Raw genomic sequence first — 576,716 nt, forward strand, 5'->3', positions numbered from 1 at the left:
CATCATTCTATTAGTCCATCTATACTGACCTCCATCAGGTTGCAAATTAAAACTAATTTTTATCTGCATCTACAGTACCTCTGAAAAAATATTTGGGCTTCTACCTGTGTGTGGGACTTGTTGTATTAGTCCATCTATACTGACCTCCATCAGGTTGCAAACTGAATATATTTTTTTCCTGCATCTACCTCTGAAAAAATATTGGGCTTCTAGCTGTGTGTGGGTCTTGTTCTATTAATCCATCTATACTGACCTCCATCAGGTTGCAAACTGAATATAATTTTTTTCTGCATCTAGCTCTGAAAAAATATTTGGCCTTCTAGTAGTGTGTCGGACTTTCTCTATTAGTCCATCTATACTGACCTCCATCAGGTTGCAAATTAAAACTAATTTTTATCTGCATCTACAGTACCTCTGAAAAAATATTTGGGCTTCTAGCTGTGTGTGGGACTTGTTGTATTAGTCCATCTATACTGACCTCCATCAGGTTGCAAACTGAATATATTTTTTTCTGCATCTACCTCTGAAAAAATATTGGGCTTCTAGCTGTGTGTGGGACTTGTTGTATTAGTCCATCTATACTGACCTCCATCAGGTTGCAAACTGAACATATTTTTTTCTGCATCTACCTCTGAAAAAATATTGGGCTTCTAGCTGTGTGTGGGTCTTGTTCTATTAATCCATCTATACTGACCTCCATCAGGTTGCAAACTGAATATAATTTTTTTCTGCATCTAGCTCTGAAAAAATATTTGGCCTTCTAGTAGTGTGTCGGACTTTCTCTATTAGTCCATCTATACTGACCTCCATCAGGTTGCAAATTAAAACTAATTTTTATCTGCATCTACAGTACCTCTGAAAAAATATTTGGGCTTCTAGCTGTGTGTGGGACTTGTTGTATTAGTCCATCTATACTGACCTCCATTAGGTTGCAAACTGAATATATTTTTTTCTGCATCTACCTCTGAAAAAATATTGGGCTTCTAGCTTTGTGTGGGACTTGTTGTATTAGTCCATCTATACTGACCTCCATCAGGTTGCAAACTGAATATATTTTTTTCTGCATCTACCTCTGAAAAAATATTGGGCTTCTAGCTGTGTGTGGGTCTTGTTCTATTAATCCATCTATACTGACCTCCATCAGGTTGCAAACTGAATATATTTTTTTCTGCATCTACCTCTGAAAAAATATTTGGCCTTCTAGTAGTGTGTCGGACTTTCTCTATTAGTCCATCTACACTGACCTCCATCAGGTTGCAAATTAAAACTAATTTTTATCTGCATCTACAGTACCTCTGAAAAAATATTTGGGCTTCTAGCTGTGTGTGGGACTTGTTGTATTAGTCCATCTATACTGACCTCCATCAGGTTGCAAACTGAATATATTTTTTTCCTGCATCTACCTCTGAAAAAATATTGGGCTTCTAGCTGTGTGTGGGTCTTGTTCTATTAATCCATCTATACTGACCTCCATCAGGTTGCAAATTGAATATAATTTTTTTCTGCATCTAACCCAGCCAATAGTTTTGGCCTAATACCACAGTTTGGCCACTCAGCTCTGCTCGGTTACCATCCATTGTTTTTTTGTGCACACAACTCCAGAGTTGTGAATTAGTTAACCACCAAAATGAGTGGAAAAAGGCCTGCTGCTGGTGGAAAGGGGAATAGGCGTGTTGGGAAGGGGAAAAAAGGTTGTGTCCGTGGGGTAGGTGTTAAAGCAACAGTAACATCTGCAGAAGAAAGACCATCTTCCAGCCAAACTAAAATGTCTACTTCTTTTAGCGGACAATGTGATAAGATCCCTTTCTTACGGCCACGCCAATCGCTACAAATTCCAGATGAGGCACAAAAACAGCAGGTGCTTCAACGGATATCAAGTGCTCCTTTAAGTGGGCTCTCCTCCACATCAACTTCAACATCACAAATACTCCAGTCCTCAAAGGTGTCACCCAAATCGCACTTGCTTCCTCACAGCTCCCAAATCTCCAGCTGCCCGTCTGAGTATGAGGTAGAACAGATGGTTGAGTCTGCAGAGCTGTTTACTCATACTATAGCCTGGGAATCAGAGGTCGACTCCAGCGCTTCTGTGAATCCAGACGAGGAAATGATCTGCACTGATGCCCAGAATCTTTATGAGTCGGATCCAGGACCAGACGCAGAAGGTTCTGACCATAATGTAGACCCTCATTCCCAAACTGTAACTCCTGTTGGTGGAGACAATGAGGAAGACGATGATAAGACTCAAATACCTGATTGGAGCGACAACTTTAGTTTTTTGTTAGGGCAGGAACAGGTTGGCTCTGAGGACGACGGGTGTGATAACGCACAGGGTGATGATGATGAGGTCGGAGATCCCACTTACTGTCAACCCACAGTCAGCCAAGAGATGAGGTCAGCAGAGGAGGTGGAGGAAGATGCTAGTGACGACGAGGTCAGGTTGCGCCTTCCTGGACAGAGACGTAGTACTGGAAGCACGTCAACAACTGCATCCTCAAACACAACTCTGCCTCTCACCACAAGTCGTGGTGGCTCTTCAGGTCGCATGGGTGCTAAGCCTTGCATAGCCTGGGCATTTTTTCAGATCGATAAAGATGACCCAACTCGTGTTATCTGTAACATTTGTCAGCAAAAGCTAAGTAGAGGCCAAAAAATACATAGTTTGAGTACTTCATGCATGAACCGGCACATGGACATGAAGCATAAGTTGCAGTGGGAAGCTCAGTGTGCTACAATGCGGCCTAGCCGGCCGTGCCAACCACCGTCTGCCATATCTTGTACATCCGTGGCCTCTTCATCCTCTGTGACTGGGGGGACAGCAGTCACACCTGTTTTGGGGCGCAGACCTGCCACCTCTTTACCCGCAACAGCCAGTGTGATTGGCAGGTCATCATTTTCTTTGGAGGTGGTAACACCAGCTGGTGTTGAGCGCTGTCCGACATCGATAGCACCACCTTTGGATCAAGGCAACCTAACATGTCCGCCTGCATCTTCCTCACATACCGGCAGTTTGCCGGGGACACCCTTATCAACCCCGTCTAAGCACAATAGCCAGCCCTCGGTCCCTCAGATGTGGACAAGTAAAAGACCATTTCCTCCTAGCCATGAGAAAGCTAAGAGGTTGAATTTCACCATCTGCAAGCTCTTGGCTACAGAAATGCTGCCTTTCCGCCTGGTGGACACAGAGGATTTTCGAGACCTTATGTCCGTCGCAGTGCCCCAGTACCAGATGCCCAGTCGGCACTACTTCTCAAAGAAAGGTGTGCCTGTGCTCCACCAGCATGTCGCACATAACATCACCGCTTCTTTGAGAAACTCTGTGTGTGACAGGGTGCATTCCACCACAGACACTTGGACGAGTAGGCATGGACAGGGTCGTTACATGTCGCTGACTGGGCACTGGGTAACTATGGTGACAGCAGGACAAGGGGCTGCTGTCCAAGTCTTGCCGTCCCCACGAGTTGTGCGTAAATCCTCTTTATGTCAAAGTTCCTCCACTGCTTCTGCCTCCTCAACCTCCTCTCGGTCTTCCACCTGCACCCAAAGCCTGTCTGGTCATGCCACAAGCTTTCTAACTGCGCAGAAGGGATCCTGCACACCTCCTTACTATGCTGGCAGTAGGGCTCAACGTCATCAGGCGGTTTTTACATTGAAATGTCTGGGAAATGTGAGTCACACAGCTGAGGAGTTGTGGTCAGCTCTGGAGAACCAATTTCATGAATGGTTGTCTCCACTGGACCTGAAACCAGGGAAGGCCGTGTGCGACAATGCTGCAAACCTGGGTGCGGCCCTTCGCCGGGGCAATGTCACACACGTGCCTTGTATGGCTCACGTGTTGAACCTGGTTGTCCAGCAATTTTTAGCCCACTATCCCAGACTAGATGGCCTTCTGCAGAGGGCACGGTCGCTGTGTGCTCACTTCCGCCGTTCGCATCCCGCAGCTCAGCGACTTACATCTCTACAGAAGTCGTTGGGCCTGCCACTTCACTGGCTAAAATGCGATGTGCCTACCCGGTGGAATTCAACTCTGCACATGTTGCAGCGACTGTGGCAGCACCGACAAGCCCTGGTGCAATACGTTCTGACGTATAGCCTGGGCCAACGAGATTCAGAGGTGGGGCAAATCACGCTGGAGGAGTGGTCTCAGATCAGGGACCTATGCACCCTTCTGCACAGTTTTGAAATGGCGACGAAGATGTTTAGTGCTGACGATGCCATTATCAGCATGACTATTCCGGTGATTTACATGCTGGAGCACATGTTAAACAGAATTCGGAGTCAGGTGGTGGCACAAGAGGAGGTGGAGGAAGTAGAGGAGGAGGAGTTGTATGCGGAAGGGCTAACATCTGCAAGGTCCAGACGGTCGGCAGCACCAAGGCGGCAGGCATGTGAGGGTGGGGGAGATGGTTTTACCAGGGCGCATGGTAGCAGCCAAACTAGTGAGGAAGGTGCAGGAGCCCAGGAAGAAGTGGAGGACGAACTGATGGAAGACTCATCAGATGAGGGAGACCTTGATCACATTTCTGTTGTGCGAGGTTGGGGGGAGAGGACAGAGGAAGGAAGCATGATTGTTACCTCGCCACCAACACAACAGGGACTTGGTGCTCCTGGATGCGCAACACACATGAGTGCCTTCTTGCTGCACTACCTGTAACATGACCCTCGAATTGTGAGAATTAGAAATAATCCTGACTACTGGGTTGCCACACTGTTAGATCCCCGGTACAAAAGTAAATTTGCAGAAATTATTCCTGCCATAGAAAGGGATGCACGCATGCAGGAGTATCAGCAGAGACTGTTGCAGAATCTTACATGTGCTTTTCCACAAAATACCAGTGGTGCACGTAGTGAATCTCACAGTTCCAACTTGCCAACCGTGGGACCGTCAAGTGTTCAGCACTCAAACCGTAACAGAACCACAGTATCTGCTGGTAACATCAATTTTGCGGAATCATTTCACCACTTTTTAGCCCATCCTTTGCAAGGCCACAGGAGACAAGAAGTCTGACACATAGTCAACGCCTAGAGACGATGGTACAGGAGTATCTCCAAGTAAACATTGAAGCCACGACTGTGTCACTGGACCCTTGCTCTTTTTGGGCTTCCAATCTGGATAAATGGCCGGAGCTAGCCACTTACGCCTTGGAGATCTTGTCATGCCCCGCAGCCAGCGTTCTGTCTGAACGTGTGTTCAGCGCTGCTGGTGGTGTGCTGACAGATAAGCGCACGCGGCTCTCCACTGATAATGTAGACAGACTCACGTTCATAAAGATGAACAAATCATGGATCCGAAACGACTTTTCTACCCCTGTGTCATCCTGGGGAGAGTAAAAGCTTGATGATTGGTTAAAATCACCCTACCAACCGTTTTAAGCTTTCAAATTACTAATCATGTTTATCTGTATTTTGACTGGAAAATAATTTGGGCTTTGTAGCAGTGTGCAGCACTGATCCTATTAGGCCATCTATACTAAAGCTTCACCAGATTTAAAATTAAAAATAATTTTTAGCTGCATCTAGCCCGGAAAATAATTTTGGGGCTCCGAGATGCGCAAGGCACATAAGTGCCTTCTTGCTGCACTACCTGCAGCATGACCCTCATATTGTCAGAATTCGAAGTAATCATGACTACTGGGTTGCCACACTCTTAGATCCCCCAAACTTTTCGATCAACCTTTTCATTTTAATAAAGACCAAAAAAATGGTCATTTTTGAAATTATAAGCATTAGCAGGTTGTTAGAAACTGAAATCAAACAGTTTTCAACTCAAAACTTTATTCTAGGTGATGTTACATTTTCACATAGGACCCCTTGTTCGAAAGGAGCTTCTGAACTCTCTCGTCCATTGAATTTGTCAGGTTTTGGATGGTTTCTGCTTCAATTGTTTTGCATGAGGACAGAATACCCTCCCAGAGCTGTTGCTTAGATGTGAACTGCCTCCCGCCATCATAGACACTCCTTTTAATGATGCTCCAAAGGTTCTGAATGGGGTAGAGGTCAGGGGAGCATGGGGGTCACACCATAAGTTTGTCCCCTTTTATGCCCATATCAGCCAGAGATGCAGATGTTTTATGTGCAGCATGAGATGGTGCATTATCATGCAGAAAAATGATCTTGCTGTGAAATACATGGTTCTTCTTCTTGAACCATGGCAGGAAGTGCTGTTTGAGAAAATCCACATACATTATGGAGTTCATCTTTAGCGCCTTCAGGGATCCTAAAGGGGCCGACAATCTCTCTCCCCATGATTCCAGCCCAAAACATTACTCCACCTCCTCCTTGTTGGCGCTGTAGCCGTGTTTGCGTGGGGTGTCCATCAACCAGCCATCCTCCACTCCATCCATCTGGAGCATCGAGCGCTGCACGGCACTCATCCGTGAACAAAACAGTTTTGAAATCAGTCTTCATGTAATGTTTGGCCCACTGGAGCCGTTTCTGCTTGTGTGAAGTGGATAGAGGAGGTCGACAGGATGGCGCATGCACAGCTGCAAACCTCTGAAGGACCCTGCATCTTGTTGTTCGGGGGACGTTGGAGGCACAAGCAGCTTCAAAAACTTGTCTGCTGCTATGACAAGGCTTTTTTGCCGCTGCTCTTTCAACGTGACGTAATTGCCTGTAGGAAAGAGTCCTCAATTTGCCCTTATCAGCACGCACACGTGTGTACTGTGAATCAGCTACATACTTCTTGATTGCCAAGACACTTCATCCTGATCATCGCACAATGTTGATTGTAGTCATGCCTTGACCTAAACACTCCACAATTTGTTGCTTCTCAGCAGCCGACACATCCTTTTTCTTTCCCATTTTGGCAGAAAATGTAGGCTGCTTAATAATGTGAGAGAGCCTTCTTAAGTAGTCTTGCCTTTCATTGGACACACCTGCCAAACTAATTAGCACAGGTGTCTGCAATTGCTTACAGTGATATAAAGAGCCCTGACACACATCACCATCAATGAGTTTAACTGACAAACAAACAAATTCTTCCCTTATCACTCCTAAACACTTTTTGCATAATAATTTGGAACGCAGTGTACATGTGCTTTTCCACAAAACACCAGTGGTTCACGTAGTGAATCTTACAGTTCTAACTTGCCAACCGTGGTCTGTATGGAGTTGTTCAATAAAGGGCCCAAAATTAAGATAACATAGATGGGAGAGGTCTCTATGAATAGGAATTCCTAAGTATTTGATACCCTGTGAGGGCCAGGCAAAGGGAAAGTTGGACTGGATGGAATCCTATATGGATTTGGGGAGGGAGACATCGAGGGCCTCAGACTTCGCTGCATTGATTTTAAAATTTTACCATGTAACAAAGTGATCTATTTCAGCCATAACAGCATGGATGGATATATGTGATTGAGTGATATATACTAGGACATCATCAGCAAATAGAGAGCAGTTGTACTCGGTGCCTCCCACCTCAATCCACCTAATATTGGGGTTATGGCGAATTGATGAGAGCAGGTGCTCCGTCACTAGGATGTATAAGAGAGGGGACAGAGGACATCACTGCCTTGTCCCATTGGTGATTGTGAAAGGTGATGAAAATGTTCTGACGCACCCCCTGGGCCTTGGGACACCCGGAGCCGGACCCTTTTTGGTGGATGCTGGTGGTTGTAGTCTTCGTGGCGGCGACCCGGTTCCGTGGCTCAGGGCAGTCAAACCAGTGGCGGAACTATTTATGTGGTTTTGATGTTTAAATGTCCGACTACGCCACCCGTGGATTGCGGTCAGAGTGAACCGCCGCTACAGGGCAGACCGCTGAGGCTGGTGTTGTGGGTGCAGCAGAGCGTAGCATAACTCCCCACGGGAGGAGTATAGCCTCAGGGCAGTGTATGCGGAGGATGGGGGTGATGGTGCAGGGCAGCAGCAGTAACGACACGGAGTCAGTGATGCAGTTCAGGGCCTTTACTCACAGTTCTTATTATCCAGACCACGTCTGCAGGTAACGGCTGCCCACGTCGTACTGTGCTCACCAGGTGAGGGGCTCAGACAACTCCCAGATAACTTTGGAGCACTTCACAGAACCCCCTTTGTGTGTCCTTTGTCTGGCCTTTCTTACCAACACTTCTGTCCGGCTGCCTCGGGCCTCCTCTTGGTAAACTTGGCGCCAGTTTCCCTGACCCTATGTGGTGCCTTCCTAGCGGGTGTAGCGAGGGGCTGCGCCACAAAAAATGTCAGAGCCTCCGGTTTCTAGCTGAGGGTCGTTTCCTGCCTCCACTAGTTCGGGGACCGGTCTCCCCCTTTGGCCTGACCCCTCCACGCAGGTGGATTCGGGCGTGCGGTGGCGACTCCCCGTCCGCACCCCTGGGATCCCTTCATTCCTCGTTCCTGGAGCCTTCTCCGCTCCTCTTCCTTCCTTCTCCCTCTTCCAGGCCTGGGCCTCTGTTACTAGGCCCGCCTCCGGAGCAGAGCTCATGCAGAGCCCCTGCTCCCTGCCACTTCTGCTCAGACTTCTCTGCACTGAACTAAGATGGTGCCCACCTTTTATACTCCCTTCTCAATGCACCCAGGAACTGCTTCCTCCCTGCTCCTGCACTACAGGGTTCCCCTTCCTCAGTGTTCCCTCCCCCCACTCCAGCCAGGGACAGGGACTGTCGTGCCCATCTCAGGGGCATATTGGTCGCCCTGCCCCACGGCAATGTGGTGTAATGCATGCAGGTGTCGGGTCCTGATCCACACTCCATCCTTACCTGAGAGTGAGATATCACACCTCTGGGTGAGGTGCAATACGTCTGTAGCAACCGAGCCCTCAGGGTGCTACAGTTCCATTTATCTTCAGCCTAGGTGACGTATTGCGATACAGGGCCGTGATTTTGACTATAAAAGGGTCCCCTAGACCCCTACCCCAAGCTTTTTAAGAGAATCATATATGGCGTGCCAGGAGACTCTATGGAATGCTTTCTCAGCATCCAACGAGAGTATCTAATTACAAATTTTTAACTGCATCTAGCCCAGGAAATACTTTGTGCCTAGTAGCAGTGTCTGCTAGTCAGCGGATTATCCCGGCTGTTAAGCAAGCTGCACCACCTGTAGTTTAGACACTTAATTTTTTCAAAGGAAATGCTTCGGGACCATGGGATACTTAGTGAAGAGCATCAGGAGGCACCCCAAGGCATAGGGGCTGGGACTGGCAGTAGGATGCCTTGCGGTGGACAGCCGAGCTCGATCCTTATAAAAGCTTTTTAACTGCAGCAGCTTTAGTGGACGCTACTGGAGCTGGAATTACCGCGGCTGCTGGCATGAGACTTGCCCTCCAATAGATCCTTGTAAATGGATTTAAAGTGTATTCATTCAAATTAGAGAGACAATTTAAATTAAAAAGCTTAGAGCTGCCTCCACCACAGGGGGGCTCGCGCGACCCACCAGCGGACAGGCACCAGTATTGGGAGAGGGGGGCTGGCCGTCAGGGTTCACCGCGGCTCTGGCACAAACCCGGCGACACGGAGGTGGCACGGGCAGGAGCGGACTGGCCGTGTCGGCTTCTCACTTTTTGGATTTTAGAAGGGCATGACATGCCTATATCTGTGTCTCCCCCTCCTTTTACTCCTCCACCTCTTTTATTTTCGCATGACTATATGTACTTGTCACTTTTCCATGTGTTAGTTATGTCTTCTGAGCAGTTTGTCAGCTTTTGGACACCTTTGAAGGTGTTTTCTATGTGTTTCTATGTGTTTTTGTTTGCCTGCCATTGGTTTTAACGGTGTTCGAAGGTGTTCGACGAACAGTTCGACGAACAGTTCGGCGAACACACGGGTGTTCGACGAACCGAACCGAACGCGAACACTACGGGGGTGGCTCAACACTAGTAAGCAGTCCCCGTCATCATCAGGACTGGATACCAGACGAAGACGGCATGGTGTCCTTCTCCGCTGTAGGAACAGAAGAAAGCCTAGAATATATACACATGCTGATTGAGTACCGAGTGACCTACCTGCAGGAGGTAGAACAATTAAATCTCGCTAGACTGCGAGTAGATAGACAACATCATCTGAGCAGCAGAAGATGGAAGCCCTCTAGAAATAGTGAGACCCGACAGAGAAAGGGCCCCCTAAATAACAGAACTGCTACAGCTGGAGTTAGGGACCTTTCAATATGTCCTGAGAGTAGTGGGCGTGGGTTTAGAGGTAGTGAGACCTCCAGTAACTCAGGTTTGAACAGCCCATACAAACGACCCCATAGAGGACGGGACAGTACGGAGTCGAACCAGACCTTAGATACCAGAGCATGTGAGTCACACCGCTGTATGACTGACCGCTGGGAGCGGGGGAGGTCTGACAAGATTATGACTGACCGCTGTGAGCGGTGGAGACCTGGCAAGGTCACGACCCGGAAAGGTGACCTGACGAAGTCAGTGACAGTGACAAATGGTAGGTCCCTAAGGAATGGGCTAATGTCGCTGACTAAGGTTCCAGGGGCTGAGTAGCACAATTGTAAAGTACATGGTCTCTATGTGAGCTGGGGGTTATAATGTTATTGTGTATATTATGTGTTCAACCCCACAAGTTTGAACAGAGGGGGGGGGATATGTAATGCAGCAGCTTGCTAGCATTACTGTAAATGGTCCAGGATGTGTTTACCGGACCATGTACCTTCCCCTTTAACTGACTGGTCACATGACTGTGACATCACACAGGTCCTGTATGCACAGTAAAGTATGTGGCTGTCTGTGCACAGCATATATAAACCCTGCTTAATTTGAGACAGGTGCGTTCGGTGTGAGGCGTGAGGCCTGTGCTCCATGTGTGTGGGACACGTTTGTGAGAGGCCTAGTGAGGCCGAGAGTGAAGCCTGGCAGCCTGAAAGGCCGGGCCCCTGATCCTGTGCGTGGATGCCAGTGGCCTTTGAGGGAGAGCCGGCTTGTTGAGGAACCCTGAAAGGCGCAGGCTGGATGTCAAGTGTGGAAGACATACCAGTAGCCTACGAGGGGACGACGGCTAGAGACCCCTACCTGGGAAGCCACAAAGCCACAGTGGTGGCAAGCGTAATGGACTGCAGCAGCTAAACCCGGCAAAGGTAATACCCTGTGCTATATGGACATTGTGATATGAACATTGCTATTTTTACCTTGCCGTAAGCTGTAACCTGGAGCAAGTGGGCCTGTGTGCCACTTGGGTCATGAACATTGTGTTAATGTGTGTCGGCGTGCCACAGAGTTGGACCCGGCGAACTGTGGCTTATGAAGTAATAAACTGCAGCATTGTGAGAAAATACGTAAAGACATTGCACGTGTGCATTGATTGACGCAGCGAAGCGAGTAACCCCAGTATGATGACTAGCGCTGCCTTACACAACCTATAGCATTTCAAATCCTCATGCAGATTAGAAGGGAAAATCCTCAGCAACTCATCAACTTCATTGAGGAAATATTCAATGAAACTTTAATGCTCCTTGAAGATCAGTGCATAGCAATGTCAGAAGAAGCTTTACAGTTGCTTGGTATGCCTGCTCCAATAAGAAATCCTGAAGGGATCCAAATGTGTAGGGAGATTTTCCTAGAAACAAACTACAATATTGATGAACTGACAGCATTTGTGTCTCAGAACAAGCCAATATTGGTACCAGATAAAAAGGATGCCTATAACTACATTTTGTCTTCCTTGATGCTCCAGGTGGGACAGGAAAGACATTTGTAATCAACTTGCTCCTGGCAAAATTTTGACAACAAAAAAAGATTGCACTTGCAGTGCCATCTTCTAGAATTGCAGCTACGCTATTAAAAGGTGGCAGGACAGCACATTCGACATTCAAACTACCACTTAACCTGTCTCATAGTGACAGCCCCTTTTGTAATATGGCCAAGGGATCAGGACTGGCCAAATTGCTTCAAAAATGCTGTGCCATCATTTGGGATGAATGCACCATGTCACACAAAAGGGCTATGGAAGCAGTGGACAGACTGCTGCAAGACCTGCATAGCAACAAATATATCATGGGAGCAGTAGTTGTTGTTTTGGCAGGTGACTTCCGCCAAACACTACCTGTTATTCCAAGATCAACCCCTGCAGACAAATTGAATGCCTGTCTCAAAGCATCGTACCTTTGGAGAAAAGTAAAGAAAATGTCACTGAACACAAACATGAGGGTCTACATGACAGGCGATGTTTCTGCTGGACTGTTTTCGAGCCAGCTGTTGACTATTGGAGATGACAAGGAACCAGTAAACTCAACCACTGGACAGATCACCTTCCCAAGCAACTTTTGTTGCATTGTGACTTCCATTGAGGAGTTGAAAGCAAAGTTTTTTTCAAACATTCAACTCCACTTCAAAAATTCTGGCAGGCTGTGTGAAAGGGCTATTCTAGCTCCCAAAAATGACAGTGTCAACAAGATCAATCTTCAAATTCTAAATCTCCTTCTAGGTGTGTGCACAACCTACAAGTCAGTGGACACAGTAATAGACCCTGCTCAAGCATTATTTTATCCAACTGAGTTCCTCAATTCCTTGGAGCCACAAGGACTTCCTCCTCACAACCTCTTTCTAAAACCTGGAGCACCTATTCTGCTATTGAGAAATTTGGATCCACCAAAGCTGTGTAATGGAACAAGACTCTTGATTAAGAACCTGTTTCCACATGTAATTGAGGCAACTATTTTGACAGGATATGCCACTGTGGCGCCTCTGAGGGTTCGACCTCAACAGGGATGCTGCACCTCTTCAATGGGGTGTGGTGTTCCTCCTTCGAGGTAAGAAAGGTGCAATGGTCAGGACCCCACATCCACATCCAACACCACACTTCTCCCACCAGAGAGGGCTAGTAGGCACTAGTGTGCTGCCCCTACTGGAAAATGGGAGACTGGGGAACCAAGAGATAGGGGGAACCATTTAGTGGGTGAGGGTGGAGGACGCACATTTAGTTACACTTAATATTTCATATTTAATAAACAGCCATATTGGGCTCAGGGTTCTTTGATTGTGATCTCCATCCCTGAACGTGGCTTCTGGTGAACCTGCAGCGGATGGAGACATGACCCTCGTACTCCGGCCTTGAGTCGAGGGGCAGGTTGGAGTTAACGAATGTCTCAACCCAGTCAAGGACCATACCCAAGAAGGCCTGGAGCTTAGGAGTGTAGCTCCACCACAAAAGGATCCCAGGGGGATGCAGATGGAGCAGTATACGCCACCTGTCCTTGCTAATCTGGCCTAGTCAGAGGGATTCCGGCTGCAAGAGGGGTACCGGCCCCCGACACCTGACTTTGCTACTCCACGTCCTAGTCAGGGAAGCCCGGCAGGCCCAGAGGATCCCACCGGGTAACGGAAGGAGCGGAGCTGCCACCCGTACCCTTTTTCTGAGCGTAGTCCAGAGGGAGACCCGGACAATCTACACACACAGACAGGAAAGGACTCGGTCTGAAGTCTAGGAACACTCTGGTGTGGGGTCCTGATTAAGCACTTGAATTACTCGCAGGTTGTCGGTGACTGCAGAACTCCGCGAGGAGCAGGGAGAAGCCTTTCAGCTGCACTCTCCACCGTGAGTAAAAAACCCTGGAAGTCAACCCCTATGGCCTCCGGACTTTTTATTTCTGCACCGCACCGCGCACCACCAGACCTCCTATACTACCACTCCCTCCATCCTCGTCAACTACGGCTGCCACAGCATCACGCCTCAGAGGACTGCAGCAGCGCTGGTGGCCTTCACCAGGTACCACAGGTGGCGTAGTCGTTAGAAACCACTCAACCCTGAGAGCCCATTACACCTTTTTTTAATGTGACGCCCTGGGCACGGACCAGGTCCAGGCCATGGCTGCAACCCCACAAAACATCTGACCCGGTTCCGAGTAAACCCCTTCATCTTCCCAGGGAAGGGCTGCGAGCGGCACACACCACAGTAGAAGATGTTTTCATTCCAACAATTCCTATCATTCCATCGGATTTGCCTTTTGATTTTAAACGCCTCCAGTTTCCTGCTCGACTGGCATTTGCTATGTCCATCAACAAGGCTCAGGGACAGTCCTTGAAAGTAGTTGAAATCGATTTACAATCTCCATGCTTTTCTCATGGTCAACTTTATGTGGCCTGTTCAAGAGTTGGAACAGCCAAAAATCTGTTCGTGTTTGCACCTGAAGGAAGAACTAAGAATGTTGTTTATCAAAAGGCTCTCGAATAAGGAGTAGAAGATTACTTCACATTACTTCGCCAATTTAGTTACATCTGTGTGGAATATCTCTGGTGTTGAAATATATGTTGTGAAATGCTTATATTAGCTTAGTTTTTGCCTTTTAATAATTACATTTCAATCTATTTTTTATAAATTTGGAATTTTTAATTTAAATAAAATCATTTTCATTGTTTGCCACAGTACTCAAGTGTCATCCTATCCTTATATGTATTCATTGGAGTAGGCAATATGGACTTGGTGCCTGACACTAGGTTTTGGTACTATGGTCTGCCCAGTATTGAACATTTGGCCTTTTTTCTTCTCATATATATATATTATATTACAACTTTTCTTTAACTTTTTTACTTAGTCCCACTATCGAACTTTCACTTTTTAAATTCTGATCACAGTTATAAAGTATAGCAATGCAGGAGCATTACTATGCTTTATAACCTGTCAGCGCTGCAGACACAAGTTGGTTAAATCATGCACTGCGCATAATCTGTGCATAATCTAACTAACTTGCTAGTGCCTGGTGACCCGGATGTCGTCATGACAACATCAGGTCACCATGGCAACGATCGGGCCCCTCGCGATCACTTCGCTGGGTGCCGATTGTAGGGCAGAGAGGGTTCGTTCCTTATGCCTGCCTTCTAAATGCTGCAATCAATATTGGCTTGGCTGGCTGGCCGCACAGCGTCACCTCAAGTATTTAAAACTGGGCGCCGCCATCTTGGACACAGTCGCTCTGGATCAGACAGTGTAGGGAGAGTGCTGCTGAGCTAGGGAGAGATTTATACTGTAGGGCCTCTAATGCCTGCCAAATCAAACAAAAAGTCCTTCTCAGGACTAATATCCATCCCAGATAACAGGCAGGCAGGCAGGCAGGCAGTATAGGAGACACAGTGGTTATATGAACAAACACTGCATTACAGTCCTGTGTGCTGCTGATCAAATTGCTAGACTTAGCCCCACGTCTCAGGGGCCAGGAAAAATCCATTTTTTTTTAATCTAAATCCTCTTTTTTTTTTTTTTTCCTCAGTCAGACTGTACAAATACCCATCTTATTAAGTTATCTGTGAGTGTTCAGACACAAATACAGCTGTTTAAAAGAGTCTGGTTTCGGCCAGATAACTAGAAATGTGGTTTTGCAGTTCCACGCTTCAAATCTCTGTATTATCCACTTTTTTGCCTTTTTTCCATAAAAAAAAAATAGTTTCAGTGTCTCGCTGACTATTCAGACACAAATATATCTGTTAAAAGATTCTGGTGTAGGCGAGAGAATTAGAACTGTGGTTTTCCTCTTCCACGGTTCAAATCTGGGTGTAATCCACCTTTTTGCATAAAAAAAACAGTTTCAGTGTCTCGCTGACTGTTCAGACACAAATACATCTGTTTAAAAGATTCTGGTGTAGGCCAGAGAACTAGAACTGTGGTTTTCCTCTTCCTTTCCTTTTTATTACCCTTTTGTCATTGATAGTGCGAGTGTAAGCTATTTTACTTCATTTACAATGGGCAAGGCGCATGGCAAGGGACGTGGAACTGGACGTTCTGGTGATGGTGTGTGCAGAAGACGGGGCCGTGTTCAAGGTGAAAATGTGCCACAACCAAAAGCCACATCTTCTCGCTTCCAGTTCTTGACCGAATTACTAGGGAAGCACACAACAACACCACTCTTGCCAACTGATCAGTGGGAACAGGTTATTAATTGGATAGCAGATAATACTTCCAGTCACCGGTATGTCTTCCACATGGTCAAGTCTTAGTAGCCGTGAGTCTCGACTGCATACTCCTCCTCACCCTGATGCTCCTTCCTCCCACCATGCCGAGTGTCATCAGACAGCAACTGATCCCACAGTTGGACACTCTGAAGAGCTGTTCACTGGTCCATTTCCATATTTGGGCCCCTCGCCTGCTCAGCTTGAAGTGGTGGAAGAGGAGATCCCATGTAGTGATGGCCAAATATTTGAACAGCCACGGCCACAGGAAGGCGACACTGGCAATTTGTCACAAGAGGTGGACGATGACGAGACACAATTACCACGAAGTGAGGAGGAAGACCGTGGTGCAGAAGTGGAAGAGGAGGAGGTGGTGGATGATCTAGTAACTGACCCAATGTGGGAGGAGGACACGCAGAGCAAGGCCAGCAGCACACAAGGGGAGGGAGGCAGAGTACCCCAACAGGCAGGAAGAAGCAGTGTGGTGGCCACAGACAGAAGGCGGGCAACCGTTCCCCGCAACACCAACACAAGGGACAATGCCAGTACAACCGGTAGGTCTTCCAGAGTGTCGAATATTTTTAAAGACTCTGCTGATAACCCCAAAAAAGCCATTTGTACCACCTGCCAGGCAAGCATCAGCAGGGGTGACAAAACTACCAGCCTGACCACCACCAGCATGATCAGGCACATGTCCGCAAAGCACCTGACTTCGTGGGGCGAACCCCATGATCCACGACCAGTGTCAGCGGGTGTCACCACTGCTTCTTGCGCTGTTGTGCGTGTACGAGAACCCCCTGTTGTGCGTGCAAGGCAATCCCCTGTCCATACTGCATGCAAAGATGCCCCCTCCTCTCAGTCTTCACTTGTTATGGCAGTTTCTCAAGAAACAGCATTAACGTCCACGTCCATGTCCCACCGCAGCGTTCAATTGTCCATATCCCAGACCTTTGAATGAAAGCGCAAATTCGCAGCCAACGCCCCACAGGCCACAGTCCTCAATTCACACATTTCATGACTTCTTGCTTTGGAAATGCTGCCTTTTAGGCTGGTGGAGACGGAATCCTTCCGCAACCTTATGGCGGTGGCCGTCCCTCTGTACTCGGTCCCCAGCCGAAACTATTTTGCCCGGTGTGCAATCCCCGCACTACACAATCACATGTCCCAAAACATCTGCCGTGCCCTCAAAAATGCGGTTACTGGGAGAGTCCACCTGACAACGGACACGTGGACAAGTGCTTCTGACCAGGGACGGTACATCTCCCTGACGGCACACTGGGTAAACATAGTGGAAGCTGGGACCCAGTCAGACCTTGGGAAGGAACACATCCTCCCCACACCGAGCATTGCGGGCCCTATGTCAGTCAGAGTTGCCCCCACAGTGTACAGCTCCTGCGCATCCTCCTCCTCCTCCTCCTCATGTTCAGCCTCCATCTCAGATATCACCACATCAGTTTCAAGCTGGAAGCACTGCAGTACTGCCTCAGCCAAGCGGCAACAGGCTGTGCTGAAACTCATAAGCTTAGGTGATAAACCTCATACTGCTTGTGAGTTGTGGACAGCTGTGAAAGAGCAGGCAGATCAGTGGCTGAGACCACTGAACCTACATCCAGACATGGTCGTGTGTGACAATGGCCATAACCTGGTGGCGGCTCTGAGACGAGGCGAGATCACACACGTACCATGCCTGGCTCATGTGCTTAACCTCGTGGTTCAGCGGTTTCTTAAATCGTACTCCGAGTTGCCAGATCTGCTCGTCAAAGTATGCCGCCTGTCAGCTCATTTTCGGAAGTCGGCTACAGCTTCCGCCGCCCTTGCTGTGTTGCAGCAGCATTTGCAGCTTCGGGCACACCGACTGGTGTGTGATGTCCCCACATGTTGGAACTCTACCCTCCACATGTTGCAAAGGATTTGTGAGCAGAAGAGAGCAGTTGTGGAGTACAAGCTGCAACAAGGCCGTCCATATTCAGGTCAGACTCCACACATAAGACCTCAGGAGTGGACCAGGATGTCTGACATATGTAGCATCCTGACAAACTTTGAGGAGTCCACCAAGATGGTGAGTGGCGATGCCGCCATCATTAGCGTCAGCATCCCACTTGTCTGTCTTTTGCAACGCTCTCTGCAGAGAATTAAAGAGGAGGCATTGCCGCCAGAGTATGATGAGATGAATCAAGAAGCCGTAGCGTGCGATTACACACAGACCAGCCTCATCTCATCCCAACGTGCATTGGGGGACAATGAGGGAGAGGAGGAGGAGGAGGAGGAGGAAGAACAGGAGCTGGTATTATGTGCTGTAGACGGTAGTACCTGTACAACTGTCATACTGTCGGTTCAGCGTGGGTGGCATGAGGACAGGGGGGAGGAGGAGGAGGAGGAGGAGAGAATGGTCAGTCATCATCTTGGTGAGGACATGGAAGTCTTGCCCGTTACCAGTCTGGCATGCATGGCTGACTTTATGCTACGCTGCCTTAACCGTGACCCTCGCGTTGTCAAAATGTTGAGTGACAGTCATTACTGGTTGGTGACACTTTTAGACCCCCGCTACAAGGAGAACTTTCAATCTCTTATTCCTGACGTGGAGAAGTCTACAAAAATGTAGCAGTACCAGAAGGCCCTTGCTGCAGAACTGTTAAAAAAATTCCCATCTGAACACGCTAGCGGCAGAGGTCACAGTTCGTTGCCCAACCATGGCGTACAAGTGAGAGAGATGCAGCTCCAATCCAGCAGAGGCAGGGGAACACTGTCAATGTTCTGGGAGAGTTTTCTGAGACCCACCCAGCTTACAGGCCGTGAGGCACGGGGTACTCTCACAAGGAGTGGAAAGCTTCAAAAGATGGTGAGGGAGTACCTTGCCGACCGTACCAGCGTCCTCCGTGATTCCTCTGTGCCTTTTAATTATTGGATATCCAAGCTGGACACTTGGAAAGAACTCGCTCTGTACGCCTTGGAGGTCCTGGCCTGCCCTGCCACTAGCATGTTATCGGAGCGTGTTTTAGTGCCGCTGGGGGAATTAAAACTGATAAGCGCTCTCGCCTGTTAACTGACAATGCTGACAAGCTGACCCTTATCAAAATGAATAAGGGCTGGATTGGGCCAGACTTATCATCACCACCAAATGACAGCAGAGTAACATAAAGTCAAATCTACTGTGTTATTTCGGGAGGTGTATTCCCATGCACCGCTTCACACCCACATATGGGTATACAGATTTCCTCATTTCGGCTGTTTTTTGCTCTTCTCCTTATCCTCAGTCTCTACCACCACTATACCACCAGGGTGACCGTGGACCGTGTTGCCAGCATTGCAAGTTCCTCTGTCCTAATCTCTGGCAGCTTTTGCCAGGAAGGCATAGGCAAAGACTATGGGAGACCCACTCCCGAATAACGGGAATAATGTTTTTAATATGTTCTACTGCATGGCTCTTGTAAGGAGCATTACAAGTTCCTCCGTCCTAATTTTTGGCAGCTTTTGCATGGAAGGCATAGGCAAAGACTATGGGAGACCCACTCGCCAATAATGAGAATAATGTTTTTAATATGCTGTACTGCATGGCTCTTGTAAGGGGCATTGTAAGTTCCTCCATCCTAATTTTTGGCAGCTTTTGCTTGGAAGGCATAGGCAAAGACTGTGGGAGACCCACTCCCTAATAATGGGAATAATGTTTTTAAAATACTGTACTGCATGGCTCTTGTAAGGGGCATTGCAAGTTCCTCTGTCCTAATTTTTGGCAGCTTTTGCTTGGAAGGCATAGGCAAAGACTATGGGAGACCGACTCACCAATAATGGGAATAATGTTTTTAATATGCTGTACTGCATGGCTCTTTTAAGATGCATTAAAATCGTCTTGTTAAACTACTGTGACCTCCACGTCTCTTCCAAGGGTTATTGATATTGTCTTTTTATTCCACTGGGACCTCCACGTTTCTTCCAAGGGGCATTGATATTGTCTTTTTATTCCACTGTGACCTCCACGTCTCTTCCAAGGGGCATTAAAACTGTCTTGTTAAGCTACTGTGACCTCCACGTCTCTTCCAAGGGGCATTAAAACCGTCTGGTTAAACCACTCTGACCTCCACGTCTCTTCCAAGGGGCATTAAAATCGTCTTGTTAAACTACTGTGACCTACATGTCTCTTCCAAGGGGCATTAAAACCATCTTGTTAAGCTACTGTGACCGTGACGTCACTTCCAAGGAGCATTAAAACTGTCTTGTTAAGCTACTGTGACCTCCACGTCTCTTCCAAGGGGCATTAAAAGCGTCTTGTTAAACCACACTGAACTCCACAGCTCTTCCAAGGGGCATTGAAATGTTGTTTTTAATTACCTCTAACCTCCACGACTCTTCCAACGGGCATTGCATTTCCTCCTAATTTTATTCAGCTTTTGATTTTCAATGCATAGGCAAATGACGCCGTGGGGTACCCGGTGCCGGGCCGGTGGATGCCGGGGAATGTCACAATGGCGGTGACCCCGTCCGTGACCCAGAGTGATCAATAAAAGGGGTTATGAATAGGGGGTTTATAGTGTTTTTATAGAGTTCGTGACGTCACCTGTGGAATGCGGCGAAAGGGAGCCGCCGCTGCAAAGGAGGTCCTCTAAAGCCAATGCTACTGCAGCAGGGATGGTGTGGCTCTCAACAGGAAGAGCTAGCTGCAGGGCAGTGTAGATGTTGCAGGTTGTGCTGGGCGTTGTAGTGCAGGGTTTGATGGCGCAGCAATAATCAGTCCACAACTTAATTGCAGTTTACTCTTGTCTTTACTGGTGGTGATTAGACAAGCCGGGACTAGGGTACTGGCTAGAAGTGGAAGCCCGGGCAGAGTGGAAGCAAGTAAAGAATCCTCCTTGCCAGGTGAAGTTGGAGGCCTTCCCTTTCCACTAAACTCTTTGGCCCTGCTGCTTGTAGCTGTTTGGTGGCCCGCGTCCCTGAGTGCAATGTTTCTGTACTCACCCGTATGGCAGGAAGCTCGGGCCTTGCTGGTGCGTCGCTCCCACGTGGCGGTTCTGGACCCTGCGGTTTTGCTGAGCCACCGGGCGTCTGATGGGGCCAGGAGACCTGCAGTTTCCTGCCCTCCGGTTTCTGCGGCTGGGCCTTCAGTGCCCCACAGCCTCTGACTCCGGTGTCCGGTTCTTCTGTGCTGATGCTTCTGGGGTGAGCTGCCGCGCAGCTCCAGTCCCCAGCTCCTCTCTCCTCGACGTCCCCACTTCAACTCCTCACACTAAGTCTAACTAACTCCGCCCCCAGATCCCAGTTGCCAAGGGGAGTGGCTCCCTTTGCTGGTCTGGAGCCAGGAAAGTGTTGCATGTTTAGTATACCTGACTAGGGGATCCCTGCCTGCTTCCAGGCATGGCACTACCTCTTTTGAGGGAGGCAATGCCACTGTGGCAACCGGAACCCTGGGGTGCCCCATTCCCCCCTAGTTAACTTCAGTACTCCCGGACTGAGGATACTTTTCAAAATAACAAATAATAATTCACATTACAAACAGTGTAACAAAGTCAAAAATTACAAAAACCCAACAAAAATAGAAAGCAGTCACTGCCGCACTTAGTCCTTACGCCACAATCCTGGTATCTGTAATTTGGCTGGTGGGAACTGCATCAACCCACTTTGTGAACCGTCCCTGGGCGTGGCGTCAGGGCACTCTTTCGTTGGGCCTGGTCTTCAGCCACGCCAGCGGTTTATTTTCTAGGCCGATTAGCAACTATTTTTAATATTGTCCACAACTAGTCCTGTGGTCCAATTGTCCATACATTCAACAAATATACTTTTCCAAGACTATTTAATGCGTACAATTATAAACAACATACACTTTAGTACTCTTATACTTTAATTCTATACATTTTGGTTTCTCCAACGGGCAGGGAGCTGACCTTTAGTACTCATGGTCGATCTACGTAGTACGTTAGTTGTCACTGCCCTACCCTGGTCCCTAGTGTCTACCCCTGGTGTGGTGGATTCAGTGTGAATTACACAACGGGTAGTTTGAGGTAACACTGGTAAGCTGGATAATTTCCTACGAATTCTTTGGCTCATCATGGGTACGACAGGTTCACTGCTAGCAGAGGGTAGATTCTCCTGGTCTGCTGATGATGAAACCTCTGTCTCTGGGGCCGACTGGTCTTCCAGCTGTTCTGGGACTTCTGCAGCTTCCGGTGAGGCCGCTTGTAGAAAGGTAAGGACCGGTAGCACAATCTCACTGTTCACCTGTGTCCAAGACCGGGGAAATTCTCTGAGTACTGTTTGGACCACTTCCTCCACTCCTTCTGTGGGCTGAGAGTTGTCTTGATCTTCTTCTGTGTGTTTCAACTGTTCAGGACAGATCTTCAAGTGGTCTCTTGAGACTGCCACTGAAGTTTCCCCTCCAACTTTACTGATGAGGCACACTTTGGTGTTATCATAATTTGAGGGTAGGACGGTGTATGGCTCAACCTCTCACTGGTCATCTAACTTGTGGACTCGTCTTTTCCTCTTAAATACCTGTTCTCCAGGTGATAAGGGAATGACAGGTGCGTGCTGATTATAAGTTTTCTCTTGCTTCTGTCTTGCCTGGGACAAACTTCTCTCAACACATTCTTGCACCTTGCGGTATTGTTGCTGCCGCTCGGTATCCCAATCCGCATCTGGTGAAGTCGTCTCTGGTGTTAGGACTCCCATGTCCAAGTCAATGGGTAGCTTACCAGGTCTTGCTCTCATCAGGTAAGCGGGTGCACTGTTGGTGGAGTTCACCGGGATGTGATTATATAGGTCCACCAAATCTGGTAACTTCTATCGCCACAGGCTAGGCTCTTCAAGGGGCAATGTCTTCAACAGGTCTATCACCACCTGGTTCATCTTTTCACACAACCTGTTGGTCTGGGGATGATACGGCGTTGTCCTGATTTTCTTGCAGCCGTACAAGTTACAGAATTCCTGGAACACTTCTACTTCAAAGGCTGGACCTTGGTCGGTAAGCACCCGTTCAGGATAATCGTGCGGGCGACAAAAGTGCTGTTGGAATGCTTTGGCTGCCATCTGAGCCGTCTGGTCTTTTACTGGCACTACTACCAGGAACCGGGAGTAGTGGTCTACTATGGTTCGAGCGTAGACATAGCCTGACCTGCTTGGGGCTAGCTTCACGTGGTCCAAGGCTACCAGTTCTAGTGGCTGTTTGGTGATTATGGTCTGCAGGGGAGCCCTCTGGCTGTCTTGGTCTTTTCATCTCAGGTTGCATGGACCACATTCTTGACACCATCTCTCGATTGCTTTCCTCATGCCAACCCAGTAGAATCGCTCACGTAGCAGGACTTCGAACTTCTTCCACCCGAAGTGTCCTGCTCCAACGTGGTACGCTTCTAAGACCATAGACGCATCCCGCCTCGGGACTACCACCTGCCAGACCAGTTCATGTGTCCGGGAGTTGATGTTTCTTCGACACAGCTTTCCTTCGTAGATGAAAAGTTTGCCCTTCTCCTTCCACAACTGTTGGGTCTCCTGTGGAGCATCAGGGTGCGAGTGCGCTTGTGTCAGCAACTCCATTACTAGGCGGACAGACGGGTCAATATCCTGCGTTTCTGCCCATCCATGGTGGGGCAATGGGTTGAATGTAGCCTCCCTGTTGGCGGAGCGCTTGTCCCTCACACAGTGGGAGCACTGGGTCACCCCATGACGATGGAAAGCGGGCATCTCTATCTCCTTCCGCTCTTCTGGGTCTTCTCCCCCATCTGGCAAGTTGGGCATCCTGGAAAGCGCATCAGCATTTGCATTTTTATGCCCCGCCCAATACTTGATGGTGAACTCGTAGTTAGACAGTCGGGCCATCCGTCTTTGCTCTAGGGCACCAAGCTTCGCAGTCTCCAGGTGCATCAGAGGGTTATTGTCCGTGAAGACTGTAAATTTGGAGGAGGCGAGATAGTGCTTGAAGTGCTCTGTCACAGCCCAGACTATGGCGAGAAACTCCAACTTGAAGAAATTGAAGTTGTTGGGGTTCCTTTCCGTGGGCCAGAGCTTCCTGCTGGCGTAGGCAATCACTCTCTCTCTGCCTTGCTGCACCTGGGACAGCACCGCTCCCAATCCCACGTTGCTGGCATCTGTATGGAGTATAAAGGGTTGGCCATAGTCGGGGTAGGCCAGGACTTCGTCTCCAGTCAGAGCCATCTTGAGTCGGGTGAAGGATTCGTCTTCTGGTTTCCCCCTCTTGAACGGAGGTTTCGGGTTCTTGTCCTTCTTGGACTGGCCTACCAGGAGGTCCTGCATGGGTGCTGCTATCTTGGTGAAACCCTTGATAAATCTCCTGTAGTAGCCTACCAGCCCGAGGAACTGCCGCACTTCCTTGATAGTGGAGGGTCTTGGCCAGTCCTTGATCACGGTGACTTTTTCAGGGTCCGGCGCTACACCTTCGGTGCTTACCACATGACCTAGGTACTGCACCTTGGGCTTCAACAGGTGGCATTTGGACGGCTTTACCTTCAGGCCAAAACCAGATAGGGCTTCAAACACCTCGGCCAGGTGCTCCAGGTGGTCTTCATATGTCTTTGAGTAGACAATTACGTCATCCAGGTACAGCAGGACAGTTTCAAAGTTCTTGTGTCCTAGGCAGCACTCCATTAACCGCTGGAAGGTTCTTGAGGCGTTGCAGAGCCCGAATGGCATGCAGTTGAACTCGCTGAGGCCCATTGGTGTTGTAAACGCGGTATTTTCTTTGTCCGCCTCTGCCACAGGAACCTGCCAATACCCACTGGTGAGATCCAAAGTGGAGAAATAATTAGCAGATCTTAATGCAGCTAGTGACTCCTCAATCCTGGGTAATGGGTAGGCATCCTTATGTGTTATGCGGTTAATCAACCTGTAGTCAACACACATCTTCATTGTACCATCCTTCTTTCTCACGAGATCTAATACAGATGCCCAGGGGCTACAACTATCTCTGATCACTCCAGCCTCCTTCATCTCCCATAACATTCCCTTGGCACATTGATAGTGAGCTGGGGGTACAGGCCGGTACCTCTCTTTAATGGATGGATGATCTCCCGTGGGGATATGATGTTGGATCCCTTTTACCTGCCCAAAGTCTAATGGGTGTTTACTGAAGACCTGCTCATACTCTTGGACTACCCGGTTTACTCCATGCTTTTGGTGCAAAGGGGTGGAGTCAGTGCCCACTTGTAGCTTCTGACACCAATTCTCCATCTGCCCCTTAGAGCCATTATCCTCCGCCGGTTTGGATGGAGGCAAGGGTTCCACTGTCTTTATTGAGTTGTTACTGAAGTAAATAACTTAGCAAGGGTAGCATGCCAGGGTAAATGGACCTCTTTCTCCCCACAATTCAGGATGCGTATCGGTAATCTCCCCTTGCGGACATCGACCACCCCCTGGCTGTCAACATGGTGGGCCTACTGTCAGAGTACACGGGTTCTACCAGGGCCTGATAATCTGGACCCCTGAGACCAATTGCTGCTCGACACCATATCAACATTTCACTCCTAGGGGGCATTGCAATGGGGAACGGATCACTCATCCTTACACTGCCAATTTCTCCACCAGACAGTTCTACCTGTTGTCTTTTCATCAGGGCTCTGATTTCTTTCTGTAGAATCCGCTGCTGACTGGAACTGGCAGTCTCTGCGACCTGTTGTAACAAAACAATAATTTCTCCAAGAACATTTTCTATCACATTAGTGCCTAAGGTTATCATGGGATGACTTTCTCGGCGATCAATATCAACAATAATCATTCCTTGTGATGGCAATTCTACTTTGCCAACTTTTATGGTTAACTCTTTATACCCCACCTGAGGCAAGGGCTGACCATTGCTGGCATAGATGTTAAGATGTTCATCTGGACTGTGGGTAATGTCTGAATCAGACCAGTATTGTTTATAAAGGATATATGGCATCGTGGTCACCTGGGACCCAGTGTCCAGCAACGCGTTCATTGGGATGCCATCAAGCACGACAGGTAGGACCGGGCGTCCTCCCACGAACTTGTCTCGCCAGCTTTGTGGGCCTGGTCGTCTTACTCCTGGGGGTTGTCCCTCTGCCCCAGGTGTTGCTCGTTTAAATTACAGAACCTTGCGTAGTGCCCCGCCTTTTGACAGCGGCGGCAGATGGGTTGTCCATCCTGGTTGTAGCGATCGCTGTTCCTCCCTCTGATTGGTGGGACGTCATCTGGACTGGAAGCCAACTGGATATTTTCCTTTGGAGACACTTGATTGACCTTCACGGTTTTAGTTAGTGTAGCCACACTTTTGGTCAGCTCATGGACCTGAAGGCGTAGGTCTGCAGATGGATCATTATCTAGTGTCTGCGCGTCAGCCTCCACAGGTGCTGGGGGAAAGGACGCCACCTCCTGGTGATATGTAATAGCTGGACGCCGGAGGGATGCAGTGCCACTTGGGATTGATTCTCACAGCACCCAGATGGCTCTATCTTTAAATTGAGCAAAGTCCAGATCAGGGTTTTGCAGAGCCATAGTGCGCAGCTGTGTCCTGTGAGCGCTGGACAGGAGCCCCTCAATATACTGCTCAGTTAGCGATCTGTCCTCATCATGCACATTGTCGGGGTCTACCTGTTTTATGGCCCGCAGCGCCTCCTGCAGGTTTAGAGCATAGTCCCGTACACTGTCCTGTATTCTTTGTTTGCACCCGTAAAACTTCATTTTAATTTCTGCTGCAGTGCGGGTGTCAAAGGTGTCCTTTAACCGGGCCAGTATTTCTTTTACAGTGCCTTTGTCTCTGCCCAGCCAGGACTTCACTTCTCTCTGGGCTGCACCGATTAGCTGTCCTATGAGGATGCTGACTTTTTGCTCCTCAGACAGGGGGTACACTTTAAACAATCTGAGCAGTCTCTCCTCAAAGTCGTTCAGGGTGTGTGACTCCCCTGAGTAATGAGGCAACCACGCCACCCCCGGTATATATGGCATTGATAATGGCATCACAGTGGCAGCGGCCGCGCCTGAACCCTCCTCCATGTTGGGCATATTCCTCCCCCCCTAGTGTACCTCAACCAGGTCCTGGGCGTCTGCTGACGTACCAGTATGCTGCTCCGCAGGCGGAGGGATCTCTTACCGGGGGTTCCGGATCGGGGCTTCTTTCTTCCCCCTCGGCGGGCGGCAAACCACGTGATAATACAGTTCAATAAAGGCTATGGCACACAGGACCCGGTTATACCGGGCTTCGTGAATCCTGTTCGTGACGCCCCTGGGCCTTCAGTGCCTCACAGACTCAGACTCCGGTGTCCGGTTCTTCTGTGCTGATGCTTCTGGGGTGAGCTGCCGCGCAGCTCCAGTCCCCAGCTCCTCTCTCCGCGAAGTCCCCACTTCAACTCCTCACACTAAGTCTAACTAACCCCTCCCCCAGATCCCAGTTGCCAAGGGGAGTGGCTCCCCTTGCTGGTCTGGAGCCAGGAAAGTGTTGCATGTTTAGTATACCTGACCAGGGGATCCCTGCTTGCTTCCAGGCATGGCACTACCTCTTTTGAGGGAGGCAATGCCACTGTGGCAAAAGGACCCCTGGGGTGCCACACGAACACTAAGGGAGACCCACTCCCCAATAATGGGTAGAAGGTTTTTAGTACGCTGTAATCCACGTCTGTTTCAAGGGGCATTGCAGTTCCTCATAATTTTTGGAAAGACTTCCATTCCAGGCCAACAGTGTACAGGAGACCCAGTTGCTATAAATGGAAAAAACGGTTTAGTTAAGGCCCTCTGACCTCCATGTCTCTTCCAAGGTGCATTGGAGTGCCTCGAAATTTTTGGTAGGCATTGCACTCACTATATGCCCTATAACTGTGTAGCCGAATTGCTCCTTTTGGTACAGAAACATATCCCACAAGACATGTGTGGTTGACTGGCCTGATATTGATGTGAATAGTCCCTGTTCCTCCTGCTCTTTCTCCTTTGCCACCACCTCATCCATCATTCATCACCTGAAGCTTTATTTTAACGGGAGTCATAGAACTGGGATAGTAGCAGGAAAACATCCAGCAATCCTCGGAGGAGGTAGGATATGCGCCAAAACGCTGACCACCTCAGGCCTAGCCGCTACAACATACATGCGCTTGTGACTCGTCCCCTGGGCCGTGGGTTACCCAGAACCAGGCCTTCTGGTGTACGGTCCTGATGGGGGTAGTAGTGGCAACCCGATCCCGTGGCTCAGGGTGGTCAGACCAAATTGTGGCAGTCTATTTATCAGTGTTTTGAATGTCCGACTACGCCACCCGTCGATTGCGGTCAGGGATAACCGCCGCTGAAAGGCAGACCGCTGAGGCTGGTGTTGGTGTGCAGCACAGGGGTAGGATAACTCCCCACGGGAAGAGTGTAGCCAATGGTGCAGTCCAGGGTTTTTACTCACAGTTGTTATCCATGTCACTTCTGTCAGCAATGACTGCCCAAGCCGTGCTGCGTCCACCAGGTGAGGAGCTCGGTCAACCCCCAGGCAATTCAGGAGTATGGCACAGGACCCCCTTCTGTCCTTTCTCTGGCCTCTCGTGCCCCACCAGTAACCAAACTTCTGTCCAGCTACCGCGGACCGTGTCGGGTAAGCGTTGGCCTCCGCTTCCCGCTATCCTATATGGTGCCTTCCTAGCAGGTTTGGCAGGGGGTTGCACCAATAAATGATCAAGACCTCCGGTTCTTGGCTGAGGGATCATTTACCTCCACCAACTTGGGAATCCGGTACCCTTCCACAGCCTGACCCTTCACCCGATATAACGCGGGTTTGCAACGGTTGCTGTCCATTCTGCTGTCTTAGGGTCCCTTCTGCCTTCTTGTTTCTGGAGCCTTTCTACTCCTCTGTCTCTTCTCCTTCCTTCCTTCTCCTTCTCCTCTTCTCCTCTCTGGCCCCAGCCTTCTCTCTAGGCCTGCCTCGTGGAGCTGAGCTCAGGCTGAGCCTCGGCTCCCTATCAGCTCTCTCCCTTCTGAACCCCTGACTGGACTTCTCCCTTGACTAAGATGGCTCCCACCTTTTATCTGCCTCTCTGTGTCTGAGCTCAGGTGACCTGCACCCAATGAGCTCCTTACTATGCTCCAGAAACCGTCCCCTTCTGCTCCTACATCTCCTTCTCTCCCCCCTCCCTACTCCAGCCAGGGACATGGTCAGTTGTGCCTGCATAAAATGGGAGCACCGTCGAGCTGTCCCCCGAAATGGGGTGAGTGTGTGTGTGCAGCTAACTGAGCCCTGGTCCACACTCCATCCTTACCTGGGAGTGGAATATCACACCTCTGGTTGAGGTGCAATACCCCTGTAGCAACCGAACCCTCGGGGCTCTACACTTGCATTCCAAGGAACAGAAAGCTAAGGAGATGGATGGCCTCATGATCATGAATAATTTACTTGTTGTGTAGGAGGCCGACCACTGCTGCTGTCTACCTTCTGAACTTTGTGTGGAAGCCTGATTGACCCAGGACCCGCAATCCTCTATGTCTGGAGGACGTGTTGCATCCCAGTGTTCAACTGTGTCCCAGCTTCCACAGTATTAACCCAGTGTGAAGTCGTCAGTGAGATGGACCATCCCTGGCCACATTCACTTGTCCACGTGTTTGTGGTTAGGCTGTACTTCCCATTAAATGCACTGGGGAGGGCACAGGTTATGTTTTGGTATGCGCGCTTGTGTATAATGCGCACCGGGACAAATAGGGGCGGATGGGGACCGTGTGTGGGCACCCGGCCACGAGGTGGCTGGGGACCGAGTATGGACACCCGGCCGCCCCCTGGCGCCTGGGGACCAAGCGTGGACACCAGGCCGCCAGGCGGCTGGGGACTGAGTATGGATACAAGGCCGCCGACGTAGCCATTACATGGTGGCCAGATTCCGCCTCCACCTGCCTAAAAGGCCCAATTTCAAGTGCAAGCAAGCAAGCAGTATGGTATTGCAGCCTGGGGGTGGTTGGGTGGCAGGCTGCATACTTGCGCTTGCATTGCAAGGAATGGGGGAGGTACAATTGAACACTGCCCTGGGACAAGGACTTGAACGGGGATAGTTGCAAGTCTGCAACGACAGGTGCAGGGCGGGAGGCATCTTCGCATGTGCCATGAACAGGGGGTTGGCGTGCACACACTACAGAGGAATGGGCTGTCCTTCCCTCTAAATGCACTGGGGAGGACATAGGTAATGTTTTTGTATGCGCGCTTGTGTATAAGGCGCACCAGGACAAATAGGGGCGGCTGGGGACCGAGTATGGACACTCAGCCGCCCCCTGACGGCTGGGGACTGAGTATGGATACCAGGCCGCTGACACAGCCATGACATGGTGGCCGGCGTCTGCCTCCAGAAGCCTAAAAGGCCCATTTCAAGTGCAAGCAAGCTAGCAGTATGGTATTGCAGCCTGGGGTTGGGTGGGTGGCAGGCTGCACACTTACGCTTACATTGCAAGAAAACAAAGCAGATGCTAACTTCTATCATCATTATCATGCTCCTCACCTTGGCACTTTCAACTCCCCTGATGGAGAAGCCAGGGCCCACCGGAGGAGTCTGGTTGTCTGGTGGGCTCGTCCAATGCTGCCCTAAAGCAGGCCAGGCTAAGAAAAGTGTGGGGAAGGTTACCGGGACAAATAGTGGTGGCTGGGGACAGAGTATGGAGACCTCGCTGCCGAAGCAGCCATGAGGTAGTGGCCAGCTTCGACCTCCTCCAAACTAAAAGGCCCCATTTCAAGTGCAAGCTAGCAGTATAATATTGAAGCCTGGGGGTGGGTGGGTGGCAGGCTGCACACTTACGCTTGCATTCCAAGAAAACAAAGCAAATGCTAACTTCTATCATCATCATCATGTTCCTCACCTTGGCACTCTCAACTCCCCTGATGGAGAAGGCAGGGCCCACCTGAGGAGTCTCTGGTTGTCTGGTGGGCTTGTCCAATGCTGCCCTAAAGCAGGCCAGGCTAAGGTGTGGGGAAGTTTCCTGGGACAAATAGTGGCGGCTGGGGACTGTGTATGGAGACCTCGCAGCCGACGCAGCCGTGAGGTAGTGGCCAGCTTCGGCCTCCTCCAAACTAAAAGGCCCCATTTCAAGTGCAAGCTAGCAGTATAGTATTGCAGCCTGCGCGTGGGTGGGTGGTTGGCTGCATATTTGCGCTTGTGTAGCACCCTGAGGATTCGGCTGCTACAGGGGTATTGCACCTCAACCCAGAGGTGTGATATTCCACTCCCGGGTAAAGATGGAGTGTGGAACTGAGCTCGGTAGGCTGCATGCACTACACACATCCCATTTCCGAGGAGCAGACCGACGGTACTCCCACTTAGAAATGTGCAGGTACGACCGAGTCTGTTCCTGGCTGGAGTGGGAGGGGGGTGGTACATCCCAAGTAGTGTAGGGGCAGATAGGGGGAGCAGCCTGGGTAAAGATAGGAGCTCATTGGGTGCTGGTCACCTGAGCTCACACATAGAGGGTGTATATAAGGTGGGCACCAACTAAGAACAGGGTCAGATGCAGAGAACAAGTCAGATGCAGAGAACAAGTCAGATGCAGAGAACAAGTCAGCAAGCAGAGGAGAAGAGAGACCCAGAGTGAGAGAGGAGAAGAGAGACCCAGAGGGGGAAACAGAAAAGAGGACTCCAAGATCCCAACTTAAATCCCCGGGTGAAGAGTCGGCACAGGGTACCGGATCCCAAACTGGCGGGGGCAGAAAACACACCCTAGCCAGAGACCGGAGGCCGTGGGCAGCATCTGCCACGGCCACCCATCACATCCACCCCGAAGGCACACCACATGAAGGGTCAGGGAACCCAAGGCCAAGGGTGTCCCAACAGAAGGCCCGAGGGAGCTGGACCTAGGTGGATCACTGGTGGGGACGGCCAGAGAACGGGACAGAAGGAGAGCTCAGGGCCACGCTCCGGACTTGTTTGGGGGTTGGCTGGATCCAGGACCTGGTGGACGCAGCACGGCTCGGGTGGTCACTCGAAGCTGGAGTGACCAGTACAACATCTGCAGTAAGTAAACACCCTTAACTGCACAACCCGACTCTGTCTTCATTGCCGGCTGCACTGCACCACCACAACCCCCATCCTCTGCACCTGTCCCCCCTGAGGCTATACCCCTCCCGTTGGGGGTTATCCCACCAAGCTGCGCACCCACCATCAGCCTCAGCGGACCCTGCAGCAGCGGCGGCCACAGTGACCGCATCACAACGGGTGGCGTAGTCGACACAAAAGAACTCTTAATAACATCTGTAGGACTGCCACATAACACTGAGCTTGACGCCCTGGGCACGGGCCGGGTCACAGCCGCTCGGAGACTACAACCCCCCATCTGATCCGGTGCCGGGTATTCCCCTCAAAAAGGAATATGTCCCAGGGGGCGCGTCAACTTTGGCGTAGTCGGCAGGATTACGTGCCCACAACAACCGGGTACTGCGTGCCTGAAGAAAAGTGCAAGTTTACCTCAGAAAGAAGTCTCCCGCCGGTTCCGGAGGGTCCACGCCATCGGACCCCATCACAGGTCGTTTCCCGCCGATTGTCCGCCATTTCCAGCTTGTTCCCGCCATCTGCAGAGTTTCCCGCCACTGGGCGACGCTTCCCGCCAAATCCGAAGATTTCCCGCCTTGGAAGAGCAGCGGACGCCATTATGGGCGTGCCAAAGGAGGGCAAGAGGCCGCCTCCCATCGTGGGCCAGGACAGAAAATGGCGCCAAAAGTGGAAACCGCCCCCACCAACAGAGACTGTGATGCTGGAGGTGTCTGTCAGCGTGAAAGAACTACCCCTGGAGCTGACAGTCACCGAGTTGCCCCGGGACCGCCCTCGAAGTGGGAGGAGACGAAAGAAAAGAACGAAGATGGGTGCCGCCTGGAGCAGTCTGGAGCGAGCGCACCCGGAGACAAGAAGTCTAACGAGGAGTCTGGAGCGAGCGCACCCGGAGGCAAGAAGCCTGGAGAGGAGTGGCGGAGGAGCTTGCCCGGAGATGGAGAGAAAGCAGAACAGCACCGGCCCGCTGGCCAGGAGTCTGCTAGAGACCGAGGAAGGAGAGCAGAGCAGCACCGGCCCGCTGGCCAGGAGCCTGCTGGAAGAAGAGCAGAGCAGCACCGACCCGTTGGTCAGGAGCCTGCTAGAAACCACGACCCCACTAGGCCTAGTGGAGGTCCTTGCACAGCTCCCCCGAGACCGGGAGTGTGCACAGACTGCCCTGGAGGGCCTCGCACGGAGGATGGCCCGGGTACAGCGAGAGACATTGGCGGAGTGGAGCCGAGAGATGGCCCAGCAAATCAAGACCCGGAGCACGCCAGCCAAGATGAGGAGACAGACCGCCTCTGAGGATGGCGCGGGAGGACCCAAGGCCGGAGACGGCGCCGAGAAGGGAGCCGAACGCATGGAGGCAGGTAAAGGGGACGCCTATACCCCAAGCCGGGAAACCGCCCACCTGCCCCAGCTCCCCGTCGCAGAGCCCGAAAGTCCCCCTGCTGTGCCCGTAGCCGCCATGTCACCGCTATGGACTAAGCCCCGACCGGAAGCCGCCGCAGCGACCCCTGTGACGTCACGCGCCTCGACCCGGAGCGTGACAAAGCAGGAAATACCACCAGCCTGGTCGCAAGGCCTAGTACCCCCGGGCGCCGCATCACCAACAGCGCCCCCTACCTCCGCGGAGCCTCCGGCCTGGCCGCAAGGCCAGGTAGCCCAGGGCGCCGCCGTCCTAACGGTGCCCTTCACCTTCCAGGTGCCCCAGGCCTGGCCGCAAGGCCTGGGCAACCCGGGCGCCACCACCACCGCACCCGCGCCCGTAAAACCAAGGGTGCCACACCTGGGGGAGGACTTGTTCAGCCAGCTCACATGGCCGGACGGGCGGCCCTTCATCTGGCCCGAAGAATTCCATGAGCTGGAACGGCAGCAGAGACTAGGGCCCTTGTGTGAGCCCCTGATTCCGGCTCCGACGCCCGTGGCACGGATCTCGCCCCCACTTGAAGAGGCCCAATTTGAGTGGGACCCCACCGGAGAAGACCTAATGGGGTTCACTCAGGAAACCAGGGCAGCTGCAGCGGAGCGTGCTGAGTGTTGCCGACAGCAGCTCGAAGAGTTTGCGAGGGAGCGGAGAGAGAGGCGGGTCCGGGAACAGCAGGCCCAAGTACGGAGTGCCGAGCAGAAGAGCCGGACCAGGAGGGACCCCCGTGCAGCGCATTGTCCCCGCACCATCGGGACAGTGATCAAGTTCAACCAGCAGCATGGGTGGGGCTTCATCCGAGACAACAACACCCCCGGCGACGTCTTTGTCACGCGCAGAGACGTGGAGTCCCATCTGCCGGAGGGGCACAGAGGTCGTGACCTCTACATCGGAGACGAGGTCACCTTCACCCGGCACAAGTGTGCCAAAGGACCTTACGCCCTCCACGTACACCGCCTGACGGAGGAGGAGTTGCGGTGCGAGGAGGAGGAGCAAGAGGACCCGGACGGGTCTGAAGTTACAACCAGCTACAAGCAAAGAGCAGGAGGAAGACGCCGTTGAGTGCGGCAGAGCAGTAGATGTAAATAGTTACCCGACCGGGTACCAAAGAAACTGTTGCTACATATATATAGTCCCCGTTGGGACCAGCATGAGTGAACTGTTTACCCGTTATTCCGTATCCATACCAGGCTGAGGACTGTGAGCAGCCATTCCCTTCCCTTTACCTGGCCGAGGACTGAGAGCGGCCAACTTCCCCTGTAAATAGTTGCGCTTCCTAAAGCGCCCCCTACTGGTTTTATAGGAAAACCAGTTTTCCAGAGAGACTGTCGCACTTTACCCGGTCACACGTTGCATAGTGACCGGAGGAGGAGCCAGAGGCGACGAGAATGTTTTATATATATATAATGTTTTATATGTTTTATATGTTTATGAAAAAAAAAAAAAATGTATGTTTTTGGTGTTATGTCTTACAGCCCGAGGACGTGCTGTGATTTACCAGGGGGGAATGTAGCACCCTGAGGATTCGGCTGCTACAGGGGTATTGCACCTCAACCCAGAGGTGTGATATTCCACTCCCGGGTAAGGATGGAGTGTGGAACTGAGCTCGGTAGGCTGCATGCACTACACACATCCCATTTCCGAGGAGCAGACCGACGGTACTCCCACTTAGAAATGTGCAGGTACGACCGAGTCTGTTCCTGGCTGGAGTGGGAGGGGGGTGGTACATCCCAAGTAGTGTAGGGGCAGATAGGGGGAGCAGCCTGGGTAAAGATAGGAGCTCATTGGGTGCTGGTCACCTGAGCTCACACATAGAGGGTGTATATAAGGTGGGCACCAACTAAGAACAGGGTCAGATGCAGAGAACAAGTCAGATGCAGAGAACAAGTCAGATGCAGAGAACAAGTCAGCAAGCAGAGGAGAAGAGAGACCCAGAGTGAGAGAGGAGAAGAGAAACCCAGAGGGGGAAACAGAAAAGAGGACTCCAAGATCCCAACTTAAATCCCCGGGTGAAGAGTCGGCACAGGGTACCGGATCCCAAACTGGCGGGGGCAGAAAACACACCCTAGCCAGAGACCGGAGGCCGTGGGCAGCATCTGCCACGGCCACCCATCACATCCACCCCGAAGGCACACCACATGAAGGGTCAGGGAACCCAAGGCCAAGGGTGTCCCAACAGAAGGCCCGAGGGAGCTGGACCTAGGTGGATCACTGGTGGGGACGGCCAGAGAACGGGACAGAAGGAGAGCTCAGGGCCACGCTCCGGACTTGTTTGGGGGTTGGCTGGATCCAGGACCTGGTGGACGCAGCACGGCTCGGGTGGTCACTCGAAGCTGGAGTGACCAGTACAACATCTGCAGTAAGTAAACACCCTTAACTGCACAACCCGACTCTGTCTTCATTGCCGGCTGCACTGCACCACCACAACCCCCATCCTCTGCACCTGTCCCCCCTGAGGCTATACCCCTCCCGTTGGGGGTTATCCCACCAAGCTGCGCACCCACCATCAGCCTCAGCGGACCCTGCAGCAGCGGCGGCCACAGTGACCGCATCACAACGGGTGGCGTAGTCGACACAAAAGAACTCTTAATAACATCTGTAGGACTGCCACATAACACTGAGCTTGACGCCCTGGGCACGGGCCGGGTCACAGCCGCTCGGAGACTACAACCCCCCATCTGATCCGGTGCCGGGTATTCCCCTCAAAAAGGAATATGTCCCAGGGGGCGCGTCACTTGCATTGCAAGGAATAGGGGAGGTACAAATGAACACTGCCCTGGGACAAGTACTTGCACGGGGATAGTTGCAAGTCTGCATCTTCTGATGCGGCAAGGATCACTTCTGATGGGCACACTTTTAGGCATTGACCTGGGTGTCAGAGATGCTTCCAGGGATCTTCCCCATGCTGTTCCCATGTTTTTTCAGCACTGTATGCATGTGTCACACAGCACATGGCCAGATAAGGTTGTAAAATGTTCAAATTACATTTCCTGGTGAATGCATTTGTCACGGTTGAAAGCAATACAAAAGTGCAAAAACGCATAAAAATTGCTACTTGTGAACATAGCCCAAGGTGTGGAGGAGTATTTTTGTTTTTGGTTATTTATTTTACCTTATACACAAGTCTTTACCCTGGAAAGGATGTTCCTTAACATATTTCACAGCAAAGCAGTTTCAGTTTCGTTTTTGAACGTTTTATTGTGTGCCGGTAAAAGTGGTTTAAGGCTGAGTTCACACGATGCGTTTTTCATGCGTTTTCCGCGGCGTTTTTGCAGTTGCGTAAACGCCGCGGAAACTCATGAAAAACGCATGGTCGAAGGGCAGCAATGTTCCCCAATTGAAATCCGCATGTGCTGTGCCCATGATGCAGATTTTTCCGCAGCGTAAACGCTGCGGTCAAAGGTCCGCAGCATGTCAATTAATTTTGCGGAAACGCTGCTCTTTTGCCGCCATTGACTTGCATTAGACCGCATGGAATCCGCATCACTGTATATGTTGATGCGCTTTTCATGCGGTCTAATGTGCGGATGGTACCCGGGTGTGGATGAGAGGACTCGCATCCAGACCCAGGTACCATTAAAAAAAAAAGAATAAAATAAAAAATACATATATTCTCACCTTCTGACGGCCCGCGCTGCGTCCTGCTGGCTTCCCGGGCACTTCGCGGTTGAATGAAGGACCTTCGCTGACGTCAGAGTCATGTGACGGGTCATGTGACGCTGACGTCGGAAGGTCCTAAAGTCTTCACTGCCGGCAGCCGGAACCGATGAAGCAGGAAACCGGGGGCCATCAGAGGGTAAAGTATATATTTATTTTTTATTTTTTGACATTCACAAACTATATAAATCCATGCCGGTTGCATGGATTTATATAGTGTAAAGTTGACAAGCACTTTCCAAGTGATGCTAAAATCGCTTGGGAAGCGCTTGTCAACCCGCATGCGGAAATGAAAGTGAAGACCGCTTCATTTCCGCATGTCCCTGGCAGGAAACCGCATGTACAATCCGCATGTACAATCCGCAAGCGTTTTTTCCCGCCAGAGAGATGCAGAAACGCTCAGGAAAAAATCCTGAGCATTTCTGCATCGTGTGCACATACCCTAATACCTCTGACCACGTTGTTGACAGCAGTGACCTGGGGGTCAGAAATGCTTCCTGGGGCATTCCCCATGCTGTCCCCATGTCATTTGAGCACTGTCACTATCGTTTTGGGCACTTTTTAGGCTTTCTACAGACTGACGGGGGTGCCGCCGCAAAAATGCTCGGGTCTCCCATAGACTAACATTGGGCTCGTTGCTCGGGTCGAGCACCCAAGTATCACGGTGAGCTCGGCCCGAGCTTTGAGCACCCGAGCATTTTAGTGCTCGCTCAACACTAATCTCTACCAAATAAAGACATTTCAGAAGATGTAGGATATGAATCCAATAAGTTACAGGAGAATAATGTGTAGAGCTATGTATCAATTAGCAGATACTGGAAGCAGCATGTACAGCCAGCAGAAGTAGGTATGGGTGGAGTCACTGTGAGCAGTCATCATGCAGCAGATCACTTACTTCTAATAGTGTATGAGAAAGGAAGGAAGCTTTTACTAAGAGGAACAAGATCTAAAAACAAATTGCTTGCTGTTATCAGTTATATACGAGGCATTGAAACCACCTTGTAAGCTGTAACAGGTAAAACAAGTTTATTATTAAATTTCTTTAAGCCGATTTATAATCCATATTTGATCTATAAATTTAGATTAACTATATTTATACAGCATTTACAACATTTGTTACAAACATTTAACGGTATTCCTATCACAGACATAGGGTTTCACTGTATTCATAACTACAATAGAAGTTATTTAAAGGAGTCACGCACTTGTGCATTCACTTATCCAGCTAACCATTGTTTTTACCGCATTTTATACTTAACTTTTTATTTTTGATTAAAGTACTTGTGTGAGGGCTTGTTTTTTATCAGGATGATATGTATTTGTCAGTGTGATTGTTTTTGCGGTACATGTACTGTGTCTTGAAAAAGTATTCATACCCTGTGAACTTTTCCACCTTTTTTCAAGTTACACCCACAATTATATTTGATTTTGATTTAATTTGATATACCAACACAAAGTATTATAAAGTATATAGGAAACTATACATGGTTTTCTAAATATGTAAAAAAAATATAAATCTGAAAATTGTGACGTAAATACTTTATAGGATTCCCTTTCATTGCAATTACTGCTGCAAGTCTTTTGGTGGTCTGTCTCTACCAGCTTTGCACATCTAGAGGCTGAAATTTTTGCCCATTCTTCTTTGCACACTAGCTCTAGCTCAGAGAAATTGGATGGAGGAGTCTGTGAATAGCAATTTTCAAGTGTTGTCACAGATTCTCTATGGGATTTTAGTCTACACCAGGGGCCTCAAAGGCGCGGCCCGTGGGCCGCATGCGGCCTCTCCGTCTGCTTCTTGCGGCCCGCAGGCACAGACCCCGTAACGATTGCGGCTCTCTCCAGCAGCCGCCGACATCAGCGTTGTAGTGCAGTGTACTGCCGCTCAGAGACCGGCTCTCTGCACAGCAATACCAATGCCATCCGCTGGCCTATCAGTGTATTGCTGCGCAGATGTCAGCTGCTGGCCTCTGATAGGCCGGCGGCTGGCACTGGTATTGCGGTGAAGAGAGCCGGTCTCTGCGCGGCAATACACTGCATTACAACGCTGATGTCGGCGGCTGCTGGAGAGAGCCGCGATCGTTACAGGGTCTGTGCCTGCGGGCCACAGGTGCAGAGAGGACGCCGAGGGAACAGAGGACAGGTGAGAATCTTTTTTTTTTCTCTGTCATGTGAAATACAGCACAGGGGACCTGTGCGCAGTATGGGGGGGAGCCACTGTGCGCAGTATGGGGGGGACCCTGAGTGCTGTATGGGTGGACAGGGACCCTGAGCGCTGTATGGGGGGGGACGGGGACCCTGAGCGCTGTATGGAGGGAAGGGGACCCTGAGCACTGAATGGGGGGACGGGGACTCTGAGCACAGTATGGGGGGGGCAGGGACCCTGAGCGCAGCATGGGGGGGAACCGGGACCCTGAGCGCAGTATGGGGGGAGGATGGGGACCCTGAGCGCAGTATGGGGGAGGACGGGGACCCTGAGTGCTGTATGGAGGGAAGGGGACCCTGAGCACTGAATGGGGGGACGGGGACTCTGAGCACAGTATGGGGGGGGCAGGGACCCTGAGCGCAGCATGGGGGGGGACCGGGACCCTGAGCGCAGTATGGGGGGAGGACGGGGACCCTGAGCGCAGTATGGGGGAGGACGGGGACCCTGAGCGCTGTATGGGGTGGACGGGGACCCTGAGCGCTGTATGGGGGGACGGGAACCCTGAGCGCTGTATGGCGGGACAGGGACCCTGAGCACTGTATGTGGGGACGGGGACTCTGAGCGCAGTATGGGGGGGGGACAGGGACCCTGAGCGCAGTATGGGGGGGAACTGGGAACCTTAGCGCAGTATGGGGGGGACAGGGACCCTGAGTGCAGTATGGGGGAGAATAGGAACCCTGAGCGCAGTATGGGGGATGGGGACCCTGAGCGCTGTAAGGGGGGACGGGGACCCTGAGCGCAGTATGGGGGCAGGGACCCTGAGTACAGTATGGGGGGGGTGGCCCTGTGCGCAGTATGGGGGGGACCATGTCTGCAATATGGGGGACCTGGATGGGGGACCATGTCTGCAATATGGGGGACGTAGATGGGAGACCATGTCTGCAATATGGGGGACCTGGAGGGGAGACCATGTCTGCAATATGGGGGACCTAGAGGGGAGACCATGTCTGCAATATGGGGGACCTGGAGGGGAGACCATGTCTGAAATATGGGGGACCTGGAGGGGAGACCATGTCTGCAGTATGGGGGACCTGGAGGGGCGACCATGTCTGCATTATGGGGGACCTGGAGGGGAGACCATGTTTGCAATATGGGGGACCTGGAGGGGCGACCATGTCTGCAATATGGGGGACCTGCATGGGTGACCATGTGTGCAATATGGGGGACCTGGAGGAGCGACCATGTCTGCAATATGGGAGACCTGGAGGAGAGACCATGTCTGCAATATGGGGGACCTGGAGGGGCGACCATGTCTGAAATATGGGGGACCTGGAGGGGAGACCATGTCTGCAATATGGGGGACCTGGAGGGGAGACCATGTCTGCAATATGGGGGAGCTGGAGGGGAGACCATGTCTGCAATATGGGGGACCTGGCGGGGAGACCATGTCTGCAATATGAGGACCAGTTCAAATGGTGTATAGAAAATAAAATGGTATCACTAAAAATGTCACTTTGTCATGCAAATAATGCGGCCCCCCAAAATTAAATGTTTTTCCGTGTGTGGCCCCATATGTCCAGCTAAGTTTGAGACCCCTGGTCTACACTGTGACTAGACCATTTATACACATGAATATGCTTTGATGTAAACCATTTCATTGCAACTCTAGCACTATGTCAAGGGTCGATGCCCCCCTGGAAGGTGAATTTAGCTTTATTTAGCTCCATCCATCTTCCCATCAACTCTGGCCAACTTCCCTGTCCTTGCTGAAGAAAAGCATCCCCACAGCATGATGCTGCCACCACCCTGTTTGACAGTTGCAGTGGTGTTTTGAGAGTGATGTGCAGTGTTAGTTTTGCGCCACACCTAGCATTTTTCATTTAGCCCAAAATGTTCTACTTTGGACTAATCTGACCAGAGCATCATCTTTCAGTTGCTAGCTGTGTCCCCTACATGGCTTTTTACAAACTGCAAATGGGACTTCTTATGGGTTGATTTAAAAAATAGCTTCTTCTTGCCACTCCTCCATATAGGCCATGTTTGTGGAGTATACAAATAATATCCTCTGGACGCATTCTTCCACCTGAGCTGTGGATCTCTGCAGCTCTTCCAAAATGACCATGGGCTTCTTGGCTTCTACTCTAATTAGAGCTCTCCTTGCTTGGAATGTCCGTGTTGGTGGACGGCCATGTCTTGGTGGGTTAGCAACTGTGCCATACTCCTTCCATTTTTGGATGATGAATTGAGCTGTGGTCCGTGAGATGTTCAGAACTTGGGCAATTTTTTGCCACTTTAACATATTAACAAAGTTTTATTAACTCTCTATAGATAGGAATATATTAAGAAAACAGCAATTCTGACACTATTTTTTTACTGTAATTTTTCACATTATCAACCATGCTGCACAAATTGTTAGGTTTATTCTGTGGTTCAGCACGTTTGAAAAGAACCTATCCTGAAGATTTTTATCTTTATTAAATTAAGTAAAAAATACTTTTTAAGCTATGTGCCCACGATGCAGAAATGCTCCGGATTTTTCCTGAGCGTTTCTGCATCTCCCCTGGCAGAAAAAACGCATGCAGATTGTACATGCTTTTTTCCTACCAGGGACATGCAGATGTGAAGCGTTCTTCACATGCATTTCCGCATGCGGGTTGAAAAGCGCTTTCCAAGCGATTTTAGCATCACTTGGAAAGTGCTTGTCAACTTGGTCACACTATATAAATCCATGCAAACGGCATGGATTTATGTAGTATGACCCGAGAGAATGTATAAAAATAAATCTATACTTACCTTCCGATGGCCCCCGCAGTCTTGCTTCACTCGGTGCTGACTGCCGGCAGATCGCGATACACTGCACTGAAGGACCTGCCGACATCAGCGTCGCGTGACCCGTCACATGACTATGACGTCAGCGCAGGTCCTTCAGTCCATCGCAATTTGCCGGCATGAGAGGAGGAGCGCAGCGGGGGCCGTCAGAAGGTAAGTATAACATTTATTTTTTATTTTATTCTTTTTTTCACAGTTTCTATTGTGGCACCCTGCTGTGCACAGGTACCACAGGACCCAGGGTGCATGGACGGACTTCTCCACAAGAGGCCCTCACTACATACAAACACTTCCACCCTTCCTCCTCACACCACCAGAAGGAGCCCGTTAGGGATATATACATGGAGGGTGGAGCCAGGCAGTTCAGGTCAATCAGACAGAGTCAGAGAGTCTGAGAGCGTGCTGACGCTGAGAGCAGCGAAGACGCAGCGCGTCTGCTGCTGCCTTATTGAGGGCCCTAATTGTGGCCGAAGGCAAGAGGAGAAAGGAGAGAGGAGTTGAGGGGGCAGAGGAGCATCATAGGCTCACACCGATATACAAACCGGACACCGGGTCCGCGCCTACAGGGTCCTTTATACCCAGTAGGGACCACCGGCATTCCAGGAGGACAACAAGTCCCTGGCAAACCTGAAGCTAGACCCATTACAGGACCAAGAACCACGAAGGCCCCAGCGTTACCTTGGATAGTGGTAGCCAGCAGAAGGTCCTACTACCGAGCGACAGGTGAAGGAACAGCACGACACATAAGCTAGGCCCAGTTGCAGGCTGGCCAGGAGCATACAGAGAGGCAGACACGAACCAGGAGGCCTTATACCCGCTCACTGGGGAGAAGTCCTGAAGTGCACCCATCCTACTGAGTACCCTGGACCGTACCTGACATCCGCACCAGTAAAGGTATTGAAGCGAATCCCCCTGCCTCTGTCAGTTACTCCTGCTGCGCCATCCTGCCTGCACTACAAGCCCAGCATCACCACCCACCATCAAACTCCACACTGCCCCGGGGGTCCGCTCCACCTGTGGGGAGCAGAAACACCTCAGCTGCCATCCCAACACCCCCGGACGTCTGAAGCAGCGCTGGTAATCATTACCAGGTACCACAGGTGACGTCACAAACTATTTACTTTATTTTTATTTTTCCTATCCAAGTTACTATCCCCTTTTTTGGTTGACCGCCCTGGGCCACGGACCGGGCCAGCCACTGTGACCTATCCCCCACCAGCATCCATAGGCCTGGCTGCCGAGTACTCCATTGCCCCGGGGGCGCGTCACTATGGTACCCGGGTCCGAAGGAGAGTCTCCTCTCCTCCACACCCGGGTACCATCCGCACATTGGAACATGTGGATTGCGCATCTACATATACAGTGATGCGTAATCCATGCGTTCTAATGCAAGTCAATGGCGGCGAAAACGCATAATAATTGGTAGTGCTGCGTTCTTTTCCGCAATGATAATCCGCAGCGGAAATTTTCACAGCATGTGCACAGCACATGCGGATTATCATTGGGGGACATGGCTGGCCTTCTACCATGCGTTTTTAAGCGTTTCTGCAGCGTTTTTGCCGCTGCGGAAATGCTTAAAAAACGCATCGTGGGCACACAGCCTTACTGTCGCTCTACAAGGATTCACTGCTTTGCCGTCCCCATCCCCCTGCTCCTTACAGTGTGTTATCACATTGAAGAGAGTAGATCACTGGGGAGTATCTCTCAAGACAGACACTGATAAAGTGAAAGTAATCCCCTTCCCTCCATCAGCCCTGCATTAGTCACTTATCTCTGATAGCTTGCAGTTTAGCACAGACATTTGTGCGTAGTTGTGAATGTGAGCACAGATGTGTGGGAGTTATCTCTATCGGTGCATGTCTCACAGACCTCTCTGCAGCATTTCCTTCCACCTGTCTGTCTCACTGTTCTAACCAGCGTGTTCTCACACATAGAGCAGAGCGACATGCAGGCGGAGCACAGTTTTCTCTCTGCTGTAAGCAGTGTGATCACACTGTTCAGAGGAGAGAGATCAACTACTTGATAGCCATGTAGAGATATAGTGGCGTTAGCAATGTTGAACACAGGCGACAACTTTCACTAGAAAGTCGTATTAGCATATCATTTGCATACCACTTTACACGGTATTATTATTATTTGTTTTTAGAGCACTATTAATTCCATGGTGCTGTACATGTGAAAAGTGTGAAACAGAAAAGAGATAAAAACCTTGTAAAACATGCTGTTTTATTAGTAATCCATTAAAAAATCATCAAGGACTGTGGAACTTGGTAACGCGTTTTCGACTTAGCAGTCTTAGACTGTGTGCCTACAATGCGTTTTTTAAGCGTTTCCGCAGCAGCAAAAACGCTGCAGAAACGCTTAAAAAACGCATGGTAGAAGGCCTGCCATGCTCCCCAATGATAATCCGCATGTGCTGTACACATGCTGCGGAAATTTCCGCTGCGGATTATCATTGCGGAAAAAAACGCAGCACTACCAATTATTTTGTGGAAGCGCTGCATTTTCGCCGCCATTGACTTGCATTAGAACGCATGGATTACGCATCGCTGTATATGTAGATGTGCATTCCATGCGTTCCAATGTGCGGATGGTACCCGAGTGTGGAGGACAGGAGATTCTCCTCCGGACCCGGGTACCATAGTACCTGTAAAAAAAAGAATAAAATAAAAAAAAAATATTATACTTACCATTCTTTGGGGTCACACTATATAAATCCATGCCGTTTGCATGGATTTATATAGTGTGACCAAGTTGACAAGCACTTTCCAAGTGATGCTAAAATCGCTTGGAAAGCGCTTATCAACCCGCATGTGGAAATGCAAGTGAAGAACGCTTCACATCCGCTTGTCCCTGGCAGGAAAAACGCATGTACAATCCGCATGTACAATCTGCAAGTACAATCCGCATGTACAATCCGCATGTACAATCCGCATGCATTTTTTCTGCCAGGGGAGATGTAGAAACGCTCAGGAAAAATCTGGAGCATTTCTGCATCGTGGGCACATAGCCTTAATCGTAACATACCCTGATATGATTCTCGATTCTTTTAAGATCCATTAGACACCCCCCCCCCCCCTCAATAACATCTTCAAATTGGATATATACAACAAGTGAATCATATATATAAACATAAGAAAAAAAAGATAAAGAACAACATAATTATGCTTATGTTAACATTAAGATCATTCCAGTAATGTAGACCAAACAACATCATGGTGTTTAAATTCATGATTAGGAATGAGCAAATGTGCTCTGTGATACTTGGATATTACTCGAGTATCTGGATGCTCGGATGTGCTTGTTACTCGGCAAGCATTGAGCAGTGCTTGATTTCAAACTCAAATCCTTGCTCCGCATGTTTGGCGTTTGTTACACAGCCAATAAGCATGAGGGCAGGGTCGGACTAGCCTGGCGGGGTACTGGTGAAATGCCTGGTGGGGCCCAGAGAGAGTATAGAAGAGAGAAAAAAAAAAACTTTTAGGGGCACAGGTCCTTTAATACCGCAGGCAGGGGCGCATGCACGCAGGATTCTTATCTGATCCACCGCAATGATGCACTACACACATCAAGATGAATTCTGGCTGCAGCTGTGGCAGGGCGCTCTGCTCTGTGACAAGCCGCGAGTCGATGTCACATAGCAGTTCCGCTAAATTGTCGATGGCCTATCAGAGGCCGCACTCGTTAGCATGCGGCTTCTGATAGGTTGCCGGCCTTTCAATGTTACTGCTATGTGACGTCAGTGCATGTCTTGTCACAGAGCAGAGCGCCCTTTCACAGCTACAGTCGGTGGCCATTTTAACGACCTCGGCGAATATGAAGCCGCAAGAGGACGCCGGGGGAGTGCAGGAAGGTAAGAAGAATTTTTTTCATTCCCCCCTCTGTGATTGGGCAGGGGAGAGGACAAAGGGGCTTAGAATGGGGGCATTAAAGGGAATCTGTCACCATAAATAACGCTATTAACCTGCAGCTATGTGGTTAATTTGCAGATTAACAGCATTATTATACTGCCCGGCACCTGCACACAGCCGAATGCAGCGGGGAGAAAATGAACTTTATTATTCCCGCCAGCATTCAGTTTCAGTCATGGAGCGGGGGCGCCTCCGGTTCAGTCACTATAGCGACTGTTGTAACCGCACCGCCGACCTTGACAGACACTTGCTCTACATTGAGGCTCAGTTGTCAGTCAGTGCCGGGGCTGCAGTTACAGCGTTTTGCTTCATCGCTCTCTTCTGTGTGGCAGGGGGTTCAGTGTAATTTGAAAATCATGGGAGATAGATACAAACGTATGGTTAACAGGAAACACTCGCCAGGTCCGGACCTAAGTGTGAATGATTTTGTGTGGTTGTCTACCAGGAATATCAAGTTCCTTCCTAGAAGCTGGGACCTAGATTTATTGGTCCCTATAAAATAACCACCGTCATTAACCCAGCAGCATTTCATCTGGAGTTGCCTCAGGCTCTTAGGATCCACAATGTGTTTTACAGGTCTCTGCTCAAGAAGTATGTGGTACCTCCTGAGTTCTCCACTTTGCCACCGCCCCCAATCATGGTTGATAGCAATTTAGAGTACCAAATATTGAAGATTGTGGATTCTTGTCTTCAGTGTTGTTTCCTTCAGTACTTGGTGCACTGGAGGGGTTACGGTCCTGAGGAAAGAATGTGGGTTTCAGCATCAAAGGTGAATGCCCTTAGGTTAGTTTGTTCATTTCATGCCTCTCATCCAGAGAAACCTGGTCCTGAGTGACAATCATATGGGGTCCGGTTGTAGAAGGTCACTGCATTTGGCCTTGCAAACATCTTCCTGATCCTTTCATTATCCCTCTCTCTCTAGGACCCAGCGGTGATTCTCACCTTGCTTGGGGATTATACCTTTAGGACCCACCGGTGATGCTTACCTTCTGCTGCTATATACTACACCCTTGCTGTATCCTTAAATACGCTCAGAGTTGCAGGTCATAGAGAGTTTCTCATGTATTCAGGCTTGGAATTCTAGTAGGAATTTTCTTGGAGTTCCTTTGTGGATTGTTGCCTTGTTTCCCCCGGTGTCATCTTTAAGCTAAGTTTATTACCTTGTCTTTTTCCCTTGTGTGTACTTTAGTTTGCAGTGGGGCTGACTAGTGTTCACCCCTCCCCTTCCCTACCTATGGCCTAGCTTTATGGTCAGCTAGGGCCATGTTTCCTGCTCGGCGATAGGTGCAGAACCTATATAGGGTCCATAGGGGAGTCATGGTTTGCCATTTGAGCTGTTTTGGGGTCTCCACTTCCCCTTTCCCCACTTGCAGGGCACCCGTCCCTTTTCCTGTCATTATACGCTGGATTCTCCCCAGACCCAGCGTGATACCAGGATCTGGGACCTTATTAAATAAAGGGGTGACATAATTAGTGTATGGGGGTCAGGATGAGGAACATGAATTATTCGTTTATGGTGGCAATTGGGGGACATAATTACTGTAGAGGCCACTCAGGGGATATTATTATTGCTGTAATTTAATTTAGTTTGGAGGATACTATCTTCCATGGTGGGGAACAAAATGGAGGTCTTGTTACTGTGCAAGGTCGCACTATGCTTCTTTATTAGTGATGAGCGAGCACTAAAATGCTCGGGTACTCGTTGCTCGGGTCAAGCAAATTGGAATACTCTGGTGCTCGACCCGAGCAACGAGTCCAATGTAAGTCTATGGGAAACTCGAGTATTTTTGAGACGGCTCACCCCGGCGGTCTGCAGAGGGCATAAAAATTGCCCAAATCGACGAGAACAGTGCTCAAATGACATGGGAACAGCGTGTGTAAGACCCCTCGAAGCATTTCTGACTCCCAGGTCACTGCTGTCAACAACGTTGTCAGAGTATTACGCCACTTTTACAGACTCACAATAAAACATTCAAAAACTAAAACAAAATGGATTTTCCTGGGAAATATGTTAAGGAACATCCTTTCCATGGTAATAACTTGTATATAAGGCAAAATAAATAACCAAAAACAAAAATACTCCTCCACACCTTGGGCTATGTTCACGCGTAGCGTTTTTGATGCGTTTTTGCACTTTTGCATTGCTTTCAACAAAGACAAATGCATTCACTGGGAAATGTCATTTTAAAATTTTACAACCTTATCTGGCCATGTGGTGTGTGACACATCATCAGACACATGCATTCTGTGCTGAAAAGACATGGGAACAGCATGAGGAAGACCTCTGGAAGCATCTCTGACTCCCAGGTCACTGCTTAAAAGTGTGCCCATCATAAGTGATCCTTGACGCATGCGAAGATGCCTCCCGCCATGCACCTGTCATTGCAGACTTGCAACAATCACCATCCACGTCCTTGTCCCAGTGCAGCGTTCAGTTGTCCCTACCCCATTCCTTGGAATGCAAGAGCAAGTATGCAGCCAGCCACCCACCCACCCACAGGCCGCAACACTAAACTGTCAGATTTCTGGGCAGCTGCTTGCACTTGAAATATGGCCTTTTAAGCTCATAGAGGCGGTAGCTTTTCACAACCTCATGCCGGCGGGTGTCCATATTCAGTCCCCAGCTGCCACTATTTCTCCCGGTATCTTCTCCGCCTTCCACAAACACAGGTCCCACAACATTACCCGTGCCCTCCCCAGTGCACTTACTGGGAAGGACTGCCTAACCACTAACACGTGGACAGGTGAATGTGGCCAGGGACGGTACGGAGCCAGTCCATAACTTTTTTTGCTGAGAGTTGTATTTAGCTCGGTGAAAGAACTGGCATAGAGGGAAACCGTATCTACCCTGGGTGTCATTTCTCCCAGGAAGTCCTCTAATGCAGCTTGTTGCAGAAGCAATGGCAGCCCCTCCAACATCAACTCGCACTTGTCGGTGGTGCTTTGACACACACATCTTTCTTTGCGCGTCTTATTTCTTGAATACAGAGTTGGACAATGGCCTGATCTGTAATGCGGTTTAAGAAATCACATGCATAAGCATGGCCGATGCACATTAAAAAAGCGCACATAGAGTGTCCGGGAACCTTCTGCCAAACTTTTCTTAGCCTGGGCTGCTTCTCGGCAGGGTTAAAAGGACCCACCAGAGAACCGGAGACTCCTCCGGCGGGCAATGGCTTCTCCTTCAGGAGAGTTCATAGTGCCGAGGTGAGGCCATGATGATGATAGAGGCCACCATCTGCTTAGTTTTCTATTACTTGGAACGCAAGTGCAAGTATGCAGCCAGCCACCCACCCACATGCCGCAACACTAAACTGCCAGATTTCTGGGCAGCTGCTTGCTCTTGAAATATGGCCTTTTAAGCTCATGGAGGCGGAAGCTTTTCACAACCTCATGCCGGCGGCGGCCGGGTCTCCATACTCGGTCCCCAGCCGCCACTCTTTCTCCTGGTATCGTCTCCGCCATCCACAAGTACGGGTCCCACAACATTACCCGTGCCCTCCCCAGTGCACTTACTGGGAAGGACCGCCTAACCACAAACACGTGGACAGGTGAATGTGGCCAGGGACGGTACGGAGCCAGTCCACAACTTTTTTTGCTGAGAGTTGTATTTAGCTCGGTGAAAGGACTGACATAGAGGGAAACCGCATCTACTCCAGCTGTCATTTCTCCGTCACCAGGTTCTGCCCATTGTCACACACCACCATGCCTGGCTGTATGTTCAGCAGTGAGAGCCACAGATCAGGCTGCTGTGTTACAGCTTTCAACAACTCTGCAGCGCTGGGTGGTTTGTCAATTAAGTATTAAGCATGTTATCTTCAGCATAGCCTGTTGCCGCTTGGCCAAGGCAGTGCTGCAGTTCTGTCAGCTTGTGACTGATGTGGTCATTTCGGAGATGGAGGAGGAGGTGCATGACCTGATCAATGTGATTACATTGAGGTTAAATTGGTGACGCTGTTTTTTATACCAAAGAAAGAGCCTATTGTTTTGTTTCATTTACATTATTTTTTAAGACAAATGCATTCACCGGGAAATGTCATTTTAATATTTTACAACCATTTCTGGCAATGTGGTGTGTGACACATCATCAGACACATCTTGTTTTATTTATGATGGAGGGACTCTGAAAGTCATAAAGCCTTTTTTTATAGGGACATCAGATGGCCCTTACTATTCTTAAATGGCCAGCAGTCGGCCCTCGCTATTGTTAGAGAGTCATCAGCCGGCTATGCTTTGTTGTTCCAATTATTAACAAGTGGGTCTCCTATACTGTTATTGCGTATCCAGTGACTGCAAGGGCTGACAAAAATTTGGACGCAACCCAATACCCCTTTGAAGAGACATAGAGGAGGGTCTCAGTAAAAAAAATGTTCCCATTATAAAGGAGCGGGTCTCCTATAGTGGAAATGCCCATGCTGTGACTGCAAGGGCTGCCAAAATTTTGGAAAAACCTCACTAAGAATTTAAAGACACATAGAGCAGGGCCACAGTAACAACATGTTGCCATTAGAAAGGAGCAGGTCTGCTATACAGTTATAGGGTATGAAGCGAGTCCAACGGCTGACCAATTTTAGTAAAAACCGCACTAAGAATTTAAAGACACACAGGGCAGGGTCACAGTAACAAGTACGACATGTTCCCATTAGAAAGGAGAGAGTCAGCTATACAGTTATAGGGTATGCAGTGAGTCTAACGGCTGACCAATTTTAGGAAAAACTCCACTAAGAATTTAAAGACATACTGGGCAGGGCCACAGTAACAAGTACGATATGTTCCCATTAGAAAGGAGAGAGTCTGCTATACAATTATAGGCTATGCAGTGAGTCCAACGGCTGACCAATATTAGGAAAAACCCCACTAAGAATTTAAAGACACATAAAGCAGGGCCAAAGTAATGACAAATTCCCATTAGAAAGCAGAGAGTCTCCCATAGTGTTTGCCTATGCAGTGAATGCAAGGGCTGCCAAAAATTTGGAGGTACTTCAATGCTCCATGGAAGAGACGTGGAGGAGGGCCACATAAAAAAATGTTCCCATTAGAAAGGAGCGGGCCTCCTAAACTAGTAATGACCATGCACTAAGTGTATGGGCTGACAAACATTTACCCCTGGGGGTATACATGAACATACTGTCTAAAAAATTTTTTTGACGGGCATCATAAACACCCTTTAAAAAAGTTATGTGGGTGTTGCATCATGGACCACAGTCACCCTGGTGATATGGTGGTGGAGGATGAGGAGAAGGAGGAGGACATGAGCAAATAGACAAAATCAGGAAGCGTATACCCATGTGTGTGTGTGAAAAGGTGCATGGGAATACACCTCCCAAGAAAAGACACTGGATTTGAGTTTATGTTACGCTGTTGAGAAATCTGGCCCAATCCAGCCCTTTTTCATTTTTATAGGAGTCAGCCTGTCAGCATTTTCAGTTGACAGGCGGATACGCTAATCCGTTATAATTCTACGAGCGGCACTAAAAACCCGCTCTGATAAAACGCTGGTGGCAGGGCAAGCCAGGACCTCCAAGGCATAGAGAGCCAGTTCATTCCACGTATCCAGCTTGGATACCCAATAAATATAAGGTGCAGCGGAATCACGGAGGACGTTGGTACAGTCGGCAAGGTACTCCCTCAGCATCTTCCCAAACTTTGCACTCCTTGTGACAGTACCCCATGCCTCAGGGCCTGTGCGATGGGAGGGTCTGAGAAAACTTTCCCAGAACTTTGACAGTGTTCCCCTGCCTCTGCTGGATTGAAGTTGTGTCTCTCTCGCCTGTACTCCTTGGTTGTCCAACAAAGTGTGCCCTCTGCCGCCAGCGTTTTCAGATGGAAATTTTTTTAATAGTTCTGCAACAAGGGCCTTCTGGTACAGCCCCATTTTTGTAGACCTGTCCGCCTCAGGAATAAGAGATATAACGTTCTCCTTGTAGCTTGTGTCTAAAAGTGTCACCCACCAGTAATGACTGTCATCCAAAATTTTGAGAATGCGAGGGTCATGGGAAAGGCAGCGTAACATAAACTCAGCCATGCGTGCCAGACTACTAACAGGCAAGACTTCGGTGTCCTCACCAAGAGGATGATTGACCATGCTCTCCTCCTCCTCCTCCTCTCTGTCCTCTGGCCATCCTCGCTGAACAGACGGTATGACAGCTGTGCAGGCAGTACCGTCTATAGTGCATGAAACTAGCTCCTGTCCTTCCTCCTCCTCCTCCTCTTCCTCATTGTCACCCAATCCATGTTGGGATGAGATGAGGCTTGGCTGTGTGTAATCACCCTGTATGGTTCCTTGCTCCATCTCATCGTGCTCCGCCTGCAATGCATCCTCTTTGATTGTGAGCAGAGAGCATTTCAGAAGACAGAGAAGCGGCATGGTGATGCTAATTATGGCGTCATCGCCGCTCACCATCTTGGTGGAGTCCTCAAAGTTTTGGACGATGGTACATATGTTTGAAATCCATGTCCACTCCAGAGGTCTTATGTGTGGAGTCTGAACTGAATACCGATGGCCTTGTTGATGCTGGTACTCAACAAGTGCCCTCTTCTGCTCACAAATCCTTCCCAACATCAGCAGTGTAGAGTTCCAATGCGTGGGGACATCACACACCAGTCTATGAGCCGGAAGCTGCAAACCCTGCGGAAACACTGCAAGGGCGGCGGAAGCTGTAGCTGACTTTCTAAAATGGGCACAAAGGCGGCGTACTTTAACAAGCAGATCCGGCATCTCTGGGTAGAATTTGAAAAACCGCTGAACCACGAGGTTAAGCACATGGGCCAGGCATGGTACTTGTGTGAGCTTGCCTCAGAGCCGCCACCAGGTTCCGGCCATAGTCACACACAACCATGCCTGGCTGTAGGTTCAGCGGTGTGTGCCACAGATCTGCCTGCTGTTTCAGAGCTGTCCACAACTCTTCAGCATTGTGCGGCTTTTCACCTAAGCATATTAGCTTCAGCACAGCCTGTTGCCGCTTGTCCGAGGCAGTGCTGCAGTGCTTCCAGCTTGTGTCTGATGTGGTCATTTCGGAGATGGAGGCTGAAGAGGAGGAGGCTGAGGAGGATGAGGTGCAGGAGCTGTAGACTGTGGGGGCAACCCTGATTGACCTAGGGCCCGCAATCCTTAGCGTCGGGAGGACGTGTTCCGTTTCAAGGTCCGACTGGGTCTCGGCTTCCACTATGTTAACCCAGTGTGCCGTCAGCGAGATGTACCATCCCTGCCCACAAGCACTTGTCCACGTATCCATGGTTAGGTGGACTTTACCGGTAAATGCTTTGTTAAGGGCACGGCTAAAGTTTTGGGAAACGTGCTTGTGTAATGCGGGGACGGCACACCGGGAGAAATAGTGGCAGCTGGGGACCGAGTACCGAGGGACTGCCGCCGCCATCAGACTGCGGCATACTTCCGTCTCAATGAGCCAAAAAGGCAACATTTCGAGCGCAAGCAGTCGTGAAATGTGAGAATTTAGTAGCGTGGCCTGTGGGGCGTTGGCTGCATATTTATGCTTGCGTTCCAAGGACTGGGGTATGGACAACTGAACGCTGCGCTGGGAGAAGGACATGGACCTGCTTCCTGATGCTGCTACTTTAGAGTGTGCAATGAGAGGTGCAGGGCAGGAGGCATCTTCACATGCACCATGGACAGAGGATTGGCTTGCATGCACAACAGCGGAAGAAGCAATGATGCCACCCACAGACACTGTTCATGGACCCTGGGTTTCGGCCCACAAAGTCAGGTGCTTTGCTGCCATTGGCCTGATCATGCTGGTGGTGGTCAGGCTGATTGTTTTGCCACCCCTCCTGATGCTGGCCTGGCAAGTAGTGCAAATGGCCTTTTTGGGGTTATCAGCAGAGTCTTTAAAAAACAACCAGACTCGGGAAGACCTAACAGTTGTACTGGCAACTTCCTTCGTGTTGGTGTTACGGGGAACGGTTGCCTGCCTTCTTTCTGGGGCCACCACACTGCTTCTTCCTGCCTATTGGGTTGCTCTGCCTCCCTCCCCCTGTGTGCTGCTGTCCTCGCTCTGCATGTCCTCCTGCCAGGTTGGGTCATTTACTATATCATCCATCTCCTCATCTTCCACTTTCTCACCCTGGTCCTCCTCCTGACTTTCTGGCAATTGTGTCTCATCATCGTCCACCTCTTTTTCTTGTGACACTTTCCCACCATCGCCTTTGTGTGACTGTGCCTGTTCAAATATTTGTGCATCGCTACATGCGATCTCCTCTTGCCCCACTTCAAGTGGACCGGGCGAGAGGCCGGAATCTATAAATGGAAAAGTGAACAGCTCTACAGAGTGTCCAAGTGTGGGATCAGTCGTCTCTGGGTACTCGGCATGGTGGGAGGAAGGAGGATCAGGGTGAGGAATATGCGGTCCAGACTCACGGCTACTGAGACTTGACCGCGTGGAAGACAGGGTGGTGGTGGTGGTGGCTAAGTGACTGGAAGCATTATCCGCTATCCAACCAACAACCTTTTGACACTGCTCTGGGTTCAATAGTGGTGTGCTGCGGTCCTCTATAAATTGGGACAGGAAGGTCGGGCAAGAAGATGTGGGTGTTTGTTGTGGCACAATTTCAGCTTGCCCACGGCCTTGTCCTTGGCCTCTGCATGCACCTTTACCATCACGTCCAGTTCCCCGTCCCTTGCCACGTGCCTTGCCTCTTTTAAATAGAGGACATTATCTTCCACGCTCACTACAAATGACTGAGTTTGGAGCGAACTTATATGTGATCTGTGTGACGGAGAAAACAGAGTTTTAAATACCTGGCTTGTAGGTAAGTAGTTTGAACAGTAAACTGATGTGAATTGCTTCACTGACACACTAAAGGAAATTTTTAATGGAGGCCAGAAATGGCAGTATTTCCTGACAACGTATATGTGATCCGTGTCACAGAGAAAACAGAGTTTTAAATACCTGGCCTGTAGGTGAGTAGTTTGAACAGCAAACTGCTGTGAATTGCTTCACTGACACACTGAAAGAAATTTTTAATGGAGGCCAGAAATGGCAGTATTTTCTGACAACGTATATGTGATCCGTGTGATGGAGAAAACAGCGTTTTAAATACCTGGCCTGTAGGTAAGTAGTTTGAACAGCAAACTGCTGTGAATTGCTTCACTGACACACTGAAAGAAATTTTTAGTGGAGGCCAGAAATGGCAGTATTTTCTGACAATGTATATGTGATCCGTGTGACTGTGAAAACACGGTTTTAAATAGCTGGATTTCTAGGTCTGTAATATGGAAAGGACCTGGCTGTATTCTGCAGTGCCAACAAGCAAATGGCGCAGAAAAACGGTGTTCTCTGGATTGCTTTTTAAGCAAATAATGATTGAGATCCAAAGAAAAGTATTCCTGGCCCCTGAGACCTGGGCCTTTGTATAGAAATATCTAACAGCAGCAGAAGGCAGAATTGGAATGGAGCCTCTTGTGCTATATGCACTGCAGTCTGCTATATACCCTGCCTGCCTGTCTATATACACTGCCTGCCTGATATCTCTGCAGATGGATTAGTTAGTCCTCAAAAGGACTGTTTGTTAAGATGGATATGTGTAATGTACGTTTTTTCTCCCAACACTACCTAATACACAAGCAAACCTCTCCCTGACGCAGCATCAGCTCTCACTACACAAGCAAATGGTGCAGAAAAACGGTGTTCTCTGGATTGCTTTTTAAGCAAATAATGAGGATTAAGATCCAAAGAAAAGTATTCCTGGCCCCTGAGACCTGGGCCTTTGTATAGAAATATCTAATAGCAGCAGAAGGCAGAATTGGAATGGAGCCTCTTGTGCTAAATGCACTGCAGTGTGCTATATACACTGCCTGCCTATACACCCTGCCTGCCTGATATCTCTGCAGATGGATTAGTCCTCAGAAGGACTGTTTGTTAAGATGGATATGTGTAATATACGGTTTTTCTCCATACACTACCTAATACACAAGCAAATCTCTCCCTGACGCAGCAGCACTTCTCCCTACACTGTCTGATTCCGGAGTGACTGTGACGAGCATGGCGGCGCCAGGTCTGATATAGACCTGATGACGCTGTGCGGCAAGCCAATCACTGTAATGGCCACAACCAACATGGCTACGGCATTACAGTGCATAGCAGGCAATCCCTGCATGTCATTGGCTCTCTAAAGAGCGCCAAACATGCAGGGAGTGGACCCGAGTTCAGCCCGAGCAACCCGGAAATACTTGGCGAGTGCCGTGCATCTTGAGCAATGAGATAATTGGGCGAGCACCGAGCAGTAGCGAGCATGCTCGCTCATCACCACTCTTTTTTTTTCATATAACGTAGTGTAGAAGTCCGAGTGAAAAAGTGAGTAATGTGCTCTAAAAGCAATCAGCTATTGATAACTGTGTTCTTTTATGGAGAAATGAGTCCTTGCTGGAAGAAGTGATGGCAGTCTGTGCAAGATGAAGAGGAAAAGAGAAGATGAAGGACTTCAACTACAGATGTCACTGGTGAGTCAGTGTGTTACTTGTACACTGACACTATACACTATATACAGAGCTCCTGTGTATAATGTCTCTGGTGATAACTGTATTACCTTTACACTATACACAGAGCTCCTGTGTATAATGTCACTGGTCATCACTATATCACCTGTACACTTGACACTCAATATAGAGCTCCTGTGTATAATGTCACTGGTCATCACTATATCACCTGTACACTTGACACTAAATATAGAGCTCCTGTGTATAATGTCACTGGTCATCACTATATCACCTGTACACTTGACACTAAATATAGAGCTCCTGTGTATAATGTCACTGGTCATCACTATATTACCTGTACACTTGACACTAAATATAGAGCTCCTGTGTATAATGTCACTGGTCATCACTATATCACCTGTACACTTGACACTAAATATAGAGCTCCTGTGTATAATGTCACCAGTCATCACTATATCACCTGTACACAGAATGTCACCGGTGATCAGTATATCACCTGTACACTGACTCGATATACAGAGCTCCTATGTATAATGTCACTGGTGATCACTGTATTTCCTGTACGCTATATACAGAGCTCCTGTGTATAATGTCACCAGTCATCACTATATCACCTGTACACTTGACACTAAATATAGAGCTCCTGTGTATAATGTCACCAGTCATCACTATATCACCTGTACACATAATGTCACCTAATATCACCTGTACACTGACACGATATACAGAGCTTCTACGTACAGTACAGACCAAAAGTTTGGACACACCTCATTTAAAGATTTTTCTGTATTTTCATGACTATGAAAATTGTACATTTACACTGAAGGCATCAAAACTATGAATTAACACATGTGGAATTATATAGTTAACAAAAAAGTGTGAAACAACTGAAAATATGTCTTATATTCTAGGTTCTTCAAAGTAGCCACCTTTTGCTTTGATGACTGCTTTGCACACTCTTGGCATTCTCTTGATGAGCTTCAAGATGTAGTCACCGGAAATGGATTTCACTTCACAGGTGTGCCCTGTCAGGTTTAATAAGTGGGATTTCTTGCCTTATAAATGGGGTTGGGACCATCAGTTGTGTTGTGCAGAAGTCTGGTGGATACACAGCTGATAGTCCTACTGAATAGATTGTTAGAATTTGTATTATGGCAAGAAAAAAGCAGCTAAGTAAAGAAAAACGAGTGGCCAATCATTACTTTAAGAAATGAAGGTCAGTCAGTGCGAAAAATTGGGCAAACTTTGATAGTGTCCCCAAGTGCAGCTGCAAAAACCATCAAGCGCTACAAAGAAACTGGCTCACATGAGGACCGCCCCTGGAAAGGAAGACCAAGAGTCACCTCTGCTTCTGAGGATAAGTTTATCCGAGTCACCAGCCTCAGAAATCGCAGGTTAACAGCAGCTCAGATTAGAGACCAAGTCAATGCCACACAGAGTTCAAGCAGCAGACACATCTCTTCAACAACTGTTAAGAGGAGACTTTGTGCAGCAGGCCTTCATGGTAAAATAGCTGCTAGGAAACCACTGTTAAGAACAGGCAACAAGGAGAAGAGACTTGTTTGGGCTAAAGAACACAAAGAATGAACATTAGACTAGTGGAAATCTGTGCTTTGGTCTGATGAGTCCAAATTTGAGATCTTTTTTTCCAACCACCATTTCTTTGTGCGACGCAGAAATGGTGAACGGATGGACTCTACATGCCTGGCTCCCACCGTGAAGCATGGTGGAGGAGGTGTGATGGTGTGGGGGTGCTTTGCTCGTGACACTGTTGGGGATTTATTCAAAATTGAAGGCATACTGAACCAGCATGGCTACCACAGCATCTTGCAGCGGCATGCTATTCCATCCGGTTTGCGTTTAGTTGGACCATCATTTATTTTTCAACAGGACAATGACCCCAAACACACCTCCAGGCTGTGTAAGGGCTATTTGACCAAGAGGGAGAGTTATGGGGTGCTACGCCAGATGACCTGGCCTCCACAGTCACCAGACCTGAACCCAATGGAGATGGTTTGGGGTGAGCAGGACCGCAGAGTGAAGGCAAAAGGGCCAACAAGTGCTAAGCATCTCTGGGAACTCCTTCAAGATTGTTGGAAGACCATTTCCGGTGACTACCTCTTGAAGCTCATCAAGAGAATGCCAAGAGTGTGCAAAGCAGTCATCAAAGCAAAAGGTAGCTACTTTGAAGAACCTAGAATATAAGACATATTTTCAGTTATTTCACACTTTTTGGTTAAGTATATAATTCCATATGTGTTAATTCATAGTTTTGGTGCCTTCAGTGTGAATGTACAATTTTCATAATCATGAAAATACAGAAAAATCTTTAAATGAGAAGGTGTGTCCAAACTTTTGGTCTGTACTGTATAATGTCACTGGTGATCACTATATTACCTATGCACTATATACAGAGCTCCTTTGTATAATGTCACTGGTGATCACTTTATTACCTATGCACTATATACTATATACAGAGATCTTGTGTATATCACTGGTGATCACTCTATTACCCTTACACTGACACTATATACAGAACTCTTGTGTATGTCACTGGTGATCACTTTATTATTTATACACTATATACAGAGCTCCTGTGTATAATGTCACTGATGATCACTGTATTACCTGTGCACTATATACTATACACAGAGCTCCTGTGTATATTGTCCCTTGTGATCCCTGTATTACCTGTACACTGATACTATATACAAAGCTCCTGTGTATAATGTCACTGGTGATTACTGTATTACCTGTACACTGACACAATATACAGAGCTCCTGTGTATATAATCACCTGTGATCACTGTATTATCTGTACATTAACACTATATACAGACCTCCTGTGTATAATGTGACTGGTGATCCTTGTATTACCTGTACACTGACACCTTATAAAGAGCTCCTGTGTATAATGTCACTGGTGATCACTATATTGCCTGTACACTGACACTATATACAGAGCTCCTGTGTATAATGTGACTGATAATCCCTGTATTACCTGTACACTGACACGATATACAGAGCTTCTGCGTATAATGTCACTGGTGATCACTGTATTACCTATGCACTATATACAGAGCTCCTTTGTATAATGTCACTGGTGATCACTCTATTACCTATGCACTATATACTATATACCGAGATCCTGTGTATATCACTGGTGATCACTCTATTACCCTTACACTGACACTATATACAGAACTCTTGTGTATGTCACTGGTGATCACTTTATTATTTATACACTATATACAGAGCTTCTATGTATAATGTCACTGATGATCACTGTATTACCTGTGCACTATATACTATACACAGAGCTCCTGTGTATAATGTCCCTGGTGATTCCTGTATTACTTGTACACTGATACTATATACAGAGCTCCTGTGTATAATGTCACTGATGATCAGTATATTGCCTGTACACTGACACTATATACAAAGCTCCTGTGTATAATTTCACTGGTGATTACTGTATTACCTGTACACTGACACAATATAGAGAGCTCCTGTGTATATAATCACCTGTGATCACTGTATTATCTGTACATTAACACTATATACAGACATCCTGTGTATAATGTGACTGGTGATCCTTGTATTACCTGTACACTAACACCTTATAAAGAGCTCCTGTGTATAATGTCACTGGTGATCACTATATTGCCTGTACACTGATACTATATACAGAGCTCCTGTCTAGAATATCACTGGTGTTCATTGTATTACCTGTACACTGACACTATATACAGAGCTCCTATGTATAATGTGACTGATAATCCCTGTATTACCTGTACACTGACACTATATACAGAGCTTCTGTGTATAATGTCACTGGTGATCTCTGTGTTGTCTGTACACTGACAATATATACAGAGCTCCTGTGTATAATGTCACCAGTGATAATATTAGAGAGGAAAATTTTGCCCAGAGGCGCTCCAGTTTGGATGGAATATCCTGGTAGTATAAGGAGATTGTTTGTCTTACATGTGATCCATATAAAATAGATGGCCACAATGTTTAATGTCACTTTATGATGCAATAACTCTGGAACACTTCAAAGGATCCTCCTGATTCTGAGATTGTTTTTTTCCTGACATATTGTATTTCATGATAGTGGTAAAATTTCTTTGATAAGACTTTCATTTACTTGTGAAAAAAGTGGAAATTTGGCAAAAATTTAGAAAATTTTGCAATTTTAAAACTTTGACTTTTCATGCCCTTAAATCAGAGACATATGTCACACAAAATAGTTAATAAACAACATTTCCCACATGTCTACTTTACTTCAGAACAATTTTGGAAACAATTTTTTTTTTTGTATAAGGTATAAGGGTTAAAAGTTGACCAGCGATTTCTCATTTTTCCAACAAAATTTACAAAAACATTTTTTAGGGACCACATCACATTTGAAGTGACTTTGAGGGGCCTTTATGACAGAAAATACCCAAAAGTGGCAGCATTCTAAAAACTGCACCCCTCAGTGTGCTTAAAACCATATTTAAGAAGTTTATTAACCCTTCACGTGGTTCACAAGAACTGAAACAACGTGGAAGGAAAAAACTAACATTTAACTTTTTTTCACAAAATGTTTACTTCAGACCCAATTTTTTTATTTTCATAGGAGTAATGAGAGAAAATGGACCACGAAATTTGTTGTGTAATTCCAACTGATGCCCCATATATGGGGGAAAACCACTGATTGGGCGCACGGCATGGTTTGGAAGTGAAGGAGCGCCATTTGACTTTTTGAATGTAAAATTTGCTTGAATAATTAGCGGACACCATGTCGTGTTTGGGGAGCCCCTGATTTGCCTAAACAGTGGAAAACCCCCAAAAGTGACACCATTTTGTAAGCTAGACCCCTCAGGGAACTTGTCCAGATGTGTGGTGAATACATTGAACCCCCAAGTGCTTCAAAGAAGTTTATAACATTGAGCTGTAAAAATTAAATTTTCACATTTTTCCCACAAAAATGCTTTTCAGCCCCAAATTTTGCATTTTTATAAGGGTAACTAGAGAAATTGCCCCATACCATTTGTTGTGTGATTCCTCCTGAGTAAGCCGATACCCCATATGTGGGGAAAAAAACACTGTAAGGGCGCAGGGCAGGGTTCGGAAAGGAAGGAGCACCATTTGACTTTTTGAATGTAAAATTTGCTTAAATAGTTAGTGTAAGCCATGTCGTGTTTGGGGAGCCCCTGATGTGCCTAAACAGTGGCACCCCCCCACAAGTGACCCCATTTTGGAAACTAGACCCCTCAGAGAACTTATTTAGATGTGTGGTGAGCACCTTGAACTGCCAGTTGCTTCACAGAAGTTTATAACGTAGAGGCGTGAAATTAAGAAATCAATTTTTTTTCCACAAAAATGTACTTTTAGCCCTAATTTTTTTATTTTCACAAGAGTCACAGGAGAAAATAGACCCCAAAACTTGTTGTGTAATTGCTCCTGAGTACGGACATACCCTATATATGGGGAAAACTATTGTTTGGGTGGGGGTTGGAAAAGGAAGGAGTGACGTTTGGTACGTAGACTTTGATGGAATGGTCTGCGGGTGTGCCTAAACAGTGGAAAACCATGTTGCGCCAACAAGTTGCCCCATTTTGGAAACTACACCCCTCAAGGATTTTATCCAGGGGTATAGTGGGCATTTTGAACCCACAGGTACTACACAGAATTTGATAACATTAGGTGGTCATACTGAAAATTTTCATTTTTTTCACGAAAATGTAGATTTAGACCCAAATTTGTAATTTTTGCAATAAATAATAGAAGAAAACGGACCCCATAATTTGTTATGCTATTTCTCTCGAATGCAATGATGCCCCATGTGTCATTAGAAATTACTGTTAGACCACATGTCATGGCTGAGAAGGAAGGAGCACTATTTGTCTTTTAGAGCATAGATTTTGGTAGATTAGTTTGTCGGTGACATTTGCGGAGCCCCTAAGGTGACAGAAAAGCAGAAAACCCCCAAAAGTGACCCCATTGTAGAAATTGCACATCTCAATGAATTCATCTACTGCTGCAGTGACTATTATGTAACATCAACACCAGGCTTTATTCTTATACCAGTTTAGTGACCATACATTGTGCCCCCATAAAGTGTAGCGCCCTCATACAATTCTCCTGGTGACACACACCCCGTAAATTAAGTGCTCTCCCAGCTACAATAATCCCAAACATGTGGCTGCTTACCACGGTTTAGACAGTAGGACTCAGAAGGAGAGGCATGGGATTTGGGAGCATTTCCAGAGTTTTTGTTCTACCAGTAATGTGGGACCCCCTATAGTCCCAGTGACAGATGATGGACCCGATAGGGGGCTGGCTTTGTGTGGGATAAATTAGGGGTTTTATTGGTAACTGTAGCGTCGGCGTCCCTGCCCCCTGCTAGGCAGGGACGCTGTTCCCCTCACCTCTCCGCTCCGAGCCCGGCGTCCTCCTCCCGCTCTGCTGGCAGCACGCGCTCCTTCCCGGCCACGGTGCTTAGGGAGCGAGCGCGCGCGCTCCCCCCCTCTTTAAGGGGCCGCGCGCGCCGTCCTAAGGAGTCCCCGGCCAATGGCCGGAGGACTTCACCATATATAAGGCACCTCCTCCAAAATGGAGGTGCCCGAGCAATGTTGTTGCACTGTTCACTACTCTGCTTCAGCCCTCAGGTCCCGTTGCCAGTTACCTGCCAGTTACCTGCCAGTTTCCTGCCAGTTTGCTGCCTGATTCCTGCCTGTCATCTGCTTTCCTGCTTGCTAGCCTGAGGTCCGACGGTCTGCCTTCCGACACCTGTCAGTCTGTCTATGGACCAGCTTGCCCGCTCACCTGGGAGCGCTCACCTGCTACCTGTCTGTTAGCCTACCTGGAGGCTCCGCCGTCACGTGCTGTGACCATCTGCCAGTCCAGAGACTCTTGCCTGCTCACCTGGGAGCGCTCATCTGCTACCTGCCAGTTAGCCTGCCTGGAGGCTCCGCCGTCACATGCTGTGACCACCTGCTTATCCAGAGACTCTCGCCTGCTCACCTGGGAGCACTCATCTGCATCCGCCTGTTAGCCTACCTGGAGGCTCCGCCGTCACATGCTGTGACCACCTGCTTATCCAGAGACTCTCGCCTGCTCACCTGGGAGCACACACCTGCCATCCGCCTGTTAGCCTACCTGGAGGCTCCGCCGTCACATGCTGTGACCACCTGCTTATCCAGAGACTCTCGTCTGCTCACCTGGGAGCACACACCTGCCATCTGCCTGTTAGCCGTCACAGGTCGTACCAACCCTATACCCAGAGACTGTCCCGGTCACTTGCTGTGACCTCCTGCCCGTTCACCCAGAGACTGCCCCGGTCACTTGCTGTGACCTCCTGCCCGTTTACCCAGAGACTGTCCCGGTCACTTGCTGTGACCTCCTGCCCGTTTACCCAGAGACTGTCCCGGTCACTTGCCGTGACCTCCTGCCTGTTTACCCAGAGACTGTCCCGGTCACCTGCTGTGAATACCTGCCCGTCTTCCCTGGTCACCACCCGCTTCCTTACAAGGATCGCCCCCTTGTATAGTTGCTCAGAGGTTCCGTCTCCCAGACCCGTTACAGTAACATTTTGGGGTACATCTTTTTCGATCGCTTCCAGAATAAGGCTGGATCACATTCTTGTGTTCTACGCTGAGCACTTACGTCGGGGTTTCCGTGTAAATCCCACAAAAATGTGATTCAGATGAAACCTCCAACGGAAGCACCCACTACAAAGAGGCAGATGGAGACACTTTGGAGTCCGTTTGACGTCTGCTCCAGTGGTCTCCATCTTTTTAGGCGTACACAGATCTGTGGTCGTCCACACTTGTGTGCTAAAAATGATGGAACGCCGCCGGAACAGAGACCAGTCCAAAGGTACTCTATCAGCCTCATAAGTGAGTGGCTCCATCTGGGGTTTTTGTCTGAATTGGTTTTGTCTGAGTGGTTTTGGTGAATTTACACGGAAAACCCAATGTAAGCGTTCAGCGGAAAGCGCAGGATTAATGTGAACCAAGCCTTATTCCGATTTTTTTGGAGGCAGAGTGAAGAAATAGACAGAAGTATCAAAATAGTTCTTATTTATATTTGTTCGCGGTTCACCGTGCGGTGTAAGTGATATATTCTTCGGGTCGCTGCGATTACAGCGATACCAGATTTATATGGATTTTTTAGGTTTCGCTGCTGTCACACAGTAAAAATTTTTTTTTTTTAAAAAGTAGATCTGAGAGCTGTAACTTTTTTATTTTTTGGTGAACAGCGCTGTATGAGGGCTTATTTTTGCGGGACGAGTTGCAGATTTTTTTGGTACTATTTTGAGGCAAATAGTAATTTTTGATCGCTGTTTATTCATATTTTTCAAACACAGAATGAACAAAAAACAGCAATTCAGTTATTATTTTTATTTTTTATTTTTTGTGCCGTTCACCGTGCGGCAAAAGTGATAAGACCGATTTGTTCTTCAGGTTGGTACGACTACAGCAATACCAGATTTATATATATTTTTTTGCTTTGAAATTTTTACACACTAAAAAGAGTGTGTTACAAAAAAGAACTTGATTTTGCATCATCACATTCTGAGAGCTGTAACTTTTTTTTTTTTGCTGAATGAGCCATATTATGGCTTGTTTTTTGCGGGATGGTTTGGCGTTTTTATTTATATATTTTTTTTTACGTGCAACTTTTTGGTTGCTTTTTATTCACTTTTTTGTGAGTCAGTATGATGAAAAAGTTTCATTTTCGGCATGTTTTTTATTTGTATTTTTTACCGCGTCCGCTTAACGGACTAAATAACGTGACAGCTTTATAGAGCCAGTCGTTGCGGACGCGGCAATGCCATTTATGTGTACCCCTGGGCCATGGGGTACTCGGTGCCGGGCCGGTCGATACTGGGAGATGTCACAGACAGAGACACGACCTGCTGGAAGTGTGGAAGCGCAGGACATTACGCCAGGGGCTGTGCTAGCCGAGGGCGGCCCCTGTCGCGGCAGCCATTAAACTAGCGGGCTCCGTGTTTGGGGGACACAGTCCGGAGCCTGAGGAAGGGGAAAGTAAAAGAGGAAGTCCCAAGGACCTAGTTTCCACCAGCCCGACTGTCTGGGCTGAAATAAGCGGTCGGGCTGTTCACTGCCTGATTGACACGGGATCCCAGGTGACTACGATGACAGAAGCCTACTTTCAACAGCGATTTCCAGAGATAGCGCGGCCTGAATGGGGACCAGTAATTAGACTCACGGCAGCCAATTAAATACCCATCCCGGTCGCAGGGGTGGTGTGGATGAAGATCCGAGTGTGTCGAAAAGGAAAAAAAGGAGTCGTCCTGGTCGCAGGGGGAACCGGAAGTAGACCCCCGGTGACCCTCGGAATGAATGTGCTGAAAGAGATCGGGCAAATCCTGCTTAGTGAGCCGAAGGAGATTCCTCTAGACCAGTGGGACCCGCGAACTCCCCAAAGGAGGGTCTTTCAATAACTAATCTGAGCTGCCCAGGCTCAGGAGACGTCGAGTGAAGGGAAGATCCTGGGGAAAATAATAGTGCCAGCAGCTACGGCGCTCACCTTACCGCCCGGACAAATTGTACTCACGTTACCCGCACGGGCCTGCACACCTCTTGAGGGGGTCAAACTTCAGATAGAACCAACATCGATGGACAAAGTACCCCCCCGGACTCTCCAGGGTGGCAATGTTATAGTGTTAATCTGGGTGAAGATGATCTCACACTCCCTCCCAGGGTGGAAATAGCCCAGATTCTGGGAATGCCAGAGAAGTTGGTGCGACCTGATGTGGTACAGCTGTCCACTGTACGAAGAGACCCCTGAACTCTGGTGGTCACCGTGCCGCCGGAATCCCACCGGGCTAGTGCGAAGGGGGGACGAAGAATCCTAGAACGAATGCAGGCTGAATTGACGGGACTTACACCTCGGCAGGTGCAGCAAGTTAAGGAGGTGCTGAAGAGGTACCAGGAAGTCTTTGCTCGCCATGAGGATGATTTTGGTTGCATCAAAGCCATTACCCACGAGATTCCCACGGGGAGCACTGCCCCAGTGCGGGAGAGATACCGGCAGATACCTCCCCAGATGTATAAAGAGGTTAAGGAGATGCTAGCCCATATGGTACAGAATGGTGTGATACGGGAGAGTCAGAGTCCGTGGGCAGCCCCGATTGTCCTGGTCTGGAAGAAATATGGGACCCTGCGGTTCTGTGTGGACTATAAACTGAATGCCTGTACAGTATGGGACTCTTACCCACTACCCCAAATCGAAGAGTCCCCGTCGGCCTTAGGGAAGGCAAGATACTTCTCCTCCTTGGATCTGGCCAGTGGGTACTGGCAGGTGCCCGTGGCCGAACATGACCGTGCGAAGACGGTGTTCATATTACCCATAGGACTGTTCGAGTTCACTCGGATGCCCTTCGGCTTGACTAATGCCCCCGGGACGTTCCAGCATCTGATGGAGAGGTGCCTAGGCGATTTAAACTTCGAGGCGACACTAATTTACCTTGACGACATAATTGTCTATGCTGCCACCTTCGAGGAGCACCTCCAGTGACTGGAGCAAGTACTGAGTCACCTACAGAGTCATGGCCTAAAGGTGAAGCCCCAGAAGTGCCACCTGTTCCGCAAACAGATTGAATATCTCGGTCATACTGTGTCCGGTGAAGGAGTCAGGCCCACCCAGGAAAAGGTGGCCGCCGTACAGGAGTGGCCTACCCCGAAGACAGTGAAGGGCGTTCGTGCCTTCCTGGGACTTGCCGGGTACTACCGAAGATTCGTGAAGAACTTCACCCGCATAGCCAACCCATTGCTTGAGCTACTCAAGGGAGTGCCGGCGGGCTCCAAGAATCAATTGATTCGGTGGGGAAGCAGCCAGGAAGAGGCCTTCTGTGCCCTAAAAATGGCCCTGACTGAGGCCCCAATACTTGCCTATGCGGATTTCTCCCAACCCTTCATACTCCACACTGATGGGAGCCTACATGGTCTGGGAGCCATGTTATCCCAAGTACAGGAGGGGAAAGCACGCATGATTGCGTACGCCAGCCGCTCCCTTCACGACTCCGAGAGAAACCCGGATAATTATAGCTCTTTCAAATTAGAGTTGCTGGCTCTGGTTTGGGCAATGACCGAGAAGTTTGCAGAGTATTTGTCCGGGTCCGAAGTACTGGTGAGAACAGATAACAACCCGCTGGCCCACCTGGAGAATGCAAAATTGGGGGCCCTGGAGCAGCGGTGGGTGGCCCGCATGGCCAGGTACCTAAGGCAGAGAATACTCACGCCGACAACCTCTCCAGAGTGACATATGAACGGCCTGATCATGACCGCGATGAAGATTTGGAGGCAGATGAGATCCTAGCTTCCAAAGTTTCGTGGGACCGCTGGCCGCGGCGCAGGGACAGATCGGAGAGACATCGGAAGAACAAGTGCTGGGGGGGCCAAGAGATGACTGAAACCGACTTCAACAGACTGACAGAGAAGTTGCTCAATTACGTCAATGGGTGGCTTTGCGGCAAGTCCCCAGTCGAGAAGAGAGGAGTACCCTGTCCCCGGGTGCACTGAAGATGCTGAGACAATGGGAGAGACTGTGTTTGTGAGATGGGCTGCTGTACCGACGGGTGCAGCTACTGCGAGAGTTCGGGACCACCTGGCAAGTGGTGATCCCAGAGAAGTTGGTCGGAGTAGTGGCTAAGGAGGCTCATGAATGAAGGGCTCACTTCGGACCAGAAAAGACGTTTCAGTGGTTGCAGAGCCAGGTGTATCATCCCCGACTGCGAGCAACAATAGAAGACACTTGTCGAAGATGTTGGAGCTGTGAGCTGGTTAAGCCCCCGGAGCAGCGGGTCCCCATACAAACTATTGTGACTTCTGCCCCCTTGGAGGTGCTGATGATCGACTATTTGACTGTTGGACCGGCGCATCTCGGGTATGAACATTGCCTGGTAATGACAGACCACTTCACAAAGTTTTGCGGTAGTGACCCCGACCAGAGACCAGACCGCTGAGTCAGCTACGCAGGCCATCTGCCGAGACTTCATTCGGGTGTACGGCTGCCCAAAGAGGATTCATTCCGATCAAGGAGCCTGCTTCCAAGGCCGGGTGATGGAAGAGCTGCACCGGTTGTACAAGATTGAGAAGTCACGGACTACTCTTTACCACCCTCAAGGAAATGGGGCCTGTGAACGCTTTAATCGGACACTGATCCAAATGCTCCGCACGTTGGATAAAGATCGGAAGGTACGGTGACCTGAGTTTGTGGCCGAGCTGGTGTGGGTCTACAAAAACCGAGTGAATAGTACGACAGGGTTCACTCCTTATACCTTGCTTTTCGGGCGAAAGGGGTGAGAGATTACCGAGTTAGAGCTGGACCCCGAGGAGGACTACCCACGGACGGGGGTGTCTTCCTGGGTCCGGGAACATCGGCATCGACTGCAGACCCTCCGACGGTTGGTACAACAAAAGTTTCAGGAGCTCAAACATCATGAGACATTGCCTTTTTGAGGGACAGCTCTGAGGCCCGGGGAGCGAGTGTTGGTTCGGGACAGGCGGCCCCGAGGCAAATTGAGTAGGCGGTGGGAACGGACCCCGCACTGAGTGAAGCACAGGATAAGCGCTGAAGGACCTGTGTATGAAGTTCAACCCGAGGGGGCTGAAGTAGCCCCTACCAGAGTGGTTAATCGTAGTATGCTGCGACCCTGTCTGTTTAAAGATGACGAGGATGGAGAAGAATCACCTGCTTCTTGAGAGGGTCCTGTCACAGTTGCCCCAAGCCACGATGTGGACGAAGAAGAGTTGTTGATTCTACCTCCGAGCCCCAGCACTCGATTACCTGCAGTCCCCAGTGCAGGCGGCTAGGGAACAACATCGGTTGAAGCCACTGGGCAGGCGGAGATTGGAAATCCGAGTGACCCTGCACCCCCCATCGGTCAATCTGAGTTACGCCGGTCAGAACGAACAACAGCAGGAGTGCCTCCTCACCATTACGAACAAGATCAATTCATATGGTACCGCATCGTCCAGGAAGTCCAAGAATGTGAACGTTTGATGAAGGAACTCTCGCCTGTGCAATGGTGAGTTAAAGGAGAGCGGGAGTGTAAGGGGGAAGACCGGGGTGTAAGTACTTTCAGAGCAGGGGATCCGGGACAGCCTCTGGTTGCAGGGGGAAGACAGACTGCGAGCACAGGAGTCAGGTGACTGGGAAGCTGGGGGCATGTCCAGAGTGAGAGCTGGGAGGTCAGGTGACCGGAAAACTGGTGGCGTGGGTAGAGAGAGGAAGAGACGAGGACGTTTGCGCGGGAAAGCAGAGCTGGGTCCTGCTCAGCAGAGCAGTGTGAGAGGGTCCAGGCTCCAGTACTGGGAGCAAGAGCCGAGTGCAGTGGACCGGAGGAGTCAAGCCGACTAGAGAAGAGACGTAGGGTCTGTGGAGCCGAGCTCATGAGGTGCCGTGTTATGGACTAGGGGCTCAGCGGGTAAAACCGGAGACCGCCTGCTGCCGCCAGAAGACGGAGCATTGTTTGGGCAGGGAAGCCTGAAGAAATCTACACCGGCCTCAGCTGGCAACTGCCTTGTGGAGGAAAAGAGTCAGCTAAGTTTAAAAACTGTCGTTTACAACCGGTTCTACTCTGCTATATCTAGTTAAACTGTGAACTGTCAAGTTATAGACTTTTACTCGCTACTTCCTCATATTTTCCCCTGTTACTCCCTGCGTGGAGATTGACCCTGCTATTATAAACTTCCCCTGTTTATTAACCCTGTATTAGCTGCTCTGTGTTTCTGTGTCGATGCATCTAAAGTACCCGTGTTACACATATAGTAGGATATCGTGTGTATAAATAATTCATAAATTTTCCTGCAGAGAACATTTATGTTATAATGCATATTCTTGATAAAGGAAGTTGGTGAACTCACTTCATTAGTGATCTCAAAATATGATTGTATAAAAATAACTGTTGGTTCCGTGTTCAGAAATGTTTGATGGGGACAAGCATAAATACTCAGTGTAAATTTTAATGGAACACAGCAATCACTACAGAGATTGCTGTTATTTATATTAAATCATTTTGTTTTTTAAACATTGTGGCCATGCATTTTATATGGATCACACGTAAGACGAATAATCTCCTTGCACTACCGGGATCTCTACCATCCAAATGGAAGCGCCTCCGGGTAAAATACTCCTCTCTATATCCACATGGAGGCAACTGTTGGGCTAGGACTGGTGCGCCAACACTGCCCGTCGACGAGTTGCAAACAACGGATTGAGAATCCCATCTCCTCTAAGTTCTATACTAGTGTTGTGCCTATCCTGCACAACCTGCTCAGGTGAGCACATTTAAATTATATGTATTTTATCAATCCTTATCTAATATACTACGCTCAGGTAGCGCTTTCTTTTTCTCTTTCCTCCCATTTCTATCTACCCATGATTATTGATCAGTGATAATATTAGTGTTATTAGTATTGTGTTTTTTTACTAATGATCAGTATTATAGTATTTGGTCACTATGTGGTGGTAATATATGATCTGGTCATGGTATGGTGGTATTTATCCCCTGTATGTGGTATTATTCAGTCACTATGTGGGGGTAATACATGATCTGGTCATGGTGTGACGATATTTATCCCCTTTATGTGGTAATATTTGGTCACTGTGTGGTGGTAATATGTGATACAGTCATAATGTCGTGGTATTTATCCCATGTATATGGTATTATTCGGTCACTATGTGGTGGTAATATGTGGTCAGGTCATGGTGTAGCAGTATTTGTTCCTTGTAAGTGATATTATTCGGTCACTATGTGGTGGAAATATGTAATCTTGTCATGATGTGGTGGTATTTATAGCCTTGTATGTGGTATTATTATTATTATCATCATCATTATTATTATTATTATTGTGGATTGTGTTATGTATGGTGGACATTTGTTCTCTCTGATATCAAAAGGGGAATATTCTTTATTTTTAATAGAGATTAATTACTTGGACATTTAACCCCTCCCTGTCCTGTGGCTATTACACAGTCGGAAATATGCATTTACCGGGGTTCTACAGTGAAAACAAGTAATCACCTATCCTAAGGCCACGTTCACACGTTCAGTATTTGGTCAGTATTTTCCATCAGTATTTGTAAAACAATACCAGGAGTGGGTGAGAAATGTGTTTCTATTCTACTTTTCCTCTGATTGCTTCACTTCTGGTTTTGGCTTACAAATACGGATGTAAAATACTTAACGTGTGAATGTGGCCAAAAGATAAATGATAATTTATTGATTGATGGGGGACAACTGCTGGGACCCGCACAGATCTGCAGAATGTGCAATTTTTATCCTCATTAGTATAGAGCAGTATATACGACCACTTATCCATTCATTCCCTATGTAGCTGCACTTGGATTTTTCTGGAAGCCCAACAAAGAATGAGTGGAGCTGCGGTCAGACATCCCGCCTATCGCTGCATTTTAAAATGGGAATAAAAGTGGCCTATAAGGGATAAAAGTTCGACCAATCAAAAAATGATCACCTACCGAACCTGTGGATTGGTGATAACGTGTTTTCATCAAAGAACTCTTTAATGCAAACTACCGTAATTGTACATCTCAGTTATGGTGGTGCACAGTAGATGAGCTCTAGCCGCCTGTGTTTTACAATCAATGCTCCACTATAACAGGGATAACGGCTTATGGACAATTGCATATAGCTGTATGGTGGGCATCTAGAGTCAATTCCCTCTGTGATACCCAGACACCCCAGTCTGACGCTGCATGCAAGGATTGCCTGCGAGTCACTGTCATGCCAAGCTCGGCACACTGATGTCATTGCACAGCTCTGTCACAGTAATTATTGGAGGGAGAGAGTGCTTGTCCATTTTGCATTTAGTCTAGGGAGGGAGAGAGAGTTGTGTGGCGCCCAGCTGCGCATTGTGCCACAGATCCTCGAGGGGTGCATGGACGGATTCCTCCACAAGAGGCCCTCACAGCATACACACACCTCCACCTTCCACCTCAGACCACCAGAGGGAGCCTGTTAGGGATATAAATAGGGAAGGTGGAGCTAGGCAGTTCAGTCTAGTCTGGAGTAAGTCTGAAGTCTGTAAGGAGTCCAGTTACAGTCTAAGTGTGGAATCTACAGCATAAGTCTACAGTCTGCTGCACCCAGAGAGGTTGTCAGCCCAGCCCAGACTCAGGAGCTCAGGTTAGTGAGCCTAAGGCGTGCCGACGCCATAAGAGCGGTGAAGAGTAGCGAGGCCTACTGCCAGTGTGAAGCCTAGTCAGGGCCCTGAGCGGCCGAAGGCAAGTGGAGTAAGCGAGCTACATAGGGGGGCAGAGGAGCTTAGCCAGCTCACCCCAAGACCATTTACCGGACACCGGGTCATTGTCTGCAAGGATCTATAGGACCAGCAGAAACAACCGGAACCCCTGGCGAACTACATGTCCCAGGAACACCAAAAGCTGACCGTTATCCCAGGGTCTGGAATCACAGAGGCCCAAGAGACCAAGGAGTGTGATCTCAAACAGAAGGCCCTACCACCAGGTCAGCAGGTGCAAGACAGAGACCAAGTTAGGCCTAGCTTCAGGCAGGTCATAAACTTATCAGGAAAAGGCAAGAAACAGGAGGCCCCACACCCGCTCACTGGGGAGAGTCCTGAAATGCACCCTTCACCCTACAGTGCCCTGGATCGTGCCTGAAGCACCTCCAGTAAAGGTACTGAAGTGAACTATTGCGAATGTGCCTATTCTTCTTCCGACCCGGCTGGGTCCCCTCTGTCCTGCATCCCTTCTCCTATGCTGCCCTGAGGCCCCACTCCACCTGTGGGGAGCCGCACCAACTAAGCTGCCAGACCACTGGCCTCAGAGGACTGTAGCAGCGCTGGTGATCCTCACCAGACACAACGGGTGGCGTCACAAACTTTTCCTATCCCATACACTTTTCCCCCATTATCCCTTGTTTTTAAGAGTGACCCCAGGGAACGGGCCCAGGAGCCGGCCACCGGGAGATCCCCCAAAACCAACAACAAGGCCGAGCGCTGAGTAGTCATCCCCATCCCCTGGGCGCGTCAGTTGCAGGAACAGGGAGAGTGACAGAATACAGTATGTAGGCAGGGATTGGGCTTTGCAAAATGTATAGATGCGGCAGTTTTTTTTGTGTGTGTGAAAAAATGGAATATATTGTGATTCATCATGTATTATGTGCTTTGTGGAACATTTTGGTGTTATACAGCACTCTAAAAAAGTGTTGAACTGTTTTGGGGGGTTAAATTACTCTCCCATAGAGTATTCCATGGTCCGGGTTACAATTCTGTGCCATATAACACTACAAAAAAGCGTTGAAAATTTTTTATGGATTAAATTAATCACCCATAGAGTATTCCGTGCTCTGGGGTACATATCAGTGATATATAACACTCTGAATAAGCATTAAAAATTTTGTTAGGTTAAATTACTCACCCATACAGTATTCCGTGGTCTGGGGAACATTTGTGTGATATTTAACACTCCAAAAAAGCATTAAAAAAATGTTGCCTTGTTAAATTACTCACCCATACAGTATTCTGTGGTCTGAAGTACATTTCTGGGATATATAACACTCCAAAAAAGTGTTCAAAATTATTCTAGGCTAAATTACCCACCCATACAGTATTCCGTTGTCAGAGGTACATTTCTGTTATATATAACACTTAGTTTTGGGCGAGCAGGCTCATTTAACCCTTTGTATGAGCACACTCGGGTACTTGCCGAGTAGTTTCGTCGTGCTCGGCATCTTGGTGTCAGCTGCCGCGGCTGCATGTGTCGCGGTTGTTAGACATGCTGTGACACATACAGGGATTGCCTGTTTACTAAATTACTCACTCATACAGTATTCCGTGGTCTGGGGTACGTTTCTGCGATATACTGTATAACACTCCAAAAAAACGTTACATATTTTGCTGGGTTAAATTACTTACCCATATAGTATTCCATGGTCTGGGGTACATTTCTGTGAAATGTACTGTATATAGCGAGTGGAATAAGTATTGAACACGTCACTCATTTCCTAAGTAAATATACACACGTGGTCAAAATTGTTAGTACCCCTCGTTTAATGAAAGAAAAACCCACAATGGTCAGAGAAATAACTTGAATCTGACAAAAGTAATATTAAATTAAAAATCTATGAAAATGAACAAATGAAAGTCAGTCATTGCTTTTCAACCCAGCTTCCACAGAATTAAAAAAAAATAAACTCATGAAATAGGCCTGGACAGAAATGATGGTACTCTTAGCTTAATATTTTGTTGAACAACCTTTTCAGGCAATCACTGCAATCAAACGATTCCTGTAACTGTCAATGAGACTTCTACACCTCTCGACTAGTATTTTGGCCCACTCCTCATGAGCAAACTGCTCCAGTTGTTTCCTGTTTGAAGATTGCATTTCCAGACGGCATGTTTCAGCTCTTTCTAAAGATGCTCAATAGGATTTAGGTCAAGGCTCATAGAAGGCCACTTCAGAATAGTCCAATGTTTTCCTCTTAGCCATTCTTGGGTATTTTTAGCTGTGTGTTTTGGGTCATTATCCTGTTGTAAGACCCATGACCTGCGACTGAGACCAAGCTTTCCGACACTGGGCAGCACATTTCTCTCTAGAATCCCTTGATAGTCTTGAGATTTCATTGTACCCTGCACAGATTCAAGACACCCTGTGCCAGATGCAGTAAAGCAGCCCCAGAACAAAACAGAGCCTCCACCATGTTTCACAGTAGGGACAGTGTTCTTTTCTTGATATGCTTCATTTTTCCGTCTGTAAACATAGAGCTGATGTGCCTTGCCAAAAACTTCCATTTTTGTCTCATCTGTCCATAGGACATTCTCCCAGAGGCTTTGTGGCTTATCAACATGTAGCTTGGCAAATTCCAGTCTGGCTTTTTTATGATTTTTTTCAACAATGGTGTACTCCTTGGTCGTCTCCCATGAAGTCTACTTTGGTTCAAGCAATGATGGATGGTGTGATCTGACACTGATGTTCTTTGAGTTTGAAGTTCACCTTTAATCTCTTTAGAAGTTTTCCTGGGCTCTTTTGTTACTATTCGTATTATCCGTCTCTTTGATTTGTCATCAATTTTCCTCCTGCGGCCACGTCCAGGGAGGTTGCCTACAGTCCCATGGTTCTTAAATTTCTGAATAATATGTGCAACTGTAGTCACAGGAACATCAAGCTGCTTGGAGATGGTCTTATAACCTTTACCTTTAACATGCTTGTCTATAATTTTCTTTCTAATCTCCAGAGACAACTCTTTCCTTTGCTTCCTCTGTTGAGCGTGGTACACACCATGTCACCAAACACCAGCACAGTGAGTATCTGTAGCCTATATACAGGCCCACTGACTGATTACAAGATTGTAGACACCTGCATGCTAATTAGTCGACACAACTCGATTTAACATGTCCCTTTTGTCACATTATATTCAGGGGTACCATCATTTCTGTCCAGGCCTATTTCATGAGTTTAATTTTTTTTTAAATTCTGTAGAAGCAGGGTTGAAAAGCAATGTCTGACTTTCATTTGTTCATTTTCATAGATTTTTAATTTATTATTACTTTTGTCAGATTCAAGTTATTTCTGTGACCATTGTGGGTTTTTCTTTCATTAAACGAGGGGTACCAACAATTTTGCCCACGTGTGTATTTCTAAAGGAGCTATTCACATTAAATCCTCAACAGATGTCGATAACAGCCCATACAATCCACACAGCCAAATAGATCAAACAATAGATGTCCATAAATTAAGTTATGTGTAACTATGTGAAATGACACAGGGAAAAATTATTGAACATGCTTACAGAAATATATTTAATACTTCGTACAAAAGCCTTTGCTGGTGACTACAGCTTCAAGATGCCACCTGTATGGAGAAACTAGTCTAATGCATTGCCCAGATGTGAATTTGGCACATTCTTCCACACAAACACTCTTCATTCCTGAAGCTTCTGTGGGCTCATTCTGAGCTTTAGTTCCTGCCAGAAATTTACTATTGGATTCAAGTCAGGTGATCGGCTTGGCCATTCTAGCAGCTTTTTTTTACTTTCTTTGAACCCAATTGATAGTTTCCTAGGCTGTATGTTTGGGATCTTTGTCTTGCTGAAAAGTCATCTTCTTCATCCTGGCAGATCCCGTTTCATCTTCATCGTCCTGGCAGATGACAGCAGATTGTTATCAAGAATGTTTAAGTACATTTGTCCATTCATCCTTCCTTGAATAACATAAAGTTTGCCAGTGGTGTATGCTGAAAAATAGCCCCCCACTATGGTTTATGTTGAAATTATGTTCTTTCCACTTCCAGACTATGGCCCCAACAGTGCTCACTGGAACCTTCAGAAGTTTAGAAATACTTCTGTAACCAATGCCATCAGTATGCTTTGCAACAATAAGGTTGTGAAAGTCTTAAGACAGCTTAATGGTTTTACCCATCATGAGATGTGTCATGCCTGTGACTTGCACAGTTTATAACCGCTGTCCTACTCATTGCTTGCACTGCTCTGCTCCTCCTAGTGTCAAACCATCGCGCCGAACTGCCTCAACACTGCTAAATCCGCCTGTTGCAAGAAAGTCTTCACCCAGCATGGCCAGACTCTGCAGGAATTTAAAACCACTGTGTCCTTCAGATCTTTGCTTCCCTGGCCTTTCCCCTGCCAGCAGTGGATATATTAGGAAGCTTCTGTCTCCACATTTTGCCTGAGCTTAGGTTTTAGCTGCATTTTGTCTCTAGTTGCCTGACTAGGTGCATTCTTGTTTTGACTCTCCTATTACTGACTCGGCTTGTTTACTCGTTATGTCTGATCTCTCTGTTGCTAATGTTCCTAACCCTGGCTTCATATTTTCAACCTGTGCCTCTCACACTGCCCTGGAGTGGCACCTTGCTACTACCCTAATGGCCCAAGCCTATCCTCAACATCAGAGGCTCTAGTGAAGACCAGGTAGCCACTTAATTACGCCCCTCCAGGGTAAGCCCGGCTAGTGGCGCAGTGGGTCCATACCCAACGCCGTCACAAGATGTTTCTTGTGTGGCACCTTAGTAATGAGACACTTTTTTTTATAAGCTATCAGTTGAACCAGCTGATATTATTTTTCACTAAGTGGCATGATTGCTCTCTAATTACTGATAGATTTCAGATGGTGTCATGACTCTCTATTGCTTTTTGCTCCTCTCTTTCTTCATGTGTTCAATATTTTTTCCTTGTGTCATTTCACCTTTTTACACATAACTTAATTTATAGACATCTGTGGCTTCATTCCTTTTCCTGTGTGGATTGCATGTGTTGTTACTGACATCTGGTGAGAATTTCATGTCAATATCACCTTTAGAATTTCATATCACCTGCTGTATATAATTGTATATCACATAGTGGGTATTTCTTGAGCACCTTTTCGTCCAGGGTAATATAATAAGAAAACAGTAGGCAGCAATTCAATAGATTGTGCAAAATGGTGGACTTTTGTATGGCCATGTGGCAAGCAACAGGTGGGTGTATCATGTAAGTACATAAATGGATATCAATCAATCAATCAATCAATCACATAATTAAGAAACTATTAACATTATTCATACAAAAAATTAGTAAAACAATCCCATCATTTGAATATATAATTAAGTAAAATTCTACATGTGCACCTTTCAATAATATGCAAAAGGATTCAATCCACAAACAGTACACTGTGTTGTAAGTGCAAAGTGCATAAGTAGTTCATAATTAATCACATAATAATAATAATAATAATAATAATTTTTATTTTTATAGCGCCAACATATTCCGCAGCACTTTACAAATTTTAGGGGGGACTTATACAAACAATACAGAATAAACATAACTCATATCGAAAGGAGTGAGGGCCCTGCTCGCAAGCTTACAGTCTATGAGGAAATGGGGGAGACACAAACGGTAGAATGTACATATTTTGTATAATGCAGCCTTGATATACTATATAGGATAAATAATACATGGACTGGTCGCCTGCCAGTATGTGTGCAGTCCTGACCGAGGCTATTATATGCATGGTTGGTATGAACCTGAAATTGAAGAAGATTTTAATATGAGGGAAAACTGGGACGGACAACTGGGATGGACAGATAGTGTGTGGAGGCGATATGCCAGTCTAAAGAAATGGGTTTTTAGGGTCCGCTTGAAACTGTGGGTATTGGGGATTAATCGAACTGTCCTAGGTAATGCATTCCAAAGAATTGGCGCAGCACGCGAGAAATCTTGGAGATGGGACTGGGAAGTTCAGATTATGGAGGATTTAAGCTTTAAGTCACTGGCAGAACGGAGGGCATGTGTAGGGTGGTAGACTGAGACAAGGGAGGAGATGTAGGGGGGTACTGAAGCATGGAGCGCTTTGTGGGTAAGCGTGATAAGTTTAAATTGAACTCTATATTGGATGGGTAACCAATGCAATGACTGGCACAGGGAAGAGGCATCGGTGTAGCGGTTGGCGAATCACATGTGCAAACATAATGAGAAAAATTACTTACCCCTCAGTAAAGCAGTATATAAGTCCATATTCGGTGCTATTGAGCGCCCAGATTTTTTTTACCAACAGTGTTTTCTGAAAAAAAAAACATTTTTAATTTTTATTTATCAATCTTGTGGCTGGCATTGTATATTATAATGAAAAAAATCTCAAATAATGTTCTATAGTATTATCATAATATGCAGTGTCATGTAAAATTTTGGGCTCCCCTTGTCAAAATTACTGTCATTGTGAACAGTTAATCAAATTAAAGATGAAATGATCTCTAAAAGATGACACTTTTTTTTGTATTTTAGGCAAATGTATATATATATATATACAGGGTGGGCCATTTATATGGATACACCTAAATTAAATGGGAATGGTTGGTGATATCAACTACCTGTTTGTGGCACATTAGTATATGGGAGGGGGAAAACTTTTCCAGATGGGTGGTGACCATGGCGGCCATTTTGAAGTTGGCCATTTTTGATCCAACTTTAACTCCCTGCGATCATGTTGCAGGGAGTTATGGGTGCCAGAGTGATCACCTCACTCAATCTCTGGCAGCAACATTTAAGTGGTTAAACAGCAATGATCAGAGCTAGCACTGGTCGCTGCTGTTATAGGTATACCCTGTATGAAACCTTCTCCATAGGCATCTGGAAGTGGTTAAAATCCACATTTATTTATATTGAATATTCATAAAAAAAAGATGAAACTTTTTTTACTTTAAATATTAGATCTGTTGCAAGGTTCAAGATTTGCAGAGAACTGTTTGTGCCATTTTGTGAATGCAGAACATTTTCATTCACCTTTAAGCAGACTAACAACTTATCTGTGTTGTAATAAATCAAGTGACGTGTTACTGAATCATCCTATATAAACCAGTACATTACCATATATGTGCCATTTTAAGGGGGTGTAATATAAGTAGTGCGGTTAGCTCAACCATTAAAGGAGTTGTACCAAGATAGCAAATTAGTTATCACATATCCATAGGTTTGGTGATACATTTCTGATTACTAATAGTTCTATACTCGGCTATCTCTAGCAGTCCCACAGGCTATGCTTGTTCCATTCAGATAGGGCACTGCAGATAATATTTCTAAAACTATTTCTAATCACCTAATTTCTTTTAACAGCTCCGAATTATCTTGGGTAGGTAATCAAAACCTATATACTCCCTGAAATCTTCTATATCTTTTGGACTCTCCCCATTATCATTCCTATGTTCTTTCTCTCCAAGCTGCAGAAATTACTAAACGACTTGATTTGCAATCATAAAAAAATTTGAGTAGCTTCTAAGGTTCTGTATAAAAACAAACTTCATGGTGGATTGAGTCTACCAAACCTTTACGCATACTACCTCGCTAATTTAGTTAAACAAAGTAATGGGTGGTTTAACCTTAAATTCACTCCTGCTTGGCCAGACCTAGAATTAGCTCATAACAATTACCAACCCTTGAGAAACCTTCTATTTAAACATTTCCTTAATCCAAAGTCTCACGAACCAACCCACCCCACTCTACAAGCTACCATCTTCGCTTGGAAAACATTGGCCAAATCTAGAAAAAAAAAAAAAAAATCAGACCAAATCAAAAACCTCTCCTTCCTGTCTGTCAATTTAATTCTTGATCAAAATTCACTCCCTTTGTGGAATTCAGCTGGCCTACAAAAATAGAAGATATTTATAATGACTCCAGTTTTACTCCCTTCAAAGATTTAAAAAAGAAACATAATCTCTCTCTGACTGATTTTTTATATTATACATCTCGGAAGGATAATATAAACACTATCTTATCTAACAAAGCTCCTCTATCTGAGGTTACATGTAACCTAATTAATGATGGGGATCACAAGGTCTTCTGGAGCACTAAATATATTTTCAATTCTTTTAATGACGACCCTTCTTTTTTTAAGCTTTCCAACATGCACAAGTGCGAAACAGATCTAAACAAAATATTCACCCCTGAGCAATGAGAGAATGCAATAGATTACTCCTATTCTTCAAATATCTCTATGCTCCTTCATAAGTCTTTCGTCAAAATTTTATCCAGATAGTACCTCACCCCTGTTAGACTCACTGATTTTCTAATGATGGTTCCTCTCTTTGTTGGAGAAACTGCGGCTAACCAGACACACTTTTTCACATTTTTTGGAGCTGCCCCAAAATTAAGTCGCTTTGGAGCCAGGTTTTTTCTCTGATAACAAATTTATTCAATATTAATTTCCCAATTACTCCTCAAATGGCCCTCCTCTCTCTAGATTTAGAAAATTTCGAACCTTTTCAAAGACATCTTCTGATACACATCTTTCTCGTAACCAAGAATTCTATTGCCGCCCATTGGAAGGATTCTCAACCTTCTAAACTTTGTGACATCATTGAAAAAATCTCTCTCCATAGTTCATTAGAATCTAGATATGCCCTAATCAATAACTATCTTCCTAAATATCACAAAAAATGGCATTGCTGGACCTCAAAATTCATGTGATTCTCTTCTCTTTGACAATCTTATTTGAATAATTCTCTTTTTTCAATTTGTACTCTCGTGGGCAATTTAATAATAATAATAATAATAATAATAGTTTTTATTTTTATAGCGCCAACATATTCCGCACCACTTTACAAATTTTAGGGGGGACATATACAGACAATACAGAATAAGCATATCAGATATCGAAAGGAGTGAGGGCCCTGCTCGAAAGCTTACAGTCTATGAGGAAATGGGGTAGACACAAAAGGTAAAGTGTACATATATTGTATAATGCAGCCTTGATATACTGAATAGGATAAATAATAATACATGGACTGGTGTCCTGCCAGTATGAGTACTGTCCTGACAGAGGCTATTAAGTGCATGGTTGGTGTGAACGTGAAGTTGAAGAAGATTTTATTATGGGGGAAAACTGGGATGGACAGAGTGTGTTTAGGCGATAAGCCAGTCTAAAGAAATGTGTTTTTAGGGTTCGCTTGAAACTGTGGGTATTGGGAATTTATTGATATTTAATTATTGATTATATATAGTATAAGCCTAATGATAATTCTCAAACATTTTTTTAGCTCTAATTTGTTCACTGCAATACTGCTCTTGTTACAATTGACTTTGTAAAAAATTAAATTCTCCCTTTTCCCTACTCTTCCCCCTCCTTTTTCCTTGTCCCCTGGAAAAGTAAATACATTTCTCAGCTATAGAATCATATAATCATAGAATGGTAGCGTTAGAGGGGACCTCCTGGGTCATCTAGTCCAACCCCCTGCTCAAAGCATCATTCACTAAATCATCTCAGACAGATGTCTGTCCAGCCTCTGTTTGAAGACCCTCCCTCCCCCTACCTTTTCCTCCCCTCTTTATCATTCCCTTCCCTTTGTTAAATCTAAATTTAATAAAAATTATTGTAAAAGATAGGTCAGAGCTGAGCCATGATTTCTAGACTGGTGCGGTACCTAGCGATATGGCCCACAATGATCAGAAAGTTATCACCTGTCACATATCAGCAAGTTATCTGGATAGATGGATAGGTGATAAGTTGCTGCTGAGTTACAAGTACGCATTTGTACATTGGCAGGGTTCTACTCATGGATACTCAGATTGGCCAGATATTAATCTTCGTGTCCCTCTGTGTAAAATAGGAGATGCACAAAGGTACAGTATAGGCTAAAAGGAGGAATGCGTTAAGAATGTTGTTTTGATTGCGAATTTTAAATTGAAATATATTTGATTAAAATGAACCACATTTCTTAAAAGGAGTCTTCTTGGGAAAGAAATGTTCTCCACCGATATAGTTGAATTCGGCTGGGTTCCCTGATCTTCCTGTGGTTTCCTGGCTTCCGGCCTGTACTTCACACAGGATAGCATTCTTATTATTGGCATGTGACTAGAGCAGTGTATTAAGAGGCTGACTGACTTTTCATTTCCTTTTCCTGTGCATACATCAAAGAGGGGGGCTGCAATTTGTTCTATCTTTAAACCAGAAAATTAAATCTACACCCACTATAAATCAACATAATTTTGAATGACATTTTTAGTAAACCTAATTTTAATCTTTATTTAAGAAATAAATCTTACACATAAATAAGAAACTTTGTAATTTATCTTAGTGAAATCTGCTTCTTTCTCTGCCAGGACTGATCTTTCATTTTTAAAATTGTCATTTCCCAGCTAAAATGTGTCTTCAGTGGATACAGAATCTTATAAAAAAATCTGCTATCTCCTAAGTCGAAGGGAGGGAAGAGGAGGTGCGGCTCACATGTTTTATGGGGGATTTTGGCATACTAAATTCTGCTCAATATTAAGTCATGCAATTAATATTAATCTAAAATAATTATAATTAAGATGTTAATATTTATATTGAGCAAAATTAACTTTAGCCTATTAGTTCGGCACTCCACAACAGTCATGAAAATTATTTGCCTACCCCTGACCTAGTGGCAAGTCATCTTTAATTGCATTATAATCCTTCTTGTTATCAAATTGAATACAGAACACACCTTTTACACAGCGGATATAAAAAGTAGTGTTGAGCCACCCCCGTAGTGTTCGAGTTCGGTTCGGTTCGTCGAACACCCGTGTGTTCGCAGAACTGTTCGTCGAACTGTTCGTCGAACACCTTCGAACACCGTTAAAACCAATGGCAGGCAAACAAAAACACATAGAAACACATAGAAAACACCTTCAAAGGTGTCCAAAAGCTGACAAACTGCTCAGAAGACACAACTAACACATGGAAAAGTGACAAGTACATATAGTCATGCGAAAAGAAAAGAGGTGGAGGAGTAAAAGGAGGGGGAGACACAGATATAGGCATGTCATGCCCTTCTAAAATCCAAAAAGTGAGAAGCCGAGACGGCCAGTCCGCTCCTGCCCGTGCCACCTCCGTGTCGCCGGGTTTGTGCCAGAGCCGCGGTGAACCCTGACGGCCAGCCCCCCTCTCCCAATACTGGTGCCTGTCCGCTGGTGGGTCAAGAGAGCCCCCCTGTGGTGGAGGCAGCTCTAAGCTTTTTAATTTAAATTGTCCCTCTAATTTGAATGAATACACTTTAAATCCATTTACAAGGATCTATTGGAGGGCAAGTCTCATGCCAGCAGCCGCGTAATTCCAGCTCCAGTAGCGTCCACTAAAGCTGCTGCAGTTAAAAAGCTTTTATAAGGATCGAGCTCGGCTGTCCACCGCAAGGCATCCTAGTGCCAGTCCCAGCCCCTATGCCTTGGGGTGCCTCCTGATGCTCTTCACTAAGTATCCCGTGGTCCCGAAGCATTTCCTTTGAAAAAATTAAGTGTCCAAACTACAGGTGGTGTAGCTTGCTTAACAGCCGGGATAATCCGCTGACTAGCAGACACTGCTACTAGGCACAAAGTATTTCCTGGGCTAGATGCAGTTAAAAATTTGTAAGTAGATACTCTCGTTGGATGCTGAGAAAGCATTCCATAGAGTCTCCTGGCACGCCATATATGATTCTCTTAAAAAGCTTGGGGTAGGGGTCTAGGGGACCCTTTTATAGCCAAAATCACGGCCCTGTATCACAATACGTCACCTAGGCTGAAGATAAATGGAACTGTAGCACCGAGGGCTCGGTTGCTACAGACGTATTGCACCTCACCCAGAGGTGTGATATCTCACTCTCAGATAAGGATGGAGTGTGGATCAGGACCCGACACCTGCATGCATTACACCACATTGCCGTGGGGCAGGGCGACCAATATGCCCCTGAGATGGGCACGACAGTCCCTGTCCCTGGCTGGAGTGGGGGGAGGGAACACTGAGGAAGGGGAACCCTGCAGTGCAGGAGCAGGGAGGAAGCAGTTCCTGGGTGCATTGAGAAGGGAGTATAAAAGGTGGGCACCATCTTAGTTCAGTGCAGAGAAGTCTGAGCAGAAGTGGCAGGGAGCAGTGGCTCTGCATGAGCTCTGCTCCGGAGGCGGGCCTAGTAACAGAGGCCCAGGCCTGCAAGAGGGAGAAGGAAGGAAGAGGAGCGGAGAAGGCTCCAGGAACGAGGAATGAAGGGATCCCAGGGGTGCGGACGGGCGAGTCGCCACCGCACGCCCGAATCCACCTGCGTGGAGGGGTCAGGCCAAAGGGGGAGACCGGTCCCCGAACTAGTGGAGGCAGGAAACGACCCTCAGCTAGAAACCGGAGGCTCTGACATTTTATGTGGCGCAGCCCCTTGCTCCACCCGCTAGGAAGGCACCACATAGGGTCAGGGAAACTGGCGCCAAGTTTACCAAGAGGAGGCCCGAGGCAGCCGGACAGAAGTGTTGGTAAGAAAGGCCAGACAAAGGACACACAAAGGGGGTCCTGTGAAGCGCTCCAAAGTTATCTGGGAGTTGTCTGAGCCCCTCACCTGGTGAGCACAGTACGACGTGGGCAGCCGTTACCTGCAGACGTGGTCTGGATAATAAGAACTGTGAGTAAAGGCCCTGAACTGCATCACTGACTCCGTGTCGTTACTGCTGCTGCCCTGCACCATCACCCCCATCCTCCGCATACACTGCCCTGAGGCTATACTCCTCCCGTGGGGAGTTATGCTACGCTCTGCTGCACCCACAACACCAGCCTTAGCGGTCTGCCCTGTAGCGGCGGTTCACTCTGACCGCAATCCACGGGTGGCGTAGTCGGACATTTAAACATCAAAACCACATAAATAGTTCCGCCACTGGTTTGACCGCCCTGAGCCACGGAACCGGATCGCCGCCACGAAGACTACAACCACCAGCATCCACCAAAACGGGTCCGGCTCCGGGTGTCCCAAGGCCCAGGGGGTGCGTCAGAACATTTTCATCACCTTTCACAATCACCAATGGGACAAGGCAGGGATGTCCTCTGTCCCCTCTCTTATACATCCTAGTGACGGAGCACCTGCTCTCATCAATTCGCCATAACCCCAATATTAGGTGGATTGAGGTGGGAGGCACCGAGTACAAGTGCTCTCTATTTGCTGATGATGTCCTAGTATATATCACTCAATCACATATATCCATCCCTGCTGTTATGGCTGAAATAGATCACTTTGTTACATGGTAAAATTTTAAAATCAATGCAGCGAAGTCTGAGGCCCTCGATGTCTCCCTCCCTAAATCCATATAGGATTCCATCCAGTCCAACTTTCCCTTTGCCTGGCCCTCACAGGGTATCAAATACTTAGGAAATCCTATTCATAGAGACCTCTCCCATCTATGTTATCTTAATTTTGGGCCCTTTATTGAACAATTCCATACAGACCACGGTTGGCAAGTTAGAACTGTAAGATTCACTACGTGAACCACTGGTGTTTTGTGGAAAAGCACATGTACACCGCGTTCCAAATTATTATGCAAAAAGTGTTTAGGAGTGATAAGGGAAGAATTTGTTTGTTTGTCAGTTAAACTCATTGATGGTGATGTGTGTCAGGGCTCTTTATATCACTGTAAGCAATTGCAGACACCTGTGCTAATTAGTTTGGCAGGTGTGTCCAATGAAAGGCAAGACTACTTAAGAAGGCTCTCTCACATTATTAAGCAGCCTACATTTTCTGCCAAAATGGGAAAGAAAAAGGATGTGTCGGCTGCTGAGAAGCAACAAATTGTGGAGTGTTTAGGTCAAGGCATGACTACAATCAACATTGTGCGATGATCAGGATGAAGTGTCTTGGCAATCAAGAAGTATGTAGCTGATTCACAGTACACACGTGTGCGTGCTGATAAGGGCAAATTGAGGACTCTTTCCTACAGGCAATTACGTCAGGTTGAAAGAGCAGCGGCAAAAAAGCCTTGTCATAGCAGCAGACAAGTTTTTGAAGCTGCTTGTGCCTCCAACGTCCCCCGAACAACAAGATGCAGGGTCCTTCAGAGGTTTGCAGCTGTGCATACGCCATCCTGTCGACCTCCTCTATCCACTTCACACAAGCAGAAACGGCTCCAGTGGGCCAAACATTACATGAAGACTGATTTCAAAACTGTTTTGTTCACGGATGAGTGCCGTGCAGCGCTCGATGGTCCAGATGAATGGAGTGGAGGATGGCTGGTTGATGGACACCCCACGCAAACACGGCTACAGCGCCAACAAGGAGGAGGTGGAGTAATGTTTTGGGCTGGAATCATGGGGAGAGAGATTGTCGGCCCCTTTAGGATCCCTGAAGGCGCTAAAGATGAACTCCATAATGTATGTGGATTTTCTCAAACAGCACTTCCTGCCATGGTTCAAGAAGAAGAACCGTGTATTTCACAGCAAGATCATTTTTCTGCATGATAATGCACCATCTCATGCTGCACATAAAACATCTGCATCTCTGGCTGATATGGGCATAAAAGGGGACAAACTTATGGTGTGACCCCCATGCTCCCCTGACCTCTACCCCATTCAGAACCTTTGGAGCATCATTAAAAGGAGTGTCTATGATGGCGGGAGGCAGTTCACATCTAAGCAACAGCTCTGGGAGGGTATTCTGTCCTCATGCAAAACAATTGAAGCAGAAACCATCCAAAACCTGACAAATTCAATGGACGAGAGAGTTCAGAAGCTCCTTTCGAACAAGGGGTCCTATGTGAAAATGTAACATCACCTAGAATAAAGTTTTGAGTTGAAAACTGTTTGATTTCAGTTTCTAACAACCTGCTAATGCTTATAATTTCAAAAATGACCATTTTTTTGGTCTTTATTAAAATGAAAAGGTTGATCGAAAAGTTTGGGGGATCTAAGAGTGTGGCAACCCAGTAGTCATGATTACTTCGAATTCTGACAATATGAGGGTCATGCTGCAGGTAGTGCAGCAAGAAGGCACTTATGTGTCTTGCGCATCTCGGAGCCCCAAAATTATTTTCCGGGCTAGATGCAGCTAAAAATTATTTTTAATTTTAAATCTGGTGAAGCTTATTATAGATGGCCTAATAGGATCAGTGCTGCACACTGCTACAAAACCCAAATTATTTTCCAGTCAAGATACAGATAAACATGATTAGTAATTTGAAAGCTTAAAACGGTTGGTAGGGTGATTTTAACCAATCATCAAGCTTTTACTCTCCCCAGGATGACACAGGGGTAGAAAAGTCGTTTCGGATCCATGATTTGTTCATCTTTATGAACGTGAGTCTGTCTACATTATCAGTGGAGAGCCGCGTGCGCTTATCTGTCAGCACACCACCAGCAGCGCTGAACACACGTTCAGACAGAACGCTGGCTGCGGGGCATGACAAGATCTCCAAGGCGTAAGTGGCTAGCTCCAGCCATTTATCCAGATTGGAAGCCCAAAAAGAGCAAGGGTCCAGTGACACAGTCGTGGCTTCAATGTTTACTTGGAGATACTCCTGTACCATCGTCTCTAGGCGTTGACTATGTGTCAGACTTCTTGTCTCCTGTGGCCTTGCAAAGGATGGGCTAAAAAAGTGGTGAAATGATTCCGCAAAATTGATGTTACCAGCAGATACTGTGGTTCTGTTACGGTTTGAGTGCTGAACACTTGACGGTCCCACGGTTGGCAAGTTGGAACTGTGAGATTCACTACGTGCACCACTGGTATTTTGTGGAAAAGCACATGTAAGATTCTGCAACAGTCTCTGCTGATACTCCTGCATGCGTGCATCCCTTTCTATGGCAGGAATAATTTCTGCAAATTTACTTTTGTACCGGGGATCTAACAGTGTGGCAACCCAGTAGTCAGGATTATTTCTAATTCTCACAATTCGAGGGTCATGTTGCAGGTAGTGCAGCAAGAAGGCACTCATGTGTGTTGCGCATCCAGGAGCACCAAGTCCCTGTTGTGTTGGTGGCGAGGTAACAATCATGCTTCCTTCCTCTGTCCTCTCCCCCCAACCTCGCACAACAGAAATGTGATCAAGGTCTCCCTCATCTGATGAGTCTTCCATCAGTTCGTCCTCCACTTCTTCCTGGGCTCCTGCACCTTCCTCACTAGTTTGGCTGCTACCATGCGCCCTGGTAATATCATCTCCCCCACCCTCACATGCCTGCCGCCCTGGTGCTGCCGACCGTCTGGACCTTGCAGATGTTAGCCCTTCCGCATACAACTCCTCCTCCTCTACTTCCTCCACCTCCTCTTGTGCCACCACCTGACTCCGAATTCTGTTTAACATGTGCTCCAGCATGTAAATCACCGGAATAGTCATGCTGATAATGGCATCGTCAGCACTAAACATCTTCGTCGCCATTTCAAAACTGTGCAGAAGGGTGCATAGGTCCCTGATCTGAGACCACTCCTCCAGCGTGATTTGCCCCACCTCTGAATCTCGTTGGCCCAGGCTATACGTCAGAACGTATTGCACCAGGGCTTGTCGGTGCTGCCACAGTCGCTGCAACATGTGCAGAGTTGAATTCCACCGGGTAGGCACATCGCATTTTAGCCGGTGAAGTGGCAGGCCCAACGACTTCTGTAGAGATGTAAGTCGCTGAGCTGCGGGATGCGAACGGCGGAAGTGAGCACACAGCGACCATGCCCTCTGCAGAAGGCCATCTAGTCTGGGATAGTGGGCTAAAAATTGCTGGACAACCAGGTTCAACACGTGAGCCATACAAGGCACATGTGTGACATTGCCCCGGCGAAGGGCCGCACCCAGGTTTGCAGCATTGTCGCACATGGCCTTCCCTGGTTTCAGGTCCAGTGGAGACAACCATTCATGAAATTGGTTCTCCAGAGCTGACCACAACTCCTCAGCTGTGTGACTCACATTTCCCAGACATTTCAATGTAAAAACCGCCTGATGACGTTGAGCCCTACTGCCAGCATAGTAAGGAGGTGTGCAGGATCCCTTCTGCGCAGTTAGAAAGCTTGTGGCATGACCAGACAGGCTTTGGGTGCAGGTGGAAGACCGAGAGGAGGTTGAGGAGGCAGAAGCAGTGGAGGAAAAATGACATAAAGAGGATTGACGCACAACTCGTGGGGACGGCAAGACTTGGACAGCAGCCCCTTGTCCTGCTGTCACCATAGTTACCCAGTGCCCAGTCAATGACATGTAACGCCCCTGTCCATGCCTACTCGTCCAAGTGTCTGTGGTGAAATGCACCCTGTCACACACAGAGTTTCTCAAAGAAGCGGTGATGTTGTGTGCGACATGCTGGTGGAGCGCAGGCACACCTTTCTTTGAGAAGTAGTGCCGACTGGGCATCTGGTACTGGGGCACTGCGACGGACATAAGGTCTCGAAAATCCTCTGTGTCCACCAGGCGGAAAGGCAGCATTTCTGTAGCCAAGAGCTTGCAGATGGTGAAATTCAACCTCTTAGCTTTCTCATGGCTAGGAGGAAATGGTCTTTTACTTGTCCACATCTGAGGGACCGAGGGCTGGCTATTGTGCTTAGACGGGGTTGATAAGGGTGTCCCCGGCAAACTGCCGGTCTGTGAGGAAGATGCAGGCGGACATGTTAGGTTGCCTTGATCCAAAGGTGGTGCTATCGATGTCGGACAGCGCTCAAGACCAGCTGGTGTTACCACCTCCAAAGAAAATGATGACCTGCCAATCACGCTGGCTGTTGCGGGTAAAGAGGTGGCAGGTCTGCGCCCCAAAACAGGTGTGACTGCTGTCCCCCCAGTCACAGAGGATGAAGAGGCCGCGGATGCACAAGATATGGCAGACGGTGGTTGGCCCGGCCGGCTAGACCGCATTGTAGCACACTGAGCTTCCCACTGCAACTTATGCTTCATGTCCATGTGCCGGTTCATGCATGAAGTACTCAAACTATGTATTTTTTGGCCTCTACTTAGCTTTTGCTGACAAATGTTACAGATAACACGAGTTGGGTCATCTTTATCGATCTGAAAAAATGCCCAGGCTATGCAAGGCTTAGCACCCATGCGACCTGAAGAGCCACCACGACTTGTGGTGAGAGGCAGAGTTGTGTTTGAGGATGCAGTTGTTGACGTGCTTCCAGTACTACGTCTCTGTCCAGGAAGGCGCAACCTGACCTCATCGTCACTAGCATCTTCCTCCACCTCCTCTGCTGACCTCATCTCTTGGCTGACTGTGGGTTGACAGTAAGTGGGATCTCCGACCTCATCATCATCACCCTGTGCGTTATCACACCCGTCGTCCTCAGAGCCAACCTGTTCCTGCCCTGACAAAAAACTAAAGTTGTCGCTCCAATCAGGTATTTGAGTCTTATCATCGTCTTCCTCATTGTCTCCACCAACAGGAGTTACAGTTTGGGAATGAGGGTCTACATTATGGTCAGAACCTTCTGCGTCTGGTCCTGGATCCGACTCATAAAGATTCTGGGCATCAGTGCAGATCATTTCCTCGTCTGGATTCACAGAAGCGCTGGAGTCGACCTCTGATTCCCAGGCTATAGTATGAGTAAACAGCTCTGCAGACTCAACCATCTGTTCTACCTCATACTCAGACGGGCAGCTGGAGATTTGGGAGCTGTGAGGAAGCAAGTGCGATTTGGGTGACACCTTTGAGGACTGAAGTATTTGTGATGTTGAAGTTGATGTGGAGGAGAGCCCACTTAAAGGAGCACTTGATATCCGTTGAAGCACCTGCTGTTTTTGTGCCTCATCTGGAATTTGTAGCGATTGGCGTGGCCGTAAGAAAGGGATCTTATCACATTGTCCGCTAAAAGAAGTAGACATTTTAGTTTGGCTGGAAGATGGTCTTTCTTCTGCACCTACCCCACGGACACAACCTTTTTTCCCCTTCCCAACACGCCTATTCCCCTTTCCACCAGCAGCAGGCCTTTTTCCACTCATTTTGGTGGTTAACTAATTCACAACTCTGGAGTTGTTTGCACAAAAAAACAATGGATGGTAACCGAGCAGAGCTGAGTGGCCAAACTGTGGTATTAGGCCAAAACTATTGGCTGGGTTAGATGCAGAAAAAAATTATTTTTAATTTGCAACCTGATGGAGGTCAGTATAGATGGACTAATAGACCAAGTCCACACACCGCTAGAAGCCCAAATATTTTTTCAGAGCTAGATGCAGAAATTTTTTTTATTCAATTTGCAACCTGATGGAGGTCAGTATAGATGGACTAATAGACCAAGTCCCACACACTGCTAGAAGCCCAAATATTTTTTCAGAGCTAGATGCAGAAAAAAATTATTTTTAATTTGCAACCTGATGGAGGTCAGTATAGATGGACTAATAGACCAAGTCCCACACACCGCTAGAAGCCCAAATATTTTTTCAGAGCTAGATGCAGAAAAAAATTATTTTTAATTTGCAACCTGATGGAGGTCAGTATAGATGGACTAATAGACCAAGTCCCACACACCGCTAGAAGCCCAAATATTTTTTCAGAGCTAGATGCAGAAAAAAATTATATTCAATTTGCAACCTGCTGGAGGTCAGTATAGATGGACTAATAGAACAAGTCCCACACACTGCTAGAAGCCCAAATATTTTTTCAGAGCTAAATGAAGAAAAAAATTATTTTTAATTTGCAACCTGATGGAGGTCAGTATAGATAGACTAATAGACCAAGTCCCACACACTGCTAGAAGCCCAAATATTTTTTCAGAGCTAGATGCAGAAAAAAAATATTTTTAATTTGCAACCTGATGGAGGTCAGTATAGATGGACTAATAGACCAAGTCCCACACACTGCTAGAAGCCCAAATATTTTTTCAGAGCTAGATGCAGAAAAAAATTATTTTTAATTTGCAACCTGATGGAGGTCAGTATAGATGGACTAATAGACCAAGTCCCACACACCGCTAGAAGCCCAAATATTTTTTCAGAGCTAGATGCAGAAAAAAATTATATTCAATTTGCAACCTGCTGGACGTCAGTATAGAAGGACTAATAGAACAAGTCCCACACACTGCTAAAAGCCCAAATATTTTTTCAGAGCTAAATGAAGAAAAAAATTATTTTTAATTTGCAACCTGATGGAGGTCAGTATAGATGGACTAATAGACCAAGTCCCACACACTGCTAGAAGCCCAAATATTTTTTCAGAGCTAGATGCAGAAAAAAAATATTTTTAATTTGCAACCTGATGGAGGTCAGTATAGATGGACTAATAGACCAAGTCCCACACACCGCTAGAAGCCCAAATATTTTTTCAGAGCTAGATGCAGAAAATTTTTTTATTCAATTTGCAACCTGATGGAGGTCAGTATAGATGGACTAATAGACCAAGTCCCACACACTGCTAGAAGCCGAAATATTTTTTCAGAGCTAGATGCAGAAAAAAATTATTTTTAATTTGCAACCTGATGGAGGTCAGTATAGATGGACTAATAGAACAAGTCCCACACGCTGCTAGAAGCCCAAATATTTTTTCAGAGATAAATGAAGAAAAAAATTATTTTTAATTTGCAACCTGATGGAGGTCAGTATAGATGGACTAATAGACCAAGTCCCACACACTGCTAGAAGCCCAAATATTTTTTCAGAGCTAGATGCAGAAAAAAATTATTTTTAATTTGCAACCTGATGGAGGTCAGTATAGATGGACTAATAGACCAAGTCCCACACACCGCTAGAAGCCCAAATATTTTTTCAGAGCTAGATGCAGAAAAAAATTATATTCAATTTGCAACCTGCTGGAGATCAGTATAGAAGGACTAATAGAACAAGTCCCACACACTGCTAGAAGCCCAAATATTTTTTCAGAGCTAAATGAAGAAAAAAATTATTTTTAATTTGCAACCTGATGGAGGTCAGTATAGATGGACTAATAGACCAAGTCCCACACACTGCTAGAAGCCCAAATATTTTTTCAGAGCTAGATGCAGAAAAAAATTATATTCAATTTGCAACCTGATGGAGGTCAGTATAGATGGACTAATAGAATGATGCTATGCCCAAAAGATTTTACTTCACTAGGTGCAGTAAAAAAATTGGTATTCTATACACAGGTGGTATATCTTGCAACACAGATAGGCTACTCCACTGACTAACACACTCTGCAATAGGCCAAAAAGGATTAGCTTTGCTAGATTCAGCCAAATGCTGTGAAAAAAACTTGCACAGCACTGGCACAGACCTGCCTGGCAAAAACTGATAGGAACTGATGTAACCTAGTCCTGAAAAGGACTCCAATTACAATTAGTCTTTACTCCCACAATCTATCTATTTAAGAGCACAGACCTGCCTGATAAAAGTCGTAGGAAATGCTGTAACCTAGTCCTTAAAAGGACTGCAATCACAACTATTCCCTACTCCCAAGCTATCTGTATATTTGTGCGAAAATTGGCTTGAAATTAACAAGGTATAGCGCACACAGCAACAGCGGTGCCGTCTAACACGCAGCTGCAGCAGTGAGAAAATGGTGGCGACGGGGAAAATGGCTTGGTCTTATAGGGCAAGGACATGTGACATACACTGCCAATCACACATGCCCTTGCTTGTGTGAAAAAAAGCACTTCGCTCCGTGTGTGCGCTGCTGATAGGCTGACAGATTGCACCTCCCCACTGCAAATGCGGGAAAGAGAAAAAAAAATGGAGATCTTCATTGTTCCTGCAGAGATCCATCCCCTGCCCCTCCCCCCGCCCCGCTGTACACTCAAACTGCGTATTAACATTAATTTTCATCATTACTGAGAAAAAATCCAGTTATGATTTTGGTGCACGAACAGTTATCGAACATAACCTCGAACAGCCGAATTTTTCTCAAATTGTTCGTGTTCGCCGACCGGCTCGAACACCGCCCAAAACAGCTCGAATTTGAGATTGGCGAACAGTTCGAGTAGAACAACGCTCATCTCTAATGAAAAGTCCATAAACCCCTGTTAAAATGCCAGGTTTTTGTCATGAAGAAAAAAAAATCATACAAAGAAGAATCATTTCAGAAAATTTTCCACCTTTAGTGTCACCCATAAGCTGTACAATTCAATAAAAAAATAGAATCTTTACGGTTGGAAAAGAAAAATAAGGAACTAAAACAAAGTGGTTGAATAAATTTACTCACTTTACAGAAGGTTAGTATGTCAGTGTTGGGAATACAATTTGAGGAGAAAGGTTGAACTGGATGGACCTAGGTCTTTATTCAACCTACATTATTATGTTACTTTACTCATACGTCTCAGTTATGGTGGTGCACAGTAGATGAGCTGGAGGCGCCTGTGTTTTACAATCAACGCTCCACTATAACAGGGATAACGGCTTATGAATAATTGCATATAGCTGTATGGTGGGTATCTAGTCAATTCCCTCTGTGATACCCAGACACCCCAGTCTGACCCTGCATGTGGGGATTGCCTGCGAGTCACTGTCATGCCGTAGCCATCTTGGTAGTGGCATTGCTGTGATTGGCTGGCTGTATGACATCATCAGGAAGTATGAAAGGACAGGCATAGCCAAGCTCGGCACACTGATGCCATTGCACAGCTCTGTCACAGTAATCATTGGAGGGAGAGAGTGCTTGTCCATTTTGCGTTTAGTCTAGGGAGGGAGAGAGAGTTGTAGGAACAGGGAGAGTGACAGAATACAGTATGTAGGCAAGGATTGGGTTTTGCAAAATATATAGATGTGGCAGTTTTTGTTGTGTGTGTGAAAAAATGGAATATTTTGTGATTCATCAAGTATTACGTGCTTTGTGGAACATTTTGGTGTTAAACAGCACTCTAAAAAAGTGTTGAACTTTTTTTATTGGTTAAATTACTCCCCCATAGAGTATTCCATGGTCCGGGTTACAATTCTGTGCCATATAACACTACAAAAAAGCTTTGAAAATTTTTTATGGATTAAATTAATCACCCATAGAGTATTCCGTGCTCTGGAGTACATTTCAGTGATATATAACACTCCCAAAAAGCATTAAAAAATGTTTCTGGTTTAAATTACTCTCTAATATAGCATTCCATGGTCTGGGGTACATATTAGTGATATATAACACTCTGAATAAGCATTAAACATTTTTGTTAGGCTAAATTACTCACCCATACAGTATTCCGTGGTCTGGGGTACATTTGTGTGATATTTAACACCTCTGAAAAACATAAAAAAAATGTTGCTGGATTAAATTACTCACCCGTACAGTATTCTGTGATCTGGGGTCCGTTTCTGTGATATACAACACTCCAAGAAAGCATTAAAATATTTTGCTGGGTTAAATTACTCACCCATAGAGTATACCGTGGACAGTGATACATTTGTGATATATAACACTCCAAAAAAGTGTTAAAAATCTTGCTGGGTTAAATTACTCACCCATACAGTATTCCGTGGTCTGGAGTACATTTTTGGGATATATAACACTCCAAAAAAGTGTTAAAAAATTATGCTAGGCTTAATTATCCACACACAGTATTCCTTCGTCAGGGGTACATTTCTATTATGTATAACAATTAGTGTTGAGCGAGCGTGCTAGTTTAACCCTTTAAATGAGCACCCTTGGGTACTCGCCGAGCAATTTCATCATGCTCGGTATCTAGGTTACATTCGCCGCGGCTGCATGTGTTCGGGTGTTAGACAGCTGTGACACATACAGGGATTGCCTGTTTGCTAAATTACTCACTCATACAGTATTCCGTGGTCTGGGGTACGTTTCTGTGATATATAAAACTCCAAAAAGCGTTACATTTTTTTGCTGGGTTAAATTACTTACCCATACAGTATTCCATGGTCTGGGGTACATTTCTGTGATATGTACGGTATATAGCGAGTGAAATAAGTATTGAACATGTCACTTATTTTCTAAGTAAATATATTTCTAAAGGAGCTATTCGCATGAAATTCTCACCAGATGCCGATAACAGCCCATACAATGCACACAGCCAAAGAAATCAAACAATAGTTGTCCATAAATTAAGTTATGTGTAATTATGTGAAATGACACAGGGAAAAATTATTGAACATGCTTACAGAAATTTAATACTTCATACAAAAGCCTTTGTTGTTGATTGCAGCTTTAAGATGCCACCTGTATGGAGAACCTAGTCTAATGCATTGCCCAGGTGTGAATTTGACACATTCTTCCACACAAACACTCTTCATTCTGAAGCTTCTGTGGGCTCATTCTCTAAGCTCTGAGCTTTAGTTCCTTCCAGAAATTTACTATTGGATTCAAGTCAGATGATCGACTCCGCCATTCTAGCAGCTTTTGCTACTTTCTTTGAAACCAATTGATAGTTTCCTAGGCTGTATGTTTGGGATCATTGTCTTGCTGAAAAGTCATCTTCATCATCCTGGCAGATGGCAGCAGATTGTTATCAAGAATGTCTAAGTACATTTGTCCATTTATCCCTCCTTAAATAACATGAAGTTTGCCAGTGCTGTATGCTAAAAAACAATCCCTCACTATGGTTTATCCTGAAATCATGTTCTTTCCACTTCCAGATTATGGCACCAACAGTGCTCACTGGAACCTTCAGTAGTTTAGAAATACTTCTGTAACCAATGACATCAGTATGTTTTGCAACAATAAGGTTGTGAAAGTCTTAAGACAGCTTAATGGTTTTACCCATCATGAGATGGGTCATGCCAGTGACTCGCACAGTTTATAACCACTGTCTTCCTCATTGCATGCACTGCTCTGCTCCTCCCAGTGTCAAACCATCGCGCTGAACTGCCTCAACACTGCTAAATCCGCCTGTTGCGGGAAAGTCTTCACCCAGCATGGCCAGACTCTGCAGGAATTTAAAACCACTGTGTCTTTGCTTCCCTGGCCTATCCCCTGCCAGCAGTGGATATATTAGGAAGCTTCTGCCTCCACATTTTGCTTGAGCTTAGGTTTTAGATGCATTTTGTCTCTAGTTGCCTGACAAGGTGCATTTTTGTTTCGACTCTCCTATTACTGACTTGGCTTCTTTACTCGTTATGTCTGATCACTCTGTTCCTAATGTTCCTAACCCTGGCTTCATATTTTCAACCTGTGCTGCCCACATTGCCCTGTAGTGGCACCTTGCTACTACCCTAATGGCCCAAGCCTATCCTCAACATCAGAGGCTCTAGTGAAGACTAGGTAGCCACTTAATTACGCCCCTCCAGGGTAAGCCTGGCTAGTGGCGCAGTGGGTCCATACCCAACGCCGTCACAAGATGTTTCTTGTGTGGCACCTTGGTAATGAGACACTTTTTTTATAAGCTATCAGTTGAACCAGCTGATATTATTTTTCACTAAGTGGCATGATTGCTCTCTAATTACTGATAGATTTCAGATGGTGTCATGACTTTCTATTTCTATTTGCTTCACTCTTTCTTCATGTGTTCAATATTTTTTCCTTATGTCATTTCACCTTATTACACATAACTTAATTTAGGGACATATATGGCTTGATTCCTTTGCCTGTGTGGATTGGATGTGTTGTTACCAACATCTGGTGAGAATTTCATGTCAATATCACCTGCTGTCTATAATTCTATATTGCATAGTGGGTATTTCTTGGGCACCTATTGGTCAAGGGTAATATAATAAGAAAACAGTAGGCAGCAATTTAATAGATTGTGCAAAAAGGTTGACTTTTGTATGCCCATGTGGCAAGCAACAAGTGGGTGTATCATGTAAGTAAATAAATAGATATCAATCAAGCACATAATTAAGAAACTATTAACATTATTCATACAAAAAAATAGTAAAACAATCCTATCATTTGAATATATAATTGATAAGTAAAATTCTACAAGTGTACCGTTCAATAATATGCAAAACTATTCAATCAACAAACAGTACACTGTATTCATACTAGACAGACCAGGAATTTACAGGAACTGGAGGCTTTTTGCCAAGAAGAATGGGTAGCTTTACCATCTGAGAAAATAAAGAACCCCATCCACAACTACCACAAAAGACTTCAAGCTGTCATTAATGTTAGAGGGGGCAATAAGTGGTATTAAGAACTGGAGTATGTGAATTTTTGATCAGGGTCATTTGGATGTTTTTGGTTGTCATTAAGATTTAAAAAGAGAAAACACAGTAGTTTGGCAATAAACGGATTCACCCAACCAATAACCATCAGTGGAGAAAAAGTTTTTTTTGTTATCATTCATATTGTCTGAAACAAGGCCAAGAAAGGAAAAATTCTGCTGGGGTATATAAACTTTTGAGCCCAACCGTATATTGAAGGGGACTGTGAGGGCCATTGTAAAACCTTCAGCTTTCGCCTTATGAGGTAGTCTATTGTGGATCTTGATGTGTGTTTAGGATCATTATCCACTTATAGAAGCCATCCTCATTTCAGCTTCAGCTTTTTTACGGATGGTGTTATGTTTGCATCAAGAATTTGTTGAAATTTCAACAATTGACCAGGGGTGCCCAAACTTTTACATGCCACTGTATAACCTTCAATTATATATACTAGAAGAAATTATGATTTCCTATGAGATCCAGCCTATGACTGGGCTTCATGACAATGTAAAGATGATGATAAAGGGTGCCTTTAGTAGACCCTAGCAGCCCTGGCCACCCATCTGCGATCATGGTGCAGGGAGTCATGGGTGCCAGAGTGATCACCTCACTCAGTCTCTGGCAGCAACATTTAAGTGGTTAAACAGCAGTGATCAGAGCTAGAACTGGTCGCTGCTTTTCTAGGTATGCCCTGTATGAAACCTTTTCCATAGACATCTGGAATTGGTTAAAATCCGCATTTTTTATATTAAATATTCATAAAAAATATTAGATCTGTTGCAAGGTTCAAGATTTGCAGAGAACTGTTTGTGACCTTTTGTGAATGCAGAACATTTTCATCCACCTTTAAGCAGACTAACAACTTATCTGTGTTGTATTAAATCAAGTGACTGAATCATCCTATATAAACCAGTACATTACCATATCTGTACCATTTTAAAGAGGTGTAATATAACTAATGTGGTTAGCTCAACCATTAAAGGAGTTATCTGGATAGATGGTTAGGTGATAAGTTGCTGCTGAGGTACAAGTACGCATTTGAACATTGACAGGGTTTTACTCATGGATACTCAGATTGGCCAGAGATTAATCTTTGTGTCCCTCTGTGTAAAATAGGAGATGCACAAAGGTACAGTATAGGCTAAAAGGAGGAATGCGTTAAGAATGTTGTTTTGATTGCGAATTTTAAATTGAAATATATTTGATTAAAATTAACCAAATTTCTTAAAAGGAGTCTTCTTGGGAAAGAAATATTCTCCACCAATATAGTTGAACTAGCTATGAACCTGTTCTACGCCCGGGTGGCGAGCATTTATATTGGTCTATGGTCTCCATCCTGGTATGTGCTGTTTCCATCCTGCGCCCCCATCCTGTCATGTGCTGCTCCCATCCTGCGCCCCCATCCTGTCATGTGCTGCTCCCATCCTGCGCCCTCATCCTGTCATGTGCTGCTCCCATCCTTCGCCCTCATCCTGTCATGTGCTGCTCCCATCCTGTGCCCTCATCCTGTCATGTGTTGCTCCCATCCTGCGCCCTCATCCTGTCATTTGCTGCTCCCATCCTGCACCCTCATCCTGTCATGTGCTGCTCTCATCCTGCGCCCTCTTCCTGTCATGTGCTGCTCCCATCCTGCGCCCTCATCCTGTCATGTGCTGCTCCCATCCAGCACCCTCATCCTGTTTTGTATGCCTCCATCTTGTCATGTGCTACACTCTTCCTGCACCTTCATCATGTCATTTGGTGCTCCCATCCTGCGCCCCCATCCAGGTATGTGCTGACCCCATCCTGTGAAATGCTGCTCTCATCCTGCACCTCAATCCTGTCATGCGGTGCCCCCATCCTGCGCCCCTATTAGTAAAAAGTGGCTGGATTGCTGTGCTGACTAGAGATGAGCGTTGTTCTACTCGAACTGTTCGCCAATCTCAAATTCGAGCTGTTTTGGGCGGTGTTCGAGCCGGTCGGCGAACACGAACAATTTGAGAAAAATTCGGCTGTTCGAGGTTATGTTCGATAACTGTTCGTGCACCAAAATCATAACTGGATTTTTTCTCAGTAATGATGAAAATTAATGTTAATACGCAGTTTGAGTGTACAGCGGGGCGGGGGGAGGGGCAGGGGATGGATCTCTGCAGGAACAATGAAGATCTCCATTTTTTTTTCTCTTTCCCGCATTTGCAGTGGGGAGGTGCAATCTGTCAGCCTATCAGCAGCGCACACACGGAGCGAAGTGCTTTTTTTCACACAAGCAAGGGCATGTGTGATTGGCAGTGTATGTCACATGTCCTTGCCCTATAAGACCAAGCCATTTTCCCCGTCGCCACCATTTTCTCACTGCTGCAGCTGCGTGTTAGACGGCACCGCTGTTGCTGTGTGCGCTATACCTTGTTAATTTCAAGCCAATTTTCGCACAAATATACAGATAGCTTGGGAGTAGGGAATAGTTGTGATTGCAGTCCTTTTAAGGACTAGGTTACAGCATTTCCTACGACTTTTATCAGGCAGGTCTGTGCTCTTAAATAGATAGATTGTGGGAGTAAAGACTAATTGTAATTGGAGTCCTTTTCAGGACTAGGTTACATCAGTTCCTATCAGTTTTTGCCAGGCAGGTCTGTGCCAGTGCTGTGCAAGTTTTTTTCACAGCATTTGGCTGAATCTAGCAAAGCTAATCCTTTTTGGCCTATTGCAGAGTGTGTTAGTCAGTGGAGTAGCCTATCTGTGTTGCAAGATATACCACCTGTGTATAGAATACCAATTTTTTTACTGCACCTAGTGAAGTAAAATCTTTTGGGCATAGCATCATTCTATTAGTCCATCTATACTGACCTCCATCAGGTTGCAAACTGAATATAATTTTTTTCTGCATCTAGCTCTGAAAAAATATTTGGGCTTCTAGCAGTGTGTGGGACTTGGTCTATTAGTCCATCTATACTGACCTCCATCAGGTTGCAAATTAAAAATAATTTTTTTCTTCATTTAGCTCTGAAAAAATATTTGGGCTTCTAGCAGTGTGTGGGACTTGTTCTATTAGTCCTTCTATACTGACCTCCAGCAGGTTGCAAATTGAATATAATTTTTTTCTGCATCTAGCTCTGAAAAAATATTTGGGCTTCTAGCGGTGTGTGGGACTTGGTCTATTAGTCCATCTATACTGACCTCCATCAGGTTGCAAATTAAAAATAATTTTTTTCTGCATCTAGCTCTGAAAAAATATTTGGGCTTCTAGCAGTGTGTGGGACTAGGTCTATTAGTCCATCTATACTGACCTCCATCAGGTTGCAAATTAAAAATAATTTTTTTCTGCATCTAGCTCTGAAAAAATATTTGGGCTTCTAGCAGTGTGTGGGACTTGGTCTATTAGTCCATCTATACTGACCTCCATCAGGTTGCAAATTAAAAATAATTTTTTTCTTCATTTAGCTCTGAAAAAATATTTGGGCTTCTAGCAGTGTGTGGGACTTGTTCTATTAGTCCTTCTATACTGACCTCCAGCAGGTTGCAAATTGAATATAATTTATTTCTGCATCTAGCTCTGAAAAAATATTTGGGCTTCTAGCGGTGTGTGGGACTTGGTCTATTAGTCCATCTATACTGACCTCCATCAGGTTGCAAATTAAAAATAATTTTTTTCTGCATCTAGCTCTGAAAAAATATTTGGGCTTCTAGTGGTGTGTGGGACTTGGTCTATTAGTCCATCTATACTGACCTCCATCAGGTTGCAAATTAAAAATAATTTTTTTCTGCATCTAGCTCTGAAAAAATATTTGGGCTTCTAGCAGTGTGTGGGACTTGGTCTATTAGTCCATCTATACTGACCTCCATCAGGTTGCCAATTGAATAAAAAAATTTTCTGCATCTAGCTCTGAAAAAATATTTGGGCTTCTAGCGGTGTGTGGGACTTGGTCTATTAGTCCATCTATACTGACCTCCATCAGGTTGCAAATTAAAAATAATTTTTTTCTGCATCTAACCCAGCCAATAGTTTTGGCCTAATACCACAGTTTGGCCACTCAGCTCTGCTCGGTTACCATCCATTGTTTTTTTGTGCAAACAACTCCAGAGTTGTGAATTAGTTAACCACCAAAATGAGTGGAAAAAGGCCTGCTGCTGGTGGAAAGGGGAATAGGCGTGTTGGGAAGGGGAAAAAAGGTTGTGTCCGTGGGGTAGGTGCAGAAGAAAGACCATCTTCCAGCCAAACTAAAATGTCTACTTCTTTTAGCGGACAATGTGATAAGATCCCTTTCTTACGGCCACGCCAATCGCTACAAATTCCAGATGAGGCACAAAAACAGCAGGTGCTTCAACGGATATCAAGTGCTCCTTTAAGTGGGCTCTCCTCCACATCAACTTCAACATCACAAATACTCCAGTCCTCAAAGGTGTCACCCAAATCGCACTTGCTTCCTCACAGCTCCCAAATCTCCAGCTGCCCGTCTGAGTATGAGGTAGAACAGATGGTTGAGTCTGTTTACTCATACTATAGCCTGGGAATCAGAGGTCGACTCCAGCGCTTCTGTGAATCCAGATGAGGAAATGATCTGCACTGATGCCCAGAATCTTTATGAGTCGGATCCAGGACCAGACGCAGAAGGTTCTGACCATAATGTAGACCCTCATTCCCAAACTGTAACTCCTGTTGGTGGAGACAATGAGGAAGACGATGATAAGACTCAAATACCTGATTGGAGCGACAACTTTAGTTTTTTGTCAGGGCAGGAACAGGTTGGCTCTGAGGACGACGGGTGTGATAACGCACAGGGTGATGATGATGAGGTCGGAGATCCCACTTACTGTCAACCCACAGTCAGCCAAGAGATGAGGTCAGCAGAGGAGGTGGAGGAAGATGCTAGTGACGACGAGGTCAGGTTGCGCCTTCCTGGACAGAGACGTAGTACTGGAAGCACGTCAACAACTGCATCCTCAAACACAACTCTGCCTCTCACCACAAGTCGTGGTGGCTCTTCAGGTCGCATGGGTGCTAAGCCTTGCATAGCCTGGGCATTTTTTCAGATCGATAAAGATGACCCAACTCGTGTTATCTGTAACATTTGTCAGCAAAAGCTAAGTAGAGGCCAAAAAATACATAGTTTGAGTACTTCATGCATGAACCGGCACATGGACATGAAGCATAAGTTGCAGTGGGAAGCTCAGTGTGCTACAATGCGGTCTAGCCGGCCGGGCCAACCACCGTCTGCCATATCTTGTGCATCCGCGGCCTCTTCATCCTCTGTGACTGGGGGGACAGCAGTCACACCTGTTTTGGGGCGCAGACCTGCCACCTCTTTACCCGCAACAGCCAGCGTGATTGGCAGGTCATCATTTTCTTTGGAGGTGGTAACACCAGCTGGTCTTGAGCGCTGTCCGACATCGATAGCACCACCTTTGGATCAAGGCAACCTAACATGTCCGCCTGCATCTTCCTCACAGACCGGCAGTTTGCCGGGGACACCCTTATCAACCCCGTCTAAGCACAATAGCCAGCCCTCGGTCCCTCAGATGTGGACAAGTAAAAGACCATTTCCTCCTAGCCATGAGAAAGCTAAGAGGTTGAATTTCACCATCTGCAAGCTCTTGGCTACAGAAATGCTGCCTTTCCGCCTGGTGGACACAGAGGATTTTCGAGACCTTATGTCCGTCGCAGTGCCCCAGTACCAGATGCCCAGTCGGCACTACTTCTCAAAGAAAGGTGTGCCTGCGCTCCACCAGCATGTCGCACACAACATCACCGCTTCTTTGAGAAACTCTGTGTGTGACAGGGTGCATTTCACCACAGACACTTGGACGAGTAGGCATGGACAGGGGCGTTACATGTCGCTGACTGGGCACTGGGTAACTATGGTGACAGCAGGACAAGGGGCTGCTGTCCAAGTCTTGCCGTCCCCACGAGTTGTGCGTCAATCCTCTTTATGTCATTTTTCCTCCACTGCTTCTGCCTCCTCAACCTCCTCTCGGTCTTCCACCTGCACCCAAAGCCTGTCTGGTCATGCCACAAGCTTTCTAACTGCGCAGAAGGGATCCTGCACACCTCCTTACTATGCTGGCAGTAGGGCTCAACGTCATCAGGCGGTTTTTACATTGAAATGTCTGGGAAATGTGAGTCACACAGCTGAGGAGTTGTGGTCAGCTCTGGAGAACCAATTTCATGAATGGTTGTCTCCACTGGACCTGAAACCAGGGAAGGCCGTGTGCGACAATGCTGCAAACCTGGGTGCGGCCCTTCGCCGGGGCAATGTCACACACGTGCCTTGTATGGCTCACGTGTTGAACCTGGTTGTCCAGCAATTTTTAGCCCACTATCCCAGACTAGATGGCCTTCTGCAGAGGGCATGGTCGCTGTGTGCTCACTTCCGCCGTTCGCATCCCGCAGCTCAGCGACTTACATCTCTACAGAAGTCGTTGGGCCTGCCACTTCACCGGCTAAAATGCGATGTGCCTACCCGGTGGAATTCAACTCTGCACATGTTGCAGCGACTGTGGCAGCACCGACAAGCCCTGGTGCAATACGTTCTGACGTATAGCCTGGGCCAACGAGATTCAGAGGTGGGGCAAATCACGCTGGAGGAGTGGTCTCAGATCAGGGACCTATGCACCCTTCTGCACAGTTTTGAAATGGCGACGAAGATGTTTAGTGCTGACGATGCCATTATCAGCATGACTATTCCGGTGATTTACATGCTGGAGCACATGTTAAACAGAATTCGGAGTCAGGTGGTGGCACAAGAGGAGGTGGAGGAAGCAGAGGAGGAGGAGTTGTATGCGGAAGGGCTAACATCTGCAAAGTCCAGACGGTCGGCAGCACCAGGGCGGCAGGCATGTGAGGGTGGGGGAGATGATTTTACCAGGGCGCATGGTAGCAGCCAAACTAGTGAGGAAGGTGCAGGAGCCCAGGAAGAAGTGGAGGACGAACTGATGGAAGACTCATCAGATGAGGGAGACCTTGATCACATTTCTGTTGTGCGAGGTTGGGGGGAGAGGACAGAGGAAGGAAGCATGATTGTTACCTCGCCACCAACACAACAGGGACTTGGTGCTCCTGGATGCGCAACACACATGAGTGCCTTCTTGCTGCACTACCTGCAACATGACCCTCGAATTGTGAGAATTAGAAATAATCCTGACTACTGGGTTGCCACACTGTTAGATCCCCGGTACAAAAGTAAATTTGCAGAAATTATTCCTGCCATAGAAAGGGATGCACGCATGCAGGAGTATCAGCAGAGACTGTTGCAGAATCTTACATGTGCTTTTCCACAAAATACCAGTGGTGCACGTAGTGAATCTCACAGTTCCAACTTGCCAACCGTGGGACCGTCAAGTGTTCAGCACTCAAACCGTAACAGAACCACAGTATCTGCTGGTAACATCAATTTTGCGGAATCATTTCACCACTTTTTTAGCCCATCCTTTGCAAGGCCACAGGAGACAAGAAGTCTGACACATAGTCAACGCCTAGAGACGATGGTACAGGAGTATCTCCAAGTAAACATTGAAGCCACGACTGTGTCACTGGACCCTTGCTCTTTTTGGGCTTCCAATCTGGATAAATGGCCGGAGCTAGCCACTTACGCCTTGGAGATCTTGTCATGCCCCGCAGCCAGCGTTCTGTCTGAACGTGTGTTCAGCGCTGCTGGTGGTGTGCTGACAGATAAGCGCACGCGGCTCTCCACTGATAATGTAGACAGACTCACGTTCATAAAGATGAACAAATCATGGATCCGAAACGACTTTTCTACCCCTGTGTCATCCTGGGGAGAGTAAAAGCTTGATAATTGGTTAAAATCACCCTACCAACCGTTTTAAGCTTTCAAATTACTAATCATGTTTATCTGTATCTTGACTGGAAAATAATTTGGGCTTTGTAGCAGTGTGCAGCACTGATCCTATTAGGCCATCTATAATAAGCTTCACCAGATTTAAAATTAAAAATAATTTTTAGCTGCATCTAGCCCGGAAAATAATTTTGGGGCTCCGAGATGCGCAAGACACATAAGTGCCTTCTTGCTGCACTACCTGCAGCATGACCCTCATATTGTCAGAATTCGAAGTAATCATGACTACTGGGTTGCCACACTCTTAGATCCCCCAAACTTTTCGATCAACCTTTTCATTTTAATAAAGACCAAAAAAATGGTCATTTTTGAAATTATAAGCATTAGCAGGTTGTTAGAAACTGAAATCAAACAGTTTTCAACTCAAAACTTTATTCTAGGTGATGTTACATTTTCACATAGGACCCCTTGTTCGAAAGGAGCTTCTGAACTCTCTCGTCCATTGAATTTGTCAGGTTTTGGATGGTTTCTGCTTCAATTGTTTTGCATGAGGACAGAATACCCTCCCAGAGCTGTTGCTTAGATGTGAACTGCCTCCCGCCATCATAGACACTCCTTTTAATGATGCTCCAAAGGTTCTGAATGGGGTAGAGGTCAGGGGAGCATGGGGGTCACACCATAAGTTTGTCCCCTTTTATGCCCATATCAGCCAGAGATGCAGATGTTTTATGTGCAGCATGAGATGGTGCATTATCATGCAGAAAAATGATCTTGCTGTGAAATACACGGTTCTTCTTCTTGAACCATGGCAGGAAGTGCTGTTTGAGAAAATCCACATACATTATGGAGTTCATCTTTAGCGCCTTCAGGGATCCTAAAGGGGCCGACAATCTCTCTCCCCATGATTCCAGCCCAAAACATTACTCCACCTCCTCCTTGTTGGCGCTGTAGCCGTGTTTGCGTGGGGTGTCCATCAACCAGCCATCCTCCACTCCATCCATCTGGACCATCGAGCGCTGCACGGCACTCATCCGTGAACAAAACAGTTTTGAAATCAGTCTTCATGTAATGTTTGGCCCACTGGAGCCATTTCTGCTTGTGTGAAGTGGATAGAGGAGGTCGACAGGATGGCGTATGCACAGCTGCAAACCTCTGAAGGACCCTGCATCTTGTTGTTCGGGGGACGTTGGAGGCACAAGCAGCTTCAAAAACTTGTCTGCTGCTATGACAAGGCTTTTTTGCCGCTGCTCTTTCAACCTGACGTAATTGCCTGTAGGAAAGAGTCCTCAATTTGCCCTTATCAGCACGCACACGTGTGTACTGTGAATCAGCTACATACTTCTTGATTGCCAAGACACTTCATCCTGATCATCGCACAATGTTGATTGTAGTCATGCCTTGACCTAAACACTCCACAATTTGTTGCTTCTCAGCAGCCGACACATCCTTTTTCTTTCCCATTTTGGCAGAAAATGTAGGCTGCTTAATAATGTGAGAGAGCCTTCTTAAGTAGTCTTGCCTTTCATTGGACACACCTGCCAAACTAATTAGCACAGGTGTCTGCAATTGCTTACAGTGATATAAAGAGCCCTGACACACATCACCATCAATGAGTTTAACTGACAAACAAACAAATTCTTCCCTTATCACTCCTAAACACTTTTTGCATAATAATTTGGAACGCGGTGTACATGTGCTTTTCCACAAAACACCAGTGGTTCACGTAGTGAATCTTACAGTTCTAACTTGCCAACCGTGGTCTGTATGGAATTGTTCAATAAAGGGCCCAAAATTAAGATAACATAGATGGGAGAGGTCTCTATGAATAGGAATTCCTAAGTATTTGATACCCTGTGAGGGCCAGGCAAAGGGAAAGTTGGACTGGATGGAATCCTATATGGATTTAGGGAGGGAGACATCGAGGGCCTCAGACTTCGCTGCATTGATTTTAAAATTTTACCATGTAACAAAGTGATCTATTTCAGCCATAACAGCAGGGATGGATATATGTGATTGAGTGATATATACTAGGACATCATCAGCAAATAGAGAGCACTTGTACTCGGTGCCTCCCACCTCAATCCACCTAATATTGGGGTTATGGCGAATTGATGAGAGCAGGTGCTCCGTCACTAGGATGTATAAGAGAGGGGACAGAGGACATCCCTGCCTTGTCCCATTGGTGATTGTGAAAGGTGATGAAAATGTTCTGACGCACCCCCTGGGCCTTGGGACACCCGGAGCCGGACCCTTTTTGGTGGATGCTGGTGGTTGTAGTCTTCGTGGCGGCGATCCGGTTCCGTGGCTCAGGGCGGTCAAACCAGTGGCGGAACTATTTATGTGGTTTTGATGTTTAAATGTCCGACTACGCCACCCGTGGATTGCGGTCAGAGTGAACCGCCGCTACAGGGCAGACCGCTAAGGCTGGTGTTGTGGGTGCAGCAGAGCGTAGCATAACTCCCCACGGGAGGAGTATAGCCTCAGGGCAGTGTATGCGGAGGATGGGGGTGATGGTGCAGGGCAGCAGCAGTAACGACACGGAGTCAGTGATGCAGTTCAGGGCCTTTACTCACAGTTCTTATTATCCAGACCACGTCTGCAGGTAACGGCTGCCCACGTCGTACTGTGCTCACCAGGTGAGGGGCTCAGACAACTCCCAGATAACTTTGGAGCGCTTCACAGGACCCCCTTTGTGTGTCCTTTGTCTGGCCTTTCTTACCAACACTTCTGTCCGGCTGCCTCGGGCCTCCTCTTGGTAAACTTGGCGCCAGTTTCCCTGACCCTATGTGGTGCCTTCCTAGCGGGTGGAGCAAGGGGCTGCGCCACATAAAATGTCAGAGCCTCCGGTTTCTAGCTGAGGGTCGTTTCCTGCCTCCACTAGTTCGGGGACCGGTCTCCCCCTTTGGCCTGACCCCTCCACGCAGGTGGATTCGGGTGTGCGGTGGCGACTCGCCCGTCCGCACCCCTGGGATCCCTTCATTCCTCGTTCCTGGAGCCTTCTCCGCTCCTCTTCCTTCCTTCTCCCTCTTGCAGGCCTGGGCCTCTGTTACTAGGCCCGCCTCCGGAGCAGAGCTCATGCAGAGCCCCTGCTCCCTGACACTTCTGCTCAGACTTCTCTGCACTGAACTAAGATGGTGCCCACCTTTTATACTCCCTTCTCAATGCACCCAGGAACTGCTTCCTCCCTGCTCCTGCACTGCAGGGTTCCCCTTCCTCAGTGTTCCCTCCCCCCACTCCAGCCAGGGACAGGGACTGTCGTGCCCATCTCAGGGGCATATTGGTCGCCCTGCCCCACGGCAATGTGGTGTAATGCATGCAGGTGTCGGGTCCTGATCCACACTCCATCCTTATCTGAGAGTGAGATATCACACCTCTGGGTGAGGTGCAATACGTCTGTAGCAACCGAGCCCTCGGTGCTACAGTTCCATTTATCTTCAGCCTAGGTGACGTATTGTGATACAGGGCCGTGATTTTGGCTATAAAAGGGTCCCCTAGACCCCTACCCCAAGCTTTTTAAGAGAATCATATATGGCGTGCCAGGAGACTCTATGGAATGCTTTCTCAGCATCCAACGAGAGTATCTACTTACAAATTTTTAACTGCATCTAGCCCAGGAAATACTTTGTGCCTAGTAGCAGTGTCTGCTAGTCAGCGGATTATCCCGGCTGTTAAGCAAGCTACACCACCTGTAGTTTGGACACTTAATTTTTTCAAAGGAAATGCTTCGGGACCACGGGATACTTAGTGAAGAGCATCAGGAGGCACCCCAAGGCATAGGGGCTGGGACTGGCACTAGGATGCCTTGCGGTGGACAGCCGAGCTCGATCCTTATAAAAGCTTTTTAACTGCAGCAGCTTTAGTGGACGCTACTGGAGCTGGAATTACGCGGCTGCTGGCATGAGACTTGCCCTCCAATAGATCCTTGTAAATGGATTTAAAGTGTATTCATTCAAATTAGAGGGACAATTTAAATTAAAAAGCTTAGAGCTGCCTCCACCACAGGGGGGCTCTCTCGACCCACCAGCGGACAGGCACCAGTATTGGGAGAGGGGGGCTGGCCGTCAGGGTTCACCGCGGCTCTGGCACAAACCCGGCGACACGGAGGTGGCACGGGCAGGAGCGGACTGGCCGTCTCGGCTTCTCACTTTTTGGATTTTAGAAGGGCATGACATGCCTATATCTGTGTCTCCCCCTCCTTTTACTCCTCCACCTCTTTTCTTTTCGCATGACTATATGTACTTGTCACTTTTCCATGTGTTAGTTGTGTCTTCTGAGCAGTTTGTCAGCTTTTGGACACCTTTGAAGGTGTTTTCTATGTGTTTCTATGTGTTTTTGTTTGCCTGCCATTGGTTTTAATGGTGTTCGAAGGTGTTCGACGAACAGTTCGACGAACAGTTCGGCGAACACACGGGTGTTCGACGAACCGAACCGAACTCGAACACTACGGGGGTGGCTCAACACTAGTGCTGACGTATTTTATATATATACAGTACAGACCAAAAGTTTGGACACACCTTCTCATTTAAAGATTTTTTTGTATTTTCATGACTATGAAAATTGTACATTCACACTGAATGCATCAAAACTATGAATTAACACGTGGAATTATATACTTAACAAAAAAGTGTGAAACAACTGAAAATATGTCTTATATTCTAGGTTCTTCAAAGTAGCCACCTTTTGCTTTGATGACTGCTTTGCACACTCTTGGCATTCTCTTGATGAGCTTCAAGAGGTAGTCACCGGAAATGGTCTTCCAACAATCTTGAAGGAGTTCCCAGAGATGCTTAGCACTTGTTGGCCCTTTTGCCTTCACTCCGCGGTCCAGCTCACCCCAAACCATCTCGATTGGGTTCAGGTCTGGTGACTGTGGAGGCCAGGTCATCTGGTGTTGCACCCCATCACTCTCCTTCTTGGTCAAATAGCCCTTACACAGCCTGGAGGTGTGTTTGGGGTCATTGTCCTGTTGAAAAATAATAAATGATGGTCCAGCAAACCGGATGGAATAGCATGCCGCTGCAAGATGCTGTGGTAGCCATGCTGGTTCAGTATGCCTTCAATTTTGAATAAATCCCCAACAGTGTCACCAGCTAAGCACCCCCATACCATCACACCTCCTCCTCCATGCTTCACGGTGGGAACCAGGCATGTAGAGTCTATCCGTTCACCTTTTCTGCGTCGTACAAAGACATGGTGGTTGGAACCAAAGATCTCAAATTTGGACTCATCAGACCAAAGCACAGATTTCCACTGGTCTAATGTCCGTTCCTTGTGTTCTTTAGCCCAAACAAGTCTCTTCTGCTTGTTGCCTGTCCTTAGCAGTGGTTTCCTAGCAGCTATTTTACCATGAAGGCCTGCTGCACAAAGTCTCCTCTTAACAGTTGTTCCAGAGATGTGTCTGCTGCTAGAAATCTGTGTGGCATTCACCTGGTCTCTAATCTGAGCTGCTGTTACCCTGCAATTTCTGAGGCTGGTGACTCGGATAATCTTATCCTTAGAAGCAGAGGTGACTCTTGGTCTTCCTTTCCTGGGGCGGTCCTCATGTGAGCCAGTTTCTTTGTAGCGCTTGATGGTTTTTGCAACTGCACTTGGGGACACTTTCAAAGTTTGCCCAATTTTTCAGACTGACTGACCTTCATTTCTTAAAGTAATGATGGCCACTCGTTTTTCTTTACTTAGCTACTTTTTTCTTGCCATAATACAAATTCTAACAGTCTATTCAGTAGGACTATCAGCTGTGTATCCACCTGACTACTGCACAACACAACTGATGGTCCCAAATCCATTTATAAGCCAAGAAATCCCTCTTATTAAACCTGACAGGGCACACCTGTGAAGTGAAAACCATTTCCGGTGACTACCTCTTGAAGCTGATCAAGAGAATGCCAAGACTGTGCAAAGCAGTCATCAAAGCAAAAGGTGGCTACTTTGAAGAACCAAGAATATAAGACATATTTTCAGTTGTTTCACACTTTTTTTGTTAAGTATATAATTCCACATGTGTTAATTCATAGTTTTGATGCCTTCAGTGTGAATGTACAATTTTCATAGTAATGAAAATACAGAACAATCTTTAAATGAGAAGGTGTGTCCAAACTTTTGGTCTGTACTGTATATTCAGTAGAAAGTGGCTGGATTGCTGTACTGACGTATTTTCTTAATATATACTTACTGTAACATACCTGGTGGGGGGCTTGCATAGTGCACCATCTCTCACTATGCAAGATCGCAAACTTGATCATTGGTCCAGTCTGCTAGCCTGGCTTCTTTCCATGCTCTCTGTTTGTCTCTGTTCTGACTGCTTAGGGCGGCGGCCCGGTTACTTCCTGATTCTTGTAGCTGCTTGGGCACACCCCTAATGCATCCTCAGCCTATTGCTGTCAGTCACTGGATATTTAAACCAGCTTCACTTGGAAGCTGATGCCTGAGCAACTTTAACATTCAGTGTGCTTCTAGACTCTGAATGTGGCAGGTCCCGTTCTGTTTTTCCCTGCTTGTCTGCCTTCCTGGAGGCTGTATTTCCAGGCCTGTCTGAACACGCTCCTAGCCTGTTCGTTGCTGCCTCTGGGGGCCATATACCCAGGCTTGTTCCTGCATTTCGCTGCAGTAACAGTTCCTGTCTGAGCTGTCTCCTAACCTGTTACTTGTTTTGTCTCTATGTCCGTTTCCTCCCTTTATCTGCAGTGTCTGAACCAGCGCTTGGCTATACCTAGGCTCGTTCCTGTATTCTGTTGCAGTAACAGTTCCTGTCTGAACTGTCTCCTAACCTGTTACTTGTTTTGTCTCTATGTCCGTTTCTTCCCTTTTGCTGCAGTGTCTGAACCAGCACTTGGCTTTACCTAGGCTCGTTCCTGTATTTCGTTGCAGTAACAGTTCCTGTCTGAACTGTCTCCTAACCTGTTACTTGTTTTGTCTCTATGTCCGTTTCCTCCTTTTTTTCTGCAGAGTCTGAACCTGCACCTAACTCCTACTCGTTGTCGCTGTACTTCTGTTTGTGAGTTTGGAGTCCACTCGCTACTTCTTTGCAAGTACCTTGTGTGTATCTGGTTCTGCTTTTCCCTTCCAGTCTGTTCCGTGTGAACAGATCCCTGTCCCCTCTGCTCTGTCTTTGCTCACCGCTTTGGCAGTTTATCTCTGTTCTGCCTTTCTTACCGCTCTTGCGATTTCTGCCCGCTCTGCTCAGCCTTGTCCACCGCACTTGCAGTTTTGCTCTGCTGAGCCCTGTCCACCGCACTTGCGGTTTCGCTCTGCTCAGCCCTGTCCACCGCACTTGCGGTTTCACTCAGCCCTGTCCACCGCACTTGCGGTTTCGCTCTGCTCAGCCCTGTCCACCGGACTTGCGGTTTCGCTCTGCTCAGCCTTGTCCACCGCACTTGCGGTTTCGCTCTGCTCTGACTTGTCCACCGCATCTGCGGTTTCGCTCTGCTCTGCCTTGTCCACCGCACTTGCGGTTTCGCTCTGCTCTGCCTTGTCCACCGCATCTGCGGTTTCACTCTGCTCAGCCTTGTCCACCGCACTTGCAGTTTCGCTCTGCTCAGCCTTGTCCACCGCACTTGCGGTTTCGCTCTGCTTTGCCTTGTCCACCGCATCTGTGGTTTCGCTCTGCTCAGCCCTGTCCACCGCACCTGCGGTTTCGCTTTACTCTGCTTGATTACTGCATCTGCGGCTCTGAACCCGTCTCCTAGTCTGTACTGGATGCTACCCAGCCTGTGCTCTAACCTGCCTGTTCCTGTATTCCCCGGTGTGGGTCAACAGCCATGTCCGGGGTCTGACCTGGAGTCGCACCTGGTCCCTCTGCTCGGTTCCTCCCTGGTGCACAGGCATCGTATGCCGTCGTGCGACCTTGGTCGGATCGCGTAGATACTTAGTTACGCCCCTCCAGGCACTCTCCGGTTCATGGTCCAGTGGGATCACTAAACACGCACACGCCAGTCAGTCCGGGCGTGTGCATAACACTTACTTTGTAACGTCTTCACATCCTGTTCCATCCTGATGTGTCCGGATCCCAGAATTCCAAGCGGCGGAAGTTCGTCGACTGCCATATTGGGACACCCAAGTGATGGGTGTCTCAATATGAAAACCGCTGGTGGTACCAGTCTCTTGCACGGTACCACCAGCGGAACACCATCGCGAACACGGCGTACATGCCGCTGCCGGGATCAGCCGAATGAATCACTGAGTGCCGTATCTAATGTCAGGGATTCCTCAGGCAGAATTGCAGCAGACAACCTTTGTACTATAAGATCTATGAGACAGTAAGATTCCCTGTAGTACCAAATGACGAACTCAGCTCTGCACCTGTACAATTCAGAGCTTACTACCGCACTAGATCCTGATACAACATAGTCTCATTATACTGAATGATTGGTCTGAGAAGACGTGATACAGGCGTGAGCAGGCAGAGCACAGTGGTATGAGCAGGCAGAGCAGAGCAGCATGAGCAGGCAGAGCAGAGCGACATGATCAGGCAGAGCGCGGCATGAGCAGGCAGAGTGCAGCATGAGCAGGCCGAGCGCGGCAGTGTGAGGCATGAGAAGGCAGAGCGCAGCAGAGCGCGGCGTGAGCAGGCAGAGCGCGGCGTGAGCTGGCAGAGCGCGGCAGCGCGGCATGACTTTACCGCCCTCCTGTTGCGATAGCATCGGGTCTCCATCTAGTATATATATTTGCAGTAGAAAGTGTCTGGATTGCTCCAGTGACATGTTTTATATATTTATTCAGTAAAAAGTGGCTGCATTGATGTGCTGATATATTTTATATATATATATATATATATATATATATATATATATATTCAGTTGAAAGTGGCTGGATTGCTGTGCTGATGTATTATATATATATATATATATATATATATATATATATATATATATATATATACTGTATATATATATATATATATATATATATATATATATGCATATACAGGTGCATCTCACTAAATTAAAATATCATCAAAAAGTATATTTATTTCAGTTCTTCAATACAAATAGTGAAGCTCTTATATTATATAGAGTCATTACAAACAGTGATCTGTTTCAAGTGTTTATTTCTGTCAGTGTTGATGATTATGACTTACAGCCAATGAAAACACAAAAGTCATTATCTCAGGAAATTAAAATAATTAACAAAAAACACCTGCAAAGGCTTCCTAAGCGTTTAAAAATGTCCCTTATTCGGTTTCAGTAGGCTCCACAATCATGTGGAAGACTGCTGACTTGACAGATGTCCAGAAGGCAGTCACTGACACACTTCACAAGGTCCCAGAGTTCCAATTTTCATTTGGAAATCAAGGTCCCACAGTCTGGAGGAAGAGTAGAGAGGCCACAATCCAAGCTGCTTGAGGTCTAGTGTGAAGTTTCTACAATCAGTGATGGTTTGGGGAGCCATGTCATCTGCTGGTGTAGGGCCACTGTGTTTTATCAAGACCAAAGTCAGCGCAGCAGTCTACCAGGAAATTTTAGAGCACTTCCTGCTTCCCTCTGCTGACAAGCTTTTTGGAGATGGAAATTTCATTCTCCAGCAGGACTTGGCAAATGTCCACACTGCCAAAGTACCAATACCTGGTGTAAAAACAACAGTATAACTGTGCTTGATTGGCCAGCAAACTCGCCTGACCTTAACCCCATAGAGAATCTATGGGGTATTGTCAAGAGGAAGATGAGAGACACCAGTCCCAACAATGCAGACAAGCTGAAGGCTGCTATCAAAGCAACCTGGGCTTCCATAACACCTCAGCAGTGCCACAGGCTGATCGTCTCCATGCCACTCCGCATTGATGCAGTAATTGATGCAAAAGGAGCCCCGACCAAGTGTTGAGTGCATTTACTGTACATACATTTAAGTAGGCCAACATTTCGGATTTTAAAAACATTTTTCAAGCTGTTGTTATAAAGTATTCTAATTTACTGAGATAATTACTTTTGTGTTTTCATTGGCTGTAAGCCATAATCATCAACATTAACAGAAATAAACACTTGAAATAGATCACTCTGTTTGTAATGACTCTATATTACATAGGAGTTCCACTTTCTGTATTGAAGAACTGAAATAAATTAAATTTTTGATGATATTCTAATTTAGTGAGATGCACCTGTATATTCAGTAGAAAGTGACTAGATTGCTGTGATGATGTATTTATATATATATATATATATATATATATATATATATATATATATATATATATATATTCAGTAAAAAGAGGCTGGATTGCTGTACTGCTGTATTTTATATATATATTCAGTAAAAAGTGGCTGGATTGCTGTGCTGACGTATTTTATATATATATTCAGTAAAAAGTGGCTGGATTGATGTGATGATGTATTTTATATATATATATTCAGTTGAAAGTGGCTGGATTGCTTTGCTGACGTATTTTATATATACAGGGTGGTCCAAAAGTAGATGGACAGAAAGTGTAATAAGGTTATGAAGGGGGAGATTTATCAAACATGGTGTAAAGTGAAACTGGCTCAGTTGCCCTTAGCAATCAATCAGATTCCACTCTTCATTTCTCACAGACTCTTTGGAAAATGAAAGGTGGAATCTGATTGGTTGATAAGGGCAACTGAGCCAGTTTCACAGATCTAGTTTTCACAGATAAATCTCCCCCAAATCTGTTTTCTTTTCAGATAATTCAGATAACACATAATGGCAAATAATTTAAATACTGATCAAAGAAAATGGATTTTAACAAAGTATTGGAAATCTCAAAATACTGAAACCGTTAGAGCAAATTGGGTTGAAACATTTGGTACTCAAGCCCCAAAGAGACAAACCATTTACCGCATTTGTGACAAATTCAATGCCACTGGCTTAATCCTTAATGCTCCAAAAACTGGTCGACCCAAAACAGTCTGTACAGAAGATAATAAACAACTTGTTGCTGAAACATTTGTTCAGAGTCCAAATAAGTCCACCAGAAGAGCCTCTTTGGAATTGGGAATTTCACGAGCTTCTATCATGCGAATCCTGAAATGTATTGGGTGGAAAGCTTATCGTCCACGTCTAATTCAAGGTTTATTGGAGGATGATCCAGACAGGCGGCTGCAATTTAGTGTTTGATAAATCTTCCCATTCATAACCTTATTACACTTTCGTCCACCTACTTTTGGACCACCGTGTATATATAAAATACGTCAGCAAAGCAATTTAAGGACATTACATCAAAGTTGGATCAGCCTGTAGTGTGTTGTTCCACTTTCATTTTGGGGGTGACTCCAAATCCAGGCCTCCATTGGTTAATAAATTTGATTTCCATTGATGATTTTTGTGTGATTTTGTTTTGTGTGGCCTCCACGTGCCTAAATGACCTCCTTACAACGCCTGGGCATGCTCCTGATGAGGTTGCGGATGGTCTCCTGTGGGATCTACTCCCAGACCTGGACTAAAGCATTCGCCAACTCCTGGACAGTCTGTGGTGCAATGTGACGTTGCTGGATGGAACAAGACATGATGTCTCAGATGTGCTCAATCGGATTCAGGTCTGGGGAACAGACGGGCCAGTCCATAGCTTCAATGCCTTCATCTTGCAGGAACTGCTGACACCCTCCAGCCACATGAGGTCTGGCATTGTCCTGCATTAGGAGGAACCCAGGGCAAACCGCACCATATCGTCTCACAAGGGGTCTGAGGATCTCATCTCGGTTACTAATGGCAGTCGGGTTACCTCTACCGAGCACATGGAGGGCTGTGCGGCCCTCCAAAGAAATGCCACCCCACACCATTACTGACCCACTGCTAAACCGGTCATGCTGAAGGATGTTGCAGCAGATCGCTCTCCACGGCGTCTCCAGACTCTGTCACGTCTGTCACATTCTGGGATGTATTAACAGAAGCATACAGTCTAGATCACGTGAAGTCATTATTGGTCTTTACTCCTCTTTGGTCAGACCTCATCTGGAATACTGTGTACAGTTTTGGGCACCACATTTTAAAAAAGACATAGACAAACTGGAGCAAGTTCAGAGAAGAGCGACCAGAATGGTGACTGGTCTGCAAACCATGTCCTATGAGGAACGGTTGCAGGATTTGGGAATGTTTAGCTTGCAAAAAAGAAGACTGAGAGGAGACTTAATAGCTGTCTACAAATATGTCAAGGGCTGTCACATTGTAGAAGGATCATCTTTATTCTCATTTGCACAAGGAAAGACTAGAAGCAATGGGATGAAACTAAATGGGAGGAGACACAGATTAGATATTAGAAAAAACTTTTTGACAGTTAGGGTGATTAATGAGTGGAACAGGCTGCCACGAGAGGTGGTGAGTTCCCCTTCAATGGACGTCTTCAAACAGAGGCTGGACAGACATCTGTCTGAGATGATTTAGTGAATCCTGCTTTGAGCAGGGGGTTGGACCAGATGACCCAGGAGGTCCCTTCCAACTCTACCATTCTATGATTCTATGATTCTATGATTCTATGTGCTCAGTGTGAACCTGCTTTCATATGTGAAGAGCACAGGGCGCCAGTGGCGACTTTGCCAATCCTGGTGTTCTGTGGCAAATGCAAAGCGTCCTGCACGATGTTGGGCTGTGATCACAATCCCCATCTGTGGACATCGGGCCCTCATAGCACCCTCATGGAGTCAGTTTCTAACCATTTGTGCAGACACATGCACATTTGTGGCCTGCTGGAGGTCATTTTGCAGGGCTCTGGTAGTGCTCCTCCTGTTCCTCCTTGCACAAAGGCGAAGGTAGCTGTCCTGCTGCTGGGTTGTTGCCCTCCTACGGCCCCCTCCATGTCTCCTGGTGTACTGGCTTTTCTCCTGGTAGCGCCTCCAGCCTCTGGACACTACGCTGACAGACACAGCAAACCTTCTTGCCACAGCTCACACTGATGTGCCATCCTGGATGAACTGCACTATCTGAGCAACTTCTGTGGGTTATAGAGTCCGTCTCATGCTATCACAAGTGTAAAAGCACAACCAACATTCAATAGTGACCAAAACATCAGCCAGAAAGCATTGGTACTGAGATGTGGTCTGTGGTCCTCACCTGCAGAAACACTCCTTTATTGAGTATGTCCTGATAATTGGCAATAATTTCCATCTATTGTCTATTCCATTTGCACAACAGCATGTGAAATTGATTATCAATCAGTGTTGCTTCTAAGTGGACAGTTTGATTTCACAGAAGTTTGATTTACTTGAAGTTATATTCTGTTGTTTAAGTGTTCCCTTTATTTTTTTGAGCAGTGTATATTTTTTTAATACAGAGACCGGAGGCTTTAACGTGACGCAGGAAAAGGCTTGAAAATGATGGCAAAATTTGGGCGTACGTTATTTTTTATTTAAATAATCAATAATGTTATGAGAGAGCAGGGAGGACTGTGGTGCCTGTGCCGTCTGCGCTTTACAGCGACAATTTTGCAAGTGTGTCTTCAATAAAATGGCGTGGGAAGCGCTCTATGCGCATGCGCCCATTCCGACGGCGCGTTCATCTCCTGGCTACTGGCCCGAAGACACAGCACGGTCTCCCGGATAGGTGAGTTGTTAGGGGCCCGCGGATTGCCGTATGAGTTCAGTGGTTACGCATACCGCAATCTCCGGGACCACAATTCTCATCTTAAACTCCTTGTTTAGGATATAGTTGTGTTCCTCTGTGGGGTCCAGACAGCGCAGGCGCGTCACGCTTGCTCAGTCTATAGAGACTTCAGACAGAGGGACTCTTGTACGACTATATTATAGACTAGCTATTGAACCCGTTCTTTGCCCGGGTGGCGAGCATTTTTATTGGTATATGGTCTCCCATGCTGGTATGTGCTGCCCCCCTCCTGGTATTTCTGCTGCCCCTATCCTGGTATTTGTGCTGACCCCATCCTGTCTCCACCATCCTATCCTGGTATGCATGGCACCCTTCACCCCCAATCCTGGTATGCATGGCACCCCTCACCCCCAATCCTGGTATGCATGGCACCCCTCACCCCCAATCCTGATATGCATTGCTCCCTAATACCCAATCCTGGTATGCATAGCACCCCTCACTCCCAATCCTGGTATGCATGGCACTCCTTATACCTATCCTGGTATGCATGGTACCCCTCATCCTGGTATGAATGGTACCCCTCATCCCTATCCTGGTATGCATGGCACCCTTCCTGGTATGCATGGCACCCCTCATCCCCATCCTGATATGCATGGCACCACTCATCCCCAATCCTGTTATGCATGCCACCCCTCATCCCCAATCATGGTATGCATGGCACCCCTCATCCCCAATCCTGGTATGCATGGTACCCAGCATTACTATCCTGGAATGTATGGTACCCCTCATCCCTAGCCTGGTATGCCTGGTCCCCTCACCTCCCCAATCCTGGTATGTGTGGTAACCCTCATCCTGGTATGTATGGCACCCCTCATCCCCCAATCCTGGTATGTATGGTACCCCTCATCCCCCAATCCTCGTATGTATGGCACCCCTCATCCCAATCCTGGTATGTGTGGTACCCCCTCATCCCCCAATCCTGGTGTGTATGGTACCCCTCATCCCCCAATCCAGGTATGCTTGGTACCCCTCATCCCCCAATCCTAGTATGTGTGGCCCCCTCACCCCCCAATCCTGGTATGTATGGCACGCCTCATCCTTATCATGCTGCACACATACAAAAAAATAAACACTAATACTCACCTTTCTTCCCTGTGCTCCAGTGCTGCTGTGTCCTGTTCTGCCGGAGGTCGGGGGAGGAGTGCGGCGCCGGAGTACGCGCTTGCCCATACCGCGCTGTCCGGCGCCATTTTGCTGAAGACACACTGCAAATGTGTCTTCAGTAAAATGGTGCCGGTTAGCGCTATGCGCATGCGCCGATCGATTCCGACTCCTCACTCCTGCCCTGGTCTCCGGCGAAGAGAGGTGCCGCAGCAACGCTCCTCCCGGTCGGGTAAGTATGTAAGTATGGCGCCGGAGATCACGGTATGCGTTCAGTGTCTACGCATACCGTGATCTCCGGCGCCATACACTCCTCTTACCAGTAGTGGTTCCATGCGTGCTTCTATCTGGAGCCAGACTGTGCAAGCATGTCGTTGCTTGCGCAGTCTATAAAGGCTTCAGACTGAGACACGCATATCCCATTATATTATAGATTAGGCTGGGTTCCCTGATCTTCCTGGGTAGAGTTGAGCCACCCCCGTAGTGTTCGGGTTCGGTTCGTCGAACACCGGTGTGTTCGCCGAACTGTTCGTCGAGCTGTTCATCGAACACCATCGAACACCGTTAAAACCAATGGCAGGCAAACAAAAGCACATAGAAACACATAGAAAACACCTTCAAAGGTGTCCAAAAGCTGACAAACTGCTCAGAAGACACAACTAACACATGGAAAAGTGACAAGTACATATAGTCATGCGAAAAGAAAAGAGGTGGAGGAGTAAAAGGAGGGGGAGAAACAGATATTGGCATGTCATGCCCTTCTAAAATCAAGAAAGGCTGGAGTAAAAATCTAAAATCAGCCTACCAACACCCAGACGTCATGACAAGAAAATTAAAAAAATAAATATCTTTAGGTAGAATGGCGGTTCCATTCAGAACACTTTCCTTACAAGACGTAGTGGTATCCCCGTTGTGAGTTGTGCCAAAAACGGAACCCAATACATTCGGACTAATCCACCATTTGTTATATCCAAGGGGCAGGTCAGTAAACGACAACATCGACGCGGAAGTAGTATATACTGTACATCCTTTGACAAGGCAATCAGGCGGATCAAGAAGTTGGGAAGGGTCACCCTAATGGCCAAAACAGACATTGATGCGGCGTTCCAGTTACTTGCTACCTGTGCCTCCGAATAGTGTCCACCTATTGGGCTGTTTCTGGAAAGGAGCATACCATATAGATCGCTGTTTGCCCATGGGGTGGTCCAGATCCTGCTCACTATTTGAGGCGTTTAGTTGCTTCCTCGAATGGGTTGCAATGGACGTTCCTAAGGGGGCACATATTATCCATTATCTCGACAACTTCTTATGCCTGGGCCCAAAAGATTCGCCACAGTGTGAATACACGCGGTAGTCCACCTGTGAGAAGGAGAGAGCTGGAGGGAGAGCGGACACCACAGAGCCGAGGGGTTAGATGGAGAACGGAAGAAGGAAAGAGGGCGAGGGAGGTAAGGGAGTACAGTGGAAGGCTGACCTGAGCTCCCCCACATTCCTGCTGGGCAGGAAACAGCCTTGGGAAGAAAAGCCACTTGCGCATCCCTTTGAGGTTACGGGCACGAGCGGGCAGAGGTACTACGCTGGAGTGCGAAGCCGACACGGCCAGTCCGTTCCTGCCTTTGCGACCACCGTGTTGCCGGGTTTGTGCCAGAGCCGCGGTGGACCCTGATGGCCAGCCCCCCTCTCCCAATACTGTTGCCTGTCCGCTGGTGGGTCGAGCCCCCCCACGGTGGAGGCTGGTCTATGCTCTGTAATTTAAATTGGCTCTGTAATTTGAATGAGTACACTTTAAATCCTTTTACAAGGATCTATTGGAGGGCAAGTCTGATGCCAGCAGCTGCGGTAATTCCAGCTCCAGTAGCGTCCACTAAAGCTACTGCAGTTAAAAAGCTTTTATAAGGATCGAGATTTGCGGTCCACCGCAAGGCGTGCTGCCACCAGTTCCAGCCCCCTTACCTTGGGACGCCTCCCCGATGCTCTTCACTGAGTGTCCCGTGGGCCCGAAGCATTTCCTTTGAAAAAATTAAGTGTCCAAATCACAAGTGGTGTAGCTTGCTTAACAGCTGGGATACTCTGCTGACTAGCAGACACTGCTACTAGGCCCAAAGTATTGCCTGGGCTAGATGCAGTTAAAAACTTGTAATTAGATCTACATGCGGTGGCTACTCCTCTGACTAGCACACACTGAAGCTTTGGAGCAGACCTCTGATTCCCAGGCTATAGTATGAGTAAACAGCTCTTCAGACTCAACCATCTGTGTTACCCCAAGCCATAGTGTAAGTAGTTTCTTACGGTTAAAAGGGGGGGGGGAGACCCGACCCACCTGGAATTGACGATGCCAACGTCATGTAAAACACAGCAAGGGGACTCCAAAAAGAGTCTCCATTTTTTCCAAAAATTGTGGCACAGACACCACTTAAGTGGCATCAATTGTCCCTGAGTTGCTTAAAATGGTTGGTGAGGTGATTTTCCAAAATCCTCAAGCTTTTAGTTTCCCCAGGATGACACAGGTGGGGCAGATGATGGTTGGCCCGGCCCGCTAGGCCGCATTGTAGCACAGTGAGCTTCCCACTGCAACTTATGCTTCACATCCATGTGACGGTTCATGCATGAAGTACTCAAACTATGGATTTTTTGGCCTCTACTTAGCTTTTGGTGACAAATATTACAGATAACACGAGTTGGGTCATCCTTATCGATCTGAAAAAATGCCCAGGCTATGCAAGGCTTAGAGCCCATGCGACCTGAAGAGCCGCCACGACTTGTGGTCAGAGGCAGAGTTGTGGTTGAGGATGCTGTTGTTGACGTGCTTCCAGTACTCCGTCTCTGTCCAGGAAGGCGCAACCCTACCTCGTCGTCAATAGCATCCTCCTCCACCTCCTCTTCTGACCTCATCGACTGGCTGACTGTGGGTTGACAGTAAGTGGGATCTCCAACCTCGTCATCATCACCCTGTGTGTTCTCACACCCGTCGTCCTCAGAGCCAACCTCTTCCTGCCCTGACCGAAAAGTCAAGTTGTCGCTCCAATCAGGTATTTGAGTCTCATCATCATCTTCATCATTGTCTCCACCAACAGGAGTTACAGTTTGGGAGTGAGGGTCTACATTATGCTCAGAACCTTCTTCATCTGGTCCTGGATCCGACTCATAAAGATTCTGGGCGACAGTGCAGATCATTTCCTCGTCTGGATTAACAGAAGCTCTGGAGCAGACCTCCGTTTCCCAGGCTATAGTATGAGTAAACAGCTGTGCAGACTCAACCATCTGTGTTACCCCATACTCAGGGGGGCAGCTGGAGACTTGGGAGCTGTGAGGAAGCAAGTGCGATTGGGGTGACACCTCTGAGGACTGGAGTATTTGTGATGTTGAAGTTGAGGTGGAGGAGAGCCCACTTGAAGGAGCACTTGATATCCGTTGAAGCACCTGCTGTTTTTGTGCCGCAACTGGAATTTGTAGCGTTGGGCATGTCCGTAAGAAAGGGATCGTATCACATTGTCCACGAAAAGAAGTAGACATCTTAGTTTGGTTGGAAGATGGTCTTTCTTCTGCAGATGATAATGTTGCTTTAACACCTACCCCACGGACACATCCTTTTTTTCCCTTTCCACCACCAGCAGGCCTTTTGCCACTCATTTTGGTGGCTAACTAATTGACAACTCTGTAGTTGTTTGCACAAAAAACAATGGATGGAAACCGAGCAGAGCTGAGTGGCCAAACTGTGGTTCTAGACCAAAAGGATTGGCTGGGTTAGATGCAGTAAAACAATTTTATTAGATAGACAGGTGGTGTAGCTTGGTACAGATGGACTACTCCAATGAGTAACAGACACTGCTACAGGCTGAAAAGGTTTTACTTGGCTAGATGCAGTTAAAAATTGTTATTAAATACAAAGGTGGTGTAGCTTGGTACTGATGGGATACTATAATGAGTAACAGACACTGCTACAGGCCCAAAAGGATTGGCTGAGTTAGATGCAGTAAAACAATTTTATTAGATACACAGGTGGTGTTGCTTGGTACAGATGGACTACTCCAATGAGTAACAGACACTGCTACAGGCTCAAAAGGTTTTACTTGGCTAGATGCAGTAAAAAATTGTTATTAAATACAAAGGTGGTGTAGCTTGGTACAGATGGGCTACTACAATGAGTAACAGACACTGCTACAGGCTCAAAAGTATTTACTGGGCTAGATGCAGTAAATTTTTTTTATTAAATACAAAGGGGGTGTAGCTTGGTTCAGATGGGCTACTACAATGAGTAACAGACACTGCTACAGGCCCAAAAGGTTTTACTTGGCTAGATGCAGTAAAAAATTGTTATTAAATACAAAGGTGGTGTAGCTTGGTACAGATGGCTACTCCAGTGAGTAACAGACACTGCTACTATGCCCAAAAGGTTTTACTTTGCTAGGTGCAGTAAAAAATTGTTATTAAATACAAAGGTGGTGTAACTTGGTACAGATGGGCTACTACAATGAGTAACAGACACTGCTACAGGCCCAAAAGTATTTACTGGGCTAGATGCAGTAAAAAATTGTTATTAAATACAAAGGTAGTGTAGCTTGGTACAGATGGGCTACTCCAATGAGTAACAGACACTGCTACAGGCCCAAAAGTATTTACTGGGCTAGATGCAGTAAAAAATTGTTATTAAATACAAAGGTGGTGTAGCTTGATACAGATGGGCTACTACAATGAGTAACAGACACTGTTACAGGCCCAAAAGTATTTACTGGGCTAGATGCAGTAAAACATTGTTATTAAATACAAAGATGGTGTAGCTTGGTACAGATGGGCTACTCCAATGAGTAACAGACACTGCTACTATGCCCAAAAGGTTTTACTTGGCTAGGTGCAGTAAAAAATTGGTATTAGATACACAGGTGGTGCAGCTTGCAACACAGATAGGCTACTCCACTGACTAACACACACTGCTAGAGGCCCAAAAGGATTCACTTAGCTAGATTTAGCCAATTGCTGTGAAAAACACTTGCACAGCACTGGCACAGACCTCCCTGGCAAAAAGTGCTAGGAACTGCTGTAACCTAGCCCTCAAAAGGACTGCAATTACAACTAGTCCCTACTCCCTAAACCTATCTGTCTATTTAAGAGCAAATTCGCTTGCAATTCACACAGTTACAAAGTATAGTGCCCATAGCAGCAGCAGTGCCCTTTAACACTCAGCTGCAGCAGTGAGAAAATGGTGGCAATGGGGAAAATGGCTGGGTCTTATAGGGCAAGGACATGTGACATACACAGCCAATGACACATGCCCTTGCTTGTGTGAAAAAAAAGCACTTTGCTGCGTGCGTGCGCTGCTGATAGGCTGACAGACTGCACCTCCCCACTGTAAATGTGGGAACGAGAAAAAAAAATGGAGATCGGCATTATTTCTGCAGAGATCCATCCCCTGCCCCTCCCCCCACCCACTCTACACTGAAACTGTCTATTAACACTGATTAACAGTATTACTGTGAAAAAATCCAGTTACGATTTTGGTGCACGAACAGTTATCGAACATAACCTCGAACAGCCGGATTTTTTGCAAATCGTTCGGGTTTGTCGAACGGCTCGAACACCGCCCAAAACAGCTCGAATTTGAGATTGGTGAACAGTTCGAGTAGAACAACGCTCATCTCTATTCCTGTGGTTTCCTGGCTTCCGGCCTGTACTTCACACGGGATAGCATTCTTATTATTGGCATGTGACTAGAGCAGTGTATTAAGAGGCAGACTGACTTTTCATTTCCTTTTCCTGTGCATACATCAAAGATGGGGGCTGCAACTTGTTCTATCTTGAAACCAGAAAATTAAATCTACACCCACTATAAATCAACATAATTTTGAATGACATTTTTAGTAAACCTAATTTTAATTTTTATTTTAGAAATAAATCTTGCACATAAATAAGAAACTTTATAATTTATCTTATTAGTGAAATCTGTTTCTTTCTCTGCCAGGACTGATCTTTCATTTTTAAAATTGTCATTTCCCAGCTAAAATGTGTCTTCAGTGGATACAGAATCTTATAAAAAAATATGCTATCTCCTAAGTCGAAGAGAGGGAAGAGACGATGCGGCTCACATGTTTTACAGGGGATTTTGGCATACTAAATTCTGCTCAATATTAAGTCATACAATTAATATTAATCTAAAATAATTATAATTAAGATGTTAATATTTATATTGACCAAAATTAATTTTAGCCTATTAGTTCGGCACTCCACAACAGTCATGAAAATTATTTGCCTACCCCTGACCTAGTGGCAAGTCATCTTTAATTGCATTATAATCTTTCTTGTTATCAAATTGAATACCGAACAGACCTTTTACACAGCGGATATAAAAAGTCCATAAACCCCTGTTAAAATGCCAGGTTTTTGTCATGAAGAAAAAAAATCATACAAAGAAGAATCATTTCAGAAAATTTTCCACCTTTAGTGTCACCCATAAGCTGTACAATTCAATAAAAAAATAGAATCTTTTCGATTGGAAAAAAATAAAGTGGTTGAATAAATTTGCTCACTTTACAGTAAGTTAGTATGTCAGTGTAGGGAATACAATTGGAGGAGAAAGATTGAACTGGATGGACCTATGTCTTTATTCAGGGCCGGCTCAAGGTTTTTGTGGGCCCTGGGCGAAAGAGTCTCAGTGGGCCCCTTTAGCACATACCACAATTCATGATGCACAGATACGGTGGAGAAATATAGGTATACAACACAGAGCCCAGCCTGCCCCCTCATCCTTCACATATGCAAACATGCACGCACACACAGTACACAGACATGCACGCACACACACACACACACACACAGTATGCAGACATGAATGCACCCTCACACAGTATGCAGACATGCACGCTCACACACACAGTATGCAGACATGCACGCACCCACACACAGTATGCAGACATGCACGCACACACACACACACAGTATGCAGACATGCACGCACCCTCACACAGTATGCAGACATGCATGCTCACACACACAGTATGCAGACATGCACGCTCACACACACAGTACGCAGACATGCACGCATACACACAGTACGCAGACACGCACACAGTACGCAGACACGCACACACACACACAGTATGCAGACACGCACACACACACAATACGCAGACACACACACACAATACGCAGACACGTACACAATACGCAGACACGCACACACACAATACGCAGACACGCACACAATACACAGACATGCACACAATACGCAGACACGCACACACAATACGCACACAATACGCAGACTCATGCACACAATACGCAGACACGCACACAATATGCAGACATGCACTCAATACGCAGACACGCACACAATACGCAGATACGCACACAATACGCAGACACGCACACACACAATACGCAGACATGCACACAATACGCAGACACTCACACACAATACCCAGCCTGCCCCCTCATCCTTCACATGCATGCACACACATAGTATGCAGACATGCACGCACACACACAGTACGCAGACATGCACTCACGCACACACAGTATGCAGACACAGATGCACACACACAGTACGCAGACATGCACGCACACACACAGTTCGCAGACATGCACGTGTAGCACCCTGAGGACTCGGCTGCTACAGGGGTATTGCACCTCACCCAGAGGTGTGGTATTCCACTCCCGGGTAAGGATGGAGTGTGGGACTGAGCTCAGACAGCTGCATGCACTACACTCATCCCATTTCCGGGGGACAGAACTACGGTACTCCCACCAGTTAGATGTGCAGGTACGACAGCGTCTGTCCCTGGCTGGAGTGGGAGGGGGGGAGGAACATCCCAGTAGTGTAGGGGCAGATAGGGCAGGGGCTCTGGGCATAGAGGTAGGAGCCCATTGGGTGCTAGTCACCTGGGCTCACACATAGAGGGAGTATATATGGTGGGCACCATCTAGAGACAGGGTCAGTCAGTCTGAGGAGGAGCAGAGCAGAGGAGTTCAGCCAGGAGGGCTGACAGGGAGCTGTGGCTCCGGCTGGGCCCAGCTCCAGGGCCATGCCTGAAGCAGAGAGGAAGAGGAAGAAAGGCCCAGAGACATGAAGGAAGAGGGAACCCGAACACGCTAGGAGTCAGCGGGTGAAGGGTTGGCAGATCAGGGTACCGGATCCCGAACTGGTGGAGGCCACTTATCCTCAGCCAGGAACCGGAGGTCGTGGCCACGTCTTGGCGCGACCACTCACTACACTCACCACGAAGGCACGCCACATAGGGTCAGGGAAACCGGAGATAGGTTTCGCCACCAGAAGGCCCGAGGAAGCTGGACATGGGTGGGTCCCTAGTGGGGACGGCCAGAGAAAGGAACGGAGAAAGGAGTTCAAGGTCACACTCTGGAACTGCCTGGGGGTTGGTCGAGCCCCGTACCTGGTGGACGCAGCACGGCTCGGGTCGTCATCACCTGCAGGACTGACACTGATAACATCTGTGAGTAAAGCATTGAAAACTGCAATCAGTCTCTGTGTTCCATCGCACTACCAGCACTAAAGGTACCGGGACGCCCTTTCTTTCACTCCCTTCACCCGCACCAGCTGCCCTGAGGCCATACCTCTCCCGTTGGGGGTTATACCACCATTGCTGCACACATACCACCGGCCTCAGCGGACTGTTCTGCAGCGGCGGCCTTGCGACCGCAAATCAACGGGTGGCGTAGTCGACACTTAAACAACATCTACAAAGACTGCCACACACTTAGTTTGACCACCCTGGGCACGGACCGGGTCCCCGCCACTCGGAGACTACTACCCCCATCCAGATCCGGCTCCGGGTATTCCCCCGCGCACACGTGCGCCGCACTACAGCACTGGCCCAGGGGGCGCGTCAACTTTGGCGTAGTCGGCAGGATTTCGTGCCCGCAACCACCGGGTACTGCGTGCCTGAAAAAGACTGTTCAAACTTACCAGTGGTGAAGATTCCCGACATCCGTGGAGGTTTCCCGCCATCCGGCGCCATCTGCAGCCTTTTCCCGCCATCCACGGAGTTTCCCGCCATTAGGAGACGATTCCCGCCATCTGAGATGATTTCCCGCCCTGGCAGAGCGGACGCCATTATGGGCGTGCCAGAGGGTGGCAAGAGACTACCTCCCATCGTGGGCCTGGTCCCAGAAGAGCGCCAAAAGCAAAGACCGCCCCCACCAGCAGAGACTGCAATGATAGAGATGTCCATCAGAGTGGGGGGTCTGCCCCTGGAACTGACAATCACCAAGTTGCCCCAGGACCGCCCTCAGTATGGGCGGATCAAGAACAAAAGAGAGAGGATGGGTGCAGCCTGGAGGAGTCTGGAGAGAACGCACCCGGAGATGGAGGGAGAGTCAGGCAGCACCGACCCGATGGTCAGGAGCCTGCTGCAGGCCGCCACCCCAGAAGGCCTGGTGGAGATCCTGGCACAGCTCCCCAAAGATCGGGAGCATGCACAGACCGCACTGGAGGGCTTGGCTCGGAAGATGGCCCGAGTGCAGCAAGAAGTACTGGCCGAGTGGAGCAGAGAAATGGCCCTGCAGGCTGGAACCCGCCAGCATAGGACGCCACCCGCAACGAGGAGCACGCCTGCCTCTGAGGATGGTGCAGGAGGGACGAAGGCCGGAGACGACGCCGTGGAAGGAGCTGAAGAGATGGAAGCAGGTAAAGGGGACGTCATCACCCCGAGCCCAGAAGCCGTAAGCCTGCCCCAGCTCCCCGTCGCAGAGCCCGAAGTCCCACTGATCGTTCCTGTTGCTACACCGCCACCGCTCCAAACTAGGCCTCAAGCGGCAGGAGCCGCGGCCACGCCCCCTGTGACGTCACACGCCTTGACCCTGAGCGCGGCCAAGCAGGAAACGCCACCGGCCTGGTCGCAAGGCCGAGTACCCCCGGGCGCCGCCGTCTCCACAGTTCCCTTCACCTTTAAAGTGCCACCGGCCTGGTCGCAAGGCCTGGTGAATCCGGGCACCGCTACCACCACCGCGCCCTCAACCTCCACTGTGCTACCCTTGGGTGAAGACCTGTTCACGCAACATACTTGCCCGGATGGGCAGCCCTTTGAGTGGCCACCGGAGTACCTCAATCTCCGACTCCGGAAGGAAAGACCCCTATGTGAGCCCCTGATCCCGGCTCCGGCGCCCGCCAAGATCACCCCACTCCCGTTGGAGGAGGCGCAGTTCGAATGGGACCCCACCGGCGAAAACCTCATGGGGTTCACCCAAGAGACCCGGGCGGCCGCAGCCCAGCGTGCGGAGTGCTGCCGACAACAACTGGAGGTCTTTCAGAGGGAACGGCGAGAGAGGCGGATCCGCGAGGAGCGGCTGCAGGTCCAGAGCGCGGAGCAGAAAAGCCGGACCCGGCGAGACCGCCGTGCGGCCCACGGTCCCCGCGCCACCGGGACTGTCATTAAGTTCCAACTGGAGCACGGTTGGGGCTTTATTAGGGATCACAGAACCCCCGGCGACGTCTTTGTCACCCGCAGGGATGTCGAGTCTCATCTGCCGGAGGGACACCGTGGTCGTGACCTTTACCTGGGTGACGAGGTCACCTTCACCCGGCATCAGTGTGCCAAAGGACCGTGCGCCCTTCATGTGCACCGATTGACGGAAGAAGAGCTGCGGTATGGAGGAGAACAAGAGGACCCGGACGGGTCTGAAAATTACCTTCAGGAAGGAGCAGGAGGACGCCGTTACTGAAGTACGGTAAAGTGGAACTGTAAATAATTACCCGTAAGGGTACAAGAACTGCTGCTAATTAAAATATGGTCCCCGTTGGGACTAGTAAATTGTTCCCGTGTGTCCCTATCCCTAACCAGGCTGAGGACTGTGAGCAGCCATCCCTTTATCCCCACTGACCGAGGACTGAGAGCGGTCGTTCTTTCCCTCTACCTGGCCGAGGACTGAGAGCGGCCATAACCTGTACATAGTTGCGCTTCCCAAGGCGCCCCCTACCGGTTTTATAGGAAAACTGCTGTTTTCTTCTAGTGACTGTGGCCCTTTACCTGGTCACAATTTGCACAGTGGCCAGAAGCTTAAGAACATTTAATATGAAAAGTTTTATATCAAAAGTTATATTGCTAAAATAATATATGAGAAGTTACCTGTCATATTCTATGTGTTTATAATGTTTTATATGTTAGTGTATGTTTTAAAAAGTTTGTATGTTTTGGTATGTTTTTATTCTTTTACAGCCCGAGGACGTGCTGTGATTTACCAGGGGGGAATGTAGCACCCTGAGGACTCGGCTGCTACAGGGGTATTGCACCTCACCCAGAGGTGTGGTATTCCACTCCCGGGTAAGGATGGAGTGTGGGACTGAGCTCAGACAGCTGCATGCACTACACTCATCCCATTTCCGGGGGACAGAACTACGGTACTCCCACCAGTTAGATGTGCAGGTACGACAGCGTCTGTCCCTGGCTGGAGTGGGAGGGGGGGAGGAACATCCCAGTAGTGTAGGGGCAGATAGGGGAGGGGCTCTGGGCATAGAGGTAGGAGCCCATTGGGTGCTAGTCACCTGGGCTCACACATAGAGGGAGTATATATGGTGGGCACCATCTAGAGACAGGGTCAGTCAGTCTGAGGAGGAGCAGAGCAGAGGAGTTCAGCCAGGAGGGCTGACAGGGAGCTGTGGCTCCGGCTGGGCCCAGCTCCAGGGCCAGGCCTGAAGCAGAGAGGAAGAGGAAGAAAGGCCCAGAGGCATAAGACCAAGAGGGAACCCTGAGATCCCACGAGTGAGCTAAAAAGGGTGAAGGGTTGGCAGAAGAGGGCACCGGATCCCAAACTGACGGAGGCAAAAACATCCTTAATCAGGAACCGGAGGTCGTGGTCAAGTTTTGCCACGACCCTCACCACATTCACCAGGAAGGTACACCACGAGTAGGGTCAGGAAAGCCTTAAAAGGTTTTACCATATAGAGGCCCAAGGGAACCGGACTAAGGTGGATCCCTGGTGGGGATGGCCGGAGAGAGAGAGAGAGAAGGGAGCTCAGGACCACGTTCCGGAATTGCCTGGGGGTTAGCCGAGTCCCACACCTGGTGGACGCAGCACGGCTCGGGTGGTCACTCAAGGCCGGAGTGACCGAAGCAACACCAGTGAGTAAAAACCCTGAAACTGCATCCCACGTCTCTGTGCCTCCTTACCGCACCATCACCATCACAACCCCCATCATCTACACCTGCTGCCCTGAGGCCATACCCCTCCCGTTGGGGGTTATACCATCCCCGCTGCATCATCCTTCCACCGGCCTCAGCGGTCTGCTCTGCAGCGGCAGCTCCAAAGCTGCATTCAACGAGTGGCGTAGTCATCCAACATCTACTGCTAACAGACTCGCCACTTAGTTTGACTCCCTGGGCACGGACCGGGTCACCGCCACGAGACTACTACCCCCATCTGATCCGGCTCCGGGTAAGCCCCCGTGCGCGCGATGCCGCACGACACAGAAGGCCCAGGGGCGCGTCACACGCACACACACAGTACGCAGACACGCACGCACACACAGTACGCAGACACGCACACACACACACAGTACGCAGAAACGCACACACACAATACGCAGACATGCACACACACAATACACAGACATGCACGCACGCACACAGTACGCAGACACGCACACACACAGTACCCTGACACGCACACACACACTACGCAGAAACGCACACACACAATACGCAGACACGCACACACACAATATGCAGACACGCACACACACACACAATACGCAGACACTCACACACACACACAATACGCAGACACGCACACACACACAATACGCAGATACGCACACAATACACAGACGCACGCACAATACGCAGACACGCACACAATACGCAGACATGTACACAATACGCAGACACACACAATACGCAGACACACACACAATATGCAGACACACACACAATACGCAGACACGCACACACAATACGCAGACACGCACACACAATACGCAGACACGCACACAGTACGCAGACACACACTCAATACGTAGACACGCACACAATACGCAGACACGCACGCAATACGCAGACACGCACACACAGTACACAGACATGCGCATGCACACGGTACGCAGGCATGCACACACATACACACATGAACATGGTACACAGATATACACACACATGGCGTGCGGCCATGTCTGGAAAGTGACAGCACTGGGCCTGATTGGTGGAGAAGCAGCACACTGACCGCACACTGCTGCTGCTGCATGTACAGAGCAGGGCTTGAACAGCATCGGCAGCCCTGCACAGATGCCGGGGAAGCGGCCCGGGCCCTGATAACGAGTGGGCCCCCCTGATGGTCCAGGGCCCCGGCACTTGCCCAGGTACGCCAGGTGCTGACGCTGGCCCTTTCTTTATTCAACCTACATTATTATGTTTCTTTAGTCATACTTCAAGTAATCCTTTGTTGAAGTACCCTTTGAATTAATAACAACATTCAGTTTGTTCTTTTTTAGGTAGGAGTCTATCCGCATGACATGTCTAGAATTGTCAATTTTTGCCCAGTTTTCTTTGCAGTACCACTCCAAATCTGTCATATTGTAATGGCATCTCCTGTATACACTGTCCTCTTCAGGTCAACCAACAGCTTTCCAAATGGATTCAGGTCTGGGCTCTAGCTGGTCCATTTGATGTGGGGCACATGCTGTATATAAGAAGCTATGTGGGGACTCATGATGTATATAGCAGGCTATGTGGGGCACATGCTGTATTTCAGTGATTATGTGGGGCACATGCTGTATATCAGAGGCTACATGGGGCACATGCTGTATACTAGAGGCTATGTGGGGTACATGCTGTACATGGGAGGCTATGTGGGGCTCATACTGTACATGGGAGCCTATGTATGCACTCATATTGTAAATAGGAGGCTATATAGGGGCTCATACTGTAAATACGAGGCTATGTTTGGGCTCATACTAAATATAGGAGGCTACATGTGAGCTCGTACTGTATATAGGATGCTATGTGGGGGCTCATACTAAATATAGGAGGCTATGTGTGGGCTCTTACAGTATATAGGGGGCTGTGTGTGAACTCAAATGGTATATAGGGGCTGTGTCTAGACTCATAAGGTATATACTGTATGGCTAATAATATTGAGCAGAATTAATTTTAGACTATTGGTTCGGCTCTCCACAACAGTCACGGTCTCTCATGTGGACCTCTGGAACATTAATTTCACACCCATGACTTTGTGGCAAGTCCTCTTTAGTTACATTGTATTCATTCTTGTTATCAAAGTGTATACAGGACACGCCTTATATACAGCAGATATAAAAAGTCTATAAACCCCTTTAAAAATGCCAGTTTTTTGTCATATAGAAAAAAAATCACACTAAGAAGATTATTTCAGAATTTTTTCCACCTTCTGTGTCACCCACAATCTGTAAAATTCAATAAAAAATCTGAAATCTTTTCCGTTGGAAAAGATAACTAAAGGAACTAAAATAAAGTAATTGCATAAATTTAGCCACCCTTTCACTAATCCTTTGTTAAAGTACCCTTTGAATTAATGACAACATTCAGTTTGTTCTTCTTTAGGTAGGAGTCTATCAGCATGGCATATCTAGAATTGTCAATCTTTGCTCAATCTTCTTTGCAGTACCACTCCAAATCTGTCCAGATTGTAATTGTATCTACTGTATACAGTGCACTCACTAGGTCAACCAACAGATTTTCAAATGGATTCAGGTCTGGGCTGAAGCTGGTCCATTTTATCTTCTTCTGGTGAAGCCATTCTTTTTGTTTATTTGGAAGTATGTTTAAAGTTGTTGTCGTGCTGTAAAGCAAAAATCCTATTTATCAGCTTTTTAGCAGAGGCCTGAAAGTTTTGTTACACAATTGACTGTTATTGTAACCTGCTAATAATTCCCTCCACCTTTACAAAAAATCCAGTTCCAGCTACCGAATAACATCCCCAAAGCATAATACTGCCTCCACCCTGCTATACTGTAGGTATGGTGTTCTTTTGGTGATGCACAGTGAGGGCTGTGACGGAGTCAATGGTTTGATATATGAGGGGAGGTATGTGTCATGCAGGTTGCTGGCCTGTGTGAACTGAAATCAATAAACTTTCTGCCAGCATGTTATATGTTGGGGGTTAACTATTTTAAAGTGTCTGGTTATAATAAGGGAATGACATAGAGACAGAAGGGAAGTCATTCCCCATACCTCCACCTCAGGGTGTGGCTGAGCAAGTTTTAAATGCTCAGTGACCTTTTTTTTTTCTGTTTTTGAGTTTGAATGGCAAATACTCCAGACTGGAAGGCCACAGCTCAGAGAGGAGCTGAAGGCTGGGACTGCAACCTGTGTGGTAAATCTCACACTGTTATGGACTGTGCTATTGTTTTGCCAGTAAGGCTGTTTTGTTTTGTTGTTTTGCCAGTAAGGCTGTGTTTATTTTTTGATTGAGCTGCAAGGCTTTATGCCACATAATAAAGCCTGCAGAGAAAACATGGTTCCTGAGTCTACTTCCGGAAGCAGCCGAGTGAGGTGGCGTACCACAGTTGGTGTGAAAGTGCATGTAAAATTTCAAGAACATGTGTATCTGCCACAGAGACTGGTGGATTTCCTGGGTGAAGGCCTCCAGCCAGCCAGAGAAGTCTGGCAACCAGCCAGAGAAGTCCGGTAACATGGAGCTCATCAAGCATCTGGTGCAGAACCAACAACAGATGCACCAGCAGCACTTGGAAAGCCAGCAGCAGCACCAGGAGATGACCAAACTGTTGCTTCAACAGATCCAGATCCATGTGCTGCACCAGCAGGAGCTGCAACAGCAGATACTGATTCTGGCGAACGCCATTCAGGGCAGAGCGACAAACCCACCCCCAGAGCCGAATGATGACTCCCACGTCAGGAAGGCGGTAAGACGGGCCATGCAAAAAATGACCCCCGGGGATGATGTAGAAGCATTTCTGACTGTCTTTGAGAGGGTGGCTGATCGGGAGAGGCTTCCACCAGAACCATGGGCAGAGGTTCTGGCGCCATATTTGTCGGGTGTACCCCATAAGGCATATTATGACTTGGCACTACAAGATGCCAAAGAATACATCAAGCTAAATACAGAGATCTTGGCACGCCTGGGAGTGAATATGGCGGTGAGAGACCAACGAGTCCACCACTGGGCGTATGCCAGCGACAAACCCCCTCGCTCACAGATGTTTGACCTACTACATCTCGTTCAGAAGTGGTTGCAGCCAGAGTCCTCCACTCTGGCCCAGATGGTTGAGTGGGTGGTGATTAATAGATATGTGCACCCCCTTCCCAAAACAATACAGACTTGGGTTGCCCAGGGCGATCCCCAGAACACTGATGACTTCAACAGCCTGGTAGAGAGGTACCAGCTGGTTGAGAAATCCCTCGGAAAACTGGATATAGTCACTTCTCCGTACTGGGATACCCAAAAGGGGGTGGTTTTGATACGGAATAACTTCTCAGTCTCCCAAAGGATGAGATCCCACGCTTTCTCTATTGATTAAAGAAAGTTTTATTGTAGCCACAAGAGCTCTGAACAATGTTAGAACAGAACTGCCTCCATTGTATCGGGGCACAATTCTTATAGTAAATTACAATGGGTTGTTCAAGGTAGGAGGGACATAGGGAGGTTATAACATAACCAATCATTTTACAGTACAAACAACTAACAACCAATCATGACTAATAAAGCGGTTATATAAAAATGCTTACCTATGTACTTATAAAATTACTTGATGCAATGTTCCTGTTTTGTTGGTCAATGTGCTTACCCTAGATCAAACTGACCTAAGGGCATTTTGACTAAGACAAACAGCCCCCGCAAATACCACAGTGACTTGGGTAAACTTTGCATCTTTGCTTAGTGATTATTTATTAATCTTGTTATGATCTAGTTGCTTGAGCAGCATATTTTACTAAATTGGTCCTTACAGGAGTTAAAGAGATGAGGTATATATGGATTAAAAGGGGTTTAGATTAATATATATTGAATTTCCTATCATTTTCCTCTCTCTGATAATTCATATTATCACTTACACCTCCACATCAAAGTAATAATATCTACGGCCATCCCTACGGAAAGGAGGGGGAGAAGCGAGGAGAGGTACGTCAGAGTCCTTAGTGGCTGGAAGAAGATGAACGTTTAAGATGTTCTTGGGTCTTCAGATCTTACTTATGGCCAACTTGCATAGTTTTATTAGAACTATTGATGATGACAGCAGTCAGGCAAATTTGTAGGAACATGTGACCTATACAGGAAATCCAGCCTCCTATACCTTTAAACCAGTCAGCAGGATTTAACCATTGTAACCAACCGCTTAAAGTGTATTCATCATCATGGGAAAAATTTTCTCTGAATTATTCCTTTAATTCCATGGCTTTGGCTATATGTTTATCAACTCTGACTGAAAAATTAGCATCTACTTAGTTACAGCAGGCAGGTCCAATTATTTGACACATACTTCCTTGACTGGTCGTTAAGTAGTCCAGTAGTATTGTGTGTTGATTTAGTACTTTTGCATGAAACTTAGTTTGATTGTTTAGTATTAGGATGGCATCAAATACTTTGTCTGTAACATTATCAAATAATTCTGCTAACTGTTCAATGTTATGAGAATTGTGAATGGCCAAACCTGTAATCATGAGAGTGAGACCAAACTTTGTGTACCAGGGAGTGTGTATCAAAGGCTCTTCTCTTCTGCATCATATGTCTTGGTATCTGATCAAGGTCTATCTCATCATGGGAGATGGTCCATGTAGCTAGGGTCAATCTTGCTAGGGTACATGTACCAACTCCATCATAAGGTAGAAATTTGCAAGCAAAAGATGCACAGACAAAGTACATATTTTCTGGAAGAATTATATGTTCTCCACCTAGATGTGATAGTAACCTGTGAGAAATTTCATATGCATGCCATATGAGGGGTTGTAACCTTGGAGACGGACACAAGGGGTGTCTTAGTATACCTCTTACTGTCTCATTGCATGTATTCTAATGTTCGTTATTGTTGGCATATGCAACAGATTAGGACTTATTATAAGTGAAAGGAGGACTTTATACTAACCAGACAGCAGATGGCGATAGTGTGTAAAGTTATATGCTTGCTGTAATGGTGGGAGAAAAGCTCTCAATTGTTGTTTGTTTCTTACTTCCTGTGTTTCTTTCTTTCCTGAATGTGTTATGTCAGCAGCACACGGACTGTGTGACACTGAATTGTATCTCATGTTTATCCAGTATGAAGTAAATACTGTTTACTCAAGATATCTTGCTGATTGAAGCTCTCGTAAGTACAATGGTGACTGTAAGAAGATGCACTCTGCGACAGGTTATGGGCCCAGACACTAAAGCCCAGACACTACAAGCCCGCACTACAAGCGCAAGCAGCAGGATCCCGGTTTATAACCCCAGATAACGGAGCACACAGATAAGCTCTGTAAACAGAAGGAAATAAATCCAGATACAGAGTGACAGAGGAATTCATGATCCCAGGAGCTAGATATAATTACAGAGAATTCAACACAGGCAGGACATACAGGAACTGTCAGCAAGAAAAAACAGGAGAATACCTTCAGTACAACTCTCTAAACAAGTAAGACTATATACAGAGGATGAGTTACACAGAACTGAAATTCACAGTAGCTAAACTGAATAGTGAAAATTATCAGTTATGGAAATTCAAAGTAGAGATGTTGTTATCTAAGGATGATTTATGGGAAGTAATTGTTACAGAAAGACCAGATCAAGATAATCAGACATGGGATAAGAAGAATAGACAAGCGAGAGCCACCATTAGCTTATTAGTGGATGATGCTCAATTAATACTATAATATAAGAAATGAAGAAACAGCTAAAGGAATGTGGGAAGAATTAAGAAAACTGTATGAAAGACCTAGCTTGAATCACAAGTTATTTTTATTAAGAAAGCTTTACAGTATGAGATTGAGTGCAAATGACGAAATGCAGAAGCACATATTCTCAATGATGGAAGTGATATCACAGCTAAGATCTATTGGTGAAGACATTAAAGAAAGTCATGCAGCAGCTATATTATTGTGCAGTTTACCAGATTCATAAACAGCCTTGATAAATGCCCTTGAGACGAGACAAGAAACTGACGTTACATTAGATTTTGTGAAAACAAGACTAATAGATTAATATCAGAGAAGAAAAGAACAAAGAAATGATTCTTCTACTGAAAAGGACAGTGAAAACGCTCTTAAAGCTACAGAATTTAAATAACCCTATAATAAAGAGACAAGAGAATGCTTCAGATGTAAGAAAAAAGGTAATTTAAAGTAAGACTGTACCATATGGAAAGCAGAACAACAAAAATTACAACATAAAAAGCATACACAGAAAGTAAAAAACGCAATTGCCGATTCATGTGAGAATAATTTGAATGGCACATCTAAAGTAACAGACAAGAAATCATCACTTGGTTGGTTTATTGATTCAGGAGCAACGAGTCATTTGACAAGTGACAAGAATTTCTTTACTGATCTTGATTTAGATAAGAAAGAAGCCATTTATCTTGCAGATGGAAGCAAAATAACCACAGAAGGTATCGGACAAGGTATGCTAAATTGTTCAAGCAAGTTCGGACAAGATTCAAAGATACTTGTACAGGATGTGTTGTTAGTTCCAAAATTGGAAGGTGGATTATTATCTGTGAAACGTTTAACAGCAAAAGGACTTACAGTAAAATTCAAAGACAATGAGTGTGCAATTATTGCAGGAAACAAGGTGATCACCAAAGTCAAGGCAGATGAACAATTATATCATTTTGACACACCAAAGGAACAGATGAAGGTATGTACACATGATCACAAAAACTGTATTCACATGTGGCATAGACGTCTAGGACATAGACACCCTGACAGTATAAGGGAACTACAGAGAAAAGAATTGACAAAAGATTTAAAGATATCAGATTGCTCAATTACCATAAGATGTGAATGTTATATAAAATCCAAAACCACAAGGATATCTATTCCAAAAGAAAGTGAGACGAAAAGCAAAAGACTACTTGATTTGGTGCATACTGACGTATGTGGACCCATGAAAGTGACTACATCAGGAGGCAATAGATACATGTTGACTTTTATAGATGACTACTCAAGATACACAGTCACATACTTAATTAAGAACAAAAGTGAAGTTTTTGATAAACTTATAGCCTATGTAATAAGATCAAGTAACAAATTTCAAAGGAAGCCAATTGTCATCAGAAGTGATAATGGAGGTGAATTTACAGGTCACAGAATAGAAGACTACTTAAGACAAAATAGAACAGAACACCTGAAAACTGTTCCATACACACCTGAACAAAATGGAGTAGCAGAAAGGAAAAACAGAACTCTAACAGAAATGATAAGATGTATGCTGACGGATTCCAAACTACCAGAGAAATATTGGGGTGAGGCAGCAATGACAGCTACATATCTACAGAACCGACTTTTTTCCAGAAAACTGACGAAAACTCCATATGAACTATGGCAAGGTATGAAACCAAGTGTCAATCATTTAAAAGTTTTTGGATGTAAAGTTTTTATATTCATTCCAACAGAAAAACGTTCCAAACTTCAAAACAGATCTATGGAAGGAATATTTGTTGGATATAGTGAAAATTGCAAAGGATATAGAATCCTAGATCCCAAAACAGACAGAGTTACGGTGAGTAACAGTGTGACATTCATTGAAGATTTAAATGAAGACATTATGATTTCAGTTGAAACAAAAAATGAGAAAAACAATAGTGACATAACTGAAGAAATATCTGATGAGAAAGAAGTAGAAATTAATGAAGAACAAAATACTGAAAGTGAAGAATCACAACTACAAACAGACACAGAACCAAGACGTTCAATGAGAGAGAACAAAGGAAAACCACCAAAACGTCTCTCATACAATACTAGCATAAGAAAAATCTATGAGCCTACCTCTTGGGAAGACATATCTAAACTTCCTGAAGAAGAAGCTAATAAATGGATAGAAGCAACAGAAACAGAAATTAAATCCATGCATGATTCAAATACATGGACACTAATAGATTTACCAGAAGGAAGAAAAGCCATAGGATGTAAATGGATTTTTAAAGTAAAATGCCAAACAGATGGCACAGCTGAAAGATACCGAGCAAGACTCGTAGCTAAAGGGTATTCTCAAAAATATGGAGAAGACTATGATGAGACATTTGCTCCAGTTGTCAAACACACTACAATAAGAACTTTACTTACAGTTTCAGCAATGAAACGGAACTGAGACAGCTGGATGTAAAGACAGCTTTTTTGAATGGAGATTTAACAGAAGACATTTACATGGAACAACCTCCAGGATTCAAAGATGAAAGAAATCCAAACAAAGTTTGCAAACTACAGAAAAGCATATATGGTTTAAAGCAAGCAGCTAAAGCGTGGAATGACAAAATCACGGAAGTACTTACAAATGAAAAATTTCAAAGAAGCAAAGCTGATCCATGCTTGTACACAAAAAGGCTGATTAATAGATGGATTTATGTACTCATATATGTAGACGACATTTTGATTTGTTTTAAACAAGAAAGGGATAAAGAAAACATTCTAAAAATCTTGAAGCAACATTTCGAAATCAAAGACTTGGGAAATGTGAAACAGTACCTAGGAATACAGGTAGAAAGAGAAGAAGACGGAAATTTCCTACTGAATCAAAATCACATGATTCAAGACATAACAGAAAAATTTGGATTAAAGGATGCAAAATCAGTAAAGTCTCCAATTATCTCAAAGAGATGAACAGTGAAAAAAATATGCTACCAAATAATGAAGAATACAGAACAGCAATAGGAAAACTACTGTATCTAGCCACCGTTACAAGACCAGACATCGCAGCAGCAGTAGGAATCCTGAGTAGAAAGGTATCAAAACCAAATAAAGCTGATTGGAATGCCGTGAAGAGAGTAATGCGTTATTTGAAAGGAACTAGCAATGTTAAGCTGAAATTACCCACAAGTGATAATTGCATTTTAACAGGATATGTTGATGCAGATTGGGCTGGAGATCCAACTGACAGAAGATCTACCAGGACATATTTTTTTTCTCTCAGGTGGACCAATAAGTTGGACAAGTAAGAAACAGTCAATTGTGACACTGTCTTCAATAGAAGCAAAATATGTTGCCGCAGCACATGCAAGTCAAGAAGTACTGTGGTTAAGACAATTGTTGACAGAATTAGGACAACCACAGTTGGAACCAACAAAACTGAAAGAGGACAATCAAGGATGTCTTGTTCTTGCTCAGATGGAAAGAGTCAATCCAAGAACCAAGCATATTGATGTAAAATATCATTTCTTGAGAGATCATCAGGAACAAGGAGTCTTGAAGTTAGAGTATTGTCTTACTGAAGAAATGACAGCAGACATCTTCACGAAGGCGTTGAATGCTGATAAACACCAGAGACTAATAAAAAAGTTGGGTTTGATTGAATAAGTCCTTACTGTTGAGAAAGGGTGTTGGCATATGCAACAGATTAGGACTTATTATAAGTGAAAGGAGGACTTTATACTAACCAGACAGCAGATGGCGATAGTGTGTAAAGTTATATGCTTGCTGTAATGGAGGAAGAAAAGCTCTCAATTGTTGGTTATTTCTTACTTCCTGTGTTTCTTTCTTTCCTCAATGTGTTATGTCAGCAGCACACGGACTGTGTGACACTGAATTGTATCTCATGTTTATCCAGTATGAAGTAAATACTGTTTACTCAAGATATCTTGCTGATTGAAGCTCTCGTAAGTACAGTGGTGATTGTAAGATGCACTCTGCGACAGTTATATCCGGAACTATTTATCAAATCATGCAACAACCCTGAGGTTCCTTCTGTTAGCTCATACACTAGGCCCCCAAATATAGTGGATTCCTCATTATTATCAAGTGTGTAAGGAACATGACTAGGTAGGAATATTACTTGTAATGACTCCAAATCTACAGGTATGGACCCCAAATCATTATTTGTGATATTAACTCTATTACATCATATGCTAGTACATCCCGGGCCACATACAGCTTTGTTGTGTGGTGTAGTGAGGGATAGATCTCGGATTGCTACCCACCATGGTGGAGCTGTCCATCCTGCTATTGGAAGGGACACCCGCGTATTGTTGTATCGTGAAGCACTTAGATTTGTACGGAACATAAAAGTCTCTTCAAGTTCCTCCATTGGCACAGGAGTAGCTAAGAAAAGCATAGATTTGGAGGATATTGGTGAATGAGTGCATATCCAACAATCTTTGACTCCTGTGCGCTTGGCTATGGTGTCATGTATATTTAACAACTTATTGTCGCAGGGCTCTTGTAGGTGTTCATGTAAATCCCTTTTACCTCTGAGGAATTCTCTTTCATCAAAACACCAAACTATACACCTGGCTTCATAACCATTTGGTTTACAATAGTGTTCTATACAGTCATGAACATCTGGTACACCTCTTTTCATTCTGCCTCCCAAGAATGGATCTAGTGGTATTACTGGAAAATCAGTATCTGTGGAAGTAAAACATTCACTCATACTGTGTAGACACCAAGAGACTACATAGGCCTATCACCGCTCCCCATAGTCTTTTGCTCGCATGTGGTCCATACAACTGCTAATACAGTGACATCTTCTTCTTTGTATTATCCTCTTCACGCGATGGAAGAACAGCTCTGGAATTATCTTCAGCTGTTACAGTAGCGACTTAGGTGGTATTCTGAGGAAAGCGTATTTCTGCCTTGTCCCAGAGCATGAAAAATCACTTACGGGTGCAGCTCAGGGTGTGTGGTACTGATGATGTAGGCTGGCTCTTCTTTGTCTGGCGTAGTCAGTGACATCGTCTCAGCTGTAGGTTGCACTCATTTGCAGTGAGATGCGTCGATCCACGTCCCTCTTCCTTCTACCTTAACGCTGGTAGGGGTTGTCAACAGGACGTGGTATGGACCTTCCCACCGTTCTGTAAGAGAACCAGACCTCAAGAATTTACGTACCAGCACGTAGTCTCCTGGCTGCACCTCGTGACAGGACAAAGTGACTTGTGGTTGTTGTAGATGAACACTCTGGGCAATGTCTTTTAGTCGTCGTTGCAAACGTAAGACGTAGTCCACATTTAAGGTGTTCTGAGCAGCATGAGCAGTTTCTGGGGGTGAAAGCGGGTGATTAGGTTTCTTGCCATACAGAATCTCAAATGGTGACAGCTGTAAAAGACCTCGGGTTGTATTCTGATATCCATCAATACCAAAGGTAGGGCATCAGGCCATTCCATACCTGTTTCTTTGCAACATTTTGCTAGTTTTTCTTTTATGGTTCGGTTGTACCTTTCTACTTTCCCACTAGCTTGTGGGTGATAGGGAGTATGCAATTGTTGTTTTACCCCTATCATTGAGTATACCTTTTGGAACACTCTATCTGTAAATACAGGGCCTTGATCACTAGATATTATCTGAGGAATACCATACCTACGCACAAATTCCTTACATAACTTGGAAGCTGTCACTTCTGCTGTCTGTGAGGCAGTTGGATATGCCTCTACCCATCCTGAGAATTGATCAACACTAGTGTTGAGCCACCCCCGTAGTGTTCGGGTTCGGTTCGTCGAACACCGGGATGTTTGAGGAACTGTTCGTCGAACTGTTCGTCGAACACCTTAGAACACCGTCGAACACCGTTAAAACCAATGGCAGGCAAACAAAAACACATAGAAACACATAGAAAACACCTTCAAATGTGTCCAAAAGCTGACAGACTGCTCAGAAGACGCTCTCTTTAAAAAAGCCAGCCGGCAATTCAGCAGCGGTACCCGACAATTTAGAACAGAAAGAATAGAGCTTCACACATAGATAGATAGATATAAACATGTCAGTCACATATATAATAAGTACAGTGACAGTGTTGGTTACTGTACTTGTCATTTAGTGTAAAGGATTTATTTAAAAAAATAATAGTGTTTTCATGCACTATCTCTTTAAAAAAGCCGGCCGGCAATTCAGCATCTGTACCCGCCAATTTAGAACAGAAAGATAGAGCATCACACATAGATTAGATAGATAGAAACATGTCAGTCACATATATATGAAGTACTGTGACAGTGTTGGTTACTGTACTTGTCATTTAGTGTTAAAATAAAGGATTTATAAAAAAATAAATTGGCGTGGGGTTCCCCGTAATTTTAGTCTCTAGCGGAGGTTAAGCAGACGGCTGGGGCAGATGTTTGAAGCCTTGGAAGAGGGTAATACCCACGGAGCTTCCCAGGCTACTAATATCAGCCCCCAGCTGAATACCTAGCCTTTACTAGCTATTAAAATGGGGGACCACCCCAAAAAAAATGACGTGGGGTCCCCCCTATTTTATTAGCTAGCAAAGGCTAGGCAGACAGCTGGGGGCTGATATTAATAGCCCAGGAAGGGTGCCATGAATATTGGCCCCCTCCCAGGCTAGAAACACCAGCCCTCAGCCGCCCCAGAAATGGCGCGTCCTTAGGATGCGCCAATTCTGGCACTTAGCCTCGCTCTTCCCACTGCCCTGTAGCTTGGCAGTGGGGTAATAGGGCTGGGGTTGATGTCAGCTTATAATGCCAGCTGACATCAAGCCCAGGTTAGTAATGGAGAGGCGTCTATAAGACACCCCCATTACTAACCCCATAGTCAAAGTTAAAAGAAAACACAAACACCCAGAATAAAGTCCTTTAATTGAAATAAAGACACAATTCTTTATTGTTCTAAATTAAACCATACTTACCATCACGCCCATTCCAGCTGAAGCCAATGATCTCCTGCAATAAAAGAAAAATAATAAAGCAACCTCATCCTTACCTTTCCATGGTTCCCACGACAGCTTCAGCTCTGCTACATCGAGATGACAGGCTGGACCGCAGCAGAACGCTGCCATCCAGCCTGTCATCCCGTGGACACTGAGAAGCCAGGCATGCTTGTGCTCCTCAGTGTCTGGCTGTGACGGCATAAAGATGAGCCGAGGTCATGTCTAATGATCTCGGCTCACCTCATGCACGTCACTGACAGCGTGGGAAAATTCTCCTGCACTCAGCGCTTCAGCGTGAGAATTTTCCCACGCTGTCAGTGACGTGCATGAGTAGCACAGTAGTGTTTAACTTTGGCGGCAAGATCAGTGATTGGTCGCGGGTCAATCACCATGGTGTTACAAAGGTCCGGACATTTGTGTTAAAAATCGCTGATTGGTCGCAGGCGCCAAAATCGGTGATTGGTCGCGCCCGGCGTCGGCGACCAATCAGCACAGCGGTGTTTAAATGTGGAGCCAAGATCGGTGATTGGTCGCGGCCGATATTTAAATTTGGCGCACAAATCGGTGATTGGTCGCGGGCAGCACCTGCGACCAATCAGCGATTTTTAACACAAATGTCCGGATCTTTGTAACACCATGCGGATACTGTGGGGACATCAGCGGCTAGGGTGTCAAGGGAGGACCGGGGAGCGGCGCTGCGCGTCGGGATACTTCTGCTGCGAGCAGTCGCTCATCTCCCGGCTTCTCGCAGCGGAAGTATCCGACCAGGCATCGGCGCTCCCCGGTCCTCACCAATACGATTCGCTGATTTGTCGCGCTCTCAGCACGCAACCAATCAGTGATCTTGGCGCTAAAGTTAACCACCGCTCTGCTGATTGGTCGCGGACGCTGCCCGCGACCAATCACCGATTTGGGCGCCACATTTAAATAGCGACCGCGACCAATCAGCGAGCTGGGCGCCAAATTTAAACAACGCTCTGCTGATTGGTTGCGGATTCCAGCCGCGACCAATCAGCGAGATTGGCGCCAAATTTAAACCCCGCTCTGCTAATTGGTCGCGGATGCCGGCCGCGACTAATCAGCATTATTGGCACCAAATTTAAACACCGCTCTGCTGATTGATCGCGGTCGCTGGCCGAGATCAATCAACAATATTGCCGCACAATTGAAACACCGCTCTGCTGATTAGTCGTGGTCGCCGTCCGCGACCAATCAGCAGTATTGGCGCCAAATTTAAACCCTGCTCGGCTGATTGGTCGCGGTTGCCGGCCGTGACCAATCAGCAGTATTGGTGCCAAATTTAAACCCCGCTCTGCTGATTGGTCACGGTTGCCAGCCGCGACCAATTAGCGATTTTGGCGCCAAATTTAAACACCGCTCTGCTGATTGGTCGCGGCCGGCAATTGCGACCAATCAGCATTATTGGCGCCAAATTTAAACACCGCTCTGCTGAATGGTCGCGGTCGTGACCAATCACCATTATTGGCGCCAAATTTAAACACCGCTTTGCTGATTGGTCGCGACCGCAACCAATCAGCAATATTGGTGCAAAATTTAAACCCCGCTCTGCGGATTGGTCACGTTCGCTGGCCGCGACCAATCAGCATTATTGGCGCAAAATTTAAACCCCGCTCTGCTGATTAGTCGCGACCGCCGGCTGTGACCAATCAGCGATATAGTCGCCAAATTTCAACACCGCTTTGCTGATTGGTCGCGGTTGCTGGCCACGACCAGTCAGCGATTTTGGCGCCAAATTTAAACACCGCTCTGCTGATTGCGCCGGGTCTGCCGCATACATATTCTAGAATACCCGATGCGTTAGAATCGGGCCACCATCTAGTTTCATGAAATAATTAAAAAAAAAATTGACTATATTTGTGTCCAGCCAGGTACAGCAGACAGGAACGGGCTGCCCCCAACCACCAGCTGCCTATTTGTACCTGGCAGGACACAACAATATAGGGAAGCCCTTTTTTCTTAATTATTTCATGAATTTCATGAAATAATTAAAAAAAAAAATACGTGGGGCTTCGCCCTATTTTTGGGTCCAGCCAGGTACAACTAGGCAGCATACTTGTTGTATTAGTCCATCTATACTGACCTCCATCAGGTTGCAAACTGAATATATTTTTTTCTGCATCTACCTCTGAAAAAATATTGGGCTTCTAGCTGTGTGTGGGACTTGTTCTATTAATCCATCTATACAGACCTCCATCAGGTTGCAAACTGAATATATTTTTTTCTGCATCTACCTCTGAAAAAATATTGGGCTTCTAGCTGTGTGTGGGACTTGTTGTATTAGTCCATCTATACTGACCTCCATCAGGTTGCAAATTAAAAATAATTTTTATCTGCATCTACAGTACCTCTGAAAAAATATTTGGGCTTCTAGCTGTGTGTGGGACTTGTTCTATTAGTCCATCTATACTGACCTCCATCAGGTTGCAAATTGAATATAATTTTTATCTGCATCTAGCTCTGAAAAAATATTTGGCCTTCTAGCAGTGTGTGGGACTTTCTCTATTAGTCCATCTATACTGACCTCCATCAGGTTGCAAATTAAAAATAATTTTTATCTGCATCTACCTCTGAAAAAATATTTGGGCTTCTAGCTGTGTGTGGGACTTGTTCTATTAATCCATCTATACAGACCTCCATCAGGTTGCAAACTGAATATATTTTTTTCTGTATCTACCTCTGAAAAAATATTTGGGCTTCTAGCTGTGTGTGGGACTTGTTGTATTAGTCCATCTATACTGACCTCCATCAGGTTGCAAACTGAATATATTTTTTACTGCATCTACCTCTGAAAAAATATTGGGCTTCTAGCTGTGTGTGGGACTTGTTCTATTAATCCATCTATACAGACTTCCATCAGGTTGCAAACTGAATATATTTTTTTCTGCATCTACCTCTGAAAAAATATGTGGCCTTCTAGCAGTGTGTGGGACTTTCTCTATTAGTCCATCTATACTGACCTCCATCAGGTTGCAAACTGAATATAATTTTTTTCTGCATCTAGCTCTGAAAAAATATTTGGCCTTCTAGCAGTGTGTGGGACTTTCTCTATTAGTCCATCTATACTGACCTCCATCAGGTTGCAAATTCAAAATAATTTTTTGTCTGCATCTAGCTCTGAAAAAATATTGGGCTTCTAGCTGTGTGTGGGACTTGTTGTATTAGTCCATCTATACTGACCTCCATCTGGTTGCAAATTAAAAATAATTTTTATCTGCATCTACAGTACCTCTGAAAAAATATTTGGGCTTCTAGCTGTGTGTGGGACTTGTTCTATTAGTCCATCTATACTGACCTCCATCAGGTTGCAAATTGAATATAATTTTTATCTGCATCTAGCTCTGAAAAAATATTTGGCCTTCTAGCAGTGTGTGGGACTTTCTCTATTAGTCCATCTATACTGACCTCCATCAGGTTGCAAATTAAAAATAATTTTTATCTGCATCTACCTCTGAAAAAATATTTGGGCTTCTAGTTGTGTGTGGGACTTGTTCTATTAGTCCATCTATACTGACCTCCATCAGGTTGCAAATTGAATATCATTTTTATCTGCATCTAGCTCTGAAAAAATATTTTTCCTTCTAGCAGTGTGTGGGACTTTCTCTATTAGTCCATCTATACTGACCTCCATCAGGTTGCAAATTGAATATAATTTTTATCTGCATCTAGCTCTGAAAAAATATTTGGCCTTCTAGCAGTGTGTGGGACTTTCTCTATTAGTCCATCTATACTGACCTCCATCAGGTTGCAAATTAAAAATAATTTTTATCTGCATCTATCTCTGAAAAAATATTTGGGCTTCTAGCAGTGAGTGGGACTCATTGTATTAGGCCATCTATACCAAGCTCCACCAGCTTTGAAATTAATAATAATTTTTAGCTGCATCTAGCCCTGAAAATAATTTTTCCCAATAGTGGTAGCAATATAAATATGGGGCGCGCGCCTGGCTAACAAAAATATACGCTTCATAACACAAAACACCAGCCTAGCGCACTGCATTAATAAGATGGCATCATCGTCTCTCCCAGTGCTAGGCCTACTACGCAGGCTAGTATTCCTGTGCCTAAAACACAATGTATGGGTCCGCGCTAGCCACTATGCTGAGGGGTATAAAGCTGCTGCTAACGCTTTATAACAATTCAATTGGCAGATTTTCACAGAGCTCTTCCACAACGCCCACCCATCGGGCAACAGTTGCCCACCCTCCCTATGGGATCTAGTGGCGAATAGTTGATGCCATTAATCAGAGCGTCAGTTGCCCCGTCAACGTGGCAAGCATACGGTAAGGCATGGGAAGAGTGGACACGACTAGTAGCAGGCAGACGGGTTGACCAATGTGAACAAGCCAGATCACAAGTCACCATAGAATTTCTCCACCAGCTAATGATGAGGGGCATATCAGGGGCGTCAGCGCAGCGGTGTCTGACCGGAGTAGCATTTCACTTCCAACTACTGAATTGGGGAGATGTGACAAAGATTCATCATCAGACAATCCATAAAAGGGTGGAAAAGGGGTCAGCCAAGTCAGGAATGTAGACATCCCGTCCCGTGTCACTAAAACTGATTTCTCACATCTTATCCCTAACACCATTAACATGACACTCACAATTTGAAGCAACACTAATGTCTACTGCATTTGTGATCGCCTTCTTCGGGGCGCTATGTATAAGCGAATTAGTCCCTCAATCCAAAATTACCACCAGTGGACGCTTATTACACCAGGAAATAGTCATAGCCAATAATGCATTACGTGTACGCATACACCAATCGAAAACGGTTCCAGCGGGCAGGGGTACTTGGGTACTTCTACAACCCACAAACGGTACACTGAGTCGGGTAACAATAGTAAAAACATATCTAACCATCAGATCACAAAGTAATTTCTTCGTATCACACATTGATGGAACGCCATTATCAAGATACCTGTTCCAAGCTATATTTAATAAATGCATAACATCGGCAGGGAACCACCCCAAAGATTACGGGACACACTCATTCCGCATAGGTGCGGCCACGGAAGCAGCAAGAGCAGGACTGTCAGAAACGGAAGTTCAGAGGATAGGGAGATGGCGATCCACGTGTTTGGCGAGATACATAAGACCAGACTTGTTATCCTAACATGGTTTGTTTCTTTTACAGGTGACGCTAAGCCAACAGTGTGAGTGATAGGCCACTCGTATATATATTGGGCACAAAAAAGGGCGAAAGTCCACCCAGGCGGGAGGAAATTAGAGTTTCATAACACATATTTCAACTGGAGAGGTATTAGAGGCCTGCTATGGCCACAGGTACTAATGGAGGTAATCAAGGTAGGGAGAGAGGCAAGAGGTCCGGTCATCTTAGTTATACAGGCCGGGGGAAACAACCTAGGTCATCACAAGAGTGCATAACTAATGGCAATAATGAAACTAGACTCTGAGCGCTTCAGAGAATTTTTCACAAAATTAGCTATAGTATGGTCAGAGATTGTGCCGATAGCGGTATGGCAAGGTGCGCGAGACATCACGGCCATCGAATGGACAAGGCGGGTAATAAATATTCGGATGGCAAAATTTAGAAGAGACAGAGGCGGTGTAGTGATACGACACCGACAACTGGAAGGAGATAAAGCAGGCCTCATACGGCCCGACGGTGTTCACTTAATAGATATTGGACTGGACATATTCCTGTCAGGACTCCAGGACGGAGTGGAACAAGCGTTAAGAGTGATGGGTGGGGGTCAGAGTCCTGCATACGAGTACGCTGGATCCTCCGTGGCCTGGAAATAGAAAGGACATGTTGGAGAGTTACACTTGTTGGCCAACTTGCCGGAGTGGGGACCCAGGGCATGCTGCAACAAGCTGAATTATTTTAGAAATAAAATGCCTTTCTAATGGAATGAGTATAAAGAGTTAATAAAGCTGTGACCGATCCTCACCCATCCAGTTGTAAGAGTTACATTATTGGGTTGTCCATGAAAGGGGGGCAGTAGGGGGGCTGAGCATCTGGGTTTGGTTGGGGGTCCCCACAGTCTGCCTAGGCTAGATTAATTTAAAAATTCTTATTAGATACACAGGCGGTGCAGCTTGCTTCGCAGCTGGGCTACTACGCCCAAAGTATTGCCTAGGCTAGATGCAGTTAAAAATTCTACGCTGACTAGCAGACACTGAAGATTTGGAGCAGACCTCTGAGTAAACAGCTCTTCAGACTCAACCATCTGTGTTACCCCAAGCCATAGTGTATGTAGTTTCTTACAGTTAAAAGGGGGGGGTGCGACCCAACCCACCTGGAATTGACGATGCCAACGTCACGTAAGACACAGCAAGGGGACTCCCAAAATTGTGGCACAGACACCACTTAACCCTAGAACGCATACCTGTGCCCTTGCAGGCCCGCCCAGTTAATTGTTTTCTATTTTCTGCAAGATTGCTTTAGTTAGAATTTTGAAACTCTAGGTATTCTTCATGTATATAGTTGTTTGTCATTTGAGTTTGAGTTATTCCATGTTATTTGCACACGGGCCTAAAGGGCCCCAGGTATGTGAAAGTGTAGATTTTTATGGTCATGCGTTCTAGGGTTAAGTGGCATCAATTGCCCCACTGTTGCTTAAAACGGTTGGTGAGGTGATTTTACCAAATCCCCAAGCTTTTAGTCTCCCAAGGATGACACAGGGGTAGAAATGTCCTTGCGAATCCATGATTTGATCATCTTTATGAACGTGAGTCTGTCTACATTCTCAGTGGACAGCCGCGTGCGCTTATCTGTCAGCACACCACCAGCAGCGCTGAACACACGTTCAGAGAGAACGCTGGCTGCATGGCATGACAAGATCTCCAAGGCGTGAGTGGCGAGCTCCGGGGATTTTTCAAGATTGGAATACCAAAATGAGCAAGGGTCCAGTGACACAGTCATGGCTTCGATGTTCACTTGGAGATTCTCCTGTACCATCCTCTCTAGGCATTGATTATATGTCAGACTTCTTGTCTCCTGTGGCCTTGCAAAGGATGGTCTAAAAAAGTGGTGAAACGATTCCACAAAATTGCTGTTACCAGCAGATACTGTGTTACTGTTACTGTTTGAGTGATGAAGACTCGACAGTCCCACCGTTGGCAAGTTAGAACTGAGAGATTCACTACGTGCACCACTGGTGTTTTGTGGAAAAGCACATGTAAGATTCTGCAACAGATACTCCTGCATTCGTCAATACCTTTTTATGGCAGGAATTATTTCGGCAAATATACTTTTGTACCGGGGATCTAAGAGTGTGGCAACCCAGTAGTCGGGATTACTTCGAATTCTGACAATCCGGGGGTCATGTTGCAGGTAGTGCAGCAAGAAGGCACTCATGTGTCTTGCGCATCCAGAAGGACCAAGTCCTTGTTGTGTTGGTAGCGAGGTAAGAATCATGCTTCCTTCCTCTGCCCTCTCCCTCCAACCTCGCACAACAGAAATGTGATCAAGGTCTCCCTCATCTGATGAGTCTTCCATGCCCATTGCCAGTTCGTCCTCCACTTCTTCCTCGGCTCCTGCACCTTCCTCAACAGTTTGGCTGCTACCATGCGCCCTGGTTAATCCCTCTCCCCCACCCTCCCATGCCTGCCGCCTTGGTGCTGCCAACCGTCTGGACCTTGGAGATGTTATCCCTTCTGCATACGACTCCTCCTCTACTTCCTCCACCTCCTCTTGTCCCATCACCTGACTCCGAATTCTGTTTAACATGTGCTCCAGCATGTAAATCACCGTAATAGTCATGCTGATAATGGCATCGTCAGCACTAAACATCTTCGTCGCCATTTCAAGACTGTGCAGAAGGGTGCATAGGTCCCTGATCTGAGACCACTCCTCCAGCGTGATTTGCTCCACCTCTGGATCTCGTTGGCCCAGGCTATACGTCAGAACGTATTGCACCAGGGCTTGTCGGTGCTGCCACAGTCGCTGCAACATGTGCAGAGTTGAATTCCACCGTGTCGGCACATCGCATTTCAGCCGGTGAACTGGCAGGCCCAACGACTTCTGTAGAGATGTAAGTCTTTGAACTGCGGGATGCGAACGGCGGAAGTGAGCACACAGCGACCGTGCACTCTGCAGAAGGCCATCTAGTCCGGGATAGTGGGCTAAAAATTGCTGGACAACCAGGTTCAACACGTGAGCCATACAAGGCACGTGTGTGACATTGCCCCGGCGAAGTGCCGCACCCAGGTTTGCAGCATTGTCGCACATGGCCTTCCCTGGTTGTAGGTCCAGCGGAGACAACCTTTCATGAAACTGGGTCCTCAGAGCTGACCAAAACTCCTCAGCTGTGTGACTCACATTTCCCAGACATTTCAAAGTAAACACTGATGCGTTGAGCCCTGCTGCCAGCATAGTAAGGAGGTGTGCAGGATTCCTTCTGCGCAGTTAGAAAGCAGGTGGCATTACCAGACAGGCTTTGGGTGCAGGTGGAGGACCGAGAGGAGGTTGAGGAGGCAGAAGCAGTGGAGGAAGTTCGAGATAAAGAGGATTAACACACAACTCGTGGGGACGGTAAGACTTGGACAGCAGCCCCTTGTCCTGCTGTCACCATAGTTTCCCAGTGCCCAGTCAGCGACATGTAACGCCCCTGTCCATGCCTTCTCGTCCAAGTGTCTGTGGTGAAGTGCACCCTGTCACACACAGAGTTTCTCAAAGAAGCGGTGATGTTGTGTGCGACATGCTAGTGGAGCGCAGGCACACCTTTCTTTGAGAAGTAGTGCCGACTGGGCATCTGGTACTGGGGCACTGTGACGGACATAAGGTCTTGAAAATTCTCTGTGTCCTCCAGGTGGAAAGGCAGCATTTCTGTAGCCAACAGCTTGCAGATGGTGAAATTCAACCTCTTAGCTTTCTCATGGCTAGGAGGAAATGGTCTTTTACTTTTCCACATCTGAGGGACCGAGGGCTGGCTGTTGTGCTTAGACGGTGTTGAGTAGGGTGTCCCCGGCAACGGCCGGTCTGTGAGGAAGATGCAGGCGGACATGTTAGGTTGCCTTGATCCAAAGGTGGTGCTCTCGATGTCGGAGAGCGCTCAACACTAGCAGGTGTTTCCACTTCCCAATGAACTGACGACCTGCCAATCACACTGGCTGTTGCGGGTAAAGAGGTGGCAGGTCTGCATCCAAAAACATGTGTGACTGCTGTCCCCCCAGTCACAGAGGATGAAGAGGCTGCGGATGCACAAGATGGGGCAGACGGTGGTTGGCCCAGCCGGCTAGGCCGCATTGTAGCACAGTGAGCTTCCCACTGCAACTTATGCTTCATATCCATGTGACGGTACATGCATGAAGTACTCAAACTATGTATTTTTTGGCCTCTACTTAGCTTTTGCTGACAAATATTACAGATAACACGAGTTGGGTCATCCTTATCGATCTGAATAAATGCCCAGGCTATGCAAGGCTTAGAGCCCATGTGACCTGAAGAGCCACTACGACTTGTGGTCAGAGGCAGAGTTGTGGTTGAGGATGCAGTTGTTGACGTGCTTCCAGTACTCCGTCTCTGTTCAGGAAGGCGCAACCTAACCTCATCGTCAATAGCATCTGTGATGCCCCGCTGCGCTTGGTATCACAGATCCTACAAGAGTGCATTGATGGAATCCTCCACAAGAGGCCCCCATAAACATTCACACATCTCCACCTTCCACCTCAGACCAGCAGAGGGAGCCCGTTAGGGATTTAAATAGGGAAGGTGGAGCTAGGCAGTTCAGTTCCTCTGAAGAGTTCCTGCAGTAGAGAAGCCTAAGAGAGGTCAGTCTGCAGTGGAGCTCAGTCTAGTCTAGAGAACGCAGTTAATAGTTCAGCAGTGGAACACGAGGCTCCTGCTTGCTAGATTCAGGGAGCCCAGATAGAGCTTAAGGTGTGCCGGTGCCGTAAGATCAGTGAAGCGCGGCAAGCTGCCGTTAGTGTGTATAGCCTAGTGAGGGCCCGAGTAGGCCGAAGGCGAGTGGCGAGTTAGTACATAAGGGGCAGAGGAGCTTAACCAGCTCACCCCGAAGCATTTACCGGACACAGGATCCGAGCTTACCGGTATCTCTATGACCCAGTAAGGCATAACCGGAATCCCTGGAGAACTACAAGTCCCAGGATCGCTAAGGTGCTGATATGTAACAGAGCCAGGAGACGCTTAGGCCCCGCATACTGGGAGCGTGAACTCCAAGAGAAGGCCCTACCACAAGGTCAGCCAGCGCAGGACAGAGACAAAGTTAGGCCTAGCTCCAGGCAGGTCAGAAACTTACTACGCAGAGGCAAGAAACAGGAGGCCCTATACCCGCTCATTGGGGAGGATCCTGATATGCACCCTTCACCCTACAGTGCTCTGGGATGTGCCTGAATTTCCACCAGTAAAAGGTACTGAAGTGACTACCGTGTCCGTTCCCGTTCTTGCTCTGACCCAGCTGGGTCTCGCCTGTCCTGCTTTCCCCCTGCATACGCTGCCCTGAGACCTAGCTCCACCTGTGGGGAGCTATACCATCGAGCTGCCTTATCACCGGCCTCAGTGGACTGCTGCAGCGCTGGTGCTTGTCACCAGATACCACAGGTGGCGTCATGAACTCTTATAAAATTAACAATTATCCACCCTTTTAAAGAGAGACCCCAGGGTACGGGCCAGGGAGCCGACCACCGCGACATCCCCAAGGCCAGGCAAATGCCCGGGTACCGAGTCATCCCCATCCCCAGGGCAAGTCACATCCTCCTCCACCTCCTCTGCTGACCTCATCGACTGTCTGACTGTGGGTTGACAGTAAGTGGGATCTCCAACCTCGTCATCATCACCCTGTGTGTTATCACACCCGTCGCCCTCAGAGCCAACCTCTTCCTGCCCTGACCAAAAAGTCAAGTTGTCGCTCCAATCAGGTATTTGAGTCTCATCATCGTCTTCATCATTGTCTCCACCAACAGGAGTTACAGTTTGGGAACAAGGGTCTACATTATGCTCAGAACCTTCTTCATCTGGTCCTGGATCCAACTTATAAAGATTCTGGGCATCGGATCAGATCATTTCCTCATCTGGATTAACAGAAGCTCTGGAGCAGACCTCCGTTTCCCAGGCTATAGTATGAGTAGACTCAGCCATCTGTGTTACCCCATACTCAGACGGGCAGCTGGAGACTTGGGAGCTGTGAGGAAGCAATTGCGATTGGGGTGACACCTCTGAGGACTGGAGTATTTGTGATGTTGAAATTGAGGTGATGGAGAGCCCACTTGAAGGAGCACTTGATATCCATTGAAGCACCTGCTGTTTTTGTGCCTCATCTAGAATTTGTAGCGATGGGCGTGTCCGTAAGAATGGGATCGTATCACATTGTCCACAAAAAGAAGTCGACATCTTAGTTTGGCTGGAAGATGGTCTTTCTTCTGCAGATGTTACTCCCTCCCCCACCGTGGGGGGCCTCGACCCACCGGCGGACAGGCACCAGTATTGGGATAGGGGGGCTGGCCGTCAGGGTCCAACGCGGCTCTGGCACAAACCCGGCGACACAGAGGTGGCACAGGCAGGAACGGACTGGCCGTGTCGGCTTCTCACTTTTTGGATTTTAGAAGGGCATGACATGCCTATATCTGTGTCTCCCCCTCCTTTTACTCCTCCACCTCTTTTCTTTTCGCATGACTATATGTACTTGTCACTTTTCCATGTGTTAGTTGTGTCTTCTGAGCAGTTTGTCAGCTTTTGGACACCTTTGAAGGTGTTTTCTATGTGTTTCTATGTGTTTTTGTTTGCCTGCCATTGGTTTTAACGGTGTTCGAAGGTGTTCGACGAACAGTTCGACGAACAGTTCGGCGAACACACGGGTGTTCGACGAACCGAACCGAACTCGAACACTACGGGGGTGGCTCAACACTACTTCTCAGTGTCTGCGGGATGAGAGGCTGGATGGCAGTGTTCTGCTGCGGTCCAGCCTGTCATCTCGATGTAGCAGAGCTGAAGCTGTCCTGGGAACCATGGAAAGGTAAGGATGATGTTGCTTTATTATTTTTCTTTTATTGCAGGAGATCATTGGCTTCAGCTGGAATGGGCGTGACGGTAAGTATGGTTTAATTTAGAACAATAAAGAATTGTGTGTTTATTTCAATTAAAGGACTTTATTCTGGGTGTTTGTGTTTTCTTTTAACTTTGACTATGGGGTTAGTAATGGGGGTGTCTTATAGACGCCTCTCCATTACTAATCTGGGCTTGATATCAGCTGGCATTATAAGCTGACATCAACCCCAGCCCTATTACCCCACTGCCACCACTACAGGGCAGTGGGAAGAGCGAGGCTAAGTGCCAGAATGGGCGCATCCTATGGATGCGCCATTTCTGGGGCGGCTGACGGCTGGTGTTTCTAGCCTGGGAGGGGGCCAATATTCATGGTACCCTTCCTGGGCTATTAATATCAGTCCCCAGCTGTATGCCTAGCCTTTGCTAGCTATTAAAAAAGGGGGGACCCCACGTCATTTTTTGGGTCGGGTCCCCCATTTTAATAGCTAGTAAAGGCTAGGTATTCAGCTGGGGGCTGATATTAGTAGCCTGGGAAGCACCGTGGGTATTACCCTCTTCCCAGGCTTCAAACATTTGCCCCAGCCGTCTGCTTAACCTCCGCTAGAGACTAAAATTACGGGGAACCCCACGCCAATTTTTTTTTTTATAAATCCTTTATTTTAACACTAAATGACAACTACAATAACCAACACTGTCACTGTACTTCATATATATGTGACTGACATGTTTCTATCTATCTAATCTATGTGTGAAGCTCTATTCCTTCTATTCTAAATTGTCGGGTACAGATGCTGAATTGCCGGCCGGCATTTTTTAAAGAGACAGTGCATGAAAACACTATTATTTTTTTTAATAAATCCTTTACACTAAATGACAAGTACAGTAAGCAACACTGTCACTGTACTTCATATATATGTGACTGACATGTTTCTATCTATCTAATCCATGTGTGATTCTCTATTTCTTATATTCTAAATTGTCGGGTACCGCTGCTGAATTGCCGGCCGGCTTTTTTAAAGAGACAGTGCATGAAAACACTATTATTTTTTTTAATAAATCCTTTACACTAAATGACAAGTACAGTAAGCAACACTGTCACTGTACTTCATATATATGTGACTGACATGTTTCTATCTATCTAATCTATGTGTGATTCTCTATTCTTTCTGTTCTAAATTGTCGGGTACCGGTGTATGTCGCTGCTGAATTGCCGGCTTTTCATGTTTCACTGTGGGCACTGTTCCCATCGATTTGGGCAATCACTGTAATGCCACAACCACCATGGCTGTGGCACTACAGTGAGTGGCAGGCAATCCCTGCATGATTGGTGCTCAAAATAGCGCCAGACATGCAGGACACGCTTTTGGTGCACGAACAGTTATCGAACATAACCTCGAACAGCCGAATTTTTTGCAAATCGTTCGGGTTCGTCGAACAACTCGAACACCGCCCAAAACAGCTCGAATTTGAGATTGGCGAACAGTTCTAGTCGAACACCGCTTATCTCTAATCAACACATACCAAGACATATTGCAATCTACCAACTTTAGGTAGTTGAATGTAATCGATCTGCAGAATTTGAAAAGGACCCATGGTTGATGGAAGGTGAGAAGGTGGAGCTTTCTCAGCTCCTCCAGCATTTTGCTGGAGGCATGTTTGACAAGACAAACATTTTCTTTTCGCAATTGCTGTGAAACCTGGTGCACACCAGTAACTATATACCAAATTTCGCATTGCAGTTTTACCTCCATGGGTTAAACCATGTGCAGCATCTGCTAGCGCTGTCATAAGAGATTTTGGGACAATTGGTTTGCCTTCACTGTCTCTCAAGAGGCCTTCTGAATCCTGGGTGCAACCTATATCCTTCCATCAGGCCTTTTCTTGAGAAGAACAATTATTTTGCATTGTTTGCAGTTTTTCCCAATTTGGGATTTCAATCAGGCTCCTTATGGATGTACTTACAATCTTGCTTGCTGCAGTTTTTGCAGCTGCATCAGCTCTGTTGTTTGCCTTTGCCACTGGATCTTGTCCAGTGGAATGAGCGTGATACTTGATAACATCAATCTCTTTTGGGAGATACACTGCATCAAGTAACTGAGTAATTTCTCCTGAGTGGCTTATTGGAGAACCACTAGCAGTGAGAAAGTTTCTCATTTTCCAGATAGTACCAAAATCATGTATTACACCAAATGTGTATCTTGAGTCTGAATAAATGTTAACACGCTGTCCAACTGACATGCTTTTGTGAGTGCAATGAGTTCTGCTCTTTGTGTTTAATGTGGTGTCCCTAGTGCTTTGGCATGCACCACATTGTGGTCATCCACTACTGAGAACCCAGAATTAAATTCTCCTGTGTCTGTCTGCCTGTGGTAACTACCATCAACATAAAACACCAAATGTTCCTCTTGCAAGTCTGCTCAAGGCAGTGTCAATGTTTGCATGTGAAGTACACAATCGTGTTCATCGGGGCGCATCATTCTATCAAATTCTCCATCTATGTTGAACTCACCAGTTCTACCATACCTTCCCTCTCTCTGAGACGATCCTGTCCCATAGGGCAGTAAAGTAGCGGGGTTCAGCTGTGAACACCTGCGTAAAGTGTTGTGGCTCGGTTGTAAAAGTGTCACTTCCCATCTGGTGAGTCTTGCTTGGGGGACATGCTTAGTCCTCTGGCAGTTGAGCAGCGCATACACGGAGTGGGGAACCCACACAATCAATGAGTGCATCAGAACCAAGTCTGCGCATTTCTCCACAGAGAATGCTGCTGCTGCAACAGCCTTAAGACAAGCCTGCATTCCTAATGCAACTGGTTCCAGTTCAGTGCTGTAGTAGGCAATTGGTCTGTTGGTATCGTTATGTTATGCCCCTGTACTTCATGACAAAAAAGATGAAAAGGGAGAGCGTAATTGGGTAAACCAAGTGCAGGGGCAGACACTAAGGAATCTTTCAGTTCGACAAAAGCAGTTAGAACTTCCTCTGTATGCTCAAAAGGTTCTGAAACAGTGTCTTTGGTAAGAGCATACAGTGGGGTGGCATACAAAGAAAAACAAGGAATCCACTGTCTACAGTATCCGACCATCCCTAAAAACTGTCTCATCTGTTTTTTGTTATAGGGAAAGGTCAGACGTCTAATGGCTGTAAATCTTTCTGTCAAAAGATGTCTTAGTCCTCTTGACAAACAATGTCGAATGTAAATCACCCTAGTCTGACACAGTTGCAACTTGGCTTTGTGTCCGATTTCCGCCAGAAAGCACAGAAGGGCTTCTGTATCTTTCAGACTCTTTTCTTTAGAAATGGAACACAGCAACAGGTCATCTACATACTGAATGAAGATGGATCCGCATGGGAGCAAAAAGATCAGCCAGGTTGTTACTGAGTGCTTGACTGAAGATGGTGGGCGAGTTTAGAAAACTCTATGGTAACCGAGTCCATGTATACTGCTGTCCTCTGTAAGTAAAGGCAAAAAGGTATTGTGAGTCAGGGTGAATAGGAATGGAGAAAAAGGCAGAACACAGAGAACAGAACAGAGAAATAAGAACTGTTTGATGAGCTCTGCATTAAAATAGTGGCTGGATTTGGAACAACTGGGTGTAATGGTACAACCACTTAATTTATAGTCCTTACATCTTGGACCATTCTCCACTGTCCTTTACTTCCAGGTTTCTTGATTTGAAAAATAGGACTGTTACATGGACTGTGAATTTTCTTTAACACACCTTGCTTCAAGAGTGACTCAAGAGTTGGGGTCTATGCCAACTTCAGTCTCAGGTTTTAATGGGTACTGAGGTTTACAGGGGAAGATACAGTGGAGTTTTAGGTCAATTTGTACAGGTTGGACATGATTCATGTTACCAACCTCAGTAGAATCAGTATTCCACAGTTTGTGGGGGATTTTTGTCAACATTGATTCTACTGCCAGATCCATTGTTTTGGATACAAGTATGGTATCTGGACGACTCATATACAGCAAATTCACTGCATCCTCTGTATTGCCCTTTGGTACCTGTAAATGCACCCCATCCGGAGTACAGAATATGGTGCAATTTAGTTTACATAGCAGGTCCTGTCCTAGGAGGCTTATAGGGGCATCTGCTGACAACAAAAAAGAATGTTCAGTTGTGATGGGAACCATTGTTGGATCTGATATAGAAAGAAAGTTAGGTTTTCCAGTGACTCCAACCATTTTCAATTTCTCTCCTGTTTTGGGAAGAAATGTGTTGTTATTAATTAGGGACACTGATGCACCTGTGTCAATGAGAAAATGCATATTCACAGTATAAAACGGGTTCTCTGGAGGAAAAGGAAGAAGTGTTCAAAGGCATTAAAGGGTTAATCACCCATTGCACAGTTGCACTATCATCTAGTCAATCCTGCTTATCTTATACCTGTTTTTGTTGCTTCTTTGGTTTCTTTCAATACCTAGCAATGTGACCTTTGCCATTGAAATTAAAGCACATAAAATCCTTTCCTTTAGAGTTTTCATTCTTATCAGTAGTACCCGTGGTCTGTAGAGTCCGTTCTGTAGCAGATATTTGTAAAACTGCATTAGGCTCTGTGCCCATGATGCGTTTTTTAAGCGTTTCCGCAGCGGCAAAAATGCTGCAGAAATGCTTAAAAAACGCATGGTAGAAGGCCTGCCATGTTCCCCAATGATAATCTGTATGTGCTGCGCACATGCTGCGGTGATTTCCGCTGCGGATTATCATTGCGGAAAAAAACGCAGCACTACCAATTATTTTGCGGAAGCGTTTCCTTTCTCGCCGCCATTGACTTGCATTAGAATGCATGTATTCCACTTCACTAGATAACCACATGCAGAATACATGCGTTCAATGTGCGGATGGTACCCAGGTGTGGAGGAGAGGAGTCTCTCCTCCGGACCCGGGTACCATAGAAAACTGTAAAAAAAAAAGAATAAAATAAAAAATAAATGTTATATTTACCTTCTGATGGCCCACGGTGCGCTCATCCTCGCATGCCAGTAGATTGCAATGGATTGGAGGACCTGCGCTGACGTCATAGTCATGTGACTGGTCACGCGACGCTGACGTCGGCAGGTCCTTCAGTATACCGCGAACTGCCGGCAGCCAGGACTGAGTGAAGCAAGACACCGGGGGCCATCAGAAGGTAAGTATAAATGTATTTTTTATTTTTAAACATTCTTTCCGTCACAGTATATAAATCCATGCCGTTTGCATGGATTTATATAGTGTAACCAAGATGACAAGCACTTTCCAAGTGATGCTAAAATCGCTTGGAAAGTGCTTGTCAACCCGCATGCGGAAATGCAAGTGAAGAACGCTTCACATCCGCATGTCCCTGGCAGGAAAAACGCATGTACAATCCGCATGTACAATCCGCATGTACAATCCGCATGTACATAACGCATGCGTTTTTTTCTGCCAGGGAGATGCAGAAACGCTCAGGAAAAATCCGAAGCATTTCTGCGTCGTGGGCACATAGCCTTAATCTTTCCTCCTTTTTCTTTTGTGCCCCCTCTAGATTTTTCTCATGGGGAAACAAATCAGCTAACACACTATCCATCATTAACGTTTTCCAATTGGGCTGCCTAGTGGTGAGTCTGCTTTTTTACACCTTAGTTAACCCATCAACAAAAGTTTGGACAAGAATTAAAGCTACCTCGGGAACCTCAAATAAGCTCTTTTCACCACTCTGATCTTTTACCAATTTTCAGAATCTGTGATGTACTCTCTTACAGATTTATTTGCCCCTCGTTGGATATTGCTTATGGTATTCCAGTCAGGGGTTTGCTTAAATATTTCCTTATAATTTTGATGGATTCTATCCCACTGAATTGGTACCTCATCAACATTAAACATTAAACTCTGGAGTAGATCTAGCATACCTAGTATCTTTAAGTAATTCCACAACCTCTGCAGGTGTAAAAACAGTATGTAAAATTTGTAAAATATCTTGACCATATAGTTGATGTGTATGAAAAATCTTATCTAACATTTCCCACGATTTTCTGGGATTCTTCTTATATTCCTCCACTTGTTTATTTATTTCAAATAAATCAGTGCAAGTGTAAGGCTTTCTCATCTTCCATGACTGATTACCAGGGCCTGTGATTTCTTGCATGGGGTGCATTTGTATCGGGGGATTTTCTTTTGCATGCCTTCTGCCTTCAGTCATAATATTAGCAATGCTTATGTTGGTATAATTCTCATCTATTAAATACTTCCCCAATTCCCCATTTGGATATAGTTCTTTTCTTGCTGTAGTAGCACTAGCAAGCGTGTCCGCATGCACTTCTTCATCTGTAATAGCTACAGATGGAGATGGGCTTGTTTTTGTAATATCTATAGTAGTTGATACTGGTGCAGGGGTTATTGTTGGGCAAGAGGCTTGCAATGGGGAAGTTACGGATGCAGAAGGCTGAGCTACTTGTGCAGCTCTGGCAGCACAGGCTTGATCTAACAAGCTCTGGGCCACACAGGCTATCATCTGTTCATCATCACAATCCATCATATTCAATAATTTTGGTTTACTAGAATAATATGACGGTGGGGCGTTGGGCATAAAGGGGGTTACAGGTGCTGGAGTAGTGGTAGATGCTGCCACTTCTAACCAGGCACAATACATTTTCTGTTCTTCCTCACTGATACAGCAAGGTGATATAGTCTTTAAAAGGGTAATGTCTAATGTGCCCTCAACTGGTAGATCAGATAAAACAGATCTCCATCTAGTCCATATATTGTATGCTGGTTGCCCATATGTATCAATCATATAAATCATCAGACTCCCTTCTGAGTATTGTACACATTTAGTTTCCTTCTGCGGGGTCTTGCAGGGTTTAGCACAATTGCTATTGACATTCCCCATTTCTCTTTGGAGTAATTATTCTAGGAAATAAATGTGGGTCTCGTCAGACCAGCTTATGAGCTAACAATATTCAGCTTAACTGTCTATATGACTGAGACAGGGTTTCTTATTTTACTGCAAATACTACTTTACTATAGTATGTTATCAGTTAGACAAATAGTGAATAACTTTACTATTTACTTTAAGTCTTATCTCATCTGCTTATTCCAGTATGTTTACTCAGAGCGCTGTCTGATTTTAATATCACATTCCCATCTCACTAGCTTGTGCAGGTGAAAGGTCCACGGAGTAAACTGTCAGTGAGTGATTTCTTGATTATTTAAACAATATTACGGGTGTATTCACACAGCTTTCCCAGGGAACAAACCAGAAAGTAAAATTAACAATACAGTAACACTTAAATCACTCTATTTTTAAAACTTAACCACTTTAAACCTTCAACCTGTTATACGTAATACGTAAATAATAAAACAATGTGACAGTTTGACAGATTAATCTTACTTATTCTAACCCTTTGGGAGAGTGGATAAAAAATAAAGGCAGAAATAAATACCTCAGATGCTACCGGACAGGAGCAAGTAGTTACTGGCAGGCAAAAGGGGATGACCACCCAAAAAACAGGAAATCTCACCTGCAGCACGCTTTGTAGTAGTGATCCACCTTTTCAGTCAGCATGCAACTTGTACAGTAGTTCTCCCGTCAAGGGCAACGGCTGAAGTCCCGGGTTTCGGCACCATATGATACGGAATAACTTCTCAGTCTCCCAAAGGATAAGTTTCCACGCTTTCACTATTGATTAAAGAAAGTTTTATTGTAGCCACAAGAGCTCTGATCAATGTTAGAACAGAACTGCCTCCATTGTATCGGGGCACAATTCTTATAGTAAATTACAATGGGTTGTTCAAGGTAGGAGGGACATAGGGAGATAATAACATAACCAGTCATTTTACAGTACAAACAACTAACAACCAATCATGACTAATCAGGTGGTCATATTTAAATGCTTACCTATGTACTTAAATAATTACTTGATGCAATGTTCCTGTTTTGTTGGTCAATATGCTTACCCTAGATCAAACTGAGCTAAAAGAGCATTTTGACTAAGATAAACAGCCCCTGCAAATACCACAGTGGCTTGGGTAAACTTTGCATCTTTGCTTAGTGATTATGTATTAATCTAGTTATGATCTAGTTGCTTGAGCAGCATATTTTACTAAATTGGTCCTTACAGGAGTGTTAAAGGGATGAGATATATATGGATTAAAAGGGATTTAGATTAATATATATTGAATTTCTTATCAGTTTCACGACGGAAGAGGTCTAGAGCGTCCCACTCCCACTGAAGGTGCCACAAGGATCGTTGTTAAAAATGTAGTCTGTTGGTGTTGTCACAACCCTGGACACGTGGCCGCCAGGTCTCAATTGTCCCCCAAGCCCATGGACTGCAGCCTAGACAGACGGGTCTCCTATTATGCTTATACAGCCTGCAGTGTGGACTGTCGACCCGATGAGAGGCCGCAGGCATGTGCCGTGTCCGTTAATGGGGTGATGGTGCTTGGACTGTTGGATTCAGGGAGTCTAGTGACCCTAATCAGTGCAAACCTCGCTGCATACATGGAGATGCCAAGGACTATCCTGTGGCCAGAATGACAGTAGGAACAGACTGTGGTGCCCAATCCCACAAGGTCGGGGCCTTTGAGGACCTGATATATCCCGTCATATTGGGGTGTGATTTCCAATTGTTCTGGGACTTGTGGGGGAAAGGAACCAGACTGAGTCGCGTGGACAAATTCCAGGTCCCTAGGGAAATACCCCCCGTCAACATTTGAAGGGGATGAGATCTCATTGTGTGTCCTTGCTGGCAACGAGGACGAGACTGTGACCGAGGAGGCCGACCTCCCTGAGGTTGAGGTGACAGTAAAGAACTTTGGGTCTGCTCAAGTTCAGAACTTGACCTTGAAGGGGGCATGGGACAATATTACTGTCTGTAATGTGGTTGCTCAAGAGCCGGGGGCATACACACACTTCGCAATTCAGGGGGAATTATTGTATCGGGTGGTCAAACCAAGGGGTGATGAGATAGTGGAGCATCTATACGTTCCAGGGCCATACCGACAGAGCGTATTAGATATGGCCCATTCACATGTTCTGGGGACACACCTGGGGGTTGAGAAGACTCAGGAGAAGATATTGAGGAGGTTTCATTGGCCAGGGTGTTACTGGGAGATCCTGAACTATTGTAGGTCCTGCCCCACCTGCCAGATAACTGCCTCCTCTTCCCACTTCCGTAGTCCTATAATCTCCCTACTTGTGATAGAAATCTCCTTTGAGAGGATTGCCATGGACGTAGTGGGGCCCTTAGTCAAATCAGCCCGGGGTCACCAATACATCCTAGTGGTCATGGACTATGCGACCCGGTACCCGGAAGCGGTACCACTGGGGAATTCGTCGAGTAGGAGTATAGCCCGGGAACTTGTCTATATATTTGTCAAGACTGGACTGCCGAAGGAGATCTTAACGGACCAAGGAACCCCGTTCATGAGCAAAGTAATGAAGGAGCTATGTAAAGTCCTTCAGATTACCCAGCTGGGAACCTCCGTCTAATAAAACCTTAAAAGCAATGCTCAAAAAGGACGGTCGTGACTGGGACTACCTGCTACCATTCCTGCTTTTCTCAGTAAGAGAGGTTCTACAAGCCTCTACAGGTTTCTGCCCGTTTGAGCAACTGTATGGACGACATCCGTGAATATTGCCAAGGAAACCTGGGAAGCTGAGGGTACGCCTCACCGGAGCATCATAGAACCTGTCGCCGAGATGCAGGAGAGAATGGCGAAAGTGATGCCTATCGTGAAGGCTCATCTCATCCAGGCACAAGAGGCCCAGGCAGGGGGCTATAACTGGTCAGCGAGGCTGAGGCAGTTCCAGCCTGGGGAACGTGTTCTGGTACTTATTTCCACCGTCGAGAGCAAGATCCTGGCCAAGTGGCAAGGCCCGTATGAGGTGGTGGAGAAAGCTGCACCAACCAACCTGGCCAAAGATAGCTGCACTAAGTGTACCATGTGAACTTGTTCAAACCATGGCGAGATCGGGAAACATTGGGGGATTCTTGTTTGGGAGCCAGTCCGAAAACCAAAGTCGAGGACGTCACAATAGCAGAGACTCTGTCGTCGGCACAGAAGCAACAATGTAGAGAGCTACTGCAATGGAACTGTGACCTGTTCTCGGAGTTGCCGGGGCGTACGCAGGTGGTCAAGCATGACGTGCTGATGGAAGCGCATGTTAGGGTAAACCTCAAACCCTATAGGATTCCTGAATAGAGATGAGCGGTGTTCGACTCGAACTGTTCGCCAATCTCAAATTCGAGCTGTTTTGGGTGGTGTTCGAGCCGTTCGGCGAACATGAACGATTTGAAAAAAATTCAGCTGTTCGAGGTTATGTTCGATAACTGTTAGTGCACCAAAATCATAACTGGATTTTTTCTCAGTAATGCTGAAAATTAATGTTAATACGCAGTTTGAGTGTACAGCGGGGCGGGGGGAGGGGCAGGGGATGGATCTCTGCAGGAATAATGAAGATCTCCCTTTTTTTTTCTCTTTCCCGCATTTACAGTGGGGAGGTGCAGTCTGTCAGCCTATCAGCAGCGCACACATGGAGCGAAGTGCTTTTTTTCACACAAGCAAGGGCATGTGTAATTGGCAGTGTATGTCACATGTCCTTGCCCTATAAGACCCAGCCATTTTCCCCGTCGCCACCAATTTTCTCACTGCTGCAGCTGCGTGTTAGACGGCATCGCTGTTGCTATGTGCGCTATACTTTGTTAATTTCAAGCCAATTTTCGCACAAATCTTCAGATAGCTTGGGAGTAGGGAAGAGTTGTGATTGCAGTCCTTTTAAGGACTAGGTTACATCACTTCATACGACTTTTATCAGCCAGGTCTGTGCTCTTAAATAGAGAGGTTGGGAGTAAAGACTAATTGTAATTGCAGTCCTTTTCAGGGCTAGGTTACATCAGTTCCTATCACTTTTTGCCAGGCAGGTCTGTGCCAGTGCTGTGCAAGTTTTTTTCACAGCATTTGGGTAAATCTAGCAAAGCAAATCCTTTTTGGCCTATTGCAGAGTGTGTTAGTCAGTGGAGTAGCCTATCTGTGTTGCAAGCTATACCACCTGTGTATAGAATACAAATTTTTTTAATGCACCTAGTGAAGTAAAACCTTTTGGGCATAGCATCATTCTATTAGTCCATGTATACTAACCTCCACCAGGGTGCAAATTAAAAATAATTTTTTTCTGCATCTAGCTCTGAAAAAATATTTCAGCTTCTGGCAGTGTGTGGGACTTGGTCTATTAGTCCATCTATACTGACCTACATCAGGTTGCAAATTCAATATAATTTTTTTCTTCATCTAGCGCTGAAAAAATATTTAGGCTTCTAGCAGTGTGTGGGACTTGGTCTATTAGTCCATCTATACTGACCTCCATCAGGTTGCAAATTCAATATAATTTTTTTCTGCATCTTGCTCTGAAAAAATATTTCGGCTTGTAGCAGTGTGTGGGACTTGGTCTATTAGTCCATCTATACTGACCTACATCAGGTTGCAAATTCAATATAATTTTTTTCTTCATCTAGCGCTGAAAAAATATTTAGGCTTCTAGCAGTGTGTGGGACTTGGTCTATTAGTCCATCTATACTGACCTCCATCAGGTTGCAAATTCAATATAATTTTTTTCTGCATCTTGCTCTGAAAAAATATTTCGGCTTGTAGCAGTGTGTGAGACTTGTTCTATTAGTCCATCTATACTAACCTCCACCAGGTTGCAAATTCAATATAATTTTTATCTGCATCTAGCTCTGAAAAAATATTTGGGCTTCTAGCAGTGTGTGGGACTTGTTCTATTAGTCCATCTATAATAACCTCCACCAGGTTGCAAATTAAAGATAATTTTTTTCTGCATCTAGCTCTGAAAAAATATTTAGGCTTCTAGCAGTGTGTGGGACTTGTTCTATTAGTCCATCTATACTAACCTCCACCAGGTTGCAAATTAAAAATATTTTTTTTCTGCATCGAGCTCTGAAAAAATATTTAGGCTTCTAGCAGTGTGTGGGACTTGGTCTATTAGTCCATCTATACTAACCTCTACCAGGTTGCAAATTTAAAATAATTTTTTTCTGCATCTAGCTCTGAAAAAATATTTAGGCTTCTTGCAGTGTGTGGGACTTAGTCTATTAGTCCAACTATACTGACCTCCATCAGGTTGCAAATTCAATATAATTTTTTTCTGCATCTAGCTCTGAAAAAATATTTAGGCTTCTAGCAGTGTGTGGGACTTGTTCTATTAGTCCATCTATACTAACCTCCACCAGGTTGCAAATTAAAAATAATTTTTTTCTGCATCTAGCTCTGAAAAAATATTTAGGATTCTAGCAGTGTGTGGGACTTGGTCTATTAGTCCATCTATACTGACCTCCATCAGGTTGCAAATTCAATATAATTTTTTTCTGCATTTAGCTCTGAAAAAATATTTAGGCTTCTAGCAGTGTGTGGGACTTGTTCTATTAGTCCATCTATACTAACCTCCACCAGGTTGCAAATTAAAATAATTATTTTCTGCATCGAGCTCTGAAAAAATGTTTAGGCTTCTAGCAGTGTGTGGGTCTTGTTCTATTAGTCCATCTATACTGACCTCTATCAGGTTGCAAGTTCAATATAATTTTTTTCTGCATCTAGCTCTGAAAAAATATTTGGGCTTGTAGCAGTGTGTGGTACTCATTGTATTAGGCCGTCTATACCAAGCTCCACCAGCTTTGAAATTAATAATAATTTTTAGCTGCATCTAGCCCTGAAAATAATTTTTCTTCCGAATAGTGGTAGCAATAGAAATATGGGGCGCGCGCCTGGCTAACAAAAATATACACTTCATAACAAAAAACACCAGCCTAGTGCACTGCATTAATAAGATGGCATCATCGTCTCTCCCAGTGCTAGGCCTACTACACCGGCTAGCATTCCTGTGCCTAAAAAACAATGTATGGGTCCGCGCTAGCCACAATGCTGAGGGGTCTAAAGCTGCTGCTAACGCTTTATCACAATTCAATTGGCAGATTTTCACAGAGCTCTTCCCCAATGCCCACCCATCGGACAACAGTTGCCCACCCTCCCTATGGGATCTAGTGGCGAATAGTTGATGCCACTAATCAGAGCGTCAGTTGCCCCGTCGACACGGTAAGCATACGGTAAGGCATGGGAAGAGTGGACTCGACTAGTAGCAGGCAGACGGGTGTACCAATGTGAACAAGCCAGATCACAAGTCACCATAGAATTTCTCCACCAGCTAATGATGAGGGGCATATCAGGGGCGTCAGCGCAGCGGTGTCTGACCGGAGTGGCATTTCACTTCCAACTACTGAATTGGGGAGATGTGACAAAGATCCATCATAAGACAATCCATAAAGGGTGGAAAAGGGGTCAGCCAAGTCAGGAGTGTAGACGTCCCGTCCCGTGTCACTAAAACTTACTTCTCACATCATATCCCTAACACCATTAACATGACACTCACAATTTGAAGCAACACTACTGTCTACTGCATTTGCGATCGCCTTCTTCGGGGCGCTATGCATAAGCGAATTAGTCCCTCAATCCAAAATTACCACGAGTGGAGGCTTATTACACCAGGACGAAGTCATAGCCATTAATGCAATACGTCTACGCATACGCCAATCGAAAACGGTTCCAGCTGGCAGGGGTACTTGGGTACTTCTACAACCCACAAACGGTACACTGAGTCGGGTAACAATAGTAAAAACATATATAACCATCAGATCACAAAGTAATTTCTTCCTATCACACATTGATGGAACGCCATTATCAAGATACCAGTTCCAAGCTATATTTAATAAATGCATAACATCGGCAGGGAACCACCCCAAAGATTACGGGACACACTCTTTCCGCATAGGCACGGCCACGGAAGCAGCAAGAGCAGGACTGTCAGAAACGGAAGTTCAGAGGATAGGGAGATGGCGATCCACATGTTTGGCGTGATACATAAGACCGGACTTGTTATCCTAACGTAGTTTGTTTCTTTTACAGGTGACGCTAAACCAACAGTGTGGGTGATAGGCCACTCGTATATATATTGGGCAGAAAAAAAGGCGAAAGTCCGCCCAGGTGGGAGGAAATTAGAGTTTCATAACACATATTTCAACTGGAGAGGTATAAGAGGCCTGCTATGGCCACAGGTACTAATGGAGGTAATCAAGGGAGAGAGGCAAGAGGTCTGGTCATCCTAGTTATACAGGCCGGGGGAAACAACCTAGGTCATCACAAGAGCGCATAACTAATGGCAATAATGAAACTAGACACAGAGCGCTTCAGAGAATTTTTCAAAAAACTAACTATAGTATGGTCAAAGATTGTGCCGATAGCGGTATGGCAAGGTGCGCGAGACATCACAGCCTTTGAACGGACAAGGCGGGTAATAAATATTCGGATGGCAAAATTTAGAAGAGACAGAGGCAGTGTAGTGATATGACACCGACAACTGGAAGGAGATAAAGCAGGCCTCATACGGCCCGACGGTGTTCACTTAATGAATATTGGACTGGACATATTCCTGTCAGGACTCCAGGACGGAGTGGAACAAGCGTTAAGAGTGATGGGTGGAGGTCAGAGTCGTGCATACGAGTTCGCAGGATCCTCCGTGGCCTGGAAATAGAAAGGACATGTTGGAGAGTTACACTTGTTGGCCAACTTGCCGGAGTGGAGACCCAGGGCATGCTGCAACAAGCTGAATTATTTTAGAAATAAATTGCCTTTCTAATGGAATGAGTATAAAGAGTTAATAAAGCTGTGACCGATCCTCACCCATCTAGTTGTAAGAGTTACATTATTGTATTGTCAAGGAAAGGGGGGCAGTAGGGGGGCTGAGCGTCTGGGTTTGGTTGTGGGTCCCCACAGTCTGCCTAGGCTAGATGCATTTAAAAATTCTTATTAGATACACAGGTGGTGCAGCCTGCTTCGCAGCTGGGCTACTACGCCCAAAGTATTGCCTAGGCTAGATGCAGTTAAAAATTCTACGCTGACTAGCAGACACTGAAGCTTTGGAGCAGACCTCTGAGTAAACAACTCTTCAGACTCAACCATCTGTGTTACCCCAAGCCATAGTGTATGTAGTTTCTTACAGTTAAAAGGGGGGGAGCGACCCAACCCACCTGAAATTGACGATGCCAACGTCACGTAAGACACAGCAAGGGGACTCCAAAAAGAGTCTCCATTTCTTCCCAAAATTGTGGCACAGACACCTCTTAACCCTCCGTCAGGGGCAACTGATCTGACAGGCGCAGCTCACTTAGTTTCATTTCTCTATTTTCAGTTGTTTGTCTGGGAAACACCCTCCTCCCAGTACCTTCCTAACTTTAAAGGCTGTGTGATTATGTGTATTCTCATTTATTACATTCCTATTAAGGTAACTGATCACTTTTAGAGCATTGAAATTTTAAAAAAAGGAAAATATAGCCAATTTTCTAGCCTGTGCCTGTCATGCGCAATGCCCCTAAACTCGTTATGAAACATATTGCCCCTGACCGAAGGTTAAGTGGCATCAATTGCCCCACAGTTGCTTAAAATGGTTGGTGAGGTGATTTTAACAAATCCTCAAGCTTTTAGTCTCCCCTGGATGAGACAGGGGTAGAAAAGTCCTTGCGAATCCATGATTTGTTCATCTTTATGAACGTGAACGTGAGTCTGTCTATATACTCAGTGGACAGCCGCGTGCGCTTATATGTCAGCACACCACCAGCAGCGCTGAACACACGTTCAGAGAGAACGCTGGCTGCAGGGCATGACAAGATCTCCAAGGCGTGAGTGGCGAGCTCCGGCCATTTATCCAGATTGGAATCCCAAAATGAGCAAGGGTCCAGTGACACAGTCATGGCTTCGATGTTCACTTGGAGATACTCCTGTACCATCCTCTCTAGGCGTTGACTATGTGTCAGACTTCTTGTCTCCTGTGGCCTTGCAAAGGATAGTCTAAAAAAGTGGTGAAACGATTCCACAAAATTGCTGTTACCAGCAGATACTGTGTTACTGTTACGGTTTGAGTGATGAAGACTCGACAGTCCCACGGTTGGCAAGTTAGAACTGTGAGATTCACTACGTGCACCACTGGTGTTTTGTGGAAAAGCACATGTAAGATTCTGCAACAGCGTCTGCAGGTACTCCTGCATGCATAAATCCCTTTCTATCGCAGGAATTATTTCGGCAAATTTACTTTTGTACCGGGGATCTAAGAGTGTGGCAACCCAGTAGTCGGGATTACTTCGAATTCTGACAATCCGAGGGTCATGTTGCAGGTAGTGCAGCAAGAAGGCACTCATGTGTCTTGCGCATCCAGGAGGACCAAGTCCTTGTTGTGTTGGTAGCGAGGTAAGAATCATGCTTCCTTCCTCTGCCCTCTCCCCCCAACCTTGCACAACAGAAATGTGATCAAGGTCTCCCTCATCTGATGAGTCTTCCATGCCCATCGCCAGTTCGTCCTCCACTTCTTCCTCGGCTCCTGAACCTTCCTCAACAGTTTGGCTGCTACCATGCGCCCTGGTTAATCCCTCTCCCCCACCCTCCCATGCCTGCCGCCTTGGTGTTGCCGACCATCTGGACCTTGGAGATGTTATCCCTTCCGCATACGACTCCTCCTCTACTTCCTCCACCTCCTCTTGTCCCACCACCTGACTCTGAATTCTGTTTAATGTGTGCTCCAGCACGTAAATCACCGGAATAGTCATGCTGATAATGGCATCGTCGTCAGCACTAAACATCTTCGTCGCCATTTCAAAACTGTGCGGAAGGGTATGTGGCGCCCCTGAGGGTTCAGTCGCCACAGAGTTACTGCATCTCACCCAGAGGTGTTGTATCTCACCCTCAGGTAAAGAAGGAGTATGGCTCGGGACCCTAACACCTGCATCCAACACATACCCGCAGTGGGGGTAGGGCGAGATTGCTTCTAAGGGAGAGCACAGTCCCAGGTCCCTAGCTGGTGGGAGGGTCCTATGTAGTGGGTGCTTAGGGGAGCAGCTTAGGGGAGCACATGACAGGGAGAGTATAAATAGGAAGCCATCTTAGAAAGAGCAAGCCAGTCAGAGGAGGAGAAGTGACAGGAGCAGAGGCTCTGCATGAGCTCTGCTCCAGAGGCGGGCCTAGCCTGGGAGGCCCAGGACTGAAGGAGAGAAGAGAGGAGTGGGAGCAGGAAGGCTCCAGGAACCGAAGGGACCCTAAGGGTACGGGCCGTGCAGAAGGCCACCCGTACGCCCGCTGCTACCAGGAGGTAGAGGGGTCAGGCCAGATAAGGGGAACCGGTCCCTCAACTAGCGGAGAAACAGCAAGGCTCAACTAGAAACCGGAGGCTGCAGCATTTCATGTACTGCAGGCCAAAGTCCACACCAGTCTCACCAAGAAGGTAGCCACATAGGACCCAGGGGACGGAACACACGTCGCCCGCCAAGGCCCTAGGATACCGGATAGAAGTGTCACTGGGTGTGAGGTGCAAGTAGAAGGCCAGAGAAAGGACACACAGAAGGGGGCCCTGCTAAGTACTCCGGAGCTATCTGGGGGTGGACTGAGCCCCTCACTGAGTACGCACAGCACGACGGGGGAGATTGCTCTGGTACCTGTAATCTGTACTGCAACAACTGTGAGTAAAGATCTTGGGACTGCATCACATGGACTCTGTGTTCATTACTGACTCCCTGCACTACAACCACCATCATCCACCGACACTGCCCTGAAGCTACACTCTTCCTGTGGGAAGTAATAATACCATTGGCCGCACTCCACAGGTGGCGTAGTCGGACATTATGAAACCCATATATACAAATTACCCTTGGATTGACCGCCCTGGGTCACCGACCGGGTCACCGCCATAGTGACTACAACCCCCAGCGTCTATCGGCCCGGGTCTGGGTACCCCACGGCCCAGGGGGCGCATCAACTTCATAGGTCCCTGATCTGAGACCACTCCTGCAGTGTGTTTTGCCCCACCTCTGGATCTCGTTGGCCCAGGCTATACGTCAGAAAGTATTGCACCAGGGCTTGTCGGTGCTGCCACAGTCGCTGCAACATGTGCAGAGTTTAATTCCACCATGTCGGCACATCGCATTTCAGCCGGTGAACTGGCAGGCCCAACGACTTCTGTAGAGATGTAAGTCGTTGAGCTGCGGGATTTGAACGGCGGTAGTGAGCACACAGCGACCGTGCCCTCTGCAGAAGGCCATCTAGTCCGGGATAGTGGGCTAAAAATTGATGGACAACCAGGTTCAACACGTGAGCCATACAAGGCACGTGTGTGACATTGTCCCGGCGAAGGGCCGCACCCAGGTTTGCAGCATTGTCGCACACGGCCTTCCCTGGTTGCAGGTCAAGTGGAGACAACCATTCATGAAACTGGGTCACCAGAGCTAACCACAACTCCTCAGCTGTGTCACTCACATTTCCCAGACATTTCAAAGTAAACACTGATGCCGTTGAGCCCTGCTGCCAGCATAGTAAGGAGGTGTGCAGGATTCCTTCTGCGCAGTTAGAAAGCTTGTGGCATTACCAGACAGGCTTTGGGTGCAGGTGGAGGACCGAGAGGAGGTTGAGGAGGCAGAAGCAGTGGAGGAACTTCGAGATAAAGAATATTGACGCACAACTCGTGGGGACGGTAAGACTTGGACAGTAGCCCCTTGTCCTGCTGTCACCATAGTTACCCAGTGCCCAGTCAGTGACATGTAACGCCCCTGTCCATGCCTACTCGTCCAAGTGTCTGTGGTGAAATGCACCCTGTCACACACAGAGTTTCTCAAAGAAGTGGTGATGTTGTGTGCGACATGCTGGTGGAGCGCAGGCACACCTTTCTTTGAGAAGTAGTGCCGACTGGGCATCTGGTACTGGGGCACTGCGACGGACATAAGGTCTCGAAAATCCTCTGTGTCCACCAGGCGGAAAGGCAAAATTTCTGTAGCCAACAGCTTGCAGATGGTGAAATTCAACCTCTTAGCTTTGTCATGGCTGGGAGGAAATGGTCTTTTACTTGTCCACATCTGAGGGACCGAGGGCTGACTGTTGTGCTTAGACGGGGTTGAGTAGGGTGTCCCCAGCAAACTGCCGGTCTGTGAGGAAGATGCAGGTGGACATGTTAGGTTGCCTTGATCCAAAGGTGGTGCTCTCGATGTCGGAGAGCGCTCAACACCAGTAGGTGTTTCCACTTTCAAATGAACTGACGACCTGCTAATCAAACTGGCTGTTGTGGGTAAAGAGATGGCAGGTCTGCGTCCAAAAACATGTGTGACTGCTGTCCCCCCAGTCACAGAGGATGAAGAGGCCGCGGATGCACAAGATGGGGCAGACGGTGGTTGGCCCGGCCCGCTAGGCCGCATTGTAGCACAGTGAGCTTCCCACTGCAACTTATGCTTCATATCCATGTGACGGTTCATGCATGAAGTACTCAAACTATAGATTTTTTGGCCTCTACTTAGCTTTTCGTGACAAATATTACAGATAACACGAGTTGGGTCATCCTTATCGATCTGAAAAAATGCCCAGGCTATGCAAGGCTTAGAGCCCATGCGACCTGAAGAGCCACTACAACTTGTGGTGAGAGGCAGAGTTGTGGTTGAGGATGCAGTTGTTGATGTGCTTCAAGTACTCCGTCTCTGTCCAGGAAGGCGCAACCTAACCTCGTCGTCAATAGCATCTGTGATGCCCGGCTGCGCTTGGTATCACAGATCCTAGAAGAGTGCATTGATGGAATCCTCCACAAGAGGCCCCCATAAACATTCACACATCTCCACCTTCCACCTCAGACCAGCAGAGGGAGCCCGTTAGGGATATAAATAGGGAAGGTGGAGCTAGGCAGTTCAGTTCCTCTGAAGAGTTCCTGCAGTAGAGAAGCCTAAGAGAGGTCAGTCTGCAGTGGAGCTCAGTCTAGTCTAGAGAACTCAGTTAATAGTTCAGCAGTGGAGCACGAGGCTCCTGCTAGCTAGATTCAGGAAGCCCAGTTAGAGCTTAAGGTGTGCCGGCACCATAAGATCGGTGAAGCGCGGCAAGGTGCCGTTAGTGTGTATAGCCTAGTGAGGGCCCGAGTAGGCCGAAGGCGAGTGGCGAGATAGTACATAAGGGGCAGAGGAGCTTAACCAGCTCACCCCGAAGCATTTACCGGACACCAGATCCGAGCTTTCCGGGATCTCTATGACCCAGTAAGGCATAACCAGAAGCCCTGGAGAACTACAAGTCCCAGGATCGCTAAGGTGCTGATACGTAACAGAGCCAGGAGACGCTTAGGCCCCGCATACTGGGAGCGTGAACTCCAAGACAATGCCCTACCATAAGGTCAGCCAGCGCAGGACAGATACAAAGTTAGGCCTATCTCCAGGCAGGTCAGAAACTTAATACGCAGAGGCAAGAAACAGGAGGCCTTACACCCGCTCATTGGGGAGCATCCTGATATGCACCCTTCACCCTACAGTGCTCTGGGATGTGCCTGAATTTCCACCAGTAAAAGGTACTGAAGTGACTACCGTGTCAGTTCCCGTTCTTTCTCTGACCCAGCTGGGTCTCGCCTGTCCTGCATTCCCCCTGCATACGCTTTTCTGAGGCCTAGCTCCACCTGTGGGAGCTATTCCATCGAGCTCCCTTATCACCGGCCTCAGTGGACTGCTGCAGAGCTGGTGCTTCTCACCAGATACCACAGGTCGCGTCACGAACTCTTATAAAATTAACAATTGTCCACCCTTTTAAAGAGTGACCCCAGGGTACGGGCCTGGGAGCCGACCACCGCGACATCCCCAAGACCAGGCAAAGGCCCGGTTACCTAGTCATCCATATCCCCTGGGCTAGTCACATCCTCCTCCACCTCCTCTGCTGACCTCATCGACTGGCTGACTGTGGGTTGACAGTAAGTGGGATCTCCAACCTCGTCATCATCACCCTGTGTGTTCTCACACCCGTCGTCCTCAGAGCCAACCTCTTCCTGCCCTGACCGAAAAGTCAAGTTGTCGCTCCAATCAGGTATTTGAGTCTCATCATCGTCTTTATCATTGTCTCCACCAACAGGAGTTACAGTTTGGGAACGAGGGTCTACATTATGCTCAGAACCTTCATCTGGTCCTGGATCTGACTTATAAAGATTCTGGGCATCAGGGCAGATCATTTCCTCGTCTGGATTAACAGAAGCTCTGGAGAAGACCTCCGTTTCCCAGGCTATAGTATGAGTAAACAGCTGTGCAGACTCAACCATCTGTGTTACCCCATACTCAGAAGGGCAGCTGGAGACTTGGGAGCTGTGAGGAAGCAAGTGCGATTGGGGTGACACCTCTGAGGACTGGAGTATTTGTGATGTTGAAGTTGAGGTGGAGGAGAGCCCACTTGAAGGAGCACTTGATATCCGTTGAAGCACCTGCTGTTTTTGTGCCTCATCTGGAATTTGTAGCGATGGGCGTGTCCGTAAGAAACTGATCGTATCACATTGTCCACGAAAAGTAGACATATTAGTTTGGCTGGAAGATGGTCTTTCTTCTGCAGATGTTACTCCTCCCCACCGCGGGGGGAGCTCGACCCACCAGCGGACAGGCACCAGTATTGGGAGAGGGGGGCTGGCCATCAGGGTCCACCGCGGCTCTGGCATAAACCCGACGACACGGAGGTGGCACGGGCAGGAACGGACTGGCCGTGTCAGCATCACACTTTCTTGGTTTTAGAAGGGCATGACATGCCTATATCTGTGTCTCCCCCTCCTTTTACTCCTCCACCTCTTTTCTTTTCGCATGACTATATGTACTTGTCACTTTTCCATCTGTTAGTTGTGTCTTCTGAGCAGTTTGTCAGCTTTTGGACACCTTTGAAGGTGTTTTCTATGTGTTTCTATGTGTTTTTGTTTGCCTGCCATTGGTTTTAATGGTGTTCGAAGGTGTTCGATCAACAGTTCGACGAACAATACGACGAACATACGGGTGTTCGACGAACCGAACTCGAACACTACGGGGGTGGCTCAACACTATTCCTGAAGCACGCCATGAGGTAATCTCAGCCAAGGTGAAGAGGATGCTGGACCTCGGCTTGATAGAGTAATCAAAGCTCGGATGGTCGAGTCCCATCGTTCTCGAGCCTAAGCCCGACGGGGAGTGGAGATTTTGTAATGACTACCACAGGCTGAATGAGGTATGACACATACCCAATACCCCGCATCAATGAACTCATCGAGAGGCTTAGACCTGCGATATATATTACCACCCTCAACTTGACGAAGGGCTACTGGCAGATCCCCATGTCCCAGAGGGCCAAGGAGAAAACAGCCACCCGAATTCCTTTCAGACTGCAGGGGGCACCAGCCACTCTCCAGAGGGCCATGGATCAGATCCTCGGCCCACATAAGAAGTATGCCGCAGCCTTCCTTGATAAAATTGCCATCTTTAGCCTAGGCTAGTCATCTTCCAAAGCTACAGGTGATTCTGGATGCTCTAAGGAAGGCAGGATTTACAATAAATCTGAGATAATGTGCCATTGAGAAGGAGGAGGCCAAGTACTTAGGTTTCGTCGTCGGGAGAGGCAAAATTAAACCACTGGTCAAAAAGATCGAGGCAATTCCGAACTGGCCTCAACCGCTCTCTAAGAAGCAGGTGAGACCGTTTCTTGGAATTGTGGGATATTACCGGCGGTTTATCTCAAATTTTGCCATGGTTGCCGCACCACTGATGGACCTCCTGAACGGCACAAAAACAATGATGAGATGGCGTTCCAACAGCTGAAGCTGACACTCTGTAAGCAGCCGGTCCTGGTCACACCAGACTTTACTAAAGAGTTTGTGCTCCAGACAAATGCCTCAGAAATTGTCCTAGGAGCTGTGCTGTCACAGGAGATAAATGGGGAAGAGCATCCCATTCTGTATATGAGCCAGAAGCTCTCTTCTTGAGAGAAAAATTATGCCATTGTGGAGAAAGAATGCTTGGCCATAAAATGGGTCATAGACACGCTAAGATATTACCTACTTGGCCGAAAGTTTAAATTGGTGTCAGACCATGCCCCTTTGAGATGGTTGAGGGAAAAGAAGGGTAAGAATGCTCAAGTAACTAGGTGGTTCTTAGGTCTCCAAGACTTTAATTTTCACGTGGAGCATAGACCCGGGAAATTACATGCTAAGGCTGATGCCCTCTCCAGAATTCACTGCATGGTGTCTGAAGGTGCCCAAACCCCCGGCTTTGGGCAGGGGGGGGATATGTGACAGAGTCACTGGTATGATATATGAGGGGAGGTATGTGTCACGCAGATTGCTGGCCTGTGTGAACTGAAACCAATAGACTTTCTGACAACTTTCTGCCAGCATGTTATATGCTGGGGGTTAAATCTTTTAAAGGATGTAGTTTTATAGGAATGACATAGAGATGGGAGGAAAGTCATTCCCCATACCTCTGCCCCAGGATGTGGCTGAGCAAGGATTAAATGCTTAGTCACCATTTTTTTTTCTGTTGTTGAGTTTGGAGTGGCAAATACTCCAGACTGGAAGGCCACAGCTCAGAGAGGAGCTGAAGGCTGGTACTGCAATCTGTGTGGTGAATCCCATACTGCTATCAACTGTGCTATTGTTAGTGGCATACCTCCAATGGCAGAAGGCCACGCCACTGCTATTGGACTCATGATCGGAGGGGGGCCCGTCAGCTGGGAGGGCCCCAAGCAGCATGGGAACCAGGAGGATAGGTGAGTATTGAGGGGAGGGAGGTTGCGGCCGGGGAGGAGCGGGTTGCGGAGGAACGGTGCACATGCAGTAGCCACTGCTGCAGCTACTGCATGTGCCCGCTGCTAAAGGGACACGAATATTCCATCTTCTCCACTCTCATGGGTGTGGAGAAGAGGGAATATTCATTCTCTTAAGTAGCGAGCACGGAGGAGCGCTGAGCCGCGGCTCCTGCTGTCAATGCCCGCTGCTAAAAAGAAAGAATATTCACGCTTCTCCACGCCCATAGTCCCGGCATGGGGAAGAGTGAATGTGCCGGCGATGGAAGTGGCAGCAGCAGCAGAAGTAGGACACCTCGGCATCTGAGATCACGCGCTGCTCAGATGCCGACATGAACTGCAGCAAAGAGGACGCAGTGCTAGAGCAGAGGAGAGGAAGGAAGGTAAGTATACAGTGGGTACGGAAAGTATTCAGACCCCTTTAAATTTTTCACTCATTTTTTCATTGTAGCCATTTGGTAAATTCTAAAAAGTTCATTTTTGTTCTCATTAAAGTACACTCTGCACCCCATTTTGACTGAAAAAAAACAGAAATGTAGAAATTTTTGCAAATTTATTAAAGAAGAAAAACTGAAATATCACATGGTCATAAGTATTCAGACCCTTTGCTCAGTATTGAATAGAAGCACCCTTTTGAGCTAGTACAGCCATGAGTCTTCTTGGGATTGATGCAACAAGTTTTTCACACTTGGATTTGGGGATCCTCTGACATTCTTCCTTGCAGATCCTCTCCAGTTCCATCAGGTTGGATGGTGAGCGTTGGTAGACAGCCATGTTCAAGTCTATCCAGAGATGATCAATTGGGTTTAGGTCAGGGCTCTGGCTGGGCCAGTCAAGAATGGTCAGAGAGTTGTTCAAAAGCCACTCCTTTGTTATTTTAGCTGTGTGCTTAGGGTCATTGTCTTGTTGGAAGGTGAACCTTCAGCCAAGTCTGAGGTCCAGAGCAATCTGGAAGAGGTTTTAATTAGTGTTGAGCCACCCCCGTAGTGTTCGAGTTCGGTTCGGTTCGTCGAACACCCGTGTGTTCGCCGAACTGTTCGTCGAACTGTTCGTCGAACACCTTCGAACACCGTTAAAACCAATGGCAGGCAAACAAAAACACATAGAAACACATAGAAAACACCTTCAAAGGTGTCCAAAAGCTGACAAACTGCTCAGAAGACACAACTAACACATGGAAAAGTGACAAGTACATATAGTCATGCGAAAAGAAAAGAGGTGAAGGAGTAAAAGGAGGGGGAGACACAGATATAGGCATGTCATGCCCTTCTAAAATCCAAAAAGTGAGAAGCCGAGACGGCCAGTCCGCTCCTGCCCGTGCCACCTCCGTGTCGCCGGGTTTGTGCCAGAGCCGCGGTGAACCCTGACGGCCAGCCCCCCTCTCCCAATACTGGTGCCTGTCCGCTGGTGGGTCGAGAGAGCCCCCCTGTGGTGGAGGCAGCTCTAAGCTTTTTAATTTAAATTGTCCCTCTAATTTGAATGAATACACTTTAAATCCATTTACAAGGATCTATTGGAGGGCAAGTCTCATGCCAGCAGCCGCGTAATTCCAGCTCCAGTAGCATCCACTAAAGCTGCTGCAGTTAAAAAGCTTTTATAAGGATCGAGCTCGGCTGTCCACCGCAAGGCATCCTAATGCCAGTCCCAGCCCCTATGCCTTGGGGTGCCTCCTGATGCTCTTCACTAAGTATCCCGTGGTCCCGAAGCATTTCCTTTGAAAAAATTAAGTGTCCAAACTACAGGTGGTGTAGCTTGCTTAACAGCCGGGATAATCCGCTGACTAGCAGACACTGCTACTAGGCACAAAGTATTTCCTGGGCTAGATGCAGTTAAAAATTTGTAAGTAGATACTCTCGTTGGATGCTGAGAAAGCATTCCATAGAGTCTCCTGGCACGCCATATATGATTCTCTTAAAAAGCTTGGGGTAGGGGTCTAGGGGACCCTTTTATAGCCAAAATCACGGCCCTGTATCACAATACGTCACCTAGGCTGAAGATAAATGGAACTGTAGCACCGAGGGCTCGGTTGCTACAGACGTATTGCACCTCACCCAGAGGTGTGATATCTCACTCTCAGATAAGGATGGAGTGTGGATCAGGACCCGACACCTGCATGCATTACACCACATTGCCGTGGGGCAGGGCGACCAATATGCCCCTGAGATGGGCACGACAGTCCCTGTCCCTGGCTGGAGTGGGGGGAGGGAACACTGAGGAAGGGGAACCCTGCAGTGCAGGAGCAGGGAGGAAGCAGTTCCTGGGTGCATTGAGAAGGGAGTATAAAAGGTGGGCACCATCTTAGTTCAGTGCAGAGAAGTCTGAGCAGAAGTGGCAGGGAGCAGGGGCTCTGCATGAGCTCTGCTCCGGAGGCGGGCCTAGTAACAGAGGCCCAGGCCTGCAAGAGGGAGAAGGAAGGAAGAGGAGCGGAGAAGGCTCCAGGAACGAGGAATGAAGGGATCCCAGGGGTGCGGACGGGCGAGTCGCCACCGCACGCCCGAATCCACCTGCGTGGAGGGGTCAGGCCAAAGGGGGAGACCGGTCCCCGAACTAGTGGAGGCAGGAAACGACCCTCAGCTAGAAACCGGAGGCTCTGACATTTTATGTGGCGCAGCCCCTTGCTCCACCCGCTAGGAAGGCACCACATAGGGTCAGGGAAACTGGCGCCAAGTTTACCAAGAGGAGGCCCGAGGCAGCCGGACAGAAGTGTTGGTAAGAAAGGCCAGACAAAGGACACACAAAGGGGGTCCTGTGAAGCGCTCCAAAGTTATCTGGGAGTTGTCTGAGCCCCTCACCTGGTGAGCACAGTACGACGTGGGCAGCCGTTACCTGCAGACGTGGTCTGGATAATAAGAACTGTGAGTAAAGGCCCTGAACTGCATCACTGACTCCGTGTCGTTACTGCTGCTGCCCTGCACCATCACCCCCATCCTCCGCATACACTGCCCTGAGGCTATACTCCTCCCGTGGGGAGTTATGCTACACTCTGCTGCACCCACAACACCAGCCTTAGCGGTCTGCCCTGTAGCGGCGGTTCACTCTGACCGCAATCCACGGGTGGCGTAGTCGGACATTTAAACATCAAAACCACATAAATAGTTCCGCCACTGGTTTGACCGCCCTGAGCCACGGAACCGGATCGCCGCCACGAAGACTACAACCACCAGCATCAACCAAAAAGGGTCCGGCTCCGGGTGTCCCAAGGCCCAGGGGGTGCGTCAGAACATTTTCATCACCTTTCACAATCACCAATGGGACAAGGCAGGGATGTCCTCTGTCCCCTCTCTTATACATCCTAGTGACGGAGCACCTGCTCTCATCAATTCGCCATAACCCCAATATTAGGTGTATTGAGGTGGGAGGCACCGAGTACAAGTGCTCTCTATTTGCTGATGATGTCCTAGTATATATCACTCAATCACATATATCCATCCCTGCTGTTATGGCTGAAATAGATCACTTTGTTACATGGTAAAATTTTAAAATCAATGCAGCGAAGTCTGAGGCCCTCGATGTCTCCCTCCCTAAATCCATATAGGATTCCATCCAGTCCAACTTTCCCTTTGCCTGGCCCTCACAGGGTATCAAATACTTAGGAATTCCTATTCATAGAGACCTCTCCCATCTATGTTATCTTAATTTTGGGCCCTTTATTGAACAATTCCATACAGACCACGGTTGGCAAGTTAGAACTGTAAGATTCACTACGTGAACCACTGGTGTTTTGTGGAAAAGCACATGTACACCGCGTTCCAAATTATTATGCAAAAAGTGTTTAGGAGTGATAAGGGAAGAATTTGTTTGTTTGTCAGTTAAACTCATTGATGGTGATGTGTGTCAGGGCTCTTTATATCACTGTAAGCAATTGCAGACACCTGTGCTAATTAGTTTGGCAGGTGTGTCCAATGAAAGGCAAGACTACTTAAGAAGGCTCTCTCACATTATTAAGCAGCCTACATTTTCTGCCAAAATGGGAAAGAAAAAGGATGTGTCGGCTGCTGAGAAGCAACAAATTGTGGAGTGTTTAGGTCAAGGCATGACTACAATCAACATTGTGCGATGATCAGGATGAAGTGTCTTGGCAATCAAGAAGTATGTAGCTGATTCACAGTACACACGTGTGCGTGCTGATAAGGGCAAATTGAGGACTCTTTCCTACAGGCAATTACGTCAGGTTGAAAGAGCAGCGGCAAAAAAGCCTTGTCATAGCAGCAGACAAGTTTTTGAAGCTGCTTGTGCCTCCAACGTCCCCCGAACAACAAGATGCAGGGTCCTTCAGAGGTTTGCAGCTGTGCATACGCCATCCTGTCGACCTCCTCTATCCACTTCACACAAGCAGAAACGGCTCCAGTGGGCCAAACATTACATGAACACTGATTTCAAAACTGTTTTGTTCACGGATGAGTGCCGTGCAGCGCTCGATGGTCCAGATGAATGGAGTGGAGGATGGCTGGTTGATGGACACCCCACGCAAACACGGCTACAGCGCCAACAAGGAGGAGGTGGAGTAATGTTTTGGGCTGGAATCATGGGGAGAGAGATTGTCGGCCCCTTTAGGATCCCTGAAGGCGCTAAAGATGAACTCCATAATGTATGTGGATTTTCTCAAACAGCACTTCCTGCCATGGTTCAAGAAGAAGAACCGTGTATTTCACAGCAAGATCATTTTTCTGCATGATAATGCACCATCTCATGCTGCACATAAAACATCTGCATCTCTGGCTGATATGGGCATAAAAGGGGACAAACTTATGGTGTGACCCCCATGCTCCCCTGACCTCTACCCCATTCAGAACCTTTGGAGCATCATTAAAAGGAGTGTCTATGATGGCGGGAGGCAGTTCACATCTAAGCAACAGCTCTGGGAGGGTATTCTGTCCTCATGCAAAACAATTGAAGCAGAAACCATCCAAAACCTGACAAATTCAATGGACGAGAGAGTTCAGAAGCTCCTTTCGAACAAGGGGTCCTATGTGAAAATGTAACATCACCTAGAATAAAGTTTTGAGTTGAAAACTGTTTGATTTCAGTTTCTAACAACCTGCTAATGCTTATAATTTCAAAAATGACCATTTTTTTGGTCTTTATTAAAATGAAAAGGTTGATCGAAAAGTTTGGGGGATCTAAGAGTGTGGCAACCCAGTAGTCATGATTACTTCGAATTCTGACAATATGAGGGTCATGCTGCAGGTAGTGCAGCAAGAAGGCACTTATGTGTCTTGCGCATCTCGGAGCCCCAAAATTATTTTCCGGGCTAGATGCAGCTAAAAATTATTTTTTATTTTTAAATCTGGTGAAGCTTATTATAGATGGCCTAATAGGATCAGTGCTGCACACTGCTACAAAGCCCAAATTATTTTCCAGTCAAGATACAGATAAACATGATTAGTAATTTGAAAGCTTAAAACGGTTGCTAGGGTGATTTTAACCAATCATCAAGCTTTTACTCTCCCCAGGATGACACAGGGGTAGAAAAGTCGTTTCGGATCCATGATTTGTTCATCTTTATGAACGTGAGTCTGTCTACATTATCAGTGGAGAGCCGCGTGCGCTTATCTGTCAGCACACCACCAGCAGCGCTGAACACACGTTCAGACAGAACGCTGGCTGCGGGGCATGACAAGATCTCCAAGGCGTAAGTGGCTAGCTCCGGCCATTTATCCAGATTGGAAGCCCAAAAAGAGCAAGGGTCCAGTGACACAGTCGTGGCTTCAATGTTTACTTGGAGATACTCCTGTACCATCGTCTCTAGGCGTTGACTATGTGTCAGACTTCTTGTCTCCTGTGGCCTTGCAAAGGATGGGCTAAAAAAGTGGTGAAATGATTCCGCAAAATTGATGTTACCAGCAGATACTGTGGTTCTGTTACGGTTTGAGTGCTGAACACTTGACGGTCCCACGGTTGGCAAGTTGGAACTGTGAGATTCACTACGTGCACCACTGGTATTTTGTGGAAAAGCACATGTAAGATTCTGCAACAGTCTCTGCTGATACTCCTGCATGCGTGCATCCCTTTCTATGGCAGGAATAATTTCTGCAAATTTACTTTTGTACCGGGGATCTAACAGTGTGGCAACCCAGTAGTCAGGATTATTTCTAATTCTCACAATTCGAGGGTCATGTTGCAGGTAGTGCAGCAAGAAGGCACTCATGTGTGTTGCGCATCCAGGAGCACCAAGTCCCTGTTGTGTTGGTGGCGAGGTAACAATCATGCTTCCTTCCTCTGTCCTCTCCCCCCAACCTCGCACAACAGAAATGTGATCAAGGTCTCCCTCATCTGATGAGTCTTCCATCAGTTCGTCCTCCACTTCTTCCTGGGCTCCTGCACCTTCCTCACTAGTTTGGCTGCTACCATGCGCCCTGGTAAAACCATCTCCCCCACCCTCACATGCCTGCCGCCTTGGTGCTGCCGACCTTCTGGACCTTGCAGATGTTAGCCCTTCTGCATACAACTCCTCCTCCTCTACTTCCTCCACCTCCTCTTGTGCCACCACCTGACTCCGAATTCTGTTTAACATGTGCTCCAGCATGTAAATCACCGGAATAGTCATGCTGATAATGGCATCGTCAGCACTAAACATCTTCGTCGCCATTTCAAAACTGTGCAGAAGGGTGCATAGGTCCCTGATCTGAGACCACTCCTCCAGCGTGATTTGCCCCACCTCTGAATCTCGTTGGCCCAGGCTATACGTCAGAACGTATTGCACCAGGGCTTGTCGGTGCTGCCACAGTCGCTGCAACATGTGCAGAGTTGAATTCCACCGGGTAGGCACATCGCATTTTAGCCGGTGAAGTGGCAGGCCCAACGACTTCTGTAGAGATGTAAGTCGCTGAGCTGCGGGATGCGAACGGCGGAAGTGAGCACACAGCGACCGTGCCCTCTGCAGAAGGCCATCTAGTCTGGGATAGTGGGCTAAAAATTGCTGGACAACCAGGTTCAACACGTGAGCCATACAAGGCACGTGTGTGACATTGCCCCGGCGAAGGGCCGCACCCAGGTTTGCAGCATTGTCGCACACGGCCTTCCCTGGTTTCAGGTCCAGTGGAGACAACCATTCATGAAATTGGTTCTCCAGAGCTGACCACAACTCCTCAGCTGTGTGACTCACATTTCCCAGACATTTCAATGTAAAAACCGCCTGATGACGTTGAGCCCTACTGCCAGCATAGTAAGGAGGTGTGCAGGATCCCTTCTGCGCAGTTAGAAAGCTTGTGGCATGACCAGACAGGCTTTGGGTGCAGGTGGAAGACCGAGAGGAGGTTGAGGAGGCAGAAGCAGTGGAGGAAAAATGACATAAAGAGGATTGACGCACAACTCGTGGGGACGGCAAGACTTGGACAGCAGCCCCTTGTCCTGCTGTCACCATAGTTACCCAGTGCCCAGTCAGCGACATGTAACGCCCCTGTCCATGCCTACTCGTCCAAGTGTCTGTGGTGAAATGCACCCTGTCACACACAGAGTTTCTCAAAGAAGTGGTGATGTTGTGTGCGACATGCTGGTGGAGCGCAGGCACACCTTTCTTTGAGAAGTAGTGCCGACTGGGCATCTGGTACTGGGGCACTGCGACGGACATAAGGTCTCGAAAATCCTCTGTGTCCACCAGGCGGAAAGGCAGCATTTCTGTAGCCAAGAGCTTGCAGATGGTGAAATTCAACCTCTTAGCTTTCTCATGGCTAGGAGGAAATGGTCTTTTACTTGTCCACATCTGAGGGACCGAGGGCTGGCTATTGTGCTTAGACGGGGTTGATAAGGGTGTCCCCGGCAAACTGCCGGTCTGTGAGGAAGATGCAGGCGGACATGTTAGGTTGCCTTGATCCAAAGGTGGTGCTATCGATGTCGGACAGCGCTCAAGACCAGCTGGTGTTACCACCTCCAAAGAAAATGATGACCTGCCAATCACGCTGGCTGTTGCGGGTAAAGAGGTGGCAGGTCTGCGCCCCAAAACAGGTGTGACTGCTGTCCCCCCAGTCACAGAGGATGAAGAGGCCGCGGATGCACAAGATATGGCAGACGGTGGTTGGCCCGGCCGGCTAGACCGCATTGTAGCACACTGAGCTTCCCACTGCAACTTATGCTTCATGTCCATGTGCCGGTTCATGCATGAAGTACTCAAACTATGTATTTTTTGGCCTCTACTTAGCTTTTGCTGACAAATGTTACAGATAACACGAGTTGGGTCATCTTTATCGATCTGAAAAAATGCCCAGGCTATGCAAGGCTTAGCACCCATGCGACCTGAAGAGCCACCACGACTTGTGGTGAGAGGCAGAGTTGTGTTTGAGGATGCAGTTGTTGACGTGCTTCCAGTACTACGTCTCTGTCCAGGAAGGCGCAACCTGACCTCGTCGTCACTAGCATCTTCCTCCACCTCCTCTGCTGACCTCATCTCTTGGCTGACTGTGGGTTGACAGTAAGTGGGATCTCCGACCTCATCATCATCACCCTGTGCGTTATCACACCCGTCGTCCTCAGAGCCAACCTGTTCCTGCCCTGACAAAAAACTAAAGTTGTCGCTCCAATCAGGTATTTGAGTCTTATCATCGTCTTCCTCATTGTCTCCACCAACAGGAGTTACAGTTTGGGAATGAGGGTCTACATTATGGTCAGAACCTTCTGCGTCTGGTCCTGGATCCGACTCATAAAGATTCTGGGCATCAGTGCAGATCATTTCCTCGTCTGGATTCACAGAAGCGCTGGAGTCGACCTCTGATTCCCAGGCTATAGTATGAGTAAACAGCTCTGCAGACTCAACCATCTGTTCTACCTCATACTCAGACGGGCAGCTGGAGATTTGGGAGCTGTGAGGAAGCAAGTGCGATTTGGGTGACACCTTTGAGGACTGGAGTATTTGTGATGTTGAAGTTGATGTGGAGGAGAGCCCACTTAAAGGAGCACTTGATATCCATTGAAGCACCTGCTGTTTTTGTGCCTCATCTGGAATTTGTAGCGATTGGCGTGGCCGTAAGAAAGGGATCTTATCACATTGTCCGCTAAAAGAAGTAGACATTTTAGTTTGGCTGGAAGATGGTCTTTCTTCTGCACCTACCCCACGGACACAACCTTTTTTCCCCTTCCCAACACGCCTATTCCCCTTTCCACCAGCAGCAGGCCTTTTTCCACTCATTTTGGTGGTTAAATAATTCACAACTCTGGAGTTGTTTGCACAAAAAAACAATGGATGGTAACCGAGCAGAGCTGAGTGGCCAAACTGTGGTATTAGGCCAAAACTATTGGCTGGGTTAGATGCAGAAAAAAAATATTTTTAATTTGCAAGCTGATGGAGGTCAGTATAGATGGACTAATAGACCAAGTCCCACACACCGCTAGAAGCCCAAATATTTTTTCAGAGCTAGATGCAGAAAATTTTTTTATTCAATTTGCAACCTGATGGAGGTCAGTATAGATGGACTAATAGACCAAGTCCCACACACTGCTAGAAGCCCAAATATTTTTTCAGAGCTAGATGCAGAAAAAAATTATTTTTAATTTGCAACCTGATGGAGGTCAGTATAGATGGACTAATAGACCAAGTCCCACACACCGCTAGAAGCCCAAATATTTTTTCAGAGCTAGATGCAGAAAAAAATTATTTTTAATTTGCAACCTGATGGACGTCAGTATAGATGGACTAATAGACCAAGTCCCACACACCGCTAGAAGCCCAAATATTTTTTCAGAGCTAGATGCAGAAAAAAATTATATTCAATTTGCAACCTGCTGGAGGTCAGTATAGAAGGACTAATAGAACAAGTCCCACACACTGCTAGAAGCCCAAATATTTTTTCAGAGCTAAATGAAGAAAAAAATTATTTTTAATTTGCAACCTGATGGAGGTCAGTATAGATAGACTAATAGACCAAGTCCCACACACTGCTAGAAGCCCAAATATTTTTTCAGAGCTAGATGCAGAAAAAAAATATTTTTAATTTGCAACCTGATGGAGGTCAGTATAGATGGACTAATAGACCAAGTCCCACACACTGCTAGAAGCCCAAATATTTTTTCAGAGCTAGATGCAGAAAAAAATTATTTTTAATTTGCAACCTGATGGAGGTCAGTATAGATGGACTAATAGACCAAGTCCCACACACCGCTAGAAGCCCAAATATTTTTTCAGAGCTAGATGCAGAAAAAAATTATATTCAATTTGCAACCTGCTGGACGTCAGTATAGAAGGACTAATAGAACAAGTCCCACACACTGCTATAAGCCCAAATATTTTTTCAGAGCTAAATGAAGAAAAAAATTATTTTTAATTTGCAACCTGATGGAGGTCAGTATAGATGGACTAATAGACCAAGTCCCACACACCGCTAGAAGCCCAAATATTTTTTCAGAGCTAGATGCAGAAATTTTTTTTATTCAATTTGCAACCTGATGGAGGTCAGTATAGATGGACTAATAGACCAAGTCCCACACACTGCTAGAAGCCCAAATATTTTTTCAGAGCTAGATGCAGAAAAAAATTATTTTTAATTTGCAACCTGATGGAGGTCAGTATAGATGGACTAATAGACCAAGTCCCACACACTGCTAGAAGACCAAATATTTTTTCAGAGCTAGATGCAGAAAAAAATTATTTTTAATTTGCAACCTGATGGAGGTCAGTATAGATGGACTAATAGAACAAGTCCCACACGCTGCTAGAAGCCCAAATATTTTTTCAGAGATAAAAGAAGAAAAAAATTATTTTTAATTTGCAACCTGATGGAGGTCAGTATAGATGGACTAATAGACCAAGTCCCACACACCGCTAGAAGCCCAAATATTTTTTCAGAGCTAGATGCAGAAAAAAATTATTTTTAATTTGCAACCTGATGGAGGTCAGTATAGATGGACTAATAGACCAAGTCAGACACACCGCTAGAAGCCCAAATATTTTTTCAGAGCTAGATGCAGAAAAAAATTATATTCAATTTGCAACCTGCTGGAGGCCAGTATAGAAGGACTAATAGAACAAGTCCCACACACTGCTAGAAGCCCAAATATTTTTTCAGAGCTAAATGAAGAAAAAAATTATTTTTAATTTGCAACCTGATGGAGGTCAGTATAGATAGACTAATAGACCAAGTCCCACACACTGCTAGAAGCCCAAATATTTTTTCAGAGCTAGATGCAGAAAAAAATTATTTTTAATTTGCAACCTGATGGAGGTCAGTATAGATGGACTAATAGACCAAGTCCCACACACTGCTAGAAGCCCAAATATTTTTTCAGAGCTAGATGCAGAAAAAAATTATTTTTAATTTGCAACCTGATGGAGGTCAGTATAGATGGACTAATAGACCAAGTCCCACACACCGCTAGAAGCCCAAATATTTTTTCAGAGCTAGATGCAGAAAAAAATTATATTCAATTTGCAACCTGCTGGACGTCAGTATAGAAGGACTAATAGAACAAGTCCCACACACTGCTAGAAGCCCAAATATTTTTTCAGAGCTAAATGAAGAAAAAAATTATTTTTAATTTGCAACCTGATGGAGGTCAGTATAGATGGACTAATAGACCAAGTCCCACACACTGCTAGAAGCCCAAATATTTTTTCAGAGCTAGATGCAGAAAAAAATTATTTTTAATTTGCAACCTGATGGAGGTCAGTATAGATGGACTAATAGACCAAGTCCCACACACCGCTAGAAGCCCAAATATTTTTTCAGAGCTAGATGCAGAAAATTTTTTTATTCAATTTGCAACCTGATGGAGGTCAGTATAGATGGACTAATAGACCAAGTCCCACACACTGCTAGAAGCCCAAATATTTTTTCAGAGCTAGATGCAGAAAAAAATTATTTTTAATTTGCAACCTGATGGAGGTCAGTATAGATGGACTAGTAGACCAAGTCCCACACACTGCTAGAAGCCCAAATATTTTTTCAGAGCTAGATGCAGAAAAAAATTATTTTTAATTTGCAACCTGATGGAGGTCAGTATAGATGGACTAATAGAACAAGTCCCACACGCTGCTAGAAGCCCAAATATTTTTTCAGAGATAAATGAAGAAAAAAAATATTTTTAATTTGCAACCTGATGGAGGTCAGTATAGATGGACTAATAGACCAAGTCCCACACACTGCTAGAAGCACAAATATTTTTTCAGAGCTAGATGCAGAAAAAAATTATTTTTAATTTGCAACCTGATGGAGGTCAGTATAGATGGACTAATAGACCAAGTCCCACACACCGCTAGAAGCCCAAATATTTTTTCAGAGCTAGATGCAGAAAAAAATTATATTCAGTTTGCAACCTGATGGAGGTCAGTATAGATGGACTAATAGAATGATGCTATGCCCAAAAGATTTTACTTCACTAGGTGCAGTAAAAAAATTGGTATTCTATACACAGGTGGTATATCTTGCAACACAGATAGGCTACTCCACTGACTAACACACTCTGCAATAGGCCAAAAAGGATTAGCTTTGCTAGATTCAGCCAAATGCTGTGAAAAAAACTTGCACAGCACTGGCACAGACCTGCCTGGCAAAAACTGATAGGAACTGATGTAACCTAGTCCTGAAAAGGACTCCAATTACAATTAGTCTTTACTCCCACAATCTATCTATTTAAGAGCACAGACCTGCCTGATAAAAGTCGTAGGAAATGCTGTAACCTAGTCCTTAAAAGGACTGCAATCACAACTATTCCCTACTCCCAAGCTATCTGTATATTTGTGCGAAAATTGGCTTGAAATTAACAAGGTATAGCGCACACAGCAACAGCGGTGCCGTCTAACACGCAGCTGCAGCAGTGAGAAAATGGTGGCGACGGGGAAAATGGCTTGGTCTTATAGGGCAAGGACATGTGACATACACTGCTAATCACACATGCCCTTGCTTGTGTGAAAAAAAGCACTTCGCTCCGTGTGTGCGCTGCTGATAGGCTGACAGATTGCACCTCCCCACTGCAAATGCGGGAAAGAGAAAAAAAAATGGAGATCTTCATTGTTCCTGCAGAGATCCATCCCCTGCCCCTCCCCCCGCCCCGCTGTACACTCAAACTGCGTATTAACATTAATTTTCATCATTACTGAGAAAAAATCCAGTTATGATTTTGGTGCACGAACAGTTATCGAACATAGCCTCGAACAGCCGAATTTTTCTCAAATTGTTCGTGTTCGCCGACCGGCTCGAACACCGCCCAAAACAGCTCGAATTTGAGATTGGCGAACAGTTCGAGTAGAACAACGCTCATCTCTAGTTTTAATCCAGGATATCTCTGTACTTGGCCGCATTCATGTTTCCTTCAATTGCAATCAGTTGTCCTGTCCCTGCAGCTGAAAAACACTACCATAACATAATGCTGCCACCACCATGTTTTACTGTTGGGATTCTATTGGGCAGGTGATGAGCAGTGACTGGTTTACTCCACACATACCGCTTAGAATTATCACCAAAAAGTTCTATCTTCGACTCATCAGACCAGAGAATCTTATTTCTCATAGTCTGGCAGTCCTTCATGTGTTTTTGAGCAAACTTTATGCACTGAGGAGAGGCTTCCATCGGGCTACTCTGCTATAAAGGCCCGACTGGTGGAGGGCTGCAGTGATAGTTGACTTTGTGGAACTTTCTCCCATCTCCCTACTGCATCTCTGGAGCTCAGCCACAGTGATCTTGGGGTTCTTCTTTTACTCTCTCACTAAGGCTCTTCTCCCATGATTTCTCAGTTTGGCTGGATGGCCAGGTCTAGGAAGACTTCTGGTGGTCCCAAACTTCTTCCATTTAAGGATTATGAAGGCCAATGTGCTCTTAGGAAACTTGAGTAATGCAGAAATTCTTTTGTAACTGTGGCCAGATCTGTGCCTTGCCACAATTCTGTCTCTGAGCTCCTTGGGCAGTTCCTTTGAGCTCACGATACTCATTTGGTCTGACATGCACTGTGAGCTGTGAGGTCTTATATAGACAGGTGTGTGTGACGCGCCCCTGGGCCTGTGTCGCGCTGCGTTGCGCACGCGGGAGCCTACCCGGAGCCGGATCAGTGGAGGGTTGTAGTCTCGTGGCGGTGACCCGGTCCGTGCCCAGGGAGTCAAACTAGACGGCAGTCTATTAGTAGTAAATAGTTGATGACTACGCCACCCGTTGAGTGCAGCCAGGAAGCTGCTGCTGCAGGGCAGACCGCTGAGGCCGGTGGTAGGATTGTGCAGCGTGATAGTATAACCCCCAACGGGAGGGGTATGGCCTCAGGGCAGCCGACGTGGATGATGGGGGTAGCAGGAACCACTCAGAGACGGTACGGTGTAGTTCAGGGTCTTTACTGGTAACAACGACAGACCCTCCCGGAGTACTTGCTAGCAAACGGGGCCTGGTCAGTCTTTGAGCAGATGGGATCTCCCCTGGCCAGGCGTAGTTGTAGGCCTCCCAAACTGACTGTACTCTTCTGGCTACCTTGCTAGAAGCTGATGTAAGTAGCCCACGTCCCTGAGTGTACCGTGTGGTGCTCACCCGTATGGCCGGTGACTCGGGGCCTTCTAATGGCTTCCGCTCCACGATGGCGGTGCTGGTCCCACGCGTGTGACCGTGCCTTCGGGCTTCTGGGCCAGAGGACCTGAAATCCCCTGCCTGACGGATTCTGCTGCTGGGTAGGAGTTAGTCCCCACAGCCTCGGACTCCGGGTCCGGTAAAGAATCTTCTTAGTCAGGGCGAGCTCTGCAGCTGCCAGCCCCTGACTCCTTGTAACTCTGCGGTTTCCTATGCTGCTTCTTGTCTCCACTCTCCTTGTCTGACTCACCCTGCCTCAGCCCCGGGTTTATACAGGGGAAGTCCTTCCCCTCCCAAGACTGGGCAGGAGGTGTGGCATGCACAGGATCCCTGACCAAAGGACCTCCCACCTGCTCTCAGACATAACATTACATTACTGTGGAAAACCAGACCCCTGGGGTGCCACATTCCCCCCTAGTGAAATTTAGTACTCCGGGACTAAACACATTTAGAAAAACATAACAAAGTATAACAATAACAATACTATAAGAAAACACATAAGATGGTTACGGCGTGTCCGCAACCGGATGCAGTCTTTGAAGAAAAGCAAAGGTGTCCATTTCACCAACACAGGGAGACGTAACCAGGTAGGGGTCTGTCCTACCCCGAGTCCTTAACAGTCTCTAGTCCATCCTGGGTTACGCTCCAACTATATACAAGGATTCCCGGTAAATCCACCAAGGTTTCCTAAAAACAACTGGAAACACAAAATTATACACAAGCAACAATACACAGATAAACATAAATAAAACTATTTTTACACTTCAAATTCTCCAGCGTGCGGGTAACTGGCCTCTAGTGGCCCTAGTGGACCTACGGAGCTGACTGTCTGGCCCTGAACTACAGGGTGTAGGAGCTGTCAAGGGTAAACTGGGCAGCTGTCTACCGGCTCTTTGTCTCACTAGGGGTACGGCAGGCTCACTATAAGCAGAGGGTTGATTCTCCTGTTCTACTCGTGTGGAGTCTTCTGCCTCCTGGACCGGCTGTTCTTCCAGCTCTACCCGTTGCTCCGTAGGTTCTTGGGATGATGGTTGGAGGAAGGTGAGTACGGGTACCACAACTGCACCATTGACTTGAGTCCAAGACCGAGGGAAGTCCCCGAGCACGGTACTAACCATATCTTCCCTTTCCTCTACGGGTCGATGGTCTTCTTGTTCTTCTTCAGGGTTCCTCAGTTGTTCGGGACACTTCTTCAGGTGGTCCCGGGATACAATGGCTGTGGTTTCCCCTCCGTCTTTACTGATGGTACAGACCTTCGGGTTCTCGTGGCTTGAGGGCAGTACGGTGTACGGGTCCTTCTCCCACTGGTCATCCAACTTGTGGAGCCGTCTTTTCCTCTTCAAGACCTGCTCTCCGGGTACCAGGGGAACAGCGGGAGCATACTGGTTGTAAGTCTTCTCTTGTCTTTCCCTAGCCTGACAGAGACTTCGCTCCACGCTCTCTTGTACTCTCCGGTACTGCTGCTGCCTCTCTGTGTCCCAGTCTGTTTCTGGTGAAGTGTCCTCAGGTGTCAGGACTCCCATTTCCAGGTCAACAGGTAACTTACCAGGTCTCGCCCTCATTAGGTAAGCCGGGGTACAGTTGGTGGAACCTACCGGGATGTGGTTGTATAGGTCCACCAGATCGGGCAACTTCTCAGGCCACAGACTGCGTTCTTCCAGGGGCAATGTTTTTAGAAGATCCATTACCACCTGGTTCATTTTTTCACAAAGTCCATTAGTTTGCGGATGGTAGGGTGTCGTCCTTATCTTCCGGCAGCCATACAGATTGCAGAATTCCTGGAAGACCTCCGCTTCAAAGGCAGGTCCCTGGTCCGTCAGCACTTGGTCCGGGTACCCGTGTGGACGGCAGAAGTGCTGCTGGAAGGCTCTAGCTGCTGTTTGAGCCGTTAAGTCCTTGACGGGGACGACAACCAAGAACCGGGAGTAATGATCCACGATGGTTAACGCGTAGACGTAGCCACTTCTGCTTGGGGTCAGTTTTACATGATCCAAGGCTACCAGTTCCAACGGTTGCCGGGTGACGATGGACTGCAGGGGAGTCTTCTGGCTGGCCCGGTCCTTCCTTCTCAGATTGCACGGGCCACAGTCTCTGCACCACTTCTCGATGGTTCCCCTCATGCCTACCCAGTGGAACCGCTCGCGCAGCAGGAACTCCAGCTTTTTCCACCCGAAGTGTCCAGCTCCGTCGTGGTATGCCTCCATCACCATGGCTGCGTCCCTTCGTGGCACCACTACTTGCCAGAGTAGTTCATGCGTCCGGGAGTTGACCATTCTGCGGCACAACTTCCCCTTGTAAAGGAATAGTCGACTCTTCTCCGCCCATAGTTGTTTGGCTTCCTCCGGAGCGTCTGGTTCAAGGCGAGCCTCCGGCCGAGTCAGCATCTCCTTCACCAGTCGGACGGCAGGGTCGCTGTCTTGCGTTTCCGCCCAGTTGTAGTGGGGTAAGGGGTTCAACGTAGCAGCCTGCTTACCCCTTACCCGGTGGGAATACTGGATAGTCCCATGACGGTGGAACGCAGGGAGTTCAATTTCTTCCAGTCCCTCCGGATCTTCTCCTTCGTCCGGCAGGTTGGGCATCCTGGACAGGGCATCCGCGTTAGTATTGGAGCGTCCTGCCCGGTATTTGATTGTGAACTCGTAGTTGGACAGACGGGCCATCCACCTCTGCTCCAGGGCACCGAGTCTTGCCGTGTCCAGGTGTGTCAACGGGTTGTTATCCGTGTATACGGTGAACCGGGAAGAAGCGAGGTAATGCCTAAAGCGCTCGGTGACTGCCCATACCACGGCCAGGAACTCTAGCTTAAATGAGCTGTAATTCTCGGGGTTCCTTTCGGTGGGTCGCAGTTTTCGGCTGGCATAGGAGATTACTCGTTCTCTCCCCTGCTGAATCTGGGACAGTACGGCTCCTAGCCCGATGTTACTGGCGTCGGTGTAGAGGATGAAGGGCTGGCTATAGTCCGGGTACGCCAAGATTTCATCCCCCGTGAGGGCCATCTTCAGCTGGCGGAAGGACTCTTCTTCTAGCTCTTCCCATTTGAAGGGCGGCTTCTGGTTCTTGGCCTTTCGGGACTGGCCTATCAGGAGGTCCTGCATAGGCGCTGCCTTTTTGGTGAAACCGGGAATAAACCTTCGGTAGTAGCCTACCAACCCTAGGAACTGCCGCACTTCTTTTACGCTGGAGGGGCTTGGCCATCCCTTAATTGCGGTGATCTTATCGGGGTCGGGAGCCACTCCGTCAGCGCTCACCACGTGTCCCAGGTATTGCACCTTTGGTTTCAGGAGGTGACACTTGGAGGGTTTCACCTTTAGGCCGTAACTCGCCAGAGCTTCGAACACCTCCGCCAGGTGTTTCAGGTGGTCCTCATAAGTTTTGGAGTATACGATGACATCGTCCAGGTACAACAGGACCGTCTCGAAGTTTCTGTGGCCCAGACAGCACTCCATTAATCGTTGGAAGGTTCCTGGGGCGTTGCAGAGTCCGAACGGCATGCAGGTGAACTCGCTAAGTCCCATCGGGGTGGTGAATGCGGTCTTCTCCCGGTCCGCCTCTGCTACAGGAACCTGCCAGTACCCGCTAGTGAGATCCAAGGTAGAGAAGAAGTTAGCAGATCTTAAAGCAGCCAATGACTCCTCTATCCTTGGTAAGGGGTACGCATCCTTGTGTGTGATACGGTTGATTTTCCGGTAATCTACACACATCCTCATGGTGTTGTCTTTCTTTTTGACTAAAACTAGTGGGGCTGCCCAGGGGCTACAGCTATCCCGGATTACCCCAGCCTCCTTCATGTCTCTAAGCATCCCCTTGGCGTGTTGGTAATGTGCAGGGGGTACGGGTCGATACCTCTCTTTTATGGGAGGATGATCTCCCGTGGGGATGCGGTGTTCTACCCCCTTGACTCGCCCGAAGTCTAACGGGTGTTTACTAAACACTCTCTCATACTCTTGAACCACCCGATAGACTCCTTGTTTCTGATGTGAGGGAGTGGAATCAGTACCCAAATGTAGTTGCTGACACCAGTCCTTCATGTCTTTCTTAGAGCCGTTACCTTCCTCCGGGTGAGATGGAGGCAAGGGTTCCACAGATTGTATAGAATTTTGATTAGTGGTATATAATTTGGCTAGCGTGGCATACCGGGGCAGGTACACTTCCCTCTCCCCGATATTTATTATGCGAATGGGCACCCTCCCATGGCGTACATTGACCACCCCCCGTGCTGTCAAAATGATGGGCCTACTGTCTGAGTAAACTGGTTCTACCATTGCCTGGTAATCTCTACCTCTCAGACCAATAGCTGCCCGGCACCAAATCATCATTTCACTTTTTGGGGGCATGGCAATAGGAAAAGGGTCACACATTCTTACGCTACCAATCTCACCGCCGGAGAGTTCCACTTGTTGCCGTTGCATCAGTGCCCGGATCTCTTTCTGGAGCACCCGCTGCTCGCCGGAGCTGGCGTTCTTGGCAACCTGCTGTAAAAGGAAAATCACCTCTGCAAGACAATTTTCAATTACGTTAGTTCCTAGAGTTATTTTTGGGTGACTCTCATGTTTATCAATATCTACAATGATCAGTCCCTGTGCGGCCAGTTCGACTCTACCGATTTTGAGGGTCACCTCTTTAAATCCGATCTGTGGCACGGGCTGGCCATTGCTGGCGATGATACTCAAGTCGTCGTCAGGGTAGCGGGTAATATCCGAGTCATTCCAGTACTGCTTGAAGAGCACGTACGGGATGGTGGTGACCTGTGACCCGGTATCCAGTAGGGCACTCATGGGAATGCCATCCAGTACCACAGGCAAGACTGGACGTCCTCCCACATATCTGTCGCGCCAGTTCGATGGGCCTGGTGATCTTTTTCCTGGGGGTTGGCCCTCTACCCCAGGTTGTGCCCGTTTAAAGAACAGTACCGTTCCATATGTCCGGGTTGATTGCAGCGGCGGCAGATGGGTCGTCCGTCCTCGCTGTATCGGTCACTGGGTCTTCCTCTGGCCGGTGGGGTCCTCCTTGGTCGACGCCACGGGATGTCCTCCGGTCCGGATGCCAGCTGGATCTTCCCTGGGGTGGAAACCTGTAAAGACTGCACAGTTCGGGTTAGCGCAGCAACGCTCTTAGCTAGCTCTTGGACCTGATGGTGTAGGTCTGGAGCCGGGTCATTGTCCAAAGCCTGCGCATCAGCTCCCACAGGCCCTGCCGACAAGGGCGCCGCCTCCTGGTGGTAAGTGATAGCTGGGCGCCTGTGGGTAACAACGCCACCCGGTGCTGGTTCTCGGAGCACCCGGATAGCTCTATCCTTGAACTGTGCAAAGTCCAGATGGGGATCCTGTAAGGCCATTGCCCGCAACTGGGTTCGGTGGGCATTGCAATATAAACCCTCTATAAATTGTTCAGTCAATAGCCTGTCCTCGTTTCCCACCCCATCAGGGTCGGTCTGCTTTATGGCCCTCAGGGCCTCTTGTAGGTTTAGTGCATAGTCCCTTATACTCTCATGCGCTCGCTGCTTGCACCCGTAGAATCTAAGCTTAATCTCGGCTGAGGTGCGGGTATCAAAGGTGTACTTCAGCCGGGTTAGTATCCCTGCGACAGTCTTCCTCCCAGGTGGCCAGGATTTTACTTCCCTTTTGGCTGCCCCGGTTAGTTGGGCCACCAGGATGCTCACTTTTTGCTCTTCTGTGAGGGGGTACACCTGGAAGAGGCTATCCAGCTTTTCTCTAAAGTCATGCAGGGTATGTGACTCCCCTGAGTACTGGGGTAGCCAAGCTGCTCCCGGGATATAGGGCATGGTGAAGGGCATAACTGCAGCAGCGGTAGCGCTGGCGGGGGTTGAGGCAGTGAAGCTCTCCTCCGTATCCGACATCTTCCTCCCCCCCTAGTGGACCGTGGCCTACCTTGCGATGATCCTGTTCCGTAGGCCGCGGCTCCGCAGTGGATCGTCAGGGTTGAGGACCTTCCGTCGCGCTCCGGTGACGTCGGCGTCTGCTGGGCTCCTTCCAGGACCTTACGCAACGTCCGGACGTGAGGCGGGGCTTCAGTTCTCGCGCGCTTTCGGAGTCCACGCCCCTCTTCTTCCCGCGCGGCGTCCTCAAGATGGCGTCCAATGGCGGGAAAACTCCACGGATGGCGGGAAGAAGGTCGAAGATGGCGCCGGATGGTGGGAAAACTTCGCGGATGGCGGGAAGAAGGTAGAAGATGGCGCCGGATGGCGGGAAACCTCCACGGATAGCGGGAATCTTCACCACTGGTAAGTTTGAACAGTCTTTGCTTTTCAGGCACGCAGTACCCGGTGGTTGCGGGCACGAGATCCTGCCGACTACGCCAAAGTTGACGCGCCCCTGGGCCTGTGTCGCGCTGCGTTGCGCACGCGGGAGCCTACCCGGAGCCGGATCAGTGGAGGGTTGTAGTCTCGTGGCGGTGACCCGGTCCGTGCCCAGGGAGTCAAACTAGACGGCAGTCTATTAGTAGTAAATAGTTGATGACTACGCCACCCGTTGAGTGCAGCCAGGAAGCTGCTGCTGCAGGGCAGACCGCTGAGGCCGGTGGTAGGATTGTGCAGCGTGATAGTATAACCCCCAACGGGAGGGGTATGGCCTCAGGGCAGCCGACGTGGATGATGGGGGTAGCAGGAACCACTCAGAGACGGTACGGTGTAGTTCAGGGTCTTTACTGGTAACAACGACAGACCCTCCCGGAGTACTTGCTAGCAAACGGGGCCTGGTCAGTCTTTGAGCAGATGGGATCTCCCCTGGCCAGGCGTAGTTGTAGGCTTCCCAAACTGACTGTACTCTTCTGGCTACCTTGCTAGAAGCTGATGTAAGTAGCCCACGTCCCTGAGTGTACCGTGTGGTGCTCACCCGTATGGCCGGTGACTCGGGGCCTTCTAATGGCTTCCGCTCCACGATGGCGGTGCTGGTCCCACGCGTGTGACCGTGCCTTCGGGCTTCTGGGCCAGAGGACCTGAAATCCCCTGCCTGACGGATTCTGCTGCTGGGTAGGAGTTAGTCCCCACAGCCTCGGACTCCGGGTCCGGTAAAGAATCTTCTTAGTCAGGGCGAGCTCTGCAGCTGCCAGCCCCTGACTCCTTGTAACTCTGCGGTTTCCTATGCTGCTTCTTGTCTCCACTCTCCTTGTCTGACTCACCCTGCCTCAGCCCCGGGTTTATACAGGGGAAGTCCTTCCCCTCCCAAGACTGGGCAGGAGGTGTGGCATGCACAGGATCCCTGACCAAAGGACCTCCCACCTGCTCTCAGACATAACATTACATTACTGTGGAAAACCAGACCCCTGGGGTGCCACATGTGCCTTTCCAAATCAAGTCCTATCAGTTTAAACACAGCTGGATTCCAATGAAGGAGTAGAACCATCTCAAGTAGGATCACAAGGAAATGGACATCATGTAAGTTAAATATGAGTGTCTGAGCAAAGTGTCTGAATACTTATGACCATGTGATATTTCAGTTTTTCGTTTTTAATAAATTTGCAAAAATTTCTACATTTCTGTTTTTTTCAGTCAAGATGGGGTGCAGAGTGTACTTTAATGAGAAAAAAAAATTACTTTATAGAATTTACCAAATGGCTGTAATGAAACAAACAGTGAAAAATTTAAAGGTGTCTGAATTAGTGTTGAGCGAGCACCAAAATGCTCGGGTGCTCGAAGCTCAGGCCGAGCTCACCATGATACTCGGGTGCTCGACCCGAGCAACGAGCCCAATGTTACAATATGTGAGACCTGAGCATTTTTGCGGCGGCACACCCGGCAGTCAGTAGAAAGCCTATAAAGTGCCCAGAACAATAGTGACAGTGTTCAAATGACATGGGGACAGCATTGGGATCGCCCAAGGAAGCATTTCTGACCCCCAGGTCACTGCTGTCAACAACGTGTTCAGAGGTATTAAGCCACTTTTACGGGCTCACAAGAAAAACGTTCAAAAATGAAACTGAAAGTGCTTTCCTGTGAAATATGTTAAGGAACTTCCTTTCCAGGGTAAAGATTTGTGTATAAGGTAAAATAAATAACCAAACACAAAAATACTCCTCCACACCTTGGGCTATGTACACAAGTAGCATTTTTTATGCGTTTTTGCACTTTTGTATTGCTTTCAACCGTGACCAATGCATTCACCGGGAAATGTAATTTTAACATTTTACAACCTTATCTGGCCATGTGCTGTGTGACACATGCATACAGTGTTGAAAAGACATGGGAACAGCATGGGGAAGACCCCTGGAAGCATCTCTGACACCCAGGTCACTGCCTAAAAGTGTGCCCATCAGAAAGGATACTTGCCGCATCAGAAGATGCCGACTTGCAACTATCCCTGTGCAAGTCCATGTCCCAATGCAGTGTTCAATTGTACCTCCCCCATTCCTTGCAATGCAAGCGCAAGTATGCAGCCTGCCACCCACCCACCCCCAGGCTGCAATACCAAACTGCTTCAAATTGGGCCTTTTAGGCATGTAGAGGTGGAATCTGGCCGCCACGTCATGGCTGCGTCGGCGGCCTGGTATCCATACTCTGTCCCCAGCTGCCCGGTGGCCGGGTGTCCATACTCGGTTCCCAGCCGTCCCGCGGCCGGGTGTCACACACGGTCCCCAGCCGCCTGGGGGTGGCCGGTGTCAATTAACGATCCCCAGCTACACCTATTTGTCCCGGTGCGCCTTATACACAAGCGCGCATACCAAAACATTACCTGTGCCCTCCCCAGTGCATTTAGTGGGAAGGACAGCCTAACCACAAACACGTGGACAAGTGAATGTGGCCAGGGATGGTCCATCTCACTGACGCCTTCACACTGGGTTAATATTGTGGAAGCCAGGACACAGTTGGACACTGGGATGCAACACATCCTCCAGACATAGAGGATTGTGGGTCCTGAGTCAATCAGTCTTCAACACAAAGTTCAGAAGGTAGACAGCAGCAGTGGTTGGTCTCCTACACAACGATTAAATTATTCATGATCATGAGGCCATCCATCTCTCTTAGCTTTCTGTTCCTTGGAATGCAAGCACATGTATGTAGTAGAGGATAAGCCTTAGGTGGTCAGCGTTTTGGCGCATATCCTACCTCCACCGAGGATTGCTGGATGTTTTCCTGCTACTATCCCAGTTCTATGACTCCCGTTAAAACAAAGCTTCAGGTGATGAATGAGGGATGAGGTGGTGGCAAAGGAGAAAGAGCAGGAGGAAAAGGGACCATTCATATCAATATCAGGCCAGTCAACCACACACGTCTTGTAGGATATGTTTCTGTACCAAAAGGAGTGGTTCGGCTACACAGTTATAGGGCATACAGTGAGTGCAATGCCTACCAAAAATTTTGTGGCACTCCAATGCCCCTTGGAAGTGACATGGAGGTCAGAGGGCCTTAACTTAACCTTTTTTTCCATTTATAGCAACTGGGTCTCCTGTACACTGTTGGCCTAAGCAGTGAATGGAAGGCTTTCCAAAAATTATGAGGAACTGCAATGCCCCTTGAAACAGACATGGATTACAGCGTACTAAAAACCTTCTACCCATTATTGGGGAGTGGGTCTCCCTTAGTGTTCGCCTATGCGTTGAAAAGCAAAAGCTGACTAAAATTAGGAGGAAATGCAATGCCTGTTGGAAGAGTCGTGGAGGTTAGAGGTAATTAAAAACAACATTTCAATGCCCATTGGAAGAGCTGTGGAGTTCTGAGTAGTTTAACAAGATGTTTTTAACGCCCCTTTGAAGAGACGTGGAGGTCACAGTAGCTTAACAAGACGGTTTTAATGCCCCTTGGATGAGTATTGGAGGTCGCAGTGGAATAAAAAAACAATATCAATGCCCCTTGGAAGAGTGGTGGAGGTTACAGTGGAATAAAAAGACAATATCAATGACCCTTGGAAGAGTGGTGGAGGTCCCAGTGGAATAAAAAGACAATATCAATGCCCCTTGGAAGAGTGGTGGAGGTCCCAGTGGAATAAAAAGACATAATCAATGACCCTTGGAAGAGACATGGAGGTCACAGTAGCTTAACAAGACGGTTTTAATGCCCCTTGGAAGAGACGTGGAGGTCACAGAAGCTTAACAAGACGGTTTTCATGCCCCTTGGAAGAGACGTGGAGGTCCCAGTGGAATAAAAAGACAATATCAATGCCCCTTGGAGAGTGCTGGAGGTCCCAGTGGAAAAGAAAGACAATATCAGTGACCCTTGGAAGAGACGTGGAGGTCACAGTAGCTTAACAAGACGATTTTAATGCCCCTTGGAAGAGACGTGGAGTTCACAGTGGTTTAACAAGAATGTTTTAATGCCCCTTGGAAGAGACGTGGAGGTCACAGTAGCTTAACAAGATGGTTTTAATGCCCCTTGGAAGAAACGTGGAGGTCACAGTGGAATAAAAAGACAATATCAATGACCCTTGGAAGAGACGTGGAGGTCACAGTAGCTTAACAACACGATTTTAATGCCCCTTACAAAAGCCATGCAGTACAGTATATTAAGAACATTATTCCCATTATTGGGGAGTAGGTCTCCCATAGTCTTTGCTTATGCCTTCCAAGCAAAAGCTGCCAAAAATTAGGACGGAGGAATTTGCCATGCCCCTTACAAGAGCCATGCAGTACAACATATTAAAAACATTATTCCTTTTATTGGGGAGTGGGTCTCCCATAGTCTTTGCCTATGCCTTCTAAGCAAAAGCTGCCAAAAATTAGGACGGAGGAACTTGCAATACTGGCAATAAGGACCACGGTCACCCTGGTGGTATAGTGGTGGTAGAAGCTGAGGATAAGGAGAAGATCAAAAAAGAGCCGAAATGAGAAAGCGTATACCCATGTGTGGTTGTGAAAAGGTGCATGGGAATACACCTCCCGAAATAACACAGTGGATTTGACTTTATGTTACTCTGCTGTCATTTGGTGGTGATGAGAAGTCTGGCCCAATCCAGCCCTTGTTCATTTTGATAAGGGTCAGCTTGTCAGCATTGTCAGTTGACAGACAAGTGCGCTTATCAGTTATAATTCCCCCAGCGGCACTAAAAACTTGCTCCAATAACATGCTAGCGGCAGGGCTGGCCAGTACCTCCAAGGAGTATAGAGCGAGTTCATTCCAAGTGTCCAGCTTGGATACAAAATAATTAAAAGGCACAGAGGAATCACGGAGGACACTGGTACGGTCGGCAAGGTACTCCCTCACCATCTTTTGAAACTTTCCACTCCTTGTGAGAGTACCCCGTGCATCAGGGACTGTAAGCTGGGCGGGTCTCAGAAAACTGTCCCAGAATATTGACAGTGTTCCCGTGCCTCTGCTGGATTGGAGTTGCGTCTCTCTCGCCTGTACGCCTTGGTTAGGCAACGAACTTTGATCTCTGCCGCTAGCGTGTTCAGATGGGAATTTTTTTAACAGTTCTGCAGCAAGGGCCTTCTGGTACTGCCCCATTTTTGTAGACCTCTCCACCTCAGGAATAAGAGAGTGAAAGTTCTCCTTGTAGCGGGGGTCTAAAAGTGTCACCAACCAGTAATGACTGTCACACATTTTGACAACGCGAGGGTCACAGTTAAGGCAGGGTAACATAAAGTCAGCCATGCATGCTAGACTGGTAATAGGCAAGAATTCCGTGTCCTCACCAAGATGACGACTGACAATGCTCTCCTCCTCCTCCCACCTGTCCTCACGCCACGCTGAACCGACGGTATGACAGTTGTACAGGTACTACCGTCTAAAGCGCATGATACCAGCTTCCGTTCTTCCTCCTCCTCCTCTCCCTCATTGTCGCCCAATGCACTTTGGGATGAGATGAGGCTGGGCTGTGTGTAATCGCCCGCTATGACTTCTTCATCCATCTCATCATGCTCTGGCTGCAATGCCTCCTCTTTAAATCTCTGCAGAGAGCGTTGCAAAAGACAGACAAGTGGGATGCTGATGCCATCTAGGTGGACTCCTTAAAGTTTGTCAGAATGGTAGATATGTCAGACATCCAGGTCCACTCCTGAGGTCTTATGTGTGGAGTCTGACCCGAATATCGATGGCCTTGTTGCAGCTGGTACACCACAACTGCTCCCTTCTGCTCACAAATCCTTTGCAACATGTGGAGGGTAGAGTTCCAATGTGTGGGGACATCACACACCAGTCGGTGTGCCGGAAGCTGCAAACGCTGCTGCAGCACAGCAAGGGCGGCGGAAGCTGTAGCCGACTTCCGAAAATGAGCTGACGTACTTTGACAAGCAGATCTGGCAACTCGGGGTACGATTTAAGAAACCGCTGAACCACGAGGTTAAGCACATGAGCCAGGCATGGTACGTGTGTGATCTCGCCTCTCCTCAGAGCCGCCACCAGGTTACGGCCATTGTCACACACAACCATGCCTGGATGTAGGTTTAGCGGTCTCAGCTACAGATCTGCCTGCTCTTTCACAGCTGTCCACAGCTCACAAGCAGTGTGAGGTTTATCACCTAAGCTTATGAGTTTCAGCACAGCCTGTTGCCGCTTGGCTGAGGCAGTACTGCAGTGCTTCCAGCTTGTAACTGATGTGGTGATATCTGAGATGGAGGCTGAACATTAGGAGGAGAAGGAGGATGATGCGTAGAAGCTGCACACTGTGGGGGCAACTCTGACTGACATAGGGCCCGCAATCCTCGGTGTGGGGAGGATGTGTTCCGTTCCAAGGTCCGACTGGGTCCCAGCTTCCACTATGTTTAACCAGTGTGCCGTCAGGGAGATGTACCGTCCCTGGCCACAAGCACTTGTCCACGTGTCCGTTGTCAGGTGGACTCTCCCAGTAACTGTGTTGCTGAGGGCACGGCAGATGTATTGGGACACGAGCTTGTGTAGTGCGGGGATGGTACACGGGGCAAAATAGTGTCGGCTGGGAACCGAGTACCGAGGGATGGCCACTGCCATAAGGTTGCGGAAGGATTCCATCTCAACCAGCCTAAAAGGCAGCATTTACAATGCAAGCAGTTGTGAAATGTGCGAATTTAGGACTGTGGCCTGTGGGGCGTTGGCTGTGAATTTGTGCTTTCGTTCAAAGGTCTGGGATATGGACAATTGAACGCTGCGGTGGGACGTGGACGTTGATGCTCTTTCTTGTGAAACTGCCATAACAAGTGAAGACTGAGAGGAGGGGGCATCTTTGCATGCAGTATGGACAGGCGATTGCCTTGCACGCACAACAGGGGGTTCTCTTACACGCACAACAGCGGAAGAAGCAGTGGTGACACCCTCTGACACTGGTCGTGGACCCTGTGGTTCACCCCACAAAGTCAGGTGCTTTGCTGACATGTGCCTGATCATGCTGGTGGTGGTCAGGCTGTTGGTTTTGTCACCCCTGCTGATGCTGGCATGGCAGGTGGTACAATTGGCCTTTTTGGGGTTATCAGCACAGTCTTTAAAAATATTCCAGACTCTGGAACACCTACCGATTGTACTGGCAACGACCCTCGTGTTGGTGTTACGGGGAACGGTTGCCTGCCTTCTGTGTGCGGCCACCACACTGCTTCTTTTTGCCTGTTGGGGTACTCTGCCTCCCTCCCCCTGTGTGCTGCTGGCCTTGCTCTGCGTGTCCTCCTGCCACGTTGGGTCAGTTACTAGATCATCCACCACCTCCTCCTCTTCCTATTCCACACCACGGTCCTCCTCCTCACTTAGTGGCAATTGTGTCTCGTCATCGTCCACCTCTTGTGACAAATTGCCAGCGTCGCCTTCCTGTGGCCGTGGCTGTTCAAATATTTGGCCATCACTACATGGGATCTCCTCTTCCACCACTTCAAGCGGAGCAGGTGAGGGGCCCAAATATGGAAATGGACCAGTGAACAGCTGTTCAGAGTGTCCAACTGTGGGATCAGTTAATGTCTGATGACACTCGGCATGGTGGGAGGAAGGATCATCAGGGTGAGGAGGAGTATGCGGTCGAGACTCACGGCTACTAAGACTTGACCGTGTGGAAGACAGACAGGAGGTGGTGGTGCCCAGGTGACTGGAAGTATTATCTGCTATCCAATTAATAACCTATTCACCCTGATCAGTTGGCAATAGTGGTGTTGTGTGCTTCCCTAGAAATTCGGTCAAGAACTGGAAGCGAGAAGATGTGGCTGTTGGTTGTGGCACATTTTCACCTTGGCCACGGCCCCGTCCTCTGCTTGTACCATCACCAGAATGTCCAGTTCTACGTCCCTTGCCACGAGCCTTGCCCATTGTAAATGAAGTAAAATAGCTTACACTCGCACTATCAATGGCGAAAGGGTAATTAAAAGGAGATTAGAACCGTGGAAGAGGAAAACCACAGTTCTAATTCTCTGGCCTACGCCAGAATCTTTTAAACAGATATATTTGTGTCTGAACAGTCAGCGAGACACTCAAACTGTTTTTTTTATGTAAAAAGGCAAAAAGGTGGATTACACCAAGATTTGAACCGTGGAAGAGGAAAACCACAGTTCTAGTTCTTTGGCCTACACCAGAATTTTTTAAACAGATATATTTGTGTCTGAACAGTCAGCGAGACACTCAAACTGTTCTTTTTATGGAAAAAAGGCAAAAAGGTGGATAACACCCAGATTTGAACCGTGGAAGAGGAAAACCACAGTTCTAATTTCCTGGCGTATACCAGACTTTTTTAAATAGATATATTTGTGTCTGAACAGTCAGCGAGACACTCAAACTGTTTTTTTTTATGGAAAAAAGGCAAAAAAGAGGATAATATAGAGATTTGAACCGTGGAACTGCAAAACCACAGTTCTAGTTATCTGGCCGAAACCAGACTCTTTTAAACAGATATATTTGTGTCTGAACACTCACAGACACACTAATTTTTTTTTTTTTGGATAAAAAATACCAAAAAGTTAACAAGACGGGTATTTGTACAGTCTGACTGAGGTGAAAAAAAAGGAGGATTTAGATGAAAAAAAAAAGGATTTCTCCTGGCCCCTGAGACCTGGGGCTAAGTCTAGCAATTTGATCAGCAGCAGCACACAGGACTGGAATGCAGTGTTTGCTGGTATAACCACTGCGTCTCCTATACAGCCTGCCTGCCTACCTGCCTGATATCTGGGATGGATATTAGTCCTCAGAGCCTGTTTGATTTTGCAGGCTTTAGAGATCCTACACTACATATTTAGCAGTATAAATCTCTCCCTAGCTCAGCAGCACTTTCCCTACACTGTCTGATCCGGAGCGACTGTGTCCAAGATGGCGGCGCCCGGTTTTAAATACTCGAGGTGACGCTGTGCGGCCAGCCAATCACTGTAATGCCCACAACCAACATGGCTGCGGCATTACAATGACTGGCTGGCAATCCCTGCATGTTCATTGGCTCTGCTCCCGCTCGAGTAACCCGAAAATGCTCGGTTCTCCCCGAACATCCCGAGTAGTGAGATGTTCGGGCGAGTACCGAGCAGTGTTGAGCATGGTCGCTCAACACTAGTCTGTATATTTTCCGTATGCACTGTAAGTGTTTATTATTTTATGTGTGCAGTGATATATACTAGGATTGGGGGATTGAGGAGGCCACACATATCAGAATTGAGGGATTGAGGAGGCCACACATATCAGGATTGGGGGATTGAGGAGGCCACACATACCAAAATTTGGGGGGTTGATTAGACCACACATACCAGAATTGGGGGATTGAAAAGGCCACACATACCAGGATTGAGGGATTGAGGAGGTCACACTTACCAGGATTGGGGGATTGAGGGGGCCACACATACCAGGATTGGGAGATTGAGGAGGCCACACATACCAGGATTGGGGGATTGAGGAGGTCACACATGCCAGTATTGGGGGATTGAGAAGGCCACACTTACTAGGATTGGGGGATTGAGGAGGCCACACGTACCAGGATTGGGGGATTGAAGAGGCCACACGTACCAGGATTGTGGGATTGAGTAGGCCACATGTACCAGGATTGAGAGATTGAGGAGGCCACACGTACCAGGATTGGGGGATTGAGGAGTTCACACATGTCAGGATTGGGGGATTGAGGAGGCCACACATACCAGGATTGGGGGATTGAGGAGGCCACACATACCAGGATTGGGGGATTGAGGAGGCCACACATACCAGGATTGGGTAATTGAAGAGGCCACACATACCAGGATTGGGGGATTGAGGAGGCCACACGTACCAGGATTGGGAGATTGAGGAGGCCACACATACCAGGATTGGGGGATTGAGGAGGTCACACATGCCAGTATTGGGGGATTGAGAAGGCCACACTTACTAGGATTGGGGGATTGAGGAGGCCACACGTACCAGGATTGGGGGATTGAAGAGGTCACACATGCCAAGATTGGGGGATTGAGGAGGCCACACATTTCAGAATTGGGGGATTGAGGAGGCCACACATATCAGGATTGGGGGATTGAGGAGGCCACACATACCAAAATTTGGGGGGTTGATTAGACCACACATAACAGAAATGGGGGATTGAAAAGGCCACACATACCAGGATTGAGGGATTGAGGAGGTCACACATACCAGGAATGGGGGATTGAGGGGGCCACACATACCAGGATTGGGGGATTGAGGAGGCCACTTGTACCAGGATTGAGGGATTGAAGAGGCCACACGTACCAGGATTTGGGGATTGAGGAGGCCACACGCACCAGGATTGTGGGATTGAGTAGGCCACATGTACCAGGATTGGGAGATTGAGGAGGCCACACGTACCAGGATTGGGGGATTGAGGAGTTCACACATGTCAGGATTGGGCAATTGAGGAGGCCACACATACCAGGATTGGGGGATTGAGGAGGCCACACATACCAGGATTGGGGGATTGAGGAGGCCACACATACCAGGATTGGGTAATTGAAGAGGCCACACATACCAGGATTGGGGGATTGAGGAGGCCACACGTACCAGGATTGGGAGATTGAGGAGGCCACACATACCAGGATTGGGGGATTGAGGAGGTCACACATGCCAGTATTGGGGGACTGAGAAGGCCACACGTACCAGGATTGGGGGATTGAAGAGGCCACACGTACCAGGATTGGGGGATTGAAGAGGTCACACATGCCAGGATTGGGGGATTGAGGAGGCCACACATACCAGCTTTGGGGGATTGAGGAAGCCACACATACCAGGATTGGGGGATTGAGGAGGCCACACGTACCAGGATTGGGGGACTGAAGAGGTCACACATGCCAGGATTGGGGGATTGAGGAGGCCACACATACCAGGATTGGGGGATGGAGGAGGCCACATATACCAGGATTGGAAGATTGAGGAGGCCACATATACCAGGATTGGGGGATTGAGGAGGCCACACATGCCAGGATTGGGGGATTGAGGAGGCCACACATATCAGGATTGGGGGATTGAAGAGACCTCACATATCAGGATTGGGGGATTGAGAAGGCCACATATACCCGGATTGGGAGATTGAGGAGGCCACACATACCAGGATTGGGGGATTGAGGAGGCCACACATACAAGGATTGGGGGATTGAGGAGGCCACACATACCAGGATTGGGGAATTGAAGGGGCCACACATACCAGGATTGGGGGATTGATGAGGCCACACATACAAGGATTGCGGGATTGAAGAGGCCACATATACCAGTGTTGGGAGATTGAGGAGGCCACACATACCAGGATTGGGGGATTGGAGAGGTCACTCGTGCCAGGATTGGGGGATTGAGGAGGCCACACATACCAGGATTAGGGGATTGAGGAGGCCACACGTACCAGGATTGGGGGATTGAAGAGGTCACACATGCCAGGATTGGGCGATTGAGGAGGCCACACCTACCTGGATTGGGGGATTGAAAAGGTCACACATGCCAGGATTGGGGGATTGAGGAGGCCACACATACCAGGAATGTGGGATTGAGGATGCAACACGTTCAAGGATTGGGGGATTGAAGAGGTCACACATGCCAGGATTGGGGGATTGAGGATGCCACACATACCTGGATTGGCGGATTGAGGAGGCCACACATACCAGGATTGGGGGATTGAGGAGGCCACACGTACCAAGATTGGTGGATTGAAGAGGTCACACATGCCAGGATTGGGGGATTGAGGAGGCCACACATACCAGGATTGGTGGATTGAGAAGGCCACACATACCAGGATTGGGGGATTGAGGAGGCCACACGTACCAGGATTGGGGATTGAAGAGGTCACACATGCCATGATTGGGGGATTGAGGAGGCCACACATGCCAGGATTTGGGGATTGAGGAGGTCACACATGCCAGGATTGGAGGAATGAGGAGGCCACACATACCAGGATTGGGGGATTGAGGAGGCCACAAGAACCAGCATTGGGTGATTGAAGAGGTTACACAAGCCAGGATTGGGGGACTGAGGAGGCCACACATACCAGGATTGGGGGATTGAGGAAGCCTCACATACCAGGATTGGGGGATTGAGGAGGCCACATATACCAGGATTTTGTAATTGAAGAGGCCACACATACCAGGATTTGGGGGATTGAGGAGGCCACACGTACAAGGATTGGGGGATTGAGGAGGCCACACATACAAGGATTGGGGGATTGAAGAGGCCACATATACCAGGATTGGGAGATTGAGGAGGCCACACATACCAGGATTGGGGGATTGGAGAGGTCACTCGTGCCAGGATTGGGGGATTGAGGAGGCCACACATGCCAGGATTGGGGGATTGAGGAGGCCACACGTACCAGGATTGGGGGATTCAGGAGGCCACACATACCTGGATTGGGGGATTGAGGAGGCCACACGTACCAGGATTGGGGGATTGAAGAGGTCACACATGCCAGGATTGGGGGATTGAGGAGGCCACACATACCAGGAATGGGGGATTGAGGAGGCCACACGTACCAGGATTGGGGGATTGAAGAGGTCACACATGGCAGGATTGGGGGATTGAGAATGCCACACATACCAGGATTGGGGGATTGAGAATGCCACACATACCAAGATTGGGGGATTGAGGAGGCCACACGTACCAGGATTGGGTGATTGAAGAGGTCACACATGCCAGGATTGGGGGATTGAGGATGCCAAACATACCAGGATTGGGGGATGGTGAAGGCCACACATACCAGGATTGGGGGATTGAGGAGGCAACACATACCAGGATTGGGGGATTGAGGAGGCCACACGTACCCGGATGGGGGATTGAAGAGGTCACACATGCCAGGATTGGGGGATTGAGGAGGCCACACATGCCAGGATTGGGGGATTGAGGAGGTCACACATGCCAGGATTGGAGGATTGAGGAGGCCACACATACCAGGATTGGGGGATTGAGGAGGCCACACATACCAGGATTGGGGGATTGAGGAGGACACAAGAACCAGCATTGGGGGATTGAACAGTTTACACATGCCAGGATTGGGGGTTTGAGGAGGCCACACATACAAGGATTGGGGGATTGAGGAGGCCTCACATACCAGGATTGGGGGATTGAGGAGGCCACACATCCCAGGATTTTGGAATTGAAGAGGCCACACATACCAGGATTGGGGGATTGAGGTGGCCACACATACAAGGATTGGGGGATTGAGGAGGCCACACATACAAGGATTGGGAGATTGAGGATGCCACAGGTATCAGGATTGGGGGATTTAAGAAGTCACACATGCCAGCTTTGAGGGATTGAGGTGGCCACACATACCAGGATTGGGGAATTGAAGAGGCCACACATACCAGGATTGGGGGATTGAGGAGGCTACACATACCAGGATTGTGAGATTGAGGAAGCCACACGTACCAGGATTCAGGGATTGAAGAGGTCACACATGCCAGGATTGGGGGATTGAGTAGTCCACACGGACCAGGATTGTGAGTTTGAGGAGGCCACACGTACAAGGATTGGGGGATTGAAGAGGTCACACATGCCAGGATTTGGGAATTGAGAAGTCCACACATAGCAGGATTGGGGGATTGAGGAGTCCACACATACCAGGATTGGGGGATTGAAGAGGCCACATATATTCCAGGACTCGGAGATTGTGGAGGCCACAAATACCAGTATTGGGGGATTGAGGAAGCCAAGCATAGCAGGATTGGGGGATTGAGGAGGCTACGCATACCAGGATTGGGGGATTGAGGAGGCCATACATACTAGGATTGGGGGATTGAGGAGGCCACACATACCAGGATTGGGGTATTCAGGAGGCCACACATACCAGGATTGGGGGATTGAGAAGCCCACACATACCAAAATTTGGGGGATTGAGGAGGCCACACATACCAGAATTGGGGGATTGAGAATGCCACACATACCAGGATTGGGGGATTGAAGGGGCCACACATACCAGGATTGGGAGATTGAGGAGGCCACACATACCAGGATTGGGGGATTGAGGAAGCCACGCATAGCAGGGGTGCATTATACTATATGGGGGCTGTATTTTACCCTATGGGGTTTGTAATATACTGTATGGAGGACTATGTAAAGTGCATTATACTCTATAGAGGACCATGGGAAGTTCATTCTATTATATGGAGGATTTTGGGTGGCGCATTATACTAGATGGAGGATTATGAGTGGCGCATTATACTATATGGAGGATTATGGGTGGTGTATTATACTGTATGGAAGGCTATGTGGAGCCATTAAAATATTTTGAGGGCTATGTGGGGGGCCATTATACTGTATGGAAGCAATAATACAGTGTGAAGGGTTGTGTGGGGTCCATTATACTGTTTGGAGGGCTAGTGTGGGCCATTATACTGTATGTAGGCACATCATACTGTTTGGAGGGCTAGTGCGGGCCAATATACTGTATGTAGGCACATCATAGTGTATGGAGGGCTCTATGGGGGTCACAGTCGGGGGATCATACTGTGTTGGGGTCACCATACTTTGCCTTGGGAGCTGAAGTGGGGTACAATAGGGTCATTATACTGCGCATATGGAGGAATGCACCATGGGGGTATCATACTGTGTTTGGGGGGCACTCTTATTGGCATCATACTTTCTGGGGCAATGGAAGAGGAATCTAGGACTTCAGCAGGAGGAAAATTACTGTGTAAAGGGTGAAAAGTTGTGAGATCTGCTCTTCTGTGACACAGACAAATATGGAGAAAGAAGAATGTTGTGAAGAAAAAACGGAGAGTGGTGGTCATGGGGGATTCCCTGTTAAGAGGAACAGAGGCCGCTATCTGCAGACCAGACATAACCTCAAGAGAAATGTGCTGTCTTCCAGGAGCAAAAATTAAAGATGTGTCTGACAGGATATCAAGACTAGAGATGAGCGGTGTTCGACTAGAACTGTTCGCCAATCTCAAATTCAAGCTGTTTTGGGTGGTGTTCGAGTTGTTCGACGAACCCGAACGATTTGCAAAAAATTCGGCTGTTCGAGGTTATGTTCGATAACTGTTCGTGCACCAAAAGCGTGTCCTGCATGTCTGGCGCTATTTAGAGCACCAATCATGCAGGGATTGTCTGCCACTCACTGTAATTCCACAGCCATGGTGGTTGTGGCATTACAGTGATTGCCCAAATCGATGGGAACAGTGCTCACAGTGAAACATGAAAAGCCGGCAATTCAGCAGCGGCATACACCTGTACCCGACAATTTAGAACCGAAAGAATAGAGCTTCACACATAGATTAGATAGATAGAAACATGTCAGTCACATATATAAGAAGCACAGTGACAGTGTTGCTTACTGTACTTGTCATTTAGTGTAAAGGATTTATCAAAAAAAATAATAGTGTTTTCATGCACCGTCTCTTTAAAAAAGCCGGCTGGCAATTCAGCATCTGTACCCAACAATTTAGAATAGAAGGAATAGAGAATCACACATAGATTAGATAGATAGAAACATGTCAGCCACATATATACGAAGTACAGTGACAGTGTTGCTTACTGTACTTGTCATTTAGTGTTAAGGATTTATTAAAAAATATAATAATGTTTTCGTGCACCGTCTCTTTAAAAAAGCCGGCCAGCAATTCAGCAGCGGTACCCGACAATTTATAACAGACAGAATAGAGCTTCACACATAGATTAGATAGATAGAAACATGTCAGTCACATATATATGAAGTACTGTGACAGTGTTGCTTACTGTACTTGTCATTTACTGCAAAGGATTTATTAAAAAAAATAATAGTGTTTTCATGCACCGTCTCTTTAAAAAAGCCGGCCGGCAATTCAGCATCTGTACCCGACAATTTATAACAGACAGAATAGAGCTTCACACATAGATTAGATAGATAGAAACATGTCAGTCACATATATAATAAGTACAGTGACAGTGTTGGTTACTGTACTTGTCATTTAGAATTAAAATAAAGGATTTATTATTAAAAAAAATTGGCGTGGGGTTCCCCGTAATTTTAGTCTCTAGCGGAGGTTAAGCAGACGGCTGGGGAAGATGTTTGAAGCCTGGGAAGGGAGTAATACCCACGGAGCTTCCCAGGCTACTAATATCAGCCCCCAGCTGAATACCTAGCCTTTACTAGCTATTAAAATGGAGGACCCCCCCAAAAAAAATGACGTGGGGTCCCCCCTAATTTAATAGCTAGCAAAGGCTAGGCAGACAGCTGGGGGCTGATATTAATAGCCCAGGAAGGGAGCCATGAATATTGGCCCCCTCCCAGGCTAGAAACACCAGCCATCAGCCGCCCCAGAAATGGCGCATCCATAGGATGCGCCAATTCTGGCACTTAGCCTCGCTCTTCCACGCTGCCCTGGTGCGGTGGCAGGGGGTAATAGGGTTGGGGTTGATGTCAGCTTATAATGCCAGCTGACATCAAGCCCAGGTTAGTAATGGAGAGGCGTCTATAAGACACCCCCATTACTAACCCCATAGTCAAAGTTAAATGAAAACACAAACACCCAGAATAAAGTCCTTTAATTGAAATAAAGACACATTCCTTTATTGTTCTAAATTAAACCATACTTACCGTCACGCCCATTCCAGCTGAAGCCAACGATCTCCTGCAATAAAAGAAAAATAATAAAGCAACCTCATCCTTACCTTTCCATGGTTCCTACGACAGCTTCAGCTCTGCTACATCGAGATGACAGGCTGGACCGCAGCAGAACGCTGCCATCCAGCCTGTCATCCCGCAGACACTGAGAAGCGCAGGCATGCTTGCGCTCTGCAGTGTCTGGCTGTGACGGCATAAAGATGAGACGAGTTCATGTCCAATGAACTCGGCGCACCTCATGCACGTCACTGACAGCGTGGGAGAATTCTCCTGCACTCAGCACTTCAGCGTGAGAATTCTCCCACGCTGTCAGTGACGTGCATGAGGTCAGCTGAGTTCATTGAACATGAATGAGCTCACCTCATGCACGTCACTGACAGCGTGGGAGAATTCTCACGCTGTAGCGCTGAGTGCAGGAGAATTTTCCCACGCTGTCAGTGACGTGCATGAGGTGAGCTGAGATCATTGGACATGAATGAGCTCACCTCATGCACGTCACTGACAGCGTGGGAAAATTCTCCTGCACTCAGCGCTTCAGCGTGAGAATTTTCCCACGCTGTCAGTGACGTGCATGAGGTGAGCTCATTCATGTCCAATGAACTCAGCTGACCTCATGTACGTCACTGACAGCGTGGGAGAATTTTCACGCTGAAGTGCTGAGTGCAGGAGAATTCTCCCACGCTGTCAGTGACGTGCATGAGGTGAGCCGAGTTCATTGGACATGAGCTTGTCTCATCTTTATGTACCCAACAAACACCCAGAAAAAAGTCCTTTAATTGAAATAAATACACAATTCTTTATTGTTCTAAATTAAACCATATTTACCATCACGCCCATTCCAGCTGAAGCCAACGATCTCCTGCAATAAAAGTAAAATAATAAAGCAACATCATCCTTACCTTTCCATGGCTCCCACGACAGCTTCAGCTCTGCTACATCGAGATGACAGGCTGGACCGCAGCAGAACGCTGCCATCCAGCCTGTCATCCCGCAGACACTGAGAAGCGCAGGCTTGCTTCCGCTACTCAGTGTCTGGCTGTGACGGCATCCAGATGAGCCGAGGTCATGTCCAATGAACTCGGCTCACCTCATGCACGTCACTGACAGCGTGGGAAAATTCTCACGCTGAAGCGCTGAGTGCAGGAGAATTTTCCCACGCTGTCAGTGACGTACATGAGGTGAGCCGAGTTCATTGTCGGCTCATCTGGATGCCGTCACAGTCAGACACTGAGGAGCGCAAGCATGCCTGCGCTTCTCAGTGTCTGCGGGATGACAGGCTGGATGGCAGCGTTCTGCTGCGGTCCAGCCTGTCATCTCGATGTAGTAGAGCTGAAGCTGTCCTGGGAACCATGGAAAGGTAAGGATGAGGTTGCTTTATTATTTTTCTTTTATTGCAGGAGATCGTTGGCTTCAGCTGGAATGGGCGTGATGGTAAGTATGGTTTAATTTAGAACAATAAAGAATTGTGTGTTTATTTCAATTAAAGGACTTTATTCTGGGTGTTTTTGTTTTTTTTTTAACTTTGACTATGGGGTTAGTAATGGGGGTGTCTTATAGACGCCTCTCCATTACTAACCTGGGCTTGATGTCAGCTGGCATTATAAGCTGACATCAACCCCAACCCTATTACCCCCTGCCACCGCACCAGGGCAGCGTGGAAGAGCGAGGCTAAGTGCCAGAATTGGCGCATCCTATGGATGCGCCATTTCTGGGGCGGCTGACGTCTGGTGTTTCTAGCCTGGGAGGGGGCCAATATTCATGGCTCCCTTCCTGGGCTATTAATATCAGCCCCCAGCTGTCTGCCTAGCCTTTGCTAGCTATTAAATTAGGGGGGACCCCACGTCATTTTTTTGGGGAGGGTCCTCCATTTTAATAGCTAGTAAAGGCTAGGTATTCAGCTGGGGGCTGATATTAGTAGCCTGGGAAGCACCGTGGGTATTACCCCCTTCCCAGGCTTCAAACATCTGCCCCAGCTGTCTGCTTAACCTCCGCTAGAGACTAAAATTACGGGGAACCCCACGCCAATTTTTTTTAATAATAAATCCTTTATTTTAATACTAAATGACAAGTACAGTAACCAACACTGTCACTGTAGTTATTATATATGTGACTGACATGTTTCTATCTATCTAATTTATGTGTGAAGCTCTATTCTGTCTGTTATAAATTGTCGGGTACAGATGCTGAATTGCCGGCCGGCTTTTTTAAAGAGACGGTGCATGAAAACACTATTATTTTTTTTAATAAATCCTTTGCAGTAAATGACAAGTACAGTAAGCAACACTGTCACAGTACTTCATATAAATGTGACTGACATGTTTCTATCTATCTAATCTATGTGTGAAGCTCTATTCTGTCTGTTATAAATTGTCGGGTACCGCTGCTGAATTGCCGGCCGGCTTTTTTAAAGAGACGGTGCACGAAAACACTATTATATTTTTTAATAAATCCTTTACACTAAATGACAAGTACAGTAAGCAACACTGTCACTGTACTTCATATATATGTGACTGACATGCTTCTATCTATCTAATCTATGTGTGATGCTCTATTCCTTCATGTCTAAATTGTCGGGTACCGGTGTATGCCGCTGCTGAATTGCCGGCCGACTTTTTTAAAGAAAGCGTCTTCTGAGCAGTTTGTCAGCTTTTGGACACCTTTGAAGGTGTTTTCTATGTGTTCCTATGTGTTTTTGTTTGCCTGCCATTGGTTTTAACGGTGTTCGACGGTGTTCTAAGGTGTTCGACGAACAGTTCGACGAACAGTTCCTCGAACATCCCGGTGTTCGACGAACCAAACCGAACCCGAACACTACGGGGGTGGCTCAACACTAATCAAGACTCTTCAGACCTATAGATCACTACCCATTCCTGCTAATACATGTGGGGACAAATGACACCGCAAGAAAGGACCTGGAATCCATCTGCAGTGACTTTGAAGACTTAGGCAAGAAAGTGAAAGAATTGGGAGCGCAGGTGGTCTTCTCATCCATCCTCCCAGTGGATGGCCATGGAACAATGAGGTGGAATAAGATTCTACAGGTGAACAACTGGCTACGTCGATGGTGCCGTCAACAAGGATTTGGATTTCTGGATCACGGAATGAATTACCTATACGATAGACTACTTGCTAGAGATGGGGTGCACCTTACGAAGACTGGAAAACATGTATTTGGAAGTCGCCTTGCTACACTCATCAGAAGAGCTTTAAACTAGAACAATGTGGGAAGGGAAGCAAAAGGCCAGAAAAAGCCATACAGCTGACAAATACTATTGAGATCTCTGCTACTGGAAGTGGAAAGGAAGAACAAAGACAAAACAATTTAAATAATAAAAATATGGGAGGAAGAGAAACCAATCACAAACTAAAATGTTTTTATACAAATGCACAAAGCATGGGCAACAAACAAGGAGAATTGGAACTACTAATGCAGGAAAAGGAATATGATGTCATTGGAATCACTGAAACTTGGTGGGACGATACACATGATTGGAATAAAAGGCTAAAAGGATACAACTTATTTGCAAGAAACAGACTTGATAAACGAGGAGGAGGTGTTGCATTGTATGTTAGAAAAGCGTATATCTGCACAGAGATTGAAGCTTCAGAGACTGGGAGCTCTGTGGAAACTGTTTGGGTAAGAATACAAGGATAGAACAACGGAAAGGACAGCATTGTAGGCATTTACTACAGGCCACCTGGGCAAGCTGAAGATATGGATGAACTCTTTATGTATCAAATGACCAAGTTCTCCAAAAAATATGACGTAGTGGTCATGGGAGATTTCAACTTTCCAGACATTTGTTGGGAATCTCTCTCAAGTAAAACTAACAGGTCAAGCAAATTCTTAGCCTCTCTTGCTGACAACTTTATCTTCCAAAAGGTAGGGGAGAAAACAAGGGGATCTGCTACTTTGGATCTAATCCTTATAAACAGGGAGGAAATGATTGAGGAGGTAAAGGTGGCTGGGACCCTAGGAGGCAGCAATCATGCTATTATAGAATTTTGGATAACTAGAGGAGGAAGACATGTGAAGACTCAAACTTCAAGGTTAGATTTTAGAAAGGCAGATTTTAAGAGACTCAGAAAGAGAATAGGAGGGATCCAATGGCTGGATGTCCTTAAGGACCAAAATGTCCAGGAAGGATGGGAAATTTTTAAAAATGAGATTCTCAAAGCACAATCGTTAACAATCCCGAAAAGTAGGAAGAATGGGAAGCATTTAAGGAAACTAGGATGGATGAACACAGAACTTAAACACATGCTAAAAAGAAAGAAAGAAATGTTTATTAAATGGAAAGAGGGAGGCATATCTAAAGAAGATTATAATGCAGTCTGCAGATCCTGCAGGGCACGTATCAGGTTAGCTAAAGCTGACAATGAATTAAGGCTTGCAAGAGATGTCAAAAGCAATAAAAAAGGATTTTGGGGGTATGTCAAAAGTAAAAGAAAAGTCAAAGATGCTATAGGATTTTTACAGGATGAAAATGGAGAAATGGTAAGAGAGGATGTTGAGAAGGCCGAACTTTTTAATTCCTATTTTGCATCTGTTTTCTCTCAGAAAGAAAATGTAACATCAACTGATCTTCACTGTCCTTTTAAAGGAATAGAGGAATCCAAGTTATCTGTAAACAGAAAGATTGTGAGGGAATATTTAGCTAACATAAATGAGTTCATGTTAGAACCTTGCTGTTAGGTTTTTTTTTCCTTTGCTGGTCACATGACCTTGTTGGCCTATTTAATCCTGCTCCGCCCTTCTGGCTTTGCTGGACTTCATTGTATATCTACTTTCTAGCTAGCCTGTGCTCTGTATCTAACTCTGTTAGTTTGCTTGGTCTACTGACCTCTATGTTCTATATATTTTGTTTGTTCGTCTGTCTGCTACTATTTCTGTTAGGAGGTGTCCCATATTCCTCCCAGTCCTTAGTACTTGTAGGGATTCCCTCCCCACATCTATAGGTCTCCGTACAGACTAGCTTAGGACTTTAGCAGGTCTGATCGCAGGATCAGGTCCCCTGTTACATCGTAGGGATTAAGCTGAGTTCTATCGTAGGGACAGATCTCCTCTCTTTCCTTAGCTCTGGTAGCAGAACATAACAGTAAGTCCAGCCAGCAAATTCTCTAAGGAAAGATTTTTCTGTTCCATCATGGTGTCGGTTCAGGATTTGGTTCATCGCCTGCAGGGACTCTCTCTGGAGGTGGCCGAGCTCCGTCAGCACGTGAGTAACTGTCCTGGAGCACATTTCTTGGAGCCTAAGGTATGTTTGCCGGATTTATTTTTTGGTGAACACCGAGAATTTTTTTCATTTAAAAATGCTTGCTTATTGTATTTTCGTTTGAGACCTAAGTCCTCTGGGGATGAATCCCAGCGCGTAGGGTTCATAATGTCACTTTTGCGCAAAGAGCCTCAGGAGTGGGCCTTTTCTTTGCAACCTAGTGATTCATGCTTCAGATCAGTGGATAGTTTTTTTTCTGCTTTGGGACTATTATATGATGATCCTGACCGTGTCGCATCAGCTGAGACTGAGTTGAGACGTTTAAAACAAGGATCAGGTAATGTTGAAAAATATTGTACTCATTTCCGTCGTTGGTCGACTCAAACAGGGTGGAACGATTCTGCTCTGAAAAGTCTATTTCTTGCTGGGCTCAGTGAAAGGGTTAAAGACCTGCTAATTGCTTATCCTACACCTGAGGATTTGCAACAGGCTATGCAATTAGCTATACGGGTGGATAGAAGACTGCGTGCTAGGGTTAATGAGAGCAAATCCTCTGCTATGTCAGTTTCTGGTTATGATAATGTGTGTACTAACAGTGGTGAACCGATGGAGATTGGATCGGTGGCACCTCGCTCTCAAGAAAAAGACCGTCGTTTTTCGGAAGGCTTGTGTTTCTATTGCGGAAAATGTGGTCATTTGATTAAAGGCTGTGAGCTTCGTATGAAGAAAGAAAAAAAAATGGTCAGTCACGCCCGTATTGCCTGTTTAAATTCCAAGGGTATATTTTTAGCTGCTTCCACGATTGCTCAGGAAAAATTAATGGAATTTTGGGTGTTTGTTGATTGCGGGTCTACACTGAATGTAATTGATGGGGGATTCGTGGAAAAACTCAATTTAAAACCTGAACCTTTATCATCCCCCATTGCTGTGGTTTCTGTGGATGGCTCCCCTTTGAAGAATATTACTCTCAAGGTCAGTGAATTTCCTCTCACTATTAATGGTGTTCACCATGAGAAATTGGATTTGGTAGTGTTGAATAACTTGCCTTCTCCAGTAATATTGGGTTTGCCCTGGTTAAAATTTCACAATCCTGTACTGGATTGGTCTACCAGTGAAATTAAATCCTGGAGCCATAAATGTTATGACAAGTGTTGTAACGGGCGTATTGCAGCTTTGGATAGGGGAGAATTGCCTGTTCCTATTCAGGATTTTTGGAGAGTTTTTTCTGAGAAAGAATCGCAGGTTTTGCCTCCCCATAGAGACTATGATTGTTCTATTGAATTTGTCCCTGGAGCGACTCTTCCTAAAAGTCGTTTATTTAACCTTACTATTCCTGAGAGGAAGGCTTTGGAGGAATACATACAGACAAGTTTGGCCGCCGGTCACATTAGGCCCTCTAAGTCTCCTGTGGCGGTTTGATTTTTTTTTGTAAAAAAAAAGGACGGCGGTTTACGTCCTTGTCTGGATTTTCGTGAGATTAACAAAATTACGGTACGCAATCCTTACCCACTGCCATTGATTCCTGATCTGTTTAACCAGTTATTGGGGGCCAAGTGGTTCTCTAAAATTGACCTTAAGGGGGCATACAATCTGTTGCGCATGAAGGAGGGTGATGAATGGAAGACTGCTTTTAACACTCCTGTGGGTCATTTTGAGAATCTGGTTATGCCTTTTGGTCTTACTAATGCTCCTGCATTTTTTCAGAATCTGATTAATGACATCCTTAGACCTTTGATCGGTAAAAATGTGGTTGTGTATTTGGATGACATTTTGATTTATTCACCAGATCTGGAGTCTCATTGGCGGAGCGTGCGTGAGGTATTACAGTTATTAATGGACAATTCGCTTTTTGCTAAGCTGGAGAAATGTGAGTTCGCTGTACAGAGAATTAGTTTTTTGGGCTACATTATCTCCAGCAAAGGTTTTGAGATGGATCCGGTTAAGGTTCAGGCTGTGCAGGAATGGCCTAGGCCTATTGGTTTGAAATCGATACAGAGGTTTTTGGGTTTCGCCAATTACTATAGAAAATTCATAAAAAAATTTTCTAGTATTGTCAAACCTCTGACTGATCTCACCAGGAAAGGTGCTGATGCGGTTCAGTGGTCTTCTGAGGCCATTGAAGCTTTTGTGTATCTCAAGGAGAGGTTCACCTCTGCTCCCATCCTTATGCAGCCTGATGTTACTAGGCCGTTTTTGGTTGAGGTTGATGCTTCCTCTGTGGGGGTTGGCGCAGTATTGTCTCAGGATAACGGGGATGGATTACATCCCTGTGCCTTTTTTTCAAAAAAATTTTCGGAGACTGAATTGAATTACGATATTGGTAATCGGGAATTATTGGCTATTAAACTCGCATTTGAACACTGGCGCCACTTCTTGGAAGGTGCGGAATTTCCCGTTCAGGTTCTTATGGATCATAAAAATCTGATATATCTTGATGCTGCCAAGCGCCTGAATGCCCGTCAGGCTAGGTGGGCACTGTTTTTCTCGCGGTTTAATTTCTCCGTTACTTACATCCCTGGTACTAAGAATGTTAAGGCGGATGCCTTGTCTCGCAGTTTTTCTCCCATAGTCGGTGCTGAGAAAGAGGAAAACATTTTACAAGAAGGTGTTGTGATAGCTGCTTTAGACTCCGTTTTGGAAGATGAGATTCTTAAAGCTCAGGAGAATGCCCCATCTAACACTCCTCATGGGAGGTTGTTTGTGCCTGGGACCTTTAGGAGAGATTTGTTTGTTGAGTGTCACGAATCTCGGTTGGCAGGTCATCCCGGAATCTCTGAGACCAAGAGACTGGTGGGTCGCAGTTTTTGGTGGCCTGGATGGCAGAAGGAAGTCATTAAGTGGGTGCGCCAATGTACTATATGTGCTAGATCTAAGTCCTCACATACTCCTGCTGCAGGGTTGCTTTGTCCTTTGGAGGTCCCCAGTGCTCCTTGGACACATTTGGCTATGGACTTTATAACTGACCTTCCCCCCTCTGAGGGTTTTACTGTCATCTGGGTGGTCGTGGACCGTTTTAGCAAGATGTGTCACTTGGTTCCCTTCGTCAAACTGCCCTGCGCTAAAACTCTCGCTAAGGCCTTTGTCAAGGAAATTGTCAGACTTCATGGCGTTCCTACTGACATTGTTTCTGATAGGGGTCCTCAGTTCGTGGCTCGTTTTTGGCGTGCCTTTTGTGACAGGTTGGGAATTCATTTGTCGTTTTCGTCCGGATATCATCCTGAATCTAATGGCCAGACAGAAAGGAAAAACCAGGATGTTGAGCAGTTCTTGCGTTGTTTTGTGGCAGACAATCAAGAGGGGTGGTCTGAGTTTCTGTCACTTGCCGAATTTGCTCTGAACAATCATACATCTTCTTCTGCTGGTTGTTCGCCTTTTTTTTGTTGTTCTGGGAGACATCCGTCGTTTGGGTCGTTCTCCAAGTTGGGATCTGCCGTGCCTGAGGAGGAGAATTTTTCCGGTGATTTGGAAAGAGTTTGGACGGATGTGCGTGGTAATCTTCAGGAGGCCAACAGAAAATCTAAAGACTACTTTGATAGGAAACGACAGGAGGTTTTGTTCGCTGTTGGTGACATGGTTTGGTTGTCCTCTAGGAATCTGCGGTTGAGGATTCCTTCTAAGAAATTGGGTCCCAAGTTTGTAGGGCCCTTTAAGGTGCTTCAGGTTGTCAACCAATCTGCTGTTAGGTTGGAGGTTCCTACCTCCTGGAGAATTAATCCGGTCTTTCATGTCTCTCTGTTAAAAAAAGCTGTTGTGTCGGATGGTGACGCCTCTGCCTCTGTTCCTCCGGTGGTGGAGGACGGGGAATATGAAATTTTTCGCATCCTTGACTCTAGACGGTATAGAGGTAGTTTGCAGTATCTTGTGGCCTGGAAAGGTTTCGGACCCGAGGATAACTCTTGGGTGAGGTCAGATGATGTTTCCGCGTCCAGACTTATCAGAGCGTTTCACAGGAGATTTCCTGATAAGCCTGGTCCTAGGGGATCCGGAGGATCCTCTTAGAAGGGGGGGTACTGTTAGAACCTTGCTGTTAGGTTTTTTTTTCCTTTGCTGGTCACATGACCTTGTTGGCCTATTTAATCCTGCTCCGCCCTTCTGGCTTTGCTGGACTTCATTGTATATCTACTTTCTAGCTAGCCTGTGCTCTGTATCTAACTCTGTTAGTTTGCTTGGTCTACTGACCTCTATGTTCTATATATTTTGTTTGTTCGTCTGTCTGCTACTATTTCTGTTAGGAGGTGTCCCATATTCCTCCCAGTCCTTAGTACTTGTAGGGATTCCCTCCCCACATCTATAGGTCTCCGTACAGACTAGCTTAGGACTTTAGCAGGTCTGATCGCAGGATCAGGTCCCCTGTTACATCGTAGGGATTAAGCTGAGTTCTATCGTAGGGACAGATCTCCTCTCTTTCCTTAGCTCTGGTAGCAGAACATAACAGTTCAAGTCTCCAGGTCCAGATGAATTACACCCCAGAGTACTGAAGGAGATCGTAGAAGAAATTTTAGAAGCACTCTCCATAATCTTTGAAAATTCTTGGAGAACAGGAGAAGTCCCAGAAGACTGGAGAAGAGCAAATGTTGTTCCTATCTTCAAAAAGGGGAAGAAGGTGGACCCAGGGAACTATAGGCCGGTGAGTCTGACTTCTATACCAGGAAAGATCTTTGAACAAATTATTAAACAACATGTATGTAAGTACATGGATAAGAATGAAGTGATTAACCAAAGTCAGCATGGGTTTGTAACTAACAAGTCATGTCAGACTAACTTAATTTCCTTCTATGACAGAATCACTGACTGGGTGGATCAGGGAAATGCTGTAGATATAGTATATCTTGACTTCAGCAAAGCATTTGACAAAGTATCTCACACCATCCTTATTGAAAAAATGACCAAGTATGCAATGGACCAGGCAACTGTTAGGTGGATTCATAACTGGCTTAGTGATCGGACTCAAAGGGTGGTTGTAAATGGTTTCACATCCAGCTGGATGAATGTCTCAAGTGGGGTACCACAGGGCTCCGTCCTGGGACCTGTATTGTTCAACATCTTTATCAATGATTTAGATGAAGGAATTGAGGGTAAACTGATTAAATTTGCTGATGACACAAAGCTAGGAGGGATAGCTAATACTAGAGAAGAGAGAGAGAGGATTCAAAAAGACCTAAATAAACTGGAGCAGTGGGCAGCAACCAACAGAATGGTTTTTAACAGGGAAAAATGCAAAGTACTACATCTGGGCAATAAAAATGAAAAAAGCATATACAGAATGGGAGGAATAGAGCTAAGCAACAGTACATGTGAAAAAGACTTAGGTATACTAATAGATCATAGACTGAACATGAGTCAACAGTGTGATGCAGCAGCAAAAAAGGCAAATACATTTCTGGGATGTATTAACAGAAGCATACAGTCTAGATCACGTGAAGTCATTATCGGTCTTTACTCCTCTTTGGTCAGACCTCATCTGGAATACTGTGTACAGTTTTGGGCACCACATTTTAAAAAAGACATAGACAAACTGGAGCAAGTTCAGAGAAGAGCGACCAGAATGGTGACTGGTCTGCAAACCATGTCCTATGAGGAACGGTTGCAGGATTTGGGAATGTTTAGCTTGCAAAAAAGAAGACTGAGAGGAGACTTAATAGCTGTCTACAAATATGTCAAGGGCTGTCACATTGTAGAAGGATCATCTTTATTCTCATTTGCACAAGGAAAGACTAGAAGCAATGGGATGAAACTAAATGGGAGGAGACACAGATTAGATATTAGAAAAAACTTTTTGACAGTTAGGGTGATTAATGAGTGGAACAGGCTGCCACGAGAGGTGGTGAGTTCCCCTTCAATGGACGTCTTCAAGCAGAGGCTGGACAGACATCTGTCTGAGATGATCTAGTGAATCCTGCTTTGAGCAGGGGGTTGGACCAGATGACCCAGGAGGTCCCTTCCAACTCTACCATTCTATGATTCTATGATTTATTTATTTTTTGTGTGGGGGGGGCCCATTTAGAGCTTCTGCTATGGGACCCCATGATTTCTAGGTATGCCTCTGGCTATTGTTTATCTTTTTGTTGTTTTGCCAGTAAGGCTGTGTTTACTATTTGCTTGAGCTGCAAGGCTTTATGCCACATAATAAAGCCTGCAGAGAAAACACGGTTACCGAGTCTACTTCCGGAAGCAGCCAAGTGAGGTGACTTACCATAGGGCTTTGAACCAAACATACCTTTAGGAATTTTGGTCAAAAGATAAAACTTGTCTCATCGGACCACAATACGTTTCTCATATGCATTTTGGCAGACTTCATGTAGATTTTAGTAAAACATAGCCAGGTTTGGATGTTTTTCTTTATAAGAAAAGGCTTCAGTCTTGTAACTCTATACCACAGGCCAGACACATGAACAATATGGGAAATTTTTGTCACATACAGTACACAATCACAACCAGTACTTGACAGAAATTACTTAAGCTTGTTTAATATTGCTGTAGACATTTTGGCAGCCTCCCCGAAAAGTTTCTTCCTGTCTTTTCATCAATTATTTGAGGGATGTCAAGTTCTAGTAATGTCACTGTTGTGCTAAATTTAAGCCACTACTTGTTGCATTATAGCAGGGGTGTTTAGACTTTTTATATCCAATGTACACTCAAATAGATTATTTTGTATTCATAAGAATTAGATACTCATATTTCATGAAAACTCGTAAGAAATATAAATGCTAATAACAACTTATGTGCACCAAAGTCAGCTCCAACTCTTCTTTGAAGCTTTGTAGTACATTATTATCACAAAGCCTGGGTCAACTTTAGTATTGTTTGATACCATGTTAGTCCAGTATAACCGTGTCTAATTATGTCATTTTTCTTCCCATACATTATAGGATATCACAGCTATGTTGAAACAGCTAAGAATTTTTACCATTGTGCTTTTTATAGCAATTTTAAGCTTTTTAACCAGAACCATCATCAAACAAAAAGGCATGGACATCAAAGACTTACTAAAGCACAATTCTCTTGTATCTCATTTCTCAAGAGCAGAGAATGCTATTAGCTACAATATTAACCAAACATTAAATCATAAAAATGTGCTTATAAGGGATGTTCTACAGCAAGGAAATAGTATCTTATTTGTAGAAACCACAGACAGAATGGATGAACCATCCTTGGTTTTATGCTCAGTTGAATCAGCGGCTCGAGTGTATCCGGACAGACCAGTGGTGTTCTTCATGAAAGGACTAGATGAGATAATCATTGAAGATGAAGAGATAAAAATCCGAGAACACTACCCAACCCTTTCATCCTATAAAAATATCTATTTTTTTCCTTTGAAATTGGATAAATTATTTGCTGAGACACCACTTATGGCTTGGTATGAGAAGGTAAGTCATTTTATATGGAAATAAAATGTTAATAAAAAGTATTCACGCCAGCGATGCTGCAGTTAACCAGCACTAAGCTTGGAATGATTGTAAAAGAGACACAATGCTTCACCAAAGCTCTGGCCCCTTCATTGTCAGGATTAGTTGAGCCCACTCCATACACAACATGTGCCAGCATTATAGCAGCTAGCTTTGGTTATTGTTATTTAATCACTTTAATGCCCTGTCACACTCAGACATTGATATTTAAGTACGACTATCACGTCATATGATCATTCCAGCTCTAATCACCCCCCCAACAAAGTTTCATGGCATGCTGATGTGTTGCTCCCAATTCCACCATCTTTGTATTTTCATGAAAACTAGCCACAAAATGGGAGTCATAGAAGATTTTCGCTTCAGCAATATATTGAAAAACTGTGGAATTACTGCAAATAGAACAAGCAATTAAAAAATGGCACATTAATGTCCCTGAAGAGTTCGAAAAAATAAAAAAAAATAAAAAATGTTTTTAACCCCTTAAGCCCCAAGCCTGTTTTGACAAGACCAAATTTTTCAATTCTGACTAGTGTACATTTATATTACAATAACTCTGCAATACTTCAACATATTCCAGTGAATCTGAGAAGTTTTTTTCGAGACACATTGTAGTTCATAGTTAGTGGTAAATTGAGTTTGCTATCATTGCCATTTATTTATAAAAAAATTTAAAAAATTGTGAAAACTTTGCAATTTTCTAACTTTGAATTTGTCTGCTCTTAAATTAGATCGTTATACCACACAAAATCACGAAGAAATAACATTTACCACATGTCTACTTTACATCAACATAATTCTTGAAACATAATTTTTTTGGTAGTAAGTTAGAAGGGTTAAAAGTTTATCAGCAATTGTCCATTTTTCCAACAAAATTTACAAACCTATTCTTTTAGAGACCACATCACATTTAAAGTGGCTTTGAGAGGCCTATGTGACAGAAAATACAAAATGTTGACACCATTTTAAAAACAACACCCCTCAAAGTGCTCAAAATAAACCACATTCAAGAAGTTTAATAATGCTTTATGTGCTTCATTGCAATTAAGGCAATGTGAAAGGAAAAAATGAAAATGTTAACTTTTCCCACAAAAATGTTTTCGCCCCAAATTATTTATTTTCACAAGGGTAACAAAAGAAAATGGAACCCAAAATTAGTGTATAATTTTTACTGAGTATGCTAATACCTGATATTTAGTGGAAATTCACTGTTTGGGCACACAGCAGAACTCGGAAGGGAAGGAGAGCTATTTGACTTCTGGAGCGCAAACTTGCTTGAAATAGATAGTGGATGCCATGTGACATTTGCACAAGTTACCCCATTTTGGAAACTACACCCGACAAGAAACTAAGGCTATGTGCCCACGATGCAGAAATGAAGCAGAAAATTTCTGCAGCATTTCTGCATCTCCCTGGCAGAAAAAATGCATGCAGATTGTGCATGCGTTTTTCCTGCAGAATACATGCGGATACACATGCGGGTTCACATGCGTTTCCGCATGCAGATTGACAAGCGCTTTCCAGGCGATAGCATCACTTGGAAAGTGCTTGACAACTAGGTCACACTATATAAATCCATGCAAACGGCATGGATTTATACAGTGTGAACCGTAAAAATTAAAACAAATAAAGCTATACTCACCCCCGAGGCCCCGGTGTGTGCAGCAGCGCTCGTTCCTGTCTGGTTCCCGGCTGCCAGCATATCGCGAGACAGAGTGGTGAACGGCCTGCGGTCACATGACTGTGACGTCACCGCAGGTCCTCAAGCGATGCCGGCATTCAGAGAAAAGCATTCGGAAAGGTGAGTATAAACTTTATTTGTTATTTTATTCTTTTTTTACAGGTACAATGGTACCCAGGTCTGGATGAGAGTCTCCTCTCCTCCAGAACTGGGTACCATCCGCACATAGAGACGCATAGAAGCCGCTTGTACAAATGTACAGTCGCGGTTTCTATGCGTTTCAATGCAAGTCAATGGCGCGAGTTCTGCTGCGCTTCCGCAAAATTAAATGACATGCTGCGGATTTTTGTACGCAGCATAAACGCTGCGGAAAAATCCGCAGCATGTGCATAGAACATGCGGAATCCCCTTGGGGAACATGGGGTGCGGATTACCTAGCGTTTCACAAGCGTTTCCGCTGCAGAAATTCCGCAGCATAAACGCTTGAAAAACGCTACATGGGCACCCAGCCTTATCCAGAGTTGTGGTAAGCACCTTTATCCCAAAGGTGCTTCAAATAATTGTATAATGTTGTGAAAATGTATAATTTTCACGCAAAAATTATAGTGTGATCCCAAATGTTTCATTTTTACAAAGAAAACAGGGGAAAATGGACCCCAAAATGTGTTGTGCAATCCCTCCTGAGTACACCGATACCTGATATTTGGTGAAAAACTACTGTTTGGGGGCACAGCAGGGATTGGAAGGAAACGAGTGCCATTTGAATTCTAGAGCTCAATTTTGGCTTGACTAGATTTCTCATTTCATGTTACATTTGAAGAGCCCCTGACATGCCAAAACAGTAGAAGTCTCCGAAAGTGACCTTATTTTGGAAACTACTGCGGTGGGGGAAATCTTTTAGGGGTGTAGTGAGTAAATTGAGCCCTCAGGTGATTCAGAGAATTGCATAACATTGGGCTGAGTCAATGGAAAGTTACCATTTCCAGAATAGCAGAGCCCCCTATAATTGACCCCATTTTACAAACTACACCCCTTAATGAATTCATCTAGGGGTGAAGTGAGCATGTTGATACCACATGTGCCTCACATAATTTTATACCATTGGGTGGTGAAGAAAGAATATTACATTTTTACCAATAAAATTTTGTTTTAGCCCTGCGTTTTTAATTTTTATAAGTACTTATAGGAAAAAATAGACATCACAGTTTGTTGTGCAATTACTCCTGAGTGTGCCAATACCCTGTGTAGCATCGGTGTCTCTGCCCCCTGCCAGGCAGAGACGCCGTCCCTCTCACCTCCCCGCTCCCCGCACGGCGTCCTCCTGCGCTCCTCTTCCTGCTGCTGCCGTCACGCGCAGCTTCCCGGGCACTGTGCTTAGGGCGCGCGCTCCTTCTCTCTTAAAGGGGCCGCGCGCGCCGTCCTAAGGAGTCCCCGGCCAATAGCCGAGGGTCCTCCCATATATACGGTTCCTCCTCCAAAATGGAGGTGCCCGAGCAAAAGTTGATGCACAGCATACTTACCTCTGCTTCAGCCCTCAGGTCCAGTTGCCAGCCTGACTACTGTTCCAGTCCGCCAGCCTGACTACTCTCCAGCCCGACAGTCTGCCTTCCGTTCTACCCGCCAGTCTGTCTATGGGCAAGTCCGCCTGCTTACCAGGAAGCACCTTCCAGTTACCTGCCTGCTACCTGCTGTGCCTGCTAGCCCGCTCACCTGGGAGCACTCGCCTATTACCTTCCTGTTACCTGAAAGCCTACCTGGAGGCTCCTGCTGTCACTTGCCGTGACCACCCTCCTGCTAACCTAGAGACTTCAGCCTGCTTGGCCGTCACTTGCCGTAGCCTACCTGGAGGCTCCTGCTGTCACTTGCCGTGACCACCTGTCTGTTACCTAGAGACTTCAACCTGCTCTGCCGTCATGTGCCGTGACCACCTGTCAGCTATCCAGAGACTTTTGCCTGCCTGTTGTGTCCATCCGCTATACAGGTCAGTCTGCTGACCAGTGGGAGCCACCTGCTCTCTTACAAGGTCATCCCCAGAGTAGCACCTGGTCCCTCTGCTCGGTCCCTCCCTGGTCATGGAGTCGTTAGCTGCCATACGACCTGGGTCGGTTTGAGTTGATACTTAGTCACGCCCCCCTGGGTCCCTCCTTGCACCGCGGCACAGAGGTTCCACCAGCCGGATCCGTAACACCCTGCATGTTATCAGAAACTACTTTTCAGGCACAGTGAAAAGCTCAGAAGTCAAGGAGAGCCATATTAAAGTTCAGATTTTGCTGTTATGGTTTGCGGGTGATCTGACCCATTGGAAGAGACCTTGAGGTGCCTGAGCAGCAGAACCCCTCATAAGTGACCCAATTTACAAACTACACCTCCAAATGAATTCATCTAAGGGTGCAGTGATCATATTGACACCATTGGCGTGTCACAGAATTTTATGACATTGGGCAGTGAAGAAACAATAATTACATTTTTGCCCCAAAAAATTTCTTTAGCCCAAGATTTAACATTTTCACATGGGAAAATAGGTAAAAATGGCTTCAAAATTTGTTATATAATTTCTGCTAAGTGAGGCAATTCCCCATTTGTTACTAGTGAGTATTGTTTAGTCATACAGGGAGAATCGGGGGGGGGGAGCTTTATTTGACGATTTTAGAGCAAATTTTCCTAGAATAGTTTGTGGACTCCATATAATGAGCACAGCCCCTAAGTGCCAGAATCCTCTCTCAATTGACCCTATTTTGGAAATTACACCTCTCTATGTATTTATCTACAGGTATTGTGACAATTTTGACTCCATGGGTTTTTTTTGTAGTGCCCAGTACGTTGTAGTGCTCGTATATTGTAGTGCTCAGTACATTGTAGTGCCAATACATTGTGCCCAGCTTGTGCTCCTGTAGATATGCACCTGTAAATTAACTAGGCTTTCATTGTTACAGTACTAACAAATTAGTGGATGCTAACTGTGGTCTTTGCACACTGGGGCTCAGAAAGGAGAGGGGGCATTTGGATTTGGGAGCACATAATTTGGTGTATTTCTTTTGAGGGGCAAGGATCTATTTAGCTTTTCCAGAGCCTGTGTGCTATCAGTAATGTTGAAGCCCCCTTTATTTCCATTTAAAGATGACGGGCCACTATGGGGACTTGCTTTTTTTGTGGATTCAATTGAAGATTTTATTGGGAACATTTTACATAAAATTTTGATCACATTTATCCTGTGCTTTACGCTGTGCACTTACATCAGGGTTTCCATTTAAATCTCTGAATGACGTTAATCACATGAAACCAGTTACTCTGGACTTCATTTGGCCTTTTTTCTGCAGAGTCCTTCTTTTCAGAAGTGCATAAAACCGTGTCCGGCCTCACTTTTATACACGCCTAAAAAGATGGACACAGCAGATAATTGGCCAGACAGAGTCCAAAGTGTCTCCATTTGCCTCATTATAGGAATCGTCCATCGGAAGTTCAGTCTGAATTACGTATTTGAGAGACTTGCACAGAAAACATGGTGTAAGCACTCAGCGTAGAGCGCAGGATAAACACGAGCCCACTTCCTCTCCTTGCCTCCTAAATGCTATTGATCATGACATTTATGGGGTTAAACAGCTTGGGCTGTGCACTCACCACCCCTGGTTGTGATAGCTGTAACTCGGCTATCACTTAATAGGAGCTCCTGGTGGCATTCGTGTAGAAATAGCTACTGTGCCTGCACAATTGCCATGATGTACCTATATCGTCATTTTGCGAGAACCCCTTCCTGATCAAGAACAACTTTATCAAATGGCATGAAGGGGTTAAAGATAGAAACATAAAAGTTGAAACATCTTCATGTTCCCTGACCAAAAATAACAAAGTATTAATAATTAAAAATAAACATTATTGGCATTGTTTCATCTCTAAAAGTCCAATCCATAAAAATCAACATGTCACAGGAACCCCAAATTGGTATAAATTAAAATATCAGCTCACTGTGCAAAAAATAAGCCTCCATACGGAGCTTTCCAGGCTACTAATATCAGCCTCCCAGCTGAATACTTAGCTTTTACCGGCTATTAAAATGAGGGACCCCCCCCCCCACAAAAAATTACGTGGGGTCCCCATTTTTTAACAGCTAGCAAAGGCTATGCAGACAGCTGGGGACTGATATTAATAGCCTTGGAAGGAGCCATGAATATTGGCCCGCTCTGGGGCTAGAATCAGGCCAGTAACATGAACTTAGCTCATCTTGATGCTGTCACAGCAAGTCACTGAGGAGCGCAAGTATGCTTGAGCTCCTCAGTGTCTCTGCAGGATGGCAGGCTGGATGGTCGCATCCAGCTATGATCCAGCTTGCCATCTAGATGTAGCAGACCTGGAGCTGTCGCGGGACACATGGATGGTCCTCACATCGGAAAGGTGAGGTTGAGATTGCTTTATTATTTTACTTTGATTGCAGGTGACAATGGCTTCAGGTGGAATGAGTGTGATGGTAAGTAGAGTTTAATTTAGAACATTAAAAGGAGTCTGTGCTTATTTCAAATAAAATATTTTATTCACTGTGTGGGTGTCTTTATTTTACATTTCACTCTCACTATGGGGTTAGTAATCGGAGCATCTTATAGACGCCTCTCCATTACTAAACTGGGCTTGATGTCAGCTGGCATTATAAGCTGACATCAACCCCAGCCCTATAACCCCACTGCCACTGCTACAGGGCAGTGAGCAGAGTGAGGCTAAGTGCCAGACTTGGCGCATCCTATGGATGCACCATTTCTGGGGCTGCTGAGGGCTCCTGTTTCTAGCCTCGGAGGGGGCCAATATTCATGGCCCCTTTCTAAGCTATTAATATCAGCCCCCAGCTGTGTGCATAGCCTTTGCTAGCTGTTAAAATAGGGGGGCCCCACATCATTTTTTTTTGGGGGGGGGGTCCCCCATTTTAATAGCCAGTAAAGGCTAAGTATTCTGCTGGGGGGCTGATATTGGTGACCTGAGAAGCTTCGTGGGTATTACCCCCTTCCCAGGCTTCAAACATCTGCCTCAGCTGTCTGCTTAACCTCTACTAGACTATAAAATTACGAGGAACTCCACGCCAATTTTTATAATAAAAATCATTAATTTAACAATAAATTACCATATTTTTTGGACTATAAGACGCACTTTTTTACTCCAAAATTTTGGAGGAGAGTAGGGGGGCGTCTTATAGTCCGAATACTATATACATGGCTGTGCATGGTGGTGGGTGTGGGGGAGCGGCAGCGGGAGATCAGGGTGGCACAGGAGGCAGCAGACTCCTGCTGCAGCCTACGCTGTGCCCGCTACTAAAGAAAATTAATATTCCCAGCCCCCCACACCCATGGGCGTGGAGAGCAATGAATATTCATTTTTCTTAATAGCCGGCACACTGGAGCCGCAGCGTGGCTCCTGCTGCCGCTCTGCGGTCTGTGTGCCCGTTATTAAAGCTCATGAATATTCCCTGCAACCCACTCCCATGGATTGTAGTGAATATCCATGGTCTTTAATAGCAGGCACACTGACCGCAGAATGGCAGCAGGACACTCGCTGCGGTACAGTGTGCCAGCTATTGAACAGACTGAATGGTCACTGCTCCCCACGCACAAAGTCCTGGCGCGGGGAACAGTGACTGTTCCAGCACAGCGTCTCACACTGCGTGAGGGCGTATGGCAGGTGTATCTATATACATATATTTATATGTGTAGTGAAGAATATTGCAATAGAAAACTGTGTAAAAGCCCTCGACAATTCCCCTATGTAAAAGCCCATGTTAAAATCGCATTGCATACAGATTGCATACGGATGTCACATACGTATGCTAGGTGAGAAAATCGCATAGCAATCCCATGACACTCGCATGACACTCCCATGGCACTCGTGCGTTTTTTCGGTCCAGAATACGGAACTTTTTTTTTACACATTTGGGGATGAGCCCTTAATAGAAGATGCTACCTTTCTTAATGAAGACTGCAGCAGCCACGGTGAGGACCAGCAACATGTCCCTCCACCCCGACGTAGGTTTTGCCTTGCTACTTCCTAGAGTTTGTTGAAATAAAGAGATATTGATAAAAAAATAAAAAAAATTGGCATTGTTGCATCTCCAAAAGTCCAATCCATGAAAATCAACATGTCCTAAATACTCCAAAGTGGTATCAATAAAAATGTCAGCTCACCATGCAAAAAGAAATCCCTCATACAGGCCCGTAAACTAACAAATAAAAAAGTTTTGAGTCTGAGGAAATGTTAACACTAACAACATTTTTTATTAAATTTGAATTGTTTTAACTGTTAGAGTACAAAGGAAATTTACAAGTTTGGTAGTGTCATAATCATAATCATCTAAAGAATCATGTTTATAGGTAAATTTTACTGCATAATGAATGCTGAAAGAAAAAAAAAGCTATGGTTGAATTGAGTTTTTCCACCACACTTGGAATTTATTGTCAAACTTTTAGCACTCTATATGGTGATTTGACAAATGGATTTCAAATCTATAGCTCGTTCTGCAAAAACAAGCCCTCATATGGTTATATCGATGGAAACATAAAAAAAGATGTGGCTATTGTAAAAAAGGTATAGCAGAATAGCATGGGATAGGAAACAACTTCCTGTTCACTGGAGGTCAACAACTAGAATTCCTGTGAAGTAGAGGTCTAATCATTTGTACCTCTCCTCCATTAATTCTTATGCGGGTGCCAAAGACCAGTCAAGCGCACTGCTTAGCTATCGCCAGCAGTCTCATTAAGAATTAATGGAGCGGCAGTGCGCATAATTGACCTCTGCTCCATTCACATGGGGATCTACAGAGCTCTGGCTCTTGGAATCGGTGGGGGTTCTAGCAGTTGGACCCCTGGCGATTAGGCAGTTACCCCATATACTAAGTATAAGGGATAACTTTCAAACTTGCCAATAATTCTTTAACAGGTAAATGCTGTATTTTCTAACCTAAACATTTGATGCTGTCTATTTTTCTTTGTTCTCTTGGGTAGCATTTTGACATGTCAGAATTGCCATAAATTTACCACATGAATTCTGTACAGCAAATCTACTTCAATTAACAATGATTTATACAGTACAGACCAAAAGTTTGGATACACCTTCTCATTTAAAGATTTTTCTGCATTTTCATGACTATGAAAATTGTACATTCACACTGAAGGCATCAAAACTATGAATTAACATATGTGGAATTATATACTTAACAAAAAAGTGTGAAACAACTGAAAATATGTCTTATATTCTAGGTTCTTCAAAGTAGCCACCTTTTGCTTTGATGACTGCTTTGCACACTCTTGGCATTCTCTTGATGAGCTTCAAGAGGTAGTCACCGGTAATGGTTTTCACTTCACAGGTGTGCCCTGTCAGGTTTAATAAGTGGGATTTCTTGCCTTATAAATGGGTTTTGGACCATCAGTTGTGTTGTGGAGAAGTCAGGTGGATACACAGCTGATAGTCCTACTGAATAGACTGTTAGAATTTGTATTATGGCAAGAAAAAAGCAGCTAAGTAAAGAAAAACGAGTGGCCATCATTACTTTAAGAAATGAAGGTCAGTCAGTCAGAAAAATTGGGCAAACTTTGAATATGTCCCCAAGTGCAGTTTCAAAAACCATCAAGCGCTACAAAGAAAGTGTCTCACATGAGGACCGCCCCAGGAAAAGAAGACCAAGAGTCACCCCTGCTTCTGAGGATAAGTTTATCCGAGTCACCAGCCTCAGAAATCGCAGGTTAACAGCAGCTCAGATTAGAGACCAGGTCAATGCCACAGAGAGTTCTAGCAGCAGACACAACTCTACAACAAGTGTTAAGAGGAGACATGCAGCAGGCCTTCATAGTAAAGTAGCTGCTAGGAAACCACTGCTAAGGACAGGCAACAAGCAGAAGAGACTTGTTTGGGCTAAAGAACACAAGGAATGGACATTAGACCAGTGGAAATCTATGCTTTGGTCTGATGAGTCCAAATTTGAGATCTTTGGTTCCAACCACCGTGTCTTTGTGCGACGCAGAAAAAGTGAATGGATGGACTCTACATGCCTGGTTCTCACCGTGAAGCATGGAGGAGGAGGTGTGATGGTGTGGGGGTACTCTGCTGGTGACACTGTTGGGGATTTATTCAAAATTGAAGGCATACTGAACCAGCATGGCTACCACAGCATCTTGCAGCAGCATGCTATTCCATCCGGTTTGCATTTAGTTGGACCATCATTTATTTTTCAACAGGACAATGACCACAAACACACCTCCAGGCTGAGTAAGGGCTATTTGACCAAGAGGGAGAGTGATGGGGTGCTACGCCAGATGACCTGGCCTCCACAGTCACCAGACCTGAACCCAATCGAGATGGTTCGGGGTGAGCTGGACCGCAGAGTGAAGGCAAAAGGACCAACAAGTACTAAGCATCTCTGGGAGCTCCTTCAAGATTGTTGGAAGACCATTTTCGGTGACTACCTCTTGAAGCTCATCAAGAGAATGCCAAGAGTGTGCAAAGCAGTCATCAAAGCAAAAGGTGGCTACTTTGACGAACCTAGAATATAAGACATATTTTCAGTTGTTTCACACTTTTTTGTTAAGTATATAATTCCACATGTGTTAATTCATAGTTTTGATGCCTTCAGTGTGAATGTACAAATCTTTAAATGAGAAGGTGTGTCCAAACTTTTGGTCTGTACTGTATGTGAAGGAGTTTCTTAAAGACCAAACAAAGTAAAATGTCTGCACCACCTATAGAGGCAACCAATAGACCCCACCTGTTATAGAAAGCCAGGTGACCTAGATTTAAGAACATATAGGTGCTAGACTTAAATCAACCGTAATTCATAGTAAGAGGAGAAAAAAATAAAGCTGCACTCACCGTTCTTTAAAACTTTTTTCAGTCTTTATTTCATGTCTTCAATAAACAACAGTGGAAAGCAGTGAGTGCGGGGAGGAAGAGACGAACGACAACTGTTTTGCACTGTGTTTAGCGCTTCTGCAGGTGCAGATCGTCAGAACTGCAACCTCACTTCCTTTAACAGGTGCATAATTGAGGTCAAAATTAAAAAATTAAAACATCATAAAAACACTGAAAAATCGGATCTATAATTCAGTCCCAAAGGACGAGTGGCGTTAGTTCGAGAAATCCAAATTTCTTCTCTTTGTAGAAGTATTTTATTATAATTGCCTCCTCTGGCTGGAAAAGGAACATATTCTATCCCTGCAAATCTGAGTGTGTTAGAATCAGCATTGTGAAACTGAATTAAGATATAATAGTTTTTTTGGCCGCAGTTTTTGCTAAATCCTTATCATTCTCAATAATATGCCAGTTATTATGAATGGCTTTCCTTATAACATCATCCAGAGGGCTATGTTTGAAATGAAACACAAATCTCTTTTCACTTTGATTTTTTTGTCTATTATAGCGTCGGTGTGGTAAATCTGATTGGAAAAATTTAGCCGCTTTTTCCAAAGCTGCATCCAGTATTTTTATAGGATAACATCTGTCTAAGAAATGAGATTTCAATTCATGTGATGTAGCATCACTGCTGTTGATTTTTCTAAGCCTTAAAAATTGGCTATAAGGCTGACCGGCCTTTGTATGAGCCTGGTGAGCACTATTAAAGTGCAAAAATCAATTAGTAGACATGGGTTTTTTTATAGAATGCAGTTTATATCTCACCATCTTGTATTGAAACAGACACATCCAAAAAATTAAGGGAATTACCCCGAATTCCGACGTGAATTATTGATTGTATTGGTGGTATTTAAATAAAAAACAAAGTCTGAAAAATCTTTTGCTGAACCTGCCCATATTATAAAGATATCATTAATATACCTCAAGAATAATTTAATATATTTAATATACAGGTTTTCTACTGTGCAGATATATTTTTTCTCAAAATAAGCTAAACAAAGGTTTGCAAATACACATGCAACTGGGGTCCCCATCACGGTGCCAGTGCACTGCTTATAAACTGAAACCTATTATGAGTGAGGACAAATTCTAAGCTTTCACTGAGAAAAGCAACATAATCTTCACTTTTTTCTGATTGTTGCAAAATGGTTGTTATCGCTTCAATACCAAGATGGTGAGGTATTCTTGTGTACAAACTGACAACGTCTATAGATACTTGAGAAGAATCTGGCTGCCATATAAAATCTTTTAATGATGAAATTTCCCTGTATCCCTAATAAATGATGGAATACCTTTTAATAATTGATTTAACATCCAATCCAAATATTGAGAGAGTGGTTCCGTAAGGGAACCAATAGCTGAAATTATTGGACGTCCAGGTGTTTTTTTTATGGACTTATGGATTTTTGGTATGGTATACCAGTATGGTTTCTGAGGATAATCAGGGAACAATTTTTCAGCACTTTTTTTGACAAAAAAACATTTTCTACATATTTCCTAAGTAAGGATCGCAAGATGTTTTTATATTTATTTGTGGGGTCACTCGATAATTTCATATAGGTGGTAGTGTCAGGTAATTGTGTTAAAGATTCTGCAATATAGTCTTCCTTACATGGGAGAACCAGATTACCGCCCTAATCCGCCTTTCTAACCACTACGTCCTGCCAAGTTTTTATATCGTTCAGGGCTGCATTCTCTTTAAAGGGGTTGTACACTACTTTATATTACCCCCCAATGTATCTCCCCTGGGGCCCCTAAGACTTTTTGTAAATACCTTATGTTGCAGATCACAGGCATCACGTGACCCCCGTCTGCAGCCGGCTCTTACATCCGCTGATGTCACGACAAGTGCTGGCAGCAGCTGGGGGTCTTTGTCCGCGTTCCATGTGGATGCCAGGATGTGGGCGTGGTTACCCCCCCAGGTCACACCCGGCATCCACTGCGTGCTCTCCCTCTCACCATTCATTGGGAAAGCGTGAGGTGGATGATGGGTGTGACGCGGGGGGTAACCACGCCCACAACCCAGCAGCCACCGCAGGGACCCCAGCGCTGAGTCACGCCTCACGTCTTGTGACGTCAGCGCAGGGTCACTTGATGCCTGTGAGCGGCCATCGATAGCGCCGCTCACAGGCATTATCTGCAACATAAGGTATTTACAAAAAGTCTTAGGGGCCCGCAGTGATACATTGGGGGGGTAATATAAAGTAGTGTACAACTTCTTTAATGGTTAAATTAGAAATTGCAGGTATATATATCAATGATTCCACATCTCTAACAACACGGTCATAAAAACAATCCACCATGTTCCTCAGAGAGATTGGTGGCATATAGGAAGAGTGCAAACCACCTGTAAAAGCAAAAAATTCATTATATGCGGAGTCATTTTGTGTCTGCTACATAACATTTATCAGAAGAATCTAGAGAATGCAATATAGTGGCATCATCATATGTTGCATGATCGCCCAAGTTAATTACTGAAAATCCCTATACTGATGGATTACATGGAACTTCTCCGTCTGGTATAACCAACATAATATCCGATTGAGACTTTTGCGAGAAAGTCTTATGAAGATGTAGTTTCCTTGTAGCTTTAAATAAATCTATTTTCAATTCAACAGGATCAAAGCTTTCTGGCAAACAGTAATTCAGACACAAAATGACTCCTCAGATAATTAATTTTTTGCTTTTACAGGTGGTTTGCCCTCTTCCTATATGCCACCAATCTCTCCGGGGAACATGGTGGATTGTTTTTATGACCATGTTGTTAGAGATGTGAATCATTGATATATAAACCTGCAATTCCTAATTTAACCATTAAAGAGAACGCAGCCCTGAATGATATTAAAACTTGGCAGGACGTAGTGGTTAGAAAGGCGGATAAGGGCAGTAATCTGGTTCTCCTACGTAAGGAAGACTATATTACAGAATCTTTAACACAATTATCTAACACTACCACCTATATGAAATTATTGAGTGACCCCACAAATAAATATAAAAACATCTTGCGATACTTGCTTAAGAAATATGTACAGAAAGTTTTTTTGTCAAAAAAACGTGCTGAAAAATTGTTCCCTGATTATCCTCAGAAGCCGTACTGGTACACCATACCAAAAATCCATAAGTCCATAAAAAAAAACACCTAGACGTCCAATAATTTCAGCTATTGTTTCACTTACAAAACCACACTCTCAATATTTGGATTAGATGTTAAATCCATTATTAAAAGGTATTCCATCATTTATTAGGGATATGGGGGACTTTATTTCATCATTAAAAGATTTTATATGGCAGCCAGATTTTTCTCTAGTATCTATAGACGTTGTCAGTTTGTACACAAGAATACCTCACCTTCTTGGTATTGAAGTGATAACAACCATTTTGCAACAATCAGAAAAAAGTGAAGATTATGTTGCTTTTCTCAGTGAAAGCTTAGAATTTGTCCTCACTTATAATAGGTTTCAGTTTGCAGAGAAATGTTATAAGCAGTGCACTGGCACGGCGATGGGGACCCCAGTTGCATGTGTATATGCAAACCTTTTTTTAGCTTATTTTGAGAAAAAGTATATCTGCACAGTAGAAAGCCCATATATTAAATATATTAAATTATTCTTGAAGTATATTGATGATATCTTTATAATATGGGCAGATTCAGCAAAAGATTTTTCAGACTTTGTTTTTTATTTAAATACCACCAATACATTCAATATGCAATTCACGTCGGAATTCGGGGGTAATTCCCTCAATTTTTTGGATGTGTCTGTTTCAGTACAAGATGGTGAGATAAAAACTGCAGTCTATAAAAAACTCACATCTACTAATTCATTTTTGAACTGCTGAAAAATCAACAGCATTAATGCTACATTTCTTCTACAGGCACATGAATTGAAATCTCATTTCTTAGACAGAGGTTATCTTATAAAAATACTGAATGCAGCTTTGGAAAAAGTGGCTAAATTTTTCCAATTAGATTTACTACACCGACGCTATAATAGACAAAAAAATCAAAGTGAAAAGAGATTTGTGTTTCATTTTAAACATAGCCCTCTGGACCATGTTATAAGGAAAGCCATTCATAATAACTGACATATTATTGAGAGTGATAAGGATTTAGCAAAAACTGTGGCCAAAACACTTATATATCTTATAAAGGAGTCATAATATTGGGGACCACATTGGCAAACACTGATTGCCAGCAGAATCGAGTAATTGGCTTGAAAAATGTATACCATTAGGTAATTTTAGATGTGGCACTTGCTCTTTTTGTGATCGGCATCTAACGGATAATCCCTTTAGAATGGGCTCCGTTACACATAAGGTGAATCAATTTATATCTTGTAGATTTAAGTATATCGTATATGTTATTTTTTGTCCATGTGGCTATTTTTACATAGGCAAGATCATTCGTCCTTTATTTATACGTATCAGGGAACATTTCCACTCTATAGTCATTAAGAAGGTTAATTCCCCATGTAACTCAGTTTCACAATGCTGATTCTAACCCACAGATTTGCAGGGATAGAATATGTTCCTTATCCAGCCAGAGGAGGCAATTTTAATAAAATACTTCTACAAAGCAAAGCAATTTGGATTTCTCATACTAATGCCACTAGTCCATTGGGGCTGAATGATAGATCCGATTTTTCAATGTTTTTATGATGTTTTAATTTATTCATTTTGACCTCAATTATGCACCTGTTAAAGGAAGTGAGGTTGCAGTTCTGACGATCTGGACCTGCAGAAGCGCTGTCCACAGTGTGAAACAACTGTCGTCTGTCTCTTCCTCCCCGCTCTCCCTGCTTTCCACTGTTTTTTATTAAAGACATGAAATAAATTTTGAAAAAAGTTTTAAAGACCGGTGAGTGCAGCTTTAATTTTTTATCCTCTTACTATGCATTACAGTTTCTTAAAGACCCCTCCCCATTAGTGATGAGCGAGAATGCTCGCTATTGCTCCGTGCTCTCCCGAGCATCTCACTGCTCGAGATGATCGGCACTCGCCGAGTATTTCTGAGATTTCTCCGAAAGTGCCAATAAACATACAGGGATTGTCTGCCACACACTGTAATGCCGCAGCCATGTTGGTTGTGGCATTACGGTGATTGGCTGGCTGCACAGCGTCATCAGGTCTATATCAGACCTGGCGCCGCCATGCTCATCACAGCCACTCCGGAATCATACAGTGTAGGGAGAGGTGCTGCTGAGCTAGGGAGAGATTTGTTTGTTTCTTAGTTAGTGTAGGTCTACCACCATATATTATTCACATATCGATCTCAAGTAACAGTCCTTCTGAGGACTAATCCAGCTGCATAGATATTAGCGCTAGGCAGGCAGGCAGTGTATGTGGCAGACTGTAGTGCATATAGCAAGAGGGTTAATTTCAGTTCTGTCAGCCGCAGCTCCAGACAGGAAGAGGTGGAGGCGAAGCCTGCTATGAGCTGCGAGGGCTGTGTTTGGTGTGTGGAGAGAGCTCCTGGGAAGGGAGGTTTTTTTCCATCTGGGGCTTTTTGTCTGCCCCCTTCCCAGGAAAGCAGGCTTGCTTGTTGATTGGCGTCCGGGGCTCGGCCCCTGGCTCCTGCCCCCCGGTCCAAACCGGCGGGGGGCGGGAGGAAACACCATCCCGGCTAGGATGACCAGGTCCAGACAAGGCAAGGGGTCCAGCATGAGGACCAGGAGAACCCCCGAGGCCATGGCCGCCGGCGGCTCCTCCCTCCGGAAGTAGGTCGAGTATGAGCAGAGGTGCTGCAGCGGTGCCCCTTGATTGGGGTACCAAGGTGGCGAGGGAGGCAACCATCACCTATGCCTCCCGTATCCATGCGCACCTCTGTGAGTATGAGAACGCCTCAAGGAAGCTAAGATCCCTCTGGGGGGAGTTGAGGGTAGCTCAGGAGAGGTCCGAGAGGGCCTCTGGCAGCAAGAAGCCTGAGCTATCCGCCGTGGTCCAGAAGATCAAACGGGCCATTCAAGAGCTGGAAGACCGCAGATGCACCATCTTGGCGGGCAGTGGACCCTTTAAGGAGAAGCTGGAGAATGATGACCGGTTCAGCGCCATGACCGGTGGGGCTCTGGAGGGGTCGCAGGGCCCCGGCCAGGTGGTGGTGGAGGAAGAGGTATGCGTTGAGGAGGTTGCGCCTTACCCACCGCCTGATGGCCTGGTAAGTGATCTCCAGGCATCGCCTAGCGGGAGAGCTCCTGAGCAGATGGCTCTCCCGTCTGATTCTGGCCCTTCAGAGGGAAGTGGGAGCGAGGGGGAGGATGAGGAGGATGGGAGTAGTAGCAGTGAGGGGGGCTGCCTCATCATGCAGCAGATCCAGCAGATCGAGTCCCCGGCACGTTTTGTTCAGCTTGCGTTCGGGGATGAGGTCTACGAGGATGAGGCACCTGGGAGGGGGATGAAGAGAAAAGCAAAAAAAAAGAGGAGAAAAACATCAGTTGCACACAAGTTTGTGTATGTCCCCCTGTAGGGCCTCCCTGTCCCGTTGTGCGGCACTCGCCACCCACCCCGGCTTGGACTCTGTTGTGGGTCCGCAGCGAGGGAGCGAGGAGAATACAGATCGTGGCATGCAGAGCGCTGCCTCTGTTTGTGGTAATGGAGGCAGTGGATCAGAGGTGTCTGATATGGAGCATGGCGCGGAGGGTGGCCCAAAGGTGGGTGTCATCTATGGTGCTGCTCGCGCTGGAACCCCTGTAAGTGGGGGGTCTGGCCTGGCACCTGGTGCAGCTGCTGGCGTGCAGGGGGCGGCACGTACATCTGCCTCTGCCTCCTGCGCTGCCGGCAGCGCACCGACAGCCGGGGCCGCATGTGCTGGGGTGTCTGGGTCCCTCACACATGGATCCGCTAAATCTGGATCACTTTTAGGGACCCAGGCACCTAGTAAGGTAAAGGGCGCGGGGCCTGTGGCTCCAGCAAAGCCGGCTCATAAGGGAAAGGTGGGGCCTGCTCCCCTGGTGGGATCCGCGGTGAGGTCGGGGCCCCCTGCGCAGGGGCCCAGTAATGGTGGGTGCCGAGGGGGAGTGACCTAGCCTGGGGCCGGCCGCCGGAGCTGGTGTGGCCAGGCTATTTGTGGCCAAGGGTCTGATGGTAGGGGGTGCTGTGTCCCTGAGAGCAGGTGCCCCTGTGAGTAGACTCGGTTCTGGTTCGGCTTCGGGGGTCCCTGCGCGGCCGGCTTCGGGGGGCGCGGCCTCCCTGCCATCCACGGCACTGGTGGGAGTGGCCTCTGGGGCCCCCACTGTGCTGCCTGGTGCGGGGGACGTGGCCTCACAGGCAAACCCCGTCCAAGTGAGCCTTGCTCCGCCAGAAAAGGGGTGGGGCTTAGCGCTGACAGCTACAAAGAGTGCAACAAAGGTCACTGCTGAGAGCAGTAGTGCCACGGCTGTGACGGACAATAGAGGGGGTGCCTGTCTGTTCTGTTGGGGTGTCTGTGTCCGTGGGCTTATCTGGGGCAGGGGCTCCGGCAAAAATGGCAGCAGCACCTGGCTCCCAAAACCCCCTGGCAGGGAAGGTGCTGCCAGCAGGTGGCGGCAGTAATAATGCAGCAAGCAATGCCGGAGATAAAACTGGTGGTAAAAAGTGTGTCCAGAAACGTAAAAACTGTGACCCCAGTGTGCATGTGAGTGGGGCAAGTGGGGTGACTGTTGACATGGATGGGGATGGCGTGGGTATGGATGTGTCTGTGGTTAAGGATACGAGTGTTGGTGTGTCTGTGGCAGGGGGTAAGAAGGGTATGTCTGTTGGTAGTGGGGGGAGTGAGGACAGGGCCGTTCCATCTGCCCCCCCGGCTGCTAGTCCCCAGAGTTTTGAGGGGGTAGTAGCTGGGGTCTTCTCGGGGGCTTCCTCACCTCTGGACCTTGCAACGCCGTTTTCTGGAGGCCCTCAAGAAGGGACAAAGGACGATCGAGGTAGAGGGAAGAGAGGTGGATCTGGCCTTTTGGCTGGATAGACTTGGCCTGGCTGCCTTCCAAGATAAAAGGGAGGGGGAGACAGTGTGGTCCCTTCTGACAGCCAGGCAGGGGGTGGCCAGGAGGAATGTGGTCCGTCTTCGGTGGAGGGGCAGTGAAGCGTGCCCGCCAAGAGCGAGGGTCATGGAGCTCCTCCTGAAGATGAACTTCAGGGCAACTGACATTTTTGCCCTGATCCATCCTTTTGGTACCCCCATCTTCGACATCAGTTTTGTTCGGCCAGAGGGCCTAGAGCTTTTCTGGTCGAATTTTGAACTGGTGAAGGGGGAGCCCGGCTGGCGAGACTTTGCCGTGCAGGCGGTGTCTCACCAAAACGGAGCAAAGAGAGTGACCGTTCTAACCAATAACGAGTCACTTTCTGGTATTGACATCGTGACGTGGCTTTCTCGCTATGGGGAGGTCACGGACGTCCCAAAGAAGAACAGGGACGAGTTTGGCATTTGGTCAGGGGGCTGGACCTTCATGATGAGGTTGAAGGTCTCAGGCGGTACTGTCACTCGCATCCCCTCATTAGCATTTCTGGGGAGGGACAGGATCCTGATCTTCTACCAATGGCAACCGAAGGTCTGCCACAGGTGCGGTGATCACCGCCACTTCAGCGCGAGCTGCAAGGTGCAGAAATGTGCCTTGTGTGGCAGGGTAGGTCATCTTGCCGCTGCCTGTGGTGACATTAGGTGTCACCTGTGTGGTGACCTAGGTCACCCGTATAGCCGCTGCCCCGCTCCTTTTCTAACACCATCTCTGGTCAGGCGGGGTAGAGACGTGGGGGGGTCCCTGGCAGTGCATCCTCTGCTGGAGCTGGAGGTGGGGGCGGAAGAGGAGCTGAGGGGCCAGTGAGGGAAGACGAGGCCAGTACATATGCCCACCAGTGGCATCAGGTGAGGCGCCGTGGGGGTAGGGGGCAGGATAAGCTTCAGGCGACTGGGGTGATGTCTGTCCCCACCCCAAAAGCGGCAGCCGGAGCCCCTGAGGCCCTGGGGGAGGAGGCAGTGAGCGAGGAGATCAGGAGGATGGAGAGGGAGGAGGAGGCTGCTTCTGATGACTCCTCTCAGTATGAAAGTCTGGACGAGGAGGTGGTGGAGCAGCCTAAAAAATCAGGTGACAGTAAGACCAGTAAGAGTCGTCGGAGAAGGAACAGAAAGGGGGCAAAAGCATCTAAAGCCCCACCCCGGCCACTAATGTGCCTACAGATGGGTGATCAAGGTAGAAATGGGGAGGTGCTTGGTCCTTGACGTCTTCATGAGGGGACAGGAGCTCCGGCTCATTAATATCTATGGTCCACAGTCAAAGTGGGATCGTAAATGTCTCTTCCTGAAGATCAAGCCCTATCTTTTTACGAGCCGGCAGGTGGTCTTCGGGGGGACTTTAATACTATAACTAGATCCCGTGATAGGGGAGGCCCCGGAGACCGAAGGCTAGGTTTTGATAGTAATACCCTTAATAGCATGGCAATCGAAGCTCGCCACATCCCGCACACCCCAGGTCACGGGGGTTTCACCTTTCATATGGGTAGTTGTAGGTCTAGGATAGATAGGTTTTTTTTAAAGGAGGAAGCCGTCTCATTTGCCGTGTCCGCTGTTGAGGTGGAATTCTCCGATCACTGTTTCATTTTCTTTTCCTTGAATGTTACAGAGACTCCCCGGATATGGAGAGGCCTATGGAAGCTGAATTCATCCCTATTGGAAGAAGCGGATGTAAGACAATACTTTGAGGAATTTTTCAGAGCCAGGTACCTCTCTTGGGTCTCTGTAGCACTAAGTCTGAGTGGTGGGAGGACTTCAAAAGAAGGGTTGCAAGGTTCTTACGTCAGCTCTCGAGCCTCAGGGGCCTGAGCAGGTACCGCCTGTATCGGGATCTGGGGAGGAAACTCGAGCAGCTCGTCTCGACTGGAGGGGACCGTGAGGAAATCTCCAGGGTGAAGACCTTGCTCAAGGGGTGCCAGTATTATAGGCACACATCCTTGGTTTTTGAGAGGGATTTCGGAGGTACCGCTCGCCTGACCCTTACAGGAACTGCAGGATGTCAGTGAGTTGTTAGGTGGTAACAGGACTGATCGACAGTACGGGGTCCCTGAATTTGGATCAGGGATCCTGGAGGTGGTCAGATCCTTCTACTCACACCTCTTGGGGAGGAGGGAACCTGATCGGGATGAGATGTTGGCTTTCCTGGCTGAAACCATCCCTAAGCCAGGGGATGACCCCTCTCTTCATGTTTTGGCAGAAGCAATCAGGGAAGAGGAAGTGAGACGGGCCTTTGATGGGCTTCGACCCAAAAAATCGCCTGGTCCGGATGGCTTAACATCTGAGTTTTACAAGACAAGACTATTAGGGACTACTTGGACCCCTCTTGACTGAAGTGTTTAATGAATGTTTCTCCTCGGACGCTTTGGAGCAGGGCAGGGCAGGTCACTGGAAGGGGTACTTGCTGTCCTTAGACCAGGCGAAATCCTTTGACCGGGTCAACCATGAGTACCTCTGGTCCGTCCTTCTGAGGTACGGTCTGCCCAGGAGGTTTGTTGACTGGTTGAGAGTGTTATACAATGGTGCAGAGACTTTTACGCTCGTGAACGGATGAGTCGGACACCCTTTTGAGGTGAAGTCTGGCATCCGCCAGGGCTGTCCTCTGAGCCCACTGTTATACGTGTTCGCGATCGACCCCCTTTTAAGGAGGGTGGAGCGTGGACCATTGGTGGCAGTCGGGGTGGACCGGGCCAGAGGCCACCTTGAGGGTAGTGGCGTACGCCGATGACGTTCCCCTTTTTGTATCTTCGAGAGGGGAGGCAGATTGGGTCATGTCTGAGGGTGGAGGCATCCGGGTCCATGATCAACCGGGATAAGTGTGAGAGTCTCTGGCTGGGAGGGGGAGATCCAAGTTTTGATCTCCTGGACACCCTTCCAGGGCCCCAGGCCACAGCAAAAATATTGGCATCAGTTTCGGCCCGGGGGACTATCCCCAGCAAAATTGTGAGGGCAGACTTAAGATCGCCGCCTAGAAGGTGGATCAGTGGAAGGGTTGGTCCTTGACCCTGAGGGAAAGGGTTAGCCTGACCAAAGTGTATTTGCTCCCTTTATTAATATACTTGGGCATTGTCTGCATCTTGCCAGAACCTCTTTGGACACGGGTCTGCAGCCTGTTCTCCCAGCTATTGTGGGGGAATAGGCTGAACCTAATCAAGAGGGAGGTCACGTACCGCACGAGGAGGCTAGGAGGGTTGTGTATGGTCAACCCAGTGGTGTTTCTTTTAAACACCTTTCTTAAGGCAAACATCGCCAACCTCTGGTTAGAGAGGGCTCCTCCGTGGGTATTCTCTTGTAGGGGGTGGTTTCGGCCTTTTTTCCAGGAATGGGAGACAGGAGGGCAGGTGAAGGACCTTCGAACGCCTCATGGGCATCTTCCAGCTTATGTTACCCCGGTTCTGAAGGTGATCCGCCGGTGGGGTCTGGGAGTGTGGGAGATCAGGACCTTGGCAAGTAGGTTACTTGACAATAGGGTCCTGTTGACCCACTTTCAGAAGCCCCTGGCGCTCAAGGATTGCCCAAGCCGGGATCTGGAGGTAGGGCTTGGGTTATTAAACTCTAAACGGATACCCTTGAAGTTTTGGGACTTGGCTTGGTGCTGCTTCCATGGGAGACTGTATGTGAGGGACAACCTGAAGTACAGGAACTCTGATGACCGGGATTGTCCCCGCGAGGAGTGTGGCGGCATGCTTGAAAGCATGGAGCACTTCCTGCTTCAGTGTCCCTTTAATACAGAGATCTACAGTAGGGTGGGTGCTTCCATTGGCTGGCCCAGGCTGTCAGGCCTTTCCTATGCGGAGTGGGCCTATGGGGCATTCAGGTCCCTTGGTGGCCGAGATCGGGGCACTATTTTCTTAGTTAGCTTAGTAATTAGGTTCTACACGTGGAACGCACAGTGTTTAGTGTCCACCCAGCAGAAAGCCCTCCCCCGGGAAGAGGTGATTAGGAACATCCTGGGTGACCTGGCAAAAGTGCGCTCACTGGAGTATGAGAGGCTGGGTGCAGGGAGGGCTTCCCTTCTATGGAGAGGGTTCTCATTTAATGTGCCCTAGGGAGAGTTAGGTTCCGTGTGTCTGTGATAGGGTGAGTTAGTTTCTTTCTATATTTTATATTTTATATTTATTTTGTAGGGTCAGACAGTTGTGTAGGGTCAGGGAGGGACAGATAGGGACAGTCTTCAGGGACAGGTAGTTAGTATTAGATTGGTAGAGAGGGCCAGTGAGGGACAGGTAGGGACAGGTAGGGAAAGATTGGTAGGGCGGTAAGGACAGGTTTTCCTTTTTCTTTATTAGGGAGGGACAGGATGGTGTGTGTTAGATTAGGGTGAGAGCCTCTGTAGTTCCCTGGTGGTGGGCTGCCACCCTCACTTGTAGTCTTTTGTTTTGTGATATTGGAAACCGGAATATAGGGCTTGCAAGCACCAAACTTGGGTCTGATTTTGGTTATATCTAGTTCCTTAGGGTAAATTGTTATGTTGTCTAGATATATTGTTATGTTGTGTATTGTACTGTTATGTTGCATATCGTTTATTGTATGTATATTAAGTGGTATGTGTATTATGATGAGTGTGGGGGGGTAGTTTATGTTGGGTGGGGGGCTTTAGGGGGGAGGGGTTGTGGTGTTTTGTGGGAAAAATTGGACGTCCTGTGGGATGCCGGAAAAGTTAAAATGACCTTTTTGTGTGAAATATGGCCACAAACTTTAGTGGGACCTTGTTGTGGTAAGGCCACAGACTCTCATGGGACCTTGGGTGTTAAAAAATGGTGGTGGGGAAAAAAACAAAAAGATAGGGTTTTTCGTGTGTATAGGTGTTAAGTTCTTTGGCCAGGTGGCCTGTCTCTTATTTTGGTCGATGGGACAGGGTTTTTAGTTTTCCTTTTGTTAGGGGGTTAGTTGTGAATGGGTGTGAAGGTGAGCGAATGTTGGGGGTATTTTGAAAGGATGTATTAAAAAAGGAAAAGGTAAAGTAAGGAGTATATAAAGTCTTCCCTTGCTGGGGAGGGGCGGGTCCTTGGAAAAGTAAGGACATTTCTGAGTGCATATGTTTTGCTGGACTGTGGAGAGTCTTGGACTCGCTGGGGTTCTAGGAATATACTTTGCTGGGGTTTTAGTTATTCTTGTACAGTGTTTGTATTTGTGTTGTGTTTTTGTACTTTTCTAATTAAAAAAGAGTTCCATTTCTGTCTGCTGCTGGTGCTTTTACAGATATTTCTAGAAATAAGCCCAGGTATCAGGGGCAAGGAATAATTTTATTTTGGATCTTAATCCTGATTATTTGCTTAAAAGGAAGTTTTTCTGGTCCATTTGCTTGTTGGCACTGCAGAATACAGCCAGATCCTTTCCATTTACAGCGCTAAAAATCCATCTATTTAAAACTGTGGTTTGTCCGTCAAACGGATCACATATAAGTGCACTGAAAATTCTGACATTTCTGGCCTCTATTGAAATTTTGTTGCAGTGTATTAGCGAAGTTATTTACACCAGTTCGCTGTTTTAAATAGTTACTTACAGGCCAGCTATTTAATAATGTGGTTTGTCCGTCACACGGATCCCATATAAGTGCGCTGAAAATTCTGCCATTTCTGGCCTCCATTGAAATTTTGTTGCAGTGTGTTAGCAAAGTGATTGACACCAGTTCGCTGTTAAAAATAGTTACCTATAGGCCAGCTATTTAAAACTGTGGTTTGTCCGTTACACGGATCACATATAAGTGCGCTGAAAATTCTGCCATTTCTGGCCTCCATTGAAATTTTGTTGCAGTGTGTTAGCAAAGTGATTGACACCAGTTCGCTGTTAAAAATAGTTACCTACTGGCCAGCTATCTAAAACTGTGGTTTGTTCGTCACACGGATCACATATCACTGCGGTTCAATCCAGCCATTTGTAGTGAATGTGGAAAATATTGTCCTCCATTTAAAATGGGAAAGGCGTGCGGCAAGGGAAGGGGAAGTGGACGTGATGGTGATGATGGTGCATGCAGAGAACGAGGCCGTGGGCTAGCTGAAATTGTGCCACAACACACACCCACATCTTCTCGCTCGACCTGCCTGTCCCAATTAAAAGGGGACCGAAGAACACCACTATTGAGCACAGAGCATTGTGCAAAGGTTATTGGTTGGATAGCAGATAATACTTCCAGTCACTTAGCCACCACCACCACTCTGTCTTCCACACGGTCAAGTCTCAGTAGCCGCGATTCTGGACTGCATATTCCTCACCCTGATCCTCCTTCCTCCCACCATGCCAAGTGCCTGGAGACACCTGATCCCACACTTGGACACTCCGAAGAGCTGTTCCCTTTTCCATTTATAAATTCAGGCCTCTCGCCCAGTCCACTTGAAGCGGGGCAAGAGGAGATCGCTTATAGCAATGCCCAAATATCTGAGCAGCCACGGTCACATGAAGGCGACAGTCAGAAAGTGTCATAAGAGGTGGACGAGGATGAGACACAATTGCCACATAGTCAGGAGAAGGACTAGGGAGAGGAAATGGAAGACAAGTTGGTGGATGATACAGGAAGTGACCCAACCTGGCAGGAGGACATACAGAGCGAAGACAGCAGCACACATGGGGAGGAAGGCATAGCACCACAACAGGCAGGAAGAAGCAGTGTAGTAGCTGCAGACAGAAGGCAGACATCCGTTCCCCGTAACATCAACACGACGGAAGTTACAAGTACAACTGTTAGGTCTTTCCGAATCTGGTTGTTTTTGTAAAGACTCTGCCAATAACCCCAAAAAGGCCATTTGCACCACCTGCCAGGCCATCATCAGCAGGGGTAGCAAAACTACCAGCCTGCCCAAGACCAGCATGTTCAAGCACATGGCCAAACCCCGCGGTCCAGGAACCGTGTCTGCGGGTGGCACCACTGCATCTTCATCTATTGCGTGTGCAAGCCAATCCTTTGTTCATGGCACATTCGAAGATGCCTCCTGCTCTGCACCTGTTGTTGCCCACTGTCAACTAGCACCATCAGCAAGCTCGTCCATGTCCTTGTCCCAGTGCAGCATTCAGTTATCCCTACCCCAGTCCTTGGGACGCAAGCGCATATACGCGGCCACGACACACAGGCCACACTACTAAATTCACACATTTAGCGACTGCTTGCACTTGAAATGTTGCCTTTTAGGCTTGTGGAGACGAAAGTTTTCCACAACCTGATGGCAGTGGCCGTCCCTCGGTACTCGGTCCCCAGCCGCCACTATTTCTCCCAGTGTGCCGTCCCCGCATTGCAAGAGCACATGTCCCACAATATTATCCGTGCCCTCAACAATGCAGTTGCTGGGATAATCCACCTAACCACAGACACGTGGACAAGTAACACTCGGACCTTGGGATGGAACACGTCCTCCCAACACCAAGGATTGCGGGCCCTGGATCAATCAGGGTTGCTACCACATTATGCAGCCGCTGCACTGCTATGATCTGCAACAAGTACTAAGGAAAGATAGGGGAAAGCTGTCCCTACAGTAAGACTAAGCTGAATCACTACCATGTAGCGGGCTGCATGTTCTTAGCGAACAGACTCGCCTTAGTCCTCGGCTAGTCTGAATGAAGACCTATAGCATAAGGGGAGGGGTCCCTAATAGAACTAAGGACTGGAACAAAAATGGGACAGCACCTAAAAAGAGAAGTTGTTGCAGAACATGAAAAGACAAACAGACAAAAAGGTACTAGAGGTCCCAGAAGGACCAAGCGAACTGACAGAGAAAGGCACCGAAGCACCTAATTAGAAAAACAGTCAAACACTGAAGTCCAGCACACCCAGAAGGGCGGAGCTGGAATATAAAGGCAGGTGGTCACGTGACCACAAAACACAAGATGGAAAAAACAAACAAGAGGCTTATAACGTGCACCTCCTCCTAATCTTTAGCATCCATCTCCGAAATGACCAAATCAGTCACAACCTGCAAGCACTGCGGCATTGCCTTGGCCGAGCGGCAACAGGCTGTGCTGAAGCTAATATGCTTAGGTGACAATCCACACAACATTGAAGAGTTGTGGACAGCTCTGAAAGAGCAGGCAGATCTGTGTCTGACACCGCTGAACCTACGGCCAGGCATGGTCATGTGTGACTATGGCTGAAACCTGGTGGCGGCTCTGAGGCGAAGCGAGCTCACACACGTACTATGCCTGGCCCATGTGCTTAACTCGCAGTTCAGCGGTTTCTCCAAACCTACCCGGAGCTGCCGGATCTGCTTGTCAAAGTACGCCGCCTGTGTGCCCATTTTAGAAAGTCAGCTACCGGTTCCGTCCTAGTTTCATGCTCTTTAGATGGTACTACCTGCACAACTGTCATACCATCTGTTCTGCGTGGATGGCCTGAGGTCATGGAGGAGGAGGAGGAAAGCATGGTCAGTCGTCCTCTTGCTGAGGACACGGAAGTCTTCCCTGTTAGCAGTCTGACACGCATGGCTTAGTGTATGTTAAGCTGCCTTTCCCTTGACCCTCGCGTTCTCCAAATTTTGGGTGACAGTCATTACTGGTTGGTGACACTTGTAGACTCACGCTACAAGGAGAACTTTCTGTCTCTTATTCCTGAGGCATTCAGGTCTACTAAAATGGGGCAGTACAAGTAGGCCCTTGTTACGGAATTATTAAAAAAATTCCCATCTAAAAACGCTGGCGGCAGAGGTCACAGTTCGTTGAACAACAAAGGAGTACAGGCGAGAGAGACACAAATGCAATCCGGCAGAGGCAGAGGAACACTGTCAAAGTTCTGGGACAGTTTTCTCAGACCCTCTCATTGCACAAGCCATAATGCGCGGGATACTTTCCCAAGAAGGGAAAAGTTGCGGAAGATGCTGAGGGAGTACCTTGCCGACCGTACCAATGTCCTCCATGATTCCTCTGTGCCTTATAATTATTGGGTATCCAAGCTGGACACGTGGCATGAACTGGCTCTCTGCGCCTTGGAGGTCCTTGCCTGCCCTGCCGCTAGCGTTTTGTCAGAGTGTGTTTTTAGTGCCGCTGGTTGAATTATAACTGATAGGTGCATCCGCCTGTCAATTGAAAATTCTGACAGGCTGACTCTCAACACCACCGAATGATAGCAGCTTAACATAAACTCAAATACAGTGTTTTTTGAGACTCTATTCCCATGCATCTATGTCTTCACACCAAGACATGGGTATACGCTTCCTGATTTTGTCTATTTGTCCTCCTCCTTCTCCACATCCTGATCCTCCATCACCATATCACCACCATATGTACCATATCAACATATCTACGTCTCATGCAAGGGGCGCTGGAGTTCCTCCAAATTTTTTCACTGCATAGGCAAACAGTATGGGAGACACTCTTCCTAATAATGTATTAAGCATGTGCTGAATATAACATGCTTAATGCTTAGGTGTCAAACCGCCCAACGCTGCAGAGTTGTTGAAAGCTGTAACACAGCAGCCTGATCTGTGGCTCTCACAGATGAACATACAGCCAGGCATGGTCGTGTGTGACAATGGGGAGAACCTGGCAATGGAGACATGACAGCAGGAGCAGATACGGTTTCCTTCTATGCCAGTCCTTTCACCGAGCTAAAGAATATGGCTGTGGTGAAATACAGCTCCAATTGAGAAGCAGTTTTAAACTGAAAAACATAGGGCCCACCAGAGGATTTGATTCTGAGGGTTCACCTTTCTCCCCCGCTCAAGAGCCCCATAGCTACTACAAAGTTTGCACTATCATGAACTCTCCTGATGAAGAAGCCAGGGCCCACCCGAGGATTCTCTGGTGGGACCATCCAACCCTGCCGAGAAGCAGTCCTGGCTAAGAAAAGTGTGTGGTAAGGTTCCTCAACACTCTGTGGCTGCTTTTTTTTAATGTGCATTGGACGTTCTTAATCTTAATTGTATGTTATTTCTGAAACCACATTGCAGATCAGGGCATTGCCCAACTCTGTAGTCATGAAATTTAAGGGCAAAGAAAGATGTTTGTATGTCGAAGCACCACAGACAAGTGCGAGCTGATGTTGGTCGGGCTGCCATTGCTTATGCGATAAGCTGCATTAGAGGAATTCCTGGGAGTAATGACAGCTGGAGTAGATACGGTTTCCCAAGTCAGTCCTTTCATCGAGCTAAAAAATATGGCTCTGGTGAAATTCAAATCTCACAAAAAGCTGTGGACTGGCTCCAAACCGTCCCTGGCCAGTTTCACTTGTCCACGTGTTTGTGGTTAGGCGGTCCTTCTCATTAAGTGCACTGTGCACAGGTAATGTTCAGGGACCCACACTTGTGGAAGGCAGAGACAATACCGGGAGAAATAGTGGCGGCTGATCGAGTATGGACACCCGGCCGCAGCCACCATGAGGTTGTGAAAAGCTTCCGCCTCCACAAGCCTAAAATGCCACATTTCAAGTGCAAGCAGCTGCCCAGAAATCTGACAGTTTACTATTGCTTGTGGATGGGTGGGTGGCTGTCTGCATACTTGAGCTTGCATTCCAAGTAACAGAAAACTAAGCAAAGGGTGACCTCTATCATCATCAGGGCCTCACCTCGGCACTATGAACTCTCCTGAAGGAGAAGCCAGGGCCCACCGGAGGAGTCTCAATCTACTGAAAATTCTTGTTAAATCCATAGCAAAATCCACATATGACACAGATTTTGTTGGGGATTTGCAACAGATTTCATTATATTTATTACAAAGAGTTCATTCTGCCTTGAAAATCTGCGAGCAATTGAAATCTGCAGCATTCTTATATTTTTGCATGGGGAGTAGTGATGGATGAACACAAAAATTTTCACCGGAAAGGCAGCGTAACTTAAACTCAGTCATGTGTGCCAGACTGCAAAGAGGCAAGACTTCCGTGTCCTTACCAAGAGGACGACTGACCATGCTCTCCTCCTCATCCTCCTCCTCTTCCTCCTCCGCCCTGTCCTCTGGCCATCCACGCTGAACAGACGGTATGACAGTTGTGCAGGTAGTACTGTCTATAGTGCATTAAACTAGCTCCTGCTCCTCCTCCTCCTCTTCCTCATTGTCACCCAATTTACGTTGGAATGAGATGAGGCTGGGCTGAGTAATCACTCTGTATGGTTCCTTACTCCATCTCATTGTGCTCCGCCTGCAATGCATCCTCTATGATTGTGAGCAGAGAGCATTTCAGAAGACAGAGAAGTGGGATGGTGACGCTAATTATGGCGTCATCGCCGCTCACCATCTTGGTGGAGTCCTCAAAGTTTTCGATGATGGTACATATGTCTAACATTCATGTCCACTCCTGAGGTCTTATGTGTGGAGTCTGAACTGAATACCGATGGCCTTGTTGATGCTGATAGTCAACAACTGCTCTCTTCTGCTCACAAATCCTTCCCAAAATCTGCAATGTAGAGTTCCAACAAGTGGGGACACCACACACCAGTTGGTGAGCCAGAAGCTGCAAACGCTGATGAAGCGACTTTCTAAAATGGGCACACAGGCGGCGTACTTTGACAAGCAGATCCGGGTAGGTTTTGAAAAACCGCTGAACCACGAGGTTAAGCACATGGGCCAGGCATGGTACGTGTCTGAGCTCGCCTCGCCTCAGAGCCCCCACCAGGTTCCGGCCATTGTCACACACGACCATGCCTGGCTGTAGGTTCAGCGGTGTCAGACACAGATATGCCTGATCTTTCAGAGCTGTCCACAACTCTTCAGCTTTGTGCGGTTTGTCACCTAAACATATTAGCTTCAGCACTGCCTGTTGCTGCTTGGCTGAGGCAGTGCCGCAGTGCTTCCAGCTTGTGAGTGTTGTGGTCATTTCGGAGATGGATGCTGAAGAGGAGGAGGAGGATGAGGTGCAGGAGCTGTAGAATGTGAGGGCAACCCTGATTGACCTTGGGCTCGCAATCCTCGGCGTCAGAAGGATGTCCCAAGCTCAGACTTGGTCCCTGCTTCCGCTATGTTAATCCAGTGTGCCGTCAGCGAGATGTATCGTCCCTGCCCACAAGCACTTGTCCACGTGTCCGTGATTAGGTGGACTTTCCCAGTAACTGCATTGTTGATGGTACGGCTAATGTTGTGGGACATGTGCTTGTGTAATGTGGGGAAGGCACACCGGGAGAAATAGTGGCGGCTGAGGACCGAGTACTGAGGGAAGGCCGCCACAATCAGGTTGCGGAAAGCTTCCGTCTCCATGAGCCTAAAAGGCAACATTTCGAGTGCAAGCATTCGCAAAATGTGTGAATTCAGTAGTGTGGCCTGTGGTGCGTTAGCTGCGTGTTTGCACTTGCTGGTGGCAGTCAGGCTGCTAGTTTTGCTACTTCTGCTGATTCTGGCCTGGCAGGTGGTGCAAATGGCCTTTTTGGGGTTATCGGCAGAGTCTTTAAAAAACAACCAGACTCGGGAACACCTAACATTTGTACTGGCAACTTCCACCGTGTTGATGTTACGAGGAATGGTTGTCTGCCTTCAGTCTGCCGCCACCACACTGCTTATTCTTGCCTGTTGTGGTGCTACCCCTCCCTCCCCCATGTGCTGCTGTCCTCGCTTTGCATGTCATCTTGCCAGGTTGGGTCAGTGACTTCATCATCCACCACCTCATCTTCCACTTTGGCACCCTTGTCCTCCTCCTGACTTTGTGGGAATTGTGTCTCATAATCATCCACCTCTTGTGACAGTTTCCCACCGTCGCCTTCATGTGACCGTGGCTGCGCAAATATTTGGGCATCGCTACATGCGATCTCCTCTTGCTCTGCTTCAATTGGACTGGGCGAGAGGCCTGAATCTATATGGAAAAGTGAACATCTCTTCAGAGTGTCCAAGTGTGGGACCAGTTGTCTCCGGGCACTCGGCATGGTCGGAGGAAGGAGCATCAGGGTGAGGAATATGCAATCCAGACTCACGACTATTGAGACTTGACCGTGTGGAAGACAGGGTGGTGGTGGTGGTGGTTTCTAAGTGACTTGAAGAATTATCTGCTATCCAACCAATAACCGTTTGACACTGCTCTGGGTTCAATAGTGGTGTTCTGCGGTCCCCTATTAATTGGGACAGGAAGATCGAGAGAGAAGATGTGGGTGTTTGTTGTGGCACAATTCAGCTTTTCCACGGCCTCGGCTTCGTCCTCTGCATGCAGCATCAACATCACATTCACTTCGCCGTCCCTTGCCACGCGCCTTGCCCATTTTAAATGGAGGGCACTATTTTCCACGTTCACTACAAATGGCTGGATTTGAACCTCAGTGATGCGTGTGACGGAAAACCACAGTTTTAAATAGCTGGCATGTATGTTACTATTTTTCACAGCGACCTCATGTCAATAACTGACACACTGCAACAAAATTTAAATGGAGGCCAGAAATGGCTGAATTTGGAGCCCACTTATATGTGAAACGTGTGACGGAAAATCAGTTTTAAATAGCTGGCATGTATGTTACTATTTTTCACAGCAACCTCGTATGAATAACTTCACTGACACACTGCAACAAAATTTAAATGGAGTCCGATATTTTCCACGTTCACTACAAATTTCTGGATTTTTATCGCTGTAATATGGAAAGGATCTGGCTGCATTCTGCAGTGCTAACAAGCTAATGAAGCAGAAAAATTGTATACTCTGGATTGCTTTTTAATCAAATAACCAGGATTAAGTTTAAAAATTTTTTTTCCCTGGCCCCTGATATCTGGGGCTATGTCTACAAATATCGATAAGAACAGCAACAGCAGGTACGGTCAATGGACTCTCTTGCACTATATGCATTGCAGTCTGCCACATACACTGCCTGCCTAATTCCTGTGATCACCACTGAATATATGCAGCTGGATTAGTCCTCAGAAGGACTGTTAGTTGAGATGGATATAAATATATGTTGTGGAATACCTATACTAACTATGAAGACGCAAATCTCTTCCTGATGCAGTAGCAGCTCTCCCTAGTCTGCCTGATTCCTGGGCAGACTGTGACAAGCATGGCGGCGCCCGGTTTTATGTAGATCTGATAATGCTGTGCGTCAAGTCAATCACTGTAACTTCCACAACCAACATGGCTACGGCATTACAGTGCTTGGCAGGCAATCCCTGCATGTTCATTGGCTCTCTAAAGAGCGCCAAACATGCAGGGAGGATACTCGAGGTCCCGTCTGAGCAACCCGGAAATATTCGTCGAGCATCTCAAGCAGTGAGATGTTCGGGCCAGTACCGAGCAGTGGTGAGCACGTTCGCTCATTACTACTCTTCACTCATTGAATTTAGCAGATATGTTGGCATTGCAGTATAGCATATATATATTCTCTTTTGTTATGAGGGTCACGTATCATGTATTTAGACTTAGTTTCTTTAAAATGGTTGTATATTAAAGGGGTGGTCTCAAGTTCCCATTTCCAAGAGCGCATCCATCCCTGTCCTCCTAATTTCAAGCTTGCTAGGGGGTGGTGTGGTCCTGAAGAGAGACAGTTTAGGCCTGCAGAATGACCTGAACTGTCTGCTTTGCGATACTGAAAGCAAAGACAGCTTTTTCTCTGCAACTACCCAGATCCGGATGTATGGCCAGCTTCCATGGGACCAAGCATGCTCTACAGCAAACAGCTTGTAAGTTCATGTTCTATTCTTTGAAAGCCTGCCAACTCTGAGATGGCCTCCATTCCCAAGAACAAAGAGGAATTTTAACAAGAGGTAAATTGTAAAGTTGATTGTTTACAGAAGGAGTTTGCAATTTTACTCATTTATTAAGATGAGATAAAGTGTTTATTATGAGGACTTTAGTGTAGAGAAGAAACTGTATTCACATGTCCTTGAGGGGGAAACTTCTGAAAACAATTCATTAGAAAGCTCCAAAGTCTGTCTCACCTCATACTTGCATCAAAATAAAAAATAATATGTCAGAATTTAAAAAAAAAATCTCCAAGATGGATATAGGGGGGACTAAAGGCACTCATAATTCATTTATCGAGGTAAAATGACCGTACAATTACTACTCCCACTAAACAACAAGCTGAAATTTCAGATGATTTGGATGCAAAAAATGAAAAATAAAACAACACCTTTTCACTTTATTTTATTCTTCAATAAATTTCATGTTTTTTATCCATAGATAGACCCCACACGAGAAGTTTACTGGACTCATGTTAAATCAGATGCTTGCAGATTTGCCATGATGTGGAAGTATGGAGGCATTTACATGGATACTGATGTCATCTCAATTCAACCAATTCTTGAAGACAATTTTCTTGCTGCAGAAACCTTAACAAAAACAAGCAGTAGTGTTTTTGGTCTCTCTCCACGTCATAAATTATCATGGGAGTTTATGGAAAACTTTGTGCAGAATTATAGAGGAGAAGTATGGGCACATCAAGGACCTGGAGTTTTCACACGTGTTGTGAATAAGCATTGTGGTGTTCCCAATTTTACATCCGTGGATCATGTTAAGTGTGCCAATGTCTCTTACTTTCATCCTGAACGATTTTATCCCATTTCTTTTCCATCATGGCAAAGATACTTTGAGGTTTGGGAACATTTTCCAGCTTTTAATAATTCTTATGCTCTTCACCTTTGGAACTTCATGAATAAGGAAAAAAAAAATATGGTAGTTGGAAGTAACACATTGGTGGAACATCTCTATCAACAATATTGTCCCTCCACATATGAAGGAGTTTTAAAGCATAAAACAACTATTTTCTAGAGAACAATACCTAATGAACAGAGTACTTTAAACAAAAAAAGTAAAGATGCTTTTAAAATGTAATTAAATACATTTTAAAGTGTAAAAAGCGTTTTTTTCGAAAGGTTGAAAACTAACAAACTTTGTAATACATCTTATCACAGAAATTTACTTCTTTCTCTTCTTGGACTGATTTTTACTTCTCAATATTTTAATTCACAGTTCATTTCTGTTTTCCGGAATTAAAGATTTTCGCATTACTGAGATAGGAGATGGCATTTGGTGCTCCTAAAGTTTTATGCAGAGAAGAGGGAGGAAAGGCAATAGGAAGACATAGACTATCTTCTGTATGTTCTCCTGAAGTGTTTTATCTTAAAACAATGGGGCCAATTTATTAAGATGTTTATGTCAGAATTCTGGTATAAAACACTTTAATAAGTTACAATATTTTTGCCCAATTCATGAAAATGTGTGCGATTTTAACAGCATAACTTACTCCAGAAATGTACTCCAGTCTCTGACTAGAGAACATTTCTGGCAGCAAGGCATGCAAGTTAAGAGATGTGCCTAATTCATGAAATGGTATGCACGTCCTAATGAATTATGTGCCTCATACTCCAGCTGGCCCATTCGTTAAAACAGGCATGCTGAAATTTCAATCTTAATGAATCGGCTTCTTTTCTTTTTAAAATCTTTTTATTAACTTTTTCTAAAGGAAAAGAGTACAACAAAACATTATCATTGTAATAATGAAACATCATCTATAGGTAATCAGTATATAGCGCAGATACACATAACAGACATTTTTAATAACTGATTGTTATTCTTTTATAATGATATATATAAATAGATGTAACAAAGAAAGCAACAAGAAAGAGAAACAGTTGAGGGGGGAGGGGTAAAATATGGACAGGGAGGAGGGGGATAGGGAGGAAGATTTAAAAAAGGGATTATATCATAGAACAGGATTATTAGGTTTTCAGATTTATGTTGGTAGGAGTATAAATAGGGAAGCCATCATAGGGTGGCAGATCAGTAGTGGTGTGAGTTCTAGGGAGCTGTTCAGAAGAATAGTTCGGGACAGTTCAGAAGAACAGTCCGGGAGCAGAGTCTCATTAGGAGATCTGCTCCACAAGTAGGGCCCGGGGTCAGAGGCCCAGGAGCAGAGCAGGGAGTAGGCTCCGTTCTAAGAAAGGATCCCAGGGGTTACGGCGCATGCAGGACGGCACCCGTACGCCCCGCATCTGTCAGAAGACAGAGGGATCGCAGCCGCATTCTAGTCCCCTGAGAGTCAAGCAAGTCTGTGTAACCCCGACGGACAGGAGGGACTTCAGAGTACCCAAACAGGACTGGGAGTGGGCAGTGCAGAGCAGGAGGGAGAAGGACCTAGTGTGAAGACGGTCAAATAGGAACACAAGTGGGGTTCTGCCAGGTATCCCCAAGCTGCCTAAGGAAGGATTGAACCCCTGCCCGGTGAATGCAGCGCGACACGGGAGGCCTGCACCTGTACAGTGCACCTGTGGACTGTCTGAAGAATTGTGAGTAAAATCTTGGATGACTTCACTGTACTGAATCCGTCCATTCTTTCATCGGTGCCATTGTTCCCATAGCACTACAACGCCCAGCGCAACCCACTCTCCATCACTTCACTGCCCTGAGGCCTGCTCCACCTGTGGGGAGCTGTCCCATCACAAGCTTCCCTAACATCTGCCTCAGAGGACTGTTGCAGCGCTGGTGATCCTCACCAGACACCACAGGTGGCGTCACAAACTTTCTAAAAATAAACCCCCCTTTTGCACTGACCACCCTCGGTCATGGACCGGGCCAGCCACCGTGATATCCCCCGGTAACCAGAGGCCCGGCTGCTGAGTACCCCACGGCCCTGGGGGCACGTCATGTTTTGGCGTCACGAACAGGATGCGTGACCAACCCGTACTGGCGGGTGAAGTGTGTCTAAAGAACTGAGTTATGTTACTGAATGTGGCGTCCGCCCCAGAAGAACGGGCGCCATTATGTGCGTGTTAAAAAACAACAAAATGGAACCTCCCATCGTGGGCCGGGTCACCGAATGGCGCCAAAAGCATACCCTGCCCCTTGCAACAGTGACTGTCCGCATAGAAGTGTCCGTCAAGGCAGGGAGGCCATCACAGGGAGTGACCGCCAGCAGATGGCCATGGGACCACCCCCGAAAGAAGAGAGGAGGCGGAGAGAAGGAATAGAGACAAGGTGTGGCCTTAATCAGTCTAGCCAGACAGCACCTGGCAGCCAGAATGGAAGGAAGAAAAAACCCAGCCTCCACCTCTGGCCTGCCGCAGCATCAAGCGACCCCCCTCACCATAGAGGGGGAAGTGGAGAAATTGTCCCCAGAGGACGTGGAGTTCCTCCAGAGCGAGGTCCTCAAGCTGGGCCAACAGGTGGAACAAGCCCAGCAAGCAGCGGTCGCAAGGTGGAGAAGCGAGCTGCTGGAAAAGTTGGCGGCAAAACGGAAAGTGACACCGAATGCCGGCAGCCGTACCCCAGCCCCGGCGGAGCCCGCGGAGAACCAGGAGGCCGTATGGAGTACAGGAGCAGGTAGGAGAGAATCCCCAGTCCAGGGCGCTGCCAGCGCCGACCTGCTCCTGGGCCTCTTCCCCCAGCCCTTGCCGTATGCTGCCGTACCCTGGCTGGAACAGCTGTGCAGCCCAGAACCTCTGGCCCCGGGCACGGAACCAGAGGATCCCCCATCTAGCGCCTTCCCGGAACCTCCACCTCCGGGCGCTGCAACGGCAGACCTCCTATATAGTGCACATCTGGAACCTCGACTCCCGGGCACTGAAGCTGAGGGCCTACTGCTGGAAACCCTCCCACCGCCTCCACCTCCAGCACCCGAGTGGGTGTGCGGCACGCCGGCCTTCGACTGGCCTGCCTGGATGGAGGACCAGCAGCCGTATCTGCTACTCCCGACACAAGCGCTCCCGGTTGCTTATACCAGCGGAGTGGAGTTACACTGGGACAACCGGGGGGGGGGACCTGATGGGGTTCCCGCGGGAGACCGAGGGCGAAGCATTACAAAGGCAGGAGTTCTGCAATCGGGAGCTCCGGCAACTTGAGAAGGAGCGACGCACGCGGGTGGCGCACAGTGAGCGACTGGAGGCCCGAGATAAGGCCGCCAAGGCGCAGGTCTGCCAGGCGGAGTCAGCCCACCCCAGCCCCCGCGAGGAAGGCCTCAAAGTGAAATTCAATCTGAAGGCTGGGTGGGGCTTTATCCGCAGTCCCGATTTTGAGAGGGACATATTTGTCAACTGGCGGGATGTGGAGACCGAGTTGGAAGAAGGCCATCCCAACCGGAACCTGTATCCGGGAGACCGCGTCACATTCACCCGGCACCATGGTGAATGTGGCTGGTACGCCCTGCATGTGTATCGTGTCAGTGAGGACACACCCCTGCAGGAAGTCCCTCGTGACCCGGCTGGGTCAGGAAAGAATGACGAGTACCCCAGGCGGGGTCCCCACTATTGAGCCAGCAAGTGGGACTGAACACTGCTTATGTAGTTGCCCGAGAGGGTATAGTTGAACGTTTGATAATAATGGTTTGAGTGTGCGTTTCTATCATTACCCGTCAGGGTATACAGGCTGGGGACTGTGAACAGCCAGACGTTAAAGTTGTAAATAGTTGTGCACTTCGTAAAGTGCACCCTATTTGTTTTATAGTAATGACCATGATCACAGAACAAAAACCCGTTTGGCGTGGCGGAAGCCGTGGTCCGACTTAGGATCACTCATGCCCTGCAGCCATGCCCAGGGCCTACGTTGAGGGTTTGTGGACGGGTCCCTCATGCTGCTACCTGTTGCACTTATTGAAGAAGAAAGATGTTATTTAAGAAAGTTTTATTATGTTTCTAAAAAAATGTAACCTGCAACTTTAAAGCGATGTGCCTCCCATAAAGGGAAGAAATATTTTAATAATCTTATATGCGGATGCATCTTAAAATTTTGCATGTCAAATATCCCTGTTTTGCATTGTTCCATCCCGCGGACGTGCTGTGTTTTGCCGGGGGAAAATGTGGCGCCCATGAGGGTTCAGTCACCACAGAGGTACTGCACCTCACCCAGAGGTGTGGTGTCTCCCTTCTCTCAGGTAAGATGGGAGTGCTGCACGGAACCCCAAACACCTGCATCCAACACTACACTGCTCCAGGCCGGCTGGAGGAGCAACATGCAGAGCGCAGCTGCTGAGCCTTGACCCTGGCTGGAGTGGGGGGAACCCAAAGATAGGGGGAAACAGTAGTGGGTGTGGGTGGAGGAAGTAGTTAGAGGAAGCACTTTGGTAGGAGTATAAATAGGGAAGCCATCATAGGGTGGCAGATCAGTAGTGGTGTGAGTTCTAGAGAGCTGTTCAGAAGAATAGCTCGGGACAGTTCAGAAGAACAGTCCGGGAGCAGAGTCTTATTAGGAGATCTGCTCCACAAGTGTCAGAGGCCCAGGAAGGGAGCAGGGAGTAGGCTCCGTTCTAAGAAAGGATCGCAGAGGGTACGGCGCATGCAGGACGGCACCCGTACGCCCCACATCTGTCAGAAGACAGAGGGATTGCAGCCGCATTCTAGTCCCCTGAGGGTCAAGCAAGTCTGTGTAACTCCGACTGACAGGAGGAACTTCAGAGTACCCGAACAGGACTGAGAGTGGGCAGTGCAGAGCAGGAGGGAGAAGGACCTAGTGTGAAGACGGTCAAATAGGAACACAAGAAAGTGGGGTTCTGCCAGGTATCCCCAAGCTGCCTGAGGAAGGATTGAACCCCTGCTCGGTGAAGGCAGCGCGACGCGGGAGGCCTGCACCTGTACAGTGCACCTGTGGACTGTCTGAAGAATTGTGAGTAAAATCTTGGATGACTGCACTGTACTGCCTCCGTCCATTCTTTCAAACCGCACCATTGTTCCCCCTACACTACAACGCCCAGCGCAATCCACTCTCTATCACTTCACTGCCCTGAGGCCTGCTCCACCTGTGGGGAGCCGTCCCATCACAAGCTGCCCTAACATCTGCCTCAGAGGACTGTTGCAGTGCTGGTGATCCTCACCAGACACTACAGATGGCGTCACGAACTTTCTAAAAATAAACCCCCCTTTTGCACTGACCACCCTGGGTCACGGACCAGGCCAGCCACTGTGATATTCCCCGGCAACCAGAGGCCCGGCTGCCGAGTACCCCACGGCCCTGGGGGCGTGTCACCTAGTTAAGAGCATTTTTGAAAGAAGCGGCGCCATGGGGCCATATCGCCGTGAAGAGAGAGTGTTTCCTAATTTCCCAGGCTGTTAATTCCTCCAGTCTATATATCTGCTCCACCTTCTGTTTCCACTGGTCCAACTAAGGGGATGGCTTGATTTCCACATTGTGGGTACTAACAGTCTAGCAGAACATGCCTTAGTAGAGAGATTTCTTTTCTGGAGAGGTCATCTGGAAACAGATGGAGCAAACATATCTCCGTCAGAACAGGTAAATTAATCTTAAGGACCTGCGAGACAACCTTGAGGACATTTATCCAGTATTTTTGGATAATGTTACAGGACCACCAGAGATGAAAATACGTGCCTGGTTCAAAGAGGTATGTCCAACATCTGTGGTCATATGAATTATCAAATTTGTTGAGCTTGATCGGCGTCATGTGCCATGTAGTGAGGATTTTGTAACCACTCTTGTAATCTGACACATTTAGATGAAAGTTTGGGGGCAAGAAGAAATTTTTTGGTTTCTATCTCAGAGAATGTTTTACACATATCTTTTTCCCATTTCATAATAAAGGGGTGTTTTTTTGGTACATTTAGGGAGGTTATCTGTTTGTAGGAAGTAGCTACAATCTTTTTTTGTGGCTTAACTTGGGTTAGTAGTGCTTCAAACAATGTAATTTGTCTGTTAAAATTCCCTTTTAGGATGATATGTTTGTATTGTGATAAAAAACGGTGGTACAGAAGGGGGTTAAGATTCTCGACGTTCAGTTTTTCACTTATTTCTTGAGTCGAGGGTATCAGTCCCGTGTCCGTTAGGGTATGTAGCATGGAATCGGACTTTCGTATTGTTTGGGGTATTGTTTCGTTCAGTTCTGGTGTGTTAGATTGGAAAAGATCTCTGATTCGCATCAGCGGTGAGGGGAAGGGAGCACATGTTTCTCTATTGTGTTTTAATGACCAAATTTTTTGTGTGACTGGAGTGAAGGGGTTCGATAGTTGTAAATTAAGAGACTTTTCTGGTTCGGAGAATATAATTTGTCTTAGAGGAAAGGAGACATTTTCCTCCTCTATTTGGACCCACAGCTTGTTTTCTGGGCTCCTCATCCAATCCACTATTCTTTGCAAGTGTATGGCTTGTTGATAGTATAATGGGGATGGAAAATCGATGCCTCCATTTTGATGGGATAAAATAAGCACCTGCTGTGAGATTCTGGGTTTTTTCTTGTTCCAGATAAATTGTGAAAGAATTCTTCTAGATTCCCTAAAAAAGGAGCCTCGTAGATGTATGGGGAGAGACTGTAATAAGTACGTGATTTTTGGCCATATTATGCATTTCATAAGGTTTTTTCTACCCAACCAGGACATATAGGGAGCATTCCATGAGGACAATTGTTCAGAAATTTTAGATAGTAAGGGTGGAAAATTGTTTTTGTATAGATCCTTAAAGTTGGGATAGATTACAATACTTAGAAATCGGATTGAAGAAGACCAATTGAGAGGGTAATTTTGAGTTATTTTTGTTTTCATATTTTTTTTAGGTTAATATCTAAGGCTTGGGACTTGTCCATATTAATTTTGAAGTTGGATATATCTCTAAACCTATCCAGTATATTAAATATGATTGGCATGGCTTTTTGAGGATTGGTTATAAACAGAAGCAGGTCGTCTGCGTAAGCCGCAGTTTTATGTTCCTTTCCCCCACATTTTACACCTTCAAATCTTACCTCCTCTCTTAATTTATGTAACAGAATTTCCGTTGTGAGAATAAAGAGAAGGGGCGAAAGGGGGAAACCTTGACGGATGCCATTGGTGATGTTTAGTGATGGGGATAGCGAACCATTGACTAGGATCCTTGCAGACGGGCCCGATACATTGAAAAAACAGCAGCGATAAACTGCTCAGGAAAATGAAAAGATTTCATAGCCTCTTGAATAAATATCCAATCAACTCTATCAAAAGCCTTTTCGGCGTCCGTACTAAGTAGCATAAGTGGTGTGGAAGTGGACTGCGCATAGTGCATAAGCTGGATAGTTTTATAGATATTGTCTTTGCCTTCCCTGTTGGGTACAAAACCCACCTGATTAGGGTGAATAATATAAGGTAGAATTTTCCTTTACCTTGAAGCTAATATTTTTGCGTATAGTTTGAGATCAATATTGAGGAGAGAAATGGGTCTATAATTACTACAGTACAGACCAAAAGTTTGGACACACCTTCGCATTTAAAGATTTTTCTGTATTTTCATGACTATGAAAATTGTACATTCACACTGAAGTCATCAAAACTATGAATTAACACATGTGGAATTATATACTTAACAAAAAAGTGTGAAACAACTGAAAATATGTCTTATAGTCTAGGTTGCATAGTTACATAGTTACATAGTTTATAAGGCCGAAAAAAGACTAGCGTCCATCCAGTTCAGCCTATTTCTTGTGCACTGCAGCTATTCCGCAGCGTTGATCCAGGGGAAGGCAAAAAAAAACCCATGCGGTATAGGCCAATTTACATCATTGAGGAAAAATTCACTTCCCGACACCAATCTGGCAGTCAGATTAAATCCCTGGATTAATTAATTAAGCATAAAATGTAATTTTATTGTTCTCAAGAAAGGCGTCCAGGCCTCTCTTGAACTCTTTAAGTGAGTTGGACATCACCACTTCCTCTCCCAGAGAGTTCCAGAGTTTCACGGCTCTGACTGTAAAGAATCCCCTTCTATGCTGGTGCAGGAACCTCCTTTCCTCCAGACGCATAGTGTGCCCCCTCGTCTTTGTCACCATCCTTGGTATAAACAGGTCATGGGAGAGATCTCTGTACTGCCCCCTGATGTATTTATACATGTTTATGAGGTCTCCCCTAAGCCTTCTCTTTTCCAACGTAAATAGGCCAAATTTTGACAACCTCCCTGGGTATTCTAGTCCCTCCATTCCCTTTATTACCTTAGTCGCCCTCCTTTGTACCCTCTCTAGCTCCAATATGTCTTTCCTGAGCACCGGAGCCTAGAACTGTGCACAATATTCTAAGTGCGGCCTTACCAGCGCTTTATACAAAGGAAGAACAAAGTAGCCACCTTTTGCTTTGATGACTGCTTTGCACACTCTTGGCATTCTCTTTAAATGAGAAGGTGTGTCCAAACTTTTGGTCTGTACTGTACATAAAGAAGGATCCTTATTTTCTTTTGGGATTATTGTGATGGTAGCTGCCAGGGTTTGAGTGTGTAGCGGGGTGCCTACCAATGCTTCATTATATAATTTTGTCAAGCAAGGTAGTCATTTTTCCTTACATGTCTCATAATAAAAGGGGGTGAGGCCATCGGGTCCCGGACATTTATTTTTTGGGGATGAAGATATGGCTTCTAATATCTCTTGTTCTGAGATGGGTGTGTTTAAGGTTTTAGTTTGATCCTCTGAGAGAGTGGGGACAGAGATGTTTTTCAGAAAGGAGGCTATGTTCTGTTTTTTTGAACTGTTGTTAGAGTCTGGAGACTTGGGGCCAAGATTATATAATCCTTCATAGAACTACAGTATTTATACTCAAGGGCTATATCTTTTGTTTTATATAAGGTGACATTTGTACTGTTCTTCATTCGGTTGATAAAGGATCTTATCTTATTGCGTTTTAGTTGGGCTGTCATAAACTTAGTAGGTTTATCTCCATGAGCATAATATTTGAATTTTGTATGAAGATAGTTTTTTGCAGATTGCATGTTCAGGAGGTTGCATAATTTTGTTCGTAATGCTGTTAACTGGGAAAGGCGATCAGGGTCTAGATTCTTTTTAGGTAATGTTTCTAATTTATTCATTTCTTCTAATAAAGATGATGCTTCTTTTTCTTTTTCTTTTCTTTGGTAAGCAGATATTGCTATGATCTCTCCACGTATATATGGTTTGCGACCTTCTCAGAGGGTCTGGGACGAGACTTCTCCATTGTCATTATGCCGAAAATATTCAGACAGTTTGTCTTTTATCCTGGTTAGATTTTTGTCGGACTTTAAAATAATATCATTCAATCTCCAAATATTTTCTGTTTTTGAGATAGAGGGGATAGTGAACGTAATCTCAATCGGAGAGTGGTCCGAGAATATATGGGTTTTAATTTTTGGGTTTATACAGTACTTTGTATATGGTGTTTGGAGCATTAGATAATCTATCCTTTGGTATGTTTCATGAGGGGCCGAGAAATGTGTGTAATCTCACTCTGTGGGGTGCGCTAATCTCCAGACGTCAAGCAGTTGGGCAGCTTGTAGTTGTTTTTTAAGTTTGATAAGTGCTTTACGTGATATAACAGATTTACCTGTAGAAGTGTCTATTTCAGGCTCTAGTGCAACGTTGAAATCTCCTCCAAGAATTACCATTCCCTCTGCAAACTCTATGAGAAGTTCCAAAGTGGCGATCAGCCAGGAGATTTGATTTGTATTTGGTGCATATATATTACCTAACGTGACACGTGTGTTCCCTAAGAGCCCCTTGACAAAAATGATTCTGCCCTCTTCATTTGCATACCTATCTGTCAATGTGAAGGGTGTTTGTGAATTTATGCCAATACTTACTCCCTTTGAATTCCCAGATGGAGATGGACTATGAAACCAGGGGGAGAAGAAAGTTCTGGATAGATTAGGAATATGTAATTTCCTGAAATGTGTTTCCTGTAGGAGACAAATGTCAATTCCTTCCTTTTTTAAATATTTAAGAATCTGTCCTCTTTTTGAGGGGGAGTTTAATCCTCTAACATTGTATGATATGAGTTTGACATGGGCCATGTTGGGGGGAGGGGATTGTAAGAACAGCATTTATTAGTACACTCACTGATACTGAAGAACTGAAAGAGTTTAATCTGATGACTCCGTTAACCCATATTGGTAGACAGTAGGGGTAAGGGTGGAAATTGGGACAGGAAAACCTTTTGATGGGGGGGACGACATAGAATTGGTTAAGAAGTTAGCTAGGTATATGAGAGCAAGATACATATATGGACTCAACAGGCGTCCCATCATGTAATCAAGTATCATTTAAAGATTGGTGAACCAAAGGTAACATTATTTGGTAGAGTTCTGCTTAATACAAAGATAAAGACTACAGGGGAAGAGGGGGTTTTCTAAGAAAACCTTCTCCTCTGTCTTTTGGTCCTGCACCTCGTTAAGACCATTATGAAGAAAAAAAAGAGAAAAGAACATGTAAAAACCGAGGTAAGGTAAAAAAGACTGAACAACTTCTTCAGTGTAGAGACTGCACACAATTAGAGTGAGAACTAATTAAAGTTATTATACGAATATTTAACAGGAAACAGTGAGAGAATTTGAAGTGCAAACCCTTACGGTGTGAGTCCAAATGTCTCTACTAATGAGAAGGCAGAAATATAGACCAAGCACATACAATGTAAGGATACATGAGTTCAGGTTTGGTCCCGAATTATCCGTTTAGGTGTGAGTTTGCCAACTTTTTTCTTTTGTCTTCCCATTTTGTTTGAAGGGACCATTTCCCATGGTGTTGGTGGAGTAATCGGCAAAGTGGTAGTTAAGTCCTGAACAGTAGACCAATCTTCTATTTGCAGATCTGAGAGGTCAATTATGATCAAGACTGATTGGAGATCATGTTTAGTGCGAATTTGGTGCCTTTGGCCTTCAAATGTGAAGGCAATCCCAAAAGGAAAGAGCCATGAATAGATGATCTTTTTTTCTCTTAGCTTCTCAGTGAACGGTTTAAAGATCCTCCTTTTTTGTAAGGTATGAGGGGAAATGTCCTGGAAGATATTTATTCTAGAATCTTCAAAGAATAACCTTTCATTGTTTCTGGCTTTTTTGAGAATGTCCTCCTTGGTTCTAAAGTTCAATAATCGGCAGATAATGTCTCTGGGTGGCTCTGTGGATTTTGGTTTTATTCTAAGTGCCCTGTGTGCTCTTTCAATAGTAATTTCGCCTTGGCAGTTGACTCCTAAAATTGAGATGAACAGGTTTTTAACTGTGGCGATTAGGGATTCCGTTGGAACCGATTCTGGCATACCTCTGATTCTTAGTTTATTACGGCGACTTCTATTTTCCTGGTCCTCCAGGGCTTCAAAGGCTAGGTTTAGATGTTGCAGAAGAGAAATTACAGAGAGATTCCTGAGTGTTTTCAAGAGATTCGACTCTTGCGCCTATCTGACCCAGATCTTGTTTAATGTCTCGAACATCCTTCACCAGTGGTTCTAAGGCATTTTTAAGCGATCTTTGAATAAAGGAGTGGGAAACTGGGGGCTGGTCCCCAGACAAATCCTCTTGGTTGCTTTCGTCTGTATCTTTTGTGGCGCCCCTGAGGGTTCAGTCACCACAGAGGTACTGCACCTCACTCAGAGGTATTGTGTCTCTCTTCTCTCAGGTAAGGAGGGAGTGCTGCCCTGAACCCCAAACACCTGCATCAAACACTACACTGCTCCAGGCCGGCTGGAGGGGCAACATGCAGAGCGCAACTGCTGAGCCCTGACCCTGGCTGGAGTGGGGGGAACCCAAAGGTAGGGGGAACCAGTAGAGGGTGTGGGTGGAGGAAGTAGTTAGAGGGAGCACTTTGGTAAGACTATAAAATAGGGAAGCCATCTTAGGGTGGCAGTTCAGCAGATGAGCAGATGAGTGAGAGCTGTTCGGAAGAACAGTCCAGGAGCAGAGTCTCATTAGGAGCTCTGCTCCACAGGTGGGGCCAAGTCTGGAGGCCCAGGAGGGGAGCAGGGAGAAGGCTCTGTTCTGTCAAAAGGGATCCTAGGGGGTACGGCGAATGAAGGACGGCACCCGTACGCCCCGAATCTGTCAGAAGACAGAGGGATCGTAAGCCGCATTCTAATCCCAAGGAGCGTCAAGCAGGTCTGGGATCCGATGTACAGGAAGGACTTCAGAGCACCCGAGCAGGATTGAGAGTGAGCAGGTAAGGAGGGAGAAAGACCCAGTGTGAAGTCGGTCTAGAGAGGAACACGAGAAAGTGAGGTTCTGTTAGGCATTCCTAAATCCCCTGAGGAAGAGCTGAGCCCCTGCCTGGTGAACGCAGCGCAATGTGGGAGGCTGTAAGCTGACAGAGCACCCTATGGAGCTAAAGAACTGTGAGTAAAGACACGGATGACTGCACTGTACCGCCTCTGTCCAGTTATTTCGTCCGCGCCATCATTCCCTCCCTGCACTACAATGCCCAGCGCAACCACCATGCCCTGGAGCTAGCTCTACCCGTGGAGAGCCACACCATCCCTACTGCCGTAACACCAGTTCCAGAGGACTGCTCCGCAGCGGCAGCTCCCTCTAGCCGCGATCCACGGGTGGCGTCACGAACACTTAAATCCCCTATAACTACTATCCCCTTTTAAGTGACCGCCCTGGTCCACGGACCTTGCCAGCCACCGTGATATCCCCCGGCAACCGGAGGCCCGGCTGCCGAGTACCCCACGGCCCTGCGGGCGCGTCACTTTCATAAGCACATTTGGATTTTCTGCAGCTTCTCTATTTGGGGCACTTTTGCTACAAGGAAGTTGTTGTGCAGATTTTCTTATATATTTATCCATTTCTCCATTATTTGAGGATTTCGGGGTGTTAGAAGTATCTTTTGATGGACCTCCACCTATCTTGACCATTTTAGTGTATAGAAGAGATATTGATATTCAGTTCAGATTTGTGCAGTCTATCTTCCTCTTCCCTGTTAAGTGTTATTTTCTCAGAGTATCTACCATTTTGGTACTTTTATATTTTATTTGACATCTTGTCCATCAGATAATATGGATAGAGATATATAGAGAGATATATAATAGATGCAGGTTTAACCCCTTTACAACCCAAGGTGGTTTGCACGTTAATGACCAGGCCAATTTTTACAATTCTGACCACTGTCAATTTATGAGGTAATACCTCTGGAACGCTTCAACTGATCCCCCTGATTCTGAGAATGTTTTTTCGTGACATATTGTACTTCATGATTGTGGTAAAATTTCTTCGATATCACTTGCGTTTATTTGTGAAAAAAATGGAAATTTGGCGAAAATTTTGAAAATTTAGCAATTTTGAAAATTTGAATTTTTATTCCCTTAAATTAGAGAGATATGTCACACAAAATAGTTAATGAATAACATTTCCCACATGTCTCCTTTACAACAGCACAATTTTGGAACTAAATTTTTTTTTATTAGGGAGCTATAAGGGTTAAAATTTGACCAGCGATTTCTCATTTTTACAACAAAATTTACAAAACCATTTTTTTTAGGGACCACATCACATTTGAAGTGACTTTGAGGGGCATTTATGACAGAAAATACCCAAAAGTGACACCATTCTAAAAACTGCACCCCTCAAGGTGCTCAAAACCACATTCAAGAACTTTATCAACCCTTCAGGTGCTTCACACCAATTAATTGAACGTGAAAGGAAAAAATGATCATTTAACTTTTTTTCACTAACATTTTGTTTTAGACCTCATTTTTTTTATTTTCACAAGGGTACTAGGAGAAATTGGACCATAAAAGTTGTTGAGCAATTTCTACTGAGTACGCAGATATCTCATATGTGGGGGTAAGCAATAGTTTGGGCGCACGGCAGGGCTCGGAAGGGAAGGAGCGCCAATTGACGTTTTCAATGTAAAGCTTGCTGGAATGGCAAGCGGACCCCATGTCGCATTTGGAGAGCCCCTGATGTGCCTAAACAGTGGAAAACCCCCACAAGTGACCACATTTTGGAAACTAGACCCCTTAAGGATCTTATTTAGATGTGTAGTGAGCACTTTGAACCCCCAGGTATTTTGAAAAAGTTTATGATGTAGAGTCAAAATAATTTTTTTTCCACAAAAACGATCTTTTAGCCACAATATTTTTATTTTCACAAGGGCACTAGGAGAAATTGGACACCAAAAGTTGTTTTCCAATTTCTCCTGAGTATGCTGATACCTCATATGTGGGGGTAAACCATTGTTTGGGCACACGGCAGGGCTCGGAAGGAAGGAGCGCCAATTGACGTTTTCAATGTAAAACTCGCTGGAATTGCCAGCGGACCCCATGTTGCGTTTGGAGAGCCCCTGATGTGCCTAAACAGTGTAAATCCCCCACAAATGACCCCATTTTGGAAACTAGACACCTCAGGGAATTGATTTAGATGTGTGGTGAGCACTTTGAACCCCCAAGTGTTTTGCAAAGGTTTATGACGTAGAGCCGTGAAAAAAAAAAAATTTTCCACAAAAACGATCTTTTAGCCACAATATTTTTATTTTCACGAGGGTACTAGGAGAAATTGGACTCCAAAAGTTGTTGTGCAATTTCTACTGAGTACGCCGATACCTCATATGTGGGGGTAAACCATTGTTTGGGCACACAGCAGGGCTCGGAAGGGAAGGAGCACCAATTGATGTTTTCAATGTAAAACTTGCTGGAATTAACAGCGGACCCCATCTAGCGTTTGGAGAGCCCCTGATGTGCCTAAATAGTGTAAAACCAAAACAAGTGACCCCATTTTGGAAACTAGACCCCTTAAGGAACTTATTTAGATGTGTGGTGAGTACTTTGAACCCCCAAGTGTTTTGCAAAAGTTTATGATGTAGAGCCAAAATCATTTTTTTCCACAAAAATGATCTTTAGCCACAATATTTTTATTTTCACAAGGGCACTAGGAGAAATTGGACAACAAAAGTTGTTATCCAATTTCTCCTGAGTATGCCGATACCTCATATGTGGGGGTAAACCATTGTTTGGGCACATGGCAGGGCTCGGAAGGGAAGGAGCGCCAATTGACGTTTTCAATGTAAAACTCGCTGGAATTGCCAGCGGACCCCATGTTGCGTTTGGAGAGCCCCTGATGTGCCTAAACAGTGGAAACCGCCCACAAATGACCCCATTTTGGAAACTAGACCCCTCAGGGAACTTATTTAGATGTGTGGTGAGCACTTTGAACCCCCAAGTGTTTTGCAAAGGTTTATGACGTAGAGGCGTGAAAAAAAAAAATAATAATTTTTCCACAAAAATGATCTTTTAGCCGCAATATTTTTATTTTCACGAGGGTACTAGGAGAAATTGGACTCCAAAAGTTGTTGTGCAATTTCTACTGAGTATGCTGATACCTCATATGTGGGGGTAAACCATTGTTTGGGCGCACGGCAAGGCTCGGAAGGGAAGGAGTGACGCTTTTGAACGCAGACTTTGATGGAATGGTCTGCGGGCGTCATGTCACGTTCTCAGAACCCCTGATGTGCCTAAACAGTGGAAATGCCCAACAAGTGCCCCCTTTTGGGAAACTAGACCCCCCAATGAATTTATCTAGATATGTGGTGAGCCCATTGAACCCCCAGGTGTGTCACAGAAAATTATAATGTTGACTTGTGAAAATAAAAAAAAAAACATTTTTTCCACAAAAATGCAAAAAAAAATATTTTCACAAGGGTACCAGGAGAAATTGCACCCCTTAAGTTGTTGTGCGATTTCTCCTGAGTACGCAGATACCACATGTGTTGGAGAAAACTACTGTTTGGGCGCACGTCAGGGCTCAGAAGGAAAGGAGTGACGCTTTTGAATGCAGACTTTGATGGAATGGTCTGCGGGCGTCATGTCACGTTCTCAGAACCCCTGATGTGCCTAAACAGTGGAAATGCCCAACAAGTGCCCCCTTTTTGGTAGTGGTAGTTGATTTTTGAATTCTATCATGTAGTGTTATACGTCAGTTGTGTAGGACAACCTGACAAACACTACACAACTGAAGTATGACAACCTTATGAACACTACGTCAGCTGTGTAGTGTTCGTCAGGTTGTCATACGTCAGAAATTAATTCAATAGTCCATCGAAGTATGGTACCTTTTGAAGCAGTCTTTCATACAGAGGCCAGGTTTGTCAGGGCAGGTGTCACATTGATAAATGGTGTCCTTGCGTATTCCACTTTTATAACACACTCGGCACCTCTTTTGTGACTTTCCTTTTTTTCCGCTGTGAGGGATCTGCCCTGGGAAATGCTGGCCTGGTACAATTCTCGGTCCTTCAATTCCGGAAGTACTGGGGCCTGCTCCGTCACCGCTGCCAAATATCAGGACCTTGATAACGGTCTCCTGGAAGTGAAGATATGACATAGAAGTCAGGCCTGCACATTGTGACAGAAAGAAAGCGTTGTACATTGCCATCTGTACAATGTGCACGGCCAGCTTCTTATACCATATCTTGGCCTTTCTCAAAGCACTGTACGGCTGGAGGACTTGATCGGAGAGATCAACTCCCCCCATGTACTTGTAGTACCCCACTACACAGTCTGGTTTGGCGACCTGTGTAGTGGAACCTCTTACAGTGCTGAGGGTGCTGCCATCACCATGTATGGTGGTCAAGAGAAGGACATCCCTCTTGTCCTTGTACTTGACCACCAACAGGTGGTCGCTACATTGGGCTCTGCTCTCACCCCTTCTGAGCAGCTGCCCAATTAGCGTCTTTGGGAGGCCTTTCTGATTTTTGCGGACAGTATCACAAGCTGTGGTATGTCGCGCAGAGAGGGACTTGAAGAGCGGGATACTTGTATAAAAGTTATCCACGTACAGGTGATAACCTTTATCCAGCAGTGGGTGCACCAAGTCCCACACAATTTTCCCACTCACTCCCAGAACAGGGGGGCATTCAGGGGGTTCAATCCGGGAGTCCTTCCCTTCATAAACTCTAAACTTGCGAGTGTACCCTGAGGTACTCTCACAAAGTTATACAGCTTGATCCCGTACCTGGACCTTTTACTGGTCAGGTACTGCCGGAATCCAAGCCGCCCTTTGAAAGAAATTAAGGACTCATCCACGCAGATGTCCCTTTGGGGCTCGTACACTTCACCAAACTTGTTGTTGAAGTGCTCGATGACCGGCCGAACTTTGAAAAGACGATCAAAGTTCGGGTCATCGCGTGCAGGACACCTTGCATTATCGTTGTAATGCAAGAACTTGTGGATGGCCTGAAAGCGTCTCCGGATCATGACCATTCGGAACACTGGAGTGTTATACAAAATGTCAACACTCCAGTATTGCCGAAGCTCGGGCTTCTTCAAGATCCCTATAAGAAGGACCAGCCCCCAAAACTTCATCATTTCTACTGCGTCTACAGGATACCAGTTAGAAAATGATGAAGAGGGGTTTTGCTCCAAAAATTGATGAGCGTATAAATTAGTTTGGCCCACCATGAGGTTTACAAAATCCTCAGAGAAAAAGACTTTGAAAAAGTCTATTTCTGTGAGGCCGGTTGTGTCAAACTTGATTCCTGATTCCGCCACGAAATTAGGAATCAGCGGCTCATAATTTTCGGGGAGCGAGGTCAATATGGGATCAGTAGTGGGGAGTGCTGGATTATCGTCTCTCCTGCGACGACAGCGGGGCGGGCCAGCAGAAGAAGAGGAAGAAGAGGAAGAGGAGTAAGAAGAGGAGGAAGAAGACGACGAGGAGTCGGAAAAACAAAGAAATGTGGGATCCTCGCCCTTGCTGTCAGTGTCGGAGGCGAGAATAGCATATGCCTCCTCCGCTGAATAGCGAGTTTGGGATGAGCGGGACATTGTTTGGTGTGTATTTGGTGCGTGTGTGTCAATACTTTATTTAGAGTGTGTGGAAAAAGGAAATATTGTATGTGGTGCAAACAGCGAGCACGAGTGTGGATTGGTGAACTATGCCACCAATCAATACTCGGCGGCTGCTGGATGTGCGCACGGATGTGTGGGGAGTGGGAAGAGGGGAATTGGGGTGGATGAGGGGAGATCAGAGATTACTTACCAAAGTCCTCTCTGTTCTTCTTTCAGGACCGGAAGCACGGCTCTGGTGCCCGGGAGCAGGAGCCCGGCGCTGGTGCCCGGCAGCAGGTGCCCGGGAGCAGGAGCCTGGGAGCAGGAGCCCGGCGCTGGTGCCCGGGAGCAGGAGCCCGGCGCAGGAGCCCGGGAGCAGGAGCCTGGCGCTGGTGCCCGGGATCAGGTGCCCGGCGCTGGTCCCGGGAGGAGGAGCCCTGGAGCAGGAGCCCGGCGCTGGTGCCCAGGAGCAGGAGCCCAGCGCTGGTGCCTGGGAGCAGGTGCCCAGGAGCAGGAGCCCGGGAGCAGGTGCCCGGGAGCAGGAGCCCGGCGCTGGTGCCTGGGAGCCCGAAGCGAGAGTCCGGCGCTGGAGACTGGGACCGGCGCTGGAGACTGGGACCGGCACTGGAGACTGGGACCGGCGCTGGAGACTGCGACTGGCGCTGGAGACTGGGACCGGAGCTGGAGACTGGGACCGGAGCTGGAGACCGCAGCAGGACGCAGAAAAAAAATGGTGGTAAGGGGGGGGGTAAAAAGAGGGGGAAGGGGGCATTGGGGTGGATGAGGGGAGAACAGACTTACCAAAGTCTTCTCTGCAGGATCAGCAGCAGGATCAGCAGCAGGCTCTGGAGCAGGAACCACAGCAGGTCAGGAGCAGGTGCCTGGCAGCAGGTGTCTGGGAGCAGGAGCCCGGCGCTGGTGCCCGGGAGCAGGAGCCCGGGAGCAGGTGCCCGGGAGCAGGAGCCCGGCGCTGGTGCCCGGGAGCAGGAGCCCGGCGCTGGTGCCCGGGAGCCCGGAGCGATAGCCCGGCGCTGGAGACTGGGACCGGAGCTGAAGACTGGGACCGGAGCTGAAGACTGTGACCAGAGCTGGAGACCGCTGCAGGATGCAGAAAAAAAATGGTGATAAGGGGGGGGGTAAAAAGAGGGGGGAGGGGGCATTGGGGTGGATGAGGGGAGAACAGACTTACCAAAGTCTTCTCTGCAGGATCAGCAGCAGGATCAGCAGCAGGCTCTGGATCAGGAACCACAGCAGGTCAGGAGCAGGTGCCCGGTAGCAGGTGCCCGGGAGCAGGAGCCCAGGAGCAGGAGCCCGGCGCTGGTGCCCGGGAGCAGGAGTCCAGCGCAGGAGCCCGGGAGCAGGAGCCCGGCGCTGGTGCCCGGCAGCAGGTGCCCGGGAGCAGGAGCCCGGGAGAAGGAGCCCGGCGCTGGTGCCCAGGAGCAGGAGCCCGGCGCTGGTGCCCGGCAGCAGGTGCCCGGCAGCAGTGCCCGGGAGCAGGAGCCCGGGAGCAGGAGCCCGGGAGCAGGAGTCCAGCGCTGATGCCCGGGAGCAGGAGCCCGGTGCTGGTGCCCGGCAGCAGGTGCCCGGCAGCAGGAGCCCGGGAGCAGGAGCCCGGCGCTGGTGCCCGGGAGCCCGGAGCGAGAGCCCGGCGCTGGTGACTGGGACCGGAGCTGGAGACTGGGACCGGAGCTGGAGACTGGGACCGGAGCTGAAGACTGGGACCGGAGCTGGAGACCACTGCAGGACGCAGAAAAAAAATGGTGGTAAGGGGGGGAGGGGTAAAAAGAGGGGGGAGGGGGCATTGGGGTGGATGAGGGGAGAACAGACTTACCAAAGTCTTCTCTGCAGGATCAGCAGCAGGAACCACAGCAGGTCAGGATCAGAAGATCCAGGAGCTGGAGCAGAAGATCCAGGACGCTGGGGCAGAAGATCCAGGAGCAGCAGCAGCAGCGACTGGAACAGTGAGAAGAAGGTCTTGTGGTGTTACAGAATATTCTGTGGCACTATAAGGCCCAGCACAGACACATCAGATGTGATCGCTCTGTAGAAATCCTCACCAAGTGTGAGGGTCTGCAGGGCGGTCACAGGGTGATGATGGGGTGGTGACAGGTGGAGGTAATCTGATTGGAGCAATCATTGATGACATTGATTGCTCCAATCAGAGTTCCTGAATACAGGTGACCAGGCGGTCACAGGGAGGTGCCACCTCTCTGTGACCCCCTGTGGTGCATGCTGTGCCCCAGCCATCTGATTGGTGACACTGAATGCACCAATCAGACGTAGCTGGAGCACATCACGCACCACAGGGGGTCACAGGGAGGTGACACCTCCCTGTCACCGCCCGGTCACCCGTATTCAGGAACTCTGATTGGAGCGATCGATGTCATCATCGATCGCTCCAATCACAGCAGTCTGGGGGCTTGGTTCACATTACAGGGGGTCATGGGCCGGTGACAGGCAGGTCACAAGCCGGTCACCGCCCCATGACCGCCCTGTCACCGCGCGGTTGCGCTACGATCGGTGCGATCGATGTGATCGGCGATCGCACCGATCATAGCAGTCTGGGGCCAGGGCAGGGGTGTCCTAGCAACAGCCTAGGATCGGTGCTCTTAGGAGCACTGATCCTAGGCTGCAGATCACTGTTTCCGGCATTCACATTGCCGGAAACGGTGAGAAATGCTGTGATTGGCTGTTCAGATTTGAACAGCCAATCACAGCGATCGCTGGTGCGGGGGGGCGGAGACACCCCCCTGGATGACGGCACCATCTACCCAGAGGTAAGATGGCACCGTAACTTTAATGCTGTCACCTTGAGTTAAGTCGCGGTGCCGCATTAAAGATATGACGTACTAATACGGGTCAGGCTCTTAAGTCCCAGGGCACAAACGCATATTAGTACGTCATGGGCTTTAAAGGGGTTAAAGAACTTGTGGTGACCAAAAACTGTGTTTCAGATCATAAACATACTTTTGTAATGTATGAGAACAGTCACTAGATGTCGCCCTGCACCTGTGCAACTTATCTTGATGGTCAAAATTACTGACAGAAGTCAATTTTTATTTCTTTTTTTTTTTCTGTTTTTAAATAAGCAAAAGTTAGGGGTGAATCACCAAGTCAATCGAGACAGATATTTTCTATTTAAGTTTTTGTAAGGGATGAACTGCTGTCGGATCGTTTTTTTTTTCCTTTTTTTTTCTCCTCTGAAGCAAGAAAAGGTTATCAACCCTTTACATTCAGTGAGTCCAAGGAGATGTTAATCCACTCTCCCCTTTCCTCAACCTCTTCCTTGGGGTCTGAGAGGTATATTGGTGAGGAAAAAAGGAAGAAGGGGTCATCAGAGAGGCAGGGGGGCAGGGTTTCTTTCAGGGCCGTCTTTTTATGAAAAATGGCCACCGGGGCGTTTCACAGTATAGATCCCTCCGCCGGCCGGGCGCACTTATTTCCTCCACTCACCCGGGTTTTTCTGGCATGGAACTATGGTTTCGGTACCCCCACAATCAGCAGGGGACTCACAGTCGACTCCCGGTGGATGCACGCTCTGTGTCAGCCACAGAGGAGGGGAAGAAGGACGCTGCCGGCGGGGAAGGAGGACGTCACCGGCAGGTAAGATGGCCGCCTTCGGCTCCGGTCACAGGAGCCCCGTAGGTGAGTGACTTTCTTCTCCCCCAATCTCCGGCAGCCCCCAGCAGACGTGCCCGCCAGCGACCACGTCAGAACTCCTGTGTTCCTGGCCTTGTAGACACAGGGTAAGGTGAGAGGGGGGGGCGGGGCGGTGGGGAAAATGGCCGCTGGGGCCTGTTCGTGTCTTCCCCGCTCTTCACACTCACCCGATCCCCGTTCTTCTTTCGTCTCCGGGAGTCAGAGCGGAGCAGTCCCGACCCGCTGATGATCCGATGAGGCTGCAGGAGAAGGGGTCCTTTTGGAGAGCAAAAGGGCCGCGGCTTCGGCTTATAGCTCCGGCGGTACTGTTCAATATACAGGGCCGGGGAGAGGGGGAGAAGAAAAGGCAGGCGCCTCACGATATAGTTAGGCTGGGACTTTTAGTGCCAGTAGGGGAGGAAAGGAAAATAGCCTTTTTAACATGTTTAGGGCTTTGAAAATCAATAAGCAAGGTTGCTTGAGGAGCCGAGGTGACACACATCTTCACAGCCTCAGGCTCAGGCCACGCCCCCATGAATCGGCTTCTAAGTGTTTCACTTTTGTTCATTATATATTATTTTTATTATTATTATTATTATTATTATTGTATTGGAAAAGTAAGGTCTTGTGAGATTATTCATTGATAACAGAAAATGACTCAATTTGTTTAAAATAAATATTACTTTCTTCTTTTTTTTTTACTTTTCTAATTCTTTTCATCATCCACCATCTATTCACATCTTGTCCACTTTTAAATGAATCATAAACTTTTATTTCCTCAATAAAATTTGAAAGAGTTACAAGAAAACATAAAAAAGATTGTAAAACAAAAGGTAAAGTCAGAGTCACATCTCCGGGTTACACATCAATAATATTTACAGAAAAAACATAACATTTGAGCTTGGTTTAAGTTGGTATACATGCAGCATATAAATGTATGTTTCACAATGGCTATGAATCAGAAAAACCTACAAGAAGCAAAATGAACATAAACCCTGCTGTAAATGAATAAAAAGCAAGTGCATTTAAGTAAAATAGGGTTCTTAGTAACACTGTTTTTGATCAAAAATAGTATATAAGCCATCCCACCATTGACAAGGTGAACCCATTCGGGACAGTCCTACACTGTCTAATTTTAAAAACCTTACCATGTGTCAAAGTTGACATCAATTTGTGAATAAAGGCAGACAAAGGACTGAGTCCAAAACTGTGAACACCAGCCTAGGGAATCAATAATGTTTACACATAGAAATGCATGTTCAAAGAATAGATCACAGAAGGAGAAAGGGAGTATCTACAGTGGCTTTCAAAAGTATTCATCCCCCTTGGCATTTTTCGTGTTTTGCTACCTCACAGCCTGGAATTTCAGTTTTTTTTTAAGGATTTGCATCAGTTCATGTAAATAATATACCTACAACTGTGAACATTTGATTTTCTTTTTATGGTGAAGCAAACAACAAATAAGACAAAATAACTGAAAACTTCAAAGTGCATAACTATTCACCCCCTAAAGTCAGTACTTTGTAGAGCCTCCTTTTGTGGGTATTACTCCTGCAAGTCACTTTGTATAAGTCTCTATGAGCTTTCAACATTTTGCCAATGGGATATTTCTCCATTCCTCAAGGCAAAACTACTCCAGGTCCTTCAGCTTAGATAGTTTCCTCTGGTGAACAGCAATCTTCAAGTCTGACCACAGATTCTCAACTGGATCAAGGTCTAGCCTTTGACTAGGCCACGCCAAAACATTTAAACGTTTCCCTTTAAACCACTTGAGTGTTGCTTTAGCAGTATGCTTTGGGTCACTGTCTTGTTGGAAGGTGAACCTCCGTCCCAGTCTGAAATCATTGACAGACTGAAACAGGTTTTGCTCAAGAATATTCCTGTATTTCGCACCATCAGTCTTCCCGTCGACTCGGACCATTTTCCCTGTCCCTGCTGCCGAAAAATAACCCCACAGTATAATGCTGCTGTGGTGCCCCTGCGGGTCCAGTCACCACAGAGGTACTGCATCTCACCCAGAGGTGTGGTATCCCACTCTCAGGTAAGGATGGAGTACTGCCCGGGACCCACACACTTGCATACATTACACTCCACTTCAGAAGAAAGGGCGAGATTGCGCCTAAGGGAGAGCACAGTCCCTGGTCCCTAGCTGGAGGGTGGAACCATGTAGTGGGTGTGGGTGGAGGAAGTAAACAGGTGAGCACTTCAGAAGGAGTATATAAAGAGGGTATCATCTTGAGGACAGTTGAGACCAGTCAGACAGAGGAGAAGGAGTGGGAACAGGAGCTCTGTAGGAGCTCTGCTCAGAGGAGCGGGCCTGGAGTGAGAGGCCCAGGAGGACTGGCAAGACGAGGAAGGGAGCAGAGGAATGGCTCCAAGACGAACAGAGGGGATCCTAGGGGCACGGGAAGTGCGGATGCCACCCGTGTGCCTGAATCTGTAGGAACTTGGAGGGATCAGGCCGCAGAGGGGACCGACCCCTAACTAGTGAAGAACTACAAGGCACAGCTAGAAACCGGAGGCTACTGCACTTTCAGGGTGCAGCTGCTCACAACCGTAACTAAAAAGGTAGCCTCATAGGATTCAGGGGACTGCAGGTTGCCCGCCAAAATCCAAGGTTACTGGCTTGGGACACTGGCTGGCGCAGGGCAGGAGGATGAGAGCCAGCGCAGGAAGACGACCGAGGAAGGCACACAGAATGGTGTCCCGTTATGTACTCCTGAAACACCTGGGAGTTTGCTGAACCCCTGCCTTGGTAAACACAGGATGGGAGGTTACCCTGGTCCTGTTAGCCTGGAGTTCAACAACTGTGAGTAAACCTTGAAGACTGCACCCCACTGTGTCCTAGAAATATTATCTGCGCCATCCCCTGCACTGCACAGCAACATCTACCTCATTAATCATCACTGCACCGCCCTGGAGCTTAGTTCTACCTGTTGAGAGCTGAACCAACTCTGCTGCGTCACCATCAGCTCCAGGGGATCTGCACCGCAGCGGCGGCTCCATATAGCCGCATACCACAGGTGGCGTTACGAACATTATTTATAAAAACTATAATCCCCTATTATTGACCGCCCTGGGTCACTGACCGGGTCACTGCCACTGTGACTTCCCCAGCACTGACCGGCCCGGCACCGAGTACCCCATGGCCCAGAGGGCGCGTCACTGCCACCACAATGTTTAACTGTGAGGGTGGTGTTCTTGCGGTGATGAGCAGTATTGGTTTGGTGCCAGACACAACGCTTACCTTGGTTGCCTAAAAGTTCAATTTTGGTCTCATCTGACCACGGCACCTTCCTCCATACATTAGGGAAGTCTCCCTTGTGTCTTTTGCCAAACTCAAAATGAGCCTTACAATTTTTGTGTGTAAATAAAGGCTTTTTTCTGCCCACTTTTCCAAAAAGGCCACCTCATGGAGTATATGGCTTATTGTGATCGTATGGACAGATACTCTAGTCTCTGCTAGGGAACTCTGCAGCTCCTTCAGGGTTACCTTTAGTCTCTATGCTGCCTTTCTGAGAGTTTTGGTGGGTGGCCCTCTCTTGGCAGGTTTGTTGTGGTACCATGTTCTTTCCATTTAATGATAATTAATTCGATGGTGCTCCGGGGGATCATCAGAGATTGGGATATTTTTTTTATAACCAAGCCCTGACTTGGACTTCTCAGCAACTTTGTCCCTGACTTGTTTGAAGATCTTCTCCTTGGACTTCTTGGTGTTGCTTCATTAGTGGTGCCTGTTGCTTAAAGTAAATGTGGCACCCCAGGTCTGGTCGCCACAGTGGCAGCAATGTCATGTCTGAGAGCAGGTGGGAGGTTCCCTGGTTGGGGACAATTAGCATGCAGCACCTCCTGCCTTAGTCCAGGGAGGGGAGAAACCTGTCCTTTATAAACTGGATCTGGGGCGGGGTTAGAGAGACCAGCCAGAGTCCAGACAGAGTCCCGTGAAGCCAGAGACAGGTTCCAGTCTAGCTCCAGAGACAGGGACAGGTCAGCAGCAGGGTGAGGAGTCCCTGTAGGCAGAGGAGGAACATGAGGCCAGGAGGGGAACTAGCAGAGTTCGTCCTGACCAGAGACTTACTAAGCCGGACACTGGAGTCCGAGGCTATGAGGGTTATAAGCCCAGCAGCAGAAAACCACCACGCAGGGGACTTCAAGTCCTCTGGCCCAACGAAGCCCGGAGGCTCAGCCACACGAGAGGGACCACTACTGCCCTGGAGGGGTGAGAAGTACGGAAGGCCCGAGTCGCCAGTCGTACGGGTGAGAACAGCACGGTACACTCAGGGACGTGGGCTACCACTACACTACAGCAGGATAGCCAATAAAGAGTGAAGTCAGCATGGTAGGCCTACAAACTCCCCCTGACCAGCAGGATTTCCCAGTTGCTCTCAGACTGACCAGGCCTCCATTGTTAACCTGTTTTCCGGACGGGTCCCTTAATACCACCAACAGTAAAGACCCTGACTTGCATGACAGACTCCGTGTGGTTACTGCTGCTCCCGCGCATCATTACCACCAACATCCCTATACACTGCCTTGAGGCTACACTCCTGCCGTGGGGAGTTGTACTACACTCTGCTGCACCCACAACACCAGCCTCAGCGGTCTGCCCTGCAGCGGCGGTTCATCCTGACCGCAATCCACGGGTGGCATAGTCAGACATTCAGCATACAGACTGCCATTTAGTTTGACCACCCTGAGCCATGGACCGGGTCACCGCCACGCGGAGACTACAACCCCCAGCATCCCACAAAAGGTTCCCCACACGGCCCAGGGGGCGCGTCAACTTTGGCGTAGTCGGCAGGATTTCGTGCCCGCCACCAACGGGTACTGCGTGCCTGAGGAAAGACTGTAAAACTTACTTTGATGGAGTTTCCCACCATGCGCAGCCGTTTCCCGCCATCAGTGGCCATTTTCCCGCCATCGGGCGCCATCTCTGGGACGCTGCGAGGGAAGAAGAGGGGCGTGGACATTGGAAGCTCTCGAGAACTGGAGCCCCGCCTTTCGCACGGACACTGCGTAAGGTCCTGAAAGGAGCCGAGCGGACGCTGACGTCACCTGGACGCGACGCAAGGTCCTCAACCCCGACAATCGTCTGCGGAGCCACGGCCTACAGAAGAAAAGCAACGGAAGGTAGGCCACGGTTGACTAGGGGGGAAGAGGATGACGGAAGCGGAGGGAACTGTCACCGCCAGTGTGGCCGCTGCCGCAGTAATACCGTTCAAGATGCCTTATATCCCCGGAGCGGCCTGGCTGGCCCAGTACTCAGGGGAGTCGCATACCCTGAGCGACTTTAAAGAGAAGCTATATAGCCTATTCAAGGTGTACGGAGGAACAAAAAGTGACCATACTGATAGGCCAGTTAACAGGCGCGGCCCAACGAGAAGTAAAGTCCTGGTCAGTCAGGGACAAGGGGACCGTGAAGGAGATTTTAGCCCGTCTAAAGGACACTTTTGATACCCGCACCTCAGCAGAGATCAAAATGAGATTTTATGAGTGCAAGCAGCGGGCCCAAGACAGTATAAGAGACTATGCTCTGAATTTGCAAGAGGCCCTGGGAGCCATTAAGCAGGCAGACCCCGACAGTGTGAGGAATGCAGATGAACTACTGCCCGAACAATTCATTGAGGGTCTGCTGTCCAGTGCCCACCGAACTCAGTTACGCCTGATGGCCCTGCAGAACCCTGAGTTAGACTTTGCACAGTTTAAGGACAGAGCCATCCGGGTACTCCGAGAACCCGTACCCGTTGGTGTTGCGGCCTCCAGGCGCCCTGCTATCACTTATCACCAAGAGGCGGCACCCCAGTCTACGGAATCTGCAGGAGCCAACGCACAGAATAGTACCCCGTCTACAGACCTGCACCATCAGGTCCAACAACTGACTAAAAGCATTGCCGCATTAACCAGGACTGTGCAGTCGTTGCAGGTATCCTTTCCAGGAAAGATCCAGCTGGCTACCAGTCCGGAGGACGTCCCGTGGCGCCGACAGAAGAGGATCCCGCCGTCCAGAGGGAAGCCAACGGACCGCTACGACCAGGATGGACAACCCATCTGCCGCCGCTGCAGCCAGCCAGGACATATTGCGAGGTACTGTAATTTAAACGGGCAAAACCTGGGGCCGAGGGCCAACCCGCAGACGTAATATCATCAGGCCCATATGTATGTGGGGGGACGGCCGGTCTTGCCTGTGGTACTGGATGGCATTCCCATGAGTGCACTGTTGGACACCGGGTCACAGGTAACCACCATCCCCTATGTGCTTTTCAAGCGGTACTGGGATGACACGGATATTACCCGCTACCCAGATAATGACTTGAGCATCATCGCCAGCAATGGTGAGCACATGCCGCAGATGGGGTTCAAGGAGGTGACCATTAAGATTGGTAAAGTTGAACTGCCGGCGCACGGACTGATTATTGTGGACATTGACCGTCGTGAAAGTCACCCTAAAATAACCTTGGGTATTAACGTAATTGAAAATTGTCTTTCAGAGATAATTATTATATTAAAGCAGGTCGCAATGAATGCCAGCTCCAGCCAGCAGCGTGTCTTGCAAAAGGAGATCAGAGCCCTGATGAAGCAGCAACAGGTAGAACTGTTTGGTGGTGAGATTGGAAGCGTTAGGATGAGTGACCCATTCCCTATCGCCATGCCCCCAAAAAGTGAACTGATGATCTGGTGCCGGTCTGCAATCGGGTTAAGAGGTAGAGACTACCAAGCTATGATAGAACCCGTTTACTCAGACAGTAGGCCCACCATTTTGACAGCATGGGGGGTGGTTGATGTCCACCACGGTAGGGTACCAGTCCACATCCTAAATATTGGGGAAAGAGAAGTACACTTGCCCCGGTATGCCACTCTAGCCAAATTGTTCACCATTAACCAGAACTCTGTAAAGGCCGTGGAACCCTTGCCTCCATCTCAACCAGAGGAGGGTAACGGCTCCAAGAAACAAATGGAGGACTGGTGTCGGAAACTGCATGTGGGCACCGACTCCACTCCCTCACACCAAAAACAGGGAGTCTACCGGGTGGTTCAGGAGTACGAAAGAGTCTTTAGTAAGCACCCGCTAGACTTTGGGCAAGTAAAGGGGGTAGAACACCAAATCCCCACAAGAGACCATCCACTCATAAAAGAGAGATACCGGCCTGTACCCCCTGCACACTATCAGAATGCCAAGGGTATGTTGCGAGAAATGAAGGAGGCTGGGGTGATCAGGGATAGCTGTAGCCCCTGGGCAGCTCCTCTAGTTCTTGTAAAAAAGAAAGATGGCACGATGAGGATGTGTGTAGATTATAGAAAGGTCAACAGAATAACACACAAAGATGCGTACCCGTTACCTAGGATAGAGGAGTCTTTGGCTGCACTAAAATCTGCTAATTTCTTCTCTTCTTTGGATCTCACTAGCGGGTACTGGCAGGTTCCTGTAGCAGAGTCGTCGGACAAGGAGAAGGCCACCTTCACCACCCCGATGGGTCTCAGTGAATTCAACTGTATGCCGTTCGGACTCTGCAACGCACCAGGGACCTTCCAGAGGCTGATGGAGTGCTGTCTGGGGCACAGAAATTTCGAGACGGTCCAACTCTACCTGGACGATGTCATCGTATATTCCAAGACCTATGAGGACCATCTAAAGCACCTGGCAGAGGTGTTCGATGCCCTGGCAGGCTTCGGCCTAAAGGTGAAACCCTCCAAGTGTCATCTACTGAAGCCAAAATTACAGTACCTGGGACACGTGGTGAATGCTGACGGAGTAGCCCCAGACGCTGACAAGATCACGGTGATTAAGGACTGGCCAAGACCCTCCAGCATAAAGGAAGTGCGGCAGTTCCTCGGTTGGTAGGCTACTACCGAAGATTCATCTCCGGGTTCACCAAGATGGTAGCCCCTATGCAGGACCTCCTGTTAGGTCAGTCAAGGACTAAAAGCCAGAAGCCGCCCTTTAAGTGGGACAAGCTGGAGAAGGAGTCTTTCCGCCAGCTGAAGATGGCCCTCACGGGGGATGAGATCCTGGCCTACCCTGATTACGGCCAGCCTTTTATCCTCCACACCGACGCCAGTAACGTGGGGCTAGGAGCCGTACTGTCCCAGATCCAGCAGGGCAGAGAGGGGGTAATTGCTTATGCTAGCAGAAAGCTGAGACCCACAGAGAGAAACCCTGAGAATTATAGCTCCTTCAAGCTAGAGTTCCTGACAGTGGTGTGGGCAGTCACCGAACGCTTCAAGAATTACCTGGCTTCTTCTAAGTTCACCGTGTACACGGACAACAACCCGTTGACACACCTGGACACTGCAAGACTTGGTGCCCTAGAGCAGAGATGGATGGCCGGCTGTCCAATTATGAATTTACCATCAAATATCTGACAGGGCGCGCAAATGCCAACGCAGATGCATTGTCCAGAATGCCTCACTTGCAGGACGGGGGAGAGGATCCAGAAGAACTGGAAGAAATTAAACTCCCTGCTTTCCACCATCATGGGATCACCCAGTGTTCCCACTGCGTAAAGGAGAGGTGCTCTGCCACCACTACATTCAATCCCTTACCCCCCCACGGCTGGGCAGAGACACAAGCTAGTGACCCCGCAGTCCGCCTGGTGAAAGAGATGCTGACCCAGGCTGATGCCCACCTTGATCCGGATGCTCCAGAAGAGGCCAAACAGCTGTGGAAGGAGAGGAGCAAGCTGTTTATCTACGAGGAGAGGCTGTGCCGCAGGACCGTCAACTCTCGAACACACGAGCTGATCTGGCAGGTAGTGATCCCAAGGCGGGATGCGGCTATGGTCCTAGAAGCATACCATGACGGAGCAGGGCACTTCAGATGGAAGAAGCTGGAGTTCCTGCTGCGTGAGTAGGCATGAGAGGGGATATCGAGAGATGGTGCAGAGACTATGGCCCGTGCAACCTAAGGAGGAAGGACCGCGCCAGCCAGAAGACTCCCCTGCAGCCCATCCTCACGAAGCAGCCCCTTGAGCTGGTGGCCGTGGACCATGTAAAGCTGGCTCCGAGTAGATCGGGATACGTCTACACCCTCACAATCGTAGTTCACTACTCCCGGTTCCTAGTGGTGGTCCCCGTCAAACACTTAACAGCTGAGACGGACACCAGAGCCTTTCAGCAGCATTTCTGCCGCCCCAACGGGTATCCAGAGCAAGTGTTGACTAATCAAGGTCCAGCGTTCGAGGCTGAAGTCTTCCAGGAATTCTGCAACCTGTATGGCTGCATGAAGATAAGGACAATGCCTTACCACCCCCAAACCAACGGGATGTGTGAGAAAATGAACCAGGTAGTACTGGACCTGCTCAAGACGTTGCCCCTGGAGGAACGCAGCCTGTGGCCTGAGAAACTGCCGGATCTGGTGGACTTGTATAACCATATCCCAGTGGGTTCTACCAAATGCACCCCGACTTACCTAATGAGAGCAAGACCTGGTAAGCTGCCAATTGACCTGGAGATGGGAGTCCTGACACCCGAGGACACCTCACCAGAAGCAGACTGGGACACAGAACGACAGCAGCAGTACCGGAAAGTACAGGAGTGTGTGGAGCGAAGTCTATCTCAAGCAAGAGAGAGGCAAGAGAGGAATTACAACCAGTATGCTCCTGCCGCTCCCCTGGCAGCTGGAGAGCAGGTCTTGAAGAGGAAGAGACGGCTCCACAAGTTGGATGACCAGTGGGAGAAAGACCCGTACACCGTACTGCCCTCAAGCCATGAAATCCCAAAGGTGTGTGTTATCAGTAAGGATGGAGGAGAGACCACAGCCACTGTCTCCAGAGACCACCTGAAGAGGTGTCCCGAGCAGCTGCAAAGTGCTGATGAAGACCAAGATAGCCCTCAACCCACAGAGGAAAGGGAAGAAATGGTCAGTACAGTGCTCGGAGAATTTCCCCGGTCCTGGACACAAATCAACAACGTCATAGTGGTACCCGTCCTTACCTTCCTCCAGCCAACTCCTCAAGAGCCCGCAGAATAGCCAGTAGTGTTGGAAGAGCAAGTGGACCCGGAGGCAGAAAAGTCCATACCAGCAGCCCAGGAGAATCAACCCTCTACTAGTAGCGAACCTGCCATGCCCGTGGTGAGCCAAAGAGTACGCAGAAAGCTGCCCAACCTACCTGTAGCATCTGCAAACACCCCTATTGCAGACATGAGTACACCCAGTACACAGGGGGTGGGAATAGGGGACCCGAGTAGAGTACCACCAGACAGTGGATTACGTAGGTCCACAAGGAGCACTAGGGGTCAAATACCAGCTCGCTGGAGAATCTAATGCAATGTATATATACCTGTAAATTGCAAATGTTAAAATGTTTAAAGTCTGTGTTGCCTAAATACTAATTATGTTTTTCTAGTTACCCGACAGGGTTCATGGACTAACAGGTTATGGACAGTGAATAACCGGAACTACCTTGTAGATAGTTACACCTGGTGCCCTCTTGCGAAGATGGCCACAGAAGAAAAACCTGTCCGGCGTGGCCCCCTTGTGGTCCAAAGTAGCTAGCTTCAGCCTTGCCGCCACGCCCAAGGCCAGGAACTTGCGGTTTGTGGGGAAGGGTCCCCGCACCTTTCAAGACTTCACCTTGTTGGGTGATATGGACACCCGGTCACGGAAGCTCCGTGACCTATAAAAACTAAATGTACTTGTACATATGTTGTTGTGTTATTTCTTATCCTCTGTTATGTTGTATTTTTGTAAAATGTGTTTAGTCCCGGAGTACTAAATTTCACTAGGTGGGAATGTGGCACCCCAGGTCTGGTCGCCACAATGGCAGCAATGTCATGTCTGAGAGCAGGTTGGAGGTTCCCTGGTTGGGGACAATTAGCATGCAGCACCTCCTGCCTCAGTCCAGGGAGGGGAGAAACCTGCCCTTTATAAACTGGATCTGGGGCGGGGTTAGAGAGACCAGACAGAGTCCAGACAGAGTCCAGTGAAGCCAGAGACAGGTTCAAGTCTAGCTCCAGAGACAGGGACAGGTCAGCAGCAGGCTGAGGAGTCCCTGTAGGCAGAGGAGGAACACGAGGCCAGGAGGGGAACTAGCAGAGTTCGTCCTGACCAGAGACTTACTAAGCCGGACACTGGAGTCCGAGGCTGTGAGGGTTATAAGCCCAGCAGCAGAAAACCACCACGCAGGGGACTTCAAGTCCTCTGGCCCAAGGAAGCCCGGAGGCTCAGCCACACGAGAGGGACCACTACTGCCCTGGAGGGGTGAGAAGCACGGAAGGCCCGAGTCGCCAGTCATACGGGTGAGCACAACACCGTACACTCAGAGACGTGGGCTACCACTACACTACAGCAGGATAGCCAAGGAAGAGTGAAGTCAGCACGGTAGGCCTACAAACTCCCCCTGACCAGCAGGATTTCCCAGTTGCTCTCAGACTGACCAGGCCTCCATTGTTAACCTGTATTCTGGACGGGTCCCTTAATACCACCAACAGTAAAGACCCTGTCTTGCATGACAGACTCTGTGTGGTTACTGCCGCTCCCGCGCATCATCACCATCAACATCCCTATACACTGCCCTGAGGCTACACTACTCCCGTGGGGAGTTGTACTACACTCTGCTGCACCCACAACACCAGCCACAGCGGTCTGCCCTGCAGCGGAGGTTTATCCTGACCGCAATCCACGGGTGGCGTAGTCGGACATTCAGCATACAGACTGCCATTTAGTTTGACCACCCTGAGCCACGGACCGGGTCACCGCCACGTGGAGACTACAACCCCCAGCATCCCGCAAAATGCCTGGTTCTGGGTTCCCCACACGGCCCAGGGGGCGCGTCATAAACATGTCATCAGGATTTAGCCCTATAAATTAAAGGCATGGCTATACACTGTGTTCCAAATTATTATGCAAATTATATTTTCTCAGATTTTCCCAAATTACCTATATGAATTGCAGTCATTGTAATTTTCCAGTCAAATAACTATTAGAGTACAATTGAAAGGTTTTTGTACAAACTGCCTATGATAACAGTATATTTTTTAAAAAATAAAAAACTCAAACTGCACTCAAAATGCATGTTCCAAATTATTATGCACAGCAGAGTTTTCAACCTTTTCATTTTAATAAAGAACAAAAAAATGGTCATTTTTGAAATTATATGCATTAGCACGTTATTACAAACTGAAATCAAGCAGTTTTCAACTCCAAACTTTATTCTAGGTGATGTTACATTTGCACATAGGACCGCTTGTTCGAAAGGAGCTTCTGAACTCTCTCGTCCATTGAATTTGTCAGGTTTTGGATGGTTTCTGCTTTAATTGTTTTGCATGAGGACAGAATACCCTCCCAGAGCTGTTGCTTAGATGTGAACTGCCTCCCGTCATCATAGGCACTCCTTTTGATGATGCTCCAGAGGTTCTCAATGGGGTTGAGGTCAGGGGAGCATGGGTGCCACACCTTAAGTTTGTCCCCTTTTATGCCCATAGCAGCCAGAGATGCAGATGTGTTATGTGCAGCATGAGACGGGGCATTATCATGCATGAAAATGATCTTGCTGCGGAATGCACGGTTCTACTTCTTGAACCATGGAAGGAAGTGCTGTTTGAGAAACTCAACATACATTATGGAGTTCATCTTTACCCCTTCAGGGATCCTAAAAGGGCCGACAATCTCTCTCCCCATGATTCCAGCCGAAAACATTACTCCACCTCCTCCTTGTTAGCGCCGTAGCCGTGTTTGCATGGGGTGTCCATCAACCAGCTATACTCCTCTCCATCCATCTGGACCATCGAGATCATTTCATGCATGATAATGCCCCGTCTCATGCTGCACATAACACATCTGCATCTCTGGCTGTTATGGGCATAAAAGGGGACAAACTTATGGTGTGGCACCCATGCTCCCCTGACCTCAACCCCATTGAGAACCTCTGGAGCATCATCAAAAGGAGTGTCTATGATGGCGGGAGGCAGTTCACATCTAAGCAACAGCTCTGGGAGGGTATTCTGTCCTCCTGCAAAACAATTAAAGCAGAAACCATCCAAAACCTGACAAATTCAATGGACGAGAGAGTTCAGAAGCTCCTTTCGAACAAGCGGTCCTATGTGCAAATGTAACATCACCTTGAATAAAGTTTGGAGTTGAAAACTGTTTGATTTCAGTTTGTAATAACCTGCTAATGCTTATAATTTCAAAAATGACCATTTTTTTGTTCTTTATTAAAATGAAAAGGTTGAAAACTCTGCTGTGCATAATAATTTGGAACATGCATTTTGAGTGCAGTTTGAGTTTTTTATTTTTTTAAAAATATACTGTTATCATATGCAGCTTGTACAAAAACCTTTCAATTGTACTCTAATAGTTATTTGACTGGAAAATTACAATGACTGCAATTCATATAGGTAATTTGGGAAAATCTGAGAAAATATAATTTGCATAATAATTTGGAACACAGTGTAATGGCACTGCGATGCTGATTAATATGATACCTGATGTGAAGGGATCCGCTGAGTGGTTATTTAATAATCACCTTATGAAGTTTTCAGAAAATAACATCTTATGTTCTTGGTGCAGAGTCCTCTTCTCCTTCTCCACCCCCCCCCCCCACCAGTCTCCTCTATTTCTTCTGCAGGTCACTGATTATTCAGTGACCTGCCTCCTTTTTAAAATTCAGCACCACCGTCGTCAACATTGTATGGACAGCCCATGCACAGTAGAATCCGGCGTCCTGTGTGTAGGACTTCAACAAAATGGCGCCAGAGGAAGCGCATGAACTGAGCTGAGATCTCGATCTGCGCATGTGCCGCCTCCGTCATCATTTTATTGGAGTCTTGTACACAAGATGCTGGCTCCCACTGCGCACAGTCTGCCCATACAATGATGGCAGCAGCGCTGAATTTTAAAAAGGAGGCAGTTCACTGAATAATCAGTGACCTGCAGAAGAAACAAAGGAGGCTGGTGGGAAGGGAGCAGAGCAGGAGAAGAGGATCTTGACCCCACGTCCAACTCAGAAGCACACAAGACATAATTTTCTGAAAACTTCTTAAGGTTAGTATTAAACAACCATTCAGCGGTTCCCTTCACATGAGGTATTATATTAATCAGCATAACAGCACCATCATAGCAATGCCTTTAGTTTATAGGGCTAAATCCTGATGACAGGTTTCCTTTAATGGTGTTGCAGCCTCTGTAGCCTTTCAGAAAAGGTGTGTATATACAAACAGGCCATGTGACTCTTAGATTGCACACAGGTGGACTTCCTTTCCCTAAGCATGTGACTTATGAAGGTAATTGTGTGCAGCAAAAATTTTTAGGGGTTTCACTGCAAAAGTCGTGAATACATATGGATATGCAAATTTTTAGTTATTTGATTCCATAAATTTAATTTATGGCTATATTTTTCTCACTTCACTTCACCAACTTAGACTATTTAGTGCTGATGCATCACACAAAAATCATATTACAAAAATATTTAAACATAGGTTGTAATTAGTGATGAGCAAACATGCTTGCCACTGCTCGGTACTCGCCCGAACATCACGGTGCTCGAGAAGCTTGGCACTCGGTGAGCATTTCCGGGTTGCTCGGGCGGGAACTCGGGTCCCCGCCCTGCTTGTTTGGCGCTCTTTTGAGAGCCAATGAACAAGCAGATATTGCGTGCCATGCACTGTAACGCCATAGCCATGTTGGTTGTGGGCATTATAGTGATTGGCTGGCCACACAGCGTCATCAAGTCTTTTTCTTTATTTCTATATAGCAGCAAAATACTCCACACATACATACATTATCATCATCACTGTCCCCATTGGGGCTCACAATCTAAATTCCCTATCAGTATGTCTTTGGAGTGTGGGAGGAAACGGGAGAATCCGGAGGAAACCCACACAAACACAGGAAGAACATACAAACTCCTTGCAGATGTTGTCCTCGGAGGGAATTGAACCCAGGACCCCAGCACTGCAAGGTTGCAGCACTAACCACTGAGCCAGCGTGCTGCCCTATAAGACCTGGCGCCTGTCACAGTCTACCCTGGAAACAGGCAGAGAAGGGAGAGCTACTGTTGAGTCAGGGAGAGATTTGCTTGTTTTTAGTTAGCATAGGTATTCCACAACATATATATACAGTGGTGGCCAAAAGTATTGGCACCCCTGCAATTCTGTCAGATAATACTCAGTTTCTTCCTGAAAATGATTGCAATCACAAATTCTTTGGTATTATTATCTTCATTTAATTTGTCTTCAATGAAAAAACACAAAAGAGAATGAAGCAGGGTGGTCCCAAAGTAGGTGGACAGAAAGTGTAATAAGGTTATGAAGGGGGAGATTTATCAAACATGGTGTAAAGTGAAACTGGCTCAGTTGCCCTTAGCAATCAATCAGATTCCACTTTTCATTCCTCACAGACTCTTTGGAAAATGAAAGGTGGAATCTGATTGGTTGCTAAGGGCAATTGAGCCAGTTTCACAGATCTAGTTTTCACAGATAAATCTCCCCCAAATCTGTTTTCTTTTCAGATAATTCAGATAACACATAATGGCAAATAATTTAAATACAGATCAAAGAAAATGGATTTTAGCAGAGTATTGGAAATCTCAAAATGCTGAAACCGTTAGAGCCAATTGGGTTGAAATATTTGGTACTCAAGCCCCAAAGAGACAAACCATTTACCGCATTCATGACAAATTCAATGCCACTGGCTCAATCCTTAATGATCCAAGAACTGGTCGACCCAAAACAGTCTGTACAAAAGATAATAAACAACTTGTTACTGAAACATTTGTCCAAAAAAGTCCACCAGAAGAGCCTCTTTGGAATTGGGAATTTCACGAACTTCTATCATGTGAATCCTGAAATGTATTGGGTGGAAAGCTTATCGTCCACGTCTAATTCATGGTTTATTGGAGGATGATCCAGACAGGCGGCTGCAATTTAGTGAGATTATGCTTAACGAAATTTAAGAAAATCCAGCAATTTTAGATAACATTATGTGGAGTGATGAAGCATCTTTCAAATTATCCGGCCATATTAACAGACATAATTGTATTTACTGGTATAATGAGAACATGCATTTAACATTAGAGCAACAACTAAATGAGCCTGGTGTCAATGTTTGGGGTGGTATTTCAAGTTTTGGTGTTTTAGGACCAATATTTTTTGATGGATGAGTCACAGGAGATAAGTATCTCGAAATTCTAATGAATCAAGTTGTTCCCCAGTATATATATATACACTGCTCAAAAAATAAAGGGAACACTTAAACAGCAGAATATAACTCCAAGTAAATCAAACTTCTGTGAAATCAAACTGTCCACTTAGGAAGCAACACTGATTGACAATCAATTTCACATGCTGTTGTGCAAATGGAATAGACAATAGATGGAAATTATTGGCAATTGTCAAGACACCCTCAATAAAGGAGTGGTTCTGCAGGTGGGGACCACAGACCACATCTCAGTACCATTGCTTTCTGGCTGATGTTTTGGTCACTTTTGAATGTTGGTTGTGCTTTCACACTCGTGGTAGCATGAGACGGACTCTACAACCCACAGAAGTTGCTCAGATTGTGCAGCTCATCCAGGATGGCACATCAATGCGAGCTGTGGCAAGAAGGTTTGTTGTGTCTGTCAGCGTAGTGCCCAGAGGCTGGAGATGCTACCAGGAGACAGGCCAGTACACCAGGAGATGTGGAGGGGGCCGTAGGAGGGCAACAACCAAACAGCAGGACCGCTACATCTGACTTTGTGCAAGGAGGAACAGGAGGAGCACTGCCAGAGCCCTGCAAAATGACCTCCAGCAGGCTACAAATGTGCATGTGTCTGCACAAACGGTTAGAAACCGACTCCATGAGGGTGGTATGAGGGTCCGTCGTCCACAGATGGGGGTTGTGCTCACAGCCCAACACCATGCAGGACACGGCGTTTGCCACAGAACACCAGGATTGGCAAAGTCGCCACTGGCGCCCTGTGCTCTTCACAGATGAAAGCAGGTTCACACTGAGCACATGTGACAGACGTGACAGAGTCTGAAGACGCCATTGAGAGCAATCTGCCGCCTGCAACATCATTCAGCATGACCGGTTTGGCAGTGGGTCAGTAATTGTGTGGGGTGACATTTCTTTGGAGGGCCGCACAGCCCTCCATGTGCTCGCCAGAGGTAGCCTGACTGCCATTAGGTACCGAGATGAGATCCACAGACCCCTTGTGAGACCATATGCTGGTGCGGTTGGCCCTGGGTTCCTCCTAATACAGGACAATGCCAGACCTCATGTGGCTGTTCTAGCAAGATGAAGGCATTGAAGCTGTGGACTGGCCCACCCATTCTCCCTACCTGAATCCGATTGAGCACATCTGGGACATCATGTCTCGCTCTATCCACCAACGTCACGTTGCACCACAGACTGTCCGGGAGTTGGCGGATGTTTTAGTCCAGGTCTGGGAGGAGATCCCACAGGAGACCATCCGCAACCTCATCAGGAGCATGCCCAGGTGTTGTATGGAGGTCTTGCAGGCACGTGGAGGCCACACACCATACTGAGCCTCATTTTGACTTGTTTTAAGGAAATTACATCTAAGTTGGATCAGCTTATAGTGTGTTTTTCCACTTGAATTTTTGGGGTGACTCCAAATCCAGGCCTCCATTGGTTAATAAATTTGATTTCCATTGATGATTTTTGTGTGATTTTGTTGTCAGCTCATTCAACTTTGTACAGAACAAAGTATTCAATGAGAATATTTCATTCATTCAGATCTAGGATGTGTTATTTGAGTGTTACCTTTATTTTTTGAGCAGTGTATATAAAAAAAAATAAAAGAGAACACTCAAATAACACATCCTAGATCTGAATGAATGAAATATTCTCATTGAATACTTTGTTCTGTACAAAGTTGAATGTGCTGACAACAAAATCACACAAAAATCATCAATGAAAATCAAATTTATTAACCAATGGAGGCCTGGATTTGGAGTCACCCCCAAAATGAAAGTGGAAAAACACACTACAGGCCGATCCAACTTTGATCTAATGTCCTTAAAACAAAGCAAAATGAGGCTCAGTATTGCGTGGGGCCTCCACGTGACTGTATGACCTCAATAGAACTCATGGGCATGCTCCTGATGAGGTTGCGGATGGTCTCCTATGGGATATCCTCCCAGACCTGGACTAAATCATCCAACAACTCCTGGACAGTCTGTGGTGCAACGTGATGTTAGTGGACGGAGCGAGACATGATTTCCCCGATGTGCTCAATCGTATTCAGGTCTGGGCAACGGGCGGGCCAGTCCATAGCTTCAATGCCTTCATCTTGCAGGAACTGCTGACACACTCCAGCCACATGAGGTCTGGCATTGTCCTGCATTAAGAGGAACCGAGGACCAACCACACCAGCATATGGTCTCACAAGGAGTCTGAGGAACTCATCTCGGTACCTAATGGCAGTCAGGCTACCTCTGGCGAGCACATGGAGGGCTGTGATTTTGTTGTCAGCACATTCAACTTTGTTGAAAAAAGGAGAATGGACAGCACCTCCAAAAACATACGTTGATCTATTGCCTCTCAGCAAAAATATAGAAAGCTGAACATGAGGTTCGTAGTTTAACATTCTGATCAGACTGTTTGAAGCCCACTGCCACGTCACGGCAAACCTCGTAGTGGGTCCTAACATTTCCTGCCTGAACGGGAGCTGAGACCTGCGCCAACCATCGCCGCAGTGACAATGCACCAGCAGGGCGGGCTGGTGCCTCACAGCACCCATGCTGCAAGACCGAGTTTCCATGACTCCAGGCCATGCTGCCCCACAAGCACAAAGCCACAAGAACAATGGCCAACACACTGCACCAACACCACATGAAAGGAGCATTGTGCCTCACCTTCCTCAAGCTCAAAAGTGAGAGCAAAAATGGGCTAGACCCTCTTTGCAGTCTCCTGCTAATTAAAATTGCCTGTGCCAAATGGGAGGAGTGCACATCCGAAACAAAAGGGACAGATCATGCATTAAGCTGAAAAAAGGAGAATGAACAGCACCTCCAAAAACATACATTGATCTAATGCCTCGACAAAAATATATACAACTGAACATGAGGTTCGTAGTTTAACATTCTGATCAGACTGTATGAAGCCCACTGCCACGTCACGGCAAACCTCGTAGTGGGTCCTAACATTTCCTGCCTGAACGGGAGCGGAGCCGTGCGCCAACCACCGCCGCAGCGACAATGCACCAGCAGGGCAAGCGGCCTGGTGCCTCACTGCACCCATGCTGCAAGATCGAGTCCCCATGACTCCAGGCCAAGCCGCCCCACAAGCACAAAGCCACAGCAACAATGGCCAACACACTGCACCAACACCACATGAAAGGAGCATTGTGACTCACCTTCCTCAAGCTCTCAAGTGAGAGCAAAAATGGGCTAGACCCTCTTTGCAGTCTCCTGCTAATTAAAATTGCCTGTGCCAAATGGGAGGAGTGCACATCCGAAAAAAAAGGGACAGATCATCCATTATGCTGAAAAAAGCAGCTTTTTCAGCTCTCACTTGAGAGCTTGAGGAAGGTGAGTCACAATGCTCATTTCATGTGGTGTTGGTGCAGTGTGTCGGCCATTGTTGCTGTGGTTTTGTGCTTGTGGGGCAGCGTGGCCTGGAGTCATGGGAACTTGGTCTTGCAACATGGGTGCTGTGAGGTACCAGGCCGCCCTCCCTGCTGGTGCATTGTCGCTGCGGCGGTGGTTGGCACGCGGCTCTGCTTCCGTTCATGGAGGAAATGTTAGGACCCACTATGAAGTTTGCCGTGATGTGGTAGTGGGCTTCATACAGTCTGCTCAGAATGTTAAACTGCGAACCTCATGTTCAGTTTTATATATTTTGCCGAGAGGCATTAGATCAACGTATATTTTTGGAGGTGCTGTCCATTCTCTTTTTGAGCTCAATGCATGATCAGTCCTTTTTTTTCAGATGTGCACTCCTCCCATTTGGCACAGGTGATTTTAATTAGCAGGAGACTGCAGAGAGGGTGTAGCCTCTTTTTGCTCTCACATGAGAGCTTGAGGAAGGTGAGTTGTGGCGCCCCTGAGGGTTCGACCGACACAGGGATGCTGCACTTCTCTAATGTAGTGAAGTGTTCCTCCTCTGAGGTAAGAACAGTGCAATGGTCAGGACCATTCCTTCACATCCAACACCACACTTCTCCCACCAGAGGGGGCTAGAATGCACTAGGTGCTGCCCTCCTGGTTACCGGGAGACTGGGGAACCAAAAGATAGGGGAACCATTTAGTGGGTGAGGGTGGAGGACTCACATTTTAGTGACAGTGTAAATTTCATATTTAATACACAGCCATTTTGGTTCATGATCTTTTGATGGTTCTTTGACTGTTCCTTATCATGATCTCTCCTCCCTGAGCGTGGATCCTGTGTGGACCTGCAGCGGACGGGGACACGGCCCCTCGTACCCTGGCCTTGGGTCGAGGGGCAGGCTGCAGATAATGTATGTCTCAGCCCGGTCAAGGACGATGACCAAGAAGGCCCGGAGCTTAAGAGTGTAGCTCCACCGCAAATGGATCCCAGGGAGGATGCAGACGGAGCGGTATACGCCACCTGTCCTCGCCAACCTGATATATTCAGAGGGATTCCGGCTGCAAGAGGGGTACCGGCCCCCGACACCCGACCTTGCTACTCCACGTCCTGGTCGGGAAAGCCCGGTAGGCCCTGATGATCCCACCGGGTAGCGGAAGGAGCGGAGCTGCCACCCGTACCCTTTTTCTTAGAGGAGTTCAGAGGGAGACATGGCCTATTTACACACTCAGACAGGAAAGGGACCCGGTCTGAAGTCTAGGAACACTCTGGTGCGGGGTCCTGATTGAACACTGGATTTACTCGGAGGTTGTCGGACCCCCCCGTCTCTGGTGACCGCAGAACTCCGCGAGGAGCAGGGAGAAGCCTTGCAGCTGTACTCTACAACGTGAGTAAAAACCCTGGAAGTTAACCCCTTTGGCCTCCGGACTCTTTATTCTGCATTACACCGCACTACGCAGCACCAGACCACCTAGACTACTACCCCCTCCATCCTGTCCCTCTGTCCTGAGTCCCTGCTCCGCCTGTGGGGAGTAGTAACAACGACGGCTGCCATAACACCATGCCTCGGTGGACTGCAGCAGCGCTGGTGGCCTTCACTAGGTGCCACAGGTGGCGTAGTCGAGATCAGCCACTCAATCCGGATAAGCCCGTACCATCTCTTTTGTGTTAGTGTGACGACCCTGGGCACGGGTCGGGTCGGGTCCGGGCCACGGCTGCACCCCATCTCTACATCAAAGGATCCGACTCCGAGTCCCCCATCCCTCAGGGTAGGGCTTACAGAGGACGCGCGTGAGTCACACAGAGTCACAATGCTCCTTTCATGTGGTGTTGGTGCAGTGTGTCGGCCATTATTGCTGTGGTTTTGTGCTTGTGGGGCGGCGCGGCCTGGAGTCATGGGGACTCGGTCTTGCAGCATGGCTGCTGTGAGGCACCAGGCCGCCCGCCCTGCTGGTGCATTGTCGCTGCGGCGGTGGTTGGCGCACGGCTCCGCTCCAGTTCATGGAGGAAATGTTAGGACCCACTATGAAGTTTGCCGTGACGTGGCAGTGGACTTCATACAGTCTGATCAGAATGTTAAACTAAGAACCTCATGCTCAGATTTATATATTTTTGACGAGAGGCATTAGATCAACGTTTGCTTTTGGAGGTGGTGTCCATTCTCTTTTTCAGCTCTTAGCTTCATTCAGCTTTGTACAGAACAAAGTATTCAATGAGAATATTTAATTCATTCAGATCTAGGATGTGTTATTTGAGTTGACGCACCCCCAGGGCCATGGGTTACTCGGCAGCCGGGCCTCTGGTTGCTGGGGGATATCACGGTGGCTGACCCGGTCCGTGGCCCAGGGCGGTCACCCAAAAGGGGAATTATTTATAGGGGATTTGTAAAGTGCTCATGACGCCACCTGTGGAATGCGGCCAAAAGGAGCCGCCGCTGCGGAGCTGTCCTCTGAGGCAGATGTTAGGGCAGCTTATGATGGAACGGCTCCCCACAGGTGGGGCGGGCCTCAGGGCAGCGTGGGGTAATGGATGGTGGTACAGGGGAGAGATGGCCAGGGCGGTTCAGGAAGAAATGACGGACACTCACACGGGGGTTCGCTCCGATACCTTTACTGGTGTAGATGCAGGTATGGTCCAGGGTACTCGATAGGCAGGGTGCACTTCTGGACTCTCCCCAGTGAGCGGGTATAGGGCCTCCTGATCCATTGCTTCCACTTGCTAAGCTTCTGACCTGCCTGGAGCTAGGCCTGGCTTAATTACTGTCTCTCTCTCTTGCACCTGATGACCTGGTGGTAGGGCTTTCTCTTGGAGATCACAATCCCTGGTCGCTGGGGCCTCTGTGACTCCTAGCCCTGGTACAGTAGTCAGCGTTGGTCGGCCTGGGACTTGTAGCCCTTCAGGTATCCGGTGGTCCCTACTGGGTATAAAGGGTCCCTGTAGGCGCGGACCCGGTGTCCGTTGTATATTCTGGGGTGAGCCTGGTAGACTCCTCTGCCCCCTCAACTCCTCTCTCCTTTCCTCCTTGCCGTCGGCCGCACTCAGGGCCCTCACTATGGCAGCAGCAGACGAGCTGCGTATTCGCTGCTCTCAGCGTCAGCACGCTCTCAGACTACACACTAAACTGAACACTGAGCTGCCTGGCTCCACCCTCCCTATATATATCCCTATCAGGGCTCCCTCTGGTGGTCTGAGGTGGTAGGATGTAGGTGTGTGAATGTGTGAGGGCCTCTTGTGGAGAAGACCATCCATGCACCCTACTGGGTTCTGTGGCACCTGTGCGTAGCAGGGCTCTACATTCCCCCCTAGTACAATTCAGTACTCCTGGACTGAAGCATTTTTTCAAAACAGGTTATAACAATAACAACAATGAATAACAGCAATAACAATTATAATAATAACAATAATAATTATAATAACAATAGAGTTACAGTAAGTCCCGAAACCTGGTTTCCATTTCACCGAAGAAGGAACATGAGGGACCCGCCTGAAAACCCTCAGCGTAGGCCCTGGGCTTTGCTACAGGGCATAGGTGATCCAGGTGCTGGACCACGTCTTCCGCCTCGCCAAACGGGTTTTTGTTCTGTGATCACTTACGGGGCACTCCAGGGAGTGCAACTATGCATAGGAACAGTTTTTGGGCTGCTCACAGTCCTCAGCCTACGAGTCTTTATACCCTTACGGGTAACTAAATAAGCACATATATTTCAGTTTATACAATAAACATTAGTAGGCAATACCCCACTGGGTAACTATTTACACTCAGGTATTTCTAACTTATTCCTTATACCTGGCAGGAATCTGGCCTTTTGTACTGCGTGTTGTCCTACGTAGTACTGGGGTGTTGTTGATGTCTGTGTTTGCACTGTCTGCTACCCTGTCAGACCTAGGTGTGAGTCCTTCTTCCGGGGATTCTTCCTGAGCAGGCTCTTCTGGGAACTTACAGGTCTTACTTGCAGTGAAGGGTCTTCTGGCTGTTGGTAGAAGTGCATTACAGGTATTATTACGGCTCCATCCAGCTGAAGCCAATCTGCCGGGAAATCTCCTAAGACAGTATGGAGTACATCTTCTTTGGGTTCTTCAGTCACTATAAGAGGTACTTCTTCCTGTGGCTTCAATAGACCTGGGCACAACGTCAAGTGGTCACTTGAAACTGTTACAGCTGTCTTAACTCCATCTTTACTAGAGATGAGCGGTGTTCGACTAGAACTGTTCGCCAATCTCAAATTCGAGCTGTTTTGGGCGGTGTTCGAGTTGTTCGACGAACCCGAACGATTTGCAAAAAATTCGACTGTTCGAGGTTATGCACGATAACTGTTCGTGCACCAAAAGCGTGTCCTGCATGTCTGGCGCTATTTTGAGCACCAATCATGGAGGGATTGTCTGCCACTCACTGTACTGCCACAGCCATGGTGGTTGTGGCATTACAGTGATTGCCCAAATCGATGGGAACAGTGCCAACAGTGAAACATGAAAAGCCGGCAATTCAGCAGCGGCATACACCGGTACCTGACAATTTAGAACCGAAAGAATAGAGCTTCACACATAGATTAGATAGATAGAAACATGTCAACCACATATATACGAAGTACAGTGACAGTGTTGCTTACTGTACTTGTCATTTAGTGTAAAGGATTTATCAAAAAAAATAATAGTGTTTTCATGCACCTCTCTTTAAAAAAGCCGGCCGGCAATTCAGCAGCGGTACCCGACAATTTAGAATAGAAAGAATAGAGAATCACACATAGATTAGATAGATAGTAACATGTCAGTCACATATATATGAAGTACAGTGACAGTGTTGCTTACTGTACTTGTCATTTAGTGTAAAGGATTTATCAAAAAAAAATAATAGTGTTTTCATGCACTGTCTCTTTAAAAAAGCCGGCCGGCAATTCAGCAGCGGTACCCGACAATTTAGAATAGAAGGAATAGAGAATCACACATAGATTAGATAGATAGAAACATGTCAGTAACACATATGTAAAGTACAGTGACATTGTTGCTTACTGTACTTGTCATTTAGTGTAAAGGATTTATTAAAAAAAATAATAGTGTTTTCATGCACTGTCTCTTTAAAAAGCCGGCCGGCAATTCAGCATCTGTACCCGACAATTTAGAATAGAAGGAATAGAGAATCACACATAGATGAGATAGATAGAAACATGTCAGTCACATATATATGAAGTACAGTGACTGTTGATTACTGTACTTGTCATTTAGTGTTAAAATAAAGGATTTATTTTAAAAAAAAATTGCCGTGGGGGTCCCCATAATTTTAGGCTCTAGCAGAGGTTAAGCAGACGGCTGGGGCAGATGTTTGAAGCCTGGGAAGGGGGTAATACCCACGGCGCTTCCCAGGCTACTAATATCAGCCCCCAGCGGAATACTTAGCCTTTACTAGCTATTAAAATGGGGGACCCCCCCAAAAAAACGACATGGGGTCCCCCCTATTTTAATAGCTAGCAAAGGCTAGGCAGACAGCTGGGGGCTGATATTAATAGCCCAGGAAGGGTGCCATGAATATTGGCCCCCTCCCAGGCTAGAAACACCAGCCGTCAGCCGCCCCAGAAATGGCGCATCCATAGGATGCGCCAATTCTGGCACTTAGCCTCGCTCTTCCCACTGCCCTGTAGCGGTGGCAGTGGGGTAATAGGGTTGGGGTTGATGTCAGCTTATAATGCCAGCTGACATCAAGCCCAGGTTAGCAATGGAGAGGCGTCTATAAGACACCCCCATTACTAACCCCATAGTCAAAGTTAAAAGAAAACACAAACACCCAGAATAAAGTCCTTTAATTGAAATAAAGACACATTCCTTTATTGTTCTAAATTAAACCATACTTACCACCACGCCCATTCCAGCTGAAGCCAACAATCTCCTGCAATAAAAGTAAAATAATGAAGCAACATCATCCTTACCTTTCCATGGTTCCCACGACAGCTTTAGCTCTGCTACATCGAGCATGAGGTGAGCTCATTCATGTCCAATGAACTCAGCTGACCTCATGTACGTCACTGACAGCGTGGGAGAATTCTCACGTTGAAGCGCTGAGTGCAGGAGAATTTTCCCACGCTGTCAGTGACGTGCATGAGGTGAGCCGAGTTCATTGGACATGAACTCGGCTCATCTGGATGCCGTCACAGCGAGACACTGAGGAGCGCAAGCATGCCTGCGCTTCTCAGTGTCTGCGGGATGACAGGCTGGATGGCAGCGTTCTGCTGCGGTCCAGCCTGTCATCTCGATGTAGCAGAGCTGAAGCTGTCGTGGGAACAATGGAAAGGTAAGGATGAGGTTGCTTTATTATTTTACTTTTATTGCAGAAGACATTGGCTTCAGCTGGAATGGGCGTGACGGTAAGTATGGTTTAATTTAGAACAATAAAGAATTGTGTGTTTATTTCAATTAAAGGACTTTTTTCTGGGTGTTGTGTTTTTTTTTAAATACTTTACTAGAAATTCATGGCGGTCATGTCTAATATTGGCGTGACCCTATGAATTTCGGGCTTAGGGCCAGCTGATAATGCCAAGCAGGCCCTAACCCCTTTATTACCCAGTGAGCCACCGCACCAGGGCCCTGGATGAGTTGGGTACAGCGCCAGAAGATGGCGCTTCAATGAACGCGCCATTTTCCGGGGTGGCTGTGGACTGCAATTTGCAGCGGGGGGGGGAGGGCAGAAAGCTTGGGCCTCCCTGCGCTGCAGATTCCAGCCCCCAGCTGCCTAGTTGTACCTGGCTGGACCCAAAAATAGGGCGAAGCCCCACGTATTTTTTTTTAAATTATTTCATGAAATTCATTAAATAATTAAGAAAAAAAGGGCTTTCCTATATTGTTGTGTCCGGCCAGGTACAAATAGGCAGCTGGTGGTTGGGGGCAGCCCGTTCCTGCCTGCTGTACCTGGCTGGACACAAATATAGTGCGAAGCCCCACGTCAATTTTTTTTAAAATTATTTCATGAAACTAGATGGTGGCTCGATTCTAACGCATCGGGTATTCTAGAATATGTATGCGGCAGACCCGGCGCAATCAGCAGAGCGGTGTTTAAAATTGGCGCCAAAATCGCTGACTGGTCGCGCCCAGCAACCGCGACCAATCAGCAAAGCGGTATTTAAATTTTGCGCTAATATTGCTGATTGGTTGCGGTCGCGACCAATCAGCAAAGCGGTGTTTAAATTTGGCGCCAATAATGGTGATGGGTCACGACCGCGACCATTCAGCAGAGCGGTGTTTAAATTTAGCGGCAACAATGTTGATTAGTCGCGGCCGGCGGTCGCGACCAATCAGCAGAGCGGGGCTTAAATTTGGCCCCAATAATGCTGATTGGTCGCAATCGCCGGCCGCGACCAATCAGCAGAGCGGTGTTTAAATTTGGCGCCAAAATCGCTGATTGGTCGCGGCCGGCAACCGTGACCAATCAGCCGAGCAGGGTTTAAATTTGGCGCCAATACTGCTGATTGGTCGCGGCCGGCAACCGTGACCAATCAGCCGAGCAGGGTTTAAATTTGGCGCCAATACTGCTGATTGGTCGCGGACGGCGACCGCGATCAATCAGCAGAGCGGTGTTTTAATTTGGCGCCAATAATGCTGATTAGTCGCGGCCAGCATCCGCGACCAATTAGCAGAGCGGGGTTTAAATTTGGCGCCAATCTCGCTGATTGATCGCGTGCGGAGAGCGCGACCAATCAGCGAATCGTATTGGTGAGGACCGGGGAGCGCCGCTGCCTGGTCGGATACTTCCGATGCGAGAAGCCGGGAGATGAGCGACTGCTTGCAGAAGTATCTCGACCCGCAGCGCCGCTCCCCGGTCCTCCCTTGACACCCTAGCCGCTGATGTCCCCACAGTATCCGCATGGTGTTACAAAGATCCGGACATTTGTATTAAAAATCGCTGATTGGTCGCAGGCGCTGCCCGCGACCAATCACCGATTTGGGCGCCAAATTTAAATATCGGCCGCAACCAATCACCGATCTTGACTCCACATTTAAACACTGCTGTGCTGATTGGTCTCCGACGCTGGGCGCGACCAATCACCGATTTTGGCGCCACATTTAAATAGCGTCCGCGACCAATCAGTACAGCGGTGTTTAAATGTGGAGCCAAGATGGGTGATTGGTCGCGGCCGATATTCAAATTTGGCGCCCAAATTGGTGATTGGTCGCGGGCAGCGCCAGCGACCAATCAGCGATTTTTAACACAAATGTCCGGACCTTTGTAACACCATGCGGATACTGTGGGGACATCAGCGGCTAGGGTGTGAAGGGAGGACCGGGGAGCGGCGCTGCGGGTCGGGATACTTCAGCTGCGAGCGCCCGCTCATGTCCCGGGTTCTCGCAGAGGAAGTATCCGCACAGGCAGCGCCGCTGACATCCATGCGGCTAGGGTGTAAAGGGAGGACCGGGGAGCGGCGCTGACATCCAATTGGTCGCGGCCGCTATTTAAATGTGCCGCACAAATCGGTGATTGGTCGCCGTCTTGACCGCGACCAATCACTGATCTTGCCGCCAAAGTTAAACACTACTGTGCTGATTTGTTGCGGACGCTGCCCGCGACCAATCACCGATTTGGGCGCCACATTTAAATATCGGCCGCGACCAATCACCGATCTTGGATCCACATTTAAAGAACGCTGTGCTGATTGGTCGCGGCCGATATTTAAATGTGGCGCCCAAATCGGTAATTGGTCGCGGTCTTGGCACGCGACCAATCACTGATCTTGCCGCCAAAGTTAAACACTACTGTGCTGATTGGTCGCGGACGCTGCCCGCGACCAATCACCGATTTGTGCGCCAAATTTAAATATCAGCCTCATGCACGTCACTGACAGCGTGGGAAAATTCTCCTGCACTCAGCGCTTCAGCGTGAGAATTCTCCCACGCTGTCAGTGGCGTACATGAGGTCAGCTGAGTTCATTGGACATGAGCTCACCTCATGCACGTCACTGACAGCGTGGGAAAATTCTCACGCTGAAGCGCTGAGTGCAGGAGAATTTTCCCACGCTGTCAGTGACGTGCATGAGGTGCACCGAGTTCATTGGACATGAACTCGGCTCATCTGGATGCCGTCACAGCCTGACACTGAGGAGCGCAAGCATGCCTGCGCTTCTCAGTGTCTGCGGGATGACAGGCTGGATGGCAGCGTTCTGCTGTGGTCCAGCCTGTCATCTCGATGTAGCAGAGCTGGAGCCGTCGTGGGAACCATGGAAAGGTAAGGATGATGTTGCTTTATTATTTTTCTTTTATTGCAGGAGATCATTGGCTTCAGCTGGAATGGGCGTGATGGTAAGTATGGTTTAATTTAGAACACTAAAGAATTGTGTCTTTATTTCAATTAAAGGACTTTATTCTGGGTGTTTGTGTTTTCTTTTAACTTTGACTAGGTGGTTAGTAATGGGGGTGTCTTATAGACGCCTCTCCATTACTAACCTGGGCTTGATGTCAGCTGGCATTATAAGCTGACATCAACCCCACCACTATTACCCCACTGCCACCGCTACAGGGCAGTGGGAAGAGCGAGGCTAAGTGCCAGAATTGGCGCATCCTACGGATGCGCCATTTCTGGGACAGCTGACGGCTGGTGTTTCTAGCCTGGGAGGGGGCCAATATTCATGGTACCCTTCCTGGGCTATTAATATCAGCCCCCAGCTGTCTGCCTAGCCTTTGCTAGCTATTAAAATAGGGGGGACCCCACGTCATTTTTTTGGGGGGGTCCCCCATTTTAATAGCTAGTAAAGGCTAGGTATTCAGCTGAGGGCTGATATTAGTAGCCTGGGAAGCTCCGTGGGTATTACCCCCTTCCCAGGCTTCAAACATCTGCCCCAGCCGTCTGCTTAACCTCCGCTAGAGACTAAAATTACATGCAACATGGTATCCACTAACAAATTGTCGGCTCAAATTATTAGCGGACATCATGTTGCGTTTGGAGAGCCCCTGTGTGCCCAAACATTGGAGCTCCCCCACAAGTGACCCCATTTTGTAAACTAGACCCCCCAAGGCACCTATCTAGATTCATAGTGAGCACTTGGAACCCCCAGGTGTTTCACAAATTGATTCATAAATATGAAAAACTGTTTTTTTTTTCACTTTTTCATTTTTACGAATCAATTTGTGAAGCACCTGGGGGTTCCAAGTGCTCACTATGCATCTAGATAGGTGCCTTGGGGTATCTAGTTTCCAAAATGGGGTCACTTGTGGGGGAGCTCCAATGTTTGGGCACACAGGGGCTCTCCAAACGCAACATGATGTCCGCTAACAATTTGAGCCGACAATTTGCTAGCGGATACCATGTTGCATTTGGAGAGTCCCTGTGTGCCCAAACATTGGAGCTCCCCCACAAATGACCCCATTTTGGAAACTAGACCCCCCAAGGCACCTATCTAGATGCATAGTGAGCACTTGGAACCCCCAGGTGTTTCACAAATTGATTCATAAATATGAAAAAGTGTTTTTTTTTCACTTTTTCATTTTTACGAATCAATTTGTGAAGCACCTGAGGGTTTCAAAATGGGGTCACTAGTGGGGAGCTCCATAGTTTGGGCACACAGGGGCTCTCCGAACGCGACATGGTGTCCGCTAGCAAATTGAATGGAATATCGGCTCAAATTGTTAGCGGACGCCATGTTGCGTTTGGAGAGCTACTGCGTGCCCAAACATTGGATCTCCCCCACAAGTGACCCCATTTTGGAAACTAGACCCCCCAAGGCACCTATCTAGATGCATAGTGAGCACTTGGAACCCCCAGGTGTTTCACAAATTGATTCATAAATATGAAAAAGTGTTTTTTTTTTCACTTTTTCATTTTTATGAATCAATTTGTGAAGCACCTGGGGGTTCCAAGTGCTCACTATGCATCTAGATAGGTGCCTTTTGGGGTCTAGTTTCCAAAATGGGGTCACTTGTGGGGGAGCTCCAAGGTTTGGGCACACAGGGGCTCTCCAAACGCAACTTGGTGTCCGCTAACAATTTGAGCCGATTTTCCATTCAATTTGTTAGCGGATACCATGTTGCATTTGGAGAGTCCCTGTGTGCCCAAACATTGGAGCTCTCCCACAAGTGGCCCCATTTTGGAAACTAGACCCCCCAAGGCACCTATCTAGATGCATAGTGAGCACTTGGAACCCCCAGGTGCTTCACAAATTGATTCATGAAAATGAAAAAGTGTTTTTTTTTTCACTTTTTCATTTTTACGAATCAATTTGTGAAGCACCTGAGGGTTCCAAGTGCTTACTATGCATCTGGATAGGTGCCTTGGGGGGTCTAGTTTCCAAAATGGGGTCACTTGTGGGGGAGCTCCAATGTTTGGGCACAGAGGGGCTCTCCAAACACAACATGGTGTCCGCTAATTATTCAAGCAAATTTTCCAATCAAAAAGTCAAATGGCGCTCCTTCCCTTCCGAGCCCTGCCGTGCGCCCAAACAGTGTTTTTTCCCCACATATTGGGTATCTGCGTGCCCAGGGGAAATTGCACAACAAATTTTGGGGTCCATTTTTTCTTGTTACCTCTGTGAAAATAAAAAAAATTCGGTCTAATGTAACATTTTTGTGAAAAAAGTTAAATGATCATTTTTTTCTTCCACATTCAAAAAATTCCTGTGAAGCACCTGAAGGGTTAATAAAGTTCTTGAATGTGGTTTTGAGCACCTTGAGGGGTGCAGTTTTTAGAATGGTTTCACTTTTGGGTATTTTCTGTCATAAAGACCTCTCAAAGTGACTTCAAATGTGATGTGGTCCCTAAAAAAATGGTTTTGTAAATTTTGTTGGAAAAATGAGAAATCGCTGGTCAACTTTTAACCCTTATAGCTCCCTAATAAAAAAAAATTTTGATTCCAAAATTATGCTGATGTAAAGTAGACATGTGGGAAATGTTATTTATTAACTCTTTTGTGTGACATATCTCTCTGATTTAAGGGCATAAAAATCCAAATTTTGAAAATTGCAAAATTTTCAAAATTTTCTCCAAATTTCCGTTTTTTTCACAAATAAACGCAAGTGATATTGAAGAAATTTTACCACAATCATGAAGTACAATATGTCACGAAAAAACAGTCTCAGAATCAGGGGGATCCGTTGAAGCGTTCCAGAGTAATTACCTCATAAAGTGACAGTGGTCAGAATTGTAAAAATTGGCCTGGTCATTAACGTGCAAACCACCCTCGGGGCTTAAGGGGTTAAAGAGACGGTGCATGAAAACACTATTATTTTTCTAAATAAATCCTTTACACTAAATGACAAGTACAGTAACCAACACTGTCACTGTACTTATTATATATGTGACTGACATGTTTCTATCTATCTAATCTATGTGTGAAGCTCTATTCTTTCTATTCTAAATTGTCGGGTACCGCTGCTGAATTGCCGACCGGCTTTTTTAAAGAGACGGTGCACGAAAACACTATTATTTTTTTTAATAAATCCTTTACACTAAATGACAAGTACAGTAAGCAACACTGTCACTGTGCTTCTTATATGTGTGACTGACATGTTTCTATCTATCTAATCTATGTGTGATGCTCTATTCCTTCTTGTCTAAATTGTCGGGTACCGGTGTATGCCGCTGCTGAATTGCCGGCCGGCTTTTTTAAAGAGAGCGTCTTCTGAGCAGTTTGTCAGCTTTTGGACACCTTTGAAGGTGTTTTCTATGTGTTTCTATGTGTTTTTGTTTGCCTGCCATTGGTTTTAACAGTGTTCGACGGTGTTCTAAGGTGTTCGACGAACAGTTCGACGAACAGTTCCTCGAACATCCCGGTGTTCGATGAACCGAACCGAACCCGAACACTACGGGGGTGGCTCAACACTAATCTTTACTGATTAGAGAGGTTTTTCTATTGTCGAACCTGGAATCCAACACAGTGTTAGGCTCTCTTTCCCACTGGTCGTCAAGCTTGTGGTTTCTCCTCTTCTGCTTCAGCACAACTTCTCCAGGTGTTAAGGGTTCTACGGGTGCACTCCTGTTGTACTGTGCTTCCTGCTTATATCTCACCCTATTTAGACTGTCTTCGACTCAGGCCTGTACTCTCTTATACTGCTCCTGTCGGGTCATATGCCAGTCTTCAGTGGACATGTCTGCTTCTGGCTCTACCACTCAAAGCTCCAGGTCCATGGGCAACTTTCTGGGTCTTGCTCTCATGAGGTACGCTGGAGTACGCTGGAACTCACAGTTATGTGATTGTACAGATCTACCAGGTCAGGTAGTCTGTTTGGCCACTGATTCCTTTCTTCTAGAGGTAAGGTCTTCAGCAGGTCTATGATGATATTGTTCATCTTTTCACATAGACCATTAGTTTGAGGGTGGTACGGCGTAGTCCGAATCTTCTTACACCCATACAGATGGCAAAACTCTTTGAACAGCTCGGCTTCAAAGGCTGGACCTTGATCCGTCAGCACCTTATCCGGGTATCCATGGGGCCTGCAGAAATATTCTTGAAACGTCCTTGATGCAGTTTCTGCAGATCCTTGATGGGGGCTACCACCAGGAACCGGGAGTAGTGATCCACCATGGTCAGGGCATAAGAGTAGCTTGACCTGCTGGGTGACAGCTTGACGTGATGCAAAGCGACGATCTCCAGGGGCTGGGTTGTCTTGATGGACTGCAAGGGTTCTTTCTGGCTGCTGTAGTCTTTTCTTCTGAGGCTACATGGTACACAATCCCGGCACCACCTCTCTATGGAGCTCTGCATACCAACCCAATAAAACCGACTCTTCAGGAGAGTTTCCAGCTTCTTCCAGCCAAAGTGCCCTGCTTGATCGTGGTAGGCCTCCATCACCATCTGGATGTCTGTCCTGGGCACTACGATCTGTCATACCATCTCATGGGTCCTAGGGTTAACATACCTCCAGCACAGCTTCTCTCTATAGATGAACAGCCGGCTTCTCTCATTCCACAGTTGCTTGGCTTGTGGAGAAGTGTCTTTCTCCAGGGAAGAACCTTCCTGGGTTATCAGTTCTTTGACACGGCTGACAACCGGGTCGCTGTCCTGGGTCTCCTTCCAACTGTGATGAGGTAAAGCGTTTAGTGTCTTACCACGATACCTCCTGGAGGTGCGCTGCTCGTGGACCATCCCATTTCTGTGGAAGGCAGGTAGCTCAATCTCTTCCAGGTCATCCACTTCTTCTTCAGTGTCCAACTGGTGAGGCATTCTGGATAGGGCATCGGCGTTGGCGTTCCTGTGGCCTACCCGCTACTTGATTGTGAACTGATAGTTTGACAGTTGGGCCTTCCAACGATGTTCCATGGCTCCTAACTTGGCTGTCTCTAGATGTGTCAAGGGGTTGTTGTCAGTATAGGCCGTGAACTTAGTGGAGGCCAGGTAGTGCTTGAATCGTTCAGTGATGGCTCAGACCAAGGCCAGGAGCTCCAACTTGAAGGAGCTATAGTTTTCTGGATTCCTCTCGGTAGGACGGAGTTTCCTGCTGGCATAGGCAAAATCACCTTCTCTTTGCCATACTGCTTCTGGCTTAACACAGCTCCTAGTCCCTCGCTGCTGGCATCAGTGTACAGCAGGAAAGGTTGGCTGTAATCAGGGTGGGCCAGGATTTCTTCGCCAGTCAGGATCTCTTTCATCACTGCAAAGGACTCAGCCTGCTCTTTACCCCACTGGAAGGGGGGGTTTTTCCTCTGTTGGACTGTCCTACCAGGAGATCTTGCAAAGGTGCTGCCTTCTTGGTGTAGTCCTTTACAAACCTCCGGTAATACCCGACCAGTCCCAGGAACTGACCTACCTCCTTGAGATTCTTCGGTTCCGGCCATTTCTGGATGGCAGTGAACTTCTCCAGGTCTGGTGTTACTCCTTCTGGACTGACAATGTGCCCCAGGTACTGAACCTTCTGTTTGAGCAGGTGGCACTTGGAAGGCTTCAATTTCATCCCCGGGACAATGCTTCAAATACCTCCGCCAGGTGCTGCAAATGGTCCTCATACGTCTTGGAATGCACTATCACGTCATCTAGGTATATCAGCACGGTCTCGAAGTTACGGTGTCCCAAACAGCTCTCCATCAATCTATGGAATGTTCCAGGGGCGTTGCAGAGTCCGAGTGGCATACTGTTGAACTCGCAGAGTCCCATTGGGGTAGTGAAGGCCATCTTCACTCGGTCCTCCTCAGCAACTGCTACTTGCCAGTACCCACTAGTGAGGTCAAGGGTAGAGAAGTAATTTGCAGACTTTAGTGCAGCCAGGGATTCCTCTATATGGGGCAAAGGGTATGCATCTTTATGTGTTATGCGGTTCACCTGTCTGGGAATTATTTATAGGGGATTTGTAAAGTGTTCGTGACACCACCTGTGGAATGCGGCCAAAGGGAGCCGCCGCTGCGGAGCTGTCCTCTGAGGCAGATGTTAGGGCAGCTTATGATGGAACGGCTCCCCACAGGTGGGGTGGGCCTCAGGGCAGCGTTGGGTAATGGATGGTGGTACAGGGGAGAGACGGCCAGGGGGGTTTAGGAAGAAATGATGGACACTCATACGGGGGTTCGCTCCGGTACCTTTACTGGTGTAGATGCAGGTATGGTTCAGGGTACGCGGTAGGCAGGGTGCACTTCTGGATTCTCCCCAGTGAGCAGGTATAGGGCCTCCTGATCCGTTGCTTCCACTTGCTAAGCTTCTGACCTGCCTGGAGCTAGGCCTGGCTTAATTACTGTCTTTCTCTCTTGCACCTGCTGACCTGGTGGTAGGGCCTTCTCTTGGAGATCACTCTCCCTGGTCGCTGGGGCATCCGTGACTCCTAGCCCTGGTACAGTAGTCAGCGTGGGTCGGCCTGGGACTTGTAGCCCTCCAGGTATCCGGTGGTCCCTACTGGGTATAAAGGGTCCCTGTAGGCGCAGACGCAGTGTCCGGTGTATATTCTGGGGTGAGCCTGGTATGCTCATCTGCCCCATCAACTCCTCTCTCCTTTCCTCCTTGCCATCGGCCGCACTCAGGGCCCTCACTACGGCAGCAGCAGATGAGCTGTATCTTCGCTGCTGTCAGCGTCAGCACGCTCTCAGACTACACACTAAACTGAACACTGAGCTGCCTGGCTCCACCCTCCCTATCAGGGCTCCCTCTGGTGGTCTGAGGTGGTAGGGTGGAGGTGTGTGAATCTGTGAGGGCCTCTTGTGGAGAAGTCCATCCTTGCACCCTACTGGGTTCTGTGGCACCTGTGCGTAGCAGGGCGCCACAGAGTGTTCCCTTTATTTTTTTGAGAAGTGTATATACAGGTGCATCTCACTAAATTAGAATATCATCAAAAAGTTAATTTATTTCAGGTCTTCAATACAAAAAGTGAAACTCATATTATATAGAGTCTCTGCTCCCCATCTTAACTGAAAAAAACAGAAATGTAGACATTTTTGCAAATTTATTAAAAGAGAAAAACTGAAATATCACAAGGTCATAAGTATTCTTCCTTTGCTCAGTACTGAGTAGAAGCACCTTTTTGAGCTGGTACAGCCATGAGTATTCTTGGGAATGATGCAACAAGTTTTTCACACCTGGATTTGGGGATCTTCTGCCATTCTTCCTTGAAGATCCTCTCCAATTCCGTCAGATTGTATGGTGAACGTTGGTGGACAGCCATTTTCAGGTCTCTCCAGAGATGCTCAATTGGGTTTAGGTCAGGGCTCTGTCTGGGCCAGTCAAAAATGGTCACAGAGTTGTTCTGAAGCCACTCCTTTGTTATTTTAGCTGGGTGCCCAATACTCTCAAGATACACACTACATACTGTTTATTCTTTTACTACTTATATGTGTGACTCTGTAGATATATACTGTTAAAAATTTGTCTGTCATGGGTGTCTTTACTCTTCAGCTTTGGCCGCTGTACGATTTGAGATTGTCCTCTGGGTGGAACTCTCCCACATTTTGTGTTTTTTCCTCCTTTAATTTGAGACCTCTTGTTGATACTTTGTAATATATATTTTAATCATGTTGTCAATAAAATATTGTTTTTTATTCTATTTGGTGGCTAATGATTACTCCAATTCTCTTTTTGTCTACACTCTGCCATAAAGGCCTGACTGGTGGAGGACTGCAGTAATAGTTGACTTTGTGGAACTTTCTCCCAACTTCCTACAGCATCCCTGGAGCTCAGCCACAGTGATCTTGGGGTTCTTCTTTACCTCTCTTACCAAGGCTCTTCTCTCATGATTGCTCAGTTTGGCTTGATGGCCCGGTCTAGCAAGACTTCTGGTGGTTCCAAACTTCTTCCATTTAAGGATTATGGAGGCCACTGTGCTCTTAGGAACCTTGAGGAATACAGAAATTGTTTTGTAACCTTGGACAGATCTGTGCTTTGCCACAATTCTGTCTGTGGGCTCCTTGGGCAGTTCCTTTGAGCTTATGATTCTCATTTGGTCTGACATGAACTGTGAGCTGTGAGGTCTTATATAGACAGGTGTGTGCCTTTTCAAATCAAGTCCTATCAGTTTAATTAAACACAGCTGGACTCCAGTAGTGTTGAGCCACCCCCGTAGTGTTCGAGTTCGGTTCGGTTCGTCGAACACCCGTGTGTTCGCCGAACTGTTCGTCGAACTGTTCGTCGAACACCTTCGAACACCGATAAAACCAATGGCAGGCAAACAAAAACACATAGAAACACATAGAAAACACCTTCAAAGGTGTCCAAAAGCTGACAAACTGCTCAGAAGACATAACTAACACATGGAAAAGTGACAAGTACATATAGTCATGCGAAAATAAAAAAGGTGGAGGAGTAAAAGGAGGGGGAGACACAGATATAGGCATGTCATGCCCTTCTAAAATCCAAAAAGTGAGAAGCCGACACGGCCAGTCCGCTTCTGCCCGTGCCACCTCCGTGTCGCCGGGTTTGTGCCAGAGCCGCGGTGAACCCTGACGGCCAGCCCCCCTCTCCCAATACTGGTGCCTGTCCGCTGGTGGGTCGAGCGAGCCCCCCTGTGGTGGAGGCAGCTCTAAGCTTTTTAATTTAAATTGTCTCTCTAATTTGAATGAATACACTTTAAATCCATTTACAAGGATCTATTGGAGGGCAAGTCTCATGCCAGCAGCCGCGGTAATTCCAGCTCCAGTAGCGTCCACTAAAGCTGCTGCAGTTAAAAAGCTTTTATAAGGATCGAGCTCGGCTGTCCACCGCAAGGCATCCTACTGCCAGTCCCAGCCCCTATGCCTTGGGGTGCCTCCTGATGCTCTTCACTAAGTATCCCATGGTCCCGAAGCATTTCCTTTGAAAAAATTAAGTGTCTAAACTACAGGTGGTGTAGCTTGCTTAACAGCCGGGATAATCCGCTGACTAGCAGACACTGCTACTAGGCACAAAGTATTTCCTGGGCTAGATGCAGTTAAAAATTTGTAATTAGATACTCTCGTTGGATGCTGAGAAAGCATTCCATAGAGTCTCCTGGCACGCCATATATGACTCTCTTAAAAAGCTTGGGGTAGGGGTCTAGGGGACCTTTTTATAGCCAAAATCACGGCCCTGTATCGCAATACGTCACCTAGGCTGAAGATAAATGGAACTGTAGCACCCTGAGGGCTCGGTTGCTACAGACGTATTGCACCTCACCCAGAGGTGTGATATCTCACTCTCAGGTAAGGATGGAGTGTGGATCAGGACCCGACACCTGCATGCATTACACCACATTGCCGTGGGGCAGGGAGACCAATATGCCCCTGAGATGGGCACGACAGTCCCTGTCCCTGGCTGGAGTGGGGGGAGGGAACACTGAGGAAGGGGAACCCTGTAGTGCAGGAGCAGGGAGGAAGCAGTTCCTGGGTGCATTGAGAAGGCAGTATAAAAGGTGGGCACCATCTTAGTTCAGTGCAGAGAAGTCTGAGCAGAAGTGGCAGGGAGCAGGGGCTCTGCATGAGCTCTGCTCCGGAGGCGGGCCTAGTAACAGAGGCCCAGGCCTGGAAGAGGGAGAAGGAAGGAAGAGGAGTGGAGAAGGCTCCAGGAACGAGGAATGAAGGGATCCCAGGGGTGCGGACGGGCGAGTCGCCACCGCACGCCCGAATCCACCTGCGTGGAGGGGTCAGGCCAAAGGGGGAGACCGGTCCCCGAACTAGTGGAGGCAGGAAACGACCCTCAGCTAGAAACCGGAGGCTCTGACATTTTATGTGGCGCAGCCCCTCGCTACACCCGCTAGTAAGGCACCACATAGGGTCAGGGAAACTGGCGCCAAGTTTACCAAGACGAGGCCCGAGGCAGCCGGACAGAAGTGTTGGTAAGAAAGGCCAGACAAAGGACACACAAAGGGGGTCCTGTGAAGTGCTCCAAAGTTATCTGGGAGTTGTCTGAGCCCCTCACCTGGTGAGCACAGTACGACGTGGGCAGCCCTTACCTGCAGACGTGGTCTGGATAATAAGAACTGTGAGTAAAGGCCCTGGACTGCATCACTGACTCCGTGTCGTTACTGCTGCTGCCCTGCACCATCACCCCCATCCTCCGCATACACTGCCCTGAGGCTATACTCCTCCCGTGGGGAGTTATGCTACGCTCTGCTGCACCCACAACACCAGCCTCAGCGGTCTGCCCTGTAGCGGCGGTTCACTCTGACCGCAATCCACGGGTGGCGTAGTCGGACATTTAAACATCAAAACCACATAAATAGTTCCGCCACTGGTTTGACCGCCCTGAGCCACGGAACCGGGTCGCCGCCACGAAGACTACAACCACCAGCATCCACCAAAAAGGGTCCGGCTCCGGGTGTCCCAAGGCCCAGGGGGTGCGTCAGAACATTTTCATCACCTTTCACAATCACCAATGGGACAAGGCAGGGATGTCCTCTGTCCCCTCTCTTATACATCCTAGTGACGGAGCACCTGCTCTCATCAATTCGCCATAACCCCAATATTAGGTGGATTGAGGTGGGAGGCACCGAGTACAAGTGTTCTCTATTTGCTGAAGATGTCCTAGTATATATCACTCAATCACATATATCCATCCCTGCTGTTATGGCTGAAATAGATCACTTTGTTACATGGTAAAATTTTAAAATCAATGCAGCGAAGTCTGAGGCCCTCGATGTCTCCCTCCCCAAATCCATATAGGATTCCATCCAGTCCAACTTTCCCTTTGCCTGGCCCTCACAGGGTATCAAATACTTAGGAATTCCTATTCATAGAGACCTCTCCCATCTATGTTATCTTAATTTTGGGCCCTTTATTGAACAATTCCATACAGACCACGGTTGGCAAGTTAGAACTGTAAGATTCACTACGTGAACCACTGGTGTTTTGTGGAAAAGCGTTTAGGAGTGATAAGGGAAGAATTTGTTTGTTTGTCAGTTAAACTCATTGATGGTGATGTGTGTCAGGGCTCTTTATATCACTGTAAGCAATTGCAGACACCTGTGCTAATTAGTTTGGCAGGTGTGTCCAATGAAAGGCAAGACTACTTAAGAAGGCTCTCTCACATTATTAAGCAGCCTACATTTTCTGCCAAAATGGGAAAGAAAAAGGATGTGTCGGCTGCTGAGAAGCAACAAATTGTGGAGTGTTTAGGTCAAGGCATGACTACAATCAACATTGTGCGATGATCAGGATGAAGTGTCTTGGCAATCAAGAAGTATGTAGCTGATTCACAGTACACACGTGTGCGTGCTGATAAGGGCAAATTGAGGACTCTTTCCTACAGGCAATTACGTCAGGTTAAAAGAGCAGCGGCAAGAAAGCCTTGTCATAGCAGCAGACAAGTTTTTGAAGCTGCTGGTGCCTCCAACGTCCCCCGAACAAGATGCAGGGTCCTTCAGAGGTTTGCAGCTGTGCATACGCCATCCTGTCAACCTCCTCTATCCACTTCACACAAGCAGAAACGGCTCTAGTGGGCCAAACATTACATGAAGACTGATTTCAAAACTGTTTTGTTCACGGATGAGTGCCGTGCAGCGCTCGATGGTCCAGATGGATGGAGTGGAGGATGGCTGGTTGATGGACACCCCACGCAAACACGGCTACAGCGCCAACAAGGAGGAGGTGGAGTAATGTTTTGGGCTGGAATCATGGGGAGAGAGATTGTCGGCCCCTTTAGGATCCCTGAAGGCGCTAAAGATGAACTCCATAATGTATGTGGATTTTCTCAAACAGCACTACCTGCCATGGTTCAAGAAGAAGAACCGTGTATTTCACAGCAAGATCATTTTTCTGCATGATAATGCACCATCTCATGCTGCACATAAAACATCTGCATCTCTGGCTGATATGGGCATAAAAGGGGACAAACTTATGGTGTGACCCCCATGCTCCCCTGACCTCTACCCCATTCAGAACCTTTGGAGCATCATTAAAAGGAGTGTCTATGATGGCGGGAGGCAGTTCACATCTAAGCAGCAGCTCTGGGAGGGTATTCTGTCCTCATGCAAAACAATTGAAGCAGAAACCATCCAAAACCTGACAAATTCAATGGACGAGAGAGTTCAGAAGCTCCTTTCGAACAAGGTGTCCTATGTGAAAATGTAACATCACCTACAATGAACTTTTGAGTTGAAAACTGTTTGATTTCAGTTTCTAACAACCTGCTAATGCTTATAATTTCAAAAATGACCATTTTTTTGGTCTTTATTAAAATGAAAAGGTTGATCGAAAAGTTTGGGGGATCTAAGAGTGTGGCAACCCAGTAGTCATGATTACTTCGAATTCTGACAATATGAGGGTCATGCTGCAGGTAGTGCAGCAAGAAGGCACTTATGTGTCTTGCGCATCTCGGAGCCCCAAAATTATTTTCCGGGCTAGATGCAGCTAAAAATAATTTTTAATTTTAAATCTGGTGGAGCTTATTATAGATGGCCTAATAGGATCAGTGCTGCACACTGCTACAAAGCCCAAATTATTTTCCAGTCAAGATACAGATAAACATGATTAGTAATTTGAAAGCTTAAAACGGTTGGTAGGGTGATTTTAACCAATCATCAAGCTTTTACTCTCCCCAGGATGACACAGGGGTAGAAAAGTCGTTTCGGATCCATGATTTGTTCATCTTTATGAACGTGAGTCTGTCTACATTATCAGTGGAGAGCCGCGTGCGCTTATCTGTCAGCACACCACCAGCAGCGCTGAACACACGTTCAGACAGAACGCTGGCTGCGGGGCATGACAAGATCTCCAAGGCGTAAGTGGCTAGCTCCGGCCATTTATCCAGATTGGAAGCCCAAAAAGAGCAAGGGTCCAGTGACACAGTCGTGGCTTCAATGTTTACTTGGAGATACTCCTGTACCATCGTCTCTAGGCGTTGACTATGTGTCAAACTTCTTGTCTCCTGTGGCCTTGCAAAGGATGGGCTAAAAAAGTGGTGAAATGATTCCGCAAAATTGATGTTACCAGCAGATACTGTGGTTCTGTTACGGTTTGAGTGCTGAACACTTGACGGTCCCACGGTTGGCAAGTTGGAACTGTGAGATTCACTACGTGCACCACTGGTATTTTGTGGAAAAGCACATGTAAGATTCTGCAACAGTCTCTGCTGATACTCCTGCATGCGTGCATCCCTTTTTATGGCAGGAATAATTTCTGCAAATTTACTTTTGTACCGGGGATCTAACAGTGTGGCAACCCAGTAGTCAGGATTATTTCTAATTCTCACAATTCGAGGGTCATGTTGCAGGTAGTGCAGCAAGAAGGCACTCATGTGTGTTGCGCATCCAGGAGCACCAAGTCCCTGTTGTGTTGGTGGCGAGATAACAATCATGCTTCCTTCCTCTGTCCTCTCCCCCCAACCTCGCACAACAGAAATGTGATCAAGGTCTCCCTCATCTGATGAGTCTTCCATCAGTTCGTCCTCCACTTCTTCCTGGGCTCCTGCACCTTCCTCACTAGTTTGGCTGCTACCATGCGCCCTGGTAAAACCATCTCCCCCACCCTCACATGCCTGCCGCCTTGGTGCTGCCGACCGTCTGGACCTTGCAGATGTTAGCCCTTCCGCATACAACTCCTCCTCCTCTACTTCCTCCACCTCCTCTTGTGCCACCACCTGACTCCGAATTCTGTTTAACATGTGCTCCAGCATGTAAATCACCGGAATAGTCATGCTGATAATGGCATCGTCAGCACTAAACATCTTCGTCGCCATTTCAAAACTGTGCAGAAGGGTGTATAGGTCCCTGATCTGAGACCACTCCTCCAGCGTGATTTGCCCCACCTCTGAATCTCGTTGGCCCAGGCTATACGTCAGAACGTATTGCACTAGGGCTTGTCGGTGCTGCCACAGTCGCTGCAACATGTGCAGAGTTGAATTCCACCGGGTAGGCACATCGCATTTTAGCCGGTGAAGTGGCAGGCCCAACGACTTCTGTAGAGATGTAAGTCGCTGAGCTGCGGGATGCGAACGGCGGAAGTGAGCACACAGCGACCGTGCCCTCTGCAGAAGGCCATCTAGTCTGGGATAGTGGGCTAAAAATTGCTGGACAACCAGGTTCAACACGTGAGCCATACAAGGCACGTGTGTGACATTGCCCCGGCGAAGGGCCGCACCCAGGTTTGCAGCATTGTCGCACACGGCCTTCCCTGGTTTCAGGTCCAGTGGAGACAACCATTCATGAAATTGGTTCTCCAGAGCTGACCACAACTCCTCAGCTGTGTGACTCACATTTCCCAGACATTTCAAAGTAAAAACCGCCTGATGACGTTGAGCCCTACTGCCAGCATAGTAAGGAGGTGTGCAGGATCCCTTCTGCGCAGTTAGAAAGCTTGTGGCATGACCAGACAGGCTTTGGGTGCAGGTGGATGACCGAGAGGAGGTTGAGGAGGCAGAAGCAGTGGAGGAACTTTGACATAAAGAGGATTGACGCACAACTCGTGGGGACGGCAAGACTTGGACAGCAGCCCCTTGTCCTGCTGTCACCATAGTTACCCAGTGCCCAGTCAGCGACATGTAACGCCCCTGTCCATGCCTACTCGTCCAAGTGTCTGTGGTGAAATGCACCCTGTCACACACAGAGTTTCTCAAAGAAGCGGTGATGTTGTGTGCGACATGCTGGTGGAGCGCAGGCACACCTTTCTTTGAGAAGTAGTGCCGACTGGGCATCTGGTACTGGGGCACTGCGAAGGACATAAGGTCTCGAAAATCCTCTGTGTCCACCAGGCGGAAAGGCAGCATTTCTGTAGCCAAGAGCTTGCAGATGGTGAAATTCAACCTCTTAGCTTTCTCATGGCTAGGAGGAAATGGTCTTTTACTTGTCCACATCTGAGGGACCGAGGGCTGGCTATTGTGCTTAGACGGGGTTGATAAGGGTGTCCCCGGCAAACTGCCGGTCTGTGAGGAAGATGCAGGCGGACATGTTAGGTTGCCTTGATCCAAAGGTGGTGCTATCGATGTCGGACAGCGCTCAACACCAGCTGGTGTTACCACCTCCAAAGAAAATGATGACCTGCCAATCACGCTGGCTGTTGCGGGTAAAGAGGTGGCAGGTCTGCGCCCCAAAACAGGTGTGACTGCTGTCCCCCCAGTCACAGAGGATGAAGAGGCCGCAGATGCACAAGATATGGCAGACGGTGGTTGGCCCGGCCGGCTAGGCCGCATTGTAGCACACTGAGCTTCCCACTGCAACTTATGCTTCATGTCCATGTGCCGGTTCATGCATGAAGTACTCAAACTATGTATTTTTTGGCCTCTACTTAGCTTTTGCTGACAAATGTTACAGATAACACGAGTTGGGTCATCTTTATCGATCTGAAAAAATGCCCAGGCTATGCAAGGCTTAGCACCCATGCGACCTGAAGAGCCACCACGACTTGTGGTGAGAGGCAGAGTTGTGTTTGAGGATGCAGTTGTTGACGTGCTTCCAGTACTACGTCTCTGTCCAGGAAGGCGCAACCTGACCTCGTTGTCACTAGCATCTTCCTCCACCTCCTCTGCTGACCTCATCTCTTGGCTGACTGTGGGTTGACAGTAAGTGGGATCTCCAACCTCATCATCATCACCCTGTGTGTTATCACACCCGTCGTCCTCAGAGCCAACCTGTTCCTGCCCTGACAAAAAACTAAAGTTGTCGCTCCAATCAGGTATTTGAGTCTTATCATCGTCTTCCTCATTGTCTCCACCAACAGGAGTTACAGTTTGGGAATGAGGGTCTACATTATGGTCAGAACCTTCTGCGTCTGGTCCTGGATCCGACTCATAAAGATTCTGGGCATCAGTGCAGATCATTTCCTCGTCTGGATTCACAGAAGCGCTGGAGTCGACCTCTGATTCCCAGGCTATAGTATGAGTAAACAGCTCTGCAGACTCAACCATCTGTTCTACCTCATACTCAGACGGGCAGCTGGAGATTTGGGAGCTGTGAGGAAGCAAGTGCGATTTGGGTGACACCTTTGAGGACTGGAGTATTTGTGATGTTGAAGTTGATGTGGAGGAGAGCCCACTTAAAGGAGCACTTGATATCCGTTGAAGCACCTGCTGTTTTTGTGCCTCATCTGGAATTTGTAGCGATTGGCGTGGCCGTAAGAAAGGGATCTTATCACATTGTCCGCTAAAAGAAGTAGACATTTTAGTTTGGCTGGAAGATGGTCTTTCTTCTGCAGATGTTACTGTTGCTTTAACACCTACCCCACGGACACAACCTTTTTTCCCCTTCCCAACACGCCTATTCCCCTTTCCACCAGCAGCAGGCCTTTTCCACTCATTTTGGTGGTTAACTAATTCACAACTCTGGAGTTGTTTGCACAAAAAAACAATGGATGGTAACCGAGCAGAGCTGAGTGGCCAAACTGTGGTATTAGGCCAAAACTATTGGCTGGGTTAGATGCAGAAAAAAATTATATTCAATTTGCAACCTGATGGAGGTCAGTATAGATGGACTAATACAACAAGTCCCACACACAGCTAGAAGCCCAATATTTTTTCAGAGGTAGATGCAGAAAAAAATATATTCAGTTTGCAACCTGATGGAGGTCAGTATAGATGGACTAATACAACAAGTCCCACACACAGCTAGAAGCCCAAATATTTTTTCAGAGGTACTGTAGATGCAGATAAAAATTATTTTGAATTTGCAACCTAATGGAGGTCAGTATAGATGGACTAATAGAGAAAGTCCGACACACTGCTAGAAGGCCAAATATTTTTTCAGAGCTAGATGCAGAAAAAAATTATATTCAGTTTGCAACCTGATGGAGGTCTGTATAGATGGATTAATAGAACAAGACCCACACACATCTAGAAGCCCAATATTTTTTCAGAGGTAGATGCAGAAAAAAATATATTCAGTTTGCAACCTGATGGAGGTCAGTATAGATGGACTAATACAACAAGTCCCACACACAGCTAGAAGCCCAAATATTTTTTCAGAGGTACTGTAGATGCAGATAAAAATTATTTTGAATTTGCAACCTAATGGAGGTCAGTATAGATGGACTAATAGAGAAAGTCCGACACACTGCTAGAAGGCCAAATATTTTTTCAGAGCTAGATGCAGAAAAAAATTATATTCAGTTTGCAACCTGATGGAGGTCTGTATAGATGGATTAATAGAACAAGACCCACACACATCTAGAAGCCCAATATTTTTTCAGAGGTAGATGCAGAAAAAAATATATTCAGTTTGCAACCTGATGGAGGTCAGTATAGATGGACTAATACAACAAGTCCCACACACAGCTAGAAGGCCAAATATTTTTTCAGAGGTACTGTAGATGCAGATAAAAATTATTTTGAATTTGCAACCTGATGGAGGTCAGTATAGATGGACTAATAGAGAAAGTCCGACACACTGCTAGAAGGCCAAATATTTTTTCAGAGGTACTGTAGATGCAGATAAAAATTATTTTTAATTTGCAACCTGATGGAGGTCAGTATAGATGGACTAATAGAGAAAGTCCGACACACTACTAGAAGGCCAAATATTTTTTCAGAGCTAGATGCAGAAAAAAATTATATTCAGTTTGCAACCTGATGGAGGTCAGTATAGATGGACTAATACAACAAGTCCCACACACAGCTAGAAGCCCAATATTTTTTCAGAGGTAGATGCAGAAAAAAATATATTCAGTTTGCAACCTGATGGAGGTCAGTATAGATGGACTAATACAACAAGTCCCACACACAGCTAGAAGCCCAATATTTTTTCAGAGGTAGATGCAGAAAAAAATATATTCAGTTTGCAACCTGATGGAGGTCAGTATAGATGGACTAATACAACAAGTCCCACACACAGCTAGAAGCCCAAATATTTTTTCAGAGGTACTGTAGATGCAGATAAAAATTATTTTGAATTTGCAACCTGATGGAGGTCAGTATAGATGGACTAATAGAGAAAGTCCGACACACTGCTAGAAGGCCAAATATTTTTTCAGAGCTAGATGCAGAAAAAAATTAGATTCAGTTTGCAACCTGATGGAGGTCAGTATAGATGGACTAATAGAATGATGCTATGCCCAAAAGATTTTACTTCACTAGGTGCAGTAAAAAAATTGGTATTCTATACACAGTTGGTATATCTTGCAACACAGATAGGCTACTCCACTGACTAACACACTCTGCAATAGGCCAAAAAGGATTAGCTTTGCTAGATTCAGCCAAATGCTGTGAAAAAAACTTGCACAGCACTGGCACAGACCTGCCTGGCAAAAACTGATAGGAACTGATGTAACCTAGTCCTGAAAAGGACTCCAATTACAATTAGTCTTTACTCCCACAACCTATCTATTTAAGAGCACAGACCTGCCTGATAAAAGTCGTAGGAAATGCTGTAACCTAGTCCTTAAAAGGACTGCAATCACAACTATTCCCTACTCCCAAGCTATCTGTATATTTGTGCGAAAATTGGCTTGAAATTAACAAGGTATAGCGCACACAGCAACAGCGGTGCCGTCTAACACGCAGCTGCAGCAGTGAGAAAATGGTGGCGACGGGGAAAATGGCTTGGTCTTATAGGGCAAGGACATGTGACATACACTGCCAATGACACATGCCCTTGCTTGTGTGAAAAAAAGCACTTCGCTCCGTGTGTGCGCTGCTGATAGGCTGACAGATTGCACCTCCCCACTGTAAATGCGGGAAAGAGAAAAAAAAATGGAGATCTTCATTGTTCCTGCAGAGATCCATCCCCTGCCCCTCCCCCCACCCCGCTGTACACTCAAACTGCGTATTAACATTAATTTTCATCATTACTGAGAAAAAATCCAGTTATGATTTTGGTGCACGAACAGTTATCGAACATAACCTCGAACAGCCGAATTTTTCTCAAATTGTTCGTGTTCGCCGAACGGCTCGAACACCGCCCAAAACAGCTCGAATTTGAGATTGGCGAACAGTTCGAGTAGAACAACGCTCATCTCTAGACTCCAGTGAAGGAGTAGAACCATCTGAAGGAGGATCAAAAGAAAATGAACAGCATGTGACTTAAATATGAGTGTTTGAGCAAAGGGTCTGAATACTTATGACCATGTGATATTTCAGTATTTCTTTTTTAATAAATTTGCAAAAAATTCTACATTTCTGTTTTTATCAGTCAAGATGGGGTGCAGAGTGTACTTTAATGAGAAAAAAAATGAACTTTTTAGAATTTACTAAATGGCTGCAATGAAACAAAGAGTGAAAAATTTAAAGGGGTCTGAATACTCTCCGCAGCCACTATATATATATATATATATATATATATATATATATATATATTTATATATATATATATATATATATATATATACATATATATAATATAACCGGCCAAGCGTCCCTCTGTCTGAAGCCTCTATAGACTGCGCATGCGCGATGCGCAGTCTGGCTCCAGACAGAAGAACGCTTGGAGCCGTTACAGGTAAGAGGAGTGTATGGCGCCGGAGATCGCGGTATGCGTAGACACTGAGTGCATATCGTGATCTCCGGCGCCATACTTACATACTTACCTGACCGTGAGGAGCGATGCCGCGGCGCCTCTATTCCGGCCGGTGACCGGGGCCGGAGTGAAGGCGTCGGAATTGGCGCATTCACATAGCGCTATCCAGCGCCATTTTACTGAAGACACTTTTACAGTGTGTCTTCAGCAAAATGGTGTCAGACAGCGCGGTTCTCCGGCGCCTCACTCCTCCCCCGGCCTCGGGCAGAAGAGGACACAGCAGCACTGGAGCACAGAGAAGAAAGGTGAGTATAAGTGTTTATTTTTCTTGCATGTGTGCAGAGTATACCATGCATGCCAGGATTACAGGGATGAGGGGTACCATGCATACCAGGATTGGTGGGTGAGGGGTACCATGCATACCAGGATTGGGGGATGAGGGGTATCATGCATACCAGGGTTGGGGGATAAGGGGTACCATGCATACCAGGATTGAGGGGTGAGGGGTACCATGCATATCAGGATTGGGGGATGAGGGGTACCATGCATACCAGGATTGGGGGATGAGGGGTACCGTGCATACCAGGATAGGGATTTGGGGTGGCTATGCATACGAGGATGGGTGGGTGAGGGGACCATGCATACCAGGATTGGGGGATGAGGGGTACCATACATACCAGGATTGGGGGATGAAGGGTACCATACATACCAGGATTGGGGGATGAGGGGTACCATGCATACCAGGATTGGGGGGGGGTGAGGGGACCATGCATACCAGGATTGGGGGGTGAGAGGACCATGCATACCAGGATTGGGGGGTGAGGGGACCATGCATACCAGGATTGAGGGATGAGGGGACCATGCATACCAGAAATGGGGGATGAGGGGTCCATGCATACCAGGATTGAGGGATGAGGGGACCATGCACACCAGGAATGGGGGATGAGGGGACCATGTATACCAGGATTAAGGGATGAGGGGTAGCATGCATACCAGGATTGGGGATGAGGGGGCCACACATTCCAGGATTGGGATATGAGGAGTACCATACATATAAGGATTGGGGGATGAGGGGTGCCATACATGCCAGGATAGGGATGAGGCGTGCCATGCATGCCAGGATAGGGTGAGGGGTGTCATGCATACCATAATTAGTGGTGAGAGGTGCCATGCATACCAGGCTTGGAGGTGACGGGTGCCATGCATACCAGGATAGGGATGAGGCATGCCATGCATACCAGTATTGGGGGTGAGGGGTGCCATGCGTACCAGGATTGGGGGATGAGGGGTATCATGCATACCAGGATTGGGGGATGAGGGGTACCATGCATACCAGGATTGAGGGGTGAGGGGTACCATGCATATCAGGATTGGGGGATGAGGGGTACCATGCATACCAGGATTGGGGGATGAGGGGTACCTTGCATACCAGGATAGGGACCTGGGGTGGCCATGCATACGAGGATTGGTGGGTGAGGGGACCATGCATACCAGGATTGGGGGATGAGGGGTACCATACATACCAGGATTGGGGGATGAAGGGTACCATACATACCAGGATTGGAGGTGAGAGGACCACACATACCAGGATTGGGGATGAGGGGACCATGCATACCAGGATCGGGGGTGAGAGGACCATTTATACCAGGATCGGGGGTGAGAGGACCATGCATACCAGGATTAGGGGTGAGGGTACCACGCATACCAGGATTGGGGGATGAGGGGTACCATTCATAACAGGATTGGGGGATGAGGGGTACCATACATACCAGGATTGGGGGATGAGGGGTAACATGCATACCAGGATTGGAGGTGAGAGGACCACACATACCAGGATTGGGCGATGAGGGGTGCCATGCATAGCTGGATTGGGGATGAGGGGACCATGCATACCAGGATCGGGGGTGAGAGTATCATGCATAGCAGGATTGGGGGTGAGAGGACCATGCATACCAGGATTAGGGATGAGGGTACCACACATACCAGGATTGGGGATGAGGGGTCCATGCATACCAGGATTGAGGGATGAGGGAACCATGCACACCAGGAATGGGGGATGAGGGGACCATGTATACCAGGATTAAGGGATGAGGGGTAGCATGCATACCAGGATTTGAGATGAGGGGGCCACACATTCCAGGATTGGGATATGAGGAGTACCATACATATAAGGATTGGGGGATGAGGGGTGCCATACATGCCAGGATAGGGATGAGGCGTGCCATGCATGCCAGGATAGGGATGAGGCGTGCCATGCATACCATAATTAGTGGTGAGAGGTGCCATGCATACCAGGCTTGGAGGTGAGGGGTGCCATGCATACCAGGATAGGGATGAGGCATGCCATGCATACCCGGATAGGGATGAGGTGTGCCATGCATACCAGTATTGGGGGTGAGGGTTGCCATGCATACCAGGATTGGGGGATGAGGGGTATCATGCATATCAGAATTGGGGGATGAGGGGTACCATGCATACCAGGATTGAGGGGTGAGGGGTACCATGCATATCAGGATTGGGGGATGAGGGGTACCATGCATACCAGGATTGGGGGATGAGGGGTACCTTGCATACCAGGATAGGGACCTGGGGTGGCCATGCATATGAGGATTGGTGGGTGAGGGGACCATGCATACCAGGATTGGGGGATGAGGGGTACCATACATACCAGGATTGGGGGATGAAGGGTACCATACATACCAGGATTGGAGGTGAGAGGACCAGACATACCAGGATTGGGCGATGAGGGGTGCCTTGCATAGCTGGATTGGGGATGAGGGGACCATGCATACCAGGATCGGGGGTGAGAGTATCATGCATAGCAGGATTGGGGGTGAGAGGACCATGCATACCAGGATTAGGGATGAGGGTACCACACATACCAGGATTGGGGGATGAGGGGTACCATTCATACCAGGATTAGGGGATGAGGGGACCATGCATACCAGGATCGGGGGTGAGAGGACCATGCATACCAGGATCGGGGGTGAGAGGACCATGCATACCAGGATTAGGGGTGAGGGTACCACACATACCAGGATTGGGGGATGAGGGGTACCATTCATACCAGGATTGGGGGATGAGGGGTAACATGCATACCAGGATTGGAGGTGAGAGGACTAGTGTTGAGCCACCCCCGTAGTGTTCGGGTTCGGTTCGGTTCGTCGAACACCGGGATGTTCGAGGAACTGTTCGTCGAACTGTTCGTCGAACACCTTAGAACACCGTCGAACACCGTTAAAACCAATGGCAGGCAAACAAAAACACATAGAAACACATAGAAAACACCTGCAAAGGTGTCCAAAAGCTGACAAACTGCTCAGAAGACACTCTCTTTAAAAAAGCCGGCCGGCAAATTCAGCAGCGGCATACACCGGTACCCGACAATTTAGACAAGAAGGAATAGAGCATCACACATAGATTAGATAGATAGAAACATGTCAGTCACACATATAAGAAGCACAGTGACAGTGTTGGTTACTGCACTTGTCATTTAGTGTAAAGGATTTATTAAAAAAAATATTAGTGTTTTCATGCACCGTCTCTTTAAAAAAGCCGGCCGGCAATTCAGCATCTGTACCCGACAATTTAGAACAGAAAGAATAGAGCTTCACACATAGATTAGATAGATAGAAACATGTCAGTCACATATATAATAAGTACAGTGATAGTGTTGCTTACTGTACTTGACATTTAGTGTAAACGATTTATTTAAAAAAATAATAGTGTTTTCATGCACTGTCTCTTTAAAAAAGCCGGCCGGCAATTCAGCAGCGGTACCCGACAATTTAGAACAGAAAGATAGAGCATCACACATAGATTAGATAGATAGAAACATGTCAGTCACCTATATATGAAGTACAGTGATAGTGTTGGTTACTGTACTTGTCATTTAGTAGTAAAATAAAGGATTTATTATTAAAAAAATTGGCGTGGGGTTCCCCTTAATTTTAGGCTCTAGCGGAGGTTAAGCAGACGGCTGGGGCAGATGTTTGAAGCCTGGGAAGGGGGTAATACCCACGGAGCTTCCCAGGCTACTAATATCAGCCCCCAGCTGAATACATAGCCTTTACTAGCTATTAAAATGGGGGACCCCCCAAAAAAAATGACGTGGGGTCCCCCCTAATTTAATAGCTAGCAAAGGCTAGGCAGACAGCTGGGGGCTGATATTAATAGCCCAGGAAGGGAGCCATGAATATTGGCCCCCTCCCAGGCTAGAAACACCAGCCGTCAGCCGCCCCAGAAATGGCGCATTCATAGGATGCGCCAATTCTGGCACTTAGCCTCGCTCTTCCACGCTGCCCTGGTGCGGTGGCAGGGGGTAATAGGGTTGGGGTTGATGTCAGCTTATAATGCCAGCTGACATCAAGCCCAGGTTAGTAATGGAGAGGCGTCTATAAGACACCCCCATTACTAACCCCATAGTCAAAGTTAAAAAAAAAACAAACACCCAGAATAAAGTCCTTTAATTGAAATAAAGACACAATCCTTTATTGTTCTAAATTAAACCATACTTACCATCACGCCCATTCCAGCTGAAGCCAACGATCTCCTGCAATAAAAGAAAAATAATAAAGCAACCTCATCCTTACCTTTCCATGGTTCCCACGACAGCTTCAGCTCTGCTACATCGAGATGACAGGCTGGACCGCAGCAGAACGCTGCCATCCAGCCTGTCATCCCGCAGACACTGAGAAGCGCAGGCTTGCTTGCGCTGCTCAGCGTCTCTCTGTGACGACATCCAGAGGAGCCGAGTTCATGTCCAATGAACTCGGCTCACCTCATGCACGTCACTGACAGCGTGGGAAAATTCTCACGCTGAAGCGCTGATTGCAGGAGAATTTTCCCACGCTGTCAGTGACGTGCAGGAGGTGAGCTGAGTTCATTGGACATGAGCTCACCTCATGCACATCACTGACAGCGTGGGAGAATTCTCCTGCACTCAGCACTTCAGCGTGAGAATTTTCCCACGCTGTCATTAACGTGCATGAGGTGAGCCGAGTTCATTGGACATGACCTCGGCTCATCTGGATGCCGTCACAGCGAGACAGTGAGGAGCGCAAGCATGCCTGCGCTTCTCAGTGTCTGCGGGATGACAGACTGGATGGCAGCGTTCTGCTGCGGTCCAGCCAGTCATCTCGATGTAGCAGAGCTGAAGCTGTCGTGGGAACCATGGAAAGGTAAGGATGAGGTTGGTTTATTATTTTTCTTTTATTGCAGGAGATCGTTGGCTTCAGCTGGAATGGGTGTGATGGTAAGTATGGTTTAATTTAGAACAATAAAGAATTGTGTCTTTATTTCAATTAAAGGACTTTATTCTGGGTGTTGTGTTTTTTTTAAATACTTTACTAGAAATTCATGGCGGTCATGTCTAATACTGGCGTGACCCCATGAATTTTGGGCTTGGGGCCAGCTGATAATACCAAGCTGGCCCTAACCCCTTTATTACCCAGTGAGCCACCGCACCAGGGCCCTGGATGAGTTGGGTACAGCGCCAGAAGATGGCGCTTCTATGAACGCGCCATTTTCCGGGGTGGCTGCGGACTGCAATTTGTAGCGGGGGGGGCCCAGAAAACTTGGGCCTCCCTGCGCTGCAGATTCCAGCCCCCAGCTGCCTAGTTGTACCTGGCTGGACACAAAAATAGGGCGAAGCCCCACGTCAATTTTCTTTAAATTATTTCATGAAATAATTAAGAAAAAAAGGCCTTCCCTATATTGTTGTGTCCGGCCAGGTACAAATAGGCAGCTGGTGGTTGGGGGCAGCCCGTTCCTGCCTGCTGTACCTGGCTGGACACAAATATAGTGCGAAGCCCCACTTCAATTTTTTTTAATTATTTCATGAAATTCATGAAATAATTAAGAAAAAAAGGGCTTCCCTATATTGTTGTGTCCACCCAGGTACAAATAGGCAGCTGGTGGATGGGGGCAGCCCGTTCCTGCCTGCTGTACCTGGCTGGACACAAATATAGTGCGAAGCCCCACTTCAATTTTTTTAAATTATTTCAGGAAATTCATGAAATAATTTAAAAAAAATTGACGTGGGGCTTCGCACTATATTTGTGTCCAGCCAGGTACAGCAGGCAGGAACGGGCTGCCCCCAACCACCAGCTGCCTATTTGTACCTGGCCGGACACAACAATATAGGGAAGCCCTTTTTTTCTTAATTATTTCATGAAATAATTTAAAGAAAATTGACGTGGGGCTTCGCCCTGTTTTTGTGTCCAGCCAGGTACAACTAGGCAGCTGGGGGCTGGAATCCGCAGCGCAGGGAGGCCCAAGCTTTCTGGGCCACCCCCGCTGCAAATTGCAGTCCGCAGCCACCCCGGAAAATGGCGCGTTCATAGAAGCGCCATCTTCTGGCGCTGTACCCAACTCATCCAGGGCCCTGATGCGGTGGCTCACTGGGTAATAAAGGGGTTAGGGCCAGCTTGGCATTATCAGCTGGCCCTAAGCCCGAAATTCATGGGGTCACGCCAATATTAGACATGACCACCATGAATTTCTAGTAAAGTATTTAAAAAAAACACAACACCCAGAAAAAAGTCCTTTAATTGAAATAAACACACAATTCTTTATTGTTCTAAATTAAACCATACTTACCATCACGCCCATTCCAGCTGAAGCCAACGATCTCCTGAAATAAAAGAAAAATAATAAAGCAACATCATCCTTACCTTTCCATGGTTCCCATGACAGCTTCAGCTCTGCTACATCGAGATGACAGGCTGGACCGCAGCAGAACGCTGCCATCCAGCCTCTCATCCCGCAGACACTGAGAAGCGCAGGCTTGCTTGCGCTGCTCAGCGTCTCTCTGTGACGACATCCAGATGAGCCGAGTTCATGTCCAATGAACTCGGCTCACCTCATGCACGTCACTGACAGCGTGGGAAAATTCTCACGCTGAAGCGGTGAGTGCAGGAGAATTCTCCCACGCTGTCAGTGACGTGCATAAGGTGAGCTCATGTCCAATGAACTCAGCTCACCTCCTGCACGTCACTGACAGCGTGGGAAAATTCTCCTGCACTCAGCGCTTCAGCGTGGGAGAATTCTCACACTGAAGCGCTGAGTGCAGGAGAATTCTCCCACGCTGTCAGTGACGTGCAGGAGGTGAGCTGAGATCATTGGACATGAGCTCACCTTATGCACGTCACTGACAGCGTGGGAAAATTCTCCTGCACTCAGCGCTTCAGCGTGGGAGAATTCTCACGCTGAAGCGCTGAGTGCAGGAGAATTCTCCCACGCTGTCAGTGACGTGCAGGAGGTGAGCTGAGTTCATTGGACATGAGCTCACCTTATGCACGTCACTGACAGCGTGGGAGAATTCTCCTGCACTCACCGCTTCAGCGTGAGAATTTTCCCACGCTGTCAGTGACGTGCATGAGGTGAGCCGAGTTCATTGGACATGAACTCGGCTCATCTGGATGTCGTCACAGAGAGACGCTGAGCAGCGCAAGCAAGCCTGCGCTTCTCAGTGTCTGCGGGATGAGAGGCTGGGTGGCAGCGTTCTGCTGCGGTCCAGCCTGTCATCTCGATGTAGCAGAGCTGAAGCTGTCGTGGGAACCATGGAAAGGTAAGGATGAGGTTGCTTTATTATTTTTCTTTTATTGCAGGAGATCGTTGGCTTCAGCTGGAATGGGCGTGACGGTAAGTATGGTTTAATTTAGAACAATAAAGGATTGTGTCTTTATTTCAATTAAAGGACTTTATTCTGGGTGTTTGTGTTTTTTTTAACTTTGACTATGGGGTTAGTAATGGGGGTGTCTTATAGACGCCTCTCCATTACTAACCTGGGCTTGATGTCAGCTGGCATTATAAGCTGACATCAACCCCAACCCTATTACCCCCTGCCACCGCACCAGGGCAGCGTGGAAGAGCGAGGCTAAGTGCCAGAATTGGCGCATCCTATGAATGCGCCATTTCTGGGGCGGCTGACGGCTGGTGTTTCTAGCCTGGGAGGGGGCCAATATTCATGGCTCCCTTCCTGGGCTATTAATATCAGCCCCCAGCTGTCTGCCTAGCCTTTTCTAGCTATTAAATTAGGGGGGACCCCACGTCATTTTTTTTGGGGGGTCCCCCATTTTAATAGCTAGTAAAGGCTATGTATTCAGCTGGGGGCTGATATTAGTAGCCTGGGAAGCTCCGTGGGTATTACCCCCTTCCCAGGCTTCAAACATCTGCCCCAGCCGTCTGCTTAACCTCCGCTAGAGCCTAAAATTAAGGGGAACCCCACGCCAATTTTTTTAATAATAAATCCTTTATTTTAATACTAAATGACAAGTACAGTAACCAACACTATCACTGTACTTCATATATATGTGACTGACATGTTTCTATCAATCTAATCTATGTGTGAAGCTCTATTCTGTCTGTTATAAATTGTTGGGTACAGATGCTGAATTGCCGGCCGGCTTTTTTAAAGAGACGGTGCATGAAAACACTATTATTTTTTTTGATAAATCCTTTACGCTAAATGACAAGTACAGTAAGCAGCACTGTCACTGTACTTCATATATATGTGACTGACATGTTTCTATCTATCTAATCTATGTGTGATTCTCTATTCTTTCTATTCTAAATTGTCGGGTACCGCTGCTGAATTGCCGGCCGGCTTTTTTAAAGAGACGGTGCATGAAAACACTATTATTTTTTTTGATAAATCCTTTACACTAAATGACAAGTACAGTAAGCAGCACTTTCACTGTACTTCGTATATATGTGGCTGACATGTTTATATCTATCTAATCTATGTGTGAAGATCTATTCTTTCGGTTCTAAATTGTCGGGTACAGGTGTATGCCGCTGCTGAATTGCCGGCTTTTCATGTTTCACTGTTGGCACTGTTCCCATCGATTTGGGCAATCACTGTAATGCCACAACCACCATGGCTGTGGCATTACAGTGAGTGGCAGACAATCCCTGCATGATTGGTGCTCTAAATAGCGCCAGACATGCAGGACACGCTTTTGGTGCACGAACAGTTATCGAACATAACCTCGAACAGCCGAAGTTTTTGCAAATCGTTCTGGTTCGTCGAACAACTCGAACACCGCCCAAAACAGCTCGAATTTGAGATTGGCGAACAGTTCTAGTCGAACACCGCTCATCTCTAGAGAGGACCACACATACCAGGATTGGGCGATGAGGGGTGCCATGCATAGCTGGATTGGGGATGAGGGGACCATGCATACCAGGATCGGGGGTGAGAGTATCATGCATAGCAGGATTGGGGGTGAGAGGACCATGCATACCAGGATTAGGGATGAGGGTACCACACATAACAGGATTGGGGGATGAGGGGTACCATTCATACCAGGATTAGGGGATGAGGGGTACCATACATACCAGGATTGGGGGATGAGGGGTACCATGCATACCAGGATTGGGGGATGAGGAGTACCACGCATATATTGGTGGATGAGTGGTACCACGCATACCAGGATTGGGGGATGAGGGGTACCATGCATACCAGGATTGGGGGATGAGGGGTACCATGCATACCAGGATTGGGGGGAGGGTGAGGGGACCATGCATCCCAGGATTGGGGGGTGAGGGGACCATGCATACCAGGATTGGGGGGTGAGGGGACCATGCATGCCAGGATTGGGGGGTGAGGGGACCATGCATACCAGGATTGAGGGATGAGGGAACCATGCATAGCAGAAATGGGGGATGAGGGGACCATGCATACCAGTATTGAGGGATGAGGGGACCATGCACACCAGGAAAGGGGGATGAGGGGAACATGCATACCAGGATTAAGGGATGAGGGGTACCATGCATACCAGGATTGGGGATGAAGGGGCCACACATACCAGGATTGGGGTATGAGGAGTACCATACATACAAGGATTGGCGGATGAGGGGTGCCATACATGCCAGGATAGGGATGAGGTGTGCCATGCATACCAGTATTGGGGGTGAGGTGTGCCATGCGTACCAGGATTGAGGGTGAGGGGGGCCATGCGTACCACGTTTGAGGGTGAAGGGTGCCGTGCGTACCAGGATTGAGGGTGAGGGGTGCCATGCATACCAGGATAGGGATGAGGGGAGCACATAACAGGATGGGGGAAAAGGATGGGGGAGCACAAATACCAGGATGGGAGACCATATACCAATAAAAATGCTCACCACCCGGGCATAGAATGGGCTCAATAGCTGGTGTGTGTATATATATAATATATATGTATATATATAGATATATATATATATATATATATATATATATATATATATATATACTTCTGAACTAACAGGAGTACTAGTCCAGCTGCATATATTCAGTGGTGAGAGCAGGAGTTAGGCAGACAGGCAGTGTATGTGGCAGATTGCAGTGAATGATACAGCACAAGAGGGTCCATTGAACATTCTGTCTGCTGCTGCTGTTCTTACAGATATTTATAGACATAGCCCCAGATATCAGGGGCCAGTGGATATTTTTTAATCTAAATCCTGGTTATTTGCTTAAAAACCAAGGCAAGCAAGGTATGTGGCAGACTGCAGTGCACGATACAGCACAAAAGGGTCCGTTGCATGTTCAACTTCTCACTGATCCTGCGGTGACAAATATTTGTAGACATAGCCCCAGGTATCAGGGGCCAGGGAAATTTCTTTTCTATCTTAATCCTGGTTATTTGCTTAAAAAGCAATCCAGAATACACCATTTTTCTTCTCCATTTGCTTTTCAGCCCTGCAGAATACAGCCAGATCTTTTCCATATTACAGTGATAAAAATCCAGAAATTTGAACTGAACGTGTAAAATATTGGCCTCCTTTTCCATTTTGTTGCAGTGTGCTGTTCAAGCTATTCACACTAGGTCTCTGAGAAGAATAGCATTATTAAACTACAGTCCTGCTATTTAAAACCGTGGTTCTCTATCAGACGTATCACATATAACAGCGTTCCAAAATCATCATTTTTGACTTCCATTTCTGTTTCATTGCAGTGTGTCGGTCAAGTTATTCACGCTAGGTCTTTGTGAAGAATAATATTAGTAAACTACATGCCTGCTATTTAAAATCGTGGTTCTCTGTCAGATGTATCACATATAACAGCGTTCGAAAATCAGCCATTTATGGCTTCCATTTCCATTTTGTTGCAGTGTGTCTGTCAAGCTATTCACACTAGGTCTCCGTGAAGAACAGTACTAGTAAACTACAGGCCTGCTATTCAAAACTGTGGTTCTCTGTCAGACGTATCACATATAACTGCATTCCAAAATCAGCCATTTCTAGTGAACATGGAAAATATTGTCCACCATTTAAAAAGGGCAAGGTGCATGGCAAGGGATGGGGAAGTGGACGTGATGGTTATCGTGCATGCAGAGGCTGAGGGCAAGCTGAAATTGTACCACAACAAACACCCACATCTTGCCGCTCAACCTTCCTGTCCCATTTACTAGGGGACCGCAACACACCATTACTGAACCCAGAGCAGTGTCAAAAGGTTGTTGGTTGGATAGCAGATAATGCTTCCAGTCACTTTGCCACCACCATCACCACTGTCTTCGACACAGTCAAGTCTCAGTAGCCGTGAGTCTGGACCGAATATTCCTCACCCTGATTCTCCTTCCTCCCACCATGCTGAGTGCCCGTAGACAACTGATCCCACACTTGGACACTCAGAAGAGCTGTTCACTTTTCCAATTGTAGATTCGAGCCTCTTGCCCTGCCAGCTTCAAGCGAGTCAAGTAGAGAACGCATGTAGTGATGCCCAAATATTTGAGCAGCCATAGTCGCATGAAGGCAATGGTGGGAAAGTGCAATTACTGTTGCAAGAGGTGGATGATGATGATGAGACACAATTGCCAGAAAGTCAGGAGGAGGACCAGGGTGCGGAAGTTGAAGATGAGGTGGTGGATGATATAGTAACTGACCCAATCTGGCAGGGGGACATGCAGAGTGAGGACAGCAGCACACAAGGAGAGGGAGGGGTAGCACCACAACAGGTAGGAAGAAGCAGTATACAACTGTTACGTCTTCCCGAGTCTGGTTGTTTTTTAAAGACTTTGCAGATAACCCCAAACAGGCCATTTGCACCACCTGCCAGGCCAGCATCTGAAGGGGTAGCAAATATAGCTGCTTGACCACCACCAGCATGATCAGGCACATGGCAGCTAAGCACCCGACTAAGTAGGCTGAACCCCAGGGTCCAGAAACAGTATCTGCGGGTGACACCACTGCTTCTTTCGCTTTTGTGCATGCACTCCAATCCCCTGTCCATGGCGTATGCCAAGATGCCTCCCCCCCGCATGTGTCATTGCACACTGTCAACTAGCACCATCAGGAAGAACGTTCACGACTTTGTCCCAGCGCAGAATTCAGCTGTCCCTACCCCAGTCCTTGGAACACAAGCGCAAATACTCAGCCCACACCCCACAGGCTAAACTACTAAGTTCCCAAATTTTGCCAATGCTTACGCTCAAAATGTTGCCTATTAGGCTCGTGGAGACAGAAGCTTTCCGCAACCTGATTTCGGCGGCCGTCCCTTGGTACTCTTTCCCCAGCCGCCACTATTTCTCCCAGTGTGCTTTCCCCACATTACACAAGCACGTGTCCCACAACATTAGACATGCACTCAACAAAGCAGTTACTGGGAAAGTCCACCTAACCATGGACACATGGACAAGTGCTTGTGGGCAAGGACGGTTCATTTCGCTGACGTCACACTGGGTTAATATGGTGGAAGTCAAAACCCAGTCGGACCTTGGGACGGAACATGTCATCCCGATGCCGAGGATTGCGTGCCCTGGGTCAATCAAGGTTGCCTCCACATTATATAAATACTGCAAATTTAGGTTTTTCCTAAATTTTGGCAGCCATTGGACTCACTGCATACCCTATTATTGTATAGCAGACCCGCTAATTTCTAATGGGAACATGTCGTTACTGAGTCCCACCTATATGTGTCTTTAAATTGGTATTGGGGTTTTTCTAAATTTTAGCAACCGTTGGACTCACTGCATACCCTATGACTGTATAACAGGCCAGCTCCATTCTAATCTGAACATGTCGTTGCAAAGGCCCAGCTCTATGTGTCTTTAAATTGGTGTTGGGGTTTTTCCCAAATTTTGGCTGCCCTTGCAGTCACTGCATGGGCATTACCACTATAGGAGACCCACTCCTTTATAATGGGAAAAAAATTTTACTGAGCCCCTCCTCTATGTCTCTTCAAAGGGGTATTGGGGTGCATCCAAATTTTTTGTAGCCCTTGCAGTCATTGAATACGCAATAACAATATAGGAGACCCACTCTTTATGGGAACAACAAAGCATAGCCGACTGCTGATCCTTTAAGAATAATAAGGGCCGCCTGATGGCCCTATAAAAATAGGCTTTGAGACTTTCAGAGTCCCTCCGTCATAAATGAAACAGGATGTGTCTGATGACGTCTCACACACCACATAGCCAGATAAGGTTGGAAATTTTTAAAATGACATCTCCCGGTGAATGCATTTTTCACCGTTAAAAACAATGCAAAAGTGCAAAAACGCATCAAAAACGCTATGTGTGAACATAAGCAAAGGTGTGAAGGAGCATTTTTGTATATTTATTTTGTCTTGTTTACAAGTTATTACCCAGGAAAGGATGTTCCTAACATTTTTCCCAAGGAAAATCCATTTTGGTTTCGTTTTTGTATGTTTTATTGTGAGTCTGTAAAAGTGGCGTAATACCTCTGACAACATTGTTGACAGCAGTGACCTGGGAGTCAGAAATGCTTCCAGGGGTCTTCCCCATGCTGTTTCCATGTAATGTGAGCACTGTTCCCATTGATTGGGGCAATTTTTAGGCCCTCTGTAGACTGCCAGGGGGGCTGCCGGAAAAATGCTGGAGTTTCCCATAGACTTACATTGGGCTCATTGCTCAGACCGAGCAAGCGAGCATTCCAATGTGCTCGACCCGAGCAACGAGTACCCGAGCATTTTAGTACTCGCTCATCACTAATTGTAGTGTAACAAAATAGGTAAAAAGCCAAGGGGGTGAATGATTATGGAAGCCACTGTATATGTACTGTATATACTGGAAAGGTGAGGAGAATTTAAGAGCATTGGATGTTTTTGCAAGTTATTTTTTCTAAAAGTATCCAGTGTTGCACAATTACAGTGGTTCAGGGTAAATTCCTGGAAGATTTCCAAGATCTTGCTATTATCATTGTGTGTGTTTTCTACACTCAGCAATTAAAGCACTAAAGCTGGTTCAGGATATATAAAGTGAGAGATTTACGAGTATAAGTCTAAACATTAGACTAAAAGCCACATCCTAGAGTGACAAGAAAATAGTTAGTTAATGACGCGCCCCCGGGGCAATGGGGTACTCTGCAGCCGGGCCTATGGATGCTGGTGGGGAATATGTCACAGTGGCTGGCCCGGTCTGTGGCCCAGGGCGGTCAACCAAAAAGGGGGATTGTAACTTGGATAGAAAATAAAAATAAAGTAAATAGTTTGTGATGCCACCTGTGGTACCTGGTAAGGTTTACCAGCGCTGCTGCAGAGCTCCGGGGAGTGATGGGATGGCAGCTGAGGTGTTTCTGCTCCCCACAGGTGGAGCAGGCCCCCAGGGCAGTGTGGAGTATGATGGTGGTGATGCTGGGACCTGTAGTGTAGGCGGATGGCGCAGCAGGAGTAACTGACAGAGATAGGGGATTCGCTTCAATACCTTTACTGGTGTGGATGTCAGGTACGGTCCAGGGTACTCAGTAGGATGGGTGCACTTCAGGACTTCTCCCCAGTGAGCGGGTATAAGGCCTCCTGGTCCGTGTCTGCCTCTCTGTATGCTCCTGGCTAGCCTGCAACTGGGCCTAGCTTATGTGTCGTGCTGTTCCTTCACCTATCGCTCGGTAGTAGGACCTTCTGCTGGCAACCACTATCCCTGGTCGCCGGGGCCTTCGTGGTTCCTGATCCTGTTAAGGATTAGGGGTGAGGGTACCACACATACCAGGATTTGGGGATGAGGGGTACCATTCATACCAGGATTAGGGGATGAGGGGTACCATACATACCAGGATTGGGGGATGAGGGGTACCATGCATACCAGGATTGGGGGATGAGGGGTACCACGCATATATTGGGGGATGAGTGGTACCACGAATACCAGGATTGGGGGATGAGGGGTACCATGCATACCAGGATTGGGGGATGAGGGGTGCCATGCATACCAGGATTGGGGGGGGTGAGGGGACCATGCATACCAGGATTGGGGGGTGAGGGGACCATGCATACCAGGATTGGGGGGTGAGGGGATCATGCATGTCAGGATTGGGGGGTGAGGGAACCATGCATACCAGGATTGAGGGATGAGGGAACCATGCATAGCAGAAATGGGGGATGAGGGGACCATGCATACCAGGATTGAGGGATGAGGGGACCATGCACACCAGGAATGGGGGATGAGGGGACCATGCATACCAGGATTAAGGCATGAGGGGTACCATGCATACCAGGATTGGGGATGAGGGGGCCACACATACCAGGATTGGGGTATGAGGAGTACCATACATACAAAGATTGGGGGATGAGGGGGGTCATACATGCCAGGATAGGGATGAGGTGTGCCATGCATACCAGTATTGGGGGTGAGGTGTGCCATGCGTACCAGGATTGAGGGTGAGGGGGGCCATGCGTACCAGGTTTGAGGGTGAGGGGTGCCATGCGTACCAGGATTGAGGGTGAGGGGTGCCATGCATACCAGGATAGGGATGAGGGGAGCACATAACAGGATGGGGGAAAAGGATGGGGGAGCACAAATACCAGGATGGGAGACCATATACCAATATAAATGCTCACCACCCGGGCATAGAATGGGCTCAATAGCTGGTGTGTGTATATATATAATATATATGTATATATATACATTTATATGTATATATATATATATATTTATATATACTTCTGAACTAACAGGAGTACTAGTCCAGCTGCATATATTCAGTGGTGAGAGCAGGAGTTAGGCAGACAGGCAGTGTATGTGGCAGATTGCAGTGAATGATACAGCACAAGAGGGTCCATTGAACGTTCTGTCTGCTGCTGCTGTTCTTACAGATATTTATAGACATAGCCCCAGATATCAGGGGCCAGTGGATATTTTTTCATCTAAATCCTGGTTATTTGCTTAAAAACCAAGGCAAGCAAGGTATGTGGCAGACTGCAGTGCATGATACAGCACAAAAGGGTCCGTTGCATGTTCAACTTCTCACTGATCCTGCTGTGACAAATATTTGTAGACATAGCCCCAGGTATCAGGGGCCAGGGAAATTTCTTTTCTATCTTGGTTCAGGGTAAATTCCTGGAAGATTTCCAAGATCTTGCTATTATCATTGTGTGTGTTTTCTACACTCAGCAATTAAAGCACTAAAGCTGGTTCAGGATATATAAAGTGAGAGATTTAAGAGTATAAGTCTAAACATTAGACTAAAAGCCACATCCTAGAGTGACAAGAAAATAGTTCGTTAATGACGCGCCCCCGGGGCAATGGGGTACTCTGCAGCCGGGCCTATGGATGCTGGTGGGGAATATGTCACAGTGGCTTGCCTGGTCCGTGGCCCAGGGCGGTCAACCAAAAAGGGGGATTGTAACTTGGATAGAAAATAAAAATAAAGTAAATAGTTTGTGATGCCACCTGTGGTACCTGGTAAGGTTTACCAGCGCTGCTGCAGAGCTCCGGGGAGTGATGGGATGGCAGCTGAGGTGTTTCTGCTCCCCACAGGTGGAGCGGGCCCCCGGGGCAGTGTGGAGTTTGATGGTGGTGATGCTGGGACCTGTAGTGTAGGCGGATGGCGCAGCAGGAGTAACTGACAGAGATAGGGGATTCGCTTCAATACCTTTACTGGTGCGGATGTCAGGTACGGTCCAGGGTACTCAGTAGGATGGGTGCACTTCAGGACTTCTCCCCAGTGAGCGGGTATAAGGCCTCCTGGTCCGTGTCTGCCTCTCTGTATGCTCCTGGCTAGCCTGCAACTGGGCCTAGCTTATGTGTCGTGCTGTTCCTTCACCTATCGCTTGGTAGTAGGACCTTCTGCTGGTAACCACTATCCCTGGTCGCTGGGGCCTTCGTGGTTCCTGATCCAGTTAAGGGTTTAACTTCAGGTCTGCCAGGGACTTGTAGTCCTCCTGGAATGCCGGTGATCCCTACTGGGTAAAGGACCCTGTAGGCGTGGACCCGGTGTCCGGTTTGCATACTGGGGTGAGCCTTTGATGCTCCTCTGCCCACTCAACTCCTCTCTCCTCTCCTCCTCTTGCCTTCAGCCACACTCGGCTCCCACAATACTCAGCAGAAGACGAGCTGCGTCTTCGCTGCTCTCAGCATCTGCACGCTCTCAGACTCTCTCTCAGTCTGACTCTCTCCAACTAACTGAACTGCCTGGCTCCACCCTCCATATATATATATCCCAAACGGGCTCCCTCTGGTGGTATGAGGTGGAAGGGTGGAGGTGTTTGTATGTAATGAGGGCCTCTTGCGGAGAAGTCCGTCCATGCACCCTGGGTCCTGTGGTACCTGTGCACAGCAGGGTGCCACTTTCCCCCCTAGTACAATTCAGTACTCCTGGACTGAAGCATTTTGTAACAGGTTACAACAATAATAACAATTATAATAACATTAACAATAATAAGGTTACAGTAAGCCCTGTAACCTGGTATCCATTTCACCGAAGAAAGAACATGAGGGACCCGCCTGAAAACCCTCAACGTAGGCCCTGGGCATGGCTAAAGGGCATAAGTGATCCAGGTGCTGGACCACGTCTTCGGCCACGCCAAACGGGTTTTTGTTCTGTGGTCTAATAAGGGGGCACTTTTGATGAGTGCAACTATATACAAGAACAGTTTTTGGCTGCTCACAGTCCTAAGACTTCAAGTCTCCGTACCCTGACGGGTAACTAAATGCACATATATTTCAGTTTACTTAATAAACAATAACACTAGCAATACCCACTGGGTAACTATATACAATGTAGGCACTTCATGCTTATTCCCTAAACCGGGCAGGGATCTATCCTTGTGTGTTGCATGAGGACCTTCGTAGCACTGGGGTGTTACTAGTGTCTGTGCATGCATTTCTGTTAATCTAGCAGGTGTACGTGCTGGTAGATTGTAGAACTGCCTTAATCTCTCTATGGGACTGGCAAGTGCACTGTCCACTGGGCCTGCAGGCTCTGCTTCAACTGGTCCTTCTTTTCTTTCTGGGGACTCATCCTGTTCCTGAGCAGGCTCTTCCAGGATGCTTACAGGTTCTTCTGGTTGTTGATAGAAGTGTATCACTGGTACTATAACTGCTCCATCAAGTTGAGGCCAGTCCACAGGGAAATCTCCTAGAACTGTGTGAAGCACGTCTTCCTTGGGTTCTTCCGGTGCTATAGGAGGTACTTCTTCCTCCGTTGTCTTCAGTAGACCTGGGCACACTTTCAGATGGTCTCTTGAGACTGTTGCAGTTGTTTATCCTCCATCTTTGCTAATCAGGCAAGTTTTACTGTTGTCAAATCTGGAGTTCAGCACTGTGTAGGGCTCTCTTTCCCACTGGTCATCGAGCTTGAGACTTCTTCTCTTCCGCTTTAGCACTATCTGTCCAGGTGCCAAGGGTTCTGCTGGTGCATGTTTACTGTACTGTTCTTCCTGTCTTTCCCTTACTCTGTTCAGACTGTCTTCGACACAGGCCTGTACTCTCCTGTACTGCTCTTGCCGATTTGTATCCTAGTCTTCAGTGGACATATCTGCTTCAGGTTCTACCACTTTCCGGGTCTTGATCTCATGAGTAGTGTTGAGCATTCCGATACTGAAATATCGGGTATCGGCCGATATTCGCGGTATCGGAATTCCGATACTTAATTCCGATACTTTTGCAATATCGTATACCGCAATCGGAAGTTCCGATAATGCAATGAGCCATTTTCATTTTATTCAGCCAATGAGGATCCTAAGAAGTGTGGGCACATCCTGTTAGGCATGTAGGCATCTTAACTAATGGCATGGCTGTGATTGGCTGCTGAAATGATGTCATGATTAGTGTTGAGCCACCCCCGTAGTGTTCGGGTTCGGTTCGGTTCGTCGAACACCGGGATGTTCGAGGAACTGTTCGTCGAACACCTTAGAACACCGTCGAACACCGTTAAAACCAATGGCAGGCAAACAAAAACACATAGTAACACATAGAAAACACCTTCAAAGGTGTCCAAAAGCTCACAAACTGCTCAGAAGACGCTTTCTTTAAAAAAGCCGGCCGGCAATTCAGCAGCGGCATACACCGGTACCCGACAAATTAGACATAAAGGAATAGAGCATCACACATAGATTAGATAGATAGAAACATGTCAGCCACATATATATGAAGTACAGTGACAGTGTTGCTTACTGTACTTGTCATTTAGTGTAAAGGATTTATTAAAAAATATAATAGTGTTTTCGTGCACCGTCTCTTTAAAAAAGCCGGCCGGCAATTCAGCAGCGGTACCCGACAATTTATAACAGACAGAATAGAGCTTCACACATAGATTAGATAGATAGAAACATGTCAGTCACATATATATGAAGTACTGTGACAGTGTTGCTTACTGTACTTGTCATTTACTGCAAAGGATTTATTAAAAAAAATAATAGTGTTTTCATGCACCGTCTCTTTAAAAAAGCCGGCCGGCAATTCAGCATATGTACCCGACAATTTAGAATAGAAGGAATAGAGAATCACACATAGATTAGATAGATAGAAACATGTCAGCCACATATATACGAAGTACAGTGACAGTGTTGCTTACTGTAATTGTCATTTAGTGTAAAGGATTTATCAAAAAAAATAATACTGTTTTCATGCACCGTCTCTTTAAAAAAGCCGGCCGGCAATTCAGCATCTGTACCCGACAATTTATAACAGACAGAATAGAGCTTCACACATAGATTAGAGAGATAGAAACATGTCAGTCACATATATAATAAGTACAGTGATAGTGTTTATTACTGTACTTGTCATTTAGTATTAAAATAAAGGATTTATTATTAAAAAAAATTGGCGTGGGGTTCCCCGTAATTTTAGTCTCTAGCGGAGGTTAAGCAGACAGCTGGGGCAGATGTTTGAAGCCTGGGAAGTGGGTAATACCCACGGAGCTTCCCAGGCTACTAATATCAGCCCCCAGCTGAATACCTAGCCTTTACTAGCTATTAAAATGGAGGACCCCCCCCAAAAAAAATGACGTGGGGTCCCCCCTAATTTAATAGCTAGCAAAGGCTAGGCAGACAGCTGGGGGCTGATATTAATAGCCCAGGAAGGGAGCCATGAATATTGGCCCCCTCCCAGGCTAGAAACACCAGCCGTCAGCCGCCCCAGAAATGGCGCATCCATAGGATGCGCCAATTCTGGCACTTAGCCTCGCTCTTCCACGCTGCCCTGGTGAGGTGGCAGGGGGTAATAGGGTTGGGGTTGATGTCAGCTTATAATGACAGCTGACATCAAGCCCAGGTTAGTAATGGAGAGGCGTCTATAAGACACCCCCATTACTAACCCCATAGTCAAAGTTAAAAAAAAAACACAAACACCCAGAATAAAGTCCTTTAATTGAAATAAAGACACAATTCTTTATTGTTCTAAATTAAACTATACTTACCATCACGCCCATTCCAGCTGAAGCCAGCGATCTCCTGCAATAAAAGAAAAATAATAAAGCAACCTCATCCTTAGGTTTCCATGGTTCCCAGGACAGCTTCAGCTCTGCTACATCGAGATGACAGGCTGGACCGCAGCAGAAAGCTGCCATCCAGCCTGTCATCCCGCAGACACTGAGAAGCGCAGGCATGCTTGCGCTCCTCAGTGTCTGGCTGTGACGGCATCCAGATGAGCCGACAATGAACTCGGCTCACCTCATGTACGTCACTGACAGCGTGGGAAATTTCTCCTGCACTCATCGCTTCAGCGTGAGAATTTTCCCACGCTGTCAGTGACGTGCATGAGGTGCGCCGAGTTCATTGGACATGACCTCGGCCCCATCTGGATGCCGTCACAGCCAGACACTGAGTAGCGCAAGCATGCCTGCGCTTCTCAGTGTCTGTGGGATGACAGGCTGGATGGCAGCGTTCTGCTGCGGTCCAGCCTGTCATCTCGATGTAGCAGAGCTGATGCTGTCGTGGGAGCCATGGAAAGGTAAGGATGATGTTGCTTTATTATTTTACTTTTATTGCAGGAGATCGTTGGCTTCAGCTGGAATGGGCGTGATGGTAGGTATGGTTTAATTTAGAACAATAAAGAATTGTGTGTTTATTTCAATTAAAGGACTTTTTTCTGGGTGTTTGTGTTTTTTTTAAATACTTTACTAGAAATTCATGGTGGTCATGTCTAATATTGGCGTGACCCCATGAATTTCGGGCTTAGGGCCAGCTGATAATGCCAAGCTGGCCTTAACCCCTTTATTACCCAGTGAGCCACCGCACCAGGGCCCTGGATGAGTTGGGTACAGCGCCAGAAGATGGCGCTTCTATGAATGCGCCATTTTCCGGGGCGGCTGCGGACTGCAATTTGCAGCGGGTGGGGCCCAGAAAGCTTGGGCCTCCCTGGGCTGCAGATTCCAGCCCCCAGCTGCCTAGTTGTACCTGGCTGGACACAAAAATAGGGCGAAGCTCCACGTATTTTTTTTTTAAATTCATGAAATTCATGGAATAATTAAGAAAAAAAGGGCTTCCCTATATTGTTGTGTCCGGCTAGGTACAAATAGGCAGCTGGTGGTTGGGAGCTGCCCTTTCCTGCCTGCTGTACCTGACTGGACACAAATATAGGGCGAAGCCCCACATCAATTTTTTTTTCATTATTTCATGAATTTCCTGAAATAATTTAAAAAAAATTGACGTGGGGCTTCGCCCTATATTTGTGTCCAGTCAGGTACAGCAGGCAGGAACGGGCTGCCCCCAACCACCAGCTGCCTATTTGTACCTGGCCAGACACAACAATATAGGGAAGCCCTTTTTCAAAAAAATTATTTCATGAAATAATTAAAAAAAAATTGACGTGGGGCTTCGCACTATATTTGTGTCCAGCCAGGTACAGCAGGCAGGGACGGGCTGCCCCCAACCACCAGCTGCCTATTTGTACCTGGTTGGACACAACAATATAGGGAAGCCCTTTTTTTCTTAATTATTCCATGAATTTCATGAAATAATTTAAAAAAAAAATGCGTGGGGCTTCGCCCTATTTTTGTGTCCAGCCAGGTACAACTAGGCAGCTGGGAGCTGGAATCCGCAGCACAGGGAGGCCCAAGCTTTCTGGGCCCCACCCGCTGCAAATTGCAGTCCGCAGCCGCACCAGAAAATGGCGCGTTCATAGAAGCGCCATCTTCTGACGCTGTACCCAACTCATCCAGGGCCCTGGTGCGGTGGCTCACTGGGTAATAAAGGGGTTAAGGCCAGCTTGGCATTATCAGCTGGCCCTAAGCCCGAAATTCATGGGGTCACGCCAATATTAGACATGACCACCATGAATTTCTAGTAAAGTATTTAAAAAAAACACAACACCCAGAAAAAAGTCCTTTAATTGAAATAAACACACAATTCTTTATTGTTCTAAATTAAACCATACTTACCGTCACGCCCATTCCAGCTGAAGCCAATGTCTTCTGCAATAAAAGTAAAATAATTAAGCAACCTCATCCTTACCTTTCCATGGTTCCCACGACAGCTTCAGCTCTGCTACATCGAGATAACAGGCTGGACCGCAGCAGAAAGCTGCCATCCACCCTGTCATCCCGCGGACACTGAGAAGCGCAGGTATGCTTGCGCTCCTCAGTGTCTCGCTGTGGCGGCATAAAGATGAGACAAGTTCATGTCCAATGAACTCGGCTCACCTCATGCACGTTACTGACAGCGTGGGAGAATTCTCCTGCACTCAGCACTTCAGCGTGAAAATTCTCCCACGCTGTCAGTGACGTACATGAGGTCAGCTGAGTTCATTGGACATGAATGAGCTCACCTCATGCACGTCACTGACAGCGTGGGAAAATTCTCCTGCACTCAGCGCTACAGCGTGAGAATTCTCCCACGCTGTCAGTGACGTGCATGAGGTGAGCTCATTCATGTCCAATGAACTCAGCTGACCTCATGTACGTCACTGACAGTGTGGAAGAATTCTCACGCTGAAGTGCTGAGTGCAGGAGAATTCTCCCACGCTGTCAGTGACGTGAATGAGGTGCGCCGAGTTCATTGGACATGAACTCGTCTCATCTTTATGCCGTCACAGCCAGACACTGCATAGCGCAAGCATGCCTGCGCTTCTCAGTGTCTGCGGGATGACAGGCTGGATGGCAGCGTTCTGCTGCGGTCCAGCCTGTTATCTCGATGTAGCAGAGCTGAAGCTGTCGTGGGAACCATGGAAAGGTAAGGATGAGGTTGCTTTATTATTTTTCTTTTATTGCAGGAGATCGTTGGCTTCAGCTGGAATGGGCGTGATGGTAAGTATGGTTTAATTTAGAACAATAAAGGAATGTGTCTTTATTTCAATTAAAGGACTTTATTCTGGGTGTTTGTGTTTTCTTTTAACTTTGACTATGGGGTTAGTAATGGGGGTGTCTTATAGACGCCTCTCCATTACTAACCTGGGCTTGATGTCAGCTGGCATTATAAGCTGACATCAACCCCAACCCTATTACCCCACTGCCACCGCTACAGGGCAGTGGGAAGAGCGAGGCTAAGTGCCAGAATTGGCGCATCCTAAGGATGCGCCATTTCTGGGTCGGCTGACGGCTGGTGTTTCTAGCCTGGGAGGGGGCCAATATTCATGGAACCCTTCCTGGGCTATTAATATCAGCCCCCAGCTGTCTGCCTAGCCTTTGCTAGCTATTAAAATAGGGGGGACCCCACGTCATTTTTTTGGGGGGTCCCCCATTTTAATAGCTAGTAAAGGCTAGGTATTCCGCTGGGGGCTGATATTAGTAGCCTGGGAAGCTCCGTGGGTATTACCCCCTTCCCAGGCTTCAAACATCTGCCCCAGCCGTCTGCTTAACCTCCGCTAGAGCCTAAAATTATGGGAATCCCCACGCCAATTTTTTTTTAAATAAATCCTTTATTTTAACACTAAATGACAAGTACAGTAATCAACACTGTCACTGTACTTCATATATATGTGACTGACATGTTTATATCTATCTAATCTATGTGTGATTCTTTATTCCTTCTATTCTAAATTGTCGGGTACCTCTGCTGAATTGCCGGCCGGCTTTTTTAAAGAGACGGTGCACGAAAACACTATTATTTTTTTTTAATAAATCCTTTACACTAAATGACAAGTACAGAAAGCAACACTGTCACTGTACTTCATATATATGTGACTGACATGTTTCTATCTATCTAATCTATGTGTGATTCTCTATTCTTTCTGTTATAAATTGTCGGGTACAGATGCTGAATTGCCGGCCGGCTTTTTTAAAGAGACAGTGCATGAAAACACTATTATTTTTTTTAATAAATCCTTTATACTAAATGACAAGTACAGTAAGCAACACTGTCACTGTACTTCATATATATGTGGCTGACATGTTTCTATCTATCTAATCTATGTGTGATTCTCTATTCCTTCTATTCTAAATTGTTGGGTACAGATGCTGAATTGCCGGCCGGCTTTTTTAAAGAGACGGTGCATGAAAACACTAATATTTTTTTTAATAAATCCTTTACACTAAATGACAAGTACAGTATTAAACACTGTCACTGTACTTCATATATATGTGACTGACATGTTTCTATCTATCTAATCTATGTGTGAAGCTCTATTCTGTCTGTTATAAATTGTCGGGTACCGCTGCTGAATTGCCGGCTGGCTTTTTTAAAGAGACGGTGCATGAAAACACTATTATTTTTTTTGATAAATCCTTTACACTAAATGACAAGTACAGTAAGCAACACTGTCACTGTGCTTCTTATATGTGTGACTGACATGTTTCTATCTATCTAATCTATGTGTGAAGCTCGATTCTTTCGGTTCTAAATTGTCGGGTACCGGTGTATGCCGCTGATGAATTGCCGGCTTTTCATGTTTCACTGTTGGCACTGTTCCCATCGATTTGGGCAATCACTGTAATGCCACAACCACCATGTCTGTGGCATTACAGTGAGTGGCAGACAATCCCTGCATGATTGGTGCTCTAAATAGCGCCAGACATGCAGGACACGCTTTTGGTGCACGAACAGTTATCGAACATAACCTCGAACAGCCGAATTTTTTGCAAATCGTTCGGGTTCGTCGAACAACTCGAACACCGCCCAAAACAGCTCGAATTTGAGATTGGCGAACAGTTCTAGTCGAACACCGCTCATCTCTAGTCATGATGCACCATAAAAGCCGCCGCCGCCATTTTGAGCTCACTCTGCTGTGAATTCAGTTAGGGATAGGATGCTGTTGTTCTGAGGGACAGTTTTAGCTACCTATTTGGTCTATTCTGCTTTACCCAAGCTACTTTATAAATCGCTGTGCCTTGCAGTGCTAGTGCACAGTTCTCTGTGCTGTTCACCGCTTTCTGCAAGGTCTCTGTGTGTGAGTGCAGCTCACCCTGTAGTGTGTGCTTCAGCCACGTCTGGTTATAGTGCACTCAGTGTGTGTCACTGCCTCATACATTGTCCTTTTTTGCCAATTCATAATTTTTCCTGATATCTCCTATTAGTGTGGTGGTTCCATCCGTATTCAGCTAAATTGGTTCCAAACACACTATATAGGAGTAGATAGAGAATTTTTTTTGGTCTTGCAGCGCTAGTGCACAGTGCTCTGCATCTGTACTGTTCACCGCTGTCTGCAAGGTCTGGTGTGTGAGTGCAGCTCACCCTGTAGTGTGTGCTTCAACCACGTCTGGTTGTAGTGCACTCAGTGTGTGTCACTGCCTCATACATTGTCCTTTTTTGCCAATTCATAATTTTTCCTGATTTCTCCTATTAGTGTGGTGGTTCCATCCGTATTCAGCTAAATTGGTTCCAAACACACTATATAGGAGTAGTTAGAGGAGCCTTTCTGCAGCATTGGGCCCTGCAGCCCCAGCCAGATTAGTATTAGCCTATTTTTTGCAGCCTCATCTATTGCATTGTAGGTTACCTTCCTACATTGTAATAGCTACAAAAAGTTTGTGATACTATCGTTATTACATCTTTAGGCACATCCAGTGTCTTTTTGTGACAAAAAAAACCTAAATAAAGTTCACCAAACACTCCACTTTACAGTTGTGTAGGCCACATTAGCTCATATTAAAGTCTAGTCCACACTTTATAAAATTAGTGTTTCTTATACCTGTTAGCAGCTGTTCAGGAATAAGCACACTAAGCCCTTAGTACTTTTCTGCCTATCAGTCTACCAAGATGAAGAAGGCAGGGAGTAAGGCATGTGGTCGTGGGCGTGGGCGTGGAGTTTCTGCAGGGAGAGGACGTGAGGATTCTGTGCCTGCAGGGAGAGGACGTGGGGATTCTGTGCCTGCTGCGGGCACCAGTGACTCAGCATCCTCCAGTTTTACCAGGGAGCAGTCCTTTATGCGCAGCTTTGTAGGAGCTAGCCGTACCCCACTGCTGCGGGAGGACGAAATTGAAGCCGTTGTCGGATGGATGGCAGTTAACGCATCGACTTCAATTAGTTCCAGATCCTCTCAGGTCCTGAGCACTGAAGAGCACCCATCTGTCTCTTCACCACCTGCCAAATTGCCCAGGCAGTCAGAGAGCCCTGGACAGGAGCCATCTCTACTTCTGTTCTCTGAATCTCTTGGCTTGGAAAGAGGGGGCCAGCCAAGCAGAATTCGAGAATTTGAAGAAGAGGTAGTATGCAGTGATGCGCAACCGTTTTGTCTCTCTGAATCTGAAGAGGCGGGTGGGCCAGTGACTATGGTCAGCAGCACACCTCAGTACGCATCTGATGATGAGACTCAGGTGCCACTTTCTGGTGCGTACTGTGCTGTCGAGACTACCCAGGAGAAGCAGTTGTTTGAAGAGGGTGGTGTAGATGATGAGGTCCTTGACCCATCATGGCGTGAGGGACAGGAAGGTGGTGGGAGCAGCTCTGAGGAAGAGATTCCCCGAACAGCCCAAAAAGGAGGGAGAGGGAGGGGGCAGACTTGGTTGCCTGTAGCCTCCACTTCGGCACCCATTAGGAGCATGGCTCTTCCAAAATCCAAAGCGGGCGCTCCCAAGACTTGCAGTGCCTGGTCCTTTTTTGACACAATTGCAGATGACATTTGCTTTGTCAAATGCAAGCTGTGTAATCAGAAGGTGAAAAGAGGGAAAAGTGTCAGCAACCTCAATACGACAAATATGTGGAAACATGTGCGGACCAAGCACGTGGTGGAGTTACAAAAACACACTGAAGACCTAGGCCAACCTACAGCGCCACCTACCACCTCTTCAGCTCGTGTTGTAGCCTCTTCCTCCAGCTCACACACAGCTGGTTCGGCTTCCTCACAGGATCGCCATGGAAGAATCTCTGGCACTGTTGTACAGAGACACAGTGTAATTCCACCCACAGCACCACTTTCCCAGTCATCCTCACACTCCCAGGCCAGTCTACAGCCATCGTTAGCACAGGCATGGGAGAAAAGGCGCCCATACTCGGCAAACCACCCCCGAGCACAGGCTCTGAATGCTGGCATTGCTAAACTACTGGCCCTTGAAATGCTATCATTCAGGCTGGTGGAGACTGACACATTCCGTAACTTTATGGCATTGGCAGTCCCACAATACAACGTGCCCAGCCGATTTTATTTCAGCAGGCAAACCGTCCCTGCCCTGCAACATCATGTGGAGGGAAAAATTAAACATGCGCTACAAAACGCCGTCAGTAGCAAGGTCCACCTGACCACCGATGCGTGGACCAGTAAGCATGGACAGGGACGATACCTTTCCCTCACTGCCCATTGGGTAAATGTTGTGGAGCCGGGTACAGATCTTGAGAGTGGCGCTGTACATGTTCTGCCAACTCCAAGGATTGCAGGAATCCAGTCTGTACACATTGACTCCTCCTCATACTCCAGTTCCTCTGAATCAGCGCTGCAGGAGCAGTCACGGTCTACCTCCACATCGACCCGTGAACGGTTACCTGTTATGGTGACCAATATGAGCACAGCTGTGGCCAAACGTCAACAGGCCGTATTAAAATTAATTTCTTTGGGGAATCGAAGCCACACAGCGCAGGAGCTCTGGAATGCCATCAAGCAGCAGAGCGACGTGTGGTTTGTGCCAGCGAATCTCCAGCCAGGCATGGTAGTGTGTGACAATGGCCGAAATCTGGTGGCAGCTCTGGGCCTAGGCAACCTCACTCACATCCCATGTCTGGCACATGTGCTCAACTTGGTCGTGCAGAGTTTTTTGAGGGACTATCCGGATCTTGATGCACTGCTTCACAAGGTCCGCATAGAGTGCGCTCACTTGCGGCGTTCCAGCAATGCAAGATCACGCATTGCAGCTCTGCAGCGCCGATTACGTCTTCCAGAACATCGCATCATATGTGACCTACCCACCAGGTGGAATTCAACGTTACATATGTTGGAGAGGTTGTGTGAGCAGCAGGCAGCAGTAATGGAGTACCAGCTGCAGCAGGCGCAAACAAGTCGCAGTGCGCGCCGTTCACACTTCACCACCACTGAGTGGGCCTCTATGAAGGACATTTGCCACGTTTTGCGTGCCTTCGATTATTCCATGCGGATGGCGAGTGCAGATGATGCACTAGTCAGCATGACTATCCCCCTTATCTGCCTGCTTGAAAAAACACTGCAAGCACTAAGGGACGAGGTTTTGGAAGAGGTGGAGGATGAGGAGTCACAAATGCCATCTGATTCTCTACAGTCTGCGCAACGTGGTTCCTCACAAAGGCCTAGGCAGGGGACACTTTGTGAGGAGGATGAGGAGGAGTCAATGGATGAGGAAGACATCTGTCCAGAGGAGGGAGGTACACAATGCTCTAGTAGTCAGTATCTAGAGTGAGGGTGGGGTGATGCAGAGCAGGCAGAGATCACGCCTCAAGCAGGGGACAGCGTTTCTTGGCCAGTTGGCAGTCTGCAGCACATGGTTGATTTCATGCTGCAGTGCCTGAGAAACGACCGCCGCATCGCCCACATTCTCAACACGGCTGATAATTGGGTGTCCACCCTCCTAGATCCTCGCTACCGGGACAACTTACAAAGCCTCATAACACCGTTGAACCGGGAGCGTAAAATGCGGGAGTACCAAGACGCACTGGTGCATTCCATCATGTTCTCCATTCCAACCGAGAGCAGTGCTGCTAGTGCTTTACAAAGCAGCTCAGTGCGGTGAGGCAGTGGAGGAAGCTCTGCACAAAGAGGGAGCAGAAGCAACGCCTCAGCACAAGGCAAGACCAGTATGGCCGAAATGTGGCAAAGTTTTGTATCCCCGCCGCCACAAATGTCTACACCATCACAGACGGCTCCAGTCAACAGGAGGCAACGTTTCCGTCAGATGGTGACAGACTACATGTCTTGCCCTCTTAGTGTACTCCCAGACGGCTCTTCTCCCTTCAAGTTTTTGGTCTGTAAGCTAGATACATGGCCAGAGCTAAGTCAGTATGCATTGGAGGTGCTAGCTTGCCCTGCTGCTAGTGTATTATCGGAACGCGGCTTTAGTGCCGCAGGTGGTGTACTAACAGACCGTCGCATGCGACTATCCTCCGATAACGTTGACCGGCTTACTTTTCTCAAAATGAACAAGGCCTGGATCTCTCATGAATTTGCCAGTCCTCTTCCAAAATAAATAATTGTTGGCAAAAGTATCCAGGTCTCCTGTTCTGTTCATGTTTCTACCACCTGAACTGTAATCCCTGAGCTCCAACACCGCCAGTTGGCGCTCGGAAGTGCCGTCTGCACAGTCAACACTTGCTGCCGTGTCATTCGGGTTCAGTAACGTCAGCTGATCCCCGGCTGTGCGGACGGCAATTTTTTCTGCTCTGTCCACATTCTCACTACTACAGATTTTAAAGTTGCTCCAATTACACCTCTGGCTCCTCTGTTTTCAGTATTATCCCTGAGCTCCAACACCGCCAGTTGGTGCTCGGAAGTGCCGTCTGCACAGTCAACACTTGCTGCCATGTTATTGGGGTTCAGTAACGTCAGCTGTTCCCCTGCTGTGCGGACGGCAATTTCTCCTGCTCTGTCCACATCCACTGTACTACTGATTTAAAACCTCCTCCAAATACACCTCTGGCTCCTCTGTTTTCAGTATTATCCCTGAGCTCCAACACCACCAGTTGGCGCTCGGAAGTGCCGTCTGCACAGTTAACACTTGCTGCCATGTTATTGGGGTTCGGTAACGTCAGCTGTTCCCCTGCTGTGCGGACGGCAATTTCTCCTGCTCTGTCCACATTCTCACTACTACAGATTTTAAAGTTGCTCCAATTACACCTCTGGCTCCTCTGTTTTCATTATTATCCCTGAGCTCCAACACCGCCAGTTGGCGCTTGGAAGTGCCGTCTGCACAGTCAACATTTGCTGCCGTGTTATTGGGGTTCAGTAATGTCAGCTGTTCCCCTGCTGTGCGGACGGCAATTTCTCCTGCTCTGTCCACATCCACTGTACTACTGATTTAAAACCTCCTCCAAATACACCTCTGGCTCCTCTGTTTTCAGTATTATGCCTGAGCTCCAACACCGCCAGTTGGCGCTCGGAAGTAGTGTTGAGCCACCCCCATAGTGTTCGAGTTCGGTTCGGTTCGTCGAACACCCGTGTGTTCGCCGAACTGTTCGTCGAACTGTTCGTCGAACACCTTCGAACACCGTTAAAACCAATGGCAGGCAAACAAAAACACATAGACACACATAGAAAACACCTTCAAAGGTGTCCAAAAGCTGACAAACTGCTCAGAAGACACAACTAACACATGGAAAAGTGACAAGTACATATAGTCATGCGAAAAGAAAAGAGGTGGAGGAGTAAAAGGAGGGGGAGACACAGATATAGGCATGTCATGCCCTTCTAAAATCCAAAAAGTGAGAAGCCGACACGTTCAGTCCGCTCCTGCCCGTGCCACCTCCGCGTCGCCGGGTTTGTGCCAGAGCCGCGGTGAACCATGACGGACAGCCCCCCTCTCCCAATACTGGTGCCTGTCCGCTGGTGGGTCGAGCGAGCCCCCCTGTGGTGGAGGCAGCTCTAAGCTTTTTAATTTAAATTGTCTCTCTAATTTGAATGAATACACTTTAAATCCATTTACAAGGATCTATTGGAGGGCAAGTCTCATGCCAGCAGCCGCGTAATTCTAGCTCCAGTAGCGTCCACTAAAGCTGCTGCAGTTAAAAAGCTTTTATAAGGATCGAGCTCGGCTGTCCACCGCAAGGCATCCTACTGCCAGTCCCAGCCCCTATGCCTTGGGGTGCCTCCTGATGCTCTTCACTGAGTATCCCGTGGTACCGAAGCATTTCCTTTGAAAAAATTAAGTGTCCAAACTACATGTGGTGTAGCTTGCTTAACAGCCGGGATAATCCGCTGACTAGCAGACACTGCTACTAGGCACAAAGTATTTCCTGGGCTAGATGCCGTTAAAAATTTGTAATTAGATACTCTCGTTGGATGCTGAGAAAGCATTCCATAGAGTCTCCTGGCACGCCATATATGATTCTCTTAAAAAGCTTGGGGTAGGGGTCTAGGGGACCCTTTTATAGCCAAAATCACGGCCCTGTATCGCAATACGTCACCTAGGCTGAAGATAAATGGAACTGTAGCACCCTGAGGGCTCGGTTGCTACAGAGGTATTGCACCTCACCCAGAGGTGTGATATCTCACTCTCAGGTAAGGATGTAGAGTGGATCAGGACCCGACACCTGCATGCATTACACCACATTGCCGTGGGGCAGGGCGACCAATATGCCCCTGAGATGGGCACGACAGTCCCTGTCCCTGGCTGGAGTGGGGGGAGGGAACACTGAGGAAGGGGAACCCTGTAGTGCAGGAGCAGGGAGGAAGCAGTTCCTGGGTGCATTGAGAAGGGAGTATAAAAGGTGGGCACCAACTTAGTTCAGTGCAGAGAAGTCTGAGCAGAAGTGGCAGGGAGCAGGGGCTCTGCATGAGCTCTGCTCCGGAGGCGGGCCTAGTAAAAGAGGCCCAGGCCTGGAAGAGGGAGAAGGAAGGAAGAGGAGCGGAGAAGGCTCCAGGAACGAGGAACGAAGGGATCCCAGGGGTGCGGACGGGCGAGTCGCCACCGCACGCCCGAATCCACCTGCGTGGAGGGGTCAGGCCAAAGGGGGAGACCGGTCCCCGAAACTAGTGGAGGCAGGAAACGACCCTCAGCTAGAAACAGGAGGCTGTGACATTTTATGTGGCGTAGCCCCTCGCTACACCCGCTAGGAAGGCACCACATAGGGTCAGGGAAACTGGTGCCAAGTTTACCAAGAGGAGGCCCGAGGCAGCCGGACAGAAGGGTTGGTAAGAAAGGCCAGACAAAGGACACACAAAGGGGGTCCTGTGAAGCGCTCCAAAGTTATCTGGGAGTTGTCTGAGCCCTTCACCTGGAGAGCACAGTACGACGTGGGCAGCCGTTACCTGCAGACGTGGTCTGGATAATAAGAACTGTGAGTAAAGGCCCTGGACTGCATCACTGACTCCGTGTCGTTACTGCTGCTGCCTGCACCATCACCCCCATCCTCCGCATACACTGCCCTGAGGCTATACTCCTCCCGTGGGGAGTTATGCTACGCTCTGCTGCACCCAAAACACCAGCCTCAGCGGTCTGCCCTGGAGCGGTGGTTCACTCTGACCGCAATCCACGGGTGGCGTAGTCGGACATTTAAACATCAAAACCACATAAATAGTTCCGCCACTGGTTTGACCGCCCTGAGCCACGGAACCGGGTCGCCGCCACGGAGACTACAACCACCAGCATCCACCAAAAAGGGTCCGGCTCCGGGTGTCCCAAGGCCCAGGGGGCGCGTCAGAACATTTTCATCACCTTTCACAATCACCAATGGGACAAGGCAGGGATGTTCTCTGTCCCCTCTCTTATACATCCTAGTGACGGAGCACCTGCTCTCATCAATTCGCCATAACCCCAATATTAGGTGGATTGAGGTGGGAGGCACCGAGTACAAGTGCTCTCTATTTGCTGATGATGTCCTAGTATATATCACTCAATCACATATATCCATCCATGCTGTTATGGCTGAAATAGATCACTTTGTTACATGGTCAAATTTTAAAATCAATGCAGCGAAGTCTGAGGCCCTCGATGTCTCTCTCCCCAAATCCATATAGGATTCCATCCAGTCCAACTTTCCCTTTGCCTGGCCCTCACAGGGTATCAAATACTTAGGAATTCCTATTCATAGAGACCTCTCCCATCTATGTTATCTTAATTTTGGGTCCTTTATTGAACAACTCCATACAGACCACGGTTGGCAAGTTAGAACTGTAAGATTCACTACGAGAACCACTGGTGTTTTGTGGAAAAGCACATGTACACTGTGTTCCAAATTATTATGCAAAAAGTGTTTAGGAGTGATAAGGGAAGAATTTGTTTGTTTGTCAGTTAAACTCATTGATGGTGATGTGTGTCAGGGCTCTTTATATCACTGTAAGCAATTGCAGACACCTGTGCTAATTAGTTTGGCAGGTGTGTCCAATGAAAGGCAAGACTACTTAAGAAGGCTGTCTCACATTATTAAGCAGCCTACATTTTCTGCCAAAATGGGAAAGAAAAAGGATGTGTCGGCTGCTGAGAAGCAACAAATTGTGGAGTGTTTAGGTCAAGGCATGACTACAATCAACATTGTGCGATGATCAGGATGAAGTGTCTTGGCAATCAAGAAGTATGTAGCTAATTCACAGTACACACGTGTGCGTGCTGATAAGGGCAAATTGAGGACTCTTTCCTACAGGCAATTACGTCAGGTTGAAAGAGCAGCGGCAAAAAAGCCTTGTCATAGCAGCAGACAAGTTTTTGAAGCTGCTGGTGCCTCCAACGTCCCCCGAACAACAAGATGCAGGGTCCTTCAGAGGTTTGCAGCTGTGCATACGCCATCCTGTCGACCTCCTCTATCCACTTCACACAAGCAGAAACGGCTCCAGTGGGCCAAACATTACATGAAGACTGATTTCAAAACTGTTTTGTTCACGGATGAGTGCCGTGCAGCGCTCGATGGTCCAGATGGATGGAGTGGAGGATGGCTGGTTGATGGACACCCCACGCAAACATGGCTACAGCGCCAACAAGGAGGAGGTGGAGTAATGTTTTGGGCTGGAATCATGGGGAGAGAGATTGTCGGCCCCTTTAGGATCCCTGAAGGCGCTAAAGATGAACTCCATAATGTATGTGGATTTTCTCAAACAGCACTTCCTGCCATGGTTCAAGAAGAAGAACCGTGTATTTCACAGCAAGATCATTTTTTTGCATGATAATGCACCATCTCATGCTGCACATAAAACATCTGCATCTCTGGCTGATATGGGCATAAAAGGGGACAAACTTATGGTGTGACCCCCATGCTCCCCTGACCTCTACCCCATTCAGAACCTTTGAGGCATCATTAAAAGGAGTGTCTATGATGGCGGGAGGCAGTTCACATCTAAGCAACAGCTCTGGGAGGGTATTCTGTCCTCATGCAAAACAATTGAAGCAGAAACCATCCAAAACCTGACAAATTCAATGGACGAGAGAGTTCAGAAGCTCCTTTCGAACAAGGGGTCCTATGTGAAAATGTAACATCACCTAGAATAAAGTTTTGAGTTGAAAACTGTTTGATTTCAGTTTCTAACAACCTGCTAATGCTTATAATTTCAAAAATGACCATTTTTTTGGTCTTTATTAAAATGAAAAGGTTGATCAAAAAGTTTGGGGGATCTAAGAGTGTGGCAACCCAGTAGTCATGATTACTTCGAATTCTGACAATATGAGGGTCATGCTGCAGGTAGTGCAGCAAGAAGGCACTTATGTGTCTTTTCATCTCGGAGCCCCAAAATTAATTTCCGGGCTAGATGCAGCTAAAAATTATTATTAATTTTAAATCTGGTGAAGCTTTAGTATAGATGGCCTAATAGGATCAGTGCTGCACACTGCTACAAAGCCCAAATTATTTTCCAGTCAAGATACAGATAAACATGATTAGTAATTTTAAATCTGGTGGAGCTTATTATAGATGGCCTAATAGAATCAGTGCTGCACACTGCTACAAAGCCCAAATTATTTTCCAGCCAAGATACAGATAAACATGATTAGTAATTTGAAAGCTTAAAACGGTTGGTAGGGTGATTTTAACCAATCATCAAGCTTTTACTCTCCCCAGGATGACACAGGGGTAGAAAAGTCGTTTCGGATCCATGATTTGTGCATCTTTATGACCGTGAGTCTGTCTACATTATCAGTGGAGAGCCGCGTGCGCTTATCTGTCAGCACACCACCAGCAGCGCTGAACACACGTTCAGACAGAACGCTGGCTGCGGGGCATGACAAGATCTCCAAGGCGTAAGTGGCTAGCTCCGGCCATTTATCCAGATTGGAAGCCCAAAAAGAGCAAGGGTCCAGTGACACAGTCATGGCTTCAATGTTTACTTGGAGATACTCCTGTACCATCGTCTCTAGGCGTTGACTATGTGTCAGACTTCTTGTCTCCTGTGGCCTTGCAAAGGATGGGCTAAAAAAGTGGTGAAATGATTCCGCAAAATTGATGTTACCAGCAGATACTGTGGTTCTGTTACGGTTTGAGTGCTGAACACTTGACGGTCCCACGGTTGGCAAGTTGGAACTGTGAGATTCACTACGTGCACCACTGGTATTTTGTGGAAAAGCACATGTAAGATTCTGCAACAGTCTCTGCTGATACTCCTGCATGCGTGCATCCCTTTCTATGGCAGGAATAATTTCTGCAAATTTACTTTTGTACCGGGGATCTAACAGTGTGGCAACCCAGTAGTCAGGATTATTTCTAATTCTCACAATTCGAGGGTCATGTTGCAGGTAGTGCAGCAAGAAGGCACTCATGTGTGTTGCGCATCCAGGAGCACCAAGTCCCTGTTGTGTTGGTGGCGAGGTAACAATCATGCTTCCTTCCTCTGTCCTCTCCCCCCAACCTCGCACAACAGAAATGTGATCAAGGTCTCCCTCATCTGATGAGTCTTCCATCAGTTCGTCCTCCACTTCTTCCTGGGCTCCTGCACCTTCCTCACTAGTTTGGCTGCTACCATGCGCCCTGGTAAAACCATCTCCCCCACCCTCAAATGCCTGCCGCCTTGGTGCTGTCGACCGTCTGGACCTTGCAGATGTTAGCCCTTCCGCATACAACTCCTCCTCCTCTACTTCCTCCACCTCCTCTTGTGCCACCACCTGACTCCGAATTCTGTTTAACATGTGCTCCAGCATGTAAATCACCGGAATAGTCATGCTGATAATGGCATCGTCAGCACTAAACATCTTCGTCGCCATTTCAAAACTGTGCAGAAGGCTGCATAGGTCCCTGGTCTGAGACCACTCCTCCAGCGTGATTTGCCCCACCTCTGGATCTCGTTGGCCCAGGCTATACATCAGAACGTATTGCACCAGGGCTTGTCGGTGCTGCCACAGTCGCTGCAAAATGTGCAGAGTTGAATTCCACCGGGTAGGCACATCGCATTTTAGCCGGTGAAGTGGCAGGCCCAACGACTTCTGTAGAGATGTAAGTCGCTGAGCTGCGGGATGCGAACGGTGGAAGTGAGCACACAGCGACCGTGCCCTCTGCAGAAGGCCATCTAGTCTGGGATAGTGGGCTAAAAATTGCTGGACAACCAGGTTCAACATGTGAGCCATACAAGGCACGTGTGTGACATTGCCCCGGCGAAGGGCCGCACCCAGGTTTGCAGCATTGTCGCACACGGCCTTCCCTGGTTTCAGGTCCAGTGGAGACAACCATTCATGAAATTGGTTCTCCAGAGCTGACCACAACTCCTCAGCTGTGTGACTCACATTTCCCAGACATTTCAATGTAAAAACCGCCTGATGACGTTGAGCCCTACTGCCAGCATAGTAAGGAGGTGTGCAGGATCCCTTCTGCGCAGTTAGAAAGCTTGTGTCATGACTAGTGTTGAGCCACCCCCGTAGTGTTCGAGTTCGGTTCGGTTCGTCGAACACCCGTGTGTTCGCCGAATTGTTCGTCGAACTGTTCGTCAAACACCTTCGAACACCGTTAAAACCAATGGCAGGCAAACAAAAACACATAGAAACACATAGAAAACACCTTCAAAGGTGTCCAAAAGCTGACAAACTGCTCAGAAGACACAACTAACACATGGAAAAGTGACAAGTACATATAGTCATGCGAAAAGAAAAGAGGTGGAGGAGTAAAAGGAGGGGGAGACACAGATATAGGCATGTCATGCCCTTCTAAAATCCAAAAAGTGAGAAGCCGAGATGGCCAGTCCGCTCCTGCCCGTGCCACCTCCGTGTCGCCGGGTTTGTGCCAGAGCCGCGGTGAACCCTGACGGCCAGCACCCCTCTCCCAATACTGGTGCCTGTCCGCTGGTGGGTCGAGAGAGCCCCCCTGTGGTGGAGGCAGCTCTAAGCTTTTTAATTTAAATTGTCCCTCTAATTTGAATGAATACACTTTAAATCCATTTACAAGGATCTATTGGAGGGCAAGTCTCATGCCAGCAGCCGCGTAATTCCAGCTCCAGTAGCGTCCACTAAAGCTGCTGCAGTTAAAAAGCTTTTATAAGGATCGAGCTCGGCTGTCCACCGCAAGGCATCCTAGTGCCAGTCCCAGCCCCTATGCCTTGGGGTGCCTCCTGATGCTCTTCACTAAGTATCCCGTGGTCCCAAAGCATTTCCTTTGAAAAAATTAAGTGTCCAAACTACAGGTGGTGTAGCTTGCTTAACAGCCGGGATAATCCGCTGACTAGCAGACACTGCTACTAGGCACAAAGTATTTCCTGGGCTAGATGCAGTTAAAAATTTGTAAGTAGATACTCTCGTTGGATGCTGAGAAAGCATTCCATAGAGTCTCCTGGCACGCCATATATGATTCTCTTAAAAAGCTTGGGGTAGGGGTCTAGGGGACCCTTTTATAGCCAAAATCACGCCCCTGTATCACAATACGTCACCTAGGCTGAAGATAAATGGAACTGTAGCACCGAGGGCTCGGTTGCTACAGACGTATTGCACCTCACCCAGAGGTGTGATATCTCACTCTCAGATAAGGATGGAGTGTGGATCAGGACCCGACACCTGCATGCATTACACCACATTGCCGTGGGGCAGGGCGACCAATATGCCCCTGAGATGGGCACGACAGTCCCTGTCCCTGGCTGGAGTGGGGGGAGGGAACACTGAGGAAGGGGAACCCTGCAGTGCAGGAGCAGGGAGGAAGCAGTTCCTGGGTGCATTGAGAAGGGAGTATAAAAGGTGGGCACCATCTTAGTTCAGTGCAGAGAAGTCTGAGCAGAAGTGGCAGGGAGCAGGGGCTCTGCATGAGCTCTGCTCCGGAGGCGGGCCTAGTAACAGAGGCCCAGGCCTGCAAGAGGGAGAAGGAAGGAAGAGGAGCGGAGAAGGCTCCAGGAACGAGGAATGAAGGGATCCCAGGGGTGCGGACGGGCGAGTCGCCACCGCACGCCCGAATCCACCTGCGTGGAGGGGTCAGGCCAAAGGGGGAGACTGGTCCCCGAACTAGTGGAGGCAGGAAACGACCCTCAGCTAGAAACCGGAGGCTCTGACATTTTATGTGGCGCAGCCCCTTGCTCCACCCGCTAGGAAGGCACCACATAGGGTCAGGGAAACTGGCGCCAAGTTTGCCAAGAGGAGGCCCGAGGCAGCCGGACAGAAGTGTTGGTAAGAAAGGCCAGACAAAGGACACACAAAGGGGGTCCTGTGAAGCGCTCCAAAGTTATCTGGGAGTTGTCTGAGCCCCTCACCTGGTGAGCACAGTACGACGTGGGCAGCCGTTACCTGCAGACGTGGTCTGGATAATAAGAACTGTGAGTAAAGGCCCTGAACTGCATCACTGACTCCGTGTCGTTACTGCTGCTGCCCTGCACCATCACCCCCATCCTCCGCATACACTGCCCTGAGGCTATACTCCTCCCGTGGGGAGTTATGCTACGCTCTGCTGCACCCACAACACCAGCCTTAGCGGTCTGCCCTGTAGCGGCGGTTCACTCTGACCACAATCCACGGGTGGCGTAGTCGGACATTTAAACATCAAAACCACATAAATAGTTCCGCCACTGGTTTGACCGCCCTGAGCCACGGAACCGGATCGCCGCCACGAAGACTACAACCACCAGCATCCACCAAAAAGGGTCCGGCTCCGGGTGTCCCAAGGCCCAGGGGGTGCGTCAGAACATTTTCATCACCTTTCACAATCACCAATGGGACAAGGCAGGGATGTCCTCTGTCCCCTCTCTTATACATCCTAGTGACGGAGCACCTGCTCTCATCAATTCGCCATAACCCCAATATTAGGTGGATTGAGGTGGGAGGCACCGAGTACAAGTGCTCTCTATTTGCTGATGATGTCCTAGTATATATCACTCAATCACATATATCCATCCCTGCTGTTATGGCTGAAATAGATCACTTTGTTACATGGTAAAATTTTAAAATCAATGCAGCGAAGTCTGAGGCCCTCGATGTCTCCCTCCCTAAATCCATATAGGATTCCATCCAGTCCAACTTTCCCTTTGCCTGGCCCTCACAGGGTATCAAATACTTAGGAATTCCTATTCATAGAGACCTCTCCCATCTATGTTATCTTAATTTTGGGCCCTTTATTGAACAATTCCATACAGACCACGGTTGGCAAGTTGGAACTGTGAGATTCACTACGTGCACCACTGGTATTTTGTGGAAAAGCACATGTAAGATTCTGCAACAGTCTCTGCTGATACTCCTGCATGCGTGCATCCCTTTCTATGGCAGGAATAATTTCTGCAAATTTACTTTTGTACCGGGGATCTAACAGTGTGGCAACCCAGTAGTCAGGATTATTTCTAATTCTCACAATTCGAGGGTCATGTTGCAGGTAGTGCAGCAAGAAGGCACTCATGTGTGTTGCGCATCCAGGAGCACCAAGTCCCTGTTGTGTTGGTGGCGAGGTAACAATCATGCTTCCTTCCTCTGTCCTCTCCCCCCAACCTCGCACAACAGAAATGTGATCAAGGTCTCCCTCATCTGATGAGTCTTCCATCAGTTCGTCCTCCACTTCTTCCTGGGCTCCTGCACCTTCCTCACTAGTTTGGCTGCTACCATGCGCCCTGGTAAAATCATCTCCCCCACCCTCACATGCCTGCCGCCCTGGTGCTGCCGACCGTCTGGACCTTGCAGATGTTAGCCCTTCCGCATACAACTCCTCCTCCTCTACTTCCTCCACCTCCTCTTGTGCCACCACCTGACTCCGAATTCTGTTTAACATGTGCTCCAGCATGTAAATCACCGGAATAGTCATGCTGATAATGGCATCGTCAGCACTAAACATCTTCGTCGCCATTTCAAAACTGTGCAGAAGGGTGCATAGGTCCCTGATCTGAGACCACTCCTCCAGCGTGATTTGCCCCACCTCTGAATCTCGTTGGCCCAGGCTATACGTCAGAACGTATTGCACCAGGGCTTGTCGGTGCTGCCACAGTCGCTGCAACATGTGCAGAGTTGAATTCCACCGGGTAGGCACATCGCATTTTAGCCGGTGAAGTGGCAGGCCCAACGACTTCTGTAGAGATGTAAGTCGCTGAGCTGCGGGATGCGAACGGCGGAAGTGAGCACACAGCGACCGTGCCCTCTGCAGAAGGCCATCTAGTCTGGGATAGTGGGCTAAAAATTGCTGGACAACCAGGTTCAACACGTGAGCCATACAAGGCACGTGTGTGACATTGCCCCGGCGAAGGGCCGCACCCAGGTTTGCAGCATTGTCGCACACGGCCTTCCCTGGTTTCAGGTCCAGTGGAGACAACCATTCATGAAATTGGTTCTCCAGAGCTGACCACAACTCCTCAGCTGTGTGACTCACATTTCCCAGACATTTCAATGTAAAAACCGCCTGATGACGTTGAGCCCTACTGCCAGCATAGTAAGGAGGTGTGCAGGATCCCTTCTGCGCAGTTAGAAAGCTTGTGGCATGACCAGACAGGCTTTGGGTGCAGGTGGAAGACCGAGAGGAGGTTGAGGAGGCAGAAGCAGTGGAGGAAAAATGACATAAAGAGGATTGACGCACAACTCGTGGGGACGGCAAGACTTGGACAGCAGCCCCTTGTCCTGCTGTCACCATAGTTACCCAGTGCCCAGTCAGCAACATGTAACGCCCCTGTCCATGCCTACTCGTCCAAGTGTCTGTGGTGAAATGCACCCTGTCACACACAGAGTTTCTCAAAGAAGCGGTGATGTTGTGTGCGACATGCTGGTGGAGCGCAGGCACACCTTGCTTTGAGAAGTAGTGCCGACTGGGCATCTGGTACTGGGGCACTGCGACGGACATAAGGTCTCGAAAATCCTCTGTGTCCACCAGGCGGAAAGGCAGCATTTCTGTAGCCAAGAGCTTGCAGATGGTGAAATTCAACCTCTTAGCTTTCTCATGGCTAGGAGGAAATGGTCTTTTACTTGTCCACATCTGAGGGACCGAGGGCTGGCTATTGTGCTTAGACGGGGTTGATAAGGGTGTTCCCGGCAAACTGCCGGTCTGTGAGGAAGATGCAGGCGGACATGTTAGGTTGCCTTGATCCAAAGGTGGTGCTATCGATGTCGGACAGCGCTCAAGACCAGCTGGTGTTACCACCTCCAAAGAAAATGATGACCTGCCAATCACGCTGGCTGTTGCGGGTAAAGAGGTGGCAGGTCTGCGCCCCAAAACAGGTGTGACTGCTGTCCCCCCAGTCACAGAGGATGAAGAGGCCGCGGATGCACAAGATATGGCAGACGGTGGTTGGCCCGGCCGGCTAGACCGCATTGTAGCACACTGAGCTTCCCACTGCAACTTATGCTTCATGTCCATGTGCCGGTTCATGCATGAAGTACTCAAACTATGTATTTTTTGGCCTCTACTTAGCTTTTGCTGACAAATGTTACAGATAACACGAGTTGGGTCATCTTTATCGATCTGAAAAAATGCCCAGGCTATGCAAGGCTTAGCACCCATGCGACCTGAAGAGCCACCACGACTTGTGGTGAGAGGCAGAGTTGTGTTTGAGGATGCAGTTGTTGACGTGCTTCCAGTACTACGTCTCTGTCCAGGAAGGCGCAACCTGACCTCGTCGTCACTAGCATCTTCCTCCACCTCCTCTGCTGACCTCATCTCTTGGCTGACTGTGGGTTGACAGTAAGTGGGATCTCCGACCTCATCATCATCACCCTGTGCGTTATAGTATGAGTAAACAGCTCTGCAGACTCAACCATCTGTTCTACCTCATACTCAGACGGGCAGCTGGAGATTTGGGAGCTGTGAGGAAGCAAGTGCGATTTGGGTGACACCTTTGAGGACTGGAGTATTTGTGATGTTGAAGTTGATGTGGAGGAGAGCCCACTTAAAGGAGCACTTGATATCCGTTGAAGCACCTGCTGTTTTTGTGCCTCATCTGGAATTTGTAGCGATTGGCGTGGCCGTAAGAAAGGGATCTTATCACATTGTCCGCTAAAAGAAGTAGACATTTTAGTTTGGCTGGAAGATGGTCTTTCTTCTGCACCTAAACCACGGACACAACCTTTTTTCCCCTTCCCAACACGCCTATTCCCCTTTCCACCAGCAGCAGGCCTTTTTCCACTCATTTTGGTGGTTAACTAATTCACAACTCTGGAGTTGTTTGCACAAAAAAACAATGGATGGTAACCGAGCAGAGCTGAGTGGCCAAACTGTGGTATTAGGCCAAAACTATTGGCTGGGTTAGATGCAGAAAAAAATTATTTTTAATTTGCAACCTGATGGAGGTCAGTATAGATGGACTAATAGACCAAGTCCCACACACCGCTAGAAGCCCAAATATTTTTTCAGAGCTAGATGCAGAAAATTTTTTTATTCAATTTGCAACCTGATGGAGGTCAGTATAGATGGACTAATAGACCAAGTCCCACACACTGCTAGAAGCCCAAATATTTTTTCAGAGCTAGATGCAGAAAAAAATTATTTTTAATTTGCAACCTGATGGAGGTCAGTATAGATGGACTAATAGACCAAGTCCCACACACCACTAGAAGCCCAAATATTTTTTCAGAGCTAGATGCAGAAATTTTTTTTATTCAATTTGCAACCTGATGGAGGTCAGTATAGATGGACTAATAGACCAAGTCCCACACACTGCTAGAAGCCCAAATATTTTTTCAGAGCTAGATGCAGAAAAAAATTATTTTTAATTTGCAACCTGATGGAGGTCAGTATAGATGGACTAATAGACCAAGTCCCACACACCGCTAGAAGCCCAAATATTTTTTCAGAGCTAGATGCAGAAAAAAATTATTTTTAATTTGCAACCTGATGGAGGTCAGTATAGATGGACTAATAGACCAAGTCCCACACACTGCTAGAAGCCCAAATATTTTTTCAGAGCTAGATGCAGAAAAAAATTATTTTTAATTTGCAACCTGATGGAGGTCAGTATAGATGGACTAATAGAACAAGTCCCACACGCTGCTAGAAGCCCAAATATTTTTTCAGAGATAAATGAAGAAAAAAATTATTTTTAATTTGCAACCTGATGGAGGTCAGTATAGATGGACTAATAGACCAAGTCCCACACACTGCTAGAAGCCCAAATATTTTTTCAGAGCTAGATGCAGAAAAAAATTATTTTTAATTTGCAACCTGATGGAGGTCAGTATAGATGGACTAATAGACCGAGTCCCACACACCGCTAGAAGCCCAAATATTTTTTCAGAGCTAGATGCAGAAAAAAATTATATTCAATTTGCAAGCTGCTGGAGGTCAGTATAGAAGGACTAATAGAACAAGTCCCACACACTGCTAGAAGCCCAAATATTTTTTCAGAGCTAAATGAAGAAAAAAATTATTTTTAATTTGCAACCTGATGGAGGTCAGTATAGATGGACTAATAGACCAAGTCCCACACACTGCTAGAAGCCCAAATATTTTTTCAGAGCTAGATGCAGAAAAAAATTATATTCAGTTTGCAACCTGATGGAGGTCAGTATAGATGGACTAATAGAATGATGCTATGCCCAAAAGATTTTACTTCACTAGGTGCAGTAAAAAAATTGGTATTCTATACACAGGTGGTATATCTTGCAACACAGATAGGCTACTCCACTGACTAACACACTCTGCAATAGGCCAAAAAGGATTAGCTTTGCTAGATTCAGCCAAATGCTGTGAAAAAAACTTGCACAGCACTGGCACAGACCTGCCTGGCAAAAACTGATAGGAACTGATGTAACCTAGTCCTGAAAAGGACTCCAATTACAATTAGTCTTTACTCCCACAATCTATCTATTTAAGAGCACAGACCTGCCTGATAAAAGTCGTAGGAAATGCTGTAACCTAGTCCTTAAAAGGACTGCAATCACAACTATTCCCTACTCCCAAGCTATCTGTATATTTGTGCGAAAATTGGCTTGAAATTAACAAGGTATAGCGCACACAGCAACAGCGGTGCCGTCTAACACGCAGCTGCAGCAGTGAGAAAATGGTGGCGACGGGGAAAATGGCTTGGTCTTATAGGGCAAGGACATGTGACATACACTGCCAATCACACATGCCCTTGCTTGTGTGAAAAAAAGCACTTCGCTCCGTGTGTGCGCTGCTGATAGGCTGACAGATTGCACCTCCCCACTGCAAATGCGGGAAAGAGAAAAAAAAATGGAGATCTTCATTGTTCCTGCAGAGATCCATCCCCTGCCCCTCCCCCCGCCCCGCTGTACACTCAAACTGCGTATTAACATTAATTTTCATCATTACTGAGAAAAAATCCAGTTATGATTTTGGTGCACGAACAGTTATCGAACATAACCTCGAACAGCCGAATTTTTCTCAAATTGTTCGTGTTCGCCGACCGGCTCGAACACCGCCCAAAACAGCTCGAATTTGAGATTGGCGAACAGTTCAAGTAGAACAACGCTCATCTCTAGTCATGACCAGACAGACATTGGGTGCAGGTGGAAGACCGAGAGGAGGTTGAGGAGGCAGAAGCAGTGGAGGAACTTTGACATAAAGAGAATTGACGCACAACTCGTGGGGACGGCAAGACTTGGACAGCAGCCCCTTGTCCTGCTGTCACCATAGTTACCCAGTGCCCAGTCAGCGACATGTAACGCCCCTGTCCATGCCTACTCGTCCAAGTGTCTGTGGTGAAATGCACCCTGTCACACACAGAGTTTCTCAAAGAAGCGGTGATGTTGTGTGCGACATGCTGGTGGAGCGCAGGCACACCTTTCTTTGAGAAGTAGTGCTGACTGGGCATCTGGTACTGGGGCACTGCGAAGGACATAAGGTCTCGAAAATCCTCTGTGTCCACCAGGCGGAAAGGCAGCATTTCTGTAGCCAAGAGCTTGCAGATGGTGAAATTCAACCTCTTAGCTTTCTCATGGCTAGGAGGAAATGGTCTTTTACTTGTCCACATCTGAGGGACCGAGGGCTGGCTATTGTGCTTAGACGGGGTTGATAAGGGTGTCCCCGGCAAACTGCCGGTCTGTGAGGAAGATGCAGGCGGACATGTTAGGTTGCCTTGATCCAAAGGTGGTGTTATCGATGTCGGACAGCCCTCAACACCAGCTGGTGTTACCACCTCCAAAGAAAATGATGACCTGCCAATCACACTGGCTGTTGCGGGTAAAGAGGTGGCAGGTGTGCGCCCCAAAAGAGGTGTGACTGCTGTCCCCCCAGTCACAGAGGATGAAGAGGCCGCGGATGCACAAGATATGGCAGACGGTGGTTGGCCCGGCCGGCTAGGCCACATTGTAGCACACTGAGCTTCCCACTGCAACTTATGCTTCATGTCCATGTGCCGGTTCATGCATGAAGTACTCAAACTATGTATTTTTTGGCCTCTACTTAGCTTTTGCTGACAAATGTTACAGATAACACGAGTTGGGTCATCTTTATCGATCTGAAAAAATGCCCAGGCTATGCAAGGCTTAGCACCCATGCGACCTGAAGAGCCACCACGACTTGTGGTGAGAGGCAGAGTTGTGTTTGAGGATGCAGTTGTTGACGTGCTTCCAGTACTACGTCTCTGTCCAGGAAGGCGCAACCTGACCTCGTCGTCACTAGCATCTTCCTCCACCTCCTCTGCTGACCTCATCTCTTGGCTGACTGTGGGTTGACAGTAAGTGGGATCTCCAACCTCATCATCATCACCCTGTGCGTTATCACACCCGTCGTCCTCAGAGCCAACCTGTTCCTGCCCTGACAAAAAACTAAAGTTGTCGCTCCAATCAGGTATTTGAGTCTTATCATCGTCTTCCTCATTGTCTCCACCAACAGGAGTTACAGTTTGGGAATGAGGGTCTACATTATGGTCAGAACCTTCTGCGTCTGGTCCTGGATCCGACTCATAAAGATTCTGGGCATCAGTGCAGATCATTTCCTCGTCTGGATTCACAGAAGCGCTGGAGTCGACCTCTGATTCCCAGGCTATAGTATGAGTAAACAGCTCTGCAGACTCAACCATCTGTTCTACCTCATACTCAGACGGGCAGCTGGAGATTTGGGAGCTGTGAGGAAGCAAGTGCGATTGGGGTGACACCTTTGAGGACTGGAGTATTTGTGATGTTGAAGTTGATGTGGAGGAGAGCCCACTTAAAGGAGCACTTAATATCCGTTGAAGCACCTGCTGTTTTTGTGCCTCATCTGGAATTTGTAGCGATTGGCGTGGCCGTAAGAAAGGGATCTTATCACATTGTCCGCTAAAAGAAGTAGACATTTTAGTTTGGCTGGAAGATGGTCTTTCTTCTGCAGATGTTACTGTTGCTTTAACACCTACCCCACGGACACAACCATTTTTCCCCTTCCCAACACGCCTATTCCCCTTTCCACCAGCAGCAGGCCTTTTTCCACTCATTTTTGTGGTTAACTAATTCACAACTCTGGAGTTGTTTGCACAAAAAAACAATGGATGGAAAGCGAGCAGAGCTGAGTGGCCAAACTATGGTATTAGGCCAAAACTATTGGCTGGGTTAGATGCAGAAAAAAATTATATTCAATTTGCAACCTGATGGAGGTCAGTATAGATGGACTAATAGAACAAGTCCCACACACAGCTAGAAGCCCAAATATTTTTTTCAGAGGTAGATGCAGAAAAATTTTTTATTCAGTTTGCAACCTGATGGAGGTCTGTATAGATGGATTAATAGAACAAGTCCCACACACAGCTACAAGCCCAATATTTTTTCAGAGGTAGATGCAGAAAAAAAATATATTCAGTTTGCAACCTGATGGAGGTCAGTATAGATGGACTAATAGAGAAAGTCCCACACACTGCTAGAAGGCCAAATATTTTTTCAGAGCTAGATGCAGACAAAAAATTATTTTGAATTTGCAACCTGATGGAGGTCAGTATAGGTGGACTAATAGAACAAGTCCCACACACTGCTAGAAGGCCAAATATTTTTTCAGAGCTAGATGCAGAAAAAAATTATATTCAGTTTGCAACCTGATGGAGGTCTGTATAGATGGATTAATAGAACAAGTCCCACACACAGCTAGAAGCCCAAATATTTTTTCAGAGGTAGATGCAGATGAAAATTATTTTTAATTTGCAACCTGATGGAGGTCAGTATAGATGGACTAATAGAGAAAGTCCCACACACTGCTAGAAGGCCAAATATTTTTTCAGAGCTAGATGCAGATAAAAATTATTTTTAATTTGCAACCTGATGGAGGTCAGTATAGATGGACTAATAGAGAAAGTCCCACACACTGCTAGAAGGCCACATATTTTTTCAGAGGTAGATGCAGAAAAAAATATATTCAGTTTGCAACCTGATGGAGGTCTGTATAGATGGATTAATAGAACAAGTCCCACACACAGCTAGAAGCCCAATATTTTTTCAGAGGTAGATGCAGAAAAAAATATATTCAGTTTGCAACCTGATGGAGGTCAGTATAGATGGACTAATACAACAAGTCCCACACACAGCTAGAAGCCCAATATTTTTTCAGAGGTAGATGCAGAAAAAAATATATTCAGTTTGCAACCTGATGGAGGTCTGTATAGATGGATTAATAGAACAAGTCCCACACACAGCTAGAAGCCCAATATTTTTTCAGAGGTAGATGCAGAAAAAAATATATTCAATTTGCAACCTGATGGAGGTCAGTATAGATGGACTAATACAACAAGTCCCACACACAGCTAGAAGCCCAATAATTTTTCAGAGCTAGATGCAGAAAAAAATTATTTTCAATTTGCAACCTGATGGAGGTCAGTATAGATGGACTAATAGAATGATGCTATGCCCAAAAGATTTTACTTCACTAGGTGCAGTAAAAAAAATGGTATTCTATACACAGGTGGTATATCTTGCAACACAGATAGGATACTCCACTGACTAACACACTCTGCAATAGGCCAAAAAGGATTAGCTTTGCTAGATTCAGCCAAATGCTGTGAAAAAAACTTGCACAGCACTGGCACAGACCTGCCTGGCAAAAACTGATAGGAACTGATGTAACCTAGTCGTGAAAAGGACTCCAATTACAATTAGTCTTTACTCCCACAATCTATCTATTTAAGAGCACAGACCTGCCTGATAAAAGTCGTAGGAAATGCTGTAACCTAGTCCTTAAAAGGACTGCAATCACAACTATTCCCTACTCCCAAGCTATCTGTAGATTTGTGCGAAAATTGGCTTGAAATTAACAAGGTATAGCGCACACAGCAACAGCGGTGCCGTCTAACACGCAGCTGCAGCAGTGAGAAAATGGTGGCGACGGGGAAAATGGCTTGGTCTTATAGGGCAAGGACATGTGACATACACTGCCAATGACACATGCCCTTGCTTGTGTGAAAAAAAGCACTTCGCTCCGTGTGTGCGCTGCTGATAGGCTGACAGATTGCACCTCCCCACTGTAAATGCGGGAAAGAGAAAAAAAAATGGAGATCTTCATTGTTCCTGCAGAGATCCATCCCCTGCCCCTCCCCCCACCCCGCTGTACACTCAAACTGTGTATTAACATTAATTTTCATCATTACTGAGAAAAAATCCAGTTATGATTTTGGTGCACGAACAGTTATCGAACATAACCTCGAACAGCCGAATTTTTCTCAAATTGTTCGTGTTCGCCGAACGGCTCGAACACCGCCCAAAACAGCTCGAATTTTAGATTGGCGAACAGTTCGAGTAGAACAACGCTCATCTCTACTCGGAAGTGCCGTCTGCACAGTCAACACTTGCTGCCGTGTTATTGGGGTTCGGTAACGTCAGCTGTTCCCCTGCTGTGCGGACGGCAATTTCTCCTGCTTTGTCCACATCCACTGTACTACTGATTTAAAACCTCCTCCAAATACACCTCTGGCTCCTCTGTTTTTAGTATTTACCCTGGGCTCCAATACCGCTAGTTGCTGCTCAGAAGTGCCATCTGCACAGTCAACGCTTGCTCCAGTGTTATTGGGGTTCAGTAACGTCAGCTGTTCCCCTGCTACGTGTCCGGCAAATTCTCCTGCTTTGTCCACATCCACTGTACTACTGATTTAAAACTTGCTCAATTACACCTCTGGCTCCACTCTGTTTTTAGCATTTACCCTGGGTTCCAGCACCGCCAGCTGGTTCTCGGTAGTTCCATTTGCTCTTGTACCTTCTACTACCCATCCGGGTTCCAGTACCGTCAGCTGGTTCTCGGCAGTGCCTTTGGATTAGGTGCCTCCTTCTCGGTATCCAAGTTCCACCAACGTCTGCTGGTTCTTGGTAGTGCTTTCTGCCACAGGTACCTCCTGCTTAGTAACCGAGTTCCAGTACCGTCAGCTGGTCTTCGGCAGTTCCATTGCCTCTTGTACCTTCTGCTACCCATCCGGGTTCCAGTACCGTCAGCTGGTTCTCGGTAGTTCCATTTGCTCTTGTACCTTCTACTACCAATCCGGGTTCCAGTACCGTCAGCTGGTAGTGTCAACGTCACTTTGCCTCCAATGCGTTGTCCTGTCGTGTTGGGGTCGGGTTAGCCGACTCTATGGTGCCTGCAGTTTAGGTGACTCCTATGTGGGTTGCGGGATCAGGCAATGAAGGCTGGTTCCATAGTGCCAAAAGGACAAGCACCCCCTGTAGGACTGTGGGTTTTGGTAACTGCGGCCGGCACGCGGCCTTGAACTTTTTTTTACATGGGTACCTTCTGCTACCCATCCGGGTTCCAGTACCGTCAGCTGGTTCTCGGCAGTGCCTTTGGATTAGGTGCCTCCTTCTCGGTATCCAAGTTCCACCAACGTCTGCTGGTCCTTGGTAGTGCTTTCTGGCACAGGTACTTCCTGCTTAGTAACTGAGTTCCAGTACCGTCAGCTGGTCTTCGGCAGTTCCATTGGCTCTTGTACCTTCTACTACCCATCCGGGTTCCAGTACCGTCAGCTGGTTCTCGGCAGTGTCTTTGGGACGCGTGCTCCCTCCTGCCCAGCCTGGTTCCAGCACGCCAGCTGTTTCTGGGTAGTGTCAACGTCACTTTGCCTCCAATGCGTTGTCCTGTCGTGTTGCGGTCGGGTTAGCCGACTCTATGGTGCCTGCAGTTTAGGTGACTCCTATGTGGGCTGCGGGATCTGGCAATGAAGGAGGGTTCCATAGTGCCTATAGGACAAGTACCCCCTGTAGGACTGTGGGTTTTGGTAACTGCGGCCGGCTCACGGCCTTGAACTTTTTTTTACATGGGTACCTTCTGCTACCCATCCGGGTTCCAGTACCGTCAGCTGGTTCTCGGCAGTGCCTTTGGATTAGGTGCCTCCTTCTCGGTATCCAAGTTCCACCAACGTCTGCTGGTCCTTAATAGTGCTTTCTGGCACAGGTACCTCCTGCTTAGTAACCGAGTTCCAGTACCGTCAGCTGGTCTTCGGCAGTTCCATTTGCTCTTGTACCTTCTGCTACCCATCCGGGTTCCAGTACCGTCAGCTGGTCCTCGGTAGTTCCATTTGCTCTTGCACCTTCTACTACCCATCCAGGTTCCAGTACCGTCGGCTGGTTCTCGGCAGTGACTTTGGCACGGGTACTCCCTCCTGCCCAGCCTGGTTCCAGCAAGCCAGCTGTTTCCGGGTAGTGTCAACGTCACTTTGCCTCCAATGCGTTGTCCTGTCGTGTTGCGGTCGGGTTAGCCGACTCTATGGTGCCTGCAGTTTAGGTGACTCCTATGTGGGCTGCGGGATCAGGCAATGAAGGCTGGTTCCATAGTGCCAATAGGACAAGCACCCCCTGTAGGACTGTGGGTTTTGGTAACTGCGGCCGGCTCGCGGCCTTGAACTTTTTTTTACATGGGTACCTTCTGCTACCCATCCGGGTTCCAGTACCGTCAGCTGGTTCTCGGCAGTGCCTTTGGATTAGGTGCCTCCTTCTCGGTATCCAAGTTCCACCAACGTCTGCTGGTCCTTTGTAGTGCTTTCTGGCATAGGTACCTCCTGCTTAGTAACCGAGTTCCAGTACCGTCAGCTGGTCTTCGGCAGTTCCATTGGCTCTTGTACCTTCTGCTACCCATCCGGGTTCCAGTACCATCAGCTGGTTCTCGGTAGTTCCTCAGCTTTCTTGTACCTTCTGCTACATTTCCAAGTTCAAGCTTTTTGAAATGGTTCTTGGTAATCACTCTGGATCTCCCTCACGAGGACCCTGAAGACGAGGACCCTGAAGACCAACCCTAACTAGACGAGGACCCCGAAGACAACGACCCTGAAGACGAGGACCCTGAAGACCACCCCGAAGAAGACGAGGACCCTGAAGACCACCCCGAAGAAGATGAGGACCCTGAAGACCACCCCGAAGAAGACGAGGACCCTGAAGACCACCCCGAAGAAGACGAGGACCCCGAAGACGAGGACCCAGAAGACCAACCCGAAGAAGACGAGGACCCTGAAGACGAGGACCCCCGAAGACGACGACCCTGAAGACCACCCCGAAGAAGACCAAGAAGATGACCCTGAAGAAGTTGACCAAGAGGACAAAGAAGAGAAGACAAGCACCAAGATACAGAAGAACAAGAGACAGAAAACCAAGAAGCAGAAATACAAGAAGCTGCAGAACAAAAAGCGGAAGAACATTAAGCATAAGACTAAAAATCAGAGCAAAAGATAATATCTAAATTATAAGCAGAAGATGACTAAGCAGTATATGGGGGTGAGTCCGTTCCTCCTCGTGGTGCCCCTGGAAAAGACCTGCTGCTGCAGGCCAAACTGAACGCGGACAAATCCTGTTGTAAATCTTTTGTGACGGGCAGAACGAAAGGTGTAATGTCCAACCTTTTATAGATAACAACTACAGGAATGCCTGTCACAAATAAGAATATGATGAAGAAGAAGAATATGAAGAAGATGAAGAAGTAGAATATGAAGAATGTAAAAAAAAAGAATAATACGAAGAAGGTGAAGAAGAAGAAGATGAAGAAGGTGAAGAAGAAGAGGATGAAAAAGATGCTGAGGATGATGAAGGAGAAAGTGTGGGAGAAGTAAAAAAGAAGGTGAAGAGCATGGAAGTAGTGAAACATAAATATCTGACAAAATATAAAAATACTTAACATAGTCAATATTTCCGTAACTCAGAACGTCTTAAAAAAAATATTAATTCCTGCTATTCCATTTGATTGGGCTAAACCTCTATGCCTTTATTGTCTCCTCCACCTCCCCCAATACATTCTACATTATTCTTAGTTGTTTTCCTTCATGTAGAATTAACCTACAAGGAAAGAAAGGGTTTATTTTCATTCCGATATTTCTGTCCCATTGACTTGCATTGGTTTCCGGTATTGGAATCGGCGATATCCGATACTTTTTCGGTATCGGTCCGATCCAATCCGATCCGATATTTCCCGATATCGGAAGGTATCGCTCAACACTACTCATGAGGTATGCTGGAGTACAATTAGTAGGACTCACAGGTATGTGATTGTACAGATCTACCAGGTCAGGTAGTTTGTCTGGCCACTGATTTCTTTCTTCCAAGGGTAAGGTTTTCAGCAGGTCTATGACGATGTTGTTCATTTTCTCACACAAACCATTGGTCTGAGGGTGATACGGCGTAGTCCGGATCTTCTTGCACCCATGCAGATGACAGAATTCTTTAAACAGCTCGGCTTCAAAGGCAGGGCCTTGATCCGTCAGCACTTTGTCCGGGTATCCATGGGGCCTGCAGAAGTATGCTTGGAACATTCTTGCTGCAGTTTCTGCTGTCAGATCCTTGACAGGGGCTAACACCAGGAACCGGGAATAATGATCCACCATGGTCAGTGCATAGGAATAGCCTGACCTGGATGACAGCTTGACATGATCCAGAGCGACAATCTCCAGGGGCTGGGTTGTTTTGGTGGACTGCAAGGGTGCTTTCTGGCTGCCGTATTCTTTCCTTCTGAGGCTACAGGGCCCACAATTCCGGCACCACCTCTCAATGGAGCTCCGCATTCCAACTCAGTAGAACCGGTCCTTCAGCAGGGTTTCCAGCTTCTTCCAGCCAAAGTGACCTGTTTGATCGTGGTAGGCCTCCAACACCTTCTGGATATCTGTTCTGGGTGCAACAATCTGCCACACCTTTTCATGAGTCTTGGGGTTGACATACCTTCTGCACAGCTTCTCTCTGTAGATGAACAGCCAGCTTCTCTCATTCCACAGTTGCTTGGCTTGTGGAGGAGCATCCTTCTCCAGGTGAGAACCTTCCTGGGTGATCAGTTTTTTGATGAGGCTGACAACCGGGTCACTGTCCTGGGTCTCCTTCCAACTGTGGTGAGGTAAAGGATTCAGCGTCCTTCCCTGACGTCTTCTGGTGACGTGTTGCTCATGGACCACTCCGCTTCGGTGGAAAGCGGGTAATCCAACTTCCTCTAAATCATCCACTTCATCCTCGGTGTCTGACTGGTGGGGAATCCTTGACATGGCATCAGCATTGGTGCTCTTGTGACCTGCCCGGTACTTGATGGTGAACTGATAATTTGACAGTCTGGCCACCCAACGCTGTTCCATGGCTCCCAACCTGGATGTCTCCAGGTGTGTCAAGGGATTGTTGTCAGTAAAAGCTGTAAACTTAGTTGAGGCTAGGTAATGCTTGAACCTTTCAGTGATAGCCCAGACCAAGGCCCGGAACTCCAGTTTGAAGGAACTGTAATTCTCCGGATTCCTCTCAGTAGGGCGAAGCTTCCTGCTGGCATACGCAATTACCTTCTCTCTTCCATTTTGCTTCTGGGACAACACAGCTCCCAGTCCCTCATTGCTGGCGTCGGTGTACAGCAGGAAAGGCTCGCTGTAGTCAGAGTAAGCCAAGATTTCTTCTCCAGTTAGGATTTCCTTCATTACTGCAAAGGATTCAGCCTGTTCTTTGCCCCACTGGAATGGAGGACTCTTTCCTCTTTTGGACTGTCCTAGTAGGAGGTCTTGTAGAGGTGCTACATTTTTGGTATAGTCCTTTATGAACCTCCTGTAGTACCCGACCAGTTCCAGGAATTGCCGTACTTCTTTGATGCTTCTCGGCTCAGGCCACTTCTGGATGGTAGTGACCTTCTCCGGGTCTGGTGCTACTCCCTCCGAGCTGACTACGTGCCCCAGGTACTGAACCTTCTACTTGAGCAAGTGGCATTTAGAAGGCTTTAGTTTCATCCCATACCGGGACAATGCTTCAAATACCTCCGCCAGGTGCTTCAGATGATCCTCATACATCCTCGAGTACACGATAACGTCATCCAGGTACAGCAGCACTGTCTTGAAGGTCCGATGTCAAAAGCAACACTCCATCAGCCTCTGGAACGTTCCTGGGGTATTGCAGAGTCCAAATGGCATACTGTTGAGCTTGCACAGTCCCATTGGGGTGGTGAAGGCCGTCTTCTCCCGGTCTTCCTCAGCAACAGAGACTTGCCAGTACCCACTAGTGAGATCCAGTGTAGAGAAGTAATTGGCAGATTTTAGTGCAGCCAGGGATTCCTCTATACGGGGCAAAGGGTATGCATCTTTATGTGTTATGCTATTAATCTGTCTATAATCTACACACATCCTCATGCTACCGTCCTTTTTCCTGACCAGGACCAGGGGAGCTGCCCAAGGGCTACAGCTATCCCTTACTACCCCTGCCTTTTTCATGTCGTGTAACATTTCCTTGGCTTTCTGATAATGTGCTGGTGATATGGGTCGATAACGCTCCTTAATAGGTGGATGGTTACCGGTGGGTATGTGGTGTTGTACCCCTTTAACCCTTCCAAAGTCAAGTGGGTGTTTACTAAACACTTGTTCATATTCCTGAACCACTCTGTAAACACCGTGTTTCTGATGGACAGGAGTTGCGTCAGTCCCAACATGGAGCTGTTGACACAAATCCTCCAGTTGAGCTTCGGAGTCATTGTCCTCTACTGTATCTGGTGGGGGTCAAGGATTCCACTGTGTGTATGGCATCATCATTCACAGTATACAATCTAGCAACAGTGGCATACCTTGGCAATTTAACTTCCTTCTCCCCACAATTTAGGAGTCAAACGGGCACCCTCCCATTGTGTACGTCAACTACCCCCCTAGCAGTTAGGAGTGTAGGTCTGTGCTCTGAGCTAATGGGCTCCACTACCGCCTGGTAGTTCTGTCCCTTGAGACCTATTGCTGCCCTACACCAAATCAGCATCTCACTCATTGGGGGAATCACAATGGGTATCGGGTCTGTCACCCGTACATTACCAATCTCACCACCTGTTAGCTTTACCTGTTGCTGGTACAGGAGCGCTCGAATCTCTCTCTGGAGCACCTTCCTCTGCCCTGGTTTGGCAGTGTCAGCAATCTGTTGGAGCAAAAACAACACTTCTCCCAAACAGTTACCAACAATATTTGTACCAAGTATCATATACAAGTCTGTATCACCAGGGTTAGATTCCACTACAATCAGTCCTTGGTCCTTTAGCTCCGCTCTCCCCACCTTCACTGTCACATCCTTAACCCCTACTAGGTTAAGAGGAAGGCCGTTAGAGGCATACACAGAGAGGTTTGGGGCTGGCGGCTGAAGTTCATCTACGGACCAGTACCTTTTGTAGAGGACATCAGGTATGATGGTTACCTGTGAGCCGTTGTACAGTAATGCAGGGGTGGCTATACCGTCCAGCACGATGGACAGGAAAGGCTTCCTGGTTGTTTTACTCCTGGGTGTCGGCCCTCAGCCCCAGGGTTTGCCCGTTTAAAGGACAGTTCCGCACTGTGTGGCCTGCCTTGTGGCAACGGTAGCAGATGAAGTCTCCTGGAGGGTGACGTTGGTCGTTGGTTCTCCCACAGGGTGGCGTTGTCCTCCTTCTTCTCCTCATCCAGGGGACATCCTCTGGGCTGTCGGTGAGTAGGATCCTTCCTTCCGGCTCGGGCTCCGCCTGTAGCTGCAGGGTGCTCAGGACAGTGGCCAGGGTTTCATTTAGCTGACGCACTTCAGAGCGCAGGCTGTCCAGCTCGCTAGGGGGCACTGTTTGCATCTTTGTTTCAGCTGTCAATGAAGGAGCAGTTGGTGCTGAAGGCACTGGGGTGGCCCCACCCTGGTAACACTGGATAGCAGTCCCTGATATTTCCAGGGGCTGTAGGCCCTTAATAGTCATGTCCTTCAGGGTGTCAAAGGTGGCGTCTGGATGATCTAAAGCCCACCACCGTACAGTTCTGCTCTCCTCCTTGGACCTCAACCCACGGATGAACTGTTCCGTCATCATTTTATTCTCATCTTGTATGCTGTTTCAGGTTCCGCAGGGCTTCCTGTAAGCGCCAGGCGTAGTCCCGGATACTGTCCTCAGGTTTCTGGGTACAGTGGTAGAACCTCATCCGGAGATCTGTCTCAGTGCGGTTTTCAAAAACAGTTTGCAGTCTCTTAAAGATAATGGATACTGGTCTACGGCTGGCCAGGTTTCAACTTCCCGCTCTGCGGCACCAGTCAATATTCCCAGCACAACAGCGGCTCTCTGTTTTCCAGTCATTGAATACATATCCAGTACACCGCATATTTTTCTCTTGAATCCAGACAGGGTATCTGGTTTGCCATCATACTGGGGAAGCCATTTTGCTCCAGGGATATACGGCAGGGCCATGGGTATCAACGGAGTCACGACCCCTGCTGGAGGGGTGGCCGCTCTGGCCTGTGCAGCGCCGGGCGCAAGTTGAGCATCAGGAGCGTTAACCGGTGCTCCGGCGGCTTGCTGGTCGTGTGCCATGGTTGCGCCCCCCTAGTGAACCGTAGCCTACTTCCTGCTTCTTTAATCGGGTAGGCCGCAGCTCTGCAGACGACGGTCTCCCTCCAGGACCTGACGCTTCCTGGTGCTGCGTCAGAGCGCGAGGCGGGGTTTGAGCTTCTCGCGCTTCCAGCTGTCACGCCTCTCCGATTCCCGCAGTTACGCCCCTCTTCTTCCCGCGTGGCGACTCGAAAATGGAGGACAATGGCGGGAAACAGCGGCAATTGGCGGGAAAACTTCATCAAGGTATGTGACACAGTTCTTTAAGGCGCACAGTACCCGGTGGCAAAGGGCACGCAATCCTGTTCGTGACGCCAGAAGTTGACGTGCCACCGGGGCAATGGGGTACTTGGCGGCCGGGCCTATGGATGCTGGTGGGGGATATGTCACAGTGGCTGGCCCGGTCCGTGGCCCAGGGCGGTCAACCAAAAAGGGGGATTGTAACTTGGATAGAAAATAAAGATAAAGCAAATAGTTTGTGACTCCACCTGTGGTACCTGGTAAGGTTAACCAGCGCTGCTGCAGACCTCCGGGGGTGATGGGATGGCAGCTGAGGTGTTTCTGCTCCCCACAGGTGGAGCGGGCCCCCAGGGCAGTGTAGAGTTTGATGGTGGTGATGATGGGACCTGTAGTGTAGGCGGATGGCGCAGCAGGAGTAACTGACAGAGACAGGGGATTCGCTTCAATACCTTTACTGGTGCGGATGTCAGGTACGGTCCAGGGAACTCAGTAGGATGGGTGCACTTCAGGACTTCTCCCCAGTGAGCGGGTATAAGGCCTCCTGGTCCATGTCTGCCTCTCTGTATGCTCCTGGCCAGCCTGCAACTGGGCCTAGCTTATGTGTCGAGCTGTTTCTTCACCTATCGCTCGGTAGTAGGACCTTCTGCTCGCAACCACTATCCCTGGTCGCCGGGGCCTTTGTGGTTCCTGATCCTGTTAAGGGTTTAGCTTCAGGTCTGCCAGGGACTTGTAGTCCTCCTGGAATGCCGGTGATCCCTACTGGGTATAAAGGACCCTGTAGGCGCGGACCCGGTGTCCGGTTTGTATACTGGGGTGAGCCTATGATGCTCCTCTGCCGTAATGAGGGCCTCTTGCGGAGAAGTCCGTCCATGCACCCTGGGTCCTGTGGTACCTGTGCGCAGCAGGGTGCCACATTAACATAAGGTAAAAAGAGCCAGTGTGCCCACAGATCCTATAGCCTCCAGAGAATACCTGACCTAATCTTAGAAAGGGTTACCTTGGCTTTCTGTAAAACTTGTGTGCGCACCTTGGCTTTAGAATGCTAACAGTTTGCAAAATACTCCCTGTCAGCATTCTGCATGGTGTCCTAGATATCACACCTAGTCATGTGAGCAGCTATCTCCTGATTCTGGAGGAGCTGCTTACTCCCCGACTAGAGTTTTCCTGTCTCGTAAGGTCACAACAGACACCATGCCCAGTCTCTATTGGTCCCTCCTCCAGCCTCCTGCTCCAGCCTTCCCATGCAGTACACAGTGCAAGGCAGCAGGTGAATAACTCAGCTGATTGGACTAAACAGGAATGGAAAGGCTTCTACATAGGTGAGTATAATGTGCTGTGTGCATACATCCCTCCTTCATCCATCCATCCATCCATGCATCCCATCCTTCCTCAACCATCCATCCCTCATCCATCCATCCATCATACATACATCTCTCATCAATCCCTTCCTCATCCATGCAGCCATCCCTCATCTATTCCTCATCCATCCATCACTCCCTCCCTCATCCATCCCTGATCAATCTATATTTCATCAATCCATCCCTCATCCATCCATCCCTCCCTCATCCATCCATCCATCCCTCCCTCATCCATCCATGCATCCTTCCCTCATCCATCCATGTATGCCTCCCTCATCCATGCATCCCTCATCCATACCTCTCTCCATCATCCATCCATCTCTACCTCATCCATCCTCATTCATTCACCTCTTCCTCCTCCCTCATACATCCATCCCTCCCTCATCCATCTCTCCCTCATTCATCCATCCCTTCCTCATTCATCCTTCATCCATTCATTCATCCTTCTCTTGCATCCATCTCTCCCTCCTTCATGCATCCATCTCTCCCTCATCATCCCTTCCTTATCCATCCCTCCCTCATCCATACATCCCTTCCTCATTCATCCTTCATCTATTCATTCATCCCTCTCTCATCCATCCATCCATCCATCCATCCCTCCCTCATCCATCCATCTATCCCTCACTCATTCATCCCTTCATCCACCCATGCCTCCCTCATCCATTCCTCCCTCACTCACTCATCCATCAATCCATCCATCCATCTATCCCTCACTCATTCATCCCTTCATCCATCCATGCCTCCCTCATCTATTCCATCCTCGCTGACTCATCCATCCATCCCTCATCTCTGTCTCCCTCATCCATCTATCTAGTCCACAGTCGCCAAGTCCTGCACAGCGCAGTGTGACCCAGAAGTGGCTGTTGACACAATTTATGGAAAGTCAGATGGAGGCTCCTTAGAATTTGTCAGATTCGCTGGACTATGTCTGACCTGCGTGGGATTTTTTCTTTTTATCGGGCTAGTAATAGGGGTGTCTGATAAACAACTCTCCATTACTAACCCTAGGGCTTAATGTCAGCAGACATTACACAGTTGACATCAACCTCAAAAACCATTACCCCGATTGCCATCACCCCAGGGCAATCGCGAAGAGCTGGGGCAAGTGCCAAAAATGGCGCATCTAATGTTATGCACTACCTCTTAGGCTGCAAAGGGCCCAATAACCATGGACCATACCAGCCTGATAATATCAACCTGCAGCTGTCTGCTTTACCTGGGCTAGTTATTAAAAATGGGGGGGGGGGCACCACGTCATTCTTTCTATTTATTTATTTGGTTAATACAAAGATGAACAAGAAGCTCCACATGCCAGGCACTAAAAGATGCAACGTTATAATGTCTTGTGTGGTTGTGAAGTTAAATATCTGGGGATATCTATTATCTATCTATCTATCTAGCTATCGATCTAGCATCTAGCTATCGATCTAGCAGCTAAAACAAGGTCCTACATATATTCGGGAGTAGTGATGGGCGAGCACTAAAATGCTTGGGTGCTCGATGCGCAGGTCGAGCAAATTGAAATGCTCGGGTACTTGACCCGAGCAACGAGCCTAATGTAAGTCGATGGGAAACTTGAGCATTTTTCAGGCGGCTACCTCCGACGGTCTGCAGAGGTCTAAAAATTGCCCAAATCGATGGGAACAGTGCTCAAATGACAAGGGAACAGCATGGGGAATATCCCTGGAAGCATTTCTGACTCCAAGGTCACTGCTATGAACAACGTTGTCAGAGGTATTATGCCACTTTTACGGACTTACAATAAAACATACAAAAGCAAAACCAAAATGGATTTTCCTGGGAAATATGTTAAGGAATATCCTTTCCAGGGTAATGACTTGTATATAAGGCAAAATAAATAACCAAAAACAAAAATGCTCCTCCACACCTTAGGCTTTGTTCACACATAGTGTTTTTGATGTGTTTTTGCCTTTTTGCATTGCTTTCAATCATGACAAATGCATGGTAACATGTTACAACCTTATCTGGCCATGTGGTGTGTGAGCCATGATCAGACAGATCATGTTTCATTTATGAAGGAGGGACTCTGAAAGTCACAAAGCCTATTTTTATAGGGCCATCAGGCGGCTTTTACTATTCTTAAAGGGCCAGCAGTCGGCCCTCACTATTCTTAGAGAGCCATCAGCCGGCTATGCTTTCTTGTTCCCATTACTAAAGAGTGGGTCTACTTTACTGTTATTGTTGTTATTGTGTATGCAGTGAGTGGCAGGGCTTCCCAAAATTTGGACACATCCCAATATCCCTTTGAAAATTTGGATGCACCCCAATATCCCTTTGAAGAGATTTAGAGGACGGCTTCCTGAAAACAATGTTCCCATTATTAGGAAGTGGGTCTCCCATACTGTTTGTCTGTGCAGTGAATGCAAGGGTTACCAAAAATTTGGAGGCACTCCAAAGCCTCTTGGAAGAGACGTGGAGGTCAGAGGGCCTCCTGAAAACAATATTATCATTATTAGGAAATGGGTATCCCATAGTGTTGGCCTATGCAGTGAATGCAAGGTCTGCCAAAAATTGGGAGGCACTACAATGCACCTAGGAAAAAATGTGGAGAAGGGCATCATAAAAAAATGTTCCTATTAGAAAGGAGCGGGTCTCCTATACTTCTAATGCCCATGCACTAAGCGTACGGGGTGACAAACATTTACCCCTGGGGGGTGAACATAAACATACTGTATAAAAAATTTTTTTTACGAGCATCATAAACACCCTTTAAAAAAATTATGTGGGTGTTGCGTCATGGACCACGGTCACCCTGGTGTTTTGGTGGTGGAGGATGAGGATGAGGAGAAAGAGGAGGACAAGAGCAAATAGCCAAAATAAGGAACCATATACTCATGTGTGGATATGAAAAGGTGCATACTGCTATCATTCGGTGGTGTTGAGAAGTCTGACCAATCCAGCCCTTGTTCATTTTTATAAGAATCAGCCTGTCAGCATTTTCAGTTGACAAGCGGATGCGCTTATCAGTTATAATTCCACCAGCAGCATTAAAAACCCGCTCTGATAAAACGCTAATGGCAGGGCAGGCCAGGACCTCCAAGGCGTAGAGAGCAAATTCATTCCACGTATCCAGCTTGGATACCCAATAATTATAAGGCACAGAGGAATCACGGAGGACGTTGCTACAGTCAGCAAGGTACTCCCTCAGCATCTTCCCAAACTTTGCACTCCATGTGAGAGTACCCCGCACCTTGGGATTTGTGTGATGGATGGGGCTGAGAAAACTCTCCAAGAACTTTGACAGTGTTCCCCTGCCTCTGTTGGATTGGAGTTGTGTCTCTTTTGGCTGTACTCCTTGGTTGTCCAATGAACTGTGACCTCTGCTGCCAGTGTTTTCAGATGGGAAATTTTTTTAATAGTTCCGCAACAAGGGCCTTCTGGTACTGCCCCATTTTTGTAGACCTGTCCGCCTCAGGAATAAGAGATATAAAGTTCTCCTTGTAGCATGGGTCTAGAAGTGTCACCAACCAGTAATGACTGTCAACCAAAATTTGGAGAACTCGAGGGTTACGGGAAAGGCAGCATAACAAAAACTCAGCCAGACTGCTAACAAGCAAGACTTCCATGTCCTCACCAAGAGGAAAACAGACCATTCTCTCCTCCTTCTCCACCTCCCTGTACTCAGGTCATCCCTGCTGAACAGACAGTATGACAGTTGTGCAGGTAGTACCGTCTATAATGCATGAAACTAGCTCTTGTTCTTCCTCCTCCTTCTCTTCCTCATTGTCACCCAATCCACATTGGGATTAGATGAGGCTGGGCTGTGTGTAATCACCCTGTATGGTTCCTTGCTCCATCTCATCATGCTCCGCCTGCAATGTATCCTCTTTGATTGTGAGCAGAGAGCGTTTCAGAAGGCAGAGAAGTGGGATGGTGATGCTAATTATGGCATCTTCGCCGCTCACTATCTTGGTGGAGTCCTCAAAGTTTTGGAAGATGGTAAATATGTCTGACATCCATGTCCCCTCCTGAGGTCTTATGTGTGGAGTCTGAACTGAATACCGATGGCCTTGTTGATGCTGGTACTCAACAACTGCCCTCTTCTGCTCACAAATCATTCCCAATGTCTGCAGTGTAGAATTCCAATGCGTGGGGACATCACACACCAGTCCGTGAGCCGTAATCTGCAAGCGGTGCTGAAGTACAGCAAGGGCGGCGGAAGCTATAGCTGACTTTCTAAAATGGGCACACAGGCTGCGTATTTTGACAGGCAGCTCCGAGTAGGTTTTGAGAAACCGCTGAACTACGAGGTTAAGCTCATGGGCCAGACATGGCACATGTGTGAGCTCGCCTCGCCTCAGAGGCACCACCAGGTTCCGGCCATTGTCACACACAACTATGCCTGGCTGCAGCTTCAGCGGTGTCAGCCACAGATCTGCCTGCTCTTTCAGAGCTGTCCACAACTCTTCAGCATTGTGTGGTTTTTCACCTAAGCATATTAGCTTCAGCACCCACTGTTGCTGCTTGGCTGAGGCAGTGCTGCAGTGCTTCCATCTTGTAACTGATGTGATCATTTCGGAGATGGAGGCTGAAGAGGAGGAGGAGGCTGAGGAGGATGAGGTGCAGGAGCTGTAGACTGTGGGGCAACCCTGATTGACCTAGGGCCTGCAATCCTCGGCATCGGGAGGATGTGTTCCGTCCCAATGTCCGACTGGGTCCCGGCTTCCATTATGTTAACCCAGTGTGCCGTCAGCGAGAAGTACCGTCCCTGCCCACAAGCACTTGTCCACGTGTCGGTGGTTAGGTAGACTTTCCCTGTAACTGCACTGTTGCGGGCACGGTTAGTGTTGTGGGACACGTGCTTGTGTAATGCGGGGACGGCACACCGGGAGAAATAGTGGCGGCTGGGGACCGAGTACCGTGGGACCGCAGCCGCCATCAGGTTGTGGAAAGCTTCCGTCTCCACGAGCCTAAAAGGCAACATTTCGAGGGAAAGCAGTCGTAAAAAGTGTGAATTTATTAGTGTGGCCTGTGGGGCGTTTGCTGCGTATTTGCGCTTGCGTTCCAAGGACTGGGGTATGGACAACTGACGTTGCACTGGGACAAGGACGTGCTTGCTGATGGTGCTAGTTGAGAGTGAGCAATGATAGTTGAAGGGCAGGGGGCATCTTCACATGCACTATGGACAGGGTACTGGCTTGTACGCACAACAGTGGAAGAAGCTGTGGTGTCACCCGCAGACACTGTTCCTGGACCCTGGGGTTCGGCCCACAAAGTCGGGTGCTTTTCTGCCATGTGCCTGATCATCCTGGTGGTAGTCAGGCTGGTAGTTTTGCTTCCCATGCTGATGCTGGCCTGTTAGGTGGTGCAAAAGGCCCTTTTAGGATTATCAGCAGAGTCTTTAAAAAACAACCAGACTCGGGGAGACCTAACAGTTGCACTGGCAACTTCTGTCTTGTTGGTGTTACGGGGAACGGTTGCCTGCCTTCTGTCTGCGGCCACCACACTGCTTCTTCCTGCCTGTTGGGGTGCTCTGCATCCCTCCCTCTGTGTGCTGCTGTCCTCGCTCTGCATGTCCTCCAGCCAAGTTGGGTCATTTACTATATCACCCACCACACCATCTTCCACTTCCGCACCCTGGTCCTCCTCCAGACTTTCTTGAAATTGTGTCTCATCATCGTCCACCTTTTGTGACACTTTCCCTTCGTATGACCGTGGCTGCTGAAATATTTGGGCATCGCTACATGCGATCTCCTCTTGCCCCGCTTCAAGTTGACCAGGCGAGAGGCCCGAATCTATAAATGGAAAAGTGAACAGCTCTTCGGAGTGTCCAAGTGTGGGATCAATTGTCTCTGGGCACTCGGCATGGTGGGAGGAAGGAGGTTCGCGGTGAGGAATATGCGGTCCAGACTCACGGCTACTGAGACTTGACCGTGTGGAAGACAGGGTGGTGGTGGGGGGGGCTGAGTGACTGGAAGCATTTCTGCTATCCAACCAATAACCTGTTCACACTGCTCTGGGTTCAATAGTGGTGTTCTGTGGTTCCCTATTAATTGGGACAGGAAGGTTGAGTGAGAAGATGTGGGTGTTTGTTGTGGCACAATTTCAGCTTGCCCACGGCCTCGGCCTCTGCATGCACCATCACGTCCATTTCCCTGTCCCTTGCCACGCGCCTTGCCAATTTTAAATGGAGGACAATATCTTCCACGCTCACTACAAATGGCTGAATATGGAGCGAACTTATATGTGATCCGTGTGACGGACAAACCACTGTTTTAAATACTTGGCCTGTAGGTAACTATTTTTAAAAGCAAACTGGTGTCAATTGCTTCACTGACACACTGCATCAAAATTTCAATGGAGGCCAGAAATGGCAATATTTTAGCGCAATTATATGTGATCCGTGTGATGGACAAACCAGTTTTAAATAGCTGGATTTTTAGCACTGTAATATGGAAAGGACCTGGCTGTATTCTGTTTTGCCAACAAGCAAATGGTGCAGAAAAACGGTGTTCTCTGGATTGTTTTTTAAGCAAATAATCAGGATTAAAATAAAAAAAAATATTCCTGGCCCCTGATACCTGGGGCTATTTCTAAAAATATCTGTAAAAGCACCAGCAGACAGAACTGGAATGGACCCTCTTGCTATGTGCACTGCAGTCTGCTATATACCCTGCCTGCCTAGCATTGATATCTCTGCAGCTGGATTAGTTCTCAGAAGGACTGTTAGTTGAGATGGATATGTGTCTTTATAGTCTGGTACACTTACACTAACTAAAAACAAGCAAATCTCTCCCTAGCTCAGCAGCACCTCTCCTTACACTGTCTGATTCCGGAGTGACTGTGACGAGTATGACGGTGCCAGGTTTGATAGAGACCTGATGACGCTGTGCGGCCAGCCAATCACTGTAATGCCACAACCAACATGGCTGCGGCATTACAGTGTGTGGCAGACAATCCCTGCATGCTGATTGGCGCTCGCCAAACATGCAGGGAGGGGACCCGAGCTCCCGCCGAGCAACCCCGGAAATACTCTGCGAGTCCCAAGCATCTAGAGCAGTGAGATGCTCGGGCGAGCACCAACTAGTAGCGAGCATGCTCACTCATCACTATTCGGGAGTAGAAATCAACACCAAAGCTTACAAAAATTTCTCCCACAAACCAAGTATCAATATAAAAATGCAATTTATTTTTTTCAACAAAATACATAAAAACATGTTAAAAGGAGAGAGCTTACCACCGATAAAAATCATTGGGTAAGTATACAAAGCGTATTTAAATCTGTCCCAGGATATAATTTAGAAAAATCTTTGCATATTTACAATTTCAAGTGGAAAGCCCATATGGAAAAAGTATAACAATTATATACCATATAAGCCTATGTTATTAACAACTTTTGGAGCAAGGTCTCCACCTAGTGGTAAGTAACAATTCACACTACACCCAGATACATAACAAATTTTTTGTATATATAGATAGAAAAAGTTTGCAATTCACATATGAATATTGAACTATAAAATAATAAAGTGGCAGTGCTCATGTAAACTTTCAAAAAATTATTATATTGCAACCAAAATGTTGTACACCCAGTTCCATAGGGTATTTGTGGCATTATGTGTATGACACGGTCACTGCTTCATATAGAGTCCTCATTGCTAATGCATAAATCCAGAAGCAGTAAAACGTGGCAAACCCCACAATATCCACATTCCAAGAGGGCATATCGCAGACAGGAGAGAACTTTAAAGATGGTTCCATTACCCAGATGTACCCTTTTACGTGCGTTTCGCTTGTGATGCTTGTAGAACAGCCGATAGGCCGTATGTTAGAACGAACTGTCTTACAGCCTGTCACTGCTGACCGGCTGGCTTCATCCACCTATGATGCGCGCACACCAGCGTGTCTGCACCACTGTGTGGTCTGTGTGGGCATACCGATGGTTGCCAGAGACGCCGCACCGAACGAATACACTCCACAGCTGACAGGCTTTGAGGCGGTTCGTCTTGACATAGGGCCTATCAGCTGTTCTACTCTACTACAGCTGATGGGCTGAATGATCATATAAAAGAAACCTCATTGCTGGTGCACTGTTAAACCCTTTCTGAAGAAGCATCACAAGCGAAACAAGCGTAAAAGGGTACATCTGGGCAATGTAACCATCTTTAAAATTCTGTCCTATCTGTCTGTTGAAATAAACAAATTGTATTTTTACATTGATATTTTGTTCATGTGAGTAATTTTTGTAGGCTTTGCTATCTATCTATCTATCTATCTATCTATCTATCTATCTATCTATCTATCTATCTATCTATCTATCTATCTATCTAACTATGCATCATTATCTTTGCACAGCTTTAAAATGGAACTTGTCACCAGAAGAGCAGCAATATTAACTTGCAGATATGGGGTTAAACTGCAGGTTAATAGCGTTAATAACTTGCCCGCCACCTGCACTTAACCAATTTCTGCAAGGAGAAAATGAACTTTATTCCCCCCAGCAGCATTCCCTTTGTAGTCCTGGGGGAGGCACCAAGACCAGTTGAGTCACCACTCAGAGGTGGCTGTAACCTTGCCCCCGGCCCTGATTGACACTGGCTCTGCATTAGGGATGGTTGTCGGTCAGGGCCAGGGGCGAGGTTACAGCCAGAGCTCTTTAGAATCAGAGCAGTAACTCAACCAGTGCCACCCCTGTGACTGAAATGGGAATGAAGTTCATTTTCTCCCCACAGTGTTCAAATAACTGCCGGCGCTGGACAGATTAATAATGCTATTATCCTGCTGATTAACCCTATATTTGCAGGTTAATATCACTGGCAGATCACAGGCATCATGTGACCCCGAGCTGACATCACGTCAAGTGAAGCATGACTCAGCGCTGGGGTCCCCGTGGTGGCTGCTGGGTTGTGGACGGGGTTACCCCCCGTGTCACACCCAGCATCCACCGTGTACTTTCCCAATGTATGGGGAGAGGCAGAGCGAGCAGTGGTTGCCGAGTGTGACACGGGGGGTATCCTCGCCCACATCCTGACTTTCACCTGGAACGCGGAAGACAAAGACCCCCGGCTTCTATCAGCACTTGTCGTGACATCAGCGGATATCAGAGCCGGCTGCAGCCGGGGGTCACATGATGCCTGTGATAGCGCCGCTCACAGGCATTATCTGCAACGTAAGGTAATTACAAAAATCCTTAGGGGCCCCGGTGGGATACATTGGGGGGGGTAATAGTAAGGACTGGACAACCCCTTTAAATGCATCTTATTCAGGCAGTCGTTACATGGATGGCACACACGTACACAGATGGTAAATATGGACCATGCCACATTTTCACGAGTGCATGTGAAGGTGGCCTAAGATGTATTGTGAGGTTCTGTAGCAGCTAAAGTGTGAATTATGAGGTTTTGCAGCAGCTTAGGTGCGTATTGCTAGGTTCTGCAGCACGAGAAGTGTATTATGAGCTATATATGTAGAATACGCACTCACATATTTACACTCTTGCACACACAAATGACTATAAACTTTTCGCTTCCCAGTACGCGTATGTCAGGGGTGATGTGGAGACATGTGAAGCTCTGTCACCACTGTGGATGTGGTGTGGAGTGCAGTGATTGTGCTGCTTTCCACCTATGAGGACACAGGATAACTACTCTGTTATTTCAAATACTGGAGTGATGATGGAGGTCAGCGCAGGTACAGATTTCTGTCAGCCAATGGGTGTGCAATGGGCGGGAAGAGGGTGGAGCTGGACCCTGAGGCTGGACAATGCCAGCTCTGGCTGTGAGGTTAGATAATAAAGCACAGGGAGCTGTCACGTTTGGTAGAGCCACAGGTAAACAAAGTAGGTGCAGGGAATGAAGTGAAATTCAGGAGAAATTAAGCAAAAAACAAAAATTAATAGGAGTGTTCTATATTACAATACAGCACAGATAAGCTTAAAAAAATTTTTGGAGTTCGGGGTCAGACAACCTCTTTAATTGGGTATAGTGTAACTCTTTTTCGCTATGATTGGTGTGCATACAGTGGTGGCCAAAAGTATTGGCACCCCTGCAATTCTGTCAGAAAATACTCAGTTTCTTCCTGAAAATGATTGCAATCACAAATTCTTTGGTATTATTATCTTCATTTAATTTGTCTTCAATGAAAAAACACAAAAAGAATTGTCCTAAAGCCAAATTGGATATAATTCCACACCAAACCTAAAAAAGGGGGTGGACAAAAGTATTGGCACTGTTTGAAAAATCATGTGATGCTTCTCTAATTCGTGTAATTAACAGCACCTGTAACTTACCTGTCGCACCTAACAGGTGTTGGCAATAACTAAATCACACTTGCAGCCAGTTAACATGGATTAAAGTTGACTCAACCTCTGTCCTGTGTCCTTGTGTGTACCACATTGAGCATGGAGAAAAGAAAGAAGACCAAATAACTGTCTGAGGACTTGAGAAACCAAATTGTGAGGAAGCATGAGCAATCTCAAGGCTACAAGTCCATCTCCAAAGACCTGAATGTTCCTGTGTCTTCCGTGCGCAGTGTCATCAAGAAGTTTAAAGCCCATGGCACTGTGCCTAACCTCCCTAGATGTGGACGGAAAAGAAAAATTGACGAGAGATTTCAACGCAAGATTGTGCGGATGGTGGATAAAGAACCTCGACTAACATCCAAACAAGTTCAAGCTGCCCTGCATTCCGAGGGTACAACAGTGTCAACCCATACTATCCGTCGGCGTCTGAATGAAAAGGGACTGTATGGTAGGATACCCAGGAAGACCCCACTTCTTACCCCGAGACATAAAATAGCCAGGCTGGAGTTTGCCAAACTTACCTGAGAAAGCCTAAAACGTTTTGGAAGAATGTTCTCTGGTCAGATGAGACAAAAGTAGAGCTTTTTGGGAAAAAGCATCAACATAGAGTGTACAGGAAAAAAGAGGCATTCAAAGAAAAGAACATGGTCCCTACAGTCAAACATGGCGGAGGTTCCCTGATGTTTTGGCGTTGCTTTGCTGCCTCTGGCACTGGACTGCTTGACCGTGTGCATGGCATTATGAAGTCTGAAGACTACCAACAAATTTTGCAGCATAATGTAGGGCCCAGTGTGAGAAAGCTGGGTCTCCCTCAGAGGTCATGGGTCTTCCAGCAGGACAATGACCCAAAACACACTTCCAAAATCACTATAAAATGGTTTGAGAGAAAGCACTGGAGACTTCTAAGGTGGCCAGCAATGAATCCAGACCTGAATCCCATAGAACACCTGTGGAGAGATCTCAAAATGGCAGTTTGGAGAAGGCACCCTTCTAATATCAGGGACCTGAAGAATGGTCTACAATTCCAGCAGAGCATTGTAAGAAACTCATTGATGGTTACCGGAAGCGGTTGTTCACAGTTATTTTGGATAAAGGTTGTGCAACCAAATATTAGGCTGAGGGTGCCAATACTTTTGTCTGGCCCATTTTTGGAGTTTTGTGTGAAATGATCAATGATTTGATTTTTGCTTCATTCTCTTTTGTGTTTTTTCCTTGCAAGCAAATTAAATGAAGATAATAATACCAAAGAATTTGTGATTGCAATCATTTTCAGGAAGAAACTGAGTATTATCTGACAGAATTGCAGGGGTGCCAATACTTTTGGTCACCACTGTATAGTGCCATCTGGTACCTGTCTTCGTTTTGTGTATACCACGTGGTCATTACATACAATTGTGAAAAGTACATTTAGAAGGCATTGGGTTAGTATTTCTGTGTGCAATTTGTCAGCAGTGTTTTTGGTACCTCACCTGAGAGCAAGATGATATGGGTAAAGAGACCCTGAATCCAACAATGAATTAATTAATTTACTGGATGCGGTCGTTCTGAAGCAATTAGAGTTTTTTGATTTAGCAATGCAGCAGTGCTGAGAAAGCTAACCCCGCCCACACGAGACTATCTTTATAGACTGTGAGGTGCATATAGCATAAGTGGGCAGAGTCAGACAATTGCCCATGTGCCAGCTAGTCACAGCAATGATAATCATCAGGTGATAAAACCTTTATTGTAAGTAAACAAGGTCACGTAGTGTCAAGGGACTTTGGACACCTACCCGATCCCACAAACTAGGAGTGCAGTAATCTATCCCTGTTCCCCGGATTGCTTCCAAAGATTGAGACGCTTGGTTCTCATAAATATCTATGTTCCTATGTTAATCCTTATCTGATCCCTCCCCTACTTAGTGAGATGAGGAGCTGAAGTTTATAGGAAAACACTAGACAGGCAGAAAGGGCAAACATACAGGGATAAAAGAAAACTCCAATCATACAAATACACTCACAAAACACCAGAGTGGGAAACAGAGGAGGTATAGAAAGAGGAAGCCAAATGTAAGTGGATAAGAAAAAAAACGGAGACCAACTTCACGCAGCAATCTCCAGAAAAACTCTCCAACCGTCAACTCCAAACACTGAACTTTCTCCTTCACCACCAAATCAGGAAGAAGACCTATCACTGGTGACTCCCAAGTGCGAGTGGTGAGCATTAGAGATGGGCGAGCACTAAAATGCTCGGGTGCTCGCTGTTCGGGTCGAGCACAGTGGAATACTTGGGTGCTCGACCCGAGCAACAAGCCCAATGTAAGTCTATGGGAAACTCTGCGGTCTGCAGAGGGCCTAAAAATTGCCCAAATCGATGGGAACAGTGCTCAAATGGCATGGAGAAGACCCCTGGAAGCATTTCTGACTCCCAGGTTGCTGCTGTCAACAATGTTGACAATTTTTTACGTGCATCTTAAACATCCTTTAAAAAAATTACGTGGGTGTTGCATCACGGACCACGGTCACCCTGGTTATATGGTGCTGGAGGATGAGGATGAGGAGAAGGAGGAGGACAAGAGCAAATAGCCAAAATCAGGAAGTGTATACCTTTGTGTGGGTGTGAAAAGGTGCATGGAAAAACACCTTCCAAATAAAGACACTGGATTTGTGTTTATGTTACGCTGCTATCATTCGGCGGTTTTGAGAAGTCTGGCCCAATCCAGCCCTTGTTCATTTTTATAAGAGTCAGCCTGTCAGCATTTTCAGTTGACAGGTGGATGCGCTTATCAGTTATAATTCCACCAGCGGCACTTAAAACCCGCTCTGATAAAACGCTCGTGGCAGGGCAGGCCAGGACCCCCAAGGCGTAGAGAGCCAGTTCATTCCACGTATCCAGCTTGGATACCCAATAATTATAAGGCACAGAGGAACTACGGAGGACATTGGTACGGTCGGCAAGTTACTCCCTAAGCATCTACCCAATCTTTGCACTCCTTGTGAGAGTACCCCACGCCTCAGGGCTTGTGCGATGGGAGGGGCTGACAAAATTCTCTCAGAACTTGGACAGTGTTCCCCTGCCTCTACTGGATTGGAGTTGTGTCTCTCTTGGCAGTACTCCTTGGTTGTCCAACAAACTGTGACCTCTGCCGCCAGCGCTTTCAGATGGGAATTTTTTTAATAGTTCCGCGACAATGGCCTTCTCGTACTGCCCCATTTTTGTAGACATGTCCGCCTCAGGATAAAGAGATATAAAGTTCTCCTTGTAGCGTGGGTCTAGAAGTGTCACCAACCAGTAATGACTGTCACCCAAAATTTTGAGAAGGCGAGGGTCATGGAAAAGTGTAACATAAACTCAGCCATGCGTGCCAGACTGCTATCAGGCAAGACTTCCTCACCAAGAGGACGACAGACCATGCTCTCCTCCTCCTCCTCTCTGTCCTCAGGCCATCCACGCTGAACAGACGGTATGACAGTTGTGCAGGTAGTATCGTCTATAGCCTATGAAACTAGCTCCTGTTCTTCCTCCTTTTCCTCTTCCTCATTGTCTCCCAATCCACATCAGGATGAGATGAGGCTGGGCTGTGTGTTATCACCCTGTATGGTTCCTTGCTCCATCTCATCGTGCTCCGCCTGCAAAGCATCCTCTTTGATTGTGTGCAGAGAGCGTTTCAGAAGACAGAGAAGTGGGATGGTGATGCTAATTATGGCGTCTTCGCCGCTCACCATCTTGGTGGAGTCCTCAAAGTTTTGGAGGATGGTAAATATGTCTGACATCCATGTCCACTCCAGAGGTCTTATGTGTGGAGTCTGAACTTAATACCGATGGCCTTGTTGATGCTGGTACTCAACAACTGCTCTCTTCTGCTCACAAATCCTTCTCAATATCTTCAGAGTAGAGTTCCAATGCGTGGGGACATCACACACCATTCTGTGAGCCGGAATTTGCAAACGCTGCTGAAAAACGGCAAAGGCGGCGGAAGCTGTAGGTGACTTTCTAAAATGGTCACAGAGGTGGCGTACTTTAACATGCAGATGTGGCAGCTTCGGGTACGATTTCAGAAACTGCTGAACCACAAGGTTAAGCAAATGGGCCAGGCATGGTTTTTTGTGTGAGCTCGCCTCGCCTCAGACCCGCCACCAGGTTCCGGCCATTGTCACACATAACCATGTCTGGCTGTAGGTTCAGCGGTGTCAGCCACAGATTTGCCTGCTCTTTCAGAGCTGTCCACAACGCTTCAGCATTGTGCGGTTTGTCACCTAAGCATATTAGCTTCAGCACAGCCTGTTGTCGCTTGGCCGAGGCAGTGCTGCAGTTCTTCCAGCTTGTGACTGATGTGGTAATTTTGGAGATGGAGGCTGAAGAGGAGGAGGAGGCTGAGGAGGATGAGGTGCAGGAGTTGTAGACTGTGGGGGCAACCCTGATTGACCTAGGGCCCGCAATCCTTGGCGTCGGGAGAACGTGTTCCGTCCCAAGGTCTGACTGGGTCCCGGCTTTCACTAGGTTAACCCAGTGTGCCGTCAGCGGAATGTACCGTACGTGCCCACAAGCACTTGTCCACGTGTCCGTGGTTAGGTGGACTTTCCCAGTAACTGCATTGTTGAGGGCAAGGCTAATGTTTTTGGACACGTGCTTGTGTAATGCGGGGATGGCACACCGGGAGAAATAATGGCGGCTTGGGACCGAGTACAGAGGGATGGCCATCAGGTTGCGGAATGCTTCCCTCTTCATGAGCCTAAACGCCAGCATTTCGAGCGCAAGCAGTCGCGAAATGTGTGAATTTAGTACTGTGGCTTGTTTGGTGTTGGCTGCGTATTTGCGCTTGTGTTCCAAGGACTGGGGTATGGACAACTGAACGCTGCGCTGGGACAAGGACGTGAACGTGCTTCCTGATGCTGCTACTTCAGAGTGTGCAATGACAGGTGCAGGGCAGGAGGCATTTTCGCATGCACCATGGACAGGGGATTGGCTTGCATGCACAACAGCGGAAGAAGCAGTGGTGCCACCTGCCGACACTGTTACTGGACTCTGAGGTTTGGCCCACAAAATCGGATGCTTTTCTGCCGTGTGCCTGATCATGCTGGTCGTGGTCAGGCTGGTAGTTTTGCCACCCCAGCTGATGCTGGGCTGGCATTTGGTGCAAATGGCCTTTTTGGGGTTATCGGCAGAGTCTTTAAAAGACAACCAGACTCGGGAAGACCTAACAGTTGTACTGTCAACTTCCTTCGTGTTGGTGTTACAGGGAACGGTTGACTGCCTTCTGTCTGCGGCCACCACACTGCTTTTTCCTGCCTGTGGGGGTGCTCTGCCTCCCTCCCCCTGTGTGATGCTGTCCTCGCTTTGCATCTCCTCCTGCCAGGTTGGGTCAGTTACTATATCATCCACCACCTTGTCTTCCACTTTCGCACCCTGGTCCTTCTCCTGACTTTCTGGCAATTGTGTCTCATCATCGTCCACCTCTTGTGACACTTTCCCACCATCGCCTTCGTGTGACCGTGGCTGCTCAAATATTTTGGCATTGCTACATGCGATCTCCTCTTGCCCTCCTTCAAATTGACCGGGCGAGAGACGCGAATCTATAAATGGAAAAGTGAACATCTCTTTGGAGTGTCCAAGTATGGGATCAGTTGCCTCTGGGCACTCGACATGGTGGGAGGAAGGAGGTTCAGGGTGAGGAATATGCTGTCCAGACTCACGGCTACTGAGACTTGACGGTGTCGAAGACAGGGTGGTGGTGGTGGTGGTGATGGCTAAGTGACTGGAAGTATTTTCTGCTATCCAACCAATAACCTTTTTACACTGCTCTGTGTTCAATAGAAGTGTTCTGCGATCCCCAATTAATTGGGACAGGAAGGTCGAGCGGGAAGATGTGGGTGTTTGTTGGGGCACAATTTCAGCTTGCTCACGGCCTCGGCCTCTGCATGCACCATCACCATCACGTCCAGTTCCCCGTCCCTTGCCACGTGCCTTGCCTATTTTAAATGGACAATATCTTCCACGCTCACTACAAATGGCTGAATTTGGAGCGAACTTATATGTGATCCATGTGACAGACAAACCACAGTTTTAAATAGCTGGCCTGTAGGTAACTAGTTTTAACAGTGCCGACCTTGTGTCAATCAGTTCACTGACATACTGCAACAAAATTTAAATGGAGGCCAGAAATGGCAATATTTTCAGCACAATTATATGTGATCCGTGTTATGGAGAAACCACAGTTTTAAGTAGCTGGCCTGTAGGTAACTATTTTTAACAGCAAACTGGTGTCAATAGCTTCCCTGACACACTGCAGCAAAATTTCAATGGAGGCCAGAAATGGCAATATTTTCACCGCAATTATTTGTGATCTGTGTGACGAACAAACCACAGTTTTAAATAGCTGGATTTCTAGCGCTGTAATTTGAAAAAGACCTGGCTGTATTCTGCAGTGCCAACATGGAAATGAGGCAGAGAAACGGTGTTCTCTTGATTGCTTTTTAAGCAAATAATGAGGATTAGGATCCCCAAAAAATTATTCCTGGCCCCAGAGACCTGGGCAATGTCTACAAATGTCTAAGAGCAAAAAAATAACCATATATTCATAAGGTACATTGTGAAAAACCACTCTACCCAAAGTGAGGTCCCAAAAATTGGAAAAGTGGAAGTTTATGCCACTCCATAAAACTAATATGCATGCTACCATGAAACACAGGAGTTTTTTTGGCAATAATTTGTAGACAAATATTTTATTAAACGCTTAAAGACATAGGACATACAACAAGGAACAACCCGGCATAAAAAGTAGGGCTGCATATATAAATATATTAAGATTAAGCAGTCATAAGGAGTAGAAATAACAATGGAGAAAAATGCCACAGTATTTAATCCCTAGTGGGATCGTTGTCTAAGTGCTGCATACAATAAAAGTCCATAAATACATACATTGTTTATACAGAAAAATATATAATTGTCATGTCAGCACATAAACCCCTAAAGACATCGATCAAATCATAGTATTGCACTCTTACCTATTGCTAAGTAGCAGCCCCACAAGAGAAAATCCCCAATGCACGTTTCGCTTGGTGTGTTAAACCGCTTCCTTGGGGGAATGCAGAAAAGGACCTTCCATGCTGGTTAAAATATGTTCAGGACCTGCGGTCACATGGTCGCGATGGACCAATCGCGTCATGGTATGTTGGCGCATGCGCACTGCGCCGTACACGTCAACCGCACCGCCCACAGCCATCAAGGCAGACCGCGCATGTCAGGAAGACCCGGGTAGGTTACCATGGCTCCCAGACAACAAGCAGGCTCCATAAAGATGCCGGGGGCGGAGCGGGGACAACAGACAGCGCAGCACGCATGCGCACACCATTTAGCAAAAAGTTTATAGCAGCAACCCATACATATATTTATAAATAACACCAAATGACAATATAAAATCCAATCCAGATGGTATGAATTCATAAGTTGAAAGGTGATGCTAATACATATATATAGACAGGATAAGTAACATTAAAGAGAATAAAAAATGTGATTAAAATTGAATTTAAAAATACCAAAGGGTTACTATGTGTTCACAAAAACGGGGTGAAACTTAATATTTCGTTAAGGCCATTGGGAATCACAGTTCCCAGTTCTACTATCCATTTAGCCTCTCTTTGGGCTAGAAGTTTTCTTATATTGCCTCCTCGGATACCACCATGGATGACTTCAATTCACCGTACCATGAAGGTTTTGGGGTTACTATCATGGTATTGCCTAAAATGGCGTGGGATAGTTTTTAGTGAAGAAATGTCTGCCACTGTCCTTGCTGCACCAATGTCTCTCACATGCTCCCTAATCCTCACCCTCAATTCTCTAGATGTCAATCCGATATATATTCTTCCACACCCACAAGTTGCATAATATACAACATTTGAAGTCCCACATGAAATATATTCATTGATTTTATAGTGGCGGCTGCCAGAGGAATTAGAGAACTCAGTGCTGCGAGAGACATTGGTGCATGCCAAACAGTGACCACATGAGACGCACCCCTTTCTTGGTCCCCTTGACCCAAATGGATTAGGATTAGGCGGAATATAGTGACTTTTAACCAAAATATCTTTAATATTTCTGCATCTTCTGGAGGTCATAAGAGGGGATGCCGAAATATGCGGAGCCAAGGGAGGTTCAGTCAATAAAACCGACCAATGCCGTTGCAAAATTGTTCTCATAAGCGACCAGTCTTGGTTATAAGTGGAAATGAACCTAGGTGGTCCAAAGTTTTCCTTAGATTTTGTGGTAGAGCTCAACAGCTTATTACGTGGGGCGGCCCTCGCTCTCCTATACCCCTGTTTTTTATGCCGGGTTGTTCCTTGTTGTATGTCCTATGTCTTTAAGTGTTTAATAAAATATTTGTCTTCAAATTATTGCCAAAAAAACTCCTGTGTTTCGTGGTAAAAAGTCTAACAGCAGCAGACAGAACTGAATGGAGCCTCTTGTGATATATGCACTGTAATCTGCTGTATACCCTTCCTGCCTATATACACTGCCTGCCTGATATCTCTGCAGATGGATTAGTCCTCAGAAGGACTGTTTGTTGAAATGGATATATGTAATATACTTCTCTTCTACCTACACTACCAAATAAACAAGCAAATCTCTCCCTAGCTCAGCAGCACCTCTCCCTACACTGTCTGATTCCGGAGTGACTGTGACGAGCATGGCGGCGCCAGGTCTGATATAGCCAATCACAACATGGCTGCGGCATTACAGTGAGTGGCAGGCAATCCCTGCATGTTCATTGGCTCTGTAAAGAACGCCAAACATGCAGGGAGGGGACCCGAGCTCCCGCCGAGCAACCTCGGAAATACTCGGCGAGCGCCGAGCATCTAGAGCAGTGAGATGCTCGGGCAAGCACCAAGCAGTAGCAAACATGCTTGCTCATCACTAGTGAGCATATATACCACAGGGGAGTGGCCAACACTGAACAGCTGAGACAATTCAGGATGAAGAGCTCCAGGAGACTAACTGAACTGATTAACTGTTGCCATGACAGCAAGGAAATTTGCACTTTTAAAAGGATGGTGAAGAAGTTCTAATAAGTGTAGGAGTTAGTGTAACCAGACGCCGCTATCTTCAGGCCCCTCTCTGTTGTGTTATCCCCGTGACTGTATCCCTCTCCTAAGAAGGACCTCCGGAACCTCATAACCATCTGGATGTGCAATGTGAAAAGACAGACAAACCTAATTGCATGAATGTCAGACGCTGTTACCCACATTCTCTCCTCAGGACCGTAAACCTTCCAACAAATCAAATATTGAAGAGACCGGCGTACCGAGCGAGAATCGATAATATTTGCTATCTGGAATTCTAGATTCCCATCAACAATGTCTCGGGAAGGTGATGGTGGAGATGGTTCAGAGAAAGCAATATATTTTTTGAGAAGGGATCAGTAAAACACAATATTAATCTTAAAAGTGCGTGGCAGAGCAAGTCGATACGCTACAGGATTGATGATGACAAATATCATAGGGGCCAATGAACATGAGTGCCACTTTTGAAGAAGGAATCTTCAAGTTAATGTTCTTTGAGGACAGCCACACCAAATCACTAACACACAGGTCTGGACCCTTCAAATGTCTCACATCAGCCATACTCTTACATTTGGACCCAATGTTTCTTAAATTAATAAGAACTCCTTGCCACACTGATGTAATGGATGAAGAAAACTGTTTCATCTCAGGTACTCCTGAAGAATGATTCTAATGAAGTGGCAGAATTGAGAATGAAAACCGTATGAATCTGGCAGCAGATTTATGACCATGGTTATTTACAGTGAACTCAGCTAGGGGTAAATAAGAAACAAAATCCTCCTGATTCTCTGACACACAGCACCCTAGATATGTTTCAAAGTTCGGGTTCACACTTTCAGTTTTCCCATTAGACTGAGAATGAAAGGCAGATAAAAATGAAAGATGAATCCCTAAGCGAGGACAAAATGCCTTCCAAAATTTGGGAATAAATTGAACTCGGTCGGAAACAATACCAGATGGAATCCCCATTAATTTCACAATTTCTTTAATAAAAATTTTCACCAAAGTCTTGGCATTTGGTAAAGCAGGTAAAGCAATGAAATAAATCATCTTATGGATTCTATCCACCATCACCAATATTACAGTGCTCCCTGCTGATATGGGTAGATCAGTGATAAAATCTACAGACAAATGAGTTCATAGTCTTCAGAGAATCACCAAAAGTTGAAGAGCCCCGGACGGACGAGTATGTGGGGTCTTAGAAAGTGCACAAGTACTGCAGGCAGCTACATATTCCTAAATTTTAAGACGGATGTTCAAAGTGACTAACAGTTTAACTGAAGGACAAACAGCGGGGGCATTCCTCTGAGCCTCTATGACCTCCTTCTCCAGATCAGAACATATAGTAGCAATAACGACACCCTTCTGTAATATAGGAACTGGCTCGCAATTACTTCCTCCCCTGGAAAACAACAAGATAAATCATCCGCCATAACATTCTTATCCCCTGGCCTATAAGTCACAAAAAAAGTTTAATCTGGTAAAGAACAATGACCATCTTGGTTGTCTAGGCAAGATTCCAAATGCAACAGTTTTTTATGATCAGTAATTACCATGACTAGATGAACTTCCTCTTTGAAAAAATGATGCCACTCCTCAAAAGCCCACTTTATTGCCAAGAGTTCCCCACTAGCAATGTCATAGTTTCTCTTGGTGGACGAAAGTTTCTTGGAGAAGTATGCACATGGATGCCATTTACTTAGAGACGAACCCTGCGACAATGTAGCCCCAACCCCCACCTCTGATGCGTCAACCTCTTCAATGAATGCCTGAGTGACAAAAGGCTGTATTAGAATCAGAGCAGAAGCAAAACCATCTCTTTAAAGTAACAAATGCCTCACTGGCCAGACTGGACCATTTAGACAAGCCCGTCCCTTTCTTGGTCATATCCGTCAATGATTTGGCCACTATCGAAAAGTACCTGATGAACTTTTGGCAATAATTGGCGAACCCTAAACACCTATGTAAAGCTTTTAATTCTTCAGAATGATCCCAATCAAGTTGTCAGGGGTGTGTCAGAAGTGATAGACAGTCGTCCTGCAGTTGGTTTCAGGAGATCTCTAGATTTGGCATTACATACCCCTTCTTAGAGGCTGTCTCTAGGACCCAGTGGCTACCTTGCTCTGGCTAATTAACACCCTGGCCGGGCTGTATAAATACCTGCTGTGTGTCAGAGGGAGGTGCAGGCGATATTCATTAATCCTTGTGAAGGCTTGAGCGAGGGCAGCACTTCTTCCTCTCTGGTTCTTAAGGACGTGTGTGTGACACTGAGTCACTTTTCACGGCCAGGCCGTGAGACGGGATAGTCAAGGAGTCCAAAGTCAAAGCCACGAGAATACCTCAGAGGGAAGAGGCAAAGGTGCAGTCAGGAAACGTTCCATAGGTCAGAATACCAGGAGGAAAGCAGATAAAAGCAGAAGGGGTTAAGCAGACGGATGGTCAGAAAAAGGTCCAAGGTCAGGCAACAGAAGATCAATAAACAGAACTCAAGGCACAGTGAACAAACCTCACACTATCTGAATGTACCTCTGGCAGAGATCTGGGGAAAACAGCTCAGTAAAGTAGCCAGGCATTCTACTGGAATAATGAACACCTGAAGATAGCCAGTGCCTCCTAGTCTCAGGTTGGACAGCCGAGCTGTCAATCACCACACTGAAAGCTATTGCACGCCCCTGTACCTGATTGGAGAGTCAAGCTGTGAATCACAGTACTGACAGCTCCAGCACACTCCTGTACAAGATTGGACAGCTGAGCTCTCAGTAACTGCATCCCAGACACAGTGAGGGGTGGAACCGTGATAGAGCCCCCTCTTCTAAGTGGGGCCACCGGACCCCCAGGATTCCCTGGAAACTTTAGATGGAAGGTCCTGACTAACCGATCGGCCTTCACATCTCGAGCAGGGACCAGATCTCTCCTCTGGTCCGTATCCTCTCCAGTGGATGAGGTATTGGAGGGAATTATGGACCGTACAAGAATCCACCCCTCTCTGAACCTCATACTCTAAGCCACCGTTGACTGAAACTAGAGGAGGAGGGGATGAGGGAGACAATACCGAGCGAACAAACTTCTTTCATAAGGATTTATGGAAAACGTTAGGGATGTGAAGGGATGGAGGAAACTTTAATCTGAATGCCACTGGATTGATCACCTCAAGGATCTCATAAGGACCAATAAACTTTGGACCCAACTTTGCCGATGGCACTTTAAGTTTAATGTTCCTGGATGCCAACCAAACCTTATCCCTAATCTTAAAAACTGGACCCACCGAACGTCTTCTATCGGCCTTCATTTTTTGGTGAGTCTGAGCCGTCCCAATATTCTTTTCAACCTCCTTCCAAAAATCCCCAAGTCTTTTTACGGTGACCTCCACCCCAGGGCATTCAGAACTAATCCTAGAAAATTCACCAAAATGGGGATGAATCCCATAATTACAGAAAAACGGAGAGGTTCCAGTAGACTGGTTCACTCGACTGTTAAAGGCAAACTTAGTGAGAGGTAAAAACGAACACCAGTCCTCCTGCTGAGCCGCCACAAAGCACCTTAAAATTTGTTAAAATATTGATTTCTCCTATCAGTCAGACCGTTGGTCTCAGGGTGATAGGCTGATGAAAATGACAAGTCAATCCCGAGTTTACTACAAAAAGCTCTCCAGAATTCATAGACAAATTATACTCCCCAATCAGACACAATGTTAAGAGGGATACCATGTAACCTTACAATATGGGAAATAAACAACCTGAAGAGTGTCTCTGCATTAGGAAACCCAGACAACGGAACAAAATGAGCTTGTTTGCTGAATCGGTCCACTACCATCCAGATAGCATTTTTTCCATCAGACAGAGGCAAATCCATAATGAAATCCATGGACAAATAAGTCCATGATCTTTCAGGAATTTGGCAATGGAGCCAATCACCCTGGCCAGCTGGCTATGATTGACTTTAGCGCGTGGTTAGACTTTACAAGCAGATAAAAAAATATTTGGTATCATTAAGCATGGATTGCCACCAAAAAAGTCTGGCAATGGCTTTCCGTGTAGTAGTAACCCCAGGATGACCACTTAAGAAGGTACACAGTCACAAATAATTTAGACCCAGGAGTAGCGGGAGGAGCCAATGACTGGGCATTACGGATCCCCTCCTCCAATTTTGAGGTTACCATAGAAACCACAATAACATAATATAATAGTTTTTTTTAAGGTTGAAGGAAGACTAAGTCCATCTAATTCAATCCATAACCTAAGATGTTGATCCAGAGGAAGGCAAAAAAAAACCATGTTGTAAACACTAAGCTCCACATTGGGGAAAAAAATTCCTTCCTGACTCCACATACGGCAATCAGACTAGTTCCCTGGCTCAACGCCCTATCAAGGAATCTAGTATATACAGTATAACCTATAATATTATACTTTTCAAGAAAGGCATCCAGGCCTTTCTTAAATTTTAGTAGTGAATCACTCAATACAACATCATGCGTCAGAGAGTTCCATAGTCTCACTGCTCTTACAGTAAAGAATTCCCGTCTGTGATTATGATTAAACCTTATTTCCTCCAGACGTAGAAGATGCCCCCTTGTCCCCGTCTCAGGCCTCAGAGTAAAAAGATCAGTAGAAAGGTCTTTGTACTGTCCCCTTATATACTTGTACATAGTAATAAGATAACCCCTAAGCCTTTGTTTTTCCAAACTAAATAACCCCAAGTGTAATAACTAGTGTTGAGCGAGCACTAAAATGCTTGGGTGCTCGAAGCTCAGGCCGAGCTCGCCATGATACTCGGGTGCTCGACCCGAGCAACGAGCCCAATGTTAGTCCATGGAAGACACGAGCATTTTTGCGGCGGCACCCCCGGCAGTCTTTTAAAAGCCTAACAAGAGCCCAAAACGATAGTGACAGTGCTCAAATGACATGGGGACAGCATGGGGATCGCCCCAGGAAGCATTTCTGACCCCCAGGTCACTGCTGTCAACAACGTGGTCAGAGGTATTAAGCCACTTTTAAGGGCTCACAATAAAACGCTCAAAAACTAAACTGAAACTGCTTTCCTGTGAAATATGTTAAGGAAGTTCCTTTCCAGGGTAAAGACTTGTGTATAAGGTAAAATAAATACCCCCCCCCCCCAAAAAAAAAATACTCCTCCACACCTTGGGCTATGTTCACAAGTAGCATTTTTTATGCGTTTTTGCACTTTTGTATTGCTTTCAACAGTGACAAATGCATTCACCGGGAAATGTCATTTTAACATTTTACAACCTTATCTAGCCATTTTGCTGTGTGACACATGCATACAGTGCTGAAAATACATGGGAACAGCATGGGGAAAACCCCTCGAAGCATCTCTGACACCCAGGTCACTGCCTAAAAGTGTGCCCATCAGAAGTCATCCTTGCCGCATCAGAAGATGCAGACTTCCAACTATCCCCGTGCAAGTTCTTGTCCCAGGGCAGTGTTCAATTGTACCCCCCCATTCCTTGCAATGCAAGCACAAGTATGCAGCCTGCCACCCACCCAACCCCAGGCTGCAATACCATACTGCTTGCTTGCTTGCCCTTGAAATTGGGCCTTTTAGGCATGTGGAGGCGGAATCTGGCCACCATGTCATGGCTGCGTTGGTGGCCTGGAATCCATACTCAGTCCCCAGCCGCCCGGCGGCCGGGTGTCCACACTGGGTCCCCAGCCGCCAGGGGGTGGCCGGGTGTCCATACTCGGTCCCCAGCCGCCCCGCGGCCGGGTGTCCACACACGGTCCCCAGCCACCTGGGGGCAGCCGGGTGTCCATAAACTGTCCCCAGCCACCCCTATTTCTCCTTGGAACATCCCCCCACACACTTTTCTTAGCCCGGCCTGCTTTAGGGCAGCATTGGACGAGCCCACCAGGGAACCAGACTCCTCCGGTGGGCCCTGGCTTCTCCATCAGGGGAGTTGAGAGTGCCAAGGTGAGGACCATGATGATGATGATACAAGTTAGCATCTGCTTTATTTTCTTGGAATGCAAGCATAAGTGTGCAGCCTGCCACCCATCCACCCCTAGGCTGCAATGCCATACTGCTAGCTTGCACTTGAAATGGGGCCTTTTAGTTTGGAGGAGGCCGAAGCTGGCCACTACCTCATAGCTACTTCGACAGCGAGGTATCCATACTCAGTCCCCAGCCACCCCTATTTGTCCTGGTGTGCCCTATACATAAGATTAAGCGCGCATACCAAAACATTACCTGTGCCCTCCCTAGTGCATTTAGTGGGAAGGACAGCCTATTCCGCTGTAGTGTGTGCATGCCAAACCCCTGTTCATGGTACATGCGAAGATGCCTCCCACCCTGCACCTGTCGTTGCAGACTTGCAACTACCCCCTTCAAGTCCTTGTCCCAGGGCAGTGTTCAATTGTGCCTCTCCCATTCCATGTGTAAGGCGGCGGTGTTCATGACGCGCCCCCTGGGCCATATTCTTTAGGGGAATACCCGGAGCCGGATCAGATGGGGGTTGTAGTCTCCGAGTGGCTGTGACCCGGTCCGTGCCCAGGGTGTCAAGCTCAGTGTGTGACAGTCCTTACTGATGTTACTAAAGTTCTTTATGTCGACTACGCCACCCGTTGAATTGCGGTCACTACGGCCGCCGCTGCAGCAGGGTCCACTGAGGCTGATGGTGTTTGTGCAGCTTAGGTAGTATAACCCCCAACGGGAGGGGTATAGCCTCAGGGGGTCAGGTGCAGAGGATGGTGGTTGTGGAGGTGCAGGGAGGATGGTAATCAGAGACAGAGTCGGGTTGTGCAGTTCAGGGTTCTTTACTTACTGCAGATGTTCCGGTCACTCCGGCCTTGAGTGACCACCCGAGCCGTGCTGCGTCCACCAGGTCCTGGACTCGGCCAACCCCCAAGTAGTTCTGGAGCGTGTTTCTGAGCTCCCGTTCTGTCCTGTCCTCGTCTCTGGCCTTCCCCACCAGGGATCCACCTATGTCCGGCTCCCTCGGGCCTTCTGTTGGCGAACCCTTGCCTCTGGGTTCCCTGACCCTATGCGTGGTCTGCCTTCTGGGTGGATATGGTGGGTGGCCGTGGCAGATGCTGCCCACGGCCTCCGGTCTCTGGCTGAGGTATGCTGTAGCCCCCACCAGTTTGGGATCCGGTACCCTGTTGCCAACTCTTCACCCTTTGATTATATTTGGGCTCTCAGAGTTCCTTCTTTCTCCCCCTCTGGGTCTTTCAAACTCCTCTCTCACTCTTGGGCTGGGGCTGCTCTGCTCTTCTGCTCTCTTCCACTGCTCTGCAAAGACTTACTTCTCACAGACTGACTGACTGTGACTGACTGACTGACCCTGATCTTAGATGGTGCCCACCTTAAATACTCCCTCTATGTGTGAGCTCAGGTGACCAGCACCCAATGAGCTCCTATCTTTACCCAGGCTGCTCCCCCTATCTGCCCCTACACTACTGGGATGTACCACCCCCCTCCCACTCCAGCCAGGAACAGACTCGGTCGTACCTGCACATTTCTAAGTGGGAGTACCGTTGGTCTGTTCCTCGGAAATGGGATGTGTGTAGTGCATGCAGCTTACTGAGCTCAGTTCCACACTCCATCCTTACCCGGGAGTGGAATATCACACCTCTGGGTTGAGGTGCAATACCCCTGTAGCAGCCAAATCCTCAGGGTGCTACATTCACACCGTGCAGTAACTGAGGCAGTGACCCAAGCAAGTCCAACATAAACAGCTTTTATTTCAGCAACTCACGGGTTAACAGAAAGTCCTCCGGTTCGCAGCCGGGTTACCAGAAAGTCCATACACAATGGTTGCCTGGGACAACGGCCGCGCTGGGCCGCTCAGAGCCTGACAGGTGCAAAGCCTTCCTAGGCAGTGGTTCAGCCACACACAGTCCTGCTGATCTATCATGCTGTGCTCCTAGCAGGTTGCAACAAAGAACAACACTAATAAGGAGTTTTAAAGGACCTGTGGCAAGAGCCACTGGAAAACCAGGTAGTCTGACCAGGTCATTGTTCACCTTCATTCCTGCATTGCAGCCGCAGCTGTGTGTGTGACTGCAATGCACTCCAATGGATTTAATAGGTCTCTGTACACATTCTGGGGGATATATATCGTCCCTCGTATACGATCCCGGTCACTGCTTCACATATCCCCCTCCTCTGTTCAAACTTGTGGGGTTGAACATTTGCCACCATACAGGGTGCCCGGGACAGGGCATCCGCGTTTGCTTGCAACTTCCCAGGGCGATGTTCTACAGAAAAACTGAAATTTTGCAGAGACAGGAACCACCTGGTGACTCGCGCATTCCTCTCCTTGGCATTCCTCAAGGGTGAGTGGTCCGTCACCAAGTGGAACTGACGCCCGAGTAAATAATAACGTAGTGATTCCAAGGCCCACTTAATAGCCAAACACTCCTTCTCTACCACGCTATAGTTTTTATCTGCCGGGACAAGTTTTCTACTCAAGTAGGTGACCGGGTGCTCTTCACCATTCACTTTTTGTGACAATACCGCCCCTAGGCCTACCTCCGAGGCATCTGTCTGTACAATGAAGGTTTCACTGAAGTTGGGGCTGATGAGGACCGGCTGTCCACACAGGGCCAACTTCATGGACTGAAAAGCTTCCTCTGCCTGAGGGTTCCACCGAACCATCACCGATTTTTTTCCCTTCAAGAGATCGGTCAGGGTCGCCGTTCGCCCAGCAAAATTAGGTATAAACCGGCGGTAATACCCAAGGATGCCAAGGAACGCCCTCACCTGTGTTGTACTTGACGGTTTAGGCCAGTTTTTTATAGCCTCAACTTTATTGATTTGGGGCTTGATAGCTCCTCGGCCTATCACGTACCCCTATCGCACATTTTTTGGGGTTTGCCGTTAACCCTGCGGCTCTGAGAGAATCCAGCTCTGCCTGTACCTGTGGTAGGTGCGTATGCCAGTTGGTGCTAAAGATGATAATATCATCTAGATACGCGGACGCATACTCCCGATGAGGCTTGAGCACTATGTCCATCAACCTCTGAAATGTAGCCGGGCCCCATGTAACCCAAAAGGTAAGACCACATAGTGGTATAGACCTTCTGGAGTTACGAAGGCGGTCTTTTCCTTCGACGAATCTGTGCGAGGTACCTGCCAGTAACCCTTGGTGAGATCGAGCGTGGTAAACTACTGGGCCTGCCCCAGTCTCTCTGTTATGCACACGCCCGGGCTAGAGCGGCGTGTGCATGTGATTGGTAGTGATTCCACTGGACCGTGCCGGAGAGTGAATACCTGGAGGGGCGTAACTAAGTATCTGCCCGATCCGACCAAGGTGGCACGACGGCATACGACGCCAGAGCACCAAGGAGGAACCGAGCAGAGGGACCAGGTGCTACTCCAGGACAGACCCCGGACACGGATGTTGACCCACACAGGGGAATACAGGAACAGACTGGTAGACTGGCACACAGACTGGGATGCAGGCAGGCGGGTATGCAGGCAGGCGGGTATGCAGGCAGGCGGGTATGCAGGCAGGCGGGTATGCAGGCAGGCGGGTAAAGATAAGCACAGCTAGAGTGCAGACAGGGAGGCACTAGCAAGTAAGAACACAGGCGGGATAGGACCCAGTACACACCGGGACTAAGGAACAATACAGGCAGAGGGTTACAGGCAAGCACAGCTAGAGTGCAGACAAGGCTGAGCAGGGAGGACAGGGCTCTGTTCACACTGAACAGACAGGAAGGGAACGGGCATAAAGGCAAAACAGGTAAAGGATAGGAGAGAGTTCAGACTGGAACTGAGTGTACGGAGGAGACCGACACTGCAGCAGGATACAGGAGCGGGTCTGGGAATACTGCCCCCAGAGAGGCGGAAAGAACAGGCAAGGAGCGTGTACAGACAGGACAGACTAAAGAACACAGAAAGGACTCAGTTCAGACTCGGGAACTAATACCGTAAAGCAGGAGACATACAGGACACAGTTCAGACACGGGAGCTGACACCGCAAGGCAGGAGAAATACAGGACTTAGTTCAGACACGGGAACTAACACCGTAAAGCAGGAGACATACAAGACACAGTTCAGACACGGGAGCTGACACCGCAAGGCAGGAGACATACAGGACACAGTTCAGACAGGCCTGGAAATACAGCCTCCAGGAAGGGCGGACAGGGAAACAGGACGGGACCTGGCACCTTCAGAGTGCAAGCACACACTGAAAGAAACACATATGCTCAGGCAGGGATAGAAGGGAGCTGCTGAGCTATATACCAAGAGACAGACAGCGATAGGCTGAGGACGCACAAGGGGTGTGACCCACAGCAGGTACAAAAAGCAGGAAGTGATCGGGCGCCGCCCTTAAGCAGCAGAGACAGACACAAACAGACAGCATGGAGGGAAGCCAGAGAGACATTCTGGACAGGAGATCAAGTGCGCTCTCTTGCACAGTGGGAGATGGACCACCATGCAAGGACGCCGCCAGGTATGTTACAGTACCTCCCCCCTTACGCCCCCTCTTCTTCAGGCCTGCCAGAATCTTCCGCAGGGAATTCGAGGACCAGTCGTTCACTGGGTTGGAGGGGAACAGAGACTTGAGGGTAATCTCTGCTTCGAGGTACATCTTGTCAAGCTCACAGGAAGAAATAGACGGGTTATCAGGTACATAATGAGGAAAAGTCACTGTCTCTTTGTTATCTGGTGGTACCCCGGAGGATTCAGGAAACAACTGGAGGTCCTCCGCCGGGTCAGAAGAGTACTGAGGCTCAGAGAAAACATCTGCTTCAGAGTACACTGGGTCGGACTCACTGGAGGAAGCAGGCGAGGTATCAGGTACAGGAAATAGGAAAGTCTCTGTCCATTCACCACCAGGTGGCACCCCGAAGGGTTCTAAACACAACTGGAGGTCCTCCGCCTGGTCGGAGGGGTGTAGAGACTCGGGAGTAACTTCTGCTTCGGAGAACACTAGGTCGGACTCACTGGAGGAAGCAGGCGAGGTATCAGGTACAGGAAATAGGAAAGTCTCTGTCCATTCACCACCAGGTGGCACCCCGAAGGGTTCTAAACACAACTGGAGGTCCTCCGCCTGGTCGGAGGGGTGTAGAGACTCGGGAGTAACCTCTGCTTCGGAGTACACTAGGTTGGACTCACTGGACGAAGCGAGCGAGGTATCAGGTCCAGGATATAGGAAAGTCTCTGTCCATTCACCACCAGGTGGCACCCCGAAGGGTTCTGAACACAACTGGAGGTCCTCCGCCTGGTCGGAGGGGTGTAGAGACTCGGGAGTAACCTCTGCTTCGGAGTACACTAGGTTGGACTCACTGGACGAAGCGAGTGAGGTATCAGATCCAGGATATAGGAAAGTCTCTGTCCATTCACCACCAGGTGGCACCCCGAAGGGTTCAGAACACAACTGGAGGTCCTCCGCCTGGTCGGAGGGGTGTAGAGACTCGGGAGTAACCTCTGCTTCGGAGTACACTAGGTTGGACTCACTGGACGAAGCGAGCGAGGTATCAGGTACAGAGTATAGGAGAGTCTCTGTCCTTTCGCTACCAGGAGGTCTCAGGGAGGACAGACCCTGGCGTGACTGCTTGCCTCTAAGACTAGCACGTCTGGACTGCCTCTTGAGGTTGGGAGAAGTATTCCGGAAAGCGTAGTCACCCTGTGAGGATTCTGGGTGGGCAGTAGTCTCATTGGGCTGGAGAACTATTGCGCTACCCACACACATTACCTGACGGGGCTGCTCCGGGATATTGGGAAGTGAAGCTTCAGCAGGGGCTTCAGAGTTAGGGTCCTCGAAGACCATACGAAAGGCCACCAGGAAGGCCTGCAGGTCAAGGATGACAGGATCCCATGCTTCCCATAGGGGGGTGACCCATTTCAAGGCATCACCCGCTAGGTAGTCAATCATAAAGGACACTTTAGGCCAATCGGAAGGAAAATAGAGAGGGTAGGCCTTAAAGTGTAGCATGCATTGCTCCACAAATGCACGACACTGTCTTGGATCCCCATAGTAACGTGGCGGATCCGCAGGAACGAGGGCTGATAGATCCATCTGGACGGGTGCGTAATTCGCCTGGAACTCAGCGTAAAGCAAAAAAAAATTTATTTATTTATTTTAATGCATATATCCGCTGGAAAACTTCTCAGAGGGCGAAGGCCGTGGGGCTCAACGGGAACCATGGCCTGAGCATGCTGTTATGCACACGCCCGGGCTAGAGCGGCGTGTGCATGTGATTGGTAGTGATTCCACTGGACCGTGCCGGAGAGTGAATACCTGGAGGGGCGTAACTAAGTATCTGCCCGATCCGACCAAGGTGGCACGACGGCATACGACGCCAGAGCACCAAGGAGGAACCGAGCAGAGGGACCAGGTGCTACTCCAGGACAGACCCCGGACACGGATGTTGACCCACACAGGGGAATACAGGAACAGACTGGTAGACTGGCACACAGACTGGGATGCAGGCAGGCGGGTATGCAGGCAGGCGGGTATGCAGGCAGGCGGGTATGCAGGCAGGCGGGTATGCAGGCAGGCGGGTAAAGATAAGCACAGCTAGAGTGCAGACAGGGAGGCACTAGCAAGTAAGAACACAGGCGGGATAGGACCCAGTACACACCGGGACTAAGGAACAATACAGGCAGAGGGTTACAGGCAAGCACAGCTAGAGTGCAGACAAGGCTGAGCAGGGAGGACAGGGCTCTGTTCACACTGAACAGACAGGAAGGGAACGGGCATAAAGGCAAAACAGGTAAAGGATAGGAGAGAGTTCAGACTGGAACTGAGTGTACGGAGGAGACCGACACTGCAGCAGGATACAGGAGCGGGTCTGGGAATACTGCCCCCAGAGAGGCGGAAAGAACAGGCAAGGAGCGTGTACAGACAGGACAGACTAAAGAACACAGAAAGGACTCAGTTCAGACTCGGGAACTAATACCGTAAAGCAGGAGACATACAGGACACAGTTCAGACACGGGAGCTGACACCGCAAGGCAGGAGAAATACAGGACTTAGTTCAGACACGGGAACTAACACCGTAAAGCAGGAGACATACAAGACACAGTTCAGACACGGGAGCTGACACCGCAAGGCAGGAGACATACAGGACACAGTTCAGACAGGCCTGGAAATACAGCCTCCAGGAAGGGCGGACAGGGAAACAGGACGGGACCTGGCACCTTCAGAGTGCAAGCACACACTGAAAGAAACACATATGCTCAGGCAGGGATAGAAGGGAGCTGCTGAGCTATATACCAAGAGACAGACAGCGATAGGCTGAGGACGCACAAGGGGTGTGACCCACAGCAGGTACAAAAAGCAGGAAGTGATCGGGCGCCGCCCTTAAGCAGCAGAGACAGACACAAACAGACAGCATGGAGGGAAGCCAGAGAGACATTCTGGACAGGAGATCAAGTGCGCTCTCTTGCACAGTGGGAGATGGACCACCATGCAAGGACGCCGCCAGGTATGTTACACTCTCAATCAGCTCTTCCACCCGGGGCAGTGGATAAAGGTCGAACTTTGACACTTCATTCAATTTCCGGAAATTGTTACAGAAGCGTAATGATCCGTCTGGTTTTGGAATCAGTACGATGGGGCTAGCCCACTCACTCCGTGATTCCTCTATGACACCTAACTGAAGCATTTGTTTTACCTCAGCCGCGATGGCTTGCCTCCGGGCCTCGGGTACCCGGTACGGTCTTATTCGTACCCGTACCCCTGGTTCGGTGACAATGTCATGCTGGATAACCATAGTCCTACCTGGTAGCTCTGAGAACACGTCGGTATTGTGCTGCACCAGAGAGCGAGCCTCCCGTCGCTGCTGTTTAGTGAGGGCATCACTTATCCTGACCTCCCCCTCGGATGCTTCCCTGGCTGAAGGTGGAGAATTCTCTGGTGATATGCCCTGGGTGACATCTGTAACTAAACACTCTCGATCTTTCCAAGGCTTTTGCAGGTTTACATGGTAAAGCTGCTCAGGTTTCCTCCTTCCGGGCTGATACACCGGGTAATTTACCTCTCCCACTTTTTCTCGAATCTCATATGGTCCTTGCCACTTGGCCATGAACTTACATTCGGCTGTGGGTACCAGTACTAACACCCGATCACACTTGTTAAAAGTTCTGACTCTGGCTCTTTTATTATATGTGCGCCTCTGAGCTGCCTGGGCATCTAACAGATGCTCTTTCACGATGGGTATGACCGCCGTGATCCGGTCCTGCATACTAGCCACGTGTTCAATTATACTCCTATGCGGAGTTGGCTCTTGTTCCCATGTCTCTTTGGCTACGTCCAACAGACCCCTAGGGTGTATGCCGTACAATAACTCAAAGGGAGAGAACCCTGTGGAAGCCTGGGGTACCTCACGGACGGCGAACATCAAATAGGGTAACAACATGTCCCAATCCCTTCCATCCTTAGAAACCACCCTTTTTAACATGGACTTGAGGGTTTTATTGAACCGTTCAAATAGCCCGTCGGTTTGAGGGTGGTACACCGAGGTGCGCAATTGTTTAATTTTTAGCAATTTGCATAGTTCCTTTGTCACTTTGGACATAAAGTGGGTCCCCTGATCCGTCAGGATCTCCTTGGGTAGTCCAAGGCGACAGAACATGACAAACAGCTCCCGTGCAATCAGTTTTGCCGAGGTGTGGCGTAGTGGTATAGCTTCCGGATACCGAGTGGCATAGTCGACGACTACCAGTATATGTTGGTGTCCACAGGAGGATTTTACAATGGGTCCAACCAAGTCCATTGCAATCCGTTCAAAAGGTACCTCTATCACCGGCAGGGGTACCAATGGGCTACGGAAACTTGCAGTGGGTGTGGTCAACTGACATTCGGGGCAGGATTCGAAGTACCTTTTGACCTCCGCGTAAACCCCAGGCCAAAAGAACCGCTGCAAGATACGTTCTTGCGTCTTTTTTACCCCTAAGTGTCCACCCAGCAGGTGTGAGTGTGCCATCTCGAGAATCGCCCGATGGTACGACTGAGGTGCCACTAACTGATCCACAACCTCGTCCCTGATCTTATCTATCCTATAGAGCAACTCACTGTTGATTACCATGCGTGGAAATACAGTATCGGCACCGGGCTGTTGAGCTAGGCCATTTACCTCTAACACCCTTTCCCGCGCCTGAGCCAGGGTGGGATCTTGTAGCTGAGCCGTCCCAAACGTGGCCCGGGACACTTCCAGCTCGGGGATCGATGGGATCTCCTCGACCTCTCCTGCCAGCACCTCTAAGGGAAACCTATCGGGGTCACACTCTGTCCCTAGGTTGGACACCCCTACGGCAGGTTCCCCTGGCTCCGGTTCGTCGGGTACAACGCCTGTAAAACATTTTTCCGGGGGAGAGTGGATTTTGTTTTTCCACAGAGTCCAGAACAGGGGCAAGTCTCTTCCCAACACAGTCCCATAGGGAAGAGTTTTTACCACCCCTACCACATGTTTTATTTCTCCACATGGCGTGGACAGGACTACCTCCTCAGTTGGTTACTCTCGGAGGTCCCCATGGATACACACAACCCCAACGGGCCGTTCACCGGGGTTGTCTCGTGCCACCAACGACCCATGTACCAAAGTCACAAGGCTCCCTGAGTCCAGGAGGGCCTCCATGGGGTACCCATTAACCAGTACCTGACATAGTTGGAGTTCACTGTCCCGGGATTCGGCGCTCGCTGTGCAGACGGTCTGGGCGTACATTGAGACCCGGCGGTTATATCCGCAGTCCATGGGTTCCGTAGTCAGGGGACAATTAGCAATCACATGTCCCAGCCCCTGACACCGCCAGCACCTAAGGGTGGTGGTACTGTTAGGTCTTATGACAGTTTGGGAGGGTACCGGTCTCCTGCCACTCTCACTCCGGGGTTCCCCTTCAGCACGGGCACGGTGCTGACTGTCCCCAGCAGAGGGACGCGACCCCTTTCCCGACTCCTTGGTTGGCAGGGATCGGCATGACAGCGGAGAGGGGGCGGAGTCTCGAATGAAGTCCTGAGTAGCCAAGTAGCGCTCGACCAAACTGACCACCTGGTCGAGGGTGCCGGGGTCCCCTTGCCCCACCCAACGTTGGATAGCGACTGGCAGAGTCCTCACCAGCCGGTCAACCACCACCCTCTCCACTATCTGGGCTGGGGACACAGTCTCAGGTTGGAGCCACCTCTTTACCAGCTGCAGGAGGGCATAAGTCTGAGACCGGGCAGGTCGGGTCTCCACATAGGCCCACGAAAACACACGCTGAGCCCTCACTTATGTATTGACCCCCAGCTGGGCAAGGATCTCACCTTTGAGCCTCTGGTAGTCCCGGGCGTCCTCCTGACTGAGGTCGAAACAGGCCTTCTGGGCATCGCCAACCAAAAACGGAGCCACCACTTCCGCCCACTGGTCGGCTGGCAGGTTTTCCCGCTCTGCTGTGCGTTCGTAGATGGTACGGATGGCTTCCACGTCGTCCTCCGGTCCCATCTTCCTCAACGCTGAGCGAACCTTGTCCCGGGCGTCTCGACGTTCCGGGGCTGATGCCATCGGCGTCTCCCGCAGGGCAACAATCTGTTGCATCATCAGTTCATTTGTTTTTTGCTGCTGCCGCTGGAGATCCTGGTGAAGCTCCTGCTGTTGCCGTTGGAGACTCAGATACTGCTCCTGCTGTTGCCGCTGAGACTGCATCTGCTGCTGCTCGGTGAGTACCAGCTGCTTAAACAGCTCCTCCATTTTGTCCATGGGGTGGAACTGAAAGGTGGCAGGCCGAAATGTGGTCATGCAGCGGCCGGTGGGGTATGCCTCAGTCACTATGCCCGCATTCTCCACCAAGCTGTAAGGCGGCGGTGTTCACACCTTGCAGTAACTGAGGCAGTGACCCAAGCAAGTCCAACATAAACAGCTTTTATTTCAGCAACTCACGGGTTAACAGAAAGTCCTCCGGTTCGCAGCCGGGTTACCAGAAAGTCCATACACAATGGTTGACGGGGACAACGGCTGCGCCAGGCCGCTCAGAGCCTGACAGGTGCAGAGCCTTCCTAGGCAGTGGTTCAGCCACACACAGTCCTGCTGTGCTATGCTGCTGTGCTCCTAGCAGGTTGCAACATAGAACAACACTAATAGTTAGTGCAGGAGTTTTAAAGGACATGTGGCAAGAGCCACTGGAAAACCCGGGTTGGAGGGATTAGGCCGCCCCACTGCCTCCTGTGACCTCCTCCAAGAAATGAAGGCCCTGCCGGGATTTTACTTAATCTGCCTTAGCCAGGTAGTCTGACCAGGTCATTGTTCACCTTCATTTCTGCATTGCAGCCACAGCTGTGTGTGTGACTGCAATGCACTCCAATGGATTTAATAGGTCTCTGTACACATTCTGGGGGATATATAACGTCCCTCGTATACCATCCCGGTCACTGCCTCACACTTGCAATGCAAGCGTAAGTATGCAGCTTGCCACCCACCCACCCACCCACCCCCAGGCTGCAATACCATACTGCTTGCTTGCACTTGAAATTGGACCTTTCAGGCATGTGGAGGTGGAATCTGGCCACCACGTCATGGCTGCATTGGCGGCATGGTATCCATACTCAGTCCCCAGCCGCCCGGCGGCCGGGTGTCCACACTCGGTCCCCAGCCGCCTGGGGGCAGCCTGGTGTCAATAAATGGTCGCCAGCCGCCCCTATTTCTCCTGTCAACTTCCCCCCCACACAATTTTCTTTGCCCGGCCTGCTTTAGGACAGCATTGGACGAGCCCGCCAGAGAACCAGACTCCTCCGGTGGGCCCTGGCTTCTCCATCAGGGGAGTTGAGAGTGCCAAGGTGAGGGCCATGATGATGAAGATAGAAGTTAGCATCTGCTTTGTTTTCTTGGAATGCAAGCGCATGTATGTAGTAGCGGCTAGGCCTGAGGTGGTCAGCGTTTTGGCGCATATCCTACCTCCTCCGAGGATTGCTTAATGTTTTCGTGCTACTATCCCAGTTCTATGACTCCCGTTAAAACAAAGCTTCAGGTGATAAATGATGGATGAGGTAGTGGCAAAGGAGAAAGAGCAGGAGGAACAGGGACCATTCACATCAATATCAGGCCAGTCAACCACATATGTCTTGTAGGATATGTTTCTGTAACAAAAGGAGCGGTTCGGCAACACAGTTATAGGGCACACAGTGAGTGGAATGCCTACCAAAAATTTTGAGGCACTCCAATGCCCCTTGGAAATGACATGGAGGTCAGAGGGCCTTAACTAAACCGTTTTTTCCATTTATAGCAACTGGGTCTCCTGTACACTGTTGGCCTAAGCAGTGAATGGAAGGCTTTCCAAAAATTATGAGGAACTGCAATGCCCCTTGAAACAGACGTGGATTACAGCATGCTAAAAACCTTCTACCCATTATTGGGGAGTGGGTCTCCCTTAGTTTTCGCCTATGCATTGAAAAGCAAAAGCTGACTAAAATTAGGAGGAAATGCAATGCCCGTTGGAAGAGTTGTGGAGGTTAGAGGTAATTAAAAACAACATTTCAATGCCCCTTGGAAGAGCTGTGGAGTTCAGAGTGGCTTAAGAAGACGCTTTAATGCCCCTTTGAAGAGACGTGGAGGTCACAGTAGCTAAACAAGACGATTTTAATGCCCCTTGGAAAAGACGTGGAGGTCCCAGTAGCTTAACAAGATGGTTTGAATGCCCCTTGGAAGAGACGTGGAGGTCACAGTAGCTTAAGAAGACTGTTTTAATGAAACCTCGGAAAAGTGGTGGAGGTCGCAGTAGCTTAACAAGATTTTTTTAATGCCCCTTACAAGAGCCATGCAGTACAGCATATTGCAAACATTATTCCCATTATTGGGGAGTGTGTCTCCCAGAGTCTTTGCTTATGCCTTCCAAGCAAAAGCTGCCAAAAATTAGGACGGAGGAACTTGCAATGCCCCTTTCAAGAGCCATGCAGTACAGCATATTACAAACATTATTCCCATGATTGAGGAGTGGGTCTCCCATAGTCTTTGCTTATGCCTTCCAAGCAAAAGCTACCAAAAATTAGGACGGAGGAACTTGCAATGCCCCTTACAAGAGCCATGCAGTACAGCATATTACAAACATTATTCCCATAATTGGGGAGTCGGTCTCCCATAGTATTTGCTTATGCAGTAGCTTAACAAGACGGTTTTAATGCCCCTCAGAAGAGACGTGGAGTTCCCAGTAGCTTAACAAGATGCTTTTAATGCCCCCCGGAAAAGTGGTGGAGGTTTCAGTAGCTTAAGAAGACGCTATTAATGCCCCTCAGAAGAGACGTGGAGGTCGCAGTAGCTTAAAAAGACAATTTTAATGTCTGTCTGAAGAGACGTGGAGGTCGCAGTAGCTTAACAAGACGGTTTTAATGCCCCTCAGAAGAGACGTGGAGGTCGCAGTAGCTTAACAAGACGGTTTTAATGCCCCTCAGAAGAGACGTGGAGGTCCCAGTAGCTTAACAAGACGCTTTTAATGCCCCTCGGAAAAGTGGTGGAGGTTGCAGTAGCTTAACAAGACACTTTTAATGTCCCTCAGAAGAGACGTGGAGGTCCCAGTAGCTTAACAAGACACTTTTAATGCCCCTCAGAAGAGACATGGAGGTCGCAGTAGCTTAACAAGACGCTTTTAATGCCCCTCAGAAGAGACGTGGAGGTCCGAGTAGCTTAACAAGATGCTTTTAATGCCCCTCAGAAGAGACGTGGAGGTCCCAATAGCTTAATAGACACTTTTAATGCCCCTCAGAAGAGACGTGGAGGTCCCAGTAGCTTAACAAGACGCTTTTAATGCCCCTCAGAAGAGACGTGGAGGTCCCAGTAGCTTAACAAGACGCTTTTAATGCCCCTCGGAAAAGTGGTGGAGGTCGCAGTAGCTTAACAAGACGCTTTTAATGCCCCTCAGAAGAGACCTTGAGGTCCCAGTGGCTTAACAAGACGCTTTTAATGCCCCTCAGAAGAGACATGAAGGTCCCAGTAGCTTAACAAGACCCTTTTAATGCCCCTCGGAAAAGTGGTGGAGTTCGCAGTAGCTTAACAAGATGCTTTTAATGGCCCTCGGAAAAGTGGTGGAGGTCGCAGTAGCTTAACAAGACAGTTTTAATGCCCCTTACAAGAGCCATACAGTACAGCATCTTAAAAATATTATTCCCATTATTGGGGAGTAGGTCTCCCACAGTTTTTGCTTATGCCATCCAAGCAAAAGATGACAAAAATAAGGACGGAGGAACTTTCAATAATGGCAACACGGACCACGGTCACCCTGGTGGTATAGTGGTGGTGGAGGCTGAGGATAAGGAGAACAACATAAAACAGCCGTAATGAGGAAGCGTATACCCATGTGTGGGTGTGAAGCGGTACATGTGAATACACCTTCCGAAAAAACACAGTGGATTTGACTTTATGTTACTCTGCTGTCATTTGGTTGTGATGAGAAGTCTGGCCCAATCCAGCCCTTGTTCATTTTGATAAGGGTCAGCTTGTTAGCATTGTCAGTTGACAGGCGAGTGCGCTTATCAGTTATAATTCCCCCAGCGGCACTAAAAACACGCTCCGATAACACGCTAGCGGCAGGGCAGGCCAGGACCTCCAAGGCGTACAGAGCGAGTTCATTCCAAGTGTCCAGCTTGGATACCCAATAATTAAAAGGCACAGAGGAATCACGGAGGACGCTGGTACGGTCGGCAAGGTACTCCCTCACAATCTTTTGAAACTTTCCACTCCTTGTGAGAGTACCCCGCGCCTCAGGGCCTGTAAGCTGGGCGGGTCTCATAAAACTGTCCCAGAACATTGACAGTGTTCCCCTGCCTCTGCTGGAATGGAGTTGCCTCTCTCTCGCTTGTATGCCTTGGTTGGTCAATGAACTGTGACCTCTGCCGCTAGTGTGTTCAGATGGGAATTTTTTTAACAGTTCTGCTGCAAGGGCCTTCTGGTACTGCCCCATTTTTGTAGACCTCTCCACCTCAGGAATAAGATAGTGAAAGTTCTCCTTGTAGCGGGGGTTTAAAAGTGTCACCAACCAGTAATGACTGTCACCCAACATTTTGACAACGCGAGGGTCACGGTTAAGGCAGCGTAACATAAAGTCAGCCATGCGTGCCAGACTGGTAACGGGCAAGACTTCCGTGTCCTCACCAAGATGACGACTGACCATGCTCTCCTCCTCCTCCTCCTACTCCCCCCTGTCCTCAGGCCACCCACGCTAAACCGACTGTATGACAGTTGTACAGGTACTACCATCTACAGCGCATGATACCAGCTCCTGTTCTTCCTCCTCCTCCTCCTCTCCCTCATTGTCCCCCAATGCATGTTGGGATGAGATGAGGCTGGGCTGTTTGTAATCGACAGCTACAGCTTCTTGATCCATCTCATCATACTCTGGCTGTAATGCCTCCTCTTTAATTCTCTGCAGAGAGCATTGCAAAAGACAGACAAGTGGAATGCTGACACTAATGATGGCATCATCGCCACTCACCATCTGGGTGGACACCTCAAAGTTTGTCAAGATGGTACAGATGTCAGACATCCAGGTCCACTCCTAAGGTCTTATGTGTGGAGTCTGACCTGAATATCGACGGCCTTTTTGCAGCTGGTACTCCACAACTGCTCTCTTCTGCTCACAAATCCTTTGCAACATGTGGAGGGTAGAGTTCCAACGTGTGGGGACATCATACACCAGTCGGTGTGACAGAAGCTGCAAACGCTGCTGCAACACAGCAAGGGCGGCGGAAGCTGTAACCGACTTGCGAAAATGAGCTGACAGGCGGCGTACTTTGACGAGCAGATCTGGCAACTGGGGTACGATTTAAGAAACTGCTGAACCACGAGGTTAAGCACATGAGCCAGGCATGGTACGTGTGTGATCTCGCCTCGCCTCAGAGCTGCCACCAGGTTACGGCCTTTGTCACACACGACCATGCCTGGATGTAGGTTCAGGGGTCTCAGCCACAGATCTGCCTGCTCTTTCACAGCTGTCCACAACTCACAAGCAGTGTGAGGTTTCTCACCTAAGCTTAGGAGTTTCAGCACAGCCTGTTGCCGCTTGGAGGAGGCAGTACTGCAGTGCTTCCAGCTTGTAACTGATGTGGTGATATCTGAGATGGAGGCTGAACATGAGGAGGAGGAGGAGGATGATGCGCACGAGCTGTACACTCTGGGGGCAACTCTGACTGACATAAGGCCCGCAATCCTCGGTGTGGGGAGGATGTGTTCCGTCCCAAGGTCTGACTGGGTCCCGGCTTCCACTATGTTTACCCAGTGTGCCATCAGGGAGATGTACCGTCCCTGGCCACAAGCACTTGTCCACGTGTCCGTTGTCAGGTGGACTCTCCCAGTTACTGCGTTGTTGAGGGCACGGCAGATGTTTTGGGACACGTGCTTGTGTAGTGCGGGGATGGCACACCGGGCAAAATAGTGTCGGCTGGGGACAGAGTACCAAGGGATGGCCACCGCCATAAGGTTGCAGAAGGATTCCGTCTCCACCAGCCTAAAAGGCAGCATTTCCAACGCAAGTGTTGCGTCGGCGTCCCTGCCTCCTGCTAGGCAGGGACGCTGTTCCCCTCACCTCTCTGCTCCGTGCCCGGCGGCTTCCTCCCGCTCTGCTTGCAGCGCCCGCTCTCCCCCGGTCACTGTGCTTAGGGTGCGCGTCGCCCTAAGGAGTCCCCGGCCAATGGCCGGAGGATCCCTCCATATATAAGGCACCTCCTCCAAAATGGAGGTGCCCGAGCAATGTTGTTGCACTGTTCACTACTCTGCTTCAGCCCTCAGGTCCCGTTGCCAGTTACCTGCCAGTTACCTGCCAGTTACCTGCCAGTCTCCTGCCAGTTTGCTGCCTGATTCCTGCCTGTCATCCGATTTCCTGCTTGCTAGCCTGAGGTCCGACGGTCTGCCTTCCGACACCTGTCAGTCTGTCTATGGACCAGCTTGCCCGCTCACCTGGGAGCGCTCACCTGCTACCTGCCTGATAGCCTACCTGGAGGCTCCGCCGTCACGTGCTGTGACCACCTGCCAGTCCAGAGACTCTTGCCCGCTCACCTGGGAGCGCTCATCTGCTACCTGCCTGTTAGCCTACCTAGAGGCTCCGCCGTCACGTGCTGTGACCACCTGCCAGTCCAGAGACTCTTGCCCGCTCACCTGGGAGCGCTCATCTGCTACCTGCCTGTTAGCCTACCTAGAGGCTCCGCCGTCACGTGCTGTGACCACCTGCCAGTCCAGAGACTCTTGCCCGCTCACCTGGGAGCGCTCATCTGCTACCTGCCTGTTAGCCTACCTGGAGGCTCCGCCGTCACATGCTGTGACCACCTGCTTATCCAGAGACTCTCGCCTGCTCACCTGGGAGCACTCATCTGCCATCTGCCTGCTTGCCTACCTGGAGGCTCAGCCGTCACAGGTCGTACCTGCCCGTTTACCCAGAGACTGTCCCGGTCACTTGCTGTGACCCCCTGCCCGTTTACCCAGAGACTGTCCCGGTCACTTGCCGTGACCTCCTGCCCGTTTACCCAGAGACTGTCCCGGTCACTTGCCGTGACCTCCTGCCCGTTTACCCAGAGACTGTCCCGGTCACTTGCCGTGACCTCCTGCCCGTTTACCCAGAGCTGTCCCAGTCACTTGCTGTGACCTCCTGCTCGTTTACCCAGAGACTGTCCCGGTCACTTGCCGTGACCTCCTGCCCGTTTACCCAGAGACTGTCCCGCTCACCTGCTGTGACTGCCTGCCTGTCTTCCCTGGTCGCCACCTGCTTCCTTACAAGGACCGCCCCCTTGTATAAGTTGGTCAGAGGTTCCGCCTCCCAGACCCGTTACAGCAAGCAGTCGTGAAATGTGCGAATTTAGGACTGTGGCCTGTGGGGCGTTAGCTGTGAATTTCCGCTTTCGTTCAAAGGTCTGGGATATGGACAATTGAACGTTGCGGTGGGACATGGACGTGGACGTTGCTGCTCTTTCTTGAGAAACTGCCATAACAAGTGAAGACTGAGAGGAGGGGGCATCTTTGCATGCACTATGGACAGGGGATTGCCTTGCACACACAACAGGGGGTTCTATTGCACGCACAACAGTGGAAGAAGCAGTGGTGACACACTCTGACACTGGTCGTGGACCCTGGGGTTCACCCCACAAAGTCGGGTGCTTTGCTGCCATGTGCCTGATCATGCTGGTGGTGGTCAGGCTGGTAGTTTTGTCACCCCTGCTGATGCTGGCATGGCAGGTGGTACAAATGGCCTTTTTGGGGTTATCAGCAGAGTCTTTAAAAAAATTCCAGACTCTGGAAGACCTACCGGTTGTACTGGCAACGTCCCTCGTGTTGGTGTTACGGGGAACGGTTGCCCGCCTTCTGTCTGCGGCCACCACACTGCTTCTTCCTGCCTGTTGGGGTACTCTGCCTCCGTCCCCCTGTGTGCTGCTGGCCTCACTCTGCATGTCCTCCTGCCACTTTGGGACAGTTACTAGATCATCCACCACCGCCTCCTCTTCCACTTGCGCACGAGGCAATTGTGTCTCGTCATCTTCCACCTCTTGTGACAATTTGCCATCGTCGACTTCCTGTGGCCATGGCTGTTCAAATATTTGGGCATCGCTACATGGGATCTCCTCTTCCACCACTTCAAGCGGAGCAGGCGAGGGGCACAAATCTGGAAATGCACCAGTGAACAGCTCTTCAGATTGTCCAAATGTGGGATCAGTGGCTGTCTGACGACACTCGGCATGGTGGGAGGAAGGAGCATCAGGGTGAGGAGGAGTATGCAGTCGAGACTCATGGCTACTAAGAGTTGACCGTGTGGAAGACAGACCGGAGGTGGTGGTGCCCAGGTAACTGGAAGTATTATCGGCTATCCAATTAATAACCTGTTCACACTGATCAGTTCGCAATACTGGTGTTGTTCTGTGCTTCTCTAGTAATTCGGTCAAGAAGTGGGAGCGAGAAGATGTGGCTGTTGGTTGTGGCACATTTTCACCTTGGCCACAGCCCCATACTCTGCACGCACCATCACCAGAACGTCCACCTCCACGTCCCTTGCCACGCGCCTTACCCATTGTAAAGGAAGTAAAATAGCTTACACTCACACTGTCAATGGAAAAAGGGTAATAAAAAGTAGATTAGAACCGTGGAAGAGGAAAACGACAGTTCTATTTCTCTGGCCTACACCTGACTCTTTTAAACAATCTGAACAATCAGGGATGAACTATTACTGTTTTTCTTTACGGAAAAAATACCAAAAGCTGAATAATAGAGATTTCTTACCGTGGAACAGCAAAACCACAGTTATAATTTACTGGTGTATACCAGACTTTTTTAAATATATATATTTGCGGCTGAACAGTGAACGACACACTCAAGCAGTTTTTTTTAGATACAAATGGCCCAAAAGTGGATAATACAGAGGTTTGAACCGTGGAACTGCAAAACCACACTTGTATTTCTCGGGCCTACACCAGACTATTTTCAACAGATATATTTGTGTCTGAACAATCAGGAGACACTATTATTTATTTTTTAGGTCAAAAATTGCGAAAAGCAGTATAATACAGAGATTTGACCCGTGGAACTGCAAAACCACACTAGTATTTCTTTGGCCTACACGAGACTATTTTCAACAGATATATTTGTGTCTGAAAAATCAGGGAGACACTATTATTTTTTTTTTTACGGCAAAAGATGCCAAAAGCAGGATAATAGAGATTTTTTACCGTGGAACAGCAAAAGCACACTTCTGTCTCTCTGGCCTACACCAGACTATTTTCAACAGATATATTTGTGTCTGCAAAATCAGGGAGACACTATTATTTATTTTTTACATCAAAAATTGCGAAAAGCAGGATAATACAGAGATTTGACCCGTGGAACTGCAAAACCACACTTGTATTTCTCTGGCCTACACGAGACTATTTTCAACAGATATATTTCTGTATGATAAATCAGGGAGACACTATTATTATTTTTTTTATGGCAAAAAAATGACAAAAGCAGGATAATAGAGATTGTTTACCGTGAAACAGCAAAACCACAGTTATAAATTACTGGTGTATACCAGACTTTTTTAAATATATATATTTGCGGCTGAACAGTGAGTGACACACTCAAACTGTTTTTATTAGATACAAATGGCCCATGGAACTGCAAAACCACACTTCTATTTCTCTGACCTACACCACACTATTTTCAACAGATATATTTGTGTCTGAAAAATCAGAGACACACTTTTTTTTGGGGGGGCGGGGAAGGGGGGACACCAAAAGGTTAATAAGATGGGTATTTGTACAGTGTGAAGGAGGAAAAAAAAAAGAGGATTTAGATGAAAAAAAAAAGGATTTTTCCTGGCCCCCGAGACCTGGAGCTAAGTCCAGCAATTTCAGCAACAGGAGCACACAGGACTGTAATGCAGCGTTTGCTGGTATAACCGCTGCGTCTCCTATACAGCCTGCCTGCCTGCCTGATATCTGGGTTGGATATTAGTCCTGAGAAGGACTGTTTGTTTGATCTGGCAGCCTTTACAGACCCTACACTAACTATTTTGCAGGATATATCTCTCCCTAAATCAGCAGCGCTGTCCCTACACTGTCTGATCCGGAGCGACTGTGTCCAAGATGGCGGCGCCCGGCTTTAAATACTCGAGGTGACGCTGTGCGGCCAGCCAATCATTGTAATGCCCTCAAACAACATGGCTGCGGCATTACAGTGACTGGCTGGCAATCCCTGCATGTTCATTGGCTCTGTAAAGAGCGCCAAACATGCAGGGCGGATACCCGAGCTCCCGCCCGAGTAACCCGGAAATGCTTGGTGCTCGCCGAACATCCCGAGTAGCGTGATGCTCGGGCGAGTACCGAGCAGTGTCGAGCATGCTCGCTCAACACTAGAAATAACCTGTCCTGGTATTGCAGACCCCCCAGTCCTCTAATAACCTTGGTCGCTCTTCTCTGCACCCGCTCTAGTTCAGCTATGTCTTTCTTATACACCAGAGACCAGAACTGTACACAGTATTCTAAGTATGGTCGCACTAGTTACTTGTATAGAGGTAAAATTATGTTCTCCTCATGAGCATCTATGCATCTTTTAATGCAATCCCATTATTTTATTTGCCTTTGCAGCAGCTGCCTGACACTGGCCACCAAACATGAGCTTGTCATCCACCAATACACCCAGGTCTTTTTCAGTGACAGTTTTGTTTCACAATTAAGCATATAATTATACATTTTATTTCCTCTGCCCAAGTGCATTACCTTACATTTATCTCCATTAAAGCTCATTTGCCATTTATCACCCCAAGCTTCTAGTTTACATAGATCCTCCTGTAATATAAAATTGTCTTCCTCTGTATTGATTACCCTGCAGAGTTTAGTGTCATCTGCAAATATTGAAATACTACTCTGCATGCCCCCTACAAGGTCATTAATAAATATGTTAAAAAGAAGCGGGCCCTATACTGACCCCTGTGGTACCCCACTGATAACTGTGACCCAGTGGGGTACCCTGGGGAATAATGGAGGATGGAGGTTCTGAAGGAGAAACTGGATTGAGACTATGAGACAATGCATCAGCTTTCACATTCTTAGACCCCGGTCTGAATGTAATCAAAAAATTAAACCTTGACAAAAACAAGGACCATCTGGCTTGTCTAGGAATTTACATTTTAACTGACTCAATATAGGCTAGATTCTTGTGATCAGTGACCACAGTAACTGGATGAACCGCCCCCTCCAAAAAATGCCTACATTCCTCAAAGGCTAATTTTACTGAAAGTAACTCACGATTCCCAATATCATAATTTCTTTTCGTTGGTGAAAATTTCTTAGACAAAAAAGCACATAGACGCAAGCTAGTCAGATTTTTGGGCCCCTGCGACGAAACCACCCCTACTCCGACCTCCGAAGCATCCACCTGTACAATGAATGGTTCTTGGAGATCCGGTTGGATCAGAATGGAGGCAGACATGAAACACTCTTTTAATTTTTCAAAAGCCTTAATAGCACTCGGTGACCATATCATGAGACTTACCCCCTTACGTATAAAGTCAGTAAGAGGTTTAGCAATCTGAGAAAACCCCTTGATAAATGTCCTATAATAGTTGGCGAATCCCAGAAAACGCTGTAAAGCCTTAAGATCACCAGGCTGAACCCAGTCAATTATGGCCTGCACCTTCCCAGGGTTCTCCCTTAACCTTTGTAACACAACCCAGACATGTTCCTGGTGAGAGTCCAAATCTGGAGAGACAATTAGAATATCATCCAGATAAATTACAACATTTCTTCCAACGCAATCAGAGAAAATATCATTCATAACATTTTGCAACACAGCAGGTGCATTGGATAACTCAAAAGCCATGACAAGGTTTTCAAACAGTCTCTCAGACGTTAAAAACGCAGTCTTCCACTCATCACCGTCCTGAATGCATATCAAATTGTAAGCCCCTCTAAGAGCAAGTTTAGAGAATACCCTGGCCCCCAGAAGCTGATTATATAGGTCGGGGATGAGTTGAAGTGGGTACATATTTTTAACCGTGATTTTGTTTAGTTCCCAGAAATCGAGGCAAGGACGGAGACCCCCATCTTTCTTTTTTACAAATAAAAAACCGGCATCTACCGGAGAGGAGGAAGGACGGATATGACCCTTCCTTAAACTTTCGTTAACATATTCTTTCTTGGCCGCCTGTTCAGGCCCAGACAAATTGTAACTGCTTTAGGCAGTTTGGCACAAGGAATAAGCTCAATATTACAATCATAAGGACGATGGGGAGGTAGTATCTCTGCCTCCTTTTCCGAGAACACATCTCTGAAGTCCTTCAGGTACGCCGGCAGACCCTTCAGAGTAGCGGATCATATTTGTACAGTTTTTAGACATTTCTTGCAACAATTAGGGCCCCATTTAACAATCTCCCTCTGACAATCACACACAGTCAATAACAGGATTCTGCATCTGCAACCATAGAAGCTCCAATACCAACCCAGCAGGTAAATTATCCAACAAAAAACATGAGAAGGATTCATAGTGGAGAGCTCCTACTTGAAGCATGAAATCCACCATAACCTTCTTGACCAAATTCCTGGATAATGGTGTTTTTTCAAGGGCGAAGACTTGCAAAGGTCTTTCTAAACTAACTGTCCCTAACCCTAACTTCAGAACCAGTCCTGAATCAATAAAGTTAGCAGCAGACCCACAGTCGATGAACGCCAATGTTGAAAGCACCTGCTTCTCGATGGATATCACAGTTTTTATCAGTACCCTGGAGGAGGAAGAAAAAGGTACCTGGGAATCTATATGACCTCCTCAGCCGTCACCCAGACTCAGACGTTCTCCTGATGGTTTGGTAGCCTGAGGATGAGTGGGGCAATCCTTGAGAAAATGTCCATAGAGACAACAGTACAGACAGAGTCCGAGATCTTGTCTGGGTCTTCTCTCCACAACACCAAGACTGGCAACTCTGATCTCCAATGGTTCCACCTCCGGTAAATGGCCTTGCTCCAGGGAAATGTAACGGGCAGCCTGCTGTTCATCACGTCTCTCATGGATTCTATGATCCATTCATATAGCCTGGGTCATGGCCTCCACCAGAGAACAAGGAGCGTCACGGAGGACCAAAGCGTCCTTAAGGGTTTCAGAAAGACATTTGCGGAACAGCACCTGAGAGCTGCATCGTTCCACAGAACTGTAGTGGACAACTGTCGGAACTAAGTACAGTAGTCCTCAGCTGTGTGACCCCCTTGTGCTAGGTTTGTGATCTTAGCTGTCAGTAACTGCATCCCACCCCTCCCCCCGTCTTTTTTCTTCACAAAGAAAAACCTTGCTGCAATAGGAGACGAGGAAGGCGTGATATGACCCTTAGCCATACTTTCTGAGATATGGTCCCTCATGGCCTGCCTTTCCAGACCTGAAATATTATAAAACCTGCTCTTGGGCAATTTGGCCCCAAACAATAAATTAATGGCGCAATCATAAGAACAATTTGGAGGAAGTTCCTGACAGCCCTGTACCGAGAACACATAAATGGGTGCCCAAGCAATGACTTTGTCAGTACTCACTCCACCTTACTTCATCCCGCATCTGTCAGTTCACCAGGGGATTGTGTAACGTCAGACAACAAAGTCCAAGAACCACGCGAGAGGGCAAGCCCTGTAGCATGTAACAATTGATTGATTCCAAGTGCATGGCCCGTACCTGCAGATCTATCCCTCAAATTACCTGAGTATAATACCCGTGGCTCAAGAGTGCAGAATCAATAACGATTATAGGTAAGGATCTAGACAATTTGTGAGGATTGAGACCATGGTCATGAATGAACCAGGCGGCAATCAAATTAAACCCCACCTCACTGTCCAAAAAGTCATTTTTCCGAAATGGATCTCTGTAATAAGATTTGTGACCTACCCACAGAGGAAATATGTACACCCAGGTTTCTAACCTCTTCGCAACCTGGGCTCCTTAGTTCTCGGGTGGCTGTTTGCATATATGTATAGATGGACAAGTACCAACTAAATTAACCTTCTTACCCCAGAAAAAACACACTCCCTCTTTCTGACAAACTGCAGGAGGACTGGTAAAATGAGTTGTCCCCCCTTAACAGCATGGATTCCTCTGTAAACTCAGCTCTATGTTACATTGTCCCCTGACCTCCCCCTGAAAATAGAGGTGTCTCTAATGTATACAGTGATCCATTTCGATAGATAGAAACATGGCGTCCTCCATGGAATCCGGGTTCTCATACAGAGCAAAGGCATCCTTTATCTTCTCAGAAAGCCCCTGACAGAACTGACTATGGAGTGTGGGGTCATTTCACCTAGTTGACCACCTACAGAAAATGGAGCAATACTCCTCCGCTGGACAGTCTCCCTGCTGCAGCTGATGTTGATTGGATTTAGCCAGAGGAACACAGCTGGGGTCGTCATAGATAAGACCAAGGGTCAGAGAAAATTTCTTGACCGTCTGTAGCGACTGGGAATCGGGAGAGAAAATACCCAGACTTGAGAGTTACACTGGAGAAGAGAGATTATGATCCCCACCCATTGTTCCTCGGTACCCGAGGGATGAGGACAATCTAAAATAAAGTTTGCAGGCCTCCCTGAAACCCACAAACTTATCCCAACCCCCAGAGAATATATCGAGCAAAGCGATCTTGGGCTAAACCAGGGGTTCCCTGAAAGCCGTGATTTCTAAGCCTGGAGTCAATGGGTTCTGTAAAGTCACGGAGTGCAAGTTTGCCACCTCCAGGCAGAGTTGTGGTAGCTGTCCTGCCAGAGCAGTCACAGGATCCATAATGGATCCAAAAAGGTTGGGCCAGTGATACTGTCACGTAGTGTCTAGGGACTTTGATTACTCCTGAAGGTGGAGACGTTGAGTTCTCATTCCAAACTTTGCTCCTAACTTAACCCTTATCTGATCCCTCCTCAGGCAAACAGTGTTAACAGACAGATATAAAAGAAAACTTCAATCAAACAAATGCACTCACAAAACAACAAAGTGGGAAACAGAGGAGATATAGGAAGGGGAAACCAAATGTGAGAGGATAAGGAAAAACATGCAAACCAACTCCACTCAGCAATCTCCAGAAAAACTGTCCAATCACCAACTCCAAACACTGAACTTTCTAATTCATCACCAAACCAGGAAATAGAACTATCACTGGCAACTCCCAAGTGCCAGTAGCATATACCAGAGGGGAGTGGCCAACACTGAACAGCTGAAACAATTCAGGATGGAGAGCTCCAGGAGATCAACCGAACTGAACAGAACTGATTAACCCTTACCATGACAGCAAGGAAGCCTGCACACAACTCTATTTTCTGGGAAAGAAGAATGCGCGGCTGCTAAAACGCACGTCGGGGAAGTGGCACTGCATTACAACAGGAGGTATTGATTGTTATGGTTTATCTTAACATGACCTAGTTATTTTCTCTAATCTTAACGAGTACCATCATTTTATTTTTTAATTTCATTAATCAATAGTACACATGAAAATAAGAAACTTTGAAGTATATATTATAAGAAAGATTTGCTTCTTTCAGAATTCATCAGTCATTATTAGAGATAAGCGAACTTGTTCGGAAAAAGGTTTGCCAATCTCAGTGTCAGCATGAGCATTGCATATTCGGATTAGTGTTTTAGCATTTTTACACAAAATCTGTAAAATTCGGCCAAAGTTTGGTAAATGATCGCGTTTCCACTAATGCTTTTTTTAGGACTTTGGCTAGGATAATGGTGCTGTATGATGATATGATGAGCGGGGGAGAACGTGTTTGTTGAAGGGAGGGGTTGGGGATGGGTTAGAGTAGTGGCAGACTGTTACTCTTGATTTCTTTTTTCTTAACTTATTGTGTGGAGACTCTGGCAGCCATTCAGGGTGCAGAAATCACCCACAACATCCAGATAAAAGGGCTGGTATCATTTGCTGCCGAAGTCACATGGCCCTCTCCATATAAGGAGAGGACATGTTCTTTTGGTGCCATTTTGTCAGTGTAACAGTGCAGAGAGGCTGATCCTGCTGCTGCTGCTACTGAATAGTCAGATAGCTAGCAAGGTGGTTGATTGTCAGTCAGCTAGGTCAGATAAACAGAATCCTGTGTGGCTGTGAAATCGACCTTCCAGCAGATTAATCCCTTTTGCTAATTGTGTAGTCCAGAGACACTAGGCCACATTTCAGCATTAACTCTTTTCTGAAGTTAATATTGTGCTCCAGCCAGGGGTCCACATTTGAAAATAATTTTTTTGTGCTAATAGCATGTTTCTGAAACAAGGCCACATTTCTGCACAAAAATATTTTTGTCCAGGCAGGAGTCTACATTTGAAAATATAAATTCTTTGTGCTAATAGCGTGGTCTTGGAACTAGGCCACATTTCAGTATATAAATATTTGGTGCAACTATTTTTCTCCAGCCAGGAGTCCACATTTATAAATCTAAATTGTTTGCTCTAATAGCATGCTCCAGAAAGCAGGCCACATTTCAGTATAAATATATTTTGTGCTGCTAGATTTGCTCCAACCAGGAGTCCACATTTCTGAATCTAAATTGTTTGTGCTAATAATGTGCTACTTTTTTATAGGGATTTTAAATTTGTTTATAATAAAAATAAATATTTTCAATATAAATTTTGCATGAGTACTGTGAGGCAGTAAGTGGGCCTTGGAATCGCTACGTTATTATTTACTCGGGTGTCAGTTCCACTTAGTGACGGACCACTCACCTTTGGTATGGATGAGAAATGCCAAGGAGAGGAATGCGCGAGTCACCAGGTGGTTCCTATCACTGCAAAATTTCAGTTTCTCTGTAGAACATCGCCCTGGGAAGTCGCAGGGAAACGCAGATGCCCTGTCCCGGGCACCCTGTATGATGGCAAATGTTCAACCCCACAAGTTTTAACAGAGGGGGGGGATATGTGCGGCAGTGACCGGGATCGCATACGAGGGATGTTATATCTCCCCCAGAGTGTGTACAGAGACCTATTAAAACCATTGGAGTGCATTGCAGTCACAGGCACACCTGCGGCTGCAATGCAGGAATGAAGGTGAGCATTGACCTGGTCAGACTACCTGGCTAAGGCAGATTAAGTAAAACCCGGCAGGGCCTTCATTTCTTGGAGGAGGTCACAGGAGGCAGTGGGGTGGCCTCCTCCCTCCAAGCCAGGTTTTCCAGTGGCTCTTGCCACAGGTCCTTTAAAACACTGAACTAAGGATTAGTGTTGTTCTATGTTGGAACCTGCTAGGAGCATAGCAGGAAAGCTCAGCAGGATTGAGGGTGGCTGAACCCCTGCCTGGTAAGGCTCTGCACCTGTCAGGCTTTGAGCAGCCCTGCGCGGCCGTTGCCCCCGGCAACCATTGTTTATAGCCTCATGTTAAGCCGGCTGCGAACCGGAGGATTTTCTGTTTACCCGTGAGTTGCTGAATAAAAGCTGTTTATGTTGGACTTGCTTGGGTCACTGCCTCAGTTACTGCACGGTGTGAACACCGCCGCCTTACAGCTTGGTGCAGAATGCGGGCATAGTGACTGAGGCATACCCCACTGGCAGTTGCATGACCACAATCCGGCCAGCCACTTTTCAGCCTCACTCTGTGGACAAAATGGAGGAGCTGTTAAGGCAATTGGTCTTCACGCAGCGGCAGCAGCAGGAGCAGTTCAAGCAGCAGCAGGAGCAGTTCAAGCAGAAGCAGCACACCAATGAGCTGATCGTGCAGCAGCTCACAGCCCTGCAGGAGATGCCGACGGCACCAGCCCCAGAGCGTAGAGTGGCCCGGGACAAGGTTCGCTCAGCGTTGAGGAAGATGGGACCGGAGGACGACGTGGAAGCCTTCCTTACCATCTATGAACGCACGGCTGAGTGGGAAAACCTACCAGCCGGCCAGTGGGCAGAAGTGGTGGCTCCGTTTTTGGTCGGCGATGCCCAAAAGGCCTACTTTGACCTCAGTCGAGAGGACGCCCAAGACTACCCAGAGGCTCAAAGGTGAGATCCTTGCCCGGCTGGGGGTCAATACATACTTGAGGCCTCAGCGTGTGTTTTCGTGGGCCTATGTGGAGACCCGACCCGCCCGGTCTCAGGCTTATGACCTCCTGCAGCTGGTAAAGAGGTGGCTCTAGCTTGAGACTTTGTCTCCTGCCCAGATGGTGGAGAGGGTGGTGGTTTACTGGCTGGTGAGAACTTTGCCAGCCGCTATCCAACGTTGGGTGGGGCAAGGGGACCCCGGCACACTCGACCATGTGGTCAGTTTGATCGAGCGCTACTCGGCCACTCAGGACTTCATTCGAGACTCCGCCCCCTCTCGGCTGTTATGCCGATCCCTGCCAACCAAGGAATCGGGAAAGGGGTCAAGTCCATCTGCTGGGGACAGTCAGCACCGTACCTGTGCTGAAGGGGAACCCCGGAGTGAGAGTGGCAGGAGACCGGTTTCCTCCCAAACGGTCATAAGACCTAACAGTACCTCCACCCTTAGGTGCTGGCGGTGTCAAGGGTCGGGACATGTGGTTGCTAATTGTCCCCTGACTACGGAACCCATGGACTGCGGATATAGCCACCGGGTCTCAATGTATGCCCAGACCGTCTGCACGGCGAGCACCGACACCCGGGACAGTGAACTCCAACTATGCCAGGTACTGGTTAATGGGTACCCAACTGAGACCCACTTGGACTCAGGGAGCCTTGTGACTTTGGTATATGGCAGGAGACAACCCCAGTGGACGGCCAGTCGGGGTTGTGTGTATACATGGGGACCTCCGAGAGTATCCAACTGCGGAGGTAGTTTTGTCCACGCTATGTGGAGATATAAAACATGTAGTGGGGGTGGTAAAAACTCTTCCCTATGGGACTGTGTTGGGAAGAGACTTGCCCCTGTTCTGGACTCTGTGGAAAAACAAAATCCACTCTCCCCCAGTAAAATGTATTACAGGCGCTGTACCTGACGAACCCGAGTCAGGGGAACCTGCCGTAGGGGTGTCCAACCTAGGGATAGAGTGTGACCCCGATAGGCTTCCCTTAGAGGTGCTGGCAGGAGAAGTCGAGGAAACCCCATCGATCCCAGAGCTGGAAGTGTCCCGGGACACGTTTAGGACGGCTCAGCTACACGATCCCACCCTGACTCAAGCGCGGGAAAGGGTGGTAAAGGTAAACGGCGTAGCCCAACAGCCCGGTGCAGATACTGAATTTCCACGCATGGTATTCAACGGTGAGTTGCTCTATATAATAGATAAGATCAGGGATGAGGTCGTGGAACAGTTTGTGGTACCTCAGTCGTACAGTCGGGTGGTTCTAGATTTGGCACACACACACCTGCTGGGTGGACACTTAGGGGTAAAAAAGACGCTAGAACGTATTTTGCAGCTGTTCTTTTGGCCTGGGTTTTACGCGGTGGTCTAAAGGTACTGCGAATCCTGCCCCAAATGTCAGTTGACCACACCCATCGCAAGTTTCCCTAGCTCATTGGTACCCCTGCCAGTGATAGAGGTACCTTTTTGAACGGATTGCAATGGACTTGGTGGGGCCCATTGTAAAATCCGCCCGTGGCCACCAGCATATACTGGTGGTGGTCGACTATGCCACCCAGTACCCGGAGGCTATACCGCTAAGCCATTTCTCGGCAAAACTGATTGCACGGGAGCTGTTTGCCATGTTCTGTTGCCTTGGACTACCTAAGGAGATCCTGATGGATCAGGGGACCCCTTTTATGTCCAAAGTGACAAGGGAACTGTGCAAATTGCTAAAAATTAAACAATTGTGCACCTCGGTGTACCACCCTCAAACCGACGGGCTAGTAGAACGGTTCAATAAAACCCTCAAGTCCATGTTAAAAAAGGTGGTTTCTAAGGACAGAAGGGATTGGAACATGTTGCTACCCTATTTGATGTTCGCCGTCCGTGAGGTACCCCAGGCTTCCACAGGGTTCTCTCCCTTTGAGTTATTGTACGGCAGACACCCTAGGGGTCTGTTGGACGTAGCCAAAGAGACATGGGAACAAGAGCCGACTCCACATAGGAGTATAATTGAACATGTGGCTAGTATGCAAGACCGGATCGCGGTGGTCATGCCCATCGTGAAAGAACATCTGTTAGATGCCCAAGCAGCCCAGAGGCACACATATAATAAAAGAGCCAGAGTCAGGTCTTTTAATAATAGCGATCGGGTGTTAGTACTGGTACCCACAGCCGAGAGTAAGCTCATGGCCAAGTGGCAAGGGCCATATGAGGTTCGAGAAAAGTGGGGGAGGTAAATTACCGGGTGTATCAGCCCGGAAGGAGGAAACCTGAGGAGCTTTACCATGTAAACCTGTTAAAGCCTTGGAAAGATCGAGAGTGTTTAGTTACAGATGTCACCCAGGGCATATCACCAGAGAGTTCTTTACCTTCAGCCAGGGAAGCATCCGAGGGGGAGGTCAGGATAAGTGATGCCCTCACTAAACAGCAGCGACGGGAGGCTCGCTTGCTGGTGCAGCACAATACCGACGTGTTCTCAGAGCTACCGGGTAGGACTACGGGTATCCAACATGACACTGTCACCGAACCTGGGGTAAGGGTGCGAATGAGACCGTACCGGGTACTCGAAGCCCGGAGGCAAGCCATCATGGCTGAGGTAAAACAAATGCTTCAGTTAGGCGTCATAGAGGAATCACGGAGTGAGTGGGCTAGCCCCATCGTACTGATTCCGAAACCAGACAGATCATTACGCTTCTGTAATGATTTACGGAAATTGAATGGACTGTCGAAGTTTGACCTTTATCCAATGCCCTGGGTGGATGAGCTGATTGAGAGACTGGGGCAGGCCCAGTACTTTATCACTCTCAATCTCACCAAGGGTTACTGGCAGGTACCTCTCACAAAATCAGCGAAGGAAAAGACCGCCTTCATAACGCCGGAGGGTCTATATCACTATGTGGTCTTACCTTTTGGGTTACATGGGGCCCCGACTACATTCCAGAGGTTGATGGACATAGTGCTCAAGCCTCATTAGGAGTACGCGTCAGCGTATCTAGATGATATTATCATCTTTAGCACCGACTGGCATATGCACTTATCACAGGTACAAGCGGTGCTGGATTCTCTCAGAGCCGCGGGGTTAACGGAAAACCCCAAAAAATGTGCGATAGGGCTAGAGGACGCCCGATATCTGGGGTATGTGATAGGCCGAGGAGCTATCAAGCCCCAAATCAATAAAGTTGAGGCCATAAAAAACTGGCCTAAACTGTTAAGTACAAAGCAGGTGAGAGCGTTCCTTGGCATCCTTGGGTATTACCGCCGGTTTACACCTAATTTTGCTGGGCGAACGGCGGCCTTGACCGATCTCTTGAAAGGGAAAAAATCCGTAATGGTTCGGTGGAACCCTCAGGCAGAAGAAGCTTTTCAGTCCATGAAGTTGGCCCTGTGTGGACAGCCGGTCCTCATCAGCCCCAACTTCAAGGAAACGTTCATTGTACAGACAGATGCCTCGGAGGTAGGCCTAGGGGCGGTATTGTCACAAAAACTGAATGGTGAAGAGCACCCGGTCACCTACTTGAGTAGAAAACTTGTCCCAGCAGAGAAAAACTATAGCGTGGTAGAGAAGGAGTGTTTGGCTATTAAGTGGGCCTTGGAATCGCTACGTTATTATTTACTCGGGCGTCAGTTCCACTTAGTGACAGACCACTCACCTTTGGTATGGATGAGAAATGCCAAGGAAAGGAATGCGCGAGTTACCAGGTGGTTCCTATCACTGCAAAATTTCAGTTTCTCTGTAGAACATCGCCCTGGGAAGTCGCAGGGAAACGCAGATGCCCTGTCCCGGGCACCCTGTATGATGGCAAATGTTCAACCCCACAAGTTTTAACAGAGGGGGGGGATATGTGAGGCAGTGACCGGGATCGCATACGAGGGATGTTATATCTCCCCCAGAGTGTCTACAGAGACCTATTAAAACCATTGGAGTGCATTGCAGTCACAGGCACACCTGCGGCTGCAATGCAGGAATGAAGGTGAGCATTGACCTGGTCAGACTACCTGGCTAAGGCAGATTAAGTAATACCCGGCAGGGCCTTCATTTCTTGGAGGAGGTCACAGGAGGCAGTGGGGCGGCCTCCTCTCTCCAACCCAGGTTTTCCAGTGGCTCTTGCCACAGGTCCTTTAAAACCCTGAACTAAGGATTAGTGTTGTTCTATGTTGGAACCTGCTTGGAGCATAGCAGGAAAGCTCAGCAGGATTGAGGGTGGCTGAACCCCTGCCTGGGAAGGCTCTGCACCTGTCAGGCTTTGAGCGGCCCCGGCAACCGTTGTTTATGGACTCATGTTAACACGGCTGCGAACCGGAGGACTTTCTGTTTACCCATGAGTTGCTGAATAAAAGCTGTTTATGTTGGACTTGCTTGGGTCACTGCCTCAGTTACTGCACGGTGTGAACACCTCCGCCTTACAGTACCTTTTTGATCTGAGTATACATACCTCAAATTTTTGTTGTTATACACTTTAGTGGTGTGTGGCAATAATTTTTAGAAATGTGGAGACACCCAGCTGGGTCTGCTGGATTGGCTGTAGTGGAAGGGTTGTCAGAATCTCATTATACTATTTCTACTCTGGTGATATTGATGCCACTTTAGTGGTGTATGGCAATAATTTTTAGAAATGTGAAGACTCGAAGTTGGGTTTCCTTCATGTGTGTTGCCTGTAGCAGGAGGGCTCCAAGATCGGCAGGCCTGTACTTACTTTCAGTCAACTACCTGTGTTACTATCCTTAAACTTTTTTTACCAAAACTGCTCTATGAAACAGATTTTCCAGCCATCTGAGTGTGGCTGAGCAGAAAAGCATATTTCTGTAATGTCTGTAAAGCGCTGTGGCACTATATAAGTGAGTAAAATAAATTAATACATAAAGCCGTTTGATCTGTTGCATGTGGTATCAGGGCTCCCAGCACAGAAAACCTACACCAATCCATCACCCACCTCATCTTAATTTGAAGTTCAATTCAAATCTGCAAATGCTGGCCCAGACCCTGATACCTCATGCATTGCCCTTGCGGCTTTAAAAGTCTCCTCACCGTGACATGCTTAACATGTCCTCAAGGAGAAATGTTGCCCCTTAAATACATCTTAAGTTTTTCATCACCTCTTGTTGTGCTGCAGTGCCATCTACTGGCTGACTTACTGTATTTTATCCCTGTTCAATTTATACATTTTTCAAGTTTTTACTATTACCAATAATCTTTTGTTATTGTTTATAATTAGTTTTTTGAGCACTCTGTTACCCTCGAAACAGTACAGTGGTCCCCACTAGCCTCCCAAACAGTATTATGGACTCCAAACAACCCTCCAGATTGTATAATGGCCCGTCAAACTTTATAATGGCCCCAATAACCCCCCAAATAGTACACAGGCCCCCAGATAGCCCTCTAAACAGTATAATTGCCCCCCCCTTGTAGTCCTCCAAACAGTATAACGGGCCCCTACATAGGCCTCCAAACAATATATTAGCTTCCACACAGCACTCCAAATACGATAATGGTCCCCAGTAGCTCTCCAAACAGTATATTGATCCCTGCATAGCCCTCCATATAGCCTTTCAAGTAGTACAATGGCACCTACATAGCCCTCTTAACAGTATAGTTGCCCCCACACAGCCCTACAAACAATGTAATTGGCCCCTACATAGCTCTCCAAATGGTATAATTGGCCCCTATGTAAGGGTGTGACAGGGACTGTCACATACCTGCCCCTGCAGACAACAATTGTAAACTGTATATTGTGACATGTGGTTTTATTGCATATTTATGGAGTGATGTAAAATTTAAAATTGCATAGAATGTTATAGGCATTTATATATGTGGTTCTTGTGATATAATGTACAATGTGCATATTGTAAAGTGCATAGGGAAAGTATAAGATTAGCTTTAGGACTAGTGATGGGCGAACCCGTCACTGTTCGGGTTCAGCTAATATAGCTAAACACAGAACAGTTTTTTTTAAAGTTCGGGTTCGGGTACCAGAACAGTACCCGAACCCGAACACGAACCCCATTCATGCGAATGGGGGACTCAAATTTACCTGGTTTCCCACGCTGTCATTTGCGTGACAGTGCAGGAAATACAGGCTCTGATCGCGGTAATAGCATTACTGACACGCCCCCAGCGCCGTGGGGTACTCGGCAGCCGGGCCTTCAGATGCTTGGGGGAAATCACGGTGGCTGGCCCGGTCCGTGGCCCAGGGCGGTCAACAAAACGGGGAATGATTATATTTATAGGGGTTTTAGAATAATTCGTGACGCCACCTGTAGATTCTGGTAAGAGGTTACCAGTGCTGCGACAGTCCACTGAGGCTGATGTTAGGGGCAGCTATGATGGAACGGCTCCCCACAGGTGGAGCAGGCCTCAGGGCAGTGTAGAGGTGTAGAAAGATGGTGGAAGCAGGAGAGAGACGGCAGGATGGTCCCAGAGGAAGTACAGGCACACACGCAAGGGCAAACTTCAATACCTTTACTGGTGGTGATGCAGGTACGGTCCAGGACACTCAGGGCGAAGGGTACATTTCTGGACTCTCCTCAGTGAGCGGGTGTAAGGCCTCATGATCTGTGTCTTTTACTCTCTAAGCTTCGGGCCTACCTGGAGCTAGGCCTGGCTTGCTTACTGCTTCCTTCTTGTACCTACTGACCTGGCGGTAGGGTTTTCTCCTGGTTCCCACTATTCCTGGTTGCTGGAGCCTTAGTGATACCTAACCCTGTTGCTGTGGTCAGCGGTTGGTTAACCTGGGACTTGTAGTTCTCCAGGTATTCCGGTTTTTCCTACGGGTCATAAAGATCCCTGAAGGCGCGAACCCGGTGTCCGGTATATAACTCGGGGTGAGCTTACTTTGCTCCTCTGCCCCCTTAGTTCCACTCTCCTTGCCTTCGGCTGCTCGTGGCCCTCACTAGGCTTCAGGGCTGCTGGAGCCCTAGCTTGCCTCACACAGCAGCCTGCGTGCAGCTACATCCTGAGCACACTGCAACACTAATCTAAGCTGCCTGGCTCCACCTTCCCTTTATATATCCGTAACAGGGCTCCCTCTGATGGTTATGAGGTGGAAGGTGGAGGTGTTTGCATGTAGTGAGGGCCTCTTGTGGAGAAATCCATTTATGCACCCTTTTGGGTTCTGTGGCACCAATGCGCAGCAGGGGCGCCACATTTCCCCCTAGTAAAACTCAGTACTCCTGGACTGAAGCAATTTTCATAACAGGTTAACAATAACATTTCTTCCCTTTATGGGAGGCACTTTTCTTGAACGTTGCAAAAACATAATCAATAATACACAGATATACAATAGTTAAAGTTTTTGAGCAAATGTCAGCGAGTCCCCTAACAGGGTGTCCACTTCACTGCATAGGTAGCTTTAGAGGCACTCAAGGGAGTGCAATTATGTACAAAGAAACAGTTTGTGGGCTGCACACGCACATTAGCAGCAACACAACTTTACGTTCTGCAATGACCAGTTTTGATGAGATCCCGCCTCGGGTGTGTCCCTATCATCCGGGTAAGCTGGCTTGTGGGGGACCTGCTCCAAACCCCCAAAGAAGGTCCTGGGTGGGCTGCAGGACTGGTGTAGGACCACTGGTTTGGCCACACCAAGCAGGTTTTAGTGGTGATTGTCTTGTGAAAACCGCCAAGGGGGCACCTCAGGAGGTGCAAACTATGTACAATGGTGGGACCGCTCATAGTTCACGGACTCCAAGTTCAGATTACATGAGAGCTACCGGGAACTTGTAGCTCAAGGGCGCCCCCTCCTGGGCTGCGCCTGGTTATGGGAGGTGGGTGACTCGTCCTGGTCATCCTCCCGTTCAGTCAGGGTGTCCTGTTCCATCAGTTCCCTCACCCTCTGAACATTTAGGGCATGCTGTAGAGCCATGGGCACCATCCGTGCCTCAGCTCCTGCTGGTGCGGCGACTGCTCCTGCCTGAGCAGCACCGGACGAAGAGACTCCTGCAGGGGCATTGTCGAGGGCTGCGGCGCTCTGCTTGGCTTGGGCACCTAGCTGCGCCCCCCTAGTGAACCGTGGCCTACCTTCTCTACTTTTCCTCTGGTAGGCCGCAGTTCCGCAGGCAAAGGTCTTCTTTCAGGACCTTGCGTCGCTTGCGTCTGATGTCAGGGTGCTCACTGGACTCCTTCCAGGACCTTGCGCTTCCTGGTTCGTCGTCGCGGTGTGGGGCGTGTCCTGGGCTTCACGCGCTTCAGCAGGTATGCCTCTCAGTTTCCCGTGGTTACGCTCTTCTTCCCGCTCGGCGGCCCAACAATGGAGGCAATCTTCGCCACATTTAAATACACAGTTTTTGATAAAAGGCGCACAGTACCCGGTGGCAACGGGCACAATACTCCGTCGATGCAGTGGGCACGAAATCCTGTTCGTGACGCCAGAAATTGACGTGCCCCCAGGGCTGTGGGGTACTCGGCAGCCGGGCCTTCAGATGCTTGGGGGAAATCACGGTGGCTGGCCCGGTCTGTGGCCCAGGGCGGTAAACAAAATGGGGAATGATTATATTTATTGGGGTTTTAGAATAATTCGTGACGCCACCTGTGGATTCTGGTAAGAGGTTACCAGCGCTGCGACAGTCCACTGAGGCTGATGTTAGGGGCAGCTATGATGGAACGGCTCCCCACAGGTGGAGCAGGCCTCAGGGCAGTGTAGAGGTGTAGAAAGATGGTGGAAGCAGGAGAGAGACGGCAGGACGGTCCCAGAGGAAGTACAGGCACACATGCAAGGGCTAAACTTCAATACCTTTACTGGTGGTGATGCAGGTACGGTCCAGGGCACTCAGGGCGAAAGGGTACATTTCTGGACTCTCCCCAGTGAGCGGGTGTAAGGCCTCCTGATCTTTGTCTTTTACTCTCTAAGCTTCGAACCTGCCTGGAGCTAGGCCTGGCTTGCTTACTGCTTCCTTCTTGTACCTACTGACCTGGCGGTAGGGTTTTCTCCTGGTACCCACTATTCCTGGTCGCTGGAGCCTTAGTGGTACCTAACCCTGTTGCTGTAGTCAGCGGTTGGTTCACCTGGGACTTGTAGTTCTCCAGGGATTCTGGATTGCTCCTCTGCCCCCTTAGTTCCACTCTCCTTGCCTTCGGTCGCTCGGGGCCCTCACTAGGCTTTGGGGCTGCTGGGGGCCTAGCTTGCCTCACACAGCAGCCTGCATGCAGCTACATCCTGAGCACACTGCAAAACTAATCTGATCTGCCTGGCTCCACCTTCCCTTTATATATCCCTAACAGGGCTCCTTCTGCTGGTATGAGGTGGAAGGTGGAGGTGTTTGCATGTAGTGAGGGCCTCTTGTGGAGAAATCCATTTATGGTTCCTTCTGGGTTCTGTGGCACCAATGCGCAGCAGGGGCGCCACATTACCACGATCAGAGAGCTGTGGCCGCTGGATAGAAGCAGTAGTCTCCCATCCGCCGGCGTCTGTGCCCTGCTGAATGTAAGAAAAGAAATGTCAACATTAATAAAAAAATTATTAAAATAAAAATAAAACACAATATACTCAGCTACACCTTGTCTACGATGTTCTCCACACCTGCAAAAAATAAAAATAAAAAAAACATATAGTGCATAGTGCATAGTTAGTAAAGCCGAATAAAGACTTGCGTCCATCAAGTTCGACCTGTTAGTTCTGTAATTGCTAAAGTTGATCCAGAGGAGGGCAAAAACCCCAAATGATTTAGCCAATCTTCACCTGAGGAAAAATTCCCTCCCGACTCTGAAACCAGCAGTCAGAATAAATCCCTGTATCAACCTACTATTTTATTCTATTTTTAAGTATATGCAGAAATCTGCCTGGTATCTAGAAAAGCATCCAGTCCCCGCTTGAACTGGTTTAGTGAATCCGACATTACCGTCTCCTCACTCAGTGAATTCCATATTCTCACTGCTCTTACCGTAAAGAACCCCTTCCTATGCTGGTGCTGAAACCTTTTCTCTTCCAGTCTTAGTGAGTGCCCTCTTGTTACCGTAATATCCCTCCTTTTGAACAAATCCCGGGCAAGGTCTCTATACTGTTCCCTAACATATTTGTACACATTTATTATGTCCCCCCTCAACCTTCTCTTTTCCAGGCTGAATAGTCCTAGTTTTGCCAACCTCTCTGGGTATTGCAGTCCCTCCATTCCCCTTATTAATTTTGTTGCCCTCCTTTGTACCTTTTCAAGCTCATTTATATCCTTTCTATATATTGGGGCCCATAACTGAGCACAGTATTCCAAGTGTGGTCTGACCAGTGCTTTGTACAGTGGAAGAACAATGTTCTCATCCATTGCAGCTATACCTCTTCTGATACATCCCATTACCCTGTTTGCCCTTACAGCAGCGGCCTGACTTTGGGCACTCCAATTTAGTTTGCTATCAATCAAGATGCCCAAGTCCTTCTCCATCTCTGAATTCCCCAATGGTTTCCCATTCAGTGAGTACTGGTGACTTCCATTTTTCCTTCCCATATGTATGACCTTACATTTCTCCTCGTTAAACCTCATTTGCCATTTAATGCTCCACCTACCCAGCTTATCCAAATCCCTCTGTAGGTCTTCACTATCCTCTTTTGTATTAATTGTTTTACATAACTTTGTGTCATCTGCAAATATTGATATTTTACTATTTATCCCGTTGACTATGTCGTTAATAAAGATATTAAATAACATTGGGCCTAGTACAGACCCCTGTGGTACCCCACTAGTGACGCTTACCCAATCTGAGTATATTCCATTTATAACCACCCTCTGCCTTCTATCCTTTAGCCAGTTAGCTACCCACTTGCAGACATTTTCCCCCAGCCCCATCATTCTCATTTTGTATACCAACCTATTATGTGGCACGCTATCGAACGCTTTTGAGAAGTCGAGATACACGACATCCACTGGTTCCCCCTGATCTACTCGAGAGCTAACCTCCTCGTAGAAGTCAATCAGGTTTGTTTGGCAGGAGCGATTCCTCATGAATCCATGTTGGTTCGGGGTTAATAGATTATTAGCATCAAGATGCTCCATGATTGCCTCATTAATAAAGCCTTCAAAAATTTTGCCCACAACGGACGTCAGACTCACCGGCCGATAGTTTCCGGTGTTACTTTTTGCTCCCTTTTTGAATATTGGCACTACATTCGCCTGTCGCCAATCAAGTGGTACAGACCCAGTCTCAACAGAGTCCTTAAATATAAGATATAACGGTCTATCACATTACTTAGTTCCCTTAGTACCCGTGGGTGTATGCCATCAGGTCCTGGTGATTTGTTTATTTTAATGTTACTGAGGCGTTTCTGTACCCCAGCTTGGGTTAGATTTGTCATACTTAGTGGAGGATTAAGTTTGTCACTTCTCATTTCGCCTGTTAGTTCTTTTTCCTTTGTGAAAGTTGACGAAAAAAATTTATTTAATAGATTAGCTTTATCCTCATCTTTCTCTATGATTTTGCCTTCATCACTTTTTATCGGTCCAATATTATTCGATTTAATCCTTTTACTATTTATATACGTAAAGAACAGTTTGGGATTTGATCTACTTTCCCTAGCAATACATCTCTCTGTTTCCTCCTTTGCTATTTTTATTTGTTTTTTGCAGGTTCTCGTTTTTTCCTTGTAACACATTAGTGCCTCCTTGCTGTTTTCCTGTTCTAATCTCTTGAATGCCTCTTTTTTGCTATTTAACGCCCCTTTTACGTTCTTATTCAACCATATTGGTTTCCTCTTATTTCTGGCCCTTTTATTCCCATACGGTATATACCTCTCGCACTGAGTATTCAGAATTCTTTTGAAGGTTTCCCATCTACTATTCGTATTTCCTTGATTAAGAACTTTGTCCCAGTCTATAAGTTGAAGGTTTTCTTTCAGCTGATCAAACTTCGCCCTCCTAAAGTTTAATGTTTTAGTTGTTCCCTTATTGATAACCCTACTGAAGGGCATTTTGAAATTGATAATATTATGATCGCTATTACCTAGGTGCCCCCCTATCTGTACCTCAGTTATTCTATCAGGCCTATTAGTCAATATTAAGTCCAACACTGCCTTCCCTCTCGTTGGTTCCTGCACTAGTTGGGAGAGATAATTATCCTTGATATTTGTCAAGAACCTTTTTCCTTTCTGCGATCTACAGGTTTCTGTTTCCCAGTCAATATCCGGGTAGTTGAAGTCCCCCATTAGAATCACCTCATTATGTTTTGCTACTTTGTCTATTTGTCCTAATAGCAGTTTCTCATTCTCCTCTGTTATATTAGGTGGCTTATAGCAGACCCCCAGTAATATTTTATTATTATTTTTTGCCCCCTCTATCTCTACCCACATGGACTCGACCCCCTCTTCTCCCTCTCCTATATCTTCCCTTAGTCTGGGCTTTAGACGTGACCTTACATATAAGCAGACTCCTCCGCCCTTCCCCTGTTTCCGGTCCCTTCTAAATAAACTATAATCTGTTAAATTTACCGCCCAGTCATAGCTATCGTCTAGCCAAGTCTCTGTTATACCTACGATGTCATACCTCTCCTCCGATATAAGCGCCCGCAGCTCATCCGCCTTATTGGTCAGGCTTCTTGCGTTGGTCAGCATGCAAGATAAAACTTTGGGGTTATTTAGCATCCTATTCTTCTCTAACGATCTAACTGTACTATCCCCACCCCCCTCTCCACCCTCATTATATTCACTTCTCCCCTTCCCCCTTGCTTGCCTCACATCCCACCTATTTCCTTGGTTTTTCCCCCCCGTCTCTAGTTTAAAAACTCCTCCAACCTATTAGCCATCTTCTTCCCCAGCACCGCTGCACCCTCCCCATTGAGGTGCAGCCCGTCCCTACGGTAGAGCCTGTAACCGACAGCGAAGTCGGCCCAGTTCTCCATGAACCCAAACCCTTCTGCCTTGCACCAACTCTTTAGCCACTTATTCACCTCCCTAACCTCCCGTTGGCGCTCCTGTGTGGCTCGCGGGATTGGTAGTATTTCTGAGAAAACTACCTTGGAGGTCCTTGCCCTAAGCTTCCTACCTAGATCCCTGAAATCATTTTTAAGGACCCTCCATCTACCACTCACTTTGTCATTGGTGCCAATGTGGACCATGACCGCTGGGTCTTCGCCAGCCCTCACCTTACAGCTAATCTCCGAAGCCATTGATCACCTGTAATAAAAGTAAAATAATAAAACAACCACATCCTTACCTTTCCAACTCAGTCCAAATAACAATTGTGTCCCACGAAGATTCCATGAACAGAGCAGCCACATTGTATGTGACCGCTCTGTTCATTCGCTGGCAATACACTAAATCAGTGTATACCCGGCAAATGAGGCTGCGTATGCGCAGTGAGTATTTTCCCACGCATGCAATGAGTTTAACTCAGATCAACTCATTCCATGTGTGAAAAAACGCTCACTGCTCATGCGGTGACCTGATTTGGCAGCTATTCACTGAGTCAGTATATTGCCAGCAAATGATCAGAGCAGTCACATACTACGTGCCTGCTCTGTTCATGGAATCTTCGTGGGACCCTCGTTATTTGGACTGCTTCGGAAAGGTAAGGATGAGGTTGGTTTATTATTTTATTTTTATTACAGGGGACTTTGGCTTCAGCTGGAATGGGTGTGATGGTAAGTATGGTTTAATTTAGAACAATAAACGGTGTCTTTTTATTTCAAATAAAATATTTTATTCTGGGTGTGGGTGTTTTTATTTTACATTTCACCTTCACTATGGGGTTAGTAGTGAGGGCGTCTTATAGATGCCTCTCCATTACTAACCTGGGGTTGATGTCAGCTGGCATTATAAGCTAACATCAACCCCAAACCTATAACCCCACTGCCACCGCTACAGGGCAGTGGGCAGAGCGAGGCTAAGTGCCATTTCTGGGGCAGCTAAGGGCTCCTGTTTCTAGCCTTGGAAGGGGCCAATATTCATGGCCCCTTCCTAGGCTCTTAATATCAGCCCCCAGCTGTCTGCATAGCCTTTGCTAGCTGTTAAAATAGGGGGACCCAACGTCATTTTTTGGGGGGATCTCCCATTTTAATAGGCAATAAAGGCTAACTACACAGCTGGAGGCTGATTTAGTAGACTGGGAAGATGCATGGGAATTACCCCCTTCCCAAGCCAAAACATCCACCCCAGTTGTCTGCTTTTCCTCTGCTGGTTTATAAAATTACAGGGGACCCCACGCCATTTTTTTTCCAGAAATGTACTAATCTTTTAATATATTACGTGAACAGTAAGGTACACATGCAAAGCACAGATTATATATATCACATATTTATATCTATCTGTATACCTATCTATTATCTATCTATTACGTATCTATTATCTATATATCTAGCTATCAATATATCTATCTATTGATCTATTATCTATTTAGCTATCTATCTATCTATCTATCCATATATCTATTTATTATCTGTTGACCTATCTAATTATCTATCTAGGATAGTAATAGATAGATATATGGATATCTATAATATAATCGGCCAAGCGTCCCTCTGTCTGAAGCCTCTATAGACTGCGAATGCGCGACGTGCAGTCTGGCTCCAGACAGAAGAACGCATGGAGCAGTTACAGGTAAGAGGAGTGGATGGCGCTGGAGATCGCGGTATGCGTAGGCATTGGACTCATACCGCGATCTCCGGCGCCATACTTACATACTTACCTGACCTAGATAAACGTTGCCGCGGTTCCTCGCTATCCGGCGGCATTTTACTGAAGACACATTTCTTCAGCAACATGGCGCCGGACAATGCGGTGCTCTGGCGCCGCACTCCTCCCCCCAACCTGCAGCAGAACAGATGATTTAGTGAATCCTGCTTTGAGCAGGGGGTTGGACCAGATGACCCAGGAGGTCCCTTCCAACTCTACCATTCTATGATTCTATGATTCTATGATTCTAGGACACCGCAGTGCTGGAGCACAGGGAAGAAAGGTGAGTATAAGTGTTTATTTTTTTGTATGTGTGCAGCTTAAAAGGACTGAGGGATGCCATACATACAAGAATTGGGGGATGAGGGGGCCACACATAGCAGGATTGGGGGATGAGGGGGCCACACATACTAGTATTGGGGGATGAGGGGGCCACACATGCCAGGATTGGGGGATGAGGGGTACCATACATACCAGGATTGAGGGATGAGGGGTCCACACATACCAGGATTGGGGGGATGAGGGAACCATGCATACCAGGATTGGGGGATGAAGGTTACCATACATACAAGGATTGGCGGATGAGGGGGCCATGCATACCAGGATTGGGGGATGAGGGGACCATGCATACCAGGATTGTGGGTGAGGGGACCATGCATACCAGGATTGAGGGATGAGGGGTACCATGCATACCAGGATTGGGGGATAAGGAGTGATATGCATATCAGGATAGGGATGAGGGGGCCATACATACCAGGATTGGGGATGATAAAGCCATGCATACCAGGATAAGGGATTGGGTACCATACATACCAGGTTTGGGGGATGGGGGTTGCTATACAGACGAGGATTGGGATGAGGGGTGCCATGTATCAAATTTGGGATGAGGGGTGCCATGCATACCAGGATGAAAGATGGGGTGCCATGCATACCAGGATTGGGATGAGGGTGCCATATATACCAGACTTGAAATGAGGGGTGCAATGCATACCGGGATTGGGGATGGGCGGTGCCATGCATACCAGGATTGGGGATGGTGGGGTGCCATGCATGCCAGGACTAGGGGAAGAGGGGTACCATGCATACCAGGATTGAGGGGTGAGGGGTACCATGCATACCAGGGGTGAGGGGTACCATGCATACCAGGATTGGGGTATCTGAAGGGGCCATGCATACCAGGATTTGGAGGAGGGGCCATGCATACCAGAATAGGGATGAGGGGTACCATGTATACCAGGATAGGGATGAGGGATACCAAGATTGAGGGTGAGGGGTGCCATGCGTACCAGGATTGACGGTGAGGGGTGCCAGGCATACCAGGATTGAGGGTGAGGGGTGCAATGCATACCAGGATAGGGATGCGGGCAGCACATAACAGGATGGGGGAACAGGATTGGGGAGCACAAATACCAGGATGGGGGCAGCACAAATACCAGGATGGGAGACCATATACCAATAAAAATGCTAGTCACCGGGCGTAGAACGGGCTCAATAGCTAGTATAGCTAGTATAGATAGATAGATAGATGCAGTGGGTGCGGAAAGTATTCAGACCCCTTTAAATTTTTCACTCTTTGTTTCATTGCAGCCATTTGGTAAATTCTAAAAAGTTCATTGGAGATGGGAGATAGTTCCACAAAGTCAAGTATCACTGCAGCCCTCCACCAGTCGGGCCTTTATGGCAGAGTGGCCCAACAGAAGCCTCTCCTTAGTGCAAAACATATGAAAGCCTGCATAGAGTTTGCTCAAAAACACATGAAGGACTCTCAGACTATGAGAAATAAGATTCTCTGGTCTGAAGAGATGGAGATAGAACTTTTTGGTGATAATTCTAAGCGGTATGTGTGAAGAAAACCAGGCACTGCTCAACACCAGCCCAATACAATCCCAACAGTGAAACATGGCAGTGGCAGCATCATGCTATGGATGTCACATGGACATAAAATATTGACACACAGATGGTACACAAATGAAATACAGATGGCAAAACGGATGAAACTTGTCTGAGTTTTCTGCATGAATGTTGGACAATTTTTCATATGCTCATCTAAACCAAATGTTGGGTTGAGGAATTTTTTTATTTATTTATTTTTTTTTTAAAGTTGGTACACAATAAAATATAAAAATGTCTAAAGAGGGTGACATTGTATAAGATCTGACAAATTAGTTGCGAAATTTCACAATTATTACCTGGATAACCAGAGCTGATCAACTAAATTTTGAATTATATGTGAAAGGACAGTATTGTTTGTAGAGGTGTTCAGCCAATGTGTTGCTACCAGGTACCATAGTTAATTTTTTCTTATTCATGAAGTTCCAGAGATGCAAAGCGTAGGAGTCATTGAACGATGGCAATTTGTCCCAAACTTCGTAATACGTTTTCCATTTTGGGCAAATGATAGGGTACAAACGCTGGGGATTGAACAAAGTATTGTTTCCACACATGGCATCTTCAGAACCAACAAATTCTGGTAAGTCACAGAACTTCTTTAAAATACGAGTAAAGAGACGTGGCCCTTGCTGTCCCCATATTTTGCTGTCATAATTCTTAACAAAGTCTTCCATACATTTCTGGGTAAAATCATGATGAGATGAAAACCCAAAAATACCATTGCTACAGTACTGAGAAGATTCTGCAGCCAAAAAGTCCTTGTAAGGAATAGTTTGTATTGAGATGAAATCTGTATCCATATAAATGCCACCATACTTCCCAATCAATGCTAATCTGCAGGCATCAGAGCTGACGTGGGTCCAGAATGACTGCTGTTGTGAATTAATCTGAAAGTAAAATGGATACATGAAAGTTTGTGCCAAAATAACATTACTATTAACCCTGCTGTTCTGTTCGGGTCATAGTGACCCGTAGAAAATTTGTGAGGCCCTGTAGATTTTTTTCTATAAGTTTCTAAAACTTGAGGTTAATTGACTTTTGCTCATTTGGGGGGACCTATCTATGAGTATTTTTTTTTTTGTTTGTTTACTTTTTGCTACACGCTGATTTGTACACTTGTCGTGTTCGGGACATAGTGACCCGGCATCATTTTTTACAGCTATGAGGCCATATTTTCAGTGAAATAAAGGAGTTATAACCTCAGTTGGGTCTATTTATTGCATCTACTATTGTATATCAATTTATTTATTTCCTAAATTATTTCAATGGGGTCGTACACGCGCTCTGCCGGGTGTATGCATTGAGATCTGCGCACCATAAAAATGGCTTTATATTGATTATTTTTGGTGCACAGTCTATACTAAAATGTAGAGCGCATCCAGAGAGATCACTAGGTGTGCACTACACGTGTACTACACTACATGTGTACTACACTACACTCCATAAACGAAGACTCTTTATAGAAGAACTTGGAAAATCACTGGTTAGGCCGTATACTGAGGAAAGAAAGGTAACACCCAGAACGGAAGGAGCAGCAGGCCTTATACAGAGCATCCAGCAACATGTTCAGGAAAGTGAAACCATGGCCTCCACAAGCACTTCTACCCCCATGGCCTCTACCAGCGGTGCTTCCAGAATAAAAAGAAAAAGGTGCAGCTATTGCCTTTATTCTTGTGATAATAAAACAAGTATTACATGTTCTGGATGCAAAAAATTCTTATGCAAAGCCCATGTTTATTGTTCTTCATGCAAGAATACATAAATTAATATTACCATGTAAATATGTTCAAATTGAAGTGTTTATTATCTTTAATTTTTTTTTACAAAATATTTGATTTGCTTATTTTTTTTTTGTTTTTTTTTACCACATATGTGTAGTTTGCTATTTTTCATTTTGCTTATTACTAAGTTTTTTCGGAATAAAAAAACAAAAATAAAGATTTCAATTTCATTTTTCTTTTTTTTTTTTATTTCCAAACATGTGCCCATACAGTCTAGTAAGCAAAATGTATAAAAATAATTGAGTTAGAGTATCTAAAATCAAGATTTAATAAACCGGGTCATAGTGATCCAGGAGCAATACAAGTGTATAGTACATGGAAACAGAACAGCAGGGTTAAACAAATTTTCATTTTTGATGGAGCGATATCGATATACTGTGTTTTCAAAGGCCAAAATGATAGATACGAAAAGGTAAGTAGCATTCAACAGTGAATCTTAAAGCACCGCTCCAGCGTTTGTTTTTTTTCAGCACTGGAGTGGTGCTTCTAATCAAAAATCTGCCACCGTGTTCACCACTCCTGTCCATCTTGTGACCACAACTTCTGACTGGCCAGAAGTAATGGTCACAAGCTCTCAATACAAGACTATGAGAGCCAAAACGAGGCTCTCATAGATGTGCATTGAAAAGTGTCCTTCAGTTTGCTCGAGCAAACACTGGAGCAATCAGGCAAATCACAAACTGCTGGAGACTGAAAAGAGCAACGGCGACAGAAGGTGAAGACAACAGCAGATAGGTATAAGACTAGATGCAGGGTCCTTAGATTAGAAGAAACACTAAAGCGCTGCAATAAAAAAAAGTTGGAGTTGTGCTTTAAAATAAATGAAAATTACAATAGGAATAATCTTTGCACACTCCACCTGCTTCAAAGATATTATTTTTACAGATAATGAAAAAAAATATCCTATCTCTACAGGCTGTCCAGAATTTTAATATAGGTAGGCAAAGCAGATATGTGCAGTGGATATAAAAAGTCTACACATCCCTTTTAAAATGCCTGGATTTTGTCAGAACTTTTTCCATATTTAATGTCACCCATAATTTGTACAAATCCATTGAGAAAAAATTAAGATTATATTGAGGGGTAAACTAAAAATAACATACCAAAAATATTGTGATATAACTGTAAACACCCTCTTATAATTGGGAATGTGGTTGTGTTTAGAATTATCCAATCACATTTGAACTCATGTTCATGTTACATAGTAGTCAGTGCACAGTTATCATCATTTACAGTGATTCTGATTAACCCAATATCAAGTTTAGATGTTCTAGAAGGATTGTCCTGATATTTTCTTAGATGGAGTTTAGAGGTCCGTAAACAGTTTACAACACAGCAAAGGGATCTCATTGTTGAAAGCTATCAGTCAGGAGAAGGGTACAAAAAAATTCCAAGGCATAACATATACAATTGGAACACTATGAATGTGGTCATCAAGAAATGGCTTAAATTTTGTGACATTGCCGGGAGCAGGACATCCCTTAAAGACTGATGAATAGTCAAGAAGAAAATAGGTTCAGAAATCTGTTTCAAGGCTTAGAGAAACACTAAAGGAGCTGCAGGAATGTCTAAAAAGTATCGGTTGTATATTGCATGTGACAACAATCTCTCATATTCTTCATGTATGGCCGGCCTGTGGGGTACGGTGGCAAGACGGAAGGTTTTTCTTATAATGAAAAACCTACATCAAATCTTCAAAAAACATGTGGGAAAACATTATGGCCTGATGAAATCAAGGTTGAACATTTTACCCATAATTCCAAAAGGTATGTTTGGCGCAAAGCCCACACTGCAACGCAACAAAAGAACACCATACCCACATTGAAGCATGGTGGAAGCAGCCTTATGCTTTGGGGTTGATTTTCAGAAGATGGAGCTGGGGCTTTAGTCAAGTGAAGGGAGTTATTAACAACTATTATTAAAAAACAAATACTTTAATGGGTGTAAATTAAAAGGTGCGAAGCGAGAAAAAAAATTATATATATGCAAGAAAGAATAACAATCCAATAAGGAGGAAATGTAGAAAAATAACCACTACAATATCCTTCTAAGGCCCTAAATCATGAGCCATACCTATCCAAGAAGGTTGACACCCTAATAGGCAACGCAAGGGAAGGTGCCCCTTTTCCTCATCCTTATCCTGGAGGAGAAATACATCGGGGCCAAGATTCTGGACATCTATTTCTCCAATTGTTTCACAATGCAGTTTAGTCAACTCCATATAGTGATAGCCACCTGCAAATTATGTATCAGTGTTTGATACCATATAATAGCATCTGAACAAGCTGCATTTATACACATGTAGGTATCCTGTTTTACATAGTTTATTAAATTATTTTGATTGGGATACAATGTTACAGGGATATGCTGTTGTACTTGTGAGGCTGGTTATTTATCTATTTTATTTTGTGGAGGTGCACGTGTTTTTAGACGCTATCAATTTACCATCTTTTACTTCTACCCATATGACACGTCTATTGCCACATAAGGAGACTTTTGCTTATTTGTGTCTTATAGACTATAATGTCTGTGTTTCTTGTGGTAAAATTTTTGCTCTAATTTGTGCACTTGTGTTGCCTATTAGGGTGTCAACCTCTGCGGATAGGTAGGGCTCATGATTTAGGGCCTTACAGGGTTATTGTAGTTGTTATTTTGCCATATTTCCCCTTTATGTACCCTTATTGGATTGTTATTATTTTTTGTATATATACAGTATATATTTTTCTTTTTTTTTCTCTCACTTGACACCTTTGAATGTATACTCATTAAGGTATTTGTCTTTTAATAATAAGGGTTTCTTCACTTGTTAGACTGACTTTTGAACCCTTATATTCATTACAATTTTGTTAACTTGAATTATTAACAGTGCCAAATATCAGTCAATTTTGCAACAAAACTTTAAGGACTCTGCTAATAAGCTGCAGAGAATTCAGCGAGACAACTTAAAGGAGGTGTCCACTACTATTAATAAATGGCCATTCTATTTTTATGTTGAAAATAAGCATCTTTGTAAATATCTAGCTTCGCAGTTACTGACTGTGAGCTGCGCTATCGCTGGCCGCTCACAGGCATCACGTGACCCCCGGCTGCAGCCGGCTCCGACATACGCTGATGTCACGTCAAGTTCCGGCTGCAGCCAGGGGTGACTTAATTCTGCGTTCCACGGTGGAAGCAGGGCTGTGGGCTGGATTACCCCGCCCACAACCCAGCATCGACCATTGGGACCGCGTCACTGATGTCACGCCTTACTTGACGTGACATCAGCGGCGGGTCACATGATGCCTGTGAGCGGCCAAGGATAGCGCTGTTCATAGGCAGTAACTGAAAAGCAAGGTAATTATAAAGATACTTATTTTCAACATATTAAAAGTAGTGGACAACCCATTTAAGCATGCTTACAAATCAACAAAAGAATGGCTTTGCTAGAAGATTAAAGTTTAGAAATTACCCAGCCAGGGCCAAGATTTAAATCCAATTGAAAATCTGTGGGTGACCTGAAGAGGGCACTGTATGCAGAAGATACCCTCACAATATGACAGATTTGCAAGGAAGAGTGGACAAAGATTGCTAATTCCAGATGTGCTATGCTGATCGACTCCTACCCAAGAAGAATGAATGCTGTCTACAGCTCCATCAACTGTAGTGGCCATGACCGGGTACTTCACATCCTCCCCTCTATTTGAAGCAATAATAATCATTCATTTAAATGAACCGTTAGATGTACCATTCTAAAATATTTTCATTCATTTTCTTTACAGATTTCTAAATTTGTTATTTAATGGCAACAGTTTGGTGCTGCATTCTGCTTAAATCAAGGACATAATCCCCTGTTACTGATTTCTATGTTTTCATAGTTTAAACAAGGACCTGAAATGAGGAAACTGAGATGACTAGTCAATGTGGTGGTGCCACTTGGCTTCTCCACACCCAGCTCTGCTTGACTGTCAAAACCTCTTCATTCTAGCTGTCAATCAGGCTAAAGGGGGTGGGAAGAGAAGCTATTGAGGGTAAATTATATAAGTATTGTGAGCGTATCCAGACTCCGCTTTGAGGGCAGAAATCAGGTAATAGCAGGATCGCTCATACTGAAACGAAACAGTTGTCATACTGTAATTGTGCGATACGTTTGTTAATTATAAATTTTCCTAAGTTGGATCAAAATTCATTGCTTACCTGGACCCCAGTAGAGGATAGTGACAAATCAAAATAAAAATGCCAAATATTGTCCAAATAATTCCTCTATATAGTTATCTAATTAAAGATGCCATACCGTACACTGGAAAGTAACAATGGCACCCTAATTCTAAGTTATTTCCATCATAGTGTATACAATACATTAGTGGAAAAAATGCTATTATTAAAGGGCAGGTTCACTACGTGGACAACTCCTTCTCAATCCGTTTGCACCCAGTAACATGATAACACTTATACTCACCCCTGGTGTCAGCGCTGTTCCAGTGGTGCCGGAACTGTCTCTGCAGGGGCTTGTGCGACACTGTTATGCCACATGATCCCTGCGGGCAATCAGTGGCCGCTACACTCTCCCTGCCTTTGAAAAAATCACATACATTCAAAGAAAATGAGAGCCGTTACGAGAGCCCTGGGAGAGACACTGCGGACACCTCTTGAACAGCGTCGACACTGGAGATGAATATGTGTCATTATTTTACTGGGGTCAAACATAGGTACTGAGAAAAAGTAGTCTGAGTAGGGGACACCCCCTTTAAGATTTATTGCAGCTACAAGACTCTGTGGTTATACTGTTTTAAATGTCACCTTCAGAAGAGGCATCTGTGTGCCTGTACAGCTGTACAACTTGCACATCCAGAGGCTAGCCGTAGAGAAATGAAGTCTGCTTTACATTTGCTCATACTAATTACTAGTAAAAGTCAGGTATTGCTGTACGTTACCTTCTGATACCAGGAGTGAAGTGGGGTGTCAGCAAACACTTCTTCGAATCTCAGCGGGAAGAAGTAAACGTTCCTCAGAGATGTGAGCACTGGGAAATGTCTCTTCACTATTCTTCTATGTTGGTATTGTTTAATCCTTTCATGAAGATGGCCACTGGTTGGTTTTTGTACACACGAGCTGCAGACTCTATGGCAACTAATGAAGAGGGTTGCATTCGATCTGTAGTTTCCAAAAATATTATGCCATCACCTTCTTTTAATACTTCAGAAGGAGAAACAAAAGCATTATTTAACCTTGTGCTCGATGACGAATTGAGGGTCTCCAGTAACATTTTTTCCTGAACTCTTGATGGTTTGGTAGTTAATACATTTGTCATATTTGACCATCGATTAATGGGACTGAAAATGTTATTCATTAACATAATTGATTCATTTAGTATTTTTCTTCTTGATAAAGAGGATATATAAGTAGAGATGAGCGTTGTTCTACTCGAACTGTGCGCCAATCTCAAATTCGAGCTGTTTTGGGCGGTGTTCGAGCCGGTCGGCGAACACGAACAATTTGAGAAAAATTCGGCTGTTCGAGGTTATGTTCGATAACTGTTCGTGCACCAAAATCATAACTGGATTTTTTCTCAGTAATGATGAAAATTAATGTTAATACGCAGTTTGAGTGTACAGCGGGGCGGGGGGAGGGGCAGGGGATGGATCTCTGCAGGAACAATGAAGATCTCCATTTTTTTTTCTCTTTCCCGCATTTGCAGTGGGGAGGTGCAAACTGTCAGCCTATCAGCAGCGCACACACGGAGCGAAGTGCTTTTTTTCACACAAGCAAAGGCATGTGTGATTGTCAGTGTATGTCACATGTCCTTGCCCTATAAGACCAAGCCATTTTCCCCGTCGCCACCATTTTCTCACTGCTGCAGCTGCGTGTTAGACGGCACCGCTGTTGCTGTGTGCGCTATACCTTGTTAATTTCAAGCCAATTTTCGCACAAATATACAGATAGCTTGGGAGTAGGGAATAGTTGTGATTGCAGTCCTTTTAAGGACTAGGTTACAGCATTTCCTACGACTTTTATCAAGCAGGTCTGTGCTCTTAAGTAGATAGATTGTGGGAGTAAAGACTAATTGTAATTGGAGTCCTTTTCAGGACTAGGTTACATCAGTTCCTATCAGTTTTTGCCAGGCAGGTCTGTGCCAGTGCTGTGCAAGTTTTTTTCACAGCATTTGGCTGAATCTAGCAAAGCTAATCCTTTTTGGCCTATTGCAGAGTGTGTTAGTCAGTGGAGTAGCCTATCTGTGTTGCAAGATTTACCACCTGTGCATAGAATACCAATTTTTTTACTGCACCTAGTGAAGTAAAATCTTTTGGGCATAGCATCATTCTATTAGTCCATCTATACTGACCTCCATCAGGTTGCAAATTAAAAATAATTTTTTTCTGCATCTAGCTCTGAAAAAATATTTGGGCTTCTAGCAGTGAGTGGGACTTGGTCTATTAGTCCATCTATACTGACCTCCATCAGGTTGCAAATTAAAAATAATTTTTTTCTTCATTTATCTCTGAAAAAATATTTGGGCTTCTAGCAGCGTGTGGGACTTGTTCTATTAGTCCATCTATACTGACCTCCATCAGGTTGCAAATTAAAAATAATTTTTTTCTGCATCTAGCTCTGAAAAAATATTTGGGCTTCTAGCAGTGTGTGGGACTTGGTCTATTAGTCCATCTATACTGACCTCCATCAGGTTGCAAATTAAAAATAATTTTTTTCTGCATCTAGCTCTGAAAAAATATTTGGGCTTCTAGCAGTGTGTGGGACTTGGTCTATTAGTCCATCTATACTGACCTCCATCAGGTTGCAAATTGAATAAAAAAAATTTCTGCATCTAGCTCTGAAAAAATATTTGGGCTTCTAGCGGTGTGTGGGACTTGGTCTATTAGTCCATCTATACTGACCTCCATCAGGTTGCAAATTAAAAATAATTTTTTTCTGCATCTAGCTCTGAAAAAATATTTGGGCTTCTAGCAGTGTGTGGGACTTGGTCTATTAGTCCATCTATACTGACCTCCATCAGGTTGCAAATTAAAAATAATTTTTTTCTTCATTTAGCTCTGAAAAAATATTTGGGCTTCTAGCAGTGTGTGGGACTTGTTCTATTAGTCCTTCTATACTGACCTCCAGCAGGTTGCAAATTGAATATAATTTTTTTCTGCATCTAGCTCTGAAAAAATATTTGGGCTTCTAGCGGTGTGTGGGACTTGGTCTATTAGTCCATCTATACTGACCTCCATCAGGTTGCAAATTAAAAATAATTTTTTTCTGCATCTAGCTCTGAAAAAATATTTGGGCTTCTAGCGGTGTGTGGGACTTGGTCTATTAGTCCATCTATACTGACCTCCATCAGGTTGCAAATTAAAAATAATTTTTTTCTGCATCTAGCTCTGAAAAAATATTTGGGCTTCTAGCAGTGTGTGGGACTTGGTCTATTAGTCCATCTATACTGACCTCCATCAGGTTGCAAATTAAAAATAATTTTTTTCTTCATTTATCTCTGAAAAAATATTTGGGCTTCTAGCAGCGTGTGGGACTTGTTCTATTAGTCCATCTATACTGACCTCCATCAGGTTGCAAATTAAAAATAATTTTTTTCTGCATCTAGCTCTGAAAAAATATTTGGGCTTCTAGCAGTGTGTGGGACTTGGTCTATTAGTCCATCTATACTGACCTCCATCAGGTTGCAAATTAAAAATAATTTTTTTCTTCATTTAGCTCTGAAAAAATATTTGGGCTTCTAGCAGTGTGTGGGACTTGTTCTATTAGTCCTTCTATACTGACCTCCAGCAGGTTGCAAATTGAATATAATTTTTTTCTGCATCTAGCTCTGAAAAAATATTTGGGCTTCTAGCGGTGTGTGGGACATGGTCTATTAGTCCATCTATACTGACCTCCATCAGGTTGCAAATTAAAAATAATTTTTTTCTGCATCTAGCTCTGAAAAAATATTTGGGCTTCTAGCAGTGTGTGGGACTTGTTCTATTAGTCCTTCTATACTGACCTCCAGCAGGTTGCAAATTGAATATAATTTTTTTCTGCATCTAGCTCTGAAAAAATATTTGGGCTTCTAGCGGTGTGTGGGACTTGGTCTATTAGTCCATCTATACTGACCTCCATCAGGTTGCAAATTAAAAATAATTTTTTTCTGCATCTAGCTCTGAAAAAATATTTGGGCTTCTAGCAGTGTGTGGGACTTGGTCTATTAGTCCATCTATACTGACCTCCATCAGGTTGCAAATTGAATAAAAAAATTTTCTGCATCTAGCTCTGAAAAAATATTTGGGCTTCTAGCGGTGTGTGGGACTTGGTCTATTAGTCCATCTATACTGACCTCCATCAGGTTGCAAATTAAAAATAATTTTTTTCTGCATCTAACCCAGCCAATAGTTTTGGCCTAATACCACAGTTTGGCCACTCAGCTCTGCTCGGTTACCATCCATTGTTTTTTTGTGCAAACAACTCCAGAGTTGTGAATTAGTTAACCACCAAAATGAGTGGAAAAAGGCCTGCTGCTGGTGGAAAGGGGAATAGGCGTGTTGGGAAGGGGAAAAAAGGTTGTGTCCGTGGGGTAGGTGCAGAAGAAAGACCATCTTCCAGCCAAACTAAAATGTCTACTTCTTTTAGCGGACAATGTGATAAGATCCCTTTCTTACGGCCACGCCAATCGCTACAAATTCCAGATGAGGCACAAAAACAGCAGGTGCTTCAACGGATATCAAGTGCTCCTTTAAGTGGGCTCTCCTCCACATCAACTTCAACATCACAAATACTCCAGTCCTCAAAGGTGTCACCCAAATCGCACTTGCTTCCTCACAGCTCCCAAATCTCCAGCTGCCCGTCTGAGTATGAGGTAGAACAGATGGTTGAGTCTGCAGAGCTGTTTACTCATACTATAGCCTGGGAATCAGAGGTCGACTCCAGCGCTTCTGTGAATCCAGACGAGGAAATGATCTGCACTGATGCCCAGAATCTTTATGAGTCGGATCCAGGACCAGACGCAGAAGGTTCTGACCATAATGTAGACCCTCATTCCCAAACTGTAACTCCTGTTGGTGGAGACAATGAGGAAGACGATGATAAGACTCAAATACCTGATTGGAGCGACAACTTTAGTTTTTTGTCAGGGCAGGAACAGGTTGGTTCTGAGGACGACGGGTGTGATAACGCACAGGGTGATGATGATGAGGTCGGAGATCCCACTTACTGTCAACCCACAGTCAGCCAAGAGATGAGGTCAGCAGAGGAGGTGGAGGAAGATGCTAGTGACGACGAGGTCAGGTTGCGCCTTCCTGGACAGAGACGTAGTACTGGAAGCACGTCAACAACTGCATCCTCAAACACAACTCTGCCTCTCACCACAAGTCGTGGTGGCTCTTCAGGTCGCATGGGTGCTAAGCCTTGCATAGCCTGGGCATTTTTTCAGATCGATAAAGATGACCCAACTCGTGTTATCTGTAACATTTGTCAGCAAAAGCTAAGTAGAGGCCAAAAAATACATAGTTTGAGTACTTCATGCATGAACCGGCACATGGACATGAAGCATAAGTTGCAGTGGGAAGCTCAGTGTGCTACAATGCGGCCTAGCCAGCCGGGCCAACCACCGTCTGCCATATCTTGTGCATCCGCGGCCTCTTCATCCTCTGTGACTGGGGGGACAGCAGTCACACCTGTTTTGGGGCGCAGACCTGCCACCTCTTTACCCGCAACAGCCAGCGTGATTGGCAGGTCATCATTTTCTTTGGAGGTGGTAACACCAGCTGGTCTTGAGCGCTGTCCGACATCGATAGCACCACCTTTGGATCAAGGCAACCTAACATGTCCGCCTGCATCTTCCTCACAGACCGGCAGTTTGCCGGGGACACCCTTATCAACCCCGTCTAAGCACAATAGCCAGCCCTCTGTCCCTCAGATGTGGACAAGTAAAAGACCATTTCCTCCTAGCCATGAGAAAGCTAAGAGGTTGAATTTCACCATCTGCAAGCTCTTGGCTACAGAAATGCTGCCTTTCCGCCTGGTGGACACAGAGGATTTTCGAGACCTTATGTCCGTCGCAGTGCCCCAGTACCAGATGCCCAGTTGGCACTACTTCTCAAAGAAAGGTGTGCCTGCGCTCCACCAGCATGTCGCACACAACATCACCGCTTCTTTGAGAAACTCTGTGTGTGACAGGGTGCATTTCACCACAGACACTTGGACGAGTAGGCATGGACAGGGGCGTTACATGTCGCTGACTGGGCACTGGGTAACTATGGTGACAGCAGGACAAGGGGCTGCTGTCCAAGTCTTGCCGTCCCCACGAGTTGTGCGTCAATCCTCTTTATGTCAAAGTTCCTCCACTGCTTCTGCCTCCTCAACCTCCTCTCGGTCTTCCACCTGCACCCAAAGCCTGTCTGGTCATGCCACAAGCTTTCTAACTGCGCAGAAGGGATCCTGCACACCTCCTTACTATGCTGGCAGTAGGGCTCAACGTCATCAGGCGGTTTTTACATTGAAATGTCTGGGAAATGTGAGTCACACAGCTGAGGAGTTGTGGTCAGCTCTGGAGAACCAATTTCATGAATGGTTGTCTCCACTGGACCTGAAACCAGGGAAGGCCGTGTGCGACAATGCTGCAAACCTGGGTTCGGCCCTTCGCCGGGGCAATGTCACACACGTGCCTTGTATGGCTCACGTGTTGAACCTGGTTGTCCAGCAATTTTTAGCCCACTATCCCAGACTAGATGGCCTTCTGCAGAGGGCACGGTCGCTGTGTGCTCACTTCCGCCGTTCGCATCCCGCAGCTCAGCGACTTACATCTCTACAGAAGTCGTTGGGCCTGCCACTTCACCGGCTAAAATGCGATGTGCCTACCCGGTGGAATTCAACTCTGCACATGTTGCAGCAACTGTGGCAGCACCGACAAGCCCTGGTGCAATACGTTCTGACGTATAGCCTGGGCCAACGAGATTCAGAGGTGGGGCAAATCACGCTGGAGGAGTGGTCTCAGATCAGGGACCTATGCACCCTTCTGCACAGTTTTGAAATGGCGACGAAGATGTTTAGTGCTGACGATGCCATTATCAGCATGACTATTCCGGTGATTTACATGCTGGAGCACATGTTAAACAGAATTCGGAGTCAGGTGGTGGCACAAGAGGAGGTGGAGGAAGTAGAGGAGGAGGAGTTGTATGCGGAAGGGCTAACATCTGCAAGGTCCAGACGGTCGGCAGCACCAAGGCGGCAGGCATGTGAGGGTGGGGGAGATGATTTTACCAGGGCGCATGGTAGCAGCCAAACTAGTGAGGAAGGTGCAGGAGCCCAGGAAGAAGTGGAGGACGAACTGATGGAAGACTCATCAGATGAGGGAGACCTTGATCACATTTCTGTTGTGCGAGGTTGGGGGGAGAGGACAGAGGAAGGAAGCATGATTGTTACCTCGCCACCAACACAACAGGGACTTGGTGCTCCTGGATGCGCAACACACATGAGTGCCTTCTTGCTGCACTACCTGCAACATGACCCTCGAATTGTGAGAATTAGAAATAATCCTGACTACTGGGTTGCCACACTGTTAGATCCCCGGTACAAAAGTAAATTTGCAGAAATTATTCCTGCCATAGAAAGGGATGCACGCATGCAGGAGTATCAGCAGAGACTGTTGCAGAATCTTACATGTGCTTTTCCACAAAATACCAGTGGTGCACGTAGTGAATCTCACAGTTCCAACTTGCCAACCGTGGGACCGTCAAGTGTTCAGCACTCAAACCGTAACAGAACCACAGTATCTGCTGGTAACATCAATTTTGCGGAATCATTTCACCACTTTTTTAGCCCATCCTTTGCAAGGCCACAGGAGACAAGAAGTCTGACACATAGTCAACGCCTAGAGACGATGGTACAGGAGTATCTTCAAGTAAACATTGAAGCCACGACTGTGTCACTGGACCCTTGCTCTTTTTGGGCTTCCAATCTGGATAAATGGCCGGAGCTAGCCACTTACGCCTTGGAGATCTTGTCATGCCCCGCAGCCAGCGTTCTGTCTGAACGTGTGTTCAGCGCTGCTGGTGGTGTGCTGACAGATAAGCGCACGCGGCTCTCCACTGATAATGTAGACAGACTCACGTTCATAAAGATGAACAAATCATGGATCCGAAACGACTTTTCTACCCCTGTGTCATCCTGGGGAGAGTAAAAGCTTGATGATTGGTTAAAATCACCCTACCAACCGTTTTAAGTTTTCAAATTACTAATCATGTTTATCTGTATCTTGACTGGAAAATAATTTGGGCTTTGTAGCAGTGTGCAGCACTGATCCTATTAGGCCATCTATAATAAGCTTCACCAGATTTAAAATTAAAAATAATTTTTAGCTGCATCTAGCCCGGAAAATAATTTTGGGGCTCCGAGATGCGCAAGACACATAAGTGCCTTCTTGCTGCACTACCTGCAGCATGACCCTCATATTGTCAGAATTCGAAGTAATCATGACTACTGGGTTGCCACACTCTTAGATCCCCCAAACTTTTCGATCAACCTTTTCATTTTAATAAAGACCAAAAAAATGGTCATTTTTGAAATTATAAGCATTAGCAGGTTGTTAGAAACTGAAATCAAACAGTTTTCAACTCAAAACTTTATTCTAGGTGATGTTACATTTTCACATAGGACCCCTTGTTCGAAAGGAGCTTCTGAACTCTCTCGTCCATTGAATTTGTCAGGTTTTGGATGGTTTCTGCTTCAATTGTTTTGCATGAGGACAGAATACCCTCCCAGAGCTGTTGCTTAGATGTGAACTGCCTCCCGCCATCATAGACACTCCTTTTAATGATGCTCTAAAGGTTCTGAATGGGGTAGAGGTCAGGGGAGCATGGGGGTCACACCATAAGTTTGTCCCCTTTTATGCCCATATCAGCCAGAGATGCAGATGTTTTATGTGCAGCATGAGATGGTGCATTATCATGCAGAAAAATGATCTTGCTGTGAAATACACGGTTCTTCTTCTTGAACCATGGCAGGAAGTGCTGTTTGAGAAAATCCACATACATTATGGAGTTCATCTTTAGCGCCTTCAGGGATCCTAAAGGGGCCGACAATCTCTCTCCCCATGATTCCAGCCCAAAACATTACTCCACCTCCTCCTTGTTGGCGCTGTAGCCGTGTTTGCGTGGGGTGTCCATCAACCAGCCATCCTCCACTCCATTCATCTGGACCATCGAGCGCTGCACGGCACTCATCCGTGAACAAAACAGTTTTGAAATCAGTCTTCATGTAATGTTTGGCCCACTGGAGCCGTTTCTGCTTGTGTGAAGTGGATAGAGGAGGTCGACAGGATGGCGTATGCACAGCTGCAAACCTCTGAAGGACCCTGCATCTTGTTGTTCGGGGGACGTTGGAGGCACAAGCAGCTTCAAAAACTTGTCTGCTGCTATGACAAGGCTTTTTTGCCGCTGCTCTTTCAACCTGACGTAATTGCCTGTAGGAAAGAGTCCTCAATTTGCCCTTATCAGCACGCACACGTGTGTACTGTGAATCAGCTACATACTTCTTGATTGCCAAGACACTTCATCCTGATCATCGCACAATGTTGATTGTAGTCATGCCTTGACCTAAACACTCCACAATTTGTTGCTTCTCAGCAGCCGACACATCCTTTTTCTTTCCCATTTTGGCAGAAAATGTAGGCTGCTTAATAATGTGAGAGAGCCTTCTTAAGTAGTCTTGCCTTTCATTGGACACACCTGCCAAACTAATTAGCACAGGTGTCTGCAATTGCTTACAGTGATATAAAGAGCCCTGACACACATCACCATCAATGAGTTTAACTGACAAACAAACAAGTTCTTCCCTTATCACTCCTAAACACTTTTTGCATAATAATTTGGAACGCGGTGTACATGTGCTTTTCCACAAAACACCAGTGGTTCACGTAGTGAATCTTACAGTTCTAACTTGCCAACCGTGGTCTGTATGGAATTGTTCAATAAAGGGCCCAAAATTAAGATAACATAGATGGGAGAGGTCTCTATGAATAGGAATTCCTAAGTATTTGATACCCTGTGAGGGCCAGGCAAAGGGAAAGTTGGACTGGATGGAATCCTATATGGATTTAGGGAGGGAGACATCGAGGGCCTCAGACTTCGCTGCATTGATTTTAAAATTTTACCATGTAACAAAGTGATCTATTTCAGCCATAACAGCAGGGATGGATATATGTGATTGAGTGATATATACTAGGACATCATCAGCAAATAGAGAGCACTTGTACTCGGTGCCTCCCACCTCAATCCACCTAATATTGGGGTTATGGCGAATTGATGAGAGCAGGTGCTCCGTCACTAGGATGTATAAGAGAGGGGACAGAGGACATCCCTGCCTTGTCCCATTGGTGATTGTGAAAGGTGATGAAAATGTTCTGACGCACCCCCTGGGCCTTGGGACACCCGGAGCCGGACCCTTTTTGGTGGATGCTGGTGGTTGTAGTCTTCGTGGCGGCGATCCGGTTCCGTGGCTCAGGGCGGTCAAACCAGTGGCGGAACTATTTATGTGGTTTTGATGTTTAAATGTCCGACTACGCCACCCGTGGATTGCGGTCAGAGTGAACCGCCGCAACAGGGCAGACCGCTAAGGCTGGTGTTGTGGGTGCAGCAGAGCGTAGCATAACTCCCCACGGGAGGAGTATAGCCTCAGGGCAGTGTATGCGGAGGATGGGGGTGATGGTGCAGGGCAGCAGCAGTAACGACATGGAGTCAGTGATGCAGTTCAGGGCCTTTACTCACAGTTCTTATTATCCAGACCACGTCTGCAGGTAACGGCTTGCCACGTCGTACTGTGCTCACCAGGTGAGGGGCTCAGACAACTCCCAGATAACTTTGGAGCGCTTCACAGGACCCCCTTTGTGTGTCCTTTGTCTGGCCTTTCTTACCAACACTTCTGTCCGGCTGCCTCGGGCCTCCTCTTGGTAAACTTGGCGCCAGTTTCCCTGACCCTATGTGGTGCCTTCCTAGCGGGTGGAGCAAGGGGCTGCGCCACATAAAATGTCAGAGCCTCCGGTTTCTAGCTGAGGGTCGTTTCCTGCCTCCACTAGTTCGGGGACCGGTCTCCCCCTTTGGCCTGACCCCTCCACGCAGGTGGATTCGGGCGTGCGGTGGCGACTCGCCCGTCCGCACCCCTGGGATCCCTTCATTCCTCGTTCCTGGAGCCTTCTCCGCTCCTCTTCCTTCCTTCTCCCTCTTGCAGGCCTGGGCCTCTGTTACTAGGCCCGCCTCCGGAGCAGAGCTCATGCAGAGCCCCTGCTCCCTGCCACTTCTGCTCAGACTTCTCTGCACTGAACTAAGATGGTGCCCACCTTTTATACTCCCTTCTCAATGCACCCAGGAACTGCTTCCTCCCTGCTCCTGCACTGCAGGGTTCCCCTTCCTCAGTGTTCCCTCCCCCCACTCCAGCCAGGGACAGGGACTGTCGTGCCCATCTCAGGGGCATATTTGTCGCCCTGCCCCACGGCAATGTGGTGTAATGCATGCAGGTGTCGGGTCCTGATCCACACTCCATCCTTATCTGAGAGTGAGATATCACACATCTGGGTGAGGTGCAATACGTCTGTAGCAACTGAGCCCTCGGTGCTACAGTTCCATTTATCTTCAGCCTAGGTGACGTATTGTGATACAGGGCCGTGATTTTGGCTATAAAAGGGTCCCCTAGACCCCTACCCCAAGCTTTTTAAGAGAATCATATATGGCGTGCCAGGAGACTCTATGGAATGCTTTCTCAGCATCCAACGAGAGTATCTACTTACAAATTTTTAACTGCATCTAGCCCAGGAAATACTTTGTGCCTAGTAGCAGTGTCTGCTAGTCAGCGGATTATCCCGGCTGTTAAGCAAGCTACACCACCTGTAGTTTGGACACTTAATTTTTTCAAAGGAAATGCTTCGGGACCACGGGATACTCAGTGAAGAGCATCAGGAGGCACCCCAAGGCATAGGGGCTGGGACTGGCACTAGGATGCCTTGCGGTGGACAGCCGAGCTCGATCCTTATAAAAGCTTTTTAACTGCAGCAGCTTTAGTGGACGCTACTGGAGCTGGAATTACGCGGCTGCTGGCATGAGACTTGCCCTCCAATAGATCCTTGTAAATGGATTTAAAGTGTATTCATTCAAATTAGAGGGACAATTTAAATTAAAAAGCTTAGAGCTGCCTCCACCACAGGGGGGCTCTCTCGACCCACCAGCGGACAGGCACCAGTATTGGGAGAGGGGGGCTGGCCGTTAGGGTTCACCGCGGCTCTGACACAAACCCGGCGACACGGAGGTGGCACGGGCAGGAGCGGACTGGCCGTCTCGGCTTCTCACTTTTTGGATTTTAGAAGGGCATGACATGCCTATATCTGTGTCTCCCCCTCCTTTTACTCCTCCACCTCTTTTCTTTTCGCATGACTATATGTACTTGTCACTTTTCCATGTGTTAGTTGTGTCTTCTGAGCAGTTTGTCAGCTTTTGGACACCTTTGAAGGTGTTTTCTATGTGTTTCTATGTGTTTTTGTTTGCCTGCCATTGGTTTTAATGGTGTTCGAAGGTGTTCGACGAACAGTTCGACGAACAGTTCGGCGAACACACGGGTGTTCGACGAACCGAACCGAACTCGAACACTACGGGGGTGGCTCAACACTATATATAAGGAAAGATACTCTCTTTGTGGGTAATTCCAATCAAAAATCCTAGGGTTGTCACCAGGAGAAAGAAGACCACTATCCTCAATATTTTTAACATCACTGCAGTATAACTCGCCAGACTGCAAAACAAAAGATAATTAACAAAGAAAGGTTCAAATGGAAAAACTGTAGAACATAAGAACTGGTATTAAGACAAAGTAAGAAAAGCTTTGTCCAATCAGAGTAAAAAGTAATCCAGAAATATGCAATACGTCAGAAGAATTTATAAATAGTTTAACTGTTGAGAAAAAAAGTATTTGCTTCTTCCCAATTCTTCTGTATTTGCACATTTTACTCTTTCCTTTTTCAGATTATCAAACGACTTTTAATATTAGACAAATACAATGCAAGTAATCACAAAATATTGTTTTAAAATGACAAGTTTATTTATTGAAGGGCAAAATAAGTTCATATTTTAAACACAAGGGAACGTTAGCTCAGATATGTCTCTGGGGTTGTGTACTTTTTCCCCTTCATGACGTTGATCAATCTTAAGCAGGGGGCGTTATCAGAGGTAAAAATGGTAGACGCCTCCAGGAAAGCTCAGAGCAGGCTTTTTCTGTGTGAGACGTATAATTCTCACACAGTCCTGCTCCACTCCATGGTCTCTGCACCTAGTACATAGAGTACAGCAGAGCTACTGTATGTGTAATGACAAACACGTCTTATAGCTTTCATTTCAGGGCACTGTCAACTCAAAGATAAAACTGGTATTCAAAAATATAGACTTTAGACATTATTTATAACAATAACACAAAACACTGAAAATATTGCCTGTGTCCCTGTATGGGATTATAAACTGACAGTGGTCAAGAATCGTGGCAATGGTGTCAGCAAACACACAAAATCAAACATTTAAATGAGACCTCACCAGATATATAATTCTGGATATCAATACCAATGATGAGGCTGAACAAATAAAAGGAAAGGTCTCACCCAATACGTAGTTCCTTGAGCACCACTAATATCCTTCTCCAAGATACTTCATCATGTCGAGTCTTGTTGGTCGACTATCCCTATAACTGGAGCTGACCTTCAGATCCCCAAAGACTCCCGCCCTTACAAGGGCAGTCCACAGCTGACCCTGTTGGTACTAAACAGCCCTGGACTCAACCCTATGCGCCTCCCAACGCGGTTCTTCAAAACATTGAGTCATCAGTGGAATGGCGCAAAAAACTGCATAATTATAGACACAGGGCTTGATACCCTCTATCTGGGGTATGGTGCAGGCAATGGCAAAGACAGTAGGGACTACCAAACATTTATAGTCCAATGGACTGTATATATATAACTCGGTCTTTTATTGCGGTTATAATAAAAGGCCACTGTGGCCAATTTCATTCAAGCCATGATGTCTGCCGTTTTTGGGATTAGAATTAATAAGGGGGCGGGCCAAGCACCGTAAATTGATGATACCATTATCATGGTAGTAACACTTTTATTTGTTAGAAAAAACATAATCCTTATTTGCAAATGAGAAGGTGATGAGTTACGAAAATGTGATGCCGTCATGAATCCTGTTGTGAAGTCACTACAGGGGCGGACAAACCAGTGGTGTAAGCTGTGCAGCCCAAGTGGTAAAGGGACTTACTTTAACCTCGAAAGTAGATGGAATTGAGCATTATGAGGAGCTACTGGACTTCAAAGGGCCCATATATTTTTCTTGCACAGGGGCCTCTTCTATCTGTGTCGACTCTATAGTCAAAGTAAATATATGATGTATGCATTTTTTAGCAGCTAAAGTTATTCTTTAGATGTCACATTTCCATCCACAGTGACTCATATCAATATAAGGTATGTTTGTGTACATTTTCCAAGGAAATGGTACCGATAATTGATTTTGAGTTAAGCAATTAACTTAAGGCTTATATGTATAATAGCTCTGCTACCCTCATATATGGGAGCTCCAGGTATGACACATTTGTCATAAACTGTTACACTAGCACAATGTTATACATTTTATAATTTTACATGTAGAGTTTTTCCATAAATTGTAATACTGTAATTAGATAATTATGAATTTTGCCTAAATTATAATTAAATACACTAAAATGGTACAATAATTCATGGATTCATGTCCTTAATAATAACAATTCATAATAATAATTCATAATTCTTAATAATTCATGCCCTCATTGTGAAACAATAATGTCTTAACTCCTTCCCAGCCTGTGCTGTAATCATCTGTCATTTTAAGTGTGTCCTGCAGGAATGCCGGTGGCGTAGTGTTGATTAATAGTGTCAGGTTGCTTTTCAGTTACGCAATGAGTTTAAACTCTTACATTTCCTTTGTTATCCTGCCAACATTATGTAATGGAATGCAGATGAATGATTTTTATAATTAATGTTAAAATAATTAGAAAATTTAATCTAAATTGATTTTAAAAGTTTAATAAAGTTTTGGAGAAAAAATCTGATGACCACATAATTATGAGGATTTCACATTATTTATAAAGAACCAAAAATGTAAGTGGAGATGGAATTAGTCCTTCCCCTCAGCAAAATAAAATAATAAAAAAAACAAATTAATATGAGTTATAAGAGTTATATGTACTCTAAAATGGCAGTAGTGAAAAATATGGAGAGGCAAACAAGTGTCCAGGTTTTGACATGTCATTGAAATAGGCAGAGAATATTTTACACTCATAGATGTAAATTACCACATAACTTGATGAACCTTGTCTTCATACACATTACAGTTTATGGAAAAACAAACAATATCTGATATACAGCAGATTACATGTGGTGTAAGGACCTAAGGACCCTCAATATGGTCAGGAAATTGCAGATTAAAATAAATCATGGGGTAAAATATAGAATCAATTATAGAATCATCCAACATATATACATAAGACTTCTTATAGGAAATGTAAGGATAGTATAGAGCACCTAATTCTGTAGTGTATGTAGCCTGGAAGTACCGGAGCATTTGCTTTGATGCTTTTGCTTAGCAATCCTCATATAAAGGTAACTTCCCATTCAATATTATCTATTGTTTGCTATGAAAATGACATTCATTTTACACATGAATGCTCGTTAGAAATAATAACAATCACATCAGTCACGCTATTCTGTAGAAAAGTAGTCTTTGAATAAAACTAAGCAAACATACCCCCCTCACAACTCCACTCCCAAACCTTCCAGCAGTCAGGGACACTTTGCTATGCTAATTTTTTCGTGTATTTTTACACTTTTCTATTTTTTTACCCACTATGTCCTAACATAAAAATTCTCAACTCAATAACGAAACTTTAACAGTGTGTTAAAAAATAATTTTTGTATCAACACATTCCAAAAGTACTCCAAAGCATTATTGCCTGTTAGAGTCATTACAATGGCCTCATATGTACAGTAAATGTCTATGCAGGATCTAAGAGGCTTAAAAAAAATCAAGTTGCATGCATTGCCTGACTGCTTAAGGGGACCTATTCCCTCTTTTGGGTTCACTGTAGGAGGGGTTGAGCGGCCAGAATTAGATGCCTCTGTAATCCCAACTGTGCAACTCCATCACCAACCGACTTCATTTGATAATCTTACTTCAGAGCGCTTGTTCATTTGCATCCTCATTATACATATGTAGCTACCTGAAGTACATAATAAATTAGATTAAATCTTATATGACCCAGTGAATAATTTTGACTTCTTATCAGATTCTTGGTATCCTTTCAAGACATTACATACACAATCGCAATAACCTGAACAAAAATACCCAAGCCAAAAATATCAATGTGTACAATAACTACTTATCAATTCATGCGATCATATCTACTCACAGGTGTCTGCTGTTCCTTATTTTCTTTCCTTTCTCCTCTGTTTCTTGCTGTCTCCACTCCGGACACTTTCTTGGATTAAATTTTAGTCACTAACCAATATGTAGTCTGTCTTGAATGGTCTTCTGACTGACACTGTGTCCCATTCTCCCACTAACAGGTGTGGTGTATGGGATGTACACAGGAGAACAGGTTTTCTGAGTCGTAATGATAAGCTAACTGTTAATACTAGCAATAAATCTACGTGAATGGTATATAATACATCGGTGTGTGTATATATCATATAAAAAATTAGAATATCATCAAAAAGTTAATTTATTTCAGTTCTTCAATACAAAACGTGAAACTCATATATTATATAGAGTCATTACAAACAGACTGATCTACTTCAAGATTTAATTTCTGTTAATGTTGATGATTATGGATTACAGCCAATGAAAACACAAAAGTCATTATCTCAGTAAATTAGAATACTTTATAACACCAGCTTGAAAAATGATTTTAAAATCCGAAATGTTGGCCTACTGAAATGTATGTTCTGTAAATACACTCAATACTTGGTCGGGGCTCCTTATGCATCAATTACTGCATTAATGCGGCGTGGCATGGAGACAATCAGCCTGTGGCACTGCTGAGGTGTTATGGAAGCCCAGGTTGCTTTGATAGCAGCCTTCAGCTCATCTGCATTGTTGGGTCTGGTGTCTCTCATCTGTCTCTTGACAATACCCCATAGATTCTCTATGGGGTTAAGATCAGGCGAGTTTGCTGGCCAATTAAGCACAGTGATACTGTTGTTTTTGAAACAGGTATTAGTACTTTTGGCAGTGACAAGTCCTGCTGGAGAATGAAATTTCCATCTCCAAAAAGCTTGTCGGCAGAGGGAAGCAGGAAGTGCTCTATAATTTCCTGGAAGATGGCTGCGCTGACTTTGGTCTTGATAAAACACAGTGGACCTACACCAGCAGATGATCATCACTGATTGTGGAAACTTCACAATAGACCTCAAGCAGCTTGGATTGTGGCCTCTCCGCTCTTCCTCCAGATTCTGGGACCTTGATTTCAAAATAAAATGCAAAATTTACTTTCATCTTAAAACAACATCTTGGACCACTGAGCAACAGTCCAGGTCTTTTTCTCCTTGGCCCAGGTAAGACGCTTCTGGCGTTGTCTATTGGTCATGAGTGGCTTGGCACAAGGAATGCGACACTTGTAGCCCATGTCCTGGATACATCTGTGTGTGGTGGCTCTTAAAGCAATGACTCCAGCAGCAGTCCACTCCTTGTGAATCTCCCCCAAATGTTTGAATGGCCTTTTCTTAACAATCCTTTCAAGGCAGCGGTTATCCTGGTTGCTTGTGCACCTTCTTCTACCACACTTTTTCCTTCCAGTCAACTTTTCATTAATATGCTTGGATCCAGCACTCTGTGAACTGCCACCTTCTATAGCAATGACTTTTTGTGGCTTACCCTCCATGTGGAGTTTGTCAATTACTGCCTTCTGGACATCTGTCAAGTCAGAAGTCTTCCCCATGACTGTGGAGCATACTGAAACAGACTAAAGGGCCTTTTCAAACGTGTAGGAAGACTTTGCAGGTGTTTTTTGTTAATTATTAGTGATGAGCGAACGTGCTCAACACTGCTCGGTACTCGTTCGAGAATCACGGTGTTCGACAAGATCGGGTCCCCTCCCTGCATGTTTGGAGCTCTTTATAGAGCCAATGAACAAGCAGGGATTGCCTGCCATGCACAGTAAAGCCATAGCCATGTTGGTTGTGGCATTACAGTGATTGGCTGGCCGCACAGCATCATCAGGTCTATATAAGACCTGGTGCCGCTGTGCTCGTCACAGTCTACTCTGGAAACAGAAAGAGTAGGGAGAGGTGCTGCTAAGTCAGGGAGAGATTTTCTTGTTTATAGTTAGTATAGGTATTCCACAATATATATCCAAAAAAAAAAACACAAAATTTGAGCTTAGTTTAAAATGGTATACATGCAGCACATAAGTGCATGTTTCACAATGGCCATGAATCAGAAAAACCTACAAGAAGCAAAATGAAAATAAACCCTGCTGTAAATAAATAAAAAGCAAGTTCATTTAAATAAAATAGGGTTCTTAGCAACACTGTTTTTGATCAAAAATAGTATGAAAACTATCCCACCAGCGACAAGGTGAACCCGTTCGGGATAGAACCTACTCTGTCTAATATTAAAAACCTTACCATGTGTCAAAGTTGACCTCTGTGTGAATAAGGGCAGATTGAGGCTCCGGGCCCAAACTGGGAACACCAGCCAAGGGAAGCTTTTAAATGTGTTTTCCAGCTCTTAGAAGCGAGGCCAAAACCAGGTTTGCACAAAATGCAAAATATACAAAGAAAAAAAACACAAAATTTGAGCTTAGTTTAAAATGGTATAGATGCAGCACAGAAGTGCATGTTTCACAATGGCCACGAATCAGTAAAACCTACAAGAAGCAAAATGAAAATAAATCGTGCTGTGACCTAGCACACACCGTACATTGACGCACCCACTTGATGACTTCTTTCTGCCATCCAGGCCACCAAAAACTATGACTGATAAGTCTCTTAGTCTCAGAAATTCCTGGATGACCTGCCAACCGAGACTCATGACACTCTACAAACAAGTCTCTCCTAAAGGTTCTAGGCACGAAGAACCTCCCATGGGGAGTGCTAGATGGAGCATCATCTTGAGCTTTTAGAATCCCATTCTGTAAAACGGAGTCCAATGCCGCCACCACAATTCCTTTCTGTAAAATGTTCTCCTCCTCCTCGGCACCGACCGCAGGAGAGAAGCTGTGAGATAAAGCATCGGCTTTAACATTCTTAGTACCAGGGATTTAGGTAACAGAAAAATGAAACCGAGAAAAAAAAAGTGCCCACCTAGCTTGACGGGCATTCAAGCGCTTGGCAGCAACCAGATAGATCAAATTCTTATGATCTGTGAAAACCTGAATAGGAAGTCTAGCGCCTTCCAAAAAATGATGCCAATGTTCAAACGCGAGTTTAATAGCCAGCAACTCTCGATTTCCAACATCATAATTCAATTCTGTTTCCGAAATTTTTTTTCAAAAAGAAGGCACAAGTGTGTACTCTATCCCTGTTCTTCTGAGACAAAACTGCTCCGACCACCACCGATGAAGCATCGACCTCGACCAAAAAAGGCTTGGTCTCATCAGGCTGCATAAGGATAGGGGCTGAACTGAACCTCTCTTTCAGATACTTAAATGCTTCAATGGCCTCAGTAGTCCATTGGACCGTATTCACACCTTGCCTGGTGAGATCGGTTAGAGGCTTAACAATTACAGAAAAATTCTTAATGAATTTCTTGTAATAATTGGCAAAACCTAAAAATCTATTTATAGATTTCAAACCAATAGGCCTAGGCCATTCCTGCACAGCCTGAACCTTCACAGGGTCCATCTCAAAGCCCTCGCTGGAGACAATGTAGCCCAAAAAACTAATTTTCTGCACAGCGAACTCACATTTCTCCAGCTTAGCAAAGAGTGAATTATTACTCAATAACTGCGAAACTTCATGTACATTCTGCCAATGGGACTCCAGATCTGATGAATAAATCAAAATGTCATCCAAATACACAACCACATTCTTACCAATCAAAGGTCTCAGGATGTCATTAATAAGGTTCTGAAAAATGCAGGTGCATTGGTAAGACCAAAAGGCATCACCAGATTCTCAAAATGACCTACTGGAGTGCTAAAAGCAGTTTTCCACTCATCACCCTCCTTCACTCGTAACAAATTGTATGCCCCCCGGAGATCAATCTTAGAGAACCACTTAACCCCCACTAACTGGTTAAACAAGTCAGGAATTAATGGCAATGGGTAGGAATTGCGTATAGTAATCTTATTTTACGAAAATCCAGACATGGACACAAACCCCCGTCCTTTTTTTTAACAAAGAAAAATCCAACTGCCACAGGCGACTTAGAAGGTCTAATGTGACCAGCAGCCAGGCTAGTCTGTATGTACTCCTCCAAGGCCTTTCTTTCAGGGATAGTTAGATTAAACAAGCGACTCTTGGGAAGAGTAGCTCCTGGATTAAACTCAATGGCGCAATCATAATCTCTTTGAGGAGGTAAAACTTGCGACTCCTCCTTCGAAAAAACCCTCCAAAAATCTTGAATAGGTACAGCTAATTCCCCTTTTCCCACAGCCGCAATGCGACCATAATAACATTTATCATAGAATTTTGGACTCCAAGACTTAATCATATTAGTAGACCGGTCCAGCAAAGGATTGTGCAGTTTTAACCAAGGCAATCCTAGAACGACCGGAGAGGGTAAATTATCTAATACAACCAAGTCCAAAATTTCTTGGTGAAGACCATTGATAGTGAGGGGAAATACAGCAACCTTATGAGTAATTCATTTTAAGGAAGTGTTATCAATTGCATTCACAGAAACAGGTGATGACAAAGGTTTGGATTTCAATTTAAGTTTTTCCAAAAACCCTTTCACATTGAGTGTTGAACCACAATCCACAAATACCTGAAATTCAATCAAATTTTCCTGCAAAGTAGTACTCCCTGAAAGAAATACTCCTGTAGAGTGTAAACAAGCTATACTGGCGTACTGACCTTTTTTTTTTCTTTACTTAAACGAAGCTCACAATACTTAATCAAATGGTCAGCTTTACCACAAAAAAGACACAATCCCTCGACGAACCTCCGGTCTCTTTCCTGAGAGTGGAGCGACATTGCCCCCAACCTCCATCGGTTTTCCGCCGTCTGAGCAGATTTTCTGGGGACTAGGACCTGGCATTACATGAGTCTTTACCTCATTCTGCCTAGATCTCAGCCTCCTATCCACACGAACAGCTAATTGCATGGTACCCTGCAGAGTCTCAGGTGCAGGGAATGCAATTAGAAAATCCTTAACCCTTTCACTCACACCAGCAAGAAATAGACATTTCAGAGCAGGATCATTCCATCTGACTTCAGAAGCCCACCTTCTAAAGTGTGTGAAATAAATCTCAGCATCATCTGACCCCTGATTCAAATGCCTGAGTTCTGCCTCAGCAGATGAGATTCGATCAGGATCGTCATATAATAGACCCATAGCAGAAAAAAACTCTTCTATTGACCTCAAACATGGATCATTAGGTTGAAGAGAAAAGGCTCACCCTTTGTCACGCTGTCTCAGTATACTGGAGGTAGGGGGGCCTAAGCTGACCCTAAGCTGGGGCCCTGACTAATCCCTCAACCTGGAGGTACTGTTAAGGTACAGAGGTCCAGGCCGCCAGCGTAACCCCTACCTCCTGAGGATCCCTGTACCTAAGTAATCTAGTCCTGAGAAGGACCCCGATCACAACAAAAGGGGACAAGTAATAATATGCCCACACACAGTACTTAGACGAACGAGACAGTACAAGGGAAAAACCAAAACCACCTTGCATACAAAAACTACACAACTACAACAGAGGGAACACCAACGGGAAAGGAGATAAATGATAAAGCGAGGAAGGGAAAAAACACTCCAAATACACTTATCTCAGAAACTCCAAATACCACGATCCGCTCTGTTAGTCTGTATGAAATGCTTTCACCGACACTTCCCAAACAGACCAGCAGGCATTTGAAGGAGTCTCACTACATCAACATTGATTGCAGCTGGGCGAGGCTGGACCTCGTCTAGCACAGAGAGAGAGAGAATTAACTCCCTCACTGCCGAAAACACAAAGCACCAAAAAGTCAGCTGCGAGAAGTCAGGCTGTGTAATCGTGACGATCTTCGTGGCGACACACCCGTGACAGTACCCCCCCTTCTACGAGGGGCCTCCGGACCCTCAGGGCCAGGTTTATCCGGGTGAGTCGTGTGGAAGGCCCGAACTAATCGGTCTGCGTTAATATCCGACGCAGGAACCCACATCCTCTCCTCAGGACCATACCCTTTCCAATGAACCAGGTACTGAAGGGACCGGCGATTAAAATGTGAATCGATGACCCTTGATACCTGGAACTCCAAGTTACCATTGACCACCACTGGAGGGGGAGGTAAAGGTGACGGTACCACCGGCGCCACATACCTCTTAAGCAACGATCTGTGGAACACGTTGTGAATTTTAAACGTAGGGGGGAGGTCAAGACGGAATGCCACCGGATTAATAATAGAACTGATTCTGTACGGCCCGATGAACCTGGGACCCAGTTTCTAGGAGGGAACCTTAAGTTTTATATTCCTGGTAGACAACCATACCCGATCGTTCACACTTAGGTCCGGACCAGACACTCTCCTCCTATCAGCCATACGTTTGTATCGGTTCCCCATAGTATTCAGATTCTTCAGCACCCCTCTCCATACTGAAGCGAGTGATGAGGAAAATCGTTCCTCCTCAGGAACCCCCGAAGAGCCCCCCCTACTGAAAGTACAAAACTGGGGGTGAAAACCATATGCCCCAAAAAACGGGGACTTACCAGTGGACTCGCTCCGCCTATTATTAAGAGCAAACTCTGCCAGAGGTAAGAAAGAAGCCCAGTCCTCCTGGTTCTCTGACACAAAACACCAGAGATATGTCTCCAAGCTCTGGTTCATACGTTCCGTCTGACCATTGGTCTGAGGGTGAAAAGCCGATGAGAATGACAAATGCATCCCCCGCCGTGCACAAAACGCCTTCCAAAACTTGGACACAAACTGAGACCCCCGATCAGACACCACATCGGAGGGTACCCCGTGAAGCCTCACAATCTCCCCAATGAACACCTGCGCAAGAGTTTTAGCATTAGGGAGAGCCGGAAGAGCGATAAAATGTGCCATCTTGCTGAACCTGTCCACTACAACGAGTATGACCGTTTTACCCGAAGACGGAGGGAGGTCCGTAATAAAGTCCATAGACAGATGAGTCCAAGGACGCTCCGGGATCTTCAAAGGTAAGAGGGCCCCAGACGGACGGGTATGTGAGGTCTTAGAGCGCGCACAAACCCCACAGGACGCGACAAAAGTTACCACCTCCTTATGTAAGTTAGGCCACCAAAACCGACGCGAGAGGAGATCCATAGTTGCTTTACTCCCCGGGTGTCCAGCCAAAACTGAGTTATGGTGTGCCTCGATCACCTTTTGTCACAACTGATCTGGAACAAACAGTCTCCCCGGAGGTCCAACAGGGGCGTCCCCCTGAGCCTCCAATACCTCCTCCTCCAGCTCAGAGCATACTGCCGAAACCACCACCCCCTCCTGAAGGATAGGAATCGGGTCGTCCGTATTCCCGGCCCCAGGGAAACTACGAGATAAGGCATCCGCCTTTACATTTTTTGACCCAGGACGATATGTAACGACAAAATTAAACCTGGTAAAAAACAATGACCACCTAGCTTGTCTGGGATTCAGACGTTTCGCGGACTCCAGATATAGCAGGTTCTTGTGATCGGTGATGACGGTGACCGGATGGACTGCCCCCTCCAAAAAATGGCGCCACTCCTCAAAAGCTAACTTAATGGCCAAGAGTTCCCTATTGCCGACATCGTAATTCCTCTCAGCGGACGACAATTTTTTAGAGAAAAAGGCGCACGGATGCCACTTACCAGGGGACGAACCCTGTGACAATACTGCTCCCACTCCTACCTCGGAAGCGTCTACCTCTACAATGAATGGCTGTGACGCATCAGGTTGAATGAGTATGGGTGCCGAGGCAAAACATTTTTTCAAGGAGGAGAATGCTTGACAAGCCTTGTCAGACCACCTAGAAAAATCCGTCCCCTTTTTAGTCATGTCTGTGAGAGGCTTAACCATGGACGAGAAATTACGAATGAACTTCCGGTAATAGTTAGCAAACCCCAGGAAACGTTGTAGTGCCTTAAGATTCTCTGGCCGATCCCACTCAAGAACTGCCCGCACTTTCCCAGGGTCCATACGAAAACCGGACGCTGAAACCAGGAAGCCTAAAAACTGGAGTTCCTGTACGGCGAACACACACTTTTCCCATTTGGCATACAGTTTATTATCCCGCAAGATCTGTAACACCTGCCTAACGTGCTCCTGATGAGACACCAGATCCGGCGAGTAAATTAAGATATCATCCAGATATATGACAACAAACTGTCCCACCAGGCGGCGAAAAATGTCATTAACAAAGTGTTGGAACACCGCCGGGGCATTAGTCAGACCGAATGGCATGACAAGGTTCTCATAATGCCCCTCCGGAGTGTTAAACGCCGTCTTCCACTCATCCCCCTCCTTCATCCTAATCAGATTGTACGCCCCCCTGAGATCCAACTTAGAGAACCATTTGGCGCCCACGATCTGATTAAAGAGATCGGGAATAAGTGGGAGTGGATACGGATCTCGGACCGTAATCCGATTAAGTTCACGGAAATCCAGGCAAGGGCGTAGGCCTCCATCTTTCTTCTTAACAAAGAAGAACCCCGCAGCCACCGGTGAAGATGAAGGTCTAATATGCCCCTTAGCCAGACTTTCTGAAATATAATCCTTCATGGCCTGCCTCTCAGGACCAGAAAGGTTATACAACCTAGCTTTAGGTAACTTGGCCTCAGGGAGCAGTTTTACAGAACAGTCATACTCGCGATGAGGAGGTAGTTCCTGACACCCTTTCTCCGAGAATACATCCTCAAAGTCCGCCAGAAATGGAGGTAAGACCCAAGGAGTAACCGCACCGATGACCGTGTTCATGCAGTTTTTATTACAGAATTTACTCCATTGGCTTATCTCTCTGGTTTGCCAATTAATAACCGGGTTATGCTTAGTTAACCAAGGAAGGCCCAACACTATAGGAGTGGGAAGACCCTCCAACACGTAGCAAGACAACAGTTTTTTATGTATCGCCCCCACTTGAAGTTTTACGTCATGCACAGCTTGCAAAAAACTTCCCTGACCGAGAGGCCTGGCATCGATCGAGAATATGGGGATGGGTTTAGCCAACTCACTCAATCGCATACCTTGAACCCGGGCAAACCGAGCATCAACCAGATTAGCCCCGGCCCCACTATCCAGAAGAACAGATATCCTCTCAGTTCTCGTACCCACCACCACCTCCGCCGGTACGAGAAACTGAGACGAACCTAGGGACGAAATACCTACTCCCAGATTGCCGTCCACCACACAACCTGGGATCAACAGTTTTCCGACGACTCTTCACTCTGCAAGGGACGGGATGGACACCCCCCAATAAAATGTCCCTTTCTCCCCCAGAAGAAACACCTTCCTGTCTTATGGCGCACCACCGGTCCCCTCCCCCGAAATGATGTCCCTCCTAATTGCATAGGCTCCTCTGGACTGACCAGGGGAACCACCATATGAGGGGACCTTGTAGGAGGTGGAGTCATCACAGGGGGTCGAGTTATCCCGCACCTCTCCCGAAGCCGTCTGTCAACGCGAATAGCCAGGGCCATAGCAGCTTCCAGTGACGCGGGAGAGTCATACTGTGCCAACACATCCTGTAATTTGTCGGATAAACCTTGACAAAACTGGCTCCTAAGAGCCGGGTCATTCCACTGGGTGTCCGTGGCCCACCTACGGAACTCCGAACAGAATTCCTCCGCCGGACGATCTCCCTGCTGGATCCTACGTAACTTAGACTCAGCAAGGGAGATCCGATCTGGGTCATCATATACGAGTCCCAGAGCAGCGAAAAACCTATCCACTGACTGGAGAGCCGGGGAGCCCAGGGGAAGAGAGAACGCCCAAGATTGTGGGTCCCCTTGTAGGAGCGAGATGACAATTCCCACCCTTTGTTCTTCACTCCCCGATGACCGAGGCCGCAGCCGAAAGTACAATTTGCATGCCTCCCGGAAAACAAAAAACTTGTCCCGCCCCCCAGTGAACCTGTCAGGGAGAGCTACTTTAGGTTCTGGTCCGGCTTGCTCCTGAGGATGCAAAACCTTGGACCTAACGTCCGCCAGCTCCATGGACAAACTCTGCAACTGCCGAGCTAGACCGGCTACTGGATCCATGGTAGCTGGAGAAAAACTAAGTGGGTCGGTGAAAATGTCACGCTGTCTCAGTATACTGGAGGTAGGGGGGCCTAAGCTGACCCTAAGCTGGGGCCCTGACTAATCCCTCAACCTGGAGGTACTGTTAAAGGTACAGAGGTCCAGGCCGCCAGCGTAACCCCTACCTCCTGAGGATCCCTGTACCTAAGTAATCTAGTCCTGAGAAGGACCCCGATCACAACAAAAGGGGACAAGTAATAATATGCCCACACACAGTACTTAGACGAACGAGACAGTACAAGGGAAAAACCAAAACCACCTTGCATACAAAAACTACACAACTACAACAGAGGGAACACCAACGAGAAAGGAGATAAATGATAAAGCGAGGAAGGGAAAAAACACTCCAAATACACTTATCTCAGAAACTCCAAATACCACGATCCGCTCTGTTAGTCTGTATGAAATGCTTTCACCGACACTTCCCAAACAGACCAGCAGGCATTTGAAGGAGTCTCACTACATCAACATTGATTGCAGCTGGGCGAGGCTGGACCTCGTCTAGCACAGAGAAAGAGAGAATTAACTCCCTCACTGCCGAAAACACAAAGCACCAAAAAGTCAGCTGCGAGAAGTCAGGCTGTGTAATCGTGACGATCTTCGTGGCGACACACCCGTGACACCCTTGTGGTTCATTGCGCAAAAGTGACATAATAAAACCAATGCGCTGTGATTCATTCCCAGAGGACCTTGGTCTCAAACGAAAATATAACAAACAAGCATTTTTAAAGGAAAAAGAATCTTGCTGTTTACCATAAAAAACATCCGGCAGTCCAACCTTGGGTTCCACAAAATGTGCTCCAGAACAGCTACTGGAGCTCGGACACCTCGAGAGTCAACCCCCGCAAGCGTTGAGCCAAATCCTGGACGGAAGCCATACTAATCCCTTAATTTTTTTTTTTGGGCTGGACTTACTGTTATGATCTGCAAGCAAGAACTAAGGAAAGAAGGGGAAAGCTTTCCCTACAGTAAGACTAAGCTGAATCCTTAAGATGTAGTGGGCTGCCTGTTCCTAGCGAACAGACCCGCTTTAGTCCTAGGCTAGTCTGAACGAAGACCTATAGAATAAAGGGAAGGGGTCCCTAAAAGAACTAAGCACTGGAACAAAAATGGGACACCTCCTGAACAGAGAAAGTTGTTGCAGAAAACAAAAGATAAACTGACAAAAAGGTACTAGAGGTCCCAAAGAACCAAGCGAACTGAGATAAATAGGCACAGAAGCACCAGGCTAGCAAAACAGTCAAACACTGAAGTCCAGCACAACCAAAAAGGTGGAACTGGAATATAAAGGCAGATGGTCACGTGAAAGCAAGATGGAAAAAACAAACAGGAGGGTTCTAACAATGGGGGAAGTGAACGTGATGGTGATGTGATGGTGCATGCAGAGGCCGAGGCCATGGCCATGGGCAAGCTGATATTGTGCCACAACAAACACCCACATCTTCCTGTTCCAATTACTACATAGATGACTGCAGTACACCACTATTGAACCCAGAGCAGTGCCAAAAGTTTGTTGGCTGGATAGCAGATAATGCTTCCAGTCACTTTGCCACCACCACCACCCTGTCTTCCACACGGTCAAGTCTCAGTAGCCATGAGTCTGGACCGCATATTCCTCACCCCAATACTCCTTCCTCCCACCATGCCGAGTGCTCAGAGACAACTGATCCCACACTTGGACACTCAGAAGAGCTGTTCACGTTTCCATTTGTACATTCTGGCCTCTCATCCGACCAGCTTCAAGCGAGTCAAGAGGAGAACACGTGTAGCAATGCCCAAATATTCGAGCAGCCATGGTCACACGAAGGCAATGGTGATAATTACTGTCGCAAGAGGTGGATTATGATGATGAGACACATTGCCAGAAAGTCAGGAGGAGGACAAGGGTGCGGAAGTGGAAGACGAGGTGGTGGCTGATATATTAACTGACCCAATCTGGCAGGGGAACATACAAAGCTAGGACAGCAGAACACAGGGGGAGAGAGACGTAGCACCACAACAGGCAGGAAGAAGTAGTGTGGTGGCCGCAGACACAAGGCGGGAAAGCATTCCTCGTAACGCCAACATGACGGAAGTTGCCAGTTCAACTGTTAAGTCTTCCAGAGACTGGTTGTTTCTTAAAGACTCTACAGATAACCCCAAAAAGCAATTTGCACCACCTCCCAGGCCAGGATCAGCAGGGGTAGCAAAACTAGAAGCCTGACCATCACCAGTAACCAGGCACATGGCAGCAAAGCACCCAACTAAGTGAGCTGAACCCCAGGGTCCAGAAACAGTGTCTGCAGGTGACACCACTGCTTCTTCCGCTGTTGTGCATGCACGCCAATCACCTGTCCATGGCACATTTGAAGATGCGTCCCACCCTGGACACGACACGTTGCACACTCTCAACTAGCACCATCAGCAAGAATGTCCCAGCGCAGTGTTTAGTTGTCCCTACCCCAGTCCTTGGAATGCAAGTGCAAATACACAGCCAATGCCCCACAGTCCACACTACTAAATGCACACATTTCGCTAATGCTTGCTCTCGAAATGTTACTTTATACACTCGTGGAGATGGAAGCTTTCCACAACCTGATGGCAGAGGCTGTCCCTTGGCACTCTTTCTCCAACCACCACTATTTCTCCTGTAGTGCTGCCCCCACGTTACACGATCACGTGTCCCACATCATTAGACGTGCCCTTAACAATGCAGTTACAGGGAAAGTCCACCTAACCATGGACACGTGGACAAGCGCTTGTGGGCAGGGAAGGTACATCTCACTGACGACACACTGAGTTAATATAGTGGAAGCTGGGAACCAGTTGGACGGAACAAGTCCTATCTACGCCGAGGATTGCGGGACTTGGGTAAATCAGGGTTGCCCCCACATTCTACAGCTCCTGCACCTCCTCCTCTTCAGCCTCCATCTCCGAAATAACCACATCAGTCGCAAGCTGGAAGCACTGCAGAACTGCCTCAGCCAAGCGGCAACAGGCTGTGCTGAAGCTAATATGCTTAAGTGACAAACCACACAACGCTGAAGTTTTGTGGACAGCTCTGACAGAGCACGCAGACTTGTGACTGACACCGCTGACCCTACGGCCAGGCATGGTCGTGTGTGACAATGGCCGGAACCTGGTCGTGGCTCTGAGGCGAGGCGAGCTCACACACGTACCATGCATGGTCCATGTGCTTAACTACGTGGTTAAGCGGTTTCTAAAAACCTACCTGGATCTGCCGAATCTGCTTGTCAAAGTATGCCACCTGTGTGTCCATTTTAGAAAGTCAGCTACAGCTTCCGCCGCCCTTGCCGTGCTTCAGCAGTATTTGCAGCTTCCAGCTCACCGACTGATCTGCGATGTCCCCACGCTTTGAAACTCTACATTGCAGATGTTGGGAAGGATTTGTGAGCAGAAGAGGGCAGTTGTTGACTACCAGCATTAACAAGGCCATTGGCATACAGTTCAGACTCCACACATAAGACCTAAGGAGTGCAAATGGATGTCAGACATATTTACAATCCTCCAAAACTTTGAGGACACCACCAAGACGGTGAGCGGTGATGACGCAATAATTAGCATCATCATCCACTTCTCTGTCTTCTGAAATGCTCTCTGCTCACAATTAAAAGGATGCATTGTAGGCGGAGCACGATGAGATGGAGCAAGGAACCATACAGGGTGATTCCACACAGCCCAGCCTCATCTCATCCCAACATGGATTGGGTGACAATGAGGAAGAGGAGGAGGAGGAAGAACAAGAGCTATTTTCCTGTGCTATAGACTGTACTACCTGCACAACTGTCATACCGTCTGTTCAGCCTGGATGGCCTGAGGACAAGGAGGAGGAGAAGGAGGAGAGCATGGTCAGCCATCCTCTTGGTGAGGTCACAGAAGTCTTGCCTGTTAGCAGTCTGGCACACATGGCTGAGTGTATGTTATGCTGCCTTTCCCGTGACCCTCGTGTTTGCCAAATTTTGGGTGACAGTCATTACTGGTTGGTAACACCTCTAGACCCATGCTACAAGGAGAAATTTCTGTCACATATTCCTGCACAGGACAGGCCTATCAAAATGGAGCAGTACGAGAAGGCCCTTGTTGTGGAATTATTGAAAAAATTCCCAGCTGAAAACGCTGGCGGTAGAGGTCACAGTTGGTTGGACAACCAAGGAGTACAGGCGAGAGAGACACAAATGCAATCCAGCAGAGGCAGGGAAACACTTTCAAAGTTCTGGGACAGTTTTCTCAGACCCTCCCATCGCACAGACCCTGTGCCGACCGTACCAACATCCTCCGTGATTCCTCTGTGCCTTATAATTATTGGGTATCCAAGCTGGACAGGTGGCATGAACTGACTCTGTACGCCTTGGAGGTCTTGACCTGCCCTGCCGCTAGCTTTTTGTCAGAATGGGTTTTTAGTGCCGCCGGTAGAATTATAACTGATAGGTGCATCTGCCTGTCAACTGAAAATGCTGACAGGCTGACTCTTATAAAAATGAACAAGGGCTGGATTGGACCAGACTTCTCAACACCACCGAAAGATAGCAGCGTAACATAAACTCAAATACAGTGGTTTTTTTGGAGAGGTCTAACTCTATTCCCATGCACCTCTGTCTTCACACCCAGATATGGGTATACGCTTCCTGATTTTGTCTATTTGCTCTTGTCCTCCTCCTTCTCATCCTCATCATCCTCCTCCATATCACCACAATATCTACCATATCACCATATCTACGTCATTTGCAAGGGACATTGGAGTTCCTTCAAATTTTTGTCAGCTGTTGCATTCACTGCATAGGCAAACAGTATGGGAGACCCACTTTCTAATAATGGGAACATTGTTTTCAGGAGGCCCTCCGACCTCTACATCTCTTGCAAGTGGCATTGGCGTTCCTCCAAATTTTTGGCAGCCGTTGCATTAACTTCATAGGCAAACAGTAAAGGAGAACTATTTCCTTATATTGGGAACATTGTTTTCAGGAGGCCCTCCGACCTCTAAATCTCTTGCAAGTGACATTGGGGTTCCTCCAAATTTTTGCAGCCGTTGCTTCACTGCATAGGTAAACAGTATGGGAGACCCACTTCCTAATAATGGGAACATTAATTGATGGAGGCCCTCCGACCTCTACGTGTCTTGCAAGGGATATTGGGGGTCCTTCAAATTTTTGGCAGCCGTTGCATTCACTGCATAGGCAAACAGTATGAGATACCCACTTCCTAATAATGGGAACATTGTTTTCAGGAGGTCCTCTGACCTCTATGTCTATAGCAAGGGGCATTGGAGTTCCTCCAGTTCTTTGGCAGCTGTTGCATTCACTCCATAGGCAAACAGTATGGGAGACCCACTCCTTTTTAATGGGAACGTGTCGAACTCGTTACTGTAGTCCAGCTCTCTGTGTCTTTAAATTGTTAGGCTATGTGCACACGATGCAGTTTTAATGCATTTCCGCAGCAGTTTTTCATCTGCGGAAACACATTAAAACCTGTTGTTAATAGGTCTGCCGTGTAGAGCAATGATTATCCGTATGTGCTGTGCACATGATGCGGAAATTTCTGCTCTGATTATCACTGCGGCCATTACCGCAGCATTACCATTTAATGTGCGATTCCACTGCGAAATCGCGCGCATTGAGGTACATTGAACCGCATCAAATCCGCAAGTATATAAAAATACTTGTGGATTTGTGTCACCCTGGCCTGGATGCCACAAATATAATAAAGCTGTGTCTGAGAGCAAGGGGGAGGTTCTCTAGTCAAGGACCATTAGCATGCAGCACCTCCTGTCCCAGACCAGTAGGGGGAGCAGGCTGCCCCTATAAAAGCTGGAGCTGGGAGCAGGGTTAGGGAGAACTGGACAACCTGTCTCTGGATTGAGAGGTGTCCCAGAGCAGGGATAGAGAGGTGTGTTGCAGCCTAAGAGGACGTGTGGCAATAGGAGAGCCACGAGCCAGGGACAAGAGGCGCAGTGAGCCTGTCCTGGCAGACAAAGAAACTAATCTACCAGACTTTGGTGTCTGAGGCTGGGAGGATTCCAAGTCCTATAGCAGATAACCAGTCCGCAGGGGACTGTATGTTCCTTGGCCTAAGAAGCCTGAAGGCTCCGCCACAGCAGAAGGGACCAGCAAAGCCGTACCAGGCCGGGAGTAGAAAGGGACCCAAGTTGCAAGCCATATGGGCGAGAGGACACGGTGAGCTCGGGAACGTGGGCTGTTACACTACAAGGAGGGAAATAGCCAGAAGGAGCACAGAGAGCACGGTAGGCCTACACCCTCACCCTGACCAGGGTCAGCTTCCCACTTGTTCTCAGACATCCAGGCCCCCTCCTAGCCGGGCCTGTTTCTGGGTCATTTTACCTGTTCTAATAAAGACCCTGAACTGTTTAAGAGGCCTCCGTTTACTGGCTATCGCGGTCGGAATCATCCCCTCCATCATCCATTATATATACTGCCCTGGGGCCATACTCCTCCCGTGGGGAGTTGAACTATTCAGTGCTGCACATTTATATCAGCCCCAGCGGTCTGCACTGCAGCGGCGGTTAGCCCTGACCGCAATCCATGGGTGGCGTAGTCGGACATTACCTACAGCACATCATAGACTGCCACTGGTCTGACCACCCTGAGCCACGGGACCGGGTCGCCACTACTACTCCCAGCATTGCCCTGAAGCCCGGTCCCGAGTGCCCCACGGCCAAGGGGGCGAGTCAGCTTTGGCGTAGTCGGCAGGATTGTAACCAACCCGCCACAAACGGGTATTGCGTGCCTGAAAAAGACTGTCCACGAACCTGAAGAAGAGTTTTCCCGCCATCCAGAGCCGATTCCCGTCATTTTCAGCCGTCTCCCGCCATTTTCCGTCGGTTCCCGCCATCTTCAGCCGTTTTCCCGCCATCGGACGCCATCTTCAGGACGACGCGCGGGAAGAAGAGGGGCGTAGACGTCCAAACCGCACGAGACCCGAAGCTTCGCCCCACGCACCGACGCTGCGCAAGGTCCTGGAAGAGAGAGAGAGCGACGCTGACGTCACCAGGACACGACGCAAGGTCCTCGTCCGGAGCAGCACCAGCGGAGCCGCGGCCTAGAGAAGAGGATCGTCGGAAGGTAGGCCACGCTTAACTAGGGGGGAGGAAGATGACGGACTCGGAGGGACCTTCTACCACCAGCGCCGCTGCAGCAGCGGTGATGCCATTTTCCCTGCCTTACATCCCTGGAGCGGCCTTGGCTGACCAAGTATTCAGGGGAGCCCCATGCACTAACCGACTTTAAGGAAAGGCTGTACAGTTTGTTCCAAGTTTACCCACTGACAGACGAACAGAGGATTAGCATACTGACAGGGCAGTTAACTGGCGCAGCCCAGCGGGAGGTAAAGTCATGGCCCGCTGAGGAGAAAAGGACCGTAAAGGACATTCTGGCCCAGCTGCGGGGTACCTTTGATACCCATACATCCACTGAAATGAAAATGCGGTTCTATGGATGTAAGCAGCGGGCACAGGACAGCATCAGAGTCTATGCTCTAAATTTGCAGGAAGCCTTGAGAGCCATCAAACAAGCTGACCCTGGCAGCGTGCAAGATACAGATAGGCTATTACCAGAACAGTTCATAGAAGGTCTGCTGTCTAGCGCCCACAGGACCCAGCTGCGCCTCATTTTCTTTCAGAACCCTGATCTGACCTTTGCCCAATTCAAGGACAGGGCCATAAGGGTGCTCCGCGAACCCGCAACAAGTGGCGCTATAAACCCCCGGCGCCCTGCTCTCACCTATCACCAGGAGGCAGCGCCCTCCTCTATGGACTCCGAGGGGGCTGACGCACAGGCCCTGAACCAAGCCCCGTCGAATGATCTGCACCACCAAGTCCAGGAGCTGACCAGGACCATCGCGGCATTGACCAGGACCGTCCAGGCGTTGCAAGTGGACCAGTCAAGACCCATCTACAGAGGAGGATCCCGTCATTCCGAGGCAGGCCCACAGATCGCTACGCAGAGGATGGACAGCCCATTTGCCGTCGATGCAACCAACCCGGACACATCTCCAGGTACTGTAATTTAAATGGGTCCAACCTGGGGCAGAGGGCCAACCCCCTGGCATAAGATCACCAGGCCCTTATAATTGGCGTGATAAGTACGTTGGGGGGCGCCCGGTTTTACCCGTGGTGCTGGACGGCATCACTTGAGCACCTTGCTGGATACATAACTACTATCCCTTATGTACTTTTTAAGCAGTATTGGACTGATGCTGATATAACACGGTATCCGGACAGTGACTTGAGCATCATCGCCAGTAATGGCTTGCCCGTGCCGCAGATGGGGTTCAAGGAGATGACCATTAAAATTGGTAAAGTTGAACTACCGGCACAGGGAGTGATTATTGTGGACACTGACAGTCGTGAAAGTCACCCTAAAATAACTGTGGGTACTAACGTGATTGAAAATTGTCTTTCAGAGGTAATTGTAATTCTACAACAGGTGGCGGTGAATGCTAGTTCCAACCAACAGAGAGTCCTCAACAAGGAGATAAAAGCCCTGATGAGACGGCAGCAGGTAGAACTGTCTGGTGGTGAGGTCGGTAGCGTAAGACTGAGTGACCCATTCCCCATTTCCATGCCTCCCAAAAGTGAAATGATGATCTACTGTCGGACTGCAATCGGGTTGAGAGGTAGAGACTACCAAGCCATGGTAGAACCCGTGTACTCAGACAGCAGGCCCACCATTTTGACAGCCCGGGGGGCGGTTGATGTCCGTCATGGGAGGGTGCCCGTTCGCATTCTCAACATTGGGGAGAGAGAGGTACACTTACCCAGGTATGCTACACTTGCCAAACTGTTTGCTGTCGAACACAAAGCTATCAGGGCCGTGGAGCCTTTGCCTCAATCTCCACAGGCGGAGGGTAATGGCTCACAGAAACAAAAGGAGGACTGGTGCCAGAAACTCCATGTGGGTGCTGACTCCACTCCCCTGCACCAAAAACAAGGAGTCTACCGGGTGGTCCAGGAGTATGAGAGAATTTTTAGTAAGCACCCGCTAGACTTCGGCAGAGTAAAAGGGATAGAACACCATATCCCCACGGGGAGCCACCCACCAATAAAAGAGAGACATAGACCTGTACCCCCTGCACATTATCAGAACGCAAAGGGCATGCTAAGAGAAATGAAAGAAGCTGGGGTCATTAGAGATAGCTGTAGCCCCTGGGCAGCCCACCTGGTTCTGGTAAAAAAGAAAGACGGCACCATGAGAATGTGCGTGGACTATAGACAAATCAACCGTATCATCCACAAAGACGCATATCCGCTGCCTAGAATAGAGGAGTCTTTAGCCACACTAAAATCAGCTAACTTCTTTTCTACTTTGGACCTTACTAGCGGGTACTGGCAGGTTCCTGTGGCAGAGGCTGACAAGGAGAAGACCGCCTTCACCACCCCGATGGGACTAAGCGAGTTCAACTGTATGCCCTTCGGGCTCTGCAATGCACCAGGGACCTTCCAGAGGCTGATGGAATGCAGTCTAGGGCACCGAATCTTCGAGACGGTCCTCCTTTACCTGGACGACGTGATCGTCTATTCGAAGACTTACGAGGACCATCTAAAGCACCTGGCTGAGGTGTTCGAAGCCCTGGCAGGCTATGGCCTGAAGGTGAAACCATCAAAGTGTCACCTGTTGAAACCGAAAGTCCAGTACTTAGGGCACGTGGTAAGTGCGGAAGGAGTAGCCCCTGACCCTGACAAGGTCACAGCAATCAAGAGCTGGCCAAGCCCCTCGAACATCAAAGAAGTGAGGCAGTTCCTCGGGTTGGTAGGCTACTACCGAAGGTTCATCCCCGGGTTCACTAAGATGGCAGCTCCTATGCAGGACCTCCTGATAGGACAGTCTAAGTCCAGAAGCCAAAAGCCACCCTTCAAGTGGGATAAACCGGAAGAGGAGTCCTTCCGCCAGTTGAAGATGGCCCTCACAGGGGATGAGATCCTGGCCTACCTTGATTATGGCCAGCCTTTTATTCTCCACACAGATGCCAGTAATGTGGGACTGGGAGCCGTACTGTCACAAAACCAACAGGGCAGAGAAAGGGTGATCGCGTACGCCAGCCGGAAGCTGAGGCCCACCGAGAGGAACCTGGAGGATTACAGCTCCTTCAAGCTAGAATTCTTGGCGGTGGTGTGGGCCGTAATGGAACACTTCAAGCATTACCTGGCCTCCGCAAAGTTCACTGTGTACACGGACAACAACCCGTTAACACACCTAGACAGTGCAAGACTTGGTGCCCTGGAACAGTGGTGGATGGCCCGTCTCTCCAATTATGACTTCGTGATCAAGTACCGGGCAGGCAAAACCAATGCCAACGCTGATGCCCTGTCAAGAATGCCTCACTTACCTGAAGGTGACGAAGACCCAGAAGAGCTGGAGGAGGTAGAACTCCCCACGTTTCACCGGTATGGGGCCGCTCAATACTCCCACCGCGTGAAGGAGGAAGATTTAACAACCGTTATGATCAATCCCCTACCTCACCACAGCTGGGCCGAGACCCAAGATAGTGATCCTGCGATCCGCCTGGTGAAAGATCTGCTGACCCAGGAAGATGCCCGCTTAGATCCGGATGCTCCAGAGGAAGCCAAGCAGCTATGGAAAGAGAAGAGCAAGCTGTTCCTCTATGAAGGCAAGCTGTGCAGAAGACTTGTCAACCACCGGACACACGAGCTGACCTGGCAAGTCGTGGTCCCAAGGCGGGATGCAGCTATGGTCCTGGGGGCTTACCATGACAGAGCGGGGCACTTCGGTTGGAAGAAACTGGAGTTCCTGCTAAGAGGACGGTTCTTTTGGGTCGGCATGAGAGGGGCTGTAGAGAAGTGGTGCAGGGACTGTGGCCCTTGTAACTTAAGGAGAAAAGACCGCACCAGCCAGAAGACACCCTTGAAGCCCATCGTCACCCAGCAGCCTCTTGAGCTGGTAGCTCTGGACCACGTCAAATTGGCTCCAAGCCAGTCAGGATACATCTACGCCCTGACTATCGTGTACCACTATTCCCGTTTTCTAGTGGTGGTCCCGGTAAAAGACTTGACAGCCCAAACGATGGACAGAGCCTTCCAGCAATACTTCTGCCGTCCACACGGGTATCCGGAACAGGTCCTGACGGACCAGGGTCCAGCGTTCGAAGCTGAAATCTTCCAAGAGTTCTGCAATCTCTATGGCTGTAAGAAAATTCGGACAACACCTTACTACCCACAAACCAACGGGATGTGTGAGAAAATGAACAATATATTCATTGATCTCCTGAAGACGTTGCCCCTGGAGGAACGCAGCCTGTGGCAGAAAAACTGCCGGACCTGATAGACTTATACAACCATATCCCGGTGAATGCTACAAACTGCACCCCGGCTTACCTGATGCGAGCCAGACTAGGTAAGCTGCCCATGGACCTGGAGATGGGAGTCCTAACACCTGAGGACACCTCCCCGGATGCGGACTGGGATACGGAAAGGCGACTGCAGTACAAGAAGGTACAGGAGAGTGTGGAGAAGAGCCTGGAACAGGTGAAAGAAAGGCAAGAAAGACTCTTCAACCAACACGCCCCTGCTGGTCCCCTAGAACCTGGTGAGCAGGTCCTGAAGCGAAAGAGAAGGCTACATAAGTTGGATGACCAGTGGGAAAGGGAACCCTACACTGTACTGCAGTCTGATCACGACAACTCGAAGGTGTGCGTGATCACCAAGGATGGAGGAGAAACCACTAGTACCATCTCCAGAGATCACCTAAAAAGGTGCCCCGAGCAACTCCGTAGTGCAAAAGAGGATCAAAGTGACCTTCAACCCGCAGAGGATAAGGAAGAAATGATCAGCACCGTTCTCGGAGAGTTCCCTCAGTCCTGGACTTGAATAAACGATGCCATAGTGGTACCCGTTCTGCATTTCCTGCAACCGGCTCAGCAACAACCTACACCAGAGCTGGAAGGTGAAGAAGAGCAAGCAGTTCCAGAGGCATAAGAGCTGGCACCAGCAGCCCAGGAGAATCAACCCTCTGCTGACCGTGAGCCTGCCATGCCTGCGGTAAGCCAGAGGACCGCCAGACAGCTGCCTGCCCTGCCTGTAAGTCTAGCCAGTGACTGTACTCTAACTGGTAGTGAAGAAAACCAGGTCGGTCCACCACCAGACAGTGGGTTACGCAGGTCAACCAGGAGCACAAAGGGGCAGATACCCGCTCGCTGGAGAATATAGGGTGCACTAAAACTGTAAATAACCCTGTTGCCAAGTGTTGAAATGTTTGCAAAGTTACATGCATGATTAGTAATTGTGTATTTCAGTTTCTTACAGTTACCGTACGGACTCAAAGGTTATGGACTTTTAATAACCGGGACTTTGTATGGACTGCGTTCGGAGCCTAACCAAGGAATGAACTAAGACTGTAAAGGACTTGGGGCTAGGACAGACCCCCCACCTGGTTAAGGCTCCCCGTTGTGTTGGTGAAATGGACACCCGGTCACAGACTACACTGTGACCTTAAGAACTCAACCTTTGCGTCGTTTGTCTACTGATGTTTTATGGTCATGCATATTATCTTTGTTTATTGTTTAGTCCCGGAGTATTAAATTTTACTTAGGGGGAATGTGTCACCCTGGCCTGGATGCCACAAATATAATAAAGCTGTGTCTGAGAGCAAGGGGGAGGTCCTCTAGTCAAGGACCATTAGCATGCAGCACCTCCTGTCCCAGACCAGTAGGGGGAGCAGGCTGCCCCTATAAAAGCTGGAGCTGGGGGCAGGGTTAGGGAGAACTGGACAACCTGTCTCTGGATTGAGAGGTGTCCCAGAGCAGGGGCAGACAGTTGTGTTGCAGCCTAAGAGGACGTGTAGCAGTAAGAGAGCCACGAGCCAGGGACAAGAGGCGCAGTGAGCCTGTCCTGGCAGACAAAGAAACTAATCTACCAGACTTTGGTGTCTGAGGCTGAGAGGATTCCAAGTCCTACAGCAGATAACCAGTCCACAGGGGACTGTATGTTACTTGGCCTAAGAAGCCCGAATTCTCCGCCACAGCTGAAGGGACCAGCAAAGCGGTACCAGGCCGGGAGTAGAAAGGGACCCAAGTTGCAAGCCATACGGGCGAGAGGACACGGTGAGCTCGGGAACGTGGGCTGTTACACTACAAGGAGGGAAATAGCCAGAAGGAGCACAGAGAGCACGGCAGGCCTACACCCTCACACTGACCAGGGTCAGCTTCCCACTTGTTCTCAGACATCCAGGCCCCCTCCTAGCCGGGCCTGTTTCTGGGTCATTTTACCTGTTCTAATAAAGACCCTGAACTGTTTAAGAGGCCTCCGTTTACTGGCTATCGCGGTCGGAATCATCCCCTCCTTCATCCATTATATATACAGCCCCTGGGGGGAGTTGAACTATTCAGTGCTGCACATTTATATCAGCCCCAGGGGTCTGCACTGCAGCGGCGGTTAGCCCTGACCGCAATCCACGGGTGGTGTAGTCGGACATTACCTACAGCACATCATAGACTGCCACTGGTCTGACCACCCTGAGCCACGGGACCGGGTCGCCACTACTACTCCCAGCATTGCCCTGAAGCCCAGTCCCGAGTGCCCCATGGTCCAGGGAGTGAGTCAGATTTGCTGCGCATTTGCTGCGATTTTGTCCTACAAAATCGCAGCAAATAGGAAGTGATCTCGGTGGGCGGGAATGCCATCCCATGAGCATCCCATAATCCAGGAAGTAGAGAATCCTAGAAGATTCCAGACTCCCTGAATCATGGCCGCTCATCTGGGATGGTACAAGCCCATGAAGATAAATTTCTCCCGGCTCATCCATCTGGTAACTGTTTGCGTGCGTGTGCCTGTGTGTGCCTGTGTTTGTGTGCGTGTGCCTGTGTGTGCCTGTGTGTGTGTCCGTCCAGTGGTGTCCATGTGTGGATGTGTGAGGTCTGTGTGGGATGTGTGGGGTCTGTCTGGGGTCTGTGTGGGGGTGTCCGGTGGTGACTTTTTGCAGCCAGACATAGGCCGATGTGAGACTACTACTCCCATTGGCCTATGTCTGTCCCCCGTGCTGCAGTGAGGGCAGGAGCAGGTTGATGGGAGCAGTAGTTCCCATCAGCCTGCTCCTGTTTTGAAGTGGCCAACAATAAAAAATGATTCTGCTCCCAAAAAGTTAAATAAATTAATTATTGTCCATTAAAAATATTTTAAAAAGTTCTGGCCAAAAATTGAAATAAATAAAAATAATTATTGGCCATAAAATAAAATAAAAATATCTGGCCCCCCCCAAAAAATTAAACAAATTGATTTGTACCCAATTAAGATAAGGAAAAATATAATGTAATAAATGTAGTTTATACTTACCTGTCCCTGACGTTATCGCCTTCTAAAAAAAAATAAAAAATTAAAAAACGCCAATACTATACACCTAAATCACCGAAGCCATTGATCTCCTGTAATAAATGTAAAATAATAAACCACAACTTATCCTCCCCTTTCCGTCGCAGTCCAAGTAAAATAAATTGAGTGTCCCATGAAGATCCAAAGTTTAGAGCGGCCACATAAAATGTGACCGCTCTAAACCACCGCTGCTGATAAATTGACGGGGACATAAAGCGCTCCCATCAGTGTTTTGCGGAGCTCACCAGTGTTCAGTCAGCTCTACTCCGGTGATCTCGTTTTCGGCCCTACGATGTGTGAGAGTTTCCCACTGTGCGCCAGGGCCGTAAAAGAGGTCACCGGAGCAGCGCTGACTGAATGCACTCCGGTGACCTCAGTCAGTACCTCACACTGCTGGGAGCATTCCCGGCAGTGTGAGCATAAAGCAGCCATGAAAGCTGTCACATCTCCAGATGTGACAGCTGTTCATGTGAGATCTGCGTGGGAACATGTGAGGTAAGTATTTTTGTACTTTTTTTTATTTTTTGAGACAAGGGAATCGGGGATTAGGCGTTCAGGTAAGTATTTTTTTAAGTAAAATAAGAATTAATTAAAAAAAGTGTCATTTATTACAAATATTTATTTTTTCAGTGTCTTTGTGTTTTTATTTATTTTTTTTCAACTCTTTCTAGATTAGTAATGGTGGTGTCTTATAGACGCCCTTCATTACTAACCTGGGCTTCTGCATCTGACATGAACCCCAATGCTACAGGGCAGGGCAACGCTACAGGGCAGTGGGAAGAGCAAGGCTAACACCAGGTTTGGTGCACAAAATTGATGCGCCAAATCTGGGGCAGCTGAGAGCTGATATTATAGCCTGGGAGGCCAAAATCCATGGCCCCTTTCTAGGCTATTAATATCAGGTCGCAGCTGTCAGCCTAGCCTTTGCTTGTTACAATTTATATGGGGGTCCCACGCCATTTGTTTTCTGGGGTCCCCCTGTAAAGTAGCCAGGAAAGGCAAAGCAGCTAGCCTTTGCTGGTTACAATTTATAGGGGGACCCACAGTTATTTTTTCGGAGGTCCCCCTGTAAAAAAGCCAGAAAAGGCTAAGCTAACTACTGCGGGCTGGTATTAATAGCAAAGGAAGTGAATTACTCTGCTAATGAATGTGTGTGGTAGCCTTTAACCAGGTGATTGTAATTGTTTTGTTATGGTTTTGTTTTTAAATTTTCACACAGTTTAGACAAAGCGGGATGAATACTACTCTCAACATTGTCCCTTGCTAGTGCTGCTCACAGCGCAAGCAAGGGACAATGTTAAGTCATGCCTTCAGCACCCAGTACTTGGGAAGAGCGCTATTGTACTGCAGATTCCCAGGCACCAGTACATGTGAGTGGTGATGCACACGTATGAAAAACAGTTCCACACGAACACCTCTGGTCCTTTTTTTTTTCAGTACCTGAAATATCAGATTGTGTGACGCACTGCAAAGCCATCTTGCGACCACTACTTCTGACTGAGCATAATCAGAGGTAACGATCACAATGTAAGTGCATGATAGCCACGTTCTACCGTTGTTGTGGCTGTCATAGGCTTACATACAGTTGTGAGTTGTCGATTGATCATAAAACCATGTAGAAGGCGATAATTCAATAACTGATGGAGACAGGATTGAAAATCAAACAAATTTTGGTTTAAAAAAAAAAAGATAATTTTTTGAAAAAAATATTAGAGATAAACACTTTTCATGGTGATCTTTTTTCATTGGGGATCAGATCATCTCTGCTGGTCAGGCTGCACACCACCAACATAGGAGTATTGCCATTGCACGGCACCTTCAGGACTCATGAAGTAGTCAGCGAAGGTTTCTCGCACCCTGGCACCAGAGTTGGATTGCCTTCCCGGAGCCAAGTTGACCACTGGAATTAATTCTGACAGCTGTGACTCCTTATCTACCTCAGTGCAGTATTCACGAGTATAGTTGTTGAGTACACAGCATGCCTTAATTACAGTGTCAACGGTCTTCGGATCCAACTGGATGGGTAGGTGAAAGATCCTCCACTGACTACACATGATTCCGAAGGTGCATTCCACATATCTGCATGCACAAGTCAGCCGATAATTAAAAATCCTCTGCTGGGCATTCAGTGCCCTTCATGGGTATGGGCACAGTAGGTTGGTCATTAAAGGAAATGCCTCATCTGATACCATCACAAAGGGAACTGGATGTGTGGAACCCGGAAAAGGTCTTGGGGCTGAGAGCGTTCCGCCATCTTAAAGAATTGTGATGATCGCAACACCCGAGAGTCCCTGCCATAAGCATCAACGTCAATGGCAACAAATTTGTAATGTGCATCAGCCACCACTATCAGGACCACAGAAAAATACTTCTTATAATTAAAGAAGCGTGTTCCTGATTGTGGTGGCGGCTGAACCCTCAAATGTTTGCCATCAACAGCACCTATGCAGTTGGGAAAATTTGCCACAGTTTGAAAGCCTGCTGCAACCTGCAGCCAAGTCTCCTCGGTTGGGGAAGGCATCACAATGGATTGCAACTTCTGCCAGATGACGGTACAATTTGGAAAATGGTGGATTTACCAACCCTAAATTGGAGGTGCAGTGATGTATAGCTCTCTCCTGTGGCCAGAAATCTGCAAAGGAAAATAAGATAATTAGAAACACAACAAAAAAAGGAATACAAGACAACATTATTACATTAAGGCCAGGGCCCCACTAGAAGTATTTGGTAAGAAAAAACCTGGCCACTAACTAAATACTTTTCCAGCACTGAGCCCCCATTTTCGTTGATCTTATTTTTTTGTCTAGTTTGAAATGTTCTTGTTGTGTTTTGTTTGTGATTTGTTTGCTCATCAGTTCAACATCAGATATCAATTCTATTCATTCACCTTATCTCTGGGGCCTTGGCCCATTGTTCTCTATGCCAACCGACCCCTTATGTACATGGAAAGAGTAAACACAGAGGAGCTGTCACCACAGGGAGTCTCACTTACAAGCCCAGGTGATGGCTTGCACCTGAGAAAATACCTCCACAATTAGCTGTGGGAGGGAGGGGTGAGCTCTTCTGCCTTTTCAAAGGTAGTGGAGCTACTGATCCCGAGTTGGAAACTCGAGGACTGAGAGAATTGCCTGGTTTCTATTATACCTTTTCTCTGATTGTTCCTCACTTGGTTTTGGCTCCCACTCCTGAGAAAAAATATTGAAAAGAAACTGACCAAATACTGATAGTGGGGCAGTGGCAGCATATGTAGTTTACATACTTTTTTAAATAAAAATCACAAAAAATAAACTAACACATTAAATGACTGATAAAGTGATCAGATGCAGGTCATGGCTGCAGGTAATGCCGCTGCCAAACTGTGACAGCGGTATTTAACATGTGGCACCTGGAAGCACATTCTTGTAGACAAGCATTGATGCACCTATGACGTGATGACGCGGCACCAATGCACCAATAACAGTATTGGCATCACATGATGACACCTGTTGCTGTCATGATCACCCTCCTCTGAACAGCGGTCTGTGGCTGCTATTTAAAGAAGACGTTTGTTTCTGTTGTTAACAGCAGAGCTTTTGCCACATTTAAAAAAAATGAGAGCACTGCATTGAAAAAAGACTTGATCAGCCAAAGAAAAAAAAAGGTAGCGATAAAATATATATATAGAAATATTCTTATTTTTACTTACCGCAAGGTGATGAGCAGCCTTTCCTCGGCAGAGATGGCCCTTCTCATGACTGTGACTCAGCAGACGGTCAAATGCATCAAAGGTAATGCGTCAGAATTGCTGAAATTTATCCGGATATCTGGAAAAAAAACATAAGGTACACACGGATTACAATATAATTTTGTCCCATATGATAATAACTTACCTCCTTAAATCTTGAAACAGCACATTGAAGTGCACCCACAGTTTTTTCGGTCTTCTTCTTCTAAACCGCTCCTATGGATCAATAATTAGTAAGTACACACCACAGAAAAAAAAAGTAATGTACAGCAGAGACGAAAAGTTTGGACACACCTTCTCATTTAAAGATTTTTCTGTATTTTCATGACTTTGAAAATTGTACATTCACACTGAAAGCATCAAAATTATGAATTAACACATATGTAATAATATACTTAACAAAAAAGTGTGAAACAACTGAAAATATGTCTTATATTCGAGGTTCTTCAAAGTAGCCACCTTTTGCTTTGATGACTGCTTTGCACACTCTTGGCATTCTCTTGATGAGCTTCAAGAGGTAGTCACCGGAAATGGTCTTCCAACAATCTTGAAGGAGTTCCCAGAGATGCTTAGCACTTGTTGGCCCTTTTGCCTTCACTCTGCGGTCCAGCTCACCCTAAACCATCTCGATTGGGTTCAGGTCTGGTGACTGTGGAGGTCAGGTCATCTGGCGTAGCACCCCATCACTCTCCTCCTTGGTCAAATAGCCCTTACACAGCCTGGAGGTGTGTTTGGGGTCATTATCCTGTTGAAAAATAAATGATGGTCCAACTAAACGCAAACCGGATGGAGTAGCATGCCGCTGCAAGATGCTGTGGTAGCCAAGCTGGTTCAGTATGCCTTCAATTTTGAATAAATCCCCAACAGTGTCACCAGCAAAGCACCCCCACACCATCACATCTCCTCCTCCATGCTTCACGGTGGGAACCAGGCATGTAGAGTCCATCCGTTCACCTTTTCTGCGTCGCACAAAGACACGATGGTTGGAACCAAAGATCTCAAATTTGGACTCATCAGACCAAAGCACAGATTTCTACTGGTCTATTGTCCATTCCTTGTGTTCTTTAGCCCAAACAAGTCTCTTCTGCTTGTTGCCTGTCCTTAGAAGTGGTTTCCTAGCAGCTGTTTTACCATGAAGGCCTGCTGCACAAAGTCTCCTGTTAACAGTTGTTATAGAGATGTGTCTGCTACTAGAACTCTGTGTGGCATTGACCTGGTCTCTAATCTGAGCTGCTGTTAACCTGCGATTACTGAGGTTGGTGACTCGGATAAACTTATCCTCAGAAGCAGAGGTGACTCTTGGTCTTCCTTTCCTGGGGCGGTCCTCATGTGAGCCAGTTTCTTTGTAGCGCTTGATGGTTTTTGCAACTGCACTTTGGGACACTTTCAAAGTTTGCCCAATTTTTCGGACTGACTGACCTTCATTTCTTAAAGTAATGATGGCCACTCGTTTTTCTTTACTTAGCTGCTTTTTTCTTTCCATAATACAAATTATAACAGTCTATTCAGTAGGACTATCAGCTGTGTATCCACCTGACTTCTGCACAACACAACTGATGGTCCCAACCCCATTTATAAGGCAAGAAATCCCACTTATTAAACCTGACAGGGCACACCTGTGAAATGAAAACCATTTCCGGTGACTACCTCTTGAAGCTCATCAAGAGAATGCCAAGAGTGTGCAAAGCAGTCATTAAAGCAAAAGGTGGCTTCTTTGAAGAACCTAGAATATAAGACATATTTTCAGTTGTTTCACACTTTTTCGTTAAGTTTATATTTCCACATGTGTTTGTGGTGCCCCTGAGGGTTCGGTCGCCACAGAGGTACTGCACTTCACCCAGAGGTGTAGTGTCTCCCTTCTCTCAGGTAAGGAGGGAGTGCTGCACGGAACCCAAACACTTACATCCAACACTACACTACCCCAGGCCAGCAGGAGGGGCAAGACGCAATGTAGTCTTCTGCTGAGCCCTGACCCTGGCTGGGGTGGGGGAAACCAGAAGTGTTTGTGGGTGGAGGAAGTAGTTTATGGGAGCACTCATACAGTAGATATATAAAAGGTTGACATCTTAACAGTAAGGGAGTTGGTGTAGGGACAGTTCAGAGGAACATTCTGGGAGCAGAGACTCTGTAGGAGCTTTGCTCCACTACAAGGGCCCAGGACTGATGCCCAGGAGGGGAGCAGGGAGTAAGCTCCGTTCTACAGAAGGGATCCTAGGGGAGTACGGCGAGTGCAGGTGGCACCCGTACACCCCGAACCTGCCAAGTGTCAGGAGGATCTAGGCCGCAAGAAGGGGACCGGCCCCTGGCCCAGTCGTGCAGCTTCAAGCCTCGGCTGGAAAAACTGGAGGCTTCTGACTTCTATAGCCGGGAGCCAAACTCCCACTTCAATCCCAATAAGGTCAAGCAGGTCTGTGCAACTCCGACGGACAGGGGGGACCTCGCAGCACCCGAACAGGATTCACAGTGGGAAGCGCAGGGCTGGAGGGCGTAAGACCCAGCGTGAAGTCGTTCTAGAGAGGCACATAAGAAAGTGGGGTTCTGCCAGGTACACCCGAACTGCCTGAGGAAGGACTGAACCCCTGCCCGGTGAATGCAGTGCGACTAGGGAGGCTTGCACCAGTACAGTGCACAGGTGGACTATCTTAAGAACTGTGAGTAAATCTTGGATGACTGCACTGAGCTGCCTCCGTTCCTTTCTTTCGCCGGTGCCATTTCCCTCCCTGCACTACAATGCCCAGCGCCCCTCAACTCATCTTCTCTGCCCTGAGGCCCGCTCCACCTGTGGGGAGCTGTCCCATCACAAGCTGCCCTAACATCTGCCTCAGAGGACTGTTGCAGTGCTGGTGATCCACACCAGACACCACAGGTGGTGTCACAAAAAATTCCAAAAACCCCATATAATAGAAGTTTCCCCCTCTTTCACTGACCGCCCTGGGTCACGGACCGGGCCAGCCACCGTGATCTCCCCCAAGAGCAGCCATAAGGCCCGGCTGCCGAGTGCCCCACAGCCCTGGGGGCGAGTCATGTTAATTCATAGTTTTGATGCCCTCAGTGTGAATGTACAATTTTCAAAGTCATGAAAATACAGAAAAATCTTTAAATGAGAAGGTGTGTCCAAACTTTTGGTCTGTACTGTACATTCTACCCACATTGATCTTACCTGCTCGCTGTGGCGATGCAGGATATTTAGCATACTCATCAACAACAGGTTCATATACGGTGTGCGGAGACTTAGGGGCTTCTATTCATGTGGCATTGAGTTACTTGCAAAAAGCAAAATGGAGAAGAGGGGCTGGGCAAGGAAATGACATCAGAAAAAAATGGCACGCAAAAAACGCAACAAAAACCGCATTAAAAACACATGAAAAATGTGTCAAAAACATATGTAAAAAACGCATGCGTTTCTGCTGCCAGGGAGAGACAAAAATACTCAGGAAATTTATGCTTTAAATCCGCATCGTGCGCACTACTTATTGGGGTTTTTCCTAAATTTTGGCATCTGTTGGACTCACTGCATACCCTATAGCAGACCCTCTCCTTTCTAATGGGAACATGTCATTACTGTGGCCCAGCTCTATGTGTCTTTAAATTGTTAGAGGGGTTTTTCCTAAATTTTGGCAGCCTTTGGACTCACTGCATATCCTATAACTGGATACCAGACCCTCTCCTTTCTAATAGGAACATGTCGTTACTGTGTCCCAGCTCTATGTGTCTTTAAATTGTTAGTGGGGTTTTTCCTAAATTTTGGCAGCCGTTGGACTCACTGCATACCCTATAACTGTATAGCAGACTCTCTCCTTTCTAATGGGAACATGTCGTTACTTTGGCTCTGCTATATGTGTCTTTAAATTCTTAGTGGGGATTTTCCTAAATTTGTTATGCCGTTGGACTCACTGCATACCCTATAACTATATAGCAGACCCTCTTCTTTCTAATGGGAACATGTCGTACTTGATTCTGTGGCCCAGCTCTATGTGTCTTTAAATTGTTAGTGGGGTTTTTCCCAAACTTTGGCAGCCGTTGCAGTCACAACATGGGCATTACCACTACAGGAGACCCACTCCTTTATAATGGAAATATTTGTTTTTACGGAGACCCTCCTCTATGTCTCTGTAAAAACTGCATATGCAATAACTGTATAGGAGACCCTCTCTTTAATTATGGGAACAACAAAGCATAATTCACTGCTGGCCCTTTAGGAATAGTAAGGCTATAAAAATAGTGTTTGTGACTTTCAGAGTTCCTCTTTCATAAATGACGTATTTTCCAGGATAATCCATTTTGGTTTTGTTTTGGTATGTTTTATTGTGAGTCCGTAAAAGTGGCGTCATACCTCTGACAACATTGTTGACAGCAGTGACAAGGGAGTCAGAAATGCTTCCAGGGGTCTTCCCCATGCTGTTCCCATGTTATTTGAGCACTGTTCCCATCGATTTGGGCAATTTTTAGGCCCTCTGCAGACCACCGGGGGGAGCCGCCGGAAAAATGCTCAAGTTTCCCATAGACTTACATTGGGCTCGTTACTCAGACAGAGCACTCGAGCATTCCAATTTGTTTGACCCGAGCAATAAGTACCCGAGCATTTTAGTGCACGCTCATCACTATTAATTATTCTAATTTACTGAGATAATGATTTTGTGTTTTCATTGGCTGTAAGCCATAATAATCAACATTAAGAGTATGTGCCCACGATGCAGAAATTAGGCAGAAAATTTCTGCAGCGTTTCAGCATGGTCTTGGCAGTCAAAAACGCTTGCGGATTTTACACACGTTTTTGACGTGCTTTTGCTGCATTTGACTTGCGTTTTTCAAGTGCATTGGAACCTCAAATCCGCATGCAGAAACGCACAAATAATGGACATGCTGCAGATTTTTCCGAAAGGAAAATCCGCTGCAGAAAATTCCGCAGCATGGGCACAGAACATGCAGATTTTCATTGGGGATCATGGGGCACGGATTACCAAGCGTTTTTAAAGCGTTTCTGCAGCGGAAATTCCACATCAAAAAACGCTTGAAAAACGCATAGTGGGCACACAGCCTAACAGAAATAAACACTTGAAATAGATAACTCTGTTTGTAATGACTCTATATAATATATGAGTTTCACTTTTTGTATTGAAGAACTGAAATAAATTAACTTTTTGATATTATAATTTTGTGAGCAGCACATGTACATAGTACATAAAACATAGGCATTCCAATCTATAACAAAAAAATATAAAACACCATATAAATGTAAGCCTGAAGGACAGGGTCCTCTTCCCTCAGTACCAGTCTGTCATTGTTAATTTTTTACTGTATGTAATATCTGTACTTTGTATGTAACCCCTTCTCATGGAATTAATGGTGCTAGGTGCTATATAAATAATAATAATAATAAAAATAATAACAATAATAATAATAATATAAACAGTACATAATACATATAGTTGCCAATATAATATGCAAAAAATATATATATCTCTGCAGACATAGTACATAATACATATGGATGCCAATCTATATATATAATTGTCTTATCCCGTCTGTCTGTCTGTCTGTCTGTTTATCTGTCTGTCTGTCTTTCTGTCTGTCTGTCCAGGAAATCCCGCGTCGCTCATTGGTCCGGCAGCGGCCAATCAGTGCCGCGGGATTTCTGAAAAAAGATGGCAGCCGTTAGCGGCTCATCTGCGGGACGGAGCTCAGCGGTGATGTAGCCGGGAGATGAGCGCCGCGAGGCGCTCATCTCCCGGCCGGTACCAGCAGAAGGACCTCGACCTCCGGACCCATCTGCGGGACGGAGATGCAGCCGGGAGATGAGCGGCGCGAGGCGCTCATCTCCCGGCCGGTAGCAGCGGAAGGACCGTCGGGGTCAGGATACTTCTGCTGCAAGTGCCCACTCATGTCCCGGGTTCTCGCAGCGGAAGTATCCGCACAGGCAGCGCCGCTGACATCCATGCGGCTAGGGTGTAAAGGTAGGACCGGGGAGCGGCGCTGACATCCAATTGGTCGCGGCCGCTATTTAAAAGTGGCACACAAATCAGTGATTGGTCGCGGCCAGCGCCAGTGACCAATCAGCGATTTTTAACACAAATGTCCGGACCTTTGAAACACCATGCGGATACTGTGGGGACATCAGCGGCTTGGGTGTGAAGGGAGGACCGGGGAGCGGCGCTGCGGGTCGGGATACTTCTGCTGCGAGCGGCCGCTCATGTCCTGGGTTCTCGCAGCGGAAGTAACCGCACAGGCAGCGCCGCTGACATCCATGCGGCTAGGGTGTGAAGGGAGGCCCGGGGAGCGGCGCTCACATCCAATTGGTCGCGGCCGCTATTTAAAAGTGCCGCACAAATCGGTGATTGGTCGCGGTCTTGGCCCGCGACCAATCACGGATCTTGCCGCAAAAGTTAAACACTACTGTGCTGATTGGTCGCGGACGCTGCCCGCGACCAATCACCGATTTGGGCGCCACATTCAAATATCGGCCGCGACCAATCACCGATCTTGGCTCCACATTTAAACACCGCTGTACTGATTGGTCGCGGATGCTATTTAAATGTGGCGCCAAAATCAGTGATTGGTCGCGGCCAGCGTCGGCGACCAATCAGCACTGCGGTGTTTAAATGTGGCGCCAAGATCGGTGATTGGTCGCGGCCGATATTTAAATGTGGCGCCCAAATCGGTGATTAGTCGCGGGCAGCGCCAGCGACCAATCAGCGATTTTGAACAAAAATGTCCGGACCTTTGTAACACCATGCAGATACTGTGGGGACATCAGCGGCCAGGGTGTGAAGGGAGGACCGGGGAGCGGCGCTGCGGATCGGGATACTTCTGCTGTGAGCAGTCGCTCATGTCCCGGCTTCTAGGAGCGGAAGTACCCGCACAGGCAGCGGCGCTGACATCCATGCGGAAGGGAGGACCGGGGAGCAGCGCTGCGGGTCGGGATACTTCTGCTGCGAGCAGTCGCTCATGTCCCGGCTTCTCGGAGGGGAAGTAGCCGCACAGGCAGCCTCTCCCCGGTCCTCACCAATACGATACGCTGATTGGTCGCGCCCTCCTGACGCGACCAATCAGAGATTTTAACGCTGAACTCAAACACACTGTCTGCTGCTTAGTAACACGGCGCGCGAGATTTAAAACCCGCTTCTATGATTGGTCGCGGACGCCGCCCGCGACCAATCACAGATTTCCGCGCCAAATTTAAACACGCTCTCCGGCCAATTACCGCAACATTTCAAATATCTACGCCACCTTCGGGAGACAGCACGACTAACACCGCCCATGTGGTCATGTGACTCACAAAATGCTCATAACGTACTGAGCAGGTTTTCTCAGTCACACTGTGCGAGGGACTTCAGTCAGACTGTGCGAGGGACTTCTGTCACACTGTGCGAGGGACTTCAGTCACACTGTGAGAGGGACTTCAGTCAGGTTTACTGAACACGTTCTGCCAGTGACAGCGCGCTGAAGAGATACTTCTTTACGTTTCCTGTTTTATAATGGGTCGTAAGCGAAAATACGACACGGAGGAAGACCGAAAAGCAGCAGAAGCAGCAAGAAAATGACAACGTCGAGAGCAACAGACTCCACAACATACTGCCGCCAGACAAGCCCAGGATACAGAAGCTCACAAAAAACGCCGGGAACAGGAGACACCGCAACACACTGCCGCCAGACAAGCCCGGGACACAGAAGCTCACAAAAAACGCCGGGAACAGGAGACACCGCAACACACTGCCGCCAGACAAGCCCAGGATGCCGAATCTCACAAAAAACGGCGGGAACAGGAGACACCGCAACAAACTGCCGCCAGACAAGCCCAGGATGCGGAATCTCACCAAAAACGCCGGGAACAGGAGACACCGCAACAAACTGCCGCAAGACAAGCCCAGGATGCGGAAGCACAACAAAAACGCCGGGAACAGGAGACACCGCAACACACTTTCGCCAGACAAGCTCAGGATGCCGAATCTCACAAAAAACGCCGGGAACAGGAGACACCGCAACACACTGCCGCCAGACAAGCCCAGGATGCGGAATCTCACGAAAAACGCCGGGAACAGGAGACACCGCAACACACTGCCGCAAGACAAGCCCAGGATGCTGCAGCTCAACAAAAACGCCGGGAACAGGAAACACCAAAAAACACTGCCGTCAGACAAGCCCAAGATGCGGAAGCTCACCAAAAACGCCGAGAACAGGAGACACCGCAACACACTGCCGCCAGACAAGCCCAGGAAGCGGAATCTCACCACAAACGCCGGAAACTGGAGACACTGCAACACACTGCCACCAGACAAGCCCACGATGCAGAATCTCAACAAAAATGCCAGGAAAAGGAGACACCGCAACACACTGCTGTCAGACAAGCCAAGGATGCAGAATATCGCAAGAAACGACGGGAGCAGGAGACACCGCAACACACTGCCGCCAGACAAGCCCAGGATGCGGAATCTCACTAAAAACGCCGGGAACAGGAGACACCACAATACACTGCCAGCAGACAAGCCCAGGATGCGGAAGCTCACAGAAAAATTCAGAAGCAGGAGACAACACCACACACTGCCGCCAGACAAGCACAGGATGCAGAAGCTCACAGAAAAATTCGGCAACAGGAGACACCACGACACACTGCCGGCAGATAAGCCCAGGATGCGGAGTCTCACAGAAAACATCGGGAACAGGAGACACCACAACACACTGTCGCCAGACAAGCCCAGGATGCCGAATGTCACAGACAACGTCGGGAACAAGAGACACCACAACACACTGCCGCCAGACTAGCTCAGGATGCGGAATCTCAACAAAAACGCCGGGAACAAGAGACACCACAACACACTGTTGCCAGACAAGCCCAGGATGCGGAATCCCACAGACAACGTCGGAAACAGGAGACACCACAAGACACTGCCGCCAGACAAGCACAGGATGCGGAATCTCACAGATAACATCGGGAACGGGAAACACCGCATCACACTGCGGCTAGACAGGAACACGATGTGGAATCCCATAGACAATGTCATCTGAATGAATCTCCAGAATCCCGGACAAACCGAGAACAACACGACAAATTTACAAAAAACGAATGCTCTACCAACTAAGGCAAACCCAGCAGAACATTCAACAACTTGCACGTTACGTAACAGACAATGAAGCTATCATTATTCAACACTACTGTCGGAAGATGAATGTAGTTTGTTCAAAATGCGAATCTATGAATTTTATCGAGGAAAAACCATCTGACAATCAGTTTACTCAATGCTGCCAAAAAGGAAAAGTGATGCTACCAAGATGTTACTACTAGTGTTGAGCCACCCCCGTAGTGTTCGGGTTCGGTTCGGTTCGTCGAACACCGGGATGTTCGAGGAACTGTTCGTCGAACTGTTCGTCGAACAACTTAGAACACCGTCGAACACCGTTAAAACCAATGGCAGGCAAACAAAAACACATAGAAACACATAGAAAACACCTGCAAAGGTGTCCAAAAGCTGACAAACTGCTCAGAAGACACTCTCTTTAAAAAAGCCGGCCGGCAAATTCAGCAGCGGCATACACCGGTACCCGACAATTTAGACAAGAAGGAATAGAATTCTCCTGCACTCACCGCTTCAGCGTGAGAATTTTCCCACGCTGTCAGTGACGTGCATGAGGTGAGCCGAGTTCATTGGACATGAACTCGGCTCATCTGGATGTCGTCACAGAGAGACGCTGAGCAGCGCAAGCAAGCCTGCGCTTCTCAGTGTCTGCGGGATGACAGGCTGGATGGCAGCGTTCTGCTGCGGTCCAGCCTGTCATCTCGATGTAGCAGAGCTGAAGCTGTCGTGGGAACCATGGAAAGGTAAGGATGAGGTTGCTTTATTATTTTTCTTTTATTGCAGGAGATCGTTGGCTTCAGCTGGAATGGGCGTGACGGTAAGTATGGTTTAATTTAGAACAATAAAGGATTGTGTCTTTATTTCAATTAAAGGACTTTATTCTGGGTGTTTGTGTTTTTTTTAACTTTGACTATGGGGTTAGTAATGGGGGTGTCTTATAGAAGCCTCTCCATTACTAACCTGGGCTTGATGTCAGCTGGCATTATAAGCTGACATCAACCCCAACCCTATTACCCCCTGCCACCGCACCAGGGCAGCGTGGAAGAGCGAGGCTAAGTGCCAGAATTGGCGCATCCTATGAATGCGCCATTTCTGGGGCGGCTGACGGCTGGTGTTTCTAGCCTGGGAGGGGACCAATATTCATGGCTCCCTTCCTGGGCTATTAATATCAGCCCCCAGCTGTCTGCCTAGCCTTTGCTAGCTATTAAATTAGGGGGGACCCCACGTCATTTTTTTTGGGGGGTCCCCCATTTTAATAGCTAGTAAAGGCTATGTATTCAGCTGGGGGCTGATATTAGTAGCCTGGGAAGCTCCGTGGGTATTACCCCCTTCCCAGGCTTCAAACATCTGCCCCAGCCATCTGCTTAACCTCCGCTAGAGCCTAAAATTAAGGGGAACCCCACGCCAATTTTTTTAATAATAAATCCTTTATTTTAATACTAAATGACAAGTACAGTAACCAACACTGTCACTGTACTTCATATATATGTGACTGACATGTTTCTATCTATCTAATCTATGTGTGAAGCTCTATTCTGTCTGTTCTAAATTGTCGGGTACCGGTGTATGCCGCTGCTGAATTGCCAGCCGGCTTTTTTAAAGAGACAGTGCATGAAAACACTATTATTTTTTTTGATAAATCCTTTACGCTAAATGACAAGTACAGTAAGCAGCACTTTCACTGTACTTCGTATATATGTGGCTGACATGTTTATATCTATCTAATCTATGTGTGAAGCTCTATTCTTTCGGTTCTAAATTGTCGGGTACCAGTGTATGCTGCTGCTGAATTGCCGGCTTTTCATGTTTCACTGTTGGCACTGTTCCCATCGATTTGGGCAATCACTGTAATGCCACAACCACCATGGCTGTGGCATTACAGTGAGTGGCAGACAATCCCTGCATGATTGGTGCTCTAAATAGCGCCAGACATGCAGGACACGCTTTTGGTGCACGAACAGTTATCGAACATAACCTCGAACAGCCGAATTTTTTGCAAATCGTTCGGGTTCGTCGAACAACTCGAACACCGCCCAAAACAGCTCGAATTTGAGATTGGCGAACAGTTCTAGTCGAACACCGCTCATCTCTAGTTACTACTCAGATCTGCTTGAGCAGTTGATGAAAGGAACGCATGAACACAGTAGAAATTTTATGGAAAATATCAGAAGTATCAACAGTTCTCATGCGTTTGCTTCATTTGGTGCCAACATTGCACCGCCCCCTGGATTCAGACCGTATTGTTTTAAAATTCATGGGCAGATCTACCACCGCACTGGAACACTTCACTGGAACTAGGACAACCACCAACATTTGCACAATTATACATCTTTGATCCAAATGAGGATACAGAACAAAGGATGAACCGAAAAGAAAATGAAAAGTGTAATGCAGAACTGATGAACCTAATTGCCGTACATTTACAAACAATCAGCCCATTTGCTGCCGCATATCGCATGCTAAAAGACGTTGAAGCTGAGGAGGAACAGAGAGCTATACAAAATGGGACGGAAATGCCTTCTATTATCATGGCCATTAAACAAGAACGTCAACAAGATCCCCGATGTTACAACAAACCACGTGTAAGTGAGGTCACAGTTGTTTTTCAAAACGATGATGGAGAGCCTCCTTTTCAAAGAGATATATTAGTCCATCTTAAGCCAGACAAAAACAACCTTTTCATTCCTAAAACACAACGGATTAGCATTTTGCATAGCAACCTTGATGCTCTTCTGTATCCGTTATTCTTCAAGGGTGGCATGAAAACCTACACCAGCAAGGAACTTCAAGAAGAATTACACAACTACAGTACTACAGTTTTCTTCTGTCTGTGCGAAATTACTTCAATCCTATTTTAAACGGTGGGAAACTGACACAACAGTACTTAGTAGACGCATACGTTAAAATTGAAGCAAATCGGCTCAATTTCATACGAAGGAACCAAAAATAACTTAAAGTTGAAGACTAATGCGTTCTTCAAGAACATTTGCAAAAACAATCCATTCAAAAAGGAATTCCAATTGGAAAAACAGTAATTCTCCCGTCGTCCTTTGAAGGTAGCCCCCGCAACAGCGTTATCAAGATGCAATGGCAATAGTAACAAAGTATGGAAGACCTCACATTTTTTTAACAATGACCTGTAATCTTAAATGGCCGGAAATTACAGAAAATCTATGACCCTGGCAGCAAGTTGAACACAGGCCGGACTTAGTTGCACGCATATTTAGACTAAAACTCAGCAGCCTTTTTGAAGACATCAAAAAAGGCCTTTTTGGAACAGTCATAGCAATGGTACACGTCATAGAGTTTCAGAAACGAGGTCTCCCACATGCGCATATACTAATTATTTTAGACGCGGATTCCAAGTTTCGCACGGAGGACAAAATTGACAACATAGTGTGGGCTGAAATTCCTAACCAAGAAAAGTACCCTGAACTGTATAATATTGTAATCTGTAATATGGTTCATGGCCCATGCGGTGTAGCAAATCCAAAAAGTCCATGCATGGAAAACGGAAAGTGTACAAAAGGGTTTCCAAAGCAGTTGAAACAGCACACTGTTAAAGATTTGGACGGCTACCCATCCTACCAGAGACAACTGATTGATAACATTGTACACAACAAAATGATTATAAATAACTCATGGATAGTTCCATACAACCCGTACTTATTAAAACGCTACAACTGTCACATCATCATTGAAATCTGCGCTTCAATAAAAAGTGTTAAATATCTTTTCAAGCACATCTACAAGGGGCACGACAAAGCTAACGTCGAAATCCAACAAAAACAGTCAATCACGATGAATCATCAAGGTTTGTTGACTCAAGATATGTCAGTGCTCCAGAAGCTGCTTGGAGAATATTTGCATTTCCAATGCATTCACTGTCCCATGCCATTATACGTTTAGCTATTCATTTACCAAATCAACAGCAGCTTTATTTCTTTGAAAATGCTCAAGTCGAAGATGTCTCCAAAAATTTAAGCACAACGTCAACATTAATGGAATGGTTTTTGCTGAACCAACGTGACGAAAACGCAAGGAAGTATTTGTATCGAGAGATTCCAGAGCATTACATTTGGAATAAAACTTGGAAGCCAAGACAACGAGGACTTAGCAGAATAATTGGACGCATGTATACTGTTAGTGTCAAGGATCAAGAAAGATATTGCCTTCGGCTGTTACTACTGCATGTGAAAGGAGCTACAAGTTACGAAGATTTGAAAACAGGTAATGGAGTATTGCACAATACATTTAAAGCTGCAGCTTTGGCTTTAGGACTTCTATTGGATGATACTATGTGGACACTTACTTTAGAAGACGCAGTTACCCTACATATGCCTAAGAAACTTCGGGAATTGTTTGCCTATATTTGTGTCTTTGGACCGCCTACAAATCCGGCTCAACTTTGGACAAATTTCAAAGAACATATAATTGAAGATTACTGCTTACGTCTTCACAACAAAAGTGGAAATTGTCACAATTGCGAATCTTATGCCATGTAAGATGTCCAAAATATCCTACTACTGCATGGAAAAACGTTTTCAGACTTTAATTTGCCACAGCCTGCAAGTCAAGTTGCACAAATTCAAGAGTATGACGAGGCTTATGAATTATTGTTGGCAACAGAGAAGAAAAACTGCTTAAATCAAGAACAACGGATTGCATATGACACTATTGTGAGCGCTGTAGAAAACCAAGCCGATCCAACGCCAAAATGTTTCTTTATTGATGGTCCTGGAGGCAGCGGTAAAACATACCTCTATGAAGTTTTAATGCATCACGTTAGAGGGTTAGGAAAAGTCGTATTGCCATCGGCTACAACAGGTATTGCAGCAAACCTTTTAAGAGGAGGTCGCACTATGCATTCACTCTTTGGGATACCAATTCCGGTCAATGAAATCTCCGTTTCCAGAATCAAACAAGACACATTTGCAGGAAAACAGTTGAACAGTGCAAATCTTTTGATACTTGATGAGTGCACCAAGGCGCCCAAATATGCTTTGAGCTTAATTGACAGACTTCTGCGTGAAGTTATGACTACAAATATTGCTGAAAAAAATGAAAATCCTTTTGGAGGTAAAGTTTTTGTCCTTGGCAGAGATTTTAGGCAATGCCTTCCAGTTGTACCGAATGGAACAAGAACAAATATTATCGAGTCAACCTTAAAAATGTCAGACCTTTGGAAAGAGTTTAATAAAGTACAACTAATTAACAACTTCTTAAACTTGGTAATGGTGAACTTAGCAATGAATATAACCTTGGAGAAGACATTATTGTAATAACAGAAGACATGTTGTGCACTGACTGCATCGTAAGTGATGTTTTTGGACAATGCGTTGAAATAGATGTGAACGACCAAAGCAGTGTTGAGAGAGCCTCTTCCTATGCAATTCTCTGTCCCAAGAACGATGACATAGCTCTGCTAAATTCCCGTGTGATGGATAGAATGCCTAGAGAGTATAAATTATACTAGAGTGATGATTCGGTGGATGTCGACAATGAAGATGAACGAGAGCATTATCCAGTTGAATTTTTAAATAGTGTTACGCCATCAGGAATGCCATCCCACAGACTACAACTTAAAGTTGGTGCAATCGTAATGTTGCTTCGGAATCTAAATACAAGAAATGGTCTATGTAATGGAACTCGCCTTATTGTTACTAGACTCCATTCCCACATAATTCAAGCAACAGTGATCACTGGATCTGCAAAAGGAGACGAAGTGTTCATTCCACGCATTGATTTATGTCCTTCAGGCACCGGTCTTCCATTTAGGCTTCGACGTCGACAGTTTCCAGTAAAACCAGCATTTGCCATGACAATAAGCAAGTCACAAGGTCAAACTCTACAACGTGTTGGCATATATTTACAGGAGCCCGTTTTTGGACATGGACAACTCTATGTTGCATTTTCAAGAGTTAAAATGAGATCCAATGTCAAGGTGCAAGTTTTGGATACCCATTTACTAGGAAAGTTACTTACAGATAGTCCAAAAGTATTCACCAAAAATGTTGTGTACAAAAATATTTTAGGTTCATATTGTTAAGAAATAAATTCTAGAGTCGTACTTCTTTTGTCCGATGATTTATTGTAAAATATTGTTACATATTCATGGAATAGTTTATATTTCGATCATCTGTTTAATAATTTTGTTCAGTTGTATTTAGTTCTATAACCAATAATAGTTAATAAAGTATTATTCTGTGTATTCATTGTATTATTGTTAAATCTTCATAGCGACATCTGCAGCATGTGCTACTAAAGTGAATGCACATTTGTGCCTCTCCACGCACTTAGCCCCGGCGTGGAAAGCAGTGAATCTACAGACAGCAGCTAATCACAGCAGTATCTGAGAGCGCGTGCTGTGCCTCACATCCTGCGACGAGCTGCTGAAAACAGGACAGACAGCGCTACAACAGAGAAAGGAAACAAGGGGAGGATTAGGGTTTAGTTTTTGAACTGTGCTGTGGAGATGGGGGAATGAGAAGGTCATACCAAACCAGGATAAGCAGGCCATACAAGCTAAGATGAGGAAGGCGTACAATCCAAAATAAGTCAGCCATACAAACCAGGATTAGAGGAATGACGCAGCCATACAAACCACATTGACAGACCGCGCTGTGGATGCTGGATGTGACACGATGACGGATAACCCCGCCCACAGCCCGTCATTCACTGTGGTGCGCGGAACAGCAGACCCCTGGCTGCAGACGCAAATAGTCGTGATGTAAACGGAAGCAAGGTCCGGCTGCAGGCGGGAGAATTACGTGCTGGCTGTGCGTCGTCAGCGATGTTATCACAAGCAAGATTGACAACATGACGTAATGACCAAATTCATTAGGGGCACCGAGGGGATACATTGTGAAGTTAATTAAAAGTAGTGCACAACCCATTTAAACACTGCTTCGCTGCTTAGTGGCGCCCGGTCAGCCGCATGCATATTCTAGATTACCCGATGCATTAGAATCGGGCCACCATCTAGTACATAATATAAAAAACATATAAACCTCTATATACATAATACATAGGCATCCCAATCTATAATTAAAAACAAATAAAACTCAATATAAATAGTACATTATACATACTGTATGGATGCCAATATAATATATTAAAAATATACAAATATTGTGACAAAGTACTGGAAGGGAGATATGTAGCACTGAGATTAATAGGTGCAGTAATTATACATAGGAAAACAGTTCCAGCACATGAGTGGGTTAATCTGCCATCTTAATTCTAGGGTGATTAAACACCTGTAGAAAGGGAGGAACTCAGAGGATAAAATCACAGCCGTTCAGAGCATTTGGTTGTGAGGGCCTGGAGGCACAAGCTCTGGAGCTGTGGTGTGCATGTTAAAGGGAATCTGTCACCCCCTGGCACTTATCTGACCACTAAAATGGGCATACAGGTGATAGAAATGTGAATCTATACATACCTGTATGCCTCAGATCAGTGGTTTAGTTTCTGGGAAATAGCTTTTTATTCAATCCAGTTTCTGATGCTGTGAAGCCGGGGCCCTGAAGAAATCCCCGCCTCCTGTGGTAATTACAATGTTTCCCCCCTCCCATGCATGTCACAGTGCTCTGTGATTTGCAGTTGCTTCAGCCATATCCAGGCACTGTGATATGCAGGAGAGGAGGGAAACATTGTAATTACCACAGGAGGCAGGGATTTCTTCCAGTCCCCGGGACTGGAACACATCAGAAACTTGTAGGAATGAAAAGACATTTCACAGCAACAAGACCTCTAATATGGGCCATATGGGTATGTATAAATTTACATCACCTGAAAGCCCATATTAGAGGTCAGATAAGTGCCAGGGGGTGACAGATTCCCTTTAAGGAAAGCTAAACCTTGGGTTGTTTTTTGTTCCTGAAGGGGGCTACCTGTAGCAATAAGGACTGTGCCATATGTTATATTTTGAATTTCTGTTAGGCCGGGAAGGCTGTGTTTGTGTTTCTAACAATGCTGTGGCTTATGCAGTGCTCTTAATAAACCACAGAAGATTTAAAGAGACAGTGTTTCTGTGTACCTCTGAGCTGATCAACCATGATATCTAGAGGCATATGTGTCACCCTGGCCTGGATGCCACAAATATAATAAAGCTGTGTCTGAGAGCAAGGGGGAGGTCCTCTAGTCAAGGACCATTAGCATGCAGCACCTCCTGTCCCAAGCCAGTAGGGGGAGCAGGCTGCCCCAATAAAATCTGGAGCTGGGGGCAGGGTTAGGGAGAACTGGACAACCTGTCTCTGGATAGAGAAGTGTCCCAGAGCAGGGACAGACAGTTGTGTTGCAGCCTAAGAGGACGTGTGGCAGTAGGAGAGCCACGAGCCAGGGACAAGAGGCGAAGTGCGCCTGTCCTGGCAGATGAAGAGACTAATCTACCAGACTTTGGTGTCTGAGGCTGTGAGGATTCCACGTCCTACAGCAGATAACCAGTCCGCAGGGGACTGTATGTTCCTTGGCCTAAGAAGCCCGGAGGCTCCGCCACAGCAGAATGGACTTGCAAAGCCGTACCAGGCCGGGAGTAGAAAGGGACCCAAGTTGCAAGCAATACGGGCGAGAGGACACGGTGAGCTTGGGAACGTGGGCTGTTACACTACAAGGAGGGAAATAGCCAGAAGGAGCACAGAGAGCACGGTAGGCCTACACCCTCACCCTGTCCAGGGCCAGCCTCCCACTTGCTCTCAGACATCCAGGCCCCCTCCTAGCCGGGCCTGTTTCTGGGTCATATTACCTGTTCTAATAGAGACCCTGAACTGTTTAAGAGGCCTCCATTTCCTGGCTATCGCGGTCGGAATCATCCCCTCCATCATCCATTATATATTCTGCCCTGGGGCCATACTCCTCCCGTGGGGAGTTGAACTATTCAGTGCTGCACATTTATATCAGCCCCAGCGGTCTGCACTGCAGCGGCGGTTAGCCCTGACCGCAATCCACGGGTGGCGTAGTCGGACATTACCTACAGCACATAGCAGACTACCACTGGTCTGACCACCCTGAGCCACAGAACCGGGTCGCCACTAATACTCCCAGCATTGCCCTGAAGTCCGGTTCCGAGTGCCTCACGGCCCAGGGGGCAAGTCACATAGTGCATAATATATAAGGATGCCAATATATTATCATAAAAAACAATTAAACCACCACATACATAATGCACAGGCATGCCAATTAGAGATAAGCAGATCAGCAAAATTCTAAATAGCTTGTTTTCTCTAATTTTTCCAGGAAAATTGATTTGTGGAGAATTACTAGTACGTGTATGGCAAGAATGGCTGTGCAATGTGTGTGGCAGAAGCTGCGTGGTATGAAATTAGGATGGGATAGGCAAGGAGATATCTGGCAGTGTAGGGTCATCAGTAGTGATGAGCGAATGTGCTCGCCACTACTCGGTACTCGCCCGAGCATCATGGTGCTCGACAAGCTCGGCGTTCGGCGAGTATTTCCGGGTTGCTCGGGCGGGAACTTGGGTCCCCTCCCTACATGTTTGGTGCTCTTTAGAGAGCCAATGAGCATGCAGGGATTGCCTGCCATGCACTGTAATGCCGAAGCCATGTTGGTTGTGGGCATTACAGTGATTGGCTGGCCGCACAGCGTCATCAGGTCTATATCAGACATGGCGCCGCCATGCTCGTCACAGTCACTCTGGATCAGACAGTGTAGGGAGAGGTGCTGCTGTGTCAGGGAGAGATTTGCTTGTGTATTAGGTAGTGTAGGGAGAAAAACCGTATATTACACATATCCATCTTACAAACAGTCCTTTTGAGGACTAACTAATCTATCTGCAGAGATATCAGGCAGGCAGTGAATATAGGCAGGCAGGCAGTGTATATAGCAGACTGCAGTGCACATAGCACAAGAGGCTCCATTCCAGTTCTGTCGGCTGCTGCTATTAGATATTTCTGGAAATAGGCCCAGGTCTCAGGGGCCAGGAATAGGTTTTTTTGCATCTTAATCCTCATTATTTGCTTAAAAAGCAATCCAGAGAACACGTTTTTTTCTGCGCCATTTGCTTGTTGGCACTGCAGAATACAGCCAAGTCCATTCCATATTACAGCGCTAAAAATCCATCTATTTAAAACTGTGTTTTCTCTGTCACACGGATTACATATACGTTTTCAGAAAATACTGCCATTTCTGGCCTCCATTAAAAATTGTTTTCAGTGTGTCAGTGAAACCGTTGACACCAGATTGCTGTTCAAAATAGTTACCTACAGGCCAGGTATTTAAAACTGTGTTTTCTCCATCACACGGATCACATATATGTTGTCAGAAAATACGGCCATTTCTGGCCTCCATTAAAAATTTCTTTCAGTGTGTCAGTGAAGCAATTCACGGCAGTTTGCTGGTCAAACTACTTACCTACAGGCCAGGTATTTAAAATTCTGTTTTCTCCGTCACACGGATCACATATAAATTCGCTCCAAACTCAGTCATATGTAGTGAGCATGGAAGATACTGTCCTCCCTTTAAAATGGGCAAGGCACGTGGCAAGGGATGGGGAACTGGACGTGATGGTAATGGTGCACGCAGAGGCCGAGGACAAGGCCGTGGGCAAGCCGACATTGTGCCACAACAAACACCCACATCTTCTCGCCTGACCTTCCTGTCCCAATTTCTAGGGGACCGCAGCTCACCACTATTGAACCCAGAGCAGTGTCAAAAGGTTGTTGGTTGGACAGCGGATAATGCTTCCAGTCACTTAGACACCACCACCACCACCCTGTCTTCCACACGGTCAAGTCTCAGTAGCCGTGAGTCTGGACCGCATATTCCTCACCCTGATCATCCTTCCTCCCACCATGCCGAGTACACAGAGACAAATGATCCCACACTTGGACACTCTGAAGTGCTGTTCACTTTTCCATTTATAGATTCGGGCCTCTCGCCCGGTCCACTTGAAGCGGGGCAAGAAAAGATCGCGTGTAGCGATGGCCAAATATTTGAGCAGCCACGATCACATGAAGGCGATGGTGGTAAAGTGTCACAAGAGGTGGATGATGATGAGACACAATTGCTAGAAAGTCAGGAGGAGGACTAGGGTGCGGAAGTGGAAGACGAGGTGGTGGATGATATAGTAACTGACCAACCTGGCAGGAGGACATGCAGAGCGAGGACAGCAGCACACAGGGGGAGGGAGGCAGAGCACCCCAACAGGCATGAAGAAGCAGTGTGGTGGCCACAGACAGAAGGCAAGCAACCGTTCCCCGTTTCACCAACACGAAGGAAGTTGCCAGTACAACTGTTAGGTCTTCCCGAGTCTGGTTGTTTTTTAAAGACTCTGCCGATAACCCCAAAAAGGCCATTTGCACCACCTGCCAGGCCAGCATCAGCAGGGGTGGCAAAACGACCAGCCTGACCACCACCAGCATGATCAGGCACATGGCAGCAAAGCACCCAACTTTGTGGGCCGAACCCCAGGGTCCAGGAACAGTGTCTGCGGGTGGCACCATTGCTTCTTCCGCTGTTGTGCACGCAAGCCAATCCCCTGTCCATGGTGCATGCCTCCTGCCCTGCACCTGTCGTTGCACACTCTCAAGTAGCAGCATCAGGAAGCACGTCCATGTCCTTGTCCCAGTGCAGCGTTCAGTTGTCCACACCCAAGTCCTTGGAACGCAAGCGCAAATATGCAGCCAACGACCCACAGGCCACACTACTAAAATTCTCACATTTCATGACTGCTTGCGCTTAAATTGTTGCCTTTTAGACTCATGGAGACGGAAGCATTCCCCAAACTTATGGCGGCGTCCGTTCCTTGGTACTCGGTCCCCAGCCACCACTATTTCTCCCGGTGTGCCGTCCCCGCATTACACAAGCACGTTTCCCAAAACATTAGCCGTGCTCTCAGCAACGCAGTTACCGGTAAAGTCCACCTAACCACGGACACGTGGACAAGTGCTTGTGGGCAGGTACGGTACATCTCGCTGACGGCACACTGGGTTAACCTAGTGGAAGCCCGGACCCAGTCAGACCTGGGGACGGAACACGTCCTCCCGAAGCCAAGGATTGCGGGCCCTAGGTCAATTAGGGTTGCTCCCACAGTCTACAGCTCCTGCACCTCATCCTCCTCATCCTCCTCCTCCTTTTCAGCCTCCATCTCCGAAATGAACACATCAGTCACAAGCTGGAAGCACTGCAGCACTGGCTCGGCCAAGCAGGAACAGGCTGTGCTGAAGCTAATATGCTTAGGCGAAAAACCACACAATGCTGAAGAGTTGTGGACAGCTCTGAAAGAGCAGGCAGATCTGTGGCTGACACCGCTGAACCTACAGCCAGGCATGGTCTTGTGTGACAATGGCGGGAACCAGGTGGCAGCTCTGAGGCGAGTCTAGCTCACACACGTACCATGCCTGGACCATGTGCTTAACCTCATAGTTCAGCGGTTTCTCAAATCCTACCCGGAGCTGCCGGATCTGCTTGTTAAAGTATGCTGTCTGTGTGCCCATTTTAGAAAATCAGCTACAGCTTCCACCGCACTTGCAGTGTTTCAGCAGTGTTTGCAGCTTCCGGCTCATAGACTGGTGTGTGATGTCCCCACGTGTTGGAACTCTACACTGCAGATGTTGGGAAGGATTTGTGAGCAGAAGAGGGCAGTTGTTGAGTACCAGCATCAACAAGGCCATCGATATTCAGTTCAGACTCCACACATAAGACCTCAGGAGTGGACATGGATGTCAGACATATGTACCATCCTTCAAAACTTTGAGGACTCCACCAAGATGGTGAGTGGCGATAACGCCATAATTAGAGTCACCGTCCCGCTTCTCTGTCTTCTGAAACGCTATCTGCTCACAATCAAAGAGGGGGGAGCACGATGAGATGGAGCAAGGAACCATACAGGGTGATTACACACAGCCAAGCCTCATCTCATCCCATGTTTCAGCATGGATGGCCGGAGGACAGAGAGGAGGGGGAGGAGAGCATGGTCAGTCATCCTCTTGGTGAGGACACGGAAGTCTTGCCTGTTAGTAGTCTGGCACGCATGGCCGAGTTTATGTTACGCTGCCTTTCTCAAAATTTTGGGTGACAGTCATTACTGGTTGGTGACACTTCTAGACCCACGCTACAAGGAGAACTTTATATCTCTTATTCCTGAGGCGGACAGGTCTACAAAAATGGGGCTGTACCAGAAGGCCCTGGTTGCGGAACGATTAAAAAAAATTCCCATCTGAAAACACTGGTGGCAAAGGGCACACCTCATTGGACAACCAAGGAGCACAGGCGAGAGAGACACAACCTCAATCCAGCAAAGGCAGGGGAACACTGTCAAAGTTCTGGGAGAGTTTTCTCAGACCCTCAAATAGGACAGGCCCTGAGGCACGGGGTACTCTCACAAGGAGTGCAAAGTTTGGGAAGATGCTGAGGGAGTACCTTGCCGACCGTACCAACGTCCTCCGTGATTCCGCTGTGCCTTATAATTATTGGGTATCCAAGCTGGACACTTGGAATGAACTCGCTCTGTATGCCTTGGAGGTCCTGGCCAGCCCTGCCGCTAGCGTGTTATCGGAGCGCGTTTTTAGTGCCGCTGGGGGAATTATAACTGATAAGCGCACTCGCCTGTCAACTGACAATGCTGACAAGCTGACCCTTATCAAAATGAACAAGGGCTGGATTGGGCCAGACTTCTCATCACCACCAAATAACAGCAGAGTAACATAAAGTCAAATCCACTGTGTTAATTCGGGAGGTGTATTGATTCACATGCACCGCTTCACACCCACACATGGGTATACGCTTCCTCATTTTGGCTGTTTTATGTTCTTCTCCTTATCCTCAGCCTCTACCACCACTATACCACCAGGGTGACCGTGGTCCGTGTTGCCATTATTGAAAGTTCCTCCGTACTTATTTTTGTCAGCTTTTGCTTGGAAGGCATAAGCAAAGACTGTGGGAGACCCACTCCCCAGTAATGGGAATAATATTTTTAAGATGCTGTACTGTATGGCTCTTGTAAGGGGCATTAAATCTGTCTTGTTAAGCTACTGCGACCTCCACCACTTTTCCAAGGGGCATTAAAACCGTCTTGTTAAGCTACTGCGACCTACACGTCTCTTCCGAGGGGCATTCAAACCGTCTTGTTAATCTACTGTGACCTCCACCACTTTTCCAAGGGGCATTAAAACCATCTTGTTAAGCTACTGCGACCTCCACGACTCTTCCAACAGGCATTGCATTTCCTCCTAATTTCAGTCAGCTTTTGCTTTTCAATGCATAGGCGAACACTAAGGGAGACCCACTCCCCAATAATGGGTAGAAGGTTTTTAGTACACTGTAATCCACGTCTGTTTCAAGGGGCATTGCAGTTCCTCATAATTTTTGGAAAGCCTTCCATTCACTGCTTAGGCCAAAAGTGCACAGGAGACCCAGTTGCTATAAATGGAAAAAATGGTTAGTTAAGGCCCTCTGACCTCCATGTCTCTTCCAAGGGGCATTGGAGTGCCTCTAAATTTTTGGTAGGCATTGCACTCACTGTATGCCCTATAACTGTGTAGCCGAACCGCTCCTTTTTGTACAGAAACATATCCTACAAGACATGTGTGGTTCACTGGCCTTCACTGGCATGATATTGATGTGAATGGTCCCTATTCCTCCTGCTTTTTCTCCTTTGCCACCACCTCATTCTTCCTAATGTTTCACCTGAACTGGCTCTCTATGCCTTGGAGGTCCTGGCTTGCCCTGCCGCCAGGGTTTTATCAGAGCGGGTTTTTAGTGCCACTGGAGGAATTATAACTGATAAGCGCATCTGCCTGTCAACTGAAAATGCTGACAGGCTGACTCTTATAAAAATGAACAAGGGCTGGATTGGGCCAGACTTCTCAACACCACCGAATGATAGCAGTGTAACATAAACTCCAATCTAGTGTCTTTTCTAGGGAGGTGTATTCCCATGCACCTTTTCACACCCACACATGGGTATAAGCTTCCTGATTTTGGCTATTTGCTCTTGTCCTCCTCGTTCTCCTCATCCTCCACCACCATATCACCAGGGTGACCGTGGTCCGTGATGCAACACCCACCTAATTTTTTTAAAGGATGTTTATGATGCACGTAAAAAAATTTTTTTAGACAGTATGTTCATGTATAGCCCCCAGGGGTAAATGTTTGTCAGCCCATACACTTAGTGCATGGGCATTACAAGTGTAGGAGGTCCGCTCCTTTCTAATGGGAACAATTTTTTATGAGGCCCTCCTCCTCGTCTCTTCCAAGGGGCATTGAAGTGCCTCCCAATTTTTGGCAGCCCTTGCATTCACTGCATAGGCCAACACTATGGGAGACTCTCTCCTTTCAAATGGGAATTTGTCTTTACTGTGGCCCTGCTCTGTGTGTTTTTAAATTCTTAGTGGGGTTTTTCCTAAAATTGTCAGCCGTTTTACTCAATGCAAACCCTATAAATGTATAGCAGACTCTCTCCTTTCTAAAGGGAACATGCCGTAACTTGTTACTGTGGCCTTGCTCTGCGTGTCTTTAAATTCTTAGTGGGGTTTTTCCTTAAATTGGTCAGCCGTTGGACTCACTGCATACCCTATAACTATATAGTAGACCCTCTCCTTTCTAATGGGAACATGTGGTACTTGTTACTGTGGCCCTGCTCTTCGTGTCTTTAAATTCTTAGTGAGGTTTTTCCTAAAATTGGTCAGCCGTTGGACTCACTGCATACCCTATAACTATATAGCAGACCCTCTCCTTTCTAATGAGAACATGTCGTACCTTGTTACTGTGGCCCTGCTCTGTGTGTCTTTAAATTCTTAGTGGGGTTTTTCCTAAAATTGGTCAGCCGTTAGACTCACTGCATACCCTATAACTATATAGCAGACCCTCACCTTTCTAATGTAAACATGTCGTACCTTGTTAGTGTGGCCCTGCTCTATGTGTCTTTAAATTCTTAGTGGGGTTTTTCCTAAAAATGGTCAGCCGTTGGACTCACTGCATACCCTATAACTGTATAGCAGACTCTCTCCTTTCTAATGGGAACATGTCGTACTTGTTACTGTGGCCCTACTCTGTGTGTCTTTAAATTCTTTGTGGGGTTTTTCCTAAAATTGGTCAGCCGTTGGACTCACTGCATAACCTATAACTATATAGCAGACTCTCTCCTTTCTAATGTGAACATGTTGTACCTTGTTACTTTGGCCCTGCTCTATGTGTCTTTAAATTCTTAGTGGGGTTTTTCCTAAAAATGGTCAGCCGTTGGACTCACTGCACACCCTTTAACTGTATAGCAGACTCTCTCCTTTCTAATGGGAACATGTCGTACTTGTTACTGTGGCCCTACTCTGTGTGTCTTTAAATTCTTCGTGGGGTTTTTCCTAAAATTGGTCAGCCGTTGGACTCACTGCATACCCTATAACTGTATAGCAGACCCTCTCCTTTCTAATGGTAACATGTCGTACCTTGTTACTGTGGCCCTGCTCTATGTGTCTTTAAATTCTTAGTGGGGTTTTTCCCAAATTTTGTCATGCCTTGCAATCACAGTCTATAATAGCTAGGGCCGACTGCTGGCCTTGTATGAAAAGTAAGGGCTGTCTGATGTCCCTATAATAATAGGCTTTATGACTTTCAGAGTACCTCCATCATAAATAAAACAGGTCTGATGATGTGTCACACACCACATTGCCAGATCAGGTTGTAAAATGTTAAAATGACATTTCCCGGTGAATGCATTTGTCTTAAAAAATAACTTAAAAAAAACAAAACAATAGGAGCTTTCTTTAGTATAAAAACAGCGTCACCAATTTAACCTCAATGTAATCATATTGTTCAGCTCATGCACCTCCTTCTCCATCTCCGAAATGACCACATCAGTCACAAGCTGACAACACTGCAGCACTGCCTTGGCCAATCGGCAACAGGCTGTGCTGAAGATAACATGCTTAATTGACAAACCGCCCAGCGCTGCAGAGTTGTTGAAAGCTGTAACACAGCAGCCTGATCTGTGGCTCTCACCACTGAACATACAGCTAGGCATGGTCGTGTGTGACAATGGGCGGAAGCTGGTGACGGAGAAATGACCGTCGGGGTAGATACGGTTTCCCTCTATGCCAGTCCTTTCACCGAGCTAAAGAATATAGCTGTGGTGAAATACAACTCCCACTGAGAAGCTGTTTCAGATTGAAAAACATTGTGGCCACCAGAGGATTTGATTCTGAGGGCTAACCTTTCTCACCCGCTCAAGAGCCCCATAGCAGCTGCAAAGTTAGCGCTATCATGAACTCTCCTGAGGTACAAACCAAGGCACACCAGAAGATTCTCTGGTGGGACCGTCCAACCCTGCCGAGAAGCAGTCCTGGCTAAGAAAAGTGTGTGGGAAGGTACCCGGACACTCTATGGCTGCTTTTTTACTGAGGAGGAAACACACGCAAGCACGGGGAGAACATACAAAGTCCTTGCAGATGTTGTCCTTGCTGGAATTTGAACCCAGGATCCCAGGGCTGCAATGCTTCATTGCTAACCACTGATCCAATATGCTGCCGTTCACCCTCTAATGTCTAACAGGCTGGAGAAACTTGCACCTACTGCCACTCTATCTTCAGCTCCTTTGTGAGAAAATGTATTTGGGCAGCTACTCAGTCTATCAAATAAAAATCCTGAGAAGGAAATTGGGGATGGCTTCGCTACTGGTACTGGGGGCAGTGCTAATACGGTGTTGCACCATAGTTTGCTGGAAATATTCCTGGCTGGTAGGAGGCAAGCAAATTCCCACAGAAAAGTACCAGCAATAATGTTCAGGCCACATTTCAAGTCCAAGCAGCTTTAGAGGACTTCTTGGAAGAAATGACACGCAGGGTAGATACTGTTTCCCTCTATGCCAGTCCTTTCACCAAGCTAAATTCAACTCTCAGCAAAAAAAGTTGTGGACTGGCTCCGTACCGTTCCTGGCCACATTCACCTGTCCACGTGTTTGTGGTTAGGCCGGCCTTCCCAGTAAGTGCACTGGGGAGGGCACGGATAATGTTGTGGGACCCATGCTTGTGGAAGGCGGAGACGATACCGGGAAAAATAATGGCGGCTGGGGACCGAGTATGCCGCTGGCATGAGGTTGTGAAAAACTTCCGCCTCCATGAGCTTAAAAGGCCATATTTCAAGTGCAAAGAGCTGCCCAGAAATCTGGCAGTTTAGTGCTGCGGCCTGTGGGTGGGTGGGTGTCTGGCTGCATACTTGCATTTGCCTTCCAAGTAACAGAAAACTAAGCAGATGGTGGCCTCTATCATCATCATGACCTCACCTTGGCACTATGAACTCTCCTGAAGGAGAAGCCAGGGCCCACCGGAGGAGTCTCCGGTTCTCTGGTGGGCCCGTCCAACCCTGCCGAAAAGCAGCCCTGGCTAAGAAAAGTTTGGGGGAAGGTTCCCGAACACTCTATGGCTGCTTTTTTAATGTGGATTGGCCATGCTTATGCATGCTATTTCTCAAAACGCATTACAGATCAGGCCATTGTCCAACTCTGTATTAAAAAAATAAAATGCGCAAATAAAGATATGTGTGTGTCAAAGCACCAACGACAAGTGCGAGTTGATGTTGGACGGGCTGCCATTGCTTCTGCAACAAGCTCAATTACAGGACTTCCTGGGAGAAATGACACGCAGGGTAGATAAGGTTTCCCTCTAAGCCAGTCCTTTCACCGAGCTAAATACAACTCTTAGCAAAAAAAGTTGTGGACTGGCTCCGTACCGTCCCTGGCCACATTCACCTGTCCACGTGTTTGTGGTTAGGCGGTCCTTCCCAGTAAGTGCACTGGGGAGGGCACGGATAATGTTGTGGGACCCGTGCTTGTGGAAGGCGGAGGCGATATCGGGAAATATAGTGACGGCTGGGGACCGAGCATGGACACCCGGCTGCCGCCGGCATGAGGTTATGAAAAGCTTTTGCCTCCACGAGCCTATTAGGCCACATTTCATGTGCAAGCAGCTATCAAAAATTTGGCAGTATAGTATTGCAGCCTGTGGGTGGGTGGGTGGCTGCCTGCATACTTGCACTTGCATTTCAAGGAATGGGGTAGGGACAACTGAACGCTGAAGTGGGACAAGGAAGTGGACGGTGATTGTTGCAAGTCTGCAACGACAGGTGCATGGCGGGAGGCATCTTCGCATGCGCCAAGGATCACTTATGATGGGCACACTTTTAGGCAGTGATCTTGGAGTCAGAGATGCTTCTAGAGGTCTTCTCCATGTTGTTCCCATGTCTTTTCAGCACTGTATGCATGTGTCTGATGATGTGTCACACACCACATTGCCAGATAAGGTTGTAAAATGTTAAAATGACATTTCTTGGTGAATGCATTTGTCTTGGTTGAAAGCAATGCAAAAGTGCAAAAACGCATCAAAAACGCTACGTGTGAACATAGCCCAAGGTGTGGAGAAGTATTTTTGTTTTTGGTTATTTATTTTGCTTTATATACATTGTACATGTCATGGAAAGGATGTTCCTTAACATATTTCCCAGGAAAATCAATTTTGGTTTTGTTTTGGTATGCTTTTTTGTGAGTCCATAAAAGTGGCGTAATACCTCTGACAACGTTGTTGACAGCAGTGACCTGGGAGTCAGAAATGCTTCCAGAGATCTTCCCCATGCTTTCCCCATGTCATTTGAGCACTGTTCCCATCGATTTGGGCAATTTTTAGGCCCTCTGCAGACCGCCGGGGGGAGCCGCCTGAAAAATGCTCAAGTTTCCCATAGACTTACATTGGGCTCGTTGCTCGGGTCGAGCACCCGAATATTCCAATTCGCTCGACCTGAGCAATGAGTACCCGAGCATTTTAGTGCTCGCTCATCACTAGAAGTAACACAAGCACAGGAGACAGGAAGTGTTGTGCTCCAGAAGCATCCAGCAACTAGAGAGGTTAACACAGTCATTGCAGAAGGGAAGTGTCTTAGCAAAGCCCCAGGGAGATTGTGGGGATGTTGTTTACTGTCTGGCTGGAGCCGAATCCAAAGGTGGTGTGTGTGTGTTTTGTATCTCACAGAAGCGCCCCTGCAAGTGAAAAGCATTCAAGTCAGGAGTGAAGCTAAGCACAGGTCAGGTAGAGATCCTGAACTAGCAGTGCAGAGTATTGTCAAGCAGAAAGATAAGGACTGGAAGAAATGGTGTCACAGGGATCAACTCCCTCAGCAAACCCTCCGCCCCCTCCTCCATCTCACTGTGCTGTAAGGCATGCTGTGTTCATTAATGTGCCTTTGCATTAGAACTGTGCTGTCCTGTACTACTGGGAAGACTGTGATCTGCTGTGCTGCTAAGGAAACTGTACTGTTTGTCACTGGAGCCTGTTGCTCATAAGACTTAACTTGCACTGGCTGTGCATCTTCTTATTAAATTCTACTTTTCTACCATTTATGAGGACTCTTGTCAAGTGTGTCTGGTCAGCAAGTGAAACAACCTACGTGTCTGTGCCTAAGTGTCAATACCCCTGTGTGCCAGAGAGAAGCTGCAGCACATGGTCTATGGTCGCCCTGAGTAACTGTTCCCCCAGGATTCCAAAGAATTCATGTAACTTGCCTCGCCCTATCTGAACCTAGCGGCATGCGTGTAACACAAATCGCAGCACACAGGAGAGGTGGTAAACTCAAGTGACACAGGCCGGCGGAAAATATACACCTAGGTGAGAAATATGCAGTTCCTGGCTTCAAAAGAATTCTCTCTCACTCCCAGGTCATCCCCCTTTTGCTTAACAGAAATCTACAGTCTGGCTGGCGCCGACATGAAATATGGAATATCGGAAGTTCTATGCCTACGATAAAAATGGGATGCATATTTTTAGCAGCAGTGTCAGCTAAAGAACAATATGCATAATTTTCCATAGCTGTATGACCCTCTGGTAAGCTATAATGCAAAAGTACACAAATAACCAACTGCAGTCACATCATGTCTAGTTCCTAAAGAAAGGTAAATTCGTAATAAAAAATATGGCGTCACTTTCGTGCTTCTGAAATCGATCAGCGAGAAGTTATCGCAGAAACTAGATTTTTTAATAAAACTATAAAGGGTGGAGACCACCCATGTGAGGTCATCGCAGGGGAGTATGTGGGCAGGTTCCCCCTTCAGCAAAAATGACGCCATGAGTTTTGGACCCATGGGTCCAAACTCATGGCGGGAGTAAATATTTAATATAGCAGGGGTCACGTTCGATAACGGTCAAATCAATTGGAGCGCCTCCCCTCCAGCTAAACTGAATCGTCTCTCTGATCTGTATAGTAAGTTTTTCTTTAATCCTATTTTATTTTGTGTAACTGCATATGTATTGTTTTGTCTCCTTTTGTAAAACATTTTGTATATGTGAGGTCATCGCAGGGGAGTATGTGGGCAGGTTCCCCCTTCAGCAAAAATGACGCCATGAGTTTTGGACCCATGGGTCCAAACTCATGGCGGGAGTAAATATTTAATATAGCAGGGGTCACGTTCGATAACGGTCAAATCAATTGGAGCGCCTCCCCTCCAGCTAAACTGAATCATCTCTCTGATCTGTATAGTAAGTTTTTCTTTAATCCTATTTTATTTTGTGTAACTGCATATGTATTGTTTTGTCTCCTTTTGTAAAACATTTTGTATATTTTTCATAAACACTGTCTCCCTTTTGGATTAAATATAAAATTTTATAGTCTGTTCCTTTTGTCCTGTAATCGTTCCTCCCCCGAAGGCATACGCTACCAGAAAGCAGGCATCCAATCAAGCCTGTATCATATTTCAATTCTTGTTGGAGTTGGCAGCAAATAATATTAAGTGGGTTATCGTGAGGCTATCAGTGATAGTACGAGGGCGTATACATGTATTCCATGTATTGGAAGGTAGTGTGTATGCAGTATGCTTGCTGATAGCTACTTAGTGAGAACAGCCTGCAGTCTCATATTGATCTTTGGCCACTCGTGCAATTGTCCGGACAACAGGGGGGCAGCAGAGAGCTGTTTACTCAAGAGATCACAGAAGAGATCACAGTGGGTGGTCTCTATGGATAATCGGGATCATGTGAATCCCTGACACCGGCTATTAAAATGGGGGACCCCCCAAAAAATGCTGGGGGCTGATATTAATAGCATAGGAAGGGGCCATGAATATTAGCCCCCTCCTAGGCTAGGGCAGCTGTTGCTTCACTGCATAGACAAACAGTATGGGAAACCCACTTCCTAACAATAGAACAGGCAGCGGTTTCAGTCACTGCATACGCAAGAACAGTATGGGAGACCCACTCATTATTAATGGGAGCAACAAAGCATTGACGACTGCTGGCCCTTTAAGAATAGTAAAGGCCGCCTGCCGGCCCTATAAAATTAGTCTTTGTGACTTTCAAAGTCCCTCCATCATAAATTAAACAGGATGTGTCTGATGAAGTGTCACACACCACATGGCCAAATAATGTTGTAAAATGTTAAAATTACATTTACTGGTAAATGTTTTTTCACCGTTGAAAGCAATGCAAAAGTGCAAAAACATCTGAAAAATGCTACGTTGTTAACAGTAGTGACCTGGGAGTCAGAAATGCTTCCAGGGGTCTTCCTCATGCTGTTCCCATGTTATTTGAGCACTCTTCCTATCGATTTGGACAAAATTTTAGGCCCTATGCAGACAGCCGGGGGGAGCTGCTGGAAAAATGCTCGAGTTTCCCATAGACTTACATGGGCTCGTTACTCGGTCTGAGCACTCGAACATTCCAATTTGCTCGACTTGAAAAACGAGTACCCGAGCATTTTAGTGCTCGCTCATCACTAGTTAAGATGTTTATGCCAGAATTATGGTTTAAAACACCTTAATAAGTTACAATATTTTTGCACAAATTGAAAGTTGAAATATTGCATATAGTCGTAGCATGATCGAGGCGAGGCATGGCACACTTGCCCAGTTCATGAAAATGTATGCCATTTTAAAAGCATAACTTACTCCAGAAATGTACTCCAGTCTCTGCACGTCCTAATGAATTACTGTATTTGCCTTGTACTCCAGCTGGTCTATTCATTAAGACAGCCAAGCTGAAATTTCAATCTTAATGAACCGGCTTTTATGTGTTTCATTTTTGCTCATTATATATTATTATTTCTGTATTGGAAAAGTAAGGTCGTGTGAGATTATTGATCGATAACAGAAAATGACTCAATTTGTTTCAAGTAAATATTACTTTCTTCTTTTTTTTTACTTTTCTAATTCTTTTCATCATCCACCATCTAGTCACATCTTGTCCACTTTTAAATGAATCATAAACTTTCATTTCCTCAATAAAATTTGAAAGAGTTACAAGAAAACATATAAAAAAGATTGTAAAACAAAAGGTTAAAGTCAGAGTCACATCTCCGGGTTACACATCAATAATATTTACACATAGAAATGTATGTTCAAAGAATAGATCACAAAAGGAAAAAGGGAGTTTCCACAGTGGCTTACGAAAGTATTCATCCACCTTGGGATTTTTCGTGCTTTGCTACCTCAGTTTGCATCAGTTTATGTAAATAATATACTTACAACTGTGAACATTTGATTTTCTTTTCATTTTGAGGCAAAAAACAAATAGGACAAAATAACTGAAAACCTCAAAGTGCATAAGTATTTGTGGTGCCCCTGAGGGTTCAGTCACCACAGAGGTACTGCACCTCATCTGAGGTGTGGTGTCTCCCTTCTCTCAGGTAAGGTGGGAGTGCTGCACGGAACCCCAAAACACCTGCATCCAACACTACACTGCTCCAGGCCCGCCGGAGGGGAAAGACGCAATGTATGTTTCTGCTGAGCCCTGACCCTGGCTGGAGTGGGGGGTACCAAAAGGTAGGGGGGAGCCAGTAGTTGGTGTGGGTGGAGGAAGTAGTTAGAGGGAGCACTTTAGTAAGAGTATAAATAGGGAAGCCATCTTAGGGTGGCAGTTCAGTTCTGAGTAAGGGTCAGTTCTAGGGAGCTGTTCAGGAGAACAGCTCGGGACTATTCGGAAGAACAGTCCGGGAGTAGAGTCTCCCTGCTCCACCTGTGGGGAGCCGTTACATCTCAAGCTGCCCTAACATCTGCCTCAGAGGACTGTTGCAGCGCTGTTGTTCCTCACCAGGTACCACAGGTGGCGTCACGAACTTTCCCAAATCCCCTATGGTATTCCCCCTTTTTGAACGACCGCCCTGGGTCACGGACCGGGCCAGCCACCGTGATATCCACTATACAGGCAACCAGAGGCCCGGCTGCCGAGCACCCCACGGCCCTGTGGGCGCGTCAACTTCTGGCGTCATGAACAGTTTCACCCGTATCGGCGGGTGAAATGTGCCTAGAGAATTGTATGATGTTACTGAATGTGGCGCCCACCCCAGAAGAACGGGCGCCATTATGTGCGTGATCAAAGACAACAGTATGGAACCTCCCATTGTGGGCCGGGTCCCAGAATGGCGCCAAAAGCATAGCCTGCCCCTTGCAACAGTGACTGTCCGCATAAATGTGTCCGTCAAGGCAGGAAGGCCGGCACAGAGAGTGACCAACAGCAAATCGCCATGGGACCGCCCCCAAGAGAAGAGAGGAGGAGGAGAGAAGGAATGGAGACAGGGTGTGGTCTCAACCCGTCTGGCCAGACTGCACCCGGCAGCCAGGATGGAAGGAAGCAAGAGTCCAGCCTCCACCTCTGGCCTGCCACAGCATCCAGTCACCCCCCTCAGCATAGAGGGAGAAGTGGAGTAGTTGTCCCCGGAGGACATGGAGTTCCTCCAGAGTGAGGTCCTTGAGCTGGGCCAGCAGGTAGAGCAAGCCCAGCAGGCAGCGGTTGAAAGATGGAAAAGCGAGCTGCTGGAAAAGTTGGCGGCACGGCGGAAAGTGACACCGGATGCCAGCAGCCGCACACCAGCCCTGGCAGAGATTGCGGAGAACCAGGAGGCCGTGTGGAGTACAGGAGCAGGTAGGAGAGAATCCCCAGTCCCGGGCGCTGCCAGCGCCAACCTGCTCCTGGGCCTCTTCCCCCAGCCCTTGCCGTATGCTGCCGTACCCTGGCTGGAACAGCCGTACAGCCTGGAACCTCCACCCCCGGGCGCCGACCCAGAGGATCCACCACATAGTGCCCTCCCGGAACCTCTAATCCCGGGCGCTGAAGCTGCAGGATTCCTGCTGGGAGCCCTCCCGCCATCTCCACCTCCAGCACCTGAGTGTATATACGGCGCGCTGGTCTTTGATTGGTCGTCCCGGTATGAGGACCAGCAGCGGTGTCCGCTCCTCCCGATACCAGCGTCCCCGGTTGCCTGCCCCGGCAGAGAGGAGTTATGCTGGGACAACCGGGGGGGGGGACCTAATGGGGTTCTCGCAGGAAACCGAGGCTGCCGCCCTCCAAAAGAAAGAGTTCTGCAGGAGGGAGCTCCGGCAGCTAGAAAAGGAGCGACGCGTGCGGGAAGCGCTCAGTGAGCGCCTGGAGGCCCGAGATAAGGCCGCCAAGGCGCAGGTCCGCCAGGCGGAGACCGCCCACCCCAGCCCTCGCGAGGAAGGCCTGATAGTAAAATTCCATTTAAAAGCTGGGTGGGGCTTCACTCGCAGTCCCGATTTTAACAGGGACATATTTGTCAACCGGTGGGATGTGGAGCCCGAGCTGGAGGAAGGCCATCCCGACCGGAACCTGTATCCGGGAGATCATATCACGTTCACCCGGCACCATGGTGAACGTGGATGGTATGCCCTGCATGTGTACCATGTCAACAAGGACGCACCGCTGCAGGAAGTCCCTCGTGACCCGGCTGGGTCAGGGAAAAATTAAGAATACCCCAGGCGGGGTCCCCACTATTGAGCCGGCAAGTGGGACTGAACATTGTTTATACAGTTAAAGTTGAAAATAATGTTTGCCTAAAATAGTGTGTATTTCTACCATTACCCGTCAGGGTATACAGGCTGAGGACTGTGAGCAGCCGGACGTTGACATTGTACATAGTTCAGCACTTCTAAAAGTGCACCCTATTGGTTTTATAATAATGCCCATGACCACAGATTAAAAACCCGTTTGGCGTGGTGGAAGCCGTGGTCCAACTCCGGATCACCTATGCCCTGCAGCCATGCCCAGGGCCCACGTTGAGGGTTTGCAGATGAGTCACTCATTCTGCTACCTGTTGCACTTGGAAAAACAAAAAAAAATGTTATTTAAGGAAGTTTTTATAATGTTTCTAAAAATGTAACCTGCAACTTTAAAGTGATGTGCCTCCCATAAAGGGAAGAAATGTTTTTATAATCTTATATGCGGATGCATCTTAAAAAATTTTCATGTCATATATCACTGTTTTTGCTTTGTTCCAGCCCGCGGATGTGCTGTGTTTTGCCGGGGGGGAATGTGGCACCCCTAAGGGTTCAGTCGCCACTGTGGTACTGCACCACATCCAGAGGTGTGGTGTCTCCCTTCTCTCAGGTAAGGTAGGAGTGCTGCACGGAACCCCTAAACACCTGCATCCAACACTACACTGCTCCAGGCCGGCCGGAGGGGCAAGACGCAATGTATGTTTCTGCTGAGTCCTGACCCTGGCTGGAGTGGGGGGAACCCAAAGGTAGGGGGGAACCAGTGGTGGGTGTGGGTGGAGGAAGTATTTAGAGGGAGCACTTTAGTAGGAGTATAAATAGGGAAGCCATCTTAGGGTGGCAGTTCAGTTCTGAGTAAGGGTCACTTCTAGGGAGCTGTTCAGGAGAACAGCTCGGGACTATTCGGAAGAACAGTCCGGGAGCAGAGTCTCATTAGGAGATCTGCTCCACAGTTAGGGCCAGGTAAGAAGGCCCCGGAGGAGAGCAGGGAGTAGGCTCCGTTCTACAGAAAGGATCCCAGGGGGTATGGCGCGTGCAGGACAGCACCCGTACGCCCCGCATCTGTCAGAAGACGGAGGGATCGCTGCGATATTTTAATCCCCCAGGAGGGTCAAGTAGGTCCCGGATCCGACGTACAGGAAGGACTTCAGAGCACCCGAGCGGGATTGAGAGTGGGCAGCGCAGAGCAGGAGGGAGAAGGACCAGAGTAAAGACGGTCAAAATAGGAACACGAGAAGGTGGGGTTCTGCCAGGTATTCCCAAGTTGCCTGAGGAAGGATTGAACCTCTGCCCGGTGAACGCAGCGTGACGCGGGAGGCCTTTACCTGTATAGTACACCTGTGAAGTGTCTAAAAGAACTGTGAGTAAAATCTTGGATGACTGCACTGCACTGCCTCTGTCCATTCTTCATCGGCACTATCGTTCCCCCTGCACTACAACGCCCAGCGCGACCCACTCTCTTCAACTACACTGCCCTGAGGCCTGCTCCACCTGTGGTGAGCCGTTACATCTCAAGCTGCCCTAACATCTGTCTCAGAGGACTGTTGCAGCGCTGGTGATCCTCACCAGGTACCACAGGTGGCGTCACGAACTTTCCCAAATCCCCTATGGTATTCCCCCTTTTTGAGTGACAGCCCTGGGTCACGGACCGGGCCAGCCACCGTGATATCCCCTTTACAGGCAACCAGAGGCCATGCCGCCGAGTACCCCACGGCCCTGGGGGCGCGTCATATTCACTCCCCTAAAGTCTGTACTTTGTAGAGCCTCCTTTTATGGCAATTACAGCTGGATGTCACTTTGTATAAGTCTCTATGAGCTCTCCACATTTTGCCACTGGAATATTAGTCCATTCCTCAAGGCAAACCTGCTCCAGGTCCTTCAGCTAAGATGGTCTCCTCTGGTGAACAGCAATCTTTAAGTCTGACCACAGATTCTCAACTAGATCAAGGTTTAGCCTTTGACTAGGCCACTCCAAAACATTTACAAATTTCCCCTTAAACTATGATTGCTGCTTTAGCAGTATGCTTTGGGTCATTGTCTTGTTGGAAGGAGAACCTCCATCCCAGTCTCAAATCAATGACAGACTGAAACAGGTTTTGTTCAAGACTATCCTTGTTTTTTGTACCATCCATTTTCCCGTCGACTCGGACCATTTTCCTTGTACCTGCTGCCGAAAAACATCCCCACAGTTTAATGCTGGCACCACAATGTTTCACTGTGAGGATGGTGTTCTTAGGGTGATGAGCTGTTTTAGTTTGGCGCCAGACATAGCGCTTACATTGATTGCCTAAAAGTTCATTTTTGGTCTCATCTGACCACGGCACCTTCCACCATACATTAGGGGAGTCTCACATGTGTCTTTTGTCAAACTTAAAATGAGCCTTACAAATTTTGTGTGTAAGTAATGTTTTTTTTTCTGCCCACTTTTCCATAAAAGCCACCTCATGGAGTGTATGGCTTATTGTGGGCGTATGGACAGATCCTTCAGTCTTTGCTAGGGAACTCTGCAGCTCCTTCAAGGTTACCTTTGGTCTCTGCGCTGCCTTTCTGAGACTTTTGGTGGGTGGCCCTCTCTTGCCAGGTTCGTTGTGGTACCATGTTCTTTCCATTTAATGATAAAAAATTTGATGGTGCTCCGGAGGATCATCAGAGATTGGGATATTTTTTTTTTTTATAACCCAGCCCTGACTAGGACTTCTCAGCAACTTTGTTCCTGATTTGTTTGGAGATCTCCTCCTTGGTCTTCTTGTTGTTGTTTGGTTAGTGGTGCCTGTTGCTTAAAGGGAACCAGTCATCAGGATTTAGCCCTATAAAATAAAGGCATGGCTTTAATGGCTCTGTGATGCTGATTAATATGATACCTTATATGAAAGGATTGTCATGAGTGTGTCAGAAGTGACAGACAGTTTCTCTGCAGTTGGTTGCAGGAGATCTCTACGTTTGGCATTACATACATCTTCTTAGAGGCTGTCTCTAGGACCCAGCGGCTACCTTCCTCTGGCTAATTAACACCCTTACTGGGTGTATAAATACCTGCTGTGTTTCAGAGGGAGGTACCTGTGATATTCATTACTACTTGTGAAGGCTTTAGCAAGAGCAGTACTTCATCCTCTCTGGAGCTTGAGGACGTGTGCGCATTTGCCTGGAGTCGTCTAAAGCTAAGCAATATCCCCCTGTTTGTTTACCCTTATTGTCTATAGTGTTTAGTGGAGATCGACTAGTGCTCATCTCCTCCCTTCCCTAGCCTTAGCCATAAGCCATGGAAAGACAGGGCGAGGCACGCGTGCGACAATTGGTGAAGAGTAGTGATGACTGAGCACTAAAATGCTGGGGTACTCATTGTTCAAGTCGAGTAAATTGGAATGCTCGAGTGCTCGGTCCGAGTAACGAGCCCAATATAAGTCTATGGAAACTCAAGCATTTTTCCAGCGGCTCCCCCCGGTAGTCTGCGGAGCGCCTAAAAATTGCCCAAATGCTCAAATGACATGGGAATAGCATCAGGAAGATCCATGGAAGCATTTCTGACTCTCAGGTCAATGCTGTCAACGATGTTGTCAGAGGTATTACGCCACTTTTAGGGACTGACAATAAAACATGCAAAAAAGAAAACAAAATGGATTTTCCTGGCAAATATGTTAAGGAACATCCTTTCCAGGGTAATGACTTGTATATAAGGCAAAATAAATCTACAAAAATGCTCCTCCACACCATGGGCTATGTTCAAACGTAGCGTTTTTGATGCGTTTTTGCACTTTTACATTGCTTTCAAACAAGACAAATGCATTCACCAGGAAATGTCATTTTAACATTTTACAACCTTATCTGGCCATTTGGTGTGAGACACATCATCAGACACATCCTGTTTCATTTATGATGGAGGGACTCTGAAAGTCACAAAGCCGATTTTTATAGGGCCAACAGTCGACCCTCGATAGTGTTAGAGAGCCATCAGCTGGCTATGCTTTTGTGGCGCCCCTGAGGGTTCGGTCGCCACAGGGGTACTGCATCTCTTTAATGAGGTGTGGTATCTCTCATTCGAGGTAAGGATGGTGCAACTGTCAGGACCTCCCCTTTGCATCCAACACCACACCTCTCCCACCTGAGGGGGGCTTATATGCACCAGGGTGCTGCCGCAGCTAGGATAAGTGGAGATGGGGGAACCAGAGTAAGGGGGAACCTAATAGTGGGTGAGGGTGGAGGACACACTTAGAGGTTACACAACAAAAATTCATATTTAATAGCCAGCCATCTTGGGCTTATGGTCTTTGATTGTGATTTTCATCACTGAACGTGGCTTTCTGTGTGAACCTGAAGTTGATGGGGACTAGTGTTGAGCCACCCCCGTAGTGTTCGAGTTCGGTTCGGTTCGTCGAACACCCGTGTGTTCGCCGTACTGTTCGTCTAACTGTTCGTCGAACACCTTCGAACACCGTTAAAACCAATGGCAGGCAAACAAAAACACATAGAAACACATAGAAAACACCTTCAAAGGTGTCCAAAAGCTGACAAACTGCTCAGAAGACACAACTAACACATGGAAAAGTGACAAGTACATATAGTCATGCGAAAAGAAAAGAGGTGGAGGAGTAAAAGGAGGGGGAGACACAGATATAGGCATGTCATGCCCTTCTAAAATCCAAAAAGTGAGAAGCCGACACGTTCAGTCCGCTCCTGCCCGTGCCACCTCCGTGTCGCCGGGTTTGTGCCAGAGCCGCGGTGAACCCTGACGGCCAGCCCCCCTCTCCCAATACTGGTGCCTGTCCGCTGGTGGGTCGAGCGAGCCCACCTGTGGTGGAGGCAGCTCTAAGCTTTTTAATTTAAATTGTCTCTCTAAATTGAATGAATACACTTTAAATCCATTTACAAGGATCTATTGGAGGGCAAGTCTCATGCCAGCAGCCGCGTAATTCCAGCTCCAGTAGCATCCACTAAAGCTGCTGCAGTTAAAAAGCTTTTATAAGGATCGAGCTCGGCTGTCCACCACAAGGCATCCTACTGCCAGTCCCAGCCCCTATGCCTTGGGGTGCCTCCTGATGCTCTTCACTGAGTATCCCGTGGTCCCGAAGCATTTCCTTTGAAAAAATTAAGTGTCCAAACTACAGGTGGTGTAGCTTGCTTAACAGCCGGGATAATCCGCTGACTAGCAGACACTGCTACTAGGCACAAAGTATTTCCTGGGCTAGATGCAGTTAAAAATTTGTAATTAGATACTCTCGTTGGATGCTGAGAAAGCATTCCATAGAGTCTCCTGGCACGCCATATATGATTCTCTTAAAAAGCTTGGGGTAGGGGTGTAGGGGACCCTTTTATAGCCAAAATCACGGCCCTGTATCACAATACGTCACCTAGGCTGAAGATAAATGGAACTGTAGCACCCTGAGGGCTCGGTTGCTACAGAGGTATTGCACCTCACCCAGAGGTGTGATATCTCACTCTCAGGTAAGGATGGAGTGTGGATCAGGACCCGACACCTGCATGCATTACACCACATTGTCGTGGGGCAGGGCGACCAATATGCCTCTGAGATGGGCAGGACAGTCCCTGTCCCTGGCTGAAGTGGGGGGAGGGAACACTGAGGAAGGGGAACCCTGTAGTGCAGGAGCAGGGAGGAAGCAGTTCCTGGGTGCATTGAGAAGGGAGTATAAAAGGTGGGCACCATCTTAGTTCAGTGCAGAGAAGTCTGAGCAGAAGTGGCAGGGAGCAGGGGCTCTGCATGAGCTCTGCTCCGGAGGCGGGCCTAGTAACAGAGGCCCAGGCCTGGAAGAGGGAGAAGGAAGGAAGAGGAGCGGAGAAGGCTCCAGGAACGAGGAATAAAGGGATCCCAGGGGTGCGGACGGGCGAGTCGCCACCGCATGCCCGAATCCACCTGCGTGGAGGGGTCAGGCCAAAGGGGGAGACCGGTCCCCGAAACTAGTGGAGGCAGGAAATGACCCTCAGCTAGAAACCGGAGGCTGTGACATTTTATGTGGCGCAGCCCCTCGCTAAACCCGCTAGGAAGGCACCACATAGGGTCAGGGAAACTGGCGCCAAGTTTACCAAGAGGAGGCCCGAGGCAGCCGGACAGAAGGGTTGGTAAGAAAGGCCAGACAAAGGACACACAAAGGGGGTCCTGTGAAGCGCTCCAAAGTTATCTGGGAGTTGTCTGAGCCCCTCACCTGGTGAGCACAGTGCGACGTGGGCAGCCGTTACCTGCAGACGTGGTCTGGATAATAAGAACTGTGAGTAAAGGCCCTGGACTGCATCACTGACTCCGTGTCGTTACTGCTGCTGCCCTGCACCATCACCCGCATCCTCCGCATACACTGCCCTGAGGCTATACTCCTCCCGTGGGGAGTTATGCTACGCTCTGCTGCACCCACAACACCAGCCTCAGCGGTCTGCCCTGCAGCGGCGGTTCACTCTGACCGCAATCCACGGGTGGCGTAGTCGGACATTTAAACATCAAAACCACATAAATATTTCCGCCACTGGTTTGACCACCCTGAGCCACGGAACCGGGTCGCCGCCACGAAGACTACAACCACCAGCATCCACCAAAAAGGGTCCGGCTCCGGGTGTCCCAAAGCCCAGGGGGTGCATCAGAACATTTTCATCACCTTTCACAATCACCAATGGGACAAGGCAGGGATGTCCTCTGTCCCCTCTCTTATACATCCTAGTGATGGAGCACCTGCTCTCATCAATTCGCCATAACCCCAATATTAGGTGGATTGAGGTGGGAGGCACCGAGTACAAGTGCTCTCTATTTGCTGATGATGTCCTAGTATATATCACTCAATCACATATATCCATCCATGCTGTTATGGCTGAAATAGATCACTTTGTTACATGGTCAAATTTTAAAATCAATGCAGCGAAGTCTGAGGTCCTCGATGTCTCCCTCCCCAAATCCATATAGGATTCCATCCAGTCCAACTTTCCCTTTGCCTGGCCCTCACAGGGTATCAAATACTTAGGAATTCCTATTCATAGAGACCTCTCCCATCTATGTTATCTTAATTTTGGGCCCTTTATTGAACAACTCCATACAGACCACGGTTGGCAAGTTAGAACTGTAAGATTCACTACGTGAACCACTGGTGTTTTGTGGAAAAGCACATGTACACTGTGTTCCAAATTATTATTCAAAAAGTGTTTAGGAGTGATAAGGGAAGAATTTGTTTGTTTGTCAGTTAAACTCATTGATGGTGATGTGTGTCAGGGCTCTTTATATCACTGTAAGCAATTGCAGACACCTGTGCTAATTAGTTTGGCAGGTGTGTCCAATGAAAGACAAGACTACTTAAGAAGGCTGTCTCACATTATTAAGCAGCCTACATTTTCTGCCAAAATGGGAAAGAAAAAGGATGTGTCGGCTGCTGAGAAGCAACAAATTGTGGAGTGTTTAGGTCAAGGCATGACTACAATCAACATTGTGCGATGATCAGGATGAAGTGTCTTGGCAATCAAGAAGTATGTAGCTGATTCACAGTACACACGTGTGCGTGCTGATAAGGGCAAATTGAGGACTCTTTCCTACAGGCAATTACGTCAGGTTAAAAGAGCAGCGGCAAAAAAGCCATGTCATAGCAGCAGACAAGTTTTTGAAGCTGCTGGTGCCTCCAACGTCCCCCGAACAACAAGATGCAGGGTCCTTCAGAGGTTTGCAGCTGTGCATATGCCATCCTGTCGACCTCCTCTATCCACTTCACACAAGCAGAAACGGCTCCAGTGGGCCAAACATTACATGAAGACTGATTTCAAAACTGTTTTGCTCACGGATGAGTGCCGTGCAGCGCTCGATGGTCCAGATGGATGGAGTGGAGGATGGCTGGTTGATGGACACCCCACGCAAACATGGCTACAGCGCCAACAAGGAGGAGGTGGAGTAATGTTTTGGGCTGGAATCATGGGGAGAGAGATTGTCGGCCCCTTTAGGATCCCTGAAGGCGCTAAAGATGAACTCCATAATGTATGTGGATTTTCTCAAACAGCACTTCCAGCCATGGTTCAAGAAGAAGAACCGTGTATTTCACAGCAAGATCATTTCTTTGCATGATAATGCACCATCTCATGCTGCACATAAAAGATCTGCATCTCTGGCTGAAATGGGCATAAAAGGGGACAAACTTATGGTGTGACCCCCATGCTCCCCTGACCTCTACCCCATTCAGAACCTCTGGAGCATCATCAAAAGGAGTGTCTATGATGGCGGGAGGCAGTTCACATCTAAGCAACAGCTCTGGGAGGGTATTCTGTCCTCATGCAAAACAATTGAAGCAGAAACCATCCAAAACCTGACAAATTCAATGGACGAGAGAGTTCAGAAGCTCCTTTCGAACAAGGGGTCCTATGTGAAAATGTAACATCACCTAGAATAAAGTTTTGAGTTGAAAACTGTTTGATTTAAGTTTCTAATAACCTGCTAATGCTTATAATTTCAAAAATGACCATTTTTTTGGTCTTTATTAAAATGAAAAGGTTGATCAAAAAGTTTGGGGGATCTAAGAGTGTGGCAACCCAGTAGTCATGATTACTTCGAATTCTGACAATATGAGGGTCATGTTGCAGGTAGTGCAGCAAGAAGGCACTTATGTGTCTTGCGCATCTCGGAGCCCCAAAATTATTTTCCGGGCTAGATGCAGCTAAAAATTATTATTAATTTTAAATCTGGTGGAGCTTAGTAAAGATGGCCTAATAGGATCAGTGCTGCAAACTGCTACAAAGCCCAAATTATTTTCCAGTCAAGATACAGATAAACATGATTAGTAATTTTAAATCTGGTGGAGCTTATTATAGATGGCCTAACAGAATCAGTGGTGCACACTGCTACAAAGCCCAAATTATTTTCCAGCCAATATACAGATAAACATGATTAGTAATTTGAAAGCTTAAAACGGTTGGTAGGGTGATTTTAACCAATCATCAAGCTTTTACTCTCCCCAGGATGACACAGGGGTAGAAAAGTCGTTTCGGATCCATGATTTGTTCATCTTTATGAACGTGAGTCTGTCTACATTATCAGTGGAGAGCCGCGTGCGCTTATTTGTCAGCACACCACCAGCAGCGCTGAACATACGTTCAGACAGAACTCTGGCTGCGGGGCATGACAAGATCTCCAAGGCGTAAGTGGCTAGCTCCGGCCATTTATCCAGATTGGAAGCCCAAAAAGAGCAAGGGTCCAGTGACACAGTCATGGCTTCAATGTTTACTTGGAGATACTCCTGTACCATCGTCTCTAGGCGTTGACTATGTGTCAGACTTCTTGTCTCCTGTGGCCTTGCAAAGGATGGGCTAAAAACGTGGTGAAATGATTCCGCAAAATTGATGTTACCAGCAGATACTGTGGTTCTGTTACGGTTTGAGTGCTGAACACTTGACGGTCCAACGGTTGGCAAGTTGGAACTGTGAGATTCACTACGTGTACCACTGGTGTTTTGTGGAAAAGCACATGTAAGATTCTGCAACAGTCTCTGCTGATATTCCTGCATGCGTGCATCCCTTTCTATGGCAGGAATAATTTCTGCAAATTTACTTTTGTACCAGGGATCTAACAGTGTGGCAACCCAGTAGTCAGGATTATTTCTAATTCTCACAATTCGAGGGTCATGTTGAAGGTAGTGCAGCAAGAAGGCACTCATGTGTGTTGCGCATCCAGGAGCACCAAGTCCCTGTTGTGTTGGTGGCGAGGTAACAATCATGCTTCCTTCCTCTGTCCTCTCCCCCCAACCTCGCACAACAGAAATGTGATCAAGGTCTCCCTCATCTGATGAGTCTTCCATCAGTTCGTCCTCCACTTCTTCCTGGGCTCCTGCACCTTCCTCACTAGTTTGGCTGCTACCATGCGCCCTGGTAAAACCATCTCCCCCACCCTCACATGCCTGCCGCCTTGGTGCTGCCGACCGTCTGGACCTTGCAGATGTTAGCCCTTCCGCATACAACTCCTCCTCCTCTACTTCCTCCACCTCCTCTTGTGCCACCACCTGACTCCGAATTCTGTTTAACATGTGCTCCAGCATGTAAATCACCGGAATAGTCATGCTGATAATGGCATCGTCAGCACTAAACATCTTCGTCGCCATTTCAAAACTGTGCAGAAGGGTGCATAGGTCCCTGATCTGAGACCACTCCTCCAGCGTGATTTGCCCCACCTCTGGATCTCGTTGGCCCAGGCTATACGTCAGAACGTATTGCACCAGGGCTTGTCGGTGCTGCCACAGTCGCTGCAACATGTGCAGAGTTGAATTCCACCGGGTAGGCACATCGCATTTTAGCTGGTGAAGTGGCAGGCCCAACGACTTCTGTAGAGATGTAAGTCGCTGAGCTGCGGGATGCAAACGGCGGAAGTGAGCACACAGCCACCGTGCCCTCTGCAGAAGGCCATCTAGTCTGGGATAGTGGGATAAAAATTGCTGGACAACCAGGTTCAACACGTGAGCCATACGTGTGACATTGCCCCAGCGAAGGGCCGCACCCAGGTTTGCAGCATTGTCGCACACGGCCTTCCCTGGTTTCAGGTCCAGTGGAGACAACCATTCATGAAATTGGTTCTCCAGAGCTGACCACAACTCCTCAGCTGTGTGACTCACATTTCCCAGACATTTCAAAGTAAAAACCGCTTGATGACGTTGAGCCCTACTGCCAGCATAGTAAGGAGGTGTGCAGGATCCCTTCTGCGCAGTTAGAAAGCTTGTGGCATGACCAGACAGGCTTTGGGTGCAGGTGGAAGACCGAGAGGAGGTTGAGGAGGCAGAAGCAGTGGAGGAACTTTGACATAAAGAGGATTGACGCACAACTCGTGGGGACGGCAAGACTTGGACAGCAGCCCCTTGTCCTGCTGTCACCATAGTTACCCAGTGCCCAGTCAGCGACATGTAACGCCCCTGTCCATGCCTACTCGTCCAAGTGTCTGTGGTGAAATGCACCCTGTCACACACACAGTTTCTCAAAGAAGCGGTGATGTTGTGTGCGACATGCTGGTGGAGCGCAGGCACACCTTTCTTTGAGAAGTAGTGCCGACTGGGCATCTGGTACTGGGGCACTGCGACGGACATAAGGTCTCGAAAATCCTCTGTGTCCACCAGGCGGAAAGGCAGCATTTCTGTAGCCAAATTCAACCTCTTAGCTTTCTCATGGCTAGAAGGAAATGGTCTTTTACTTGTCCACATCTGAGGGACCGAGGGCTGGCTATTGTGCTTAGACGGGGTTGATAAGGGTGTCCCCGGAAAACTGCCGGTCTGTGAGGAAGATGCAGGCGGACATGTTAGGTTGCCTTGATCCAAAGGTGGTGCTATCGATGTCGGACAGCGCTCAACACCAGCTGGTGTTACCACCTCCAAAGAAAATGATGACTTGCCAATCACGCTGGCTGTTGCGGGTAAAGAGGTGGCAGGTCTGCGCCCCAAAACAGGTGTGACTGCTGTCCCCCCAGTCACAGAGGATGAAGAGGCCGCAGATGCACAAGATATGGCAGACGGTGGTTGGCCCGGCCGGCTAGGCCGCATTGTAGCACACTGAGCTTCCCACTGCAACTTATGCTTCATGTCCATGTGCCGGTTCATGCATGAAGTACTCAAACTATGTATTTTTTGGCCTCTACTTAGCTTTTGCTGATAAATGTTACAGATAACACGAGTTGGGTCATCTTTATCGATCTGAAAAAATGCCCAGGCTATGCAAGGCTTAGCACCCATGCGACCTGAAGAGCCACCACGACTTGTGGTGAGAGGTAGAGTTGTGTTTGAGGATGCAGTTGTTGACGTGCTTCCAGTACTAAGTCTCTGTCCAGGAAGGCGCAACCTGACCTCGTCGTCACTAGCATCTTCCTCCACCTCCTCTGCTGACCTCATCTCTTGGCTGACTGTGGGTTGACAGTAAGTGGGATCTCCAACCTCATCATCATCACCCTGTGCGTTATCACACCCGTCGTCCTCAGAGCCAACCTGTTCCTGCCCTGACAAAAAACTAAAATTGTCACTCCAATCAGGTATTTGAGTCTCATCATCGTCTTCCTCATTGTCTCCACCAACAGGAGTTACAGTTTGGGAATGAGGGTCTACATTATGGTCAGAACCTTCTGCGTCTGGTCCTGGATCCGACTCATAAAGATTCTGGGCATCAGTGCAGATCATTTCCTCGTCTGGATTCACAGAAGTGCTGGAGTCGACCTCTGATTCCCAGGCTATAGTATGAGTAAACAGCTCTGCAGACTCAACCATCTGTTCTACCTCATACTCAGACGGGCAGCTGGAGATTTGGGAGCTGTGAGGAAGCAAGTGCGATTGGGGTGACACCTTTGAGGACTGGAGTATTTGTGATGTTGAAGTTGATGTGGAGGAGAGCCCACTTAAAGGAGCACTTGATATCCGTTGAAGCACCTGCTGTTTTTGTGCCTCATCTGGAATTTGTAGCGATTGGCGTGGCCGTAAGAAAGGGATCTTATCACATTGTCCGCTAAAAGAAGTAGACATTTTAGTTTGGCTGGAAGATGGTCTTTCTTCTGCAGATGTTACTGTTGCTTTAACACCTACCCCACGGACACAACCTTTTTTCCCCTTCCCAACACGCCTATTCCCCTTTCCACCAGCAGCAGGCCTTTTTCCACTCATTTTGGTGGTTAACTAATTTACAACTCTGGAGTTGTTTGCACAAAAAAACAATGGATGGGAACCGAGCAGAGCTGAGTGGCCAAACTGTGGTATTAGGCCAAAACTATTGGCTGGGTTAGATGCAGAAAAAAATTATATTCAATTTGCAACCTGATGGAGGTCAGTATAGATGGACTAATAGAACAAGTCCCACACACAGCTAGAAGACCAAATATTTTTTTCAGCGGTAGATGCAGAAAAAAATTGTATTCAGTTTGCAAAATGATGGAGGTCAGTATAGATGGACTAATAGAACAAGTCCTACACACAGCTAGAAGCCCAAATATTTTTTCAGAGGTAGATGCAGAAAAAAAATATATTCAGTTTGCAACCTGATGGAGGTCAGTATAGATGGACTAATAGATAAAGTCCCACACACTGCTAGAAGGCCAAATATTTTTTCAGAGCTAGATGCAGACAAAAAATTATTTTGAATTTGCAACCTGATGGAGGTCAGTATAGATGGACTAATAGAGAAAGTCCCACACACTGCTAGAAGGCCAAATATTTTTTCAGAGCTAGATGCAGACAAAAAATTATTTTTAATTTGCAACCTGATGGAGGTCAGTATAGATGGACTAATAGAGAAAGTCCCACACACTTCGAGAAGGCCAAATATTTTTTCAGAGCTAGATGCAGATAAAAATTATTTTTAATTTGCAACCTGATGGAGGTCAGTATAGATGGACTAATAGAGAAAGTTCCACACACTGCTAGAAGGCCAAATATTTTTTCAGAGCTAGATGCAGAAAAAATTATATTCAGTTTGCAACCTGATGGGGGTCAGTATAGATGGACTAATAGAACAAGTACCACACACAGCTAGAAGCCCAAATATTTTTTCAGAGGTAGATGCAGAAAAAAATTATATTCAGTTTGCAACCTGATGGAGGTCTGTATAGATGGATTAATAGAACAAGTCCCACACACAGCTAAAAGCCCAAATATTTTTTCAGAGGTAGATGCAGAAAAAAATTATATTCAGTTTGCAACCTGATGGAGGTCTGTATAGATGGATTAATAGAACAAGTCCCACACACAGCTAGAAGCCCAATATTTTTTCAGAGGTAGATGCAGAAAAAAAATATATTCAGTTTGCAACCTGATGGAGGTCAGTATAGATGGACTAATAGAGAAAGTCCCACACACTGCTAGAAGGCCAAACATTTTTTCAGAGCTAGATTCAGACAAAAAATTATTTTTAATTTGCAACCTGATGGAGGTCAGTATAGATGGACTAATAGAGAAAGTCCCACACACTGCTAGAAGGCCAAATATTTTTTCAGAGCTAGATGCAGATATAAATTATTTTTAATTTGCAACCTTATGGAGGTCAGTATAGATGGATTAATAGAGAAAGTCCCACACACTGCTAGAAGGCCAAATATTTTTTCAGAGCTAGATGCAGAAAAAAATTATATTCAGTTTGCAACCTGATGGAGGTCAGTATAGATGGACTAATAGAACAAGTCCCACACACAGCTAGAAGCCCAAATATTTTTTCAGAGATAGATGCAGAAAAAAATTATATTCAGTTTGCAACCTGATGGAGGTCTGTATACATGGATTAATAGAACAAGTCCCACACACAGCTAGAAGTCCAATATTTTTTCAGAGGTAGATGCAGAAAAAATATATATTCAGTTTGCAACCTGATGGAGGTCAGTATAGATGGACTAATAGAGAAAGTCCCACACACTGCTAGAAGGCCAAATATTTTTTCAGAGCTAGATGCAGACAAAAAATTATTTTTAATTTGCAACCTGATGGAGGTCAGTATAGATGGACTAATAGAGAAAGTCCCATACACTGCTAGAAGGCCAAATATTTTTTCAGAGCTAGATGCAGATATAAATTATTTTTAATTTGCATCCTGATGGAGGTCAGTATAGATGTACTAATAGAGAAAGTCCCACATACTGCTAGAAGGCCAAATATTTTTTCAGAGCTAGATGCAGAAAAAAATTATATTCAGTTTGCAACCTGATGGAGGTCAGTATAGATGGACTAATAGAACAAGTCCCACACACAGCTAGAAAGCCAAATATTTTTTCAGAGGTAGATGCAGATAAAAATTATTTTTAATTTGCAGCCTGATGGAGGTCAGTATAGATGGACTAATAGAGAAAGTCCCACACACTGCTAGAAGGCCAAATATTTTTTCAGAGCTAGATGCAGACAAAAAATTATTTTGAATTTGCAACCTGATGGAGGTCAGTATAGATGGACTAATAGAGAACGTCCCACACACTGCTAGAAGGCCAAATATTTTTTCAGAGCTAGTTGCAGACAAAAACTTATTTTTAATTTGCAACCTGATGGAGGTCAGTATAGATGGACTAATGGAGAAAGTCCCAAACACTGCTAGAAGGCCAAATATTTTTTCAGAGCTAGATGCAGATAAAAATTATTTTTAATTTGCAACCTGATGGAGGTCAGTATAGATGGACTAATAGAGAAAGTCCCACACACTGCTAGAAGGCCAAATATTTTTTCAGAGCTAGATGCAGAAAAAAATTATATTCAGTTTGCAACCTGATGGAGGTCAGTATAGATGGACTAATAGAACAAGTCCCACACACAGCTAGAAGCCCAAATATTTTTTCAGAGGTAGATGCAGATAAAAAATATTTTTAATTTGCAACCTGATGGAGGTCAGTATAGATGGACTAATAGAGAAAGTCCCACACACTGCTAGAAGGCCAAATATTTTTTCAGAGCTAGATGCAGACAAAAAATTATTTTGAATTTGCAGCGTGATGGAGGTCAGTATAGATGGACTAAAAGAACAAGTCCCACACACTGCTAGAAGGCCAAATATTTTTTCAGAGCTAGATGCAGAAAAAAATTATATTCAGTTTGCAACCTGATGGAGGTCAGTATAGATGGACTAATAGAACAAGTCCCACACACTGCTAGAAGCCCAAATATTTTTTCAGAGCTAGATGCAGATAAAAATTATATTCAATTTGCAACCTGATGGAGGTCAGTATAGATGGACTAATAGAATGATGCTATGCCCAAAAGATTTTACTTCACTAGGTGCAGTTAAAAAAATTGGTATTCTATACACAGGTGGTATATCTTGCAACACAGATAGGCTACTCCACTGACTAACACACTCTGCAATAGGCCAAAAAGGATTAGCTTTGCTAGATTCAGCCAAATGCTGTGAAAAAAACTTGCACAGCACTGGCACAGACCTGCCTGGCAAAAACTGATAGGAACTGATGTAACCTAGTCCTGAAAAGGACTGCAATTACAATTAGTCTTTACTCCCACAATCTATCTATTTAAGAGCACAGACCTGCCTGATAAAAGTCGTAGGAAATGCTGTAACCTAGTCCTTAAAAGGACTGCAATCACAACTATTCCCTACTCCCAAGCTATCTGTAGATATGTGCGAAAATTGGCTTGAAATTAACAATTTATAGCGCACACAGCAACAGCGGTGCCGTCTAACACGCAGCTGCAGCAGTGAGAAAATGGTGGCGACGGGGAAAATGGCTTGGTCTTATAGGGCAAGGACATGTGACATACACTGCCAATGACACATGCCCTTGCTTGTGTGAAAAAAAGCACTTCGCTCCGTGTGTGCGCTGCTGATAGGCTGACAGATTGCACCTCCCCACTGTAAATGCGGGAAAGAGAAAAAAAAATGGAGATCTTCATTATTCCTGCAGAGATCCATCCCCTGCCCCTCCCCCCACCCCGCTGTACACTCAAACTGCGTATTAACATTAATTTTCATCATTACTGAGAAAAAATCCAGTTATGATTTTGGTGCACGAACAGTTATCGAACATAACCTCGAACAGCCGAATTTTTCTCAAATCGTTCGTGTTCGCCGAACGGCTCGAACACCGCCCAAAACAGCTCGAATTTGAGATTGGCGAACAGTTCGAGTCGAACAACGTTCATCTCTAATGGGGACACGGTCCTCGTGCTCTGGCCTTGAGGCGAGGAGCGGGCAAGAGTTAACGGCTGTCTCTACCCGGTCAAGGTCTCTACTCAAGCTCCACAGGCAAAAGGATCCCAGGGGGATGCAGACGAAGCAGTATACGCCACCTGTCCTCGCTGTTCTGGCCTAGTCAGAGGGATTCCTGCTGCAAAAGGGGTACCGGCCCCCGATATCTGACTCTGTCACTTCAAGTCTTAGTCGGAGAAGCCCGGAGGCTCAGTGGATCCCACCGGGTAACGGACGGAGTGGAGTCGCCACCCGTACCCTTGTTCTGTGTATTGTCCTGAGGGAGACCCGGCCTTAGTACACGCACCGCATACGGACAGGAGAGGACCTAGTGGGAAAGTCTAGGAACACTCTGGTGCGGGGTCCTGATCAAAGCACCTGAACTACCCGGAAGTTGTCGGACCCCCGGTCTTGGTGGCTGCAGCGCGCTGTGAGGAGCAGGGAGACGCCTTGCAGCTGTGCATACTACCGTGAGTAAAGCTTGGAAGACTACCCCTATGGCCTTCGGTTACTTATTGCAACGCGGCACCGAACTACACCGCACCTCATCTACCACTACGACTCCCATCCTCCTGTCCTCTCTGCCCTGAGGCCCTGCTCCGCCTGTGGGGAGTAGTACGATCTCCTGCTTCCACTACATCCCGCCTCAGAGGACTGAACGCAGCGCTGGTGGGGGAATCACCAGACACCACAGGTGGCGTAGTCAATTCAACCACTCGATTAACTCCAACTCTGAAAGCCCATTACACCTGTTTAATGTGTGACGGCCCTGGGCACGGAACGGGTCCAGGCCACAGCTACATCCCCCAACATCTGACCCGGCTCCGAGTACCCCCATCTCTCAGGGTTGGGCTGTGAGCGTCACACACTTTGTTTTGTTCCCATTATTAACGAGTGGGTCTCCTATACTGTTATTGCGTATGCAGTGACTGCAAGGACTGCCAAAAATTTGGATGCAACCCAATACCCCTTTGAAGAGACATAGAGGAAGGTCTCAGTACAAAAAATGTTCCCATTATAAAGGAGAGGGTCTCATATAGTGATAATGCCCATACTGTGACTGAAAGGGCTGCCAAAATTTGGGAAAAACCCCACTAACAATTTAAAGACACATAGACCTAGGCCACAGTAACGAGTACGACATGTTCCCATTAGAAAGGAGAGGGTCTGCTATTAAGTTATAGATTATGCAGTGAGTGCAATGGCTGCCAAAATTTAGGAAAAACCCCACTGTAGTGAATGTAGTGAAGTAACAGCTGCCAGAAATTTGGAGGAACACTAATGTCCCTTTCAAGAGACGTAGATATGTTGATATGGTACATATGGTGGTGGAGGATGATTATGCGGAGAAAGAGGAGGACAAGAGCAAATAGACAAAATCTGGAAGCGTATACCCATGTCTGGGTGTGAAGACAGAGCAGGTGCATGGGAATAGAGTTATACCTTCCCCAAAAAAGACACTGTATTTGAGTTTATGCTATTATGCTGCTATCATTCAATGTTGTTGAGAAGTCTGGGCTATTCCAGCCCTTGTTCATTTTTATAAGAGTCAGCCTGTCAGCATTTTCAGTTGAAAGGTGGTTGTGCCTATCCGTTGTAATTCCACCAGCGTCACTAACAACCTGCTCTGACAAAACGCTAGCGGCAGGGCAGGCCAGGACATCCAAGGCGTAGAGAGCCAGTTCATGCCACGTGTCCAACTTGGATACCCAATAATTATAAGGCACAGAGGAATCACGGAGGATGTTGGTACGGTCGGCAAGGTACTCCCTCAGTATCTTCCGAAACTTTTCCCTCCTTGGGAGACTACCCTGCGCATCAGGGCTTGTGCGATGGTAGAGTCTTAGAAAACAGTCCCAGAACTTTGACAGTGTTCCTCTGCCTCTGGTGGATTGCATTTGTATCTCTCTCGCCTGTACTCCTTGGTCGTCAAAAGAACTGTGACCTCTGCCGCCAGCGTTTTCACATGGGAATCTTTTTAATAATTCCGCAACAAGGGCCTTCTCGTACTGCACCATTTTATTAGGCCTGTCCTGCGCAGGAATAAGAGACAGAAAGTTCGCCTTTTAGCGTGGCTTTAGAAGTGTCACCAACCAATAAAGACTGTCACCCAATAAATTGGACAACGAGAGGGTCACTACTCGCTACGCCTCCCTCCCCCTGTGAGCTGCTGTCCTCAGTTTGTATGTCCCCCTGCCAGGTTGGGTCAGTTACTATATCATCCACTACCTCGTCTTCAACTTCGCACCCTGGTCCTATTCCTGACTTTCTGTCAATTGTGTCTCATCATCTTCATCATCCACCTCTTGCGACAGTAATTGCACTTTCCCATGGTCGTCTTCGTGTGACCATGGCTGCTCAAATATTTGGGCATCGCTACTCGCGTTCTCCTCTTGACTCACTTGAAGCTGGCCGGGCTAGAGGCCCGAATCTACCAATGAAATAGTGAACAGCTCTTCTGAGTATCCAAGTGTGGGATCAGTTGTCTCCAGGCACTTGGCATGGTGGAAGGAAGGAGGATCAGGGTGAGGAATGTGCGGTCCAGACTCATGGCCACTGAGACTTGACCGTGTGGAAGACAGGGTGGTGGTGGTGGTGGCAAAGTGACTGGAACCATTATCTGCTATCCAACTAACAACCTTTTGACACTTCTCTGTATTCAATAGTGGTGTTCTGCAGTCCGCTAGTAATTAGGACAGGAAGGTCGAGAGACAAGATGTGGGTGTTTGTTGTGGCACAATTTCAGCTTTCCCAAGGCCACGTCCTTGGCCTCTTCATGCTCCATCACCATCACGTCCACTTCCCTGTCCCTTGCCACGTACCTTGGCCATTTTTAATGGAGGACAATATTTTCCACTTTCACGAGAAATAGCTGATTTTGGAATGCAGTTATATGTGATACGTCTGACAGAGAACCACAATTTTAAATAGCAGGCCTGTAGTTTACTAATATGATTCTTCCAACAATTCAGCTAATATAGATAACCTCAATTATAAATCAGAAGGTAGAAGGTTAAAATATCAATGTTTTATTTGTTTCTAATAAAAACATATAGAATTATCACCCAAAAAGTGCACTGTGCATATAAAACCTCAGATATATGTGGCGCCCAGCTGTGCTTGGTACCACAGATCCTAGAAGTGTGCATTAATGGAATCTTCCACAAGAGGCCCCCATAAACATTCACACATCTCTACCTTCCACCTCAGACCAGCAGAGGGAGCCTGTTAGGGATATAAATAAGGAAGGTGGAGCTAGGCAGTTTAGTCTGTTGAGAGAGTTCCTGCAGTAGAGAAGCCTGAGCGAGGTCAGCCTGCAGTGAAGCATAGTTAAGACTCAGTTGTTGCTCAGAATAGTGAGCTTTAGGTGTGCCGGCGCCATAAGATCAGTGAAGTGCGGCAAGCTGCCGTTAGTGTGAGTAGCCTAATGAGGGCCCGAGCATGGCCGAAGGCGAGTGGAGAGTGAGTAGCAGTGGGGGCAGAGGAGCTTACCCTGCTCACCCCGAAACATATACCGGACACCGGGTCCGAGCTTACCGGGATCTCTACGACCCAGTAAGGCATAACCGGAATCCCTGGAGAACTACAGGTCCCAGGTTCACCAGAGAGCTGATACATAACAGAGCCAGAAGACACATAGGCCCCGTAAACTGGGAGCGTGAACTCCAAGAGAAGGCCCTACCACAACTTCAGCCGGTGCAGGACAGAGATAAAGTTAGGCCTAGCTTCAGGCAGGTCAGAAACTTACTACGCAGAGACAAGAAACAGGAGGCCCTACACCCGCTGATTGGGGAGGATCCTGATATGCACCCTTCACCCTACAGTGCTCCGGGATGTGCCTGAACTACCACCAGTAAAAGGTACTAAAGTGACTACCGTGTCCGTCCCCGCTCTTGCTCTGACCCAGCTGGGTCTCGCCTGTCCTGCATCCCCCTCTCCGTACGCTTTTCTGAGGCCTAGCTCCACCTGTGGGGAGCTATACCATCGAGCTGCCATATCACCGGCCTCAGTGGACTGCCGCAGCGCTGGTGATTCTCACCAGAAACCACTGGTGGCGTCACGAACTTCCATAAAATTAACAAACAATCCCCTTTTAAAAGCTGACCCCAGGGTACGGGCCTGGGAGCCGACCACTGCAACATCCCCAAGGCCAGGCAAGGACCCGGGTACCGAGTCGTCCCCATCCCCCTGGGCTAGTCATCTTTCCTGGCGTCACGAACAGGATCGCGTGCCCGCTGCAACGACGGAGTGTTATGCCCGTTGCCACCGGGTACTGTGCGCCTTTAATTAAAAACTGTGTACGTTAAACTGTAGTTAAGATTGCCGCCATTGTTGGGCCGCCGAGCGAGAAGAAGAGCGTAACCGCGGGAAACTGAGGGGCGTACCTGTAAAAGCGCGCGAAGCCCCGGACACGCCCCACGCCTCGACGTCAAACCAGGAAGCACAAGGTCCTGGAAGGAGCGTCGCTGAACGCTCTGGCGTAGGATGCAAGCGACGCAAGGTCCTGAAGACGACCGTCACCTGCGGAGCTGCGGCCTACCGGAAGAAAAGAAAAGAAGGTAGGCCACAGTTCGCTAGGGGGGGCGCCAGAATGTCCGAGGAACAGCACGACACCGGAATACCGGTTAACGGCCTTGATGTTCAACTCGCGCCCGACACCGCGCAGGCCGAGGCGGCCGCTCCACCAGCAGCGCCTGTAACTCCTGTCATCCCCATAACTCTACCGTACATTCCTGGAGCAAAGTGGCTCTCCCAGTACAACGGCAAACCAGATACCCTGTCTGGATTCAAACGGAAGATATGCGGTATCTTGGACATGTACTCTATGACAGGCAAGCAGAGGGCCTCTGTTGTATTAGGACAACTGACTGGTGCTGCGGAACGGGAAGTGGAAACATGGTCAACCGCAGACCAGGAGTCAGTGTCCGCAATCTTTAAAAAGCTACGGACTGTTTTTGAGGATCATACTGAGGCGGACCTCCGGATGAGGTTCTACAACTGTTCCCAACAGCCGGAGGACAATGTTCGGAACTATGCCTGGCGTCTACAAGGGGCCCTGCGGGCTCTGAAACAGGTTAGTCCGACCAGCATCGAAAATGAAAACAAAATGCTGAAGGAACAGTTTGTCCGGGGACTGAGGTCTCCAGAGGAGAGCAGGACTGTGCGTTGGTGGTCCTTAGATCATCCAGATGCTACCTTTGACAATCTTAAGGACATGGCTATAAAAGGACTGCAGCCTCTGGAAAAAAATGCCATCCAATGTTACCAGGGTGGGGCTACCCCAGTGCCTGCTACACCCACCTTTTCCCCAGTTGCTGCTGAAGCCAAGGTTCCAGCAACGTCCCCTAGAGAGCTGGACAGTCTGCGCTCTGAAGTACGCCAGTTGAGCAAAACCCTGACCACTGTATTGAGTGCTCTGCAGCTGCGGACGGAGCCCAAGGAAGGAGGGAAAATCCTGTTAGCCGATAGCCCTGAGGATGTCCCCTGGATGCGAAGGAGGAGGAGGACAACACCACCCTCTACGAGATTCAGTAACCAGCGCCGTCCACAGAAGTACCCTACCTGCTACCGCTGCCGCAAGACCAGACACACCGCCCAGAATTTTTCTTTAAACGAGAAAACCCTGGGGCCGAGGGCCGACACCCAGGAGTAACTCAGTCAGGCCCATCAGACTGGTACAACAGGTTCGTCGGAGGAAGACCTTTTCTGTCCATTGTGCTGGATGGCATCCCGATGCACAATCTGCTGGACACAGGATCTCAGGTAACCATAATGCCTGACGTCTTCAACAAGAGGTTCTGGTCCATGGACGACCTACGTCCGCCAGCTCCAAATCTTTCTGTTTATGCCTCAAATGGACTCCCCCTTAACCAAATTGGGGTTAAGAATGTGACAGTAAAGGTGGGGAGAGTGGAGCTGAAGGACCAGGGACTAATTGTAGCAGAGACTAATCCTGATGATACCAATCCGTATATGGTACTAGGCACTAACATTGTTGGTAACTGTTTGGGAGAAGTTGTGTTCTTGCTCCAACAGATAGCTGACACTGCCAGACCAAGACAGAGGAGGGCGCTGCAGAAGGAGATCCGAGTCCTGATGTACCAACAGCAAGTAAGGTTAACAGATGGTGAAATCGGTAATGTGCGGGTGACGGACCCCATACCCATTGTGATCCCCCCAATGAGTGAAATGCTTATCTGGTGTAGAGCTGCTATAGGTCTTAGAGGACAGAGCTACCAGGCGGTAGTAGAACCCCTTTGCTTCGAGCACAGACCCACGCTCTTAACCGCCAGAGGAGTGGTAGATGTATGCAATGGGAGGGTGCCCGTCCGTCTTCTCAACTGTGGGGAAGATGAGGTCAGATTGCCACGTTATGCCACTGTTGCCAAATTACATGCTGTAAATAACAACTGCTTTCACAAGGCGGAGTCATTAACCTCACCAGACGAAGTGGAGGATGATGACCCTGCAACCCAGGTGGAGGATTGGTGTCAACAGCTCCATGTTGGGACAGACACCACTCCTGCCCATCAGAAACAGGGTGTACACCAGGTGGTTCAAGAATACGCGCAGGTGTTCAGTAAAGATCCACTTGACTTTGGGAGGATTAAGGGGGTTCAACACCATATCCCCACAGGTGACCATCCACCCATCAAAGAACATTAGAGGCCTATACCACCAGCACACTACCAGAAGGCTAAGGAAATGTTTCACGACATGAGAAAGGCGGGGGTAGTAAGGGATAGTTGTAGTCCCTGGGCAGCTCCCCTAGTGCTAGTTAGGAAAAAGGACGGGAGCATGAGAATGTGTGTAGATTACCGACAAGTAAATCGCATTACACATAAAGATGCATACCCTTTACCACGCATAGAGGAGTCCCTAGCTGCCTTAAAGTCTGCAAATTACTTTTCCACCCTTGACCTCACTAGTGGGTACTGGCAAGTAGCTGTGGCTGAGGAGGATCGGGAGAAGACAGCCTTCACTTCCCTGATGGGACTCTGCGAGTTCAACAGTATGCCATTTGGACTCTGCAATGCCCCTGGAATGTTCCAGAGATTGATGGAGTGCTGCCTGGGGCACCGCAACTTCGAGACTGTGTTACTATACCTGAATGACGTGATAGTGTACTCCAAAACGTATGAGGACCACTTGAAGCACCTGGCAGAGGTATTTGAGTCACTGTCCCGGTACGGGATGAAGTTGGAGCCCTCAAAGTGCCACCTGCTCAAGAGAAAGGTACAGTACCTGGGGCACATTGTCAGTCCGGAAGGGGTAGCACCAGACCAGGAGAAGGTCACTGCCATCCAGAAGTGGCTGGAGCCGAAGAACTTCAAAGAGGTGCGTCAGTTCTTGGGACTAGTAGGATACTACCGGAGGTTTGTAAAAGACTACACCAAGAAAGCAGCTCCTCTGCAAGACCTCCTGGTAGGGCAGTCCCCCAAGGGCAGAAACCCCCCATTCCACTGGGGTAAGGAGCAAGCCGAGTCGTTTCAGGAGATCCTGACAGGGGATGAGATCTTAGCCTACCCTAACTACAGCCAACCGTTCCTGCTGTATACTGATGCCAGCAACGAAGGACTGGGAGCTGTCTTAAGTCAGAAGCAGAATGGCCAAGAGAAAGTGATCGCATATGCAAGCAGGAAGCTCCGCCCGACCGAGAGGAACCCAGAGAACTATAGCAGCATTAAGTTGGAGTTCCTGGCCTTGGTCTTGGCCTTCACTGAAAGGTTCAAGCGCTACCTAGCCTGCAGTAAGTTCACTGCCTTCATTGATAACAACCCCTTGACCCATCTTGAAACAGCTAAGCTAGGAGCACTGGAACAACAATGGATGGCTCGGCTGTCAAATTATCAATTCACAATTAAATACCCGGCGGGCCGCAAGAACGCCAATGCTGATGCTTTATCCAGAAGAAGAAGTGGATGACCTGGAATAGATTGAGCTACCTGCCTTTCACTGGAATGGGATGATCCACGAGCAACGAGCCTCCAGGAGGCAGCGTGGAAAGACGTTAAACCCCCTGCCTCACCACAGCTGGAAAGAGACCCAGGACAGTGACCCGGTTGTAAGCCGCATTAAGGAGCTGATAACCCAAGAAGGTTCCTCCCTGGAAAAAGAAGTGTCTCTGCAAGCAAAGCAGCTGTGGAACGAGAGAAGCCGGCTGTATATCTACCGTGAGAAGCTGTGCCAGAGGTACGTCAATCCAAAAACTCATGAGATGGTATGGCAGATAGTGGTCCCCAAGACAGACATCCAAATGGTGTTGGAGGCCTACCACGATCAGGTGGGGCACTTTGGCTGCAAAAAGCTAGAGACCCTGCTGAAATGTCGATTCTACTGGGTAGGAATGCGCAGCTCCATTGAGCGGTGGTGCCGGGACTGTGGACCCTGTGGCCTTAGAAGAAAAGACTACAGCAGCCAGAAGGCACCCCTGCATCCCATCAAGATGACTCGATCCATGGAGATCGTGGCCGTGGACCAAGTCAGGCTGTCTCCCAGCAGGTCAGGGTACTCTTATGCTCTGACCATGGTGGATCACTACTCACGCTTCCTGGTGGTCGCCCCCGTCAAAGACCTGACAGCACAGACAGCAGCAAAGACGTTCAAAGGAAATTTCAGTAGACCCCATGGTTATCCTGAGCAGGTGCTGACGGACCAAGGCCCGGCCTTTGAGGCTGAGTTGTACAAGGAGTTCTGCCATCTCTACGGGTGTAAGAAGATAAGAACTACACCATACCACCCACAAACCAATGGTCTCTGTGAGAAGATGAATAACATCATCATCGACCTGCTAAAGACCATACCACTTGAGGAGAGAAATCAGTGGCCAGACCTACTACCTGACCAAGTAGATCTGTACAGTCAAATACCAGTAAGTTCCACCAACTGTATTCTGGCATATCTCATGCGAGTAAGGCCAGGAAAGCTGCCCATGGACCTGGAGCTTGGTGTTGTAGAACCAGATGCGGATGTGACCACTGAGGACTGGGAAATGACCAGACAGGAGCAGTACAGAAGAGTACAAGCCTGTGTTGAAGACAGTCTCACTCGGGTGAGGGACAAGCAGGAAGCTCAATACAACAGAGTTGCCCAAGCAGAACCCTTCACACCTGGTGAAGTAGTACTAAAAAGGAAAAGAAGAAACCACAAACTTGATGACCAGTGGGAGAGGGAACCCTACACTGTGTTGAATTCAAGATTTGATAATAAGAAGACCTGCATAATTAGTAGAGACGGAGGAAGGACGACTGCAACAGTATCCAGGGATCACCTAAACTTGTGTCCAGACCTGCTAAAGCCCCAAGGAGAGGTGCCTCTCGTTATTCAGGAGGAGCCTAAAGAAGCAGTAATACACACTGACTTAGGAGATTTCCTGGCAGATTGGCCCCAACTAGGAGGAGCAGTAATCATCCCTGTAATTACCTTCTACCCAAAGCAAAAGAACCTGTAAGTGCTGAAGAGGAGCCAGCTCAAGAAAAATCCCTGGGCGAAGGATCCCCGGTAGGAGAAGAGCAAGAAGGGCCAGCCAATGGTGAACTTGTCAGTCCTGTAGAGAGGTCAATGCAGCCTTGTAGCCCCTCCACACCTAGTACTGACACATTGGGAGGTAGAGCACCTATTAGTGCCTCACGCATTCCAGTACCATGCAGGTCCACGTGTAGTACTAAAGGTCAACCCCCTGTCAGGTATAATCAGTAAGATAGCTAAACTGTGACAAATGTAGATAGTTACCCCTGGGGTATTGAACTGTATTTCTGTGTGTTTTCATGCATATGTATATTATTTTGTGCTTTGCTTTATTACTGAACAGTTCAAGTTATATGGACACTTTGCCTAATGACTTCCTTATTTATCTAAGAACTTTGTGGCTGAGGACTGTGTGCAGCCCAAAAACTATTTATTGTATATAATTGCGCTCCCTGGAGTGCCCCTTTAGGTGACCTCAGAAGAAAAACCTGTCTGGAGTGGCTCTACTGGAGGTCCAACTCGGGATCTTCATGCCCTGCTGCCACCCCAGGGCCTACGTTGAGGGTTTGGGACAGGTCCCTCAAACCACCAAGTACTTTACCCTGTGAGATGGACATCCTGTCTGGGAACCTCACCATAAGAGACTTGAATCCTGAGGATGTTTTGTACCTGTTTATGTTATTATGCAACATTTAAGAAATGTGCCTCCCATAAAGGGAAGAGTTATTGCATTGTTAATGTTTACTATTGTTGTTTTAAAATGTACTTCAGCCCGGGAGTGCTGAACTTTGCTAGGGGGGAATGTGGCGCCCAGCTGCGCTTGGTACCACAGATCCTAGAAGTGTGCATTAATGGAATCCTCCACAAGAGGCCCCCAAAAACATTCACACATCTCCACCTTCCACCTCAGACCAGCAGAGGGAGACCGTTATGGATATAAATAGGGAAGATGGAGCTAGGCAGTTTAGTCTGTTGAGAGAGTTCCTGCAGTAGAAAAGCCTGAGCGAGGTCAGCCTGCAGTGGAGCATAGTTCAGACTCAGTTGTAGCTCAGAATTGTGAGCTTTTGGTGTGCCGGCGCCATAAGATTGATGAAGCGCGGCAAGCTGCCATTAGTGTGAGTAGCCTAGTGAGGGCCCGAGCGTGGCCGAAGGTGAGTGGAGAGTGAGTAGCAGTGGGGGCAGAGGAGCTTACCCAGCTCACCCCGAAACACATACCGGACAACGGGTCCGAGCTTACCGGGATCTCTACGA

The 576,716-nt window shown here is 47.2% G+C and overlaps 1 protein-coding gene, 1 long non-coding RNA gene and 1 pseudogene across 3 annotated transcripts; 1 reads left to right on the forward strand and 2 right to left on the reverse strand.

Annotated features, from left to right (window-relative positions):
• Positions 1-37,670: 37,670 nt before the first annotated feature.
• On the forward strand, positions 37,671-270,885 carry LOC141258972 (alpha-1,4-N-acetylglucosaminyltransferase-like). The gene is made up of 3 exons (XM_073674306.1): positions 37,671-37,823; positions 231,412-231,909; positions 265,477-270,885. Exons 2-3 carry the CDS (start codon positions 231,424-231,426, stop codon positions 266,062-266,064), a joined length of 1,074 nt encoding a protein of 357 aa, XP_073530407.1. The 5' UTR covers positions 37,671-37,823; positions 231,412-231,423; the 3' UTR covers positions 266,065-270,885.
• Positions 78,623-166,142, reverse strand: LOC141258971 (uncharacterized). 2 transcript variants are annotated; one of them, XR_012318353.1, is made up of 3 exons: positions 114,043-114,272; positions 95,412-95,461; positions 78,623-78,697 (listed from the first exon to the last, which is right to left on the reverse strand). It is a non-coding gene; the product is annotated as an uncharacterized lncRNA (long non-coding RNA). The 2 variants fall into 2 exon arrangements; XR_012318354.1 differs by lacking the exon at positions 114,043-114,272 and adding an exon at positions 165,901-166,142 and having other exon boundaries at positions 78,624-78,697.
• A 193,676-nt stretch (positions 270,886-464,561) lies between the features above and the next one.
• Positions 464,562-486,813, reverse strand: LOC141258973 (alpha-1,4-N-acetylglucosaminyltransferase-like; annotated as a pseudogene).
• Positions 486,814-576,716: the final 89,903 nt, after the last annotated feature.

The sequence above is a fragment of the Phyllobates terribilis genome, unplaced genomic scaffold, assembly GCF_046119375.1.
Source record: "Phyllobates terribilis strain yellow unplaced genomic scaffold, ASM4611937v1 Scaffold_3__8_contigs__length_932513732, whole genome shotgun sequence".
Taxonomy (NCBI): Eukaryota; Metazoa; Chordata; class Amphibia; order Anura; family Dendrobatidae; genus Phyllobates; species Phyllobates terribilis.

Coding starts and splice junctions, on each gene's coding strand:
- LOC141258972 (XM_073674306.1), top strand. CDS start 231,424: ATGTTGAAACAGCTAAGAATTTTTACCATTGTGCTTTTTATAGCAATT. Junction 231,910..265,476: donor TTATGGCTTGGTATGAGAAG/GTAAGTCATTTT, acceptor TTTTATCCATAG/ATAGACCCCACACGAGAAGT.